We start from the raw sequence: 576,716 nt of genomic DNA, 5'->3' as shown, positions 1-576,716 counted from the left end.
CAGGGGTAGCAGCCGCAAAGGCATATGGATCAACCAAGAACACCTTGAACTTTCCAGCAAGTGGGAAGGTGTAATCAGTCTCCACAGACAAAGCCAGGACTCATTTGTACCCACTGATGGTAGAATGGGGTACGGAGGCAACAGCTGGATAACCAATCTGCAGACAGACATTGGCAATGTTGCGGACACCCTCCAGGAAGTGAGGATTCAGAATTTCCTCTGTGATGTCAAGCACTTCAGTATTGTAGATGCTGCCATTGTCAAACACCTGCTGGATGACCAGCCCAAAGGAGAAGGGAGAGATGTTCCGCATGTTCAGCAGTGTGGCTTCGCTGGCTCCCACTTTGACTCCAGTCTTGATCAGCTGCACATCACTCAGGATTTCAGTGGTGCCCAAAGGTTTTAGTGATGATGCCTAAAGCCTGGAAAAAGGAGGTCTTCTCAGCCTGTAATCCCAGCACTTTGGGATGCCGAGACGGGCAGATCACCTGAGGTCATAAGTTCGAGACCAACCTGACCAACATGGAGAAACCCCATCTCTACTAAAAATACAAAAAAAAAAAAAAAAAATTATCCAGGTGTGGTGGCACATGCCTGTAATCCCAGCTACTCAGGAGGCTGAGGCAGGAGAATCGCTTGAACCTGGGAGACAGAGGTTGTGGTAAGCCAAGATCGTGCCATTGCACTCCAGCCTGGGCAACAACAGGGAAACTCCATCTCAAAAAAATAAAAAAGGAGGTCTTCTCAAGGATGGCCTGGCACAGTGACATCACATGGGGCAATGGCACCAGCACAGGTGGCTCCTGGCACCTTACTGGCTACCAGCATGTCCCTGATCTCAGTGAGGTCCTCCTTGGTGAACACAAAGCCCACATTTCCCTGGATACGAGGCAACAGTTTCTCCAGAGCTCGGCTGTTTTCCAGGTGCCCTTGGATGGCCTTGAGCATCATGGTTTCTTGCCCATCAGCACCATGGCCTTCCCTCGGAGGGACTTGAGGATCTGCTGCATCTGCTTGGAGCCCAGATTGTCTGCTCCCACCATGAAACATTTCGGATAACCATCCAAAAGCTGGATGATCTTAAGGAAGTAGTTGGACTTCCAGGTCACCCTGTCTTCCGTGGGCATCACGACGGTGCGTCAGGGATTGCCACATAGGATTTAAAGACGATGTCACTCCTGCGAGGACACCTGGTGAGAGAAAAAAAGATACTGTTTACAGGTGACAATAGCTCTCATAGCCTAGCTCCTGATGCTGAGTGCGAAGATTCTAGAGCCCAGTGAAATATCCTTTAGTGCTCCAAGAGCTATTGCCACCTGTAATTACCTGGGAGGACAAGAGATGGCGCTGTGAGCTCAATAGAAAGAGAAGACAGCAGGCCCTGAGCCATCTCCCAGCTGATCAAAGGCCACCAAAATGCAACGCCTGGGATTTTTCTGATTTCCTTCTTCATTGCTTTAGAGGCTTTCCCAAACCCCAAATAAATGCCGATACCAGAGTACATAACTACATAGAGAATTGTTTTCTTCTCATCCTCAGGAGGGACTCAGCTCCCAAACATACATGACATGAAACTGCAAGGAAAACTGGGCAAGCCCTGTGAGTTTCCAGTTTTGCTGGAAAGGGGACTAGCAGGGATTGGGGGTTCTTTGGAAAGCTGTGACTGTCATAAACAATAGCCTGGCGTAAATGACAGAATTGGGTATGGGTGAGCGAGAGAAAAACAGATGAACCAAAACAAAAAGCAAACAACAGTAATTGGCACCATACATCATTGCTGAGCTCTTGGGAGGATCTAAATCTGCTTTTCTGCTAGGAACACATTTGTATCACTTTGTCCAGCTGTTCACAGAAAATCGCATCACTTTGACCATAGGATCACTCCATTTAAAACTCTTCTGTGACAAAAATCTCATCCAGCCTCAGTCCTTTTATCAGTTTTTCAGTCACATTTTCTTTCTTTCTGCCATGTTAGGGACAGAGATGCTCCCTTGGAAAAAGGAAAGCGATAACTTTTCTGAGATAGGGTAGAAAGTAAGATGATGAAGGAAGAATGAGCCAATTTCAGATCTGAGGTGGTGCCAACTCTTGATGGGCTTCATGTGCAATTCATGTGAATTACGATTAGATGTTTACTCACAAGAGGCTCTCCTGCCCCAGGCATATTTTAACTATAATCCTAATTTCCACCTTCACCCTCTTACCCCAGACTGATTAGCATGCTTATCAAAATAAACATAATTAGGAAGATGAAGCCATAAGGCCAAACACATTAAATAATGCTTTCATATAATTTACAGCAATGCTTCAGAACAAGCTTTCTGCCACGTCATTGTGATCAAGAGATTTGTGTGATGAAGAAATATTTGTATCCCCGAAGGAAGACCTTGGCATCCCATTTCTCTGGTAGGCAGGTTACAAAAAGAAGAAGAAAAAAAAATGGATAGATGAAAGAAGGATCTACTGATTAAGCTGGCATTTAGACTAGGAATTTTCTGGGTTAATTAACATTTTCATAACACAAATTGCTTTAATTTTTTAAACTTATTTGAAGCCAGGCTTAGTGGCACATGGTGGTAGTCCCAGCTACTTGGGAGGCTGAGGTGGGAGGATGACTTGAGCCCAAGAGTTTGAGGCTGCCGTGAGCTGTAATTGCTCCACTGCACTCCAGCCTGGGGGATAGAGCAAGACCCTGTCTCAAAACAAAACAGAATGAAAAAACGAAACAAAGCAAAACAAAAAGCAACTTATTTGCAATCAAGTTTTGGAGCATTTTGAGAGTGGGTCTAGTTCTCTAGAATGGTCCCTCTGATGATGCCCAACTTCTTTTTAACAACCTTCCCAGAAATGAATTCCTTCATTAAGGCAAACCAGTTTCTGCTTTTCCTGTTCTCGTGGCAGCAGGGAGCATCTGGTTGCCATTCTCTTGGTACATCTGAAGAACCAGCATTAAATTGCCACATAGTTGCTCATCTCCTAGCAAAACAGCCCATTCATTCTCTCTGACCTTCCTCAGAAAGCTTGTTCTCCAAGCCTTTAATCCTGAAGTTGTTTTCGTGAGTTTAGAGCCTTGTCCAAGTTTTTCACACCCTCTTAAATTGCATGACTTTAAACTGGGCTCAGCATTTCAGTGAGTTTAGAGTTCTAAGGAAAGAACTTTTAGAAGGGTAAGCTGCATTTTCCTCTATTGCACTGCTAGCCCTCCAGTCACACAACTGGCAATACTCTCTGTGATGAGCCATGTTCTGAGTTTATACTGGGGAGACTAGAAATCAGGGCATCCTTTTACTTCTTGTGGGAAAATCCCCACTAAGCCACGGAAAGCTAATATCCTCATTCTCTCTCAGAAGGGCAGGGAAAATTTATTTTTTTGTTTTGGTACCCAGGAAAAAATTGTCCCAAATATGGAAACAGTTAGGCATTTTTGGAAATCCTGCAGAACTATTTGTTATGCTGAGATTTAGGAAAATTTTGGGAATGGAAAACAATGTAGCAATCACTGCTTCCAAAAAAGAAAACTTGGGATTCATATGACCCTGGTCTCCTATTCACTGTCTTGCATTCAAGGTACTTTCAGCAACTTGCCACAGATAGGGCGCTTTTTTAAAATCTAACTTTTATTTGGAAATTTTTGTTTTTAAAATTTTTTTATTTAAAATTTTAAATTTCTTTTCCCCATTTCCCTAAGAGCTGGAAGGAAAAATTTCAAATCGACAGAAAAGTTGAACACACATATACCCTTCATCTAGATTCACCAGGTATTAACATTTTGTTACATTTGCTTTATTGTTCTCTCTTCATACGTACCCATGCATACACTTCACACACACACACACACACACACACACACACACACACCACTTTCTTTTTTTTTGGTTTAAACATTTGAAAATAAGGTGCTGACAGTATAACACTTTACCTGTAAGTACTTCAGCCAACATCTCCTGAAAATAAGGCAGCATCTTACAGAAACATGATGTAAATATTACTCCTACAAAAATAAATATTAATTACACACTATCATCTAATAATCTGCAACCCACATCTGCATTTCCCCAGATGCCTCCAGAATATCTTTTTATACCTCTTCTATTTTCTGTTCCAAGATGCAAATCCAGGTTCTCTGCATTGGTGTTGAGTCTCTGGAGTCTCTTCCAATCAAGAACCATCCTCCTACTTTCAAAATATTGACTTTTTTTGAAAACTCCAGGCCAACTGGTCTTGTAGGCTGTCCCAACATTCTGAAATTGGCTGATTGTTTCCTTATGATTAGATTCAAGTCAGACAGTTTTGCCAAGAATGCCACGTTGGTATGCTTGTATGCTTCTTGCTACATCCCATCTGGGGTTCATAATGTGGATGCTAAGTTTGATCACTTTCCCAAGGCGATGTCCACCAGTTCTCTCCAAAGGTAAAGATAGGCTTTTCCTTTGTAAATTATAAGTGATATGTGAGTGTTGCCTTGAGTCTGTGTGAGTAGCTTGCTCTCCATCGTCTTTCCCCTGGTGGTTTTACTGCACATTGTTGATCTTTGCCTGAATCAATACTAGGAAATGCAAAATGGCAATTTTCTAATTTTATCATTCCTTCCAATATTTAACTGATACTGTGGAAGGGGTTTCTCCCTTCCCTTCTTCTCTTTCTCTAGTTAGCGCTCTTGACTAAAAGAATTCGGCTGGGCGTGGTGGCTCATGCCTGCAATCCCAGCACTTTGGGAAGCCAAGGTGGGCAGATCAATTGAGGTCAGGACTTCGAGACCAGCGTGGCCAACATGGTGAAACCCTGTCGTACTCAAAGTACAAAAATTAGCCCGGCATGATGGCGGGCGCCTGTAATCCCAGCTATTCAGGAGGCTGAGGCAGGAGAATCGCTTGAACCCGGGAGGCAGAGGTTGCAGTGAGCCGAGATCTCGCCACTGCACTCCAGCCTGGGTGACAGAGCCAGACTCTGTCTCAAAATTTAAAAAAAAAAAAAAAAAAAAAAAGGAATTCACAAGCCTTCACTCAATTGCTGGTTTGATTTTTCTTTGCCCCTGACGGGAGTGGAGGGCCCTGCTTCTTTTATGACTGAGGATGTAAAAATGATGAGGAGCATGTTGAAATCCATTTTATTGTGTTTCTCATCATCAAATCATAGGAATTTGGAGACCACTTCAAACTGAGTTCAGGTTTTTTCTCTTCTTGCTTTTGTGTGCGTGTGTGTGTGTGTGTTTTGTTTGTTTGTTTGTTTTGAGACAGGGTCTTATGCTGTTGTCCAGGCTGGAGGACAGTGGCGCAATCACAGCTCACTGCAGCCTCAAACTCCTGGGCTCAAGTGATCCTCCTGCCTAGCCTCTTGAGTAGCTAGGACCACAGGTGCGCACCACCACACCTGGCTAGATTTTTCATTTGTAGAGGTGGGGTCTCACTATGTTGCCCGGGCTGGTCTTAAACTCCTGGCCTCAAGCTATCCACCTACCTTGGCCTCCTAAAGTGTTGGGATTGCAGACATGAGCCACAGCACCCAGCCTTGCTTCCTTTTTGACACTTAAAACAGGTCACAAATGTACAAAATGGTATATGATGGATGGGAAGAGTAGTGCTATGATTTGAACGTTTGTCTCTCCCCGCAAATTCATATGTTGAAATCCTAACTGCCAAGGTGATGATAATAGGAGGTGGAGCCTTTGGGAGGTGATTAGGTCATGAGGGCGGAGCCCTCATGAATGTGATTAGTGCCCTTATAAAAGAGACTAGAGCTAGCTAGTTCCTTCCATCATGTGAGGACACAGAAGGTGCCATTTTTGAGGAATCAAGCCCTCACCAGGGATTGAATCTGCTGGCAACTTTATCTTGGACTTCTCAGCCTCTAGAACTGTGAGAAATAAATTTCTGCTGTTTATAAGCTACCCAGTTTATGGCGTTTTGTGATAGCAGCCTGAACAAACTAAGGCGGGGGTGACCATGAAGTTCAATTGGGACTTACAAATGATCACCCATTATGCTGTCTTCCTCTAGTCTGTTCGTTCACCCTCTCCCTCTTCTGGGTGTTTATTTCATACCCATTCTCCCTTCAAACCTTCAACACCACCTCAGATATCTTCACTCTTAGCTAATAACCTGGCTTCCTGCTTTAAGTTCTGAGCTACATGTGCAGGACGTGCAAGTTTGTTACGTAGGTAAATGTGTACTATGGTGGCTTCCTGGTGGTTTCCTGCACCTATCAACCCATCCCCTAGGTATTAAGCCCTGATGCTCTCTCCCCCGAGCCCGCCTGAGAGGCCCCAATGTGTGTTGTTCCTCTCCCTGCTTCTGTTTTTCTTTTCCTTTTTTTTTTTTTTTGTTTGTTTTGAGACAGAGCCTTGCTCTGTCACCCAGGCTGGAGTGTGGTGACCTGATCTTGGCTGACTGCAGTCTCCTCCTCCCGGGTTCAAGAGATTCTCCTGCCTCAGCTTCCCGAGTAGCTGGGATTACAGGCACCCGCCACCAGGCCTGGCTAATTTTTATATTTTTAGTAGAGACAGGGTTTTACCATGTTGGCCAGACTTGTCTCGAACTCCTGACCTCAGGTGATCCACCTGCCTTGGCCTCCCAAAGTGCTGGGATTACAGGTGTAAGCCACCTCGCCCAGTTTGCTTCCTGCTTCCTGCTTCTTGAATCAGAGGGAAGTTATTAGAGGAGATTTCCAAACCTGCCTGGCACTACATCTCCCACCTCTGCTTTTCCTCCCATTAGCACAGGTGAGCTCTCCATGCTCCTGCCAAAAACACATCCCTCCACTGTGTGCTAGACCACTCAGAACACTGCTCCAGGAAAGCTGTCCTCTCTCTCTTGCATCATCAAATATATTAATTCTATACCAGACATCACCATCAGCAAACCACAGTGTTACTATTTCTCCCAAGTAAAGAAAAATCTCTTCTTGACATGATTTTCCTGGCCAGCACCCAACCCATTACTTTGTTCCCCACTGAGGCAAAAATCCTGAAAACAGTGATCTCTGTGTGTCTCCACATCTTCTCTTCCCATTTTCTTTTTTCTTTTTTGTTTAGAGTCGGAGTCTCACTCTCTCTCCCAGGCTGGAGTGCAGTGGCTTAATTGTAGCTCACTGCAGCCTCAAATTCCTGGGCTCAAGCAATCCTCCCGCCTCATCCTCCCATGTAGCTGGGACTATAAGCTTGGGTCACTGCACCCGGCTAATTTTTAAACTAACTAATTTTTAAATTAAAAATTTTTTAATTTTTGTAGAGATGAGTTCTCAGGGTATCACTGTGTTGCCCAGGCTGGTCTCAAACTCCTGGCCTCAAGTGATCCTCCCGCTTCAGCCTTCCAAATAGCTGGGACAACAGGTATATGTTGCCATGCCTGGTTAACTGAAAAACAGTTTTTTGTGTGTAGAGAGAGGATCTTGCCATGTTGCCCAGGCTGGTCTTGAACTCCTGGCCTCAAGCGATCCTCCAGCCTCACTCTTCCAAAGTGGTGAGATTACACGCATGAGCCACTGCATCTGGATATACTCTTTTAAATTCACCCTACTCTGGCATTTCCCTTGATCCCTCCATGAAACGGCTCTTTTAAAATCGCCCATACCTCCCCATTGGCTCATCTGCCTTCCCTTGATCTCTCAGCAGCGTTTGACACAGTTGATCACTCCCTCTTCCCCAACTCTTTCTTCATCAGCTTCCAGAGCACCTCACCCTCTCTTAACTAATCTTGGACATGTAAACTTTCTATATCTAACCCTAATCTGATTGTCGCCCCAGCCTGCGTGACCTGTTGTTTCCCATCCCAGTGGATACAACTTCATTCTTCAGTACAAAAACTTTGGAATCATTCATGACTCTTTTCTCCCCGCTCTTACTCCATACCTGGTCCAAAGGTATCTCCTGTCTGCCCTACCTTTAACATAGATCCTTAACATAGATCCAGAATCTGACCACTTCTCAGGAATTCCATTTCTGCCACCTGGTGGAGGCCGTCCTCTGTCTGCACGGACTCCTGACTATTCTCAGGATTCTGCACCCTGAATCCAAATACCCACCACCTTCCCCAGGCCTGCCATCTCCTCCCGCCTGCATTAGTTTCTGACCGCCTTTCATCACGTTGACCACCTTGGTGTTTCCAGAACACCGGCATGGTCCTACCTTCCTGCTGTTGTGCTCTTCCTTTCATGTGCCTAGAATAGCCCCTCTTGGGTTAATTTCCTCACTGCCTTCTCGCCTTTGCTCAGTTATCACCTTTTCAGTGAGATCTGTTTTGACTACTCTATTTATTATTATTATTATTTGAGACAGTCTCACTCTGTTGCCCAGGCTGGAATGCACAGCACAATCATGGCTCACTGAAGCCTCGACCTCCCTGGTCCAAGCGATCCTCCCACCTCGGCCTCATGGGTAGGTGGGATCACAGGCATGTGCCAGCATGCCTGGCTAATTTTTGTATTTTTTGTAGAAATGGAGTTTTGCCATGTGTGCCCAGGCTGATCTCCAACCCCTGGGTCCAGTTGATCTGCCCGGCTCGGCCTCCCAAAGTGTTTGGAATTACAGATGTGTGCCACTGCGCCCAGCCCCTGACCACTCTATTTTTTTTTTTTTTTTTTTTTTTGAGATGGAGTCTTGCTGCATCGCTTAGGCTGGAGTGCAGTAGCGCGATCTCAGCTCACTGCAAGCTCCGCCTCCTGGGTTCAAATGATCCTCCCTCCTCAGCCTCCCAAGTAGCTGGGAGTACAGCTGCGTGCCACCATGCCTGGCTAATTTTTGTATTTTTAATAGAGATGGGGTTTTGCCATGTTGGCCAGGCTGGTCTCAAACTCCTGACCTCAGGTGATCCACCTGCCTCGGCCTCCCAGAGTGCTAGGATTACAGGCGTAAGCTACTGTGCCCGGCCCCCTGACCACTCTATTCTATTTAAAATTTTCACTCTTCTATCCCACTGGCTTGGGTGATCCCTTTACTCAGTCCCACTTTATGAAATTCCACGTACTGTATCTATATTTCAGGTGAATAGTTTATTGTCCATTACCCTATGAGAATATAATTCTGAAAGGATTAGGCCTTTTTCTGTTTTGTTCACCCATATATCCCAGATGCCTGGAACTTTCTACATATATTTGTTGAATAAATAATTAAATGAAATTAGCCATTTGTTGTTCATTTCTTATTAAGCAGTGCTGATCGATTTTAGAGAGAGAGATGCTTAGGGAATACTTGATAAATTGGATGAAAACCAGTCTCTTGTAAAGCAAGTCAGGCTTTGATCCGGAAAAGCAGACTTTTAAATTTAGTTTATATTTTTATTAAATATATGGATATGCACAGTTTTAAAAGTTAAGTAGTTCTACATTGCTTAAAATGAAAACCAGCATTCCCCTGCCTCACACTCCTTCCTAATTTTAATTTTCGGTCTTCAGGTAAAAGCATTTTCACCTATTTTAGCCATTTTTCCTGGTATTTATTTTCATGTTTCATCTATTTTCCTATACTACTGATTTATATTTAATAGTTTTTGGATATTCTCTGCAGGCTTTCTTATTTGGAAAGTGAAGATTTATTGTGCTTAAAGTATTTCTATTTTCCTATACTACTGATTTATATTTAATAGTTTTTGGATATTCTCTGCAGGCTTTCTTATTTGGAAAGTGAAGATTTATTGTGCTTAAAGTATTTCCTCTCTTCAGCATTTCTTCTTCCCGCTGCACCTTCCTTCTGACCACTATAAATATATCATAGGTTTTGGTTAAATCAATATTCGTATGCACAGATGAACCATGTAATATGCTTTTTGCACAGCTTTTTATTTTCCTTGGAGATAATAAGTGCCTCATTCTTTTCATTTGCTTAGTGTTCTTGGTATCATTAATCTATCCCCTAACTCTCTGCCAGCAGAATAAATCTCCTTTCAATAATTTTAAACACATTTCTCAATTTCTTTTTTCTTTCTTTCTTTTTCCTTTTTGAAATTTTTTTGAAGACATCCCTTTTGGAGCGGTTTGTCCTACTACTCCGATCTGGACGAGTAGCTCCAAGGCCTGCTGTACAATCACCCTGGAATTTCCCATCATTCTTGGAATGTCCTTAGTTGCCATTCCGAGTGCATCATCATCCCATTTCCTGGATCCCATGTCATCTTCTTTCTTGGTTTCCTCACACATCTTAAAGGAGTTCATATTCATTTCCTGAGAAATGATGGTGGGAGGTAAATCTTTTTTAGATCTTTTTTTTTTTTTTCTGAGACACAGTTCCGCTCTTGTTGCCCAGGCTGGAGCACGATGGCATGATCTCGGCTCCCTGCAACCTCTGCCTCCCAGGTTCAAGCGATTCTCCTGCCTCACCCTCCCCAGTAGCTGGGATTATAGGCGCCCGCCACCACGCCAGGCTATTTACATCTTTTATGTGTAAAAATGTCTTTATCTTCACACTTGATTGACATTTTGACAGCATACACAATTCTAAGTTACAAATCATTCTCTTTTGGGGCCAGGCATGGTGGCTCACATTTATTTTAATCCCAGCACTTTGGGAGGCTCAGGCGGGTGGATCACTTGAGGCCAGGAGTTTGAGACCAGCCTGGCCAACATGGTGAAACGCTGTCTCTACAAAAATACAAAAATTTAGCCAGGCATGGTAGCACACACCTGTAGTCCCAGCTACTTGGGAAGCTGAGGCACAAGAATCGCTTGAACTCGGGAGGCGGAGGTTGCAGTGAGCCGGGATTGAGCCACTGCACACCAGCCTGGGTGACAGAGCAAGACTCTGCCCCGCCCCCCCCCAAAAAAAGAAAGAAATCATTCTTTTTCAGAGTTTTTAAGGAATTGCATCATTTTTTGCTAGCTCCTAGAGTTGTTTTGTGAAATTTGATATAAGTTTGATTTGCTGTCTTTTATATAAAATTTGTGAGTTCATGTGTTTTTCTTCTCTCTGGATGCTTTTAGGATTTTATTTTTGTACCCAGTGTTCTGAAATTTTGCAGTGATATGCCTTAGTGTGTGTGTGTGTATGTGTGTGTGTGTGTGTGTGTGTTTAAATTTGGCTTAGTCACTCAGTAGGTTCTTTTAATCTGTAAACGTGTGTCCTTCTGGGGAACTTCCTGGAGTTATTTATTTTATAATTTTTTTCTCTATATTTTTTTCACTTTCTCTTTCTGGAACTTCCACTCTGAAGATGTTGAACCTCCTGGACTGATCTAAACTTTTCATCTTCTCTCTCTTGTTTTTCATTCCTCCAGCTTTACATTCATTTTTTTTTTCTGGGAGATTTTCTCAGTCTCTAATCCAATTCCAATTCTTCCATTGAGTTTTTCATTTCTGCTACAATTGTTTTAATTTCCAGGAGCATTTTCTTTGCTGTTTTTTTTAACAGTTCTTTTTTCTATAGCTTTCTGTTCTTTTTTATGAATGCAGTATCTTCTCTTTTGTCTTTGTGTACTTTAATGAATTTTTTAAAATGCATTTTTTGTTTCCTATTCCTTTATTTTCTCCCTTCTTCTGAGCTTCAGTTGCTTGGTTAGACCCTGTCCTTTTTATATTAAATTTTCTCACATATTTAGTGACCTTCATCTGTTCTTTCATAATTAGTGAGACACTGAGAAACTCTGTGTGATGGAAGGCACTTTTCAATGAATCTTTTTAATCCTACAATTAATTCTTTTTGTCCTAGAAATGATAGACTTTCGGTGTATCTATTTGGATGACTGGATTATTAAGAATGAAAAAGGAGAATCAATAAATGATATTTATTTATTCTGACCTTAAATCAATAGAGGCATACAAATGCAGATAACAATAAGAGATTTATTTCTGGTGATGTTCATAAGATAATATGGCTTTAGCTATCTCCCTTAATTCATTCATTCACATCCCTACTGAAAGAAATTTCAGGTCTTCTCTGAACAGGCAAAGCATGCCTAAAAAACTCACCACACAGTGGAGAGTAAACTTTACTACACCATCTTGGCAGAAGGTCTAAAATATATTATACTGATGCTCTGCCTGTTTTCCAGTGAGCCTTTATTGGGTTCAAAAACCTTTTGATTAAGTAATTCTTGCCTTAACCCATCTACAATAGTAGATCAAGCTGTATCTCTGTAGTTTAAGACAAGCTTCAGCCCCTCACACTAAAGCTAAAGACGGGTACAGTGGCTCACACCTATAATCCCAGCACTTTGGGAGGCCGAGGAGGGAGAATTGCTTGAGGCCAGGAGTTTAAGACCAACCTGTGCAACAAAGTGAGATGCCTGTCCATACAAAAAAATGAAATAATTACCTGAGCATGGCAGCATGTGCCTGTAGTTTCAGCTACATGGGAGGCTGAAGTGGAAAGATCTCTTGAGTCCAGGAGTTTGATGCTGCAGTGAGGCATGATCATGCCACTGAACTCCAGGCTGGGCAATTGAGAGAGACCCTGTTTCAAAAACAAAAGCAAAACAGAATTAACTACTTAAATGTATTCTTCTGGCCCTTATCAGACTAGAAGCATCAATCTCCACATTTTATTTTGATCCCCAAGGTCAATTCTTGTACCTCTTTTTCAGTTTCCTAGCCAAACCACCAAGACATGGAGGTTTGGAGTTCAGTAAACATTTCCACCCAAATATGGAACCAAATGAGGAGACATAGGAGGCGAACAAATGAAGATCAAAATGTCTATAGGTTACTGATCAAGCTGATTGAAAAATGCAATGTCAGATCTGAAGCCTAATGGGCTTATCAATATCTGCCCCTAGACAAATTGGTCAGATTTATCCAACCAGGCACTCAAAAAGAAGGACAACCATAGGCTCCACATAGTGACCAGCAGACCAGAGTGTACCGTAGGTGTTGGCAGCCAGAGCTACATGAGAAAAACCCAGAAAAGGCAAAGCTGAGCATGCTCAGTTCCTCATCCCAATGCTGGCAATCCGATCAGTCAGTGCTCTTCCCATTTGAAGAAGTTGGGCAGAGAGAAGTCAGGAGTAAATTTCTCTCATACTTTTTCATCTGAGGTGTGGCATGGAAACACTCTTACCTGTGGGAGACATGAAGCGTAGAAAATGTTTGCCCTAACATAGATCCTAGATTTTCCAAATTGAAATTATATATGAAAACTATACAATTTATTGTCCAAACTGGGACACTCTTGGGGATTGACTGGGAGCCCTATTAATCATTATCCCAGGGCTATAAGCATGTGCTAGAGCTGTCCAGGGCAACCAGTATTAAAAGTTGCCTTACTAAAGTGAAATATGGGGCTTCCCAGGGGATTCCTGCTAACTTTATTATAACATTCATTTCTTCAAGTAGTTACACTTCTATGGTCCTTTCTCTCTATATCCCTTACTCATAAGGAAAACAGAAAGAGAGAAAAAGAAAATTGTGTTTTAGTCATCTAAAATGTAATAGGCATTTTAAAATAAATGTTGAGTACATAAATGCATAAATAAAAGAATGTAATTGACAAATTATTCTCTGTGGAGATCTAAACATTCTATTGATTTAAAGAGAAGAGTCAGGCATGGTGGCTCACGTCTGTAATCCTAGCACTTTGGGAGGCTGAGGCGGGCAGATTGCCTGAGCTCAGGAGTTCGAGACCACCCTGGGCAACAGGGTGAAACCCTGTCTCTACTAAAATGAAAAAGAAAAAATAAATAGCCTGGCAAGGTGGTGAGCGCCTGTAGTCCCAGCTACTCAGGAGAGGCATGAGAATTGCTTGAGCCTGGGAGGTGAAGGTTGCATTTAGCCATGATTGTGCCACTGCACTCCAGCTTGGGTGACAGAGTGAGACTCCATCTCAAAAAAAAGAAATTAAGGAGAAGAAAGAGGGAGAAAGGAAGGAAGGAAGAAAGGAAGAGAGGAAAGGAAGGAGGGAGGGAAGGGAAGGGGAAGGGAAGAAAAGGAAAAGGAAGGAAGGAAGGGGGAAAGAAAGAAGAAAGGAATAAGGAAGGAAAGAAAATGAATTGCCAGTCACCAGGAAAATATAGCTCATTTAGCTTTGTTCCCAATTTGTGTGGATCTTGGTCATGTATCACATAAAAAGCAATACCCAACCAGCTAGGAAGTCACCAAGAGCCTATTCCTGTTTGTTGAAAGAGAAATGATCTCCAGAAAGTTATTGACAATTAATGCACTCTACAATTGGGGGAGATTTTTATTCTGTTTTTTTCATTTCCTGTTTCTTATCTTACATTCTCAAATTGAGGCCATTCCTTGGCCAGAATAACACATTTCTGCATGATCTGCCTTCTGCCATTTATCAAAACTTTGTCTTGACCCCTTTCAGTTAATCAAAAACAGGAGGCAAAATTTCACAAACGGACAGAGCTATATATTTTTTTACATCAGGAGCAGTTACTCTGTGTGTGTGTGTGTGTGTGTGTGTGTATGCATGGATGTATGTATGTGTGAGATTGGAGGTGGTATCAGTATTAAACAAAGGGAAAACGTGCACTTTGGTCAGTGCTGGGAATAGCGAAGGATTTTTAAGGAAATGCCAATGTAGGTATCAATCTAGACTCTTGAAAAAGTATTGTTACTTGCCACTGCTGGCAACGTGATCTAGTGCACTTATGCCAGGATCCTTGATAACAATAACAATGTTGATCAACTTCAACCCCCAACAATTGTTTTACTGTTGGATTTGTTTTGTTTTTTCCTGAATATGAGGAGGTGAATTTAAGGTTTTCATCTTTGGCTTCCAAAAAGAAAGCAATTTGGCAGTTACAGTTTCCCACTACGTACAAATAAATCATGCTATGACACGAACCTAGTATCATTCTTGTCAACAATGATTATTATATGTCAGCTAGGTCAGCCTGACTTATCTGCATGAGAGATTTCATGACCAGTGGCTGCGACCAAAGTAACCACTGAAACACACTTACATTCTTTTTGGCTTAGACTATTTGGATGGCGAATGGTCACTTTGCTATGGGAAGAAAGCACCATCTTCCTTTTGGACAATCTTCGATAGGTAAGTGGAGGAGAGGGAAAATGATGATAACTAACCTTCGATGAGTATGCATGTCCTTCCAGGCACAATAATAAACACTACAACACTACATGCATTAATCATTCATTTATTTCTCATAACTGCTATTGTACATAAGTAACTAGGCTTGGAGAGATTAAACATCTTTCCCAAAGTCATATAGATGGTAAGTAGTAGATGTGGGATTCAAACCTTAGTTTGCCTGGATTTAAAGACTGAATTTTTTTTTTTTTTTTTTTTGAGGCAAAGTCTCACTCTGTCACCCAGGCTGGAGTGCAGTGGTGCAATCTCAGCTCACTGCAATCTCTACCTCCCAGGTTCAAGTGATTCTCCTGCCTCAGCCTCCTGGGTAGCTGGGATTACAGACCTGTACTACCACACCCGGCTAATTTTTGTATTTTCAGTAGAGATGAGGTTTCATCATGTTGGCCAGGCTGGGTCTTGAATTCCTGACCTCAAGTAATCCACCTGCCTCAGCCTTTCAAAGTGCTGGGATTACAGGCATGAGCCACTGCACCCGGCCTAAAGACTGAACTTCTAACCACTACTCCACACTGCCTTACCACCCTACCTAGGAATTGCCTTCTATATATCGTTTTCTTTCTCTGGCCCAATATGGAACTAAATTCTATTAATTCCCCATTCTGTTGTGAACCTACCTGTCCCTTGCTGTTGCCAATACACATTCTTATCCCACACTGGGGGTCACTGCACCATGTTTCTAGGTGGTCTGCCTACCTTTGCAATCTTTCCTTTTAATCTGTCTTGTACATTGACAGTCAGACTGATCTCCCTTAATCATCGTTTTTAGCATAAATTCTACCAGTATAGATTAGGCCTCAATTTTATGTCTACCTTGGCTCTGTATAGACCCTATTCTTAAAAAACTCAGCCAAGTCCAAGAGGTCAGTCCTGTGAATTTACACAACCACATATCCTATTGCCTACCCCAGTAATTTTAAACTAAGTCGAGATTTCATGACACCTATAGTACAATCCCATCCAGCGATCTGTCTTTTATTTTCCATATACAGCTTCAATTCAGCTAATCTAACTAGTCCAAGTTGATGAGGTTTAAATTTGGCAAACAATTATGTTATTGAAGATATACATTTTTTCTTTTTTCTTTTTGGCTCAGAAGACAGCATTGATACATTTTTTTCTATTGATTCAATAAATAATTATTGAGTTTCTACTTTTAATCTATTATTAGCTACTATATGGTCTTAATAATTTATAAAACTTTATAAATTCAAAAGAAAATATATATCTTCTAATGGTAAAATTAAGCCATCATCATTGTCTGCCACTTTTGTCTTGTTCTTCAGCTTTCTTTGCTATCTTCTTCCTCCAAGCCAGGTTGCAGGCGTCTCCAAATCAACCTGAGTCCTTTCCTTACCCCATAATCTCCTTTTCTTTTATGGTTCATCATTGCTCTTAGAATGTATGGATATTTGAGGTTATATTCATCCTCCATAAATAACACAAACTTTTTATTCATTGAACCATAAATAAATTTTTTAGAGAAAATTAAAAATGAAACAGATAAAACACCCACAAACATTTGGCACCTGGGGGCCATATCACTAATGAGGAATTCAAATGATGGCCGAGGTTGCAGGCCATCTTGCTACCTTCTCTCTCCTGTAGCTCCTTTGGCATAATATTTTTTGCCTTCTTGTTTTTCTCTTAGTCAGATTTCTTAATGTTTTTGCTTTTTAAAAATATTTCATATTAATTTTTAAAATAGAGATGGTGTCTCACTATGTTGCTCAGGCTGGTCTCGAACTCCTGGCCCCAAGTGATGCTCTTGCTTCTGCCTCTCAGAGTGTTGGGATTATACCTGGCCCACTTTTGCATTTTCAAAACATTTAACAGAATTTTTACAGATTCTTTTAACAAAGGAAAATTAAGTATGATTTTTATTCCAGTATAGTGGCATATCTGCTCTGCAGCCAACAAATTCAAAAGCCTATCAATCAATGGACAAGTGAAAGTATTAACAACATCTGCCACCATGTTGGCTATGAGTCCTTGAGATCTTGCCTGGTGATGTGCTGGCCTGAGTACAAGCCTGGGAAGGGGTTAGGGTTTCAACCAGCGTCTACAAGCTGCCAGCAGCTCCCTGCTTTGGAAGACTGATCCTGTGAACAGTGCCTGCTTTGAGTCTTAGGGTGTAGGTAAGAGAGAAGAGAAGTGCGCCGTCTACTAGGAGTGAGGCTGCAAAGATCAACAGCATGAATGGGGGTGGACTATGCAATTGGTGTTGTGGTGCCACAGGAAACAAGAGAAAAACAAGGGTGGGCAGCTCTTGGTGAGTAGGAAGCAACATGGGATCTGGGCAGCAGGTCGAGGGCTGTGGACTGGTGGGGAGGAGAGAGAAGAGGAGGGTCACAGCAGTCTTTAATGGAAAGCAGGAGGAATAAAATAGGAACAATTTATTTACTTTGTCCAGAATCCATCCATGATCCACGGCTTTGGGATTTAAAAACAAAAACAACAAAACAAAACAATGAAGCATGCCCAGTATCAGCATTGAGTCATTGTCAGTTTAAACAATCTGATTATCTTTTCAATCTAGAAATAGAAAATGTTTCAAGTATCTGCATTTCAACTTTAAAAACTGTAACAGGGATCACTACTTAGTAATTATAAATGCAATAGAAAAGCATGCATTGCATTTTCCTTCTACATTGTGGTCAATGGAAGCAGCCAGAGGAAGGAGGTAGAAAGAGAAGTGTACACAAAGGGGTGGAACAAGAGCTAAATGAGATTCTAACCAAGGCAAAACATTCACAGAGAGACCTATAGATTAGAGGCAAAGTAGCACAGACAGCCCACCATATATGTGGTTGAAAACGTGTTAATAAAGATGGTGCTACCTTCAATGGGATTGTGCACCTCAAGTTTGGCAGATTGGATAGTCATGGCCAACATGACTGTTAATGTATTTTCCTCTTTTAGAACAAAGTGATGAAAAGCAAGGGCTTCAAATGAGCAAAAGTTTGTCCAATTCGCAATCGAGTGAACATGCTATGGGTTCAGAGCCAGCTAATAGCTTCAGCTGACTTCTCAGTGCCCTTTATTTAATCAGCTGGAATGTTTTATAAGTACCATCCCTGTAACCCTTTGAAATGAAGGATTTGACTTTTGTTTGGAAAATACATATCTCATCATAGAAATGGAACACAATGTCCTTAGTTTAGTTATTCTCTAGAGAAACAGTCTTTATTGAAATATATGCCAGGAATATAATAAAGGAAAAAAGCTGATTATAGTGAATTTATTCAGGCATGAGAGACTAGGAGACATTTATCTATATGGAAAGGAGTGTAAACACTATAGGCTCCACTCCCAGGGTACCAATATTCATGGAACAAACTCTCAGAAGGAAATCAATCACTCTTCCTTTTTTTCATGTCCAGTAATCCATGAAGACAGAGCAAGCCAACAGCAAAGGACTAATTTCAGAAGAATGATTGATTCAAGGTTTTTAGGAATCAAAAGTGCAGTTATAAAGGAATTGGGACCTAGTCTAGATACCAAACAGTGCTTCTGGACCCCTTTTTAAAATTCGTGCTTCTTTTTCTTTACCAATGGAAAAAAGTAAAGGCTGATCTGTTCCTCATACCACATGCTTTATACTAAAATAAATTTCTGACTGATTTGAGATTTTAATGTAAAAATCAAAACCACATAAGAACCGAAGGAAAGGAAAAATAATAAAAGAAGAAAAACAAAAACTTAAAACCCCAAAATACAGGTGAATATTTACATAATCTTGAGGTGCAAATGGCTATCTGAACAAACAAACAAACAAACAAACAAAAAAACCAATGCCAAAACTTGGTTTTATTTATAAAGGAAATGGAAGCTAAATTGGACTTTATTCAAGTTAATTTTTTTTTTTTTTTTTTTTTACTCAGGATAAAAGCACCGCCAACAAAGGCAAACCAATTGGAAAAAATGTGCAAAATCCTCTTCAAGTTTCCTTTTGGCTGCATGTAACTCAGTCAAGCTAGCTTATGACAAAGCTAGAAAAAAAAAAAAAAAAAAAAAAAACAGAAGAAAACAGGGGTATGTCAAACTCCAAGGACAGGAGGACATCAGGAGAAAGGGAAACCACTCGAGGCCACGGGAGATGAAGGAATAAGCCTTTCACTCTCGGAGCTGCCCTGAGATTTTCACAGAGTATCCCCCACTCATTTCTTGGCCTTACCATTGCTTCCTTCTTTCCTCTTTCAGGCCCTTTCTCCCTTCTCCCTGCACGTAACTGCTTCTGGCTTCATAGGTCCTCAGTCCCAGCCATAAACAAAAGTCCTCATGTGACACAGACTCTTAGTGGCCCAATTTGTCCAGTTTTGGTGTCAGCTCACTACAACCTCCACCTCCCAAATTCAAGCGATACTCCTACCTCAGCCTCCCCAGTAGCTGGGATTACAGGCGCTCTCTAGCACACCTGACTAATTTTTGTATTTTTAGTAGAGATGGCGTTTCGCCATGTTAGCCGGACTGGTCTCGAATTCCTGGCCTCAGGTGATCAGCCTGCCTCAGCCTCCCAGAGTGCTGGGATTACAGGTGTGAGCCACCGTGCCCAGCCCAGTTGTAAACCCTTAATCCAGATGGCTGTGACCAGCAGCCCATGGACATTGGAACACACACACAGGTGAGGGTACCTGCGAGGCTGGTAGCAGAGAAAAATGTGTCCCCACAGGCTGAGCAGACACCAGAAAAGGCGATTGCTGCAACCCCATGGGGACACAATTTGCTCTGTACTTTTCACAAATTACTTTTTAATTAGTAGAGATATAAGCAGAAGAATAAATGCAAAAGACCAATAATCTCACAGTATGAGTAGGCCTTACTTGCAAGCAAAACAATGACAATTAGAATCCAAAAGTTCCATTCTGAACTCCTCCCTGTGGGAACAATACCACAGTTTGGAAGAAGTTAGTCAGACTTATTTTCCTGCTTCCTTTTTAACTGTTACTATGTTTTGTTTGACAATAGTTTTCTCCCATAAACTCTTTGCTTGTATCACTAAGAATGAAGGTTTGGGCCGGGCGCAGTGGCTCACGCCTGTAATCCCAGCACTTTGGGAGGCTGAGGCGGGTGGATCACGAGGTCAGGAAATCGAGACCATCCTGGCTAACACAGTGAAACCCTGTCTCTACTAAAAATGCAAAAAATTAGCCGGGCCTGGTGGCGGGCGCCTGTAGTCCCAGCTACTCCAGAGGCTGAGGCAGGAGAATAGCGTGAACCCGGGAAGCGGAGCTTGCAGTGAGCTGAGATCATGCCACCGCACTTCAGCCTGGGCGACAGAGCGAGACTCGTCTCAAAAAAAAAAAAAAAAAAAAGAATGAAGGTTAGTGTTTAAAATGTATTGCATGGCAAGGGATAGTTTCACTTGAAGTCATGCACCATGAAATAAGATGAAATATTTGTATATACTGTCCTACTTCCTACGCTCTAAATTGTTTTACTCTGTGAATTTGCATTGAGTCAGTCATATGCCACACTACATCATTTTAGTATTCGAGATGGCATTCAGGTTCCCTCTCATTCATCATTAAATGTGGTCAGGGCCGGGCGCGGTGGCTCATGTCTGTAATCCCAGCACTTTGGGAGGCTGAGGTGGGTGGATAACCTGACGTCAGGAGTTCAAGACCAGCCTGGCTAAATGGTGAAACCCCATCTCTACTAAAAATACAAAAATTAGACAGGCATGGTGGCACGCGCTTGTAGTCCCAGCTACTCGGAAGGCTGAGGCAGGAGAATCGCTTGAACCCAGGAGGTGGAGGTTGCAGTGAGCCGAGTTCACACCACTGCACTCCAGCCTGGGCGACACAGCAAGACTCTGTCTCAAAAAATAAATAAATAAATAAATAAATAAAAAATTAAATGAATGGGATCAGATTCCATTGGACGCCACCTCTCTCAGGCTGACTCTTTTGTTTGCCTTCCATGTAAGATTGTTTCTCCTTCCCCTTTTCTCTAAGAGAGGCTGGCAGGATCTAGTTGTAAATTAATTGGAAACCAGTGTCTTATTTTTACTTCATTTTTTTTAATCAGGCATTTTCTGTGATTAGTTTCACTGGGAAAATTATGTATTAATGACACTTCTTAAAAACATACATCTCCCTGTTACATCCTTAAAAGATTTCCTTATGTAGGCCTTTTTCAATAGGCTCAGGACTGCAGACAAAGGGAAAGAAAGTAAAAGTTCATGCCAGAAAAATGACAACATTTTTTTTCTTTTTTTGTAACATTTAAGAGAGAAACCTGGCCAGGTACAATGGCTCATGCCTCTAATCCTAGCACTTTGGGAGACCGGTGCAGGAGGATCACTTGAGGCTAGGAGTTCCAGACCAGCCTGGGTAACATAATGAGATCCCCATCTCTACAAAAAAGTAAAAATTAGCCAGGTGTTATGGTGTGCACCTGTGGTCCCAGCTACTCAAGAGGCTGAGGTGGGAGAATGCTTGAGCCCAGGAGGTCAAGGCTGCAGAAAACCATGATCACACCATTGCACTGTAGCCTGGGCAACTGAGCTCTCAAGAAAGAAAGAAAGAAAGAGAGAGAGAGAGAGAGAGAGAGAGAGGGATGGAGGGAGGAAAGGAAGGAAAGAAAGAAACCTGAATAGTCTTTAATTCTTTAATAATATGCTTAAATTTTATTTAAATTGGTTTGTCCATGTGTTTGTTCACTTTCTAAATGACTTAATGGGATTCTCATGGTCGGTGTCTTTGTGTCTTTCACATACAGAGTTTGTGATACAAGCATCTAATCTGGTTGGTAGTTCCTTTGATATCGTAGTGCTGTTGGACTGGGCTGTGGAACCTGCCTTTGGGTAACTGGGCTGCTCTTGGGTAGACTGAAGAGATGAGGCAAGGGCAAAATCACGCACATACTTCCTTAACCTACTTGCAGAAACTTTCAAAAGGCACTTGATTAAACCTCTAGGCAGTACAGTGTTCTTGTATTTTCTTGTATTTGTTAACATCTGTGTTTAGCTACTGGTAGCTTTTGGTTTTAAAATGTTCTAAGTGAGGCCGGACGCAGTGGCTCATGCCTGTTATCCCAGCACTTTGGGAGGCCGAGGGGGGGTGGATCACCTGAGGTCAGGAGTTCAAGACCAGCCTGGCCAACATGGTGAAACCCCATCTGTACTAAAACTACAAAAAAAAAAAAAAATTAGCCAGGTGTCCTGGCAGGTGCCAGTAATCCCAGCTACTCAGGAGGCTGAAGCAGGAGAATCACTTGAACCTGGGAGGCAGGGGTTGCAGTGAACCGAGATTGTGCCATTGCCATAAAGCTTGGGCAACAGAGTGGGACTCCATCTCAAGAAAAAGAAAAAAAAAGTTCTAAGTGTTGGCCTTAAAGTGAATTTATCTTTAGTATGATAGTTATATGAAAATTATACAGTTTGTGTGCACAGAATTTTTAAATAAAGTGTTTTGTAAAAAAAAATGGATTCTAGCTTTTGCAGTACATATGTATAATAACTTTAATATTCAGGGCAGATAAGTACAATTATTTCCTCACTCTTAAAATGCTGTTTTTGTGTCTGTTCCTGCAGATGTTTTCATGTCTTTGCAAAGTGACACATTTTGATGCCTTCTTGATACAGTGGTAGACATTTTGTAGCTTTCTAGAAACTTTGTATTCATATAGTATCATTGAAAAATAAATAAAATGATAGTGTGGGTCAAAAAAATATATTCAGCAGGCAGGGTGGCTCACGCCTGTAATCCCAGGACTTTGGGAGGCCAAGGCCCCCGATTACTTGAGGTCAGCAGTTCGAGATAATCAAGATAAGTCTTGGCTAGAGAGCTTTTGTGCTCTTGCTGCACCGTTTCTGTAGGAAAGAGACATGAGCGCTCTGCAAGGCCAGCCGGGATCAGGGTCCAGAAGCCTGTGTCATCCTGTATCTACCCAGACTTCAGGGACCCTGCCACTGGCCCACCCAGAAGGCTGGCAGATTCTACTGTCAAAATATTGTTGGATCTGACTCAAAGTGAAACTTTCTGTCATGACGAAGGGCAAGAACAGGAAATTTACCAAGCTTGCAGCGGTGAGTTCTATGACAGTTTATTTATTTATTTTTTTATCTGCTAGTGAATATTCTTTTTACATGTGGCAAAAATCAGTCCACTTCCGTTGTAACATACCACCTGATAGATGTCTATACACCTATTGTGATGGGCAAATAATGGCCCCCAAAGATGTTTATGCCTAATCCCCAGAAACTGTGAATATATTCCCTTACAAATCCCTGGCAGAAGAGACTTTGCTGATGTGATCAAATTAAGGACCTTGAGAGAGGAAGATTATCCTGGATTATCTTGGCAGCCCAGGCACAAGGGTCCTTAAAAGAGGGGAAAAGTAGGGTCAGAGTCTGAGACGGAGATGTGATAACCACAGCAGAGGCTGACGTGAGGTAGGGCCATGAGCTAAGGCATGCAGGCAGCCTCTAAAACCTGAACAAGGGTTAAGCATGGTGGCTCACGCTGTAATCCCAGCACTTTGGGAGGCCCAGGCAGGCAGATCGCTTAAGGTCAGGAGTTCCAGACCAGCCTGGGCAACATTGCAAAACCCCGACTCTACTAAAAATACAAAAATTAGGTGGGCGTGGTGGTGGGTACCTGTAATCTCAGCTACTCAGGAGGCTGAGGCAAGAGAATCGCTTGAATCTAGGAGCTAGAGGTTGCAGTGAGCCGAGATCATGCCACCGTACTCCAGCTTGGGGGACAGAGTGAGACCCCATCTCAAAAAAAAAGCTGAACAAGGCAAGGAAATGGATTCTTTCCTAGAGCTGCCATAAGGAACACAGCCATGCCAACCTACTTTGGACCAGATCTGTAAGATAATAAACCTCTGTTGTTTTAAGTCTCCAAATTTGCAGCAATTTGTTGCAGCGGCAATAGAAAACCAATCCACTTCATATTTCTACGAACATAGCTGCTGTTCACATTTAAACAATGATGGCTACTGATATTTACCAAAAGAAAATTGTAAAATGTTAATAGCATCTAGGCCAAAGTTTCCCTTGACACATGAGAATGACACATGAGAAGGGTGTGAATACACATATGAATGCGTGTGTGATTCAGCATTAAGAGAGGTCAGAAAATGTTAAGTTTGCTAATCCAGAGTCCTGTGCCCCTGAAAAGGGACCTAGTCACAGCCATTATGAGTGAACCAATCATAATGAGCCATTGCCAATGAGCATGTCCCTCAGGCACAGGTGGGGACGATTGCTTCATTAATAGCTAATTAATTCATTGAACAGCCACCCAGAGCACCAGGTGCATGGTACTGTGACAGGTTTGGTAGGGGAAGTTTCTCTCTGCTCCAGAAGCTTATAAACTAGGAATGATGTGGAAAAGTGCAGACACAAGGCCATAGAACACTATAATCAAAGGTAGTATGGCCGGGTGCAGCAGCTCACACCTGTAATCCTAGGACTTTGAGAAGATTGCTTGACTCCAGGAGTTCCAGACAAGTCTGAGTAACATGGTGAGACTCCGTCTCTACAAAAAACACAAAAATTAGCTGTGTGGTGGTGTGTGCCTGTAGTCCCAGCTACTCTGGAGGCTGAGGCAGGAGGATCTCTTGAAGCCAGGAGGTTGAGGCTGCAGGGAGCTGTGATCACAGCACTGATATCTAGCCTGGGCAACAGAGTGAGACCTTGTCTCAAAACAAAACAAAAAAACAAACAAAAAAGGTAGTATGTATAAGCGGACAGGAGGTGCAGAAAAGAAAAGGCTAGCAGAATCTCAGAGGTCTGAGAGCTTGTGGGAAATTAATCGGGGGTGTAGAAGTCAGAATTTCATGGGTAATGCTAGCCACTTTCATGTTCAGAAGGACACAAAAATTCTCGGCATTAATAATTAACAGTTGTTCAATATTTTGTGGTCATTAAATTCCATGTCTTAGTTTCCTTATCTGTAAAATGGGGATAATAATAATAATAATACCTTTTCTTATGCGATTGTTGTGAGAAATAAATGAGTTAATACCACTGCCTGGCACGTAGTAAGTACTATTTAACTGTTCACCAAATAAAATAAACAGGTTGGAGCCTCATGCGTATGCAATAAGCAACAACCAGCTAAGGCAGATGGGGAGAATATTGTTATCCTCATTTTGCAGACAGAGAAAGTGAGACCCAGTGAGGTTGGGACTTCTTCAAGGTCACCAGGACAGGGAGTGGCTTTTCATCAACGTGAAAATTAATATTGATGAGCCATGTATATTTCACAGCTGTTTCTGTATGCATGAAAGTGAGTAAGGCCAGGATGGAAACCATTTGCCAGGGACTTTCTCCCTTGCTGTTTAGCCTGGTGGCCCTTCGGCCTGGCCAGTGTTCAACCATCATGTGCAATCATACAGTGGTGGTCATAATGTCCTTTTGTTTATTTTAAACATTTTTTATTGAATTTACAACAGTCATCTGGACATAGCCTGGGTCTACACAAACATTTCCCATCAAATCCAGAAGAAAAGAAATCATTGTGATAACTTTGACCATAATGATTTTTACGCATCCCTTGATACTGTCTTAGTCATTTTCAATTTAGCATAGAGACCAGTACTGAGATCTGACCTGGTCCTGGGTTGGCTTCTCCCCTGCTGAACTCAGCACACAAGCTGCAACAGATGTTTCTCTTTAAGGTTTGTGGGAACTTGCTCTCCTCCCCTCTCAACTTCTCTCTCTCAGAGGAACAGATGCCAGCAAGGTTGAGCTCTGAAGACTCGGCGCCTGGTCTCCTGTCGTTACTGGCATAGCCCAAGGCAAGATTGTCTATTGTCAGACTCAAGTAACAAACATTAAGCCCTAGAACCAGATTTGCTTTTTCATATACACAAAAGGCACCATGCTATGCTTTGTAGTTATTTTGAATCCTTTGAAAATCATAGAAAGAAGAAGAGTTAAAAATCAAACAAGTGGACATCACTTAGAAATGGGACGTCCTTGATGGGTTCCAGCCTTTCAAGAGTAGACCAAGTTACTCTTGGCTTCCATGTGACTTCCATGCTGCTGTGTTCATTAGACAACAAAAAGTTGCTCTACAGAATTAACATTGTATTTTAAGTTGATTTTGCAGGAAGCACATAATACCACTGCAAACTCTACATTAACAACTTATAGGGAGCAGCAAATATTTCTCTGAAGGGCTTGTATTTGTTTGATCTCTAAGGTGATTACTAACCATAAAAACTCTATAGGCGGGGGTAACATTTTTTCTTCAGACTCTTTTAAAAGGAATATTCCAAGTGGTGATGCTCCAGCAGCAAAAGACCTAAAATTAAGGTCGGTACGGTGGGTCAGGCCTGTAATCACTGGGAGGCCACCATAGGAGGATCGCTTGAAACCAGGAGTTCAAGACCAACCTGGGCAACATAGCAAGACCCCAACTCTATTTAAAAAAAGAAAAAGAAAAGAAAGACCTATAATTAGGAACAGAAAACACATAGACCGATAATTAAGAAATAGAAAACACAATTTTGTGATTCTTACCAATCAAGTAAATAAGAAAGACATTTTTAAGATATGGAGAAGAGTTCAGAGAGAAGGCTAGGATGGGCGTATCAGAAAAGACTGGAACTATGGGGTCATGGGAAGTGAAGTTGGAGGAATTCCCTCATGTCACTATCAAAACTGTCAGAGATTGAACAACTGTTTTTGCAAAATAAAAACACCTTTTTGTATAAAAGCAGCATATGTGGTGGGACTGTGTGCTAATTCGGGTGCTCGATTGGCTCTGCTAGCTTCTCACTCTGGGTGTCTCCTTTTCCTGGGTTCTATCGATTCACAAAAGGCTGAAACCTTGAAAGGCATTGTATTAGGAATCCGGTAAAAATGGAAGAATGAAAACCAGGAAGTGCTTTGCAGGTCCTGCCAAAACGTCTTCAGTTGGTTGAAGGATATGAGACGTCATCACTGTAGCGCAGAAAACTGTAAGAGAGGGTGCCAGTTTGTAAGGCAGGGTCAGGTGTTCCCCAGAGAGTGGAGACCTGGTAAACTGAGGGAGGGGGTTGGGCAAGGGCTATGGTTAGACCACCGGTTCTTTTCTGGTGAGAACACTAGTTCCTGATCTCATCGTATTATCTGATCTATCCACCAAGGAGGCCCCCCAGAATCTGTAAGGCAGTTTGAACATTTATACCTCCTGAAGAACCGTGTCGTGTCATCTCAAAGAGAACAGTGTGGGTCTCTTTCAAAGGGTAGACAGGGAGGTGGGCCAATTGTTTTTCATCTTTGCTGAGGTTGGAACAAGAGGCAATGAGTGAAGGCTGATGAATGAGAGGTTTCAGTTAGAGAAGAGGAAGACCTTCACTGGGGAACTCTTTTTTTCTTCCCACAGTTATGCTATCTCCTTTCCAATGGAAACTTCTCCTGTTTTAGAACAGAACACCAAATACCGCATGTTCTCACTTATAAGTGGGAGCTAAATAATGATAACACATGGACACACAGAGGGGAACAACACTCACTGGGTCCTTTCAGAGGGTGGAAGGTGGGAGGAGGGAGAGGATCAGGAAAAACGATGAGTGGGTACTAGTCTAGGCTTAATATCTGGGTGAAAAAATAATCTATTAACACAAGTTTACAAAAAATAATCTGTTAACACAATCCCATAACACAAGTTTACCTATGTAACAAACCTGCACATGTACCCCTGAACTTAAAAGTTCAAAGAAAAGAAACTTCTCCTGATTCAGCTTCAGCCCATTTGATCCTACACTGGCCTCAGCAGTGAGGAAGAGCATTTTTCATGCTTCAATGTAGCTTCAGACTTTGAGGAAAACTGCCTCCTCAGCCCTCTTCCCCTCATTTTTTTAGACAATATTTTTTGACTATAAAAATACTATATGCTTATAATAGAAGACTTGAAAAATGCAGAAAAATGCAAGTTAGATATCTTTACAACCACGTTTTATGTACACTCTTATGTAAACATTTTTCCTGCAGGGATACCTCACTAGCATCTTTCCATCACAGTGAATATTTATTGATTCTGAATTGCTGTGCCGCATTTCATTATATGAGTGTCATAACACAATATACTCAATAATCAATCAGTTCCCCTCAGATACTTAGGTTGCTTCTTCATATCCCTATTATTTAAAAAATGCAATAATTGAAACCTTCTGGCAGGGTGTGGTGGCTCATGCCTGTAATATCAGCAGTTTGGGAGGCCAAGGTGGGTGGATCACCTGAGGTCAGGAGTTTGAGACCAGCCTGACCAACATGGTGAAACCCTGTCTCTACTAAATAGAATACAAAAAATTATTTTTTGTGTGTGTGGTGGTAGGCACCTGTAATCCCAGCTACTTGGGAGGCCGAGGCAGGAGAATCACTTGAACCCTAGGGGCGGAAGTTGCAGTGAACCGAGATCAGGCCATTGCACTCCAGCCTGGGTAACAAGAGTGAAACTCTGTCTCAAAAAAAAAAAAAAAAACCTTCTGTGATTGAAACCTCTCATGTTTCAACCTTCACCCATTGCATCTTGTTCTGACCTCAGCAAAGAGGAAAAACAATTGGCCCAGCTAACATAAATAAAGCTAAATATTTTTGTATGGTTTTAATAATTTCTGTCATATATATTATTAAACAACAGGTACAACTAATTTAAGGCGTTTGGAAGTTAGGACAGTGGACATCTTTGAGAGAAAGTAGTGCCGGGGAGGGATAGAGGAGGGATAGAGGATAGTATGTCTTCTTTATCTTTCTTCTTCTTGTTCTTTTTTTTTTTTTTTCTTTGAGACAGGGTCCCACTCTGTCGCCCAGGCTGGAGTGCACTGGCATGATCTCGGCTCACTGCAACCTCCACCTTCCAGGATCAAGCAATTCTCCTGCCTCAGCCTCCCAAGTAGCTAGGACCACAGGCATGCACAAGCATGCCCAGCTAATTTTTTTGTGTTTTTGGTGGAAACTGGGTTTTGCCATGTTCCCTAGGCTGGTCTCAAACTCCTGAGCTCATGCAATCTGCCTGCCTCGGCCTCCCAAATGTTGGGATTACAGGTGTGAGCTATCAAGCCCGGCCTTCTTTATCTTTCTATCCACAGTGTTTGGCACAGTCCTTGGCCATAGTACGTAATTGACAAACACTTGGTGAATAAATGAGATGCAATCCATCTCATCGAAGTTTATCAGTTAAGCCTTTTATTTTGGTTGAAGGGCCAGCCTTTGGCAAAGAGGTGAAGTAAGCAACCCACATGTCAATAGTCCCATGGTGCCACAGTCCTCTCACTGTGACCTTGGTCTCTGGCCGTCCACTTGCCTTCCTTTTCTCTGCCTCCCCCTCACACCCAGATAACATTTATGCCACTCACTGGCACCCAGTTACCCTCCAGGCCCACAGAGTGCCCGGTGGCCACATGAGAGGGCTCTTCGTTCTCCCTCCACTTCTCAAGACAGCTCCACTCCTTCCAGGCTCTTTCTGATGACTGATTGGAATACTGAACTAATAGGAAAAACTGATGTCAGTAAGGAAAGATAACTGGCGCTTCTCCCCGTAATGTTTACTTTTTAAAAGAGGTCTTCAGTGACTCTCTCCCCCCAACCCAAAGCAATCAACTGTGGTAATAGCAATATGCAGTCTACCTACCTTACAGTTTTCTAGTGAGATTCAAACGAAATAATAAATATGCAAAGCATACACAGTCCAGACAAACTTAAGGTGGGGTGATGATTATGTTCGTAGAAAAAAGCATTTGGAGGGATTAAATCTGATCTCTTCTACCCTCTCAACTCTTGGCGGCCCTCACCACTACTTATAAAGAACTTAATATCTGTGTTATCTTCTTTAATTTCCAGTTATATCCTTTCAGACATTTTATCCTGGTCAGCCCCCACCTCCCAAAGCTAAAGCAGTTAAACATTTTGCTTGGCTGGATGAGGCTGAGCAGATGATGAAGGACAGCCCCACCCAGGAAATGCCAGGAGAGGCTTTCCAGTCACTGTGACAATCAAGACCACCCTGTATACTTCCAACACCCTTTAGGGGCTTGAAAACCACTTCCTGACTAATCGAAAGTTTGATCTCCTTTGATAGGATATCGAATTGTGTAAAAGCAAAAGAATTCAGTCATTATGGAAAAGTGATCTGAGGGCAGAAAGACCTCCTTCAGGTTTCTTAAAGCATCACATAGCTGCCCACTCACATTAACCACACCACACCTGCGACCATAGTTGCATGATCTTTTAGGAAACTGGCCTAGGATTAGACCAGTTCCATTTGCAATGAACCAACATTACTTGTAGGATATGGGTACATGTTGGGAAAGGTATAAAATGGATTCTGATGAGCCACTGTGGCCTTGGGACCTCCCATACACCAGTACATGGGGTCCTCATTCCCACTGATGCTTAGGAAACCCACATTGACAGGTGGGGAGGGAAACTTTCTTGTCATGCTTTACACTGTAAGAACTTCCAGGAGACCAGGCGCGGTGGCTCATGCCTGTAATACCAGTACTTTGGGAGGCCGAAGCTGGCAGATCACTTAAAGTCAGGAGTTCAAGACCAGCCTGGTCAACATGGTGAAATCCCGTCTCTACTAAAAATACAAAAATTAGCTGGGCATGGTGGCATCTGCCTGTAATCCCAGCTACTCAGGTGGCTGAGGCAGGAGAATCGCTTGAACCCAGGAGATGGAAGTTGCAGTGGGCCAAGATCACGCCATTGCACTCTAGCCTGGGCAACAGAGTAGACTTTGTCTCAAAAAAAAAAAGGACCTCCAAACCTACTAAATTCTTACTAAGGTGTTGGAAACTTTGAAAAGATAGAAATCTCAAGACTCAGGTAAGAAGGGTCTTCATGCCCTTGTAAATACTAACAGAGAGAGCATCTCATGGAGGGACTAGAACCAAACAGGTGGAATTCAGAGAAATGCCAGAGAAAAAAATCACTGAAAACCAAATCAGTTTAGTGTTTGAAGGGAGAAACTTTTATCTCATTTTTTCCTGAGCTTATATGAGGCTGATCCATGTATATTAAGGGTATACTGAGTACCATTTATTGAGCTGTACCCAACTTTATTCTGAAAGTGGGTTTGAAGCTGACCAAGGATGTAAGATACTTTTGTTCACCGATATGATGGGCACTAATGTAATTGAAAAGATGTACAATAGATAAATGTCAATTATCTCTTATAGTTATTAAGTTAATAATAAGAATAATACACAAAACAAGGGGCTAGGGAGACGAAGAGTTGCTAGTCATTATTCCTGCCTTTGAGGAGCATGGAATCAACAAGGAGAAACACACGAGGTGGATGAAATGGTAGCCAGCAATGTCGAGTGGAAAACAGCAAGTGCTGATGAATGTTAGGAGAGACAGAGAAGGACGGATCCAAACTGGGCTGTGGGAAAAGCAGATGGAAAAGAGTGGATATTTGAAACTGCAGCTGCTATCTCCACGGAGATCGCGCACACATTTCACAGGCGCTCTCTTTCCCATGGTTAGCAAGAATAACAGCACAACAGTCACAACAGCCAGTTTTTCTGGAGTCTTTTACACTAGCCCCTTGAGGGTTAGGTATTATTATTATCTCCACTTTACAAATGAGATTAAAGCTTAGAGAGCTCGAGTCTTGCCCAGGATTTCAAGCTTGTCAGGAGTGGGAGCTGCGAGGCCAAGCATTTAGATTTCAGGAGTCCTGCTCTTAATCTCTAAGCTGTGTTGATGCCGTGACTTCTAAAAAGAAAGAGTGAAATCCCGGGATTGCTGGTCCCACAGGAGAAGAATAAGAGGGTGGTGAAGATGGCAATGAGTGGAATCCACCTCAGTATCTTCCCTGACCCTCATAAGGTGTAATCAGATCCTTCAGTTATCATATTTTATATTGATTAGAAGAGTGCATTAAAAAACAATAAATAGAAAAAAGAGAAGAAAATAAGGAACCAATGTAGAGAACATAAAAATAGAAATTAAATACATGTCCTTATGAGGATATATGGGTGTGTATGTCTACATATAAAACAATAGAAAATTCTATCTCCTATATACCTATCGACATTCTGATTACCTGTATGTGTTCTTAGAATCTAGAGCTTTGGGCCGGGCATGGTGGCTCACGCCTGTAATCCCAGCACTTTGGGAGGCCAAGGCAGGCGGATCATGAGGTCAAGAGATCGAGACCATCCTGGCCAACATGGTGAAATACAAAATTAGCCAGGGTGGTGGCAGGCGCTTGTAGTCCCAGCTACTTGGGAGGCTGAGGCAGGAGAATGGCGTGAACTCGGGAGGAGGTGGAGCTTGCAGTGCGCTGAGATTGCGCCACTGCACTCCAGCCTGGGCGACAGAGTGAGACTCCATCTCAAAAAAAAAAAAAAAAAAAAAAAATCTAGCACTTTTGTGTTCTACTTTTGTATTCATTAACAACCACTATAATATTGGGCAGGATCCCTAATTAGAAGTTTTCTAAACATTCATTAAGTTTAACACAGGGCACAGAGTAGGCATTCAATAAATATTGATAGATTGCCAAGCATCAATTGTGAATTAGAGTTTTATGTGGTGCAGTGTCTCCATTACGTATTACCTAAGTAAATGATTATGCCAAGCATTAGAAGGGAAAACAAAAGAGAAGAGAACGTAAACAGAAGTCTCCTTTCGCTTTCATTTGTTTGCTCATTATTGCAATCAATAAATGCTCAGCTCCTACGCATGCCAGCAAGGAGGAGCAGGAGGTTGAGAGGTCTAGGGTTGTCACCTAGCTCCCCATGTGGCTGAGGAGGCATTTCCTCCTGTACCAAACATTTGACCCTACCTCCACACTACTTAATGAAATATTTTTCTGAGATTCATCCTGTAAAAATGGAAAACATAGACATATGACATAACCTTTCATTCAGCACAAATCAGAACTGACCTGGGTATTTCAAGGAGACGAAAGATGTCTAACTGATCTTCTCATTGTCTCTATATCAACTGCTTTATAATTTATTTTTAAGATTATTTCAGGGCAGTAAAGAAAATATTACATTGCTCATTTTCTCTGTATCAGTTTCCTAACCATTTCCACCTGTGGCATCTGTCAACAATACCAATTCACGTGCAGGTATTACAGCAAAGATTATTTCTCTATGCCATAAATTCTTCTTGACCTTACCAAAGTATGAACAACACGTACTGATGATTACTAAAGTATGGAGGAATCTTATCTGAACTTATTTATTTATTTAAGACTGAGTTTTGCTCTATTGCCCAGGCTGGAGTGCAGTGGTGTGATCTCAGCTCACTGCAACCTCTGCCTCCTGGGTTCAAGTGATTCTCGTGCCTCAGCCTCCAGAGTAGCTGAGATTACAGGCGCCCGCCACCACGCCCGGCTAATTTTTTGTATTTTTAGTAGAGATAGGGTTTCACTATGCTGGCCAGGCTGGTCTCAAACTCCTAACCTCAAGTGATCCGCCTGCCTTAGCCTCCCAAAGTGCTGGGATTACAGGCTTGAGCCACCATGCCTGGCCTTATCTGAATTTAATTGTGTCAAAATGAAAAAGGGCTAAATGTTTAGAAACATTTATAAAACAATAGCTGTATAAGGTATTTCATTAATAAAATTTTACTATAAAATTTAATTTGGTATTGGCATATGCGTTGTTATGCATGATAAATATATCTAATACGGTTTTCCTATTATTCATTTCAAATTTTGGAATTCAAGCCTATTTATCACAAAGACAGCAATCCTTTTAAGGAAAATAATGTTCAAAGTAAATGCATAAAATGCATTTAAAAATATAAAGCGTTATAAGATTAATACTCCTATAATTGACACTGAATACAGTAGTACTGAGATGCTATAGCAAGGAATGTGCAGGGTCAGTATGGATAACAAACTCTTTAGCTAGAAACATTTTAAAAAATGAAAAACAGAATATCTTTTGACATTGGCTTTGGAATTTGAATTTTAGGAGGGATGTCACTTACCAAATACCATGTAGAATTGTGCTCTAAAGTTAGCAGAGAGGCCGGGAGAAGTGGCTCACGCCTGTAATCCCTGGGAGGCCAAGGTGGGATAATCATCTGAGGGGCAAAGGTGGGATAATTACTTGAGTCCAGGAGTTCAAGACAAGCCTGGGCAACATGAGGAGACCCCATCTTTACAAAAAATGAAAAAGTCAGCCAGGCATGGTGGAATGTGCGTGTCACAGGTCCCAGCTACTCGGGAGGCTGAGGTGGAAGTGAGAGGTGACAGCGTGCTGGCAGTCCTCAGAGCCCTGGCTTGCTCTTGGCACCTCCTCTGCCTGGGCTCCCACTTTGGCGGCATTTGAGGAACCCTTCAGCCCACCACTGCACTGTGGGAGCCCCTTTCTGGGCTGGCCAAGGCTGGAGCCCACTCCCTCAGCTTGCAGGGAGGTGTGGAGGGAGAGGCGCTAGCGGGAACCCGGGTTGCGTGCGGCGCTCGCGGGCCAGCTGGAGTTCCGGGTGGGCGTGGGCTTGGCGGGTCCCGCACTCGGAGCAGCCGGCCAACCCTGCTGGCCCGGCCAATGAGGGACTTAGCACCCGGGCCAGTGGCTGTGGAGGGTGTACTGGGTCCCCCAGCAGTGCCAGCCCACCGGCGCTGTGCTCGATTTCTCACCGGGCCTTAGCTGCCTTCCCGTGGGGCAGGGCTAGGGACCTGCAGCCCGCCATGCCTGAGCTTCCCACCCACTCCATGGGCTCCTGTGCGGCCCGAGCCTCCCCGACGAGCACCACCCCCTGCTCCACGGCGCCCAGTCCCATCACCCAAGGGCTGAGGAGTGCGAGCGCACGGCGCGGGACTGGCAGGCAGCTCCACCTGCAGCCCCGGTGCGGGATCCACTAGGTGAAGCCAGCTGGGCTCCTGAGTCTGGTGGGGATGTGGAGAGTCTTTATGTCTAGCTCAGGGGTTGTAAATACACCAATCAGCACCCTGTGTTTAGCTCAAGGTTTGTGAGTGCACCAATTGACACTCTGTATCTAGCTGCTCTGGTGGGGCCTTGGAGAACCTTTGTGTCCATACTCTGTATCTAACTAATCTGATGGGGACGTGGAGAACCTTTGTATCTAGCTCAGGGATTGTAAATGCACCAATCAGCACCCTGTCAAAACAGGCCACTCGGCTCTACCAATCAGCAGGATGTGGGTGGGGCCAGATAAGAGAATAAAAGCATGCTGCCCAAGCCAGCATTGGTAACCTGCTCGTGTCCCCTTCCACGCTGTGGAAGGTTTGTTCTTTTGCTCTTTGCAATAAATCTCGCTACTGCTCACTCTTTGGGTCCACGCTGCTTTTATGAGCTGTAGCACTCACCACGAAGATCTGCAGCTTCACTCCTGAGCCCAGCGAGACCACGAGCCCACCGGGAGGAGCGAACAACTCCAGACGCGCTGCCTTAAGAGCTGTAACACTCACCGCGAAGGTCTGCAGCTTTACTCCTGAGCCAGCGAGACCACGAACACACCAGAAGGAAGAAACTCCGAACACATTTGAACATCAGAAGGGACAGACTCCAGACGCGCCACCTTAAGAGCTGTAACACTCACCGCGAGGGTCCGCGGCTTCATTCTTGAAGTCAGTGAGATCAAGAACCCACCAATTCCGGACACGGAAGGATCACTTGAGCACAGGAGATTGAGGCTGCAGTGAACTATGACCTCACCACTGCACTCCAGCCTGGGCAGCAGACTGAGACCCTGTCTCCAAAAAAAATAAAATTAAAATTACTGGAGAAATCAATTTCTATCTTCTTTATGCCCTTTAGACTTTTCTTTAAATCTATTTTTAATTATGTTATAGTTAATATAATTAAATAATATAATAAATAGGATTAATTATAAGCCTAATACAATAATTCCAAATTGTAGGGAAGCTATTCTGTATCAGAGAATAGCATTATTTATTTATGTTTTTAGAGGTAGACAAAGAACTGAATATAACTCACGTCAAATTATACACACTGCTGACATGGAGGGGAAGGGAGAAATTTGGAGTTGAAACTGATGTGGTGATAGGTTAACCATGCTAGTAGATATGTTCACTCATTATCAAACATTTGTTGAGTGCCTACAACCGTGTGTGTGTGTGTGTGTGTGTATGTGTGTGTGTGTGTGTTTTCCAGGGTCTCCCCATGTTGCCCAGCCTGGTCTCAAACTCCTGGGCTCAAGTGATCCTCCTGCCTCAGCCTCCCAAGTAGCTGGGGTTGCAAGCATGTCACCACGACCTGATCCTCCTACTATATTTGACTGGAGCATCAAAGGTGAGTAAGCCAATGTGCTAGCTCTCAATGAATGTATAATCTCAGGGGAGACTCAAACATATAAGCAAGCATGGGAGTGTCGGGTGTCCTCAGCAGTGGTATTAGCAAGGCTGATAGACAGGAGGGAGGAGCTGATTCCAACCAAGAGGTGGGGGTTGGGGGAGAACAGGCAGGAAAAAAGATGGAGAAAAAGACTCAGGAAAACATATATAGAGAAAATACCTGAACTAGTTCCTGTTGCCAGCTTGACCAGAGGGGACAAAGGGCATGGTGCCTGGTGTAAATGTGATGCTAAACTGCCCCGGGCATCTGGGAAAATGCCAGTGGAGATTCAATGAGGTGGTTTCTTAATCTTTCAATCAGTGCATAGAAGATCAAGTACGATTGAGACAAGGGAGAACAAAACTCATTAAAGAAAGATACAGGCCTCCGTGGCAGTGGTGGGGATGCTCACTGGGGAATGAAGTACTAAGGATGCACACCTAGCCCAGCATGGCCCCAAACCTCAAGACTTGTGGTTGCTGGGGTTGCCTCAAGCCGAGTGCCATGCATTTGCATGAGAGGCTTTTTGACTTCCAGTCCTGGAGCGATGATCTCACACTTCTCCCCAACCCATGGGTTCAGCTGCCTTTTGATCTACAATTGGGAACATCTGAGGTCTGTTTACTTTAAGAGACGCCTTCTCTCATGCCAGTGGAGACAGCGGAACATTTTGTTGTCCCCTGGAGTATCTGCCTCACCCGGCACTCTGGCTTCTCTGCTTTGTACGGGGATCCGGGGACAGTTGTGTTCCTCTCCTCCTAGGTTGAAAAGTGTTCTTTGAAACTGATGTGATTGTGGTTGGAGGGAGTTAAGGCGGATCCCTCAGGATCGTACTTGAAGCTGACTCATACATCACGTTGGCAGGCAGCACTGAAATCTGACTGCCCCTGATAGCACTCTTCCTAGGGGAAATTAGGTTGTGGGTGTCCCATATAAAACTTTAAAACGGAATCTTTAAAATACAACCCATTTTTCTCCAGGGTCTGGTTTTATTCACACTCGGTGAAGACTGTGGGTGGAGAAAAGGAGAGCTGTACTTGGCAGTAATTTTGTTTGCCGTATATGCTGAATACCTAGCACCAAGCCTGCGCAAAGTAGTCATTCAGTAAAAGTCTGTGGTGTGAACAAATTATAGCAATTAGGGATTGGAGAGGAAAATTTCCCAATTGTAAATATTTCTGTCTAATCCTTTATATTTTGCTATATACATTTAAACTGTTGTTTCTAATACTTACTAAAGTGATTTTAATATTTTAAGTACAATGCTATGTCATTAAACTTTAGAAAAAATACAAATTGAATGGCTAAGTGAATTGAGCTTTCTAAGTTAAACATACCTACAGGTAACTTTTGGTTTTTATTTATTTTATTTCCTTATTTTTGAGCCAGGTGTCTCTCTGTCACCCAGGCTGGAGTGCAGTGATGCGATCTCTGCTCACTGCAGCCTTGATTTCCCAAGCTCAATCAGTCCTCCCACTTCAGCCTCCCAAGTAGTTGGGACTACAGGTGCAAGCCACCATGCTTGGCTAATTTTTGTTTTGTTTGTTGGTTTGTTTGTTAGTTTTTGCATTTCTTTATGGAACGGGGTTTCACCACGTTGCCCAGGCTTGTTTTTGTTTTTTTTTTTAAATGAAGAGGTTACAGAGGAGGCAGCAACAGTCAGTACGCAGCTCCACAAATTAACTGCGCACCACGTCCTCAGGAAACAACAGAAAGGTTCACAAATCCCATCTTAATGGAAAGAACCAACAGACTCTTTGGGCTAAAAAATAAAATATGACAGAGTGAATCAGACAAAGTGAACATGAATTGCAGGGTAAGTGTTGGCCTGGCAAGGATCACATGGGTTTGGTTTCTAAGGCCCACAGGCCTCAGGGCTGCTGGCTGTCTATGTTGCTGCTGCTGCTGCTGGTGGAGATGAGGCTTGGGAATGAAGGCTTTTCCTGAAACGTGCTCTTTGGTCTAGGACTGACAGTCCTCATGAACAAAAAGAGGTGAGGGAATCAACTTAATTCTGTGCAGTACACGAATAACAGCATTCTCCTTTGGGAAACTCAATGGAGCTAAAATGTGTTCAAGGCCTGTGCAGAACCTAGGACGGTGCCTTTAGCACTTAGCGAAGTGCCTGGTGATAATTCCAGAAATAATTGCACAAGGAAGGGGAGTGGAGGGGAGGCAGGGGAGGGAAGGAGAGAAGAACAGAAAGTACATGATGCAAGAAGCCAAGCCCAAATGCTCAGTGCTCTGTCACCTGGATCCCTAGGTGAGGCCACTAACAGTGGCAACCCACCTCGACCTTTCCTCCCCAGAAAAACTCGAAGTTTCTTTAGTTCCTTCACTACCATCTAAATTCAGATTTTCTCAAGTCCCAGGATTTTCCCAACTTCTTCTCTACCATCAAAAGGCGCTTGTTTTGTCTCTTATTAACTAGGGGTCACTGATAGGTGACTTACCCATTTGATAACGAGATGAGGTGTTCATGGCTCATAATAGTGGAATGTGTCACCTCATCAGATACATTTACATTTTAATTGATACCTTGAATGCCTTAATCTGAAAGGACTGGCTAATGTGAGAATCTCAGGTACTACAGGAGCCCTGGTGGGAACACTGGGCTGGGTAATGGGCTTCTATTGCCATTTCATCAGCAGCAGCAATGGTGGTTGCCATCTACTCAGGTGAGAAGCAGATCTCCAAGGCTTTAGGAGGAGATAGTTGTGTACTCTTTTGAAGACGCTCTAGAAACAGAAATCTCAGAAACCTGTGGTGGCTCATTTCTGGGTTTGATTTTCCAAGATCAAGAGATCCAACTGGTTAATTAAAAAGTCTTCTTTAAAATTTTAACTAATTTCTTCTGTTATATCTCAGTGAAGCTGGAGAGAAACTAAGCAATAACTCTTCTCATGAAGCATTCTTTTATACACTTTAAGGCCATAATTAATTATTGCCCTCTCTAGGCAATATAACCTCAATTTCTCTAGACTTCTCTTAATAAGAATCCCTTTTGCACTACCATAATTTTTCTGGATTTGCTTTAATTTTTCATAAAATTTCTAAAATGCAAGGACTATGCCTACTTTGTTGTTACTGCTGTTGTTGTTTCATTTGGAAAGTTATCAGCCTGTGCATCTCATCCCACGGTCAACAAGAGTTTCTGTTTCCTTGAAGGTACTATCAGACATGCCCCACAAAATGTTAAACTTTTTCTTTTTTTTTTTCGAGACAAGGCATTGTTTTATCACCCAGGCCTGGAGTGCAGTGGTACAGTCTTGGCTCACTGCAGCCTCAACCTCCTGGGCTCAAGCGATCTTCCTGCCTCAGTCTCCCAAGTAGCTGGAACTACACATGCCACCATGCCTGACTAATTAAACTTTTTTTTTTTTGAGAAGGAGTTTTGCTCTTGTTGCCCAGGCGGAAGTGCAATGGCTCGATCTCAGCTCACTGCAACCTCTGCCTCCCAGGTTCAAGCGATTCTCCTGCCTCAGCCTCCTGAGTAGCTAGGATTACAGGTGCCTGCCACCACACCCAGTTGATTTTGTATTTTTAGTAGAGCCAGGGTTTCTCCATGTTGGTCAGGCTGGTCTCGAACTCCCGCCCTCAGGTGATCTGCCTGCCTTGGCCTCCCAAAGTGCTGCGATTACAGGTGTGAGCCACCGTGCCCGGCAATAATTAAACTTTTAAATAAAATAAAATTGAATATCATTCTCTTTTTTGAGCTTCCCTGAAACTTGCCAAGGTCCTCTAGTATAAAGGTGCAAACTTGGAAGTAGATATCATGTTTATTTTTATATTCACAGCACTTAGCACAACATCTTGCCTATAATAGGTGTTCATAAAAATGCTTGTTGACTAATGGGTGGTGAAGAATGGCCATTTCGGCCCAAACCATCTTTGTCACTTGTTATATTTCCCATAACTCCCAACATTCATATTAATAAACAGACAAAATGTGTGCTCCAAACTAGTGCGATTTATTCCCACTGTTTACTCAGAGCTTAATCTCTTGTCACATTTTTGAGTTGGCATTTTAAGCACAAGGATTACATGTTAAGGATGGTTTTCTTGCATGAAAGCCAGTGCTGTTTGGGAAGGTCAGTTGTGAGGAAATTTGAGACTGTGACCGTATTTGAGCAAAGGTTTTTAAAAATCACATTATCAAAGGGTGACTGTCATCCCCTGAGATAAGAAGCAGCTATCTAAGTCTTTGCAAGTGGATAGTTGAATATTCTTTTGAAAGTTTTCTAGAGATACAGAAACAACAGAAACTGCTTTGGGGATGAAAAAAATTAGCACAAATATTAACAGAAATGCTGTAAAAATGAGTGCTGTAAGGATCACGATTTTAGATTTGTGACCTCCTTACTGAGGTCCTTTTCCCCTTTGGGGGTAGGGGTGGCTGAATGGTCAAATGCATATACTTAACCTACAGACTCCGCTTCTGAGGATGGCAGTTTGCAGGTTTCCTGCCATCTACCAGTGTATTCAAACCTCAAACCATCCACTTTCCCCTTTAAAACTTCATTGTGGGTATTCTAAAAATAAGATATATTCTCTTATATAACCATAGCACAGTTATCAACTTCAGGAAATTTAATTTAATTTTTTTTTTTTTTTTGAGACAGAGTTTCACTCTTGGTTGCCCAGGCTGGAGTTTAATGGCATGATCTCGGCTCACTGCAACCTCCACCTCCCAGGTTTAGGCAATTCTCCTGCCTCAGCCTCCCGAGTAGCTGTTATTACAGGCACCCGCTACCACACTTGGCTAATTTTTGTATTTTTAGTAGAGATGGGGTTTCACCATGTTGACCAGGCTGGTCTTGAACTCCTGACCTCAGGTGATCTGCCTGCCTCAGCTTCCCAAAGAGCTGGGATTACAGGTGTGAGCCACCGTGCCCAGCCAGGAAATTTAATATTAATTTCATTATGTTATCTAATCTATAATTCATGTTCGAATATTATCCACTGTCCCCATAATGCCCATCAGAGCATTGTTTTTCCTTCCCTCCAGAATCCAGTCGAGAGCCACAGTTTGCATCTAGTTGTCATTTAATCTCCTCTACTCTCAAATGGTTTCCCAGCCTCTCTTTATCTTTTATGACATTGATAATTTACAAATTATCAATTTGTAAAATTGATTGAAAGTTCCTCAGTTTGGGTTTGTCTGGTGTTTCCTCATGATTACATCTAGGTAGATTTTGAGGGCTTTTCCGTGAAAAGCCAAAAATCACAGATTCTTCCAATGTTTTCCCATTTCATTCAGAATGAAATGGGCACACTTTACCAAGCCCTGCAAGTCCCCGTGAGGCCTGTCTTTTTAGCCTCCTCCCGACCGGACTCTGGCTCACTCAGCCTCTGGGTCTTTGCACCTGCTGTTCCTCTTCCTGGCATGCTCTTCGTTCAGGGTCTTCGCCTGTCTCACTCCCTTCTTCATTCAGATACATTTCACCACACACTGCATGATCAACTCAGATTCCCATCCCCAGCATTCTTTCAATGTTCAGAGCCCTCCCTTCCTGCCAGACTTCTGACAGCCTGCCTCTTCCTGTCCCTCCCCTAAGAGTGGACGTGTGCGTAACACGGACTAATACTTGCTCTTTGGAACTAGCCTGGTGTCCCTTCAGTGCCATGTCAGGGATGGAGTTTGTAGGTAAAGCACTATTAATTTACAAGACAGTGACATCTAGTGGACCAGCTGGGACCAGCTTTGAGCTAAAGGCTCTTGATACCCCTAACGATCCAAAGACAAAATAAAAAAAACAAAAAAACAACAAAAAGCACCACCTTGATTTCTGGATAGAGTCTAAGGTGAGATCTGGAGAATCTAGTGAGGTTCCTGTGGAGATGTGACGTGGCCATTGATGGGTTAAAGATATCTGAAGATTCAGGTTTCTGTTATGTGTGTGTGATGGTGAGGGGAGTAGAGGGCAGGCCTAATAGGAGAAAAATAAGACACACTGGTGTGTGAGACCACTAAGGCTAGTATAAATTCATTTTTCAAGAGATCAATTTCTCATTCAAAAGGTTATGAACATGAAATTAGTTGTATGCTCTCGCCAAGTGATGGTGATGATTCAAAATTGAAGAATTCATTAAGTGTACTCAGCTAGGGAAAAATTAGTAAAATTTCCTATTTATTTATACTTTGCAATATAAATACAGGCTGGGCATAGTGCCTCATGCCCATAGTCCCAGCTACTCAAGAGGCTGAGATGGGAGGATCGCTTGAGCCCAGGAAGTTGAGGCTGCAGTGAGCCATGATCACACCACTGTGCTCCAGCCTGGGTGACAGAGTGAGACCCTTTCTTTACATAAAAAAATTAAATATAAATATAAATACAGTTGACCCTTGAACAGAGTGGGGTGTTAGGGATGCCAACCCCCCATGCAGTCAAAAATTCAGGTATAGATTTTGGTTCACCAAAAACTTAACTAGTAATAGCCTACTTTTGACGGGAAGCCTTACTGATAATATAACGGTCAATTAACACATATTTTTATGTGTATTATATACTAGATTATTACAATAAAGTAAGCTAGAGAAAAAATGTTAAGAAAATTGAGGAGCAAGAAGAGGAGGCGTTGGTCTCAGGGGTGGCAGAGGTGGGGGAAAAATCTGTGTGTAAGTGGATCCTTGCAGCTCAAACCTGTTATTATTCAAGGGTCAATGGTAAACCAAATGCTTGAATATTGAGACATTACCTAAAAAGCGAGCTTTATTTTTTTTTATTTTTTGAGATGGAGTCTCACCCTCTCACCCAGGCTGGAGTGCAGTGGCACGATCTTGGCTCACTGCAACCTTCGCCGCCCCAGTTCAAGCAACTCTCCTGTCTCAGCCTCCCAAGTAGCTGGGATTACAGGCGACCACCACAACACCTGGCTAATTTTTGTATTTTTAGTAGAGATGGGGTTTCACCATATGGGCCAGGCTAGTTTTGAACTCCTGACCTCAAGTGATCCACCTGCCTTGGCCTCCCAAAGTATTGGGATTACAGATGTGAACCACTGCACCCAGCCAAAAAAGCAAGCTTTAAAATGCAATATAAAGAAATATTTTAATTACAATTACAAATTCAATCAATTTGCATTTCAATGAGTAATGTGCAAGAGTGCAGTTTTCTCATATACCAACAAACTATATTATCAGTCTTTTTTTTTTTTTTTTTTTTTTTTTTGAGGCAGAGTTTCACTCTTGTCGCCCAGGCTGGAGTGCAATGGTGCGATCTCAGCTCACTGCAACCTTCGCCTCCTGGGTTCAAGTGATTCTCCTGCCTCAGCCTCCTGAGTAGCTGGGATTACAGGTGTGCATTACCGTGCCTGGCTAATTTTGTATTTTTAGTAGAGAAGGGGTTCCACCATGTTGTCCAGGCTAGTCTTAAACTCCTGACCTCAAGAGATCCACCCTTCTCAGCATCCCAAAGTGCTGGGATTACAGGTGTGAGCCACCACACCCTGCCGGTCTTTTTGTTACTGATAATTTGATGGATAAAACAAGGCAAAACATAATTTATTTTATTTTTATTTTGCATTCTCTTATTATGGGTGATATTGAGTAATTTTTCATCTGATTTGTTCTCTGTGAATTGTCTCCTTATACTTTACCCAATTTTCTATGATGTTGTTTTTTTCTAATTGGTTGGTAGGAGCTCTTTATATATTAGGTTAGTTTACATTTTGTCTGAGATAAGAGTTACAAATATTGTTTTCCAGTGTATCGTTTGTCTTTCAACTTTGCTGCTTATGATGGTTTTTGCCATGCAAAATGTTCTTTTAATGTTCTTTTTTTTTTTGAGATGGAGTCTCACTCTGTCGCCAGGCTGAAGTGCAGTGGTGAGATCTCGGCTCACTGCATCCTCTGCCTCCCCGTTCAAGCCATTCTCCTGCCTCAGTCTCCCAAGTAGCAGGGACTACAGGCGTGAACCACTACGCCCAGATAATTTTTTTTGTATTTTTCGTAGAGACAGGGTTTCAGCATGTTGGCCAGGATGTTCTTGATCTCTTGACCTCATGATCCACCAGCCTCAGCCTCCCAAAGTGCTGGGATTACAGGCGTGAGCCACCGCACCTGGCCACAAAATGTTGTTATAGTTTAGGTTTTCCTGTTATGCTTAGAAAGGACTTTCCTTTTCTGAGGTTGTAAAACAAAACTATTGTGTAGTTTATTGGAGTACTTTCTTGGATAAGCTTTTCAACTTAAATATTTGATCAGTCTGGAATTTGTAGTGTTGTCACTTTATTTCTCATGTGCTGAATTGTTCTGACATCATTCATTCAATAATGTACCTTTTCCCCATTTAAAATGCCGCTTTTACTAAACTCTAAATTCTTTTGTCTTTTGGGTGGCAGTATAGGTTTGTTTTCCATCCCTGTTGATTTACAGAGATGAGAAGATTTTTTTTGTAAGGTAGACTTTTAATAACTGCTTTTATTACCAGGTTAAGTCATGCAGTTACAAAGTAGTTAGAATTCTGAAAGGGCATTACAGGTTTTTTTTAAGCTCATTTTTGCATATATTATTATTTAGCATTTGACTGGGACACTACTGTTCAAAAGGACCTGGCCAAATAATTCCCAAACAAAACATTCAACCCAAGGTTGTTTTCAACCCACTGTTTGTGCACCTGGGTGCAGAATGCAAAGCCTCTAAAAGAAGAGGACACAAAGTCAGGCTGAGTAGAGGCCATTAGCAAGGGATGTTCAGGGCCAGCCAATCTCCAAACAGGGAACCCACTTTTTTTTTTTTTTTCTGGAACATTCTATTTGAATTATTGTTCAATTAGTCAACCATAGACCTTCAAAAGAGAACAATTTGTTAACATGATAAGGAGGTTACTGCATTCTTTGGACTATGTGTCATAATTATAGTCAGCAAACTCCGACCGTCTTCACAGAAATAGCCCTCCAGCATTTTTGTAGGTATGAAGATAATTTAATTCTCCATAGGGCTTCTTATTTTTGCTGGATAACAATACATGGCTGATAAGCTCTAAATGGTACTGTTTTATGATATAAAAATACTAGCTTTTTAAATTTATTATGTTTGTAGGCATTCACTGCTTGAATCAAGGTTAGGCTTGTTAAGAGATTAAAAGCAATTTTATTACAGCAGCATTACTTATTTTTTTCCAGAAGAATAAAATTAATAAGCAGAAACAGCTTTTATTTTTGTTTGCATCCTGTAAAATTGAGTTATTTTGCTTCAATAACTCATGTGAGGACCATGCCACCTTCTTTTTTTTTTTTGAGACGGAGTCTTGCTCTGTCGCCCAGGCTGGAGTGCAGTGGCGCGATCTCGGCTCACTGCAAGCTCCGCCTCCCAGGTTCTGGGAATTCTCCTGCCTCAGCCTCCCCGAGTAGCTGGGACTACAGGCACCCGCCACACGCCCGGCTAATTTTTTGTTTTTTAAGTACAGATGGGGTTTCACCTTGTTAGCCAGGATGGTCTCAATCTCCTGACCTTATGATCCGCCCGCCTCGGCCTCCCAAAGTGCTGGGATTACAGGCGTGAGTCACTGCGCCCGGCCCCCATGTCACCTTCTGAATATGTGAAAAGTTACAGCACTTCCCAGTCTCGTCCAGAGCAAAGAAGTAAGCATCTGATTGCTCTTGACTGTGCCTTCCCTGGCAACAGTTGCTGACTGTGTTGGGAAGAGCCACAGAGCAAGGCTGCACAGCCAGATGGAAGAGACTTTTCATTTAGAGGCAACACACCTACATGTCTCTCTCTCTGGTGTCAGTGATTTCTACTTTCACCGTCATCAGAGTGTACATGATCCCCTAACCTTAATTACTTTCTTCTTAGGGAGCTGATTTGGATCGATTTGTTAAGAATAGTGTCCATTATCTAATGAGTCAAGAGAGAAGGGGATTTCTGTGGTAACATGTAAACCTGTGGTAGGTCTGCAGAAGTTACAGGTGAAGAGGGTAGCAAGGAAGTCACCCATGAGCCATCTACGTGAAGGTCACTCTGGCTTCATTGTATACTTTGAACACTTTCTCAATGGCGTTGACATAGACGGTGGTCCTCATGTCCAATCCCAGGTTATACCTCATGGCTATGCACAAAATTTGCCTGGCAGAACTCTCCATTGCGTACACCAAGTCAGCATGCATGGTGTCTTTCTCTGATGCACCTGATATCCTGTCTTGGAACTCTGCTGTGGGTATAATGAGAATAGTTCCACTGTGCTTTCCAAATTTTCTTGCTAAATTCTCTTGAACAGATATTAGCAAGTGGTAGTTACACTCCCTTTCATATTTGAAGGTCAAACAGCCATAGCTGACATGATTTAGATTCTTCAGCCACTCAAAGTTGGATGCTGTCTCTCCTTTGGCATTCATGTAGAGATCTGGAATAACCATAATGCTCCTGACTTCATTTCCTCCCTGTCACACACACTCCTAGTTCTCCCATCTTAAAAACTCCGTCTCTGGACCTCACTTTGCCTCCTGCCTCTGCCAACTTCTCTCATTTTTTTTTCCATTAAGAAACCTTCTTGAAACAGTTGTTCATACGCACTGTTTTCACTTTTCCTCCTTCCATTCTTTCCTGAACCCACACACACTGGGCTTTGCACTCAATACGCCACCAAAACTGTCCTAGCCAAGGACACCAGTGACTCAAGGTATGATTTGCCCAGGACTGTCCTGGTTTGCACCTATTGTCCTGGCATAATTATGGTGTCTGCTTTTCCTCTCAAAGGGGATGTAGATACCTCGTACATACATGTATATATCATATCTATCTATCTATCTATCAGATATCCATATGGAGTAGGAATAGTCTTTTACATAAGAGACTATTGGTTCATATCCATAGTAAAGTTATCAATTTCATATATTTCCATGGATGCAATACGTTTACCTAATCTACAGTCCATATTACATTTCCGTCAGTTTTGACCTAATAATTTCCTGTAGAACATCCTTGTGTGCCGCACATCCTTGCCCCCCAGCATAGACTCCAGTCTAGGGTCAGGTATTGGTTTTATTTGCCATGGCTCTTTAGCTTCCTTTAACCTGGAACATTTCTCTGTCTTTTACAACATTGACATTTTAAATTTTATTTTAGATTCAGGGGATACATGTACAGGTTTGTTACCTGCATATATTACGTAATAGTCAGGTTTGGGCTTCCAGTGAACCCATCAACCAAATAATGAACATTGTACCCAATAGGCGATTTTTCATCCCTTACACCCCTAGCGACCTCCCCAATTTTGAAGTCTTGAGTATCTATTATTTTCATCTTGATGTCCATGTGTACCCATTGTTTAGCGCCCATGCAGTATTTGATTTTCTGAGTTGTTTCACTTAGGATAACAGCCTCCAGCTCCATCCATGTTGCTGCAAAGGATATGGTTTCATTCTTTTGTATGGTTGCATGGTATATTCCATGATGTCTATATACCACATTTTCTTTATCCAATCAACTGTACAATATGAATATTTTTGAAAAATAGCCTTCCCTGACTTTTCCTTTTTTTTTTTTTAGGTTTTCTTTTTTTATTATTATTATTCTTTAAGTTCTAGGGTACATGTGCACAACGTGCAGGTTTGTTACATATGTATACATGTGCCATGTTGATTCGCTGCACCCATACACTTGTCATTTACATTAGGTATTTCTCCTAATGCTATCCCTCCCCCAGACCCCCCACCCCCTGAAAGGCCCCGATGTGTGATGTTTCCCGCCCTGTGTCGAAGCATTCTCGTTGTTCAATTCCCACCTATGAGTGAGAACATGCGGTGTTTGGTTTTCTGTCCTTGTGATAGTTTGCTGAGAATGATGGTTTCCAGCTTCATCCATGTCCCTGCAAAGGACATGAACTCACCTTTTTTATGGCTGCATAGTATTCCGTGGTGTATATGTGCCATATTTTCTTAATCCAGTCTATCATTGATGGACATTTGGGTTGGTTCCAAGTCTTTGCTATTGTGAATAGTGCTGCAGTAAACATACATATGCATGTGTCTTTATAGTAGCATGATTTATAATCCTTTGGGTATATACCCAGTAATAGGATCGCTGGGTCAAATGGTATTTCTAGTTCTAGATCCTTGAGGAATCGCCACACTGTCTTCCATAATGGTTGAACTAATTTACACTCCCACCAACAGTGTAAAAGCGTTCCTGTTTCTCCACATCTTCTCCAGCATCTGTTGTTTCCTGACTTTTTAATGATTGCCATTCTACCTGGCATGAGATGGTATCTCATTGTGGTTTTGATTTGCATTTCTCTGATGACCAGTGATGATGAGATAAAGGTCTTCTTTTGAGAAGTGTCTGTTCACATCCTTTGCCCACTTTTTAATGGGGTGGTTTGTTTTTTTCTTGTAAATTTTTTTAAGTTCTTTGTAGATTTTGGATATTAGCCCTTTGTCAGATGGATAGATGGCAAAAATTTTCTCCCATTCTGTAGGTTGTCTGTTCACTCTGATGGTAGTTTCTTTTGCTGTGCAAAAGCTCTTTAGTTTAATTAGATCCCATTTGTCAATTTTGGCTTCTGTTGCCATTGCTTTTGGAGTTTTAGTCATGAAGTCCTTGCCTATGCCTATGTCTTGAATAGTATTGCCTAGGTTTTCTTCTAGGGTTTTTACGGTTTTAGGTCTAACATTTAAATCTTTAATCCATCTTGAATTAATTTTTACATAAGGTGTAAGGAAGGGATCCAGTTTCAGCTCTCTACATATGGCTAGCCAGTTTTCCCAGCACCATTTATTAAATAAGGAATCCTTTCCCCATTTCTTGTTTTTGTCGGGTTTGTCAGAGATCAGATGGTTATAGAAGTGTGGTGTTATTTCTGAGGCCTCTGTTCTCTTCCATTGGTCTATAGATCTGTTTTGGTACCAGTACCATGCTGTTTTGGTTACTATAGCCTTGTAGTATGGTTCGAAGTCAGGTAGCATTATGTCTCCAGCTTTGTTCTTTTTGCTTAGGATTGTCTTGGCTCTGCGGGCTCTTTTTTGGTTCCATATGAACTTTAAGGTAGTTTTTCCCAATTCTGTGAAGAAAGTCATTGGTAGCTTGATGGGGATGGCATTGACTCTATAAATTACCCTGGGCAGTATGGCCATTTTCATGATATTGATTCTTCCTATCCATGAGCATGGAATGTTCTTCCATTTGTTTGTGTCCTCTTTTATTTCGTTAAGCAGTGGTTTGTAGTTCTCCTTGAAGAGGTCCTTCACATCCCTTGTAAGTTGGATTCCTAGGTATTTTATTCTCTTTGTAGCAATTGTGAATGGGATTTCATTCATGATTTGGCTCTCTGTTTGTCTGTTATTGGTGTATAGGAATGCTTCTGATTTTTGCACATTGATTTTGTATTCTGAGATTTCGCTGAAGTTCCTTATCAGCTTAAGGAGATTTTGGACTGAGATGATGGGGTTTTCTAAATATACAATCATGTCATCTGCAAACAGGGACAATTTGAGTTCCTCTTTTCCTAATTGAATATCTTTTATTTCTTTCTCCTGCCTCATTGCCCTGGCCAGAACTTCCAACACTATGTTGAATAGGAGTGGTGAGAGAGGGCGTCCTTGTCTTGTGCCGGTTTTCAAAGGGAATGTTTCCAGTTTTTGCCCATTCAGTATGATATTGGCTGTGGGTTTGTCATAAATAGCTCTTATTATTTTGACATACATTCCATCAATACCTAGTTTATTGAGAGTTTTTAGCATGAAGGGCTGTTGAATTTTTGTCAAAGGTTTTTTCTGCATCTATTGAGATAATCATGTGGTTTTTGTCATTGGTTCTGTTTATGTGATGGATTATGTTTATTGATTTGCATAGGTGAACCAGCCTTGCATCCCAGAGATGAAGCCCACTTGATCATGGTGGATAAGCTTTTTGATGTGCTGCAGGATTCAGTTTCCCAGTATTATACTGAGGATTTTCACATCGATGTTCATCAGGGATATTGGTCTCAAATTCTCTTTTTTTTGTTGTGTCTCTGCCAGGCTTTGGTATCAGGATGATGCTGGCCTCATAAAATGAGTTAGGGAAGATTCCCTCTTTTTCTATTGATTGGAAGAATTTTAGAAGGGATGGTACCAGCTCCTCTTTGTACCTCTGGTAGAATTCGGCTGTGAATCCATCTGGTCCTGGACTTTCTTTTGTTGGTAGGCTATTAATTATTGCCTCAATTTCAGAGCCTGTTATTTGTCTATTCAGAGATTCAACTTCTTCCTGGTTTAGTCTTGGGAGGGTGTATGTGTCCAGGAATTTATCCATTTCTTCTACATTTTCTAGTTTATTTGCATAGAGGTGTTTATAGTATTCTCTGATGGTAGTTTGTATTTCTGTGGGATCAGTGGTGATATCCCCTTTATCATTTTATTGTGTCTATTTGATTCTTCTGTCTTTTCTTCTTTATTAGTCTTGCTAGTGGTCTATTTTGTTGATCTTTTAAAAAATCCAGCTCCTAGATTCATTGATTTTTTAAGAGGTTTTTTGTCTCTACCTCCTTCAGTTCTGCTCTGATTTTAGTTATTTCTTGCCTTCTCCTAGCTTTTGAATTTATTTGCTCTTGCTTCTCTAGTTCTTTTAATTGTGATGTTAGGATGTCAATTTTAGATCTTTCCGGCTTTCTCTTGTGGGCATTTAGTGCTATAAATTTCCCTCTACACACTGCTTTGAATGTGTCCCAGAGATTCTGGTAGGTTGTGTCTTTGTTCTCATTGGTTTCAAAGAACATCTTTATTTCTGCCTTCATTTCATTATTTACCCAGTAGTTATTCAGGAGCAGGTTGTTCAGTTTCCATGTAGTTGTGTGGTTTTGAATGAGTTTCTTAATCCTGAGTTCTAATTTGATGGCACTGTGATCTGAGAAACAGTTTGTTGTGATTTCTGTTCTTTTACATTTGCTGAGGAGTGCTTTACTTCCAATTATGTGGTCAATTTTAGAATAAGTGCAATGTGGTGCTGAGAAGAATGTATATTCTGTTGATTTGGGGTGGAGAGTTCTGTAGATATCTATTAGTTCCACTTGTTGCAGAGCTGAGTTCAATTCCTGGATATCCTTGTTAACCTTCTGTCTCGTCGATCTGTCTAATATAGACAGTGGGGTGTTAAAGTGTCCCATTATTATTGTGTGGGAGTCTAAGTCTCTTTGTAGTTCTCTAAGGACTTGCTTTATGAATCTGGGTGCTCCTGTATTGGGTGAATGTATGTTTAGGATAGTTAGCTCTTCTTGTTGAATTGATCCCTTTACCATTATGTAATGGCCTTCTTTGTCTCTTTTGATCTTTGTTGGTTTAAAGTCTGTTTTATCAAAGACTAGGATTGCAACCCCTACTTTTTTTTGCTTTCCATTTGCTTGGTAGATCTTCCTCCATCCCTTTATTTTGAGCCTATGTGTGTCTCTGCATACGAGAAGGGTCTCCTGAATACAGCACACTGATGGGTCTTGACTCTTTATCCAATTTGCCAGTCTGTGTCTTTTAATTGGGGCATTTAGCCCATTTACATTTAAGGTTAATATTGTTATGTGTGAATTTGATCCTGTCATTATGATGTTAGCTGGTTATTTTGCTTGTTAGTTGATGCAGTTTCTTCCTAGCATCGACGGTCTTTACAATTTGTAATGTTTTTGCAGTGGCTGGTACTGGTAGTTCCTTTCCATGTTTAGTGCTTCCTTCAGGAGCTCTTGTAAGGCAGGCTTGGTGGTGACAAAATCTCTCAGCATTTGCTTGTCTGTAAAGGATTTTATTTCTCCTTCACTTATGAAGCTTAGTTTGGGTGGATATGAAATTCTGCGCTGAAAATTCTTTCCTTTAAGAATGTTGAATATTGGCCCCCATTCTCTTCTGGCTTGTAAGGTTTCTGCTGAGAAATCCGCTGTTAGTCTGATGCGATTCCCTTTGTGGGTAACCCTACCTTTCTCTCTGGCTGCCGTTAACATTTTTTCCTTCATTTCCTCCTTGGTGAATCTGACAATTATGTGTCTTGGGGTTGCTCTTGTCAAGGAGTATCTTTGTGGTGTTTTCCGTATTTCTGAACTTGAATGTTGGCCTGCCTTGCTAGGTTGGGGAACTTCTCCTAGATGATATCCTGAAGAGTGTTTTCCAGCTTGGTTCCATTCTCCCCATCACTTTCAGGTACACCAAATCAACATAGATTTGGTCTTTTCACATACTCCCATATTTCTTGGAGGCTTTGTTCATTTCTTTTTACTCTTTTTTCTCTAACCTTGTTTTCTTGCTTTATTTCATTAATTTGATCTTCAATCACTGATATCCTTTCTTCCACTTGATCAAATCAGCTATTGAAGTCTGTGCATGTGTCATGAAGTTCTTGTGCCATGGTTTTCAGCTCCATCAGGTCATTTAAGGTCTTCTCTATACTGTTTACTCTAGTTAGTCATTCTTCTAACCTTTTTTCAAGGTTTTTAGCTTCCTTGCGATGGGTTAGAACATTCTCCTTTAGCTCGGAGAAGTTTATTACCAACCTTCTGAAGCCTACTTCTGTCAACTCATCAAAGTCATTCTTCCTCCAGCTTTGTTCTGTCGCTGGCGAGGAGCTGTGATCCTTTGGAGGAGAAGAGGTGCTCTGGTTTTTAGAATTTTCAGCTTTTCTGCTCTGGTTTCCCCCCATCTTTGTGGTTTTATCTACCTTTGGTCTTTGATGTTGGTGACCTACAGATGGAGTTTTGGTGTGGATGTCCTTTTTGTTGATGTTGATGCTATTCCTTGATGTTTGTTAGTTTTCCTTCTAACAGTCAGGTCCCTCAGCTGCAGATCTGTTGGAGCTTGCTGGAGGTCCACTCCAGACCCTGTTTGCCTGGGTATCACCAGCAAATATTGCTGCCTGATCCTTCCTCTGGAAGCCCCAGAGGGGCACCCACCTGTATGAGGTGTCTGTTGGTCCCTACTGGGAGGTGTCTCCCAATTATGCTACACAGGGGTCAGGGACCCACTTGAGGAGGCAGTCAGTCTGTTCTCAGAGCTCAAACACCATGCAGGGAGAACCACTGCTCTCTTCAGAGCTGTCAGGGTCGTTTAAGTCTGCAGAAGTTTCTGCTATCTTTTGTTCAGCTATGCCCTGCCTACAGAGGTGGAGTCTATAGAGGCAGTAGGCCTTGCTGAGCTGTGGTAGGCTCTGCCCAGTTCGAGCTTCCCGGCCACTTTACCTACTCAAGCCTCCGCAATGGCAGACACCCCTCCCTCCACCAGGCTGCTGCCTCACAGGTCGATCTCAGACTGCTGCGCTAGCAGTGAGCAAGGCTCTGTGGGCATGGAACCTGCAGAGCCAGGCACAGGAGGGAATCTCCTGGTCTGCCGGTTGCTAAGACCATGGGAAAAGCAAGTAGTTGGGAGGGAGTGTCCTGTTTTTCCAGGTACAGTCTGTCACAGCTTCCCTTGGCTAGGAAAGGGAACTCCCCCAACCCCTTGCGCTTCCTGGGTGAGATGATGCCCCACTCTGCTTTGGCTCACCATCTGTGGGCTGCACCCACTGTCCAACCAGTCCCATTGAGATGAACCAGGTACCTCAGTTGGAAATGCAGAAATCACCTGTCTTCTGCGTTGATCACGCTGGAAGCCGCAGACCAGAGCTGTTCCTATTCAGCCATCTTGGAACGGATCTTTTCTTTTCTTTTTTTTTTTTGAGACAGTCTCGCTCTGTTGCCCAAACTGGAGTGCAGTGGAATGGTCTCAGTTCACTGCAACCTCTGCCTCCCAGGTTCAAGCAATTCTCTTGCCTCAGCCCCCCAGGTAGCTGGGACTACAGACATGCACTACCACACCCGGCTAATTTTTGTATTTTTTGTAGAGACGGGTTTCACCATGTTGGCCAGGCTGGTCTCGAACTCCTGACCTCAAGTGATCCACCTGCCTTGGCCTCTGAAAGTGCTGGGATTACAGGCATGAGCCACTGTGCCCAGTGCGCTCCACTTTTCTATCCAGAATATTCCTTATTTTCTGTGAATCACAGCCTCACTCTTAATTGCAGAGCTCCACTGCCTCAGTGGGGGCTGAACAGGAATTGGTGGTCACATCCCCTCCTTAATCCAGAGAACCAGGTCCCAGGCTCCCTGTGTGGTCCTAGGTAGTGGAGTAGGGGGTGAGGGAGGGAAGGAAGTCCAAGTTCTCCTCACACACAAGCTCAGGGGTTCCACTCTTACCCAGAGATCACTACCCATGCTTGAGTACCTGGTCTCAGAGATCTCTTGGCTTGGTCACTGACTGACCTATAAAGTTGGGTCACAGGGATGTGTGTAGATTGGCCTGGAGAGGGGTTTCTCAGGGTCATGGGGACAGAGAATGAATCTTAATGCCTCTGAGCTGGCTCTGCCCCATCTGCTGTCCCTTCCTTCCTGCCTCCTGCTTTTCCCTAGCCACCCAGTTCCCTCCAGTGACCACTGCCAGGCTCTCTCTGGACTACCGAAAGCCACCTAGGGTTCTAGGCACACATGCACTGCCTCTTGGGAAACAGCTCTTTGGGGCTGTCTGTCCTTCTCCCTTCAAGGACTACAGGAGCTGCTGTTTACCCATGTCAGGCTCAGAGGAACCTTGGAGCAAATGGCATGATGTTATTTCTCCAGCTGAGCAAGAAAGACTTTGTTCTCATATGGGGGGCCTTAAATATTTGCACCCTGTTAGGATTGGGGAAAGACGTCCTCCAGCCAGGCTTACCAGGGAGTCCAAGGAGCTTTGGTAGAGTGTAGCCTTTGACCATCAGCCTCTGTTGCTGTAATTGGCCTCGGAGGAAGAAACCTTGGTTGGGGTCTGTCACCATGAACTGATCTTGTTTGGTTCCCACTCAGCTTCACTTGTTTGCAGTAAGGCTTGTGAAGCCTGCCTCTCCCTGTCTGCCCCAATGAGGAGTCCCAGTGGGTACTCCTGGACCAGCCTCAGCCACTCTCACCTTCCACCAATTATTTTCTGGTTTGACCCCCTCACCTACCAGCTGAGCACTTGTTGATTCTCCACCCTACTGAGTGAGCCTGCATGGACCTAGGGACCCCCCAAAGAGCCTGCCTACTTCTTTCCTGAATATTAGTTTTCAAAAAGATTGACATAACTAAAATCTCTTAAAGCTGGCAGGCAGAAGCCCCTGCCCTACCCTGGTATGTCCCTGTTCACTGGAGCCCTGACTTAGCAGAAGGACTTACCATGGGGGATCCAGGAAGGACTCTAAAGAGGATGCTGAGGCTCCTGGGAGCATCTTTCCTTCCTCCCCACCCTGAATTGGACTGGCTCTGCTATGATTAGGAAACTTTTGTCCTATGCATCTATGTGAAGCGGGCATTTTTGGCAACTCCTTTGTTCCACAGAACAGCTTAGCACCAAGAAAAACATCACGTTGATGTCTTCACAAGGTCTCTTGATCATGAGCAAATTATTTGCTGCTCACCATAAGAAAAAATGAACTTTCTCTTTTCAGTGTTTGGAAAAATCAAAGGAAAAGTGAAATTAATGGATCAAAGAGAGCTTGGACAACAAAATGAATGAAGACACTTACTTTCCAAAAGCATGGTTAAACACTTTATTTAGAAAACATTCCCAAAGTTTATAAATAGTGCCTAGCTATCAGTTCCAGCATCAACCTTAGAGAAGCAGTTCCAGCTTTCTGACCGAGTTTCTGTGACTGTGGCCAAATGGGTTTGGAATGGAAACTTTTTTTTTTTTTAATCTGGCTTATTGTTGTTTCTTCTGTGGCCACAATATTTCTCTGGAACATGGGATTACTCAATAAATGAAATATTTATTGAGTAACCAGACAACCAATGAAAAAATTAGACTTGGGTCATATTGTATTCCATATTCTTGGTAGATTTGCCTTAAATACTTAAGACAATTAAAATCACTAATGGTCACATTTGCTTTGGCACTTAGAAAAAGAATCTACTTGGTTAAAAAAGGAGACACATGCCCATGTACAAGCAAATACATACCTATGACATTAGGCAAATAGAGAATTCACACACTCAGTTGCCTCATTCCAGTATCTACTTATGATCATTTCTCTCCATTTTAGCTGTTTTCTCTTTAATATGTCAACAATGCCCATGACACCCACTTGAAACTGGGAGCCATGAGAATTAAATTTCAGTCTCTTCGATTTCCTGTAGAAACAGAAAGGCTGTAAAAGATTGCAGGCTCTGTAAGTCCAAGAGACTTAAGTGCAACATAAACAATGTGTATTGAGCAAAAGCTGTAAACATACTTATATTTTTAGTAAATGGGTGTTGGGGGAGTCATTAGTGCTATTTAACAATACTTCCAATTCTCCTATAGCTCAGGAGGTGGAAAAATTTCACTGCTTTGCCAATTTGAAGTTAGGGTTGGCCATGTGACTTGTTCTAGCCAATACCATGTGAGCAGAAATGATTGTCTTTGGGCAGATGCACAACTTTCCATGTTCCTTTCCATTTCCGTGGCAACTGGGGATGTTCCAGTTCACAGAAACTCCATTCACATGGATCTTTAAGTGAGGGTAACAGTAAAAAGTGTCCTCTGCTGACCTGAAATGGACACAGGCAACAAATAATAATTTGTTCTAGGCCACTAAGATGTTGAATTTTTTTTCCTGCAATGTAACCCTGCATATGCTGAATAACACAGAAATTGGTACATAGAAGTGGGCTGTGGCTTTAACTAAAGATCTAAAATAAATTATATTGGCTTAAGGTCCTGGTAGTGAGAGGCAGGAAACTGTGCATGCAGTAATTTAGGATGTAGATTATTCTCCTGATAAGCTTTTGCCTCTAGGAGAAGAGATTGAGAGAGAAGATTATTGTTAGTATAATAGTATGTGCTTCGGTGATGGCTGTTTTTGGCAAGATGTTACAAGAAAGAGGTAAGCTCAAAAAGAAATTGGCTCATATTCAAGCAGGAATGTCAGCAAACAGAGTTCAGGGACTTATAAGCCTGAAGGAAGACTCCGTTCTAAATAGAAAATTATAAAACGGAGAAAAACTTCAGGAGCAGGGACCAACTGAAAGTCAACCTTGCATCAAAAAGCACAGTAAGGATGCAGTCATCACACTTACTGTTGAAACCTGTGAATACAGATGTTTCTGAGTAACAGTCCAATTACTGATATGATGTCCAAAAAACTGCTTTCACTTGCAGAAAATGACTCAGGGAAAAGAGATTGTGTATGTGGTTCTCTCATTGAAGCCTGAAAGCTTCAGGAAATTGAAATTAAAGTGATAAAGAGAGGGGTGAGAACATAAAAGCCAAAAAAAAAAAAAGTCAATATGAGAATTGTATCTCAGATTGAACTATGGTTACTGCCATATAGAGCTGGCTAGAATAAAATACACAAGAAGCTATGTTTTTGACAAGAGTGGCATTGACAAAAGAAGTATCAATCAGTCTGGACTAAAAAATATGGTGATTGTTTAAAATTTAAAATGACTTTGGGACTCCAATCATCTAAGAGTAGGAAGTGGGCTGAGAAAGCTGTACCTCTCCAAGGAAGAGATATTTTCATCGCCCAGTGTCTTAATTCTTTTGGGCTGCTGTAATAAAATACCATAAATGAGTAGCTTATAAACAACAGAAATTTCTTTCTCACAATCTGGAGGCTGGGAATTCCAGGATCAAGGCACTGGCAGATTCGGTGTCTGGTGAGGGCCCAATTTCTCATGGATGATGATGGCTTTTGGCTCTGTCCTCACATGGTGGAAGGCGCTGGCTAGCTCTCTGGGGTTTCTTTTATAAGGGCACTAATCCCATTCATGAGGGCTCCACCCTCATGATGTAGTCACCTCCTATATTAGTCCATTCTTGTACTGCTATAAAGAAATACCAGAGACTGGGTAATTTATAAAGAAAAGAGGTTCAATTGGCTTACGGTTCCACAGGCTGTACAGGAAGCATGATGCTGGCATCTGCTCGGCTTCTGGGCAGGCCTCAGGAAACTTTCAATTATGGCAGGAGGTGAAGGAGATGTCAGCACTTCACTAGGTCAGAGTGGGAGGAAGAGAGAAAACAACCCAATCTCATGAGAATTCTATCAAGAGAACAGCACCAAAGGGGGAAATTTGTCCCCATAATACGACCACCTCCCACCAGGCCCCACCTCCAACACTGGGGATTACAATTCCACATGAGATTTGGGTGGGGACACAAATCTAGGTACTACCATCACCTTAGGGTTTAAGGTTTCAACATATGAATTTTGGGGGAACATAAGCATTCAGACCATAGCACCTACAGAGAATGTAGGCGCTACAGAAATGCAGCCACAGAGAATCATCATGAAAAAAGAATGGTTCAGAAGTTGGATCCAGGCTTCAGGAGGATGACTGGATAACAGAGCTTTTCCCAGGGAGCAGGACCTGACCCTAATCGAGGAACTTTCCCTACCCCTGATAGGAGCCCTTACAATGTCTGCCCAGTGGGATTTAGAATTGCTGTGGACCACCACCTGCTGTATGTCTCTTACTATCCTCATTTCTGAATAGGGCTACCTATTGTAATTATCCTGTTTCTGTTACACCATTGAAGGGTGACTGTGGACACCATTGTGGAGTGGGGAAGAACATTCAACTTCTCATTTATAGCTCTCTGAATCAATAGGTGCTATATCCTCTCTTGATTTAAAAACGTCTGTGTGTCTCCCAAAATCTTGGGCTTACAACTAAAAGTCATGTCGGAATGAAATTTTCTGGTTTTATTTTTGGAGGAAAGGGTGAGTGTATTTTGCAGGCAGAAAGGAAAATGAAATGAATATTCAGTAGCAAAAAGCACAGACTCTAACAGTCATGAGTGCTGTTCACCAATATTCCTGGCTCTCCTGCTTCCAAGCATAAAAGGAATGTACTATCTGGCCCCCTTGATGTTCGGCAGACCATATGATTTGCTTTGACCAATGAAGCACAAATGAAAATGACATGTACCACTTCAGGCAGGAAACTTTTATTTATTATTATTATTTTTAGATGGAGTCTCGATCTGTCATCCAGGCTGGAGTGCAGAGGTGCGATCTTGGCCCATTGCATCCTTCACCTCTCAGGTTCAAGTGATCCTCCTTCCTCAGCCTCCTGAGTAGCTGGGATTATAGGCATGCACCACCACGCCTGGCTAATTTTTGTATTTTTAGTAGAGATGGGGTTTCACCATGTTGGCCAGGCTGGTCTTGAACTCCTGACCTCAAGTGATCCACCTGCCTCGGCCTTCCAAAGTACTGGGATTACAGGTGTGAGCCACCCCACCTGGCCTAGGCAGGAAACTTTAGAGGCAGTTCTTGATTTGCTATGTTCTTCTCAACCATCAATGTACCAGAAGGTGGAGGTTCTGGTAGCCCAGGTCTTCAAGTGAGGACAGTGTAGCGTAGAAAGCCCTGCACACCCACATTGGATATGTATCATACATGAGAAATAAACTTTTAATGTTTTAAGCTTTTAAGAGGTTGGGGTTGTTTGTTACTGCAGTATAACCTAGCTAATGTGACTAATGTTGGTAACATGTTGAAACTGGTAATTAAATTCTTACAAGGTTTTTCTCATGGATTGAATGCAGTGCCCTTGATAGGTAAATTTGCTTCTTTTCTGAGCACTTCTGCTGCAGTTTCTCACATTTTTGTTAAAAACTCGGTAAACAAATGATCTAATGTTTTAAAGCGCCTTATTCGAGGAATGCCATTTTTATATTGATGTCCCAGGACCTGTTTCCGCTGTCAGGTAACAGACTTTGCTTTACTTCCTGATACTTCATTATGCCAAGATTCAACAATATATTCAATTTTATTTGTTTAAAACACCTGTTCTAAGATAGCACATGATATATTTGTACATATGAAACAAGATAATTAAATAAACACAAATTTTAATATATTTACAAGAAGAGAGCTGTTTTGAAGCATTTGGTATGAATTAAATTACTGCCGTTGAACACTAAATCCACTCTTGGCACTGCGTTATGAAGTTGTCATTTCATTATAAAATCAAGCATACAAGTTTATCTGTAGAAAAAAGTCTTTTTCAGACTCTCTAAGGATGGGCAATATATGGTGTACAATGTTTACAACTATGATTTTAGCAAAAGATATGAAAATATTCTTCAAATTGATGCTTTATTCCTCTCCTCCAAAATTTAAGGACATAACGTTAATCTTAATTCTATGAAAGTTATTCTGTGGGGAGTTATTAATAGAGTTTAGGTTTGTTGCTTTCTGACAATCTAATTTACTCCATGGATGGGGCTTACAGGACCTAGAGAAATGGAGACTAATATATTTCCTTTAAATCCCAAATGTTTCTGCAAACTTTTGGCAAGTGCTGAACTTCAGTCAGTTTATGACGAGATTATTTGACCAATGCCTGAAGTGTGCATCTTCATTGTCTTCTCTTTAATATTGTCCCTTTGTGTCCCCCACCCCCACCCCAATTCATATATTGAAGCACTAACACCCAAGGTGATGGTATTGGAGGGTGGGGTCTTTGAGGGGTAATTAGGTAACGAGGTCATGAGGGTGGAGCCCCACGATGGGATTAGTGCTTTCATAAAAAGAGGAAGAGATACCAGAGCTCTTTTTCTCTCTGCCATGTGAGGACACAGGGAGTAGGCAGCCTTCTGCAAGCCAGGAAAAGAGCCCTCCCCAGGAACCGAATCTGCTGGCACCTTGATCCCGGCCTCATGAACTATGAGAAATAAATGTTTAAGTCACCAAGTCTATGGTATTTTGTTATAGCCACCCAAGCTGACTAGGACTCTAACCACCCAAAATCCTTCTTGTCTTTCCAGGTCCAGTTGAAATGCTAATCCTTCATGGAACATTTGATAGAGGCAGTAATGATAATAATAGATCATATTTTTAACTAGAAGTAAGACAGTAATTAGATTTCTATGTGCCAGATGCTGGGTAAATGATTTGGGTGATTATCTCATTTAATTCTCATTGTAAGCTTATGACTTGGAACCATTATTATCTGCATTAGACATTCTTTGTTTTTGTTTGTTTTGAAACAGAGTCTTCCTCTGTTGCTCAGACTGGAGTACAGTGGTACAATCATGGCTCACTGCAAACTTGACTTCCTGGGCTCAAGAGATCCTCAGGCTTACCATCCTGAGTAGCTGGGGCCACAGGCACACATCACCATGCCCAGCTAATTTTTAAAAGTTTACATCAGGCATTCTTTGGCCCAGAATTCCATAATTATAGAAATGCTTTATTATGGCCTTGGGTCAGACACAGCTGGGTTGGATTCCTAGCTCTAAAGCTCACTGGACTAGCTGTATAACCTTAAACAAATTTAACCTTTCGAAACATATATGTGCAAGAATTAAAAGAACTAACAAGCCATGAGCACAGCTGTGGTCCTGGGATATTCCCTCAGCAACAGCTCAGGATGCCCTGTGCCTCCCTCTTGTGTTAAATCCTGTGCCATCTCAGCTTTGGCTTATTCTTTTATTTTGGTGGAGCACATCCTCTAGATGCGTTCCAACCAAGTAAACAGGATCCAGAAGGCTATGTTTATGAAACCTCATATGTCTGAAATTGTATTTATTTGACTGCTTCTTTAAGAGGTGCCTGGTGCCTCCTCTTCCTGAGCTCTTCTGGGGTTCATTAGTGTTAATCAGCTTGTTTCTGGGTTTTTTCCCCACCATTGCCAACATGGATTCTGGTTGTCTCTGGTTTGCCGAGTCAGTTTCTATTTATCCCTGTGCTTCCCACCTTCCAAAATTGTGTAGCTGTCCTCTCCCCACAGTCTTTTTTTTCCCCTGTGAGTCTATGCTGCTTTTTAAACCTTTTATTGTAATAAAATTTTGTTGTGCTTTTAGAAGGAACACAGACACCTACAGGCATTCAGTCCACTATTTTTAATGAGAAGTGTGGACTGTTGTTATTTTAGCATGAAAATTTAGAAGGCTGACTAGAGTTCTCATCCATACAGGTCATAACTCTTTTACGTAAAGGCTGGAATACAAAAGGAGGAGTTGGGATGGGGAGATAATGATTTCCATTTGGCGCAAATTGATGTTGAAGTTCTTTAGGGACATTCAGATAGAGACTTTTTGGATTTTTTTGGATAGAAGAGCTTAAAATTTAAATGATAATTCTGGGTTAGATAAGGATATATGCAAGTCATCAGTAAGAAGGTGTATTAGGTCATGCTATAGAGAAATACGTGAGGGTGGGTAATTTATAAGAAGAGAGGTTTAATTGGCTCATAGTTCTGCATGGGGATGGTGCTCACCCATTCATGAGAAATCCACCCCCATGATGTAATCACTCTCACCAGGCCCCACCTTCAATACTGGTTATTACAACTCAACATGAGATTTGGGCAGGGACACACATCCAAACTATATCAGGAGGAAACAGTAAGGAGACCATGTAGGAAGAGCAAAGGATGGTGGACCCAGGATCACTAAGAGAGTGATTTGTAGAGGAGATTTGACTGTTTCCTAGGGTTTTGTTTTGTTTTGCTGCTCCTCAATTTCTAGGATTAAAAAAATTTAAGCAAAACTCCAAATTCTTCTCTTTTAGTTTTTAAATAGACTCCTTTTTTGAATCAATTTTAAATTCACAGCAAGATTGAGCAGAAAGTACAGAGAGTTCCCATATTCCCCCTGCCCCAACACATGCACAGCCTCCCACGTTGTCAATTCCCCACCAGAGTGGTACATTTATTACAATTGACAAACCCACATTAACACATCATTATCACCCAGAATCCACTGTTTCCATTAGGGTTCACTCTTGGTGCTGGATAATGTATGGGTTTGGACAATCTATGGGTATGATACCTATCCATCATTACAGCATCATCCAGAATAGCTTTGCTGCCCTAAAACTCCTCCGAGCGCAATCCTCCGCTTTTTAGAAATGTATGCAACTTATTCTGATCTCCAACATTCGAATCTCAGCCTACATGAAATTGGAACAATGAGATAATGTTGAGTAGAAAGCTAAGCTAGAGGTGGGGTTGCTCCAAAAACTATAAATTACCCTCAAAGGTCTAAGAGATTTATAGCACTTCGCTAAGAACTGTCTTCCTCTTTTTTTTTTTTTAAGTACAATTTCCATTTTATTTTTCTCCAGAGAATAGTCCATCTTCAGTCTTTAAGGACTCAGCTCCTTACATGGGCTTTGGTGGGGGTTGTAGAGCAGCACCCGCAGGTCTCAATCGGGGTGGGGGTGTTTGGTCCTTGCGGGCTACACAAGATTGATTCCTGACTACTTTGCTGTGAACTGCACAACTCAAAAAGTAATGTAGCTTCACATACAGCTTGGGAAGCACATAGGCATCGAAGACGCTTGCTTCAGAAATGTCCCTGACTGCTGCGGCCTCCACTATGTTGTGAATGATGAATTTCTTAATGGCCTTGTCCTTGGGTATGCATCGGGCACAGTTCCTGCAGCGAATAGGCTGCATGTGGCCACGGCCCTTTTTAGCACGACCATTGTTCCCTCTTTTCTTTGTCATCTTAGAGGCACGGACCGGAGAGAGGACTGCCTTCCTCTTTAACACCCACAGACTGCAAACAGGCTAGAACTAGCCTCCCCACCATAGAAATGGATCATCCCAGCTCATGATCCAATAAATCCTGACAGCTGAATGTAGTAAGATAGTGCCATGGAGTTACTAGGCAAAGTCACACATACGCTGTATGTACTACATTCAAGTATGGTATATGTAACCTCGAGAGAGAAAACAGTTAATCACTTAAAAATGGGAGGCATTGCCATTGTCAGAGTTGGGAATCATTGCCTATATGGTGTGACCTCTATTGAAGGAATCAGAAAAATATAACTCACTAATGATGATGAATTTCTTGACAGGGTCTACATTTTTCTCCAGAACAAGCGTTAAATATGCATAGGCATATGGGCATTTTGTTAAAAGCTTAGGAGTCTGTGTCATAAATCAAAATAGAGACAAGTTTAATCTGAAAATAATTAATGGCAAATGTTACTAGTTAGTCATTAAGATGATGAAAAGATCATAGGGCCCCTGTAGACTGTCTCATTTTGACTGAAATCACTCAAAACATACTCTATGATTCTGCTGAGACAATGGTTTTTCATCTTGGCTGCTCATTAGCATCATGAGGGACGCTTCTAAAAACAGTACTTCCCGGATGTCATGCATAAAGTTCTGATTTAATTGGACTGAGTGGGGCCTGGGCATCTGGCTATCTTAAAAGTTCCTTCCAGCGATTCTACATGTAGCCAAGGCTGAGATTTGCAGTATGAGTTGGCTTGACCTCTGCTCCCAATAGCTGACTGTGGTGACCCGCTGGATGGAGTTTGGTGGTCTATTCTGACGTCAACATCCACTGGCAAAAGTGACCAAGTAACAAGGATACAATAACATGATTTTTGCTGAATGAATGTTAAGTAAATGAACCTTCTCACATTGCAGATAAGAAACAGAGGCTGAAAGAGGAGAGGGCCCTCACTCAGGGTCAGTTGATTAGATGAGAGGCAGAAATGAGAGTGCTTCCAGGTCCTGAAGCAAGTAGTCCAATACAGACCAGACTTAGTTCTTTGTCTTTGTCTTTAAATAGGCTTCTATACCAAATCCCATGAATCACCTCACCTGGTATGCTTCCAACAGCCATAACATATTAGCACTACCCGGAACGCGAGAGCAGGGCCTCCCCATCCACTGGTTCCCTGAGTTTGTCTTAGCAGCCTGTTTCACGCAGAGCTGGCTGGGGGAGGGAAGGATCAGGATAGACCAGGATTTGGGTGCTCTACCCCTGTTTCAATCACAGCAACTCTAGTTTTACCTGTTTTATATTTTGGTCTTCCATAGAAACAATTTTTATTTATTTATTTATTTAATTTTGAGACAAGGCCTCACTCTGTTGCCCAGGCCGGAGTGCAGTGGCACAACCAGGGCTCACTGCAGCCTCTACCTCCTGGGCTCAGTGGATCCTCCCACCTCAGCCTCCTGAGTAGCTGGGTCTACAGTCATATGCCACCACACCTAGTGTATGTTTTGTAGAGACAAGGCTTCACCATGTTGCCCAGGCTGGTCTCAAAGTCCTGGGCTCAAGCAATCCTCCCACCTTGGCCTCCCAAAGATCTGGGATTACCAGTGTGAGCCACCACACCCAGCCTATTTATTTTTTAGAAATGGGGTCTTGCTCTGTCATCTAGACTGCAGTGAAGTGGTGCAAACACAGCTCACTGCAGCCTCGAACTCCTGGGCCTGAGTGAGCCTCCTGACTCACCCACCTAAGTAGCCGGGATTGCAAGTGTGAACCACAGTGGCCGGGAGCAAAAAAAATAAATTTTTTTCAAGGACCAAATAAGGAAGGAATATGAAGGAAACTGTTCAATGCTAAGAAACAGAAAAGCAGTAGTAAAAGTAATAAAGTGATTTAGTCCAATTAATTCTCTAATGTTAACATCTTTTATAAGACATAAACAAGACTGAAAAGTTAAAAGATAAATCCAAAGCCATAGTAGATGATGGTCCATTCAAAAGTAGCCTCTCACTCTGTCCCCACATTTTCATGCATTTTTCCTCCATCTCTATTTTCACAGTTGTAATCACTGGCCATAGAATGCCCAAACTTCCAGAACAAGTAACAATACTGAACATCCTGTATTACTCCTGATTTTATTAAAAACGCCTACAGTATTTGAATGTTAAGGCTCTTTGTTGTTGAGAAGGATCTTTTTGATGATGTTAAGGAAAACAATCTGTTACAGGGAAGTCTAATGGAATTAATGGAAGAATTTTAAGCCTCTAAAAAAAATCATATGCTTTATCTTATTTCAGCTATAGGTGTGAAATATTGGTAGATTTTCAATTGTCAGTCCTTCTTGTATTTGCAGGTAAATATTTCTTGGTTATTTTGGCTTATGCTTTTAATGCGCTCTTTTAAATTTATTTTGAAAGCATTTTGGATGCACAGGAAGTTGCAAAGATAGTACAAAGAGGTCCCAAGTTCTCTTCACCCAGTTTCCCACCGTGGTCACATCTGATGTAACTACAGCACATCCAAATCAGGAAATCGGCACTGGCACAACTGTGTGTGTGTGTGTGTGTGTGTGTGTGTAGTTTTTTCTGCCTGTCTCTAGTTATTGGTAATTTTTGTGGCAAAATATAAAATATATCATTTTAACCATTTTTATTGCATAATTCAGTGGCACTAAATATTTTCACAATGTTGTATAACCACCACCAGTATCCATTTCCAGAACTTTTCATTATTCCAAACAGAAGCTCTATACCCATTAAACAATAAGCTCCCCGTCCCCATTTTTCCCTCCACTCAGGCCCAGGAAGCCACTATTCTATGTCTCTATGAATTTGTTTATTCTAGGTCTCTTAATGTACTCTTGATTTTAATTTACAGCTTTGCATGAATGTTTCTATTTGTATAATTTTATCATTTTGATGCTTTACCAGATATTTTCAGAGAATATGTAGTTTCACAAATTTCCATCCTTTTCTATTTTCTGGAACAATATATATTACACTGGAATTGGCTGTTGTTTGAAATTTTAAAAGAAACACCATGACAATATCATCTGGCCTAAAAACTTTTTAAAGTATTCTCTTAAAGATTTACTGGGGATGACCCACACTTTAGTTAACTCCCCCTTGGCGTTTATGATGAGAGAAGTTGGACAGAACTGCACATAGAATCATAGAAACCTTAAAAGCATTAGAAGGTCAGGGCTTGAAGGGACCTCCACGATCTCCCAATCTTATCTCCTTATTTACTGACAAGGACTCTGTCCCCCAGAGAGGACAAGGAACTTTTTCCAACCTTGAGCCAAGACAAACATCCAGCTCCTGACTCTCCTCCAATAAAAGGATGCACCACTTGAACTCCCATCTTTCTTGGAGGTGAATCAATATAATCAGACTGATGTAAGAGGAAGATAGTGTTAGAGGCTTTTCCAAAATGTTGTTGAGGATTTGCAGTTGTATTTCCTTCTAAGAACTCTTCTCTAAAGCTCAAGATTATCTGAATTTCCCTTCCCTGGGTGAGGAGAAGGTTGGAGGCTGGCCCGGGTGAGAGCTGGTGGAGGGAGTGCCTGTGACCCAGGACTCGGGAGGATGCTGAGGACCTGGTGGGGAGCATCGTCAGTATGTGGGCTGCATGCCAAGCAGGACGCATGTTCAAGAAAGGCCAAGGCAGCCATGGAAGGCCAGCAAGGTGTAAACAGCAATAAATAAGAATGTAAATTAGTACAACTTTATGAAAAACAGCATGGAGCTTTCTCAAATAACTAAAAATAAAACTACCATTTGACCCAGCAATCCCACTACTGGGTATATGCCCAAAGGGAAAGAAATCATTGTATCCAAAAGATACCTGCACGCGTATGTTTATCACAGCACTATTCACACTAGCAAAGATATGGAATCAACCTAAATGTCCATCAGTGGAGGACTGGATAAAGAACACGTGGTATATAAACAAAATGGAACAGCATTCATCCAGAAAAAAGAATGAAATCATGTCTTTTGCAGCAACATGGATGGAGGTGGAAGCGATTATCCTAAGTGAAATAACTCAGAAACAGAAAACCAAATACCACATGTTCTCACTTATAAGTAGGAGCTAAACAAAGGGTACACATGGACATATAGAGTGGAATGAGACATTGGAGACTACAACAGGTAGGAAGGTGAGAAGGGCGTTAGGGTTGAAAAACTACCTATTGGATACAGCATTCACTGTTTGGGTGATAGGGACACAAAATGCCCAGACCTCACCACTATGTAACATGTGTGTTTGAAACTTGCACCTATACCCCTAAATATATACAAATTACAAACAAGATGACAAAAAATAAATAAGTAAATCAATAGTGAGAGGGACAGGAGCAACCTAGAGAAATAGGACAGGCTGTCAGCTGGTGGATTTTAGGTGCCATCACATTGTGGTCCTTGAGAGCAATCACCTAACACAGTCACCCGATCATTTTTCTTTTTCTTTTCTTTTTTGTTTTTTTGAGATGGAGTCTCACTCTGTTGCCCAGGCTGGAGTGCAGTGGTGCAATCTCGGCTCACTGCAACCTCCACCTCCTGGGTTCAAGTGGTTCTCCTGACTCAGCCTCCCCAGTAGCTGGGATTACAGGCATGTGCTGCCACACCCAGCTAATTTTTGTATTTTTATTAGAGACGGGGTTTCACCATGCTGGCCAGGCTTGTCTCCAACCCCTGACCTCAGGTGATCTGCCCGCCTCAGCCTCCCAAAGTGCTGGGATTACAGGTGTGAGCCACAGTGCCCAGCCCTTGTTTTTCTAGAATGAAAACTGGGGCAGGATCACACCAAGGGTCCCTCTCTTCATATAGCTTCCTTCCCTTTCCTTCTCAGCACTCGGTGTGAATTGGTTGGAAGCCTAGTTTGTTTTCAACAAGTACGTTGCACTCTGTGGACTTGAGTTTGTGTTTCCTTGTACAGTAGATTCCAAGTATCTTTGGGACTGAACTCTTCATTCTCTTGAGAAAAAGATTGGACTTGCCTTGTCAGAGTGGCTGGGAGGCTATGATTTTAAGTGTGGTCCCATGAGCGATCACTAAGCAACAGGCTCTGGGGTCAGGGATACCATCTGGATCTCAAATGGGGGAACACTGTGTGGGTGTTAATAGTCTCTGAGGATTAACTCCAGAGAATCATTGAATTTCTTCAGGGCATATGCTATTGACAAAAGCGTATTTTGACTGATTTTTTCCCCCGTTAAAGAAATGAAGATGCTTACATTTACATAGCATGTTAGAACTTACTTATTTTCACATCCCTATCCCCACAATAGTCCCGTGACTTACAGTCTAGATGTTAACATCCTCATGATACAGATTAGAAAAGGTAAGGATACAACTAATAAAACTCAAAGCTAGGACTAGAATCTAGATTTTCAAAGCCATTTCAGTAAAATGAAGTAGAGTATAAAGTAGATGAAAAATAAAAATTAGTGGGGCATGGTGGTGTGTGCCTGTAGTTCCAGCTACTCGTGAGGCTGAGGCACGAGAATCGCTTGAACTCGGGAGGCAGACGTTGCAGTGAGCTGAGATCACACCACTGCACTCCAGCCTGTTTTTTGAGACTGTCTCAAAAAACAAAAAATAAAGCAGATGAAAAATAATTTAAAATTCCAATGAAGTAGAAAATAATAGTATGGCTAAGCAAGGCTCCTAATTTTTTTTTTTTTTTTTTTGAGACATAGTTTCGCTCTTGTCGCCTAGGCTGGAGTGCAATGGCGTGATCTTGGCTCACTGCAACCTCAACCTCCCGAGTTTAAGCGATTCTCCTGCCTCAGCCTCCTGCGTAGCTGGGATCACAGGTGTGTGCCACCGTGCCCAGCAAAGTTTTGTATTTAGTAGAAATGGATTTTCACTACGTTGACCAGGTTGGTCTCAAACTCCTGACCTCAGGTGATCCACCTGCCTTGGCCTCCCAAAGTTCTAGGATTACAGGTGTGAGCCACCACACCCAGCCTTCTTCTTCTTTTTTTTGTTTTTTGTTTTTTGTTTTTTTTTTTTGAGACAGGGTCTTACTCTGACACCCAGGCTGGAGTGCAGTGGTGTGACCTCAGCTCACTGCAGCCTCAACCACTGAGCTCAGTGATCCTCCCACCTCAGACTCCTTGGAGCTGGGACTACAGGCACACACCACCACACCCGGCTAATTTTTTGTAGAGGCGAGATTTCACCATGTTGCCCAGGCTGGTCTTGAACTCCTGGGCTCAAGTGATCCACCTGCCTCGGCCTCCCAAAGTGCTGGGATTATAGGCATGAGCCACTGCGCCCAGGTTGAAAGGAGTTTTAAGCAGGTATGTGAGCTGGTGGCCACAGGTTGGATTTCCTGATAGGCAGGAATTCAGGAAGAGGCAGCATCCCCAAAATCCTCATCAGTAATTACAGTCTGAGAGCCACGGACTCTGGGTCGCCCTGGCCCAAGAGTGGAGACATTTTAGGAATAAATGGGCTGTACTTGTTGGGCTGCTTTCAGCTGACTTTTCCCTAACGAACAAAACCCAGAGCAAACTAGCAGTTCTTCCCTCTTCCTGCCCCACTGATTTGATTTCAGCCACATAAAATGCACCACGCACCATTTCTTGTTTGATCTGTGGCCTTCGTTCTTTGAGACAAGGCCTCGCTCTGTTGACCAGGCTGAGTGCAGCAGTGTGACTGGTGCTCACTGCAGCCGCAACCTTCCAGGCTCAGGGGATCCTCTCGCCTCAGCCTCCCGAGTAGCTGGGACTACAGGCCCGTGCCACAACGCCTAGCTAATTTTTGTATTTTTTTTAGAAACGGGGTTTTGCCATGTTTCCCAGGCTGGTCTCAAACTCCTGGGCTCAAGTGATCCTCCCACTTCAGCCTCCCAAAGTGCTGGGATTACAGGCGTGAGCCACCATGCCTAGCCTAGTAGCCTTTCTTCTTTCAGATCATGAAGATATCAATAAATCAACAGGAAATAATATGCATTGAGCATATCAAAGTGCTTTTTTTATGAAACTGAAGTTCCTAACCCTGGCGGCACATTGGCATCACCTGGGAATTCTCAGCAACTCCAGAGGTCCAGTACCAACCACGGGACAATTAAATGAGAACTGCAGGGAGCGAGGCTTCAGGCATCCGGGTATTTTAAAAGGTCCCCCAGTGATTCAAATAAGCAGCAAGGCTGCAAACTACTCAGCTGGGGCTTTCTTGGCCATTGGCCGGGTCTTGGCCCTGTGCTTTTACTGGGAAATGTGGAGCTAAGCAGCTGGGGCTGCTGGGGCCACTGTCCTATCCCTGGGAACTCTCATGTGCTCCCATTCCCACTCCCATAAATAGGGGGTGTATTAGTCCGTTTTCATGCTGCTAATAAAGATATACCCCAGACTGGGCAATTTACAAAAGAAAGAGGTTTAAATGGACTTACAATTCCACGTGGCTGGGGAGGCCTCACAATCATGGCGGAAGGTGAAAGGCGCGTCTCACATGGCAGCAGACAAGAGAAGAGAGCTTGTGCAGTTAAACTCCCCTTTATAAAACCACCGGATGTCGTTGAGACTTATTCACTATCATGAGAACAGCACAAGAAAGACCTCCCCCCCGCCATGATTAAATTACCTCCCACCAGGTCCCTCCCACAACACGTGGGAATTCAAGATGAGATTTGGACACAGCCAAACCATATCAAGGAGTCTGCAGGAGCAGATGGTGGGGTACCATACGGGAGAGCCTTCCCTCACTAATCGCCCAGGGCTCCCTTTCACCACCCAGGGGTGGGCTCAGAGAAACCCCAGTGAAGGTGTGTGGAGCATCATCAGGCCTATCTCACAAGCCACGTGCCTGATCTCTGCAGCTGAGAGCAACCCGAGATAGGCAGATGGATCAGAAGGAGCAGTCAAAGGCCAAAACTCAGCAACTGACTTTATTTCCTTCTTGGAAGATGTGGATTTACTCCCTTCTCACGCAGGTAGCCCAATTCATTTATCATTATTTCTAAAACAGGCCAAAGGGAGAAATGTCACATTCCCGATTTATAGACTTGGAATTAAATATAAAACTGGTTAGCCTTACAAAGGAAGATGCTGTTCTCTTAGCCGCCGCTGGTAATGATTTATACAGGAGACATTATACCTAAATATAAACAAGGAGAATAATAACAAAGGATAGTTTATTTAGCTGACTCTGATTCTTTATCAGAAATTATTAGAATCTTGACTGTTTATTTGCTTTCATAATGTAATTTGTGCTTTTCTTTATTTGTTACATGTCCTTAAGGCCATATTGTTTCTAGCCTTTTATGACCCTTAAGGAGGACAGAAAGTTATGAGACTAGCATTTTCCAAAATGTGTTCCAGTAGATGTTGTTGGGGGGGGAAAAAAAGAAAAATTATGTGGTCAAATACATTTGGGAAACATTAGATTCAATAAATTTAAACAGGTTCTTTTGCTACCTAACTTTTCAAATCTATAATATGCCACATGTATTACAAATCTTCAGGAGTGGCCTGTAGCATTCAGTGCTTGCAAAACTTATTTTTCTGTAAAACTCATTTTTAAAGGACCAGCTTATGGGACAAAGAGGCTAAGTGCCAACAGAACATATTTTAAGAAAAGCAAAATTAGACTAAAAGAAGCAACAAAGCCTATTACTTTAGTTTGCTGAACATTAGTGAGCTTAAGTTGACAGACTTCAGCTGTAACATATTTAAATATGGTATATTAAAGAATGTGTTGATTTCAAAATGCAGTAGAAGACTAGGATGTACTGCCAACAAAGAAGTGTCAGTTGCTTACTAATGAGCTAAAAGAATTGCATTGGTCATACTGATTCAAAACCGTTTTGAGTTTTCCTGTGAGTATAATAAAGCTGCACTATTGGTTTAAACTTATAAAAATATTGAAGACACAAAATTCAATAAATTTATTGACCTGGATTTCAAACTTCAATAAAGGGATTTGAGCAGGAATATAATCAATAACTGAAGTAAAAATTTCTGTACTAAGAGAATAATCATGCTGCCATCCAAAAAATCGTCCTGAAAGGCTGGGTACAGCAGCTCAGGCCTGTAATTCCAGCACTTTGGGAGGCTGAGGTGGGAGAATCACTGGAGGCCAGGGGTTCAAGACCAGCTTGGGCAACATAGTGACACCCTATCTCTACAAATATGAAAAAATTTAGATGGGCATGGTGACTGCACCACTGCCCTCTAGCCTGGGTTACAGAATGAGACCCTGGAAGGACTTTTGTTTAAAACAAAAATAGTCCTTAAAGATCACAACAGGTAGAATATGTTAGTCGTGATTCTCCAGAGAAACGAACAATAGCATATGTAATGAGAGGACGAGGTGGGAAATGCAGAGAGAGAGAGATGGAGACAGAGAGACACAGAAAAATACTGATTTTAAAGAACTATCTCACACAACTGTACAGGCTGACAAATCCACAATCTGCAGGGTAGTCTGGTAGGCTGGAGATCCAGGGAAGACTTGATGTTGTAGCTTGGGTCCAAAGACAGTCTGCTGATGGAATTTTCTCTGTTTGAGGGGAGGTCAGTCTTTTTCCTATTAAGGTCTTCAACTGATAGGATGAGACCCACCCATATAATGGAAGGTAATCTACTTTACTCAAAGTCTGCTGATACAAATGTTAATCTCATCTAAAAAATAGCTTCTCAGGAATATCTAGACTAGTGTTTGACCAAATATCTGGGTACTGTGGCCTAGCCAAGTTGGCACATAAAATTAACTGTTAGAATGACTTACAGTGTAAACAGCCAAAATTACGTAAGCTTAAAATTATCTGCATCAACATCCTATTGGGACTCTAAAATATCTTAAAAATTAAGAATAAATCAATTAGTGAAAATATTCTATGAATCAGCCAACTATTCTATTGCAATCATTTAGACCAAGGGTTGACAAAATATGACCTATGGGCCAACTCCGGCCCTGTTTTCATATGGCCCATGAGCTAAGAATGGTTTTTGCATATTTTAAATGGGAAAAATCAAGAGTAGTATAATATTTCATGACCCATGGAAATTATATGAAACTCAAATTTCAGTGTCCATCAAAAGTTTTATTGGAATATGGACAGCTATACTTATTTGTTTATGAGTTGTCTGTGGTTGTTTTGGACTATATTGGCAGGGTTAAACAGTTGCAACAAAGACCATAAGGGCCCCAAGGCCTAAAATATTTACCATTTGTCCCTTTGAAGAAAAGGTTTGCTGACTCATGATTCAAATAAAGCAACTGATAGAATAAATTTTTACTATGCTACTAAATTGAAATGGCATCCTATTATAGCCTGAAGAAGACATTTGTGTAGGATGACAGTAGTTTTAGTAGGTTATTTGCAACAGCAAAGGATGGTATCTACCTTCTGTAGAATAAGCTTCCACATACTCTTTTAATGATATAAACTCTATGCTTTTCCTTTGGGTAGAGTAGGAAAGAGTCTCCCCCTCCTCTGTTAACAACCTGAAAACAAATATAATCATCACATCAGATCTGAAGCATATTCTAATGTATTCAAGAATATCTGAAAACATTCAATTCACTTAGAAAGTATTTGAGAAGTTACAATTTCAAAGTGGTGTGCTGGAATGTGCTAGAATCTTGCTGACAGTCATCTCAAGAACGTGATTGCAATGAGTGAAGTTCCCTCTCATGGGTCACTGCACAATGGACCCCTGAGAAGAACCTTCAAATTTCTTAAAAGACAGAGCATTTCCCCTAAACCTGGGTGCTAAAGGCTTGTGGAGAAATGGGCAGCCTTCTGGGATAGTTTAAAGCTTAGAAGAATTTCTGAAACTGGGGTGTACTAGCTATGAAGTTTCTCTTTTGTAGTGATAATTAGCATTGAAAGACATTATTGGAGAACAGTAATATTTTATGTCAGTGATTTTCAAGGTGAGTCCAGATAACTATAAGGAATTGATCATAGTCTCAGCAATTTACAAGAGTCTTTTGTTCAGTCATTAAAAGGAATCTGTGTTACTTTTGTTTAACATACTGGCTCAGATGGTTGCATCTTTGGGACAGGACCAACTGAATACATTTGAAGTGTTTGAGATAAAAGAACTTCTCCCAGTAAATCAACTTTCTTAGAGCACGTTTCTCCACCTGTGGCAATGGACCCTGATCCAGAAAGTAAGCTCCTTGCCCTTTCTTAAAGAGACAATGCATGGAAAGTGTTTAGCTCAGGGCCTGACCCATATTGAATGCTCATTAAAAATTAATAAGGATTGTAATCTATTTTATTAATAAAATTATGTATTTGAAACAAGTGTGGGGGTGTGTGCGTGTGAAAAATTATTATTATTTATTGTCTGTAACAAGTGTAGTTCCTAGTTTCATTCTCTAAAGCAAGAATATAGAGAAAGGGACAAGGGCACTCAGAACTAGAACAGGATGTCCTCAATGACCTATTCTCATGCCTAGTGATAAGGGGATGTGGTACGATGTAAACAAATGCCACAGCAGATGCAGTAATTGAGGAAGCAAAGGGAACTGGAGAACCACTGAGCTGGGAGTTGGGAGACATGACTTCCAGTCCTGGGTCTCCTACTCACTGTAACCATGAGCAAGTCACCTTCTATCACTGGGCCTCATTTTTCTCATTTATAAAATAAAGGATTTGTACAAGATGACTTCTCTGATCTATTCTAGCCACGAAACTCTGATATACTGAGAGGTGATCACAAGAGCAGAGAGTGGTTACATTCCCATGTTTATTCAAACAGGGAGATACGTAATAAGATATATTGGAAACTGTCTATTGGAAACTGTCCAATATATCTTATTACTATTAGGTTGGTGCAAAAGTAATTACAGTTTTTGCCATAGAAAGTAATGGCAAAAACTGATTTCTTTTGCACCAACCTAATATATGATTATTGTCTGGGACACGGTAATAATCATAAAAGCTAATAGTTGAGTGCTTCCTAGGTGCCAGGCACTGTGTGAAGGACTTTATACAATTCACTTATACAAAGGTTACAACTACCCTAGGAAGAAATCTTATCCATGTTTTCCAGATAAGGAAACTGAGGCACAGTAACTTGAATAAGTGTCAAACTGCTGGGATTACAGGCGTGAGCCACCACGCCTGGCCTTAAGTATCTTGTCTATACAACTCATAAATGATAAAGATAGATGAGTGGATGTTCAAAAATTATTTGTTGAATGAATGAGTGAATGAATGAATAGGTAAAAGAGAAAACCAGGCTTTTATTGGCCCAGATATTTTCTTCCAGTCTAGGTGGGCAATGTGAACAATCAGGATAGTTACAGCTTGAGTGTCCTTTATCCTTCTTGGCCACCTGAGAAAGCAGGTTCTTCTCAGGTCAAGCAAAACCTTCTCTTGAGCTGGGTCTCCTAGACTCTGAGTCATAAGTCTATCAGAACTGCAGCCATTATAGGATGGCTCTATTATTACGACTCAATTCTTTCAGGAGTTATGACACAAAGATTGTTTTCTTTTTTGAGTATCTTAAAAGTGCCAGGTGGCATTTACTTATTTCTTAAAATGAATTATTTATTTTGCTTTGAGCAATTTGTGATTCAAGAAATTCTAAAGTTTATCATTTCTTTCTAAACCTTTTTGTGTTCAGATACTCCAGAAAGAATGATTTCCTTGTTATATCACTTGTAGCTAAAAATAAGTTTGAACTGGCCATGCTGAATATTCAATTATGTATGAGCATTTTTTCAAATTCCAGTCTCCTTATTGGTGGCCGATGGCAATAGCACTTACTTGATGTGGTCATCATAGAAGGGAGGTGAGTCACAAATAGACTGTCTTATGGAAGAAATGACTAACATTACAATATGTACCAGTGCCCAGGAAAGAGGGAAAGAGAGAGAGATGAAAGAAAAGAAAGAAAGGAGGGAGTAAAGAAGGAAAAAGGAAAGAAGGAAGGAGGGGGTAGTGAGGGGACTCAAACCCTCAAGCAGGTAACTGTGAGACTCTCTTGTCCCAAGTTCTTAACCAACTGACATTCCCAGAAAGCCTTTTTGGCTCAGCCCTTTACCACTATTCCACTTACATGGAAACCAGTAGAAGCTCACGTTATACTGCCTCAATGCGAAATGGGGTCTCTGGCCAGATTTGTATGTCATACCAAGAAATACAGACCAGTGTTAAAATGCAGGGGGTTCTTTTTCTCTGCTAAGTGAAACAGAGATCCTAGTTCAAAGTCTAGCTTAACACCTTGGATAAGACACTTACTAGGTAGTCTTAGTGTTCTCGTGTGAAATGAAGATGACACAGAGATAATGATCGTAGCCTAACAGAAGCATAATCAGGTGTTTTTTTGTTTTTTGTTTTTTTGTTTTTTTGCATGACAACTTAAGAGACATCTAGACAAACTGTTCTGAGGAAAGTGTCCAGAATGGTGAGGGGATGTGTTTGAAGAACACCCTATGTGATGTTCATATGAAAAAATCCATATGTGTTTGAAGAAACTGAACATGGCCACCTTGAACAAAATCACTTCAGAATACATGATAATTGTCTTTATTCTAAGGGCTATTACAAGAAAAAGAGATTAAGTTATACAACGTGGGTCAAGGAGAGGTTGTGATAAGAAGCAAGGTTTTGATTTATTTCAACAAAGACTTTTTCAACAATAAGAGGTATTTTTTTTAATGGTGGGCTCAGATCATGGATGGTGAATTTCCTGTATGTGGAGGTATCTAAATAAATGCTAAATGACCACTTATAAGCGTATTCAAGCTACAAATCAGAGATGTGATTGGAAGAGATTAAGTCTTTCTCCAAACTAGAAATTCTAATTTTCTGTACCTGCCCTAATTATTAAAATACAAATTACTTTATTAAAATATGAATTAATCTGTTAGAAGAAAGTTGAAAAGTTGAATGCCCGATGATGTCAATGATGACAACATGAGCAGCAAGATAGCTTTCCAAACTCCTTTTCATATATAGTGGTGCCTTGCAGTAAAAGTTGAATGAGTAAAAACACAATCTGTAAAAGCACAATACATCTTACCGGCCAGGCATGGTGGCTCACGCCTGCAATCCCAGCACTTTGGGAGGCCAAGGAAGGTGGATCACCTGAGGTCAGGAGTTCGAGACCAGCCTGACCAATATGGTGAAACCCCATCTCTACTAAAAATACAAAAATTAGTTGGGCATGGTGGCATGTGCCTGTATTCCCAGCTACTCAGGAGGCTGAGACAGGAGAATTGCTTGAACCCAGGAGGCAGAGGTTTCAGTGAGCCAAGATCACGCCACTGCACTCCAGCCTGTGTGACAGAGCGAGACTCCATCTAAAAAACAAACAAACAAACAAAAAAATACATTTTACAATTTACATTAGCACCTCAGGAATTTAGAATTATCACCCCTTAAAAATGAAATACTTAGGTATAAAGCTAACAAAATATATGTAAGATTTATATGAAGAAAATTACAAAACTTCTGGGAAAAAATCAAAGACCTAGTTAAATGAAGAGACAATCCATGTTCATGGATAGAAAGACTCAATATTGCCAAGATGTTGGTTCTTCCTATCTTCATCTATAGATTCAATGCAATCCCAATCAAAACCTCAGTGAGTTATTTTGTGGATATTGACAAACTGATTTCAAAGTTTATACAGGGGCAAGAGACCCCAAATAGCCCACTCAATACTGAAGTAGAAGGAGAAAGTTGGAGGACTGACATTACCCAACTCTTAAAACTTACTATAAAGCCACAGAAATCAAAACAGTGTGGTATTAGTAAAGGAGCAGATAAGTAGATTAATGGAACAGAACAGAGAGCCCAGAAGTAGACCCACACAAATGTAGTCGACTGATTTATAGCAAAAGAGTAAAGACAATACAAAGGAGAAAAGATAGTCTTTTCAGCAAATGGTGCTAGAACAATTAGACCTCCATATGCCAAAAAAATTACACACAAATCTTACATTTTTCACAAAATTTAACACAAAATGGATCATAAACCTAAATGTGAAATGCAAAACTATAAAACTCCTAAAAGATAACATAAGAGAAAATCTAGATAACCTTGGGTATGGTGATGATGTTTTAGATACAACACCAAAGGTACACTCCATGAAAGAAATAATAAAATGACTTTATTAAAATTAAAAATTTCTGCTCTGCAAAAGACACTGTCAAGAGAATTAGAAGACAAGCCACAGACTGGGAGAAAATATTTGCAGAAGACACATCTGATAAAGGATTGTTATCCAAAATATACAAAGAACTCTCAAAACTTAATAAGAAAACAACCCAGTTAAAAAATGCACCAAAGACCTTAGACACCTCACCAAATAAGATGTATATATATGGTAAGCAAGCATATGAAAAGATGTTCCATATCATATTTAATCTGAGAAATGCAAATTAAAACAACAATGAGATACCACTACACACTTATTAGAATGGCCCAAATCCAAAACGCTTATTATGGAAAGGATTTAGGGCAATAAGAACTCTGATTCATTGCAGATGGGAATGCAAAATGGTACAGCCATTTTGGAAGAAAGTGTGGCAGTTTCTTACAAAACTAAACATAGTCTTACCATATAATCCAGCAACTTATTTCCTCAGTATTTATCCAAATAAGTTGAAAACATAGGTCCACACAAAAACCTGCACATGGATGTTTATAGCAGATTTATTCATAATTATCAAAACTTGGAAACACCTAAGATATAGGTGGCTGGATAAACTGTTGTCCATCCAGACAATGGAATATTATTCAGTGCTAAAATGAAATGAGCTATCAAGCCATCAAAGACTTGGAAGCAACTTAAGTACATACCACTAAGTGAGAGAAGTCAGTCTGAAAAGATTACATACTGCATGATTTCTAGTATATGATATTCTAGAAAAGGCAAAACTGTGAAGACAATAAAAAGATCCATGGTTTCTGGGGGTTGGGGAAAGGGGAGGATACATAGGCAAAGCACAGGATATTTTTAGGGTAGTGAAGCTATTCTTTGGAATACTATAATGGGAGATACATGCCATGATATATTTGTCCAAACCCATAGTATATACAATGCCAAAAGGGAATCCCAATGGAGATTACAGACTTGGGCAATAATGATGTGTCAATTAGGTTCACCGATTATAACAAATGTACCACTCTGGTGAGAGATGTTGATGGTTGGGGAGGCTGTGCATATGTGAAGGCAGAAGTATATGAGAACTCTGTACTTTCCATTCAATTTTGCTTTAACCAAAAACTGCTCTAAAAATAAAGTCTAAAAATAATAAACAGCAACTATCACTGTTGCTTTTGCTAGAAAAAAAAATCTGTGCAAAAAGAGAATTAGAGCTAAAGCTTTTAGCCATCAGAAAGAAATTGCCTCACTTTTTTCTGACCCTCTGCCCATCTATATTTTAGAATTTTGTTGGAGGAAAAAAAAATGGGAAGATGAGAGAAAGGGAAGAGCAATCAGCATTTGCTAAAAAAAAAAAAAAAAAAAAAAAAAAAAAAAAAAAAAAAGACTAGACTCAATCTCCCTATACAAAAAAGGAGTCATGGCTCTTATCTTTGCCCTCTAGTCCCATAGTGAGCAGTTATAGGACTCAGAAATGTGCCTAGAGGGTGACTGTGAATATTTTCCGTATCTGATGGGGAAGAAAGCTCCAGAGCACCTAGGGCTCAGCAACCCTCACTTAGAATTCCCTGCTCAGTACCAAAGAAATGAGACCAAGAAGGCATTCTATAGAAAGCTGGGCTAGTGATTGGCCAGGCACAGTGGCTCATGCCTGTAATCCTAGCACTTTGGGAGGCCAAGGCGGGCAGATCACTTGAGGTCAGGGGTTCAAGACCAGCCTGGCCAACACGGTGAAACCCCATATCTACTAAAAGTACAAATATTAGTTGAGCATGGTGGTATGCGCCTGTAATCCCAGCTACTTGGGTGACTGAGGCACAAGAATTACTTCATCCCGGGAGGCAGAGTTTGCAATGAGCTGAGATTCCACCACTACACTCCAGCCTGGCGACAGGAGTGAAATCCTGTCTCAAAAAAAAAAAAAAAAAAGGCTTGGCTAGTGATGATTCTTAGATTATCGTAACTCTTGAGTTACTCAGCCTGTCCATGTTGGTTTTAAGTAAATATGCATTTTAGACATATGGTCAAAATATGAACACACACTTTAGTGCTGGAAGCATTTTTTTATTTCAACAGATTTATTCACCATTAAGTAACCCATGTGTCACCAGCCTTGTCCTGCAGTCAGAGTTCACATTCACCACAGAATGATGCATATACTTGGAATTACTCAACTGGGGGCATTCTTTAAAAAAAAAATGACATTTCATTTATATTGTGTCCAAGGTTTTTTTCTCACTTAAAATTTCAGACTATTGCTTCTTGATGGCCTGTTGCATAATTTTGCTTGCTTGGTTTACCTAGAAAAGTACATCAAATAGATTGGATAGTGATCTCCATTACATTTTCAACAAGTTTTTATTCTGAGGATGATTAAGAGTATGACCTAATGTCCTGTCTGACCATTTGATTGGGAGGTCAAACTGTTAAATATAATTCCCAGGAGCTCCTCAGAGGCAACAACTTTAATTACAGAGAGATAAGGAAGGAAAGGAACCTCAGAGACCCAGCTCTGTTCTCCTCATGGAATAATCACCACCAACTGCAGAAGTCCAAGGAAAATCCCCAGGATTACACCAGAGATGTGTAAAAAGAGTTAATATATAATACAAAGGGTTAAAGCAGCCTTCATTCATATTTTCCAAATGAGGAAATATGTGGTTAAGAAGTAGTTCAAGCTGTTCAAGGAATCCAAATCTACGAGAACCCAGAGTGAAGAAATACAGAATATTCCTTTAAGATAGAGTAAACTATGACGAGGAATGAAAATCTAGTAAACGCTCATGATAACAGAATTATGGTGTTCTGGAATATTAAGCCAATGGTCCAGGAATTCTAATCTCCCTCCTGTGTGATTACTTGCAATCCTCTTCCATAAGAGTGGACATAAATAGCACATAAACAGAGTATCTGAGGAATGGAGAGGCAGATGAGAAAAGAAAACTTATGGTGAGGTCCTTCCCAATGGCACAGAGACATGCTTTATCATCTTCTATGTGAGAGTGGAGGGTAAAGTGAGGTGTGGGGGTATTGATTTTACATCATCCCTAATGCAGTCTGCACAGGACCTGGGACGGCCTTGACAGAGGTGAGAGGGTGGGAAAATGACAACCTTTTAGCTCCCATTTAGTGTCCCAGTGGAAAGTGGCTCCCAGAGGTCTCCTAAGGAGGTTGTCTTTGAGAGGACAGCTCTCATCCACTCCAGCTCTTCCCAACTAAAGCCACAGAGAATCTTTCAGCTTGCTCCTATTCCCCATCTCCAGAAGGAAAAGAAATGCAAGATCTCCTAGCTGAGATTAGGACATAGACAGTCATGCAGAGATGGATTCAGAGTGAATAAAATCCCATCAAATTTTTCTCTGTCTCAAGACTTTTCTCCTCCCATGAGCTAGCAGGGCAATTTTACAATGTCATGACTACAACCACATGGCATTTGATACTCCAGAAGGGAAGCAGTGGGGAAGATGGAGCATGGAAGTCAAGAGTTCAGCCAAGACATTCAAAAGTGAGAAATACTTCCCGGCTGCCCTGAACCTCTTTGAGGAGCCAGTGGCTATCAACACCTTGGGAAGTTCTAGCAGCTTCCACACAAGAGGCCCCAGCAAAAATTCCCTCAGTAAATCAAGGGCCAGTCAACAGTCACTTAGAGAGCACTTGTTCCGTGTCACTGGGCTAGGCCACGTCACTGCTCAGAAGCCTGTAGAATACACAGCTATGAAAAATGACATCTCAAGGCTGTAAGTGTTAAGTGGCAAAGGGCTAATACAGAGGTCTGTGTATTTTCAGAGCAGGAGACAACCAATGAGAGACTCTTGAGTTCCTATCCTTCAATTTCAGGCTAAGTGGGTGCTCCAGTGATCTCTTTGGCCTTGTCCCAAAGGCTTAAGATAGAGATGCAAACCCGGTCTACATTATGTAAACCAGGATTGTGTGCTCACTGCAAAACCGGTCATGCAAAGTCTATAGCAGTAGATGTAGGCAGTGTTCTGAACATGGCAGTGATTAATTGGAGGAGAGGGGAGGCAGCCGAGAAAGGACGTTTTCTTTACTGATTCTTCTTTTTAAAAATATTTATTTATTTATTTATTTATTTAGAGACAGGTTGTCACTCTGTCGCCCAGGCTGGAGTGCAGTGACATGATCATAGTTCACTGCAGCCTCAAACTCCTGGGCTCAAGGGATCCTCTTATCTCAACCTCCAGAGTAGCTGGGACCACAGGTGTGCACAACCACACTCAGCTAATTTATTTATTTATTCTGTAGGGATGGGGGTCTCACTATGTTGCCCAAGCTGGTCTCAAACTCCTGGCCTCAAGCAGTCCTCCTGCCTCAATCTCCCCAAGTGGAAGGATTATAGGTGTGACCCACCTATAATATAAAGGTGAGCCCAGCCTTTATTAATTCCTAAAGACCACCTGCCTTTTCTATGAACCTATTGTGGTTATTAGGATCATAGAACTAAGTTAGCAATGAAAAAGACAATGGTAACTTATTGAGCACCTAACTGTCTGCCCAACTTCAGTGGCTAAGATGAGAGAAAAAATATAGGTATTTGAGGAAATTTTATAGTCTAACTTGGAACTTACAATCTAGTTTGAAACATTAGATGAACATACAAAAGAACTTGATAGTTGCAGGGGAAGGGGGAGTGTATGATGTAGTGTTTGAGGCTGAAGAAGTGAGTGGGTTAGGGAGTAAGACATGCTGAGAAGAGGGGCTTGGGTTAGACACACAAGATTGGGTCATATTTGGGATCTGGCTGCCTGACAAGGTCAAAGTTAAGGAATTTTTGTGTGTGGTGCATAGAGCAATCGACCTAAAAGAATAGATGTTTTGATATTGAGAAGTAATTGCAAAAAGAGATGGCAGGACTGTAGTTAGGAAGGTGGGTTTAAAGTCAGATTTGGATCCTAATTCTATTTCCTTGTAGCTGTGCAATATTGAACAAGTTTTTTAACTTCAGAGTCTCAATGGCCTCATGTATAAGATGGAGCTACATGCCTGTGAGAAATAAAAGAGACAATCTGGCCGGGCGCAGTGGCTCACGCCTTAATCCTAGCACTTTGGGAGGCTGAGGCGGGCAGGTCACCTGAGGTCAGGAGTTCAAGACCAGCCTGGCCAACATGGCAAAACCCCCTCTCTACTAAAAATACAACGGGCATGGTGGTGCATGCCTGTAATCCCAGCTACTCAGAAGGCTGAGGCAGGAGAATCACTTGAACCCAGGAGGCAGAGGTTGCAGTGAGCCAAGATTTCACCACTGCACTCCAGCCTCAGTGACAGAGTGAGACTCCATCTCAAAAATAAAAAAATAAAAAGACAATCTATTTTAAGTGCCTAGCACAGTGCCTGGACTTGTAAACTTGCAACAAATACAGCTCTTATATTTTTAAAATTTCTATGAGGGTAGGACCTGTGTCTGTCTTGTCTGTCATCATTTCTTAACACAGCACATAGTATGTCAATGTACATTTTAAAATGTATGAATGAACAGAAGACATGAAAGAGCAAAGAAACACAAGTGAGCATACTCGTAATAATCTTATCACCAAGAGGACCAAGTTTCTTTAATCCAGCTGCCACATTTATTTAGATAGAGTTTTCTTGGGAGCATTTCCTCCTTGGGTCATGGGAAAAGCAAGCAAACAAAACCCCAAGAAACTGATATCTCACTGATGGCATTACAATTACAAAGAGGATTATCCAAAGTAATTATGTATGGTAACGTTATCATGTTAAAATAAATCCGATTATTCATTTGTAAAAATTCAATGAGTGTTCAGGTTTCTCTATAGGAAAACAACAAATATCTCTGCCCATTATATAAAGCTCTAGCTAATTTGTTCAGGCACATAATAGAGAGTGCTGTGGCACAATTCTAAGAACATTATTTTTTTTGCTGATAAATGATGCCCCAAAATTATGATTAATCACAATTGCTTAAAAATTGACATAACATTCAATTCAGCAGGTTAGTTTATTGTGACATAAGTTAACTGGATTTTGGTGATTTAAGTCTGACTCTGAGCATGCAGTTGGAATATTTTATGTAGCATCTGACATAGAGATAAATGGATTTTGTCAGGAAGCCAAGAGAACAAGTATTAATAATATTCTCTTCACACTCATTGAGGGCTTCCTATGTGTCAGGTATTTGTAAGAGCTTGAATGGTATTCACTAATTTAATCTCCACAACTCTATAAAGTAGGTAATTTATCATCCTCATTTTACACATGGAAGAAATAAGGCACAGAGCACTTAGGTAACTTGCCCAGGAGCATCCAACTAGCTCAGCAGCAGAGCTGGGATTCAAAGTTCTGGCATTCTGACTCCTGAGTTCACACTCAAGGGCTCACCAGTACTGTCCCCAGCACTGTGTTCTGATACTGCCCCCCAGAACTTAGTCTCTATGGGAGGGTTGTGGAGGGAATGGAGGAGTGGAGAGGATCCACTAGAGTGTGGATCCTTATCCATCTTGGTTCTGAGGAATAAAACACCGCTTTGAAGGAAGCCAGGGCTGCTGGAGAGAGAGAGAGAGAGAGAGGTTTCTAGGTCAGTTTGTTATCAAATGTTGGTTCTTTAGAATCTTGGGGATTTAGTGATGCAGATGCTTGGGCCCCACATGCCATAGCATTTAATTCAATAGGCCTCTATGGGACACAAAGCGACATTTCTAATTAGCCCCCCAGATGATGCTAATATAGATTGTCCCCACAGTCACAATTTAAAAAACTTCTGATTTGCTTTACAACTCTCTCTCTCTCACACACACACACACACACACACAGATAATAAATGGGATTTAAATTTTTCCATTATAATTTAAAGAAAAATAACAAAGACCTTCTTTCTAGGTGATTTATACAGCATGTAGACAAAGTTTAGGTCTTGTACTCAAACTTTTCTGAGAGTCCTATATTCATTTTCTATCGCTGTGGAACCAATGGCCATACATTTAATGGCTAAAGACAACATCCTTTTATTCTCACGGTTTTTTTAGGTCAAAATGTCTGAGTGGGCTCAATGTGCTCTCTGCTTAACTCCCAACAAGGCCAAAATCAAGGTGTTGGCCAGACTGGACTATCATCTGAAGCCTCTGAGGAAGTGTCTCTTTCCAAGTTCATTTAGGTTGTTGGCATTCAGTCCCTTGCACTTGGAAAACTAAATCTGCATTTCCAGGCTGACTGTTGACTGGTGTTACTATCGGTTTCCAGAGGCTGTTCCATCCTTGCTCATGATGCCCTCCATCTTCCAGCTAACAACTATGTGTCTTGTCCTTCTAGTGTTTCTGTTCTCTTTGACTTTCCCCACTGCCACCAGCTGGAGAAAGTTCTCTGGTTTTAATGGGCTCATGTGATTAGATTGTGCACTTCCAGATAAACTCTCTTTTTGATTAGCTCAAAGTCAACTGATTAGTAACCTTAATCACAGCTGCAAAATTTCTTTTGTCAGATACTGAGATAGAATAGAAATGGGACACAGCTCCTCTTTCACAAATTTTTTTTCTTTTTTCTTCTTCTCTTGTCCCACTAATCACGAAACCCACACCACTACCTCACTGGCAATATACCAATATTCCTGCTAACCCTGAGGCTTTAGTTGTACAAAGCAAATAGCCAGTCTTCTGTGCTCTCATAATGTTTAACCATGCCTTTTACTTAAAGAATTTCAGGAACTGGCCTTTGGAAATCTAAATATCAAACCAAGGTTATGGAGTGTCCTACTTCAGGAAGGAATGTTCAACAGTGATTTGCAGCATGGTTGCTGCTGGCCAGACCACCAGGTGGTCCATTACTCAAGATAACTATTGTGGCTGGGCATGGTGGCCCATGCCTGTAATCCCAGCACTTTGGGAGGCTGAGGCCAGAGGATTGCTTGAGCCCAGGAGTTTGAGACCAGCCTAGGCAATGTAGCAAGACCTCATCTCTACAACAACAACAACAAAAATCAAAAAATTAGCTGGGTATGGTGGCACATGGCTGTAGTCCCAGCTACTCTGAAGACCAAGGCAGGAGGATCAGTTGAGCCCAGGAGTTCTAGACCACACTGGGCAACATAGCAAGACCTCATCTTTATAACAAAAACAATAAAATAAAAAATTATCCCAGTGTGGTGGCACGTGCCTGTAGTCCCGTCTACTTGGGAGTCTGAGGTACGAGGATTGCTTGAGCCTGGGAGGTTGAGGCGGCAATGAGCCCTGATCACAATGCTGCACTGCAGCTTGGGTGACAGAGAAAGACCCTGTCTCAAAACAATAATAGCCATCACAACCAGATATGCTCACTGCATACCCTATCCCTCAGATGGTTTGCCCAGCCAGCCTGCATACTTTACCCCTTATGTCAATTCCCACACTTGGCCTAATAAATCCTTCCTGGCTTTTCTAGGGAGTCAGCTAGAGAGTCCTTGCATCTCTACTGTCTCCCTTGTGCTCCAGCACAAGCCCTGAAATAAAAACCTGGTCTGGGAAATTTGCTTGGCCCCAGGTTAATTTTTATTACATGGGGAAAACCAAAGGGCCTGTGATCTGTAACAGATTCTCTGATGAGCTAGCCAGGAGCATGATATGTGGGGAGCATTTTCCTCCCAGGAGTGGGAGGCTTGTGAGTTAGTGAAACAGCCAGACACATCTCCTTCACGGCTGATGGGCGGCCACCTGAACCATTGGCTCAGCACCACTGCAACTGGCATTTTCCTTCCAGGGGCTTCTCACCAGTCCCCAACCTGAGACAATGCTTTCCCTCACCTCCTGTCCCCATCTGTGGTATCTTTCTTTTTCCTTCTTCTACCTTCCTCCTTCCCTGCTTTCACTTTTCCTTCCTTCCCTCCTTCCTTCCCTCCCTCCCTCCGTCCCTCCCTTCCTTCCTTCCTTTCTTTCTTGATGGAGTTTCGCTTTTTCACCCAGGCTGGAGTGCAGTGGTGTAATCTTGGCTCACTGCAAGCTCCGCTGCCTCCCCCCGCCCCCACCGGCTTCAAGTGATTCTCCTGACTCAGACTCCCGAGTAGCTGGGATTATAGGTGCCCACCACCATGCCTGGCTAATTTTTGTATTTTTAGTAGAGACGGAGTCTCACCATGTTGGCCAGGCTGGTCTTGAACTCCTGACCTCAGGTGATCCACCTGCCTTGGCCTCCCAAAGTGCTAGGATTACAGGCATGAGCCACTGCGCCCAGCCTGCTTTCACTTTTCATTAACTTCAACGGCTCAGCCTGAATAGACATCTATACAGGATGGATTGAAATGGCTGATTGGTTCGGCTGGTAGGAACCTCTGTCTGGCACTCTGACTTTGGCTTCTATAATCTTCTTTATGTCTTCTAAGTATTAGGTTGGTGAAAAATTAATTGCAAATTGCATTTTTTGCCCTTAAAAGTAATGGGAAAAACCACTCCAACAGCACCTTCTTTTGCTCTTCCACCAACCCAGGGCTATTTTCTCCTCAGAGAAGTGGCAGATGGAAACAGGGAAGTTACAAGGGTGCATGTTGCTTTTTTGGCAATGGATCTAGGACTGTGTAAAGGAAAATTTGGTAGATTTTCGAAGAATCCTGATAAGTGTATTATTTTTTATTTTTATTTTTTCTACAGCAGGGTCTTGTTCTGTTGCCTAGGCAGCAATACAGTGGCCTGATCATAGCGCACTGCAGCCTTGAACTCCGGCTTTGAGCCATCCTTCTGCCTCAGCCTCCCGAGTAGCTGAGACTACAGGTGTGTGCTACCATACCCAGCTTATTTTCAATATTTTTTTGTAGACACAGAGTGTCTCTATGTTTCGCAGGCTGCTCTCAAGACTCCTGGGCTCAAGCAATCCCTCTGTCTTGGTCTCTGAAAATGCTGGGATTACAGGGATGAGCCACCATGGCCAGCCTCTGAGTTTAGAGATAAATTTTGTTAAACTAAATTTAGCATTTTCATTACATGGCAGGATGTTATGGTCATTCTGGCACACTGTTGCACTACTGATGAGAAAGAACACATGTTTAAGAAGGTTAAGAAATGTGCAGATGGCCAGGTGGCCACCAACCTCTCAATATGCTGTCATTTATGTAAGGGGAGATGCAGTCCCAGCACAAGATCCCAAGTGGGACTGCAATGTAGATAATGCTAACTTGAGCCACTTGGTCACTTGCCTGACTGAAGGAATGAGGTAATGTATAGTAAAACCTGTTAACTATGACAGGGTCAGAGAAATCACCCAGGGAAATGAGGAGAGCCCAGCAGTCTTCCTCAATTGAGTCACTGAGGTCCTTAAGAAATACACCAGTGCAGGCCAGAGTCAGGGGAGGGGAGGGCTTTGCTTGCCATGCATTTTATCACTCAGTCAGATCCGGATGTTAGAAGGAAATACAGGAGCTGGAGGCAGGACCCCAGACCCTGCTGTCGACCTTGGTGGAGAAGGCTTTTAAGATTTTCAATAACAGGCCTGGTGCAGTGGCTCACACTTGTAATCCCAGCACTTTGGGAAGCTGATGTGGGTGGATCACGAGATCAGGAGATTGAGACCATCCTGGCTAACACAGTAAAACCCCATCTCTACTAAAAATAAAAAAAATTAGCCAGGCATGCTGGTGAGTGCCTGTAGTCCCAGCTACTTGGGAGGCTGAGGTGGGAGAATGGCATGAACCTGGGAGGTGGAGCTTGCAGTGAGCTGAGATTGCACTCTAGCCTGGGCGACAGAGCGAGACTCCCTCTCAAAAAAAAAAGGATTTTCAATAACAGAGACAGGACAGAGGAGGCTGATGAGGAGATTGGCCAAGATAGCATGGCTTTCAGCTGCCTTTATCCATCAGCCACCTCAGGGTGACCCTACCAGGCCCAGGAGAACTGACAACTGATTAAAGATAAGTGGCCTTGGACAGACCCAATATGCACATTACAGGAGGGAGGGCCCCTGGAAGAGGGACTGCCCTGACTGCACTAAAATAAGATGGCTGGCAGGCAACCCTGGCCAGCTACCCCCCCTTGCCAATCTCTCAGATGAGAGATCAATGCACACCAACTGACAGGGCCTGAACTCCTGCCCAGCTCCAACTGCAGCACATTCCATTGTTATCATGCCAGCAGAGCCTCAGCTCACCCTTGATCTGGCAGGTAGGAAAACTGAGTTCCCTGTGGACAGTGGAGCCACCTACTCTGTCCTGACCCAGCCTATTGACCCCCTCTCCAACCATGACTGCATGTTAATGGGAATAGACTGATGGCCTAAGGCAAGAAAATTTACTTTCCCTCTTCCTTGGGAGGCTGGGTCTAGACTTATTTGTCACTCATTTCTGTTTGTCCCTACATCTCCTACTCCATTTTTGGGTAGGGACTTATTAAGCAAAATGGGAGCCACCATCAACCTGGAAGAAGACAGAGTGCAGTTGGAGGTAGAGCCAGAACGTGGAATCCACTTGCTAGCACTCTTAAATGGACAGGAACTGGAGAACTCAAACATTTCTGAGGAAATCAAGGATCAAGTAAAGACTTTCATATGGGAGGGGCCAATAATGTTCCCCTAGTAAAAACAGACCTAAAGCCTGGGGGTGGGCTACTTGTGGAAGGAACAGTTCCCCTTAAAACCTAAGGCACTGAACAGGATTCAGCCATTACTCCACAGATTCCTACAGCTTAGGTTAATTAAACCGTGCCAGTTCCCTTGCAACACCCTGATCCTCCCTGTCAAAAAGCCTAGTGGAGAATATTGGTTTATGTGAGACTTCCAGGAGGTTAATGAGGCAGTCATTCCCATCCACCCAATGGTCCCAAACCTGTACACCTTGCTCACCCAGATCCCTAAAGATGCTCAGTTTTTTTACTGTGCTAGACTTAAAGGAGGCTTTTTTGTGTGTGTACTCCTCTATCCAGAATCCCAATATCTTTTTGCTTTTGAATGGAGAAATCTCGACATGCAGGAAGCCACACAATACAAGTGGACTGTTCTTCCCCTGGGGTCTAGGAGAGCACCTACCTTTTTGGGAAGCATTGGCTAAAGAGCTCAGGGAGCTAAGCCTATGGAATGGAACTTTATTACAATATGTGGATGACTTGTTAATTGCCAGCTGGACAGGGCAGGATTTAGATTTTAATACCATTAAAACCCTGAATTTCCTCACTGAGAGTGGATACAAGGTCTATTCAAGACCCAGATTTATTTACAAAACATTCAGTATCTGGGGTTCCTTCTGATCCCAGGAGCCCACATTCTGGCTGGGGATTGGAAAAAGGTAATCACGTCATTGCTGGTCCCATAAACAAAAAGGCAGCTCAAAGGTTTCTTGGGAATGGTGAGCTTCTGTCGTATTTGCATTCCAAATTATGACCTGACAGCTAAACCCTTATGTGAGACCCTAAAAGGGGAAAAAACAGAGCCCTTGTACTGGGATAAGAAATGCCAACAAGTTTTTGAAGCCTTAAAAACTGAGTTGGGTCAAGCCCTCACCCTTGGACTCCCCAACTTAGAAAAACCATTTATCTTGTATATTTGTGGGAGACTAGGAATAGCTTTGGGAGTCTTAATCCAAAGGTTAAGACCTGTTCAGTGGCTGGTGGCTCATTTTTCAAAACAGTGGGACCCAGTTGCACAGGGGTGGCCTTGCTGCTTGATGGCAGTGACAGCCACTGCCCTACTGGTTAGTGAAGCCTCTAAGCTGATTCTGGGTTAACATATATAAGTTATGACATCCTACCAGGTTCAGACTGTGTTAGAAGTCAAGAGACACAATTGTCTCACTTGGTGGGGGGGAGACTGACCAAACACCAACCTCTCTTATTAGACACCCCAGACATTACTTTGAGTATATGTCAGACCCTGAAGCCAGCAACTTTAGTCCCAACCACAGATGATGAGGGCTTATGACGGTGCAGAGAGACCATAAAACAGACATTCTCCAGCAGGCCTGACTTATGAGATCAGCCTTTTGAGAACCTGGAGGCAGAATGGCATACTGATGGCAGTAGCTTTGTGGAGGAAGGAACCTGAATGGCAGGATATACAGTAGTAAGCCTGAATGAGACTACAGAAGCTAAAACCCTTCCTCCCCAAACCTCAGCACAAAAAGCAGAACTGATGGCCTTCATCAGAGCCTTACAACTGGGAGAAGGGGAGCGAGTACGTGTATACACTGACTCAAAGTATGGGTTTCTTGCACTGTGTGGCCATGCAGACATATGGAAAGAAAGGGGAATGTTAACAGCTAAAAATTCCCCAATCAAACATAAGGACCCAGTCCTACTTCTCCTGGAAGTGGTACAACTTCCCTGCCACATAGCAGACATTCGCTGCAAGGGCCACCAGAGAGACAGGTCCCTCATTAGCCAAGGAAATAATAGGGATGATAGGGCCACAAAGCAGCCTGGTTACAGGAACCCAGCAATGTGTTGTCCTTAATGATAGACCCCACCAACCTTCTGAATCACCCACGATACTCACAAGAAGAGCTAGAGGAGGAAAACAATGATGGATGGTTCCCAGATGGTGATAAGATTTTTATTCCGGGAACTGACCAGTAGAAACTTATTAAGCATCTCCATGATGCCATTCATTATGGGACAGATGTTTTATGGAATATTGTATATAAAATATTAATTGAAAAGGGATTGAGAAAAACTAAAATAAGTAACCTTTGCCTATGAACTGTGTTCCCAGAATAATCCCCAAACCTATCCAGTTCCTCCCTCTTGACTTAAGCTGGTTCAACACAGGGGAACTTATCCAGGAGAAGACTGGCAGGTAGATTTACTCAAATGCCCCCAAATCTAGGATACAAATATCTCCTGGTGTTTGTGAATACTTTTATTGGGTCACTCAAGGCTTTTCCTATTCATACAGAAGGAGCAGTAGAAATCTATAAATCTTTACCAAAATAAATATTAATAATTTCTTGATTTGGACTCCCCAAATCCCTTCATAGCAATAATTCGCCCTCCTTTGTGGCTAAGATTACCCAGAGCCTCTTCACATCGTAGGAATAGATTAAAGACAGTGCCATCCTGGCACCCCCAATCATCAGGTAAAGTTGAAAAGATGAACTATATTCCTAAGCTGATTCTAGAAAAGCTTTGTCAAGAGACCTACAGCCCTGGGTTACGATGCTCCCAGTTGCACTTCTTAGAGTCTGCATGGCCCCTTGGGGCAGCCTAAGACTTAACTCTTCTGAGATGATCTATGAGAGGAGTTTCCTCACCACTGACCTCCTGTTAGATGGACAATTAAATTAAAAATTATAATATATAATTAATTTAGGACAGGTTCAAAAGGCAATTTCAGAATATGGGAACAAAATCCTGCCAGTCTCCACTAAAGATGGGGAAACCCCTTTATGGATTAATCCAGGAAACCAAGTCCTCCTTAAGACTGGGAAGGAGGACTTCCTGGAGGAACAACCATTGGCTAAATGGAAGGCACTTTACTTGGTGATCCAAACACCCAGTAAGGTACAGAGGTGTACCCTAACTGAGGATTCCTTGTATCCCTAGCTGGGTACACCTCACCTGATTAAAACATCTTTTCTCCTAAATGTTTCTAGACATGCCCAGAAAGCCCATCTTACTCATGTGAACCTATGGATGATCTCAAATACCTGTTCAAGAGAGCCAGTTCATCCCTGGAGTAATGTGGTTAGAGATCTTGAGTCCAGTAATTCTCCTTACAATATGAATTGTTTTACAATTATTCTGTTGCTTTGCTCAGCCTCCTCCCCTGGTAAACACCTCTTTTATCCCTGCTGCATATAGTTATGCTCCTCTTTACTTTGTTCCTACTCCTCCATGTAGGGGGACGTGGTGGGCTGGGCCCTCTTGAAAAGGGAAACAAACTCTCTCATCTACCTTTCTGGCATTGCAGCTTTGGGTAATAATTTGTCCAACTGCTGGATATGCCACCATCATCAGCAGGCTCAGGGGCTGCCTCTTTCATTCCCTAAAAGCTCGACTACCAGTTTCACAAAGGAGGTATGGGAACCTAAAGTAACCCCTGCACCTCTCATGGTACACCTAAGTGCCTCATTTCCTGTGAATGTATAAACCTCACTGGCCTGCTAAATGCTTCAGTCATCGAAAGGGTGGGAAAAGGGGAAGTTGAAATGCCTACTTTGACATCTCACAGGCTTTTCCCTCATCAGTTTTTTTTTTAAAAAAAGCCCTAATCAAACGTGGACTAGGGGAGTTCGTCTTTCTCTCCCAATGCCCAAAACAGTCATACCTCTCTGCAAAGCTCAGTCAGTCACCTGCATTCCTCTTGCCCCATGTAAATTGCACACCCCTAGGATATGTGTCCTTTTGTGGACACCAAGACCATTTGGCCAACAGCTATCCACTAACCAATTTCACATGTCCATTACTCATACCAGCATGCCCTTGTGTCTATAATGTATAACACACTGCACCCTTAGGTACTTTGAGCCCCAATGGAATAACAGTTCATAACAGCACACATCCAAAATCTAAAAGGCTGACAGGTTTACAGCTAATTTTGGCATGAGTTGGAATAGCTATCCGTTTAGCAGACACTTGGGGGTGGCTTTGCATACTGTGAGGCAACTTTGAGGAAGTTAACAGAAACCCTTCAAACACTGTCAACCAGTACGAGGGAAAATTTAAAAGAACTTCAGGCTTCCCTAGACTCCCTAGTCAATGTTGTCTTAGACCAGAGATTGGCCCTGGACTATCTTCTAGCTGAACAAGGGGGAGAATGCACAGAATAAACCACACCTGTTGTTCTTATGCTAACAATTCAGGGTTAGTTGAACTGCAAGTTCAAAAGATTTACCAACAGGCTACCTGGATGCACAATTTCAAAAACCCCACTTCTCAGACCATCTGGGACTTCATCAAAGGATACTTACTATGAGTGACAGAATTTTTACCTTTCCTTGGACCCTAGGTGGTCATTTTATTGCTATTACTTTTCGGGCCTTGTATTTTTAACCTTTTGGTAAAGTTTGTATCTTTCAGGCTTCAATAGTTTCAAGTCAAGCTAATGATGGCCCAAGGATTTCAACCCATATCATTCCAGAAGGATCTCTGTCCCTGCAGGTCTATAGAACAGTCAGTGAGAGACTTCCACACCCTCCAAGATTAGGCATGGAAGACAACCCTGTTCAGCAGGAAGTAGCTTCAGAAGATGAGATCTTTGGTTCTTTCTCTTTAAGAATAAGGAGGGGAAAGGTGAAATCTCTCAGCGGGGAATTGAGATAGAATAGGAATGGGATGCAACTCCTCCTTCACATATGTTTTCTTCTCTTTTTTTCTCTCGTCCCAGTGATCACAAAATTCACACCGTTACCTTGCTGGCAATCTACTTGCTAACCCCAAGGCTTTAGTCATACCAAGCAAATAGCCATTCTTCTGTGCTCTCATGATGTTTAACCATGCCTTTTACTTAAAGAATTCCAGGAACTGGCCTTTGGAAATCCAAATATCAAACCAAGGTTAAGAGTGTCCCACCTTGGGAAGGAATGCTCAGCAATCATTTGCAGCCTTGTTGCTGTTGGCCAGACCCGCCAGGTGGCCCATGACTCAAGATGATCAATGTAATCAGATACGCTGACCGCATACCCCACCCCTCAGGTGCTTTGCCTACTCCAGCCTGCACACATTACCCTTGACACCCATTCCCATGCTTTGCCTAATAAAAATATCCCTACCAGCTTTTTTGGGGAGTCAGCTGGAGAGTCCTTGAGTCTCTGCTGTTTCCCTTGCACTCAAGCACAAGCCCTGAAATAAAAGGCTTGTCTAGGACATCTGCGTGGCTCAGTGTTACTTTTTATTACATGGGGAACCAAAGAGCCTGTGATTTGTACCAATAGCATAACATGAGCATGGGTATAATAACTCATACTCACAGTTCCAGGGATTAGGGCAGGAAATCCTGGGGGACTATTTTGGCATTTTGTCCGATCCAAGCCCTCATTTGTTATCCATGTATCTTATTCATCCATAGTCCAGTATCTTCTCAAAGAGCTCCTCTTCTAAGAGTAATTTCTTGCTTGCATTGTCCAAGAAGAAATTGCTTAGTTGCTTAGTTCAAATCTCTTTCTATTTGGCCTGGACAGACATAGCTAGTGTATCTAAGTCAAGTATATCTTTAAAATATGCCCCAGACCCAGGATTAACAGAATTGAAATTACTATTAAATTGCAGATTCCTCCCATTTTACCTGAACTCATTATTAATTATAGAGTTATATATAATGAATGTTTGAACTACAATGATGTAAGCTTACTTCCCCAGCTAATGCTCTTCCATGAGCCCAAAATCTTTCAATAGATACAAATTGGAATTGGAATTGGAAAAACTTTTGGCCAATGTGTAGCAAGCTTTCCAGAGAAGTATTTGTCACTGACATTGTTGAAACCTAAATAGACTTCTCCCTTAGGATCCTCATGAAAGTCTGGAAATATCAATCATCCCTTAAACATAGTCCAAGATTTTCTGTTTTCTGGTTTTTACAAACTGTCAGTTTTGATTTTTATTGAGCAATAAGAAGCTTGGTTGTTTATTGGAACAAACAAGGCTAGTAACAATTCTTTCCAAGTGCTGGATCTTTCCATTCACTTAAACTAAATAAAGTATTTCTGGTATGTCCGTAAGAGACAAGAGTGTGGAACGGCCGAGCGTGCCTCTGAAAGGATTTGTGGTGCTCCCTGGGGGTCCCTTCCCCACGATCAACCTATTTGTTTTTTTGTTTTCTTTTTAAATATTTGCAAACACAAAATGGATACAAATTCTAATTCCCCTTTGGTAGAATTGGAAGATAGTGAAATAATGAATAAATTAGGAGTTGAAATTCCATGGCAATGTCTTTATTTTAAAGCAAACAAACCGAGCACCGTGGAGTATGAACAAAGGGCTTAGACATAGTGAGCCTGGATACTCCCCACTGGAGTGGTCAGGTGTGGCGTGGGGTGGTGGAGAGGGGCAGTGGCAGTGGGCACTTTTGTGGTGTGGTCTGTCAGTAGTGGATGGTGAATAACCAGTTCTTGAGACTCAGGGTGGGACTGAGGGCATAGCCAAGACTGTAAGTTTAGGCTTTTTCCTCATCTGATCGAAGGGCTCTTTTCATTCCCTTCTCTCAGGAGAGTAGTGTTTTCAAGTCTCTCTACTTTTTTTTTTTTTTTTTTTTTTTTTTTTTTTTTAGATGGAGTCTTGCTGTGTAACCCAGGCTGGAGTGCAGTGACATGCTCTCGGCTCACTGTGACCTCCGCCTCCTGGATTTAAGCAATTCTCCTGACTCAGCCTCCTGAGTAGCTGGGATTACAGGCGCCCGCCACCACACCCAGCTAATTTTTGTATTTTAGTGGAGATGAGGTTTCATCATGTTGTCTAGGCTGGTCTCAAACTTCTTACCTTAAGTAATCCACCTGCCTCAGCTTCCCAAAGTGCTGGGATTACAGGTGTGAGCCACCGTGCCCGGCCTCAAGTCTCCCTTTGAGGTTCCTTTGCTTTGTACAACCACAGAGGAAGGGGATTTTTTTTTTCTCTTTTGCCCTTCAAGAAGCTCCTTTCCTCCCAGCTTATATTAGTACCAATAAAGAATACCTCTAGGTAGAAATATATTTCTAAATTTCCACTTTTTTCCATAAGTGTTATAGGATTTTTTTTTAAAAAAAAAACATGATCACAAAGTTTCACATCCAATAAATTCAATTGGTGAGTTGATGGTTTTAGAAATCAGTTCCAATTACCCATAATTCTATGGGGTTTCTTTCTTACTTAGTGACTTAGTGATGTGAATATATACACAATTTTTCTCTATTTTAAAGCGACTAGTCTTTTTATGGCGTGCTTTTCTTAAATCTGTTGACTTTCCAGTGACAAATCAATGATTCTTCTCCTCTCTACTGCCTCGTTGCTCCTTGACTGATCTGCTGATTGATAAGTCTCAACTGAGAATAGAAGGACTCATTCTATTGAGTTGAGGATGTTTTGTTCCTTTGTGTGAAAATCGTCTTGGACAAATTGCTTGAAGTATAAGTCAAATCTTTTTTTTTTTTTTTTTTGAGACGCAGTCTCACTCTGTCGCCCAGGCTGGAGTGCAGTTGCACGATCTCAGCTCACTGCAACCTCCGCCTCCCGGGTTCAAGCAATTCTCTGCCTCAGCCTCCACAGTAGCTGGAACTACAAGCGCCTACCACCACTCCCAGCTAATTTTTGTATTTTTAGTAAAGACGGGGTTTCACCATCTTGGCCAGGCTGATCTTGAACTCCTGACCTCATGATCCATCCACCTCAGCCTCTCAAAGTGCTGGGATTACAGGAGTGAGCCACCACGCCCGGCCAAGTCAAATCTTATTTTTTTAAAAAAACTTGTGACTAGGCACGGTGGTTCATGCCTGTAATCCCAGCACTTTGGGAAGGCCAAGGTAGGCGGATCACCTGAGGTCAGGAGTTTGAGATCAGCCTGACCAATATGGTGAAACCCCATCTCTATTAAAAATGCAAAAATTAGCTGGGCATGGTGGCATGCACCTGTAATCCCAGCTACTTGGGAGGCTGAGGCAGGAGAATTGCTTGAACACGGGAGGCAGAAATTGCAGTGAGCTGAGATCATACCACTGCACTCCAGCCTGGGTGACAGAGCAAGACTCTGTCTCTAAATAAATAAATAAACAAACAAACTTGCCAATATTGACTGACTCCTTTATTCCATGTGCTACTGCACTTACAGATGAACTATTATATAACTCAAAGTATGTTTTAGCTGAAGGAGTCATAGACTCTAGTTAGTCCAAACTTCTCATTCTACAGATGAAGACCATGAGGTCCAGGCAATTTTAATGAATAAGCCCAAACTCAAACCCTCACCAACAGTTTAAAAATTTTATACTAGAGTTTCTGATGTTAAGGTAGTTCAATCTCATCCGAGTTCCAATGAAAAGGATATAATCAGGGATACAAGCTCTTTTCTGACATTTATTTTAAACACATGTCCCATTGTCAGGTTTAGCACTTAACTGGTGCTTGCCCACATTCCTGCCAAAGCACACAAATTGTCAGGAAATTAAATTTTTGATTCATCTTTTGTTTGATAGAAATGGAATATTTGAATAAGGTGGTATTTGAAGTTCCTCACTTACAGTTAAACATGGCTATTTCTGTTCATTTTTATGACGTGTTAAGCTGGCCGTGATGCTGTGCCCTAAAATATAATGCCCAGGATATTGCTGTTCCATTAAGCTGCCTGTTAGTGTGTATACCAGGAAAGGTCTTGCCTGACTTTAGTGTAGGCACAGGTAGGTTAGAAAAATCTACCTGCGGCTGGGCACGGTGGCTCACGCCTGTAATCTCAGCACTTTGGGAGGCCGAGGTGGCTGGATCACAAGGTCAGGATTTTGAGACCAGCCTGACCAACATGGTGAAACCCTGTCTCTACTAAAAATACAAAATTAGCCGGTGTAGTGGTGCACACCTGTAATCCCAGCCACTCAGGAGGCTGAAGGAGGAGAATCGCTTGAACCCTGGAGGCAGAGGTTGCAGTGAGCCAAGATGGCGCCACTGCACTCCAGCCTGGACGAAAGAGTGAGACTCTGTCTCAAAAAAAAAAAAAAAAGAAAAAGAAAAAAGAAAATAGAAAGAAAGAAAGAAAGACCTACCTGCCAGGCATTGCTACTTTTTTTTTTCCCCCACACTTATCAATAACAATATAATTATGATTACCATAAGCAACCAAAGTCCTAGAGTTTTGGATTATGTTTAAATAGCAATATCTTATATTTAAGATCTTGGTATTTTCACTACAGCTTGCATTACTGTAAGCCTAGACTTTCAAACATGGCCAGATGATGGCTGACATTGTAAATCTGACTTACCCAAACCAAATCACAACTTCCTCTGAAACAGTAGTTCTCAACTGAGGGTGATTCCGAGAACATTTAGAAATGCCTGGAGACATTTTTGATTATCACGACTGGAGGTAGAGGGAAGTGCAATACTATCAATTAGTGGGCAGAAGCTAGAATTCAGCTAAACATCTTATAATGCAAAGGACAACCTCCACAACAAAGAACTGGCTCAAAATACCAGTAATGTCAAGGCTGAGAAACCCTGCTCTGAAAAGAGAGTTGCCAGTCTGTACACCAAAGAAGAATGCAGTATGATTAATATTCTTAAAATTTTTAGAGTAAGTTGCCAAATAAACATTCAAGATTACAGCCCAAAATACCATTCTTCAGAGGAAACCAGAATATGCCAAAGTGGAAAATGTATATTTAATGGGTTTAACTGAAGGCCAAAAAAGACAACTAAATATAAACACAGTGGTATAAATTTTGCCATATACATATTTTCATACATACATACTTTAGAAACTGACACACATACACACAAAAACTTCATCAAGATTTAGGGGTAATGAAGCTCTCTCTCTCTCTTTTTATATCTCATCCACTAGGGCTCTGGGACCCTTGCTATTTATATTTTTATATTTTTAAGCTTCAATATAGGAATCCTCATATGAGCTATTGTTTATTATCCAGCCTAATATTTTCTGTGTCAACTTTTTTTTTTTTTTGAGTCAGAGTCTCACTCTGTTGCCCAGGCTGGAGTGTAGTGGCACTGTCTCAGCTCACTGCAACTTCCACCTCCCAAGTTCAAGGGATTCTCCTGCCTCAGCTTCCCGAGTGGCTGGGATTACAGGCACCTGCCACCACGCCCGGTTAATTTTTTGTATTTTTAGTAGAGATGGGGTTTCACTATGTTGGCCAGGCTGGTCTCGAACTCCTGACCTCATGATCTGCCCGCCTTGGCCTCCCAAAGTGCTGAGATTACAGGTGTGAGCCACCTTCCCCAGCCTGTCAATGGTATTTTACCAGTTAGTTTTTGCTGTATAACAAACCATCCCCAAATTCAAAAGCTTTTGTGAATAAAGATTTACTTTCACGTTCTTGGGCTCATTGAATGGATGGTCTACATCAGACTCAGCAGGTGGTTCTGCTTCAGGCTATTGGGTCTTGCTAGGCTCAGCTCTTCACTGTGGGTTGGACTAGGATTTGCTACATGTGTGTTTTTTTGCCCAGGCTAAAGGAGCAGCAGCTGCTTATGGGAGATTCTTCTGATGGCAAATGTGCAAATCAGGGAGCAGAAACATGCAAGGTACCTTTAAGCCCAGGCTTCAGACTGGCACACTGTCACTTCTGCCCATCATTGGCCAAAGTGAGTCACACAGCCACGCCTGACATCAATATTCTCTGCACATGACAAAGAGTGTAGAAATGGGAGGAGAAGAATTGGGAACAATTATGCTATCTACAACAGGTATTACAGCTATTCCTTGTGACATCATCTCAAAAGTTTAATGGGTCAATGTAATGCAACTCTAAAACCTTGCAAATACCCATTTTCACTATATCGTTTATAAACTTATCTAATTTTCTAGAAGTTTATTTTCTTTTTCTTTCAGTGTGAAATTTAAAATCTTATGTTACAATAAATGGAAAGTACAAAAGACTAAATTAAAGAAAAAAATCCATAATATTACAGTCTACAGAAAATTACTATTGCTATTTGGGTACATTTACTTTTTGCATTGAATTGTTTTGAGATTATAGAAGAAATTTTTGCCTATGTTGAGAATTTGGAAAATAGTAAAAAGCATAAAACTTCCTTGAAATCCTACTACACAATCATTGTCTCTGTTACCTTTTTTTCCTATGCACAGATTTTTTTTACCTAGTTGGGATTATACATACAATATATGATTTCTTAATTTTTATTTTCCTGGCCAAACTACATATTAAGCATTTCCCATGTCATTAAATGTTTTACAAACAAAATGTTAATAGCAGTCAAATATTCCAACATTTGTCTTTGATACAATTATTTTAAAAATCTCTTTTATCTTCATCGGTTAATCCTTTTAAAATTGTGCTTTCTTTGCTATTTATAAAGCACATTTTTTTTTTTCTTAAGATGGAGTCTCACTCTGTCACGCAGGCTGGAGTGCAGTGGCGTGATATTGGCTCACTGCAATCTCTGCCTCCTGGATTCAAGTGATTCTCATGCCTCAGCCTCCTGAGTAGCTGGAATTACAGGTGCACAACGCCATGCCTAATTTTTGTATTTATTTATTTATTTTTTTTTAGTAGAAATGGGGTTTCATCATGTTGTCCAGGCTGGTCTCGAACACCTGGCCTCAAGGGATCCACCTGCCTTGGCCTCTCAAAGTGCTAGAATTATAGACATGAGCCACTGCATCTGGCCAGTAATGCACATCTTTGAAAAACCATTAAAGACCATGGGAGTATATCCCAGATATTGATCAAATTCTGGTTTTATTCAACTTTCACATAAATAGTCATTTTAAAAAACTATTTCTGGTAAAGTTAACCAAAATAGGAACCAGAATTCATCAGGGCCAATACAAGTCTCAATAGTTCTTTAAAGGTTTCTACCTGGCTTATTTATTATTCTGGAACTAATAGCAATATTTGCTTTCCAGTGATACTTTCTAGTGATTTTCTTCTAAAGACAGTATGATAAATACTTCATTTGGTGATTATGTAGCTAAGAGATGTATTAAGGCCTTAAATCACAGAAATCTGACAGTTTATAATGTCAGCTGCTTTCCATTCTAAGTGCTTCCAGGGCAGCACGTAGAGTTCTAAGGACTCACATGTCCCTGGCTGGCCACCTCGGATGTATAGAATACTTACATGTTGTGAGGCTTCGAGTATTAGCAGATACAAATGGCTTAAGGATTAAGTTCTGAATGTTTAACCCAAATTGCCCTTCATATCCTACAAACTGACATTGAATTGAGTTAAAAGAAATGTACAAACCAGGTGTGTTGGTTTCCCGAGGCTGCCCTAACAAAGTTCCACAGACTGGGTGGCTTAAAACAACAGAAATGTGCCACGCATGGTGGCTCATGCCTGTAATCCCAGCACTTTGGGAGGCCGAGGCAGGCAGATCACTTGAGGTCAGGAGTTTGAGACCAGCCTGGCCAACATGTCAAAATCTCATCTCTACTAAAAATGCAAAAATTAGCTGGGCATGGTGGTGTGCACCTGTAATTCCAGCTACTCGGGAGGCTGAGACACAAGAATCGTTTGAACCCGGGATGCAGAGGTTGCAGTGAACTGAGATCATGCAACTGCACTCCAGCCTGGGTGACAGAGTGAGACTCTGTCTCAAAAAAATAAAAAATTAAAATTAAAAAAAAAAAACAACCACCAGAAATGTATCATCTCCCATTTGCAGAGACCAAAACTTCAAAAGCGTCAGCAGGGCCATGTTCCCTTTGAAGCCTGTAGGGGAGAATCCTTCCTTGCCGCATCCAGCTTGTGGTGTTTCCCTGAAATCACTGGCATTCCTTGGCTTGTGGATGCATCACTACAATCTGTCATCACATGGCCATCTCTCCTTGTGTGTCTTTTCTCCTCTCTATAGGGACATCAGTCATATTAGGTTAAGGGCTCATCCTACTCCAGTATGACTTTATCTTAATCCCATCTACAATGACCCAATTTCCAAATAAGGTCACATTCTGAAGCACTGAGGGTTAGGACTTCAAAGTATCCTTTTGAAGGACAGAATTCAACCCACAGCACCAGGAAATGGGAAGCTAAAGTTCTGAATAAATGAAATACCCCATAAGAGTATGTGTTCTTATTGCTTAGCTGGAAACTGAATAAATAATAAAAACATGTTTCTGCAATTGTGGAATGGCTTTAATTAATAGAACAATGGAAAGTTCCCCTTTGGTCACTTACCAACACTTACTCTGTTTTAATTTCAAACTTAAAGAATGTCATTCTGAGAGGTTCTGTTAGCATTCTGAGAGCACGGCATCTCTACATAGGATGGTCACAACATTCTTAAGGTAACCTCCTGAGTTAATTACTGTTTTCTCTGGGTATTTTCCAACTTTCTCTGAGTTTCAACATTAGTGATATGATGCAGGATAACAGCATTGTGTGATATAGGAAGATATATGGCCAGAAGGGACAGATTTTTCTAACTCTTCTTACAATCTGAGATTTGGCTAATTAAGCCCATCTCAGTTGCAAATGAGCCAAAGGAGAAGATCTTTCCCAGAATATGGCTTGATTAGAAAAGTCTGCCCCAGTGTATTTCAGCTGCAGGCCAACCAGCAATGTCCTGAATCACCAAAGAGAGCGTCAATCATGGGCTTCCTCCTATTGCTCTCCTTGATAAGTAGTTATTGCCCACAGCAGCTTTCAGAAAGCAGTTATGGATACCCCAAAGCTCATTTATTGACTGTCACGTAATAAGTCAGTTACACACAGACACTGTCTATTGCTGAATTGTACATGCTTTATTCAACCAACTGTGCTTATGGAATACCCCTGGTAGTATGAAAAAAATGTGTAGCATGTAAAATAAGCTCACTGGTGAGACAGATTTATAAAACACTCAGAACAAATTCATCAAAGAAGACACTTAAAAAGGTTAGGATTAATCTTAAGATATTTTTTAAAAATTTTTAAATATATTTTTTCTTCATTCAGGACTGTTGTTTTGTTTTGTTTTGTTTTGTTTTGTTTGAGACGGAATCTCACTTTGTTGCCCAGGCTGGAGTGCAGTGGTGCGATCTCGGCTCATTGCAACTTCTGCCACCTGGGATTCAAACGATTCTCCTGCCTCAGCCTCCTGAGTAGCTGGGATTACAGGCACCCCGCCACCACACCCGGCTAATTTTTATATTTTTAATAGAGACAGGTTTTCATCATGTTGGCCAGACTGGTCTTGAACTCCTGACCTCAGGTGATCCGCCTGCCTCGGCTTCCCAAAGTGCTGGGATTACAGGCATGTACCACTGCACCTGGCAACATTTTAAATTGTTAATATGCCTCTCCGTAGAATTGTTAATTGCTACCATGTAAACGTTATTGAATTAATTGCCCCATTCTTAAAGTAGGCACATCATTTTCTAAGATAAAAATCTGAAACAAAAATAACCAAGTGACTTTCTATGATCCTAAAGGGTTGGATAAAATTAGGATGCTTGTTTATAATTTCTGTTGTCACTAAGTGCACACTCACGGAAACATATACACTGTGTGTTTGCTGAGCACATTTTTATATGCCCAGTGCTCTGTCCTATAGGACTTTCATGTATTATCTAACTTGCAGTAGCTTTATGTTGTGGGAATTATTGTCATTCCCATTTTAAAGATGAGGAAATTGAGGACTAGACGGGTTAATTTATCTATGGCCCAAGCTAGTAAGTGGTACAACATGGATATGAACCTACGGGGGCAGTGCCAGAACCTGAGTTCTTCCTAGGTCGTTTATTCTCATTTCTCTAAAAATAATCCTTAATCTGTCTCTTCTGTCCTTGTTGAAGACATTCTGTGGCTGTGGCTGCAGCCAATGCGCATTCCAGAATTTATCACTGATTCAGGGTGAGCTTAGTTGTGTGAACAGTAAATTTATGGATCCAGGATGCTGGAAGCAGCACCACCTTGGATCAGAACAATTCATCCCTGTCATTGCCTTTGTTATAGGTTTCCCATGATGTCACTGCTGAAGGCAGGGTATAGACTGAAAGGGTTGGCATCCCCTGAAGCAAAGGCTCAGACAGGTTTGTGCAATGGGGCCATTGCTCCCTAGCCCATCCTCAGAAGGCCAAGACTCCTCTAAATTGAATGCAGGTTGGGGGTGTCAGGGGTGCCAAGTAACTCCCTCGAATTCCTCCCAGCTCACATGAGCTGTTATTCTTCCTGTGGAAAGTAACCACTGCAAGCATTCAGTATGAGAATGAGGATTCTGTGAGATTATAAATAACATCCCCGTTCCTCCACTCCCCATGAGCATATTCCAGGAAAACATTTTGGGAGCCTAGAGGAAGATGAGTAACTAGAAGCAACTTTGGCCAGCTGTGACTATGGCCAAAGCATGCATTTTGAGGTTAGAGTGCTGTGGTTTAACTCTGCCACAGTGAGCTGCTGTGAGGACCACTGTTCCTCTCTGATTTGTTTCTGAAATTTATCATTTGCATACAGAAACACTCTCCGCAAAAAGCAAAAATAAAATCAAATAAAGAAATAGCCGACTCTCTTGATTGAATTATATGAGGTATTAGGGAGCTGCCGGGATAGCCCTCCTGATGGGAATGAGAGGGATGGGGAAGAAGGGCTTACTAACATCATCACCATTGCTCACATTGTTTGTCAAGGCTTTCTCGTGATGTTTTATCGGGGACAGGGGATGACATTCAGGCTCAAGGACTTGTTGGCCATGAAGAATGGGGGAGGGCGCTGTTCCTTTCCTATACTCACAAGAGGTTTCTGCTACTTTGATCCTTAAAAGTGAGGCCATAGCCCCCCACAAAGCAGTGCTGCCTGCAAAGAGGCATGTTCAGTGCTGAGCGCACAGACATCTCCTTCCCACCCAGTCCTGGGCTCTCTGCTCCCCATCGCCTCTGGCAGACCTCACTCTGATTACAGTAACTTCCCAGCGGGGACCAGGCCACCTCCAACAATCACAGCACCTCATTAAACCATCGCTTCTAACCTCCTCTCCCACTCCGCCTTCTGGCAGGACTGTGCCAATAGGGAAAGCCTCTGATGGATTTTTAATTCTATTTCCTTTCCCTCCCTTAGACTGGGAAGGTCTAGTGAGGTAACTGAGCAGTGAAGAGTTTCAGGGAGAGCTGGAATCTAAGGGTCTAGAAACCCACAAGCTGTTCATGATGTGAATAATCAACTATTGACTGAGCCATGAGCACTGACCCAGATTCATGGAGAGGGGACAGAATCCCAAGCCTGGGTATGTCTGTGAGGGTGTTTCCTGCGGAGAGTCTCATCCTAGCGCTGGCTGCAGTCTGGACCATTAGCCCTTATCTTCAGATGCTTCTGCTTAGCACTCTGCCCACCCAGTGAGCCAGCTCTCACAGCTCCTGCCTGGCTGGGGTCAGTATTCTGCCTAGCTTGCTACCTCTTTCTATCTCTGTGGTTTTGTTAAGTCTTTTATCTTAGGGCATCTACACACCCAGACAGCCTCCTGCTATTTGCATTTTTTTCTCAGGAAAGCCAGCTATAGCTTCTGAAGATTTCAGAAGCTGGGTCAATAGAAGAGAACCAGAAAATCAAAAACAGAAGGCAAAGCAAGGCAGCTGACCTATGCTACAGCCTCCAGCACAGCTGAGGGGAATTGGGTGTGGCAGTGACCCACTGATCTGGAATGTTGGGTACCAACCCTCAGTTTTCATACCCAGAGCAGCTGGTCTTCCTTACTACAACAACGACGATGATGATAGTGATGACTAAGACGATGAATATGATAAGACTTTGCAAATAGCTTCATAAATGACATGTGAAATGAATGTAATCTAATCCTTTCCTTCAACCAGGGTGGAATCATTTAACAAGTAGGAGATGTACATCTGTGATGGCTAACTTTATTTTTATTTTTTGAGTCTCACTCTGTTGCCCAGGTTGGAGTGCAGTGGTGTGATCTTGGCTCACTGCAACCTCTGCCTCCCAGGTTCAAGCGATCCTCCCACTTCAGCCTCCCTAGTAGCTAGGTCTACAGCATGCACCACCATGCCTGGCTAATTTTTGTATATTTTGTGGAGATGGGCGTCTCCCTATGTTGCCCAGGCTGGTCTCAAACTCCTGGGCTCAAGTAATCCTCCCGCCTTGGCCTCCCAAAGGGCTGGGATTACAGGTGTGAGCCACTGTGCCTGGCCTGTGATGGTTGCCCTCAGGGGTCTCCTTGAATGGATTAAGGAATGCCTAAAAACCTGGCAACGCATTATTTCTGGGTATGTCTGTGAGGATGTTTCCTGCGGAGATTAGCACATGAGTCTGAGTGGATTCAGTGGGAAAGATCTGCCCTCAATGTGAATGGGTGTCATCCTCTCTGCCAGGGGACCCAGAAAGAACCAAAACAAAGGAAAGGCGAATGTGTCTGTCTCCTGGAGCTGGGAGACACTCTTCCTCTCCTGTCCTTGGACATCAGAACTCCAGCTGCTCCAGCCTTTCAACTCTAGAACCTACACCAGTGGCCTCCTGCATTCTCAGGCCTTTGGCCTTGGACTGAGAATTACACTATTGGTTTCCCTGCTTCTGAGGCTTTCCAAGTTAGACTGAGCCATGCTACTGACATCTCAGGATCTCCAGATTGTAGACAGCCTGTCGTGGGATATCTCAGCCTCTATAATCACATGAGCCAGTTCCCCTAGTAAATCCCCTCTCATATATCTGTATGCTGTATATATCCTATTGGTTCTGTCTCTCTGGAGAACCCGAATACAACATCCTACAAGAATGCCATAATGCACTAAATAGATCCCTTTTATTCATTATTCAACAATCATTTGTTGGGAATGTATTATATACAAGGCTTAAATGAAATATTCAAAGATATATAATGGGCCAGGCGCAGTGGCTCACGCCTGTAATCCCAGCATTTTGGGAGGCCGAGGCGGGTGGATCACTGGAGGTCAGGAGTTCGAGACCAGCCTGACCAACACGGTGAAACCCCGTCTCTACTAAAAAATACAAAAATTAGCTGGGTGTGATGGCGGGCGCCTGTAACCCCAGCTACTCCGGAGGCTGAGGCAGGAGAATCACTTGAATCTGGGAGGCACAGGTTGCAGTGAGCTGAGATCGTGCCATTGCACTGCAGCCTGGGAGACAGAGGGAGACTCTGTCTCAAAAAACAAACAAACAAACAAACATAAAGATATAAAAGGTTCCTTGCTTTTAAGTCTTTTTTTTTTTTTTTGAGACGAAATCTTGCTCTGTCACCCAGTTTGGAGTGCAATGACATGATCTTGGCTCACTGCAACCTACGACTTCCAGGTTCAAGTGATTCTTCTGTCTCAGCCTCCCAAGTAGCTGGGATTACAGGTGTGTACTACCACACCTGGCTAATTTTTTGTAATTTTAGTAGAGATGGGGTTTCACCATGTTGGACAGGCTGGTCTCGAACTCCTGACCTCAAGTGATCCACCTGCCTTGGCCTCCCAAAGTGCTGGAATTACAGGCATGAGCCACTGTGCCCAGCTCGCTTTTAAGTCTTAAACTTGGGCTTCAGGCTCTAGGCAAATCCTGAGTGGTCCTGAAATTTTTCTTGTAAATAATGTCCTCCTTTTGTTTGCATGCACATCCCTAACCCCCGCGCGCACCTGAAGTTGTTTTCTGGCTCTAGTAACGGCTGCAATCATTCATTTCCACCTGCTCACCAAGATCCCCCCTCAGATCTATGCATTTGCAAGATGGTAGCCTGGAATTCTGCACACAGCCTGTGGCCATGGAGCTCACCAGGCTGCCTGGCTCCTACCAGACTGCTCTTAGAATACCAGGGCCATAAATCACCCAACTTGGCTAACTAACTGTGAGTGGCAAGAAATCACTGAAGGACATCGTATGGAATGAACCTCTGATTCATTTCCTCTTTCCTTAAGGGAACCCTATGACTCTTTTGCAGGCAAAGCACAGGCTGCCCTGCTGGCTAACTGAGGTCACTAAGAATCTTTAAGGGTTTTAGGGAGACAGAACCTATCAGTGAAATGGTGGTGAGAGACTCAAAGGAGGTTTCTGTAGGGAAAGTAGCCTAGACAGTGACTCTCTGTGCTAAATAGACTTTAGATTTGTAAAAAGAGAGCCAGCCAGATGGGGTAGTGGCTGAGCACGTGCTCATCCAGGTCAGAGAGCCTGTTTCTGATTCCAGGCCCCACCACCTACTGGCCGTGGGGCTTCGGGCAAATGATGTTCCTTCCCATGCCTCAGTTTTCTCACCTAGAAAATGGGGATAGGCTTATTGTAAGGACTGGATGATGTAACACCAGCGAATCACCGAGAACAGTGCTTGGGATGGAGTGACCAGTCCATAAAGGATTGCCAGAATTGCTACTGAGGCATGATGGTGCACAAGCTCAACCTTGATAGTGATACCAGGAGGCTCGTGTTCTCCCCAGGAGCACATCAACGTCATAAGGCCGTGAAGAATGTGCAGACCATCCTCAGTCCAGCAGCAGCACACCAGCCTGGCAATAGATAGTGCTATCACAAACAGCATAATAGCCTTTTCAGGGACATCCAGACAGCTGCAGGGAAAAGGCCCTTCTCATGAGAAAAAATAAGGTGATAAGTGCTTGGGGAAAAGATTTTCAAATGTGTTTTGGTCTCAGTTTAATCTCGGGGAAAACAAATTTGTTTCTTTACATGGAGATTTCTTATACCAAAGTTCCCCTTACAGGATTGACAGCATTTTGAAAGCTTATGCTAAGTCTTGCTGTTTTCCTTAAATCCCCTAAACTGCTACTCTAAGTTTTCTTAATCTTGACCTTGGATTTCAGGGAATTCAGGCTAAAAGAAAAATAAAGCCGGCCTCAAAATAGTTACTGTGGGCTACAAGTTTCATAACATTGGGGAAGCATCCTATCAATGAGCTGGAGCAACTTTCACACTTTTCACAACTGTCTGGATTCGCAGAGAGGTGGTCCAGTGCTGCCGGATGGGTGGGGTTTCCATGGCAACGACACAGCTCGGCTCACTCTGATTTATTATTTGCTCACAGTATTGAGAACAACAGTTTGACCTTAAGACAAAGAAAATAGTTTTTCTAAGGATTGTTTAGTTTAGGTAGTTTAAACCACTTGCCTTCTGACCCTTTTCTTTGAGACTTGATTGAATGTTGATAGTGTTTTTGCATGAAGTGAGAAATAAATAAATACAGAGCCACGGAGCTGTCACCAATGGTACAGCAGCTCCTCAGAGTCATGGGGGTTTGGGGCTTTGAGGTCAAATGCAGGAATCTCCCATTACAGTAGTCTTTTTCAGGATGTTGGGCTTTAGTGCATGCAGGGGAGGGGAAGGAACATGGTATGCCTGGATTCTTGCGGTGGTGATTTTGAGAGATGACAGCGTGCTGGCAGTCCTCAGAGCCCTCGCTTGCTCTTGGCACCTCCTCTGCCTGGGCTCCCACTTTGGCGGCATTTGAGGAACCCTTCAGCCCACCACTGCACTGTGGGAGCCCCTTTCTGGGCTGGCCAAGGCTGGAGCCCACTCCCTCAGCTTGCAGGGAGGTGTGGAGGGAGAGGCGCGAGCGGGAACCAGGGCTGCGTGCAGCGCTTGTGGGCCAGCTGGAGTTCCGGGTGGGCATGGGCTTGGCGGGCCTGCACTCGGAGCAGCCGGCCGGCCCTGCCGGCCCCGGGCAGTGAGGGACTTGGCACCCGGGCCAGCGGCTGTGGAGGGTGTACTGGGTCCCCCAGCAGTGCCGGCCCACCGGCGCTGTGATCGATTTCTCGCCGGACCTTAGCTGCTTTCCCGCGGGGCAGGGCTCGGGACCTGCAGCCCGCCATGCCTGAGCCTCCTACCCACTCCATGGGCTCCTGTGCTGCCCCAGCCTCCCTGACGAGCACCACCCCCTGCTCCACGGCGCCCAGTCCCATCGACCACCCAAGGGCTGAGGAGTGCAAGCGCACGGCACGGGACTGGCAGGCAGCTCCACCTGCAGCCCCGGTGCGGGATCCACTAGGTGAAGCCAGCTGGGCTCCTGAGTCTGGTGGGGACGTGGAGAGTCTTTATGTCTAGCTCAGGGATTGTAAACACACCAATCAGCACCCTGTGTTTAGCTCAAGGTTCGTGAGTGCACCAATTGACACTCTGTATCTAGCTGCTCTGGTGGGGCCTCAGAGAACCTTTATGTCTAGCTCAGGGATTGTAAATCCACCAATCGGCACTCTGTATCTAGCTCAAGGCTTGTAAACACGCCAATCAGCACCCTATGTTTAGCTCAAGGTTTGTGAGTGCACCAATCAACACTCTGTATCTAGCTGCTCTGGTGGGGCCTTGGAGAAACTTTATGTCTAGCTCAGGGATTGTAAATGCACCAGTCGGTACCCTGTCAAAACAGGCCACTCGGCTCTACCAATCAGCAGGATGTGGGTGGGGCCAGATAAGAGAATAAAAGCAAGCTGCCCAAGCCAGCATTGGCAACCTGCTCATGTCCCCTTCCACACTGTGGAAGCTTTGTTCTTTCGCTCTTTGCAATAAATCTTGCTACTGCTCGCTCTTTGGGTCCACGCTGCTTTTATGAACTGTAACACTCACCACGAAGATCTGCAGCTTCACTCCTGAGCCCAGCGAGACCACGAGCCCACCGGGAGGAATGAACAACTCCAGATGCGCTCCCTTAAGAGCTGTAACACTCACCGCGAAGGTCTGCAGCTTCACTCCTGAGCCAGCAAGACCACGAACCCACCAGAAGGAAGAAACTCCGAACACATTTGAACACCAGAAGGGACAGACTCCAGACGCGCCACCTTAAGAGCTGTAACACTCACCGCGAGGGTCCGCGGCTTCATTCTTGAAGTTAGTGAGACCAAGAACCCACCAATTCCGGACACAATTTCACTAAGCTACATGTGTGTCCAACTGGGTCGCTTCACTTCACAATTCATTCATCCGCAAAAGAGCGATCTTGGACACAAAGATCGACTGGAATGAAACCGATGGTTGGTAGCCTCAGACTTCTCGGTCCTTGCTGTGCTGCATCCTCTCCATGGAAGGTAGTACACCACTCATTCACTCATTCATTCAAGAGAGATGGCCTGAAACCATCAATCAACAAGCTCTGCCCTAGAGACTTAAAAAAAAAATGAGTAAGTTTTCTGGCTCTTTCCTCTCCTTGCTCTACCAACACCTGCTCCCAGATCCTTGTGCCTTAACAAGCCAAAGATGACAGATAATGGCTTAAAAAGAAACTCCTCTTACGACAACTTGGTTTGATTGGAAATGACACCCGTTTATAGCCATACCACCTTGAACGTGCCTGATCTCATCTGGAAATGACACTTGATAGCGAATTTCCAGGAAAAAGACACCAGATAGGAGGCGTCCTGAAGGCCCTGTGGCCTTTTAATAGATTTTCTTCACTGCTCAAGAAGTCCTCCCTATCAAATCGTCTCCCTGATGCCATCTGGAGTGGCTGACAGCTCCCGCACCCCACCATCCCCTGTGATGGGGAAATAAACCGCAAAACCTTTTACAAGTGTGAATCATCGTGCACCTGCCCATTCAATCTTCTTTCATGTAATTTGGAAAATAACTCTTTTCATGTAGAGCTCTTAAAAACACCTGGAAATATTGGAAGCATAATAAGGCCAAGCCCCTACCCCCCACACCACCCTTAGGTACTACAGTCCTAATCATAACCAGAAGAATAAACACAATTGGATATCTGTCATGTGCTGGGTCCATGCTAAGTGCTTTCAGTACATCAAGTCATTTGATTCTCCACAAGCAATGAAGATAGATATGGCTATTATTCCTGTTTTTGTGATGCAGAAACAGAGGCTGAGAGATGAGGTAAAGTGATTTTCTGGCTCTTCCTGACTCTAGAATTTGAGTTCTGACCCATCACGTTATTAGCTGCTACCACTAGCAACTAATTCCTAGGTGAAGTCAGAGTCCTTTTTAAATCTTGACAATAATTGGAGTCTCATGAAAGAATTAGAACCATGCAATTCGATTTTCAACTCTATATTTGATAGTGAATGACAGAATACCAGTCTGATTTGCACCAGAAGTATAAATCAAATTGCACTTCTTCTTCTTCTTTTTTTTTTTTTTTGAGACGGAGTCTCTATCTGTCACCCAGGCTGGAGTGCAGTGGTGCTATCTAGGCTCACCGCAACCTCTGCCTCCCGGGTTCAAGCAATTCTCCTGCCTCAGCCTCTTGAGTAGCTGGGATTACAGGTGTGCGCCACCACACCTGGCTAATTTTTTTTGGTATTTTTAGTAGAGACAGGTTTCACCATATTGGCCAGGCTCGTCTCAAACTCCTGACCTTGTGATCCGCCCACCTCAGCCTCCCAAAGCAAATTGCACTTCTGTTAGTTAAGGTTTCAGCTTGGGTGCAAGGCAGACACCAGGACCTTGGGAAGTCTGAATCACAAATGTACTGTGTGACTCTGACTGCTCTGAGTCTCAGCACCTTCACCTGTAGGGTGGGGTGCCCTGACTCAGTAATTCATACTTATTTCAGTGGACTCCTTTACTCATGAAGTCTTATCTAAGCCTTCAGGTGGAAACCAGAAGACCCATTATCTTTAACGGGTTGTTCTGCTGTAACATATGATGACGCTGTCACCCCAACAAAATGTTCAGGGAACACCTTCTGAGTACTTTGCTTTGATTTTTTTTTTTTTTTTTTTTTTGAGACAGAGTCTCGCTCTGTCATCAGACTGGAGTTGCAGTGGTGCGATCTCGGCTCACTGCAACCTCCACCTCCTGGGTTCAAGCGATTCGCCTGCCCAAGCCTCCCGAGTAGCTGGGATTACAGGCGTACGCCATCACGCCCAGCTAATTTTTGAATTTTTAGTAGAGACAGGGTTTCACCATGCTGGCCAGGATGGTCTCGATCTCCTGACCTCCTGATCCGCCCGCCTCTGCCTCCCAAAGTGCTGGGATTACAGGCATGAACCACCATGCCTAGCCTGCTTTAATGTTTTATAGCTCCTGTTTTCTAAGACAGTGCAAAGCGTTCATTCATCCATTCATTTATGCTGCAAATAGTTAAGGAACGACTGATACAAAGTATTTGAAAGGTGTCAGAATTTAGGATATCAGATGGATAGAGACTGATTTTTTAAAAATCTCTTGAAGGGTTTCGTAACTTCATTATTGTTCTGTAATATAGGAGGAGAACAAATGGGTATTCTGAAAAAAACAAAAACCCGGAGCTGGAAGCCAGGAGGTCCAAACTCTAGCTCTGTATGCACCAACATACAGACATAATCTTTCTGGGTGTCAGTGTCCTCATTTGTAAATTTACAATAACAGGGCCCGCTCTTTTAAACACGTGTAGGAACTCATGGAGAGTGTCCCTAGGAATCACACTCAGAAAATTTGGACCACCCAGACATGGCCCAAAGGGTTTTGTTACTGGGAAGCAGTAATTAGAGGAGATGGAGATGAGGCTGGGCTCCAAGACTTCAATTAAGTGACAAGAGAAAGTGGTCTCCGCATAGCTTGGAATCCTGGGTTGTGCACCCAAGGAAGGGATGCACTGGGTGGCTGGCAGGAGAGACCAAAGCTGGGGCTGAGAGATTGTGAGGAGGGCAATTGTTTTACTATAGCAGGGGTTGGGGGAACTTATAGGGTACAGTCACTCCTCACATTGTCTCCCAGATCCCACCCTGAGGGAATGTGCATCAGATTCCTTTTTTTTCTTTTTTTGGGACAGGGTCTCACTCTGTGGTCGAGACTGAAGTGCAGTGGTGCAGTCTTGGCTTACTACAACTTCCACATCCCAGGCTCAATTGATCCTCCCGCCTCAGCTTCCCTGTAGCTAGGACTACAGGTGTGCACCACCATGCTCAGCTAACTTTTTAATATTTTGTAGAGACAAGGTCTCACCATGTTGCACGAGCTGGTCTCTAACTCATGGGCTCAAGCGAACTTCCCACCTGGACCTCCACAAGTGTTGAGATCGCAGGAGTGAGCCACTGGGCTGGCTGGCTGATTCTTAATAACTGAAAGAGCGAGTCAGGTTGCGAAAGCTGCACCAGGTTGGAGAAGGAGCTTCCGGGCCACCCTGCTTCATCTGTATGGAGTGCTGGTGAGGAGATGCTGCTGTGCCCCAGGGATCTGAAATTCTACACACCTAAAAAAAACTTGCCTTTCCCACCATCCATACAATCATGGGACTGGGGGCTTCCCTGGACCCTCCCTCTCTCCTGGACTGCCTCCCAGCCACCAGGTCCTGCCAACGGTCCCTCACAGAGCTCCTTTCTATCCCTCCCTGCTCCTCCATGCCAGCACAATTCCAGCCCATGTCACTTCTAGTCCAGCCTGTTCTCCTCCAGTTTCAACCCCTCAGTTTGTTTTCCTCCTAAGCCTCTAGACCAGCACTGTCCAAAAGAAATCTAATGTGAGCCACATATGCAATTTTACGTTTGCCAGTGATGACCACATTGACTAATGAATAAGGTATCTGACTTGGGATCAGAAGACTCAGTGTGCCAGTGGCCTCGTTTAGAAAGTAAAAAGGAACAGGTGAATGGAAAACATTTAATAAATTTTAACCCAATATACCCAAATTATTAATACACAAAATTTTAATGAGATATTTTTATGTTTTTTCATACTAAGTTTTTGAAATCTTGTTGCATATACACTTACCGCACATCTCAAATTTGGACTGGCCACGTTTCATATGCTCACTTGCCACAGGTTGCTGGTGGCCCGGACTGGACAGTGCAGGTGTAAATGCAACCTCATCACTTGAGAACTTTCCAAATTCTTTTAGTTCCATGCCCCACCCCCACCCCAAGATAAGCTTCAGTTTCACCTCTGCCTTTCTTTGCAACATCAGGTTTGACCCTTCCCCCAATACCACACACTGCATTCCCACCATACCAAACTTCTGGTGGTTCTCAGTCTGTGGCAGACTCGCTATCGCCCCAGAACCTTTTGTATACCCTATTCTTCCGCCTCCATTTGGGCACACCTCCTCTTTGAAGCCACCCCCCTACCCTAACCTAACTTAAGGCACATAGCGGGCGAAATAATAACCTTTAAAGCTGTATGCATCAAAATCCCCAGAACCTGTGGGTGTGTTACCTTACACGGCAAAGGATCTTCAGATGGGAACATCCCTGGGTTATGTAGGTAGGCTCAAAGGAATCAAAAGAGGCCCTATAAGAAGAAGGAAGGTGGGCCGGGCGCTGTGGCTCACGCCTGTAATCCCAGCACTTTGGGAGGCCAAGGCGGGAGGATCACGAGGTCAGGAGATCTACACCATCCTGGCTAACACGGTGAAACCCCGTCTCTACTAAAAACACAAAAAATTAGCCGGGCGTGGTGGCGGGCGCCTGTAGTCCCAGCTACTCTGGAGGCTGAGGCAGGAGAATGGTGTGAATCCGAGAGGCGGAGCTTGCAGTGAGCCGAGATCGCGCCACTGCACTCCAGCCTGGGCGACAGAGCGAGACTCTGTCTCAAAAAAAAAAAAAAAAAAAAAAAAAAAAAAAAAAAAAAAGAAGAAAGGCGGGTCAGAGTCAGGGAAGGAGAAAGGATGAAGGAAGCAGGAAAAGAGAGATTGGAAGACGCTGCACCACTGGCTTTGAAAATGGAGCGTAGGGTCAGGAGCCAAGGAATGCAGGCAGCCTCCAGAAGCTAGAAAAATCAAGCAAACAATTCTCTTCTAGAGCCCGTAGAAGGAACACAACCCTGCCCAGCACCTTGATTTTAGCCCACTGAGACTGATTTTGGACTTCTGACCTTTAGAACTGTAATAAACTTGCATTGTTTTAAGCCACTAGGCTTTGGTACTTGTTACAGCAGCCTATGGAAACGAATACAAGCACTTTTTCCTTTGAACTCCTATAACTGCTTACCTCCAGCATGCAGCACTGATTTTTGTGTGCTTAGGTTTTCTTGCTTGTCTGTCCACCACACTTGGAGCTCCTTGGAGACAGTTTTTCTCTCATTTACTTTATTTGTGCCTGGGAAGTCAGGACCCCAAATGTCTGTTTTGTTTTGTTTTTTTCCTTTTTTTTTTTTTTTTTTTGAGACAGGGTCTCCCTCTGTTGCCCAGGCTGGAGTGCAGAGGTGTGATCTCACCTCACTGAAACCTCCAACCTCCCAGGCTCAAGCGATCCTCCAACTTCAGTCTCCTGTGTAGCTGGGACTACAGGCGCACACCACCATGCTTGGCTAATTTTTGCATTTTTTGGTAGAGATGGGGTTTCTCTATGTTGCCCAGGCTGGTCTCAAGCTCTTGGACTCAACTAATCTACTTGTCTCGTCCTCCCAAAGTGCTGGGATCATAGACATGAGCCATTGTGCTCGGCCTCTCATTTACTTTAATTTCTCCTACACCCAGCATTGCCCAGCATATAGTAAATGCTCCTTTAAAAAAAAGAATGAATGAAGGTAGTGGAAGGTATTTCTTCTCTGTCTTACAGTGACAGAAGAGCCTCCTGTAAGCCACACCCATGCTGGCAACACTCAAGCATTCACATAACGAAGAAGCCAGGAGCAGTTTCTGTGGCCAGCAGCAGGGGAGTGGAAGGAGGCATTGCAGGAAGAAGCAAGAAGGGCCCCGCAGAGGGCTGCTGTGGCTGCACCTGTCAGGCAGATGTGATATACTCCAGAAACTTTGAAACCAGAAGCATGGAGCTTAAGCTTTAAGGACTGCATGGAGCCAGGTGCAGTGGCTCACACCTGCAATCCCAGCACTTTAGGAGGCTGAGGTGGGAGGATTGCTTGAGCCCAGGAGTTCGAGACCAGCTTGGGCAACATAGACCTGGTGTCCACAAAAAATATTTTTAAAAAAATTAGCTGGGCATGGTGGTGTGCACCTGTAGTCCCAACTAGTTAGGAGGCTGAGGCAGGAGGATTGCCTGAGCCCAGGAACTTGAGGCTACAGTAAACTATGATTGCGCCACTGCACATCAGTCTGGGCACAGAGTGAGATGCTGTTTCAGGAAAACAAAACAAAACAAAGCAAAAACAACAATAACAACAACAACACTGCACTGGATTTGTGAAAAACTGGAAAATAAACAGAATTCTAAGAAAATTATTTTTGTAGCTCCTCAGGTCACTCCAGGGCAGCTGATTGATAAAGTAGCTGCTACACTAAGTCTCAGGGGTGAGATCAGGGCAAGTGTGAAGGTGTAAGGACTGTTCAGTCAAGAAGGATCCGGTGGCAAGGAAGAGCAATAACAAGTGAATGGGAACACACTAAAGCCCCGGCCTGGGGAAAGAAAGGATTAAGCAACTGCGATTTGGAACCAGGAGAGAAAACACTCCCATTGAGAGGTGGATAGACATCTGTGTAGCCTGGGACTTCTGAGGCTTGGCTCTATTGACATCTTGAGCCAGCCAGTTCCTTGTTGTGTCACCGTGGGGGGAGGGGCCACCCTGTGCACTGTAGGATGTTCATTAGCTTCCAGGCCTCTACCCACTGGATGCTAGCAAGTAAAGTCACTACCCCCACCCCCAGTCGTCATAACTAAAAATCTCTCCAGACATTGCCAAATCTCCACTGGGTACCAAGATTGCCCCTCAGTTGAGAACCAATGATTCAGAGGAAGAAATAGGATTGGGGAAGGAGTAGGGATACACTTTAAGGAAGAGCAGTGTAGCTAACAGAAAATAGCAGAGAATAGATCATAAAGCCAGAGGAAAGAGAAAGCTGGTAGGTAAAAGTCTCACCATAGAAGGAGTGACAGCAAAAATGATTGATGGAAGAGGGAACAGAAAGGAAGACAAGCAAAAAGCAGAAAGTAGAGAAAAAGACCTGAAAGGAAGTCTGGGACGACTGTCCAGGGAGTGACGCCAGCCTGAGAGGGAATCGACCTCAAAGCAGGTCAATCCGAGGGTTTAATGACAGGTAACTGACACACAGGGTCAGGGCCCATTAGGCCCATTAGCCTTCTATCAGGACGTAAAGATGTGAGAGCCAGATACATGTCAAATTGCATATACACACATCACTTCCAGGTTTATTATAATAATACTCCAGATAAATGTTGGAACTGAAAGAAGCTTCGATAAGTCTCAACTCGCTTTCTAATTATCATGACGCTCATCAGAGGTTTCAAACCAAATAAACATCACTGAAAGATAGGTTCAGGTTTAAACATCACTAATCAAGCAGAAAGATGGTCAACAATTACCCTGATCTACCACAAACAAAAAGGGATGCAAAACAATTAAGTGAAACTAAACCAAGTCAGCTCATTTTATCTGGCGTTCCTTTGGGATCCTGCATTGCTGGTAAAGATTAGGACCAAAGAATGCAAAACCATGCTGATCTTAAACCATTCACTGCAGACAAGTCAACAACCTCCAAGAGTTGTGTTTGTGTGTTGTTGGGATGTGTGAGGGGAGGAACAGAGAGATCAATGCAAAGATCTTCCAACCATCTGGAGCAAAACCTGGTTGCAACTGCTTGCCCTTTTCTATTCACAATTAGAAGTAGGTTCCACAGGACTATGCTGTACTCTGAAGTTTTTAAAACATTTTGCCTAGGTATTTCCTTGTGGTGATTGCAGAAATGCTCTCTGTGAGTAGTCTTCATAATCTCCTAGTTTTGTGAGAGTTCTAGGTCTGATAAAAACCTGTTTCTGGGCCGGAGATAGAACTGGAAGGACAGTTTGCAAAAGTGCCAGAACTCCACAAGTTGTGAAACCTCATCTCATTCTTCTCATGCCAGCATTCCCATGTAAATCAGTGATTGTTTGCCTCTAGGAAGACAGGTCCAATGGATATAGCTCAGCTTTGCTGCAGAGAGCTCTGGGGCTAATATACAGAGGTGGGAACTTATGGGGCCAGCTGGTTAACAGAACTGCAGAAAGAAGATTGTGCCTGAGCACTAACTCAGGCAATGTCAGGGTTACTGGTTATGGTGGTGGACCATGGGCCTTCCCTGGTTTGCATTATGTCCCTGGGCAAACATACTGGATGCAGTCTATCTCTTAGGCAAAAACTACCTAGCTGCTTACTTCTCCAAAGGACAGTTTAGTGTAGTGATGACAGCGTGAGCTCTGGTGCCGAAACTGCCCTTATAACTGTACCTTAGGGATCTAATAAAATCACTGCCTCAGTTTCCATATCTTTATTTTTATTTGCCTTTTCTTGAGATGGAGTCTTGCTCTGTTGCCCAGGCTGGAGTGCAGTGGTGTGATCTTGGCTCACTGCAACCTCTGCCTCCCGGGTTCAAGCAATTCTCCTGTTTCAGCCTCCTAAGTAGCTGAGACTACAGGCATGCCCACCACACCCAACTAGTTTTTGTATTTTTAGTAGAGATGGGGTTTCACCACTTTGGCCAGGCTGGTCTCGAACTCCTGACCTCAAGTGATCTGTTCAGCCTCGGCCTCCCAAAGTGCTGGGATTACAGGTGTGAGCCACTGCGCCCCACCAGTTTCCACATCTTTAAAATGCAGACAATAATAGAATCAGTGACAGAAGATTTTGATAAGGCTTAAATGTGATAATACCTGAATAGTGCTTAGAATAATGTCTACATGTACCAAATGGTCAATAAATATTTGTTATTCTTTATTTGTTGTTCCAAATTCTTGGAAAATTATCATCATCCATTAAAAGCTTATAGGAATATAGCTTTCTTGGCATTATATCATGAACAGGCCTCTATTATTTTTGTTGTTTGTTTTCTTAATTGTTCTGTTGCTCAGGCTGGAGTGCAGTGGCATGATCATGACTCACTGCAGCCTCAGATTCTCAGGCTCAAGCGATCTTCCCACCTCAGCCTCCTGAACAGATGGAACTACAGGTGTGCACTACCACACCCAGCTAATATTATTATTATTGTAGAAACAGATTCTATGTTGCTCAGGCTGGTCTTGAACTTCTGGGCTCATGCAATCCTCCTGCCTCATCCTCCCAAAGTATTGGGATTACAGGTGTGAGTAACTGTGCCCACTGCCTCAGAAAATAGAGCCACAGGCCTCTATTTTCTTTCTTTCTTTTTTTTTTTTTTTTGGAGACGGAGTTTGACTCTGTCATCCAGGCTGGAATGCATCTGCATGATCTTGGCTCACTGCAACCTCTGCCTCCCGGGTTCAAGCAATTCTCCTGCCTCAGCCTCCCGAGTAGCTGGGACTACAGGTGCATGCCGCCATGCCCAGCTAATTTTTTATATTTTATTAGAGACAGTGTTTCACCATGTTGCCCAGGCTGGTCTTGAACTCCTGAGCTCAGGCAATCTGCCTGCCTCAGCCTCCCAAAGTGCTAGGATTACAGGCGTGAGCCACTGTGCCTGGCCCACAGGCCTCTATTTTCATTAAGAAATGCATTCCACATTCTATTAGAATCTTTAACGACTTAAAAAAAAACTAACAACTTTTAAAACCTGAACTCTGAGATTTTTCTACACAGTATGGACTGCTGTTTCCTTTAAACACAGCTGCTCTTCAAGGAGATTGTGGACTCCTTAGGCTGGGGCCCCTTACACTGTTGCAAACTTTCCCGATGTCACCCAGTAAGAAAAGCTCAACAGAACATGATGTCACTAGTGGATAGATTTGAAGAGAGTTATTTTTGCCTCTCTAGAATTGATCAGGCTAGGCGCCGTAGTTCACGTGTGTAATCCTAGCACTTTGGGAAGCTGAGGTGGGAGGATCGCTTGATCTCAGGAGTTGGAGGCTGTAGTGAGCTATGATTGCACCACTGTACTCCAGCCTGGGTAACAGAGCCAGATCTTGTCTCTAAAATAAATAAATGAAAAATAGAATTGATCACAGCTGGGTTTTAACTAGGTAGCCTCTCAAACATTTAAACAATGAGGTAAAAGTAGGACAGACAGTAATCAGAAGCACAGCTCTTCTCTAAAGGAAGTATATGCATTCTATTTTCTAGCAACCATTATTGGGTGATTTGATTTAGAGACTCAGTCACCCCCTAATGTCTGATTTAAGCACAATGTTAATGACACCAATGTCAATTCTGCTATTTATTTTAGGCTGTTCTATGACATGGTGTCCTATCCTTAGCTATCAATTTCACAAAGTTATCTTTCATGGAAAGCAAATAAGATGAGACAGGGTGGATGGTCCAGCATAACTACATCCCAATTATTGAAGATAAAAACTAAAATAATCTTAGGTATCATTTATTACCTCTGATGTGATGGGCTTGTTATAGATCCTATTTACTCTTTTCATCAGTTCTATGAGATGGATATTGTCATTCTGTTTTATCTGTGGATAAACTGAGTCCCAGGAAGATGAAGCAAATGTTTCAGGGTCATAGTGGTATTAGGTGGTAGAACTGAATTTCAAACCAAAGTAAAACTTACTTTTAAGTCTAGTTTTTTCCCAACTCCCAGTGCTATTTCTCTAAGTCCAGTTTTTAAAAGAGGAAAGTAAGGTCAACCTCATATCCAGAGGAAAAAAAAAAAGTTTTAAATTAGCATCCTCTGCTGGCATGGGTAGTAGAATTATTTTTATTCCACCATAAAAGATATCTTGGCTCAAATCAAAACACTTTCCAAGTCAGCATTATTACCTGTCAAATTGGTTTGATACCATATTACTGAGTGAATATCTCCCAGTTCTTAATAAACATTAAGTAACTCTTACCCTTGCCGAGTTAAGGGAGATAAACAGGGTTTGCTCTTCAAAAATAAAACGAGATGTTGCTAGCATTGGAATGACAGACACTCAAAGGAGTCAGCTCATAAGTCCTCGGGAGATTCAAATCCATTTTCTAGAACAGGGACTTCACAGCATGAGCCAGTGGCCCCACATCTGCTGCTGGCCCCTTGTCCTTCCTTTGTTCATGCTCATGGGGACAAGAGATGGGTCAGAGCAGCTGCAGCTCCTGCCATCGCTATTTGTTGCAAAGGGAGCTGCAGAATTGAGTGGTGTTAGAACACGCTTCTCCACCCCAAATCCCAGGTTTGATCCTATAGCTCTTGATTGGTCAAGGAGACTGCCAACTCATATTGCCTCAACAGATACTGATTTGGGGGAAAACCTAGACTGGGCCCCTGTGTGTTACAACTTTCCAGACCAAATAAGACATCCAAATCACATGGATAATTTTTCTTGATATTTTTGGAGATAATCATGTAGCTAGAAGGTTCTCTTTTTTCTATTTGTACATTTTTGAGTGGCCTACCCAAGTATAAAGCTAACTAATCTATGAAAATGGCTTTTATTTCAAAATTGGGCAAAAATGGTGTGATTCTGTCATGGACACAGGAATCAGACATTTCTTCCTGCCTTGGGAGAAAATTCCAGAGACCAACAGCTTCAATCAACTTTCAGAATTTGTGCAAGTTAAAACTAAGACAGGCTTAGTGAAAAGGTAATATACACGCCCAAAAACCAGGGCTTTAACATCCATTTACTGTTTTAAAAACTTTTTTTTTTATTCTTCTTGCCTCAAACAGTCCCCCACAATGGTTTGGAGACTGGCACACTTTCACACCTTCCAAGATGTAACCCTAATTCTCTAAGCAGACCTGCCTATATACGTCAATCAAAACTGAAACTGAAGGAAAGGTATCAGGGCAATTCTTTGTTTTAGGGATATCTTATCGTATGCCTATCACTCACAGTACAATATGAACTTTACCCACACTTGTTGAGCTTTGTTTCACCTTACCTTACAGTTAGGTGACTGTTGCTATATTTCAGGGAGACCGGGGGAACAAACTGTCATTTTTTCCAAGCAATTTATAGGCTTTTCTTTTATGGTTACCTTGAATCTCATGACTGATCATGTAATTATCCTGAGTTGACTTCTGAGAATTTGAGAACCGACTTGTGATCTGCTTGAAACGTGGCCCAGGACTTTCTGCTTATACAGCCCTGCCAATTAACATAACATCAGCTTTATTTTACTGTTTGATCCTGATTTTTCCTTTGCCTTAATTTCTTTGTCTAATTTTGCCCTATACTACATACACTTTGTGTACATATGTACACACACACACACACACACACACAATAGTTTATTTTTTGTCAGCCACCACAAATCCTTTTTATAGGAAAATCTTTAAATGGTGAAATGAATTGTCCCAGTTGGTGGTGGTCTGTTCTTTATATTCTGATTTTCTTCAAATAAGATGTTGGAGTCCCTTAAAACTGAGAAGAGACAACTGATTTTATTTAGAAGCATATTCTCTGCCCTGTGTCCTGGTGTTTACTTTTCTTTTTTCCTTTCACTTTACTTTTGTACGCAGCCGTCTCTCTATTCTCCAGCCAGTCACCCCACCCCCAGGCAACATGCAGCAGTACTACTTAACAATACCTGGTCTACCAGGGATTCTAACCTATAACATAGTATGCACTAGAAAGCCCCAGACACAGCCCCACATCCCCAGGACACAGTAAATTGTATAACTATCTGCTCTCTGGTTTGTTTCAGGGAAACTGACAGATCTTTATGAAAAACTTTGCAGAGAGTGGTATGCTGAAAAGAAATAATCACATAATCACACACGGCCTCCCCCAAGGAGCATTTAGGGCCCTATCATTAATCTTTGTAACACTCCTATGAAAGAGGTGGATGGCATGTTCTCTCAGGCCAGTGTTTCATAGGTGAGGGGACAGGGCAGGCCTGGGCTTGCACATGGTCTAGAAGGGAGGAAAGAAAACTCAGCACCCTTGAGGCTCCCACCAGTCAGCCCCAGCACTGACATCTCCCATGCAGCCCGCAGCCTGGGCAATGCAGATTTTGTCTTTTACAGGAGTATTTAGCTTTTTGGGGGCAGGTATCCATATATGGCCATCCATAGCTCTTTCCGGCTTGGCAGTGCTCCCCGGACAAGCAACTCCTCACTGCACCCCATGCTGTCAGTAGCTGGCAGTAGGTTGAAATTACAGGCCTCTAGGCAAAGGTTTTTCAGAAGGTTTCGGCTCCAGATCACCTCTTACAGAAATGTATGAAATGCTCTGACCACCCACCGTTGGGATTTCCTCCCTGTGCAAACCTGAGCTGTTTGCTGGGCCCCAGCAACTTCTCTAACCCCTTATTCTCATAGGCACTCAGCACCAGGAGCTGAAAATAAAAAGGTGGCAAAGTCAGCTCTGATGCCAATCTTCTGCCACACAGCTGTGTATAATGGTTTTGCTGTTATCATTTTGCAGCCTGAATCACTTTCCCTGAAATGCTGCAGGTCTGCACTTGTGGCCTAGTAACTATTTAATGAAACTGATAATTAATCTCCTATACCACGCTCTGTTACTTGTAGAACTAACGTCCACAATGCAACAGTAGAAGAATAAAATGCGTAAAGATGAGAAAAAAGACAGCAAGTTGTCAAGATACAGTAATTGGTAAGGAATTAAAAATAGAACCTCCTACCAGATTACAAGATGGCCTCTCCCTTCCAAGATGGATATCAAACACTTTTTTGTCACAATCTGAAGAGATACAATTATCATAAGCCCCAGAAGGGGTTTCTTCCTCATGTGCTTAGTGAGGTCTGTCTTTAGGAACCCAAACAACTGTTATAAAGTGGATTCCTATATATCTAGGAAGTGAAAAGCTAGAAGGCTAGAAGGCAAAAACTTAAAGTTCTGTGCAATACAATAATTACGTTACAAGTAATAATGTTTACAGGGCACTCAACATATGCCAGGCATGATAAACAAAATGCTATAGAAGCATTGCTTCATTTAATACTCATAAAAATTGATGAGAGATATTTCCCCATTTTACAGATGAGAAAACAGAGTGTCAGAAGTAAATTGCTTCAGATCACTCCTCCAGGAAACCAAACAGCCTGAGTTTGAATCCAGTTTTTTCTGACCTCATGGTTTTTTTTTTCTGACCTCATGATGATCACTCTCCAGTTTTGCAACATCCTGAAATGTCTTCTGAATTATCAAATAAAAATTAACTCATTTGTGTTAAGTAGCAGTGTCATATTTTAATATCAAGTGGGTGGTCTTCCGAATATGTAAGTTTTGTAAAATAAGCCAACAAAAAACACACCTCACAGAACTAAGAAATCAGATGCTCAGATTGAAGGGATATTGTGGGAACCAAATAAAATCTTGAATATGAAAAATCTTAGGAAAAGACATAGCATTCTACGGAAGAATGACAATGTCATTGCTATCAAAAATATCAGTGTGGGCTGGCTGCTATGGCTCACGCCTGTAATCCCAGCACTTTGGGAGGCCGAGTTGGGCAGATCACTTGAGGCCAGGAGTTTAAGAGCAGCCTGGCCAACATGGTGAAACTCTGTCTCTACTAAAAATACAAAAATTAGCCGGGTGTGGAAGCATGCATCTGTAATCCCTGCTACTTGGGGTGCTGAGGCAGAAGAATCTCTTGAACCCGGCAGGCGGAGGTTGCAGTGAGCCAAGATCGAGACACTGCACTCCAGCCTGGGCGACAGAGTGAGACTCCGTCTCAAAAAAAAAAAAAAGTCAATGTGTATGTGATATGTGTGGTAATTCTCAGTTGACCAGCATATTCTGTATATCAAAATATGTGCTTACCTAACCAATTTACACACCGGTCACTTGTGAACAAGCCACCTTTTTACCTCGTTGTCCTGTGAGATGCAGAACCACGCATATTTTAGAGCTTAGGCATTAGAACTTTTCCTTTTTCAACTTATTTCTGGGCCACATCCACGTCCCCAGTTTCTCTGGAAAAGGCTGAGAAAACTCCTAAAGCGCAACAAAGTGTTAAGTTGCTGACACACGAATTACAATTAGGGTCACCGTCAAGGGAGCCGATTTACGGCCCCCCTCCTCCGTTTTCTTGTTACCTATCAACGCGGCTGCATACACTAGCAGGTAGCAGCACCTGTAATTAATTTGCCCCCACGTGTCTCATTTGATGGGGGGGGGCGTTTCCAGCTCTGATGTGCGCGGCGTGGAAACAGTATTAAAGCCGCTCAGGACAAGGAGATGTAAGGCTCCCAGAAAGACCTCCTTACTTGTTCCGAACTCGAGTTATGAAGAAGACAGCGCATGGTTTATTGACCAATGAAACAACCAGAGAACTTTCTTCTAAAGGTTTTAAGGAAGAGTGATTACACTATATAAATAGCGCTATTTCAGGTTTGAACAATTTGAGAGGCCCGTTGTAGCCTTTCAACTCCTCCTTCCTCACATAATCTAAGAGAAAAGAAGACTAAGATAGTTGCAAATCTCAGGGTAGGTCCTCACGGAGGAAAGACGAACACTGGCCTGACCCTGGGCTTTAGAAACCCATGGACAACAGGAAGGAAGCTTATTAACCCCTCTCTTCCCCCTCCCTCTTCTCCCCGGTGGAGAATCAGCTCCTCCTCCTCCCGGTCGTGAGACCCTGGTGCAAAATGCAAACAACCGCCCGCTTTCCCCACCCTGCGCGCTTCTCCCAGAGGAGGGAGAGGGAAGAGGCGAGGGCGCAGCCCCAAGCCGAGTCCAGCAAGTCTGTCAATCGGACGTGAACGTCCCGACGAGACAACTTGAACCTCAGGGCCCTCGCGCCAGCCGGACACCGCAGGTACCCCCTTTACCTGCTTCTCTGCTGGGTTTGCATCCGATACCCCAACTCCTAGCCTCATTTTCCCCCCAGCCCCATAATATTCCGGACCCCTGCTCCCCGTGCAGGTGGTGCAAACGCCCCTGCTCTCCGGCGCCCCCTGCCGGGAAGAGGGAAGGCGGCGGCGGCCGCGGAGGAGCAGGACGCTTGGTCCGGACGGAGCTCGGCGCTGGGAAGAAGCCGGGAGCTTCCCTGATGGTGCCGCCGCCTCCGAGCCGGGGAGGAGCTGCCAGGGGCCAGCTGGGCAGGAGCCTGGGTCCGCTGCTGCTGCTCCTGGCGTTGGGACACACGTGGACCTACAGAGAGGAGCCGGAGGACGGCGACAGGTAAGCGCTGCAAGCCCCAGCGGAGGGCGAGCTCCTGCTTGATGCGCGCCCGGCTCGCGGGGTGCGGGCGGTCCTCCCCGGCGCCCACTCCCACAGCGATCCGCACGCCCTCACTTCTCCGGGGATAAGGAGAGTGCTCAGCTGTCCTGGGCGACACTTCCCTCCGCTCCCGGGTATCAGCCTTTGCGCCCTGCCATCCGTGGGTCGCGTCAGGGATACCCTTCGCCCCGCGTTCCTGCCTCCCCCCGGGTGCCACACTGGCTGGCACAGCTCGTGAACCCCGCTTCCTTTCTCCTGGAGCTGGTTCGCTTCGTCGTGACCCTCGCGTGGCTCGTCCCTGTGGCCGGAGTCTGCCCCGCGTACGCGTTTGGGGACCAGCCCCTGCCCAGAGCGCCGGGACGGGGAGCCTGGCGATCCCCACGCGCCAGGGATTCCCCAGCGCGCGCTGCCCGCCTCCGCTCTCCCGCTGAGAATCGAACATTTCCTCTGCACTTTTTCATAGAGAAATCTGCTCAGAGAGCAAAATCGCGACGACTAAATACCCGTGTCTGAAGTCTTCAGGCGAGCTCACCACATGCTACAGGTAAGCCTGGGGGCTCTGCGGGCTGTTCGCCACTGCGCACCGGGGCTGGCTGGGGAGGCGGCGCTGTAAAGGAGGGGTTTGGAGACGCGCTTGGGACCGGAGCAGCTTTTACGCTGGAACCTGCTGGGTGCGTGCCGCGCGGTGCGAATCTTTGAGGGTTGGTTGGATCGGAGTCAGAGCAACACTGAGCAACTGACTTTGCGTCTAGGGTGTGTGCCCTGAGATCCTGAGGATGGTTGCCGCTCCCTGAAATACTTGTGTGGAAGTCTGTGAAGGAGATTGGATTGGATTTTGGGTGTAAACAGTGGGGCATAGCAAACACGGGTGGCTGCTTTCGTATTTGTGTTTTGTTTTGAAAGTACAGCGTCAACAAGGCAATTCTTGGCACTTGTCTGTCTTCTGACCTTCTGTTGGGGCAGAGTGTGGCTGTCACGGCCTCTGGACAAAAAAGTAGGGGGAGGATTGTGAGTGGTTGTGTTGAGTGAAAACAAAAAGATTGTTGGGGCAGAGGAAAAAAGTCTTTCTAAAAATGTGGGCCACAGATTCACCTGGGTATTTGTTAAATGAGTGACCCGGGTGCTTGTTAAAACTAAGCGTGGATGGGGCTAGGGAATCGGTAGTTATAAAATGTTCCCCAGGTGGTTCTTGTCTCTGAAAGGAGAGAACCACTGTTCTGCTTGCAGCCTTTTGGAGATGAGGGTTGATTTAGGTTTTTCACCATTGAATTCTTGGTTCTGTTCCAGTGCTCTCACTGGATAGGGGAACATGCACCCATAAACGTTTATTGGATATCTGCGTTTTAGAGGCGCTGTACAAGGTAATGTGATCATATGCCCACACCTGACTGTCTCTGGAGACTCACATGCTCTGTTCGGGTTGCCAGGATAAATACTGAGTAGTACAAGGTAACGCAGCAGTCCCTAGAAACGAACTTGAAAGAAAACAATGTTTTATTCCTTATAAGGTTGTAGCCTGTGAATCAATCATAGCGTTTCTTGCAGGTGAGAGCATTTCATATACCCAAAGGTTCAGACCAAGTGGTTCCACGGCTGTCAGTTTATGGGTGCAAAAGCACCATCAGTTACATCGCGTACTTCTGCTCTTAAATCTGTTGTTGGCAGTGAAGGGACAATAATCAGGCAAATCAAGTCACTCCTTGGGCTTAGGAAAGGCTCCTTTCTCTTGGCGTGTGCGGGGGGTGAATGCTGAACAAAATGAGAGAGGTAGTAGAGGAGAAAGGAGTATGTTCAATTGGCAGGTTAAGACTTAAAGAGGCTAACTGGGTGAGCAAGGTCACCGAGCTGGTGAAGTGACCTGGTGGTGCTGGCAGCAGGATTGCTTGCCTGGTTCCAGCCGTGTCTTTCATCCACACGACCACAGTGTTTCTTAGGACACATTGTTTTCCTATCAGCACAGTATAAAGCCTCGAATTTAACATGGGAAATGTCTCTGAGATGGTTTGCTCATTTTTTCAGTCCCTGAAGGTCGGACTTCACATAAATCAGTGACAGTTACAGAATGCATGTTAGATTTTCAGAAACCATTTGGTGCCTGATTGTTTGTTAATGCCATTACTGTCATCTTTTCCAGACTTCTTAAAGCAGTGTGGTGTTTCTTTTATACTCTTTGAACAGGAGACACTAGCAGCACCTTGGCATGTGTTTTCACTAATAGCTACTCAAATTGCTATGAGATCTCGCAAAAATGACATTTTATATCAAGGAGAATAAAGAACTTTGTTTAAAGGAATGGGAAACGATGCTTTCAGCTTGAAAGTGGTGTTGATCCTTGTGTATATGAAAAGATCTTAGATTTTGTTTTTAGATCTATTTTCTCTATGGAAGTCGAGAGTTCTCTGTATTCCGTTGGTCTTATCCTGTTTCTATAATCTACTCTTCTTGAATCCCAAGAATAGAGGATATTATTTTCCTTAGTTTGTGACTTGATTGTCCTAGCCCTTTATACCCTCACTACCTCAAGTATCATCTGGAAACCAGCCGCACAGCATGATTTTGGGAGCTTGTTGGAATCCTGGGCCTCTGCCCCCAGATCTCTTAAATCAGAATCTGTCTTAATGAGAGATGCATAAAATCTTGAAGCACTGCTGTAAGAAACCAGTGTCCTCATCCCCAGGACGCATGCAGACCTATTTAGACAGATCCTTAAAGGAGCATGGAGGCCTTTCAGTTGACCAAACAGTTAGCTCTCCTACCTCACTAAACTAAAGGTTAAACTAAAGTGAGATAAAGAACCAGCATTCCAGGAAGCCAGTCTTTAAAGGTTACTTTGAATTGAGCTGTAAGTAATACAGCATTACTGATGATGGAATGTTCTTTGACTGTATAGAATTCTCTTTACCAGGTGGCTGTTGGTGAATGGTTTTCAGCACAAGTGAAGGAACTCTGGAAGCCACTTCTGAACTTGAAGTGTGTTTAAAAATGACTTTAAAAAAGTTACTAGGCCGGGTGCGGTGGCTCATGCCTGTAATCCCAGCACTTTGGGAGGCGGAGGTGGGTGGGTCATGAGGTCAAGAGATCGAGACCATTCTGGCCAACATGATAAAACCCCGTCTCTACTAAAAATACAAAAATTAGCATGGTGTGGTGGCACACACCTGTAGTACCATCTACTTGGGAGGCTGAGGCAGGAGAATAGTTTGAAACCAGGAGGCGGAGGTTGCAGTGAGCTGAGATCTCGCCACTGCATTCCAGTCTGGTGACAGAGCAAGACTCTGTCTCAAAAAAAAAAAAAAAAAAAAAAAAAAGGCTTTCCTTTAACAAGAAATATTCTCGTGTGTAGGAAACACTAATAAAACAATTTTCACTGAGGCTGTGGAATAAACATCCTAATCAACCCTTGACTTCTTAATTAAGAATCTATTGTGCATCTATTACGAGCTCAGAAAAGTCCTAGAAAATGTTTGAGTATAAAACGATAAAATACAATCTCTGGTCTCAGTTTGCAGACTTGATTTTATATCCAGGACTTTGAAACTGTGAGCAATAAGCAATGGTGTATGATTGAGTTCAAAGTCATGTAGTTCATATGCTGTATTAGTGATGGGGAAGAGAGACAAGCAGCTAGAAATGGCTTTTGGGCAAAAGAAGATTTAACCATGTTCTTCAAAGTGGTTCTTTTTTTCCCCCTTTTTTAAAGTGTTCACTTTTTGTCAACTGGTCTCAAGTTGGTGTACAGTTAAGCCCTGGCTGCCTCCACCCACTCTCAGGGAGACCAAAAGCCTTCACACATCTCAAGTTGGGGGACAAAAAAGGGGGACCATGAAAGCTGGTCACAAATGAAACAAAGTTTTAAGGAGAAGATTTAAAAAATTTTGCATTACATAATTTACATGAAAGCAATGCTAATGCTATCACCTCCCCTGTGTGGACTCCAGAGAGGACTGAGCCATTCTTCTTAGAAGTAGGGTGGCATTTAGGAGGGCAAGGGACTTCCTGCAACAATGCATCTCGCAATATTTGGAATGATTATTTAAAAAAAAGAACAATGTACAGTCAAAGTCCTTGGCCACATTGTAGAGCTTTAGGGTATGCTCGCTCCAACTGACTGCCATCACCTTCACCACAGAAAACAAGATGAGATAGGTTTGGCTTTGCGTTTTTTGTTTGTGTGTGTGTGTGTGTGTGTGTGTGTGTGTGTGTGTGTGTGTGTGTGCTTTGGCTTGACAAAGTGGTTCTTTTAACTGTGTGTTAAATGCTTTTTAAAAACTCGCTGTGATTTTGGCTTTGGGGTTCATGGAACTCCACGTGGAGGCTAAGTGGTAGGGATGCCCCAGGTGCCTCTCTGCCCTGCCGGTATTCATCTGTCCAGCCCGTGCTGTCTCATGAGGCAGTGTTCTTGCTTAGGGCAGCTCAATGTTCCCATGGGAAATAGTGACATGGGGGATGTAAAACACCCACTTTTCTTTGAGATAATACAACTGTGTTGCCAAGTCTTGTGAGAATGTGAAAATTAATGTGATGTTTTTGCAAATGTGTTTACTTGGAGTGCTTTGAAGAGCAAGGTCCTTTTAATTAGAATAGTACTACCAGATTGATAGCATTGGGCTCTAGGTAAGGACACATTTGAGGAAAGACTGTATAATGCACTTCTCTGGCAAGTCACCAAGTTCCCATGGCGGGGGAGTGGGCTTCGATAATGTCAAAACACATATAAAATAATATAAACTCTTTGCTCCAGTGTGAATCCCAGCTCTACTACTTGGTGGTTTTGTGACCTTGAGCAGTTTTAATATCTGTGCTTTAATTTTCTCATCTGTAAAATGAGCATCCAATTGGTACTTAAACTATAGGGCTGCTGTGAGGATTGTGCCTTAATACATGTAAAATGCTTTGAAAAATTCACGACACATAGGAAGTGCTATGTTAGTAATACCTCCCATCGTCATCACTACATCTTGCCAAGTCTGCATGTTGAATGTTTTAGATGCTCAATGGATGTTTGTTGAATTTTGTGAGTCGTATGAACTTCATCTTTTTGAAAGAGCAATTTGAGACCACAGCCAGAAACATCACTCGTTTGCAGATGCTATTTTCAAATGTAGGAGAGCCCAGAAACCTAGTGCCCTGGGGAAATTAGAGTATCTTTGTTTCCTGCTACCTCCCTGACTAACAAGCTACTCTACTCATGACCATAAGAGCCAGTGGAAGGCATAGCCTGAACTAGAACTTGAAGTTACACCACTTTCATCCCTTCCCCAGGATTATGAAGGGTCTTACTGGCAGAAGGAAGACTAGAAATCAGATCCTTAGCCCCAGGCCCATTCTGATTTCTCTCTCCTCTGCTTGTTTCCCTGTCCTGTGGCTGGCATAGCTGAGGCCGGGTACTGAGGGCAGCTCTGTGAAGACTTGGCTCATTCAGGGCATGTAGTTCAGGGAGGAAACAAAATGAAAGTTGTGAAGAACTCTAGCTGGGCGCGGTGGCTCACGCCTGTAATCCCAGCACTTTGGGAGGCCAAGGCAGGCAGATCACGAGGTCAGGAGTTTGAGACCAGCCTGGCCAACATGGTGAAACCCCGTCTCTACTAAAAGTACAAAAATTAGCTGGGCATGGTGGCACACGCCTATAGTCTCAGCTATTCAGGAGGCTGAGGCAGGAGAGTCACTTGAACCTGGGAGGCGGAGGTTGTGGTGAGCCAAGATCACGCCACTGCACTCCAGCCTGGGCAACAGAGCGAGACTCCATCTAACAAAAACAAACAAACAAACAAAAAATCTTGTGAAGAAGAGAGCAGGGGCTAGTTGGAGGTGGTTTTGTGCAGAATGACCTGAATGACACACCTTGCATGCTGAAGGCAGCTTCTCCTCTCCTGTGTTAGGCCATCTCTAGCATGGGCTGTCAACCCTCTGAGAGCATGAGCCATCTGTCCTCATTCATGACTATATCCTCAGAGGCTAGCTCCATGCCTGGACAGAGAGGTTGTTCAATACATATTTGCTGAATGACAGAATGACTATGTTAAAAGTAAACAATAAGATTTAACTGAAATCTGTTAGGTCTTCAGGAACTTCTCTTGCTATCCAAATGTGCTTTATTTAAAATCTGAGCTAGGAAGACTCTTCTAAAAACCAGAGATTAACTGGACCTCTGAGAAGCTGCCATTATTTTCATTGGTTCCAAGTTAGATCCGCTTAACTTTAATTGCTAATGTGTAACAGGTGCTAGATTCTGGCAGCTATAGCTAACTCCTTGAACTTGCCATCTTAAATAACACCTGAAGAGGACATGTGGGTTCCTGCCTGTGTGTTTAATTGTGCCACAGACACTGGCTTTGGAGTAGAGGATCAAGGTTTTAAAGGGGGTCCCCCGCCTTCCCACAAGAACAGGTGTTCGAGGGAGGGAAGGTTCTGTATCACTTCTCACTCACTCTCAGAGAAACAATACGGAGTAATTGGAAACAATTTTAACTCAGTAACCACAAAAGGCTGCTCTTTCACTGGTGTGTCCTTTGAGATCAGATCCAGTTGCTACTCTGGTTGCTGCCCAACTTCCTATGGTTAACTTCATCCTTTGTAAGTGAAGCTGGGGTGGGTGCACCCGGAAAAGCCAAATGCCTCTTTCTTGATTCTAGATATTCTATCTTCTCAGGAGAAGGCTTGCATTTCAATCAGCAGCTTTCCCAAACCCTGCTGTTCTCCTGCTCAGCAGGACCGGAGCTCCTTTTGTGAGTTTAGAGGGTCTGCTGGCATTTAAGGCATTGTTGAGTATCTAGAGAACAAAGATCACATTCTGTTTTAGATTATTGCTTTTATTTGCGGGATGAAAAAGTAAACAGCTATAACATCTGCAGTTCCTCTTCTGCCAAGTGAGGTCCTTTTTTTCTGCGAAGCTATTGACTCATTTTAAATAGTGTTTTAATTAGCTATTGACTAATTTTAATCTTATGAACAAGCTTCATTTACTTAGTCAACGAATACTTGTTGGGTACTTACAATCTGCCAGGCACTGTTCTAGACATTTAGAATATATCTGAAAATTGGACAAACCCCCAACAACAACAAAAATCCTCTGTCCTCAAGGAATTTTAATTCCCTTTATCTTTCAGTAAAGGAATTTTGACCCAAAGATTTCCTTTGGGACCTTTTTAAGATACTTGTTTTGGACATACATTTGATTAATGTCACACTTTGGAGGTTAAGATCTTAATTGCCGGTAGCCCAGCTGTGTCCTTTCAGCAACAGAAATCCCACAGCTTCAAGCAGAGTCAGGAAAACCCAGGGATGGTGGTAACAGAAGGTTTTCTGCAGAGGCGCTAGCAAGAACTTAGCATGTACCGCAAGTTTCTTCCAAGAATTATTGCAATGTGAAAGCATTACAAAGAGGAGGTGTTATTTTCTCATGTGACCTGTGATGTGGATAGCAGCATCAGAGTTGCCCCACTAGGGACAAATACCCCAAGCCCAGTTCACCTAGGCCAGCATCATGTTTTCCGACAGTGACTGTAAGCAGAGTTTTAAAGAAGGCATGCCCCTCCAACATTGCTTGACTCTCCACATAATGCATTATAGATCTGTCATCATATAAGTATGTGACACTTCTTGAACAGTTAGTTTCCAGCTTGAAACACCTGTAGAGAATGGGGTGGTAGTGATGCCTACACACTTAATCCTCATTAAGCAAAATGTCGCATCTTTCTAGCTTTAAGGTATGATCCATGTGTGCCAAGAGCCAATGTGAAAGCTTGGATGAATATGTTGCCACCTTATTGGTTGTGGTAGAACTAGTTCATCTTACCATGACCTTGAGGACTTCAGAAACTGGGACCACATCCGTTCTAGACCTTTCCTTCTTGGCCACTCCTGTGGGACATTCTATTTGCCTCATCTGGAGTGAAGCTTCTCATCCTTGGCCCTCTGGGAATGACAGGGACGGATGTCAGCCCCGTGGGCTGTCCCACAGGAGGCTATGTAAACAGAACTGGTGGGAGATACAGGGGGGCTCTCAACAGGTAGCGTCTAATCCTGGGAGTTTGGTAGAGAGCAGGGATTGGCAAACTAGGGCCCATGGCTTGTTCTTGTACTACTAATAGTTTGAGTAGTTTTTGTCTTGAAAGCATTGCAAAAGAACACACAGAATCCCAATTTGGCCCCCAAAGTCCCAGATATTTACTGCCTAGCCCCTTACAAAAGAAAACTTGACTCCTGTAGATCCACTTTAATACAAACACCAGGATTGGGGCTTTCCATCTATAACACCTCATCCACATGTCTGAATTCTCAAGGTGACCTTGGGACGGTCACTTACTCATCTTCATCTTTGGGTCACTTACCTGTGTATCACCTTATTTATATTACAGTGTTTGGATTTCTTGGCCAAGCATCTTTAGTTGTCACTTGGTTTTCTGATCTCCAGGAATCATAGTTTTTGTTGAGCTGGAACTTCTTTCAAGTCATCATTCCTAAGTGATACTCGAAATGAGCATAATCTGCCAGTTTCTAAGAAGCTGACTTTATTGCAAGGAGTTGATTGAGCACTCACTTCCTGCTGCCTTTCTATGGCTTTCCATGACAAGCCTTCCTGTGCCAATAGAATAACCCTTGAGTGTTACCTTGGTTTGCTACCTTACCTCATTGATTTGCATATCAATTATCACACGCTTTGTAGGCTGAAAGCCACCTCTCCATACATTTCAACATGTTAGGGTTTGTTTTTTGTTTTTGTTTTTTGAGACATGGTCTCACTCTGTTGCCTAGACTGCAGTACAGTGGTGCAATCATATCTCACTGCAGCCTCAATCTCCCAGGCTGAAGCTATCCTCCTGCTTCATCCTCCTGAGTAGCTGGGACTACATGAGCCCACCACCATGCCTGACTAATTTAATTTTTTGTAGAGATGGATTCTTGCTACGTTGTCCAGGCTGGTCTTGAACTCCTCAGCCTCCTAAAGTGTTGGGATTATAGGCATGAGCCACCGCACCTAGCCGAAATGTTAGTTTTGAATTAGTATAGTAGAAAAATTTTTACATTCAAAGATCAAATGATAGCATATATTTGGAGGAATACCCATCGAGGGAAAAAAAGCCATTTTCATTGAAGGTATTCGGAATCAGTTATAACTTTATATTTTTCCATGTATGGCTAAAAATATATTATAACACTATACAGGTACCCTATGCAGAATATATCAGTGATTAAACTTAAGAATTTCTTTTTTTTCAAATGGAATCTCTGTTGCCCAAGCTGGAGGGCAGTGGTGCAATCTCAGCTCACTGCAACCTCCAACTCTGGGGTTCAAGGGATTCTCCTGCCTCAGCCTCTAGAGTAGCTGGGACTATAAGCATGTGCCACCACGCCCAGCTAATTTTTTTGTATTTTTAGTAGAGATGGGGTTTTGCCATGTTGGCCAGGCTGGTCTTGAGCTCCTCAGGTGATCCACCCATCTCGGCCTCCCAAAGTACTGGGATTACAGGTGTGAGCCACTTGAACCCAGCCTAAACTTATGAATTTTTGAACTTCCTTTTAACACCAGCTGTTTTGTTCCACAAAGCTCATGGAGACTCCTAAATAGTGATGGCTTTAACAATGACTGTGGAAAACAGTAGTGGAGAAGGAGAGAACAGTCTAAAAGAAATATTCTGAAGTGAGAGAAACAAAGTCTGATAATGGTATTTTGGCAAAGGAAGGGAAAAGTTAGGAAACTGGAATTCATCATTTGATGTAATAGGAAGGTAAAGGAATGATGTGGTGTAGAGAAAAAAACACAGGCACAGATCTGTTCAGAAATAGGATCCTACGGAGATGAAGTTGTGAAAAAATTTAACGTTATGTGGACGTTCATGACCTTTAACATGTCCATTTTAACTTAAGTAGGCTAAACTTAGAAAGGTGCATAGATAGACAAATGTAAGCTTTGTAACCCTCTTCTTTTGTCTAGCGCTATTTCCTCGAAGATTGGAGGGCATCTGTAAGCCAGCACAGACCACACTGTGGCTTTTTCTGTGACTGTGACCTCTTAGCTTTCATTTGGATTGCTCTTGATAATGTGTCCTTGCTTCATTTTGGAATTTTCCCACAAAGAAATGGCTCAATTTTTTTGTGGTGTGAAATTGCATGGTAGAGCTGAGGTGCCTTCCTGGGAACCCACTTAGACCACAGACTTGTTGAACCAACTGCAGGTTGTATGAGAGCAGACGATAATGCCCTTTAGAGGCAAGGTTGCCCCCAAACAAAAATGCACTGGAGTGTAGTTCTGGCCAAATCTGAATGATTAGAAAAACTTACAATGTAATATCAACAGGCTTTTATCTCTGAGAAAGTTTGAAGGGTTTTAAAAATTCTGTAAAATTGGTTTTGGTATTGTTGGTTTTCTGCAGATCACACTGGCCTAGTTGGGTGGACATAGGGAGGGAGATACTGTATATGATTGGCAACAACTTATATCTGAAACACAGCTGAAAAAGGAGGAAGTGGGGAAGGAAAGGGATGATGATAAAGGGAGCTTTGAATCCAAAATGGATATTACAAAGAAAACATCACAAAAAATAGGTATCACAAAAGGCTTTGAGGTGAGGAACCAAAGATGGATATACAAAAGCATCAAGTACTGTCTGATGAGTGCCTCAGATTGCCCTGTGTGTGAGGACTCACTGTCAGAAGCTGTTCTAGCTTGTCTTTATATATATGCAAGCTCTTACATAGTGTCAAGGTCACACGCAGGTGCATGGCAGGGCTGGGCTTCAAAGCCAGGCAGTCTGACTCTGGAGCCTGTGTTCTTCTCAACCACTGGGCTTTTGATGGCCTGACAATTGTGGTTACCTTGCTTTTCTGCCAACTGCAAATTGAAAAGAGGCACTTAAAGGAAGGGAGGACTGCTGGAAACAGTGACATTCATCCCAGTGGTTAAAAACAAAAGTTGGACAAGTCCTCAAAAGTAGTCACAAAAATCATTCCCACTGACCCCAAAAACCCAGCACACACTGATGCCACTTAATAAAGGGGACACATGGTCATACATACCTTGCTTTCCATGGATATCACTGTCCACAATGTCCTGAGTTATCCAATGAAATGAAATTCTGTTCATCATTGAAGAATAATGGAGATTAAGCTTTATCTAAAATAACAGGGATTAAGCTTTACTATGATGTTACATGTAACTTTCATTTCTGCAGAGCCTCTCTCCAGGATGGTGCCAAATTTGGGGAGATTAGAAACTATTCTGTTCACAGCAAGACATCACTGTTAAAAATGCAGGTGCCCAGGCTTCATCCCAGACCTACCCAATCACAATTTGCATTCTGACAAGGTCACTAGGTGCTTCCTATGCACATCAAGTGTTGAGAAGCACGGTCCTAATCGTCACTATATCACTATAACAACAGAATGTTCTGTTGTTTACTTCTTCCTGGCAAGGTGCTAGGCAGTGATTCTCAGCCTTGACTGCGCATAGAAATCATCCGAGGAGGTTTTTAAAATTCCCAGCATTCAGGCTGCTCCACATACCTTGGCTTGCCACCTTTCACACCAAAGTCATGCCAGAAACTCTGGAGGTGGTTGCCAGGCACCAGGAATTTCTAAAGCTCCTCATGTGATTCCAGTATGCTGAAAACCTCTGACTTAAACTTGAGGAGAAAGCATAAGGTTGTGAGCAGCCTGGTTCTTTGTCAGAAGCTGGGTAAATGGTCTTTGTTTATTCCATGGCCACTAAGCCAGGGTCTCTTGTGTCCTTTGCAATTGCTGCAGGTCCAGGTCCCTCAGTGGTCCCTTGGTGACAGTCACTGTGCCTGGTGTCTCCAATCCTTCATTTGTTAGACCCTTTCCATTCTGTGTGGGGTGGTTTGAGGGTGTCAGGGAAGTGATGGAGGGACTAATAGGAGAATGGATCAAGGATAGGACACTCCTCATGAGTTCTTGGTTTCTTAAGCTGAGCCATTCCAAATCTCAGGGTGCAAATTCCATCACTCTTTATTTTGTATTGTAGGCTCTCAGCTTGGTGTCTAAAGCTACTCAATGACCTTTGGTGCATTAAAAAAAATATATTTTGCTTTGTTGCTGCACTGCATGAATCTTCTCCCAAGATATAAACATGGCTCAGTATATTATAAATGAAAGCTTTTCAGTGTCAAGCTGTGTTTTTCTTTCCTTGTGAGTATCAAACACATTTTTTTTTACATGGTATGATGGGACATCTACATGCTGTCCAAGATTCTCCTCCCATCCCATCTGTACGCCTTTACTCTCCAGTCCTCCTGATAACTGAAAGAATTTCTCAACCCCTCACCCTCCACCCCAGAAAACAAAAGGCTTCTTACGGGCTTGAGTTAACTGTATGCATCACAACATAATGCTTTCTGTGGTTTGACCAGATAGTTATAACTCAAGCTCTGTATTTACTACATGACCTTAAACCAGGCAGTCTCCAAATATGTCTGTCTATAATGCATAGTTTGTATATGTAATTGTCTTTTTGAGTGTTACAACAGCAATTATGCTGACTAAATCATAGAAATGGAAATGATTATAAAGCAAGAAATAAAAGGAAATGCAACTGCATTTTGTGTATAGAGGTACCCCGAGGCTCTTAATGAAGAATCTCTGAATTTGAGGCTGGCAAAACACAAAGTGGTTCATAAGTGACCTGAGTTTAATACATTTCAGAGCTTGCTAGTTTGAGCGTGGCAACCTATTACTGAGGATATTATAGTAATGGAGAATTTTTTTTTTTGAGACAGAGTCCCACTCTATCACCCAGGCTGGAGTGCTGTGGCACGATCTTAGCTCACTGCAACCTCTGCCTCCCAGGTTCAAGCGATTCTTGTGCCTCAGCCTTCTGAGTAGCTGGCACTACAGGTGCTTGCCACCACGCCAGGCCAATTTTTGTATTTTTTGTAGAGACAGGGTTTCGCCATGTTGGCCAGGCTGGTCTTGAACTCCTGGCCTCAGGTGATCTGCTTGCCTTGGCCTCCCAAAGTGTAGGAAAGGAGATTTAATGATAAGGCATGAGAGGATCTGAGTGGACTCCTGACAGTTACTCAGCATCTCCACCACCCCCACTGCTTTGTGAGTCAATTTCCAGAAACCCTCAGTGTTTAGAAGCATATTTTCAGGCCATAAAATATAGGTAAATTATAATCAGCAGAGACCACATTAAGGTCAATGAAAAAGGGTGCTCTAGGCTGAAGACAACTGGCCCTGGGAGTTCTGGTGGTCCAGCTGCTACCCTGCTGTCCTAGGGAAGGGAGGGGTTTGAGGTCTTGGCACAGCCGGGACCATGTCTTGGTGGTCACTGATGTAGGGGGTGAGGTGGGAGCTCATGTGTACTGACTGGGATGCTCCAGCAGGGACACCCCAGCTTGCAGCCCTTGGCCATCTGGCTTTGTTTACTCAGGCGGCATCTCCAGGTCCTGCCTCTTCAGTGAATCCTTCCTTGGCTTGCTTTCTTTCCTTTCTTTTTCCTTTCTTTCCTCTCTTTTTTTGAGATGGAGTCTCACTCTGTCACCCAGGCTGGAGTACAGTGATGCAATCTTGGCTCACAGCAATCTCCACCTCCTGGGTTCAAGCAATTCTCCTGCCTCAGCCTCCTGAGTAGCTGGGATTACAGGCGTGCGCCACCACTCCTGGCTAATTTTTTTGTATTTTTAGTGGAAATGCAGTTTTGCCATGTTGGCCAGGCTGGTCTCAAACTCCTGACCTCAGGTGATCCGCCTGCCTCAGCCTCCCACAGTGCTGGGATTACAGGCGTGAGCCACCCCGCCTGGCCAACTGTCTTTTTAAAAAAAGAAAAATTCCCACTGTTCAGCCTTTTAAATGTATGACTTGTGTGATCTTAGGAGTTGTGTTCATTTGCTAGCACAGATTGACCCACTATTGGATTTTCCTAACACGTTTGACACATGCTCCTGTGTGTGTCATTGAGGTGATGTCTGCGTTTGTCTTGTGAAGCTCAGAGCACTAGGAGCATATCTAAATCCTTATGCCTTGAACAGGTGAGAGTTTCACTCACACTCTTTAGGGTTCTAATATTCAGGGGTTTGGATCCCAAAAGAAACTGCCTTCATGATGAGGGGAAAGCACTTTTATTCTTCTAGGAAAGTATATGAAAATATATATCACTTTTTCTACCATCCCAGCTGACCTACCCAAGGGAATGGAGATTGTTAGGTTTGGAAAAAAGAAGACAGAGGGATTATTTGATAATTTCTTTACAAAGGAAAGCTCCACTCTGTAGTTCCTACAGGGAAGGGGGGGCACAAGAAGAAAGAACTCTGTTTTGGACATTCTCTTTTTAAGACTTTATTTACCTTGTTTATGATCATGGCAATATTTACTCTGCGTGTTTTACACCATAGCAATGTGCAAGTTAGAACTGAGGGTCATCCAATTTCACCCTTTCAGGGTAAAGACGATCAAAGGGTTGGAGTTTACTTTTCCTAATCTTTCTATGCATATGCTAAGATATCCTTAGACCTACCACTTACAGAAATGGGTTTATTCTACAATTGCTTTTTTTCAGTTAATAGCTAAGGAATACTTACTCCTGGTTAAATAGGGTGCTAAGCCATTTTACAGCATGGTATTTCACAGCATGGCATTTAATTGTATGGAGGCATCATAATTCATCTGTTCACTGGAGAGTTCTCTAAGGAAATGTAGCAGATGCTAAAGGGGGGGGTCTCTGTTTCAGTATAGTCAGATTTTAATCTTGATATACTTGAAATTAGCATCTTAAGTTTTATCAAAATGAATCAGAAGATCTAATATAACCAGATAGCACGTGGTTCTGGAACTTGGGAGACATGGTCTCTTTTCTTAGATGGTGTCTTGCTCTGTCGCCAGGCTGGAGTGCAGTGGCATGATCTCAGCTCACTGCAACCTCCTCCGCCTCCTGGGTTCAAGCAATTCTCCTGCCTCAGCCTCCCCAGTAGCTGGGACTACAGGTGCATGCCACCACTCTCAGCTAATATTTGTATTTTTAGTAGAGACAGGGTTTCACCATGTTGGCCAGGATGGTCTCGATTTCTAGACCTCATGATCTGCCCACCTTGGCCTCCCAAAGTGCTGGGATTACAGGCATGAGCCAACGCGCCCGGTCTGGGAGACATGGTTTTTAATGACCTACCCTCTCCCTACCTTCCACTGCAGGGTCCTCCAGAAACCCTCTGGCTCTCGCCGAACCTCAGAGGAGGGGATGGGGCTTTGCTTGAGTTCCTTCCAGGTCTGACCGTCTGACAGGGACCACTCCCACCTTCACAGAGAGCAGAGTAAACAGAAGCGCATTTAGTTTACAGCCCAGGGGATTTGCTTAACACAAGGGTGATCATCTCGACTGAGGGAGACTCTGCAGTACTTATCTCTAATCAGCCTTACAAACATGATAGCCATCTTTGCACTGTGGATTTAATCTCTTGAATGGCTTTAATGGTTTCTTCCCCAATTATTAAAAAGGAAAAAGTCTTTTTACTCCCCAGGTCTATGCTTTAAAGTGGGCTGCTATCTGCTGCAAGCTCATGCTGGGTAAGTGCAGGAGCCCATCAAAGTGTTAAGGGCCCTGGCTGGCCACTGGCTGGCTCGCATTTCACTGCTTGCTTTGAACATGTGCTGTGCCATAGGATAGCAGAACACAGGGTGAAGTATCAGCTTCCTCGCTTCATGGAGAGCTGTAGTCCCACGGCACCCACTCCCTTCCTAAAAAGGAGAAATTGAGTTGCCTTTGGGCAGACTCCTGCTAATAAAGTGGGAAGAAAAGGGGACATCAGATCAGCTTTCTCATAAAATTTCTTACACATCTTTTATCTTAACATACTGGACTTAGTATGTTTCTTATATTTACTAAGGTTTCTATTACAGACTTATTTTTCAACACGTGTCTCCTTCTGAATGTACTTATTTTATGGACCAAAGAGCCTCTGCTCAGTGTCTCTAAGGGCCCTCGTAAAGACTTCATGTGCAAATTTGCTGGCTGTGGCCTTGCTGCCATTTTCATCGTTCTGCTGCTCCGGGTTCTGGTTCCATATTTGGCTCTGTTTAAAGATTCCGAGGGAAATGGTGACACAAGACAGCTATGCAACTTAGCTATATATGTTTAAAAAGATACCAAACAGCTTTCCTTTTTTTTTTTTTTTTTCTCAGCCAAATTACCTTCCTAAAAGGATGAGGCTTCTCTTGAATAACCCAGATAATTATCAGGTTTTTGTATTTATTAACATCCTTTCCATATTTAGGCAGTCTCAGCTTAATAAAAAGGTATCACTTGAGTTTAGCATGAGATCAACAGGCCGCTGGTTTGAAGTTTGATTCCTTCTTTCTCCTGCTTGCAAGTTAATCTGTCTAATCTGCATTTTAACCTACGCTCCTTTGGAAGGAATGTAGTTAAGGCTGGGTTTGTAACCTGATGGATGAAAGGGAATCTCCACTGCAGCTGTTGTTTCTTCATTTTTGTTTTGTTTTGTTTTGTTTTGTTTTTTCTTTTTTTTTTGAGATGGAGTCTCGCTCTGTCTCCCAGGCTGGAGTGCAGTGGCAGCAATCTCGGCTCACTGCAACCTCCGCCTCCCGGGTTCACGCCATTCTCCTGCCTCAGCCTCCCCAGTAGCTGGGACTACAGGCGCCCGCCACCACGCCCGGCTAATTTTTTGTGTTTTTAGTAGAGACAGGGTTTCACCATGTTAGCCAGCATGGTCTTGATCTCCTGACCTCGTGATCCTCCCGCCTCAGCCTCCCAAAGTGCTGGGATTACATGCAAACCACCGCGCCTGGCCTTTAGGTGTTCTTTACATGCGTTGTCAAAGGAAAATATCTTGGGCCCCCCAAATCGCTAAACTAAAGGGAAAAGTCAAACTGGAAACTGCTTAGGGCCAGCTTGCCTCCCATTCTATTCAAAGTCACCCCTCTGCTCCCTGAGATAAGTGCGTATCTGATCGGCTCCTTTGTTGTGTGTCTTTTTTTTTTTCTTTTTTGAAAAGGGGTCTCACTCTGTCGCCCAGGCTGGAGTGCAGGGGCGCAGTCTCTGCTCACTGCAATCTCTTCCTCCTGAGCTCAAGTGACTCTCCTGCTTCAGTCTCCCGAGTAGCTGGGATTACAGGCATGCGCCACCATGCCCGGCTGATTTTTGTATTTTTAGTAGAGACGGGGTTTCACCATGTTGTCCGAGTTGGTCTCGTCCTGACCTCAGGTGATTTACCTGCCTCGGCCTCCCAAAGTGCTGGGATTACAGGCATGAACAACTGTGCCCGGCCTTGATTGCCTCCTTTGGAATGTAACCATGTCTCTTACCTACCTACAACCTGGAAGCTCCGTCCCCGCCTCAAGTTGTCCCGCCTTTCTAGACTGAACCAATGTTCATCTTACATATGTCGGTTGATGTCTCATGTCTCCCTAAAACCAAAGTGCACTCTGGCCACCTTAGGCACATGTAGTCAGGACCTCCTGAGGCTGTGTCATGGACGCGCATCCTCAACCTTAGCAAAATAAACTTTCTAAATTAACTGAGACCTGTCTTAGATTTTGGGGACCCACAGCATTATCATCATTAAAAGATTCAAGTTTATTTTGAGGGTGAAAAGCTGAATGTTTTTCTCTCAGAATGTAGCTTATAATTATGAACAGTTTTCAGATATGCCAATGGAGAGTCATATGCTCATACGAAAATTCTGCTATGTTTGTTTCATCTGTCCCTCTTACTCCCTGCTAAAGTATTATAAAGCAAATTCCAGACATGTCTCTTACCACTACATATGTCAGCATTCATCTCTAAAATGTAGGGTGTTCATATGTTACCGGAATTGTCATTATCACACAGAAAAACAACTCAATATAAATATTAAACATTTTTTTTCCTTGGATAAAATAGATTTGTTTTGTGGAGTAATTTCTCTTAAGTCATTAGTGGATGGTACTTCCATTATCACTAGTGAGCGATATTTAAATTTTAACAGATGTGTTAATTCTGGGCAAGTTTCTAGAATAGAAATACTGTCCTGTCCACTAGAATGGTGAGTTGTGACGCTGTTTGTGGTAGAGCAGATCACTGTATGGGGAAGCCACCTGAACTGCTTTGGATTCAGAAACACTTAAATAAAAATTACTTCACCTCAAAGGCAGTTCATGCATTTGACTCCAAAGATAATACTGTAGTATGAACATGGTGTATTCTTATCAGATGAAAATTTACCTTCTAAAGGGAAGCTAACATTTTATTTATTTTTATATGTATATTTGTATTTTACTTTTATGTTTAGAGCCCTTTTAAACCCAAATGAACAGGCCTTTACTTTGACTATTTTTTTTGTAGCAAAATTGGATTAGTCAACACTCGATACATTAGCTTCTCTAATATAAAAATGTGGGCCTGGTGCAGTGGTTCATGCCTGTAACCTCAGCACTTTGGGAGATCAAAGTGGGTGGATCACTTGAGGTCGGGAATTTGAGACCAGCCTGGCCAACATGGCGAAACCCCGTCTCTATTAAAAGTTCAAAAGTTAGCTGAGTGTGGTGGTGGGCACCTGTAATCCCTGTTACTCAGGAGGCTGAGGCAGGAGAATCGCTTGAACCTGGGAGGCAGAGGTTGCACTGAGCGGAGATCACACCACTGCACTCCAGCCTGGGCAACAGAGTGAGACTCCATCTCAAAATACATATAATTTTTTAAATATAAAAGGCAACGAATATTCTGAAGGGAAAGGTATCTAGTCATAGTCTGTCTGTTCTTAATATTCTGATATCTAGTCTTCATGGACATTTTCAACATTTTACCTATTCAGAGTCAAATCAATGATTTACTCAGCATTTTTAATGTCTTAAATGTTTAGTATAAAATATTATTTAAATTGCAGCAGTTAGAATCAAACAATCCCACAGCCGGGAAGACTTTGTGCCCTCAACACCCCCCTGGTCCTTCTGTCCTCACCACAGCAACTGCTTTCTAACTTTCTGGCTTATTCTTTTGGTTTTTGCCTCCATCGCTGTAAGAAACTTATGTTTTAACTTTTTCAGTTTTTGAGTCCTCCCCCCTCCTTCTATGGTAGGAGAAAATTCAGCTATCAACTGTTGCACACACTTATCAGCATTGTACATGCTTACGACTACCGCACCCGCTTACAACCATCGCACACGCTTACTTCCCATCTTTGCATCCCCCGGTATGGTTGTGTTGCCGTTTGGGATAGGTCAGTTTTCAGTGTTGATGTAATGACTGTGGAAATGCTATTGACTCTAAGCCCGGTTGTGTATACTAGGATTGCTTTTCCTTTCTTTTACTGTATCTTACCTTTCCTGTAGTTAAGAACTTAATTTTTTTGTACATATATAATCAAAAGCCATCCCCACTCACTCCCTTTTGTATGAAGTTTCTCTCAATATATTCAAACTCATTAGATGTTCTGTCATTTCAACCTTACATTTGGCCCAGAGCATTGAGGCCTGCACTAATCCAGTTGGTTTCTCACCTTCACTCTGTCATCCTGGGGAATTTTTTTTTTTTAAAGAGATAATCTTTTAAAAAGACTCAACTCCTGGGTTCAAGTGATCCTCCTGCCTCCTGAGTATCCTGGAAAATTTATCTTTCTCTGTGTTGAATTCTGGGTTTCCTGGATCTCACATTTTTCCTCTTTCCTGATTTATTCCTTTATTTTGGTGGCGTGTATAGACTAGTTCTTTCCTGAGAAAGGATCTTGGGAAATGTATCTTTTGAGCCTCAGCAATTCACATATCCAGTTGCCTACTTGATCTTTGCTTGGATGTCTTCAAGAAATTTCAAAGACGACAGGTCCAAGTAGAGATGGTGATTTCTACCCCCGACCAGCCCCCACTCACAGCACAGTCTGCAGCTCTAGCTTGTGGTCTGAATGCCTGGATAGTTGCTCCAGATACAAATTCAGAAGCAATTTTAGATTATTCCATTTCACATTTCCTTTGCATCAAATCTTTTATCAAATGTATCCAGTTTGGGACTTTTTGGGCTATCTCTCTCCACGACATCATCCTGGTCCAGGCCACTGTCATCTTTGGCCTGGAATATTGCAACTGTTCTTTGCTTCCTGTCTTAACTTCTTGCAATCTATTCCCATGTAGCAGAAGGTATGATCCTGAACCTTAAAATACCCAGGCTTAAAATCCTTCTATGGCATCTCATCACTCTGGAAACAAAATCCATATTCCTTACCCTGGGCTGTGAGGCCCGGCCCCTGTCTTCCTCTCCACCTTCATCCTACACTATCCTCCCTCAGTTGAGCTCAGTCGTTTCATTTCTTTAAGACTCTTTCCTGTCTCAGGCTATTACCTGTTCTATTCCCTGTACCTGGATAAAAGGTCTTCCCCCCACTTAAATCCTAATTCTGGTTCCTAATCCTTCTGAATTTAATTATGATGTCACATCCTCAGTAAGAGGTCTCCCAAACTCCACCACTGACACTTCCCTCCATCCCTATCTGTGGTTGTCCATTTCAGGTTTTTGTCTTTGTTGTAGTACTTAAAATTGCTTGTACTTTATTTATTGTGTCTTTTCCTGACTAGATGTCAGAGCAGGGGCTGATCTGTCTCATTTTTGTATGCCCCGTGTCCAGTACGGTTCCTGATGTTGCAGAATACATATTTGTGAAAGAATGAATACATATTACTGTATGGTAAGACTGTCCTCTGAAATAGAGGCATGTTTATTTGATTTAATTTATACTTAGTTTTATTCCATATATAAGGCAGTTATATATAAGAAGATAGCATAAATTGAAAGAGAAAAGGAAAAAGATAAACAGGGCAGGAGACATATGAAATAGAGCTGGCATTGAGGCTAAGAGCCTACAACATAAAGAGCCATAGACTTGCCATGGGTGGGCACTTGCTGCTCAGCTTTCTAGCATCCGGTGAGAAAGTTATCCAAGTCCATGTGGCGAAAACAACAGTGCCCAAGAGAACAAAGACTGTTCCTTATTAAGACCAAAGAGAAGCTTTTTCCAAGCATTCCTGCAAAAAGAACAGTATATAACGTGATGAAGATCATTCCTATAATAGACACGGTGAACTTGCTAGGAATTGTTCCTCTGGTGACCTTCAAGTATAGACCACTGCTGTCCTAAGTACAGTTTGGTCAAAGCTAATTTACGGGGGCTATAAGATGACATCTGGGCTATCTGTGCTGGATTATAGTTCTTGCTGTTTTTGCCACTGTTTGCTTCTGGAGATGGCCTATGAAGGTAGGGCGGGGGGATGTAGTTTTTGGCTTTTATTAACTGTAGGTCCTTTATTTGTCCTAACCAAATACTGATTTTTAACATTGCACCATTTACTTTTGTTTGCCTCTGTTGAACATCTTAGAGACCTTGCCTCTTTTCTTCCAGACATTACTGTTAGATTCCTTCCATCCCATCACTAGGTCTGATGTATACCTCCTCTAGCAGCACCCTCTAGTGTAAAAGGGACTAGACTCTCAGAAAGTATTTTGAGAATGTCTTCCTAATTTTTGTATTTGATAACTGTTTCTAAACTCTGGGCCAACCTTCTCTGCTCTCTGATGCATGTTTTCCTCATCTCCTGAATGTTGTGGGGGTTTTCCTTTAACTCAGTAATGCTTGTACGTTCACAATCACTGGGGATTATCAAAAGAATGGAGTTGAGAGATGGAGGAAGCTTATCTTCCTTGGCTTTGTAGAAAAGTCTTTTAACACGGGAGCTGTCCACTTAGAGGGAAGCTGCTCAGAGGAGCAGAAAATTTCATTTTAATTCAGTAGTCCCATGTGTGGGGGAGAGAGATGTAAAGTTGCTGTAGGTTTTAGTTATTGTTGCTTGGTTTTCCCCATATAGTGCTCAGTCTGCAACCAATTATTGACCATACCAATCATACCAATATTATAGATGATTATAGAACTATTTAGTACCATGGTTGGTACACAATGCAGAAATTCCTGCCGAATCAGTTTTTGTGCTACAAACTGGGCATAATGCACATTACTAGAGAACACCATTGGCAGTGAGGCTTCTGTCATTGGGCACTAGAACTGCTCATAGGAACAAAAGCTACTAGTGACACTTTGGGCAGCTGACTAGGTTACTTTCTTCAATACTGTTATCCAAGCTACAACTTATCTTAACTTTGGGTGTTGTATTATCCATCCTGTTTCAATGTTGTGCCTTATGAAAAGCCATGGTCGATAAAGATAAGGATGTTTACAGGAGAGTGCCAGTGATAGTCTTGGTGGAAACAGAAGAAGAAAAGACTTTTGAGCAAAATCTGGATATGATTAAATGCTGGATTTGCCCAGGAATTGTTTAGGTTTTACAGCTAAATGTTATTGTTATTTATTAAATTCCTGTAGAAAATAACTTCTATTGTAAATTTGAAATTTTATAGACCCTAAACCCCTTTTCCCTATGAGAGCAGTTATATTTTATAAAAGTTGTGGATTACACAAGATATCTTAGAAATGCAAATATTGTGTAATAGCAGAAGAGATTGTGCTTGCTAAATTTTCCTGGATCCTGTCAAACAAACACTTAATAACTTATATTAATTTTGGTTGTGCTCAAATATGTTCTTATTGACCTTGTTTATTTTTCACATTTTTTAAAATTATACTTTAAGTTCTGGGATACATGTGCGGGACATGCAGGTTTGTTACATAGGTATATACGTGCCATGGTGGTTTGCTGCATCCATCAACCTGTCATCTACGTTAGGTATTTTTCCTAATGCTGTCCCTCTCCTAGCCCCCTACCCACCGACAGGCCCCAGTGTGTGATGTTTCCCTCCCTGTATCCATGTGTTCTCATTGTTCAACTCCCACTTATAAGTGAGAACATGCTGCGTTTGGTTTTCTGTTCCTGTCTTAGTTTGCTGAGAATGGTTTCCAGCTTCATGTCCCCACAAAGGACGTGAACTCATCCTTTTTTATAGGTGTACAGTATTCCATGGTGTATATGTGCCACATTTTTCTTTATCCAGTCTGTCATTGATGGGCATTTGGGTTGGTTCCAAGTCTTTGCTATTGTGAATACTGCTGCAATAAACATACATGTGCATGTGTCTTTATAGTAGAATGATTTATAATCCTTTGGGTATATAACAAGTTCTGAAATTGAGGCAGCAATTAATAGCCTACCAACCAAAAAGAGCCTGGGACCAGACGGATTCATAGCTGAATTCTACCAGAGGTACAAAGAGGAGCTGGTACCATTCCTTCTGAAACTGTTCCAAACAATAGAAAAAGAGGGACTCCCCTCTAACTCATTTTATGAGGCCAGCATCATCCTGATACCAAAACCTGGCAGAGACACAACAAAAAAAGAAAATTTAAGGCCAGTATCCCTGATGAACGTTGATGTGAAAATCCTCAATAAAATACTGGCAAAACAAATCCAGCAGCACATCCAAAAGCTTATCTACCACGATCAAGTTGGCTTCATCCCTGGGATGCAAGGCCGGTTCAACATACGCAAATCAATAAACGTAATCCATCACATGAACAGAACCAATGACAAAAACCACATTATTATCTCAATAGATGCAGAAAAGGCCTTCAATAAAATTCAACACTGCTTCATGTTAAAAAACTCTCCATAAACTAGGTATTGATGGAATGTATGTCAAAATAATAAGAGCTATTTATGACCTTGTTTTTAATAACAATGATTGTAAGAAGTATGTGCCGAGCACTTACTATGTTCCAGGCACTGTGTTAAGCAATGTGTATTTTCTTTAATCTTCTTGACAATCTCAAACCATTTTTGTTTATTTTTTGAGATGGAGTCTCACTCTGTCACCCAGGCTGGAGTGCAGTGGTGGGATCTTGGCTCACTACAACCTCCACATCCTGGGTTCAAGCAATTCTCCTGTCTCAGCTTCCCAAGTAGCTGGTATTACAGGTGTCTGCCACCACACCCAGCTAATTTTTGTATTTTTAGTAGAGACAGGGTTATGCCGTGTTGGCCAGGCTGGTCTCAAACTCCTGACCTCAAGTCATTCACCCTCCTTGACCTCCCACAGAGCTGGGATTACAGGCATGAGCCACCACGCCTGGCCTCAACAAACTATTTTTAATCCTCATGTTCCAGAAGAGATGATTAAGGCTTAGGTTTGTCAAGCAACTTTCTCACAGTCCCATAACTTACCAGCGGTGGAGCCATGTTGGAGTCATGTTTCCAGCTGACTTTTGATTATTTCTTAGTCTTAAATTTTTTTTTTATTTCCATAGGTTTTTGGGGAACAGGTGGTACTTGGTTACATGAGTAAGTTCTTTAGCGGTGATTTGTGAGATCTTGATGTACCTATCACCCGAGCAATATACACTGAAACCAATTTGTAGTCTTTTATCCCTCACTCCTTCCCACCCTTCCCCCCACCGCAGTCCCCAAAGTCTTATGCCTTTGCATCCTCATAGTTTAGTTCCCACTTATAAAATACAGTTTTATTCTTGTATCCTTCATCTGTTGCAGCATAACAAACCACCGCAACACTTAGTAGCCTAAAAAAATTATTCTCTTGCTCACAATTGTATGGGCTTGCCATTTGGGCAAGGCTCATTAGAGAAGGTTTGGCTTGGTTCCAGATGATGCAGGCTGCAGTGGTTCAGCTGGCACTGGAGGAGCTGAGAGGGCCTCACTCTTGTGTCTGAGGTCTGGGTGCTGGATGCCAGCAGAAATGCTTCAGTTCTCTTCCAGCTGACCTCTCCACTTGGTCCCTCATCAATCAGTAGTCTAGGCAGGGCATCTGTTTATGGTGTATAAGCATTCCAAGTGCAGAGACAGAAGCAGTCTGAGGCAGCTTTTGAGTCCCAAATTACTGAAAACTGGAACTAGCACAGGCTGCTTTCATTGCATAATATTGATCAAAGCAGGTGACAGGGCCAGCCAGTCTAGATTTGGGACAGCGGCAGCTTGTGCACAGGAATGGGAGGATTGTTGCTTACTGCAGGCAAGTTACCATCTACCACTGTCATCTGCACTGGTGGTCTCCACCCACCACCCCATGGATCATGATCCTCCTTCATGTGACCTCTTTCTGTCTTGGCTTCTGGTCTCATGATACTATGATTTTCCAAACAGCTACTCCAGCCACATTTTTATTATATTTTATTCCCTTTTCATAATAGTTTAGAGCCTGTGGCCCCAAGTTCTACTCTGATTGTACCTATGTTAATGCACATAGAATTCTATGTGAATGGACAGTCTCCACGTCCATGGCTGAAGTCCTTGATCCTTTCTTCTGTCCTGTTGAGGGTTTTGCAGGCTTTGCCTTAGCTGAATTTGTCATCTGTATGTTATCTGCAAACCAGCGTCCTGCCAGCTTTCTTGTTATTGCCACTAGAGCCAGCATTTTTCTAGCTCATTAAATCTGCTCTCTAGGAGTAAATACTGACTACCCCCCCCCTTTTTTTTTAACCTTCCCACCATCCTTTTATCTAATCTGACACATAATAGCAGCCTTTGAGAATGCCTTTCCCCTTCCCTTCACTGCTTGTATTCAGGCTTGTATCACCTCATCCCTCACTCAACACAGTTGTTCCAAGTGACCACCCTCCTGCCTTATCTCTTCCTATTGAGCTCTGTTCATCCCACAGTTGCTGGTCTTTGGAAGTGCCATTAAGGAAACCTATGTCCTATCACTTTTCTTGCTGAAGACTGTCTCCTCCCTGTCAGTGACTGAAGAAGAAGTCAGTTACTTCTTTTTCTTACTTTTTTTTTTTTTTTTTCTGAGACAAGGTCTCACTCTGTTGCCCAGGCTGGAATGCAATGGTACAATCATGGCTCACTGCAGCCTCGACCTCCTGGGGTCAAGCAGTCTTCCCACTTTAGCCTCCCAGGCAGCTGGGACTATAGACGCCTCCATACCTGGCTAATTTTTGTCTTTTTTGTAGAGATGGGGTTTTGCCCTGTTGCCCAGGCTGGTCTCACACCCCTGAGTTCAAGTGATCTGCCAGTCTTGGCTGCCTCCCAAAGTGCTGGGATTACAGGTATGAGCCACCACACCTGGGCACCACTGGTCACTTCTTATTGTAGGGTACTCAAATGGCTTTCCTAGCGTTCAGGACCTGTCAGCAGCTACTGCCTCCCTTTCCCCAAACCCAGTGATACTTAAGTCTCCCTTAATATGATCATTAAAGTATATTCAACTGTCCTTTGCCGAGCTTTGCTTGAGGCCAAGTTGTGGCATAGCTTTGAACGTCAATCATGGGTTTAGATTTTGATGAACTTCTAAAATGCCTTGTACGATGGAGTGATAGGATTGAAAATTATTATTTTTTTGAGACAGTTTCACTCTTTTTGCCCATGCTGGAGTGCAGCGGTGTGATCTAGGCTCACTGAAACCTCTGCCTCCCGGGCTCAAGTGATTCTCCTGGCTCAGCCACCCAAGTAGCTGGGATTACAGGTGCTAGCCACCACACCCATCTAATTTTTGTATTTTTGGCAGAGACAGCATTTCACCATGTTGGCCAGGCTGGTCTCAAACTCCTGACCTCAGGTGATCCTCCCGCCTCGGCCTCCCAAAGTTCTGGGATTACAGGTGTGAGCCACCATACCTGGCTGGATTGAAAATTATTTAGGATAATGGATTCCTTGGTGTAAGATATAGAATCACTTGCTAAGGAAGAGATAGACCGGTCCACTTTGAAACTTTCATATGGAGGTGGTTACATGGCAGGAGTTGTATAAGCAATGGGCCGTCCTATTACTGGGCACACGCATGCATGACCATGAGACAAATCCTCATTATGAAAGAAGCTGGTCATGTTTCCAGGCTCACATGCCTTCCCTTAGGAACATCCTGTTGATCCTAAGCCCACGCCTCTTCTCAGACATTTGCCATCCCACTTTCTTATTCCTTCTCCCACCTTGAAGAGGAATGAATTAGTTAACCATTTATATATTGACTTTTCTTCCCCAAATCATTCCTGCAAGAGTGTCCATTTCTTTAGTTTGTGGGATAAAAAAATTGTAATGAAAACCACAAGTTTTTATTATAATTTTTCACTTTTATTATAATTTTCACTCAGAAGTTTTACTTCTGAGTTTTGCCACTTATGTAATAAGGCACATGCTTCTCTTCCACCCTTCCCCCACCCCCTCCTGCTTTCTGAAACAGACATGCTATGGGAACTAAAATAGAAGCACATGTTGAAGATGGAAAGGCAAGAAGCAGAGGTCCATGATTGCATCAGCCCTGTGCTGTTTACACGAGAAAAACATCTATCTTAAGTCACTGTTACTTCGTAGCAGCCAAATATTCAGACAAATGTAGCATCAGTAATCATCATGGATGCAATTTTTTTGAGTGCCTATTCTGTGCTACACACTGTGCTGGGTACATTTACACAACAACCCCATGGCGTTAGTAATTATTTCCCATGGAAATGCAAGCCAGATATAGTTAATCTATCCTAGGTCCTGCAGCTGAAAGGTGGGCCTGACCCCATGTTCAGGTACTTCTCATTGTACCACCCTAACTCCAGTGCCCCTCCGGAAGTTCGGGGAGAGATGTGAGGGAACCTGAAGTCATCTCCAGCACTTCATGATGTCCGGGTTGAGAGCACAAGGGCACCGCGGGTGTTCCTCCAGTCTAAGCCTGGAGACCTGGGCTTGAAAGCAGCTTTCTTGCAGCCACAGGGACAGCCTGGAGCCACGTAGGTGCACATGGGCCCTAAGGAGCAATGTCCATGTGTTCCCCAGTAGTGACTCTCTTGACTCCAACTTTCCTCTCAGCCACAGATATTCCCTGTACCTCACCTTCCAGTGCTGTGGTCACAGCCAGGATGTCCTATTGATTCAAGGAGGAAGCCAAGGAGCTGTTGGTCAGAACCCTCTTTCCAGGGAAAGGAAAACGAGATGGCTGGTGGGAGTAGGTTAGACACAGGCAGTATCAGCCTGTAGCGGGGCATAGCTAGCATGGAGCCTTGTTATTCAGGAATATTGTCCAAGTCTTTTAATGTTTATAAACAATATCTGTGAGGGGTTATGGGAGCTAGAGGGGAAGGCTGGCGGAGGATACTGGTGATACCATATTGGAAAATAAGTGTAGCTAAAAAGGCAATACTTCATCTTTATAAGTGACTTATGTTGGCCGGGCAAGGTGGCTTATGTCTGTAATCCCAGCACTTTGGGAGGCCGAGGTGGGTGGATCACTTGAGGTCACAGGAGTTCAAGACCAGCCTGGCCAACATAGTAAAACCCTCTCTCTACTAAAAATACAAAAATTAGCCAGGTGTTGTGGCGTGTGTCTGTAATCCCAGTAATCCCAGCTACTCTGGAGGCTGAGGTGGGAGAATTGCTTGAATCTGGGAGGTGGAGGTTGCAGTGAGCCGAGATCACATCACTGCACTCCAGCCTGGGTGACAGAGCAAGACTCCATATCACAAAAAAAAAAAAAAAAAAAAAGACTTATGGAAAACCATCATCCAGCACAATGTTGGACATATCGCACTTACAAAGTGCCCAGTAAACTAACTTTGCACAGAGGCAGCCTTAGCCATGTGAGAAATCCATGTCTAGAAATTTATCCTAGGGAAATTAAGGATGTGCAAAGAGGCATCATTTGAGGCTGCTTAATCTCACTTTTGTTTTTAATATAAACTGAACAAAACCTAAATGTGCAATGATAAGAGTACAATTTTGGGTCTGTCCATAGAATGGAAGCTATTTCAATGAATATTTTTCTGAGATGAAAATATGCTTATGATATATTATGTGAACAAAGCAGATTACATATGAAATATATATTCATTTTTATAAAGCATGTATATATGTAACACCTAATTATTATTATTATTATTATTATTTTGAGATGGAGTCTCGCTTTGTCGCCCAGGCTGGAGTGCAGTGGTGTGATCTCAGCTCACTGCAACCTCTGCCTCCCAGGTAACAGGAATTCTCTGCTTCAGCCTCCAGAGTAGCTGGGATCACAGGCACCCACCACTATGCCCGGCTAATTTTTGTATTTTTAGTAGAGACTGGGTTTCACCATCTTGGCCAGGCTGGTCTTGAACTCCTGACCTTGTGATCCACCCGCCTCAGCCTCCCAAAGTGTTGGGATTACAGACATGAGCCACCATGTCCGGCCAATTTTTTTAAATTATACTTTAAGTTCTGGGATACATGTGCAGAATGTGCAGGTTTGTTACATAGGTATACACGTGTCATGGTGGTTTGCTGCACCCATCAACCTGTCATCTACATTTATGTATTTCTCCTAATACTATCCCTCCCCTAGCTCCCCACCCCTCGATAGGTCCCGGTGTGTGATGTTCCTCTCCCTGTGTCCATCGTAACACCTAAATTTTTATCCAGTTTTACAGAAATATTCAGTGACTCCATGAGTCAAAGTTTCTGTCTTCTGGTAGTGGGGTTCTTGCAGGTGAACAGGGAAAATTACCGTTTCTTGTGCTGCATATTCTCTGCCACTCTACACCCACTCCCCATTCTTTCCTGTCCTGCTTTGTGTCCTGAGTTCTGTAGGCTGACTCTGTGGAATGAACTGAGTGCCATCTGGCTTTCTGTTGGGTACAGCCAGTGACACACCCAGCAGCTGATCAGGGGATGAGGGGAGAGAGGCTGGTGTATTTCCTCCTCAACTTTCTCCAGAGCGGTGGGTTGGTATTGGCTGCGTGCTTCTAGGAAGGGCCACAGTCATTGTCAGTGTCCCTCATGACTTTAGCCTCACATCTCATTGCCTTCCTGCACCGGCTCTTTCCCCTTACCCCTTCAGGTGATGGGGTAGCAGTTTCCTGCTGTTGCCAGCCCCTCAGTGCTTCATGTCCTGGGTTGGCATTCTTACCCCTGTGCACACCTTTGTAAACAGCTCCATCACAAAACCTTCCTCCTTGGCCCTGGAGAAATACATCTGCAGTTTCTAATTTTTCTGCAGTGTACAATCCTTACGAAATAGAAAAATGTACCCTGTAACTTTATTTATTTATTTTTTAATGTTTTTGAGTCAGGGTCTCCCTGTGTCACCAGGCTGGATTGCAATGGCACAGTCATGGCTCACGGCAGCCTTGAACTCCTGGGCTTAAATGATCCTCCCACCCCAGCTTCCTGGGTAGCTGGGACTATAGACGTATGCCACCAGGCCTGGCTATTTTTTTTTTGTCGGGACAGGGTTTCACTATGTTGCCCAGGCTGGTCTCAAACTCCTGGCCTCAAGCAATCCTCCCACCTTGGGCTCCCAAAGCACTGGGATTATGGGCATCAACCACTGAGCCTGGCCTCTTGTAACTTTATTTATTTATTTTTTGAGACAGAGTCTTGCTCTGTTGCCCAGGCTGGAGTGCAGTGGCACGATCTTTGCTCACTGCAACCTCCGCCTCCCAGGTTCAAGCGATTTTCCTGCCTCAGGCTCCTGGAAAGCTGGGACTACAGGCACGCACCACCACACCCAGCTAGTTTTTGTGTTTTTAGTAGAGATGGGGTTTCACCATGTTAGCCAGGATGGTCTTGATCCCCTGACCTCATGATCCATCCACCTCGGCCTCCCAACGTTCTGGGATTACAGGCATGAGCCACCACGCCCAGTCTCCTTGTAACTTTAAAAATGTGCCTTGTATACATTCACAATGTTGTTCCCTGCCCCCACCCCCCCACCTCAAAAAAAAAGTGTCTTGTAGCTTTGCTGAAACTTTCATGGTAGCAGCAAACCCTCTCCACATGGTTGATACAGCAGTTTCCACAGGCCCTGAGTGATGCCTTTTGTCCTGGGTGATTGCAGTTGCTGGCTTATGCTGCCAGCCTGTATCCTTATGTAGAATGTCATTTGCTCCTGGTTTTCACAAAAATGGAACTTTCACCGACAAGCCATTGAAGTGTCAGTGCTTTTGCCAGCTGTGACAGGATTGGAGTCTGATATGGTTTGGCTGTGTCTCCACCCAAATCTCATCTTGAATTGTAACTCCCACAATTCCCATGTGCCATGAGAGGAATCTGGTGGGAGGTAATTGAATCATAGGGGTGGGTTTTTCCCGTGCCGTTCTCATGATAATGAATAAGTCTCACGAGATCTGATGGTTTTAAAAACAGGAGCTTGCTATCACAAACTCTCTCTTTGCCTGCTGCCATCTATGTAAGACGTGACTTGTTCCTCCTCGCCTTTTGCCGTGATTATGAAGCCTCCCCAGCCATGTGGAACTGTAAGTCCATTAAACCTCTTTCTTTTGTAAATCGCCGAGTCTCGGGTATGTCTTTATCAGCAGCATGAAAACGGACTGATATAGAATCTGTCCGTGGGTAGACTGAATCATTCACTCCCTGTTCCCAGAGTTGTCCACAACAGTGTTTTGTACATGATATATTCTATACATGTGTGTGAACTGAAAAATTAACTTGGCCCACACAGTGTTCCTGCTTGGTTAAAGCCAAGTTTCTCAGCTGACAGTAATAGCTGCAAAGCAAACACAGACGCACTAGACCCACTTGCTCTGCTCTTGGTGAGCAGTGTGCTTTTTAGTGGGAAATGCTTACCCAGGAAGAGCGTGGCCTGGGGTACATCCATCACCTCGGAGCCGTAAACAGTGCTGCTGTTGAGTGCAGTGCTTCCTGATGTTAGAGGCTTTTACTTTGCTTTCAGAAGAAAAGCACATTTTCCTCTTGTCCACATGCAGTGAAGTCATACCCAGTTGTTTCCGGGAGCAGTGAGATGTTGCAGTTGGATCTATAAAATATGAACAGCCAGATAAATTGGTGGTTAAAATGATGTGGTGTACCCCTACTTTCTGAAGAATTTTCCCGTTAAATTGCTTCATTTAGTAAACTCAACAATGATTACCCAACACTTATTTTTAAATGGGATAAAAAATTCCTGTGGATTCCTTCTACCACAATTCCCAACCATCTAGCCTGGCTGTTAATCACTGGAGGCCTTTAATGCGAATGAACAGAGCTGAAGTCAATACACCTTCTGTACCATAACCAGTAAAATCAGGATAAAAATGCTGAGACAGGGAATCTTCTCTGTCACCTGAAGTTGCAGTTATTAGCTCATAAACAGACTTTTGCCTGCATCCTCTTGCGTGAGCTTTTGTCTCGGGGGGACTCTGGTTGACAGGGAACACAGGTTTTTAGGAAGTTGTACATGCACTAAGAAGAATGCCAGCTGACGCTTGGAGCTGCCTTGGCCTTGTATCTGATTATTCCCATGCAAGCAATGAGGAAAAAATTGCACTAGGGTCCTGTTTGAAGTCAAAGCTGCCTTTTGCTACCAGACTTACACAAGAAAATGCAACTCCTAAGAGGGGAGGGCAGTGAAGAATGGATCCTCCTCTGCCTGTTGATCAGTCTTTAACTTTACTTCTCCCTCAGCTCACCTCTTCAGTATTGTCCTGATTTGCCTGAGACAGTGCCAGCATTTGCCTATTTTATAATTGTGATTATTAATAGTGCCCATGAATGAGACAGTCGCATGAATTGGATCTCTTCTAGCCATCCCTACTGCCACTCAGCTTATCTCTTGCCCTGAATAATGCCCTCTGGTCTCAGCCTCTGAATTGTCTTCCTTCTGACTCTCATGTTGCTGAAAGTCATCTTCCTGAGACAGATCGGTAGAGGGTCAGCAGTTCCTCAGTAGAATGAGGTGCTTAATGGCAGCAGCCTGGTTTAAAGGGCTACGAGTGGACATGACTAAAGGGTTTATGTTGAAGCTACTTAATGTGTATGTGTAGTAGGCCCTTTGTTTATATTTAGGGCTGAATGTTTATTGTGGATGTCTTGCAGTAGGTGGGGTCATGCTCAGGATTCTCACAGCATGTCTCTCCTCTGTTTATGCCCCTTCTCTCCCATAGCAATCTCTTCTGTTCCCATTTACTTTATCCTCAGTTGCCACATACATATGGACTGTCCTTTCTCTCTGATGTCAGTCACCTGCTGCGCTTCTCTCTTTGGAGGCCTTTGCTGTGGTCTGAGTGTGTCTCCCCAAAACTTACATGTTGAAACCTAACCTCTAAGGTGATGGGATTAGGTGGGGTCTGTGGGAGGTGATTAGGTCATCAGGGTGGAGCCCTAATGAATGGGATTTGTGCCCTTATAAAAGCCCCTATAGGGCTGCCTTGTCCTTCCGTGTGAAGATATAACGAGAACTCAGCAGCCCACAACCTGGGAGAGGGTCCTCACCAGAACCCAATCATGCTGGCATCCTAATCGCAGACTTCTCAGTCTTCAAAACTGTGAGAAATCAACTTCTGTTCCTTATAAGTTACCCAGTTCATGGTATGTTGTTAGTGCAGCCTGAACATGCTGTGCAGGCTCCATGAACAATACATTTGAAGCAGAACTTATTTCTCCTGCTGTTGTTCCTCCTCCACCTTTGTGTTTTCGATCTTGGTTAGTGACTTCACCAACTTCCCAGCCTCCCAAACTGGAATCTTGGGAGTTATCTGCTTCTTCCCTGCCTTTTCATAATGTAATTGATTACCAAATCCCATCACTTCTGCCTCATGACAGTCTCATGAATTGGAACTCCTGTACATCCCTACTGCCACTCAGCTTATCTCTTGCCCTGAATAATGCCCTCTGGTCTCAGCCTCTGAATTGTCTTCCTTCTGACTCTCATGTTGCTGAAAGTCATCTTCCTGAGACAGTCCCCCAAACGTACCCAGCTCTGCTTGACTCTGCTTACAGAGACATCCTCCTGGCTTGGTCTACCCGCTGACATCAATCCATAACTACATCTCTTCCATCCTCCTTGCTCTCAAGGCCCAGCCTCACAGAACTCTGCAGCATCAGTGAAGAATTTGTCATCCAAATCAGGATGATTTTAAAAATGAAAGGGGCACTCTTCATAATCACATTGATAAAATAGGCAAACACTGGCACTGTCTCAGGCAAATCAGGACATATGTTGACTTGATGTTCTCTCTTCTGTTGGAATGTCCTTCCAGCTATTCCAGGAAGTTCACACCCTCATTACTAAAGCTCAGATATTACCTGCTTTGTGCATTTTTCACAACCACTCTAAAGAAAAACCACTAGTTACCTCCTCTCTGACTGGCATTGCTTTTATGAAAGCTTGCGCACAATCTACTTCCCATTAGGATCTTCTTCTCTCAGCAATTGCTCCATGATAGTAAGAAAAGTATCTTATCCTTCTTCCTATCCCTATCCCTAGCACCAAGCCTGGTGCCTAGCACATGGGAAATATTCAGTAAATCTTTGTTAAAGTAATTTGTTGAATTGTATTTTCACTTTTTTTAAAAAATGAAGCACATTGAACTTGGAGTCATTCTCTAGGTTTTGTTTTGCTATAGTGAGCCTTTGTGATAGAACCTTATATATGTTTATTTTTTTGAGACAGGGTCTTGATGTTTTGCCCAGGTCGGGCTTGAACTCATCCTCCTGCCTCTCAAGTAGCTGGGACTACAGGTGTACACCAAGAAACTTATGTTTGCACAGGATTTTAGAATGTATAAAGCACCTTTTTATGTATTACCTGGATGAATTACCTATAAACTCGCTTTAGAGCATTTGCATCTATTCTGCCTGCCAGCATGCCCTCCTCTCCACCTGGCTAACTCCTGCCTGCACTTTATGACTGGGCTTAGCTCTCATGGTCTCCCTGAACCTGCTGTTAGATTATGGCCTCCTTCAATGCATTCCTGTGGCTTCTACATCATGCAGTAATCACATTTTGTAATTATACATTTGGATGACTATTTGTGTAATTTCCCCCCTCTAGGCTATTATTGCAGTGAGGAAGGAACCTGTCTGTTCTGGTCACCTTCCTACCATGGTGCTGGCATTGAGGTGGGAAAAAATATTTAGGAAATGACAAAGTGTAACTGGTCTCTATTTGTAGAGTACAAATAATGTAATCCACCTTGTAATATACGTTGTAAATTTGCAGATTGATGTACTTGCTGAAATATGTGTGTAATCTCCAAATCAGTACAGAACTTTCATGGTCATTCAAGGACACATCCAGAGCTGTGAAAAATGAGTGTCCCACTATGCACGTTCCCAGCTGAGGTCACAGAATGGGACTATCTTCTGGTGTCAGCTGTCATACAGTAAACAAGTACCCTTCTGCAGTCTGTGCAGTTCTGTCTTGTGTTTTTGTTATTGGTGGTGATTTCACTGTTTTAAAATGGCCCCCAAGAGCAGTGCTGACATGTCTAGTGCTCCTAAATGCAAGAAGGCTGTGATGTGCCTTGTGAGAAAGTGCATATGCCAGATAAGCTCTGTTAAAGCATGAGTTACAATGCTGCTGGTTGTAACTTCAACATGGATCAATCAGTGATTTTTTTTTTTTAAGACTGAGTCTCACTCTGTTGCCCTGGCTAGAGTACAGTGGTGCCATCTCAGCTCACTGCAACTTCTACCTCCTGGATTCAAGCGACTCTCCTGCCTCAGCCTCCCAAGTAGTGGGGATTACAGGTGCGCAGCATTGTGCCCCGCTAGTTTTTGTATTTTAGTAGAGACAGGGTTTCACCATGTTGGCCAGACTGGTCTTGAACTCCTGGCCTCAAGTCATCCTCCCGCCTCGGGCTCTCAAAGTGCTTGGATTACAGGCATGAACCACCATGCCGGGCCAACAGAATCTATTAAATAAGGTGTCTTTAAACAGAAATATACATAAAACAAGGTTATATATTGATTGGTTGAGAATATTGTGGCCAGAGGCTTATGGGAACCTCACGCTGTGTTTCCCCAATGACTCAGTATTTGCCAACTCAGTTTCTGAGGTTACCTTCTAGAATAAAACTACCTGAGTAATGAGGATTGACTTGTTCTCACCCCATTTCATTAACTATGGAAGTTAAAGTTCCAAGAATTAAATGTCTGGCATCAGAACAGTCAGCTAATGAATATAAGACTCAAAACTCATTTGTTCCACAAATATTTATTGAACCCCTATTCTGACTCAGGCACTGTGTATATTTGGCCCTCTGGATTCTTAACCCCCAGACCAAATGCATGTGAACAGTGTCCCAGCTTCTTCAGTGAGTTATTGTAAATAAATAAGCTCAGTTGCACAAATTACCAAACTCCTTTTGTGCTAGACCAAAAATATTTACTGTGTTGTTGGTCTCCAGTCTGCAGATCCATAGAGACGCCTCTCAGATGGCTGAGATGTTTTCTTAAGTTGCAAAATTTTCCAGATGAATTCCACAGTGGAAGTATGTTAGCTCTATATTGTTGGACTATCTCCAGGGAAAATGCGTTGGCCAAGGGGAGAAAAAAATACGTATTTTAAAAAACAAAAACAAAAAAAAACACCTCCCAGTCCATGATCATTGAGTAGTCATGGGAAGAAATAGTTTACAAAGATGTATTTATTTATACATTTTCCCTTTGTCCCACAGTCTGCCAGGTATTGGTATGTCTGGACAAAAAAAGGGACATTTGTAAATATGTGGTTGACCTTTTGGCCACAGAATTATAGTTATTCCAATGAGAGAAGAGTTCTTGCTGATTGCTTCCGTGAATCACATTTTCTAAGTATTTCAGAAAGTATTTTTGAATTACTTTATATCATATTTAAAAAAAATACGTGTTGGGCTTTTGTTTGAGGCAGAAAATGGGAACAGGCTGTTTGACTTAGGTGGGCAGTACTGTCTATAAATCCCTCTATCAGGGAAGCAGTAAAAAGCACACATACAGATGTCAAAGCTGAGAACTTGGGCAGTATTTATAGTGTGGTCCAAGTAGTTTGTTTACAACAAATGCTTAAACTTAGGCTCAAAAAGGCTTTGCTCTCTATGCAAACATACCCAGAATATCACAAGGGGGAATATTCTGAAAAGAGCAACTAAAGTTGGTGTTTAGGAATTGGAATACCGTACACCGAGAATGAAGTATGAAACTCTTTTGCCTTGCTAAGCAAGACCGATCAGTGTAAAATGGGAAGATTGGGATGCTATAAGGAATCAGCCTCTATTTAAAGGGCATTTAAATCTTAAAACTTACATGTTGGACTAAATGACCATTTGCTTACTTATTTTTATATTTTCTGTGTTTGTGAAAAGGTTTGTGTTTCCAGATAGGGCTGTAGCTACTGTGTATGATGCTTTATTTTTCAACTGGGAAAAGATATCCCTTCCTTTAGGCTGATAGAGGGAGTGCAGGCTGGATTTCGGCCCCTTTCGGCACTCTCAGCTGGGTGCCCACGTACAGGGCAAAACTATGCAATTGTATGCAGGGGTCCTGAGCCCTGGTGAGGCCACTGAAGTGTGTCTGGAGAACTACACATGAGCTCCAACAAACTCACGCATTGTCTGTGACCCGGCTTTAGGGACGCAGCTAGACAGAGAAAAGGAAAGCATTGCATAGCGAGGTCCTAGGGATAAAGGGAATCAGTGACACAAACTTAGAACTGGGAGGGGGGACCTCTGAGCTCTGCTTTGTCCACTCCTTCAATTTACAGATGAGCAAACGGGGGTCCAGGAAGCTTTCATCCATGTGTTTGATCACGCAGCTCATTGCTGGCAGTGGGAAAAGTTTCTGCTTCAGTCGGTTCAGGATGGATTTTACTATTTCCTCTACCTATGTATGACATAGCTACGTGTCACTGGGCACTGTCATCAGGCTCAGCTCTGCTTCCCTGAGACCCAGGCTCTCTAGAAATCCTGAAATTGTGGTCAGACACATCCCTGTCATGACTCTTTTCTGGCTGTGCATTCGATAGCTTTGAAGATGTGATGGATTTTGTTTCGTGATGTTGTTCTTTCTTTCAGTTTGGCATGCGGTGAATTAAAATTGCTGTAAGTGCGACCAAATCACTTCTCAGAGCTCTTAGAAATAACAGGGAGATTTCTGCCTGCCCACCTCCCCACCTTTTCATGCCCGAGAGAATGCATAAAGCACTTCTAAGAATTAGTTGGTTGTCTGAAAACAATGTAAGATGCCTGTATTTTTGGATGTCACAGTGTCTGTATTGGCTCCTAACATTTAAAGTTGGTTGCTGTTTGAAAAAAAAAAAACATGTAAATTCTTTTAATGTATTAAGAGTGTTTATGGAATATGCCTCAACTTCAGTGTGGGAGGCCCCATTTCCTTATACAATTTCTCCAGTAACATAATCCTCAGTACTTACATAGAACGTTTCTCCAAGGAGGTCAGAGTACTTGTAGTCATTATTTCATGACCCCCAGCAACTTACACATAATGTGTGTGGAAGTCGTGCAAAGGAACGCGTGGCATGCACGGGCTCGCTTGCTTTTCTTTTCCATTTTCAATGTTATTTGTCGGGATGTGGTGCTGATGGAAATGGAGATTAGTTGAGCTTTTCTGATTATGGAACCCTGAGCATCACATCTCATTTCATGGAACATGATGATTTATATACAATAAAGATTATATCTGGTAACAGTTTTTTTTTTTTTTTTTTTTTTTTTTTGAGACAGAGTCTTGCTCTGTTGCCCAGACTGGAGTGCAGTGGCACGATCTTGGCTCACTGCAAACTCCACTGCCCGGGTTCAAGGGATTTTCCTGCCTCAGCCTCCCAAGTAGCTGGGACTATAGGTACACGCTACCACGCTCAGCTAATTTTTGTATTTTCAGTAGAGACAGGGTTTTACCATGTTGGCAAGGGTGGTCTTGATCTCTTGACCTTGTGATCTGCCTGCCTCGGCCTCCCAAAGTGCTGGGATTACAGGCGTGAGCCACTGTGCCCTGCCAATATCTGATAACTTTTTAAAAATTATTTTTAGAGGTAGGGCCTTGCTCGGTCACCCAGGTTGTAGTGCAGTGGCACAATCACAGCTCACTGCAGCCTTGAGCTCTTGGGCTAGAGCAATCTGTCTGCCTCAGCCTCCTGAGCAGCTGGGACCTCAAGTGCATGCCACCATGTAGCTAACTTTATATATATATATATATATATATATATATATATATATATATATATATATATATATATATATATTTTTTTTTTTTTTTTTTTTTTTTTTTTTTTTTTAGAGACAGGGTCTTGCTATGTTGCTCAGGCTGGTCTCAAACTCCTGGCCTCAAGGGATCCTGCCTCGGCATCCCCAAAGTGTGAGCCACTGTGCCCTGTAATGTTTGTTGAGTGCTTATGTGCCAGGTACCATTGAATGGTCTCTACATGTATTTGTTCATTTCATCCTCACAGTAGCCATATGAATCAAGTCATATTGCTGTCCACCTTTTACAGATGCATAAACTGACACAAGAGGTGAATACACCCTGCCTAAGGTCACACAGCTTATAAGTGTCAGAGTAGTTCCAAAATTGGGCCCTCTGCCTCCTCAGCCCACACTCTTGGCCTGCTACTCCAATGTGCTGCCTCCCGTGGCTATAATGTGGCCTCCTTACAACCAAGTTATCAAGAGCCTTTAATGTATCTGTTTCTGTTGTTGTTGTTGTTGTTTGTTGTTGTTTGTTGTTGTTGCCCAGGCTGGAGTGCAGTGGCACAATCTGGGCTCACTGCAACCTCCACCTCCCGGGTTCGAGCGATTTCTCCTGCCTCAGCCTCTTGAGTAGTTGAGATTACAGGCATGTGCCACCACGCCCGGCTAATTTTGTTTTTTCAGTAGAGACGTGGTTTCATCATGTTGGCCAGTCTGGTCTCGAACTCCTGGCCTCAGGTGATCTGTCCGCCTCAGATCCCAAAGTGCTGGGATTATAGGCGTGAGCCACCATGCTTGGCCCAATGTATGTTTTTCCCTTCATCAGAGTTTTTCTCAGTTGTTGAGCCTAAAGAGTGGTGTCATCAATGATCTTAAAACTCAAGAATGAATGAAAGCAATCCTCTTTTTTAAAAGCTCCCTGGGACTCTGAGGGTTGGGTGCACTGTGTGCAAAGAAAACTGCATAGGGCCCTGCCCTGTCAGGGTTGGATACAAATGGAGGCAGGGACGTTGGTCTTCGGGATCTCTACTCTCCTCCCTTCTCCCTTTAAGTGTGTAATTTTTCAGTCTATAGTCACAGCCTTGGCATTCCCTGGCTGTTCAGCCTTTCACACTGTGGAACCACCTCTCCGTCCTGGGCATGCCTTGAAGCTCTGACACCTTCTTCTCTACCCTCGCACACATCTGTCCTAGGTCTCATTGGCTGGATGCTTTTCTAGGTAGCATGAGTAAATCTGAAACCATTTGTTGTAGCATACGCATGCAATTTGTAGCTTTCAGGGTAATTTAATTTTTACAAAGGACTTCTAGAGATGCAGGGACCAAGGAAATGGAAGGCTCAAGGCAGAATCTTAGGCTGTGAAAGACAAAGGGTGGAGACATTCTGGGGTCCTGGCCTGTCCATTCCATTGCTCCCAGGGGATGAATTCATGAAGCCAGTAAACTGCATCTGAGACCCTATATTCATCTTCTTAGCAGTAAGTTTTTTCTGCCTGTTGGGGTTTCTGGGCTTAGCTAATGGCAGATTACAATGGTGGTCTCTAGGTGCTGAAGCATCCCAAGATAGATGTTCTTGACCCTGTCTACACTCTGTAACCAACGGTTGTGGTCATATTAGTGTAAGATAATACTGAGAAGTCTCTATCGTAGAGGAAGCCTACAAAATTAGCATTTGCTCTTTAGACAAAATAAGTCTTGTGTTTACAACTCTATCACTAAAAATGCTGACCTCTTAAAATATATTAATTAGCCAACCAATTGCCCGCTAGATGCACATACAAATAATTAGGCCCAGATGTTGTTTCTGGCCATCAGGAACTGAAACTAATGACCTGGAATTCATGTTCTCAGAGTGGCGTCCTTAAATTCTTCCTTTAAGAACAATTTAAAGCATTGGCTCCGCGGAAGGTAAATTAACCCCCTTCCACTTAAAATATATTGCAAACTAGCAATTACCAGGTACCCAAGAAAATAATTCATTGTTTGAATAGTTGCTCTCCTAAGATTTAATAAAACTCAAAACCCTTCATGTTCTGCAGTGAAATAAGCCACAAACATGAATGTTTTATAGGGTGATTAAAATTTCTGCTCTATTTATGTATAGTACAAAATATACTTTCTTGTTTCATTAAGTACTAGAAAATTCAGTCAACTCTAGTGCCCTCAGAAATCTTACCCCATCCTATTTAACTTAACACTTTTTCTGATTCAATTGAAGTGGATCTGCTTATTTAATAATATAATTGTAAAATTATAGCATGCATGTTCACTTCTTTGGGAGTAATCATGAGGCTTTTGCAAAGATTCAAAAGCAGAAGTTATATTGAGGATAACCTCCTCCTCCTTGCCTTTTCCTCCCACCACCCCTTCATGTTTTGGTAACCCTGGTCACTACATTCACAGAGAGTCAACATTTAGAAGAAATTGCCAGCCGGACCAGGTTATTTACAGGTTTGTGAAAACATCCTAGACTTGCTGTCAGGCTCATGAAAAGGGAATGTGGTGTTCTGTCTGCTTTCCCAGTGGTGGTATGTTAACTTCTAGTGCATTCAGATGGGGCTGCAGCATCTGATGGGGGAGTGAAAGTCCTCTGGAACTTGTGTACAGTGGCTTCATGTGCAGATGGGCTTTGGCCAGCAGCTGTTGTCAGTGGGCCCTCCGTAGCCCTGCCTGCCTTTTGTGGGATGTTCTGATGGAATTGTCTTCTTTCTTGGAGGTTGGCAAAACCAGCTCATTAGCTGAGTCTGACTGCTGCCTATTCTTGTAAGTAAAGTTTTATTGGAACATAGCCACACCTACTTCCTTACATGTTGTCTATGGCTGCATTCCTGCTACAGGAGCAGAGCTGAGGGGAAACAGAGACTTCATTGCCTGTAAAAAGCCCAAAGGATCTCCATATGGACCTGTACTGAAAAACCTGTGGAGAGAAACTGAATTCAAATGTTTTTTTAATAAGCCCTTGAAGCTTGTCCCTCATCTCCTCATGACACTTGACATGTTTCCACTCAGTGGCTCAGCCTCTGTCTCCTGGACCCTTTCCTGACATTGCCCCAGCCAGTGAGCAAGACTTGTGCTCAGGGACTGGCTCTCCCACTCCTGCATGGACTTGGTCCTTGGATTCCCATGTTGAATGGAGCATGTTAATGTTACAGTCACAAACCAACATTATCTAAAAACGTGAAACAGTTTTAGAACCAGAAAAGGAGGCCCTCATAGTCAAGCCCTCTTGTTCTTCAGATGAGGATGCTTACTCTGAGGGCATTGCTTGTAGTCACAAGGCTGGGTCATGGCTGTTGAGGTTTTCTCTGGGCTTTTTTTTTTTTTTTGACATAGTCTCAGTGGTGTCGCCCAGGCTGCAATGCAGTGGTGCGATCTTGGTTCACTGCAACCTCCGCCTCCCAGGTTTAAGTGATTGTCCTGCCTCAGCCTTCCAAGTAGCTGGGATTACAGGTGCCCACCCCCATGCCTGGCTAACTTTTTGCATTTTTGCCATGTTGGCCAGGCTGGTCTAAAATTCCTGACCTCAAGTGATCCACCTGCCTCGGCCTCCCAAAGTGCTGGGATTATAGGAATTAGGAATGAGCCACCTTTTCTGGCCTGGCCTTTTTTTTTTTTTTTTTGGAGACGGAGTCTCACTCTGTCACCAGGCTGGAGCGCAGTGGCACGATCTTGGCTCACTGCAACTTCCACCTCCTGGGTTCAAGCAATTCTTCTGCCTCAGCCTCCCAAGTAGCTGGGACTACAGGTGCGTGCGACCATGCCCGGCTAATTTTGTTTGGTTTTGTTTTGGGACAGAGTCTCATTCTGTCACCCAGGCTGGAGTACAGTGGCGCGATCTCGGCTCACTGCAACCTCTGCCTCCTGGGTTCAAGTGATTCTCCTGCCTCAGTCTCCCGAGTAGCTGGAATTACAGGTGTGTGCCACCACATCCAGCTAATATTTGTGTTTTTAGTAGACGGGGTTTTGCCATGTTGGCCAGGCTTGTTTCGAACTCGTGACCTCAAGTGATCCACCCACCTTGGTCTCCCAAAGTGCTAGGATTACGGGCATGATTCTCTGGGCTGTTTTTCCCAGTTCTTTCCACACCATATTGCTGCCACACATACGCGTGTGCCCAAACAAAACCTGTGCTGGGTAGGCTTTTGTTTCATGGTGAAGGCTTTCTTCCTTTTTTATTTCCATCATACATTACTTTATACCAGGCTGGCCAGAGAGAAATGATCTGTGATCAAAAGAAAAAGTCCTGGATAGGCAATGGTGTTTTCCTTCTTCACTGTTTATCCCATCAGTACTTGGCCATTAAACAGAACAGAATGTTTCACTCTTCTGTCATTAATTATAATGCTAATCTTTTTTTTCCAACCTACTTTTAAAACATTGAATGATGCTTCTTTCTGTCTCTAATGTGATATTTTAGGAATGTGTAAAGCCTTCTAGCTATAAATATCTCTAGCATCAGTAGTTTTATGTATCAGTGTTCCTTATTAATCCAACATTTTTGCTTATGATATGTCCATAAGAATTTGAATTTTATATGCAGTCATCAAATAACCTATCTCTGATACGATTTCCTACTCTCATCAGAGGGATCAGTAACAAATTGGGTTGTAACTAAAACTTATTTTTGGTTTTGAATTAAAAGTCTAGTGAAAAACAGTGCTGTGCCTGGTTCTGAATTTAACCCCTGGATGTCAGCGTGGGATTTTTAATTTTTTAATTTTTTTTAACTCTATTGGGAGGCATAGAGCAGCATCAATGTTGAGAAAATGGATTTGGGGATTTACTGGGTGACCTTGGTCAATTTTCTTAACTTCTCTGTGCTTTAATTTCCTCAGCAGAAATCATGGCACTAATCTCATAGGGTTGTTGTGGGGGAAAAAATTGGCAGACAATGTGAAAAGCACACAGTCCTGTTTGGCACAGGGTGAGTATTCCAAATAGCCTTTAAGCTATGTGATTTGTTTATGATTTTTGTCTAGTGAGTGATGAGTCCCCAGATATATTGGTTGTGCCAGGCAGATGGATTAAAAAAGTAGCATGACCAGATTGTTTAACCTTAACCTGGGTATGAACAATTTTGATATCTGTCTCCTTTCTTGAAGGAAGGACCTTCAGCCATGTTCAAGAGTCATTGAGAAGCCTGGTTTGGTTCTCACCAGACCCCTGGGTAGGGGAATATTTGCCAGCTCTCTGGGATAGGAGGCAAGGACAATGTCCTTCTTGGAGAGGGCTGGAGGAGAGGGCCAGAGATCAGAGGGAATATCTTGTCCAGGTTTATGCCACACGTATACATGCTGACTTTTTGGAACATGGTAAGTGAGGACTGAGAAGTGAAATGTTTAGAACGGTCCAATGCCACTGCCTTTTCATAGTTTTCTATAAAAGTAAGTTCCTTTAACGGGGGGCTGGCATCAAACTACACTGGGACTGAAAATCCTTTTTTTTTTTGAGACGGAGTCTCACTTTGTTTCCCAGGCTGGAGTGCAGTGGTGCGTTCTCGGTTCACTGCAAGCTCCGCCTCCCAGGTTCACACCATTCTCCTGCCTCAGCCTCCTGAGTAGCTGGGACTACAGGCGCCCGCCGCCACGCCCGGCTAATTTTCTGTATTTTTAGTAGAGATGGGGTTTCACCGTGTTAGCCAGGATGGTCTCAATCTCCTGACCCCATGATCCACCCGCCTCGGCCTCCCGAAGTGCTGGGATTACAGGCGGGAGCCACTGCGCCCGGCCGAAAATCCTTTCTTTAGCTGGGAAAAATGTCTTTCCCATTTGGCTCTGAGTCTGAGCGGGACTCCGAGTGCTCTCTCACAGTGGTAGCTGCTTCTCCTCTTTCTTTCTCTTCATTGTTATAAAATGTTAGTTTTATAGACCTAAGCTTTCTTAAATTTATAGTATTTTATTCTAGGCTATGGAGTTTACATTAAAAAAAAAGGGGGGGAGTCAGTTTGTGTTACCTTTACTGATCCTACAAACCATGCCGAAGGAACTGGAGGAATTTACCCCATTCACCTTTGGGCTCAGGCTGGTCCCTGCCTAAGTGGCAGAGTCCCAACGGTGCTATTGATGAGCAGTACCTGTTGATAATCAGGTGGCATCCTCAACTTGTGTAACCCATGAGTTGGCTGAGTTTTTCTTGATTCTTCGATTCCAAGGCTGAGATTTTTAAAGAAAGGTGTAGTATGTAAGTGAAATGGAATACTATTCAGCCATCAAAATGAAATCCTGCCATTTGCAGTAACTTGGATGAAACTGGAGGTCATTGTGTTAAATGAAATAAGCCAGGAACAAAAAGACAAATATCACATGTTCGCATTCACATTTAGGAGCTAAACAAAAATTTGAACAGATGATAGAGTGGAAAAATAAGAGACTGGGAAGGGTGGGAGAGGGAAGGATGAAAAGAAATGGGTTAAAGATTAAAAACATACAGTAAGATAGAAGGAATAAATTCAATGATTGATAGCAGAGCAGGATGACTATACTTAACAAAGATGTATTGTATCTTGATAATGGACACCCTGAATACACTGACTTGATTGCTACACACTGTATATGTGTAAAAAAATTCTCATGTACCACATACACTTTCACAAAAAGCACTGGCTTTCCACTTCCCTTTCCCAGGACTGATATTTACATGAACTACAAGGTGGGGCCCAGTGCCTTTCTCTGGAGTTTGAAGACACACCGCCACATCACTAGTTCTACTTTATTTGTAGATGGAGCATGTCCTTTTCTCTGACGGTCTTGCCTAGAAAAATGCCATATTTAGAGCTGCAGAAGATTAACTCATTCCCTGTCAATCACGTTCCATCTCAGGAAAGATCCTTGCTAAGGTCTGCTGAGCCATAGCTAACACATTCTTTGATTCTCAGAAGGAAACTAATAGTGCAGAAAAATCTTGATTTAGTTCTGTGAATGACTGCCAGCCTAATCCCTCACAGAAAAAGGAGCTAAACTGAGCCCAAGAGGATGAACCAGCGTTTGGCATGCAGTCTCGTTTAAAAACCTGTCCCAAAAAGGTGGTGGTAGTTTTCCATTCAGAATTGCCTGGTTTTGTTCCCATAACCCGGTGGTATGGACGCTCATTTTCCAATGCCAGCAAGAACTGGGGCAGGAAACCCCAGTGCCTGCAACAACTCATGTGTGTCAACTTGCTTCATGGTGCCAAGGAACACTTCCTAAGTAAGTAGAACGTATTTTCCCTGGAACACATTGTAATTGGTGAGATCCTAGGTTCTTATCTTTCTATAGCTTAGGCTTGTTGCTTCTATTCATACCTTTGAAGAAAGGGAATTGGGTAAAAAGTCATCACAATTTTGGATGATATTAAGAAATCCCACCCTATATCCAAGTTGATTAGCTGGCTGTGGCGAGGAAAAGGTTAGTTCTTAATAAACTTCAGCTATTTACCTTGACCCCTAAGTGATGGAGTTTCTCAGGCTATGCCACAGTCTGTCTGTCTTGAAGCTATGTGGATGATGTTCCTCTCCATTTTCCCTGGCATACAGGCCAGGAAAGGAATCTTTGTTTCCTTATCACTCATCTGTTCCTGCTTCTGCTTGGCCACCGAGGACTAAGCCTATTTCCAACTTCAGAGCCCCTTGCCCAGGTACAGGATCGGTAGGGAGGATGGGCTTGTTCTCCAGTACAACATGCAAGGCAGTGAGAGTGGAGAAATTCATGATGAATAAAGATGTTTGGTAACCAGAAGAGGCGGCTGTAAATTCCAAGCAGAGAGAGACTTAGAGGGAGAAGTGCGGTTCTGGAATGCGTGGTGAGCTTTCCCAGGGCATCAGAAATACTTTACAATTCAAATTCCGGCTGGGATAATAACTTCAGAGGAAATTGCACTTAGTATAAGCTGGTGCTGAGGTCTTCTCTGAAACGATTATCCCGCACACTAACAGGATTAGGTACCTTTTAACGCGCCAGACTTTCTGAACCCAGTCACGTTGGGAGTTTCCCATGGGATCGTGAAAAGCTGAAGGGAACAGGAGGCTAAATGTCATTACATGGAGGAACCTAGGGAGGAAGGGGGTCACTCTAGAGGTCTGGAGCCTCTTCTGCTTGGAGTGGAGAGCTTGGATGCTGCTTTTTGGGTGTGCTGGGCTTGGTCTCTCCCATCTCACCTGACTTTGTATCTGGGCAGGGGTGGACAATGGAAACTGCCTTAGTGCTGTATATCTGTTTATTTATTTTTAAAAGAAACAGTTCCCTCTTATGATTCTGAGAATAATTATGGTTCTGTGAGCAGAAGCTTCTGAAAATTAGTTCTGTCTGTGGATTCTGCCATATTTGAAGTCACACCTGTGGCCTTGAAGCTGGGAACCAAGTGGAGGAAGGAGAGCGGACTTTGGAGGGTGGCTCCCAGCTGGGTGGAGATGGCTCACCTGTGCTCCCCCACCCCCAAGTGCCACTAAAACAAGTGGGGAAGGCCTGTCTGGGACCCCTCCCTCCTTTCCCATGTGCCCCTTGAAGATGCTCTTCCATGGTCATTTCTGGTCAGTGGGACCCCAAGGCTCAGAGCTCCAGGCCAGAGCCCCAGCCTAGTGACTCTTGGAGTGTCAGCACCTAAACTGGGATGGCCCCAGCCCGTAACATGAGCTCTGTGAGTGCTGGAGCATGTGGGCTGCTTGCATTCATCCACCCCCACTTTTACTTTTGTGTTGTGAGACAGGAATGAAAAGGGCATAGGTTACTATTACAGTCCAACAGCAGCCTGAGATGGCAAGATGTTACATTTGAAAGAGCATGGGCTTTGGATTCAGCAAGAATGAGGAATGGGAATCCACATTCTGTCCCTTGCTAAAGTGTAGGCAGAGGGTCCTTGCCTTGACATCTCTGAGGCTATTTCTGCATCTGTAACACTGGCTGTGAGAATGATGTAGTTGATCTGTGTAAATGTCTGTCTGTTATTATGGTGCTTTATTAACAAGAGCTGCTATCATTACACGTAAAGCTTTAACTTATAAAGGACTTTTTCATTTTGGTAAACTTGAGGGCTGGGTGTGAATTTTTGTCTTGCATGTCAGTCTTGCACCGCATCAACTGTTAAACGTTAAACTGCTTCCCAGGATGTTTGACATGCACAGTGTATTTGCTGTGCTCACAAAACTGATGGAGTCCCAGTAGGGAGGGGCAGGAGGGGATGAGCCCAGAGGTACAACAACCAGATTCCAAGGGGCAGTGCGCAGATCTCCAGATGGCCGCTGTTGTCTATAAGATAATGGGCAAGGATGAAAGTTTCTCATGTCTGGTAACAGTCCTGTGCTAGGTTTCATGGGATGCTTTCTGTCCACTGTTAGAAATACACATTGAAGTTTGTAAAAAATAGTCTTGATGGACCACTGAATCGTCCTCTCCTCAGACACTCTCCCCCTTTCCCTGTGTTTAAATGCCTGCAGTTAGTTTGAAGCGTGTCAGTAGGGATCAGATGTAGATGTATGCATTATCAGCTGATGACACCAATTAGTATTAGATTCTCACAGCTCTAACCTGGGCATCTCTGAGAGGAGCTAAACTTGGTTGAAGAAATACAAGGAGATGAAAGAGGAAGGGACGCTGGACAAAGCCTGGCCAGTTGGGCCCTGTTCAAAGCCAAGGTCTGGGCTGTGGTGCAGGCTGCACCCATCACTAGCTGAGTTGGTCTCTGTGCACCAAAAGTTGCCCTGTTCCAGCTGCTGATACCTGTGTCTTTTTCGTTCTTTTGAGACAGGGTCTTGCTCTGTTGCCCAGGCTGGAGTGCAGTGGCGTGATCCTGGCTCACTGCAACCTCCGCCTCCTGGGTTCAAGCAATTCTCGTACCTCACCCTCCTGACTAGGACTACAGGCATGCGCCACCACGCCTGACTAATTTTTGTGTTTTTAGTAAAGATGGGGTTTTCTCCATGTTGGCCAGGCTGGTCTCGAACTCCTGCGCTCAAGTGATCCATCCGTGTCAGCCTTCCAAATGCTGGGGCTACAGGTGTGAGCCCCCATGCCTGGCTGCTGATACCTGTGTTTACAAACTCATCAGCTAAAGGGTTCCAGAAACTGAGGTTAGTCTGTCACAGGGTTCTGTGAGGCCCAGCCACCCGGTTCTCCAAGCATTTATGTATCCAGGTCTTTAAAACAAACTAGCAGCTCTGGCTGGCTCAGTTCTTCTTTCTTTTCTCCACCATTAAATGGAGGGAAAAAGGGAATGTGTGTGTGTTTATGCTCCAGCTGCCTCACACTTACTGAGTAGGCTTCTAACTTGCTCTGCTCAGCAAGCTATTCTTATTGAGGGTCCACAGCTCCCTGTGTTTTATGGGGAGACCTGACACAGGGCAACCTGGAATTTTTTCCATCGTGTTCATACACTTTTCTCATTTTGACCTTCATTTAACTATGTTCTCTTTGTCACATAGTTTTGATGTAAGGATTTGTTCACATATGGTAGCTCTCTGAGATAGACTGGAGAAGACAGTATATGCAAAACTCCCAATATTTTGTAGTTTCGGGGAATAATCTAGTAGATAACTTACTGTCTCTGTGTGTCTCCCTCCTACACAATCATACAACATGAGAACACTTTTTAAAATAAATTTTTACTCAAAACTCTAAAGTTGAAAGCTTTGTGTACTTATTTATTCAGAACTGAATTTTTATTCCATCGAAACAATTGAAATGTGTACCAAATAACAGAATTTGAAAATTCTGTCCTTCTCTCCTTATAAGTACCTAGATGAACATTGCACATTTTGATAAATTGGAGGTAATTATTCACAGGTGGAGGGAAAGTTCTAATATGCGTGCATTTCCTTTGACTGTAGACTGTATTATACGAACTAGACAGAATATTCTTTTTGAAAAAGATGAACACAGTTTTCTGCCAACCCAGTTGTTAGGAATAAGCCTTGCAGAGTAAATTGATTACAAAGTCTGATTACAAAAGCAGAAAAAAATCTGGAAAATACAGAAAACTACAAAGTATGAAAACAATACAAAAATAACTGCATCAGACAGGTAATGTTATTGCTGTTTTAGTGCATATCCTTCCAGTCTTTTTTCTATTTATGTATTTCTTATTTTTGAGATCCTGTGGGTACATATTTTTTTCACATAACATATGGTCATTTCCTGTGCCACTAATTATACAGCCATTTAACTAATGGTATAATTATATTTGGAGATTACGTTAAACTCCATTGCTGAACACTTAAGGCTGAATTTGTTCTGTTGCTTAATGTGGGTATTTTTACTTAATGTGGGTATTTTTAGTCAGAAATGAAACCAAATGTAAATAGGGATTAAAGGAGAAAGTCTGGGAAACTATTACTAAGATTTTCTTGAGTGTAGCATCAGCTTTTTGCTTTAGTCACTATTTCTATTATTAGATAACATCAACTCAGCAGATTCCTTCTGGAATTTAGGTTCCCATCCTTAGGCCCACGGAAAGATCAGAGCCTGTTGCATGGTTTTACTGAGGCTGGTGGTCCCCAGAGTTTGATTAGGGGTTATCTTTGTATCTTGGACTAAAACGGCTTTCTGGGAGGAAATGCTGCAGCGACCTGATCATTGTCTTAAGTTCCGTGTTCATGTGATGCTGGTGGTCCCATTCAGTTTGGCTGATGGTTAAAACACATGGACCAGCATCTCATCAGCAGTGCAGCTGGCTGCACACCCAGATCTCATCGGGAAGTACCGTTTTGAAATCATTGCTACATGAGACCTGTCATGTCTCTGCTGAGAGATTTTATGGGGAGTGTTTATTCCTCTAGGGCAGCTATTCTTAACTGTATTAGGTTAGACCCATTTGAGAGTCCAACCTGGTCACATACACACGAAATTCTGTGTTTAATCTCGCAGGGGTTGTGGTTCCCTAAAGCCCAAACTATTCCCAAGTTGAGAAGAATTATTTTAGATGCTGTAAGCTCTGTCCCAACCCAAGACCCTCATCCGTCTCTCACCAGCATGCCCTGGGTGCAGCCATGGCTCCTCTAGATGGCGTTGTAGATTTCCCCTCTTAGAAGCTAGTTCTGGGCCATCCACTTCTGGGTTGGGATTGTCTCTTCCACCAGGCAGTCCTCTTGGGTAGAATCCCTCTCAGGACAATCTAGTCCTGCTCCCATTCCTAAGTCCCTATCTGGCCCACAGGAAACTCTCACTTGCTGGGTCCCAACAAATTCTGACAGTGATCGTCCATCGGGATAGCCTTTTAAATTTTCCATGCGTAGTTTCCTATGCCTGACAAACACCAGTGGACTCACATGCAACTTCAACTTATTCCCTGGAGACCCTCTAACTTGGTTTGAGGCAAAGTAGGGGAGGGTAGACCCCATTAGCCTTCTCCAGAGGAATTCTCTACACCTTTTAAACTGCTGCCTTTTGATACCTTTTTTTTTTCTTTTTTTTTGAGACAGAGTCTTGCTCTGTCACCCAGGAGGCTGGACTGCAGTGGCGCAATCTCGGCTCACTGCAAGCTCCGTCTGCCGGGTTCACACCATTCTCCTGCCTCAGCCTCCCAAGTCACTGGGACTACAGGCACCCGCCACCACACCCGGCTATTTTTTTGTATTTTTAGCAGAGACGGGGTTTCACCGTGTTAGCCAGGATGGTCTCGATCTCCTGATCTTGTGATCCGCCCACCTTGGCCTCCCAAAGTGCTGGGATTATAGGCGTGAGCCACCGCGCCCAGCCTGTCTTTTGATACTTTTAAGGCAGGTTTTGGGCAGCAAAGCCTGGCTGAATTGGTTTCAAAACCTACAGTTTCCTTAGAATATGGGGGAGGGTGCTGGCTACAGATTATTTTTGTCCTAGTTCATGATGTCTCTGGAAAATCTGAGATGGCAGATATTCCATTTGAACATCTTAATGTAGGTTTCTCTTTTCATGGCTGAGAGTAGAGAGACCTTGATGGAATGGGATATAGGAAGGCTTTGGATTGGGACAAAGTACCATAGATAAGCTGTGGGCTTCTACAGGACTGATTCTGAAGGGAAACAGGTAGTTTTAAAATCTTTTTTTTCTCACTGAGAAGCAGGAGGGACTTGTCTGCCGTTTGTGTGACATTTTCTGTTACCTGTCACACTGAATGTATCCAATGTCCAGATGTAAAGTGCTGGTTTTCAGAAGTCATGTGTGGACTTGTGATATTCTTAGGATCCCTAAATCAACAGATGACAAATTGGGAGTAAGTGTAGCTTTTTTGTTGTTGTTGTTGAGACGGAGTCTCGTTCTGTTTCCAGGCTGGAGTGCAGTGGTGCGATCTTGGCTCACTGCAGTCTACTGCCTCAGCCTCCTGAGTAGCTGGGATTACAGGCGTGTGCCACCACACCTGGCTAATTTTTGTATTTTTAGTAGAGACGGGGTTTCACCATATTGGTCAGGATGGTCTCGATCTCCTGACCTCGTGATCCGCCCACCTCGGCCTCCCAAAGTGCTGGGATTACAGGTGTGAGCCACTGCATCTGGCCAAGGGTAGCGTTTTGATGGGTATAACTTTTCATCCCTGTTTATGTCTAAAGAGAATTGAAAGAATTTGAGATAATCTCTTTTTCACTGTTAATTTCTGAGATGCAGGAAAATCTTTTATTTGAGATTCAATTTGCTTGTAAATGACTTTTTTAAAATGTAGGAATTGGCAAGGATTTTTTATGGGGAGGCATTGTGGGTAGAGTTTCTGTCCACCTGTTCCCCCAAAAGCTGGGAGTTAGTGACGGTGTGGGGGGAGAAATAGGAGGTATTAGGGGGCATGTGTACACACAGACATTTCCCCACACATTGTGCCAACTAATTAGAATAAACTTTTATCTACCAAATTGTTTAAAATGGCAAATAGTACTTGAAAAGATTAACTACTGCAGCATTCAGTTAGATAAAGCATTCTGAAGGTGGTGGTTCTGAAGTAATGGTAAGTGTGACTGGAAAAAATTGTCATTTTGCAGTGTGCAGCTGTTTACCTGAGGACAGGTTAAAGTGGCTTACAAGGAGAGGGTCTGGGAAGGATGCTTTGTAAGCTGAAGAAGACAGGGAGAACAGAACTTACACATCGAATCAATAGAGAAGCCTTAGGTGAGCCAGGCCAGTGTATCTCAAATTGTGTTCCATAGACCAGGGGTCCCCAACTCCTGGGCTGCAGACTGGTACTGGACCGCACAGCAGGAGCTGAGTGGCAGGTGAGGGAGCATTATTGCCTGAGCTCCGCCTCCTCTCAGATCAGCAACGGCATTAGATTCTCATGGTGGCAGGAGCGCTGTTGAGAACAGTGCATGCGAGGGACCTAGGTTGTGGGTTCCTTGTGAGAATCTAATAAATGCCTCATGATCTAAGGCGGAACAGTTTCATCCCAAAACTGTCCCCCTGGGCCTCCCTTAAACCCTCATGGAAAAAATTGTCTTCCATGAAACCAGTCCCTGGTACCAAAAAGGTTGGGGACCAGTGCCATAGACTGCTAATCCTGTGGGAGGCTCCAGAGGTGGGGGAGAGGGCCTGGGCCAAATACATTAGGGAAAGGCTGCTTGTATCCCTGAGTTGGGCTTTCATGGTAGATATTTGCATGTTAAAGGTTCTGAAGAAGACTGCAGTTTCGAAACCTGTTCAACCTCACCCCACCCCCACCCCGCATTCTGAGACAGTCTCGCATTGTTGCCCAGGCTGGAGTACAGTGGCATGATCTTGGCTCATTGCAACGTCTACCCCTGCGGGTTCAAACGATTCTCCTGCCTCAGCCTCCTGAGTAGCTGGGATTACAGGTGTGCGCCCCCACACTTGGCTAATTTTTTGTATTTTTAGCAGACACTTGGCTAACTTTTTGTATTTTTGGCAGGGTTTTGCCATGTTGGCCAGGCTGGTCTTGAACTCCTGGCCTAAAGTGATCCACCTCGGCCTTCCAAAGTGCTGGGATTATAAGCGTGAGCCACCACGCCTGGCCTAGAAACTTGTTCAACTTAAAGAAGCATTTCCCTAAACCACTTGAACAAAGAACACCTTCCATCCCAGATGTTAGGACCTGCACATTTGGGATATCGAGTGTCCTACCCTTTGGGAGGTTTAAACTTCCAAAACAGTTGCTTTTCAAAAACACTCTTTGAAGTCCCACTAAATTGCCTTCAAATCAATGGAGCATTTGCTCAAATAGTGTCGATGGTGGCTTGTTTTCTTTACTGTGAACATCAGTTTGAAAATTAGAGTCAAATATTTAAGGTCTGATTTAAAAATAGGATGAATAATACTAGATTGGGATAAATAACATGAAACGTGCAATTGGAAAATGTATTTGTGTCTAATGGCAGATGAACGACATCTGGGAGGAGGCAATAAAAGAAAGCAGTTGATGAGGAGTCATCAGAGTGCAGACTGGTACCATCCACTCAGCCATCCAGTGGTGAACTGCTTAATTTTTAAAACAACCATTTGCCTAGAACATTTTCTGTACTGTAGCCCTCTACTTTTGACATACATTTATCCTTCATTGTAATTTTTTTTTTTTTTTTTTTTTTGAGGTGGAGTCTCACTCTGTTGCCAGGGCTGGAGTGCAGTGGCACGATCTCGGTTCACTGCAACCTCCGCCTCCCAGGTTCAAGCGATTCTCCTGCCTCAGCCTCCCGAATAGCTGGGATTACAGGCACCTACCATCACGCCTGGCTAATTTTTTGTATTTTTAGTAGAGATGGGGTTTCACCACGTTGGCCAGGCTGCTCTCGAACTCTTGACCTCATGATTCACCTGCCTCAGCCTCCCAAAGTGCTGGGATTACAGGCGTGAGCCACCGCGCCCGGCCCATTGTATTCTTGAGAATCATTCCTTTGATGCAGTTGACTATTTTCACTGCAGCCCAGTATTCCATTGCATGCAGATGTCTATGTTGATAGACATTTGGATTGTTCTTAGACATATGTTTTGCATTTATGACACTGCTGCTGTGAACCTTCTTACAGGTGCCTCCTGGTATGCATGCGCAAGTTTTTCTAGAGGATGTCTCCAAGGAGGGACCTACACAGTCATGGAGGGGGGATGTTTGATTTTGCTGGAGAACTATTTCTCCAGTGGTGGTGTCAGTTTACACTCCCACTAGCAATGGAAGAAGACTCCCATTATTTCACCTTCTGGACAGTTGGCACTGTGATCATTTTTTCCATGTGGGTATAAAATGGTATCTTTGGAGTTTTAATTTGCATTTCTCTGATTCTTAATGAGATTAAGAACATCTTTTTGAGTTAATGGACCATTTGCATTTCCTTCAGTGAAATGCCTTTTACCTATTTCTCTATCAGATTGTTTTTCTTTTATTGATTCATTGATTCTTTACAGATTTTAATACTAATACTTTGTCAGGTTATGTGCTGCAGAAAGTTTATGGTGTTTTTTTGATGAAAAAAATTTGAATTTTAATGTCATCGATTTTATCACCCTTTTTCCTTCATGGTTTATACATTTTTTCTCAATATCTACCTGCATTCTCTCCTAAAGTTTTGTAGTTTCACCTTCTCCAATCCATGTAGAATTTTTTTATGTAAAGTATGAGACAGGAATCCAGCTGCGTTTTCTTCCCCTTATGGGAAGGCAGGGTCCAAGCCTCTCCGATATTAATGCTTTCTGTCCTCCACACCATCGAGCCTCAACGATTTTAATGCTTTCTGTCCTTCCATGCCATCACTCACCTTTTCATGTGTGCGTGTTATCCCTTTGGACTTTTGATTTTGTTCCATTCACCTGTTTGTCTATTTCCTTACCAATATCAAGCTATTCTGATTACTATATGTTTATGTATCTTTGGTAGAAAGTGATCTCTACTTTGTTTTTCAGGAATATTTTGGTGGTTCTTGGACATTTGCACTTTTATTTCTAACTTAGGTTCAGGGGTACATGTGCAGGTTTGTTTATATAGGTAAATCTTGTGTCACGGGGTTTGGTGTACAGATTATTTTATCACCCAGGTAATAAGGATAGTGTACCCAATAGGTAGTGTTTCGGTCCTCACCCTCCTCCCACCCTCCACCCTCAAGCAGGCCCCAGAGTCTGTTGTTCCCTTATTTGTGTCCATATGGACACGATGTGATGTTTAGCTCCCTCTTAGAGGTGAGAACATGTAATGCTTGGTTTTCTGTTCCTGTGTTAGTTTGCTTTTAGCTCCATCCCTGTTGTTGCAAAGGACATGATCTTCTTTTTTATAGCTATGTAGTATTCTATGGTGTGTATACCACATTTTTTTTATCCATTGTAATGTTGATTGGCATTCAGTTGATTCCATGTATTTGCTATTGTGACTAGTACTGTAATGAACATATGTGTGCATGTGTTTTTATGGTAGAATGTTTTTTTATTTGGGTATAATAGTAATGGGATTGAGGGGTCACTGTTTAAAGTTCTCTCAGAAATCACTAAATTGCTTTCCACAATGGCTGAACTAATTTACATTCCACTAGCAGTGTAGGAGCGTTCCCTTTTCTCTGCAGCCTCACCAGCATCAGTTATTTTTTAATGATAGCCATTCTGACTGGTACGAGACGGTATCTGCTTGTGGTTTTGATTTGCAACTCTCTGATGAGGGATGTTGAGCATTTTTTCATATGCTTCTTGGCCATGCATCAGTCTTGTTTTGAAAAGTGTCCATTCATGTCCTTTGTTCCACTTTTTAGTGGGGTTGTTTGGATTTTTTGCTTGTGAATTTAAGTTCCTTATAGATTCTGGATATTAGACTTTTGTCAGATACATAGTTTGTAGATATTTTCTCCCATGTTGTAAGTTGTCTGTTCTGTTGATAGCCGCTTTTGCTCTATAGAAGTTGTTTTTTCTCCCTAATAGTTTAATTAGATCCCATGTGTCAATTTTTGTTTCTTTTGCATTGCTTTTGGCATCTTTCTCATGTAGTCTTTCCCAGTTCCTGTGTCCAGAATGGTATTTATTAGATTATCTTCCAGAGTTTTTATAGTCTTGGGCATTATGTTTAAGTCTTTAATCCATCTTGAGTTGATTTTTGTATATGTGTAATGAAGGGGTCCAATTTCAGTCTTCTGCATATGGCTAGCCAGCTATCCCAGGACCATTTATTGAATAGGGAGTCCTTTCCCTATTGCTTGTTTTTGTTGACTTTGTTGAAGATCAGATGGTTGTAGGGGTATGGCATAATTTCAGGGCTCTCTATTCTGTTCCATTGGTCTGTGTATCTGTTTTGGTATCAGCACCATGCTGTTTTGGTTGCTGTAACCTAATAGTTTGAAGTCAGGTAATGTGATGCCTCCATCTCTATTCTTTTTGTTTAGAATCGCCTTGGCTATTCAGACTCGTTCTTGGCTCCATAATGAATTTTAAAATCGTTTTTTCTAGTTCCGTGAAGAGTGTCAGTAGTAGTTTCATAGGAATAGCATTGACTCTGTAAACTGCTTTGGGGAGTATGGCCATTTTAATGATACTGATTCTATCTGTGAGCATGGAATGTTTTTCCATCTGTTTGAGTCATCTTTGATTTCTTTGGTGTTTTGTAATTCTTTCTGTAGAGATCTTTCACCTCCCTGTTCAGCTATATTCCTAGGTATTGTATTATTTTTCTGGCTATTTTGAATGGATTGTATTCTTTATTTGGCCCCTTGGCTTTGGATGTTGTTAGCATATAGGAACGCTACTGATTTTCATACATTAACTTTTTTTCTATCCTGAAACTTTGCTGAATTTATCAGATCAAAGAGCTTTTGGGCAGAGACTATGGGGGTTTCTAGGTATAAAATCATATCGCCTGGAAACAGGGAAAGTTTGACTACCTCTCTTAATATTTTGATACCTTTTATTTCTTTCTCTTGCCTAACTTCTGGCCAGAACTTCCAGTACTAAGTTGAATAGGAGTGGTGAGAGAGGGCGTCTTTGTCTTGTGCCAGTTTTCAAGGGGAATGCTTCCAGCTTTTGCCCATTCAGTATGATGTTGGCTATGGGTTTGTCATAGATGGCTCTTACTATTTTGCAGTACGTTCCTTCAATGCCTAATTTGTTGATTTTTTAACATGAAGGGGCATTGAGTTTTATGAAAAGTCTTTTCTGCATCTATTGAGATAATCATATGGTTTTTGCCTTTATTTCTGTTTATGTGATGAATCACATTTCTTGATTAACATATGTTGAATCATCCTTGCATCCTAGGGATAAAACCTACTTGATCATGGTGGATTAGCTTTGTTTCTTATTTTTTAAGACAGGGTTTTGCTCTGTCACCTGTGCTGGAGTGTGGGTTGTGATCAAGGCCCACTGCAGCCTTGGACTCCCGGGCTCAATCCATTCTCCCACCTCAGCCTCCACTCCTGGGACTGCAGGTGCACACCACCATGCCTGGCTTATTTTTCAATTTTTTTAGAGACAAAGTTTTGCCATGTTGCTCACGCTGGTCTCAAACTCCTGGGCCCAAGCAGACCTGTAGTTTTGGATGCCATTTACCCTCTCAAATTTTACAATTAGTCAAGTTCTGCCAAAATAAGATGCACCAAAAGTAATCCAATCTAAAGGTTAAAGTAAACCAGTTACTCTCAAATTAGATTTCTTGTTATCTATGAACATAGTGTAGATCTACTCTTAAAAGTTCTTTAATCTTTTTATGAAATGTTCTAATTTTTCTGTAAAAAGCATGTCTTTTGCTAGACTTACTCCGAAAACCTAATTTTAATATTATAAATGCTATCCTTTTAAAGTTGTATTTGTTGTTTCTTGAAGACATTTGTGAATTAATTTAAGATCTGGGCTATGTGTGTGTGTTTTGGTAGCCTGTGATTGTGATAACTTGTGGATTGTTTTGGGTTTCTCTAAGAGCAAGTATATCAACAGGTGAGTTTGTTTTTTCTAAGCTTTATATATTTTTCTTATTAGTCTACTTGAAATCTGAATGGTTCTCAAACTTCAGTGTGCATCAGAATCACTTGTAGAGGGCTTATTAAAACACAGGCTGCTGAGCTTCACTCTGAGTTTCTGATTCAGTGGGTCTAGGGTAAAGCCAGAAAATGTGCATTTACAGCAAGTTCTCTAGTGGTGCTGATGCTGCTGGTCCAGGACCACACTTCAAGAACCGTTCGTTGCTCTAGTACACTGTGCAGTAGAATTGGTGAAAGTTGATATCCTTATCTTGTGCTGATCTTGAAACGCTTTAGACATTTCACCATAAAGTTTATTTGCAAGCATGTTTCTATGCGTGTGAAAGTTCTCTATTGGTTATAAAAGCATAAATCCATTCTTTACTTGCTAAGAGTGTGTTATTTTGAAATCACTGTCAAATTTTATTGATCATCTTTTCATGTTTTGAGATAACATGATTTTAAACAAACTCTGCATTCCTAAGTTAAACCCATTTTGTTCATGATGCCTTACTTTTCTTGTACATGGTGAGAAACAGTTTTCCGATATTTTATATCTATGTTCCTAAAATTCTCCTGTAATTTTCTTTTCTCATGGTGTCTTTGGTTTTGTTATCCAGGTTATGCCAACCTCAAAGCTAGTTAAAAATTATTTCCTCTTTTTCTATTTTTTGAAAGATTTTTGTGTAAACTAGGATTATTTGTTGCTTGCATGCTTGGTTAGAGCATGCCTAGGAAGTGATCCAGGCCTGGTTTTTATTTTGTAAAAAGATTTTTAATTGAATTCACTTTAATGAATGGTTACAGAAATATTCAGGTATTCCATATCCTCTTGAATCACTTTCATTAAGTTGTATTTTGCTAGGAATTTGTTCATTTCTCCACAATTTTTAAATCACAGTTTAAAATTTTATAGGCATGAAATTCATTATATTTTAAATCAGTTGCATCTGAAGTTATGCTCCAATTGTGATTCCTAATATTGTCATCTTTTTGTTTCCTCATTAATCTCTCCAGAGGTTTGCCTGGTTTATTCCAAAGAATGAACTTTAATGAGTTGTTTTTTTCATTCCTTTGTACACCTTAGCTTTCTTTATGCTACTTCTTTATCTGTAGGCTAATTTTGTTTTATCTGTCCTTCTGGGGTGGATGGGTGAGGGTGTGTGTGGTGTGTTTTACTTTTGGATTGAGATTTTAACACACCTCTTTGTAATTGATGGATAAATCAGACTATTAACATGGTTTATCACTTTTCTTCTGTTGTGTTTCATTTTAGCAAAGCGTCTAATTTTAATTTCATTGGATCAAGAATTGTAACATCATTGAACATTAAAACGTGAGAGACTAATAGTGAAAGATATAGCACCAAGGATAGAAATACTAAAGATCATGAAAAATTAAGATCATGTTGTTTGTCATAAGATAAAGTGAACTTGATTTATAATTGTTTGTATAAATTCCAAATGTACTGCTGGGATTCAACCTTTTGAATTATGTGTGCAGATTATTTACATAACCTCCATTCTTGATCTTTTCTTAAGGTAATGCATTGGGAGAACTCTAATTACAGTTCCAGCATTTGCTGAAAATTCTGCTTCAAAAACTTGTAGAATTTTACCCAGGGGAATGTTCACACAAACCTCATTAGAATATTAGAAGTCACACCAAAGATTAATGCTAATTATTTGCATTTAAAGACACTATCAAGGTAATCACTGCTTCCCAGTGTAAATGCTATCGTCATCCAGTATTTTAATTATATCTTATTCTCCTTCCACAAGTTAGATACTATTGTTTATTTTACAGTCAGTATCTGTTTAGTTGTATCCATGTATAAACAGATTCTTTTTTGCTTACTATTCCTTCTATCTTGGATCTTTTATGTTGGACAATATTTCTTCTGTCCAAAGCATGTTGTGAAGACTTTCCTTTAGTGTGAGGATCTGTTGGTAAACATTCTGTTTTGTTTCTCTATAAATGTTGGTTTTACTGTATTCTTGAAAGAGGCCTCTCATTACTTGGAATATTAAATGTGTGGTAAGTCTTGCTCTGTCTAGGTTTCCTTTGTGTTTGTGACTTTTGACTGTAAGTCCTTGTCCTTGGATCTTTATGTGTGAATTCCTTGGAACTCTTAAGGCCTTGGATAAAAGTTGTTAGAGAGAATTTCTGAACTCATCTCCAGATGCCTAGATCTGGGACAACTTCAAAATGTATTGCTCTGTGCATTTCACATAGACCTATTTGAGGCAGGGTCTACGGTTAAAAATGTTCGCCTCTTTTCTAGGTAGTGCCAAGATGTAAATGACTCTTTATCCTAAGTGCTTTTTGCCTTTTTGCCTCAATGTCTATTTTGTCTTGTTTTAATATAGCTTTTTTTCTTCTTCCACCCCTCTCTTCTGTGTCTGTGTTCTGTATTTTAGATATGCCTTATGTAAGGAGTTCAGAGCTAGGGCTTTATTTTTTTTTAGAGACAGAGTCTCGCTCTGTCGCCCAGGCTGGAGTGTGTTGGCATGATCATGGCTCACTGAAGCCTCAACCTCCTGGGCTCAAACGATTCTCCTCCCTCAGCCTTCTGAGTAGCTGGGACTACAGGTGCCCACCAGCTAATTTTTTGTTGTTGTTGTTGAGACAGTCTAGTTATGTTACCCAGGCTGGTCTTGAACTCCTGGGCTCAAGCTATCATTCCCACCTCAGCCTAGTAAAGTGCTGGGATCACAGGCATGAGCTATCACATGCAGCTTAGAATTTGGCTTCTAAAATCTAATCTCTTTTCTAAAACTCTATTGGCATTTCTGATAAATTATTTCTGCCATGTCATTTTGTGCTTTTTCTATGCAGCTGCTGCCTTTATTTTACTTTCCTATCTTGAGCTTTTTTTTTTTAATCTAAAAATACTCTTCCTGTACAGTTTTTAGAAGTTAGACATTCCATTTGCAGATATTAGTGGGTTACTCTTAGGTGAACAATCACCTTCATGTCTATTGTTCACAAATATCTTCTTCTCTTCCTGAATAACACAGTATTTTATTAGAATATTTTAGCTTTGATCATCCCTTTCTATTGTATCTGTGATTTTTAATCAGTATTTTGGATATATCTTTATTCCAATTCCCGGAAATTAGATTTTTTAAATTACTGTTTCTTCTTGTTTATTTTTAAAAAATTTCTCCACATTGTTCAGTTTGCTTGTTTTTCCTTATTTCAGTTTTCCCTTATTTCAGTTTTCCCTTTGAGATAATTACCCTTTTTGATGAAATACATCCTTTAGCAAGTCCTATGGTGACATACTGTTTGTACTTTACTTTCTCTTTTTGTTTGCTAAAAATACTATTTTGCTTAATTTCTTGAATGTCAGTTTAGCCATATCCGCAATTCTAGATTGCTAGGGGCTTCCCATCAATACTTCGAAGCTATGATTTCATTGTCATCTGGCCTCCATTTGTAGCTGCAAAAGTCTAATATCAAAACGTCGTTGCTTTGAAGTAATCAATCTCTTCTCTGCCTTTAGAGTGGCTTTGCTGTCTCTACTTTTTACTTTGCTTATATCTAGGTCCCTTCTTTCCTCAGTTGGAATTTCTTGTGCTCTCAGAATCTGAAGATTTATGTTTTTCATCAATTCTGGAGAACCCTCAGCTGTTATCTTCTGTTTCTTCTTTCTCTTGGGTTTCTAATTAGACATATGTTCAACCTTCTTATTCCATCTCCCTGTCTCTTAATCCCTCTTTCATTTTGTTCCTCTTTGTGCTGTGTACTGAGATGTTTCCTCAAGTAGGTAATTCATTCTTTAACTGTGTCGACTCTATCTGACCTATTTGAGTTTTTAGTATCAGCTATTATGTATTTTGCATATGTAGAAATTGTTTCTTTTTCAAATCTCCCTGGTCATTTAACTCTTGTTCCTCGCTCATGTTTTAGTTTAATTATTTTAAATAAATGATATTTCTAATTTAGTTATTTTATACTATGCATTTGAAGATGCCGATCTGATATCCTTGGGTATGCTATTTCTCTCTTTTGCTATTTCTTGTTTTTACCAACTCTAGCTCATAGTTTTGCTTTCCTCGGTATTTTTCACTTTTTATTGGGAACCCATATTTAACTGTCATAATCTGTGGCAGTCCAAAAGGCCCTGGCTTGAGAGCAGGCCTCCACGGGACACTTGTTTGCTTCTGCCAGATACCTGGAAGTGCCTTCTGAGACCACTTTTGGTTAATGTTGTTGCTTTAGGGATCGCAGGTCATGCATTTAGTCTAAATGCAGTCCCTGAAGCTGTGTGGACACAGATCTGTGATGATAGATTCACAGTGGGGGAGGCCTTTTCTCTGTCTACAGCTAAGGCCCAAATGAGTAAGTTTCCCTGCTGCTTCCCCTTGCAGAGCTTTTTTGTTTTGTTTTGTGTTTGCGGTTTTTTAAAGCCATTGTTTCATTAAGAGTATAGCCCTTTGAGGGCCTCATTTCCATTTTGCAAAATGATTATACTTGGCTTCAGTTTGAGTTTTAGCTTGTCACATTTATTCCAGATTTTTCTCTCCAGTTGGATTCAGGTCCCTAGTATGTTTAGGCTGTTGAGACCCCAATTTCTGAGAAGTCCTTCACTTCTTCCTCACATTTAATGCAGTTCCTGCAATTTTGTACGTACATCTGCCAGATCTGTCTTAGTTCCCATATTGGCCATGTCTACCTTGGGGTCAACACATATGTATCTATAATTTGATAAACATTTTCCTATGTTAAGTCAAGATATCACCTTTGTTTTGGAGTTTATGCAATTATAAAATTTGTCACTTATGTTTGGGTGCCATGCCAAGTGGAATGTTGATACCATAAGATAATTCTAATATTTCAGTATAAAATTTTATGCATAGGTTTTATTTTAAAAAAAAAAAAACAAACCCTAAATTTAGGAAGAAGCAGCCTGTCTTTGAATGGATTGGCTTCGTTCTGTTGGCTATTTGACCTCTTAACAATGTAGACAGTTCTCTCAATGTTTTGCCTCTAGGGTCACTGCTGGCTGAGTATCCTTTATTAACTGCGTGAGGGATCCAGAGGAGCCTGAAAACACGGCTTAATGAAATGTACAGATGATGATAGAGGAAGGCCATGTTCTGTTCTCGGCATGGGCCCGAGCGCAATAGCAAGAGGAAGAACTAATGCTGTTGGCAATAAATAATGAAACAATACGCCTGAATTTGGACCAGAGAAAACTAATGTCCCCCTGGAAAAATGATCTGCAGTGATTCTCAGAGCAGTGATCTTGGAGGGAGAACTAGACCAGAGAGGAAATGTAAGAGCTGGGAATGGAGAATTATACCAGTGTTATTTTCATGTAATTCGTCGCGAGCTTAGCAGCATAAGAATAAGGAAGTTTTAGTCTTTCTTGTTAATTAAAAAATATCATCCTTGTGTAATTGCATAAATACTTGTGTGGTGCTTCACTGCTTCAAACTTGCTTTTTACATTCATCACCACAGCTGATTTTACAAGATACTCTCCCTGCGAGCTCCCAAAGTGTGAGTTATTGAGAGCTGTGCCCAGGGAAGGAGGAGGAGGCTGTTTGGATTGTCCCCTCTTACTAATTAAATCACTTAAGCATGGAATGCTTAAAGGCAGTTTCAAAAACATTAGTCTCAGAAGGGAATGCCTGACTTGTCCCTTGTGGTCCTCCCCTTGGTCTACTCTCCTGTGCCCTTCTGCTTTAGAAGATTGTTCCTCGCCAGGCGCGGTGGCTCACACCTGTAATCCCAGCACTTTGAGAGGCAGAGGAGGGTGGATCACCCGAGGTCAGGAGTTCGAGACCAGCCTGGCCAACATGGTGAAACCCCGTCTCTATTAAAAAAATAAAATAAAACAAATAAAATAAAAATTAGCCAGGTGTGGTGGTGTGCACCTGTAATCCCAGCTACTCAGGAGGCCGAGGCAGGAGACTAGCTTGAACCTGGGAGGTTGGAAGTTGCGGTGAGCCAAGATCGTGCCACTGCACTCCAGCCTGGGCCATAGAGTAAGACTCCATCTCAAAAACAAAAACAATACAAAACAAAAATTTAAAGGCTGGGCACAGTGGCTCACGCCTGTAATTCCAGCACTTTGGGAGGCCGAGGCAGGTAGATGACCTGAGGCCACGAGTTCAAGACCAGCCTGGCCAACATAGTGAAACCCCATCTGTACTAAAAATACAAAAATTAGCCAGGCATGGTGGCGGATGCCTGTAATCCTAGCTGAGGCTGAGGCACGAGAATCGCTTGAACCTGGGAGGCAGAGGTTGCAGTGAGCCACTGCACTCCAGCCTGGGCAATAGAGCAAGACTCAGTCTCAAAAAAACCAGATTGTTCCCAATTGTCAGGTCCCAGCCCAGAATGCCTATAAATGAGCCCTTCCTTGCCTGCTCAACTGTCAGTGCCCTCGTGATCCTGAGGCCATTGTGCCATTTTTGGGGGCCTTGGTTTCCTCATCAATGAAGTGAATAGCTTGGGAGGACTCCAACACTGAGACTGTGGAGATCCCTACAGCCCTTTCTGCCTAGAGCAGAAAATTCAATGCTTAGTTATTTGTTCTCTTGTTTTGAACCTTAAAGCTTTTGCAGGTTGGTCTTGGCTTCTCAGCAATATTTTAATTCTTAAGGACATCTGTGTTGGATTTTGTTTGAATCTACAGGATACAGCAGCCCAGTGCTAAATACAGAGTAGATACTAAATGAATGGTTGACTTTTCTAGGTTTTTGGCATCTTACATTTCCTATTATCTTCTTACTCTAAGATGGCATCCAAACCACCAGTACTTCGCTTTTAAGGGTCCTAATTCTAGTCAGTTTGTCAGACCCCAAATTTCTACCTCCCTGATGCAGAGCTGCCACCTAGTGGGAAAAGGTGGCAACTCTAAGCTATTTAGTGCCCAGTGCTTCTTAAGTTGGTGTTATTTGGTTTAATTCAAGAAGCCAAGAAGTAGGCATTTTGGAGTGAGTTGCAGCAAAGTGACTTGAACCATGCTGCTCTCACATAGTCCAGTAGTCTACAACCTGCATGGTGTGATTTGCAGGTAGCTGATCTGGGCTCTACTGCTCAGAGATCCTTATTTCAATGGCCTTTGACATCTAGCATTAGAGGCTCATTCCATAAGTGCCTTTTAATCTTTTGGAGTGTTTCCATTGATCCCAATACTATGTTGTCCTCTCTCATTGTTTCTGGATTCAAGTCGGCACTCTCGGTAGCAAGTGAAAGAAACCCAATTCAGAATTGTTCACAGCCAACAAAGGAAGTTTATTGGCTTATGTAACTGCAAATTCTAGGGATAGGCTGGCTTCAGGCAGCCTGAAACCCTATCATCAGGATTCAGCCTCTTTCCCTTGGTTCTGCTTATGAAATTACTTTCTGGTGCTCCCCTCTCGCTATCCTTCATGCCTTTTTTTTTTCTCCAGATCATAGAAAAGTACTGGAATGTACTCTTGTTGAGCTACATATCAATATTTGAACAACTGCCATGCTGAGAGTGGGCAAGTAAGTTGTATTCTGCTTGGCCACATCTAGGTCATGGGACCACCTGAATCGCATGAGATGACAGGAAAAGTCATCATTCCCCAAAAGAAAATGGAAGTACCATTTCCAAAATAAAGCTTGGATGCTAGGCAAGCTAAAAGAACAGATGTCTATGACCTTGGCCATTGTATATGTTCACTCATTGCAAGCCATGTGCCATTTCCTTTGATATCTGCCAGTGTTTGCACATTGCTAGATCTCTAAACGGGCTTAATTAATGGCTGAAATGATTGAGTTGTTAGGTAGGGAGGCCAGTGAGCACCTGAATCCCACTGTGGGTACAAAATCAAAGATACATTGTGTAGGTAATCTAGGAACAACCCTGTGATGGTTTTAAAACATGAACATGCAGCCTTGTTCATTGGGACCCTTAATCTTAGAGCCTAGATCCACCACTTAGGAGGTTCAACCTGAGACCATCATGCTGGAGAGGTCACACTTACGTGTTCTGGTGACAGTCCCAGCTGAGCCTTCCAGCCATCCTTGCAAAGATACCAGACATGAGAATGCCTGCTTGCATCCTCTAGCCAGCCCATCTGCCAGTTAAGTGACACAATGGGACCTTTAATGCCACACCCAAACAGAAGATCCTCCCAGCTGAGCCTTGCCCAAATCCTTGACCCACAAAAGTGTAAGATATCATAAAATGGTGGTTTTCCTAAGCCACTGAATTTTAGAGCAAATTGCCAGTGCTTCAACACCTTAATGAGAAAGTAAAGACCAAATACATTTCTAATTACCTTGACTATGATCTCAACACAAATGTGTTATAAAAAGAGCTGTTTATGAAGGAAGATTAAATGACTTTTTTTTTTTTTTGCCCAAAAGGCTTTCAAATAATAAATTTATCTTCCTCCTGCCAGCAGTTTGTTGGCGAGCTGCCCCCTTTAATGTCAGAGCCTAACAGAGCACGAGCATGAGGCGGAGGTCAAAGTCTTGCCTGCTTGTCACAGCTTTGCCGCACATGGTGGCTGGTTTACTGGTCCCCAGGGGGCCTGGAAAACTCCTGTTTCCTTATACAGCTGGATCTTGGCGAGCCAGTAGAGTGTGTTCTGTCAGTGGTATTGCAAAATAGAAAGTAGGCTCCTTTTCTGGAAACTTTCTTTTCCCTGCAGACTGCAGTGTGCCCCTGCAGTATGTCCATTCTTCAGAGCCTTGCTAATAAATGGTCACGCAGAGAACTGGGATGAAGTTTGTGATGGGCCTAAAAACTTGGTGTACACATCCTCCATGAGCCCTCCTGGCTCGCCTGCTACCTCCCCCTGAAGGCACCGGCCCACCTTCCCCCGACAAGCTGTTGAGAACCTCCAGGCACATATGCCTGTCTGTTTTTGATAATCCACCATCTTCTCAGGAAACCATCTCCCAGCCAGGGCTCTCGGAGACTACTCGAGAATACTATGCTGTTTTCTATTCCTGACTTCTCTGTTAGCAAAAAGCAAGTGACTTCTTGATGGAAAGTATGTCTTGAGATGATATAACTTCCCGTTACCACTCCTTTCTTAATCATGTATTCATGGAACTCACTCTGTGCTGGGCAGTGTTCTAGATCCTGGGAATGTATTCATGAACAAAACAGACAAAAGTCCAGTGGTTGAGGAACTTACTCTCTAAAGGAGAAAGGGAGAGAGGCACATAAACAGCACACTCAGTTGAACAATACTATGTATTAGGAAGATGAAATGATGAAAATGAAGGGAAAAACAGCAGCATTGGAAATGGCTGGGACAGGGAGTTGTAGCGACACAGTGTCTTCTGAGGGGGTCTCCTTGAAGATGACCTTTGAGCAAAGACCAGAAAGAGATGAGGGAGTCAGTTACATGATACCTGGGGGAAGATGATTCTGGGAAGAAGAAATTAGCAGTGCAATGGCCTTTAGTTAGTAGCAGGGAAGAAACCTGAGACTCACTGAGTATCATGAGTAGATGAGGTCAGTGGGCTTTATGAGCCATTGCAGGCACCTCTTACTCCAAGAGGCATGGGAGCCCTTGGAGAGTTTGAACAGAGGAGTGACAGGATCTCATGTATGTCCCAGACTACCCTGGCTGCTGGCTGTGCATACATCCTAGGGGAAAAGGGTATAAATGGGATCCCTTAGGAGGCTGTGGCAGTGATAATGATGAGAGGGTGCTGGCTGAACTCAGAGGTAGCAGAGGAGAGGTGACAAATGGTTGGATTTTGAGTGTTTTAAAAGTGGTACTAATAGGACTTGCTAATTTGGGGTGAGGACAGAAGTCAAGGATGGCTCTGAGTTTTTGGTTATAGCTAGGCAGGTTGGTGGCCTAGAAAGCAGATTTGGGGAGCTCAGTAGTTCAGCATGGATTTTGTTCCACTTGAGAGGAAGGACTGGCACTTGGACATACAGGTCTGGGTCCTCGGGTGAGGAGCTGACTTGAATGAAGAAGCCCTTTCCCAAGGCTACTTGATTGTCTCAGGTTAGATTAGAAGGCCTGATCCCAGGTTTTGGAACGTGTTCTATCCCGTCATATCTTATGACTCCCATCCATCCCACGAAGCCATGGACATCGCGGTGGTTACAGGGAATGTCCATGGCAGCCCTGTTGGTCTGGAGCATGAATTGGACTATTGACATGATCAGGTAAAAAGCTGCCATCTTTAGGCTGGAAGAGCATTAAGATAGATTTTTTCCATCACCTCATGTCTCTTGGAGTAGGGGCAGTAAGACTGGAAGAGAAAAGTTAGGAAAAAATACCATTTTGTCCCAAGAGAATCCAATATAAGAAAAAGCATATTCTCCTTATTATTTTTAATGAAAAATAGTAGCTTCCACTTAGTGGATCCTTGTGTAATATTTACTAATTAAAAATAAAGAATATCCAAAAAGATGGAAGTCTGAATCTGGATTTCTTTTTTGAGGCTGGATATCACTCTGTTGCCCAGGCTGGAGTGCAGTGGCACGATCAAAATTCACTGCAGTCTCAGCTTGCCCCCAGGCTCAGGTGATTCTCCCACCTCAGCCTCCCGAGTAGCTGGGACTACAGGCATGCACCACCACACTCGGATAATTTTTTGTATTTTTTGTAGAGACGGGGTGTCGTTATGTTGCCCAGGCTGGTCTTGAACTCTTGGGCTCAAGCGATCTGCCCACCTTGGCCTCCCAAAGTACCCGGATTGTGGGCGTGAGCCACTGCACCTGGCAGAATCTGGCACTTAAAAATCCACTTTGAGTATGGTTTTCAATATGCCTGTATAAGCTTCCTAGGTTTGCTGTAACAAACTTAAGGCAACAAATTGTGTCTTAAAAAAACAGAAATGTATCCTCATAGTTCTGAAGGTTAGAAGACAGAATCAAGGTGTCTGTGGGGCCAAGTTTCCTCTGAAGGCACTAGGGGAGCATATCCTTGCTGCTTCCAGCGTCTGGGGGTTGCTGACAAGCTTTGGCGTTCCTTGACTTACAGCTGCTCACTCCAGTCTCTGCCTCTTCTGTCACATGGAATTCTTTCTGGGTTTCTATGAGTGTCCAGATTTCCTCCTTATGACACTATTCATTGGATTAGGTCCCGCTCTAAGCCAGTGTGACCTCATCTTAACTTGACGGCATCTGCAGAGACCATATTTCCAAATAAGAAATAACACCTATTTCTCCGGTACCAGGAAGTAGGACTTGGATATGTCTTTTTGGGGGACACAGTATTATCCACTCTGATACTGAAAGAAAAGAATGAGGTGTAAAAGGTGGTATAAACTAAGGAAGTATACTGCTTTGGCAAAATAACTCAGTTAAAATCGTTTTAGTAATTCATATTTCTTTCTCCTTTTGTAAAAATTTAGACTACATTACACAAATTTTGTCTTCTAATTTTTGACATTTCAAATGAGATTATATTCTGTATAATTACTCAGAATACGGACAATATGGTGTATATATCACTAGGAAACTAAGCAGGATTAACATGAGAGGGAGTGACTGGAATTTGCAGTATCTTCACAGTATACCCCATGAATTGCTGAACTGATGAATGATGGATTGTTTTATATTTTTATGAAATGAAGAGTATTCAAAAGAGTAGTGATAAGGAAACTGAGCTCTAGAACAGGATCATCAACTAAATCAACATGAACTAGTTGATCTCTACAACAGGATGGACACACAATCCCAAGACCATGGGCACAGTTGGGAAGCTTGTGGAGAGGCTGAAGACATGGTGACTAAGAGCACAAGTTCAGGACCAGGATAGTCCAAACCCAAGCTCTGCTGTGGAATCAAGGGCTCAACCCTTAACCCCTCCAGGCCTTGATTTTCCTGTCTGCAGAATGGGAACACTGTTCTTATCTCACAGGGCTCTTTGAGGATGTGATAAGTAAATTCCCATAGAGGTGGCATAGCATAGTAGATGAGAATGGATTCTGGAGTCAGAGGGCCACAAGGCCAGTCTTGGCCTTACCACTTGCTAGCTTTATGGCCTTGGGCCAGGTGATAAGCCTCTCTGGGCCTCAATTGCTTCCTCTGTAAAATAAGGATGATGCTAATACTCATTGTTAAGATTAAATGAGGTAAATGAGCTAACACTTGGGAAATTCTTAGAGCAGTGCCTGGCACAGAGTAAGTGGTATTTGAGTATTTTCCATATTGAAGTGTGGAATCAGTGCCAGGGCTACATAAGCCTGATAAGTGTTCATTGCTCCTGTCATGTTTATAATCTCCTCACCCTCCTGCCCCTGAAAATACCCCCATGTCAGCTGCCTTTTCCACATTTATCTGGATACTGAAAAATGCACGTAAAGGGACATTTCACCTTAAGGAAAGCTTGGACTTTCAAAACAGATGCATTGCGAGGTGGTTTACTTTACCAAAGGATTTACTGTGGGGTTCCATAAATAAACGAGTACTTTAAGGTGGAACTTTATTTACAAAACCAATTCCTTCTTTTCAGGAACATTTTGCTTAAAGCAAAATAGATACTAAGATTGGTCAAATTGAGTGCCCTCTGTTTATTTGTCCATCATAGATCTTGGACTATCCACTTCTGCGCTTTGATGCATGTCTATGTAGCATTTTTAGCCCCCAGGATTTTCTTATGTTACTGTCTTAGTCTATTCATTCTGCTATAACAAAATACTTGAGACTGGGTAATTTAAAAATATAGTAAAAGAGATTTATTTTCTTGCAACTGTGGAGCCCGGGAATCCCAAGATAAAGGTGTGGGCAGGTGCGGTGTCTGAGAGCCTGTTCCTCATAGGCTGGGTAGGTGTCCTCACATGGGCTCTTTTACAAGTTACTAATCATTCATGATGACTTAATCACCACCCCAAAGACCCCACCCCTCAGTACCAACACAATGGGAATCAAGTTTCAACACATGAATTTTGGGGGACATTCAGACCATAGCAGTTACCTAGGTGTGATAATGATTGATTTTAGAACTACAGAATGTAAGAATTGGCGGGTGGCTGGGAGATTCTCATCTCTGTCCCAGCAGCTGGTTCTGCATTCAAGAATGTTGATTCAGACAGGGAGAAGGTGGTTCCCCTTTTCAGAACTAATTCAGTCTCCTTGATTATATTTTAAAGATCTCAGTTTGCTGCTTGCTTTTAATTTTTCTCTAATACAGCTTCCTTTCAAATAAGATGATGAATCTCCAGAAGTCCCTGCAAGCATCAGTATATGGCTACAATTTTTTTTTTTTTTTTTTTTTTTTGAGACAGAATCTCACTCTGTAGCCCAGGCTGGAGCGCAGTGGCGCGATCTTGGCTCACTGCAAGCTCCGCCTCCCGGATTCACACCATTCTCCTGCCTCAGCCTCCCGAGTAGCTGGGACCACAGGCGCCCACCACCACACCCAGCTAATTTTTTGTATTTTTAGTAGAGATGGGGTTTCACCGTGTTAGCCACGATGGTCGCGATCTCCTGACCTTGTGATCCACCCGCCTCAGCCTCCCAAAGTGCTGGGATTACAGGTGGGAGCCACCACGCCCGGCCTATGGCTACAATTTTTATACCACTGTGTTGACCTTACCTTGTCTTTATAGCAGGGGATTTTGGTTTCCATTTGTTACCATGGTGGTCAAACTTGGTAGCATATTAGAAACGCCTGAGAAGCTTTTAAAGCCATTCACACTTTGGGGTTCCCATCCTCCAGAGATTTAGCTGTGTGAATTTTAACAGCCCAGTTGATACTATTGCATAGCTATGTGTGAGTGTATCAACTTATAAACATGACTGATACTTTATCCATGCTAATGTTTGCTGTTTTTAAGGTTAGTGAATTATATTTAAGAAAACACAAAGAAACAGCCCAGGTGGTTACAGGGATAACTGAGGTTTGGTAAACACTGAAGCTGGGGAGGTAGAATCACCTTACCTAGCCAATGTCACCAAAGTGGCTGGTGACAAGAGTGTCTCTGAGCTCATCCAAGGCTCTCTTTTGTTTTTGTTTTTGGTATGTGAAGTTTCTCACCCTTGAAACAACCGCACTTGTACTTGGAGGAAGCTGAGACTCCCTTTGGACCTAGTCATCCTGTTTTGTGGCCACCACCGTCATAGCAATATTTAAAAACTCCATTGGGCCTTCAGCCTCAGTGGCAGGAAGCCTAACTCTATTTTGTTGTCTTAGTCCCTGGAGTATATTGAGGCTGCAAAGTTATGTTCACCAGATCTTGGTAGTTCCAACAATCACAAATATATTTTTAAAACTTTAAAAAACATAAATCTATTGCATGTATCAGTACTGATGCTCACATTCTCTCTTCCCTGCCCCCCAGCTGTCCCCTCAATTGCAACTTTAGTATGCCCTTGCATTTGCAGCAGAGTCCCAAGCATACTGTCAGAACCTTGGAATGGTTATGTCACAGGCCAAAGAGAATTTGAGGCTAAATTGTGAAGGTCTAGCCAATAAGAATGAAACATCAATAGTGTTTTCTTCCAGACTTGTGGCCTTGCAGCAAAGAACGAGGCAGCTAGAGTTGAAAAGCACTTCCATACCAGAAGCTCTGCAAATTGGGCAGGCAGCTAGATGTCTTCTTAAATTGCATTTCTGGTGACCTCAGCCATGGCCCAGGCAGACCACCCTCCTTTTCATACAGAAAGGTAATTCCGCTACTAAGTTCAGTCACTCCCACATTGTTTGGAACAGGTTACTCCTAGTGGTCCTGTGGTTTGGGTGTTTGCACCGGGGAACATGATTAATAAAAACCACACAATTCATTTTGACAGCCTTGGCCCATCTCTCCCAAAGTGAGGAGCTGCTCGTGACTTTCTTTTTCTATTTTCAGCTTGTGTTTTTTTATTGCAAAACCAGGCATTCCTTTGAATTCATGTGTGTCCTTGAAAACAAAGCAGCCGTGTTTTCAATAGTGCAGACTCTTCCCCTGTCTGTTGCTGGTAGATGCGCCTAATGGTAAACAATTTATAAACAAAATGTTCTCCCCTCAGCCCCCGGCCCTCCAACCCCTTGCTTTTGTACTGATCTGTAGCAAGGGTCTCCTAGCACGTACAGGATAAGACTTGTGAGAGTTTGAAAGAAACTCACGGCCATTGATTATTACCTGGGCTTATGCATTATGTGAACATGTTCCTTCAGAGAACCCAGGAAGGCATCCTATCCTTGTCCAGACTTTGCTCAGTAAGAGGCAGGTGACCAAGTGCAAACAGCACAGTGGGTGGGTTCGAAAAGAAGCTGGTTTGAATGTTTGCTCTGCCATCTGACAATTTGGTGTCTTGGATAAGTGCCCTGACCACACACCATGCCTCAGTTCCCTTTTGTACAATGGGAGACCAGGATAGAGCAGACCTGACTGATTAAGGGAGGAGAAAATGTTTCTGAAGGACCCAAGATAGACACAGAATGGCAGCGGTTAACTGACAGCAGAAGAAGTAACCAGTGAAATCAGGGAGCTTGTCTCATCCTTAATTCCTACATTTTTTAAAAAAGGATTTTTTTTAGAGCAGTTTTAGATTTACAGCAAAACTGGAAGAAATAGTGATTTCCCATATACTCTCGACTCCACATGGATAGGTATTTCCTCCTCACTACCAACATTCTGTGCCCCCTTTCCAGAGTGGTGCATTTATTACAATCAGTGAACCTAAAATGACACATCATTATTACCCAAAGTCTACATAGTTCATGTTAGTTTTCACTCTTGTCACTGTATGTTCTGTGGGTTTAGATAAATGTATCATGACATGTATTTTCCATCATAGTATCATCCAGAGTGTTTCCTCTGTCCGAAAAATTTTCTGTGCTCCCCCTATCCCTCCCTCTCTCCCTCCCCCAGACCCTGGCATCTTTTTTTTTTTTCTTTTTTCTTTTTCTTTCTTTTTTTTTTGAGATGGAATCTCTCTCTGTCACCCAGGCTTGGAGGGTAGTGGCACGATCTCAGCTCACTGCAACCTCTGCCTCCCGGGTTCAAGTGATTCTCCTGCCTCAGCTTCCTAAGTAGCTGGGATTATAGGCGCATGCCACCACGCCCAGCTACATTTTGTATTTTTAGTAGAGATGGGGTTTCACCACGTTGGTCAGGCTGGTCTAGAATTCCTGACCTCGTGATCTACCTGCCTCAGCCTCCCAAAGTGCTGGGATTACAGGTGTGAGCCACCATGCCCAGCCTTTTTTTTTTTTTCTTTAAGATGAAGTCTCACTCTGTCGCCCAGGCTGGAGGGCAGTGGCATGATCTCAGCTCACTGCAAGCTCTGCCTCCCGGGTTCAAGCGATTCTCCTACCTCAGCCTCCCGAGTAGCTGTAATCCCGAGATTACAGGCACCCGCCACCACACCCAGCTAACTTTTGTATTTTTGGTAGAGACAAGGTTGAAATAAGGATGTAACTGCAGGTGACTTCTACCCTCAAGGGCAGGCTGCTCATTTGGACAGATCATTCTAAAGGGTGGTGCTCATTGTTCCATCTGTACAGTATTCATGGGCAGCCTCATGTTGGCCCTGCAAGTGAAGGTCCTCTTGAACACCCTTGTAACAGGCAGGATCACCCTTGGAGGTGGCCATGGAAGAGAAAATCACTTGGGTGAGCAGATGCAGAAAAGGTGCTGAGAGAAGGTGGACTTTGAATTATTCAATGCCAGGATAGTGAGAGCCAGGAGTCTGAGAGGACACATTAAGCAGACTTCTTTGCATAGTAGTTTTGAGGGTGTGAAATAGTGCTGGGGTGTCGTTTAGATGGGCTGTGAGGGTAAGTCCATGGCTGGCCTCTGTCACCAAGGATGACATCTGTATGTTGCCTACTGTTGTCACTTGTGCAGCAGGCTCCCGAGTGGAGTTAAGCTGCTGATGTTCGTGATGTTTGATTTCTGACATTAAGGCAAAGACTAAAAGAAAATAGACTGAAAGAAAAGACTAAAGAAAATAGGCCTTCCCTTACTTTCATCGAGGGCTCTGGCCATGTAAGTGACAGAGGGTGGTTAGGCTTCAGAGTCGGAGAGATATGAGTTTGCTTACTACTGATGGTGTGACTCTGGTAGGTTAGTGACATCTCTGAGCCTTTGTGCTCGCCTGTAAAATGAAGACAATCCTGTGTTACTTGAAGGATTGTTCTGGGATTCAGTTATAGCCCATGTAATGCCAGGTATGAATAGATGCATGGCAAGTTGTAGCAATTATTAGTGGGGGTTATTTATCCACATGTCTGCTGCCTCTGTGTACAAGGAATGGCTCAGGAATCTCATCTATGAGCAGCTCCACTGGGTGGATGTGAGGATAAAACCAATGACTCCAATGGCCCCAGAGCAGGTGGTCAGGCAGTGGGGACACCTAGAAAGATGAGTGTGATTAGTTCAAGCCCAAGTCCAAGGGGAATGAGGGACTGATTCATCTTGCCTGATGAACTGTCCACCTGCCCATCTGCTGATGAAACACAGCTGCAGGAACTCTTTCACCTCCTTGGTGTGAGTGTGTGGGGAGTTTGCTTTTAGCTGTTTCTTTCAGAGCTGGGTGCCCCAGTGAGTGATACATCATTTCCTGGAAGCCCTGGGGCCCCAGTCACATGCTCTGTTTTGCTGGAGTCCTGGGAATCCCTTCTAAGAGAGGTGTGGTCTTTCAGAGCCTTCTAGACAGGTTACATTTTTGCCACAACTTCAGATGCCATTCACATGCCAAGTTGAACTCTGTGTGTTCTGTCACTCCTCCTATGGTCTTCCCTGCCTTACCCTTTGTGGTTTCCTTTATGGCAAATTGAAGTCCGATTGCCTGGACAGCCCTGGCCAGTGCAGGGATGTTATTATTGGAAACTCTTCCCATTTGGCACCTGTATTAGTCCATTTTCACATTGCTGATAAAGACATACCTGAGACTGGGCAATTTACAGAAGAGGTTTAATGGACTCACAGTTCCACATGGCTGGAGAGGCCTCACAATCATGACAGAAGAAGAAGGAAGAGCAAAGGGATGTCTTATATGGCATCAGGCAGGAGAGCTTGTGCAGGGGAACTCCCCTTTATAAAACCATCAGATCTTGTGAGACTTATTCACTATTATGAGAATGGCATGGGAAAGACTTGCCCCCGTGATTCAATTACCTCCCATCAGGTCCCTTTCACAACACATGGGAATTGTGGGAGCTATGATTCAAGATGGAATTTGGGTGGGGACACAACCAAACCATATTAGCACCTGTCCTGGGATCCTGCTACATATAGTATTAGGATAAACAATCTCATGTAGGTCAAAAATAACTCATTCTAAGATAATGAGGGTCTCAGCTTTCTCTCTTGAGGGCTTCAGGGCAGTGGCCACATTCTAGCCCTGCAAATTTCCCCTTTTCTACCTCCTCCAACCAAATTCTTCTCCTCCAACCAGGTAAATGCTCCTAGAAAGTCCTAGAAACAGCAGGGTTGTCTTGTTTAGCCAGGGTAATCTCTCCCCCCACTGGAAGACAGCGAGAATGAAGAAGCACTGAGGTCAGAGGTGAAGGGAGAAACTTCTAGGCTACCTAGGAGGGTGCTCTAAGGGGCCTGGAGTCAAGGCTCTCACGTGGGGAAAACTGTGTCTCTTTTTCTGCATGTGCATGTTCCTTCTCCCCTCTCTCCCTCCTCTTCCCTTCCCAACTCTTTCCTTTCCTATTCCCCTCCCTCTTTTGACTTGGCTTACAATGGTGAAGATCAAAAGCTGTGGAAGTGTTGAATGGGACTGGGAATACCGCCCTCTCTTGTCCAGCTTTCTGCCGTGAATTCCCTACCTGCTTGTCTGGCTTGTGTTGGAAGAATTGAGGTCCCTTTTCTTCAGTGATGTGGACCACTAGGAGTTTATAAAAATGGTTTCATCAAAAATGAAGTTAGATATAAATTCAGCTGGAATAGTTTAAGACCTCTTTACCTCATCAAAACAAGAGGAGTTTAAAAAAAATCACTGAGTTTAAAACACATTTAAAACTCACTTGGAACCATAAGCCAATGAGATTTGGAAGAAAATTCCAAACAAGGATAATGAGATGTGACCAGTCTGACCAGACAAGAACAAAACACTAAGATCACTTTTTAAAATTAAGTCTTTGTTGGCTAAAATGAGTACAGTTAAATGGAGCCGGATAAATCATAGAAAGAACTTTACATCTGAGACTTTATATATAATACACATATTACAAACCAGTGAGGAAGGAAGTATTATTTAACATGTACCTTTACAACAACTTGCTTTCTGCTGGCCACAGTGGTGTGCAAATGTAGTCCTAGCTACCTGGGGAGGCTGAGGCAGGACAACTGCTTAAGCCTAGGAGTTCAAGGTTGTAGTGTGGCCTGATTGTACCTGTGAACAGTCACTGTGCTCCAGCCTGGGCAATATTAGCAAGACTCCGTCTCTAAAAAACAAAATAATAATGATAAATAAATACACCTGGCTTTCAATTTGGAAAACATAAATATTTAGTACCCCTCCTCACATGATAGTCCAAGTAATTAGAGATGGAAAAATAAAACGTTTTAAAATTTTATTTTAGCATTCAAGTAAACATGTACTATATAATGGTGGCATCATTTTTAATATGATTGAATCATTTATGCTTTTGAAGTAAACAGATACTTTGAGGCTAAATACATATTCACATCTTCAGGTTACTTTCTATTTTCCTTTAACTTCATTTTACAGGAGAAAAAGTTAATTTCTAACTGCTAAAAACATGAAAGTTTTATTAGATGATTTGTAACTATGAACAGTTAGCAGTCCTAATATAACACTGAAATCCAATACCTGGAGTAGCAGATATTCTCTCTCCACTATACACGAAGTAAAATATAGTTATGTAAACTTTCTCAGCCTCCAATAATTATAGTTATTAAAAAAAAACTGGGTAGTTTACAGATGTACATAATAAATTCTGAGCACTTCCTCTTATCCTAAGTAGAGATACAGATACTTTTTAATGGCCCTCAAGGTTTAGCTGCAAAGAAACTTTTCTAGGCCGGGTGTGGTGGCTCATGCCTATAATCCCAGCACTTTGGGAGGCTGAGGTGGGTGGATCACTTGAGGCCAGGAGTTTGAGACCAGCCTGGCCAACATGGCAAAACCCCATCTCTACCGAAAAATTAGCAGGGTTTGGTGGCACGCACCTGTAGTCCCCGCTACTCAGGTGGCTGAAGCAGGAGAATCTCTTGAACCTGAGAGATGGAGGTTGCAGTAAGCCGAGATTGTGCCACTGCGCTCCAGTCTGGGCGATAGAGCTAGACTCTGTCTCAAAAAAAAAAAAAAAACTTTTCTAAGGAGGATATGTTAGATGTATGTGTCTGAAGATTGCAGACTTCTGGGAATAAGAGTTGGCTACTCTACATTTTACATCTCATTTTTTTTCTTTTTTAAACTAGATTCTGTGGAAAACATCTTAATTTATTAAATATTTTTTTCAATAGCAGTGGGTCTCCTGATGTTTCCCAAGCTGGTCTCAATTTCCTTGCCTCAAGTTTCCCTTCTGCCTATGCCTCCCAAGTAGCTGGGGTTGCAGGCATGAGCCACCGCTCTCAGCTCAAGTTTTACATCTTGAAAGTGCCTGGAAACCACCCTAAAATTAACATAGAACGTTAATCCATCGTTATGGGGGACATATACCTCATACATAATCAAGTATAGTTCAAAATTGATTATCTTTCTTAGATTTCCAAAGTCTTAAATTACTTTGAAAGGGTAAATGGATTCCACATCTACTTTGTCCTCAAATCTTACTTTGAGGCGAGTGGCACGAGCTGTCAATGTATGGAATTTCTGATTAATTCTGCATGATATGAAAGTCACATACTGGCTTGATTAGTTCAGGCACTGTGCCTTGTCTTTTCAGCCTGCAGTGGTAATAAATCAAACAGGATTTTCGGAGGTGGAGGCCTGTGATAAGCATGGCTCAGGTCTGGCTTTAGTAATCCCAGAGTCAGAGAAGAATTGTCTTGAAAACTGTTTCTACTAATGCAGATGCTTTACAAGCCTACAATCTAAAGGGCTGTGTGGTAAAATTCTCCAGGAAAAGGTGTGTATCCTGAGTCAAAGGCCAGCCAGAGCGGCAGGGGCATTGCTTTTAACCCATCTCTGAAAAAGTAGCCCCAAGCAGTGTTTGTCTCTGGCTTTCATCCAAGCTCCTGCACTGTGACTGGCTCTTGGCCGGACAAAAACAGTCAGTTACCTCCCTGGTGGAAAACTGCAATTTCTCTCCATTTTGATTAAAGCCACCTTTCTCACATTTCCTGTTTCTCTAAGCTGACCTTTGGGCAAGTTTTAAGATGATGGCTTTGCCGTAGGCTGGGCTGATGGATGGTCATGGAGGTGACATCTCCAAAGGTAGTTTTAGTAAACAAAGAATCTAAGACTAGGATTTGTAAGGATTTCGAATTTGCATTTGTTATCAAAAATGTTACTGAATGCCTAAAGCTTGCAGGTAATAATGGGACGTGCAAAAGAAACATGGGTTTTGCTCCTAAGGAGATTTCAGCATAACTTTTTCAACCCCAAATCATATGATGCCATGTTCCAGTGATGATGATCTTGGTTATTACTGCCCTCTTCTTTGTACTGTACACTGGTATAGTTCAGAGGTTTCCTACTTTGGCTGTTTATCTGAATAACCTGGGAAGCTATGTGACTACTAAATCTTGGGTGTCAGTCCCTTATCTAATTGGTTTGGGATGAAACCTAGATAACTAGATTCGTATGGCAAAGGCTGAGAGTCGGTGGCTCATGGCAACCCTGTGAAGCAGGCATGACAGGCAGTATCCTTCCCATTTAGCAGATGTGAAAGCTGAAGTCTGGAGTGATGAACTGACTTGCCCAACATGACACAGTTGGTCTGCAGGAAAGTCAGGATGAGAAAGGCTTCCGTCCGAACAGGCTTTGAAATTAAATCTGGCAGTCCATTTACCACATTGCGGCCATTGTGTGAAATTCCTTGGTTATTACCTTAAGAATCCGTTTCTGGGAAACTTAATGCAACTTGTCTAATCCTGGCACCCCTCCAACCTTAACAGACTCTTTTGTGTACCGAACTTTTGACTTGTAGGGGGAGAAGCATAAAGGCAACTGGGGTCTTAGGGCCAGGACTGAGGAATGGGTTTGGCGCCTAGCCACTAAGGGGAGTTTCACAAGAGACAAGTTCCAGCCAAGATGGCACTGCCTGTCTCTAGCTTGGGAGACCTGTTTCCTCCTTGGGGAGGCATGTTCTCTGAGAAGGGAAAGGGGCGGCTTTTTAGTTGGTCATGTGCTTAATATCTATACTTGAAGCTGATCCAACTTTTTAAATATGTTAGACAATGCCATTTAACCTGAAATTTCTTACTTTGGAACTTGAGTTAATCACATCTGGGGTCTCCCATGAATCACTTAGCCATCATTTTTCAGGGCCGCCTCTGGCTCCTCTTTGTTTTCTTTTTCCATTTTGCCAACTTTTTGTTTAAGATGAGCATTCCCTAAAGCGGTCATCTCTTGATCTCTCTCCCCCACTCTGCCCACTATGACCCCACAGCAGCCCTCACTGGTTTGACAGGGCTGCCCTGCACTCTGCAGCTCTGGAGGGTTCTTGAGAGCCCATTTCCCTCTAACCCAGATCCTCAGGTTGGGATGCCCCAAGAATATGCTAAGCAGGAGGAGGCCAGAGCGCCCATCACATAGGATCTGTAACTTGTTATAGGACCACAGCCGAGCTCAGCTACTAGAGATTCTGTGATGCCTTTAGACTTTCCTCTTGATCCCAATATGGCCATGGTAGTAGGATTTTTTAAAGTAACCTAGGTTTAATAATAGTCCCCTTGGTAAGTGTCCTCTTTGCTCTATGAGTGCTTGCTTACTTTCAACCTTCTTATTCTTTCCTTCTCTTCTGCAAATATTAAATGCCTACCATGTGCACTGTTCTAGCTATGTCCGTGAACAAAACAAAGGTCCCTTGTAAATCTTGCCTTCTAAAGTGACTGGGAGTAGGGGGGATTAGTGGAGAGCAGACAAAAGAAATAACCTCATACCTTATGGAACGAGGCAGCTGGTTAAATAAACTATATGCCAAGTATCATATTGATAAAGAATAAAGCCACTCCTGGCCCTGTGCTCAAAACCAATTTAGGAGAAACAAACTTATAATTAACTGTAGTATAGTGTGATCAAAATATATACCAAATACAGTGAAAACACCTTAAAGATCTCTTCTGTCTTTTTTTTTTTCTCCGACAGTTGGTCAGGACAGGCTTGACCAGGAAAAGGCAGATGACATTGGAAATGACTCTGGAATGGGAATGGCATCTGAGTAGACAGAAAGCTACTTATTCAGAAAGAATTGTGTGGGTGAAATTACGCAGCGCGAATGAGCATGGTGTTAGGGAACAAAAGCAACAGATTCTGGGTGAGAATGAAACAGGAAGTAAAGCTTTGAACAGCCTTGCAGATCCTAAGAGATGACCCTAGAGATGGTAGGAAACCATCCAGGTTTTCAAGCCCAGCGGTTTATACCATCAGAGCAGTGTTTTCCCCTGGTCACTTCCACGGAGTGGAAGACAGGTACAGAGGGAGACTAGGAGGCTCAGCCATGGTTAGTCTCCTAATCAAGACTTGATGAAGTTCTGGTCTCCATCGACAGGGCAGGTGGAGAAGAAGGAAGGAGAAGAGAGAAAAGTGGACACATAGTTGTCAGGCATTTGTCATTGGATGTATTAAGTGGGAGAAAGAATGGAGCCATAGAAGACTTCAGAATTTCTGGCTTGAACATCTAGATGTGCTATTGACTAAGAAATGGTACATCCTATGGTTTGTTGTAGAGGTGTGGGAGGACATAATGAATTGTGATTGGACACATGCTTCTCATATATTAACATTTGTTCTGAAATAAACAGACGTATGTAGGTTGGGTCATGTCACCCCATTTAATAGCATATTAACAGAAGTCAGGAGGACTGCGTCCTCAGCTCAGCTTTAGGACTGTGACGACAAAGTCTTGGAGATGGGTTCAGAACCAAAGAAACAAACTCTAAACTAGGCTTGAAGGAAGTGAATTTCAATCAGCGTTTAGACTAGATCAAGATTGAGAGCTCAGGATATGCTTCTGAGGCCCTTCCTTCTGGGCTTCATTGACTAGCCGCCATAGCATGGGTCTTGAGAAAAATTGCCCCAGCCGTCTGCTGCTCCTGATCCTGGTCAGTGTGCAAAAACAGCCAGTGAAAAGTGCCCTCCAAAAGTAGCTCGGGAAGGCAACCCAGACATTATTTGGGAAGACACCATTGTTTTATTAGTGGCTAAGTGTGTTTTAAATTTAAATTAGAACTATGTGAAAAAACAATGGTAAGTAAATCACTTTTTGTTAAAGACCTTTCTGGGTACATCTGTTCTTTAAATATATTGATATTTAAAATAGAAAATATTGCCCACTGGAGAACCAGGCACGATGGCTCATGCCTGTAATCCCAGCACTTTGGGAGACCGAGGCAGGTGGATCATTTGAGGTCAGGAGTTTGAGCCGGGCCGGCATGGTGAAACCCTGTCTCTACCAAAATACAAAAATTAGCGGGGCATGGCGGTGTGTGGCTATAATCTCAGCTACTCAGGAGGCTGAGACAGGAGAATCTCTTGAACCTTCGAGGCAGAGGTTGCAGTTAGACGAGATCGCACTACTGCACTCCAGACAGTGCAGAGCGAGACTCCACCTCAAGTGTGCACCTGTAATCCCAGGTACTCAGGTGGCTGAAGAACGAGAATCGCATGGACCAGGGAGGCAGAGTTGCAGTGAGCTGAGATTCTGCCATTGCACTCCAGCCTGGGTGACAGAGCAAGACTGTCTCCCCCTGCCAAAAAAAAAAAAAAAAAAAAAAACCCATCAGAGAAAAACATCTTTGTGCTTCAATTTTAAAAAGATAATTAAGAGGTTTAGAGTTACAAGTGTGGGATTGTGAAAGTCATTAAGAACTAACCATATTGATATCTTCTAATTTTTTTTTTTAATAAAGATGGGGTCTCACTATGTTGCCCAGGCTGGTCTCAAACTTCTGGGCTCAAGTGATCCTCCTGCCCAGCCACCCAAAATGCTGGGATTACAGGCGTGAGCCACTGTGCCTGGCCTCTATATTGATATTTTTAATTAAAATTCCAAAAGTTAGACAATTGAAGTCTAAAAAGAATGGAACATACAAAATTTCTGAGTGCAGTTTAAAACATTGAGTGTAATTTGTAAGTTTCCCTTAAAATAATTGTTTGAAATTTGCTTACATAGAATCAGATTTGTAAGTTGAACTATATTCTTCAGAGAAAAACAGGAATTTGAATTTTAACTTCAATACATCGAATACTAATTTTTAAAATCAATAAGACAAAACAACTCTTGAATCTTTTCTGTATACAGAAATCCCTCTCAAGGGTACAAAAAAAATCACACTGACAGAAAACATATTTTGCTGTTTGTACCTTGACACGGCTTAACTGGTGGCAAAATGATTCCTGTGTTCTGCCTGCTACTATGTAGTTGCGTAGTTATCCTCTACCACCCCCCACCCCATCCATGCCCTGCAGCTGGTGTAGATACACAGGTGTAGAGCATGCTCCTATTTTTAATCCAGTTACTTCCGATAAGAGCAGGACTTTGCCCTTTCCACCCCACTCCCCACCTCAAGCCCCTGATGAAGGAGTTTCCTTTAGGTCTGTCTTCTCCGAATTCCTTTAGGATTTAAAGTCCATACCTTGCAATTTAGCACTTAATGATATGCCCTCTCTTCACAGTCTCTAATACTTTCAACATGTGTGAGTCTTGCCTTCCCAAGCAGACTAGGAATTCTTTTCTTCCTTATTCCCACATCTTTGTTCCAGCCAGCCATCTAACAGACATTAAAAAAAACAAAAACAAAAACAAAAAAAAACAAAAAAAAAACCCTTGAGATTGGCTGAGTTCTTTTCCCTACTACTTTGAGTGAAAGGAAGTCACCCAAGGCCAGTTGTAAGAATTGTCTGCATGGGGCGGCTCCCATTGCATAGCACTGAGCTTAGGCTGCAGATACCTTGGTTTGCATCTTGGCTCCATTACTTATTGGCTGGTGTGATCTTGGCTAATTTATTTCAGCTGTCCAAGTCTCAGTTTCTGCAGGCTCTTAGCCCAGTTCCTGACAAATAATAAAGCTCCATAAATAATCATGGTTATTGGTAAAGTCAGCTGCCCAGAAAACCTCTACTTTCTAGGGAAGAATAGAATGACACAATCTCTAGCAAGAGTTGGGGGAAGCACTCTCCATCAGCCCTAGAATTGCTGTAGCCTTTTTGCTGCCTTGGGGAAGACAGGAGGCTGGGGCCCTCTGAGCATTGTTCTAAGCTGCCACCACAACACTGCCTGGAGGGAGGATTGTTTGTTTTTTTTTTTTTCTTTTTTTTCTTCCCTTTTTTTTTCTTTTTTTTTTTTATTATACTTTAAGTTTTAGGGTACATGTGCACAACGTGCAGGATAGTTACATATGTATACATGTGCCATGTTGGTTTAAGGGAGTATGAAGAGCCAGTGCTTCTGCCAAAGAATTAAGATCTTATTTGTCACTTGAGATTTGCCCCAGTGGCTCTTAACCTGTTCAAAAATGTGCAAAGACTTGTTGACTGAGACACCATTCTCTATCTAGGCCTATGCTGTAGGCTTCCTGCTTAGACCTGTGAATTTTGGAAACTGAGTAGAGGCATTCACTGGCTTAGGGGTATAGTCATGCCAAGCCCAGCAGCATGTCACTTCTGAGTTGGACTCCAGGTATGTAGCTTGAAACCAGCAAACAGTAGACTTTACCCTGCTCTTAAGACTTTATGGACATCTGTTTTCCCAGTGACTCTATATTTCAATCTATAACTCTGAACTTGATGCGTAAGTCTCAGGCTCAGTTTCAAAGCCTTTAGTTTGGTGTCATGAATGCTCTTTTCCTGTATTTGGTATACAGAAAAATGCTTCCTTTTTTTATTTTTTTTTTTAAGACAGAGTTGCACTCTGTTGCCCATGCTGGAGTGCAGTGGCACAATCTTGGTTCACTGCAACCTCAGCCTCCCTGGTTCAAGTGATTCTGCTGCCCTAGCCTCCCAAGTAGCCGGGATTACAGGCACATGCCACCATGCCCAGCTATTTTTTTGTATTTTTAGTACAGATGGGGTTTCGCCATGTTGGCCAGGCTGATCTCAAACTTCTGACCTCAAATGATCCACCCACCTTGGCCTCCCAAAGTGCTATGGTTACAGGCATGAGCCACTGTGCCTGGCCCGAAAAATGCTTCTTGACAGTCCTCTGCTTCACTCATGTGTGGGCTTCTCCTAAAATGTGTTTTGAATCATGGTCTTTCTGCTTTCTAAAACTTTGGCCATGCATTTCCATTTGAGTGGTGCTCAGTGGCTCATAAAGAAAGGCTATGTACACATATGCATCCCAGGAGGCCTTTCCTTTCTTTTCTCTCTAGTCCTGGCTGGCACTCTTGCCAGCTCTTACTCGGAAGCAAGGGAAGAAGCTGAGTGATACTTAATAAATTACGAAGGGAAGAGCTGCAGTGTGATATTAAGACTGCGTTGCTCATACATTGGAATAGGCAGAGCCGGTGGTGAGATCTCTTCTCAGAACCATGCAGGTGTGGAGCTCCCAGTCCTTTGAAAGCAACGCATGCTGTTGCAGACAGGTTAATTTCCTCACTGTCTTTGTGCTGAAGCATGAGGTCCCACATAGTGAAAGTATTCAGGAAGCTGAGTGTACCTGATTCAAAGGGCATGGGCTTTGGGGCATCTCAGTTGACTGTTATGCATAATAGAGGTGTTGTGGGCTGTGCCCACATCAAACCCTTGCCCTTTTGCTGTTGGCAGCCTGTGAATCCCCAGGGGCGCTGGTGGAGCAGATGGGAGCTGCATCCTGAAACCCACTTTGCTAGCTGGCTCTGTGAAGAATGCACTGGTTCACCTTTGGCCTCTGTGTGAGGCTCCGTTCCTCATGTGTCCACCTGGGGCTTGTTAGGCGTATTTTCTGAGTGAACTCTGGAGCCCACTTAGGAAGTAGCTGCAGGCACCCATGCTCCTTTCCCTGTTGGAAAACAGGTCAGACAAGGCCAGATATGCAAGGTGTGTGAGATGAGCCCTTCTGAAAAGGAGCACTCAGACAATCTGTTTAAAACACATTATATTCTGGTGGATTCCAGAATCTTTTTTTGTTCTGAAGCTTTGTTCTATCAAGTACTGCTTGAGGATAAGATTTTCTCTGGCTAGAGTCTAGCAACCTTTTCTGTTCTAGTGGTATGTTGGCTTGTTACTTTATTGGGGTATTTGGGGGGCAGGAGGGGTAAGGGGCCATAGAGCCTAGAATGATGTTAAATGGTCTTTATATTAAAATCCATTCTTGGACGTTAATTTTGGAACAATATCTTAATACCTGCAAAAAAGTATAAGGACACATAAATGACTTTGTATCCAAAACCCAGCTTAAGATATGAGACACTGAGATGCTTCAATAAAGCTAATGCACCTGCTTGGTCATCCCTTCCTCATTTCAGCCCTCTCCACTCCAGCCAGATTTAGCCACTGTTGCAAACTTGGTGTTCATTGCTCCCATGTACTTTCCTCTACTTTTAAACTTAAGCATGTATCCCAAAGTGACAGAGTAGTATTTTTCATGTTAATAACCTTCATATATTTTGTGTGCCTTTGTATGACTGTCTGCTAAATATTAGGTTTGTGTGCTACATCCATGTAAACCAAGCAGTTCTCATTAACTGACACTCACTTTTCTATCATATCCCATTGCATGAATAAACCAACATCAGAGAAAGAACTTATTAGTACAGAAGCAAATGGAAATATTGCCCAATCACATTGAATATTATCCCTGGTACTTACCCAATCATCTTGAAATAACTGGGTCATTACTTGTATGGGTAGGTTTTCTGGTATGTTTTAAGAATTGAAAAAGTTATGCTTTCCTGATGTTTACAGGAGAGGAATAGACCCTCTATAGAAAATGCCTTTTCAAATAGACTAAAATAAACATAACACATGAAGAATGGATTGGGTAAGGGTGAAACTGATCATGAGTAAAGATACTTTTAGAGTAAACTAGGCCAAAAAGTAAGAAGTCCATGACTAAATAGTGGCAGTAAGGATTCAGGGAAATAGATTTAAGAAACACTGAGAGGTAGAACCTATTGTACTTGGCTGACCAGATGTGGAGACTGAAGTAAGGGAGAAGCCAAGGATGATTCCTGTCTAGGTTTGGTCTACTGGTTGAGCAATGGAACTGTTCTGTAGCATGTCGAAAACCTAGGAAGGAGCTGTTCTAATGGTGATGAGGGTGGATGTTAAGATAATTACAGATTTGGACCTACTAAGTTTGACACATCTGTGATATATGCAAGAGGAACTGTCCAATAAGCCACTGCATATGAGTCTGGGGCACAGAGATTTGTGAGCAGGAGATCTAATTTTGAGAGTCACTGGAATATGAATGGTGGTTGAAGCCAAGGAAGTAGATGATGCTTCAAGATGTGTGTGCAGTGAGAAGGGAAGATGGTTGAAGACAGAACCCAACAGAACACTAAGGAATCCAGAAGCGAGTATGGGGAGTAGTGGCCAAAACACGGAAGGAGAAAAGTGCTGTCTCGAAGATAGAGGGGGAAGTTTCAAGAAGGAGGAGTTGGTCAACAGATGCACATATGACAAGTCACATAATGCAAGAACTCAAGTCTGTTGGGTTTCCCATCACAGAGCACACTGGTGACCTTCAGGAGAGCTGTGTAAGTGGAAGGTGGGGGATAGAAGCCAGATTATGGATGAGCAAAGACTGGATAATGAGAGAAGAGATGACACATATAGACGACTGCTTCAAGAGATTTGGACAGGCCCAATAGAAACAGATGGGCAGCAAGGATCTAATGTGTAGATTTGAGGAAAATCTTTTATTTTGAATACAGGAGAGGCATGAACACTTTCATGTGCTAAAGGGAAAGACTCCGTGTAGAAGAGAAACTTGATTATGAACAAGAGAGACGTTTTCACTCATCCACAATAAACACTTTCTATTAAAGCTCCATTTGAAGTGCTCATAATCCAGTCTTCAAAGTTTCCCCTTGAAAATTCTTACCTCTCTTGAGTAGTTGACAAATTTGACTTCAAAGAGTCTTCCCTAGATCATTTCATTGCTGATGTGAAAATTAAAATGGGGGCTTGTTCTCGTGCCTTCTCTAAAACACATCTCTCAAGCAGGTGGTAAGGGCTGAGGGTGACTCTTCTTAGAAATGCTAAGATGCTATTTGGCAGGAATAACACTAAATCATTTTGTCTTGCATCAACACTTTGGCCCAAGTTTCTTAAATAATCTCTGACATGATTAGGAAGTAGGGATCTAAGGGGTCTGGAACACAAAGTTAAATTGTGGTGTTGACCTGTAAGGAGTACAGAGAAAATCCTGGAAAAGGAATTGTGTAAATAACAGTAATAGCTAATGCTTATTGAACACTCGTGACAAATGCTACTGAGTAGCTTGTTTCATATATTTCTCTTTAATTTTCAAAATAACCCCATTACCTATATACTTTTTAATCCCCATTTGTATTTATTTATTATTATTATTTTTCGAGACGGAGTCTCACTCTGTCACCCAAGCTGGAGTGCAGTGGCACGATCTCAGCTCACTGCAACCTCCCAAACTGGGAGTGCAGTGGCGCAATATCGGCTCACTACACCTCTGCTTCCTGGATTCAAGAGATTCTCCTGCCTCAGCTTCCTGAGTAGCTGGGACTACAGGCACACGCCACAACACACAGCTAATTTTTAGTAGAGACGGGGTTTCACCATGTTAGTCAGGCTGGTCTTGACCTCACGTGACTCCTGACCTCAGGTGATCCGTCTGCCTCAGCCTCCCAAAGTGCTGGGATTACAGGAGTGAGCCACTGCGCCTGGCCGTTCATCCCCATTTTTAAATAAGGTAAATCCAGAACCTGGGGTTTGAAGAAATAATCAGTGTCACACAGGAAGTGGTTCCGATTTGAACCTTGGTTGAGTCCAGAGTCCGTGTCTAACCATTGTGCAACATTAGCTTTCAAGCTCAGCGAGGTGCCCTAGGACAGCATCTGAGGCTGCCGAGAGTAGCTGAAGGGAATAAGAGAAGAATGAATGTCTAAATCCAGCTATGCCCAGTTCCTTTTTGTGTAGTGTGATTTATGGGACTATGTCATGATGATGCTTCACAATTTTATCTTTACAGTCAGTCCCCAACTAAGGAGTTGTGCCCCATAGTTCATTATATGTCTGTTGTTTGAAATTTGGAATGATTCTGCAACTGGAACAATAATGGTAAATAGTGAGTAGGCTCCAGTCTAGCTCATCTGAGTCTGTGGAATCATCCACCCATAAACTGGTTCAGATTATCAGATTCTGGACTCTAAGAGGGCTTTCATGCCATTCATGAACTTATGGGCCGTATTCTACATTGCTGACTGGTACATGCTTATCTAAATGTCAGCCAAAAGCATGCAAAATTAGAGAACCAAATCTGCATTGTAAAAATACTATGTTTTCAGCTGTACTGGACAGGACTTTTGGCTCAACCTTTGTTTTCAAGAGTAAGTACCATGCTTTCCTTTGATTGGACTGACTGATGCAGTGAGTACTTGTGTGCTTTTTTTTTTTTTTTTTTTCCCAATTCAACACACCTTTTATGGAGTACCTACTCTGTCGTACTCTAGGCCAGGCCCTGCACCGGTCACTGGGGATACAGACATGACTCGGACAGTCTAGCTTGGGAAACAGACTCATGTCCGACTAATTATAAAACAGTGAGATAAGTGTCACAGCAGAAGCATGAACCAAGAAAGCACAGCACATTTGGAGTGTAGGCATTTATCAGAAAAGGTTTCTTTGAACAGCTGTCGAAATATGTAGTGAGAGAAATAGCATTCGTGTTGCAAATATAAGGTTAACCCATTTTGGTTAACCAAGGCACTCATGCTCAGATTTCTCAGATAAAAAGATGATTGGTTGTTTTTTTTCCTTCTAAAACAGCAGGGGTAACAAAAGATTCAAGATTAAGATACAGCCTCCAGAGATGATTCTTGTGCTTCTTGACACCCTTCCAAGGTTTGTTTATGTCACCCTGGGGCCCCGTGGAGATGCTTGGTTTGTAAATGATCCGTGCAAGATGCAGGGAGTCACATACGGACGGGATGTTATCTTTGAAGAGTAAAGTTATGTTTACTACTTTCTTTGAAGACAGTTTGTAATGGGATGTCATGACAGTCCTGTTAAGTATGCAGATAATGAAAATCAACGTCTGACTTCTAAACAAAAGTTGGGGGAAAGTGCATAGAAAGCCAGGATTTCAAGCATGTGCTTTGCGGTTTGCCATGTGGACATTGTCTTTGTCCCAGATGCCTCGCTGCTTTCCCTGAAAGGGTCACTGTGTCCTTCTGTCACATCTGAGGAATTCCATCCTAAGGAAGTAAAAAACCAATCTGTGGGAGTTCTAATGCCTCTAAGGTCTCTCATGGAGTATGCAAAACATACACAAATGTGATCTCTGCCTTTGTCCGAAGCATTTTTCCGAAACAATGAATGGACAGTTAAGAATTAAGCGTGTTATTACTAAGAAAACATGACTTGTTTTGACAATCATTAAACTTTGGGGTAAATGGGAGTTGAATCGCAAAGCACCATAGGCGTTGAGATCATCGTGGTTGCTTGAGAGCAGTGACGTGCTTCAGGCAGAAATCTACAGTTCGGACATTCGAGCATCGCGATTTCTCTTGGTAGATTTCTAACTGAGGCCTAGCTCAGGCATTTCCCCCAGTGGAGCAGCTCACTTCCACCTTCACCTTTTCCTCCCAAAAACTGCTAGAGGGAGGATAGCTTATCCCAAGGCCACCCCTAGCAGTCGTCCACTTGGCTCTGGAACGTTTCTCTGGCAACAACTCAAGTACTTCTTATGTTTCAGTCTGAGGGTTTGCTGGGAACATGAGGTATTTTATCATCCACCAAGAAATGTTCCTTTGGGAGAAATGAGAGGCAGAGTCCCTGCAAGCTCTAGGTGGGTAGCCATCTAGGCTTTTGAGAGGTCAAAGAGGCTCCTTGTCATCTTTAGTTCCCCTGGTTTTCCAGCAAAGCTTTAGCATATGAGAGATGATCCAGGAACACCTAGTAATTATGCAGAATGGCTGACCAGTGGGGAATGCTGGCCAACCTAAGAGTTATCCACCTGGACCACATTCTTTTTCAGGCTCACTTGGCATGATGCCTCTGCCATAAAGCCCTTCTCCTGGTAGGGTGAGATGCCCCCTTTATTCTGTGCTACACCCCAGCTAGTTCATGCCTTATTCCAACCATCGACCCACCTGTTCTCTATAAGGATAAAACTTGTCATCTTCCTCTTGTTATCGCTGTGACTGGCTTTCAGCAAATAGAGGAAAGATCCGGCTTTGGTGTTCTTAAAGACTTTAGCTGTTCCCTAAAACATGTTGTAGAAGATGTTTTATCAAAAAGATCAAAGTTCATATCACTGCCAGACTCCTTCCTTCTCCATTTCTCCCTGCTGTGCCTCCTAGGGGGAGCAGCCTCTGTTAGGGCAGAACCACCAGCTCCTGTGTAACAGATGACACTCCTTCTGTGGGCACTTTTCCCAGCCTTTGCAATCAAGTCAGGCCAGAACATGCTCTCATGAGGGCATTGCTTTAATCTTCAGGCATGATGAACACGGTGTAGGTGGCAGTGACTGGACACTGAGCTCCCGTCTCCAGTTTGAGGTGGGCCTGGAGCTGCCGGATCCCCTACTGATCACTGGATAAGATGGGCATCTTGCCCCATTTTGACCCTACCTATCAAGCATCTTAGCAATAGCTGACCAAGAACAAATGATACATTTTAAGAGACTTGGCATTTGTTTATTAAAGTACATTTACTGCTAAGCCAACAAAACTAGACAGTGTACATTTCAGGTTTTGAGAAGCAGACATCCTGGTCTAATGTATCTCAAAATTATCCATCTGAAGAGTTGTCCAAATTGGACATTGAAACAAATGCCTATTGAAGCAATCACATACCATGGAAATTTCCTTCTTTACTAAATCTCCCATATCTGCTTGTTTAATTCACGTTTTTCTGTTACAGAAGTAGATGATCAGCTCTCCTTTTAAATACAGGTGACTGTAGCCACTTACTTAGTATGTTGGCTTATATCAAGGGAGTAGTAATTTGACTTTATTATATCTGATCAGTAACATGGACTATAGAGAGGGCCAGTTTGAGACCCTCATCTGCTTTTTTTTCCTGGATAGGTATCTCTGTTCTATGTGTCCTCCTACCCCTAGCCCTGTGAAAATGGAAGATGATGCAGCCTAATGGTTAAGAACTCAGGTGTGAAGTCAGACAGACTTGGGATCAGACTCCAGCTTCACATGCACAGGCTCTGCACCCTTGGACAACTGGCCAAACCTCTGTGTCTTGTCTTGAACCTATGAAGAGGGTAGCATGCTGCTTCCTGGCTCTCTCCATAACTGTTTTGGCCTTATGTGACCCTCCGTCAGCGAAGCTCTTATGGGGTGAAGAGGGGCCCTCCTTAGATAAGTTTTCCAGTTTCTTCTGCCTACTTTCTCCATTGGATCCTTCCTTATTTGCCTGCATAAGAGGAGATAAAGTACCAGAGAGAAACAACAGATACCTTTTCCAACTTCTCATTTTTTAAAAAAAGTAGAAGATTCTATCAGTGGTCACATGTATTTTGTGTCAGGCTTCCCACTTCATTTTTACAACAGCACTACAAAGGCATCCCTTTTGGATATGGAAACAGAGTCATCGAGAGGTTGAGGACCTTTCGGCCTGAGGAGGTCAGGACAGAGCTTCAGATGTCCACCTCCAACACTTGGCACTTCCTCAGATCTCCTTCCTAGCTGCTTTGTATCTTCCTCTTCTAATGTACTTGCCTGGTCTCCAGTATTTTAAAAAGGATAAGAGGTACTGTTTCTCCTAAAATAAAATTGGTGTGTCTCTTTATAGAAAGATAAGGGAAGGTTTTCTGGGGTGGGAGAAAGAAAGAGCAACAACTTTGTAGTAGGAAGATAATGCTAATTTCATTTTGTGTTCTTGCTGGATTTAATAACAACACAGGAACATATAATTAGTAGATAATTCTGTAATTACTTAAAGATGAGCAAAACCTTGAAAATGACCCAGGATGTGAAAGGTCTTGAAGCAGGGAGGTATCTTCCCTGGAGGAGGCCAGAGACTATATTTAAATCAGATGTTTTACAGAGAGATGAGCCATCTTTATCTTTAAAGGCCAAATTCTGCCTCCTCACAGGGGTAGAGGTGAGTGATTGTTTTAGAAATAATAATAAAAACTTTACAAGAACCTTATGACCAAGGACCCGAGTGGTCTAGATGAAATTAATTCATGAATCCTCACAACACTTAGCTTCTCTCATTCCTTCAACTACTTAAGAATTTCAGCCCCAGGGGCCAAATTCTATGCTCTAATATTTGAGGCGGTGGAAGTCACAGCTTCTTTTCTTCTCATGGTCATTCCAGAATCTTCTGAGCAAATGATTAGCATTTGGCTATGGCGGATACACACACTGGATTTTTTTCAGGGACAGTTTAAGAAATATTGTCCTATTAGTGCTCTATGTGTAACAACTAACAAATGGAGTTTTCTCTTCCTGGGAGCATGTGAGTGTGATTCCAGCTTACCTCCTTTAGTTTCCATGACAGCCCTCGGAGGTTGGTATTGTCACTGCATTTTATGATTCGAGACAAGGCACAGAGGCTTAGCAAGTTATCCAAGGGTGCAGAGCCTGTGCATGTGAAGCTGGAGTCTGATCCCAAGTCTGTCTGACCTCACACCTGAGTTCTTAACCATTAGGCTGCGCCATCTTTAGTTTTGTCAGAGCGCATAGCAGCTTTGATCACTCTGTAGTCTTCTGGCACTTAACCCTTGTTCAGGCCTTGCTTCTCTCTGTGGGGTCCTCTTCCCTATGCCTCTTGCCTTCCAAGTCCTACTCATGCCTCAAGGCTTCCCATAAGGCCTTTCCTGGTTATTACAGCTTATGGTGATCACATCTTAAGATTTTTTCCAGCTCAGGACTCAGAGGACTTTTCTCTTTATCCAATGTCTTGTTACATACATATATATACCCTTTTTGTATTATATGTATTTTCTGTTTTCAATGTGGTTTTTAAAAACCTAGATCTTTGTAGATGGGAAAACTTATTTATCCAATGGTTTTATATTGAATTTATACTTTGCATACATACTAGGGATACAAAAGAAATATAAAAGATCAGTGCCTTGAATCTTTGCAATTCTAATGAATTGATAGAAGGAAAAAACAGAGAACCACATAAGGATGATGATGATAATAGTGTGTATAACTTCATGATCTCTCTTCTGATATGGTTGTTGAAAGGCAGAAGCAGAATAAGACAGACAGTCACAGGAAAACTTAGCTCATTTTGCTGCTCCAGTATCCTCTGCCATTGTATCACCCTAAAGAAGGATCTTGGCATTATCTGAGTTTGCATTTTTCCTACGTTTTCATTAGCTTCATGGGACCCAATTTGTGGTGTTAGTAAAAATATATTAAAAAAAAAAAAAGGAATTCACATTTGTAATAACAAATGGTCTCTTGCAAATGATGGGCACTTGAATTGAGGTGGATCTTTTTTTTGGCATTTCTTACTCCAGTCTTGCTGTACTATGTCTATTTTTAAATGTTTCAGGTTTGTGGATGTTCTAACTAATCAGTTGTTGAATTTGCTAATCATTTAAAGATGGGCAAAGTAGAAAGGAAAATATCTTTTGGAAAAACTAATAGTGACAAGGAGGGTGTTGAAGGGTGTGTATGGTGGCAAGGCACAATTTCTTCTAAAATTTCAAAGATTTAAATAGAGAATCTGGCTCAACAAAAGAATGCACTCCCCTCACTAATTCCATAATGTCCTGTGCTGGACATACACTTTCTCCACACAAGTTTTGATGTTAGATGATAATAAAAGCAATTAAAAGAAATCTGGGGCTGGGCATAGTGGCTCATGTCTAATCTCAGCACTTTGGGAGATCAAGGTGGGTGGTTCACTTGAGCTCAAAACTTTGAGAGCAGCCTGAACAACATGGTGAAACCCCGTGTATTCATTGGTTTTAATGCTGCTAATAAAGACATACATGAGAGTGGGTAATTTATAAAGGAAAGAGGTTTAATGGACTCACAGTTCCACACGGCTGGAGAGGCCTCACAATCATGGTGGAAGATGAAGGAGGAGCAAAGGCACGTCTTACATGGTGGCAGGCAAGAGAGTGTGTGCAGGGGAACTGCCCTTTATAAAACCATCAGATCTCGTGAGACTTACTGTCATGAGAACAGCATGGGAAAGACCCTGCCCCCATGATTCAGTTACCTCCCACTGGTCCCTCCCATGACACGTGGGGATTATGGGAGCTACAATTCAAGATGAGATTTGAGTGTGGACACAGCCAAACCACATCACCCTATCTCTACCAAAACTACAAAAAATAAGCTGGGCATGGTGTTGTGCGCCTCTAGTCCCAGCTACTCAAGAGGCTGAGGTAGAAGAATCACTTGAGCCTGGGAGGCAGAGGTTGCAGTGAGCCGAGATTGCACCACTGCACTCCAGCCTGGGAGACAGAGTGAGACCCTGTCTTACAAAAAAAAAAAAAAAAAAAAAAAAAAAAAAAAAAAAACTGACACATAGCTAATAAAATAGATCCCTATCCATAGTACAGAATGGGCCCCTTCTTCCCTCTGAAAGCAAGGGAAATGGGTTTAGAAAAGTTGCTAAGGAAAAATCATTATGTATACTCTCCTCCCTGCCACCCCTTACCAACCTTAAAGCCTTCTTGAAGGAAGATTGGTTCCAAGGCTAGGGGATGAGGTGAAGATGCTAACTGAAGAATCAGGACCACATTACTCTACATGAGGAAAGAGAGGGAGTGGCTGAGAAGGGAGGAGTTGGTGGTAACCAGCCCCAGTGGGCAGGAGGAGATGGGGATGGTTGGAAAGAGAAAGCTATGAAGCCACTGTCTTTGAGAGAGGAAATTTAGTGGCATGGAGGACCTTTGCTAACCCGGGTGAATTGTAACCCTCTTCTTCATCTTCCCACATATCCTTCAGTGGAACCTACATTGTTCATTGAAAGTGGTGGTCCCCAACCTTTTTTGGCACCAGGGACCAGTTCTGTAGAAGACAATTTTTCCACAGACCAGAGGTGGGGGATGGTTTGGGGATGATTCAAGCACATTACATTTATTGTACAGTTTATTTCTATTATCACATTGTAACATACTTACACAACTCACCATAATGTAGAATCATTGGAAGCCCTGAGCTTGTTTTCCTGCAACTAGATAGTCCCATTTGGGAATGATGGGTGACAGTGACAGATCACCATGCATTAGATTCTCATGAGGAGTGTGCAACCTACATCCCTCACATACACAGCTCACAAGAGAGTTAGCCCTCCTGTGAGAACTTCATGCTGCAGCTGATCTGACAGGAGGTAGAGCACAGGTAGAAATGCTCACTTGCCCACAGCCCGGTTCCTAACAGGCCACAGACCTGTCCATGGCCCAGTGGTTGGGGACCCCTGATTTAAAGGAACAAAAATATCTAATATTTTTTCTGACATACACAGCAAAAGCAATAGTTGCAAGACTAGGGGCTCTTACTCTGGAATGACGCAAAAGTTTTGTTGGAAAACTCACCATGGTTCTGTGGGATTAGGGTGAGTTTTTGCTCTGAATGGTGGATGGAATGGAAGTGAGCCAGGGGTGACAATGTCTTTTTTTAAACCATTAGTCCAAAGTCATGGAATATTTTGTTAATAATTTGCTTTAATTGCCACCAACTACTGTTTCCACTTTAGAAATGCCTAAGTCTGTTTCGGAGCCTGTCAGGTCTCTGACTCTAGTCTATCCATAGACCCCCAGCTATGTGTGTTGCCTGCATTAATTCTTCAGGTAGGAATTATTGCTCCTGTGGTACAAATGAAAAAGTTAAGACACAGAGACAGTAAGTAATCCTGCTCAGGATCTCATGGTCAGAAAGAGACTTTGAACCCAGATCTGATAGCAAATTGTGTACTCTTAGCCATTGTACCATAAGTGATAAGAAAATTCAGTCATGGCCAGGAATGAAATGTGACTATATGAGTGAGCCATATTAATGAATTCCATTAATTATACAGTGGTGATGAGGATTAAGGAAATGAGCTGCAACAGAAGAGTTGCTGTTTCCATTTTAGTCTTCATATAATTCAGGGCAGCTTCTGTTTTATCCAGGTATGGTAATTACATTAATTCTAGATGCCTGATGGATTCCAAACTGCATGTTTTCTCAACTGAGTGCTTGCATATATATTATCTTTTAAAATTAGTTCTAAATAAGATTATGAATTAACGGTATCCAGCATGGTACCTGGCACATAATATAATTTATAGATATTTATAATGTGACTTATAAGTCCTTCACCCAGCCTTCATCTCTCCTTTCTTCCTCTTTTCCCATCTTCTTCCTTCTTGCTTCCTCTCATTCTTTCTATATGACTCAAGACTCATTGGGTTGACGGTGGGAGGAGAAAAATAACTAGAAAAAAAGTAGTAGTAGAAGAAGAAAGGTGGGTTGATTAACGAAGAAGGGAGGAGGAAAAGTAGCAGTAAAGTGTCCACCTAGAAGTGGGTCTGATATCGGCCATGGCTGAATTTAGGGACTCTGCCAGCATCACAAGGATTTGATGTTTCTCCATCTTTGGTCTCTGCCCACCTCTGTGTTGACTTCCTTCTCGGGAATGGTTTGCATGAATTGTATCAGTTGCATGGCTGTGGGGATTCAACAGCCTCCAGAAATGCCAGGTTCTCATCCTTGAAGCCTCAGATTTAGTAGAGAGGGTTTTCAAAAAGATCATGGAATTGAGCCCGATCTCCAGCTTGGGACATATGCCCATCTGAGAACTGCTCACTTGGGTCAGGGGAATGTAGAGCTCTGACTGGCCAGGTCTGGATCATCTTCTGCCCTTGGCTACAGGAGTTAGGGCCACACCTACCTCAGCTACATGGATAAATGGTGGAAGCAGTGACTCTTCAAAGAAAACGGGCACAGAAGTAGTACTGTAGATTGGTTAGCTCAATAGCATTTCCAGCCTGCACCTGCTGTGCCTCCACATTTCAGAGGATGGAGAGCTAGAAACAGCATTCCCAGATTCCTCAAACCTGGCATTCTGGGTGTGCTTTAGGTCCTGCCGGTCATCTGCACTCAAGTGAAACCTGAATTCAGAACTGAGTGAGGAAGTAAAGGAGCAGCACATGTGGCTGGTGCAGACCATGTTTGTGGCAGTGCGATTCTGCTTCCGGCAACTTCATATGGCAGCTTCCCACAGCGGTGAGGGGGCGACTTTCTGTATCACAACAGAGGTGGGGTGATTCTGGGGTGAAGGGACATTTTGGCAACTTAACCTAGTCCCCACTACTTCAAGCTTTGTAAATCACTGGTTTTGAAACTCCCTTGATACTCGGTAATAAATCCCTTTGTGCTAAAGCTAGCTGGTATGCTCTCTGTCGTCTCTGCTGATCCCTAACCAGTGCTGTCACTGGAAGATGAGGGCATGATACTGGTTAAGCACCTCAACCTGTGTCCACCAATGTTCCTAACCTCCATTTTCCCTACACTTTCTCTTTTCTGTCTCTAGTTTCCTTTCTTTCTTCTCTCCCTCCCCATTCCCTTGAAATTCAGGCTGTGAGTCTCCAAGCTCTGTTCTTTGAGAGAGATTAGAAATAAACTATTTACCCTTTTCTTCAAGATTGCTAGGAAGTATCCTCAAATATTTTGGAAACTCTCAGTTATCCTGACGTCAGGTAACTGTGTTCAATGGTTTCGAGACTCAGTTATCTGGATGGTAATAAGACCTCATGGTCTTATTACTGATACAATTCATGCAAACCATTCCTGAGAATGAAGCCAACACAGAGGTGGGCAGAGACCAAAGATGAAGAAACATGAAGTCCTGGTGATGCTGGCAGAGTTACTAAATCCAGCCATGACCGATACCAGACCTACTTCTAGGTGAACACTTTACTGCTACTTTTCCCCGTTTTTTCTTCATTAACCAACTCACCTTTCTTCTACTACTACTACTACTTTTTTTGTAGTTAATTTTCTCCTCCCACCCTCAACCCAATGAGCCTTGGGTCATACAGAGAGGACCGGAGGAAGCAAGAAGGAAGGAGATGGGAATTTCTCATGGATTTGCTGTAAAGATTAAATAGGAAGCTGTAGGTATGTGTTTCACTCAGTAAATTCTCTAAATGCCTCCTTGCTCATGCCTTATTCTTACCCATTTTGTTCCTTTCCTGACTCCGCATTACGTTGACTAATACCTAATATCAGTGGAGCATGTATTGCATGCCCAGGCATTCAAAGTGCTTTTTATGAATTACCTTGTTTAATCCTCACAACCTCATGAGACAGGTACTTCATTATTTTTCAGATGAGGAAACGAGGCACTGAAGGATTGTGTAACTTGTCTGTTCATTCAGCTAGGAAGTGGCAGAGCTGAGATTTAAGCCCCTAGCCTGATCACAGAGCCAGGCTCATAACCACTGGCTGGCCTGCTGCTCTATTCCTAGTGCCCTGGCCAGCTCAAGATTAAATGCATGTGGAAGCTTTTGATTATTGAATAAAGTATACTGCTTTTCTTCTTTGATTCTTTGCTTGCTGTATCTTCAGAACTTCTGTTTCTTTCTTCATTACTTTGCTGTGTTGGTCCATTGGCATTTAGCCATCCACATGTTCTCCTGGTACTGTCTTTGTGACTAGTGGCTTATGTCTGGAAGTTGTAACTGGGTGTGTGTCCTTTGGCTGTGAAACAAAAGTTTTGACGACGTGATGCTCATTAGCCCCCTCAGAAGTCACACCTGTGGCCCTCTCAACACTTCATTGATGGTCGGGTCACAGTCAAGCCTTTGCTACGTGATGGAAATGGACAGAAGGTTTCTCAGGACTCTTGCTGTCTCAATTGTGTAAAACGAGAGACGTGGATATGAGCTCTCTTCTCAGCTATCAATTGTGAGAACCTGGGCTGAGGCATGGGGAGGACACTGGACACAGGAATTTGGCTTCTGTAGTTAAGACTGAAGTTATTTGCTGCTTAACAGCTTTTTTCCTCCGCCGTATATCATAGCCAAGACCAAAGTCTTATCAGTCTAGACCTAGCATGCTTCTGAAATACCATATTCTTTCATCTTAAATACTACTAAATGATCTAGGTATTGAAAAAAATACTTCCAAAATGGTCAATTTACAGTCCCGTGACACCTTCAGTGTTGAACAAGGAAGACTAATGATTATTGGACAAAATTATTTTTAAAAAGTAGACTTCTGCCATTGTGTGCTGTTCTCAGCTGGCCTAGGGTCAGGGTGAGTGGACCCTGACATTGGTACTTTACGTCCAAGCAGCTTTCTCTCCCCTGTGTCCTCCTTGCTGCCAAACACTGAAATGGTTTGAGCTACACTTTTGAAAAAGAGACTCTGCTTCCTTTATAGGGATGAGAGGAAAGTTATAGGGCAAACAGTCACTCTGTTCAGACCCCTTATTTCCTGCATTCTTTAGCCATTTGTTTTAAACAAAATTGTTCATGTGGGGATTTGTTTATAGAATTAAAAGTCCTAGACAATAGGCACTACCATGTGGAGCACCTTGTAGATATGTTTTTAGTTTAAAAATGTAGATTTTTAAAAATGGACATTTTCAAGAAGTCTGCACATCATCATTCACCCATACTTTGCTTTTCAGTCACTTCTTGGAGGTAGCAAAGTCCTTGGAGTATCTGATGGAGAGGGCCACCACTGTGGTACCCACTTGATAAAGCCTTAACTCCCTCATCCTGGTATTAAAATGTAATCATCCTGAAAATCTTTACAGTACCTTTGCTCTGCCTGCCAAAGAACTGATATATTCAGTTACACTGAGGCATGGAAAATAGTTAAATGTTTGCAGATAATTAACACTATATTCATACATGTTTACCTTTTAAAGTTATTTGATAAAATTTGAGAGCTGATAATAGTCATTCATTGTAGGAATTTAAGGCAACATGGCCAAGAAAATGGGAAAGATACTTTCAGTTGAAGGAACTTGATCTGGCTTTTAGAGGGACTCAGGTAATGGTGATGGTAAAAGGGGAACATTTATTGAATTTACAATGAGCAGTCTCAGTACCAAGCAGTTTTCTTGGATTTATTATAGTTAATCTTGATAGGGACACAGGGTTGGTATTACCATTATTTCCATTTCTCAGATGAGGAAACTGAGGCAAAGTAAGAAAGGTTAGTAACTTGCCTGTTATCGAAGGCCAGAGGTGGGATCAAAATCTGATCTGTCCGACACTGGGACCCACAGAGGTGAGCCCAAATGTTGTGAAAGCTTACAAAATTGTCTGGGGGAAGGATAGGTCCTTGTCAAGAAAAAAAAAAAAAAGCAAAAAACAGTAGATACTGGCCAGGCCTGTGCAAGGGAGGAGTCTGAGGTTCCAACTTCAAGCTTTTGGTAACCCACCTTAGAGAATGGATTTTTTTTTTTTTTTTTTTGAGACAGAGTCTCGCTCTGTTGCCAGGCTGGATGGAGTTTAGTGGCAAATTCTCCGCTCACTGCAACCTCCATCTCCCGGGTTCAAGGGATTCTCCTGCCTTAGCCTCTCAAGTAGCTGGGACTACAAGTACATGCCACCATGCCTGGTTAATTTTTGTATTTTTAGTAGAGATGGGTTTTCACCATGTTGATCAGGCTGATCTTGTTCTCTTGACCTCGTGATCCACCCTCCTCGGCCTCCCAAAGTGCTGGGATTATAGGTGTGAGCCACCGCGCCCGGCTGAGAACTGCTATTCTTAATGACTTCCTTAGGGACTGTCTCTGGGACTGCACATAGAATGCCGCCTTTCATCCCTACTCATAGGGTGCAGACTCGGGTTAAAGATGTACTGTTGACAAAGTGAGTAGCACCGAGGAAATGAGTATCTACTGCTAGGCTAGCCAGTTGAAGATCTTTTCCCCTTTTAAGAAAGTTCACTTTCCAAGCAGAACTAAAAGATGATTTATGAAACAATTTTGTTTTGCCCAAGGGTATTTTTGATGCCTTAACTTTGTAGAAAAACATACATAACAGAAGCTTACTGCTTTCACCATTAAGTGAGCAGTTCACTGGCATTAAGTACGCGTGCAACCATCAATCATCATCCATCTCCAGTACACTTTGAGTTTCCCCAACGGAAACTCTGTACCCATTAAATAACAACTTCCTATTCCTTTCTCTCTGCAGACCCTGGCAATCCTCATTCTATTTTCTGTCTCTCTGAATTTGACTACACTAGCCCTGGCTGTGTTCTTTTAAATATTGTAATTAGATCTCTACATGCTTTTTAACATTTAGCACTCAAATTTTCAGGAACCCATCTGTAGCGGATTCATTTGTAGAAGGAGGACGGAGGGAAGGCATTGGGATCATTGTTAAACAGCTATCTAATTTTTAAGGAGGAGGATAGGTAATCAAGCTTGCCTTGGTTTTGGGGGCCCCAAGATGGCAAGAACCATAGAAGGAGAGAGAACTTGGTATTTTTCATGAAGCTGCCTTGGCTTGCTGGTGAAGCAAACACTTGTACCTTCATCTAGACTTCTGGGGAACTTGACAGAGGGAGACTGTGCAGTTTTGCCTGGCTTTAGGGGGACATGGTTCTTGAATGCACAAGGTAAGAAAGAATATGTCATTGCTGTTGGAATGGGAGGTCACCCCTCTTTGGGATATGGACCCCGTGCAGTTCCTCCTGAGACCTACAGCTACTTGATTTTTAGTCCAGAGGCTGCTACTTGCAGTGACCAATGGGTTGTCAACTCATGTCCCAGACTTAATCAGTTACAATTTATACAGCTAACTGAAAGAAGTTGGACAATGAGAACAGCTTTGATTTTGCTTTTTTTCTCCCACAATGTTGTGAGTGTTTGAATGTCAGCACAAATAAAGAATCTTGACTACTCAAGCCAAAACTGCCTGCAGCCAGGATGATAAGTGTGTCCAGGGAGTTCACAAAATTTCAGCTCTTATGTAAGAACACTAGGCCTCTTTCACCTTCTCACAGATTTAGCTCAAGAAAATGGGATTGTATTTTCATTGTCTGTGCTACTGAAGGAGGATGGCAATGGAGATAATCTAAAACAGCTGATAGAGAAGACAGGCTTTGGAATTTACAGTTGGTACTGGAATGCATTACAAAAGTTATTGTTGGCAATACTTACAATCTACTATTCATGTTTTTCTTAAGCTAATATAAAAACTAGAATGCACTCTCTGATCACACATCATCTAATGGAAGGAATGTATTATAGAATTGTCCTGGGTGGCAAGAAAAATGTGAACTGAAGATTTAAGGATGCCTGCAGATGGACATCACATGGACAGCTGAAGAATGGCCAGGCATTTAGTCTTTTTTCAAAAAGGTATTTATTAAAAACACAGATCTAGAATACCAAACGATTATGCCACTTAGTATAAGTCACATGCTTTTGTGGCCACCACCCAGGACAATAAATATAACTTTTCAGCAACCTTAGATGTCCCTCCATGTCCTAAAGCACAAACCCTTCCATATCTCCCAAATTAACCACTATCCTAACACTTCCTTGCATTTCATAGTTTTATTGCCCATGTACGCATCACTGATCTCTAAAATTTGCCCATTTTTAATTCAAAATGCTTTTTAAATCTTTTTTAATCTGCAGGTTTCCTTCCTTTTTTTTTATTTTTAAACCCCCCTTACAATTTGTCTGTTAAAGATCCTAGGCCCTTTGACCTGTATTGGTTCCTACAATTTGAATTTTGCTGACTGTGCACTCGTCCTTATGCAGGTGATATTTGAGCACATGAAACATTAACATGGTTCCAGAAGGCAAAACTAAACAAAACTATATGGAGAAGTGTCACTTCCTTACTCCAATATATTTTCACCTGTCCACCAATCTCATTAGTTTATCCTTCCCATGTTCATTTTTGTAAACATAAGTAGACGTATCTATCTATAGTAGTATATATATCTATCTATAGTTTTGTCCCCTTTATTATAGTAAAGTTGGCATACAGTGTGTGCATTTGCACTTGGCTTTCTTTGCTTATCAATATATTGTAGATGTCATTTTATATCTGTAAGGATCTTCTTTTTTTGCAGATGCAAAGTATTGTGTTATGTTGATATGCCATAGTTCATTCAATCTGTCTCTTAAATACGGGTTTTGAGTTGCCTTTTTCAAAATGCTTAGAACCAGAAAAGTTTTAGATTTCAGATTTTTTCCAGACTTTGGAATACTTGTATATACATAATGAGATTTTTTGGGGCTAGGACCCAAGTCTAAACACAAAATTCATTTGTTTAATATATACCTTATACACATAGCCTGAAAATAACTATTTATTTTGTTTTTTCGAGACGCAGACTTGCTGTGTTGCCCAGGTTGGAGTGCAGTGGCTGTTCACAGGCAGGATAATAGCTCACTGTAGCCTTGAACTCATAGGCTCAAGTGGTCCTCCTGCCTAAGCCTCTTGAGTAGCTGGAACTACAGGTGCACATTATGATGCCCAGCTTCATATAATGTTGTTGGTAATTTTGTGCATGAAACAAAGTTTTGACTGCATTTTGACTGGGACGTGTCACATGAGGTCAAGTGTGGCATTTTCTATCTGGGGCATCATGTCAATGCTCAAAGTTTTAGATTTTGGAGCATTTTGCATTTTTGGTTTAAGGAGGCTTAACCTGTATAGGTATTTACTCTTTCCAATGTTTTGTAACGATACATAATCCTGAAATTAATAGCCTTGTGCACACACATTTTTATTGTATCTGAAGCACGAATACCTAAAAGCGAGACTGCTGGGGTCAAGAGGTAAATGGACTTGTAGTTTCTGTTTTAGGTATTGCCTATTTCCTTTCTGTAAGGATTGAACCAGTTTGTATGCCCACCAGCAATGTATGAGTGTGCCTGTTTCTCTACAGCCTCAGCAACAGAGTGTTTTCGAGCTCTTTCATTTTTGCCAGTCTTCTTATGGGTAGACTTGGAAATCTCTTAACACACTTAAGATCATTTTTATCTTATGAACTGTGTGTTCATGAATTTTGTCCATTTTTCTCTTGGGCTTTTGGAGTCCCTCCAGTTGTTGAGTTTATACGATGTATATGTGATATATGTAATTATTAATACATATTAGGGATATCAGCCTTTAATTTGTGATACATGATGCAAATATTTTCTCCCAGTTTTTCTTTTGTTCTTTGACTTTGCTTATGGCATTTTTCACTATGCAAAAGTAATTTTATGTAGCCAAGTTTATTCTTTTTAACAGTTGCATCTGGAACTTGATCATACTTAGCAGCTTTTTTTTTTTTTTTTTTTTTTTTTTTTTTTTTTTTTTTTTTTTGAGACGGAGTCTCGCTCTGTGGCCCAGGCGGGAGTGCAGTGGCGCAATCTCGGCTCACTGCAAGCTCCGCCCCCCGGGTTCACGCCATTCTCCTGCCTCAGCCTCCCGAGTAGCTGGGACTACAGGCGCCCACCATCACGCCCGGCTAATTTTTTTTGTATTTTTAGTAGAGACGGGGTTTCACCGTGTTAGCCAGGATGGTCTCGATCTCCTGACCTCGTGATCCACCCGCCTCGGCCTCCCAAAGTGCTGGGATTACAAGCGTGAGCCACCGCGCCCGGCCTACTTAGCAGCTTTTTATGCCCAGGTTACAGAGGAGTCCCTGTTTCCTTCTAGCACTTTTGTAGTTTAAATTTTCACACTTACACCTCAGATCCTTTGAAGGTTATTCTTATGTATGGAGTGAAGTCTGTATCTAATTTTATCTTTTTACTAATGGACTATTTAGTTGTCCTAATACAACTTATTAAAACCCATTTTTGCCCCAGTGATTTGAGTTACCATGTTTCATATACAAAATTTCCAAAGTAGTCAGGTCTAATTCTGAATTTTCTGCTCTAATCCATTGGTCTCTGTCCTCTTACTCATGTGCGATACAACCCTGTTTTAACTTAAGATGCGGTTGTATGTTTTAATATCTGTCTGGGATATTCCTCCTGTGGCTTTTCTTTTTTGGTGTTTTATTGACTATTCTTGCATGTTCAGTTTTCCATGTGGAGTTGGTATCATCATGCCTAGCTCCATAAAAAAACAAAAATTTGATATTTTTGGAGTTTGTAATTTTATTGAAATTTATAAATTAAGGAGAACTGATCCTTACTGAGTCATCTAGCCCAAGAACAAGGAATATCTTTTTATTGTTTACCTTTTTGCCGTTCAAGAGTGTTTTAAAACATTCTTCATTTATGTTTTTCAAATTTCTTAAGCTTTTTTCTGAGCATTTTATCTTTATATTTTATATGCTTCTTTACTAAATTTTTTGCTGTGGAGATATTCATTGTTTTTCTAGATACACTGTCTCATTTGCACATATAGTTTTACTACTGTTCTAATTCTTATGCCTCTAATTGATTTGGCTAAATAGAATGTTAATGTTAAGAAGTAATAATGTTCAGTAGTAGTGGGGGTAGTGTCTGTGTTTTGCTTCTGACTATAGTGGAAATTCGCGTTTCACATTAAGAAAGGTAAGTAAAGATGCTGACTTTAGGATTAATTACATATCCATCAATTTCTGTTTTGTCGGTGTGTGTCTTTTAATCAAGAATGGGTGCTGAATTGTCAGAAGCTTTTTCTTAGCACTATGGAAATAATCTTATGGTTCTCTTTCCTAATAATATGCTATGTTATATTGATACGTTTCCTACTGTTGAGCAAATATACACTCCTGAAGTACATCCTAGCTGGTCAAGGTGTGTAACATTTTTTTTTTCTTTCTTTTTTTTTTTTTTTTTTTTTGAGATGGAGTCTCGCTCTGTCGCCCTGGCAGTGGCGCAATCTCGGCTCACTGCAAGCTCTGCCTCCTGGGTTCGCGCCATTCTCCTGCCTCAGCCTCCTGAGTAGCTGGGACTACAGGCACCCACCACCACACCCGGCTAATTTTGTTTTTGTATTTTTAGTAGAGACGGGGTTTCACCATGTGAGCCAGGATGGTCTCGATCTCCTGGCCTCGTGATCCACCCACCTCGGCCTCCCAAAATGCTGGGATTACAGGTGTGAGCCACCGTGCCTGGCCCATGGTGTGTAACATTTTTAATGAGATTGTATTCTGTTATTGTCTTTTGGAGTTTTACGTCGATATTATCGTGTGATATTGGTTGAAATAGTCTTTTGTGGTGCTATCAGTGATATTGGACTTACTTAGCTGGTCTTTGACGGTTTGTAGAATACTCAGTAAAACCATATGGGCCTGTTGCTTTTGTAAGAGGTAACTTTCTCTATTTATTATGTAAAATTGGTGAGTTTAAGCTTTCTATCACTAATGTGGCCCATATTGATGAACTATCCTCTCCTAGATAACTATAATGTAAGTTGGTGAATTGGCAATCTAGGAAGTAGATATACTGCCCCTAAGGCTGAGATAGAGACCAGGAAAGAGATTCACTCTCCCTTTCCCTGTCCACAGGGATCCCCAAGGGTTGAGTTCCAGACCTTCCTGGAAGGGCATGGCTGTGCTTTAATGCGTGGTTACATTGCTAAGATGCTGTGCTACTGGAACTTTCAGGACATCCTCCCTCTGGGATGCTGGGAAAGCCATCCGTCAGGAAGTATCACACCTTACAAATCACTGTGAAGCTACCCAAGGGGTTACTGGGGAAGTTGTGCATGGGATGGTTCCTCACCTGCAGTAGCCTGCTGCAAAGCCTCCCGAGGGGGCATCAGGGGAGCCTTTGAGGTGCCTCACAGGTGGTCTTCCACTGAGCAGCTGCTTGAGAGGATGCTAGGGGAAGCTGAAAAATGCTGGGCATTGCTGGTCACTTGGCACTGCTGGAGGTTGGTTCTGAGAAGCACTTCTGGTTCAGTGCATGAACCAGATGCCAGAAGAGCTGTATACTGCCATTGCTAGCTCTCATTGCTAGAGCTACCAGGGGCTGCATTAGCCCAGCAAGAGGGGCCCTCTAGAATTAAGAAGAGAAATACTTCTTGCTATCTGGTAGAAAAATTACCTACAAGAGTTAAACCAGTCAAAAAGAAAACATACTGCGTGGTTCCAATTATATGAGGATCAAAATCAAGCAAAGCTAATCACTGGTGGGAAAAGTTCAGTATTAGGAGGTTATAATCTGGAAAGGGCACAAGGAAACCACACAGAGTGCTGGAAATATTTACCTCTTTTTTTTCTTTCTTTATAATGAGATGGGGTCTCACGAAGTTTCCCAAGCTGGTCTCAAACTCCTGGACTCAAGCAATCCTCGCATTTCGGCCTTCCCAAGTACTAAGATTACAGGCATGCACCACCACACCCAGCCAATATTTACCTCTTAATCCAAGTGGTGGTTATGTGGTCTGCACACATGTCAGAAATAATCAGGCTGTACACTCAGATTAATGTAATTATAGAATTTACTTGTATATAGGCTATACCTCAAAAACCAAAAGTTAATCTTGGCTATTCTTGGCCCTTTGAGCTATGTAAATTTTAGCATCAAATTCTGCTAAAACAATCTATTAGGATTTTATTCAATCTATAGATGAATTTAAGAACCAACATATGTATAATACAAGTCTTCCAACTCATTATCAGGATCCGATTTCTTCTTAGCCTTCTCTAATTTATTGCAAAGCTTTATATTTTCTTTGTAGAGTTCTTTTCTCCAACTTATTGCTGGCTCCTTGCTATCAAAAATAGTATCTTCAAAAATTCATTTGTTGCCTCTTTACAAAAAGTACAATTGATTTCAAGTATAAATTTTTATCTAGCAAACTTGCTAAACTTATGTTAGTAATTAACTTCAAGATTCTTTTGGGTTCTGTTTTATAATCTTATCTGTGATTAAGATAAATTTTATTTTTCTTTCATATTTCTTTTTCTTGCCTAACTCAGTAGCTGAGACTTTCAGAAAAATGCTGAATAGGAGTGGCGATAGATTAGACAAATGCGTCCTAGATCTGAGTCGCTTCTTGGAAGACAGCTACTCCAAAAAGCCTATAGACCATAAGCAGACTGTGTATGAGCAAGAAATATACTTTATATGTTAAGCTCTTGAAAATGGAGTCTGTTAGTTCCTATAACATGTTCTGTCCTGACTAATATAACGGGATTAAAATAAATCTCTTCTATTCCTGGTTTGGTAAAACGTTTTTTCATACATGACTGTTGAATGCTAGCAAATGCTTTTTGGTACCTGTTGAGATGATTATGATTTTTCTTCTGCAGTCTGTTGAGGTGACAAGTCCTTTTTATTGTTTTCAGTGTTACACTTCCATTCCTGAAATAAACCCAAGCTGACCACAATATATTCTTTGTTGCTAGATTTGGAGTGTTAACATTTTGTTTAGGATTTTCACATTGATATTCATGACTGAGATTAGCTTCCTTTCTCATAGTTACTGGGCTTTAAGGTTTATAAAGCAATTTGGGAAGTACATCTTAATTTTCCAAAAGAGTTTCTGTGGAGTTAGATATTCTGTGCACATTGGTAGAACTTACCAGTGAAGTCATCTTCAATTCTTCCTTCATGTTCACCAGTTTTTCTTCCTAACGAAATGAATATCTATTCTTTTATAACTTAAAGATTTTATTTCCATGTTCACGGTTTCCATTTCATTCTGTTTCATATCTGCCCTCTGTTTTTTCTGATCTCCAGACTCATGGAAAGTTTGCTATCCCTTCTCAAAGAATAAAGAACGTTTTTAAGGTACTTTGCAGAATGCTTTATCAGGTTGCATCACATGAATTCTCATCTGTTGTGCCTTTCAGGTGTTTCTTACTGGATTTCCTATTAAGCTTTTATAATTTTTATGTGAAATCATCTTATGTGTTTTCATGGTTTCTCTAGCCTGTCTATGAGGGGTGCACAGTGTTGAATGGGTCTGAAACTTTTGTTGAAAATTTTGGGCTTTGTCATGCAGAGGAGGTCCATTCTGGATGCTGAGCTCCCTTGCAGTGCTGGCCAACTTTTCTTTCCCATCGCAGATGTTCTTTCCTCCTTGGCCGTAGGAGAGTATTACATTTCTGATCATATCTAGGGTTTGATGAAGGGATATTTTAGTTTTAACATTGGTCTGGTCCTAGCTCATTACTTCTTCCAGGGAGCTTAGTTCTGGTTGTGTCCCAAAGCATGCTTGTTGAAGCTAAACACAGTGGGGGCCACTCCCCATGGGCCAGAGGATTTCAGCCACTCACCATTATGTTTTTCTATTTCCAGACATGGAGATTATCTTCTTCTCAAGTGTGTTTGTGTAGATTTGATTCTTCCCACCCACATACACACACTATTTTCATGCTACTAGCCTCCCTGTGGTTGAAATGGAAAGAAGAGGGTAATCCAGTGGCTCATTCCCTCTTCTTCCCAGGGAGTATCATGTGACTTTTGTTTTAAAAACTTTGAGTCCTTTATTGGACTGAACTCATGAGAAATCTCTTATGACTAAAGTGGAGCATTAAAGTTAGGCTGAGCATTTCTCATGTCCATGATACTAGTTTTCGTGTACTATTTTACATGTACATATGTCACCTGTATTTTACATGCATCAAATTAAAAGTGAAATTACTAAAAGGCCAATATTATTACTAAAAAGAAAGATTTTCCTCCATTTTGATCTGAACTTTGTAGCAAATTTTTCCAAACCCTAAGTTTACTCCTTTGATCTAAAATTTTATTGCTAGACACTTAAAATCATGGCAGCAGGTTTAGAAATAGTAGTTGAAATACATGTAGGCAACTTAAACTTATTTAAATAGGACATGCCACTTTGACTAAGTGACAATTTTTAAATGATATTAATGCCTATGTGTGTGGATTAAGCTGTTTGTACAAGCTTGATGAAAATGTATGGCTATGATGCACACAATGAAGAATGCAATACTGGATGAGGAGTGGATCAGGGTGCCAGGCATCTTCAGCATCTCTTTGTAATTTTCCTTCCACTTGGGTTTATGATGGCTAAAAAGTTGTTTTGCTGATACTTAACAAAATAAGATATTTTGCCACTTTTCCACCTCTGACTGGAGAAGCTAGAATTTGAGGTACCTGAAAGTGGTTCTCAGAAAATCCCAATGGATTTGATTGAATATTCACTCATCCACCAGTTATTTTCTGAGTTTCTGGGACATGTGAAACCTTGAGCTTGATTTTGGGAATTCAGTGATAGCCCAACAGGATTCTTATTTTCAGGAGCCTGCAGTCTTGGTGGAGAGGCAGATAATAATCAGATGTTCACCAAATAAATGTAAAATGGCCAAAAATGTAAAATGGCCATTGTGATTTCAGATAGCATTGAAGTGCCATGAAGGTGATTACATGGGGGATAAGAGGGCTTGTAACAGAGAGACCTGGGTACCTTGGGAGTAGAGGTGGCATCAGAAGGGGTTGCCTGTAACAGATGACACTTACGAGATCTGAAGGGTGAGCCAGGGCTATTCCATATTGAGGGAACATGTTGAAGGCTTTTTGGCTGGAAGGAACATGGCGGGCTGCTGCAGAAACTAAAGCAGGACAGTGTGACTCCAACTCGGACAGCTGGGAGGTCATGAGCCATGGTGCGTCTTGCAAGCCAGGTGAAGGGCAGAACATGTGTGTTGCATTCTGATCCTTTGCCTTACAGCAATAGGAAACTGTTAACTTGCCAATCTCAAGCAGGAGAGTCATAGAATCAAACTTGTCTTCTGGATGGATTCTCTCAGGGCACATACAAAGGCTTTGAGTTTGTGTATTAGTCCGTTCTTGCATTGCTATTAAGAAATACCTGAGACTGGGTAATTTATAAAGAAAAGAGGTTTAATTGGCTTGCAGTTCTGCAGGCTATTCAGAGAGCATAGCAGCTTCTGCTTCTGGGGAGGCCTCGGGAAACTTTTACTTGTGGTGGAAGGTGAAGGGGGAACAGGCATCTTACATGGTGAAGCACAAGCAAGAGGGACAACGGGGAGGTGCTAAACAGTTTAGACAACCAGATCTCGCAAGAACTCTATCACAAGACCAGCACTAGGGGAATGGAGCTAAACCATTGGAAACCTCCCCTGTGATCCAATCACTTCCCACCAGGCCCCACCTCAAAGATTGAGGATTACATTTCTTTTTTTATTATTATTATACTTTAAGTTTTCGGGTGCATGTGCACAATGTACAGGTTAGTTACGTATGTATACATGTGCCATGCTGGTGTGCTGCACCCATTAACTCGTCATTTAGCATTAGGTGTATCTCCTAATGCTATCCCTCCCCCCTCCCCCGACCCCACAACAGTCCCCAGAGTGTGATGTTCCCTTTCCTGTGTCCATGTGTTCTCATTGTCCAATTCCCATCTATGAGTGAGAACATGTGGTGTTTGGTTTTTTGTCCTTGCGATAGTTTACTGAGAATGATGGTTTCTAATTTCATCCATGTCCCTACAAAGGACATGAACTCATCATGTTTTATGGCTTCATAGTATTCCATGGTGTATATTTGCCACATTTCCTTAATCCAGTCTATCATTGTTGGACATTTGGGTTGGTTCCAAGTCTTTGCTATTGTGAATAATGCCGCAATAAACATACGTGTGCATGTGTCTTTATAGCAGCATGATTTATAGTCCTTTGGGTATATACCCAGTAATGGGATGGCTGGGTCAAATGGTATTTCTTGTTCTAGATCCCTGAGGAATCGCCACACTGACTTCCACAATGGTTGAACTAGTTTACAGTCCCACCAGCAGTGTAAAAGTGTTGCTGTTTCTCCACAGAGGATTACATTTCAACATGAGATTTGCACAGGGACACAGATCCAAACCATATCAGTTTGTTTAAAGGGTCCTAATAAAAAGGCAGCCCTTAAGACAAAAAAATTGCCCTTCTCTGTGTGGAAAGATCTCTTCTTCAACTCAGTAGTCGCAGACATACACACACACGCGCGCGCGCGCGCGCGCGCACACACACACACACACACACACACACGCAAAGCAGTGACAGGGTAAGGCCTTAGGCTGCTATTTATAGGGGAGAAGCTTTTTTCCTCCTCATAATAAATCTCAATGGAAATTGATTTATATCACCCTTTAGAAAAAGGGCATTGGCCATTTGATAATGAAAAGCTAAAACCAAAGGGCAACACATTCTCATCTTGCTATGCTTCTCACTTGGGCACAGTTTTGCCCTCTACCTCCTCCTACCCCCAGGAGAAGTTACGGTCAGATCAGTGGAAGAAATGTCTGAAATCGTGGGCATTGAAATGGACAGCTGGGGAAGTGCCTTGAAGTTCCTTTTCATCCATGAGAATCTCTAATTTTGTATCTTCAGTAGAGTTTAGGCTATGTGTTCTGGGTTTTTTTGTTTGTTTTGTTTGTTTGTTTTTTTCTGTGGGCTTACAATTAAAGTTGAAAGTGTAAGTTTCAATTTAGTAAAAGTGCTTAACTGGGAGAACCCATCCCTGTGCTGAGTTCAGGTGATGAATCCAACACAGGGTTAGAAATTAGCCTTAAAAAATGGTTACCAGCCAAGCACATTAGCTCATGGCTATAATCCCAGCACTTTGGGAGGCCAAGGTGAGAGGATCACTTAAGCCCAGGAGTTCAAGACTAGCCTGGGCAACATAGATCCCATCTCTACAAAAAGAAAATTTTTTTTATTTAGTTGGGCATGGTGGTACATGCCTGTGGTCAGTCACAGCTACTTAGGAGGCAGAGGTGGAAGGATTGCTCGAGCCCAGGAGCTGGAGGCTGCAGTGAGCTATGATAGTGCCACTGCACTTCAGCCTGGGTGACAGACAACCTGCCTTAAGGAAGAAAAAGTTACCATGTCTCCGAAAGTTTGACTTTTTCCTTTGTAAAATTACATAATCTCTTCACAGTTAGCAAATTGAGTATTAGTTTTTTACCTAGTTAAAAAAAGAGTTTGGGAGCAGGGTAGATAGTAACTGAAAGAGGTTGGGTGTGGACTGGGGGGTGGCTGCCAGCCACCCTGAGCTATTGGGGCTGATCTTGCTGCTGTCAGGCTCAGCAAGGGCTCCCTTCCCCCATCACTACTCCAGGGTGTGTATGATGAGGAGTTGAAGAGCCTGAGTTCTTAAGCCAAGAGTCTCTTGCCTCAGTCTCTGGCAAAAGTCTCCAAATAAAATCTTAGTCTGTTTGCACAAAACATTTAAGTTTCAGCTTTTTCTTGTCACGTACTTGGCATTCATGGTGTGGTCTGGTGATTATGATTAGACTGGTACCTGCTCAGCTGAGTAAAGCCTCAGGCTTGGACAACATCACCTCTGAAGTCTAAGACCCTAGAAGAAATCAGTGGAAGTGGCATGGTTTCAGGTCACCATGCAGTTTTCTCTTTTGTCACAAGTATATGAGTTCAGGAGAAAGTATAAGAAAGTTAACTGACGGGGGAGAGGTGGCGGTGAAGACTTCATAGGAGAAGTTGCTTTTGACTCGAACCTTAAACAATGGGTAGGATTTAGCCTGGTGAAGACGAAGGAAGAGAGCTTTCCGGAGGGTACAGGAGCACCCTACTATGAGGCACAGTGGCAGACCAGTCAAGTGGGTCCACAGGTTTTGTGAGAAGAACAGGAGCCCTGTACCTGGGGGGTGTCTTAGGGGTCAGGTGCTAACCTCCAGTTCTCCCCTTTAATCTTCACACTTAGCCCATGATTCCTAAGGAGGGTTAGGATTGTCAGCAACAAGACAAGGCAGAGAACCCAAAACACTAAATGGAACTGCTGCTGTGGTTGGATAAGACACTTGAGTGCAGTGGTTCTCAGCGGGGAGGTGGGGGCTTTGGGCAATGTCTGAGACATTTTTGGTTGTCACAACTATAATAAATGCTACTGACATTTAGTAGGTGGATACCAGGAATGCTGCTAACCATCCTACAGTGCTTAGAACAGCCTTTCCAATTCCCCAGGGAAGAAGTATCTGGCCCCAACGTAAGTAATACAGAAGTAGACAATGCTGTAGTGGTTGGTGTATTTGGAGAAACCAGAAAGCCCCCTTTTATTCTTCTTTTCCTTAGGTTACTGAAAATGTTAGGAACCATGAGCTATTTCTAAGCATTGGAAGATGAGAATGTGCTTTATTACCCAGTGGATCTGGGTATTTCCAAACTAGGGTCTGTTAGTTACCCTTGGGCATAGCTCCTATTCCTGGTATCCAATATCTGTTATTTTGGGGCTTTTTTTTTTTTTGAGATGGAGTCTCATTCTGTCACCAGGCTGGAGTGCAGTGGCGTGATCTCGGCTCACTGAGATTTCCACCTCCCAGGTTCAAGCCATTCTCCTGCCTCAGCCTCCTGAGTAGCTGGGATTACAGGCATGCACCACCACACCCAGCTAATTTTTGTATTTTTAGTAGAGATGGGGTTTCACCATGTTGGTCAGGATGGTCTTGAACTCCTGACCTCGTGATCCGCCTACCTCAGCCTCCCAGTGGGCTTTTCTTTTCAAGAGAGCCGAGGCCACATGAGTGGGAGTGCCTTGAACATTGTCCACAAGAATAAAACTCTGTCTGATAAGTTTATATTTCTCTTGTCAATGTATATTCTACTCAGCCTCCCCTCAGTGTCAAGCGGTATGAAAAGTTGTCACTTCAGTTTCAGATGTGTTGGCGACTGATGCTCAAGTTAAAGGAAATAAACTAATCAAAAGCGGCAGCACAGAGCTCTGGTGCCTCTCCTCATCCACGGGAGAGATGGCTTCTAATGGAAAGCACACAGAGGTGGATTAAAGTCGCAAGCCAGGCCCCCCAGTGTGGCCAGCATGTCATGGCCACTTCAGCATTCTCTAGTCACCCACAGATGTGTGGCATCAACATATGGGCTAGACTTCTTCCACAGGAAGTTTTTTTCCCCTTTTATTTTGTTTTTAAAAAATTTGACTTAATGTAAAATGTTGGAAGTGAGCAAACAGTCCCATGGAAAAAAGAACTGGGTCAGGATCCCCCACCCTCGTCCAGACACCAGCTCCTACTTTGGGCAAGTCGCTTTACATTTTGGGGACTCCCTTGCCTGATATCACAGATAAGAATGTTGAACTAGATTATTCCCAAGATTTTCTAACCCTGAGACCTTCGATTCTGATCCCTGAATATCTGAGACAAGTCTCAGTTAATTTAGAAAGTGTATTTTGCCAAGGCTGAGGACTCATGCCCATGACACATCCTCAGGAGGTCCTGACGACATGTGCTCCAGGTGGTCAGAGCATAATTTGGTTTTCTACATTTTGGGGGCACATGAGACATCAATCAACATATGCAACATGAACATTGTTTCGGTCTGGAAAAGGCAGGACAACTCAAAGTAAAGCGGGACAACTTGAAGCAGGGAGGGGGCTTCCAGGTTATTAGGTAGATAAGAGGCCAACGGTTGCATTATTTTGAGTTTCTGATTAGCATCTCCAAAGGAGGCGATCAGATATGTGTTTATTTCAGCAGAGGGGTGACTTTAAAGAGAACAAGAGGCAGGCTTGCCCTAAGCAGTTCCCAGCTTAAATTTTCCCTTTAGCTTAGTAATTCGGGGCCCCAGTATTTTCCTTTCATACTACAATAGAGCAACAACTGCCTTTACCCTTAGACCCAAACTTTTCCCTCTCTGGCTTTCACAGAAGATCCATCCTATTCGAATCAGATGTGATTTGCTCTTCTCAAATTATGGAAAAGAGAGGAGCTTCAGGGTGATTTATTCTTAATGCTGTTCTTCAGATCCCAGAGGCATCTTTTTTTTCATGTGCTCAGCAGCAGCAGTTGTTCTAGGGGTAAAGGTGGTGGCTCAGTATGTTCGAGGTGTGTTCTGTCTCAGTCGGGGAAGTCAGGTCAGCATGTGCCAGTAAAGTAAATAGAAATCCTGAGACAAGGAATTGAATGCTGCTGTTCAGGGACAGTCCAGGACAGATCTCAGGGACAGAGACACTAACGCAGTAAGAGCCTAACATTCCGTTCTGTTGGCATGCTCCAGGCAGGTGGCTGCCACCATAGAGCATGTAGGAACCGCCGAGGGCCCTCTGGAATTGTGTGTTGTCTGATGTAGAACCGTTGTCATAAATGTGGACAAATGCATTACAAAATAAAATCTGATTAAAATTGTCCTTGGTTGGAACCAGAATAATGATAGTAGTTTCCAATCTTAGAGCACATTGAAAAGCTTTTTAAGTGCCCAATGCTTAGGTGACATACCGGGACCTCTGAATGAGAGTGTCTGGGGCTGGGACGTAGGAATCTTTTTTTTTTTTTTTAAAGATCCCCATGTGATTCTAGTGGTCAGCTGAGATTGAGAATAGCTGTTCATAGGAAATGTTTGTCAGGTGCATGATCCACGTCCTGTCTGCACATATATGGAACTGTGAATTGTTGCTTTTTTCATTTTCCTGCAGTATTTCTTTTGTTTTCCCAGCTACTTTTAGCAAATCTAGAGGCAAACAGGTGCATTTATCAAATACACAATTACAGTAGTTGTCAAAAAAGATAACTCACCTGTCAAGGCTTTGTTGAGGGGATTATTGAGTTTTAGGAGAAGTTGGATAAGAAATCATCTAGTATTCTGAGAGCGCAAAACTCAGTGATTTAGACTTCACTGGGGCTGAAATCTGTCTTTAAGCCAGTAATTTGACAAGCATCTATGTTTGTACTGTGACTTTTATGTCTTTACATTTTTTTTCTGATAAAAAGTATCTTTTTTAAAAAATTATTATACCTTAAGTCCTGGGATACATGTGCAGAATGTGCAGGTTCGTTACATAGGTAAACTCGTGCCATGGTGGTTTGCTGCACCCATCAACCTGTCATCTACATTAGGTATTTCTCCTAATGCTATCCCTCCCCTAGCCACCCCCAGCCCTGACGGGCCCTGGTGTGTGATACTCCCCTCCTTGTGTCCATGTGTTCTCATTGTTCAACTCCCACTTATAAGTGAAAACATGCAGTGTTTTCAGTGGTTTTCTGTTCCTGTGTCAGTTTGCTGAGAATGATGGTTTCCAGCTTCATGTCCCTGCAAAGGACGTGAACTCATCCTTTTTTATGGGTGCATAGTATTCTACGGTGTATATGTGCCATATTTTCTTTATCCAGTCTGTCATTGATGGGCATTTGGGTTGGTTCCAAGTCTTTGCTATTGTGAACAGAGCCGCAGTAAACGTACGTGTGTATGTGCCTTTATAGTAGAATGATTTATAATCCTTTGGGTATATACCCAGTAATGGGATTGCTGGGTCAAATGGTATTTCTGGTTCTAGATCCTTGAGGAATTGCCACACTGTCTTCCACAGTGGTTGAGCTAATTTACACTCCCACCAACAGTGTAAAAACATTTCTATTTCTCCACATCCTCTCCAGCATCTGTTTCCTGACTTGTTAATGATCGCCATTCTAACTGGAGTGAGATGGTATCTCACTGTGGTTTTGATTTGCATCTCTCTAATGACCAGTGATGATGAGCTTTTTCTCATGTTTGTTGGCTGCATAAATGTCTTCTTTTAAGAAGTGTCTGTTCATATCCTTCACCCACTTTTTGATGGGGTTTTTTTTCTTGTACATTTCAGTTCCTTGTAGATTCTAAATATTAGCCCTTTGTCAGATAGATAGATTGTAAAACTTTTCTCCCATTCTGTAGGTTGCCTCTTCACTCTGATGATACTTTCCTTTGCTGTGCAGAAGCTCTTTAGTTTAATTAGATCCCATTTGTCAATTTTGGCTTTTGTTGCCATTGCTTTTGGTGTTTTAGTCATGAAGTCTTTGCCCATGTCTATGTCCTGGTTGGTATTGCCTAGATTTTCTTCTAGGGTTTTTATGGTTTTGGGCCTTATGAAAAACAGGCATCTTCTATTGAAGCTATTTTAGCTCTGTAGATTGGCTTTCCTTTGTGACTAATTCACTTTGGTCAATCCATGTTATTGATTTATTTTTCTCTATTTACATCTGTTCAAAATTTCATACAGTAACACTACAACTACCTCGTTTGTTGAACCGCTAACACACATGGGGTGTGTGCCTATGTACAGGCATCGGTTTGTCTTTTATACCTCTGCTCATTTATTCATGGATACATATGGAATTGATTCTTAAAAATCCACAAATTCTTATTAACACCTCTTTCTACTGGCAGACAAATTTGAGCATATTTTCATCAAATGTGATCTCATATGTCTGGGGTAGACTTTATGATTCAGCTTAAGAAACTGGGGAATAGCAGAAGTGCCATCAATCAGGGGCAGCTTAAGCTAGTCCCTTGTGTCTTTCCAGGGGGCTTTCCTTTTATTAAATTAATCTTCAAACCCCCGCTGCACTGCCAGACTTGGTTTTTGTTGGAGAGAAAACCAACTCCAGCTGGAACTGCTGCCTGGAGACCTAGAGCAGCCTCTGAGGTTGAGCTGCCATCTGGTGACCCCACAAATGCTTTTCTGCCTAAGTTCGCATGGCCCCAATCATATGTTCAATGCTCAGCCTTTTCTCTCTCAACCTTCGCCATCCCTTTCCTATTTTCTTCCACATCCAAGACAGCTAAACACTCTCAGAAACAGACCCACCGCAAACACTTCTGCGTCTCCACGAACACAAGTTTACATGAGGACCCTTCGGAGAAGGAAATAAAGTATTGGATTTCTTTTATGTGCCAGCCAGCTGGCCTTTAGCTTAGTACCATGTTTTCTTTTGGTCCTGAGCATTTATAGGCATATCTGTGTCTAGAGTCAAGTTCAGAGAGAGAAGGGATTAGGGAGGAGTCAGAAAAAACATCTCTTTCAGGTAGGCAAAACCCACTATGCAGACTTGCTGGTATTCTCACTTCAAAAGACAGCAAACAGATCTTTAGGGAAAGGCACAGTCTGAGCGAGACATGCATGGATTCCAGACACACGGATGCATTTCAGCTCCTCTGTGTTTCTGAAGTCATTTGTTTCACACCAAGACAGAAGCATTGGAGGGAGTGGCAGGTTGGCAGAGCAAGTAGACGGGGCATGGCTGGGTAAAGAAACCACATGCAAGCCTCACTCACAGCTCATTGTTGTAGGGGAGGCAGCAAAAGCAATTTAATTCCACATTTTGTCACAATCAAAATAAGGGCAGACAGAGGCAACTTTTAGTCTTATGCCTTTGTCCACTACAGCTTTGCCCCAGTCATAAACACCTAGGTTTTTCACAAGTCTTAGGCATTGTCCCCATTTAACATTGATATTTCTACTAAAGCTGTTTATTGACAAAAATATTTACAGACTTGAATATTTTCCTGAATGTCAAGTGTAATGAGCTACTTTAAAAACAGCCATCTGAATGGTACAGCCATTTCGGAAAACACTGATATTCTCTTATGAAGTTCAATTTCACACTCATCAAGTGACCTGGCAGCTCTGTTCTTGAGTACCCAAGTGAAATGAAAACATTTGTTCACACACACTCACAAAACTTGTATGCAAATATTTATAGCAGCTTTACCTGTAACCTCCAAAACCTGGAAACAAGCCAAATGCCTTTCATGCGTGCTGTTGTGGTATATCCACAACGTGAACACTAACTGGGCAATAAAAAGGAACATACACTCATGAATGGATCTTAAATGCAAGAACGTGAATGGATCTTAAATACATGATGCCAAGTGAAAAAGGCCAAATGCAAAAAGATTAGTAACTTTTCTTACACAGGAAAAACTAGAGAAAAGCAATCAATGTTTGCCTGGAGCTGGAGGGGAAGGGGTTAACTAAAGGGACATGTGGGATTAGGGTGATGTTCTGTATCTACATTGTGATGGTAGTTACTGGCTGTATACTTATCGATTCCAGCAGAACTCCATCTATGCAAAATTGGCGAGGTGGGAGGGGCTCTTACCCAGTATGACCTGCTCTGGGCATGAGAATTGTAGCTGCCAATGTGGATTATGACCAGTCTTCCAGATGATTACCTCTAGCCACTGCAACTTAGGACCCTATCAATGATGGTCAAATGATTGGTTAAGAAAGACTGAGGAAAGACTGCATGAAATGAGAACTTTGCAGCGAACTTAAGCATAATATTCACAAGACTCTACAAGGGTCAACTGGTCTTTATTCTCTTGCTCCTCTCTCAAATTCTGCCATCCTTTGTCAGCATTGATCATATTGTGTTAGTCTGTATTAGATATTAATTTCTAGTATCAAAATCCTGACTATAATTTGAACATTCTCAGTCTGAGGATGCTTTTATTAAAATATCTCATCATTATTCCTGTAGGTTTGTCCCAAATGCTGGCTGGCAGCTTTGTGGATAACCTAGAAAAGTGCACTTTCCCCTTGACCTTGTTCTGCTCTTTCACCTTTTGCCCTGTGATCCACACCTGGTGCAGTCTGCCTCCTTGCCTGTTTCCCATGAATTCTGTGGTAGGTAGGAGTGTGGATTAGTTTGCTAGGGCTGCCATTAAAAAGTGCCACCAACTGGCTGGCTCATAGAGGAGAGATTTATTGTCTCATAGTTCTAGAGGCTGAAGTCTGAGATCAAGGCATCAGCAGGGTTGGTTCCTTCAGAGAACTGCCTGGAAGATTCTGTTCCAGGTCTGTCCTCCACCTTCTGGAGGTCTGCTAGCCATCTCTGGTGTTCCTTGGTGTGCAGGAGAATCGCCCCGATCCTCTGCCTTTATCCTCACATGGTGTTTTCCCTGTGTGTGTGTCTCTGCATCCAAATTTCCCCTTTTTATATGGATTGGATTAGAGACCCACCCTTCTTCAGTATGACTTCGTCTTACTAATTACATCTGCAACAACCCTACTTTTCAAACCTCACATTCTGAAGTCCTGGGGGTTAGGACTTCCACATATATGAATTTTAGAGGGACACGATTCAACCCATAATGGAGTGTGTTAATTCTTTTTAACAGGAGGAAGAGTCATCTACCTAGAGGTATAAGCTGAAGTCTGTCCTCACCCCAGGCAAACACATGGATGCCACAAGACCTATGTAACAAAGCTAAACACCTTGCCAGGCTACAGTATAACAGAGAATATCCCTGCAAATCTGCTTCATGAAAGTTACATTAACCAGCACATTTTTTATTTCTACTTTCTTCCTCAAAAATAGAGTATAGAAGTTTAAAGTTATATTTTTGTGGAATATATGTGTAGAGTTAAGATGAAATAACTTTTGGGAGGAAGTTTGTGAAATCAGCTCGTGGTTTTGACTCAATTTATAACAAGTCATGTTAGGCCAATATAATTTCTACTACAGTGTTGTAGATATAGACCCCGTTTCTCTAATACACCCCATTGGCCATTCATTTCCTGTAAGTGTGGCTTATTAAGTAAGATGTTTTATGGTACAACTGTGAGCTTACATTTCACATCTTCAGTTTCTTTCAACTAAATTATTGGAAGTTCTAAACTAAAGACACTTTTTGGGCAACTAACCGTACTATAAATTCTTTGAAAATATTGCACTGTGGTCAGTTTCAGAATCACTGTGGTCTAATCTAGACTCAGTGAAAAAGCCATCTAACATTATTATAATCAGATCACATGGGAGGCACTAGTGTGAACCAGTGATGCCTAAACTCTGAGTTATGTCAGGAGTTACTGGGCACCTGGGTGTAGCCTTTTTTAGTCCCAGCTGCTATTCCATTTATGCCTCGTAGCACAGATAGAACATGTCCTGTTTGAAATGAGGGAAAACTGAAGAACCAGAAGAGCATTTAGAATGGTAATTATTTTGAAGATTTTGACAGTTCATTCATTTAGGAAAAATATATTTCATACCTATTACATGAAACTATTTTTAAAACTGACATTTCCTGTCCTTGAGATGCTCCTGATGAAATGGGAAAGCTAAGCATGTAAATAGCTGAATCATTTAATATACCAAATGGAATCATGGAAGCATAGGTTAAGTTCTGTAGGATTCTGGATGTTTAAGGCAGTGACTCTAACTTGTAGTAATGATAGTACAGCAATAACTCCATTTTCTGCTTGTGAAGGTGTAGGCAGTAGGATTTAAGATAATTCTTGTAAGTTCCCTGATTTTTTTTTTTCTCTGCACTTTGAACCAAGTTATTTCAACTAAAATGGTGAGAAAAGAGTGTGAATGTCTTGGAGACTCTGGGTTAAAAATTAGGGTTGGGGACTATATGTTGGTCAGGAGTCCTCAGAGAAACAGAGAAGTTTATTTTAAGAAATTGGCTCACACAATTGGTGGTGCTTCGTAAGTTAAAACAGTGTAAGCTGGAGATTGAGGTAAGAGCTGATGCTGCAGTCTTGAGTCTGAAGACTGGAAACACAGGCAGATTTTGTGTTGCCGTCTGGAGGTAGGAGTTTTTCCTCAGTAAGCCTCAGTGTTTGCTCTTAAGGTCTTCAACTGATTGGATGAGGCCTATCACATACATACATATATATATATATATATTAGACGGAGTCTCACTATATTGCCCAGGCTGGAGTGCACTGGCACAATCCCGGCTCACTGCAGCCTCTGCCTCCCAGGTTCAAGCGATTCTGGTGCCTCAGCCTCCCGAGTAGCTAGGATTACAGGTGCGCACCACCTTACCTGGCTTATTTTTGTATTTTTAGTAGAGACAGGGTTTTACCATGCTGGCCTGCCTGGTCCTGGAACTCCTGGCCTCAAGTGATCCACCCTCCTTGATATCCCAAAGTGCAGGGATTACAGGTGTGAGCCACTGTGCCCAGCCTTATGCACAGTATTAAAGGCAGTATACTTTACTCAAAGTCTACTGATACTGGATGTTTATCACATCTTAAAATATCTTTACAGCAACACCTAGACTAGTGTTTGTCCAAGCAACTGGACACCTTGGTCTAACCGGATTGACACATAAACTAAAACCATCTTAGGGGCACACACGTATACTCTTTAATGTCTTCAAGACATTGCGTCCTCAATGAAGCACAAATGTTCTGAGAAGTCATAGTTTATTCTTGTGAAAATGGTTCTGGGATTCAGTTTCAGCTGCCTGCCCTCTGAAGACTGTCCCTGCCTCCCTATTAAGCAAACATATCTCTATTTGCTAAACTTTGAAAGGGAATAAGGCTAACCAACCAATAGAAATTATCCTGACTGATTTATATATTTTGACATTTCTCATAAAGCAGATTTTTTGAACAATGTGATATAAAACTGTGATAGAGGATATTAAGGAAAACTATTATCTAGTGATTTTCTTGAAGTATTTCATTTGGAAGCATGATCATATCAATCTCTGGTAAAGTCTATGTTGTGCCATTTCACATGGTTTTAATTATGTTATAAAAAACCCATATGATATTCTAGAATCTCAAAAAATCGATCTGTAATAACAGGAAATCCAGGACCTTTTTTATTTAGTCTCTTTATAACAACAATTGGTTCCAGCTTCACAGGGCAAGGGGGAAAAAAACCCATAAAATTTGTGACAGCTACAATAATACTGCCTTGGCTCGATTAAACTCAAAAGCAAGCTGATTGAGGGATTGATTTGATAGTGCAAGACATTTTGAAAAAACGTGTGTTCACTCACTGTCATGGGCTTCATGGTTTATTTCTTTTCATGCTCAGTAACTATGAAAATGCCAGCAAATGTCAAGTAAAAAAATTCTTTTCATTTTTTGTTTTCTTCTCCAGATACCATGTCTGCCAAAACAACCACAATAAAAACCCACTTTGGTGTCAATCTTTGATCATTCTGAAAAGGATGTAGGCTGTTCTTGGATTTCTCCAGAGATTAAAGACTAGACTAGAATTTCCAGTAGTCTAAAGGGTGAACTGTGTCTAAACAACATTTGCCACCAGCTCTCGTTAAAATCCAGATTGATGAGCCCCTCCCCTAGAGTTGCAGATTCAGTAGGTCTTGGGTGAGGCCTGAGAACTTGCATTTCTAATTCCAAAGTAAGGATCATACTTTGAGAGAATGACTCTTCTGTACGTATGAGATAAAACATATTAAGAGATTAAATCAACCTCATTATAAGCCCTCCATATATGTACAGATTTTCCATTTCATCCATATGTTTATTCATTTATTCATTTTAGTACTTAATGGGACTACTATAAGGATAGATTTTGTTTTTTAATGATACTTTAAGTTCTAGGGTACATGCGCACAACGTGCAGGTTTGTTACATATGTATATATGTGCCATGTGGTGTGCTGCACCCATTATTCATCATTTACATTAGATATATCTCCTAATGCTCTCCCTCCCCCCTCCCCCCATTCCACAAAAGTCCCCGGTGTGTGATGTTCCCCACCCTGTGTCCAAGTGTTCTCATTGTTCAATTCCCACCTATGAGTGAGAACATGCGGTGTTTGGTTTTCTGTCCTTGCGATAGTGTGCTGAGAATGATGGTTTCCAGCTTCATCCATGTCCCTACAAAGGACATGAACTCAAGGATAGATTTTTTAAAATCACTATTATCGAAGACCTTAAGATCTAATTTTTTTAAAAGCAAGAAGAAACACATAAGGAAAAGTTACATAATAATGTAAAGCAATAATATACGATTACTTGCCAAATGCTTCAACCTTTCCTGATGTCATTAGCAAGATGACTTCTAAAAGGGCTGCGTTAATTCTGGCTTGCTCTACTGTTGACCCAAAAAAGGAGCACATTTCACTCCTAGGGACTGACTGCTATTATACTCAGAAGTGGGAGGGTGAATTTCTGGCTGAAGTTCATACGTTACAACTCAGCAGTCGACTTACTCTTGTGATGGAGCATGAAATTGAAGCAATATGGCTCCCAGCTGAAGGACCAGCTTTGTAGGATTCAGGCCCAGGGCACTGCTAGGGGACCATATAAATGACAGAGGCTCTGATGTCTCGATTTTCATCCTGGTTGGTGGGCAGCCTAGGGGACGTCCGGCTCTCCTGGAGCCAGTGTGCTGGGATTCTGCTCTGATTCCTTGGCTCAGCAGCAGTTCTGTCCTTTGTCCTTTCTGAAAACCTCACACACAGAGCAATTTAATATCACGTTAATGAGCTGCCTGAGGCCCTTGGGAGGTCCTGCCCCACCCCCGCCAGCACATCTCCAAGGATGACTTCCCTTTCATTTTCTTGAGAGGTCACTGCCCTGGCAGTGTCGCAGAATACTCTCCTTCCCCTCACTGTGATCTCAGGGATCCTGGTAACAAGTCTTGCTCACTGCTGTCTGGAGCTTACGTCAAATCCAAGAGAATGTATGCAAAGTCTCGCAGAATCCAGAAGTGTTACAGCCAGCAGACCAGAGACAGGCACTCCTTAGACATGATTGATGCCCCTCATCAAAAACTGGTGGCTGACTATCTTAAGTACTGGCTTTGAGGCCTGGCTTTCAAAGCCCCTCCCCACAGAGCAGATGGTCTGAGGGTGGCCCTGCTTGACCTCACTAAACGTTTTGTGTCTCTTTTGTGTGGGTTCATGTTCCCCAGCACCACCTTATTGTTCCTCTCCCTTGTGGGTTGTGCTTGATGACAGCATTGGTCAGTGGTGTGCAGCTTCCTACTTAATTATTCATATCAGAGTGATCTAGCAGAAACTCCCTCTCCCAGGCTAGATCCTAAGCTCCTAAAGGAAATGAATATTCTTTACCCTTTGCTATTTCTCACCACATCTAAAACAATGTGGAGCGTGTGTTCAGGAAGAGCTTGTCAAATGACAGGCAAATGAAGAGTAACAGATCTTCAAAAGTAGAAAATGCCTTTGATATTCTGTTTAAGAATGAGAGAAAGAAGTTGTAGAATCTGGCATTATCTGGGTAGTGATACTTGCCTAAGAAAAGGGAGCTGAGGCCGGGTGCAGTGGTTCACTCCTCTAATCCCAGTGTTTTGGGAGGCCCAGACAGGAGGATCACTTGAGGCCAGGAGTTTAAGACCAGCCTGGGTAACAGAGCAAGACTCCATCTCTACAAAAACAAAATTAGCTAGGCATGGTGTTGAGCACCTGTAATCTCAGCTACTTAGGAGACTGAGGTGGGAGGATGGCTTGAGCCTGGGAGTTTGAAGCTGCAGTAGGCTATGATTGATTGTGCTGCTGTACTCTATCCTGAGCCACAGAGCAAGACCCTGTCTCTTTTTTTTTTTTTAAAAGGGCGGGGGGAGATGAATTGCTAAAAATAACATCTGTGTTCAACATTGTGTAAAAAAGAATTTGGGCTTTGTGCCTCATTTTGACTCTAATTTACTAGCTGTGTTATTTCAGCTACTTCCTCTTTGACATTCTGTTTTCTTATCTGTAAATTGGGAGTTTGTATCTGGCTTGCAGTGCTAGTGCAAAAAATAAAGGAATTGATGAATAGATGCAAAAGATAAATCAACTAGTGAATAGTTCATGGCATCTGAAATCTAATAGGTGCTCAAAATATCTGTTTTTATTACCAGATATACCATTTTTAGGACAGACTGCTAGTAAAATCGGCATCAGGTGAAGCAACAGATTTAGAAGGAGTCTTCGGTTTCTGGCAAGCTGGTACAATAAAGTGCTTAATACCTTCTTAATGAACCACAGCCAACCCAGCCCTTATGAGACAGATGCTATAGCTTTCTAGATTGGGTTGCTGGAGGGAGAGCCAGACTTGCTGGGTAGCCACTCATGTGAGGAGAATTGTTTGAATAAAAGGAGAGAGTGGAATCGAACATCGTTTGGAGATAACCCGAGATGCACCCCTCTGCAGAGAGGAAAAGGAAGTAGGTTTGAGAGTGGAAACAGCCAGTGAACAGAGACGCAGAGACATCCGTGAAGGTAGTGGGTGAGAGCACACTCAGGCAGGACTAAGGTGGAGGTGGCAGGTGGGAGGTTTAGTTGGCAAGATGTCCCTGGATAGAGAGAACTCATGGCCTGCCCATGTCCTTTACGTGTGAATCAGCTTGCTGTGGCACTGCAGCCTACCACAGTAGTAAGCATGCTGTTCACTCTCACAGATGGGCAGAGGTGTCCAGGTGATCACCTGCAGGGCTCACCTTGGCTCAATACATTACCTTCTGAGAAGCTGAGGCCAGCAGTTGGGGAAGGAAACACATGCCCATCTGATGAAATTCAGCTGGACTGGGCCGCCTACAGCGTGCACTGTTTTTGGTCTGCGCAGGTGAACTGAGCAGATGCAGCCTATCTTCTAGCTCCAAGTTGCTTCAGTTTAGCCATCTTCTCCCTAGTTCTCATGATCAAGAAAGGGAGTAATCAGAAGACTTATGTTATTAGAGAGTCTCTTGAAACCTTGCTAAGTAGAAAAGTAAATAGTCCATTGGTTTCTTCTTGGAGGCCACATAGAAAAAGGTGCTCAGAAGTCTGTTCACCAATACTCTGTGCTAGCTCCTTTCGAGAAGTCTTGGGGAGAAGTAATACCAAGTGTTTTCAGTCACATCTGTACTAAACTTCCCACTCACCTCTCTGGCTGTCCTGTCCATTTACACGGTCTGTGCAGTAGCTAGTCATTGAATAAAGCAGAATCAGGGATTGTGGGTTATCTTCTTATAGGGCACATGAGTAGTTTGTGAGAAGACAGCATTGTTACAACAGGGCAGAACCTCACATTCTGCCAAAAAAAAAAAAATAGGCCTCTTATTTCTGCCAGATAATTTGAGATATCAGGACTTGGAGACATTCAGGTTTGGAAAGTGCCAGAAGAACCCCTGCAGAAACCCACTCTTGCCCTGAAAAGGATTCTCCTAACCGTGGTTCTCTCTATATGAATTCGGACTTAAAAAAATAGAAAAAGAATAGCTACCACAGCGATTTCTAAAAATCTATGAGCAAGAAGAAAGTTCAAAAACAAATGAAGAAAATTTTAAAATACAACAATTTAAAAATAGCATTAGGAAAGGGATGGATGCTTCTGTATGTGATATGTGTCTGCTGATAAAACCTGGAAGGAGTTGTTGGGCCTGCTTTAAATCTGCACACTGTTGGCAATGACTTTTAAGTACGATCATCTTTTTCCCTGTCAGTAACAGAACAGTGTGGTGGTGGTAGTGAGCAAAGTCACGTAGTTGGCAAGTCATGAATAGAGTTTCAGACAATTTTAGGCAGAACGTAGGATATCATCAGCCCTGGAAAATGACACACAGAAGGGGTGTCAGTGACCAGCAGAGCATGGGTCACTGATAGAATTGCTACATTAAAACCCGATCCACTTGGGTTGCAGCGTGGGATGGGTCTTGAGATGGAGTCAAGGAAAAAGCATGACTGCAATCATTTGCTTCCCATCGCTGTCTGCTGGATTTCCCCATTAGCTAACTTAGGCACACAAGCAAGAAATGTCTAATGAAATAGAGTAAATAAAAGAAAATGCAGCCAGGCGCAGTGGCTCACGCCTGTAATCCCAACACTTTGGGAGGCCAAGGCGGATGGATCACCTGAGGTCAGGAGTTTGAGACCAGCCTGGCCAACATGGCGAAACCCCATCTCTACTAAAAATACAAAAAATTAGCTGGGTATGGTGGTGGGTAGGGTAGCTGGGTATGGTAGCCTCCCAGCTACTTGGGAGGCTGAAGCAGGAGAATCGCTTGAACCTGGGAAGCAGAGGTTACAGTGAGCCGAGATCACACCACTGCACTCCAGCCTTGGCAACCAGAGCTAATCTCCATTTCAAAAAAAAAGAAAAGAAAAGAAAAAATGCGTTTAAAACCTCTTTCAATAAATCCAGGACATCATGATGAGAGGAGACCTTAGAAATGACCTAATCCTCTCACCTCTTTGCTTACAGATAGAGGGGAAATAATCTGCAGAATGATTTGTGGTCCTAACATGGTAGCTTTATGAGGCTCGTTCTTTAAAAAGAATTCTGCATAGTTTATCTTAATTGTTCATTTCACCCCGACTTTCATCATCGTTCTCTCACAATGTCTTCTGAGGCTTTAGAGATTTTTTTGGTAGCTAAACATTCCAGGAAGCAGCCATCATTTTTTTTCTTGGGGGTTGGGGCAGCAGCGGGTGGGGGTTGGACAAAAAAAGAGAGTGGTGATAGCATTTAAGAAGCAAATGTTAGCCAGCTGCACTGTCAGTGGTAGTATTTCTTAATAGGAGGATTTAGGGACTTTATTAATATGTTCAGATAAGATTAGCAGCATTTGCAAACATGATCTTTGGCAATCTACACCAGAACAGAACAGCTCAGTTCCTTTCTCAAGACAGTTGAGTACTTCTTTCCTACTTTATCAGTGCCTTTTCCAAACAAATGCCTGAAAACCATGTATTAAGGATAAATCTGGCGATTTAAAGTTACAGTTGTTTCATGTCATGGTACTTCCATCATCTTAGGTTGACTTTTAATTTTTTTTTTATTTTTGCTTCCATTTTATAGCTTTTCTAAAGGTAGTTTTAATTAGGGTGAGTGGTAGATTATGCATATGAGCCTATTAAGCAAGCCTGCTCCATATTGTTTCCTTGCTGGAAATTTTCTCTCAAAGATGGTCACAAGAGACAAGTGACTGACCCAGGGACTTTATTTAAATAATGAAAATGGTTATGTTATGAATGGCCCTGGAAGAGACATTGTGTGTCACCCTGTGGGTGGAAAGAAAATGATACTGTGGTAGAATGATGTGGAAACCATGCATCTGATTGATTTCCTGACCTGCTGCCTGCGGGGCACCCTGGTAGCCACGGTTGCTGTTGCAGTGTGTGTCCTGGGTATTTCACTCTCAGTTACCAGATATGGCTTTTTCTTATTCACTGTTCTCTTATGCAAGATAATAGAGCCTACTGCAGTGAGCTTTAACACTGCCTTTTGGGTCTCCAAGGTCAGAGGTAGTGACTCGGGGTCTTTGGCAATGCATTTGGGGGATGGGGGAGTTCAGGAGCCCTGACGTAACAGCCTGAGAAGATGCACCTGAGACTATTTTATGCATTAGGTTGAGTTTTGCATTCGATTTTCTTTGGGGAGAAAAAAGCTTGAAAACCCAGCAGTGTGTTTCAGAAGAGAACAGGCTGTTTATCTGTACTGTTCTTAAAAAAAGAAAAAAAAAAAATCTAGTGACAACCCGTCTTCCCCTCTTAGCTACAGGGTCTGGGTTTTTGCACAGGGCCTGATGCTTACTTAAAAGGGCCCTATGCTTAGTTTAATGCTTTGCTGTCGCCATCTTGAAAATTCTTAATTTTTTAAATGAGGTGTCCCATAGGTTCATCTTGCACTGGGCCAGGCAAATTACAAAGCTGGTCCTAATTCTAAGGTCAGGCACTATGTGCAGTAGGCCTCAGTGGGGCCAGGTGTGGGGCTGGGCTGTAGAGAGTGAGTTATGGACATTGTGGCCCAGCCTGCCCCTCGCCCCTGGTTACCCAGCCTGAGTGACAGCCCTTTGTCTACCTCGTACCACATCTTTCTTGCTGTGGACCCAACACAGCCCTTTGCAGCCCTTCTCTGATGCTCTTCATTGAGGGCCAGACCTTGATCCCCAGTCCTGTGCCATTGGTTGGAGCCCTGTTCTGAACAAAACACTTCCTAGAACTCTGACAGCCTTCATCTGACTAAACCCCAGCCCTGGTCATTCTCTTTTCTACTCCCCTTCCTCCCTCCCTCCTCTACCTACCTACATTTTTGACACTCAGAGTTAACCAAGAAGACCACAAGCATGACAGACTCCAGAGTGGACTCCTCGTGCTCCCCTGAAGGGTGGCCCTTGCCTCTACCTCACTGTCTGTTCTCCCCTGTGCTCACCTTTCTCCCTCAGGGGCTTGTGTTAGCCAAGCCCATCATGAGCAAGGGAACAAGGCTGACTACTCAGTTCTGTTGCAGTGATCACGCTGGATTTTCCAAGCCATCATGTTTATGGGTTTTAGCTGAGATTCATGTGACTGATGCTTGAACATATACTTTGCAGTCCCCCTGTTGATGGCCTTTAAATCCCTCCTAGATCTATTCTTTATGTTCTACTTCTACCACCATGGACCAAGGCCAGGCTGTCATCACTTTGACCCTGCATTAGCAAATGATCAGCCTTTCTCAATGGTCTTCAGTTTCTCCTTTCCCCAGCCAACCTCATATGGCCTCAGTGTTCATCGTCTTCATTCCAGCTGCAGTATTTGAACACACCCTCTGTCCGGAAGACTGTGCCAGATGCTATGAAAGACATAGATGTTTCACACGAATCCCAAAGACTTCATAAAATAGTTGGTAAGATCAGTGAAATACAAGCCAGTTAGTAATAGATACCTTCTGAAGGGTACAAAGAAAGTACTGAAGACATTGTCATATATTTAGGTTGTTTCTAGTTTTCTCATTAAATATACTAGTATAGAAATGGTTTAATGACCATGATCTAGTCATATGATGAAATAATATGCAGCTCTATGTACTGACAATGGAAAATATTCAATATACAAAGTAAAAACACAGTGTTTATATGTGTGTGTGTATATATATAGTATCTCATTTTGTGATCTCATTTATATAATTAGTGCATAGGAAGTATAAAGTTGAGAGAATTATGTCAAATGACGATTGTCTAGATAGGATTAAAGAGGAATTTACCCTTCATTCTTTATGCATTTCTATAAAATATGAATTTTGTGTAACTTTGTATTAAACTTGTAAATATAAATGAAACACTTTCGAAAGGAAAGTTTTAGAGTTAAGAGGAAATCAGGCTTTAAGCTGCTGATAGTTATAAAGATTGTCTTTATGTGGCTCCTAGAGTCAGATTGCCCTGGGAAGAATGTCTCACCATCTCAGGTTTGTCCTGCTTCTGCTGTTCACACACCTCCCTTATGCAGCCTTCTGGAACTTTCTACTCAGCATAGGTTCATCACTCCAGATGGTTATTCTCACGTCTATGCTGCTGTTCATGCTATTCTCCCTTCCTGAGACGCCTCCCCTCCTCCAGTTAACTTATTCCAGCCCACTGTTCATCACGTTCCCTGCCCCAGCTTGCCCAGCCAATGCTGTTTCCCCTCTAAACATCGAGGTACCAATGATTTGGGGTTATGATCACGAACAACTCTGGTACATTTCTGGAAATGTTGCACATGTTTTACTGACTTGTAAATCCTAAGTTCCTTTGTTGGGAAGAACTGGCTTCTGATCATCTTTTATGACCTCAGTGGCATGAGAATTCTGTGTTGCTAGTAGGCATTCAACAAAGACTTGGTGACTGGAATCATAGCCCTGGTGCTGAGCTTCCAGGCGTCCACTGAAGCTGATCCACTTATACCAGCAGGGGCCTTGCCCTGTAGGGTCTACTGCTTCTCAGCCTCTGGTGCCCTTTGAGCCTGTCTGAGTAGGCCCACAGCCAGAATCAAATAGTGATGTTATCTTCCTGATTCACAGAAAAAAATATGGCTGAATTTTTACTTCAATTTTTCTATAATTTCGTAAATACCCTGGATGCTTGCTACTGATAGTCTGCTTCCAAATGTTGGCCAGATGGCCAAATGAATGCACAAGTAGCAAACAAATAGTATTTTAAAAAATCAAGAAAAACTAATTGTGCTTATTTTTAGCAGATTTGTTCTATTCTTCCCCCCAACCCCCATCCACATGTATTCTAACAAGCAGAGTTGGGGTTTTATATTGGAAACAAGACAACATTCCATCTTGTGTCTCTCGCTCAGTCCATGCCTGGACCTGTACCTTTACCTCTGCAGTTGCCATTTGATGTTCTGGGCAGCTCACCCACCTGGTGGGGTTGTAAGGGTTGCATTGCTCTCTTCTGTCGTCCTAGTCTAATCGTGGATACAGATTTCATCAGAGAACAAAAATACATAAACTCATAAACATGCCAACAGTCTTGTCTCTGTTTTGGGCTTAAGCAATCCGTGACTTATATGGAAGAGTCCATTCCCTGAACACCACCACTCAAACTGGGAAACAAACAAGAGAACTGAAACAAACGAGATCGAAACCTCTAAGGCGGCCTGGCCACAGGCTCAGTGATGGCACAGAGGACATAGAGACACATGTGGCCACAACATGTGAGGGAGGCTTTCCACACCCCCTGCATGAAGGCCACTGAATTAGGGACAGCTGAGTGCTCAGGGAATTTTCAGTGACCCCAGATGAGGGGGTGTGCCAGTAGTTCATGAGGTAGTCTTGACCCCAGCCAGAACTAGGATGGGCCAGGGAGTAACAGGTAACAAAAGTGTACTGTGTGGATGGGAAAAACACCTGGATTCCGGCCAGAACGTACGCGTGTGCACATCCCCTCAAAGTAACTCGGGTAGAAAGCAGGTTTATTATTGAAAAGATCAGGGGACTGACATGGAGATGGAGTGTAGGAAATCAGTTCCCATGTGGGCCCACATTATGTCATTTCTCCACCTCTCTGGAGCCACAAGGTCTGTTGTCTCTGCCTCTCTCTGTGCAGCTGGTTGATTTTCTAGTCTCTGAAGTGTACCAGTTTGTCTGTGGTGGGAGAGGATTACCCTCCTCTTTAATTCTGATTCACATTGCTAAATTTCTTAGTTAATAATCTAAAAAGATAGGTTCTGATTGGTTCCTGGTTTACCAATGGATTGGTTTTTCTGTGGGTCAGGTGTTCATGCCTAGCCAGTCAGCTTGTGTGTTTGCATGTATGTATATACACACATGCATGAAAGACCATACTAAAAGGACTAAGGGAGGTAATGGATTTTTGATAGAATTTCACTGTTTTAACTTATCTTTATGTGTAAGTATTATTTAAAGCAGTCAATAAATAACTCAAGTTTACAAATCATGACCTTGGCTTAAACCTAGACCTATCTTCTCTGCCTACGTACTTGTTAGATCTGGGGATTCAGATCCAGCTCCTGCTGAAGTCTGAGGGGAGAGGGTGGGTGAGCAGAAAGAACACCTCAGGGGGCAATAGGCAGGTAAAACATGATATTATCCAGCAGCAGCTCTCTTCAACAGCTTTCTCAAAGTAGCTTTCTCAGCAGGAGCTTACTCTCACACCATCCACCCTGTCTCGGCTGCTTGAGCTGGCCGCCCTCACACACAGCTGCACAGCCGGCTCTCCCTTGCCTTCAGGGTCAGCAGCTTAACTCTTTCTCTGGGCATGAGCAAGCCAAGCTGTGTCCTTGCTCCCTCCTGTCAGTCTTGCAGATGTACCTTCCATTCCACTCTCTTACTCTGGGCGCTAGCATGCCCGCCATGCCAAACCATGTTTAGCTGAGCCAAGCCAAGCCCCAAGAGCCCAAGAGCACCTGTACAGTGTCAGCAGGGCAGTTATACCTTTTACAGACAATAGTGGCATAGGGCTAAGGGATGGCCTTCCCATGTTATGGCTACATGGCTGTGATAACAAGTGGAGTTACACGCCTGCACTCTAAACTCACTGAGTCACTGTGGCCGGATGTCTGCCTCGGTCTATTCCTTGACCAAAGCACGTCCATGTAACTTACACTCCACCCCCTAGGCTGAGGGAGACATAGGGTTTGGACACACAGGTTTGATATACAGGTTTTGCACACAGGCCTGACGTAATTTTGGGCATGCAGGCCCAATACATACACATAGGCTTGACATATAAACCTGACACATAAGCTTTGGGCATGCAGGCCTGATACATAACTAAGCTTTTGGGTACACAGGCCCATTACATACATGAGCTTTGATAAACTGCCCAGCTATTGGCGCAGATTACCATAGGAGTTACCCTTTTGGTGATTATCATTTACACTGCCCTGAGCTTAGCTCATTCAGTACTCTGTTTCCACTTGGTTTTAAACCATATGGTGTCAGTACTAGGCTGGACCACACCAGCAGGCCCATCTGTGCACCATGTCCCATTTGGAATGGGGGGACGCTCTTCCTATCAGTGAAGGCTCAGGGTCTAGGAGTGCCTTAGGCCCCATGGCCTTATCTTGCATTAGGACTACAGGTCTCAAGACTTTTTGTAACTCTGCTGCTAAGGGACTTGTACTTTAGTATGCTTCACTGCTCTAAGTAGGTGCCCCACTTCACTGAAGTGGATGTCTGTGCCGTCCCTGTCCGGGGAGTCGTTATCCATCAACACACCCATCCTGCTATTGGGTAAGTTGTCCACGTGACAACTGTAACCCGCCCTGCCACACTCTTATGAGCCAGAAGGGCAGCATATGCAGTTACTAACTGCTTTTCCAGTCCAGGGAGTGGTTACTCATGAACACACCCTGCTTTTGTTTTTGTTTTGTTTAATCCCATGTAGGTCTTTTTTTCTTTTTAAGTTATGGGATACGTGTGCAGAACGTGCAGGTTTGTTACATAGGTATACATGTGCCATGGTGGTTTGCTGCACCCCTCAACCCATCATCTAGGTTTTAAGCCCCGCATGCATTAGGTATTTGTCCTAATGCTCTCCCTCCCCTTGTCTCCCACCCACTGACAGGCCCCGGTGTGTGATGTTCCCCTTCCTGTGTCCGTGTGTTCTTATTGTTCAACTCCCACTTATGAGTGAGAACATGCGGTGTTTAGTTTCCTGTTCCCGTGTTAGTTTGCTGAGAATGATGCTAACTGCTTTTTTATTAAGGAATACTGGAGTTCAGCTCCCTTCCACAGGTGGGACCAAAAGCCTATGGGCATACCCATGCACTGCAATAGGCCCTAGCCAAAACTATCTGTGGTTACATGCACATCCACTTCAAATGGGCATCCCTGGCTAACTACCTGTAGGGCTTGTGCCTGCTATATAGTCTGGCTACCAGAAAGGCTGTTCCAGCCTTGTCATCCCAACTCCCAGGCAAGAGGGGCACTGCTGCTTCTAAACCTGCAAGAGAATCAGAGGTTAGCATAATATCAGTAAGACCATGACATATGGTAGGGCTATGCATATAGCCCTGCAGCAACACTGTGAAAGTCCATTGTCACCCTCCCATGAAGGCAAACCGTTCCTGGCTCTTGGTGGACTGTCCCGGTTGCATTGTCCAGCGGTCCATCAAGTCCATGACAGAGAGTACAGCTGCCAAGCCGTGTGAAACATCCACCCCCAGAATATCTTCAGGCATGGGAGAGACATGCACAGTGCATAGGCAGAGAACTAAATGGCTGATGCCAAGACGCAGAGACACAGGTTTCACTTCCACTGACTGGCCTTCATAGCTGTTAATAAATGCAGCTCTGCCCAGAAACTTATCTAGGTTCAGGGACCAGTAGATTCCCAAGTCCACACGTGGTCTTTGGTTATTTGGAGTCCCCCAAGCCAAGGACCTTGGCCAGTTCTGTTATTAAACACAAGAGGCTTTATGCTTCCGCCAGCTGTAACAGGTATTCTTTGAACCGGAATGCTTGGATGGGACTGGGTTGCGCAGCAATGTCCTTCTTCCGAATGACTTGCACTAACTCTGTACATGACTGCCGACATTACTTGCTTAACTCCCACAACTTGGCGGGGCACGGGCACCACAGGAAGTATGCTCCACCACAGTAGGGGGCCTCTGGGTCCACCTGTGGGGCCCAAGAGCTGCTTATGCTCTATTTTCTGACAGATCACTGGGTAAGCCTGCAACAGAGGTTTTTCTTCTTCCCTGTGCTGCGTCCTGCAGGGACTGGACATGCACTTCCCACAGTGCAGTCAGAAACACCCATCCAACTCAGCCAGTAAACGCAGCTTGTTGCTGTGCACTTCCAGATGCTTCAGCGCCATCTCCACACTTGCAGGAGACCCCATCTACTGCCTCCCATATTTCCACTGGGGCTCATCCAAGCAGCACCACTGCCACTGAGTACCATAGCCCATGCTGCAGCCACACAGCTAACCTAGGAGCCCTCAGGGACTGAAGACCCACTCACCTCATCCCATCCTCATCACCAATTGTCAGATCCCGGGGTCCAGGTCCAGCCCATGCTGAAGTCCGAGGGGAGTGAGTGGATGAACAGAAAGAGCACTTAGGGGGCCGTAGGCAGGTGAAACGTGATTTTATTCAGCAGTAGCTCTCTTCAACAGCTTTCTCAAACTAGCTTTCTCATCACCAGTTTACTCTCCCACTGTCCACCCTGTCTTGGCTGCTGGAGCTGGCCACCCCCATACACAGCTGTGCAGTCAGCTCTTCCTTGCCTTCAGGGTCAGCAGCTTAACTCTTTCTCTGGGCACAAGCAAGCTAAGCTGTATCCTGGCTCCTTCCTCTCCATTTGCAAGATGGACAGCTTTGGCTCTCTCGTTCTCTGGGCACCAGCATGCCCGCCATGTCAAACCATATTGAGCCAAGCCAAGCCCCAAGAGCCCCTGTACAGCATCAGCAGGGCAGTTATACCTTTTACAGGCAATAGTGGTGTAGAACCAAGAGATGGTCCTCCCATGTTGTGGCTACATGGCTGTGATAACAAGTGGAGTTATACACATGTGCTCTAAACTCACTGAGTCACTCTGGCTGGACATCTGCCTCAGCCTATTCCTTGACCAAAGTACATCCATGTACCTTATGGTACTTTACAGATTTAAGCATTCATGAGTGAATCTGAAAGCTCTCATAATCTAGTCTCTGCATTCTTTGACTTTCACCATTTTGTGCAGCTGAATAGCATTGTGCAAGGAGTCCTGTTCTTCTGAAGTCACACTTTCAACAACCTCAACTAACTAGAAGACTGCTGAATTGAGAGAAACTGTGTTCATGCTTTATTTCAAAGTGGACTTCAGTTTCTGTGTAAAATTATGTTCCCTGATTCCATAAGCCAAGTGATCTTGCTTTACTTCAGCTAGCGAATTGCGAATGATGTTAAGAAAGGGGCCTTGACAATCCCTTAGAAAGGAGACATAAGATACACGTGAGTCACCAAATAGAAAGCAGTCTTCGGCTCCACCTCCGGGGAGTTTTAGGGGTTTCTCTTCCCCACACTTACCATGTTATGTCTTTGAAATGCAGGAGTGGTTATGATAGTGACATGGTCATCAAAAACAAAACTTTATATCCATGCGTAGTTTAATAAAGGTATTGTTACCAGCGGAGGGTCTTGACTAAGAGTGGTCCAGGTTCTTGGTGTTTTGAACAAAGAATTGGACAAAACGCACAAAGCAATGAAAGAACGAAGCAGCGAAAGCATAGATTTATTGAAAAGAAAGTACACTCCACAGAGTGGGAGCAGGCTCAAGCAAGTGGCTTGAGCACTGGTTACAGACTTTTCTGGGGTTTAAATCCCCCCTAGAAGTTCCCCATTGGTTACTTGGTTATACCCCATATAAATGAAGTAGTGGCCTATGATCAAACAGAGGCTGAAGTGAAGTTAAAAAGTTACTACACCCTATGCAAACGTCTGACTGGTTGCAGGAGGGGACCAATCAGAGGTACTTCGTATTTCTCATCTGCAACACAGTGGAAATGGGGGGATTGCAAAGGGAGTAGCCCCTGATCCTTCTGTTACTTGGGTGTGGAGAGGTGGGGTTTTCCTTTTGACTCAGTTCTAGGAAGTCAGTGAGAATCGGCCTGAAGTTCCCTGCCTCAGTATGTGTATCAGTTAGGGAATCAGACAAGCAGAAACTGAGTGATGAGGGATGCTCATGCAGTTGTGTGGGTGCCGACCCTCAAATCAGCAGGGCTGGTATTTGGAGAAGAAAGATGAACTCACAGTGGGGAAAATCAAGGATGAGCTCAAATCTGGAGGACAAGCTAGCATCCATGCCAGTCTCCCAGAGGCTCTAGGCCTCTAACTTCCACATTGCCTGTGACATGCATGGGAAGCTGGAGTCCTCTGCTGGGAGCTTCACATGCTGGCCTGGGATGCAGAGAAGTTGAGCTCAGTGGGAGTTAGAGGGATTGGGGCCCAGCTGCTGGCCTGTGAGCTGCACCTGGTGCCCTACACTGACCTTGAGAGGGTGCAAACCAGGTTGCTGCTGTATATCATCTTCCAAATCACACACAAGATACCCCTGGTGGCCAGCACTAATGTGAAACATGGCAGGGCTGGGAATTCTGAGAAATACAATTCCAGCTTAGCTGGGCTGATGCAGCACAAATGCAGCAGAGTTTGAAAATGTATAAATATTCCCATAAACAATGCAAACAGCTTTGTCTATTTTAACCTTAAACTATTCATAAAATTGACTTGTACGGAATACCTCTTTCCTTGGACATTTCCACTTCAGTGGGAACAAAAAACCTCAGTGTGGGTTGGAAGAGTTACTATGACAATGTATTGATTTTTTTTCCAAATAATTGTTAATTTCAGAACTGATTTTATCCTACTAATAATACCTGGTTCTCTGAGCAGAAAAGCACCCTTTTAATTAAATTCGGTCACACAGGTCATTGCCTGCCCTTCTACTTGTGCCCTGCTGCGGGGACTCTGCTTCCAGCTGCCTTTAATATTGCATAACCCTTTGTCTTCTGCAGCTGGATCACATTCAATAAGTAATTACAGCACATCTGATTAAGGTCACTCCCAGAGCGTTCATTAGTCATCTGCAGGAAAGAATGCTGAGGAGGCATATGTTACTGCAGGTCACTTTCCCCTGTCCTGCTGATTGGAGTCCTCCTCGCACTCTGTACTCAATCATGGCCTCCACTTTAATCACTCCTGGAAGACAAAACACAGCTGGGCCCTGAGAACCCCAGGATTTGTCTACAACTCCAATTTGGCTCTGCTGAGATCTCAGGGGCTCATTGAGGACAAGACACCTTGTCTGTATTTCATGCATTTCCCAAAGCAGCCCATGACAATGCCACAGCAGGTAGGTCAGCCAAGGTGTCATGCACGGCAGGAACCAAGCTGGAGGCTGGATATCAGGAAGGAGGAACAGAGGTCCTGGGCCCCGTTAAGGCTGACATGGGAGCTTGCAGAGCTGAGACCTAGATACCCTCTTCTGCACGAATCCTGAAAAAGATGAGAATCTGAAAGCTCTGAGATCTGTAAAGTGTGCTTTGTTATCAAAGCTACATATAGCACAGCTTCCCTCCGGCACTTTCTGTGACACCCCCAATCTCCTGAGCTGTGGGTTTAGTGCCAAGGTGAGACTTCATTTATAACAAACAGAATTGGTCTGTTTCTTCAGGATGTTTCAACTGTGACTGTAACATTGACCTTCTTTTATGCAATATAAAGACCCCAGGGCTGTTGGCATTCTTATGTGGTATGGCAGCATTTATTTTAAACCTCTTAGATTTATGAAATGGAATCGGTCTGTTTCTTCAGGATGTTTCAACTGTGACTGTAACATTGACCCTCTTTTATGCAATGTAAAGACCCCAGGGTTGTTGGCATTCTTATGTGATATGGCAGCATTTATTTTAAACTTCTGCACGTTCTGAGCAGCACTGAAGACTTCCACTGTATAATATCTCCATAACCATTTTTTTCTAAGGAAACTGCATGGCTTTCTTCAAGTCATTGTCTTAATTTTCCTGAAATAGAAATCTAAGGCTCTAACACAACCAAATTCCTGAATTATGACACTGGACCTGGGCTTATGGAGCAGAGATGGAACATGACACCTGTTCACAAACACAACTGGAAGAGACAGCAAAAGCCAAAGATGTAGGTCTTGGGGCAGTTTCATAGCCTTGACTATAATGTATCTATTAAAATGTGCCATCAAATTCAACTCCTTCCCTCCCAAGAGAGCTAAGGACCCATATGGTCTTTTAAACTTTTAGTCATTTGAGCACTGAGCAATCTGTGTTTCTCCTTGTCAAAGTGTTTTTAAAATGTAATTTCAAGAAAAAAGTGTTCCAAATTCTGAGATTATTTACCACCATATGTCTCATTATTCATGTGGAATGGGTCACATTTTCAATTTACATGTTGAAACATGAAGGACACATACATGCCTGTCTAGCAAGTTGTTGGGGGAAGAATACAATGAATGTTAGAATGAGAGAAATCTAAGGAATCATGTCCCCTGACAACTAAGTGGCAAAACCAGTTCTTGGCTTACTTCAGGTCTGCTGCTTTATTCTCTCCAGAAAATGGAGCATTCTGTCAGAGACCTGCGGTCTGACTACATTCTGAGTACATTTGCAGGTAGTGGCTAGGCAAGGGGAGAAGGGCCATGACCTGCACTCTGGAACCTACCCCTTCTTTTGTCTCCACGGGGTTGTCCTGTCTGGCTGGAGGAGGCTGGTAACCCCTGCTGGACTATGGGACCCTTTCTCAACCACCTTCTCACATAAAATCTCTCATGTAATAGGGAGAGAAGAGAGTCAAGTAGCCCATGAACATTCAACAGATCTGCCTTTTGAGTCCTTAAGAGTTAGCCAGTGTTGGCCTGTTCTATACTAGAGTTCATCCTTTTATCTCAAGTCCTCTGGCCTCCCTGCTTCTTGGGACTAGTGACTCAAAGGCGAATGGGGACAACATAACCAGTCAATACAATATAGCTATTTTGGTTACTCAGAGGACCTTTGGCTTAATGGCAAAATCAAGAAACACCTTGTCTGTGCTGCATAATCTAGTTTTAAGTCATACCATCATGTAGAAAGACTGTGTGTAACATGGGATGCATGCACATGGTCTTAAAATCAGAAACAAAAGGTAGAAAATCATGAAAGAGAGCCAGCTCCTCTCCCTGAAGCCATTACTCCAGATTCAAGCTTTTGACCTGGACAGAAGTATGCTCTGGTTCCAGTCTGGGCATGGTGGCTCATGTCTGTAATCTCAGCACTTTGGGAAGCTGAGGTGAGAGGATCGCTTGAGTTCAAGACAAGTCTGGGAAACATAGCGAGACTCCATCTCAACAAAAAATAAAGTTAGCTGGGCATTGTGGGGAGTGCCTGCAGACCTCCCTACACAGAAGGACGGCTTGAGCCCGGGAATTACTGGTTGCAGTGAGTTGTGATCGCACCACTGCTCTCCAGCCTAGACAACAGAGTGAGACCTTATCTCTAAAAAAACAAAAAGTACACTCTATCTTCATTAATTCGAACATTGATCATTAACCAGACCTGTCTTCCAGATGTTATGTCCACAGCAGTGACTTCTCTAAAATCTGAAAGGAAAGGGAAAGCTATTGGCCATGCTTTGTAATACACAAATTTATTTTAATTACACTTGCAGAACTAAAAGGATTGCTCTTCCTCTGGCCTCCGGGTCGCCATAGTGGTGGCAGAGGCTGCAGTGTTGGAGGAACACTTTGGAATCTGTGGCTGACCCGGGTAGCTGAAAACAGCAGTGACATTTCAGTACCACTTGTCAGTTTTTGGCTCAGTAGCAGAAGGCTGCCTACAGAGCACCTAAAGTGTATGTTTCCCAAATAGGAGTGGCACTGCGACTGGTCTGGATCATGTACAAAACTTCATCCTCTTTCCTTCAACACAGGAACAGGAAGGATTTTAATGGCTTGAGTTTATGATGCTATTGAAAAGGCACTATCAACATTTCCCAGCAGCTACGACTCCATATCCATTCAGGGACCAGCAGCCCATCTGTTGATTTCCAAGGCAGGGCTGTTAACTGCATCTGGGTTACATATGCCTGGCCAGTTCAATGGTTGTGTGTGTGTAGCAATCTTTGGTTGTGCATGACTGTAACAACCTCTCAGGGTCTCAGTTTCCTCTTTGGTTCAGTAAGAATGTCCCCTGTGCTTTTGAAGTCTGTTACATGTGCTCATGCTTGAATGAGACTGTGTTGCATCAATTGAGCTATAATGCAAGATCATTAAATTAATGACTGTGATGAAATGAGGGTAAACTCTTTCTCCAGGGTAGACTGGCTGAGTAGAACAGGGACTTCTTAAAATTATGTCACATTAATTTGGCCAGAGGTTTGCTGTCCTAATGATCTCAAGATTAGGATGGGCAACCTTCTGTACACAGGCTATAACCAGCGTGGCTAGTGGTGGTGCATCCCAACACATGGAGGAGGAGATCCTCCTCCTCTTACACCATAAAAGAAGGTGTAAGTGTAGCAATGCAACTAGAGGAGACTACCATTCCATCTCTGCCTTATCTCCTCAGTGTTACTGTTTTATATCTTTGTATGGCTGGACAGGTGGGACAGCTACATTATAGATCAGAGGAAGTTTAGCATCAATTCAAGGAGGAAACTCCCTCCTTAACCAAATCGAAACATTCATTTCAAAGACATAAGTGTATGGTGATTTTGTTTTTCAAAGTGATTGGTTACATTTGTTCCTTTCACTAGAGAGGCAAGTGAAAATACTCCAGACACATCTTCCATCAGCTGCCTCTTCACATTATGATAAATGAATTTGACCAGGTATTTCCCTTTTTTATTTAGACTACTTCCCACAGTAAAGTGATCTTTCCAAACCAGGTTTACTGATAGAAAAACGATGTGGGAACTATTGCCAACTTTGAAATACTCTTCTTTTGGATGATTAAGTCAGCAAATGGATACTTGGCGAGTGGAAGCATAAAGAGATGTTGGGTTGGCTCCAGGTGCTGCCAAAACCTAGATGTAGGCTAGTGGGAGGAAAGTCTTTGTTAAGACATATAATCTTGACAAAAGCTGGATGGAGACAAGAGAAGTTCTTTTTGTGTGTGCCCCATATAAGTTCATGAACTGACCCTCTGACGAAACACTCTACGTGTGTTACTTCATAATACACAAAGGCGTGAACATCCTGGGGGAAAAATGCTCACAATAATTTGCAGGCCTTTAAGAGGGAGAGTCCATTTCTTAACTCCTTGTGGCTTTCATTGACTGGTAGAATGTGCCCGAAGCGATGTTGTGTGAGGTCCAGGGCCTGAGCCACAAAGAGCCTTACCACTTTTTGGAATGTCCCTGCCCTCATTTGAGGAAGTCCAGGCCAGACTACTGAGTGATGAGAGGCCCATGGAGAAGGGCCAGACGGTAGCTGGCACCAAGGTACCAGTTGTGTGAATTGAGGCCATCTTATACCCTCCATCCCCAGGCCAGCTGTGAGCCAGTTACAGCCATGAGTGGCCAAGGCGTGCGTTGCCCAGCTGAGCTTAGGCCACATGGAGTGCAATGAGCAAATAATGGGTGCTGGTTTTCAGCCACTGAGTTTTGGGGTAGTCAGTTACACAGCAATCGATACCTAATGCATATTGCAGACGAAGAAACTGAGCACTAGGAAGACTAAATAACTTGCTCCAGGGTTCTAGAGGCCATAGATGACAGTCAAGATTTGAACTAAGTAAGTCTTTCTGACTTTGAATTCCCCTTCGTTTGTCCATGTCAAAAGTATTCCACTTCAACAAAGAAGTCCTGAATCACTGGAAATGTTAATAGTTTTTTAAAGGACTAGTCTCTTATAAACAGATGGTGACCAACAGTAGTGAAAAAATAATTAGTATTTAGTCATGTGCTACACAATGGTGTTTCTGTCAAGGATGGACCGCATATAGGACAGGGGGTCCTGTAAGGTTATAATGTAGCTGAAAAAATTCCTATCAAGCTAGTGATGATATAGCCATGGTGGCATCGTGGTGTGCTTTACTTTTTAATTTAGTGCAGCCTAAGTGTAGAGTGTTCATAAAGTCTACAGCATTGTACAGTAATGTCCCAGGCCTTCACATTCATTCCTCACTCACCCATCCAGAGATTCTTCCGGTTCTGCAGGCTGTACTTATGGTTAGTATCCTCTATAGGTAATAGGTATATCATTTTTTATATGTTTACTGTACCTTTTCTATGTTGCACAAATACTTACCATTGTGTTACAATTGCATACAGTATTTATTATCACGTGTTGTACAGGTTTGTAGCCTGAGAGCATAGGCCACAGCATACAGCCTACATGTATAGCAGGCTATGCCATCTAGGTTTGTGTAAGTATGCTCTGATGTATACACAATGATGAAGTTACCTAATGATGCATTGTTTAGAACTTATAATGCATGACTGTATTTTTATTTTTCTTTTTTCTTTTTTTTCTTTTCTTTTCTTTTCTTTTTTTTTTTTTTTTTTTTTTTTTTTTTTTGAGTCTCGCTGTGTTGCCCAGGCTGGAGTGCAGTGGCGCGATCTCAGCTCAGTGCAAGCTCCGCCTCCTGGGTTCATGCCATTCTCCTGCCTCAGCCTCTAGAGTAGCTGAGACTACAGCCGCCCACCACCACGCCCGGTTAATTTTTTGTATTTTTAGTAGAGACTGGGTTTTGATCTCCTGACTTCGTGATCCTCCTGCCTCCGCCTCCCACAGTGCTGGGATTACAGGCGTGAGCCACCGCACCCAGCCCACATGACTGTATTTTTCTGTCTCCATGAGTTGGAAAATGTTTTCCAAAACACCTTCAGAGAATGGCACCTGCTGTTTGGGGTTTGCATTAGGATTCTTGAGCTGCTAATGTTCTAACGTCACAGGGCTCACGGTTTGGGCAGGCCTAACTTGTCTGAGGTGCAGCTTTTCCTTTCCTGAGGGAACCTATGAGTACTTTTGAGTCCAGTCCACTTGAGGAAGGAAAAGATTGACCAGGGAGTCAGCCCACTGCGGAGGGTGGTGTTGTGAAGGCTTCTGAGTGCAGATGAAGGCCCTTCTGAGCAGCGACGCCACCAGTTAGGATCCAGAAAACTCTCTAAAGGCCAGATAGTTATTTTAGGCTTTTGAGGCTAGATTGCCTCTGTCACAACCACTCAGCTCTGCTGTTGTCACTCGAAATCAGCCATAGGCAATGTGGAAACAAATGAGTATGGCTGTGTTCCAGCACATTTTATTCATAAAACAGGCAGTGGACTGGATTTGGTCCATGGGTCATAGTTTGCCAATCCCTGAATTAGAGGAAGCTTGCCCACCAAGAGGCTGCTCCAGAGCTTGTGGTGGTTTTGCTGGCTTGGGTATCTATAGGGTTTGAATGATGACACAGTCTCCAGGTAACTTTTGTGTAAACAAGCTAAAGCTGGGGATAAACAAAGCAAACCGGATTGGACCCAGAGATGCTTTAAGGATTCCTGAAAGTGCCCATTCCAATAATGTCCTTGCCCGTTGGCTCCAGAGAAAGCCAGGCAGCAGTCCAACAACCATCTGGCACAAGGTCCTCTATTGTATCCTTGGGCAAATTACTCTGAGTCTCAGCTTGCTTATCTGCATGATGGGGAGGATAATGGGCAGACTCTGCAAAATGAGTGGGCCACTAATGTCACATTGCTGTACTCTTTACCCCATGCCTATTGAGAAGAATCAATTTCAGTGCAATCACTGACCAATGTGGATAGCAGCTGTAGATTATAAGTGCTTTGTTGTCCACAAATTTTGCTAGGGACAAGTTAATTGCCCAACTGGGTACTATATCACTGCAGCACATTTGACTGCTGGGCCTGCCTGTTCATCATATAATAATTGGTGTGTTCTGGCATCTCCCTCCTGACAGTTGCTCAGGTATTAACAGAAGTCAGTGGGACTTGGAGTAAGGTCTTTGCTGTTCCCAAGGTCTTAATCACCTGACTGACAGAGGTTACCTTCCTGAGCCCCGGTGCACCAGATGGAGTTTATTTTAAAAATCAGCTTCAATTACTGCAATAAAATATTAGACGCTCTTAATTCGGTTGGCGTTGGGGGACCTGTTTTTATAGCCCTTGGTGGGGTGCTCATTTGTATCATTTGCTCCTTCAAACTGGAGTTTGACCTGAAATTCTTTAGGAGATGGCATAATAAGAAAAACAGAAGAATAAGAAGAATGGCTTAGCTAAAATTTGCATTCATCCTGATGCATTATTTTTTACCAATGTTACATTTCTAGAACACTGCTATATTTGAATCATACCTTGCTATTTTGCAGTGTGGAATATTTTATACTTGATCACATGTGAAACACGGTGTGGTCTATATATCCAAGTGAAAAGAAGACCCTCACCATGCAAAGTGAATTTTTTTTTTTTTTTTTTTGAGACGGAGTCTTATTCTGTTGCCCAGGCTGGAGTGCAGTGGCATGATCTTGGCTCACTGCAACCTCTGCCTCCCAGGTTCAAGTGATTCTCCTGCCTCAGCCTCCCGAGTAGTTGGGGTTTCAGGAATGCGCCACCATGCCCGGCTAATTTTTGTATTTTTAATACATAGGGGGTTTTGCCATGTTGGCCAGGCTGGTCTTGAACTCCTGGCCTCAGGTGTAACTTTCCTATGTTTAGATGCACAAATACTTACCATTGTGTTACAATTGCATACAGTATTCATTAGTCACATGTACAGGTTTGTAGCCTGAGAGCATAGGCCACACCATATAGCCTACATGTATGGTAGGCTATTTGAACACCTCAGGTAATCTGCCTGCCTCAGCCTCCCAAAGTGCTGGGATTACAGGCATGAGCCACTGTGCCTGGCCCAAAGTGTATTTCTTTGCTTGTGGTGTTCTTGGTTGTAAGGGCTTTCTGCAATGGGTTGGTCAGTTGGTGATTTCATTTGCATGACAGCAGCTGATTTTCCCTATGTAGGGTCTCTCAGGAGGGCTTCCTAGATTTCTTTTTTATATGATTGCGTCTTGTCAGATCACAGGAAATTTAAGTTGCTCTGTTCTTGTTCTTGAAAGGAATCCTGATGACCTAGCCACACCCTGCAATCTCTATTCACCCTAACCCACCTCCTTCATAGGCTGGAAGATCAAAGCCATCCTCTTAAGTTTTCCTTTAGATATAACTCACTATCTTTAAATAATGGAAACCAGAGAAATCAGAAAGTATCCATATAATTTTATTGTCTTCATGTCAGTACAAATGTTCCCACCTGCTCTCCTAACAAAGATATCTTTCTTTTAAAGGAAAGACCACTGAGTGAGAGTGAAGGGGCATAGTCTTGGCCCCAACAAACCACTGGCCAGTGATATGATCTCGGACCTCAGTTGTCTTACTCATAAGACGAGACTGTCTTGGATAAACTCTTGGTCTCTCTCCAGCACTCTTGAACATTTCATCCAGCAGATAGTTCACATCACGTGATGGCACTGTGACCACATTTTCGGTTCTTTAAAGCACTTCAATTCACTGAGTGTCTATTTCTTCATTCCAACCACAAGGAGAATAAAAGTGCAGTGTGTGAAAGTAAAATTCTTCAAAATCCTGGCCAAAATGCCCGTGTGTTCTTATTTCGGTCAGGTTGCACTTTCCTGTGAGAACAGGATGATCTCGGTTTTCTCCTGCTGAATCAGCTGTGGCAGCCAAGCAGGAAGAGCCTTCCTAGTGCCCCAGCACTCTGCTTCTGTCAGCATGCTTCTGGGCCGCCCAGACGTAGCCCACACCACTGGAGGTCTCACTGTTTGCATACATTTCCTTTGTCTCGACCATTTCATGAAGTGTAGCCAGAAGTACTGTCAGCACTCATTAGACCAAAATTGTCTTCAGCTCAAAGCAAATATTTTGTGTGTTGAAATCTTTATCAGGTGTGTGATCCACGTCCCAGGAGTGCTTTTAATGAGCTGTGAGATGTTGGTCATCTGTCACCTTCAGTTTTTTGTGCTAATTTAAATTGCTCTGTTCTTGTGGCTGATGATGCCCTAATCAGAATCTTCAAAGCTGCCCTCTCCCTGGGGCCAATTTTCTGTCTGCTATTGCCTTCTGGACATGTCAACTGCTAGTTGACATCTTGAAAACAGGGCTCTTTGTCTTATCCCCCAAATCAACTTAACTTGCCCAGTTTTAATTTCTGCCAGGAGCTCTACTGTTTTCTCTAAGGTCAACTCGAACTCCAGATCTATGACTGCTCTGTCTTATTTTTTCCACCTCCCTGCTCCCCTCAGATAACCCTCCCCTCACCTGACCTCAGGTGATCTGCCCGCCTTAGCCTCCCAAAGTGCTGGGATTACAGGCGTGAGCCATTGTGCCTCTCTCTCCCTCTCCTTTTCCCTCTCCCTCCCTCTCTCTCCCCTCTCTCTCCTTTCCTCTCTTCCCCTCCCTCTCCCTACCTCCCTCTCTCTCCCTTTCTCTCCCCCTCTCTCCCCCTCTCTCCCCCTCTCTCCCCCTCTCTTTCTCTCTCCCATTCCTCTAACCACAGCCCTGATGGTCCTGCTTTAAACCCCATGTAATTCTCACCTGGGCTTTTACAATATTTTACTAACAAATTCACCTACCTTTCTTCTTTTAATCTGTTTTACTGCTAGAAAAACAGAAAAAGAATGGCCAAGCTCCACAGATTGGATGAGATTGCTATGGATAACTCAAAGTTCTGTTGATTTAGATAAAAGATTGTTTTAAATTACTATAGACACAAAGCCTAGAAGTAACATATTTGACTATGTCACTTTTGCCATATAGAAGATTAACATGTTTAAAATGCAAAGAACAGACTAAGGAAAATATTTACCAGATATAATGTGGGAAGGGATTTGGATTTCTTAACTATAACAGGTTTCTACAAATTAGTAAGAAAATACAAAAATAGATCAAGGATTTTGTTTCTTTTATCTATTGCTGTTGAACAAACCACTTCAAATAGTTTGTTCAAATGGTTGTTCAGCTCTTTCTTCATATGGCCTTTCCTGCAGGGGACTGGGCCTCTGTGAAATGGCATAGGGTTCTAAGAGGGAGCTACACAAAGATAAAAACCCCACTGTACAAACCCTTATCAAGCCTCAGCTTGGGCTATGATGACTAATTCACTGTTGACCAGAAAGAAGTTACATGGCCAAGCCCAGAGCCAATGTAGGAGGTGATAACATTAGAGTGTGAATATGAGGGGTGATTCATGGGAAGCCCCCGTGTAACAGTCTACTACAGATACGAACAGGCAGTTTATTGATGAAATGGGGATGACTCATAAACACAAAAAATACACAACTTCATTAGTCAAAGAAATGCAAATGAAAACGAAAGGCTATTTTCATTGGAAAATCTACAAATATTCAGCATATAGTTCATATCTAGTGTTAAGCTTATAGAAGAATGTCATACGTTTTGGTGAGAGAATAGATTGACCCTTTTAAAGGGTTGTCAATGCATTTCAAAAGAGAAAAAGTTCATGACTGGGCCAATTCCACTTCTACATATACAGGTATTCCTATAAGCTCCCTAGAATGCATTATATAGGGATGTTGATTGTATTAGTTCATTTTCACGCTGCTGACAAAGAGACGTACCTGAGACTCAGAAGAAAAAGAGGTTTAATTGGACTTACAGTTCCACATGGCTGGGGAGTCCTCAGAATCATGGCAGGAGGTGAAAGGCACTTCTTACATGGCAGCAGCAAGAGAAAATGAGGAAGATGTAAAAGGGGAACCCCCTGATAAAACCGTCAGATCTCATGAGACTTATTCACTACCATGAGAACAGTAAGGGAGAAACTGCCCTCATGATTCAAATTATCTCCCACTGGGTCCCTCCCACAACACATGGGAATTATAGGAGTACAATTCAAGATGAGATTTGGGTGTGGACACAGCCAAACCTTATCATTGGTATTTCATTATTTGTAATTGCAATAAACTAGAACATGAAAGTCCACGAGTCAGGGAATGGGTAAATGATAAATCTATACTAGTAAATACTTAGAAGCCATAATAAGATGAGTTAAATCTGTATATACTGACGTGGAATGGTATCCCAAATATTTTGAGTGGAATAATATGCATTATGTGTGACCATTTCCATGAAAACAAAAATGTTGTGGGTGCTCACACCGATATAGAGAAAAGGGTCTGAATGAGAAGTGAAATTGTGTTGAGAGTGCATACTGAGTTTTTTACGTACTTCTGAATATTTGGAGTCTTTTATAATAGGTATTTACTGTCATTATAGGGGGAGAACTGAAGTCTCCTTTAAAATGTTTGTATATGGATATATACACACATATATAGAGATGCATATATTTACAGCGAGATACCGTATAAGAGAGTCCAGGAAGGTCCGTGGATACCTGAAGATCTGCTCATGGAACCTTTCTCTTTATGCCCTCTAGGCTCTCTTCAGCTTATTTTCTATTCTGGAAAAATTAAGGCCTGTGAATAACTAGTAATTTAAATAAAAGGCATATCTTATGACCTAGTTTTGAGCTCTTTCAATTGTATATTGATTGTATTAACATAAAGCTTCATATATTCTGTTTTGTCAATGTCTGGAACTAAACTTCATATTAGATGTGAAGGTTTTCAAAAGTCAGGACTCTACCTGATATTGTGCTAAATGTTCCAATTCGTTATCAACTACTCATTGCATTCCCTAACACTAATATAGAAATAGGTATAAATCAAATCAGGGTTTCCTCTTAAAAGGTATAATGGAAAAAGAGACCCAGGTGAATTTCTGTGATATAAGTCTGAACCAGCCCTTTTAAAATGCCCTTTCTTTGTCATACAGATGAATCTTTGTCATCCATTTTCCCACCTCTTTCCCTCTTTCCCTCATCTCCTTACTAAGAAAGACAACGTTACTAACTTTTCATTTTGTGCTGTGAAGCTCTTGAAACCATACCAATGGAAAAGAGGACCTCGAAAGGGAAAGGGAAGGACCTGAGAGAAAAACATTCCTCTTCTAGTTTAGAGCACCTGCAATACATGGGTGCATGTGAGCTGCAAAAGTACATCTTATGTAGTTTGAAAAGATCATTTGCAGGATGGTATAAAATCATGTCCTTTTTGTAAGGAAAAAGCAATTGTTCAGAAATACAGAGTTTTTATTTCATAATGGTGAGGGTTAATTTTAAAATTTCTTAATAAAAAGCCTACAGCAATGGATTTTTAGCAGACAAATACAGTTAGTGATTCTATTTTGCTTTATGGTTCCATGGAAAGGATCAGTTAAGCTTCAAGGAGGCCAAAAAGGAGCATAGTAAATCAGCTCTCCTTTCTGGGAGTTAGAAAAATCACCTACTATGTGGCTGATACAATTAAAATATTCCTGTAGTGCTTTGAAATCGGCTGCTTATTTGTTATCTTCTGATAGATATTTTATAAATTATTTTAGTTTTTGTGTGTTACAGAATGAATGTAGATAAAATTTAAATAGAGCACTTAATATTTTACTTTCTAAGGAAAGTCTGTTTTCATAGACTACAAAAACCAAACATAATAAACCCCTGCTTCCAGAATACGTGTGTTTGAAATTTGACATTTTGCATGAAAGGTGGTGATGCTCGTTTAAACACAAACAGAATCCCAGAACTGCGAGTGTCCCTCTCATTGCTTTCTGATTCTCGCATTAGTGTTTTCTGTTTTTTTTTTTTTTTTTTTTTTTTGAGACGGAGTCTCGCTCTATCTCCCAGCCTGGAGTGCAGTGGCGCGATCTTGGCTCACTGCAAGCTCCACCTCCCGGGTTCACGCCATTCTCCTGCCTCAGCCTCCTGAATAGCTGGGACTACAGGCGCCCGCCACCACACCCGGCTAATTTTCTGTATTTTTAGTAGAGACGGGGTTTCACCCTGTTAGCCAGGATGTTCTCGATCTCCTGACCTCGTGATCTGCCCGCCTCGGCCTCTCAAAGTGCTGGGATTTCAGACGTGAGCCACCGCGCCCGGCCTCTCGGGGCCTCTCGCGGCCTCTCGCATTAGTTTTATGGATACAATCCTTGTCTTCAACTTAACCAGCATCATTTTTTCTAAGTTGCACAGCTTACCTGAAAATCATATGTACATAATCAGACTCTTTTTAATCCTAAATATTAGCCATATAGAAAATTTTAAGTCTTTTTCTGGGAGGAAAACAATAAAAATACTTTAATACTGTATATTTCACTGAAAACTTTCCCTAAATAATATTTAATGAATGTTTGCAGAGGCCTGGCACAGAATTCTAGATTCGTTAGCAGGATTTCTTCAGGTATGGTGCGGGGATCACCTACATTAAGTCCAGGAGGAGGTCATTTGTGCAGAATCCTAGGCCCCTGGGAGTCAAGGGTGGGGCCCTGGACTCTGCATCTTCACCAGTTCCCCAGGTAACTTTTTGTGTAAAATATGGAAAGCATTGGGATCCAACTAGAGCAATCCAAGGCTTCCCGAGAAGGAAGCCAAAATTTGGAGGAGAATCTAAGTTATACTTGTTGGCTTGTTACTTTAAAAATTTTTAAGAATTTTTAAAAAGAGGGAAAAGGCAACTTTCTGGGTGGCCTGGGTTTGGCGAGATCTTGGAGGCATCAGCCTTCATCCCTAGTGGGGTTCGAGAGTTCAGTAGTCATGGGGGAAGCCATGTGTGGCCGGCCATGAGAAAGAGGGATGTTGGTGGGTGAGAGCTTCAGAGAAGGTTCAGCTCTATGAGGCACTTCTGCAGTGGCACCAGAAGGGGAGAGTAACCTAGAATTACTGCCTGCGGGGAGGAAAGGATGTGTGGGAAATGGCACTTCAGAGGCATTCCAAAGCACCCTCAGTCCCGTACTTTCTTGGACTCTTGGCCAGGCACATTTTAGCAGTGGTACTAGTTTCCCAGCACTATTATATAAATTCTTTAAAACAGTGCTTGCCTTTTTTGATATATTCCATTTTTTCAGATGCATATGGTGCAATAGAACATTAAGGATGACTTTCTTATCAGCCCTATTAAGCTGATAGTATCACTTCTTCTGATCTATTACAGGAATTCTTTTTAAGTGTCTGTTTTTATAATTTTAAAAATCTGTTGCTTTCATTTTATATAATTTCTCATCCTTGATGCTTTAGCTTTGCTTTGAGAAACAGAATTCTGCCTTTGTGGAATGTAATTTATCATGCCACGTGTTCATAAAAATTCTAGAATCTCGTGTTGTAAAAGGTCATTAGATTTCATACTGTCTGGATACCCCTTAAATTCAAGAATTTATTAAGATTTCTACCTGAATATCTCTAGCAATAGGGCACCCAGGCAGCACTGAGAAAGCATAGTTCTTTTAAGGTTAGCTCTAATTGTAGGGAATTTTTTTTTTTTTTTTGAGACAGGATCTCACTCTGTCACTTAGGCTGGGGTGCAGTGGCACACTCACAGCTCACTGCAGCCTCGACCTCCTGGGCTCAGGTGATCCTCCCACCTCAGCCTCCGGTGTAGCTGGGACTACAGACGTGCTACCATACCCGGCTAATTTTTGTATTTGTTGTAAAACAGGGTCTCACCATGTTGCCCAAGCCAGTCTTGAACTCCTGGGCTCAAGCTATCCACCCACTTCAGCCTCCCAAAGTGCTAGGATTGTAGGCATGAGCCACCATGCTTGGCCACAAAGATTTTTTTTTTTAATTAAGCAGAAATGTCTCCTAGCATCTGGACTCTTTAATTCTAACCTTGCTTGGTGATAGCAGCTGGAAGAAGGCTAATCTGTCTTCTCCATCACATCCCCTCACCAATTTGAACACAGAGTGTGTTATCTTGTGTCTTCCTTTTCCGAAATCTTTCCCTTCAACTCTTCCTCCAATGGCCCAGTTTTGTGGCTTCCTCACTCCTCCTGCTGATCTCCATGGGATGGCTCCAGCTATCAGTGACCCTTAAATATGGACACCTAGGACTGACTCCTGTTTCTCGGAAGATCTGAATAACAGCATTCAGAACTATACCCCCCTTTTCTGGAAACTGCACATATCTACTGGAGTAGCCACCAGGCTAATGACCCTCTCCAAAAAGATGGTGAGGTTATTTGAAGTGCCTGTCCTTAGTGAATCCATTTTGATTCCAAATGATCCCTGTATCTCTGCCTCATTATTACAAGGCTCTACTTAAATTATTTAATGTAGAATTTTTTGCCTATGTTTGGTATAAACCTCCCTGACATATGGTGTTGAAATTCTCCTGTTTGTCCTTGTTTTTAGTTTCCCATCATCAGAACATTTGTCATGATTTTCCCTTCTTCTCTGACTTAGAGTACTGAATAGAATTTAAGTGAACAAAGTCTCTCAAAACAATTCTACTTAATTCAAGTGTAATAGTAAACATCATCCTACTAAACAATGAAAAGGTGAGTGTTTTGCAAAGCTACCATATATAAATTATAATGTCATTATGGCTACTCTAACCGATTAATGACATGATGATCTCATTGTATAAGTGAAGAACAATCTCAGACAGCTTAAATGAATTGCCCAATGTTCCCACGTGAGAAGGAATGAAGGAAAGATTCTTATGTGATTCTTCCTGCCTCTAGGGACTAGGTCTTTGAGTTGATATTTTTCCAGCAGCCCAACTACTTTCTTCTAAAGCACTGGCTGGACAGACACTGTTAGTTTCTTAGGGTCTCTATCATGATTTTTGGGGCAGGAATTGATGAACTTCTTCTGTAAAGACAAGACATTAAATATTTCAGGGTTTACCGGTTCTGTAATCTGTTATGAGTACTTAACTCTGCTGTTGTGACCTGAGAGGAGGTAAATGATATGGAAATAAAGGGCATGTCTGTGTTCCAAACAAAACAGAAAGCCAGTTTGCCAACACCTGTTTTAGAACATGAATTCATTTGGGAAGACATAAAATCTTGCAACACAAAAAGATTGGGTTCATTTGTGGAAGCAGCCATGTTAAGAAAATCAGTGGGGAGAAGAGGACTAAACCACTGCAGTTTGAAACTGTAGGAAGTCCAAAAGGAACAAAAACAAAAAATAGAATGACAGCAACACCCCCTATTTCCCTCCTCCCTATTACCACACACACTTCATACCAAGGTTGGCCACAGTTCAGCTAGAACATGGACACATGGGCTCAGCTTCACTGGAACATATTTGACTCTGAATTATTTCAATTTATTTACAAGGGATGTAAATTGTACTGTCTTTCTGGGTCCTATGTAATATTTCTATATGTAATTTTCTCAGATAATGGATGAAAATTAAGCTGTTGGCTTCTTGGGTTTGATCCATTATGAATACTAAAAACCAACAAAAAAAAGTCTAATGTTTAATTGCCTTCTATAATTTATTTCTCTCAATGGAGGAAATGTTAAGGAGTACTTATAATAAGTTTATCAATTTTTCAGAGATAGTATTAGTGAATTAAATATATTCTAATCATTTATAAATGCTTCCTATTTCTTATTAAAGGAAATGAAAGGTTTATTTTGGAACTCAAAATTTTATGGGTCCAAGATTATACACTGATCTTCAAGTCAACTAAATTCATCAAAGAGAATTCTGGAGATTAATGGGTAGGGAGAACTTACCAAATAGAATTCTCCATGGGGCAAGAACATATAGAATTTGAAAAAAGCTTATTTATTATAAATTATTTTTCAAAAGCAAACAAGACTCTGTGTTTAAAATGTAAACTATAGAAAGTAAAATTAAAAATATTAGTCTGGAAAAACATGACCAATTGAAAATTTTGGTTGATTCTTATGTGAGTTTTGGAGCATATTCATGCAATGTAAATTTTGGGAGAAAAGGAATTTTTCATTTTAATTTAAATGGGAGTTTTAAGGAACCAGAAGATAAGGTCAGATTCATCCAGCCTTAGAGAATCATGATGATGTTACTGCCAATAGCCTTATGCCTTGTCTGATTTTTGTCATTTGTGTTAGTTATCTATTGCTGCATAACAAAATGCTCCAAAACTTAGCAGCTTAAAATAACACATGTTTCTTGCCCTTCGTTTCTGTTGGTGAGCAATTTGGGCCCTGTTTAGCTGAGTCCTCTACTTCAGAGTCCCTCATAGGCTACAATCAGGTGTCAGCTGAACCATAGCTGTTCTAAGTTTGAAGGATTTGCTTCCAGGCTCATATGGTTATTGGCAGGATTCAGTTTCTCATGGGGCGTTGGACAAGGGCCTCAGTTCTTCGCTGACTGTTGCCCACTCTCAGTTCCTTGAAATGTGCCTCTTCAGTGTGGCAGTGTTCTTCATCGAAGCATGCAAGCCACAAGGCCCCAGGGAGAGCCAGCAAGATGGCAGTCACGGTCTGTCATTATTTTCTTGCTGTTTTTTTTTGTTTTTTGTGTGTGTGTGTGTGTTTTTTAAATATAGCAGAGTCCTGCCCTATAGCCCAGGATGGAGTGCAGTGGCACAATCATAGGTCCATGCACCCTTGACCTCTTGGGCTCAAGCGGTCCTCCTGCTTCAGCCTCCTGAGTAACTGGGACTGTAGGTGCATGCTACTGTGCCTGGCTAGTTTTTTACTTTTCTAGAGATGGTATCTTGATATGTTGCCCAGGCTGGTCTCAAACTCCTGGCCTCAAGCGGTCCTCCTGTCTCAGCCTCCCAAAGTGCTGGGATTACAGGTGGGAGCCACGAACCCAGCCTAGTCTTTTATAACTTAATCATGGAAGTGACTTCTTGTCACCTTGCCATATCTGCTGGTTAGAAATAAGTCCCTACCCTCCAATGGGAGAAGATGACACAGGGACATAAATACCAGGAAGCCAGAATCATTGAGATCATTGTAGATGTCTGCCTATCACAGACCTCTAAATTCTGTCAGGCTCATCCAACTTAAGAAGTTGCCTATAAATGTCACCAGCATTTTTAGAACTTATGGCCCACTTTTGACTGTTTACTCTTGTCCCTCCTCACGTCAGGCATTTTTTTTTCCCCAGGATGTCATGTGTAGCACCCTTTGGTGAGTAATTCCCACAGTGAAATACATATATTTCAATGCCATTAAGCTGTCCTTTGACAAATTTGTGTTACTTAATCAGATGGCCAAGAAAATATGTATGCTCTATGGACAGGGCAAGTTTGGGAGACATCAGCTGATTGATTTGCTTCTTGGCATTGCATCGCGCCTTTTCAAAGTATCCCAATAATAGATACAAAACTGTTTAATGGAGCTCAGCTGTTCCAAGGAAAAATAACTTTATCAGAGACATTTAGAAATGGAAATTAAGAGGAAACAAATGTGCATGTATATTTTGGCAACTGAAGATGAACATATCTTTGAAGTTCTTTGAAGTTTGGGATACATTGGGAATTTACTATGGAGTTTTTGAGAATGAACTCACCCGCTCTATAGCTTTTACTGTAGCTATTCAATAATAGAGTTAAATATACTCATGTTGTTCTTGACATCCTTGATTTATGGGACCATAAGTCTTTAGGTGCATTATCTTATTGGACGTATTTAGTGACAAGCTGTTTTGCTTAAGTACCACCTTGTTTTGACAATGTAGCCTGTTTTTAAGCATATTCCAAAAAATAGATTTTTCATTTACTATGTGCTATGTACTCTTCAAGGAGTTTTAAAGTAACTCGTTTAGTCCCCATAATACCCCTGGAAAATAAGCACTGTTATTATCTCTACTTTACAAACAGGAAAGTGACATGCAAGAGGTTAAGTGACTTGCTCAAGGGCACACTGCTGGGAGAGGACGGAGCTGTGAACCAGATTCTATTGAGGTATATCACGCATTCAAGTTTGAATGAGATGGAAAAATGTGTTAAACAGAAGGAGGAGTCACCAAATTCCTTTTGAGGTGACACATTGAAGGCTGTACACTTTATATACTTGCTGAAGTAAGAAACTTGTCAGCCACTGTATTAGTCCATTTTCACACTGCTGATGAAGACATACCCAAGACTGGGTAATTTATAAGGAAAAAGAGTTTTAATGAACTCACAGTTCCACGTGGCTGAAGAGGCCTCACAATCATGGTGGAAGGCAAAAGGCACATCTTACATGGCAGCAGACAAGAAAATGAGAGCCAAGCGAAAGGGTTTTCCTCTTATAAAACCATCAGGTCTCATGAGACTTATTCACTACAATGGGAACAGTATGGGGGAAACTGCCCCCGTGATTCAATTATCTTTCACCAGGTCCTTCCCACAACACGTGGGAATTATGAGAGCTACAATTCAAGATGAGTTCTGGGTGGGGACACAGCCAAACCATATCAGCCACACTTTGAGTATATGTCACCTTGCTTTGGCTGGCATTATTCTACAGAGACTGTAAATATGATAGACGACTCCAGAATCTGAGTTTGAAATTTAGAGACAAGATTAGAAAGTGGTAGTCTTGAAAACAGATCAGAACTATCATAAAATGGATTGAAAAACCCCAGCCCAAAAGATAGTTCTTAAGTCTTTAGCTGATAAGATCAGAGGTCTCCTGAATATACCCAGGGGCTGTATGCTAAGCATTAACTTTGCTTTTTCTAGTTTATATGTGAGCAGAAACATGAAAAACATCCATTTTTTTTTTTTTTTTTTGAGACAGAGTCTCACTCTGTTGCCAGTCTGGAGTGCAGTGGCACAATCTCTGCTCACTGCAACCTCTGCCTCCCAAGATCAAGCGATTCTCCTGCCTCAGCCTCCCGAGTAGCTGGGATTACTGGTGCATGCCACCAAGCCCAGCTAATGTTTTTTTGCATTTTTAGTAGAGATGGGGTTTCACCATGTTGGCCAGGATGGTCTCCATCTCCTACCCTCGTGATCTGCCCACCTCGGCCTCCTAGAGTGCAGAGATTACAGATGTCAGCCATTGCGCCCAGCCAAATGTTCCTTTATTTTCTTGACTTAGTGTCAAGAAATGGAGATGCCTGTTGAATACGTGTTGTTTTCATGGCTGTTGCATTGGTCGTTCTTATTTGTCATGTACACTATGACCATTGCCAAGTTGCAGTTCCCCTGGCACTTTCTTATTCTTACTTTTGTTTTTCTGGGAAAGTCGACATTTTCCCAGCCCAAGACAACCTTCTCTTCCTTTGAACATAGAAATCTTTTTGAAATTGTCTTCGGTATTTCCAAATACAAGCCCGTCTCATGCACATGCTGCAGAATTTGGAGGAGTGAGTCATTGAAGGAAGAGCTGGAGGGTGGTGCTCATGGTGTGGAAAAAGGAGAGGAGGAGGAGAGAGAGCCCAGGGAAATGATATGCAGATGGCCTGAGTGCCTGCCATGAGCTGTCCAGGCTCTATGCGGATGCTGGGCACCTCGCAGATGGCACACCGTCAGACTCTTGCACACCAGATGAGAAGACGGAAGCTCATAAAGATCGATTTGATCAAAGTTTCACTATTAGTAAGAGCTAGAATTGAGATTCCTATCTCTCTAGACTCAAAACCTATTATGGTTTTTTAATGAATTATTTCAGACCTTTACAAATGTTAAAGAATATCATAAAAATACTTTATATTCATCTGAAAAGAAAATGAAACATTACAAACAAAATTGAAGCCTTTGTTTCTTTCTCCTCCTCATAGAATTACACACCAGCCAGGCACCGTGGCTTGTGCCTGTAATCCAAACACTTTGGGAAGCCAAGGCGGGAGGATTGCTTGAGCTCAGCTGTTCAAGACCAGCTTGGGCAACATAGACTTTTCCTTAGGAAAAAAAGAGTACACACTATCCTAAATCTTGATTTTATTATTTCTGATAAATGTCCTTATATATGTACGTTTTTCTTAGCAATAAATACTGTTTTTCAAGTATTTAATCTTTGACATAAATGGTATCATGACTGTACCTATTCTTGTACAACATTTTAATGCTTTACATTGTTTAATACATGTAATATTTCTCTGTATGAGTATGTCATAATTTACATATTCTGTTGAACATTTGGGTTGCTTCCAAATTTTTCAGCTATTAAGAGCATTGCTACAGTGACCTTACACTCATATACTTGAATTTCTCAGTTTTCCCATCCCCTCCCATACTTCAGACTGGAGCTGCCAGGGGTAGTGTGCACACTTTGACCTTGGCTATGCATTGCATGTTACTTTTCATGGTGATTATGCTAATTTTCACTTGCAACAGCAGAGTATGAGAATTTCTGTTCCTCTCTACGTTCACTAACACCCGGTAATGCCGGGCTTTTACATTTCTGCCAGTCTTGGTGTGAAATAATTCACTGTGTTTTTAATTTGGATTTCTATAATTACTACTGAGGAAATTATCAAAAAGTGCCTCCCCTTCAGTAAGTCCATGCTTACTGAATACCATCTTCTTGTCAAGCCTCCAGCACAGTCTCAGCTCACCAGCGTTGACAGTCTCAACGTTTATCTTTCCAGCATCAAGGCTTCATGATGCTGTCAATCTCATTACTGCTGAAGGCAGAACTACAGCATGCTGAATGCCTCGTCTAAGATCAAAGACATTTTAGTGCAGTTTTCACAAGTCTTTCTGTTATATAGACTTGAGATATTATTTGGGGAAATTGGGGATTCGAAACTGGTGTGAAGGAGCTATCGTGTAACATTTTATTTGCCTCTCTAAAAGTCAGTAATGATAGTTTTCAATTTGGGAATTAAAAATGAGGGAAAATGAGTTTTGTTCTGTTTTTTCTTCTAAGCCTTGGCACCATTACTTATTACTACTTTTATCCTTCCCTCCTCATGCTCAAGAGAGCATTTCTATATGCATGGTCTGTTATTGGGAGACAGAAAATGTACAGGCTGTGAATTCCAGGCTACGCAGCTCTAGATCTGGGGCCAGAAGTTCTCCTTCTGGAACCAAACAATCTAGATGGAGCCTCATTCTCTACAGTGGACATCAGAAATGACCTGGACAGCTTGTGAAAACACAGCCTGCTGGCCCCACCTCCAGAGTTCCTGATCTCATAGGTCTTGGGTGGAGCCAAAACTTTTGCATTTCTAACAAGTTTCCAGATGATGCTGATGCTAGAGACCACACTGTGAGAATCACTGCTTTGAAGCAATGTACCCAAAAGTAGGGGAGGCACTGGACCAGGAAGCCCCTCTCAGACAGAGGATCAAATTCAGATGCAGGTTGTTATGTAATATTACAGCCCAAAGGCCTGGCTGGTTAGGTGTATGGCTGACTTCTATATTCTTCATGCTTTTAATAATATCCCACTTATTTTAAAGTCAGCATGTGTTTTAAAATATTAAGGACAAGACAAAAACCTCAGGGCCTTACAGATTTGGGATTCAATACATTTTTACTTTGATTTTCAACTTTTAAAATTCTAGCAAAGGTTTTAGTACATGATACCGAAGTTATAGGTGTGTTATTTTGAGGTCGGTAGACTTCTAGGAATGTATGACTAACCAAACTATTTCTAAGATAGAGTCAAACATTCATTTATCATTAGCCAACATTATCATTAGCCAACATCTTAGTAATCTATAGTCTTCCATGTATAGATCACTAAGGCGGAATCGAACACTTTTGAAAAGGAGGAACAGGGTGGTTATGGGGATTCTCCAAGTCAATTTTTTTCTTTGGAATCTCTCAATGAAATGGGTCATCTCAGGTTTATGGAAACACAGAGCACAGGACATATGATAGTAGAAACACTTGGTGATTGCCATTATGAAGTACATTTGTGCTTATTTAGATAAACGGATAAATGTGTTTTCACGCATATTGTATACATATGAATATATAAATTATATGCACATACAGCATTGATATATGTGGATCACCTGAGTAACTTGGATATCACAACCAAGATGATCTTTCTGTATAAGCAAAACAATTTAAAGAAAATAACAATTGTGAATTAATGCATGGTACAGGGGAGGAATTTTGGGGTGCTCATGAAGGTCTGTTTTTAACGTGGATGATACTTACACAGGTCTTGATAAACGTTTGTTATAATGAATATATAGCTTCTGTGCTAGTTTCTATGTGTATTTTATTCACAATAAAATGCTTTATATATGAATAAAGTTAAAACTATTTACATTATTTTCTTTACATATTTCTAACATAAGAGTTATACATAGTCAAAGTTGGTATGTATATGTGAATATAAAATTTTGAAAAGTATGCACTAAAAATACAAGAAAAAGTGTTCTCTTTATAATCTCTATTTTTATAAATAACTGGCCTTTTATGGGAGAATTTAGTGAAGCTATTTTAAGTTTTCTAACAAAGTTTACCTTGGCTTAAGTTTCAATTTTCGTCTATTTCAAAAGACAAATGCAGATTCATAATCGGGAGTGATGGAAAATTGTTTACACTTACCTCTAATATCACTAGCATTTAATTTTAAACTAACAAAATTCTAACATGAAGTCTTGAACTTTTGTGTTCAGAATAAATGTGATTTCTAGTTGCGATCTACTTTGTTTTGTTTCTAAAGATTTTGTTTGAACATATATTAACTATAATGAAATAAAAGCCAAGAATAGCTTGAAGAGGGGGAAAAAAGAGAACTTAGGATCAAGGTTTCAAAATATTATGAAAAGGAAATAATCAAATGCAATACTTTGCTTTTATGTTGACCTTCTCATTCTGGTTCCTCACTCTCCATACTCCGTGAGAGGTTCTAAAGCCTGTGGCCATTGGTGAACTGCCAGGCAGGAGGTCACAATTCCCAGGCAGATGCAGCAGTCCTGTGTACCATTGATGGGATTCAGTAAAAAAGGACAAGGCCTAGATAGCCTCCAGAACAATTTTATTGTATATAATTGTTTTCAGGAGGAAAGATTAATTTGAAATCTCCGTATTTTGAATTCCAAAGTGACTTCACGTGGTAGAAAGAACATGAACTTTGGAATCAGATAGCAGGCATGGAAGGGAGATTGTCATCATTATAATTAATCCAAGTTAATTAGCTGTAACATCTGCAAGAATGTTTCTTCAGTCTGTGGAGTGGGTAACATCATAGGATTTTGAGGATGACATGGGACAACATATGAGAAAATGGGAGGCAAATTATTGATACTCAGTAAATGTTAATTCCTGTCTCTTCCTGCCCAAGCTAGTCTTCAAAGCATAACACCAGTAGCCTTCACAGCCAGCGGCCTTGTAGGTGAAGCAAGCTATTGGTACAGGTCCACATTGCCTAGTGCTGTGGCTGGAAGGAGTCAGTTTAATGCGAGGCAAACCACGTTTATCAACACAGGTCCTGCCTTCTAGACATTCTCCATATAAAGAGGCAATGTGGCTGGGTGCAGTGGCTCATGCCTATAATCCCAGCATTTTGGGAGGCTGAGACAGGCAGATCACCTAAGTTAGAAGTTCGAGATCAGCCTGGCAACATGACAAAACCCCATCTCTACTAAAAATACAAAAATCAGCTGTATTTCCAGCTATTTTGGGAAGCTGAGGCAGGAGGATTGCTTGAATCCAGGAGACAGAGGTTGCAGTGAACAGAGATCATGCCATTGCCCTCCAGCCTGGGCAACAGAGTGAGACTGTGTCTCAAAAAAAAAGTAAGAACATTAAATGTAGAGATACATAGACGGTCATGAGTATGTTTATTTGGTGTCCAGTGGACATGGAAATGATAGGGAAATACGTGTTGCAAGTAAACTCAATTGTTGTGATACATGGTCATTTTAGGGACCAAGGTGAAAAGCGATGCCTTGGGTCCCTTTAAATTGAGGCTGATCTTCACAATAGTTGATGCTTCTACTTGTTTCGGTCTTGAGTACCTTTCCCACCCCCATTTGTAGATTCTAGAAAGCACTTATTCCTAGAATCCCCTACAGTTGAGTGAATGATCTGTAGGCTTGCAGGAGCATATGTGTATATGTTTTGTTTTTGAGACAGGGTTTCTTTGTCGCCCAGGCTGGAGTGCAGTGGCAGGACCACAGCTCACTGCAGCCTCAACTTCCTGGGCTCAAGTGATCCGCCTCAGCCTCTCAATTATCTGGGACGAAAGACATGTACCTCCATGCCAAGCTAATTTTTAAATTTTTTGTAGAGATAGGATCTCGCTGTGTTGCCCAGGCTGGTCTTGAATTCTTGGGCTCAAGCAATCCTCCTGCCTCAGCCTCCCAAAGTGCTTCTGAAATTCATAGTAGGTGTCTCATAATTTTTGTTCCTGGGGACAAAATTTTTTTTGGCTCCTCTCTCACATTTGTTTCTGTTATTCTTTCTAATAAGAGACTTGCTTTGATAGCCCATAAGACTGTTGGAGAAGAGGAAAAAAAGATCACATGTGGTTGAAAGTAAATTTGGTTTGTGTTTTTATCTTGTATGTGTCTCTTCTCATCTTTCACACTGGCTTGGGGTATTGATGAGGCAGGATTTCCAGTGTCTGGGTCATTTCTTCTCAATGTTGGGAGTTCTCATTCAGTTTTGGTAATCGCATGGCCAACAAGCTGATTTGGGGAATATCAGATCATTCAGCTCACTCTGTGATCCATTGTTATGCTGGAAAAACATGGAGTACTCAGATGTATTTGAAAATACAGCCCTTTCTAGGGGATGCTCCAACTGAGTTTTTGGTATTTTACTTTAGCAAGTTTAAACTCCTCAATTCAGGGCCACCACTTAGATAACTGACTTGGTCTAAATGGAAAAGTTTGCTCATTGTCATAAAACATCCTATTAAATATTATATTTGAAAAAACATCATAAATAATTTAAGAAATAGTATAGATCCAGTATTAAGATGTCAAAATAGTTATTGTTGAAGACGATAGCTTTCCTAATAGTATTGATTAATAAGATATTTAAGAAAACTATCTGAGAACAATGGGGATGTGGTGTGTAAGGAAATTCATTTGTATGTGTTTATCACTGTTTTTGTTGTTTGTTCCTTTATTATGCCTTAAATCATAGCTAAAGCCAGATTTTCCAGAGAATTACAGAAGCTCTGTCAATTTTATGAACATCTTTACATAGTCACATGTGAATGCTTGTGCCTTTTTCAGAACAGTTGGGATCATATAAAGGGGAGCAGATATCTTATCAGTGTACAGGAGGGAAAGAGTGCTCAGTTTCTGAGAGATAATGGCATGTCCTGTAGGTGCCATGGAATTAAAAGTGAATGAATGAAGATGATGAACTTTAGAGTGAGGTTCAAGAAGGCAGGAGGAGAGTGTAAAAATGTCAGAAAAGCAGTGATGTGACCAACCCAGAATTATACATGGGTATTGAGGCGATCTAAATATTAAAGGAATTATAAGTGGCATCACCTACTTCACAACTCAATGTTATAGATCCTGCCATCTTTTAGCATTTTTTTTTTCAGTTGAGAACTCATGAGCCATAATGAACAGAAAGTTCTGAGTGCTGCCAACACCCACCTTGACTCCAGACTTCCTCTCCCCATGGGGCTGTCTTCTTTGGCCACCTGGTGCCTCTTCTCTGCCAGTGGGCCTCAGTCAGGCCCATCCATCTCAACTTACTAGATTATAAACACACAGAATCCACAAGGGGAAAGGGTGGCTGTAGACCTGTGATTCTCAAACTAGAACAGCAGCATCAGCATCACCTGGGAACGTCATAGAAATGCAGATTCTTGATCCTTACTGTATAGCCACTAACTCAGAAACTCTGGGATTGGGGCCTAGAACTTTGTTTTAATGAGCCCTTCAAGTTGTTCTGATACTTGCTAATGTCTGAGAACTTCAGAACAAGACCCTATGCATTCAAGACAGTATAGGTTTGAGAGCACAGTTTTTTCCAAAAGATCCATATGGTTTTAAGCTTGAAAAACTTTAGATATTTCAATGCCACCAGGGGCTAGGAGGGGCCAAGATCAATGACCAGAAACAGCTGCAGTTGGAGGCTCCCACTGAGAAGAACTAAAACTGTGAGTGAATCCTGCACCAGCAACTGAGGTACCAGGTTCTCTCACTGGGACTGACTAGGTGGTTGGTGTGACCCATGAAGAGTGAAAACAGGGTGGAGAGACCACCCACTCAGGAGCCACACAGGGCAAGGGGAGCTCCCACCCCACCCCCAGCCAAGGGAGGCAGTGAGTGACATTGCTACCCTCCCCAGGAAACCATGCTTTTTCCACAGATCTGTGCAACCTGTGGATCAGGAGTTCCCTTCATGAGCCCACACCACCAGGGCCTTGGGTCCCAAGCACAGAGCTGTGCAGATTCTCCATAGCCACTTGGCTGTAGACTGCCTAAGACTACAAGTTCCCGGGGAGAGAGGTGGCCATCATAATTGCGACTGCCTGCTGCCTAAGGCAACTGAGCTCCAGTCTGCCATTTTCCCCTGCCAGTGCCTGGGAGATTGGGTGGTTTGGACCTGGGAGGAATTCCCCACAGCACAGCACAGCAGCTGTGGCAGATCATGACCAGACTGCCTCTTTGGGCTGGACCCTGACCCATCTCTCCTCACCGGGCAGGGCCTCCCTGTGGGGATTTCAGCAACTCCAGCCAGGGGTTTACGGACAGAACTCTGATCTCCCTGGGACGATGCCCCTGGGCGAAGGAACAGCCGTGGTCTTTGTGGATCAGCAGACTTAGTCTCTTCCCCTTGCTGTCTCTGAGGAATCTGGGCAGTCCAGACAAGTGAGATTTCCTTCAGCGCAGCACACCCCCTCCGCCAAGAGGCAGCCAGAGTGCTTCGTTAAGCAGGTCCCTGATCTCATGACTCCTGACTGGGTGAGAACCCCTCCCCCAACAGAGGTCACAAGATACTTTATACAGGAGCATTCCCACTGGCATCAGGTCAGTGCCCCTCTGGGATGGAGCTCCCAGAGGAAGGAGCAAGCAGCCATCTTTGCTGTTCTGCAGCCTGCATTGGTGATGCCTCCAGGTGCAGGAGGAACCCAGGCAAATAGGGTCTGGAGTGAACCCCCAGCAAATGTCAGCATCCCTATGGAAGAGGGGCTTGACTGTTAAAAACAAACAGCAATAACAACAGTAGCATCAACAAAAGTCCCCACAAGAACCCCATCCAAAGGTCAGCAGCCTCAAAGATCAAAGCTCGATGAACTCATGAAAATTGAGAAAAAATCAACAAAAAAACGCTGAAAACAAAAATCCAGAGTGCCTCTTCTCCTTTAAATGATTGCAACTCCTCTCCAGCAAGGGCACAGAACTGGGCTGAGGCTGAGATGGATGAACTGACAGAAGTAGGCTTCAGAAGGTGGGTAATAACGAACTTCACTGAGCTAAAGGAGCATCTTCTAACCCAATGCAAAGAAGCTAAGAACCCTGATAAAACATTAAACAAGCTGTTAACCAGAATAAGCAGTTTAGTGGGAACATAAATGATCTGATGGAGCTGAAAAACAACATGAGAACTTCACAAGTATCAGTAGCCAAATAGACCAAACAGAGGAAAGAATTTTAGAGCTTGAAGACTATCTTGTTGAAGTAAGACAGGTAGACAAGATCAGACAGAAAAGAATGAAAAGGAATGAACACAACCTCTAAGAACTATGGGATTATGTGAAAAGACTGAACCTACAACTGATTGGGGTACCTGAAAGAGAAGGGGAGAACAGAGCCAAGTTGGAAAACATACTCCAGGATATCATCCAGGAGAATTTCCTCAACCTAGCAAGATAGGCCAACATTCTAATTCAGGAAATCCAGAGAACTCCAGTAAAATACTCCATGAGAAGATCAACCCCACGACACACAATCACAGATTCTCCAAGGTTGAAATGCAGGAAAAAAATGTTAGGGGAGCCAGAGAGAAACACTAGGTCACCTACAGGAGAAGCCCATCAGAGTAACAGCGGATCTCTCAGCAGAAACCCTACAAGCCAGAAGAGATTAGGGGCCAGTATTCAACCTTTTTAAAAGAATTTCCAACCCAGATTTTCATATCCAGCCAAACTAAGCTTCATACTGGAAGGAGAAATAAAGTATTTTTTAGATAAGCAAATCCTGAGAGAATTTGTCACCACAAGGCCTGTCTTGCAAGAGCTCCTGAAGGATGCATTAAATATGGAAAGGAAAAAACATTACTACAAAATCACACTGAAGTACAAAGACCAATGACACTGTGAAGCAACTACGTCAACAAGTCTGCAAAATAACCAGCTAGCATCATGACAGGATCAAATTCACACATAATATTAACCCTAAATGTAAATGAGCTAAATGCCCCAATAAAAAGACACAGAATGGCAAGCTGGGTAGAGAGTCAAGACCCATTAGTGTGCTGTGTTCAAGAGATCCATCTCCTGTGCAAAGACACATGTAGGCTCAAAATAATGGAGAAAAATTTACCAAGCAAATGGAAAGAAGAAAAGAACAGGGTTGCAATCCTAGTTTCTGATAAAACAGACTTCAAACCAACAGAGATAAAAAAAGAAAAAAAGACAAAGGGCATTACATAATGGTAAAGGGTTCAATTCAACAAGAAAAGCTATCCTAAATATATATGCACCCAGTACAGGAGCACTCAGATTCATAAAACAAGTTCTTAGAGAACTACAAGGAGACTTATACTTCCACACAATAATAGTGGGAGACTTTAACACCCCACTGTCAATATTAGATCATCGAGAGAAAATTAACAAAGATTCTGGACTTGAACTCAGCTCTGGATCAAGTGAGCCTATTAGATAGCTACAGAACTCTCCACCCCATAACAATAGAATATGCATTCTTCTTAGCACCACTTGGTACTTATTCTAAAATTGATCACATAATCAGAAGTAAAACACTCCTTGGCAAATGCAAAAGAACTGAAATCATAAAAACATTCTCTCAGATCACAGGGCAATCAAATTAGAACTCAAGAGTAAGAAACTCACTCAAAACCACAAAACTAAGTGGAAACTGAAAAACCTGCTCCTGAATGACTCCTGGGTAAATAATGAAATTAAAGCAGAAATCGAGAAGTTCTTTGAAACCAATGAGAACAAACAGACAACATACCAGAATCTCTGGAATGCAGCTAAAGTAATGTTAAGAGGAAATTTTATAGCACTAAATGCCCACATCAAAAGGCTAAAAAGATCTCCAATTGGCCGGGCATGGTGGCTCACACCTGTAATCCCAGCACTTTGGGAGGCTGAGGCAGGTGAATCACGAGGTCAGGAGTTCGAGACCAGCCTGGCCAATGTGGCGAAATCCCATCTCTACTAAAAATAAAGAAAATTAGCTAGGCATAGTGGTGGGTGCCTGTAATCCCAGCTACTTGGGAGGCTGAGGCAGGAGAGTTGCTTGAACCCAGGAGGCGGAGGTTGCAGTGAGCCGAGATGGTGCCACTGCACTCCAGCCGTGCCGACAGAGTGAGATTCCATCTCCAAAAAAAAAAAAAAAAATCTCAAATCAGCATCCTAACATCACAACTAAAAGAACTAGGAAACCAAAAGCAAACAAACCCCAAAGCTAGCAGAAGACAAAAAATAAACAAGATCAGAGTGGAACTGAAGGAGATAGATACACGAAAAACCCTTCAAAAAATCAATTTATAAATTCAATGCTATTCCCATCAAGCTACCATTGACATTCTTCACAGAACCAGAAAAACTACTTTAAAATTCATATAGAACCAAAATCCCATATAGCCAGGACAATCTTAAGCAAAAAGAACAAAGCTTGGAGGCATCACACTACCCAACTTCAAACTATACTACAAGGCTACATTAACCAAAACAGCATGGTACTGGTACAAAAACAGACACATAGACCAATGGAACAGAATAGAAAACTCAGAAATAAGACCACACATCTACAACCATCTGCTCCTGGACAAAACTGGCAAAAGCAATGGGGAAAAGATTCCCTATTTAATTAATGGTGTTCAGAGAACTGGCTAGTCATATGCAGAAAATCGAAACTGGACCCCTTCATTACACCTTAAACAAAAATTAACTCAAGATGGATTAAAGAGTTAAATGTAAACCCCAAAACTATAAAAACCCTAGAAGAAAATCAAAGCAATACCATTCAGGACATAGGCACAGGAAAATATTTCATGACAAAAATGTCAAAAGCATCTGCAACAGAAGCAAAAATTGACAAATGGGATCTAATTAAACTAAGGAGTTTCTGCACAGCAAAACTATGAGTGAATAAACAATCTACAGAATAGGAGAAAATTTTTGCAATCTGTCCATCTAACGAAGTTCTAATATTCAGAATCTACGAGGAACTTTTGCAACCTATCCATCTGACAAAGATCTAATATCCAGAATCTACAGGAAAAAAAATCTAATTAAAAAGTTGGCAAAGACATGAAACAGACACTTTTCAGAAGACATTTATGTGGCCAACAAGTATATGAGCAAAAGCTCAACATCACTGGTCATTAGAGAAAGGCAAATCAAAACCGCAATGAGATACCATTTCATGCCAGTCAGAATAGCAATTATTAAAAAGTCAAGAAATAACAGATGCTGGCAAGGATGTGGAAAGAGAGGAATGCTTTCACACTGTTGGTGGGAATGTAAATTAGGTCAACCATTGTGGAAGACAGTGAAATGATTCCTCAAAGACCTAGAACCAGAAATACCATTTGACCTAGCAATCCCATTATGGTGTATGTACCCAAAGGAATATAAATCATTCTCTTATAAAGATACATGCACATGTATGTTCATTACAGCACCATTCACAATAGCAAAGACACAGAATCAACCCTGGATGAAGAAAATGTGGTACATATACCACTGTGAAACACTATACAGCCATTAAAAGGAACGAGATCATGTAGTTTGCAGGGACATGGATGGAGCTGGAAGCCATTATCCTCAGCAAACTAACACAGGAACAGAAAACCAAACACCACATGTTCTCACTTACAAGTAGGAGCTGAATAGTGAGAACACATGGACACAGGGAGGAGAACAGCACATACTGGGGCCTATCGAGGGGTGTGGGAGAGCATCAGGATAAATAGCTAATGCATGCAAGTCTTAATACCTAGGTGATGGGTTAATAGGTGCAGCAAACCACCATGGCACACATTTACCTATGTAACAAACCTGCACATCTCGCACATGTATCTTGGAACTTTAAAAAAGGTAATGAAAAAAATAAGTAAATGCAAATTTCAAGGTTACCCTAATTTTAAGGTTACTTATCTATGTTTCTTTTACACTTATTGAACTTTGCAAGTTTTGAAAAATTCTTGTTTCTATCCTTCTGGTTGAAGGATAGAATGCAAAGGTTTATTACAAGAAACATCTTGCAGATGTTTATTACAATAAATTAAAATTTTATTTTCCAAATTTCACAAAACAAAGTGCAAAATAAATATAAATAGTCTTTTGAATAATAGGGTTTTTCGTTTTGTTTTGTTTTGTTTTTGAGACAGGATCTTGCTCTGTTACCCAGGCTGTAGTGCAGTGGCGCAATCTTGGCTCACTGCAAACTTCGCCTCCTAGGTTCAAGCGATTCTCCTGCTTCAGCCTCCCTAGTAACTGGGATTACGGGCATGTACCACCATGTCTGGCAATTTTTATATTTTTAGTGGAAACGCAGTTTCATGATGTTGGTCAGGCTGGTCTCGAACTCCTGACCTCAAGCAATCTGCCTGCCTCGGCCTCCCAAAGTGCTGGGATTACAGGCGTGAGACAATAAGCCCGGCCTGAATAATGCTTTAAAAGTTTGTAGCCATAAAGGCTTGTTTCGGTAAAGGAGCTGGACTATTGTTACCTTGCTCCTGGGTGGAGAAGTTCAGATAGTCACAGAAAGATTTCTTTAAATCAAATACATCTAGAAGTACAAATATCTTAGGGCTTATCATAGTATCACATCACCAATGCAGAAGGCTGTGCTGCACAAACATGTGACATTGTGCAGTGCAGAGGGCCCAGGGGGAGGAGATGCAGGATCTGAAACTTTATCCTGGCTCACCCTTTGTGAACCATAGAATGCTTCACTTCTTTTAGCTTCAGTTTCTCAATCTCCAAGCGTTTAACATTATCCAACCCTGACCTACTCATGATTGTCTTCAAAATAAAGTGAAATAAATTTACATGAAATAACCTTGACAATCAAGTGCTAATTCGTTATAAGGTTATTACAATTTATATTTTATAGCAACAATAATAGAATGATAGCTGCTATTTAGTGAACCAGACACTGGCTCACTGCTGTGAGCCAGACACTGTTAAGCATCTTATATGCATTATCTAATTTAACTTCACATCTTGAGATAGGTACTGTTATACAGTTGAAGAAATTGAGATACAGAAAGATTAAACATCTTGTCTAAGACTACCTACCCAGTAAGAAACAGACCCAGGTTTTGAATCTAGAATGCCTGACTTCAAAGGCTGTATCCCTATCAACCCACACACTGTCTCTCTGTCACAGTAGCTTGCCCACCACTGGGCTCTGCCCAACCATTGTCTCTAAGCTGGAAATGTAGCTCACCCCCACCTCTGTACCTGCACCAAGTCTCAATACACCCCTCTTCAACTGTCCATGTTTAAGTCAGCACTCATTGCTCATGAGGATACACACGCTTACATCATGCTTATAGGAGTAGTCATTGGTGGAACTTTCTGGAGAGTGATTTGGCAATCAAAAGCTTCTAAGTCCTGTTCAGGAGTACAGCAGGTTTTTGAATATCATTTTGTTCAATGTCATTTCGTTATAACATTGAGAATTTTTTTTTTTTTTTTTTTTGAAACAGAGTCTCTCACTCTGTTGCCCAGGCTGGAGTGCAGTGGCGCGATCTCTGCTCACTGCAAGCTCCGCCTCCTGGGTTCACACCACTCTCCTCCTGCAGCCTCCCGAGTAGCTGGGACTACAGGCGCCCGCCACCACGCCCGGCTAATTTTTTGTATTTTTCTTAGTAGAGACGAGGTTTCACCATATTAGCCAGGATGGTCTTGATCTCCTGACCTCATGATACGCCCGCCTCGGCCTCCCAAAGTGCTGGGATTACAGGCGTGAGCCACTGCGCCCGGCCAAGAAAAAAATTTAATTCCCAGCTGGGGCTACTGTGAGAATCTGCATATTCTCCCCATGTCTTCATGGGGTTTCTTCAGGTATTCCAGTATTTGTTACTGTTTTTGAACTGTATTGTGGTAGGAGGCACTCCTTAAATTTTACTTTGCAAACATTTATTCCTTGATTTAACCCACCACCACTATGATCCCAGTCACGCACTAATTCTCCAAAAATTGTGTACATGATTATCTTACTTGTTTTTATTAACTTTTCTTAAATGTGTCTATAGCTGACATTTATTTCAATGTTTAATGTTAGAAGTATTTCAGGTCTTTACTTAGAAGTTTGATGTTTTTGTGACCAGAAACATGCTATAGAAACTTACCTCTTCTTTATGTCAATTAGCCGATGGTAAAATTGGTTTCATCTTACGTTGTTTCACTTAATGTTGTCATTTCCAAGAACCCATCAATGATGTGAAGTGAGGACTTACGATATATACTAAAGAAATTACCAAGATTCATGTAAACAATGTCCACTAAAGGATTGTATGTATTAGCATAGAAATTTAGATTATACAAATGTACAAAAAAAAAAAAAGAAAAGTTAAGCCATGGTTTGTCCCTCTGATGGAATATAATGTAGCCAATGAATTTCCTGTGTTCACAAAATATTTAATAGAAAAGATTTATAATTCAAATTAAAGCAAGGAATAAAATCGTATAAAGAATACAGCCTGGATTTTGTTTATTGTGTATAGGCATTATACAATAAAATGTAAACAGCATATATGAGAATTAGGATTAAGGAATGTGTGTCATTTATTCATGCTTTACATTTTCCAAACTTACCCAACCAAAGTATAGTTTATTATTTAGAAAATAAGTATGACTAAACTTTTTTGTCGATGTCCACCAAGTTCAATGAATTTCTCTTTCAATAGAATTTCTCACAAATTTTCCATTCTACACAGCCTGCATTTTTTTCATGTTAAAAAGCAAACAAAAACAGATCGAGTGGCATGATGTTTTGGCTTGTGAGAAAAGGCCAATGGCGATATCTGATTCCTTTGTAAGTCATCTGGTTTTTCACCTGAGCCTCAAACGAGGTAAACACAGAAGGAAAATCTATGGCTGGCAGAAGTATCCAGAGATGTGTGGGTGGGAAGAGGGAACAGACTCCACAGAAGAGGCCTTGGATCTGCTGCTGACTGCAGAGGCCATGTGTTTTCTCAGAGTCCTTCTGGAATTCTCTGCTCAGTGTTTTGGGAAATGCTTCCTGAAGAAAGAAAAAAAAACAAAAAACAAACAAAGAATGTGTTCAATCCAGAATCACCTGCAATCCACGTAACTCATGGATACATTTCTTTATTGTCACCACAACCAAGAACCAGGGAAGTCTGTACTGAAAACACAGTTGTGTTGAAATCATGAAATAAATCCAAAATCTGTTGTGATAAATCTCCGTGTCAGAGTTGGGGGATTTTTATGGGTGTAATGCTTTTTAGAATTTGGCTCTTAATTTTCAACTTTGTAAAAATTCTTGTTTGCTTAAAATAGCCATCTCGACTGTTAAAGCAATATTTGAATGCAAATATATAATACAAGAGATTATTGGCAGTGAGGGTTAATGATTCCAGTTAGGACTGTAAAATCTGCACTTCTGGCTGAGGGATGAGGACAGATGGATTAAGTAACTGGAGAATTTCAGCATTCAGAGAATATCATTCCAATAAATAGCTTTATAGTTATTTTGTGACTGATGAAAACCAACAAAAATGTATTAACTTTTTAAAAATCACTGTATCAACACAGCACCCAATTACATCCACTGCTGCAGGTAGGAGGCATTGTGCCAAATTGGGTTAATTTGTGTCTGTCTTTAGTGTCAGGATCTTATGATTTTGAAAAAACATGTTTCAGAGAAGAAAACAATGCTCATTTTGGCAATCAGCCAAATTCAGCTCAACTCAAAATCATTATGGAAATTGGATATACATGGTTCAGATGGATGATATACTGTCAGGAAACATGACTTCAGATATTCTGAATCTTAGAGTCAACTTTGTTGCCTTCTGTAGGTTTTGTCAGCTAATTGGCATGTGTGTGTGCAGGCGCACATGAGCATGTAAAACTGCAACACGTTTCCTTTTCCTGTATGCATACCTTGACATTCATTTGAAAAGTTCACCATGCAAGAAGTTGCTTAGCAAACATCTGAACAGATGGGTTTTTTTCTTAAAAACTACCATTGCTTCATTGTCAAATCAAAGAGGTCAACATAACCTATGCTGAATTCAACTTAACCCAAGAACTCATCTCTGTTGACGGACCAAGGGATGCAAAGGAACGTCTTCAAGAAGAACTACAAACCAATGCTTAAGGAAATAAGAACACAAACAAATGGAAAAACATTCCATCCTCATGGATAGGAAGAATCAATATCATGAAAATGGCCATATTGCCCAAAGTAATTTATACATTCAATGCTATCCCTACCAAGCTACCATTGACTTTCTTCACAGAATTAGAAAAAAACTACTTTAAATTTCATACGGAACCAAAAAAGAGCCTGTATAGCCAAGACAATCCTAAGCAAAAAGAACAAAGCTGGAGGCATCATGCTGCCTGACTTCAAACTATACTACAAGGCTACAGTAACCAAAACAGCATGGTACTGGTACCAAAACAGATATATAGACAAATGGAACAGAGCAGAGGCCTCAGAAATAACACCACACATCTACAACCATCCGATCTTTGACAAGCCTGACAAAAACAAGCAATAGGGAAATGATTCCCTATTTAATAAATGGAGTTGGAAAAAACTGGCTAGCTATATGCAGAAAACTGAAACTGAACCCCTTCCTTACACCTTATACAAAAATTAATTCAAGATGGACTACAGACTTAAATGTAAGACCTAAAACCATAAAAATCCTAGAAGAAAACCTAGGCAATACCATTCAGAACATAGGCATGGGCAAATACTTCATGTCTAAAACACCAAAAGCAATGGCAACAAAAGCCAAAATTGACAAATGGGATCTAATTAAACTAAAGAGCTTCTGCACAGCAAAAGAAACTATCATCAGAGTGAACAGGCAACCTACAAAATGAGAGAAAATTTCTGCAATCTATTCATCTGACAAAGGATAGAGATCCTTTCACACCATTCTAACAATTTGACAAGCAAATGAGTGCTATTTTTTTTAAGTTTTAAAACAAAGACTCTGGAAAGCCATATGTTTGTGGCAGGATACAATTTTCTAGCTCATTCAGAATTTCCATTAGTTGTAACTTGGCATCCAGAGGGCTCAATCATTCTCATATTTAGTGTGATATTAGTGTGCAACCTCATAGTACCTAAACATTTTCTCCCCCCTCTTTTATTTTATTCTTCTTAGCACTGCTCTTTTCTAAGTAAGTCCAGGAACCTCCAAGCTGGTTTTGATCTGTGGTGAAACTCCAGGAGTGGGCTAAAAAGGTGGAGGGGCTAAAAAGCTGGACCACAGCTGAGACCCAGGAACAGCCTACCTGGTCCCATTTTGTCTGCCACTGGCCTGCTCTCAGAGCTGGCTTATAATATGGGTGTACTCGGTAGTGGGTTTTAGTTTGGGTTTCCCTGGAAACCACCCTGAGACAACGACTTAAGTTCATGAAGTTTATTTGGGAGGTTATCCCAAGGAGCACTTGGGGGAAAGTGAGACAAGGCAGGGAAGTCAGCCAGTAGAGTGGTCAGAAGCAAGTTACTTCTGTGGGTTTCTGGAGCTTAATCCAGCTGGGAACTCTGGGAATCATATAAAGTTAGAGCCTGGGGCAAGGGAGCTGTCAGTCATTGGTTCAGGGCTGTTCCCAGGGAGGTATTAGTTCCCAGGCACTTTCCTGTTTCTCACTTTAGGCTGCCAGCGGGTGTGCAGACTCTGGTAGCCAGAGAAAGCCTTCAGGCAAAGTGATGCAGAGGCCAGCTGTGGGCAGTTGGCCCCACAAACATGGAAAGTGTGAGGACAGAGGGGATGTGGGTGGGTTCCCAATAGTGTCTGCTGCAAGCATCTCCTTGTAACTTAATGTCCACTTCATCCACGTGTCGCATGTACTCTTCTGTGCCATTTTAAGGGGAGCTACCTTTTCCTGATCTGCCCACTGATTAGAAAATAGCCAAGTTTAACATACAGCCAACATGAGTTATAGCTGAAGACAGCAGTGAATATGATGACAAGAGAAGATCCATTAACAAACAATTGATTTAGAATTCTGTTTATAGTTATTTTATGAATGGCTTGTTCTTGGCTCACTGCAACCTCTGCCTCCCAAGTTCAAGTGATCCTTCGGCCACAGCCTCCCAAGTAGCTAGAATTACAGGCACGTGCGTCGTCACACCCGGCTAATTTTTGTAATTTTAGTAGAGATGGGGTTTCACCAGGTTGGCCAGGCTGGTCTTGAACTCCTAACTTCAAGTGATCTGCCAGCCTCGGCCTCCCAGAGTGTTGGGATTACAGGAGTGAGCCACTGTGCCCAGCCAGCTTTGTTCTCTTAATCATTACTTTAACATCAAAATGTGTGTAAAAACTGACTGAATACTGTGCCTGCTATGGGGGTGGAAACAAAGTGTTGATTAACACTGTTTTATGCCCCAGTCCACAATGTATCATCTCCTTCTTTCTCAGGACACTCACCAAGGGCCTAGGAATGGGTGCAAGTTTCCTCCGCCCCCAACTTCCCAGAGAATTGCCCAGCTGGGTTCAGAACCACGGACAGTGACATAGGAGACAGCACACCCCTGTGCCCAACAATTCTGGACATAATGATCTTGTGACAGATCCCTCTTTTGATCTTGGGAATCCCCAGCCCCCTTGACCATGTTTGTTGAATGTTCAGGAAAATGTTCATTATCTCTTCCAAACTCAAGGAGTGAGACTTTCAGTAGTTGTGGCTCTGAACCCCCTTCCAGCCTAACTGCTAATGGCCAGTGGAGAAACTCGGTGCTCTGAAAACTTGCTGCTTTGTGTCCTCACTGCTAGTGGCATCTGGTTTTAAGTGGTGCTTATAAATGAGTCTAGGAAGAAAGGGATAGAACTGACTGATGGCTTTGTCAAATCAATTTAGACACCCTTAGGCTTAAAATGTGGCTTCCATATGACTTCGGGTCCAATGATGCTGGCAGATGAAAATGAGATGGAGAGTCAGTGAGCTCTGGCTTAAGCTGTACTTACATTTATGTAGTGCCTTCATGACTTGATATCCTTTATATGTTACTAAATGAATTTTTATCTGAAACAGAGCCAAAATTGCCATCATGGAGGCTTATCCTTGTGAGCATGCATAGAAACAGGTGAAAAGTTCTTCTCCCCCAGTTAAAGGGAACTTGGACCCCAAGGTAGCTAAATAGAATATTCCAGGAATGCCAAATACCCAGGATTCCTTACAAATAACAACAGTGTAAAGGCACAACTTGTTCATGGGTGAATCAATAAAAGCCAGTTTGATGCCCTGTTCTTAGCTTCTTTTTCTCAAAAGGGCTTTAGCAATGTTGTCTACACCCATTTTTCAAAAATGAGAAAATAGAAGCACAGAAGTCAAAAATAACTTGTGTAGTACCAGAATTCCACCTCCAATGACCTGTCCCACCTGCTGTGCCACACTAAGAAGTGTGCACTCTTAGCTTCCATGCTTCTATATTGTGTGGTTTAAGGGAAACTGCAAGGAAGAAGAAGTGATATACAAGTGATCTGGCTGGCCCTGGGGAGCTTAATCAGTATTTGGTTTATTTTAAGATAACCTGAACTGGAGATAGTGATAAGAAAGGTTACCCGGTGTTTTCCAAGGAAGAGCTGAGTGGAAAGTTGAATTTGGACAAAGGCTCTATCTATCCTGGCAGAGAGTGGTGTGGACAGCTTGCAGACACTCACCTGTGTGTTGTGTGTTTGCTGTGATGTTCTGGCCGCTGTGCAGGTGATCTTACACTCCTGCCACATTCTGCCTTCCAAGAGTCTGAAGTCTCAGGAACTAGGTCATGTTGTAAAAACCAATTAAATAGAAACTTAGTTAGCAAGCCAGGAAGGTCCGTGGTAATGAGCCAAATCATCTCCTAAGAAGAGAAACAGACCCTGAAGATGAGTCATAACAGGAGGTAAACAAAGATAAACTGCAGTGACCCCCTGGACTTTCCTTTTCAGCACAGATTGTTTTGCCCCTATCAGTGGAATGTTAATGACTCACGTCCATCCACGAGGTCCTGTTGCAACAACAAACACTGGCAGCTACTATCGGCCACTTGACATATTTGCTGGCCCTTCTCATTTTCACTGGCTCTTTCTTATCCCCCAGCCTTAATGAAAAGTTGCAGATACTTGCATTCCTAGCAAGGAAGAAAAAGTAGAGGTCTTTTTGAAGAGGAAAGTCTGTGTCCTTGTCCCCTTTCCTTGGCATCATGGTATCTATGTATAAGGACAACTTTGCTCTCCAGAGTTGATAAGAAAAAAAAAAACAAACTGTAATCCCAGCACTTTGGGAGGCTGAGGCGGGTGGATCACTTGAGGTCAGGAGTTTGAGACCAGACTGGCCAACATGGCAAGACCCCATCTCTACTAAAAATACAAAAGTTAGCTGGGCGTGGTGGGACATGCATGCAATCCCAGTTATTCAGGAGGCTGGAGCAAAAGAATCGCTTGAACCCAGGAGGCGGAGGTTTCAGTGAGCAGAGATCGCACCACTGCACTCCAGCCTGGCGACAGAGTGAGACTCCATCTCAAAAAAATAAAAGTAAAAGCACAAATGTTGCTTGAGCATCAAAATAGGGCAAGCACAGTTCTTCAGCTTTACTTGGATTACCCCTTTTGTCCTCTCCTCAAACCTGTAAAGTAGATCCTCTTACTATGCCCATTTTGCAGATAAGAAAACTGAGGTTCGGGGAGATTAACTTCTTGAAGTCATAGCTGGAAAGTGGCAGAGGCAGGAAATGAACCAAGGTAGCCTGACACCTCAGCCTGTCTCCTCTGCTGCCTCCTCCCCTGCCTATCTCTAAAGATGACTTTATGAGAGTTAGAGGGGAGCAACATAGAGCCAGCAGAGCTTTTAAGGTAGTGTTTATTGCCCCAAAATAATTTTTCTTACTATTTAATTAATTTTCATCAAACTTAAGGATTACTTTGGACTTGTGACAATCCAGGTGAACTGCTGCTCAAAGATAGACTCAAAATATCGTGCGTTTCAGGTCTCAGAAACTTGGAACATAGTAACTCTGAGAAGACATGAGCAGAGGAGAATCTCAACCCAGATTTGGAAATGATACCATTTATGGACACATTGCAGCTGAAGGCCATGCTTAGGAGAAGTGGCCCCCCTCCTGGGTGTAGAGACAGTGCTTAGTACATGCCTGGCACATAGTAGGCATTTAATAAATAGATGCTATTTTTAAGACTCATTGTGTTTATGCCTGAACAATTGCTCTTCAAATAAAACATGACTGTTATTTGTGTAGCTACAATGCCAGCTAGCAAACTTTACAGACAGATGTGTGGCTCAGCGCAAAGAACGTGTAGGTTGCAACCGTGTACATTTTCTACTCTGGGCCTCATTCTAGTTCTCCTCTTTCTTCCTACCCTTCTTGTTGTTGCACCTCTGCACTTCTTACTTCTGTTCCCTTGTGTTTTATGTATTACTTTACATATCCTTATATCATCTTTGGAGATAGCTAAACATGCATAAATTTAAAAAGTAAAATAAACATCAGAGCTTCCTGCTTCTCAGCTTTGCAAACATAAAAGTAAAACCATGTGTGTCGGAACCTGGCCCCTTGGGTTATTGTAATTCTAGGCGTAAAGTGAGCTAGGATCAGGAAACTCAGAAATCGGAATTATAGAGGTTTATTGATGACCACTGAAAAACCTAAGGAATTGTGGCCAAAAAAAAACTTAAAATGTGTCTGCTGAAACTGATGACTTCTCCTTGATGTTTTAGTGATTGGAAAGGCATTCTGTGTCGTGGCAAAGGGTACTCTGGGGCAAGGATGAAGTGTTTGCTCTTTAAAGTCAGCAGATGCCGCTTAGATTAGAATTGTAGCCTCCTTTTTTTTTTTTTTTTCAAGGAAAGGAAAGAAAAAAAAAAAAACAGGAGAGCATGCCTAAATTCCCCAAAGGAAGTCTGTATTCCATAGAAAACAAACACCCCGCCAGCAGCTACCCTCACACGCACAGGGCTCCAACCTCGGAGTCTGGGCCAGCCGAAAATGTCAGGGTGGCTTTCCAAGTCAGACTAGCTTGTGAGATTGCTGGTGTTGGCTGCATGGAAGGCTGAACTGCAGGAAAACAAAGTGCCAGATTAAAGCAGAGTGACAGCCGCTCTCAAAATGACTCACTGGGAGGGCCACGTGCGGATGGAGGAGCCGTGTCAGGGGCGCTACCAAGAGTCCAGGCATGGCAGTCAGCACTTATTAAACGCCACTGATTTAGCATCAGTGTATTGGATACGGTAAAAGATTCAGGTCCAGCATCTTTGAGCCTCAATTTTCGTATCGGTAATATGGGATCCGTAACTGTTTGGGATGAGGCTTTGTAATCTAAATGTTGCTATGTAAAAGATGCAGAATTGGTCCCTCCCTTGAAGGGCTTATGAACTGACTTTACAAATTTGCGATAGGCATATGGTGTGGTGTATATGAGGGTTCATTGGAAAGGATAGTAAAGCCACGGCCCCATGCAAGATGGTGATGATACTGCTGTTCTCGTTGTGGCTACTGGGGTCCCTGCAGGCTGAACTGCATATCAGCAGAGCTGTGCAAGTCCCCTGTTCCTCCAGTAGCTAGCCCGTGATGGCCCAAGTGTGGCATAGGGGGTCTTCTCTCCCCCTGCTTCCTGGGAGACAGCCGGGCATAACAGAAGGAGCACAGGCTTGGAGCCAGTCAGACATGAGTCTGAACTCCAGCACTGAGCCCCCATTTCCATGTCTCTAATATGAGGTACAAAGCACTACTTGAGATAAGCCCTCTAATGTTACCATTGCCAGGCCCGTCCCCGTTTTCTCTAAAGTGTAGCCATTGCTAATTTTCAGGATAGCCAGAAGCTATCTTCTCTGTCACCTCGAGATTCATGGGCTATCTCTGCCACCAAAAGTTCCCACCCAGCAGATCACCCCTGTCTTCCTTGATGGAACTAGGAGCTGGCCACCTGTCCTGCCACCTGCCTCCAGACTTACCTGACTGTGGTGTCGGAAGTTCCACACTGAAGTTAGGCCTGAGCAGCCTGAGAAATTGCCACAAAGGAAGTATACAGTTGAAAAGCGTCCTTTCCTGGACAGCCAGACAAGAGAGACACCTCAGTACCTGGACTTGTCCCTCCTTTGGGGCCTGGATTACTTTCCCGCTAATTCTTCCCAACACCTGCACCTGTGCCCTTTCTTGAATTTTTTTGTTTTGTTTTGTTTTTTTGAGACAGTCTCTCTGTCACCCAGGTTAGAGTGCAGTGGCACAATCTCCGCTCACTACAATCTCTGCTTCCCCGGTTCAAGCGATTCTCATGCCTCAGCCTCCCGAGTAGCTGGGACTACAGGTGCCTGCCACCACACCCAGCTAATTTTTGTATTTTTAGTGGAGATGGGGTTTTGCCATGTTGGCTGGGCTGGTCTCGAGCTCCTGACCTCAAGTGATCCACCCGCCTCCCAAAGTGCTGGGATTACAGGCATGAGCCACTGCTCCTGGGCTCTTTCAATTTTCTTAAATGGACAAACCTCACCCTCTGCTTTAAGAAAACCACACATCCTCCAAAGAAGTCTCATTTTCTTTTTTCCCTCCTGTCGTAGAGGTGCTCTGATGTCTCCTGCCCAGGTTTCTCAGGCTGTGGGTGCAGGATGGGCTCTGAGTGGGAGGTAAGAGGAAAGGGGTGCTGATGTTCCCACATCTTCACCCTCCAGTGAGAGCCGTGGGCCTGCTCTTTGTCTTACCCGGGATTTGTTCCCTAAACACATATCTCAATAATACCCTTTTCCTCATCAACAGCCAGCCAGCTCCATGTCATCTAGCAGACAGTGTGCTGTTTCTAAGAGCAGGACCCTGAGAAAGTCCCTGAGAGTGGAGACTCCCCACTATGGGGTCTTTCCTGCCCTGGGCCTGCCAGCACCACAGGAAGGCGCTCAGCACTTCGTGCCTCTCTGTCTGTCATACAGGGAATGGCACGTGGCCAGCACATTCTTTAATTCTGTTCCTCTAATGGATGAGTTGAGGGCAGTGGGGTTTCTAACTCCTGCTGAAATTAGAAAGGTTCCCTTGTACCCCCTTGCAGGGCATGCAGCAGGCACTGTTGCTCTTTGCTTCAGTGCCCCACTGCTCAAACCTTGAGGGGAGCATACAGATGGGCAGGTTGTGGGGCTCCAACCCCACGGCTGTGTCTAGGGGTAGATGTTTACAGCTCCTGAAGCCCCAGTGGGCATGTGCTATCATGTGCTCTTTCAGTTTTGCCATCTATAGGTGGCTTGTGTTAACCAGGTCAATTAGACCCTGGGCACAGGCCCAGGGATGGAGCCCTAGCCAGGGACCACACCCTTCTCTACCCAGCACTTCGCTTCTTTGGTATCATTTAAAGGGACCACACCTTTCCCAGCACTTCCCTTCCTGCCTTCCTTCCATATCACACCGCTACTGTAGCTCTTAACGATTGCTGGAAGTAGAAACTTGTGTAAACTACCTCAGGTGAAAAAGAAGATTTATCATATGGCTACAGAGGAACTATTAAGCCCAAAAACAAAAAATGAAGGATACATGAGCCTCATGTGAACAAGAAATGGAAATCAAGGGCTAAGGTCATTTTCTCCGTCTCATGAAATGCCTGTTCTGTCTCTCGATGGATTCCGAGTCTGTTCCATTTTGCCTCTTTTTGATCATGTTCCTGTGCTTTTCAACTTACATGGATTCCCCCAAATGGCTACATCAGCTATAGAGTGGGTAGAGTTGTGCTCACAACAGCCTGCTGATGACATCAATCTCTTATGAAGAGAGGTTGGTTAATGGTTACAAATATGCAGTTAGAAGAAATAAGACCTAATGTTTGACAGATCAGCAGGGTGACTATAATTAGCAATAATCGATTGTACATTTCAAAGAAGCTAGAACAGAATAATTTGAATGTTCCTCGTGGAAAGATAAATGTTTAAGGTGATGGATATCCCACTTACCCAGATTTAATCTTTACACATTATATGAATGTAAGAAAATATGTACATCTGCTGTGTATCCATAAAATAACTTTCAAACCTCCTAAGCAAATTTGATTGGCTCAGCCCAACTGTAAATGGATCTCTTCAAGGCTGGTGTTCACTGATGATGGAGCAAGAGGTTCTAAAGTGTGATGTGGGCAAGGGCCTTTCAGGAGCTCTGAATATGTCAAGTTCTCTAGAACTAGAACATAATCGTTATCATTCTGATTAAATGCCATCAATTAGTGCCATCATCAGTGCTCCACTGCTCGTCTTGAACTTCTCTGTCTTCTGTATCTTTGTATCTCTGAAGTTGGAATGTGTTTTTATTGGCAGTTAGTTAGGCACCAGTTAGGGTATAGTTGCCAGTACTTGCAAGTGCACAAACAGCAAACATAGCAGCATAAAAACGAAGTCAGGGTTTCAGCTGCTGGAAAGAAAGTCCTGAAGACACAGGACTCTGGTAGGGAGTGGTGAATCCCTTGTCTTCAGCAGTATTCTCAGAGCAGGGGTCAGACATAGGCTCTAGGTCCTTCCAGAGCCAGCTGAATGGGGCTGGTACTAATGACTGGTAGCTCTCACCACCGATGCTCCTGATGGTATAAAGGACAGTGTTTTGTGATAAAGCTCAGGAGCTGATGACAGTAAGAGAGATTCAGGAGAATCAGAATCCATATGCAAAGACATTTTAAGACCATCTTAACTAGTCTATGTTTCTTTATGCATGCATGCAATATACAATAATCAGGAAAAAATGTATTTTAATCAATATGGAAGAATTTTAGTGATAAGGAAGCATTTATGAAAGTTGAATTGGCAACTGGCCGGGTGTGGTGGCTCCTGCCTGTAATCCCAGCACTTTGGGAGGCCGAGGCAGGTGGATCACCTGAGGTCAGGAGTTCAGGACCAGCCTGGCCAACATGGTGAAACCCCGTCTCTACTAAAAATACAAAAATTAGCTGGGTGTGGTGGCGGGCACCTATAATCCCAGCTACTTGAGACGCTGAGACAGGAGAATCACTTGAACCTGGGAGGCAGAGGTTGCAGTGAGCTGAGATCACGCCATTGCCCTCCAGTCTGGGTGACAAGGGCAAAACTCCATCTCAAAAAAAAAAAAGTTCAATTTGCAACTTAAAAATTATTCATATTATAAAGACTAATGGTGCATCTTACAATTGATAATGTCTCAGTTAATGAGCTTCCATAACAACAGTAGAGGTGGCAGAATTCTGAACTGCAAATATCATTAAATCCTAATAAACATAGCACCCTGCTCCCTCTGTCAGAACTCATGCACACAGTGAAATATGGCTAATGGCCCCAGCATCCTCTGCCATTCACACAGCAGCAAGGATCAATGGACTTGCAGGAAAAATAGATACCCAGATAGATTTGTCTCTCACAATCAAAGGAAAAGATGTTTCCTCCTCTTTGCAGCTGGCCTTCCCAGTGTTGGCGGTATTTGGATCTGCCATGATGATAGCTCACATTTCACAATTTGAACTCCCAGCACCAGTGCAGCTTGGTGTTTGGGTTCCGTGATGTTTTTTTGGCTGGCTTCTCGCCTCTGGCAGCCTGGTGTCCTTGTACAACAAAATGTGCACAGCCACTCCCCTCCCTGGCCTTCCCCTTAGACCATCCCCATGACATCGCTTTGAAAACATGTTGGGTCGCTTAAATAGTTATTCCTTTTCTCACCCAGCTCATTAATAATGAGTAATTTAGTAATTTAGTAAATCAGCCCGATCTAAAAATACTTTTTAGAGGGAAGAAGCCCTCTGGATTTCAAGGTCAGTGCAGGGCGCACATGAAATAGTTGTTTTCCAGTTCCCTCCTGTATGAAGATGGCTTGTTTCCACCGGGCACTGAAGTTCTTCTTTTATGTGGTGTGCTGCTGTCAACTTAAGACATGTGCTAGATTCAAAATGTGGCCAAAATTTGTGTTTCAGTGTGTGCCCCTGAGGGTTTCTGGTTAAGGACCAAGTTTCTTGTTTTTCCTTTTTTATCCCCTTGTATTACATTCAAAATAGCAATATGAACATTTTCCTAGTATTTATCATGCATCTATGAATGCACAACAATCAGAATAAAAATATAATTTCCAGGATTTTGTTTTGTGGTTAAATGATAGCAGTTTATAGATAGTATCATTAAAATTCTTGATCAGACTAGATTGCTATCCATTGTAGCTACTGTGTGTGTGTATATATATATATTTATGTGTATATATATGATTTTTATTCATATCTGCATTTTTACATAGACCTTTTGTTAGCTTTTGACTTTGTTAGGCAATGCCCAGGAGTTAACTACCAATGTTGATAAATAGGGAAATATTGTGGCAGCCACTGCCTTCTGTGGCCAGTTTCTCAGTCTGTCTGTCGAGGACATTAGAGTTTGAGGACCACAGAAGCACTGATTCCAGGTTTGGTTATTAAGAAAAACTGTAGTCTCAAAGCTTATTTCTGCTTGCTCTCAGAACCAGCATGATTAAGTAAAAATGTTGCCTTTAAGAAGACAAGGTAAATGAGAATAGGGACCATAGAATGCAACCCAGCAACAAACTGCTTATCTGTGGGCTGCATACTATTAAAAACTGCACTCACTTATTGGCCTTGAATATAAGTTGCATGACCTTGCCGTTCATTGTTTATATTAAGAGCCGTGTATGTGGTGGCACATGCCAATAGTCCCAGCTACTCAGGAGGCTGAGGTGAGAGGATTGCTTGATCCCAGGAGGTCGAGGCTGCAGTGAGCCATGATGGCCCTACTGCACTTCAGCCTTGGGAAACAGAGTAAGACCCTGCCTCAAAAAAAAAAAAAAAAAAAAAAGCGTAACTCTATGTGTGTACTGTGCTAAACCATTTTACATAAGTTATCTCTTCATGCTTTTACAAGAACATTATGGGGTAGTTTCTTTTTCTTTTTTTACTTTTCTTTTTTTTGTGAGACAGAGTCTCACTCTTTTGCCCAGGCTAGAGTATAGTGGTGTAATCTCAGTACACTGCAACCTCTGCCTCCCGGACTCAAGTCATCCTCCTGCCTCAGCCTCCTGGGTAACTGGGACTACAGGCATGTGCCACCATATCTGGCTAATTTTTTGTATTTTTAGTAGAGACAGGGTTTCACCATTTTGGCTGGGCTGGTCTCACTCCTGACCTCAAATTATCCACCTGCCTCGGCCTCCCAAAGTTCTGGGATTACAGGCGTGAGCCACCACACCCAGTGAGGCAAGTTTCAAATTGCCATTTAGCAGATGATAAAACTGGAATTCTAACTCTGGTCTGACTCCAAAGCCAAAGCTCTTAGTCACTGTACTATATTGTCTTTGTCCAAGAGAAGTACTAATTAACGGCGGGGCGCAGTGGCTCATGCCTGTAATCCCAGCACTTTGGGAGGCCGAGGCGGGCGGATCATGAGGTCCAGAGATTGAGATCATCCTGGCCGACACGGTGAAACCCCATCTCTACTAAAATATAAAAAATTTAGCTGGGTGTGGTGCTTGCTTCCCTGTACTCCCAGCTACTCAAGAGGCTGAGGCAGGGGAATCACTTGAACCCGGGAGGCGAAGGTTGCAGTGAGGTGAGATCGTGCCACTGCCCTTCAGCCTGGTGACAGAGGGAGATGCCATCTCAAAAAAAAAAAAGGAAAAGAAAGAGGAAAAAAACCTAATTAACATAACACACTGCTTGCAAATTAATCTTGAAAATAAGGATACAGGGAAAGATGTAAAGGTTTATGATCAGGTATATACTTACTGTTAATCACAAAGGAAATGTTGACTGCATATATTGTTAGAAGGTGAGATTTTTAACAAATGCTTTCAGTTCATTTGGTTTCATGGTGGACCCTGGTACCTGAGATTTAGGTAACTACTCTCATGTGACAAAGGGACAGGCATAAGCACAGCATGAGGATGGGGACAGCAAAGGAAACAGCCACAGCACAATTCTCATCAACACTTTCTGGAAGTGGGTTGGACAAGTACAGAGTCAGAAGCTGAAGATCCTCAGAAGCCAGACAGAGGGTGGCGGATCTGACAAGGAAGAACATGAGGCAGAAGGAATCATTGAACAATGTCACCCTGGGCATGGCATGAGGAAGGTCATATTGCCTTGGCTATGGCAAAGTTGGGAGAGCTGGGAAGCTCCAGTGAGACCACCAGCTCAGAGCTTATTTGCCATTATTCTGGGCATGGATGGGATGTGACCTCGACACAGGTAGTGGCAGTTGTAGAAATGGAGAGACATAGGTGAGAAGCAGCATGTTAAAACTGACAGGGCTTGATCTTTGGTAGAGTGAATGAAATGGAGGGCTGAATCCTGGATGGTTTAGGGGAATGAGATGAGCAATTGCAAGGAGGATGTTGGTTTTGGAAAGAAGATATGGTTGATTTTCAGATGTTTTGACTTTGAACAGTGTGAGGTATCTTGGTGAATATTTCCAGGGGTCATTGGAAAATGGGACTTGGGCTGGAGTAAGAGGTTAGGCTACAGTAGATGTGGGAACTGGCACTTACAGTAAATGCCACCATGAAGGCTGAGCATGGAGACAGAAGGAAAGAGTAGAGGGGCTGAAAGAGAGGCTTAAGATTGGAGGAAAAGAAGACCCAGTACAGGACAGAGAATGGGACTTCAACATCTTCTATATCTGGGGAGACTAATAGTCACTTTATGGGAAGCAAAAATTTAGGTTGATACTTTCCAGTTTTATTGTCCCAGAGGTGATAGTTGTAAATTTAATCTTTTGTTTGCTCCATCCAGATAGAAACACACTTTCCACTCTTCTATCTGCTCCTCTCCACCCCAGGAGGCTGGTCTGGGTGCACCATGTCAGTAGGGCTCCCCTGCCCCTGGCTTCCTGTTGGGAGTAGCCAGTGAGGGACCCATAGGTGGAGACTGGAGAGAGGAAGGAAAGAGATTGAGGTTGGGACACAGGTATATCAGGCTCCATTTTTACAAGGTTCTTACAGATGGGCTCTATCCTTTGACCGAAGGTCTTTGCTCATCTGAAAGTGGTCTGCCCAGCACAGTGTTTTCTTCTGCTGGGGTTGGTTACCTCTCCCTCCCTTCATTCCTTTAGCAAGTGAAGTGGTGTCTTAGTTTTCTTGGGCTTCTATAACAAATGGCCACAAACTGAGTGACTTAAAATAACAAAAGCCTGCTCTCTCTTACAGGCCAGGAGACCACAAATCTGAAACCTAGGTATCCTCAGGGTTGGTTCCTTCTGGAGGCTCCAGAGGGAGAAACTGGTCCATGCCTCTGTCCTAGCTTGCCATGGTTGTGACAATCCTTGGCATTTCTTTGCTTGCAGATGTGTCACTCCAATCTCTGCCTCCATCTTTACGTGACCACCTTCTCCATGTCTCTGTGTCCTTTCTTTGTCTCTCACAAAGACACTGTTATTGATTTAGGGTCCATCCTAATCCAATAATTATCTCATCCCAATTCTTATTTACATCTTCAAAGACGCTATTCCCAAATAAGACCACATTCTGAGGTTCCTGGGTATATGTGAATGGGGAGACACTGTTCAACCCACCCAGCTCCGCTGTGGTCAGCCCTGAGTTCCTGCACCTGCCGCCATGGTTCCCAACACCCTGCCCACATATTTGTACTTTAGTTCCCTTGTAAACAACCCTTCTTTAAATTACCCTAATTTTAGTGTGCCTTCTATTTCTGTTTAAGATTCTGACTGGTGAACATCCCTTTAGTAAGTTTCTTACCCCCTATACAAACCTGTGTAAGCATGAACTTATCTTATCTCCCTCTTTGGGCTTAGCTGCCAGGAAAATGAGCCCTAAATGTAGTGTTTAACTGTAGAAGCTCTTTAGCCTAAATTTCTGCTATATTTATCTTTTATACTAAATGACTATTTTGTTCCAATTTTAACATGTCTTTATAAATTATTTTAGAAGATATGAAATTGTGTAACACAGTAAGAAAAGTGCTGGTTCTCCAAGTCTCCCTTTCTCTTGCCAAATTGCTTGGAGTTTAAAGCTCATCCTTAGAGGAATCAAATTTTAGCATCTATTTTTTACATTCTGGGGGATATTCAGTGGCTAATCTGAATTCATATGGGTTGATTATGACAGAATGGAATGTTTAAGTGGTTTTCCTCTGTGTGTAATTCTGTGTATACAATTGCAATCACCCAACTTTATCATGATGAACATTTCACAGGTTAGTTAATAAGCCTGTGGCCTCAGGCTCAAGGATGGCGTCCCTGGTCCTGCTGGGGTATCTCTTGGTTTCATGTTAAGTTTGAGGATGCCATCATGTGGTCCTTTGGCAAAGGAAGAGGAACACAGTAGTCACTGTTTTCAACTATAAATGGTTTGAATGTGGCCCAAAGTTCTATACTTTTCCACTCCTCCCTCCACCCCACTGGGGAGCTTTCAAATGTTATCAAGATATTTATCATTTTTATCAAATTTTAGAGTTGGAAGCTTAGAGGCCATGAAATCCAAGTAGTCTAACTCCCTCACTTTGCAGTAAGGAAGCAAGGGTGCAGAGAAGTGAATCCACCACCCAGGGCCCCATGATGCATTTGTGTGATGGCAGGGGTATGGCCCAGGTTTGGACTCTTGGGGTTTTTTTGCCTCCCATGGCAGTGTCCTCTCTGCTGTGATTTGCTACCTGTGACCTTCATGAGGCCAAATGGCACAGAAAGCAAATGCCATGGAAGTTCAGGGGGAGAGGAGGTCGCTGTGTGCTTGGCTTAGAGAGCCAGAGAAGGCATCAAAGAGGAGGAGGAAATCAATATAAAATCTGAAGGGTGGGCAGAATTTAGATAAGTTTCATTTCACATGTGGAGGCAGGAGGACATCGCAGACTCCAGCAGGTTAACATGAGAGCATTTGCCATGCAAAATGTACTGTCTAGGACTTCTAAGGCACATCCACTTTAATTTGTTGGTCACTTATTTATAGGTGCATTGCTCCGATCTCTGCCCCCATCTTTATTTCTCAGCCTTTTCCATGTCCTTTTCTGTCTCTCACAAAGACACTGTCAGTGGATTTAGCATCTATCCTAAATCCAGGATGTGTATAAATATAGGCACAAGCTCTTAATTTAAACAAATAAGGACACTTGTGGTCAACCAGAATTTTCAGTTACTCAAGAAAATTGCATCTGGGCTTTAAAAAAAAAAAAAAAAAGGAAGACATTCTAGGATCAGATACTACTAACAATAATAGTAAATCTTTACTGAGGAAAATACTTTTGGGTGGAATAAACCTAGATTACAATGTCAAGAAAATGTGTATAGCTAGAGTGTAATTTAAAAAATCTATTTTCTTGGGGATTATCACAAAGATTAATAGAAGATATAAAGCTATAGCATGGAGATTGTGAAGATGAGATGACTTACACAGAGACCCTATGTATGTATATTTAGTTGTCAAAAACTCAATGATGTTTGATCATTTTTTCCTCCAGTTTTGAGATTCTGTTCACTCAGGCAGTGAGTGAGTTGGCGATTAACACATTCAGCGCTCACTTTCGGCCAGATCCTGGGGAAATGATAAAGATGAACAAGGCAAGCCTCCTGCCTTCTAGGAGTTCACAGCCGGGATGGAAAGACAAACACGTAAACAAATGGGCTAAAGGAGGAGACAGCAATGTCTTACAAAGGGATCTTCTGAGTTGTACCCATAGGTGGAGAGTAAGGTGTGAAGATGAGGGCCTGTCCAGGAACATGTAGACATTTGGTATGTGACTGGGTCATGATGGGAAGATAAAGTCCTGAAGAAGTGAAGTGGGGCCTGTTGTACTTTGCAAAAGAATTTGAACTTGACTTAGAGGTGATGGGAGCCAAGAAATTATATTAATAGGATAGAAAATACATATATATTTTAAATATCTGCACTTGATGGAATAGGAAACAAGATTGGAGGCAGAAAAGTAAATTAGGAAGCCATAAAAATGGTGAGGATGAGCCATTTAGAGGTCTGAACGAAGGTAGGTTGTAGCAGGGATGGAGAAGGGAGGCAGACTGGAAACATTTCCAAGTGTCAGTCCTGGGACTAAAGAGGTTGTACATATAGCATAATTAGGAACCCAGGCTTGGAGTAAGGCAGATCTGGCCTCCAATTTCAACCCTGTCACTTACAGGTTGTGTGACCAGGCCATGTTGCCTAACCTCTCTAAACCTCAGTTTCCTGGTCTGTAAAGTAGCATAATGCCCTCTGTGATACCACAGTTCAGAGCACTCGGCAGGTTGATCGGCTCCATAACATGCACTACGTAAATGGTAGCTGCTGTTACACCCAGGTATCCTGATGTCCAGCGGAACTGTCCCCAGATTTCTAGCTCGCTGCCTAAGACACTTAATGGCTAGGGAATGGGGACTGGATTTCCACATGAACAGTTTTCATTGCTCACTCCCTGGCCTCCAGCTGTCCTCATGTCACAGTGGGCTGTGTCACATCTGCATCACAGGCCTGTCCTTTGAGGGAACAGGCACAGGCCCACCCCCAGGAAGAAGAAAAACAGTTGAGCACATTTGTGTGATTGCATGCCAGGAAGCCTGTCTTTGAATAGGAGACAGCCTTTCCTCTGGCCATGATCGTGGATTGCCGTTTGTTGGTCACTGTTCCTTTGTAAGGGGATTTATTATGCGTTAGTGATCTAGAACGTATGCATCCTTTGATAGGAGAGACTGCAAAACTAGAAGGGTTGCAGCAGGCCTCCCTCCTTGCCAGTGAGTGAGGACTGTTTGATTTAAGTGGCCTAGCAACAGAATCACCATCAGTCGACAAGCACAGCGCTCTTAAAGCTCCGCTCTGACATGCTTTGCCTTTCTGCAATGGAATTTATGACTTTGTATCTGCTGTGCCTTTTTTTTTGCGGGGGGAGGGGGAGGAAATTAGATCCACAAAGCCAAAACATGTTAGCTTGAGAATTCCAAGGGCTCAGAGTTGGGCTCAAGTTTACCAGGCGAGTGTTTAATGCTGCCCTCTGGCTCACCTTTGTTTAGATAAATAATTGAAAGTGTGCCATGTACAAGGCTTGGGACTCAGTCACACAAAAGAATCTGGCTGACGGCTCCTTAATTAAAAGCAGGAGATAATGGATACCTGTTCCTCCCTTGGGATGTTAGGGGTAGTGGGGGTGGATTATTTTCTTTGGCACTCATGTTCTTGGGTTGCCCAAATCAGAGGATGACACACATATGACTCTTACCTCACACACAAAAAAGCAAAACCCGTGCCTGTGTCCCACCAGGGATTGTTTAGGTTTCAAGGCGAGGGTGCAGTTGCTCAGCATAGGTTTGATGAGCCCTGACATTGTGCAGGCCTGGGCTCGGTGCTGAGCACTGCCCACAGCTGGACCTTACCCTTGGGCAGCTCAGCAAGGTGGGAGAAAAGGACATGCTCAGACCCCAAGGTGACACAGCCAATGCTCTCAATCTTGGCTGCCTTTTAAAAATGCTGACTCGTAGGCCAGGTGTGCTGGCTCATGCCTGTAATCCCAGCACTTGGTGGGAGGCCGAGGTGGGAGGATCACTTGAGTTCAGGAGTTTAAGATCAGCCTGAGCAACATATGGAGACGCTGTCTGTGCTAAAAATACAAAAATTAGCCAGGCGTGATGGTGCACGCCTGTAGTTGCAGCTACTTGGAAGGCTGAGGTGAGGGGAGTCCAGAAGGTCAAGGCTGCATTAAGCTACGATTGTACCACTGCACTCCAGCCTGGGCGACAGAGTGAGACCCTGTCTCAAAATAAATGAAGGAATGAATGCCTCAGAGATTCTGACTTAGTTGTTCTGTGGTTTGCCTGAGCATAAGTACTTTTCATTAAATGAGCATTTCTCTAGTGGACTCTAGCCTGCAGCCAGGATTGAGAACCAAAGATCTTTAGTTTTCCTAAAATATCCTGAGACCAGCACAGGTAGTAGGAATGTGGGTGCTCAGAGAAAGTGGAAATCCCTTCTTGGTGGATAGGAATTCAGGAAAGGCTTCCAGGAGGAGGAGGAAGCAGGTTAGATGTGTTTGGGGTTCAGCAGGGGAGGAGTGTCGACACTTAGTTCAACAGATAAAGACTTGAAGACGTTCCCTTCCACACAGCTTGTCAGGTTGTTAGTGACTCCACTCTCACTTCCAGCCTGGCCACTCACTCAGTTTTGTTAACTGCCCCACAGTCCTGATCTATATCTTAGGAAGGAGGAACTGGCTTTCTCCACTTTTCTTTCCCAGTTTGGGAACCACAAGCCTGGTGCTTCCCCTCTAAAGCCATGGGGGTAAGTAAAAGGAGATGTGCTGTCCCTATGGAGGACGAAGCAGCCCCAGGACAGGGTCCCCAAAATCACCATCGACTTGACGTCCCAGCCGGCAGCCTTGACGCTTCTGGCTTAGAGTGGGCTCTGCTAAGGATGGCATCACCACATCCATGTCTGCATTTCTTCTCATTCAGATCTCTTCAATGAGCAGCTATCCTTTGCTAGACACTGTGCTTCACACTTTGGGGATTGAAATCCTAGGTGTAACCCATCTTCACCTTATGACCTTGGCAGATTCTTGCACTGTCTGACACTCCCTTTGTCCACCTGTAAACTGGGTGTAATCACAGAACCAATGTGTGGGTGGTTGTGGGGATTCAGAGGAGCTCTGTATGAGGTGGCAGTTTCTTGCCTGTGACTCAGCTCTGGGGGACCATCAGTAGCAAAACCCTTCCCCACCTTCCTGTGTTTCCATTGTTACAGGGAGGAGGGATCCAACAGCAGTAGGAACAGTCTTTGGAAGAAGGGCAGCAGGTCCTGAGTGTGTGGTTTCCCTTGGGCTTCTCTGCCTCTCTCTGCTGAAGGCCACGATGGTTACAAACTCAGGTGCACAGGGAGTGAGCAGTAAATGCTGTCCACTGCCATTGCTGTTTCTACCACAAACCCTCCAGGGACAGGCCCCTCCCTGCTGGATTTCCAGGTTTTATCAAACTGTGGGTCTAGGCAGAGCTCCTCATTAAGAAGGTGCCATGGGGACTTTGGAGGGTGTCATTGACAGTTCTGGATGAAGCCAGCTGTTACCCCTGGCTTCAGTCCTGGGCCTGAACCTGCTGGGAGGCTTCTACTAGAAAGATACCCAGGAGAGCATGGCCCACAGTTCAGCACACGCTTCAGCAGAAAGACACCAACAAGCCAAAGGGAAACTGCCAAGACCTGCCTGCCCTTCCTCCGAAGACTTCATTCCCACTGCTTTGAGGGTCAACTTTTCTGTAACAGTGCAAATAGAGAAAGGATCATGAAGAGTTTTATTAACAGAGGTCTCCCAGACCTGAGTCCCAGGGTGGGAAACCAGTCTCCTAGGATGTGTGGGAAAGCATCCTGCTGTGTGTCTGGCTGATCAGCATATATCAACACAACTGCAGAGTAGAACCATGCTCTGGCCAGCACCAGTGGGATATCTCTGGACCTGCGGGTGGCCTAAGAGGTCCTCAGGATAGTCTTGCTACCTTCCTCTGGGACTTATCTTTTGACTCAGGCAGCCCCTGCTGAAGAGCTAAGCCCTACATTGTGGAACTGGGTCTTCCAGAAGTGGACCCTGATTGCATAATACATACTCCCCGACAGTTTTTTCCACAGTTGTCCAAAGCCCCCTGAACTCCAATCCCTAGGAAGATACTGGCCTAAAAGGGAAGCTTCTACCACAGCTGGCTCCTTTGGAAGACCCTTCTTGTTCACAGCTGGACTCCCACCACCACACACAAACAGGCTTTAGGCCCTGGAGAGATCTCAAAGTCTGCCCACTGTCAAAGTGGTATCTGAGGTCCAGCAGGCCATTGTTGTGCCTAGAGAAGACAGTGCTTACCTAGCGATATGGTTTGGCTGTGTCCGCACCCAAATCTCATCTTGAATTCCCACGTGTTGTGGGAGGAACCTGGTGGGAGGTAATTGAATCACGAGGGCAGTTCTTTCCCGTGCTGTTCTCATGATAGTGAATACGTCTCACAGGATCTGATGGTTTTATAAGGGGGAGTTTCCCTACACAAGCTCTCTCTCTCTTTGCCTGTTGCCGTCCATGTAAGACATGACTTGCTCCTCCTTGCCTTCTGCCATGATTGTGAGGCCTCCCGAGCCATGTGGAACTGTGAGTCCATTAAACCTTTTTCCTGTATAAATTACTTAGTCTCAGGTATGTCTCTATCAGTAGTGTGAAAACGGACTAATACACCTGGTGTCATTTATTGGACTTCAGAAAGCCCCCCTACCTCCCTTCCCTCACCACGAAAGCATCACTCCCACCACAAAAGTGTCACTCCCACCACAATGTCAGGATTCTTCACTTTATTATAGTGCCTGAAATTCCATCAAAATGTTGCTCCTCTTAGTTGAATGCCATCCTTTTTACAGTCAATGCACTAACATAATGGTATCTTCTTATGGTGTCCATTTCTTTTGTGGGCTCTTGCTTGACTGTTCCCTAGAATTAAATGAAGGAATCCTTTATCACTGGACTTTCTAGCAGTGCTTAGGATGTATGAGTAAATGACACTGAAACCACTATGGCAAGTTTTCAAGGTTACATATATCGTTTAATCACATGGCACTATTTGCTCTTTATCTTAAATGCCATAGTCAGGACAGGGAGGAAAAACTGTTCTCTCCAAATTCCGAGAGCCACTTGGCCTTAGGGTTTATCAGGAGACCAGATTAAAAAGCATTTCAAAGATCTGAGGGAGGTGGGTCAGTTAATAATATAACTGAAAGGAATGGCCAACCACATGAAATAGAAATGCATCTGTTTATCAATCTTATCACTTCTCTCTCATGGAACCCACAAATGGATTTCTCTTTTTTTGGCTGGGCACAGACCTCAGAAAAAGCCAGCCAGACAGAAAGCAACAAGGCACGGAAAATGAATTATGCACTAACGTTGCCTACAACACTAAAACTTCTGCTATTTAGAGCAAACTCATGTTTATGAAACATTTTCTTACTCTTGCCTGCTTTGCTCTGTCTGGTACAGATGGTTTCTTGTTGCTTAAACTCAAGCTCTAACTCTTTAAGGTTACCAGTAAATAATTCACTAATTCCATAAAATGCATAGAAATTCAGCTGTTACTGTTAGAATGCAAGTCTCAATATGGTATGGACTGAATCTACAGGGTAGTAAAAAAGTTTACATTTGAACCATTTATGAAGGACTTCTGTCTGCGAAACAGAAATTTGAGCTTTTGATAAAACACACTCACGGAAACTCTGATTAACACCCAAATCAAAGCCCTTTCTACTATTATTATTTCTCAAAATTGTATCAAATTTTATCAATTTATCAAATTGTATAATTTATCAAATTAATGCAATTGTTTCAAAATTGTATCTTTTGTCACCAGTATAACTGGACAAAAAAAAAAGATCTTGGTTGCAAAGAACAGAAATGCCACATGAATCTCCATAGTGAAGGAAGTGGTAATTGGGATACCTGGAGTTAGAACGTGAGGAGATGGCAGAAAATGAGGCAGTCCTAGGCGTGGTGCCTCCCTCATGGCATCTCCTCTCGGGAGAATCACCAGTGCTGATGTCCTCTTCTCACTCGCATTGTTGGCTTACTCTGGTCTCTCCAGACCCTATCTTAACGACCAGTCAGCCAGCATGATCCACGGGGTTCATGTTTGTTTAGAGCCCTGGACAGGATTTGTAATTGGTCTGGCACATGGATTTGTCCTGGCAGACAGAGGCGGCTGGATTGGCTGGGAGATACCCCTCTCTGTCTTTTTAACCTGGAGGGGCAGGAGCGTTGCCTCATGGTACAAAGTCGGACCATCCCAGTGACCCCATCAGGAGGACTGCGGGCTGGGCAGTTTTCCTTAGGAAGGGCCTGTGGACCATAGGAAGTGATGGACACCACTGGTTTGAGGGGTACCTGGGTGGTTGGAGGTTCTAGTTAATAAAGCACTGGTGTTTGTCACCACATAACAAAAAGATTGAATAGTGCGGTGTCCCTAGGCTGAGATAACCAGCGCCTCTGCATGCTTTTCTGTGGCCTTCTCTCTGCCCTAAGTGGCCTTATCTATTCTGTGAAATCCAAATCACACTGTACAAAGATGCCTCAAACCAGGCCAAGCTGGCCCTGCTCTATTCTATGGTAATTTTTGATGGGCTGAGTGCTTTTTGATGTCTTGGGTATTTTCTTTTTAAAGGGCGTGATGTTGTTAGACACTTATGTTCTTTGCTCAGTATATTACTCAGTATGATCTGTGCTCAGTGATACCATGAGTTCTTCTTACCTTATAACTCTTTGTACTTCCCCCACGGCATCTATCAGTGAGTTGCTCAGGGTCAGCATTCAATTATCACTTGATTCTGTTTGGCTTCCGAGTATTTCACAGAGCTTCATCGTAACTATTATAAACATTCATTTAATATATACTTAAACCCCTGTATTGAGCGAAGACAGGAGATGATAATAATAGCTACTATTACTATCATTACTACTCTTTAGTGGACATGTATTATATAGTAGGTGCTATACTAGGTACTTTACGTATCTCATTTAATGTTCAAAATAACTCCACAAGGTACATATTGAGATACCATTTTGCCGAAGAAAAAATTAAAATGTAAGCTCATATATAATTTACATCAATTCATCAAAATGAGCAAGTGGTAGAATCAAGCCCTAAACTCAGGTCTGCCTGTCTTTAAAACAGCTGCCTATAACCACCATACCATGTGACGTCTCCACATTTTATACTTGTTAATAATTCTGATTCAGTCAGGCCTCTTGAACATAGAGGCTTATGTGACCACTCAGCAGGGATACAAAATGAATGTCCTAGGTCGGCTGCTTAGCTGGACAAGGTGGCTGAGTTGCCGAGCAGCCCCTGGATTCTGGATCTTGGACAGCTTGCCTGGACTGCCTGAGTCTCCGAGTTCTTCATCACAAACAGAGTGAATGGTATTTACTCCAAATAAAGTTGAATATTTTCAGTCCCATTAGGCAGAAGATGGTAAAGGTGATGGATCTGTCACTATTTTATACAAGAAACATGACTGAGGTTACACCACATGCCAGGCACTGTTTTGAGTCTGTCCTTTGCTCCTGTCAATCCCTAATTCCTTCTATACCCTGTAATACAGCAAAGGAGACAGGCAGGAAGAATGAGAGACTGGAGAAGATACAAAGAGAAAATTATGACACTTATTTTTATAAATAATATCTTGGATAGGTTCTTCCCAAGGAGAGAATTCTTGCCAACTTCAGGAAAAACATGTTGAGCATGTGTGATTTGTCAGACACTGGGCTAAGTGCTCAAGATAGTGGAGACTCAACCCCTGCCTTCTAGGTGTTCATGGTCAATTAGAGGAGACACAGTGTGGATGTACAATGGTAGACATCTGTATAGCCTCCTGTAACCCGTAAGATATTCTCTACAGAGCCACCCTTATCACAGAGACTGAAGCTGTAATTGTCAGGGATCAGACTTAAGACACCAAGGCACTATCTCTTAAAATTTGCAAAAAGGAAAAAAAATTATGATAAGTGACAAACTCCATAGGACTCAATATAGAGATGGGGTAGTTTCTCTCTTCTAATTAAACAATGCTTCCACTATCAAAGAGCCTAAGTTGTTTTAAAAGAGTATACCCTACACCAGGAACATCTCTTCTTGGGCCTTGGAAGTCCTGGTTGAGTTTAGTCACGTGTTGACCAGCGTGTGATCTACTCTTTGAGAACCACCACTTGTGTAGGTTTGTCCAGAGGTCATTACCACCCGAGAGCGGCAGTTGCCTGGAGAACCAGGGCGGCCGCAGTGCCCCCTCGTACATCTTGGGCTGTCATACCGAACTTACTGTGCGTGCCACATCTAAAGGCACATCAGAGGGTCAGAGGGTCATCTTCCTTTTCCACGTGTTTGCAAAAACACTTCCAAGTCATAGCTGCTCACATATACCAATGTGTGGAATGACCAAGACAAGTTTCTTAAAAAAAAAAAAAAAAGGCAAGCACCCAGGGATGGCGTGGGCCAAGGACATGGCTGGGGAGATGTCCACGTGGCCTAACTGGGCACAGTAAAGAAGCCAGAGAGTTAAAAAGGGAAGAGCTAGTCAGGGAAGTGATGTCAAGGATGCCAACAAACTGGCTGTCTGAACCTGAACAAATCACTTTCCTATTTTGAACCTCTGTTTCCCGCTCTGGAAAAAAAAAAAAAAAAAGAGGCCCTGGACTTGACTGTTAAGGTCTCCCCTTGCTCAAGAATTCTCTGGGTCTGAATAATTATCCAAACCGATTATCCAAAGTACATAAACGGTGATTAACCATGTTAATCACAGTTACGTAATTGTTATATGAAAGTGTGAAATGTTCCATGAATGGCTATTTTTTTTTCAGAGAAAAAGTATAGGTCAAAAAAAGTACACCTCCATCCTCAGGGGAAAAAAAGAAACATGAGCTAGAAGGAATTATTTTAAGACAGATCTTACCTGTTGCCCCAGGCTGGAGTGCAGTGGTGTGATCTCGGGCTCACTGCAACCTTCGCCTCCCAGTTTCAAGCAATTATCCTGCCTCAGCCCCACAAGTAACTGGGACAACATGCCTCGCTAATTTTTTGTATTTTTAGTAGAGACAGGGTTTTACCATGTTGGCCAGGCTGGTCTCAGACTCCTGGCCTCAAGTGATCTGCCTGCCTTGGCCTCCCAAAGTGCTAGGATTACAGGCGTGAGCCACAGCACCTGGTCCCTCCCTGGGTGCATTTATCCATTGTTGGCTTCATCTGCCATGCTGCAGGTCGTCGCTAGAGCTCCATGCCCTGCCTTGCCCTGGAGCTGCCTATAGCCTAAAACATATTAAGCAGCATGTTCAAACTGAATGTAATACCTTCTAGTCATCCCCAACTCTGTGCTGTAAAAATCTTTTGTAATTAGCTCTCTTCTGATTTAATTCATATTCATTCATGGCAACCTCATCCCCCAGGCAGCTCTACAAAAATAAATCTCTAGTCTTGGACTTCTCTGATTTTTTTATTCTGTATATCCAGTGTGTTAGGAAGTCCTACAGATTTTAACCCCAACATTAAAAAAAAAAAAATCTGTCCTCATTTTTCAACTCCATGCTCTTATCTCTAGGCTGAAATATTTTAGTAGCCTTTTTAACGACTCTGTCTGTAGTCTTTTATTTCCAGCCTCTTATGCCCTACAGATTAAATTAGGTTCAGGTTTGGGAGAGACATCCTAAAGGTTGTCTAAGGATCATCTGAACCAAGGATGGAGAAAATTATTCCCCAGAGGAAAGCTGAGCTTGCACAACAGAGAAAGTGGATTTGGGCCACCCTGGAGGGGCAGGGCTGGTAGTGAATGAGGATGGGTGCCCCTTATGTATATCTTTCTAGGGCAGAGGCAACTCCAACCTATGTATTTCCCTGGCTCCTGAAATTGAGTTTATCCTCTGTACTGAGAGGACACATTACACTTCTGTTACGAAGCTTGTATTGCTCTGTCTTGTGTGTCCCTAGCCAGGTGTGTTAGTCCATTTTCATGCTGCTTCCTGAGACTGGGAAGAAAGAGGTTTGATGGACTTACAGTTCCACATGGCTGGGGAGGCCTCACAATCATGGTGGAAGGCAAGGAGGAACAAGTCACATCTTACATGGATGGTGGCAGGCAAAGAGAGAGAGCTTGTGCAGGGAAACTCCTGTTTTTAAAAAATCATCAGATCTCATGGGATTTATTCACTATTACTATAATAGCATGGGAAAGACCTACCCTCATGATTCAATTAGCTCTTACTGGGTTCCTCCTATGACATGTGGGAATTGTGGGAGATGCAATTTGAGATGAGATTTGGATGGGGACACAGTCAAACCATACCACTAAGCATATCCATTTCTCCCACATTGCTCGTTTACCAAATGTAAATCTTACTAATCTGTGTCTCCTGTAACACGCAGTTCAGGGAAGAGGTGGGCTCTGGAGCCCAGCAGCCTGGGCTCATGTCCTGGCTTAGCTACTAATTTTAACAAGTGAAGTGCTCTATGCTCCAGCTTCTCACCTGTTAAAAAAAAAAAAGTTTTTATGAGAATTAAATAATCTATGGAAAATGCTTATCTTGGTATATAGTAAGTTCTTCTTTAAGTCAAACTTAATATTTCCAGTTTTTAACTGATCGGAATAGAAATTTTTACTGTGATATTGGGTCACTGTGAAGTTCAGAATTTAAAACAAATAGAAGGTTCCTCCTCTCATCTGTAAATGATTTAAAGTAGAAATCCTACTTTCGGTGTTACATGAATTTCTCCTTCCAGTGACTTAGGCCTGAATTAATGTCCATTGTATTTCATTGTCCTTGAGGATTTTATGCATGTGAGGAATGGGATCTGTCACATCATGATTTATTAACCTAAGAAAGACTATCTCAGATCACTTCCCTTTTTGTCTTCTCAAAGTCATTACAAGTGAAACTCTCTCCTTTAAGACTGTCCCATTAATTTCTCAAGTGACTGACCTGCAGACGAAACTTGGAATCAGCAAATTGTATTTACAGATTCCTGTACTGATCTATCTCCCTGGAAATGCCACATTTATACAGTGAACTGCAGCAGAAAGGCCGAGCGCCACTGGAACTGCCCACAGTGTGGTGGGAGGAAGGATCACAGCCCTGTCCAAGCAGAGCCTCCTTTCACATTGGGTAATTTACAAGGAAGGCTCTAGACATTTACACTTCAAGGGTCAGCATTCTGTAAGGGTCAAGGGCTCCATGCACAGTTGTTACTGGGGCAAAATAAAGGCCACATCTTCTCTGGGCCTCTTTAGGTGCACTGACTCTGCATTTCAGTGGCCTTTCTTCCATTTCCTTCTGTCATTTTGGCTTTGGATGTGTATTGGGCTTCTGTAATTGAAACCAAAAACAACAGCTTAAATAAGATGGAAATATTTTTCTCTTATGCACAACCGAGTGGTGTCACGGATACAGGTTTCTTGTGTATTGATCTACATCACTAGGGCATTGACGTCACATTGTCCAAAATGGCTCATCACCTCCGCAATCACATTCACACTCATGGGAAGGAGAAGGGGAAGGAGGGAGGGAGGGCATGTGTCCCATCTGTTTAAGGGCACTGCCTGGAAGTTGCCCACCATCAGTCACTCACATCCTGTTGGTCAGTCTAATCCATAAGACCATACCTGGTGGGATGAGAGGCTGGGAAATGTTACCTTAATTCTGGGTGGTTATGTGCCCAGCTGTAATTTGGATTTCGGTTACCATAGATAAAAGGGAATAGCAGATATGGGAAAACGGCTCTGTCACACTAGTGACCTGAAAACGCAGCTGTTGTAGGTAATTTGGGGCTTCTACCAGAGGGAAAAAAAAATAGAAGGCAATATTTTAAAATATGCATGTGGATTATTTGCCATAGACCTCTGGCTACACCAAGAATGCTTTTCTTTTTTTTTTTTTTTTTTTTTTTTGAGACAAAGTCTCACTCTGTTGCCCAGGCTGGAGTGCAGTGGCACAATCTTGGCCCACTGCAACCTCCCCCTTCCAGGTTCAAATGATTGTACTGCCTCAGTCTCCCGAGTAGCTGGGATTATAGGCACATGCCACCATACCTGGCTAAATTTTGTATTTTAGTAGAGACAGGGTTTCACCGTGTTGCCCAGGCTGGTCTCGAACTCCTGAGCTCAGGCAATCCACTCGCCTCGGCCTCCCAAAGTGCCCTCCAGAATGCTTTTCTTTTCCACCTTAGCTGGGGAATAGACCATGAAACGTTTTTTTTTGTTTGTTTGTTTGTTTGTTTGGAGACAGAGTCTCACGCTGCTGTTCAGGTTGGAGTCCAGTGGTGCAATCTCGGCTCAACTGCATTCTCCACCTACTGGGCTCAAGTGATTCTCCTGCCTCAGCCTCCCGAGTAGCTGGGACTACAGGCACATGCCACCACACCCAGCTAATTTTTGTATTTTTGGTAGAGATGGGATTTTGCCATGTTGCCCAGGCAGGTCTTGAACTCCTGAGCTCAGGTGATCCGCCCGCCTTGGCTTCCCAAAATGCTGGAATTCCAGGCATAAGTCACCACGGCTGGCCATTTTTATTTTTTCTATTAGTTTCAAAATATAATGTTTTCTCATTTCAACAGTAATAATGTAATAATTATTTAAACAAACTTAGAAAATACAGGCAAGAAAAATGAAGGCAATTAAAATGCCCACATTTGCAGCTTAGGAGGGAGCCATGAACAGTAAGGTGAGGGTATAAATCCTACAAATGGATCCACCCTGTGAGGAAGGGAAAAAGGTGGGGGAGCAATGGCAGACTTGCAGAGAAAATTTACAGGGTGAGAGGGCGAGGTGGCAAGGGGACAGTTCAGAAACTTTCCAGGATGCTTGGTAACCATGGTGAACAATTTTTGTTATATTGGTCAGTTTATCATGTATCATGCTAATGCTTGAAGCTATGATTTGCTTGATAAATGCCATTGTAGCATTACTAATAGTCATTCAGGTATTCCTAAAATGCTCAGAGAGCTAAGGATAAAATCAAAATAAATAAATGCCCAGGTCTTTGGGTGTTGGATCCCACAATTGTTACTGTTCGCAGTGAACCATATTGCTGCCAAGGAATAGTCTTTCATGCGCTGTCTCCGGACAATGACCTCCAGAGTAAGAGTCACAGCCATCAGTGCTTCCAAAAATTAGCCACCATGGAAATAAATGAGAGCAGAGATTTGTTGGTTTAAACATGTCTTACAAAGGAGAAAATTGTTCCATTAAAATCTTATGTAAAGTAAACCTCTAGTAAGCCAGTAATTTTAGGTGAAAAAAGTAAAATTAATGAATATCCTACTAAATGATACTATGGTTTCCTAAAGCAGTTTCTTAATAATTACCATATGGTGGCTCCAGGTGACTTAGTCAAAAGCTGTTTGGTTAAAACATAGCTGGTCACAACAACGACTTTGTTTAAAATGTTGCTGTTTTGGGTTGGCGAAGTGAATCGTGATTGGCGCAGACATGCCTGTATGTAGTCGTGCCAAACATGCATTCATGAACATCATTCCTTACCCAGTTTCAAAACCAGAAGTTTCTGAAGCCATTGCCAAGCCTGGCATTAGAAATAAACCAAAAGACTTTGAAAAATAATGATTATTTTATTATTTCCTTTATTTTTTCTTACAAAATCAATTCATGCTCATTATAGAAAATTCAGAAAATATGCAAAAAAAAAAAAAGGGGGAATATCCTGTCTCGCACCTGCATAAAGAGAACCACTTGTGAATACCTTGGTGAATCTCCAAACTAACCTTTATTTTGTTACGTAAAAATAAGTATCTCGGCTGGGTGTGGTGGCTCACGCCTGTAATCCCAGCACTTTGGGAGGCCGAGGCAGGCAGATCACCTGAGGTCAGCAGTTCGAGACGAGCCTGCCCAACATGGCGAAACCCCGTCTCTACTAAAAATACAAAAAATTAGCTGGGCATGGTGGGCACTTGTAATCCCAGCTACCCAGGAGGATGGGGCAGGAGAATCACTTGAACCTGGGAGGTGGAGGTTGCAGTGAGCCAAGATCACGCCACTGCACTCCAGCCTGGGCGACAAAAGGAAACTCCATCTCAAAAAAAAAAAAAAAAACTCCTTATGCGTATATAAGTATATACATATACAATATAATCATATTTTATTTTTTACAAAGGTAATATCAAGCCTTTTTTAATTTGTTACATTTTTTCCTTATGTTTTAGTGATGATCTTCTTCTCATTTGAACTAAGGCAAAGGCAGCCAGCAAGCAAGATAATGAGGGTTGACAAGGTAGAAAATTCATTTAGGGAGATAAAGAGGGAAGACTGGGTTCAAAGAGAGGTGGAGTGTGTAGCACTGACTTAGTTGCCAAGAGAAAGTTAATCAGGGCTGGGCGCAGTGGCTCACGTCTATAATCCCAGCATTTTGGGAAGCCAAGGCATACAGATCACTTGATGTCAGGAGTTCGAGACCAGCCTGGCCAACATGGCAAAACCCCATCTCTACTAAAAATACAAAATTATGTGGGTATGGTGGCACATCCCAGTAATCCCAGCTACTTGGGAGACTGAGGCAGGAGAATCACTTGAACCCAGGAGGTAGAGGTTGCAGTGAGCTGCGATTGTACCACTGCACTCCAGCATGGGTAACAGAGCGAGAGTCCATCTCAAAAAAAATAAATAAATAAAAAGAAGAAAAATAAGAAAGTTAATCATTCCAGGGTTCTTGTCTCCAAAGCCCCTTGGGGCTCTGGCCATCTGAGTGTCTGTGTCTGCTGAGGACATTGACCCTGTGGGTCTGAAGCACACTGATATGCCAGGGAGATAGAGAGGACTGTCAGAACCAGCAAGCATGTTCTCAGCCTTGTAGTGTGTGCTGCTGTTGACATCTATAAGTTCTGGGCCTGCTTTCAGTAAACAGAGAACCAATCATATGCCTTTAATCATTGAGATGGATATCGCACTGATCATAAGAAGTCAAATGCTTCAGCAGCCTAAGAGGTTTCACTTCTCTTTTTAGCCAGTAAAATTATTGTGTCTTTGAGCAGGAGTGAACGTGGTAACACATATGGTTGAGACCCTGGTCCCTGTTTTACTGTCACTGAGGACTGGCAGCTTTTCACTTCAAGCCAGGCCTGTGGGAGTTAGACTATAGCAGGGGCTCCTTGTGTCCTGATGTCCCTGCTTGCAGCACTCAGTGTCTTTCAGGTGGGCTCGGTGGGGGAGACACAACAGGAAAAACAGCAGATGTCTTTTTACATGTGCTGTTGGGCTTGATGCATGCCAGCGCTTACCAAGCTCTTGATGCCTTTAAACTCATGTAACCCTCACCCCAAGCTTGTGGAGTGGATAGTGTTACTATCCCATTTTACAGATGAGGAAATTGAGTTAGAAGAACTTAATGTCAGTTATCTAAGGACTGAAGCCGGCAAGCAGCAGAGCCCGGATTCTCACCTGGGGAGTACATTCCCAAGGCCCAGTGCCCAGACTTCCAGGTCTTCTGGTTTTTGAGGAGGTATTTGATTAATTTATGAAAAGATCATCGCTTGCGGCCTTGTTGGAATGAGTACCTTCTGGTTGTTACCTTAGCCCCATTTAATAACTCTCCCACATATACCTTTTACTTTTCTGTAATTTGAACAGTTAAAACCCAGATGATACCATGACCAGGGTTTTAATGATTAGAGGAATGACTTCAACTGAATTACTTCTTCACTTAATTGTTGCGTGTATGTGTGTGTGGCAAAAATAACTGTACATTTTACCATTTTAACCACTTTAGGTGTAAAATTCAGGGGCATTAAATACTTTCACATTGTTCTGCATCCATCACCACCATCCGTCTCCAGAATTTTTCATCTTCCCAAACTGAAACTCTGTATCCGTTACCCAGTAACTTCCTACTAACTCCGTCTTTACAGTCCCTGGCAACCACGCTTCCACTTTCTGTCTCTTTGAATTTGGATACTCTAGGTACCTCGTATAAGTGGAATCATGCCGTATTTCTCCTTTTGTGTTGGGCTTATTTCACTTAGCATAATGTCTTCAAGGTTCATCCATGTTGTAGCATGCATCAGAATTTCCTTTTTAAGGCTGAACTACATTCCATTGTATGTATGTACCACCTCTTTATCCGTTCATCCATTGATGGACATTGGGATGTGTCTACCTTCTGGCTACTGTGAATAATGCTGCTATGACCATTGGTGTACAAATATCTGTTTGAGTCCCTGCTTTCAATTCTCTTGACTACATATCCATTAGTGGAGTTACTGGATTATATGGTAATTCTATGTTTAATTTTTTTCAGGTGTCACTATATTGTTTTTCTCATTTGATCTTGACCATCAGTAATTGTACGTGTTAGCAAGTTATGCCTAACAAGCTTTTTCTGATTCTCTTAATACTGCCACAGAGATTTGGTAATAACAAGCTTACATGTAGATGAACAAATAGGCAGGTTTTGGTGGTGGTGGGTGGAGGGGATTTTGTTTTTAGTTTTATCTTAGTGGTTGCTGTAGTGACCATGATACTCTTAACGTTTGCCTGGGAGGAGCAGTCTTTCTGGCTAAAAGGCTGGAACCAAGCATGCTCAGATGTGAGACTGATTTTATTCAGTTCTGTTCTTGGGGGATGTAGTGTAAAAGGAATTCTAGTAGTTCACACAAAGTCATGCAAAGCTCAATAAAGATTTCAGCAAGGGAAGAACATTGAAAAGAAAGATTCCTCATACTAAAGAACTTTGCAGAAAAATTCAGGACCACTTTTAAACCCTCAGCCTTTTAAAATTAGCCCCAGGAGATCATGTTCTCTGTACTTTCTGGCAAAAAAATCTCTTCCAGACTCCCTTCTTAGGCATGCCACAGTGTGGCTGGAATGATGAAAATTATGCAAATTGGGTTCTCCAGTTTTTATGTCTCGGAAGTCTCCATTTAGGCCTGAGTAGTTGACAGTGCGAGGAAGCCACCATCTAGTGTGCCTTTAGAAGCCTTCATCAGAAGGAGCTCGTTGCTTTGGAATGAAATATTAAATTGAAGAGGTTCTTTAAAAACATTTGGGACTTCTGTGTGCCTGACCAGGATTATCTACTAGAGGCCAGGTTCTACTCAGCTCTCTGGCTTGGTAGCCCAGAGTCTGGAGTTTCTTGGATATGCTTTTTATGATTCTCTTAATATTGTCACTGAGATTTGGTAATAACAAGCTTACACGTAAATAAATAAATAGGTAGGTTTGGGGTTTCCTTGTTTTATTTGGGTATAGTTTTCCAAAAGAATATACCTCTTGCTTCTTGTTGCAGTAGGAAAATGATAGGGGCTACTTGCTTTGGGGTTGGGGAGAAAGATGGAAGTCTTCCTTCTCACCAGACTTGGAGATCATCTTGCTGCACCCTGGTCTCCACTTTCCTTAATAGCTGGTGCTTCTGGTTTCTAAGCCTTGCTGAGGTTCTGCAGGGAGGACTGGCTGGCTTCTCCACGGTAGCCACCCCTGGAGCCTCCCAGGTATGAAGTTATTCCACCCTGCACAATCCTCTTGCCATGTTCATACATTGTGTTTCAGGGTTAGAGAAGCCTCCTAAATCCATAGGGTGTGGGGCTTGCATTTTTATTTCTGGTTTTCATTATTTGAGGTTAACTTGTAAAAGAAGAAAGCAATATAACATTTCTTTTCCGGCCTCTTGAAATCAAAAATTTCTCCCCCTACTTGTCTTCCCCCTATTTCTTCCCCTATTTTGTTTTTAGAAGAAAAGATTTGTCAGCCATTAAATAAGAGGTGGAAAGAAAGAGATGAGTCATAAGATGAAAGCAACTGGGAAGAGTTGCTTTTGCCATTTGCTTGTTGTATTTACAAAGCTGCAGCTAGAACATATTCTGACTGCAAGCCAGGCCCTGTGCTAGGCACCTTTCTTATATTATCTGTAATACTGTCAATTATCTCATAAGGCAGATACTATTTATTCATGTTTTGTCCATGAGGAGTCTGAAGCTCAGCAAGATTAAGGAGCAAGGCCAAGATTAAGGAGCAAGGCCAAGGAGCAAGGCGCAAGCAATCCCTAGCTCTGTAAATGTCAGAGCCAAAATTCTAGCCCACATTTGTTGACCCCAAAGCCAATGCTCCATTTGTTACACATTACCTTAACACCAAGAACTCTCAAATACTCTCAAACATGCAGTTTTCTCTCTCATTAAAAAAAAAAAAATCTGGCCGGGCACGGTGGCTCATGCCTGTAATCCTAGCACTTTGGGAGGCCGAGGCGGGCGGATCACCTGAGGTCAGGAGTTCGAGACCAGCGTGGCCAACATGGCGAAACCCTGTCTACCGAAAATAAGCTGAGCGTGGTGGCAGGCGCCTGTAATCCCAGCTACTCAGGATACTGATGCAGGAGAATCGCTTGTACCTGGGAGGCAAAGGTTGCAGGGAGCCGAGATCATGCCACTGCATTCCAGCCTGTGCAACAGAGCAATGCTCCATCTCAAAAAATAAATAAATAAATAAATAAATAAATAAATAAATAAATATCTGATATATCTGGCGCATGAATAAGCAGCCATGCAAGGAAAACCCCAAATAAATAATAGAAAAATGTACCCTTGCATTGCAGCAAGGGTGCAAATATTTGCTAATTCACTTGGCCTTTCATGGTCACTTTTAGTCTTCTAATACTATAGGAAGTTATTTTTAAAATTCTTTTCTAGTCTCTAACATAATGATCAGCAGACAGTCTGATGATGCAGTCTCTGTTATCTTCATTTTTCTGATGTAGTTTTTCCTTCCAAAAGCTCACACACACTCCTGGCTGGAGGGCTGTATTTCTGCCTGCACGACTTTTATTTATTTATTTTTTTTACATGTGTTAATACTCAGGGGCACCCAGGGGGAAACTCCACAGACTTTCTTGATTACAAGATATCACCCTTTCTATGTAACAACCATCTAATCACTTCCCCTTGCCAAGAAATGAGAAAAGTATTTGTATTTGGAAAACCAAGCTACAACACGTGAAGGGTATTAAGAATGATTGTCTCCCCAGAATCCACACGAGCTTTCCCCATCTTAGTTTGTTTTTCTAAAGATAAAAACCACACAGCAGTGTTTGTAGTTAGATCTAACAAGTGCCCATGCTTGCGTAACAAGATTTCACTTTGGCTGTCTCAACTTTATTGTACGTAAATAATGTTGTAAGTAATCTTTGAAACAGTATAACGTGCAACCAGTGTTTATTTTTTTAATACTTCAGAATATGTCATTATTTATTTTAAATGGTGATTTATGATTGATGGGTGTTTCACATGCAAAATAATGTATTCCCAGGAACTCTAGGGAAGACAGAAGGGCGCACTGGAATCTCACAACTCCTTCCCTTGAGCAGACAGCTGGGGTCAGTTATGCAATTAAAAAACGCAAAGGGGAAATTCTTAGCTAAGCAGGTATGTAAATGATGCATGCCCATCCTGAAACTCAGATCTTCTCTTGATGGAGTTCCATAGCCTTTTGAAAGCATATCAGATCACTTCATTATCTGATTTCATGAAAAGGCAAATGACAGGTTGCTTCTTACTCCACTGCGTGGACAGTCCTAAGCCCTTGAAATGCTCATAAAGGTCACAGTGCCCAAGTTTAATGTCTTGGATGTGGAAAGAGAGATTGTAAGGGATCATATTGATTTGCATGAACTTTAAAACGCCATCAAACAGCTCAGAGGTTGTATCTTAAATGCAGCATTAAAATAGAAACAGACAAATAAAACCATATGTTTAAATGTGATGTTCGATTTGAGTATCAAAAACACGTGGGTTTTTCCCCCTTGTATCCAACTTTCTCATGAATCACTGGAGTTTCAAATCATCTAGTACACTTTTCTTCCTCTTATAGTTTTCTGTAGGACAGCCTCAAGTAATGGAGTAAGGAATAACCGTAAAATTTTAGTGAATACTCAAGCCAGTTTTCCTTCTGGTTGTTAGGAGCTTGAACTTTTTTAAACTATGGAAAACTAGACAGAGTTTAAGTTTCATGCAATATAAAGGTGGACCCTGTACTTCTGGTACCTCATCATAAATTTATATCTTCATGGGCTTCTCTTGGTATGTAAAATTATAATTTAGTTTGAGAGGTTGGAAAATTATGTCTAATAAGAGCACTCTGGACACTGCCACACATCATTCATATTGGTAAATTGGATGGATGATTTCCTTCTAACATAAAATGTCAAATTAATCTATGCTGGGAATTCCAGTACAGGCAGGGGGACCTTAGCTGTATCACTCAAGTCTGTTTTGATAGCATCCCAAATGCCACTGTTTTTATATTGAAAGCATACTTCATATGCTTTTGAAGTAAGATATCTACCACCACTGCATTGCATGTGAGAAATGTTACAGGGAGAGGAATGAAGTGGAGTTGCTGTTCCCAGTTATGCTTCAGAATTTCTGTTACCAAATTTGACTTTTAACAATTGTATGAACTTTTCATAAATTTCACATAAAACTAATTAGGGATTTTATGAAATTTTTATAAATTTTGTTTCAGGAGGAGATTACTTAAGTTTCTCCTAGGAATGTTAATTTACCTGGCAGACCAAATTGTAGTGCAGCAAATTGATTTGACCAATACAGGTTGAGCATCCCTAATCCAAAATTTTGAAACATTTTCAAAAGAAATGCTCATTGAAACATTTCAGATTTCAGATTTTTGGACTGGGGATGCTCAGCTGGTATTCTGCAAATATGCCAAACTCCAAAATAATCTGAAATCCGAACACTTCTAGTCCCAAGTATTTCAGATGAGGGTTACTCAACCTGTAATAAAATCAGATTATACTAATTTGCAAGAGTAGAAAATAATGATCTTAAATAATTTTTTTCATCACATTTTAATAAAAAATAAAGTGTACCAAAATTCTTAGAAGACCTTATGTAACCTACATGAAAGTTCTAATTATTTGACAAAGCTGAAACTTGTTTTAAGACACAGATAATGTCTAATTTCCCAAATCAGTGGTTTGTGCTCCTTTCTCCACCATGATGTGTAAATGGTGTGTTCACACAGGTGACATGATAGGCTGTAGGTGACATGCAGTTCCCAGCTGGTAGACCACGTTTAACTCAGTTTCTCTTCCTAGAAAGCATGCCCAAACACAAATGAGCGAGAATGATGTTGCAGTAGGAATGACCTTGAATCTTATGTCTTTAATAGTTACAAAAAAAAATACTTCTTAAAAACGGTAATTTAACCTTTATAGTCAAAATATCTTGGGGTATATTCTTGAGATTTGCAGATCCACTGTAAGCTGGTTAATTCTCAGCTTCTCATATATGATGATGGAAGTGGTGAAAGCAAGGAATGGGGAAAGTAATGCGAGCAGGAGACAATGAGACAAAGGGAACATTAGCTCCAGCAGAAATGCCAGGGTTGTGCTATTTTACATAAAATGTAGAGACTTTATAACCATATAGGTCCATTTAACCAACTGCCATTTTTTCCTACAGTTGTCATATTTATTGCAACTACATGCATTATAAACCTTGTAAGACAATGTATGTTATTATTTTTGCTTTAAGAAATTCAGAGCAAGTCTTTGCTATTGTGAATAGTGCTGCAATAAACCTATGTGTGCCTGTATCTTTATAGTAGAATGATTTATAATCCTTAGGGTATATACACAGTAATGGGATTGCTGAGTCAAACAGTATTTCTGGTTCTAGATCCCTGAGGAATTGCCACACTATCTTCCACAATGGTTGAACTAATTTACACTCCTACCAACAGTGTAAAAATGTTCCTATTTCTCCACATCCTCTCCAGCATCTGTTGTTTCCTGACTTTTTAATGATCGCCATTCTAACTGGCATACACCATGGAATACTAAGCAGCCATAAAAAAGAATGAGTTCACGTCCTTTGCAGGGACATGGATGAAAGTGGAAACCATCACTCAGCAAACGAACACAGGAACAGAAAACCGCGTGTTCTCACTCGTAAGTGGGAGTTGAACAATGAGAACACATGGACACAGGGACAGGAACATCATACACTGGGGCCTGTTGAGGGATGGGGAGCAAGGGGAGGGAGAGCATTAGGACAAATACCTAACGCATGCAGGGCTTAAAACCTGGACGACAGGTTGATGGGTGCAGCAAACCACCATGGCGTATACCTATGTAACCTGCACGCGCTGCACATGTATCCAGAACTTAAAAATTCTTCATATGTACTCAGATATTTACTGTTTATAATGCTCTTCATTCCTTCCTAAAAATGTACATTTCCCTCTAGTGTCATCTCCTGTTAGCCTGAAGAACTCCCTTTAACACAGGTCTGCTGGTAATGAATTTTTAGTTTTTTTAAATCTGAAATGTCTTCATTGCATCTTCATTCTTGAAGGATATTTTCACTGGATATTCTGGGTTGCACAAGTTTGTTTTCTCAGCACTCAAAGGATGTCATATCACTGTCTTCTGGTTACTGTGGTTTTCTGATGAGAGGTTCGTGGTTATTAAAATCATCCTTTCCCTGTATATCATGTGTAATTTTTCTCTGCTTTCAGGATTTTCTCTTTAGGTTTCAGCAGCGTGACCATGACATCTCTAGGCATTTTGTGTATGTGTGTAGTTAGGCGTTTGGGGCTTGCCAAACTTCTTTAATCTGAAAATTTATGTCTCTCACTCAATTTTGGAGGTTTTCAGCCACTGTTTTTTCAAATATATTTTTCTGCTCCATTTACTGTCTCCTCTCCCTCTACAACTCCAAGTACCAGACCTTAGACTCTGATATTAGCCCACACGTCTCTGTTCCTTTTTTTAAGTCTTTTTTTCTCTTTCCTTCAGATTGGATAATTTTCATTTATTTTCAAATTCACAAATTATTTCCTGCATCATTCCCCCATTCTTCTGCTAAGCACATCCAGCAGCATGTTTAAAAATTTCAGATCTATTTGTCAGTTCTATAATTTCTGTTTTGTTCTTTTAGTAGTTTCTCTGCTGAGATTTTCTGTTTTGTTCATTGCAGGTATATTTTCCTTTATGTAGTTGAACATAGTTAAATAGCTACTTTAAAGTCTGATAATTCCAACATATAGGTTATTTTGGAGATTGCAGCATTGATTGTCTTCTCTTTGAGAATGGGTCACATTTGTACATGTTATGTTGTGGAGAGCCTGCATCTGGCTGTATTCATTCAGAGAGTGTAAATATTTTTCTTCTAGTAGGTAGTTAACTTGGTTAAATTAGCTTGGTTGAAGTGGAGTAAGTATTGAATATTTATGTTAGGAATGACCTGTTTGCTATATTTTAAATTCAGATCATTTAGGTACCTTTCAGTTTCTTATATGGTACAAGTGTTTTAAAAAAAAAAATCACTCAAATGAGAATCAGAATGCTTGGGTTCCAGTCTTGGTCTTAATAGTTGACTACCTAATTATTGTTATATTACAATTAACAATCATTATGTTATAATTAGCCAAGTATTGTTATTATGATTCATTGTTATAATAAACAAGTTGTATCTCTTTGGCCTGTGGAATGAGAGGCCTGGTCACCCTTAAAGGTCCTTTTCCTATTTATGCCCTATACTCCTTTAATTGCTTAATATAAGTATCTTGAAGTCGGAGTTAATTATTTAATTTCATAGGATTCAAAATGTTGATTTCATATATTATGTAGCAGAAAGAATATCCCGGTATTAGAAAATGTCATGTATTATTGATATTTTTTCTTTTAATCTCAGATTGCCTTAAAAATACTTCACCCCTACTTTGCTTTATGCCTCAATGTTTCCTGGGCACAAGTTATTTCATTCAAACAACAATAACTGGAAAGAATTTTATTTTTAGCCTAATTATTATATTTTAAATGTTTGTTTGTCTCTTAGGAAAAAGTGCTGCAAAGGATATAAATTTGTTCTTGGACAATGCATCCCAGAAGGTATGTAATATAAAAAAGATATTGTCTGACTTTATTCACAACTAATCATTCAAAGTCTATCAACTTCAGATGTTCATGGAATATAGGTCTTATCTGTGTCTGATTATCTGTGTATCTGTCTGTGTATATTTTTTGGCATCAAATTTTTCTGACGCCAATTTTGTTATATGTAGCGTGCAGTGTCTGAATCATTACATGATGTGCTTGCACACATTGAGTCATTCTTATATAGTATTTCAGGTTTTATGATTAATGAGCTATAATCCCCCAATTAGCCCATTTGTGTAATTTTACACACAATTAGAACCAACCCTCCTCCCTTGACCTCTCTACCTGCTTTCTTTACCTGCCTTTCACCTGCTAAACTTTAAGTCCCTTTACATGACCATCAGCAAACAGTACCTGAGTGTTCAACCCAGCACTCAGATAGAGATACAGAGCAAAGTAAGGCGGGGACCCAGCCCTCAAGTTGTATGCATTCAAGTTGAGAAGCCAGGATGGGGAGCAGATAGAATCAGAGAGACCTAGATTTTAATCATGCTTCTATGTCCTACTAATAGCTTTGACCTTGGGCAAGTTCAGGTTACTTTCTAAGCCTTAGTTCTTACAGGGTAGTATTAGTATGTGGGTTAAATTATGGTTTTAAGAATTTTGCCACATGTCAAGCACTTGGAACAGAGGCTGTTTCTTATTATATGCTTGATAAATGGTGGCTGCTGTTATTGCTGCTGTTGTCATTGTTAGTAATAACTGCAATATGTGCAGTAGAGACATTCAAAGCAGAAAGTGTTCAGAGGGGACATATACACAGAGGCCCAGGGCAGTCAAAGAGGGTCTCAGAAATGAGGGGAGAAGTGAGACCATGTTATCAAGGAAGACTGCCCAGGACTTAAACAAGTAGAAAGTAGAGGGCTACAGAGGGTTCCAGGCAGAGCCCTGACACAGAAAGCAGTAAAGACTATTTGTTTGAAGGGCATGAGGTTAAGCTTGTTCAGGGCTAGGGTGAGGTGGGTGGGGAATGTGAAACAGTTTTCTTCACCTTTGCCCAAGAAGCCAGATCTCTATAGAAGATCTAGAGCCCAGCCAAGCTAATTCTGTTGCATTATCTCATAGAGCACCATTTTTGATCAGTTAGAAACAGATGAATCCCTCCCATTTATCGCTGTTTTCTGTGGAAGGTTGGGACAGTTCATTGAACCATAGCTGTGACCTTTGAGAAAGCTGCCATAGGAAGGCTGGCTGGGAATCGCTCCACGTGTGATGGTTGATGTGGTGTTGGGTTTCTCTAAGCTGAATTTCTCTCTGCTGAATTTCTCAATTCTGTTGGTTATAGCATGATGGGTAAACCCACAAAAGTCACAATAATTGCACTTCTTTCTATAACAGCTTTTCTCAGTCACCAGCTGTGTCCTTTATGTTGCAGTTTGGCAGACTCGAAAGAAAATTAAGTTTAGCCCCTTTGGTTTAAGATCTTATCTAAAGACCTTGCCCAACCTAATTAAAAACACATTGCATGGATACCACATACTTAGAGTTTCTTTCAATATTAGTGGTTTCAAACATCTAGGCCTTAAAAGTAGTCTCCCTCATCCTAAAGAGACTACAGCACCTATAATTAACATAACCCAGAACTGAATATTTTCAGGAAAAGTGGTCACACATGCTGAAAGTTGTTTTGCCAGAGCTAATTATCTGCTCTGTTGCTTTTTGCTAGAACACTTTTCATAGCATGTTTGTTTTAATCTGTGGGAAAAAGTCAATGATTGTTTCTTTTACTAAAGATATCTTTAGTCATAATTGTTTCTATCATCAAAGAATGCAAAGTACAAATGCAGTATTTCAGAAAATATTGTATATTAGGGTTCTCCAGAGAAATAGAACCAATTTTGATTTCGATTTTCTATGTAGGAGAGAGAGGGAGAGACTGAGACTGAGTGAGAGATTGAGACTTTTTTAAAGGGATTGGCTTATGAGATTGTGGAGATGCAAGTCCAAAATCTTCATTGTAGGCAGGCAGGCAGGCAAGAGATCCAGGGAGGAGTTGCAGTTGGAATCTGCTGGCCAGAAGTCCCCCTTAGATTGGTGGGGTGTGGGAGGGGAGGTCAGGTTTTTTCTATTAAGACCTTCACCTGATTGGATGAGGCCCACCCGCATTATGGAGGGTCATCTGATTTACTCAAAGTCTACTGATTTCAATGTTAATCTCATCTAAAAAATATCTTCACAGAAGCACGTAGAATAATGTTTGACCTAATATTTGGACACTTTGGCCTAGCCAAGGTGTCACAAAAAATTATCACAAATCTATGCCTTGTCAACTTGGCACCCATATGCATCTTCTTAAACCATACCTAATCTCCAGATAAAGGCAATAACAAAGTTGTATGTTCATCTGACATGCTGCAACTATGCTGCATGAAACACACTAACCCTTTCCCCAGAAGAGGGTATGAAGTCCTGGGGCACTGGACTTTTCCAGCATCTCCTTGATATGCTTTAATGTAAATACTGTGATGTAAAGTTAACAGTACTTAAATACTGTGATATAAAGTCACTACATCTTATGACATATGATAAGAAGATAAAAGAAGGAAGAAAACAAAGATTGGCATGCAGGTGCACACACACACACACACACACACACACAGAGACATGGAAATAATCCATGGAAAGATAAGAAATACTCATGACAATTTACAGGGCTTTTTTCTGTAACTTGTCCCGTGGTCATAGCTGATACATGTAACCTGCCACCTTCTACCACACAACCCATATTCCCTTTGCCCTCAGCAAGCACCTCGCCTGATCGTGGTTCTTTCTCTACCTGGTTAGGTGACCCACACCTTCATTCCTGAAGGATCTGAGACGTTAGCCCTGCCTGAATTGAGTTGTTGTCTTCTGCTGACTTTTTAATCACAGGGTGTGACAATACTAAGGGACCACCTAAGGTGTTTCTGGTGTTCCAGACATTCTTCCTTCCCTCTGTTGTGGAGTAACAGTACAATTTCCCCTTGGTAGCCAGGATCAGTCACCCCAGCTAGAACAATAACTCCCTTTTTTGCCTGCTGATGCAGAGGCATGAGGAGACCAAAGTAGCCAGGTGGCACCTTAATTTTCAGTTCAATGGAATCATTTTTGCTTCTGTTGCTAGAAGTATTCCTCCCTTTGAAACTAGGCCCTCTAGGCCAATATAACATAAAGTTATAGGAACAGGAAGCAAAAATTTTGCTAGTGGATCAGTAGGGATAACAGTGAGTGGTGCCACTCCCACTTCCACCCCTTGATTCTGGGACCTGTGAATCCTGGTTATGGGACAAACCATACCATATGTTGGATACTGATTCAGAGAATATATATCCTCCTGGTGAACCTGACTCCAGACTAAATAGCTGGGTACCATGGCCTAGCCAAGTTGACATGTAGCACTAACCATCACAGATGGCAAAAAGAAACTAGAATGTCTAAAGAAATACGTTAACTAATGAGTGGAAGCTATAGTTTTTAAGCGTTGCTGCCTCGTATTTGCTGCTCTAAGTCAGGGCTCAGTGAACTGTGGCCTGTGCCCTAACTCTGATTCTGTAAATGAAGGTTTATTGGAACACAGTCAAACCTATTTATTTCAGTATTATGTGTGACTTCTTTTGCACTACAACAAATTACAGCAGAGTTGAGTAGTTGCAAAAGAGATCTACAAAGCCAAAATATCATCTGGCCCCTTAACATAAGTTTGCTGACCCCTGCTAGAAGTGATGTCTTGATTGGCCAGGTGATAGGATGATCTCATTTGTTCTACTTCAGCAATTATTAATTCAGCATAAACTGTGGGAAGGGAGCAGTACTGGTTTCTCAAGGGGACACAGTCCCTGCCAGGTAGCTGAGCAGTCATAAGAACCAGCAGCAAAAGAAGCAGAAGAGCAGGTAAAGCTTGTACTGTGCATCGGGCACAGTGCTTAATGGCATCATCCAATTTAATCTTCATAAAAGCACCATGAAGTGTGGGTATTATTATCTTTATTTTGTAGGAGCTGAGGCATAAAGAACCCAGGATCACCGAGATAGTGGCAGAGATGGGAGGGTTGTCCCAGAACCTATACTATGCACCCTAAAGCTACATACTTCCTGGAATAGGGCCTGGCACAGAGTAAGCATTCAGTAAATGTGGAAGAGTAGCCAGCCGCAGTGGCTCACGCCTGTAATCCCAACACTTGGGAGGCCAAGGCGGGCGGATCACCTGAGGTCAGGAGTTCAAAACCAGTCTGGCCAAAATAGTGAAACCCTGACTCTACTAAAAATACAAAAATTAGCCAGGCCTGGTGTCTGGCACCTGTAATTCCAGCTACTCCAGAGGCTGAGGCAGGGAGAATTGCTTGAACCAGGGAGGTGGAGGTTGCAGTGAGCCGAAATTGTGCCAGCGCACTCCAGCCTGGGTGACAGAACGAGACTCCATCTCAAAAAAATAAATAAATAATAAATAAATATAGCAGAGCATGGGAATAAAAGAGGTATAGAGTCCCATGGGCGGTGAGAGGGTAGACAAACTAAACTCTGTTGAGGAGGTCAAGGAAGGCTTCTTGAAGGGGTAGCATTTGTATCAACTCTTGAAAAACTGGATAAGATATCAACAATTATAAAAGGACATTGCAAGAGGTAAAAACAGAATAAACAAAAGTATGGAGGTGAGAAGGCAAGGATGTGAATAAGGGGTGAAGAAAAAGAGAAGTTAGTTTTGCTGCAGTATAAGGAACTTACAGATAAGTCTCAAGGTTAGAAAAGTCTCAAGGGATATAATGCCAGAACTTAAATACAGGAGCGAACCATTTATATTTCATGTTGATTAGTAGCAAGTTGTAAAGGTTTTTAAACAAGGGGATGGTGTACACAGTGCTATGCTTTGGGAAGGTTAGCCTGGCAGTGTTATCCCAAATGGATTTAATCTTGGGATGGTAAGAATCTTGGGATGAAGATCTTGTTTACAAGGGAGTTTCTGAAGGTCTGAGTTAGAATGGTGCCAAAAGAAATAGGACAGAGAGGATAGAAAATAGATACACTGTAAAGATAAAAGCTACATGACTGAAAGCTGGTAGGCTCTGGGGAACAAGCATCAAAAATGGAGGACTGAATAAATTCATTAATCTTGCCTCCTCCAGAAAATGCACAAAATGGGCAGGGCAGGAGGAGGAGGCTGGAAAGATTCACAAAAGACAAACCCACGAGGACAAAATGGGAAGAGGAGATAATAGCAATAAAACTTTGGAAGCTGGAGAACAGAGAGGGAGGTGGTAAATAGCTTAGCACAATCCAAAAGGTTGAATTGTAGCCAGCTTAAGGAAACCAAGGAGCAACCCCAATTTACACCAAAACAAACAGTAATCAGTAACACTACAAATAAACTAGAAAAAGGGGTAAAAGTAGTGTGAAAACAGGATTGATTAAAAGTTTAAGAAGAAGTCAGACTCCTGGATCTTGTCCTCTGCTCCATACAGACAGGATATTGCCTTTTCCACAACCAGACAGAAGACAGAAGATATATTTTCTAAGAGAGTACACCAGAGGTTCAAGGATCTGAAGGAGACCAGTCAGCTGAAAATGAATGCCCAGTACTGAAAAAGGAGGGTTTCGGTAAATGCTCACACATTGAATTTTGAAGCCCTCAGCCTTCTCCCTTCACTTGAGTTCCAGAATGACTTCACTCTCAGGCAAGGATTTGGAAATGTCTTCTGTGGGCATTCTAGACAACCCAAGGAAAAGGTCTTAAGAAACTGAACTTGTAATGCACTGGCCAAATCACTTACAGTGATACCCAGATGTCATAAAATCATAAAACTATATGCAAACAGATTCTATTAATCTGTTTTAAATACACCGTGAATAAACTAGAGCAGCCGTCTCAGGATCATCAGATATTAGAGGGAAACTACCATTTGGCCCAGCAGTGGTATATATTCAAAGGAAAATAGATCATTACACCAAAAAGACACATGTATTTCTATGTTCATCACCGTGCTATTCACAATAGCAAAGACATGGAATCAACCTAGGTGCCCATAGTAGTGGATTGGATAAAGAAAATGTGGTACATATACACCATGGAATACTACACAGTCATAAAAAAGAATGAAATCATATCTTTGGCAAAAACATGGATGGAGCTGGAGGCTATAATCCTAAGCAAACTAACATAGGAAGAGAAAAACACAAGTACCACATGTTCTCACTTATAAGTGGGAGCTAAACATTGTGCACACATGGACATAAACATAGGAACAAGACACTGCAGACTAGTAGTAGGGGGAGGAAATAGTGGGAGGGTTGGAAGGTGAGTAGTCGGGGGAGGAAATAGTGGGAGGGTTGGAAGGTGAGTAGTAGGGGGGAATAGTGGGAGGGTTGGATGATGAGTAGTGGGGAGGAAATAGTGGGAAGGTTGGAAGGTGAGTAGTGGGGGAGGAAATAGTGGGAGGGTTGGAAGGTGAGTAGTAGGGGGGGAGTAGTGGGAGGGTTGGATGGTGAGTAGTGGAGGGCGGAAATAGTGGGAGGGTTGGAAGGTGATACTGAAGAAGTTTTCCAAGCACGAGAGCAAGAGATCAAAGAAATTAACAATAGGGAAAAAAAAAGATGAGAATATTAGACATAAAGTCCAGGGGATGCAACATCCAAATAATTTAAAATTCCACACAGAGGGAGTAAGTTCTTAAAGATATAATTCAAAAAGTCTTCAGAATTGAAGGATATTAATTTCCAGATTATAAAAAGGGTTTACCAAAGATTGAAGTGGTACCATATAAGTCCTAAAAATTTTTAGGGAGGAAAAAAGATGTGATTCATACAAAAGCTCAAGAGTTTGAATCTCACAGGACTTCCCTGCAGCAGCATTGAAAAGCTGGAAGACAATGGAACAATGCCTTCAAAATTCTGAGGCAAAGTTTTCCAACCTAGAATTATATACACAGACTATCAGTAGTAATCATAAGGGTTGATAAAGTATATTTTAGACATGCATGATCTCAAAACTTTTACCCCTTTTATGACATTTTTCAGGAAGCCAATGGAGAATATTCTCCACTAAAATGAGGGAGTAAACTGGAAGAGAGAAAGACATGGATATATGGTTTGGCTGTGTCCCCACCCAAATCTCACATCGAACTGTAATAATCCCCACGTGTCAAGGGCAGGGCCAGGTGGAGATAATTGAATCATGGGGGCAGTTTCCCCATACTGTTCTCATGGTGGTAAGTCTCACAAGATCTGATGGTTTTATAAATGAGAGTTCCCATGCACAAGCTCTCTCTTGTCTGCCACCATGTAAGACATGACTTTGCTCATTTGCCTTCTTCCATGATTGTAAGGCCTCCCCAGCCATGTGGATCTGTGAGTCAGTTAAACCTCTTTCCTTTATAAATTACCTAGTCTCAGCTATGTCTTTATTAGCAGCGTGAGAACAGACTAATACATGAGAGATCCAGGAAACAGGAATCCAACAAAAGAGAGAGGGAGGTGATGGGCATCCCTAGGTTCATGGTGAATGCACATTCATGGAGGCAGCTGTAGGCTGGGCGCGGTGCTGGTAATCCCAGCGCTTTGGGAGGCTGAGACGAGGATTATTTGAGGAGTTCAAGACCAAGAGTAGTAGCTGCTGTGCAGCAGACCTACAGAGTCCTAATTAGAGCAAGTTGAGATTAATTTGAAAAAATGTCTATAAGAAGAGATTCGCAAAATTGAGGGGATCTCTGGTGATGAATCAGTGATCAATTTGTAGAAAACTGAATATGTAGATTGAATTGTCCAGAAACAGAGCCTTCACCACTTATTTAACAGAAAGCAATTAATATGAAGAATTGCTAACTAGTAATTGAGAACCAAAAATGCAAAGGAAAACTAAGTATCATTGAGGTAACAACTGCAGGAAGCAGCTACCGCCTCTAGGCTAGGGAAACAAAGAGAAGATACTGGGCCAGTGAAAACTTAGAAGTTTGGAGGACCCAGCACTCTGAGGAAGAGGTACTGGCTAGCAAGCCCTATTTCTCAGAACTCAGAGGAAGTTACTAGTGGATCAGGGACCCAGACCTTTGAGGAGGGGCTACCAGATGGCTGGCTGGTGCTGATGTCTCTGAAATGGGATATAGTGAGGCTGATTTTGCAAGTGTTGGAAAAAATACAAGCTGGATTTTGCTGCTACTGTTTTCTTTTTGGTAGACACAGGAGCTCACTATGTTGCCCAGGCTGGTCTTGAACTCCTGGCCTCAAGCCAGCCTCCTACCTCAACCTCCGGAGGTGGCACATGCCACCATGCCCGGCTTGCAGCTGCTATTGAAACAGTCTGCTAGTGGGATGGAAGAGAAAGGCTGATATTAGGCTTTCATGAATAGGAAGCCCAGGAAGCAAACCAGAAAAAGGCAGATATCCTTTCTTCCTCTTCCAGCCTCCCTGTCTGTATCTGTCTGTGTCTCTATGTGTGTCACTGTCAGAAATGAAGAGGCTGGCAACTGACACAGGAATAATGTGGTCTCCAGAGCCCAAGTCACAAAGTAGCCCATGGAAGAAGAAGGTGGGTGTTTGAAGCTAAGAGGGAAAGCTCAGTAACTGGCACCCCAAAAATATACAAGGTAATTCTTTTAATTCCAAAGAAGACAAAAAGGTCTTCAAGAAGGTACAAGTAATTCAAGCATACTTCCAGGCTCAGCAAAGAATAGCTTTTATGTTGTCATTATGGTGCAAATACTAACAATTACCGCACCAAAATATCATCATAACTGTATTGGCCAGATGGAGGGAATATGAAGTTATGGGTGTGACTGCAGGGCACAGGAGGCCGTGAAAAAGTTAAATGCATCTCTTCTGTTACTGGAAGTCAATAGAGAGGATTTAAAATAAAAATAAAGCAATGCAAGTCAGCTATTTAGAGATGCAGAAGTGAGTATAGAAAGAATCAGAAGAGTTGAGAGCGGTTCCTCAGGGAAGCAGAAATGGTAGGAGAGACAGGGAACTGCCTTGTTAGGCACCATGATCAACTCAAACACTTCGACAGCCTCTCTGCCTCCTTCTTCCCCTTCCCAGCTGCTGCGGAATGGTGGCAACAGCCAACAGGGAAGCTCAGAGCCAGTCATGCCAGGATCACGCTCTCCAACAAAAAGAGCACAGAACCTTGGCTGCCTAGAGGCGATGCCAAGTGGGGGAAACGTGTAGCCAGAGACAGTTTGCAGGGTTGGTCAGAACACCATGCAGGCAAAGCAGGCCTGAAATCACAATCATGGGAAGGAGTATTTTACAAGGGCAGCTTTCCAGGTCATCGTGAGAGTGGCACAATACTTGTCACACAAACCCTCCCTGCATCAGGAGCTGACAGCCCACCCGTTCACCTTCATATGTGGTGGAGCAAAGCCAGACTCGCTCTGTGTCCAAGTATAGTTTATCTGTCAGCACCTGGAAGAGATAGTGCAAGGATTAATGAGGTGCTGGCTCCGGTCCGGGAGTCAGTGTTGTGCCTGAGCTACTGAATTAGAGCCAAAGTCCCTTCAGAGGCTCATTACATATCAGTTCATAGGAACTGAGAGGAGCAGATGCCCTAATTCTTTATGAGTAGCAGTGTATCCACCTCAGTTTGTACAGGCTGAGAGCTGGAAAGAGACCTCTAGCCATTCAAACTCACCCAACCCCTTCTCAGCATGAGAGATCAACCCCCCAGGATGCACACTTATACAGTATACACACATAAGCATCGGCCCTCTTATAAGTCATGCACATTTCTATTACAAAGTGATATGGTTTGGCTGTGTCCCCACCCAAATCTCATCTTGAATTGTAGCTCCCTTAATTCCCTCGTGTCATGGGAGGGACCTGGTGGGATGTAATTGAATCATGGGGTGGGTCTTTCCCATGGTGTTCTCATGACAGTGAATAAGTCTCACGAGATCTGATGGGGAGTTCCCTTGCACACACACTCTTGCCTGATACCATGTAAGAAGCAGCTTTGCTCCTCATTCACCTTCAGCCATGATTGTGATGCCTCCCCAGCTATGTGGAACTGTGAGCCAGTTAAACCTCTTTCCTTTATAAATTACCCAGTCTCAGGTATGTCTGTATCAGCAGCATAAGACTAGACATGTATACACAAAGCCCCCTTCCTACCTCTCTGAGCCTGCCTGACTTCCAGCCCTTCCTCCCACATGATGACACCAGTGCCTGTCACCCCAGCTGGCCTTTGTTTAGTATTCTGCTGGGTGGAGTCACCTGCCTCTACAGCAGTTGATGAACAAGACAAAACAGCACCCCCAACCCCGAGGGAATCCGCAGAGGCTGGCCCTCTTAAGAGTCTTTTCTCTCTGGATAGTGACAAAGACCAAAGGATGACAAGGTGACCTAGGGGAAAAATCACGAGTGATGTGATGCCATGTAAGTTACCCATTGCAGTACTCTTAGAAGGTGACCCACAGCCCTAAAGAGTTCCTGTCCCTCCAAGTATATCTGTCCACACTTCACACGTGCCCTTGAGCAGAGCCCAGCCCAGAAAGTCCTTTCCAGGCCAGGGCCAGGTTACTCCGCCTCCTCCTGTAGTTGATGTGAGCTCTCACTTTGCTTTTTCAGATTACGACGTTTGTGCCGAGGCTCCCTGTGAACAGCAGTGCACGGACAACTTTGGCCGAGTGCTGTGTACTTGTTATCCGGGATACCGATATGACCGGGAGAGACACCGGAAGCGGGAGAAGCCATACTGTCTGGGTGTGTTGGGAATGTGCTTGTTTCCAGCTTCTGAACATGTGCCTTGTTCAGATGGTTCTGTCCTTGGTTGGACCCTTCAGTTCTCATACTTGTTGGATGGAGTTGTGTTTGATATTATCCTAGGGATAGCTTATCACTGCCCTTCATCACAATTACTAAAACCAATTAGGCCCAAGGAATTCTTCCGGGATTTGGTACCAGCAAGGTCCTAATTGGCAATGAGACATAAGAGCAGGAGAAGGGGAACATGCCCAAATATAAACTAGAATAATGTAAAACAGAGTATAAGTGGTCAGAAAAGTAAAAACGCAGACAGAACAAAACAAGAATAAACATTCTCTTAGAAGATGGTTGGGGAAAAAAGGAAGTAGCCATATGGCAGACAGGTTGGGAGGAAGTCAGAGGGAGCTGAAGCCAGCCACCTGGGCTGCAGCTGAGCAGAGCCTGCACCATCCACGGCACCAGCCTGTTTACTGCCACCCTCATGAACTGGCTATCCCAGCCGTGCACTCCTTGAGGTTCTAAGGCAGCTTTATGGCTCATTTTCCATTGGAACCATGTGTCTGAAAGTGTGGTCAGTTCATAACTAACCCAAGAAACATCTGGGGTCCTCGTTTGGGGAAAAAAAAAAAAAACCTGGCCTTTTCTCCACACCTAATGAATCACAACTCTGAGAGTGGGTCCAGACGTGCATATTTACACCAATGCCTCTAATGATTCCTAGGCATGGTGAGATTTAAGAATCAACTGGAGGATGAACTGCCAGAGACTAGCAGGTAGACCTACATGGAAGATAAACCAGCTGTCATGAGCATCCCTCTTTCTCTATCCTAGCAGGGGCTCTAGGGAGCACCATTTCTGAGAAGTTCTAACCGTAGGTCCTCTGGTTGCTCCCTGTCGGCATTTGGGAATGGTGCCCCACAATGCCAGACAATGGGATTGTGACTCCCAAGTGAATGGGGCAGGGATCTCTGGCCTCTCCTGCAGAGAAAGGTACAGGCCATTCCATGAGGCTCAGGTCCCAGGCACAAGGCTCTTACTTCACTTTATAGCAGCTACTGTACCCTATTCTTTATGCATTTATTTTTGAGACAGGGTCACACTCTGTTGCCCAGGCTGGAGTGCAGTGGCGTGATCATGGCTCACTGCAGCCTCAACCTCCCGTGCTCCTGTGATCCTCCCACCTGAGCCTCCTGAGTAGCTGGAGCTACAGGCATGCGCCACTACACCCAGCTAATTTTGTTCGTATTTTATAGAGATGGGATTTTACTATGTTGCTCAGTCTGGCCTGGAACTCCTGGGCTCAGCTTCCTGTCTTGGCCCCCCCAAAGCGCTGGGATTACAGGCATGAGCCACCGCACCCAGCCCCCTGTTCTTTTTGTTTGGGGGTTTGGGGACCAGCAGAACTTGGCTTCTACTAAGAGTTCTATTTCTATCTCTGATTTCAACTTCATCTCCTCTCTCTCTGGGCAGTACAGGCAGCATCACATGTAGGTTTAGGGCAGGGACACCTGGGGAAAGGCAGTGAGCCTGAGGAATTGCAGAGGAGGATGCAGCTGCAACATCCGGTCTACAGGTGACATAGTTGGTACTGCCGGGGAGCGTCCAGATGACCACCCTCCCCTCAGCGTACACAGGGACTGAGTCACTGGCAGCTTGTGCAGGGAGTGGCTGGGAAGTTGTTGCCATCCTCAAGTTCAGGGCTGGCCTGTGTCTACGCAGCACATGTGCACAGTCTGGGGCTGCATGCCACGGCTCCCACCCACTGCTACCCACTGTCTTCAACCAGTGAACAGGAAATGGAATTGGGCCTCCCACTGTCCTCGTGGTGGGAAACGTTTTTGTTTCCACCATGCGGCAGGGGAGCAAGTCCATGATGTGCATAGTTAACATGGGCTCTTCATGGGGACTTGTTTGATGGTCCCATGGCTCATTTCCACAGCTCATGAGGGGTCTGTCTGGGTTCTTGATGAGGCAGAAATTTCCTGGGGAAGACTCTTTCCATTAGACCCATTATGACTATTTTCTTTTATTAGAAGTATCTTTTCCCAGGTGCCATCATGGCTTTTAACTGGGAAGGAGCCATTCCTAAGTGACCTGTGGGGTCATCGTCATGCTGTTTGGAACCTATACCATAAAGGGAAACTTAAAAATCCCCAGCACAGTAGGGCACTCACAAAAAATCATCTCTATAATGTTTGCTTCTCTGAGTGTTGTCACTGGTGATCTCATTGTCATTTCTAAGCAGCCCTCTGAAGTGTTTAGGGCAGGCTTCATTGTTATTGTTCTGTAAGTGAGATCTCTGAAGGCTAGCAGTCTAAGCCACATGACTTGCGAGTGGCAGAGCCACAGCCAGGAACCCCATCACTGATCAGCCTGTAACAATGGCCACTTGGCCAAAAGTGCTGTTTTTATGGATGACCCACATTTCTAGCTCCCTACTTTATTCCAGGCTGCTCTGATCAAGGTCGGCCCAAGTGTCCTTCATTGTTATTAACAGAGAGGCAAAGCCCAATGTCATCTGTTGTATTAGAAGTGAATTCTCAGAAACTTAGTATTCTCTACATTTGGTTCAAACCAGATATTGATGAGTGTGCCAGCAGCAATGGGACGCTGTGTGCCCACATCTGCATCAATACCTTGGGCAGCTACCGCTGCGAGTGCCGGGAAGGCTACATCCGGGAAGATGATGGGAAGACATGTACCAGGGGAGACAAATATCCCAATGACACTGGTAAGTAGGGCAAGTCTAAATATCTCCCTAATTACATATTTTTATATATTATATATATAACCAGTTTGGGGGTTTATATATTATATAGATATGATTATATAATTGTATATATAAATATATTTATGTAATTATGCTATGTAATTTTATATACAATGTATGCCACATTATGTTTAATGTCTAAAGTTTCCAAGTGCCTATATGTAATTATACATAATTATTTATTGTATAAGTTCGTTCTCACACTGCTGATAAAGACATACCCAAGACTGGGTAATTTATAAAGAAAAAGAGGTTTAAAAAACTCACAGTTCCATATGGCTGGGGAGGCCTCACAATCACGGTGGAAGGCAAAGGAGGAGCAAAGGCACGTCTTACACGGTTGCAGGCAAGAGAACGTGTACCGGAGAACTGCCCCTTGTATTGATAAACCATCAGATCTCTGAGACTTATACACTGTCATGAGAATAGCATGGGAAAGACCTGCCCCCATGATTCAATTACCCACCACCAGGTCCCTCCCATGACACATGGGGATTATGGGAGCTATAATTCAAGATGAGATTTGGGTGGGGACACAGCTAAACCATATCATGTATTTTATATTCATGTAGTTATATGTAATATATATAACATATATTTTTATATATTAAGAGCACAATCAGGTACCTCAGAGGACAAGCAGGCAAGTGGGCAGGAAGGGGCACATATATGAATTGTAAATGGGACCTAGGGAAGAGAATATAAGTTCAAACTCCTTCTAAAGAGAAAGAATAAGAGTGATGCCCATTAGCTCAAGGGTTGTAAGCTAGTGTGTACTGGAGGAAGCTCTCCACCAAGCTGAAGTGGTGTGCTCTTAGAGAAATGAGTAGAGCTTAGATATGTGTTTAGACAAACTAAGATGAGCAGAGAAGAGGTCAGAAACGCTGTGTTTTCCCAAAGAAAATGGGCTGAAATATAAATATGAAACATCTCCTTGTAAGGTAAACAATCTGTATCCATGCTACTCAAAATATGGTCTAGGGACAGGCAAGATTCACAATTGGATAAAAACAAAAATTGAGAGTGTTTAAAAATTTTTATATCAATCTGACAGAGGAATTTTGTTTAAATCCAAAAATTTATGCTTGCATTTTACATCTTATTTTTGTAGTGGTTCATCTTTGTGTTTCACAGAAGTATCAGTCCACAGGCAGTTGGAAAATTTCTAAAAGCTGGGCCTTTAGCACAGAGCTGAGAAGCTGATTTACATTATGTCGGCGACATTCAACTGAGATGTCTGGTCACTCAAGCATATGATCAGCTGAAGTTCGGGTTATTTCCTTATTTGAGTTCGGAGGAAAAAAGAAGAACGAGGCAGAGTGGAAAAGGGGAGGGATGGGGGAAGAGGAAAGAGAGAAGAAGAAAGAGAAAGGAGAAAGAGAGCCCCTAAACTAATATCAATGCTCCAGGCAATGCCTTGTCATCAAAATACCACCATATGCATGTGTGAAGCAGCTCTGGTCCCCCTGCCAAGTTGTCAGTGCCAGCCTAGCCATGAAAATGTAGGATTTTAGCCTACATGTCAAGGGCCTTTCTAGCAAGGGTGAACTTTGAAGCAAAATGGACTCCATTGACAATGGCTGGCAGGACCACTTCCCTGGGGAGAAAGCCCTCAGCCACTTAGAGGGCCTGAGGCTGGTGCCACACAGCCACCAGCTCCTGTACCCACTACTTGTAGCCCAGGAAGCTGCTGTCCTCTTCCCCAAGCCTAGGGCTTAGCTCTTCTCTACTTACCTCGGGAAGGGAAGGTGGCTGGAGCTCTGTCGGGAGAGGTTGGCTGGGCCTGAACCTTCCTTTGGGGTTCCTAGGACAAATCACCCATAGCCAGAAATGCAGAGATGAAAAAACCAGAGCTGTTTGGGCACTCAGGAGGTGGTGATTCTTGGGTGTAGCCCAAGCTTCAAAAAGGGCTAGAAGGCAGCAGCCATCAGCTGAGGACAGCAAACAGCTGAGGACCAGCTTCCGCTGCCTGGCAAGGGAGAACTACAAAGTGAAATTCTGACAAGCAACTGGGCTGAGTCACAAGGAAGCTGCCATATGTCGGAAGTAAATGCAAAATAAGTCTTTGGAACCAGTTTAGGATTGGGCGATTTGAATAATTTGAGTGAATTTGAGGACTTGGTGACACTTCTTAAAGCCTGAAGCATGTGGCATGTGCCTGCCCAGGGGTGTTCATAGGGCAGAGGAAACGGGCTTGTCGATCATCCAGGTTGACTGGAGAAAAGTAACATTTACAGACCACTTTTTTGTTTTGTTTTGTTTTTGAGACAGAGTCTTGCTCTGTTGCCCAGGCTGGAGTGCTGGAGTGCAGTGGTGCAATCTCAGCTCACTGCAAATTCAGCCTCCCGGGTTCAAGGGGCTCTCCTGCCTCAGCCTCCCAAGTATCTGGGATTACAGGTGCCTGCTACCACTCCCTGCTAATTTTTGTATTTTTAGTAGTTTCACCATGTTGGCCAGGCTGGTCTCAAACTCCTTGACCTCAGGTGATCCGCCGGCCTCTGAGCCTCCCACAGTGCTGGGATTACAGGCATGAGCCACCATGCCCTGACTACTTTTTAAGTTCCAAATTAAAATCACTGAGTTTTGTCCCATGGTGGAGACAGTGGGGGAGGGGCAGGCAAGTGTAACTTACCTCATAGATGATGTCCTTTACTGAAAACAGGAATCTCACTGAAAAACAGGGTGCAGCTATTTAGCCACTGATCTATGAATGTGTGGGGCCTGCTTGAGAATCAGTCACAAGAAAGCAGCTTTCTAATTTTTCATTTTGGGAATTGGATTTTCAGCTATGCTCTGAGCCAGGTAGCCCATGCGTTATGGACAGCCCAGCCTGGCAAGTCCATTGTCTCTTTGCCTCAGATTTATCTACAGGTGAAATCCCACTTATATGCTCATGAAGGGCAGCCTCCAGCAACCAAGGCTTATGCTTGAGCATAATCACCGGGAACCCCAGCAACAAACGCAATACTGCTGGGGGTTAGGTTGAGATTCGATGTTGGGATATAGAAATAATAGGACCTGGCCCCGCCCACAAGGAGTTCCTGCCTGTGAGGGAGAGTGGCCTGCGGGGAGACCAACCATCACTAGCAATGACCAGAGAAGCGGGATGGAATTTCCAGAGACTGGTATCAGATTTTAAATGCTGAGTTTATTTGTGCTTTGGTCTCAGGTAGCCTCCACCTCCTGCAGTAATTCCTAGATCCTCCACCCACATTCCTCTTCAGTCCCCAAGGCAGCAAGCCCTGTGTATGGCCCTGCTGTGTGGTGCCCTGGCGGTGGCTGTAAGTCAGAGAAAATCAAAAAAGTTAGCTGGGTGTGGTGGCACGTGCCTGGAGTCCCAGCTACTCAGGAGGCTGAGATGGGAGGATCACTTGAACCCAGGAGGTCTAGGCTGCAGTGAGCTACGATTGCTGTGGGTCAGAGTGCAGTGACAAGGTCTGCCCTGGTGAGAGACAGTCACCTGTGCCTCCAACCTTCAGCAGTGTGGGCCCAGAAAGGGCTGGGGGCAGGCTAGGGTGGGAAAGGGGGAAGGAAAAGGAAGTTCCCAGAAATTAGCAGTCTCTTGCTAAGTCAGCACTGGGACTACATGCACCTCTTTCCTTCCCTGAGAAATGAAATGTACTTCTTAAATATTTTTCAAGTAAAGTTTCAGATAAGTACAAGAAATCAAGAATTATTTTTAGTTGATGACCAGTGTGACCTCTGTGGCTAAGAATTCAGTAAAAATACCTGAGCAGTAGTAATATTAGAGGATCTATTTTACATTGTTTTTTGGTATCTTCTCTAGTATTATTTGCGTTAAAGGCATATTTTATCTCCACCGTTTACTGCAGCATTTCCCCACATGATGTTCTGCAGACCTGTGGGTTCCTGTGAGCTGTCAATAAGCATATCTTTCTTAAGGTCCTGTGTTCAGGTGTTTGGAGGAGTGTGCCTCACTGCACCCACTTCCTAAGGGGTCACAATTAGAATGCACTAAAAGCCCAGAGAGATTGCCATTTAAAAAAAAAAAATTAGGTCAGGTGTGGTGGGTCAAACCTGTAATCTCGGCACTTTGGGAGGCCAGGGTGGGAGGATCGTTTGAGCTGTTCGAGACCAGCCTGGCCAACATAGTGAGACCCCATCTCTACTAAAAATTGTTTAAAAATTAGCTGAGCATAATGGTACATGCCTGTAGTCCCAGCTACTCAGGAGGCTGAGGTGGGAGGATCACTTGAACTCAGGAGGTTGAGGCTGCAGTGAGTTATAATTGCACCACTGCACTCCACCCTGTCTCAAAAAAAAAAGAAAAGAAACTTTGATTAAACCCAAAATTATTCCTACAGACATATCACAAGTGATGGTATCCTGAAGAACAGTTTAGAAAATATCAACTTAGCATCAAAGATCTTAGCTCTGGGGCCAAACGATAAGCCAACTGGTCAACGTTCAGGCAAGGATGTTGATATCAGCAGATGAAGCGGCCGGAGTCCAGAGAGGAGTGTTTTCTGTAGACTGCATGGCATCTGATGAATGGAAGTAGGATACTACCTTCCATTCTGCCATATTGAGAGACAGTTACAAGTGACTATAATGAGGGATGTCCTGTTTAATCAAGAGCATTCTGCTGGTTATATCATTGAGCTTTACTGTCATTCAAAACTCATTGCAAAAGATGACACTTGGCAGCCGGGGATGGTAGCTCAGGCCTATAATCCCAGCACTTTGGGAGGCTGAGGCGGTAGGAACGCCTGAGGTCAGAAGTTCAAGACCAGCCTGGCCAACATGGTGAAACCCCGTCTCTACTAAAAATACAAAACATTAGCTGGGCGTGGTGGCAGGCGCCTGTAATCCCAGCTACTTGGGAAGCTAAGGCAGGAGAATCGCTTGAACCCAGGAGGCTGAGGTTGCAGTGAGCCGAGATCACACCATTGCACTTGGCTTGGGCAACAAGGGCGAAACTCTGTCTCAAAAAAAAAAAAAAAAAAAAAGATTACACCTGGCTGGGAATCCTCTCCTCTTTCTCTTCCATTGACATCCTTCCCCAAATATAGCAATTGCAAATAGTCTTAAAAGGGAAACCTGATATGACTCTACTAAGGGTGCTCTCCAGCAGCACCCTTCTACAGTATTTTCAGTAATTTGTCTCCACTGAATTTATCACCTATGCACAGAGGACTAGCATTTGATTTTATATTTCAGTAAAACAAAATTGAAACACCAGTAACCAGGAATATTTGAAAGTAGAAACTCAAGGGTAGAGAGAAGGGTAGAGGGAAGCAATTCATACACATAATTAAAATTATGAGAAAGGACAGGCCGTTGCATGCCCTGAACATTAAAGTCATGATTCAAGAGATTGGACTGCTGGGAAGGTGGGGGCTGGCTTTGATGGTTCTGGCAAAAAAAAAAAAAAAAAAGTGCCTCCACTCTTCAGCAGTGTGGCCCAGCAAGGGCCAGTGGTGGCGGGGAAGGGGATCATTTCTTTAACAGCTGTGATGCAGTGGAAAGTTCCTAGGCTTGACAGTTTGAAGTAATGCGGAACCAAAGTTGGTTCAGTATTAACTGAGCAACAATGAGCGGGTCTCTGGGCCTCAGTTGCCTTATCTGTAAATGAGAAGGTTGAACTACATGAGCTTTGAAGACCCTTTCACCCTTTCAGACATTTTTCATAATTTGGTATGACTTAGCATAAGTGATACAAGCCCTGTGATTCCATGTGAAGACCTCATTTTTTTATTTTTATTTTATTATTTATTTATTTATTTATTTATTTATTTATTTTTGAGACAGAGTCTCCCTCTGTCACCCAGGCTGGAGTGCAGTGGCGCGATATCCGCTCACTGCAACCTCTGCCTCCCAGGTTCAAGCGATTCCCATCCCTCAGCCTCCCAAGTAGCTGGGATTACAGACGTGCGCCACCATGCCCAGCTAAACCTTTTTGTATTTTTGGTAGAGATGGGGTTTCACCATCTTGGCCAGGCTGGTCTCGAACTCCCGATCTCAGGCGATCTGCCTGCCTTGACCTCCCAATGTGCTGGGATTACAGGCGTGAGCCACAGCTCCTGGCCCACGCCTCATTTCTTAGTCCTCCATCTAAGAAATATACCCAGCCTCCACACCTTCTAAGCAGAGGACTTTCCTCAAAATATCTAAAAGATGAATTATTACACATCCAAACATTCAATTCAGCAATAAGAAATGTCACAGGCCAAAAAGAGTCCCACATTCCGGAACATCAGAAGCTGATAAGCATTTTCATCTGTTTTGGACTAATTAGTAAGCTCAATATTTCGTTATGGTCATTTTGTTATGAATTGAGAGTGATTCTTGAGTATAACCACATGTGATCTGAAATCATCTCTTCCTCCTTGGTTTTCCTTTTTAACTTTGCATATCTAATGCCTGTATTGTTACAATCAGAGGAATTTGAAATCAAACACAACCTCAGCTGGTTGTTAGGAATCCAGGAGGAGAGAAGGGAGGGTGGCCCCAGGACTGCCTCTGAGGCTTGAGAGGTTGCAATCCACTGGCTTCAGGCTCAGTGAGACAAGCTGTCTGGCTAATGGACATTCAGTCACTTTGATTTTCTCTTTGAAAATATGTAGCCGGAGCCAGTTTAGTCACCCCAGGGAGTCTGTAGCCTCAATAGGGAGACAAATTAAGGAAATGTTGGCTCCAATAGTAATTAGCTTGCCAGTCTTTATTTTTCAACTTTTGTTTATTTTCTGATAACGTGACCGTGACCCCTGGCATCACTTATTACAGGTCAGTGTCAGATGGCCAGGTGTTTCATATTACTTTCAAGCTCCACTAATCCATAGATCAGCGGTTCTCAACCTTGCAATTACCTGGGGAGCTTTTTTAAAAATGCTGATACTGTTGCCTTGCCATCCCCAGACGGGTGGTGTGCAGCAGAATTCATATTTTAAAAGCCCTCCAGGTGATTGTAATGTGCCTCCGGGGTTGGATATTACAGCCAGAACACAAATCTGCACGATCAACTTTTAAACACAAACATGCTTTGTTCATTTCTAACACTGCCCATATAAAATATTTCAGGAACATTGTTTGGTTTTTCTAAGATATCTAAGGCATTACAACTTCTAATGCTTAGGATAGACGTCCTGGTCAACTTCAGGAAAAATTAGAGCTTCATGCCCCCATGTGGCTAATCAATAATATTGCACCTTTAAAATCTGAACAAGTTGAAGAAAAAATGTTAAGTGATACCATCCTAGGCTTTTCCCAGAAGTGTGACCACAGCATTAGTTGAGAGGATTGAAAACATGCAGCGACATCTACCCCAATTTCTAAGTAAACTGTTAATGTAGCATATGTGAGATTATTTGTAGCTCCATGTTGACATTATTGTAGACAAATTACAAGGTGGATGTGAACCCGTCATCAGAGTAGGTTTTATGTTCCAGGTCTACATATACAAAAGGTATGAGTCCTTGTTTATCTTTAAACCCTTGAGAGCTGTATTGAAAAGGTGATGTAAGGTCCCAACCCCACATATCTGATTTTGTAGAGAACTGAATCATAGTAATACCGACAATAAATAACATAAAAATGAGTACTGTGAATAGAGCTCTTAACATAAGCTGGGCACTGTTCTGGGAACCTACATATCTTATCACTGGCTCCTCGTAGCAGCTCCAAGTGATAGGTGCTGTTACCTTTTTACCGTTCAAAGAATGGGCATTCACAGAAACCATGACTTGTCCAATTTAAAAGGTACTAGTTAGCAGCATCAGTATTCAAGTTCTGATCATGTAACTCCACCAGCGCCTACTCTCCTTACTACCATGCTGTGTACTTCTGCGTCAGAGGAGCTTCAAGTCTTCTGGATAATGTTAATCTTGGTTCACTGTGTTCTGACAGTTCCACAAAGGAACAGAAAACAGCCCAGGAATTTGCATGTAACAGGTCACTCCGCAGAGCTTCTGCCCTGGAGCCTGGCCGACAGATAGCTCTCAGGTGTTCTCAACAGAATTCCCAATAGCAGGCTCACTGCGTGCACCCACTCCTCCAAAACGGCCAGCTGGGACCCAGTTGAGTTCGTGGTCTCTTCGCACAGCAATCTGAAAGACCTAAGGCAAGTTACTGTCTCTCTCTGGATCTCACTGTCATCTACAAAAGAGATTGAACTAAAGATACGTTCTAACATTCCATGATCTAAATGAAATAGTCGAGAATCTGGTAAAGAGGTTTATCTTATCATGAAGCTGTTGAATTGGTTAATCACATTAACACTTGGAAAATTTAACTGAGTATGTAAAAGTAAAAGTGGACAGAAACATGAGCTTTTAACTTTTGTTCATGGCGGCCCCGCTCTGCCAACAGGGCTAGATTCTTAAAGGTGAATTGAAAATTGTTAAACAGATATCCTCACTTACTTTGCATTCTCAGTGCCTGACACAGGACCTGGCTAACAGCAGATGCTCCATAGATGGATAAGAGGAAGGAAAGGTTGGATGGATGGACAGACTTATTGATAAGTGGTTAGGAAGATGGAATGGATGGGAAGATGGATGGAAGGATGGATGGATGGTTGGATGGATGGATAGATGGATGGATGGATGGATGGATGGATTGATGGACAGACTAGATTGATGATGGTATTCTGTAAATTGACCAGTAGATGAGATGGAGTGGATGAAAGACTAGTTGGGAAAGATGGATGTCATTCATCTGTCCTTAGGTATTAACATAATAAACCTGGAGCCTGGGTCATCTTTTCATGCAGGAGCCCACCATTTCCTGCAGTCAGCACAACCAAAGTTAAGGCGTCAGCCCTTTACAACTAAGTATATTATTGCATGGAAATTTGCCTGCCTTAGTCTGTTGGAGATTGAGCTAAATAATTCTGGTTCTCAGGAGTATTCAAGCTCCATAGGATTATAAATTGGTACATTGAACAGGGGTAAAAAACCCAAAGGAAACCATCTGATTTGTGGAAAAGGTATTGGACTTAATTTCAGGACAACTCCATTCTAAACCCACCTCAGATACTTGCTAGGTGACCTTCAGGAAGTCGCCAGACCTCAGTTCCCTCATTTTGTTATTCATGTTCATCCTGTTATTCTAGGGTTCTGGGATTATCAGGCAAAGGAAATTTAAGGGGTTTGGTGGGCCTGAAAACTGCTGGGCATCGCCTCCCATCTACCTACAACCAAGCTGTGTGCTGAGAGCTTTCCGTGCATTACCTTGCCCAGTCATCACAGCAGCCACATGTGGTGGGAATTGTAATTCCAGGGCTGTGGTCGAGGCAAGTGGGGTTTGTGGAGGCCAAGTAACCTGCCCAAGGTCGCTGAGCCTATTCAGTGACAGAGATGGGACCTGCACCCAGAACAGTGGGACTCAAGTTTGTGCTGGTAATCAGTTCACTCTACCATCTCTGATACAAGCCCTTCCCTATTCCCCCTTACTGCTCAGCTCGTTATCACACAGCTGCAGTGAGTCAAAACCATCCCTCCAGTGCACCAATTGAAGGGAGTACAGGTGAGGAAGCTACGGGAATTCGCCTAGAAAGCAGGCATTAACAAGATGGCCCTGTTATGTTGGTTACACATAAAGTGGATTTTTAAAAACTGCCACTTTTGCAGAGGTTCAAGTGTTTTTCTCCGATGACACATTCAAAACCTGCCTAAAGAGCTATGTTGACCCTGTATATTCAACAATTACACTGTCACTTGTGGAAACGCAACTACACAGCATGGCATCATTTGTGTCAACCTGCTGGCTTGAGAAATGTGTACCTAGCTCGGGTGCTGCCAACCCCAGGTCTCCCATGGTGCAGGGATGGTGGTGCAGCAGGTAAGCTCTGAAACTTCCTGCTGCTGTGCTGAAGGTGCACAGTCTGAGAGCTCAGCTACCAGGCTGCCTCTGGGCCTGCTCACCTCCCAAAGGGCAGAAGCCCTGGTCACTGCATATGTCACCAGGAAGAGGACTGGGCAGTCGGGCTGTGTAAGGAAGTTTTGCCTGCATGTGGGCTGCCCTCATGCCCATCTCTCCCTCCATCCATTCAAGTGTCTGTTTCCTAGGGTTGCCATAGCAAAATGCCACAAATTAAGTGGCTGAAACAGAAATTTGTTTCTGGTCTGAGGTTAGAAGTCTGAGATGTCAGCAGGGTTGGTTTCTTCTAACAGCTATGCAGGACAATCCATTCCGTGCCTTTCCCCAGCATCTGGTCATCAGCGGGCAATTTTTGGTGTTCCTTGGCTTCCACTGCCTCTCACCTCTGCCTTCATCTTCACATAGCATTCTTCCTGTGCGCAAGTTTCCCCTTTGTATAAAGACACCCATCATATTGGACTAGGATCCCATCTTACTCCAGTATAACTTCATCTTAACTGATTTTATTTGAAGTGATCCTGTTTCCAAATAAAGTCACATTCTAAAGCACTGGGAATCAGGACACAATTCAACCTGTAACGATCCATTTCCCAAAGATTTTTCGAGCATCCATTACGTGAGATACCAAGAAGTGAGCCTGGTTCTTAGGCAGCTTACCTGGTGGCATGCGCCCTAAGAGATGCTCTCCAGGGAGGCCTAGAAGACCAGCCTGTGAGTGGGAGGGACACACGGTAAATGCTGCCTGATTTTCAGACTTCCGTGGGTAGAGAGCAGGCTTCATGGAACATTTGATGTGCATCTTGGTGGGATTCAACAAGTGGAGATGGAACAGAGGGCTTTGCAGAAGAGAGGAACAGTAAGAAGCAAAGTATACGGGCCAGGAAGAACAAGAGATGGTCACGCATTACCCGACTTCCCCAGTCTGCGTTCTAGATAGTCGTGGTTATTATGTCACACAAAGAGCAAACCTGGCCCAACGCCAAAGGGCTGCTAAGCGAAGAGAGTTTATGCTTCCCTGGGTGTCAAACTGTCCTGCCTGCCTGAACAAAACACCCTCAACCTAGCACTTTCAGCCCACACTGCTGCCACCTTTGGCACAGACCTTGGCAGTCTGTGCAAGGTCCTCAGCAGCAAGGTGACCCAGGTGGCTGGTCTCCCCAGCATGCAGGCTTAAGTAGGCCATTCCAGTGCCAGGAAGAAGAGAGCTGTCTGTATTCTTGGCCAGATCACCATTTACTTCACCCAGTTTTCCTTTAGCAAAGAATGTTTTTACAAAAAGCCCATGGAGCACCTAGTGTTCTACAGCAGGGCTTTGGGACCCTTTGCAGTGGTTGGGCCCGACTGCGTTTCCAGTGCTGTCCTGAATGGCCCCAGATGGAGTGGCGAAGTGTCTGGGGCATTTCCCATCCTGGCCTCACGCGTCGGTGAGGTCAGCTCCCGGCCCACTGCTGTGCTCCCTTTGAAGAACTGGATTAGCAGAGGTGATAAAGGCAGCTTTGAGGCCCAGTGCCTGCACTTGGGGAATATTTACAGTGTGTGAACATTAGCCCTTTAAGGGGAGTATAAATCATGTCAGATTTATAGAGCCTGCCTTCTGGAAAAGCACTGATAAAAGGCCATGGTACGCATTTTCACACATGAAAGGAAGATCAGGGTCTTCCTGGCATGTCTAAATAGGAACAGCTGAGCCCAGCTTCTAGCAGGGCCCCTCTCCCTCTGTCCTCCCCTCTTCCCTGACCCTGGGGCATGCTGGCAGGACCTGAGAGCTGTAAAATCACCCACAGTTGAGCCCTCGCATGTCCCGCTGTCAGCTACTCTGTCCCTGGGACCGCCCTTCCCGATGCTGTCTCTCTGGGTCTGGCTTGCATCCAGCCTCCCAGACAGGACTGAGCCTATCTCCTTTCTCAGGCCATGAGAAGTCTGAGAACATGGTGAAAGCCGGAACTTGCTGTGCCACATGCAAGGAGTTCTACCAGATGAAGCAGACCGTGCTGCAGCTGAAGCAAAAGGTACGTGCCGCTGGGGTGGGAACGATGATGCCTGATGGAAGGAGGGCTTGGCCAAGGCCAGGTGGAAGGATATTTACAAATAAGAAAATATCCACATTGAGCATTCACGCAGTTGATGCCAGTGAGGTTTGCATGGACTTGGGATGTTTTGCCCACCCTCAGAGCCATCCAAGGGGCATCAGGACACAATGATGGCAAGGGATTGCAGAGGCAATTATTAAAATGGACACTAGGTAAGGGACACGTGGCAAAGCCATAGATAGGGTGAGCTACGGCTATTGCAACTTCTCATAAAATAAATTTCCAGCCGGGTGCGGTGACTCACGCCTGTAATCCTAGCACTTTGGGAGGCTGAGGCAGGTGGATCACCTGAGGTCAGGAGTTCAAGACCAGCCTAGCTAACATGGTTAAACCCCATCTCTACTAAAAAATACAAAAATTAGCTGGGTGTGGTGGTGGGCACCTGTAATCCCAGCTACTTGGCAGGCTGAGGCAGGAGAATTGCTTGAACCTGGGAGGCAGAGGTTGCAGTGAGCTGGGACCACTCCATTGCACTCCAGCCTGGGCAACAAGAGTGAAACTCCAACTCAAAACAAATTTCTAGGCATGCCATCGGAAAGTCCATAGATTATGGAAATAATCTATGTGCCTTAGGGAATACATGTGCCTAAGTAATTCTATTTTATCTAAGATCTGTACATTATTTATAGAGAATATTGTCTCTATAAACTGCCATAAGCTGGTGAGGAACTTGTGCAGCAGCTTTCTTTTTCACTTTTGAAAATTATAGTCTATGCCCTTTCTGAGTTTCCTGCACCTAGAAAAGCAGCCCTGTGGGTACTTTGTGTCACCAAGGATGAGGACTAATGCACTTTATAAAAGGCTGTCCGAATGCCTGACGGTATAGCAGATTTCTAGTAACACCGTTCTGCTGTGAGTAATGCCCCGGGATGGGTCTGGCAATCTGACTTCTTGAACAACTGTCCTGGACCCAGATAAACAGTATTTATTCTACCTAAGATTGCTCAATTCGCTAGTTTGTCAGGGACTCAGAAATCACCCTTAAACTGATAAAACATCTTCTTGTTTTGTTTGTTTAACGGCTTCCAGTCAAGGCTCTTAGCACATCAGAGAGGTGTATCTTCCCTGTTGAACTTTGGCATCCAGTGATTCTAAAGGGCTTGAGAGTAAGCCTGAGATGGTATCTCTTTCCCATGTTCAACAAACATGCAGCCAGCCCCTAATGAAAACCACAGCTACCAGTTCAGTAGATCAACAGGCTGAGAAGAGAAATGGTTTGCAGGCCTTTTTTACGACTCTGATGACGTGATCTGCTTAACAGAAACATGTATATATCTGATGGATAGTTATGAATAAAACATAGATTTAACCCTAAATAGCTTATGATCCTAATAGGAAGACTAGGCAGAAAACCTTGTCTATCACTATAAACACAGAGACATAAATAAATACATCCAACACAGATATCCCCAGCTTGAGCTTAGGTTGATGTTAGTTGTATTGAACAAACCCAGAGAAGGGTTCGAGGAAGAAGTAAGTTTGCATTTCATAAGCCAGAAGGGCTTGGGTTAGGCAGTCGATCAATATCTCCAGATGTACCTCTCAAGGCATAAAGCTACCCTCACTTTCCTTCCCTGGAAGTAATCTGTGTGCCTTAGGGAATTTATTTCCAGCCAGGATGATCTTTAGGAACAGGGGGCTAAATAGCGCAAGTCATTCAGAAATTCAGTTGCTAAATCAAAGTGTGGTTTTCCCTTAATCTCCTTGCCATGTTTTTTTGTGATGTATAAAAATAAAGAAGTGGAGAAACTTGCATTGAAATACTTGTCACCCTCAAAGACCCTGCTGGAGAGCTACATAAAAATCCACGAGGTCATCTTAATACTCCAGTAACTCTTATGCAATTGAGTTGGACTAGCATCGTTCTACCTTATACCAAAATCTTTCTGCAAATGCATTGTGGCAATCCCAAGCTAATGTAGACTTTCAAGGAATGTTATGAGGAGCAATTTATTTCTAAAGGTTCCTATTAGAATGTCTTGCATTCCACAGCCCAGAAAGCGTTATATCCAGAATCACATTTAATTAGCACCATGACCCCGTGGAAAAGATACTGATGGTCTTAGAGAGGTGCAATAACCGTCCGAGAGGGCAGGCCTAAAACCTAGGTCCTCTCATTTCTACTCCTGTGCCAGTGTTTGAACTGTCCGTTGGTTTTGTTGTTTTTGTTTTGTTTTGAGATGAAGTCTCGCTCTGTCGCCCAGGCTGGAGTGCAGTGGTGTGATCTCTGCTCACTGCAACCTCTGCCTCCCAGGTTCAAGCAATTCTCTGCCTCAGCCTCCCGGGTAGCTGGGATTACAGGTGCCTACCACCATGCCACGCTAATTTTTTTTGTATTTTTAGTGGAGACAGGGTTTCTCTATGTTGGCCAGGATGGTCTTGAACTCCTGACCTCATCATCCACCCGCCTCGGCCTCCCAAAGGCCTGGGATTACAGGCATGAGCCACTGTGCCTGGCCTGTCAGTTGTTTTTTAATGTCGTCTTGCTGCTGCTAATGCCATTTGTTCACAAAAGAACATAGGACATCTGCCCAAATAAACATTAGCCAAGAAGGAGATGCTAGCAGTCCTAGACCATGGCCAACCCCACAGCATGAAACGGTGTTTAAACACCTTGAACCACACCACAAACATCCAGTCGGCAACATTCCAACCATGGGAAACACGACAGGTCAAATGCCCTGGGTTCCGGCAGTCTGCAGGCAACAGGAAACTTAAAGGACCTATCACTTTTTAAATGAGCAACACTAAACCATAATATCTAGGCATGCACAGGTGGGTAATACATTATTTTTTAAAACATAGGAAGTTATTACTATGAAAGGAAAGTGGTGACTTGTTGGGGAAGAGAGGAGACTGATTGGGATGGGGCACGTGGAAGGAGGGGGTCTGGGGTGGCTGGCAAAGTTCTGTTGGATTGATTTGGGAGTTCTTTAAAAGGGTGCTTACTTTTTTTATTTTTAATTTCTGGGGTACATATGCAGGATGGGCGGGTTTGTTACACAGGTAAATGTGTGCCATGGTGGTTTGCTGCAACTGAAGAGGTGCTTGCTTTATAACAATTTGCTAAGTTATATATTTGTGTTGTGAAGTTTCCAGGTTCTTTGCTTTATTTTGCAATAAAAACATGTTTTTAAATGGTGTATAGACCTCAGTGCCTCCACCTCCACCACTTCTTCTGTGGTGTGGGAAGAAAACAAGTGATGTGGTGAGAAAGGGAGAGTGTGGGGATAGATTCGATGCCTGTCATTTAACTTTTAGATGGGTCTCTGTCCCGCGAGAGCACTTAAAATTCAGAGCCAACTCTCCTGTCCTTTTTTTTTTTTTTTTTTTTTTAAGTTGCTTGTGTTCTGGCAGCAGGGACTATCGGATTTGAGAGTGAAATTGCTGCAGAGAGTTCCCTGGGAAGGGAGACTCCAGAAGGAGAGGGCTGGCACTCAAGCCTGCACTCAGCCTGTCCTGGGTTGACTGGTGTGCTTGGCCTCCCTCGGTGGCTGCCTGGGGAGTTGAGAATTTCTCTCTCTACTCTTAAACCAGCGACTCTCCCCACGTTGAGCAGTTGAGGGAAGTGTGGATAATCATTCAGGAAGTGCTCGTTGAGCACCTACTGTGGGCTGGGAAATGGGGAAATACAAAACACTACGGAGAGGATTCTGCCTGAAATAAACTTACTGTCTTATGGGGAAACCATGCCAACGGTGTTAAATCAGCAAACAATGGCCAAATGAAGTGGGGCCAACAGTCAGGCCTGAGAATTTAGAGGCCCCTAGGATTTCAAGTGAGTACATTTGCAACCCGATGGCTGCACCTGCTCGGTCTAGCATCACCTTTGCCTCAGGTGGTTATATGGCTTCTCAATAATGTGTGGTTTCCTCTGCTACTCTATAAAATGGGTCTTCCCAGGATTATTGGGAATCCATATTAAACTGACTGTAGGCCGGGCGCAGTGGCTCATGCCTGTAATCCCAGTACTTTGGGAAGCCAAGGCGGGCGGATCACTTGAGGTCAAGAGATACAGACCAGTCTGGCCAACATAGTGAAACCCCATCTCTACTAAAATTAGAAAAATTAGTTGGGTGTGGTGGCGGGAGCCTGTAATCTCCATCTACTCGGGAGGCTGAGGCAGGAGAATCACTTGAACCTGGGAGGCAGAGGTTGTAGTGAACTGAGATTGCACCACTGCACTCCAGCCTGGGTGATAGAGTGAGATTCTGTCTCAAAACAAAATTTAAAAAGTGACTGTAGGTTGCCGCTTGGTTTAATGGTTAGGAGCACAGATTCTGGAAGCAGACTGGCTAAGTTTAAATTCTAGACCCACCGTCTGCTGGCTGTGTGACTCTCGGTAAGTTACCTAACCTCTCTGTGCCTCAGTTCTACTTTTAAAAAACGACAACATTAATACCTACTGCCTAAGGATTTTATGATAATCAAATGTGAATATTTACAAAGGACTGAGAACAGCGCCATCCATCTAGAAAGAGCTCTACAAATGTTTAGCAAGTAAAAATATTATTTATTAGCACTCTTTACAAAGTACCTTCAAGATGCATCTCACGGATTCATCCCAACAGCTCTTTGAGGCAAAAGCTCTCTCACAAAGGCTAATATGAGATAAATGATACGCATAATTCCATTGACTGGAATCTGGGAGAAATGCAGACTCTTTTTACATTACTACAACCTTCCTCCCAAACTCCTGGCATCCCACAGCCCATCGTCTGCTGTGTTTATGCAGAAAGTGGGGCCAGAGATTCTGGACAGCCGCCTCTAAAGTGCCAGTGCCTTCATTCTGCACTCCTGCTGCCACACAGAGGGGCTGAAGGGAACCAGGATGCAGCCACCCAGCAGGAGGTCAGCCGGGACACTGAGGTCAACATTTGCCACCTTACCTCGTCACTTTTTCAAGAGGCCAAATCAAGCAAAGAGGACTGGGGGGAATAGGGGAGCATCTCTGGAGCCCATCTGTGTGCAGGCCTCATCCTGAGGTTCTGTTTACAAAATTTTAAATACGAAGACTTGATCATGTGTTGAAACTGCACATTTTGTAGACTTGGAAGGATGAAGGGACTTACCAAAGTCACACAGCTACTTAGGAACAAAGTCAGGAGCAGCCCCCAGACAGCATTTCTTTTTTTTTTTTTTTTGGACAGAGTCTCACTCTGTTGCCCAGGCTGGAGTGGAGTGCAGTGGTGCGATCTCGGCTCACTGCAACCTCCACTTCCTGGGTCCAAGCAGTTCTCCTGCCTTAGCCTCCCAAGTAGCCGGGACTACAGGCGTGCACCACCATGCCTAGCTAATTTTTGTATTTTTAGTGGAGATAGTGTTCCACCATGTTGGCCAGGCTGGTCTCGAACTCTTGACCTCAAGTGATCCACCTGCCTTGGCCTCCCAAATTGCTGGGATTAGAGACATGAGCCACAGTGCCCAGGCCCCCAGACAGCATTTCTGCTGGTCTATGACAATGGCTGGACACTGAGTCAGGCACGTTAAAGACAACATCACTTTAACCCTCCAGCAGTGCCTCTAGGTGGCCGTTACCATCCCCATTTTATAGATGAGGAAATCCAGGTTGTGTAGCTTACCCAAGATCCCACAGGTAGAAAGTGGCAGGGCTCAGATTTAAAGGTAAGTCTGCCTTATTCCAAGGCCCAAGAGTGGGACCCACATTTCAGTTTCTTAGTTGGAAGCAGATGATAAAATTGGATCAGGCTTCAGCTGCCAGTGTTGACCCACTGCCTCATGGTTGCAGTAGATTTACTGATACATTTCCCTCACTCACTGAGGGAAGAGGTTCACTCCTTTCCTCCCCAGGGCCACAGGTACCCACCTGCAGGTTGTGGTGGTCTATTGCTATGACACAGTGATGTCAGCACCATTTTAAATATATCCCAGGCACACAGTGGTGACTCTGAATCATGAGCCCTGACTTGAAGTTGTACAAAGCTGGCTTTCAGATTGCACAAGATTTTGATTCTTACAGTCATCCCTACTGAATTCTGAGTAACAATCACAGGGGAATTGTATTAGAGATCTCTAGAGAGACAGAACTAATGGGATACATGTGTATATGAAAGGGAGTTTATTAAGGAGAATTGACTCCCGTGATCACAAAGTGTCAAAGAATTTGTGGACACATTTTACAACCACCACAGTCACGATTGCCCAGTTGTACTGAAGGTCAGCCCTGAGTGTGCTGGGGAACCGTCAGCCATGTTCTCGGTCCTAACTCCCAAGGCTGAGAGTTCTTTAAGGGCAGGAACCATGTCTTGGTCACCACTGTAGCCACAGAACCAAGCCAGGACCTGCACATAGTAGGTGTTCAATAAATGTTTGAGACATAAAATAGGTCATTGAAAAATTGAGAGTATGAAATAAGTAGATCCCATTAATTATGGTAATAATGAGTTCTAGTGATATCTAGGCCATCTGGAGCTTATTTAAGCTCACCTACTAACTAGCTGAGTAATGTCATACAAGTTATTTGCCCTAGAATGCCTCTAGGTTTAGAAAGAGGCTCTTTATAGTTTCTCTGAGCTCTAACTAGCTCTAGTAAAAAGTATATACATATGTCTCATGAAAAGGCTTTGCAGCTTCTCCCACCAAGACAAATGCCGAGGCTCTCTTCTGCCATTGCTTCCTGACTGAGGCTTCCTCTTCTCCTTGCAGATTGCTCTGCTCCCCAACAATGCAGCTGACCTGGGCAAGTATATCACTGGTGACAAGGTGCTGGCCTCAAACACCTACCTTCCAGGACCTCCTGGCCTGCCTGGGGGCCAGGGCCCTCCCGGTGAGTGTGGAAGAGGGCACAGGAGGGTGATCACCAACAGAAAAAGCCTGCCAAAAGCTCACATTTGCTGGGGCCTGGACAATGTTCTCCAGCTTCCATCGAGGAGAAACAAGGCAGGTGTCCATGGGACTGCCACACACCCATGCAATGAGAGAGCCTGGGAAATAGGCCCTCAAGCCTGAGAAACCCTCATAGCCAATAGCAATGTGGGAGAAAAAGCTCATTGTCCTGGGATTGGATAAGATTCCTAAAGATCATTTTAAGTTAAAAAAACCAAATGAAAACTATCTTAAACCTTTTTCTGGAAAAATTTTAACATATACAAAAATGGAACAGTATTATGAACCCCCCCTGCTTGGGGCTCCTCACCCAATTCTAACAACTCAGAGCCAGCCTCTTCCTACTGCTCCCCAGTCTTCCTTCCACCTTTCCTTATTTGTTCGCATATTTATACCTATATTTATTTTTATACCTAGCTATATGTTTTTACAAGTCAACTGTATTGACATACAAATGACATGTAATGTACTCATTTAAATTACCATTCAAATTTTGACAGATGTATTTACCCATGTAACTCCCATCCTATATTTCAAGATATAGAACATTTCTATCACCCCAGAAATTTCCCTTCTGTCCATGTGCACATGTCCACTTCCCCAACTCCCAGTCTAGGCAGACACTGACCTGCTTTCTTTCACTGTAGTTTTACCTGTTCTAGAACTCCATATGACTAGAATCTTTATACACATATATACACACACATATATACGTATGTGTGTATATATATGTGTGTATAAAGAAATTCTTGTGAATGTGTACTTTCAGCTTCTTTCATTCAGTATACTGTTTCTGAATATTCACCCTTATTAATTGGATGAAAATCCCGAACATCCTATCATTTCATCAGGAAATATACAATGAGAACTTAAAAAAAAATAGTTCCAAGTTATTTTATATTTTTAGTACTTATGGAGGTATAGAGCAATAGACTTTTTTCTCCACACTGGTAAGGGAAATGACTTTAGTGTTAGCAAATGATTCTAAACCTTTGAGTGCCTTATCCCTGGCTATCATTGCTTAGCAGTGTGCTAGGCATTATGAATGACCTCTTGACATCCTAATTGGGAAGACCAGACACATAGAGCATATGCAAATAGAATAAAACAGTACCCACATGCCCTCCAGGTAAGTGCACAGATGCTTCCTGCTGTGGGAGCTTGAAGGGAGCGAGCACTGTAGTCTGCAGTGGTCAGCGGCATTTAGGTTTGATCTGGACATGGCAGACTGGTAGAATTTGCCCAAGGAGGAAGGACACAGGTGGGTTTTCGGTTGGAAAGTCAGCAAGAACAAAAGCTCAGAGTTCTTCACGGAGGATTTGTGTGTTTTCTCTCCACTTATGTCTTAAACTCTTCAAACACAAGCCTGAGTCTCCGTCCATCCAGAGAATAAGACGATTCAGGATTTGGCTTATCCTCGTTCATTCCCTTGGCCTGAGGTACTCCGGGTCATGGTGGAGTTTTCACCAGCAAACACTTCACACAGGCACCCTCTGGCTGCTTCTAAACAGACTGGGGTCTCTCCTTATAAACTGCTTCCTAGCATAGTGCTCTCCACCCTCCTCTAAGAGAATGCTCTTGCTTTGCTTCTCTGGAGGAAGTCAACTCCAGGCTATAGATCACTAGAACAAAACCAACTGTAGGAGCAGGGGAGTCATTGGCTGTCTTGCTTAATAAATGCCTTGCAAGCTTTCTTCTCCAATGCTGCCATCTGGCTTGTAACATGGTTTGAGCTGTCCAGGGTCCTTGATGGAGCAGAGAATGATTGAGGATGAATAAGCTTTTGCAACAGACCCGGCCTTTGAATGGGGACATTCCAAACCCATTTCCTTCTCTCTCTTAACTTCTAGTGTTTGTGGTACCCACCACTGAGACTTATTAGGGAAGCTAGAAAGCTAATAGGCTTTCTCTCACCCTTAAATAAAAGTCCAGTTCCGAGGCCTGTGGTGAATCAGACTGGAGCACCAATACAGGAAACTACTCTGGGTTGGAATCTGCTTAGCTTTGGTGGTAAGGGGGCGGCTGCTGCTTTCTGGCCTCCACTGTCATACGTAAGGTGCTGCCGTTTGTACATTAAAGTCCCACATTTCAAAGGCACTTGACATACTGTGATCTCTGTAGTGTACTGATTGTGTAAATGTGGGTGAGATATTATCTCTGGCCTCTTTTTTGTGCTACTGGAGGTAAAATATTTAGTAAAAGGAGGGATCTGGCACCCTTCCCAAACTCATTGTAGATATACCTGGAACCAGTATTAAGAGTAGGGGTGTGAGACATGTTTGGATGGAACATCGACTGCTTTTAACTTTGGCGTAATTATTCTGTGAACTAAAAAAGACTTATCTAAATGTGAAAAGTTTAAAGTCTCCGTTTCTTTGTTTTATTTGCTGGAGTCTGACTGTCATTCCATCTTGTCACTGCTCTGTCAGTACTAGGGGTTAGGTATGATCAAAAAGCAATTACTATGTGCATTTAAAAGAACAATTATGAGACAAGTATAGTATAACAATCTTCTCAGTCTCTTCAATGCAATCACTTAGTAAAAAACATTTACTAAGCAGCCCACTATGTATCCAGGACTATCTGAGGATATGCTAATAAATAAGACACAATTCAAGCTCTCACAGAGCTGATTATCTAAAATGGGTTAAAACACAATGTCCTTCTGCATGCAGAAGAATGAGGTTGGACCCTTACCTTACACCATCTGCAAAAATTAACTCAAAATGGATTAAAGAGTGAAATGTAAGACCCCAAAACTATGAAAATCCTAGAAGAAAACATAGAGGAAAGCTTCATGACATTGGATTTGGTGATGAGTTCTTGGATATGACCCCCAAAAGCATAGGCAGCAAAAGCAGTAGATGAATGGGACTACATCAAACTTAAATTTCTGTGTCTCAAATCAAACAATCAACAGGGCAAAAACAACCTACAGGATGGAAGAAAATAATTGTAAGTCATATATCTGATAAGGGGTTAATATCTAGGATATATAAGAACTTCAATATTCAACAAAAAAGCACCTGATTAAAAAGATGGGAAAAGGACTTGAATAGACATTTCTCCAAAGAAGACATACAAATGGCCAAAAACCATATTAAAAGATACTCAACATCACTGATCATTAGAGCATTGCAAACCAAAACTACAGTGAGATGCCATCCCACACCCATTAGGATGGCCACTATTTTTGAAAAAATACAAGCTTGGGAAACATAGGGAGACCCTGTCTGTATAAGAGAAAATTTAAACTAGCCAGGCTATAGTCCCAGCTACTCAGGAGGCTGAGGGGTAGAAGATCGCTTAAGCCCAGGAGGTCGAGGCTACAGTGAGCCATGAAAACAACACTGCATTCCAGCCTGTGTGACAGAGCAAGACCCCCTCTCAAAAAAAAACCACCGAGAAAATAAGTATTGACAAGGATATGGAAAAATTGGAACCCTGGGCACTGTTGGTGTGAATGTAAAATGGTTCAGTCACTGTGGAAAAGAGTGTGGAGATTCCTCAAAAAATTAAACATATCAGGAGGCTTAAGCAGGAGGATCACATGGGCTCAGGAGTTCGAGGCCAGCCTAGGCAACAGAGACCCTAACTAAAAAAAATGTATATATATGAATGAGATCCAGAAATGCCACTCCTGGGAATATACCCCAAAGAATTAAAAGCAGGATCTTGAAGAGATACTCACACACGCATCTTCATAGCAGCACTTTTCACAATAGCCAAGAGGTGGAAGCAACCCAAGTGTCCATCAATGGATATAACCCAGGTGTCCATCAATGGATAAGAATGGAAAAACAAAATGTGACATACACTTACAATGGAATATTATTCAGCCTTTAAAAAGATGGAAATTTTGACACGGAACAATATAGATGAATCTTAAGGATATTAGGCTAAGTGAAATAAGCTAGTCAAAAAATGACACACTATATAATTAACACTTATATAAGGTATCTAAAATAATTAAACTCATAGAAACAGAAAGTAGACTGGTTGTTATCAGGGGCTGAGCAGAGTGGAAAATGGGGAGTTATTCGGTGGTCTAGAGTTTCTGTTTTACAGGATGAGAAAGTTATAGAGATCTGTTGCACAACAATGGGAATATACTTAGCATTACTAAACACTACATTTAAAAAATAGTTAAGATGGGCTGGGGGCCGTGGCTCACACCTGTAATCCCAGCACTTTGGGGAGGCTGAGGTAGGCAGATCACTTGAGGTCAGGAGTTCAAGACTAGCCTGGCCAACATGGTGAAACCCCATCTCTACTGAAAATACAAAAAAATTAGCCGGGGGTGGTGGTGGGCACCTGTAATCCCATCTACTTGGGAGGTTGAGGCGGGAGAATTGCTTGAACCTGGGAAGCGGAGGTTGCAGTGAGACGAGATTGCACCACTGCACTCCAGCCTAGGTGACAGAGCAAGACTCCATCTCAAAAAAAAAAAAAAAGTTGGCAAATTTTGTGGATTTTTTATCACAAGTTTTTAAAAATGCTTGTCAGGCCCCCACTCTCTCTTCCCTCATCCCCCCAGCTGATGTTCAAGGCCTAAAGCAGAGGTGAACATGCTGATGTCTGTACCCAGGTGCTGCCCCACAGACACAGCTGTGGCCCTTGAGCCAGCAAGGTGTCCGCTAGAGTCCCCGGTGTGGGCAGAAATGCTGTGTTCCACACACAAGTGGGGAAGCGCCGCTAACCCAACCCAATACAAAGCGGCTGTTTACAACTCTCTGTGTTGTGGGTCAAGATAGATGATGCCTAAAGGTCTCTTCCCCATCAGCTTCCATGATAAGGTGGTATGCCGTATTCTGGCACACATGCAAACAACCATTATCAGACACAAGAGCAGATGACTTGTTAAACTCGGTATGGTCTCAGAGCTGTGTCGATACAGGCCTCTGAAAAGAATTAAAAAAACAAAACAAAACACAACCCCTCAACCTCTACAGAGATGGGCAGGTCACATAGATACATAGAAGGGAGCTGGGCAGGGGAGCAGTTAGAAACAAGGGAACTGAACCAAACCAGAGAGCACTCACCCCATGTAAAGGGGCAGCCCCTACTGAGAACTCCAGTTGGTTGTGCTGATGATGGAATTGTGGTTTTTGTGCTTCCTATTTCAAACCAGAGTCAGGAACCCAGATTTTTATATGAAATCTCCCAATTTTTATTTTTATTTATTTATTTATTTTTGAGATGGAGTCTCATTCTGTTGCCTAGGCTGGAAAGCAGTGGCATGATCTCGGCTCACTGCAATCTCTGCCTCCCAGGTTCAGGAGATTCTCCTGCCTCAGTCTCCCAAGCAGCTAGGATTATAGGCGCTTGCCATCAAGTCCAGCTAATTTTTGTATTTTTAGTAGAGATGGGGTTTCACTGTGTTGGCCACGCTGGTCTCAAACTCCTGACCTCAAGTGATCTGCCCACCTCAGCCTCTCAAAGTGCTGGGATTACAGGCATGAGCCACCGCACCTGGCCCCAATTTTTAAATGTTAAGAATGCTCGGAAGAAAATGATACACATAAACAGAAAACACATACATGTACAGTGCATGAATGCATATAAACACACACATTATACTATAGATATACTGCAAGCATGTACAATGAAGAAAGCAGTTAATTCTTACTTTCAGAAGCCCGTATCGACACAGCACTGAGACTATACCGAGTTTAACTTTCAGAAGCCTGTATCGACACAGCACTGAGACTATACCGAGTTTAACAAGTCATCTGTTTTTGTGCCTGTCTGATGATAGTTGTTGGTACGACGGGGGAGATGTTAAAATGTTTTTGGAGATAGGTGATCTGTGGTGATGGAGACAAGACAGAAAGAATAGTGTGAGCTGGATTGTGTGCTATGGTATGGTTTATTCAGGGAGGATGGGACTATGGGGCAATTAGGAAGGAGGCAATCATGGAAAAAATGCTTGGCAAGAAAGACAAGAATGAACAAGGATACTATGCTGAGGAGTTAGAGCTTTATTCTCTATGCAGAGGGGAGCCACTGTAGGGTTTTCTTTTTCTCCTTGGACTCCAATTACACTTATGTTAGATGGTTCGATATTATCTCACCTCTTTTGGATGCTTCATTTTATCTTCCTCTTTGTGATTCACTTTGAGTAACTGTTGACTTATCTTTAAGTTCACTGATTCTTTGCTCAGCTGGGAGCAGTCTGTTGATGAGCCTATATTGTTTTCATACATGATATTATATTTTTCATTTCCATTTGACTTTTTCCTTTAATTTCCATCTCTCTGCTGAAATCCCTCATCTGCTCAGACACACTGTTTATCTTTTCCAACAGCACCGTTCACATGCTGTTATTTTAAAGCCCATATCTCATTATTCCAACATCTGGGTCCCCTCTGAGGCTTGTCCTGCTGATTGTTCTATTACTTGACAATGTGTTTTTTTGTTTTGATTTTTTTTTTTTTTTTGAGATGGAGTCTCGCTTTGTCACCCAGGCTGGACTGCAGTGGTACAATCTCAGCTCACTGCAACCGCCGCTTCAGCCTCCTGAGTAGCTGGGATTACAGGTACCCACCACCACACCTGACTAATTTTTGTATTTTTAGTAGAGATGGGGTTTCACCATGTTGCCCAGGCTGATCTCGAACTCCTGACCTCAGGTGATCCACCCGCCTCAACCTCCCAAAGTGCTGGGATTACAGGCATGAGCCACTGTGCCCAGCCCTTTTCTTTCCATGTCTGAAAATTTTGGATTGAATGCCAGACATCATTTGCAGAGAAACAGTAGAGACTGAGGCACATGGTTATCACTCCTGGAGATGGGTACTCTCTTCTTTTGTCAGGCCACTGCCATGGGAAGCTAAGTCAACCTAATGAATAACTGAGCTGGGTTTTGGCTTTATTGTCACTATATTTACTTTGTGTTCCACAGTCTTCAAATAATTCCTCCAATGGAAGGATGCTGTTACCTTATGCTTAGTGGAGGCCTAGGTTACCAGTGGATTTTTCTCAGTGTTTATACTCTGAGCTTTCAGCAGCCCCTACACACACACCTGTGCCACAGAGGGGTTCTCTCCCCACACTGTAGATTGCTATTACTTACTCCATGCTAGAGTTGTGGGGCAACGGGACATTTTCAGTTCTCCTGCTCCAGCTGCAATCCTAAGCATGACCTATGCTTCTGGGCCTTGGGGTGAGATGATCTTCCCCATATCCCCCAACTCATCCCCCAGCATGCCTTGTACCTGTGGCAAATCTTAGCCAGAAGAACATTTCCTACCCCTCACTAAGAAGTAAGGGATATTTCTCTGGGGCCTGCAAGAGAGAGTGAGTTTGCTGACCCACCGAGTGCCTTGAGACATTTGCACCAGAAGGTTGAAAGTAGGTGGGTTACATAGTAAGACTTGTTTTAGATGTGTCATCCCTATAGAAATATCAAAAATGGGCAAGGGGTGAAAAGACTGGTTCGGGGCAGAAAGACTAGCAATGAGGCAAGAGTCAAAGCAAATATAAGGAAGGCCTAGCAGATGTTTTAGTACTTACTATGTGTGAAGTACTATACTAAGTGCTGTGTATATATCTGAAATCTCATGTAATGCAACTACTCCATAAGGAAGATTTTTATTAGCCCACTTTTACAGATGAGATGAGAAACTAAAGCTCAGATGGCTCAGGCAACTTGTCAGATTCAAACCCAAGTCTCCCTGATGCTAAAACCTGTACTGCTCTCCAGCCATGATCACCACTTCTCTGTGGTGGTGGCCACTACTCTGCTGTGATCCAGTGGATAGAAGGGAGCAGACAGCTGTGAGATGTTAAAGAGGTAAAATGCACAGGAGCTGGCCACTGATTCAAAAAGGAGGTTGCAGAAACAGGGAAATATAGAGGAAGACTCTCCAGTTTTTGGCTTGAGTGGATGTATGACTGGCAGTCCGCGAAAAGAGAGGAAGATGGGGAAGCCGCTTTTGATCGTATCAAGTTTAAAATGCCTGTGGGACAGCCTGATGGAGATGTCAGAAGGCAAAGGCAGAGAGAGTACAAAGAGAAATGGCTGCAGGGGTCCTGGACTCTTGTTAGCCAGGGCCCTTTGTCCTTCTCATGTGCTGTGAGCTAATGAGGTGTTCTTTGATTACAGGCTCACCAGGACCAAAGGGAAGCCCAGGCTTCCCCGGTATGCCAGGCCCTCCTGGGCAGCCCGGCCCACGGGGCTCAATGGGACCCATGGGACCATCTCCTGATCTGTCCCACATTAAGCAAGGCCGGAGGGGCCCTGTGGTCAGTATCTTATCAGAGATCCACTTCCTTTTTGGGGGAAAATGTGTTTTTGTCCCATGCTTTTGCCTGTGGTTAAACCAGATCCTTTTGTATTACAGGGTCCACCAGGGGCACCAGGAAGAGATGGTTCTAAGGTAAGCCTTATGAGTGGTCCTCACAAGCTAAAGGTCTCTCACTTTCGATTTTTTTGTTTTGTTTTGTTTTTGTTTTTTGAGATGGTCTTGCTCTGTCACCCAGGCTGGAGTGCAATGGCACAATCTTGGCTCATTACAGCCTCTGCCTCTCTGGCTCAAGCCCAATTCTCCCGCCTCAGCCTCCCAAGCAGCTGGGACCACAGGTGTGCACCACCACTCCCGGCTAATTTTTGGATTTTTCTTTTTTTTTCTTTTTGAGACAGAGTCTCACTCTGTCACCCAGGCTGGAGTGCAGTGGCACGATCTCAGCTCACGGCAAGCTCCACCTCCCGAGTTCACGCCATTCTCCTGCCTCAGCCTCCCGAGTAGCTGGGACTACAGGCGACCGCCACCACACCTGGCTAATTTTTTTGTATTTTCAGTAGAGACAGGGTTTCATCGTGTTAGCCAGGATGGTCTCCATCTCCTGACTTCGTGATCCGCCCACCTCGGCCTCCCCAAGTGCTGGGATTACAGGCGTGAGCCACCACACCCGGCCTAATTTTTGGATTTTTTAGTAGAGACGGGGTTTCGCCATGTTACCCAGGCTGGCCTTAAACTCCTGACCCCAGGTGATCTGCCCGTCTCAGCCTCCCAAAGTGCTGGTATTACAGGTGTGAGGCACCGCTCCCGGCCTGAAGGTCTCTCACTTTCTACCTCTTGCACTGACATCCAGGAAAGCTCACCAGACACTGTTTACCAACCCCATTTTGCATGCAGCAGAAGTGAGACACAGATACCAGATAGAACTTTTTCCCCAAAGCTGGGAACAAAATCTGAAAAGCCATTGTCTTCAATTCCAAAACCAACCCCAAAGACAAAAACAACCACCACAACCACTCATAGGAAAAGTGACCCCTGTAAATTTTAAATGAGCCTCTGTGTTGTGATTCTCACATGTGTTTTTCTCTTTAACCAGTGTTGCTTTACGGGATAGCTTTTTGTGTGTTTCCATTTCTGTGAGATTTCTCAGGAACAGGAGATGCTCCATTCTTTTTGCAAGCAGGGTGGTTCCCCTCTGAGAGCTGCCTGCTCTTTTTTGCCTCACAAAGAAGTCAGTGTGAGTTACTTCAGAAAGTTTGTTACTCCACATGCTGTTGGGAAATATGAACATTCCTCTTGCCAAGAAGGTTTGAAAATAGATGGGCTTGAGGGAAATCAGAATGAGAGACACTTGACCCAAGCAGTCCTGTTCAAATAAGTGGTCCCGTGAGTCCAGCTCAGTTTTACATATGTTTTCTATAGAAAATGTTTATTGTTTTGTGCAGGGAAGTGGTTATGGTGGGTGTATAAATAGAGACTATTCTTGTGATATCCATGTGCTCTAGAAAGCTAACCCTGGCCTTTCTGTTTTTAGGGGGAGAGAGGAGCGCCTGGGCCCAGAGGGTCTCCAGTAAGTAGCACTCTGTGTCCTGCTTCCCCAGGGGAACGTTCTCAGGGATGCAGCTCTGATGAGCCTATAGGTTGGTCTAGTAGCAAAAGCCCGCCCCTTCCTGATGCCACTCAGCCCACCTGAACAGAACTCTGTGGTTAGGAAGAGAGTCATAGAAGCCCTTAGCTGCTAGTTTGGATTTATTTTTCAAATTTGTTTTCTGTTGCTGTTTTCTCTTTTATCATGGCTAATCTTTATTTGAAATGTCTTTCCTAAAGCTCAAAACCCTGCTATGCCATGAGTCTGTTTCCAAGTATTATCATAAAACATTTGAAAGGTCTAGGAAGGAAATCTATGGGTTTAAATCATAACTCTGCGTACTTGAGAATTTAGCCACTGCTGCAACCCTAGCAGGCCAGATGGCCATCTCCTCTTAAAAAGTGCAAAACCACGCAGGGCTGTTTAGGACCTGAGAAGAAATTAGCTGCATATAAGCATAGTATCTGGGAGATTAAAAATGAGAAATAGTAGTATTCAAAAGCATAGAAAATTCAAACCACGTCACTGCTTCTGAAGAAGTATCATTTCTGAAATCCAGCGGCTGTGGCCACAGAGGTAGGAGTCGTGGGTTCCCATCTCAACTCTTCTACCTGCTGGCTTTCTGACCACGGGCACTTCACTGAGGGTCTCTGGGCATTCTTGCCCCCCACTGTGCAGTGGCGATAGTGGAATCTGACCTGCCATCCCTGAAGTGGCTACTGTGAGGGTCAAATGATATGAAAATACTGTGCCTCTCTTAGTGCTTTACGGTGTAAGCTCTGCTTCCACGGTGCCCGCTGCTGTAGCAGCAGTTGCGGGAGATGATAACGATTTTACTACAAGCTTCTGACAAGCCCAGAACATGCGTGTTTGTGCATTTCTTTTTTACCATGCCCCACACAGCGCTATATGAAATTAAGGCTTAGTAAATACTATATGATGATAAAGGATACTCAATACATAGAAAAATTAGGAAGATTTTGTTTGGACCTTTCCTAGTCAACGAGGAGTTGACGTCTTTACAACATCCTCTCAACTTCATTTAGTTTGTGCTTATAGTCAGCCATCTTATAAACATTTTAATAATTTTGCTTTTAAAAAATAACAGCATTGTTTTTTTTGAGACAGGGTCTCACTCTGTCACCCAGGCTGGAGTGCAGTGGCACAATCTTGGCTCACTGCAGCCTCGACCTCTTGGGCTCAAGTGATCCTCCCACCTTAGCCTCCCAAGTAGCTGGGTCCACAGGTGCCCACCACCACACCTGGCTAAATTTTTGTTAAATTTTTGTAGAGACAGGGTTTCACCATGTTTTCCAGGTTGGTCTTGAACTCCTGGGCTCAAGCTATCCATCCACCTCGGCCTCCCAAAGTGCTAGGATTATAGGCGTGAGCCACCACACCTGGCCCAGATAACATTTTTGAATACGTATTATGCTCAAAGCCCTTTACACGTATTTACTTGCTTAAATCCTCACTTATGAATCCTACAAAACCCTATGAAGTTGGGACTATTATTATCCCCGTTTTACAGATGGGGAAACTGAACCACAAGAAATTAAGATGACACAGCTAGTAAGCGGCAGAGATGAGATTCAAATCCAACAGAACCCCAGTCTCTTAACCACTGCTCTGCTGCCTTCATAAGCATCTTCCAGACTGCTTTGGAAAGTAACCTAGGAGAGTTATTCTTATATCCTTTCCTCTACTGGATTTGATAAAGCGTTAGGAGGGAGGAAAGGTGAATACATCACCAAAGCTCAGCTGAGAAGTGACAGAATTAGAAAACAATATGGAGGACCCCCAGGCTCCTGTAGCAGTCCTCACATTGGCTCCATTTGGGGCACAGAGTTATTGAGAAAGTAGTTGCCAGCAAGCAGCAGGTCAAGTCATGGAGCCCCGGAGGCCATTGCTGTCTGTCGTATTCTAGCTTTGATTCCTCCCATGTACACAGGGACCCCCTGGTTCTTTCGACTTCCTGCTACTTATGCTGGCTGACATCCGCAATGACATCACTGAGCTGCAGGAAAAGGTGTTCGGGCACCGGACTCACTCTTCAGCAGAGGAGTTCCCTTTACCTCAGGAATTTCCCAGCTACCCAGAAGCCATGGACCTGGGCTCTGGAGATGACCATCCAAGAAGAACTGAGACAAGAGACTTGAGAGCCCCCAGAGACTTCTACCCATAGCACATCCCAACACCGTCACGCCAAAGGAAGAGAAAGATCAACTCACCTGCAGTTAAACCATCTAAAGAGAAGAAAGACCACTGGAGACCTAGAAAACATACATTTTTCTCTTCTCTTCTCCTGACGTCTCTCCACTCCTCTTCTTCCAAATACGATGCTATTTTCAGAGTCCCCTCCTAGGCCTGCAGACATGAGGGAGTGAATGATTGATTTACCTGCTTCTCACTAAGAGTCCATTGGGGTGGTTTGCATTGTAACTTTTCTTTTACATCCTATTTTTCCAGGAACTTTGGATTTAAGTACTCTCACAGTGTCTTAAATCATAAATTCTTGAAGTTAAATTTGGCAGAGTATCAAAAGGGGGAAAATGACAAAGTGAGCTCTAAGAAAATGTGAGGCTACTTCTAAGATGTGTGTTCACAATAGACCATAACTCCTCTAGTATCAAAATTGGGGCTCTTCAGTTAAAAAGGGGTGGGGAGGACAAACGTGTCGATGTGCTTTGGTGGAGAATTTTTTCCTTGTGCTTCTAGTAGACTTTAAATATTGTATCCCTTTGTCAAACCTTGTTTCCCAAATTCAATTAAAGAGAGGAGAGAATTGAATGGCGTTTAGAGAAGATAGAAAAGAATCACAGTCATATATTTACTGTTATATAGATTGCCACATTCTAAAATTCAAATACGGTGCTTAAGGTTTCATGCCATGCTTATCTGTAAGTATCCTATTTAGGGAAGAAGATTAAACTCTCTTTTCAAAAAAACAAAGTGAAATGCCTGGATTCACATTAAAACAATGGGCTCTCGTTTGCTATAATATTTTAAAGCTGTTTAATCAACAGTGGAGTCTGCTCTATAAATATAGATTATTTGTTCAATAAACTGGCTGAGCTTAGAGAGAGGTGCAGAATTCCTGGTTCTGAGCAGGTGCCCAGAAGGTACCATTAGGTGCCATGATCCAGGCTGAACCAATATACAGTGGGGCTGAAGTCTGCAAGGAGGTTGCTGGCTTGGGCTGACCTCACTAATGCCATCAGCAGCGGTAGGTAAATTTTTTCTCCTTGGGTATTACAAGTTTTTGTCTGGAGCCAACCAAGCTTGCCACCAACATATTGAGAGTAATACACTATTGAAAGTTATCTTGGATGGGGAGAAAAAAAAATAGTGGTTTTCCTTGTTTGCAAAAACTTCCTTCCTATTCTCATTTTTTCTTAATTTTCTTTAATTTAGTCCAAGTTCCAGTTCTTTTAGGCCTTCTCTTTGATTTATTTTCCCCTGCATGTGAGAAGCAGTTCAGAAAAAGGTCTATATCTCCACCTCCTAGTGAGTTAGAGTGTTTTCTCAGAGCACCTCTGGGTGGCAAAGGGAAGCATGTTCCTGCCAAGGTTTGCTGTGGATTCAGAAGCACCAGGAGCAAGAGACCAGAAGGATGATCTGCTCCTTTGTAACGTTGTTGAGGGCCCTCTTGTTTCCAATGAGCAGCTTATAGGTTACTCACAGTCCACTTTCTCACTGGACACACAAAGTGGCTCTTTATCTACCTTTGCGGGAGATTTTCACTCTCCTGCAAATGATCGTTCTCACACTCATATTAGCTCATGTTGGAATTTCCCATCCTGCCATGTCCTTTCCCATTTCTTTTTGGCTTTTTTGCCTCCACCTTTTAGCCCACATCATTTAACTCCACTACTGTGAAAGCTTGCTTAAAGAAAATCCCTCTTGGCCGGGTGTGGTAGCCCACGCCTCTAATCCCAGCACTTTGGGAGGCTGAGGCGGGGAGATCACAAGGTCAGGAGATCGAGACCAGCCTGACCAACATGGTGAAACCCTGTCTCTACTAAAAATACAAAAATTAGCTGGGCGTGTTGGCACACACCTGTAATCCCAGCTACTCAGGAGGCTGAGGCAGGAGAATTACTTTAACCTGCGGGGGGAGCCTAGATTGCGCTACTGCACTCCAGCCTAGGCAACAGAGGGAGACTCTGTCTCATTAAAAAAAAAAAAAAAAAAAAAAAAAGGCCGGGCTTGGTGGCTCATGCCTGTAATCCCAGCACTTTGGGAGGCCGAGGCGGGCGGATCACGAGGTCAGGAGATCGAGACCACAGTGAAACCCTGTCTCTACTAAAAACACAAAAAATTAGTCGGGCGTGGTGGTGGGCGCCTGTGGTCCCAGCTGCTCGGGAGGCTGAGGCAGGAGAATGGCGTGAACCTGGGAGGCGGAGCTTGCGCTGAGCCGAGATCGTGCCACTGCACTCCAGCCTGGGCGACAGAGCGAGACTCTGTCTCAAAAAAAAAAAAATATCCCTTTTGTTGTGTTTGAATGCCACCTTTCAGTCTTCTTCCTTAAGAATGTTAGGAAGGGGCTTTGCAAACCTCTAGTGGCAACAGTCTTCCTTCCCTTCTTCCTACCACGTTGGAAATGCAGGACTCATGTCAGTCAGCATGTGACCGAGTCTTTCATGAACACTTTGCTCCTCTATGTCTCATTTATGCAAAATTCCTGGTGACTCTCCACTAACATTTTTAAAGTGAAAGCAAACTTTCACTTTAAAAAAAGTGAGCGAGAGGATCCCTTGAGCCCAGGAGTTCAAGGCCAGTCTGGGCAACATAGCAAGACCCCATCCCTAAAAAAAAAAAAATAAGTTTTATTAAATGTGGCACTTTCCCCTAGAAGGGCAGTAACCCCAGGAACCAGTCTGCCTCTTTTCGAATAAAGGAGACTTTTTAAAAAGAAAAAATTTCTTTTTAGGGTGGGGTGCTCTTTATCTAGCATCTTTCCTTCCTCCTTCTCTCTGCAAAATTCAACATTCATGACAGAGGGCCACACCAACCACGGGTTTATAGAGAGAGGAACTGAACAGCTGTTGATTCCCATCTGGAATATATTTAATGTTTGCCTGCTTGTGGAGCATGGTATTTAAAGGGTGTGGATGGATGAATGTTTAAAAAAAAACACACAAAACTATGCACAAGCTGTATGAGAGATGGCTAGGTCCATCTATGATTTTTTTTAAAAGAAGAATTTTAATACCTTTTCTTTGACAGTGAACTGTATTTAGAAATATGATCTTTATTGTGAAATGCTCATAAAATGCAACCAAACTGCATGTTTGGCCATAGGCTAGAATAATATATTAAAAGAATTAATGGAAAGTAGTATTGTCTGGGTTTCATGAAACTATTCCAGATAATATTCTCCAGCAAAACTTATGGTAACCTGTATTTTATAATGTCAATCTGCTGGACCAAGTTAATTTAGAAAATAATTTTTAATCCTCAGATTTTCAAAACTTGGACTACTGCAAGACTGATATGTACTTTTTATGCCCAAATCATATTTTTCAAAGATAGGACATCATAAGGCATCATTATTTCTAATGTATCTTTTAACTAGATAGAAAAAGCTTTACTGTCTAAACAGGACTTCTGCTCAAAACCTAATGGGAAAGCTATTTCTGGGGTAAGATTTGTAACAGTGCTTCTAGGTCATTTCATGTTTTATAGGGAAAAAGATCTTTGTACACCTCCTCAACCTGTTAGTAGAAATGTTGACTTCGATTTTTTGCACCCTCTTCACAGGACCTCATAAGTTGCCTCTGTTCTTGGAAAGCAATGGGAATAAAAATATGCTGTTGAAAATAGTGCATGGGGCCAGGCACAGTGGTTATGCCTGTAATCCCAACACTTTGGGAGGCTGAGGCGGGCGCATCATGAGGTCAGGAGATCAAGACCATCCTGACCAACACGTGGTGAAACCCCATCTCTACTAAAATAAATAAAAAAAAAAATTAGCCAGGCGTGGTGGTGCACGCCTGTAGTCTCAGCTACTCGGGAAGCTGAGACACAAGAATTGCTTGAACCCGGGAGGTGGAGGTTGCAGTGAGCCAAGATTGCGCCACTGCACTCCAGCCTGGCTACAGAGTGAGACTCCGTCTCGAAAAAAGAAAATAGTACATGGAGGGCATGCATTTTAGTTTAGGAAACCCCCCTCCCTTCCCAGTTCCAGAGGGAGAAATTATAAGCTATACTGTGCCAAAAGTGAGTGGGGCTGCAGAGAGAATGGTGCCTTTTCTCACCTTCTGAGTTAATGCCCGACATCTGCCATTGGATTCATTGACCAAAGGAAGTCATTTCTACTGTATAAACTCAGGAGTATCATAGCCCAACAAGTAAATAATAAATGTTCATTGGTTTTGGAAGGAAGGAAAGGTGAGTATTACCCCACCAAATACCAGCGAAGAGCACCCTGGCTTTGGCCATCTTTCCAAGGTTCATAATTGCTGTGGGCCTGGTGAGCCCTGTTCCCAGGTATGCAAGGGAGGGCTTCTCCAGGCCAGACATTTCTGTAGGTTTTCAGGTAGCAACTCCCCCATCATATTTTGGGTGTCATTCCCCACTCTCTCTCCCCACTTCTCAGCCTGTGCCCCAGAAACAACCACAGCAGCCTCATTCTGCAGACTTAACATCTGTCAAATAACCTTCCTGAAAAGGAAAGTTATTGGAGGAATCCAGGCCAAACAACAAGTAGAATAGAGCCATCTAAAGTTATTAATAATGAGTTCAGGGAAATAGATGAATTTTTTCCTGGCATAGTCAATATTTATATCTCACAACAAGTCAAAAATAATTTTCCATTTGGAAAACAAAACACACCATGACTGTAATTGTTAAGGCATATAATCATGAACTTCACATGCTCCCTCAACAAACGTTACTGCTCTAGGGAAATCATAGAAAAGGACCCTCTTACTCCCCAGGGGATCAAAGCAAGTCCCCTTAGGAATTTCATGTGTGCCGTGGGTCTGTTTTTATTTCACAGTGACTAGTCATATACTGGAGTAGCTCTGTTGTTCATTATTTGTAACAGGTCCATGTAACAGTCAAGTTAGCATTCAAGCAATTATGGATGTGATACTATGATGTACTTTTGTTATGATTGTATATGCTTAATAACAAAGTTATTTTTCTTACATTGCTCTACTGTGTTTTGTCTTGACACCTGGTTTTGTGAAGCAAGTTATCTTTTTACCCAGTGAACAAGGAGACGGAGAGGTACATTTCTCTTGAGAGCTGGAATCGAGAATCTGGGTCAGCCACCTCCTGAGGTCTGGGTGTGCTCAGAGCATTTGAATCTGAATCAAGGTCTGAAGGCGCAGGTACCACTGCATGTGGGTCTCAGAGATCCAGTTCCCTAGCTGAGATTCCCAGGGTGAGATTTTCAAACCGAGAACCCTCTAGACGCTCATTGGAGCTGCCTTAGGAGCTCACAAACAAGAGGCCTGTGAAGACTGAGTGCTCCCTGCCCCCAGCGCTGCACTCACAGTGACTCCATGTCCAACTAGTTTTCTGTTTGGGATTAGAATTCCATGTAAGATTTCCTCTGGGGGATGCAGTGGCAAACGCCTGTAGTCCCAGACACTGGAGTGAGAGGATCACTTGAGCCCGGGAGTTCAAGGCCAGTCTGGGCAACATAGCAAGACCCCATCCCTTAAAAAAAAAAAAAAGTTTTATTAAATGTGGCACTTTCCCCTAGAAGGGCAGAAACCCCAGGAACCAGTCTGCCTCTTTTTGAATAAAGCAGACTTTTTAGAAAGAGAAAATTTCCTTTTAGGGTGGGGGGAAAGTTGATTACCTTAAAAATAAAGTTGGAGGGAGGAACTCTCATGAACTGGTAGCTAAAGTCTTCTATGTAAAGATAAGAGGAGGGAAATTTTTGCCATTTGGGCCATATGGGAAGTGGAGTCGTAGGATAAAATGGGAGCTTATTTCTAAGGGATTTTAGCCACCCTTAGCAGGGTGTGTTTAGTGTCCTGAAGTTCACCTGTATTTATACATCTCACTTCAGTTAGTAAATATTTAAGTGCCTATTGCAATCTGGGCACTGTGCTATGCACTGCAGACACATTTGGGAGCAAAAACATCTTAATCCCTGTCCTGCTGGGGATTTTTGGCAAAACAGATAAGGATCCTTCCAGACAAAATAATCACATAAATATGTGATTACAAACCGCAATAAGCTACGAAGTATTGGGCGCTACAAGAGCCAATAAGGGTTCATGCCAGGGGAGCCCACCCTTGGCTCCACGATGCGCTCCTTCCCAGAGCCACACGCTCAAAGCAGCCAACAGCATTCACGCCAGCTGCACAGGACCTCATGGCCCCTTCCAGCCTTTCCCAGACAGCAGCTTTACAAAGGCTCTAGGTGACATAGCAGATCATGGAAATCTGGGAGACAACTTCATGTGTAATTTTTCCAGCCCTTAATTTAATGAACCAAAAGCTGGTTGAGCACTTACAGTCCTCATGGCCTCTTGACATCTCACTGTGCAGCTGATGGATAACGTCACGTGTTCCAGTCTTGATTCTCAGCAAAATTTGAGGCTTGTTTCTTCTCAACCAGGACACTGCAGTTTTGACAAAGCTCGCTATGCTTTTGAAGCCCAAAACCTTGAACACCCCAGCTCGGCTCCACGTGCAAATTTCCACAGCCTTGCTCATGAATAGATGCAGGGTTACAGGACGGCCAAATGGGAAGTGGCGCTCAGCCACTGGGTGGTCCACAAGGAAAAGGCAACTCTGCCAAGATGTGTGGGTGATGGCAGTTTGATCATAAGATCTGGGGAACTGGTGGAGGGGTGGATGGGTTTCTTTGGCTGCCAAAACAGTACCGCAAACTGGGTGGCTTGAAACAACAGAAATTTATTGTCTGACAGTTCTGGAGGCTGGAAGTCTGAAATCAATGTGTCAGTAGGGCCAGTGTCTTCTGGAGGCTCTTGGGAGCAACCATCTGATCCCTGTGTCATTTCTGGTGTTTGCCCACAGTCTTGGCATTCCTCGCCTCCAATATCATATGGTGTTCTACCCGCCTGCCTCTGCAGCTTCACTTGGTGGTCTCCAGCATTCTCTCTAAGTCTTCTGTGTACCTATTTTCTCTTCTTATCAAGATGCTACTAGTGGCCAGGCATTGTGGCTCACGCCTGTAATCCCACCACTTTGGAAGGCTGAGGTGGGCAGATCACTTGAGGTCAGGAGTTCGAGACAAACCTGGCCAACATGGTGAAACCCCATCTCTATTAAAAATACAAAAGTTAGCCAAGCATGATGGTGCATGCCTGTAATCCCAGCTATTCGGGAGGCTGAGACACAAGAATCGCTTGAACCCAGGAGGCAGAAGTTGCAGTGAGCTGAGATTGCACCACTTACACTCCAGCCTGGGCAACAGAGCGAGACTCCTTCTCAAAAAGAAAAAATAATTTTGAAAAGGTACTACTTGTTGTCTTAATGCAATATGACCTCATCTCAGTTTAATTATATCTGCAAAGATTATTTCCAAATAAGGTCACATTCTGAGGCTCCTGTAGATATGAATTTTGAGGGGACACTTCAACCCAGTACAAGAAGGAAATTTTCTCCCTATTGACTTTTATCCTGCTTATTTCCTTTAATAGCATTTTTTTTTCCAACTTGAAATTCTTATTCACTTCATTCAACAAAAACATATTGACAGTGAGGATAGAGAGTATTGAATGGTACAAAGTTCCTACACTGGTGGAGCATAGCTTCTGGTCCAGGAAGACAAACAGAAATACATGTATCAGTCATGGTTCTTGAGAAACAGCACCAAGAGACAGGGATTTATTTTCAGAAATTGGCTCATGCAACTGTAGATCTGGAAGTGTAAAATCTGCCAGGCTGGCAGGCTGGAGACAGAAGAGTTGGCATTGCAGTTGGAGTCCACAGGCTTCCTGCTAGAAGAATTCCTCCTTGCTTGGAAGGTCAGTCTTTTTCTATTAACGCCCTTAGCTGATTGGATGAGCCCCACCCACATTATGGAGGTAATGTGCTTTACTCAGTCTACTAATATAAATGTTACTCTCATCTAAAAAGTACATTCATAGAAACATCTAGAATATTTGACCAAATATCTGGGTGCTTTGGCCCAGCCAAATTGACAGTAAAATTAACCACCACACTATATGTCAGTGCTAAGAAGTGCTGTGGGGAAAAGTACGTAGGGTAGAGGAGTGAAAAATAACAGAGGGTGGGAGCATGTACTTTAGATGGGGACTTCTGGAAAGGTGGTGTATGAGCAGAGGCCTGAACAAAGGGAGAAGTGAACCCTGTAGATGAAAGTGATCCACACAGAGGTTACAGCCAGACCCTGAGGCAGATCTGCTTGGTGTGCTCAAAGAGTAGCAATGGGGCCACCCATGTTGCTGGAACGGAATAAGTGAGGGAAAGTGGGGTAGGAGATGCAGAGGCAGGCAGGGGCGAGGCAAGGCCTTAAGGCCCTGCAAGAGGACTTTGCATTTCCTAGTGGACCCATAGAGAGTTGCTGAAGGGATAAGAATGGAAGTAGGGAAATGCATTCGGAAACTATTGAAGCAGTGTACGGTCAGGTGCCAAATCTTGACATTGGAATCAATGGCAGATTGCATGTACAATGGTAGACCCATAAGATTATATGGGAGCTGAAAACTTTGTTCGCCTAGTGATGTGATAGCCATTATATAACATAATTTATTTTTAAATAAATTTGGTGTAACCTAAGTGTACAGTGTTTACAAAGTCTACAGTAGTGTAGCAATGTCCCAGGCCTTCACATTCACTCACCGCTCACTCATCCACCCACGGCAACTTCCAGTCCTGCAGGCTCCATTCATAGTAAGTGCCATATACAGGTGTACCATTTTTTATCTTTATTCAGTATTTGTACTGTACCTTTTAGATACTCAAATACTCATCATTGTGTTATAATTGTCTGCGGTATTCAATACAATAACATGCTGTACAGGTTCATAGCCTATGAGCAATAGGTTATACCATACAGCCTAGGTGTGTAGCAGGCTATGCCATCTAGGTTTGTGTAAATGGTACATCCCATGATGTTTACACAGCAATGAAACACCTAATGAGACATTTCTCAGAATGTATCCCTGTTGTTAATTGATGCATGACTGTACTTGTTCGTTGACTGTCTGCACTATGAGAATTGATACTGTGATTGTTTTTTTGTTTTTGTTTTGGGGGTTTTTTTGAGACAAAGTCTTGCTCTGTCGCCCAGGCTGGAGTGCAGTGGCACGATCTCGGCTCACTGCAACCTCTGCCTCCCAGGCCCAAACAATCTTCCCACCTCAGACTCCTGAGTAGCTGGGACCACAGGCACGAGCCACCATGCCGGGCTGATTTTTGTATTTTTTGTAGAAACAGGGTTTCCTGGCGTTGCCCAGTCTGGTCTCAAACTCCTGGACTCAAGCGATCTGCCCACTTCAGCCTCCCAAAGTGCTGGGATTACGGACATGAGCCACTGCACCGGCAGATACTGTACTTGCTTATCTGCTTCCTTGCTAGGCTAGAAAATCCTCAGGAGCAGGAACTATCTTTCTACCATATTCCCAGTGTCTGCCACAATATCCAGGACACAATAGGAGTTGAATGAATATTTATATAGTGAATTTAATTCAGTTAATGCATTTAGTCTTCTCAAAATCCTGTAAGGTAGGTACTTTTGGTATCCTCAATGTATACATATCCTAAGAGGTAAACATTCATAACACGCAGGTGTATTTCAGAACATTAATGCGCTGTGCTGGTTTAATCCCATCAGATAAACATAGCACAGACACTCAGCTCCACATTCTCTCCCACTTTGGAATCACATGTGACTTCACAGAATGGGCCTCCATGGTGCAGAAAGTCACAAGAAAATTGTCCAGACACAGGGCCTTTTGTTTCCCACCATCCAATTTTCTAATCTATGCTGGGTTGACAACCTTTCTGACCTCCTGCTATGAGGTGGCTAACAAGTATATAGTAAAACTATTAAGATGTTAATGGAAAATAATAAAAGAAGAATGATACTAATATAATCACTGTTATAGTTGATTCCTAACACCCCATGCAGTCAAAAATCTGCAGATAACTTTTGACTCCCCAAAAACATAACTACTAACACCTTACTATTGATCAGAAGCCTTACCAATAATAAAGTTGATTGACACAAGTATTTTATAGGTATTATATGCTATGTTCTTCAAAAATAAGCTAGAGAAAATGTTATTAAAATCATAAAATATATTTACTATTAAGTGGAAGTGGATCATCGTAAAGATATTCATCCTCGTCTTCAGGTTGAGTAGGTTGAGGCTGAGGCTGAGGAAGAAGAGGAGGGATTGGTCTCTGTCTCCGGTGGCAGAGGCAGAAGGAAGTCCACGTATAAGTGGATGCACCCAGTTCCAACCCATGCTGTTCAAGGGTCAACTGTACTTAGTATTCGATATGGCCCCAAAATAACTGGGAGTCTGTATTTGTCTGTTTTCCTACTGCTATAAAGAACTGCCTGAGACTGGGTAATTTATAAAGGAAAGGGGCTTAATTGACTCACAGTTCAGCATGGTTGGGGAGGCCTTAGGAAACTCACAATCATGGCGGAAGGCGAAAGGGAAGCAAGGCATCTTCTTCACAAGGTGGCAGGAAGGAGAAATGCTGAGCAAAGTGAGAAGACTCCTTTATAAAACCATCAGATCTCATGAGAACTCACTATCACAATAACAGCATGAGGGAAACCTCCCCCCATGATTCAGTTATCTCCACCTGGTCTCTCCCTTGACACGTGGGGATTATGGGGATTACAATTCAATATGAGATTTGGATGAGGACACAAAGCTTAACCATATCAGAGTCAAAACTAAAAAAAAAAATAGGTTAAATAACATTAGCTAATAAAAAACATGCTATTGTTCAGGAAAGGTTCTTTTCTAGAAAGAATATGGTAAATCTTTATTAGTCACAGATCAACATATATTTCTTATAAAGCTTCATGCTAGAAGTAAGGGAACATTAGAAGGCATGTTTTAATTCAAGTGTCTTTGCATAGAGATTAAATTAATGAGCTGCAAATATTAATCTGATGGGTGAACTTTGTTAAAGAATAAAACATAGACTGCCTTGATATGTAAATAACCAGCCATGTCATAAGATCAGCAGGCTTCAAATGTTTTTGACAATGACCCACTGGGAAAACATATTTTACGCGGTGATACAACATTCAAATGTATCCATATGCAATTGAGACATGTTTTACAATATTTACCTTTACTACATTGGGTGCACTCTCATTTTCTCTGTGCAATTTGCTTTTTAAAAAAAATTCTGGCTGGGCACAGTGGCTCATACCTAAAATCCCAGCACTTTAAGAGACTGAGGCAGGAGGATTGCTTGAAGCCAGCAGTTCAAGACCAGCTTGGGCAACAAAGTGAGACCCTGCGTAGCCCTACAAAACTAAAAGAAAAAAAAAAATACCTGGGTGCACATCTATGGTCTTAGCCACTCAGGAGGCTGAGGCAGAAGGATCACTTGAGCCCAGGAGTTCAAGGCTGCAGTGAGCTCTGATCTGTGTCACTACACTCCATCCTGGGCAACAGAGTGAGACCCCATCTTAAAAAAAAAAAAAAAAAAGTCCTGGTCACAACCACTAAATTGACTTCTCGGGTAGCAGCCCACAGTTTGAAAACCACTTGCTTAGACTGATGTTCTCAAACTTCTTTGTGCATAGGAACCATCTGAGGATTTTATGACAGTGAAGATTCTGATTCAGGGGTCTGAGGTTTGCCTTCAGTGCTGCTGTTTGGGAACCACACCGTGAGTAGCAAAGTCTTCCCTCCCACAGGAGCATGTGTTCTGGACTTTAGATGGGAGCAGGAGAAAATTAGATTAATTTAGAACTCTGACAAGCATCAGGAATTCACATATGGCTATTATGTCTCAATTATTTAATCCCTATGTCTTTGATGATTTAAAACATAGTTTCCCTGGGAAATGGCACATCTTAAGCCTTACCTCTCCATTAACATGTTAGCAGGCAACAAGTTGATAGCTGCTACAGGGGAAGAAGATGTCTGGAGGGAGATTCTGGGTAGGGAGACTGGGAAGGTGACTCCCTCCCCAGCATGGGCCCTGGCCTTGCCTCAAGTTGCTAATATTTTGGAGGCTGGTTCCCCAGGTGGGAGGGCAGAAATGACGTCCATGCAGCACGTTGACCCAGGTAAGCTTCATTCACCTGTTCCCGCATGGTGTCGCTTTCACCAGCATCCCCAGGCGATTCAGGGACTCCTGATTCTCATCGATTCTGGCGAAGTGACAACTTATGTGCTGAATCCGCACTTCTCCTCCAGCCTGTTTTCTGTGGCTTCTTATCCTCTTCTGTCTGTAGCATCACAACCACACTGGGGATGAGAGCTGGGTGGGAAAAATGATTAAATCAGAGGCAGAGTTGTATCTATAGTCATTTTTTGCTTTACAAATAGTTTTTGTGATGTATGTGGACAGAACAGTTTCCAAAGTCAAGTTTTGTTGGGTTTAAAAAAAATGTAACCCATGGACGTTCTTGGCTGTGTTCCCCACCACCCCCTCACAGTAACGTAATCTGCTGGATCTGCCCCAACCCATCTTGGACATGGCTATAGACCTTTTTACCCCAGGGCTCTGGAGATGATACACAGAATCTTACTAACTGCCATCATACCATGTAATTGCAGGACCATGTAATGTGAAAGGAACACTTCTCCCATGTACTGACAGGGTCATTTATTTACAGTTCTGTAAAACTCTCAGCCAAAACCAGCAGATCATATACACAACTACTCATAGGCGGGTAATTTGCCTTCTGGAAAAGAAAAAGGTGCACAAATCGAATTAGGCTCAGATTATTCAGAAAGGAAATAACAGCTGGAAAACATTTCAAAAAGTGGTCCCTTCAAAAGAGCCTTCCAAGAATACCAGCCAAATACATTTTTCCTTCAGGGCTTATTCTATGTGGCTATTGACCACTGAGATCCAATACTACCAGCCAGATTGACACAGACTTTGCATGTCAATATTCACATGAAGTGGGATGAAGGTCTTTGGGTTGCTGAGATTATGTGTGTTCCAAATAAATGAAGTTAGCCCCCAGGTATTTATTGGCTTTTCCAGCTACATAGGCACCTTTCTACCAAGGATAAAATCTGTGATCTGTGTAGAGAACTTTTCTTGCTAAGTCTTTGTGGAGTAATCAGCAACTTCATTGCATCTAAGCCTTCCTCTGCTAATCCCGTGATTACTGGACTCACAGTTTCACCTTGGTAGCTTATCTGTGGTCAGATGGTACTGGGGGCTGCTGCTATACTACCCTCACCCCACACACACACACTTATCTTGCAAAGAGGTACACAGGCATCCCTCCCTCAGGCACTTCAGTTTCTTTCATGCCTTTTACTTGATTCCAGAAGTCCCCACTGAGGCCAAGAAATCTGAGTACTATTCTCAGGAGAAATTTGCTCTGGGGTCCCTCGGGGATAAAAGGATGGTGTGAGGGATCCTGGCTGCATGGAAGGGGCCTGAGGAAACTTGTTGCAATTGACAATCCTTCCAGTGTCTGCCTCAAGTCTGAAATTCTCACCACGCATTCCACTGCTTAGGTACCATTCACTCAGGTTACAGCTTTCAGTTACAAGAGTAGGTTCATCCATTAACCAGCAGGTACATGGAGAAGTTAGTCACTTGACTCCATATTAAGGCCCAAACAAAGCAATTTTGAGGGAATATGTGAAATATAATGAGGAGGAAGATAGAATTAATCTCAGAGCTAAACTTGGGCATAGCTAGATTCCAGGGAAGAGGGTGGAATTGTAAAATAAGCTGAAACAACCCAGGAGCTTTGTTCTCTCAAAAGCACCTTCTCCTGTAATACAATGAATGGTCTCTCCACCACCATCATTGTGAATTTCATGGTTTTTGAGTCACTTCCATTACTAGCTGGGTGACCCTCGCATCATACTAGGGAACATGAAGACGTGAATTCCACCTCATTTGGAACAGTTTGGATCAGGGCTGTGTCCAGGTAGGAGCTAGCTGTACCAGGGGCTTCCCCATTTCCCACTCCTTTCTGACTTCAAAGACAGGGTCCTTGCTTTCTCCCAAATGGAATCTGGAGGTTTTATTTGTAGGCAGTTGTGCCAATCTGTCTCCTACCCTTAGTCACAAACTACTTAAGGACAAGAGTTAACTATCTTCATAGTTGCTGGAGACCTACAGCAGTACTTGGTGCATATTAAGTGCTCAGAAGATGTTAACAGAAAGCAAGCGGTTGCTAAAGATACAGCCACCAGTGGCCCTCAGTTACTTCCATTCACTTAGTTATTTAACAGATATGTATTGAATGCTCTCATATACTATGGTCAGCACTTGTCCCTGTCTTAATGGGATTGTACATTTATTTATACATAGATTATAATCTAGTGAATGAAGTCACAGATCTGTACTGGTACATACTGAAGCCCCATCTCCTTTTTATTTCTTTTTCCTTACAGAAGTTTGCTGAGCAATCTTTATTTTACAATTTGCAACTGGATTCTTCATCCTTGATACCCCCTATTCTGGTTTTTACCCTTCTTAAGGAAAAGCAAGTGACTTTGCATACTGGCCAATAAGAGACAGCCTCTAATAGGTCTCCTATTCCCTCCTCTACGCTCAGTATCTATGAGCGTAGATATGTGGGTTTCACAACCTGCAAGTCCTGCCCAGGAAGTGGAATTTTCCTATTGAACCAAAATTGTGTTTTAGACTCAAAGCTGAGGGCAAAATGCACTAGGCATCCCCATGTTCTTTTTTTTTTTTCTTTTTGAGACGGAGTCTTGCTCTGTCACTAGGCTGGAGTGCAGTGGCACGATCTTGGCTCACTGAAACCTCCGTCTCCCGTTCAAGCGATTCCCCTGCCTTAGCCTCCTGAGTAGCTGGGAATACAGGTGTGCGCCACCACACCCAGCTAAGTTTTTGTATTTTAGTAGAGACTGGGTTTCACCATTTTGTTCAGGATGGTATCAATCTCCTGACCTCATGATCCACCCACTTCGGCCTCCCAAAGTGCTGGGATTACAGGCGTGAGCCACTGTGCCCAGCCAGCATCCCCATGTTCTTAAGTGAGCATCATCAAATAGTTTGAGAGCTGCCACCTCCCCAGGGAGCTTAGTGAGCAGCTCCTGTTCAGAACTGTGCCTCTCCCACCTGACCCCAGCTGTGGGAGAAGAGGACCGGGTTGAGGGAGATGTAGACAGCCTTACAGAAAATACAGTATTCTTGATGACAAGTCTGTCCCTACTTAGAGTGTGGCTAGGGGAGAGGTACCCATCCCTAAAGCCAAGTGAGAGGGGGCTCCAAAAGTTTACTCATAACAACTTGGGGTGCCTTAATAATGTAAGAGGGCAGCATGTTCTCTGGCTGGATGTGTGCCAGGTCTATGTTGTTTGCCCCTGAAGCAAGACCTGCCACAAGCATTCTTGGGAGGATGATCCAAGAGTCTCCTCTTCACTAGACCTCCCCATGACCATGGGGAAGGAGAAAGGCGTGCTTGGCATGTGTGCCCTGAAAAGACGGGACATACTTATTCATAGAGATAACACTTGTTCCGATGAAGTCAGAGGCCTGGTGGGAGTAGCCTCTTTCACAGGGCTTCAAGGGATTGTGGATATTGTGCCTGAGAGGAAGGTGAGGCAACCATCTACTCCCTGATGTGTGAAAATGAAGGAACACAGAGGGGAAAGGAGAGGCAGGGACCCAATGCCAGGGACCGTTCCTTACTCTGATGTGTGCACAGCCACCAAAGCTGGCCCTTTTCTTCCAGCCTCTTGCCATCCCTCTAAAAGCTTGAATTAGCAGAGGCAGTTAAGCAGGAGGTAGAGGAGTGTCAGAACCAGACCTTTGCTTCCTTCCAAACAGCCAGGCCCACAGCCCCAGCCCCCCTGGGGTTGGGAGCAGGGAAGAGCCAAGCTTTAAATCAAGTTCAAGGCTCAGGTTCTAATAATGAACAGGTCTTGGTCTTAAATCTCAAAGGTGCCTAGAAAGTTAAAATTTGGGCAGGATTTCATGAAGGGAGCCACAGCCAAAAAAGAGAGGGTGAATTCATCAAAAGTTAAATCCGGTTTTGATGCCCAACTCATTTACACTGTTCAGTAAATCAGTTAGGGATGAGATGCATTTTTTTAAACTAGGACTTTCAAGTCTACATTATAGTGACTTGGGGTTTTACTTCAATTATTTTTATTTTTACATGGAAGTGTATCTTTTCTTATCTTTTAAGTTTGCATGGGTTCAATGCAAGTGCCCACAAAGCTGTGGATCTGAAATTTTAGACACGTTATTTTATCCTTTTGAGATACAGCATCCTATTGTCGTTACCACCATCCGTCAGAACTCTGAACTCCATTCTCAGAAGAAAAATGTCTCTGCTGTAAACATTCTGGTATTTCACAACTAATGAAATTCCTCAGGGAATGCATGTGAGGAAATCCAGACACAGGCAAAAGATTTCCTTCAAATGCCATGGGAGAGTGAAAAGTGAAAGATGTTCATAGCAAACCAAATGTTGGGGTCATTTGGTTTCAAAATGGGAGGGAGAAACACATGCATGTGTGGATTTGTTTGCAGAGTCACAATTCTTTGACCTTGGGCCAATAATCAAATTACGCTGTTGGCATAGGGGATGTCCAAATTATCTCCATAATTATTCTTGATTGAGATGACTCATTCAGGGGCAGGTGGAGAGAGGTGTGGGAGGGAAAAATGGAAAATGGTTGTTTTAGCCAGTTTTATCTAATTCTGATTTGTAAGCTTGTGGAGATCTGTTCCTAACAGCATTAAAACACTCTATATGTATTTTATGATTTTGAAAATCTTTTAAGAATAAGTATTTAAAAGATGTCTTTTACATGATCTCTCTAAAATAATCTCACGGGGTAAGGGATGGGGTGGTAGTATAGATAAAACAATATTGCATGTGTGTTGATAATTGTAAAAGCTACCCAGTTTATAGTATTTTGTTGTAGCAGCCCCAACAGACTAAGACAATGATAATATTTCCTCCACTTCTGTATGGATGTAGGAATAAAAATATCTTTAATAAGTCTTTCAAAATTGCATGAGTTAAAAACAAAAAACATCAATAAGTAAACAAAAAAGAAGAAATAGCAAAAAAACAAAATTGCATGAATTTAGTAAGAAAAAAATCACTTGCTTGTTATTGAATGAAAGTGCTATCTATTCTGAGGTAGAGGTCACAGTCCAGTATCCACTTGGGTTGCAAACAACATTCCCTTGAGGGGAAGTTCTGAGCCATCTCCCTTTCTACAACAATTGCCATTTTATAGAATGGGCTCTGTGCTGGAGAAACCAGAGCCAGACACTTTGGATGAAATGAAATCAATGCTCTGTCTCTGTTTTTCACTCTTCATTTTCCTTTCTTACTCATGGGCCCAGTATTGGTGGAGGAAGCTGAATTCTGCAGCCTTCACAGCCATTTCTGGGCAAGGTCTTTCCTCTGGAAATCGTTAGTGGGTTAATCTTCTATTAATATTTATCTGGGGATTTGGCAAAGTTGTTGCCTGACTCTCCCCATGGCCACAGGCAAAAAGCACTAGGATTAGGTTTGGGCCCTAATGGAAAGAATGTTTCAAGCTCCAACAAGCTAAAAATGTTAACGTGGAATTCTCTTCAGGACCCCTTCTATACTACCAGGCCCCATTAATATCAGCTTCTCCCCATTCTTTCTGGCCTTCAATAAAAGTGACATGGGTGAAATGGGACTACTTCCCCCACCTCATTGGCCAACTCAGTAAATTCCACTAAAATGAATTAGAGAATTTGAGTTTCATCAACAAACATAGTATCTACTGTGGGATAAGGGTATCTCTGTTATTGTTGACTACCCAACAATTCTTCTTTCTGGTAAAAAGATAACAGTAAATCTATCATTTCTTTGGGGAACCCATTTGATAGGGTTGGGATATCCCACTTCCAAGATTTGGACATGTGTATGACTCAGGCCTATTTACATGGTATCTTTGATGCCCAGCAGTGCCTAGAACACAGTAGGTGAACAGTTATTACGTAAATGAATGAATGTGAATTTCAGTTGTTAGAGAAGTCTTGGCTACAGCGATTGATTCATTAGTAAGTACGTATCTCAGCAGTTCTCAAACTTTTTGATCTCAATCTACACCTTTTCATACTTTTAAATACTATTAAAGACTCCAAAGAGCTACCTTTTATCACAGCAAGCCATTTTTTCCACTACAAAGAGTGCTTTGCTTCATGTTCTGTCTGAGAGCTCCAAGTCAAGGTGCTGTCTTTCAGAGAATCACAAGTAGTTTCAGAATGTGGCACTCGCAACCTCAGAAGTCTCCAAAGTGAGTTGCATGGAAGAATGTAAAGAATTAATAAGCGGCTGGGTGCAGTGGCTCACACCTGTAATCCTAGCCCTTTGGGAGGCTGAGGAGGATGGATAACCTAAGGTCAGGAGTTTGAGACCAGCCTGGCCAACACAGTGAAACCCTGTCTCTGCTTAAAAAAATATATATATATATACACAAAAATTAGCCAGATGTGGTGGTGCACACCTGTAGTCTCAGCTACTCAGGAGGGTGAGGCAAAAGAATCACTTGAACCCGGGAGGCAAAGGTTGCAGTGAGCCAAGATTGCACCACTGCACTCCAGCCTGGGTGACACAGTGAGACTCCATCTCAAAAAATAATAATAAGCCATTTAAAACTTCCTCGGCACCCCAGAGAGCCACTTGATTTATTGTAGTTGTTGAATCTAATTAGAAGTGAGGGAAAAAGAAGGTAAGTCTATCAGCAGAACTGGCCAAAAAACAAAACAAAAAACTTCAGGCTACAATTTCTGAGATAGACCTGGAAAGCCAGAAGTGGTGTAGGTGTGGCCTATGGCCCTTAAAATTGGACCCCTGAGGCAGAGACTGCTAATTGCCCCTAACTCTCTCCCTTAGTGTGTTTATTCCTGGTTTTCAGCTGGGTTCATGGCCATCCAAAATAAAGACTACATTTCCCAGCCTCCCTTGCAACTAGAGATGGTCATGTGACTAGGTATCAGTCACTGGATGTAAGCAAAAATTATGTGTAACTTCTAGAACATTCCCTCAAAGGAAGCCCTTCCTCCTTTCTGCTGGCTGGAATTTGGATATGATGCTGAGAACTTAAGCAGCTGTTTTATACTAGGAAGTGCTTCATTCAAGATGGCAGGGCGGAAAGAATATGGAGCCAGGGCCCCTGACAATCATGGAGCCACTACCCCAATCATTGACCCCTTTCTAAACGATCTGGGGAGTCATGCCCTACAAACCATAAATCCTCATCATATGGGTTTTATTTAGCCCTGTATATCGTGACTTACTTTCCAATCTGATGCTGGCATAACAAGGCAGAAAATCAAAATGTTTTACCCCAAAATATATTTCCTTGCCATACCTTGAAATTGTCCTGCAAAGCCTCTTGTGGAAAAAATCCACATTCTATGGAGAATCCCCTCTCCCCTTTGTTTTTCTTCCTTCCTTCCCAGATCTAGGAGATAATCAACTAAGAGCCAGGCACCTTTTTAAGCCCGATAAGATACAATTTACAACCTGTTCTTTCTGAAGTCTGCTATCTGAGAGCTTCCTCTGCACAATAAAACCTGGTCTCCACAATCCTTTATCTCAACCTGAACATTCCTTTCTATCAGTACCAGGTCTTTAGATAAACTCAACCAATTGTCTGCCAGAAAATGTTTAAATTTACTTGTAGCCTAGAAGCCCCCACTTTGAGTTGTCCCGCCTTTCTGAACAAAACCAATGTATTTCTTAAATGTATTTGATTGATGTCTCATGCCTCCCTAAAACGTATAAAACCAAGCTGCACCCCGACCACCTTGGGCACATGTTCTCAGAATCTCCTTAGGGTTGTGTCACAGGCCATGGTCACTCATACTGGCTCAGAATAAATATCTTCAAATCTTTTACAGAGTTTGACTCTTTTCATCAACAACTGCCTGCCTCTGGCCTTGTATGTAAGAGAAAAAGGAACTTGAGTCTCATTTAACCACTGGAATTACTAGCATTTTGAGTTTTCTGTAATATTCAGTCAAACCTAATCCAACTGTTAAAACTCTCAACAAACAAATGCTCTGCAAGTGAAAGTTAACAAAGTCCTCACTCCAAAACTCAGCCTCATTTCTGGGATGGACTACAAACATTCTATAACCTGTTTCAACAGAAATAAGATAGTCATTCATCCTCTCGTCCTTTGTGACTTAAGAGACCCCAGGGTTGGTGAGATAAATTCTGAAAAGGTGAAGACTAGAGATATATTGCTTTTTTTGGTTATGGCATTGAGTAGCTTGGAGTGGCTGTTTGCTCTCAGACTTGCTTTTTTTCTTGTCCAAAAACTCTAATCTTGGAAGGGGAGGCAGTGAAATGCTCACACTTACATGTTTGAATGCTTGCCCTTTGGAAATATGCTTTTCCTGTTGCCAGCATTTGTAAGAAGAGACTGATGCTTGTCAGCACCGCCAGGGGCCTCTGGAAGGAACTGCACACACGCCTGGTAAGAGAAGAAAAGTTTAAAAAAAGGCCAGGTGCGGTGGCTCACGCCTGTAATCCCAGCACTTTGGGAGGCCGAGGCGGGCGGATCACCTGAGGTCAGGAGTTTGAGACCAGCCTGGCCAACATGGTGAGACCTGATTTCTACTAAAAATACAAAATTAACTGGGCATGGTGGTGAATGCCTGCAATCCCAGCTGCTTTCGAGGCTGAGGCAGGAGAATCGCTTGAACCCGGGAGGTGGAGGTTGCAGTGAGCTGAGATCACACTACTGCACTCCAGCCTGGGTGACAAGAGTAAAACTTCTTCCAAAAAAAAAAAAGAGACGTTAGCCCTCAGCCCTGCAGTTATCAAATGTGTGTGTGCCCATCAGAAACACCTGGCCAGGTGCAGTGGCTCAAGCCTGTAATCTCAGCATTTTGGGAGGCTGAGGTGGGCAGATCACCTGAGGTCAGGAATTCAAGACCAGCCTGGCCAACATGGTGAAACCCTGTCTCTACTAAAAATACAAAAATTAGCCGGGCATGGTGGCCCATGCCTGTAATCCCAGCTACTCGGGAGAATGAGGCAGGAGAATCACTTGAACCCAGGAGGTGGAGGTTGTAGTGAGCCAAAATTTCGCCACTGCACTCCAGCCTGGGCGGCAGAGTGAGACGCCATCTCAAAAAAAAAAAAAAAAGAATCACCTGGAAAGATGGTTAAAATAGATTGCTGGCTCCACCCCCAGCGTGTGAGATTCAGTACATCTTGGGGGTAGAACTGGAACATTTGCCTCTCTAACAAGTTCTATGAACAATACATTGAGAACCTCTGTATTAGACTTGAAATATAAATAATATGTAGGAGGCTCCCTTTCATATTCATCCTCTCTTTGACCAGGGGGAAAGTGTAACCTGACAATAAAAACATGTGCCAATGTACTCATCCAGAAATAGAATTGAGGAAGAGAAGGGAGATGAAGAGAGAAAGAATGCTGCAGAATGCGTCTCATTTTAAAAAGCAGTGACAGTGGGAGGAAAACAGTTCTTGCCAGGAGCACAGCCAGCGGGGCACAGGCAGGCCTGTGGAAGGCAAGGCATGAAGTTGGAGGGGAAGGAGGAGTTTGGGGAAAGAAGCTAGGTTTTGCTGTGCTGTTGTGAAAAAGGTGGGCGGAAAAGTGTAAAATCAAGTTTTTTTAATGGCATGCTTCAACGAATCTCCGTCCTAGTATTTGAGAACCGAGTTACTGTGAAACCATGTTTTGGCAGAAGCAAACACAAATCCTCTCTGTAAAATGTGCCACTTGAAAAATTAGCACATGCATCCAGGCTTTATAAGCATCAATCTGCTTAAGTCAATCAAGCGACTAAGTAAAATATATTATTACGTTCAGATCTTATGTGTGGGCAGATAGTCTTCATTCTATAGCTCTGTAATTTGCTGGTGGGATAAAGAGTTATTGGAGGATTCTCTCAAACTTTTAAAAAATATGTCAGGGGAAAGAAAACAAATTTGAATCTTTCCAAATTTATATTAGGGTCTCACCAGTTCAGGCAGTATACACAGTACTGCTAAATATTTTCTTTTTTTTAACATAGAATTCCTGCCAGGATTATATTTTGTTTAGTTTTCATCACCTTCATATCTTGTGCTTTTTTTAAGATGAGGAATATTTGACAGATTTACTCAAAAATGTTGGTCACATTAAACCAATAATTTGAAATTCTTGTTTCTTTCCAAGGAGAAATCATGTGGACTTCTACCTTGGTCTTACATCAAAAGTGGTTCCCATTTCCAGGTATATTTTGGACTAAATATTCACAAAAACTCATTCTTTTAATGAAGCTTAACATGATGATTAAAATTTTAAAAACATATTTTTAGATGCATGGTTGACTTGACGGGAAACTAAGGGGATTATTTGGAGGTCAGAGATGCCTGTAATCCCAGCTACTTGGGAGGCTGAGGCAGGAGAATCACTTGAACCCGTGAGGCGGAGGTTGCAGTGAGCTGAAATCATGCCACTGCACTCCAGCCTGGGCAACAGAGTGAGACTCAGTCAAAAAAAAAAAAAAAAAAAAGAAAGAAAGAAAGGAAAGAAAGAAATGACAAATCCAAAGAGGCCAGTAGGAACTTGAGTTGGTATTTACCACTGCATGTCTGCTAGTCCCTTGTTATTTGGAGCCACCATTTAAATAGACATGTACATGTGTCTATGTACATGTAAATGTACGTGTGGACTGGAAAGAAAGCTTGGGACAAAACAGGGATGTTATGAGTTGAATTGTGTTTCCCAAAATTCGTATGTTGAAATTCCAGCCCACAGTACATCAGAATATGACCTTTTTTGGAAATGGGGTTATTAAAGATGTAATGAGTTAATTTGAGGTCATTTAGGGTGGACTCTAATGTATGTAATGTAATGACTGGTGTCCTTATGAAAAGGGGAAAATATGGACACAGAATGTAAAGATGAAGGCGGAGATTGGGGTGATGCCATCACACCAATGAATACTAGAGATCGCCTGCAAACCTCCAGAAGCCAGGGGAGAGCATGGGACATCCCTCAGAAGGAACCAACTCTGCCAACGCCTTGATTTTGGACTTCAAGCCTCCAGAACTGTGAGATGATAAGTTTCTGCTGTTTAAGCAACCTAATTTGTGGCACTTTGTTATCCCAACCCTAGGAACCAAAATAAAGGAGGAAACTGGATTTAAGTCTTAATCCAAAGTCTGGATACTCAAAGTACAACATGCTCAATGGGTGAGTAGGGGTGAAAACATCCACAGAGGAGCCAGTGAATCCATAGGCATCACCAGCCTGACTTGAAACAACTTCTGTGACCTCAAATGGTCTGCAATGAAAATTTAGTTTCAAATAATCCCAGGCTGATAGTGTTCCCAGGCACCTGGCAGAAGCAAACACAAATCCCTCTGGATGCACATACTTTAAACTCAGGCCTCCAAGAAAAGTCTCACGGATACATTTCCAAGAAACATGAGCCCCTCGTCAAAAATCATTAAACATAGCAAAAAAAAGGAGTAAGAGTTGACGGAAGCAATAAAGTGCTGAAATGAACTGCAAAGAATGCAAATATGGAATTATTGGATACACCATCGACAATAAGTATGTTTAATACAATTTAAGAAAAAAAGGCATTGAAAAAAAGCAAGGAACATGGAACTATCAAATTTGATCAGACAGATTTGGAAGAGGACCGAAAACACTTCTCTAAATGAAAACTATAATTATTATTTTTAAATGAAGTGAATGGTTTAAACAGCAGGTAAGATACAGTAGAATTGGTGAACTGGAAAATGGATTTGAAGGAAAGTAAATTGAAGACCAGGAGGCAAAGATGAAAAATATGAAGGAAGAGACATATGGAACAATATGACAAGGATGAAAATGAAGCTAATTGGAATTCTAGATGGAAGCATTAGAAAGTGACAGGGCATGGCTGGGCGTGGTGGCTCACACCTGTAATCCCAGCACTTTGGGAGGCTGAGGTGGGAGGATCACTTGAACCCAGGAGTCTGAGACAAGCCTAGGCAACATAGAACACATCTCTAAAAAAATTAGCCAGGTGTGGTACTGTACTCCTGTAGTACCAGCTACTTGGGAGGCCAAACCAGGAGGATGGAGTCAGAGAGGTCAAGGCTGCAGTAAGCCATGACTGCACCACTGCACTCCAGCCTAGGCAACAGAGCGAGACCTTGTCTCAAAATGAAAAACAAAACAAAACAAATAGAAAAAGATAAAGTGACAGGGTAATAGAGAATGGCAGAGAATTTTCCTGAATTGTTGAAAGACAACATTTCAGATTCAAAAAGCCAAACAAAATGCAATTAAATGGAAAGGAGACACACTCATATATACACCGTAGTAAAATGGAAGAACACCAGGAGATCTAAAGACGCAAGTATAGGAAAGAATAGACAAAACTATCATGATTTGCCCAATATATAATAATCTATGTTTAAAAAACCAAGAGATCATAACAAAAAAAGACACATAAGGGATTGCAATAAAGTGACCAGAGACAAGATCAAATTACAAGCATCCATAGTGTTGCCATGTACCAGCCATAAGCAATGAGAAAATTATTTTTAAAAGATTCTATGCACCATAGCAACAAACAATATAAAGGATCCAGGAATAAAGCTAACGAGAAAGGTATGTGACCTTTTTGTAGAAACTATAAACCTTTCCCAACAAACATTTAAAAACAAGCTAGACAAATGGCAATAAGTACCATGTTCTTTGATAGAAAGATTCAATGTTGTAAAGTTTTCTATTTCCCCAAAATTGATATATATGTTCAAAACAACCCCAAACAACATTTCAACAGGATTTTCTTGGAATTTGACACTCTCATTCTAAAATTCCTAAAAGAGAGTAACAGCACAAATTAGTCATGCCAATTTTGAAAACAAAACAAAAAAGAAAGATTTGCTCTAACAAATATTAAAACATAAACATATTATAAAGCCACCATAATTAAAAGGGTGTAATATTTTTATACCAGTAAGTAAACAAACAGAAAAGTCACAGATAGAATTAGGAATCGGGGCCGGGCGTGGTGGCTCATGCCTGTAATCCCAGCACTTTGGGAGGCTGAGGCAGGAGGCTCACTTGAGGTCAGGAGTTCAAGACCAGCCTGGCCAACATGGTGAAACCCTGTCTCTACTGAAAATACAAACATTAGCTGGGCATTGTGGTGGGAGCCTGTAATCCCAGCTACTCAGGAGGGTGAGGCAGGAGAATCGCTTGAACCTGGGAGGCGGAGTTTGCAGTAAGCCAAGACCATGCCACTGCATGCGGTCCAGCCTGGGTGACAGAGCAAGACTCCATCTCAAAAAAAAAAAAAAAAAGGAATCAGAAATGGACCTATGTGTATATTAAAATTTGGTATGTAATAAAACTGGCACTTCAAATCATTGGCTAGATCATTAATAAAAGTTGTTCGAATATAGGCTTTCCATTTGGAAAAACTAAGTTTAGTCCTTACTTCACACCACTAACATGGGTTAAATCCAATTAGATTAAATATGAACATAAAAACTCAAAAGTATTAAAAGAAAATGTTATATAAGAGCCTATGTAGAATAATCTTGCTCTATGTGAAGGATTTTTAATCAACCCATAAAATATTAAAAGCCATAAAGAAAAAGATTTAAATTTGACTACCTCAAGATGTAATACTTTTATTTAATAAAAGAATTCATATATCACAATAAGGAAAAAACTATTTCATAGAAAGAAGGGCATAGTAGGCAAATCAGGACAGGATTGATGGGTAAACAGAAGAAGAGAAACTTAGACTCTAAGAATCAGAGAAATGTAATTTGTTAAATTGAGATAATTTCACCCAAAATTAATGCTGAAGTTTTAAAGTAATAATAATAAGAGTTGATAAAGGCAATGGGAAGAGTGGATGTTGGTGCTGGGTACATACACTCTGGAAGCACAATTTGACTCTATTCATACTTTTAATGCATATGCTCTACTACCTGGCAATTTCATGTCCTAGTATCTATCTTTAAGAATCTTAGGGGAGGAGCCAAGATGGCCGAATAGGAACAGCTCCGGTCTACAGCTCCCAGCGTGAGCGACGCAGAAGAGGGGTGATTTCTGCATTTCCATCTGAGGTACCGGGTTCATCTCACTAGGGAGTGCCAGACAGTGGGCGCAGGCCAGTGTGTGCGCGCACCGTGCGCGAGCCGAAGCAGGGGGAGGCATTGCCTCACCTGGGAAGCGCAAGGGGTCAGGGAGTTCCCTTTCCGAGTCAAAGAAAGGGGTGATGGACGCACCTGGAAAATCGGGTCACTCCCACCCGAATATTGCGCTTTTCAGACCGGCTTAAAAAACGGCGCACCACGAGACCATATCCCACACCTGGCTCGTAGGGTCCTACGCCCACGGAATCTCGCTGATTGCTAGCACAGCAGTCTGAGATCAAACTGCAAGGCGGCAACGAGGCTGGGGGAGGGGCGCCCGCCATTGCCCAGGCTTGCTTAGGTAAACAAAGCAGCCGGGAAGCTCGAACTGGGTGGAGCCCACCACAGCTCAAGGAGGCCTGCCTGCCTCTGTAGGCTCCACCTCTGGGGGCAGGGCACAGACAAACAAAAAGACAGCAGTAACCTCTGCAGACTTAAGTGTCCCTGTCTGACAGCTTTGAAGAGAGCAGTGGTTCTCCCAGCACGCAGCTGGAGATCTGAGAACAGGCAGACTGCCTCCTCAAGTGGGTCCCTGACCCCTGACCCCCGAGCAGCCTAACTGGGAGGCACCCCCCAGCAGGGGCACACTGACACCTCACACGGCAGGGTATTCCAACAGACCTGTAGCTGAGGGTCCTGTCTTTTAGAAGGAAAACTAACAACCAGAAAGGACATCTACACCGAAAACCCATCTGTACATCACCATCATCAAAGACCAAAAGTAGATAAAACCACAAAGATGGGGAAAAAACAGAACAGAAAAACTGGAAACTCTAAAACGCAGAGCGCCTCTCCTCCTCCAAAGGAACGCAGTTCCTCACCAGCAACGGAACAAAGCTGGATGGAGAATGATTTTGACGAGCTGAGAGAAGAAGGCTTCAGACGATCAAATTACTCTGAGCTACGGGAGGACATTCAAACCAAAGGCAAAGAAGTTGAAAACTTTGAAAAAAATTTAGAAGAATGTATAACTAGAATAACCAATACAGAGAAGTGCTTAAAGGAGCTGATGGAGCTGAAAACCAAGGCTCGAGAACTACGTGAAGAATGCAGAAGCCTCAGGAGCCGATGCGATCAACTGGAAGAAAGGGTATCAGCGATGGAAGATGAAATGAATGAAATGAAGCGAGAAGGGAAGTTTAGAGAAAAAAGAATAAAAAGAAATGAGCAAAGCCTCCAAGAAATATGGGACTATGTGAAAAGACCAAATCTACGTCTGATTGGTGTACCTGAAAGTGATGGGGAGAATGGAACCAAGTTGGAAAACACTCTGCAGGATATTATCCAGGAGAACTTCCCCAATCTAGCAAGGCAGGCCAACGTTCAGATTCAGGAAATACAGAGAACGCCACAAAGATACTCCTCGAGAAGAGCAACTCCAAGACACATAATTGTCAGATTCACCAAAGTTGAAATGAAGGAAAAAATGTTAAGGGCAGCCAGAGAGAAAGGTCGGGTTACCCTCAAAGGAAAGCCCATCAGACTAACAGCGGATCTCTCGGCAGAAACCCTACAAGCCAGAAGAGAGTGGGGGCCAATATTCAACATTCTTAAAGAAAAGAATTTTCAACCCAGAATTTCATATCCAGCCAAACTAAGCTTTATAAGTGAAGGAGAAATAAAATACTTTATAGACAAGCAAATGCTGAGAGATTTTGTCACCACCAGGCCTGCCCTAAAAGAGCTCCTGAAGGAAGCGCTAAACATGGAAAGGAACAACCGGTACCAGCCGCTGCAAAATCATGCCAAAATGTAAAGACCATCGAGACTAGGAAGAAACTGCATCAACTAACGAGCAAAATCACCAGCTAACATCATAATGACAGGATCAAATTCACACATAACAATATTAACTTTAAATATAAATGGACTAAATTCTGCAATTAAAAGACACAGACTGGCAAATTGGATAAAGAGTCAAGACCCGTCAGTGTGCTGTATTCAGGAAACCCATCTCATGTGCAGAGACACACATAGGCTCAAAATAAAAGGATGGAGGAAGAGCTACCAAGCCAATGGAAAACAAAAAAAGGCAGGGGTTGCAATCCTAGTCTCTGATAAAACAGACTTTAAACCAACAAAGATCAAAAGAGACAAAGAAGGCCATTACATAATGGTAAAGGGATCAATTCAACAAGAGGAGCTAACTATCCTAAATATTTATGCACCCAATACAGGAGCACCCAGATTCATAAAGCAAGTCCTGAGTGACCTACAAAGAGACTTAGACTCCCACACATTAATAATGGGAGACTTTAACACCCCACTGTCAACATTAGACAGATCAACGAGACAGAAAGTCAACAAGGATACCCAGGAATTGAACTCAGCTCTGCACCAAGCGGACCTAATAGACATCTACAGAACTCTCCACCCCAAATCAACAGAATATACATTTTTTTCAGCACCACACCACACCTATTCCAAAATTGACCACATAGTTGGAAGTAAAGCTCTCCTCAGCAAATGTAAAAGAACAGAAATTATAACAAACTATCTCTCAGACCACAGTGCAATCAAACTAGAACTCAGGATTAAGAATCTCACTCAAAGCCGCTCAACTACATGGAAACTGAACAACCTGCTCCTGAATGACTACTGGGTACATAACGAAATGAAGGCAGAAATAAAGATGTTCTTTGAAACCAACGAGAACAAAGACACCACATACCAGAATCTCTGGGACGCATTCAAAGCAGTGTGTAGAGGGAAATTTATAGCACTAAATGCCTACAAGAGCAAGCAGGAAAGATCCAAAATTGACACCCTAACATCACAATTAAAAGAACTAGAAAAGCAAGAGCAAACACATTCAAAAGCTAGCAGAAGGCAAGAAATAACTAAAATCAGAGCAGAACTGAAGGAAATAGAGACACAAAAAACCCTTCAAAAAATCAATGAATCCAGGAGCTGGTTTTTTGAAAGGATCAACAAAATTGATAGACTGCTAGCAAGACTAATAAAGAAAAAAAGAGAGAAGAATCAAATAGACACAATAAAAAATGATAAAGGGGATATCACCACCGATCCCACAGAAATACAAACTACCATCAGAGAATACTACAAACACCTCTACGCAAATAAACTAGAAAATCTAGAAGAAATGGATAAATTCCTCAACACATACACTCTCCCAAGACTAAACCAGGAAGAAGTTGAATCTCTGAATAGACCAATAACAGGAGCTGAAATTGTGGCAATAATCAATAGTTTACCAACCAAAAAGAGTCCAGGACCAGATGGATTCACAGCCGAATTCTACCAGAGGTACAAGGAGGAACTGGTACCATTCCTTCTGAAACTATTCCAATCAATAGAAAAAGAGGGAATCCTCCCTAACTCATTTTATGAGGCCAGCATCATTCTGATACCAAAGCCGGGCAGAGACACAACCAAAAAAGAGAATTTTAGACCAATATCCTTGATGAACATTGATGCAAAAATCCTCAATAAAATACTGGCAAACCGAATCCAGCAGCACATCAAAAAGCTTATCCACCATGATCAAGTGGGCTTCATCCCTGGGATGCAAGGCTGGTTCAATATACGCAAATCAATAAATGTAATCCAGCATATAAACAGAGCCAAAGACAAAAACCACATGATTATCTCAATAGATGCAGAAAAAGCCTTTGACAAAATTCAACAACTCTTCATGCTAAAAACTCTCAATAAATTAGGTATTGATGGGACGTATTTCAAAATAATAAGAGCTATCTATGACAAACCCACAGCCAATATCATACTGAATGGGCAAAAACTAGAAGCATTCCCTTTGAAAACTGGCACAAGACAGGGATGCCCTCTCTCACCGCTCCTATTCAACATAGTGTTGGAAGTTCTGGCCAGGGCAATCAGGCAGGAGAAGGAAATAAAGGGTATTCAATTAGGAAAAGAGGAAGTCAAATTGTCCCTGTTTGCAGACGACATGATTGTTTATCTAGAAAACCCCATCGTCTCAGCCCAAAATCTCCTTAAGCTGATAAGCAACTTCAGCAAAGTCTCAGGATACAAAATCAATGTACAAAAATCACAAGCATTCTTATACACCAACAACAGACAAACAGAGAGCCAAATCATGAGTGAACTCCCATTCACAATTGCTTCAAAGAGAATAAAATACCTAGGAATCCAACTTACAAGGGATGTGAAGGACCTCTTCAAGGAGAACTACAAACCACTGCTCAAGGAAATAAAAGAGGATACAAACAAATGGAAGAACATTCCATGCTCATGGATAGGAAGAATCAATATCGTGAAAATGGCCATACTGCCCAAGGTAATTTACAGATTCAATGCCATCCCCATCAAGCTACCAATGACTTTCTTCACAGAATTGGAAAAAACTACTTTAAAGTTCATATGGAACCAAAAAAGAGCCCGCATCGCCAAATCAATCCTAAGCCAAAAGAACAAAGCTGGAGGCATCACACTACCTGACTTCAAACTATACTACAAGGCTACAGTAACCAAAACAGCATGGTACTGGTACCAAAACAGAGATATAGATCAATGGAACAGAACAGAGCCCTCAGAAATAAGGCCGCATATCTACAACTATCTGATCTTTGACAAACCTGAGAAAAACAAGCAATGGGGAAAGGATTCCCTATTTAATAAATGGTGCTGGGAAAACTGGCTAGCCATATGTAGAAAGCTGAAACTGGATCCCTTCCTTACACCTTATACAAAAATCAATTCAAGATGGATTAAAGATTTAAACGTTAGACCTAAAACCATAAAAACCCTAGAAGAAAACCTAGGCATTACCATTCAGGACATAGGCGTGGGCAAGGACTTCATGTCCAAAACACCAAAAGCAATGGCAACAAAAGCCAAAATTGACAAATGGGATCTAATTAAACTAAAGAGCTTCTGCACAGCAAAAGAAACTACCATCAGAGTGAACAGGCAACCTACAACATGGGAGAAAATTTTCGCAACCTACTCATCTGACAAAGGGCTAATATCCAGAATCTACAATGAACTCAAACAAATTTACAAGAAAAAAACAAACAACCCCATCAAAAAGTGGGCGAAGGACATGAACAGACACTTCTCAAAAGAAGACATTTATGCAGCCAAAAAACACATGAAAAAATGCTCATCATCACTGGCCATCAGAGAAATGCAAATCAAAACCACTATGAGATATCATCTCACACCAGTTAGAATGGCAATCATTAAAAAGTCAGGAAACAACAGGTGCTGGAGAGGATGTGGAGAAATAGGAACACTTTTACACTGTTGGTGGGACTGTAAACTAGTTCAACCATTGTGGAAGTCAGTGTGGCGATTCCTCAGGGATCTAGAACTAGAAATACCATTTGACCCAGCCATCCCATTACTGGGTATATACCCAAATGACTATAAATCATGCTGCTATAAAGACACATGCACACGTATGTTTATTGCGGCATTATTCACAATAGCAAAGACTTGGAACCAACCCAAATGTCCAACAATGATAGACTGGATTAAGAAAATGTGGCACATATACACCATGGAATACTATGCAGCCATAAAAAAGGATGAGTTCATGTCCTTTGTAGGGACATGGATGAAATTGGAAACCATCATTCTCAGTAAACTATCGCAAGAACAAAAAACCAAACACCGCATGTTCTCACTCATAGGTGGGAATTGAACAATGAGATCACATGGACCCAGGAAGGGGAATATCACACTCTGGGGACTGTGGTGGGGTCGGGGGAAGGGGGAGGGATAGCATTGGGAGATATACCTAATGCTAGATGACACGTTAGTGGGTGCAGCGCACCAGCGTGGCACATGTATACATATGTAACTAACCTGCACAATGTGCACATGTACCCTAAAACTTAAAGTATAATTAAAAAAAAAAAAAAAAAGAATCTTATATGTGTGTACTATGAGGCATGCACAAAGATGTTCAATGCAGCATTGTTTATAATAGCAAAAAAAAAAAACCCTGGAAACAAAGCAAATGTTCATTAATAGGAAATCAATTGTATAAACTGTAATGTATTCATTCTATAAAATACTTTTTAAAATAATAAAGCTGATCTTTATGTTCTGACATGGAAAGAGCTCTAAATCATATTTTTAAATGGGGTCGTGGGGAGAGAAAGCAATTTGAAGATTTTGTATTATTTATGTAAAGATACTGATAATACAATAACATATATTTTCAAGATAGGAAAGCAAGTATGTAGAAAAAATCTAGACAGATATTACTTCTGGGGAGTGTAGTTGGATAGTGTGGAGGAGGGGAGTGTTGGGAAAGTGGGGGAAATGACTTTATTCTTATCTGTAATTTTTTATTCATATAAGGAAAACGTGAAATTTATTTTTAATTGCAAGCAAAATATGAAAACTTTTTTTACAGAAAAGCCTTTAGATTCATTCTTTTCTGCAACCATTCAATTTCCAGTAGACTCTATTCCAATCATGAGCTTCCTAGGTCCCTTACGAAGTGTCCAGTTTACCAAGATTCTACTTACATACATCTTTTCTCATCTTTATGTGCTATGTAAAGCTAAATAAATCTGCTCATTGGAAAGTGCTAAGAGTGGCAGTAAATCCAAAATTAATATAGGGCAGTGGTCTTTATTTATAGGTGTAATATTATTCTGTCTCTATTTGTCCACCTTCAACTCTACATTTCTGAGGGTCATAAGTTTTGGAACCAGAGAGAACTCTGTTAATTTCGCGACTTTGGAGCCCGGATAAATTACCTAATGTCTGTAAGTTTCAGGTTCTGCATTTCTGAAAATCAGGAAAGCTCCTACTTCAAAGCCTTGGTATACTAGATAAGACATTAAAAGTGAAATTATTTAACATAGTGCCTGATCAGCAACGTTCCTTTCCCCTACTGGAGTTAGGAGGCCTTGCAAAAGTCAAGCATGCCTCATAGCTGCGTGAACTTGTGGAAAGTTAATTCACCTCTCTGAGTCTCAGTCTCCTCAACCGTGGAATAAGAATAATGACATTTTCTTGATACAGGTTCCTCTAAGTCACAAATGTAAAAGACAGCAAGCTCAATATGCAGACCATATGGTCATATCAATCTTTGTTTCCCTTCCTTTCTCCGTCTTCCCCTCTAGCGTCTCCTGCAGTTCCAAGCTGACACGGCAGATGGTGTAGTTGAATCGCCCAGGGAGCCTCAGCACAGCGGCCTCAGTCACCTCTCCACAAGGCAGCTGCCCCAAGCTGCATTCATTGGGACAAACCTACCTTCCTTCTAGAATGTGAGTCAGATGCGGCAGTGGTACTGCAGGCGGCAGCAATGGCAGTGTCACAACACAGACTGAGATTTGGCTTCAACACCGAACCGCTTGGGGGCTCTCATGGATGCAAAGTGTGTCGTTTCCTTGTGGAAGGACAGTGAAGGCAGGTGTTTGCTGCTCTCCTGCAGGCTCTTGGGCATGCTTCAGAGGTACTTCTTTCGGGGCCAAGCTCTTATCAAATTAATATTCTGTCCGTAAGGGAGATTTTGTTAATTACCTCGGTTTAATGAAGTTTTTCTTAGCTTTTGGAAACAGAATGTGTTGGCTCTCCATTTTTTGGTCTGTTTGAGTGAAGGAAAGTTGATGTCCTAGGTTGGATACAAGACTGGAATAGGATATTCAGAGGCAGCTTCTTATAGACGACCACCTTTCCGTAACACCATTAGAATTATATGAGCTTTAATCCTGCACCTAACTTTCCAGGGTTTCCTCCTCCAAGAAGCTGCGTTAGCACTGGACCAACGACAAACAAGTGAAGGGCTTGGGTCAGGATACCTGTGTTACAGCTGCAGAATGTCAAGCACAGGGGCAGTGACTACAGCTTGCCAGGGCAGAGCCCACAGAGGTAATATTCCAAAACAATACATTTCCATGTAATTCCAGCAGCAGAATGGCTGGGGGCTGCAAGTTGCATTTGAACAGCACTTCTCAACCTTATCAGACCTAATGCCCCCCTTTCATAACAAATACTGTGTAACTCTCCCCTCTAGTATCCTACAATGAGATGCGCAGATACTACAACTTGTCTATGCACATATTTAATCCCTCTAATGTCCTTGCAGTAATATAAAGAATAAATGAAAGCAAAGTCATTATACTGAATTAATATGTATTTCCATGTGTGAATATGCAGACACAACTATGTTGGAAGGCATAAATAGTCTGATGCTTATGTCTGTTCACAGCATTATCCTAAATATCATGGCCACAAATCCAAATTAAGTGTTGGTGACTCAGGTACCATGCGCTGCATTGAATGACTCAGTAAAATTCCAACCAAATGTAAGTATAATCTTTCTTTATTTTACATACAATTATTATAGATAAATGCCATAAAAATAAGTTGCATTTATATGCAAAACATAGGTAGGTTCTAGGCTCCCTAATAGTTGTAATAGCCACCCTTCCTACACACACAGACACACACGCTTCCTAAAAAAAACTCTGGAAGCAAATATGGCCGCTCTTGAAAACCATTGGTATGGAGGGCCAGATAGGGCCGCAGGGCATGAAGAGGACCTGTACCTGCCTTCCAGAACTCTTAGGTTCTCCAGGTGATTACCCAAGACCTTTCCAACTGCCAAAATCAAGACCTTATTAGTGTAATTATGTAACCGATGCCAGATTTGATAACCATAAAGTAAAGACCTATCACTAGGGCGACTCTGCCCTAGATTCCTATATGATGATGCAGCTATTGTCTCAGACCTGGGATGGAACAACACTGCAACACACCAAAACCAGCCTGGGAAATGCAGGCACAAAAGGACACCCGGTTCATTTCCTAAGCCACCCTCCACTACACTCCATCAGGCCAGGCTTCGGAGGAAAGGCCTGGACGCAAGATCCTAGCAGGCCCTCATGCCACAGGGCCATCCCAGCTCTGCTCCAGCCACTGGGATTATTTGGTGATCAGGAGTATCGATGGACCACTGGTTTAGGCTCTAGTTAATTGAATATTCTGGTTACATGACAGTTAATTCACAGTCCTCTTTGCTTTGATCCTTATAAAACTTTCCTAAATTCATGTGTTAACCCTTCACCAAAACAACAATGTTTACTTAGTTGGAAAGACTCCTTTTTCTTTCCTCTATTTTACAAATTCCTATAATAGTGTTATAATACTCTGATATTAATAGCAATGCATTCAGTAAACACACGGCTCCAGTTTCCTGGCTTAATGCGTAGTACATACTAGAGAATGGAGCTTTTGTTTTATGTTTAAGCGTACTGTAAGGTTTCAAGCTTCTCTTTCTGAGCCATTTTCACTACAAAGAATGAAAGTGCCTACGTAGGCATTGAAGATTGTGTTTAATGTGGAACTTTTTTTATTATTTATTATTTTTTTTTTGAGATGGAATCTCGCTCTCTCACTCAGGCTAGAGTGCAGTGGCGTGATCTCTGCTCACTGCAAGCTCCGCTTCCTGGGTTCACACTACTCTCCTGCCTCAGCCTCCCAAGTAACTGGGACTACAGGCACCTGCCACCACACCCAGCTAATTTTTTGTATTTTTAGTAGAGACAGGGTTTCACCATGTTAGCCAGGGTGGTCTCGATCTCCTGACCTCGTGATGTACCCACCTCAGCCTCCCAGAGTGCTGGGACTACAGGCGTGAGCCACCGTGCCCGGCCTGTTTAATGTGGATTCTAATCTCAGGAAATCTCCTGAAAGAGTAATTGACTTTTTGGTTTCAGTCATTATGAATTTTTCTACTAAGTGTGTTGTGTGCTGTTTTAGTTGAGGGGCTTTGAAGAAGCAGATGCAAACATGGAATTCAATGCATTCTGTTACAGAAAAGGACTGAGGAAAAATGAAGAAGGAGCCAGGAGAGTTGAGAGCTGTCAGGCCATGCAGGTGTAACCCCAAGTACTTGTTAATGTAATTAATTATGTAGCCAATCCAATATTGACTAAATCTATAAAAGTGAGTGCACTGAAAATGAATCCTGTGTCTATCAGCACTAAATTGAATACACTGAAGAGACTTGGTAAAAAAAAAAAAACACATAGTCACTGGCCGGGTGCAGTGGCTCAGGCCTGTAATCACCTCAAGTGATCCCAGGGTGGATCATTTGAGGTCAGGAGTTCAAGACCAGCCTGGCCAACATGGCAAAACCCCATCTCTACTAAAAATACAAAAATTAGCCGGGCGTGGTGGCACATGCCGGTAGCCCCAGCTACTTGGGAGGCTGAGGTAGGACAATCACTTGAACCAGGGAGACGGAGGTTACAGTGAGCCAAGACTGCACTACTGCACTCCAGCCTGGGGCACACAGCGAGACTCTGCCTCAAAAAAAAAAAAAAAAAAAAAAAAGTAGTCATTAAAACATATTTTTTAATTAAATCAGAGATGGCCAAGATTACTATAAAAGTTTGGGGGATAGTACTTAAAATTTAGTATAATTCTACACTTTTATTCTGTTGCAGTGTCTCTGCAGTTTAAAGAAACCAAAACTGGAAATCATCGTCAATGGATTAAGGATGTGATTTGTGCAAAATAGACGATGCAAAGCTCTAATCAGTAGATCCCATCAAAGAAAAAAGATGATAGGCTCATATTTTAAGATTGGTTGAATATACACTTCTATGCTTTAAGCTAAATGAAAATGTTTGCTTTTTTAAAATCCTGTGTTTGATGGACTTTCTCAATTAACCAACCAACTACTCCTACATAAGGGGCTTCTTTTTTATGTTTTAAACACAGTACAATTGCATTTACCACTAATGTTTACATGTGTGACAATAATAGAAAAAACAAGAGGTTCCTGGGATGAAAGGAGTATGTAAAGGTCAGTTCAAGGTTGGAGTTAGGTCTTTTCATTCAGTAATTTATTCAGAAGAGTTTTAGAACCTTGCCAAAATCATAAATGGCCTGCTTTGATTTCACATTTATGTTTGGCAAGACTAGATACAAACACACACACACACACACACACACACATTTATTATGTGGCAGAAATTTCTGGACCCCAAGTGATAGAGGTCAGGCAAAGGGGTTTTCTACTGTCCCCTATATTCTCTACCAAAGACCTGCTAGGGAATATTCAGCTATTGCCTACATTACATTTCAACTGTCTGCTAAGGAAGAATTAGTTTTAAATTTTGATTCATCCAGGCCCACCTCCAACCCCAGGCTATTTCTTTTGTCTAATTCATGCATGCAGAGGGAACACAAGGAGTTTGCCTGAAACTCTTCACTAAACTTTATGGGTACACCATAGTGACTTTTCCACAAAGGGGAGATCGTCTGGCCCTTTTTAAAATCCCTCCTGGAACTTAAATTATCAACTATTGTAATATCTGATCATAATTATCTTTCTTCATTTGATACAGGATAATGCAAACATGAAATCAGCAAGCAAGCATAATTTCTGGAAATGATAGAGTCCCACCGAGACTTGGCAAACAGGCCGTCCATTTTCCCCTTGTTGCACAGTGTCACAATGCCTCTTCTACAGATGTGGCCCCCTGAGCTGTGAACTCCTTGAAGACAAGGACTAGAACAGTGCCTGGCACAGTCCATGTTGTATACAGGTGGATCAATTGAATGAATGCACTGCTTTTATCCAAAAATATACTCATCACCATGCAGAATAGACTCGAAATATAACACGTTATCCCATACTTAACTAAACCCATGGCTTATTCACGGTTGATGGCACCTCATGCCATGTAGAAAGGCTGGAGAATGTCCAGCCAAGAATGATGCTGTAAGCAACTAAAAGAGAGATGCCAAGACTTCAAAGGATAGGACTTTCCCATTTAAAAAGAGAAATCCCAGAGCAAGGAGAGGATAAGTATAAAAAGAATGTTATCCCTATAGGAGACATGGTCTAGAAAGCTCATGAAGCGCATTGCTTGTAGGCAGACAGTGGTTCTCAGACTTTACGAAATATCAGAATCACCTGCAGCCTTGTTTCAACACACTCTTGGGCCCTTCTCCAGAAATTCCAGTTGCACAGGCCAGGGTGGATGCCTGGAAAGCTGGATTTTTTTTTTAAACAGACTCCCAGATATTGCTGATGCTGCCATGGAAACATTATTTGAGAACAGTATCGTAAGAGATGGTAAAGGCTGGAAACCTAGTTTCTTCTTTTTTTTTTTTTTTTTTGAGACGGAGTCTCGCTCTGTCGCCCAGGCTGGAGTGCAGTGGCGGGATCTCGGCTCACTGCAAGCTCCGCCTCCCGGGTTCACGCCATTCTCCTGCCTCAGCCTCCCAAGTAGCTGGGACTACAGGCGCCCGCCACTACGCCCGGCTAATTTTTTGTATTTTTAGTAGAGACGGGGTTTCACCGTTTTAGCCGGGATGGTCTCGATCTCCTGACCTCGTGATCCGCCCGCCTCGGCCTCCCAAAGTGCTGGGATTACAGGCGTGAGCCACCGCGCCCGGCCAACCTAGTTTCTTCTAAGATTTTAAATTAATTTTTAAAATGCTATAAGTGAATTCTTTTAAAAATTTGTATCACAAATGTTCTCAAGCATGCACAAAAGTAAAAAGACTCATAAAAAACCCACACAGCACGCATCACCCCACTTCAAAAAAACCAATTTACCACTCTTGTTTTATATATCCCCCATCACCTTTTTTTTTTTTTTGCCAAAATAGTTTAAAACATATCCCAGACATATCATTAATCTGTAAAGATTTCAGCATTTCTTTCTTTTTTTTTTTTTTTTTTTTTTTGAGATGAAGTTTCGCTCTTTGTTGCCCAGGCTGGAGTACAATGGCGCAATCTCGGCACACTGCAACCTCTGCCTCCTGGGTTCAAGCTATTCTCCTGCCTCAGCCTCCCAAGTAGCTGGGATTACAGGCACCCACCACCACGCCCAGCTAATTTTTGTATTTTTAGTAGAGACGGCGTTTCACCATGTTGGTCAGGCTGGTTGAGAACTCCTGACCTCAGGTGATCCACCCGCCTCGGCCTCACAAAGTGCTGGGATTACAGGCGCGAGCGACCGTGCCTGGCCTTCAGCATTTATTTCTAACAGATATGCACTCTTTTTAAATGTATTTACATATTGAGGGAAGCTAGGATGTTTGCAATAATTGTTTATAAGACTGTAAGAGCCAAGGAAGACCGGGCTGCGTGGATCCCAGATTCTGACTGACCCAATGTTATTTTGACTTCTTTTTATTTTGGCAGTGACCACCCTCTGCTTCTAGGCCTTTGCTTAGGCTGTCTCCCCACCACCACCACCACACACACACACACACACACACACACACACAATCTTGTTAACCCTTCCCACCCATCTCCTCGTATCCAAATACTGCTCTCCCTTGGAGACATGTCCCTTCCTATAGAACCTTCCTCCAACAGTAAACCACTCATCTCTCTGACACATAGCCCAGCCTTATGTCTCTCCTCACAGGGATCTGCAACTTTCTGCCTTCTGTTGCCCAGGGGACTGTCCCCGGGGAACGGCACATTCCTGGAAGGTGGCATGAGGAAAGGGTTCCAAACAAGCTCAGAACAGCCCACAGTCCTCACTTCTCTGAAGGACATTACAGTCCCTCCGGGTTGGAGACTGGAGGTAGAATCTTCATTTCCAAGAAATGGCCCTGGATGCCAAATGATTATCCACAACCCTACAAGCCCGGTCAGATTCCGAGTGTGGGGGGCACACGCTGTTGCCATGTCTCACTCACTGATGGCTGCCACCACAGTGCAAACCTGGGAAAACTATGGTTACAGCCAGCGTTTTGCCCAATCACCACTCGCTGAGGCTTTTCAAGGAAGAACTGGGTGGAAATTGGCTAGGCCTGAGGAGGAATCTGCAGGTGGGGCAGGGGCAGCGGGTGACGGGGAGGTGGAAGCGGAAATGCTAAGAAAGCTAAATATTGTGGTTAAGTCGGAAATGTGGATTTCTGACCCTTTTAGGAGGAAGAGGATGTGGCTGAGTGTGGCACTGGGGCACGTGAATGCCCACATGCAGAGGGGATGCTTGACAATTAAACCACCCATAAAGCAAGGCATTATAAATGGCTGTGAGTGTGGCCAGCATTGACTTTGGGCAACAGAGCTCTGGATTTGCTAAGCCTCACGGGTGAGTGAATGGTGGGAGTTGGAGGCAAGCAGGTTACCAGAGATTCCTCAGTGCTCTGGGGGAGGTGTTTTCAAGCCAGCAAAACCAGCCTTGGTGAGACCTGACCTCTGAATAGGACAATATAAAAACCCACAAAGAGACTTTAGCCTAGTTCTCTTTTTAAATAAAGTCAGGTGGGCAGGGGCAGGGGGATTCCCATTAGAAAGTTTTATGGTATTTTGTAGTAGATTATGAATTATACTTTGAAACTACACAAAACAGTTCAAACACAGTGCTTCCTGCAGCTAGAATCACAGGCTGTCAGCCACGGCTCTGCTCACCTCCCCAGCTAAGCCACCTACCTTCTTGTGGGGGACACAGATCGCCCCCTGTGGTCTTGTTGCCCTGCCTCACCCCTTGAGAACCTTCTTTCTTTTCTTTCCTTCTTTCTTTCTTTTATGTACATTTAGTTCCCACAGGCTTCCTTTATCAATATTTCAATTGGTTGCTGCTGACCTATACTTGAATCCAAATATTTGCCCTATTCAGTAGGAATTGTTCATTCAGCCAAATGCCTGATTATGTCTGTGCTCTTTTGAGCAAATTGAATGGGCTACTTGACTATGTAATGCCGATATAGCCTGGTCATTAGTAATGTTTGTTAGAATTGACCAGATGCAACAAGGAAGGAAAGGGAGAGAAGAAGGAGGTTTGTGTTCAGTTTTCCTTCCAGAGCAACCGTGGTGAAGAAAACGAAATTATGCGCTTTCCAGGGCACAGCTCTAAACTGCCTTCCTGTTCTTCCAAATGGTCCCGTAGTCTAATATGAATCAAATGGGTCAGGGTTCAAAAGAGATGGATGCTCCTGAAGCTCGCAAGTTTATGTATTCATTGGGAAACTTCCCCCTGTAAAATGAATATGGTTTTTAAAAATGATGACTGGCCTTCTTATTTTTATTGTTTAAATCAAGACACAAGAAATAAAATAAAGCTAACTACAAGACTTGCTCTTGGTTAATATTACTCCCTGCACTGATTGTATGACAATTCTTCCCATATTCAAACTAACCTTTTATGAATGTCAAAAGCCACATGACTGGACAATTTTTAACTATCATATGTTAAACTATAATTCACACTTTAGGGGAGGAAAAGCCTTCTCCTCTGTCCTCTCATGTTCAGTGACTTGGGCTCTGCAAATTAAAGTTACGAAAGATAAGGAAGAAAAAATAGTCTGTTTATACTTGCAGTGCACATACATGCTAGAGAACTCAGCGATGAATAACTCAAAGAGGTTATTAGAATTCAGGGGTTGTATACTGTGTCTTAACAAAGAGCAATAAATTGTGGAGAAGAGGCTAAAGGGAAAAGGTTTGGGGCTCGTGGGGAATGCTAAGTTATGGAAAGGGGACAAAAAAGTATGGTAAACAAGGGTCATTTAGTGCGACCCTTATCAGACTCTTATCTGTTTTTTTTTTGTTGTTGTTCTTGTTGTTTTTGTTTTTGTTTTGAGACGGAGTCTCGCTCTGTTGCCCAAGCTGGAGTGCAGTGGCGCGATCTCGGCTCACTGCAAGCTCCGCCTCCCGGGTTCACACCATTCTCCTGCCTCAGCCTCCTGAGTAGCTGGGACTACAGGCGCCCGCCGCCACGCCCAGCTAATTTTTTGTATTTTTAGTAGAGACGGGGTTTCACCGTGTTAGCCAGGATGGTCTCGATCTCCTGACCTTTTGATCTGCCCGCCTCGGCCTCCCAAAGTGCTGGGATTCTGTTATGCAGATAAGAGTCATCTCAGGTGATAGGAGTGTCTCAGTGGTTCTCTTCCTGTTATGGAAGAGTGAGATACCGTTCCAACAGATGTTACATTTACAAAGGGAAAATTATGCCCTGCTTTTTGACAGAAATGGAGAGAGCAGAGAGCAAATTGCTGTAAGTTCAAAACAGTCCTTACACCAAAAGGGCATATTTTGGGGTGCCATACTCTGATTCTTTTCAATACAACAATTATTTGCTGACTACCTACGACATACACAGTACTGAGTTATGTCATGGAAACACTTCATGCACAACAAGGGTTAAAATTTGGCCCTGACCCAAGGGAGGAAACCAGCACAGATCCAAGAGAATTTTGCCAGGAACAAGGGTGGCTTTGAAATGTAGATTAATTTTTCCAGTGCTCCAGAGCAGGAAGTGGTAGTAAGCATGTACCTGTGCACTGGCGCTTGCCGTTGAGGAGTTCCTATCTTATTGGCAAAGGCAGGTATGTACATAATGTAGAAAAGATAGGAATGAGAATACTTGGGCCAAGGTACCAAGTAAAGTAATTGTGGACCAAATAAACAAAACTGAATATGAATAGAAGGTACCCTTGCCCTCTGGGGGCTTACAGCCTGTTAAAGGAGATAATTTATAGACACAAATAAATTGTATCTAAGGCAGACTGCTTAAAGGAGCAAGCAACAAGGTGACGTGGGCTTTCAGGGCTAGAAGAGGTCATGTCCAAGACCACTGGGTATGTCCAGCCCACATTTTTTAAAGCCTTGTTTGAAACTCATGGCTCTGAAGCTCCTTCAAGCTCACATCATGTGTATTTTAAATTTGTCTGAAGAATTTACAAAATTCTTTAAACATCTTTCACATCACTTTTTGATTACAACAGGATTCGCTGCTTTATTTCCCTGCTTCGATAACACTGGTTGCAATGCCCCATTATATAAAAGAGAAGAGATGGAGGGAAATGGGTATTTATTAAGCACTTACTATGTACCAGCCCTTGAACTTGGTAGGCACTTTCAACTTTGTGTCCCACTTATTTATGAAGAAAATTTTCACTTGCTTCTCAGTTCTGCCTCATTCAAGATTCCCCATGCCTCGTAATCCTAAGTTCCTCTTCCCAGAAATCCCTGCTCAGCTCCCTGTTGGCAGAGGAGGGACCCTTCACACTTACCATGGTGTCACTTGCACCAGCTCTTGCTTCTGGCTGAGCAGCCTTAGAGTTTCTTAAACTGTCAACATTACTTGATTGTTAGGACTATTTCTAAGATCAGAGGGTACAAATCCTGTTTTGACTTTTCTCCAAGCTTGTTTCCACTGAAGGGTTCTCCTCCTTCCTGTCCAGGTCCTCTAAGGCTGTGCTCTCCTAGCCGAATCCGCACATCAGCCCTCTCCGGAGACCTGCTGGATGGTCCTCACCGCCGTGTCATTTGAAAGCGCTCTTGGCCTTTGTTTCCTCCTAGAACATACATTGTCCTGCAAAGAGCATGTGCTTCAGGTAAAATTGTATTGGAATCCAGCTCTGTTCCTCACACACTGTGCAGCATTGGTGAATCCCTTAAGTTTCAACACATGTAAAAACGGGCATAACAATGCCTGCCTCACCAAGCTGCTGAGGGGACCAAAGAGGCAACGTGTCAAAGCACACAGCCCAATGCTCAGTCCATAAGTTGTGCTTATTAATATTAGTTTTCCTCCTAATATTAGTTTTCCTGCTTTTTGGTGGTGAGAGAGAGATAGGTAGGTAGGTATGTAGGTAGATAGACAGACAGACAGACAGACAGATAGATCGCTCTATGGCTGGGCGCGGTGGCTCACGCCTGTAATCCCAGCACTTTGGGAGACCGAGGCGGGCGGATCGCGAGGTCAGGAGATCGAGACCATCCTGACCAACATGGTGAAACCCTGTCTCTACAAAAATACAAAAAAATTAGCCGGCTGTGGTGGTGTGCACCTGTAGTCCTAGCTACTCGGGAGGCTGAGGCAAGGAAATTGCTTGAACCCAGGAGGCGGAGGTTGCAGTGAGCCGAGATCACACCACTCCAGCCGGGCGACAGGGCAAGACTCCATCTCAAAAAAAAAAAAAAAAAAGAATGCTGTATGTAAATAGTATGAGAAACTTGCATTACGGAGAAAAGCTAGCCATTGCTTTCGGCTCTGATTTGAAGGAGTAGAAGGAGGCTAGCATTTCTGGACAGGAGAAAGGCAAAGCTCTCAAGCTGGAGTTCTAGCGCACTGTGTTGCATCGTAGCTTACTGTCACACAGAATGTCAACTCTCTGTGCCTCAGTTTCCTCGTCTTTTAAGAGTATAATGATATTATAATGCCAGGGGCCTTATAGGACTTTCTGGAGAATTAAGTTGAGAAAATATGTGTAAAGCTGTAGTTTAGTTCCTGGTCATAGTGAGTGTTCAGTGAATGTCAGATATTATTTTTATCCAATGCTAAATATGTGTCATTGTTATAAATATATCATTTCTCTTATATGTATATTTTAAAATGTATATATTATATTCATTTACCAATGAGAGATCAAAATAATTTCCTTTTAGTAGTGAGAAGGTCACGCTGACATCTGGCGTTCTCTCTATGGTCAAGAACACCATACAGTAAAGGCAAGATATTGAAGCAGCCTATAGATGACACATTTGGGAAGAAGAGGTAGGGAGGAGAATGGGGTAGGGAGAGAAGAAGGAGAAGGTATCAAATGAGTGCCTCGGAAATATATTTTCTATCAATGATCAAACTGTTATTGCTTGAAGATCTTAGGAAGAAAAGGATTATACAAACAAAAAATAGGCCAGGCGCTGTGGCTCATGCCTGCATTCCCAGCACTTTGGGAGGCTGAGGCAGGCAGATCACTTCAGGCCAGGAGTTTGAGACCAGCCTGGCCAGTGTGTCAAAACCCCATCTCTACTAAAAATACAAAAATCAGCTGGGTGTGGTGATGTGGTTCACACCTGTAATCCCAGTCACTAGAGAGGCTGAAGCACAAGAATCACTTGAACGCAGGAGGTGGAGGTTGCAGTGAGCTGAGATCCACCACTGCACTCCAGCCTGGGCACCAGAGCAAGACTCTGTCTCAAAAACTAAACTAAAATAAAAATAAAAATAAATAAATAAATATTGCTCTAATAAGGCCATATTATATATATATTATATAATTTATATAATAAATCACCCATATTCATGATGACTGTAATGCCCATTACTTATAATGAGGTTAAATAATCAATTCTAAAAATATTTGTCTAGCCCCTATATTAGTTTTCTAGGGCTGCTAAAATGAAGAACCACAAACTGGGTGATTTAAAGACAGAAATGTATTATCTCACAGTTCTGGAGGCTACAAGTCCAAAATCAGGGCATTGGCAGGGCCATACTTCCTCTGAAGATGAAGAGACAGATCTGTGCTAAGCCTTGCTCCTTGCTTCGGGTGGCCTGCCAGCCATCTTTGCACTGTGCCTTGGCTCATAGATGCATCCCTCCAATTCTTGCTGTGTGCCTTCACATTGTCTTCTCTCCATGCACATCTGTCTCTCTGTCCAAGTTTTCCCTTATTATAAGGACACCACCATATTGGATTAAGACTCACCTATTCCATATGACCTCACCTTAACTACTGTAAAATTACATCTGCCATGACCCTACGGTCACATTCTGAGGCACTGAGGTTAGGACTTAAACATATCTTTTCAGGGGAACACAAGTCAACTCATAATAACACCTATTTTCCAATACCCACCAAGCAAATTGCAATTTGGAATCATGTGGAATACTTTGCCAATATAATATAATATAATATAATATAATATAATATAATATAATATAATATAATATATAATATAATATAATAATGTTTCTAATTTTAGGACTAAACCATTGTGATTTATTAATATTAGTGATGTTACAGCAGAAAGTTCTAATTTAAAGAGGGAGTGCATAACTAGATTCTGCACAAATTCTTCTCTTTTAGTGTCAAAATACCAATGCCATGTCTAAAAACGGCACCATTGGAATAAGGGAAAGGGGAGTAGGGTTTGCAGTGATGTGTCCATTGCATGTAATCCTGCATTTAATGGAGAGTGCTGTCTACATTGTGTAATCATTGTGTCATAAAAACAGGAAGGCTCACAAGCCAAGCCAGCTGGTGGGATTCTAACCTTTTGCAATCACACACACACACACACACACACACACACACACACACACACTATAAATAGGAAAGGAGAAGGTCACTCTGCTTACTGAGGTGGAGGAATTCAGCAGCCAACACAAAAGAAACTTTCTCTGAGAAGATTTGCAGAGGAGGCCTGGTGTTTCCCAGCTATTCAATACCGGAATTTGTTTTCATGTTTTCAAGTCAAAAAATAAGGGTCTTGATCAGGAACACACAGGGGAAGGGCCACTTCAACAATGACCAAGCCCAGCGAATTTTGACCAAAGGCCAGAAAAATATTGGTTTTCATGTTGGCGTGATGGATTCTTTGCTAAAACACTAATATTATATTAATTAAGGGAGCTATTTTGCCTTGCTGATGAAGAAAATTTTTTTTTGTAAATAACATGCTTAGCTTTAACAATGATGAAGTTAAACATATGCAAATTATCTGATGAAGTTGCAATGACTCGATGTAAAAAATACATCTGTTTCCCATTGCTGGTATTTTCTAAAAGGTCAGAGCTACTTCTACTTGATGTGTGCAGGCTGAATATAATAATCTTTGCTCAGAAATGCACAGAGTATTTTAATAGCATGCCTAATATCTACCAATTTTGAAAGTTTCACTTAAAATTATCACTTTAGGTGATAATTAAGTTATCACTTAAAATATTATCACAGAAGCCATAAATATTAAATACTATATGAATTCACATAAAAATATAGGAACTGATGCATCTTAGGGCTCTTCCAATGTATGGAATGCTTTTCCAAGCATTTAGCTTGCTTCAATACTTGGTTATTATTACCATCCTTTCCTCACTCTGAAACTTGCAAGTCACTGTTTATTTCTTTGCCCTTGACAGATGTTATCTTATTTCATCCTTCCATGTGGGTTTTACCGTCCCCTTGAACAAGGAGAAAACTAAGGCTGAGAACATTGAAGTAGCACGATCATGGCAGAGGTGAGATTTTTAAAGCCGACCTGACACCAAGTCCCACACTCTTTCTGTTTAACCTCCATACCGCCTTGTTGGTTGTTTTTTGGTTTTGAAAGAAAAGAACAATCTGGTTTTATTTGTTTTTTACTATATTTATCCCATCACTGGAAAGCCCTATCTTGCCTGAACCAGACTGAGGTTTAGAAATAAACATACTTCTGTTGGTCTTTCCTATAAGGTATTTCTGTCTGCGTGTGTGTGTGTGCGCGCGTGTGTGCGTCTGTGTGCGTGTGTGTCTTTCTCTCAGCTTGTGCTCAATGATTGAACACCATTTTGGATCCAGAAAGACCTATTTGATTCATTCATGATTCACTGACACATAACCCATGTGCTGTATCATTTTATATAGAACATAGACATTGCAGCTAGGATAGCAACGCCTGGTGATGTAGACTGTCTTCTTTACATACAAATTGAGGTTGAGCCAATGTAAACACACTTGACCCTCTGGATGTTACAAAAAAAGCAGCTCCACCCTCAAAACTCAAAGTATTGTGTTTCCCCTGCATGCACTAGTGGCTTGGTCCTGCATTTGCCACTAACCGTGATTTTCAGTAACTCCCTTGGGCCCCTCAGCCTCAGCTTTCTCACCGGGCGATTCTTACTATCTGAATCTCACTTCATAGGATTGTTGTCTCAAATGAGAAAATGTGAAGGAAGAATTTTTTCAAGGTTAAATTCCCCAGTGTGCTGTAGCTTTAAAAACGATGATGAATCCTGTGATTTGAGCTCATCGATCTGGTGCTACCCTGGCCAAGGTGTTATGTCAACCACCCACTTGCTCAGTCTGTGCACTTCAGGTTTTCCTGTTCCCCAGAAACTGTGACATGCGTGGTGCCCTTCAAAACTCATGTTAGAAAGCGTGGATAATAAATTATTCAGGGAACAAAGCCCGAGCTCATTGAAAAGCTATTGCTCTGTGGGTAAATACAACCCCACTGTGTATTAAACAAAAATTAAACCCCATTTTCTTTTTTATAGTGAAGTTGCCATCAATTCAAATCCCGAGAACAAGGCCCTGGACACAGTTAATAGTCCGCAGCCTGGCCAGCCCAGGCTTTGAAAGCAGGGAAGCCTTCCTGAAGTGCTGCTTGTGCCCAATTATAACTCACTACTTACCATCTTCATAATTTAAATCTGTCCACCCCTTTGGGGGGGAGACATTTTTGCTAATCAAAGCCATGAATGCACCTTTTTCCTTTTGACAGCATTAAATTAAAGCTAAATGGTCGGTTTTGAATGAGTTACTGTGAATAAAGGCATTAATGAGGTAATTTCATTATGGAGACTCATCCAGGCCTATGTGAAAACAAGGGAAGTAAGTGGAAAGGAAAGCTGCTGAGGAAATTAGGGTTCCTTCCACCCTAATTAATGTTTGGGGGCATTTAGTACAGGCACCAAATTAACTGCTCCAAAGAACTCTCATTGAAAAAAATACATTGTTGCCCTCCCTTGTAATTAGAAGACAGTACAAGGAGAACACTCTGGGAGTATAAAGCCAGCCTTTAACTTATTCGGCTGGCCGCAGAAAACACACCATTATGGGGCTGGAGTTTAAGGAAGCACTAGGCAGACAATATAGGATTGTTTAGGTCCTTGGACTCTGTGAGCTGTAAACAGGTAGCCTCTGAATGAGGAATTATGAGACTCCTGGGAGGCCTGGCTTCCCAGCAAAACAGTCTTAAATGCATCTAAAAGGAAGAAAGAAAGGTGAATAGGCCCAGCGTGGTTCGCAAAAAGAATGCTCAGTGCTTGTCTTAAGTGATTACATGATGTTGCGCCGGCCCCTCTCACTGAGTTATCTTTACACTGCTTTTGTCTCCTCTAATTGGAGCTGATGAGGTGCTAATTGGAGGCCTTTTTAAAAAGCCCACTACTTTAATCATTGGAAAATCGAGGGAGGCTGAGGGAGTGGAGTTAATGAGAGAGGGGGAAGAAGAGAGAAAACTTCATATAGTTAGCTTGACAAAAGTGAAGCTGTGGTTTGTGTGTATCTAGGAGGGGTGAAAGGGAAGGTTTGAGGGGAGAAGAAGGGGAGCTCAAGATGTTTTATTTTAAAAATCTTTCTGCAGCATCTTCAAGGTCAGCTGGAAGAAGAAGAATCTGGTTAGTCTGGCGGTTTCTGTTCTTTAATTCTCACATTAGGCCTGAATTCAGACTAAAGCCTTGATGGTCCAGCCCTCGACTCTCCTTCAAAATTGAAGGAAGAAATGATGTGGAGTCCGGCGTGCCTCCCCGACCCTGTTCCTCTTCTCAGAATGAAAGTTTTTCTTGAACCCTTTGGATGGGTTTTCGCTGCTGCTTCTGGTGGCGGAGAGGACTCTTCATCTCAGAGCTTCCTCTGTGTCACAGGCGGGGAGTGAAGCGTGGTGGTCATGTCTTCAAGGGATATGAACTGGGGGAAAGAAAACAGAATTGACTTACCAACAGTGACTGTGAAGTTGGGTGTGTTCTGGTTTGGGGTTGCTTTTTTGTTTTCCTTCTCCTTTATGCTTTTCTATGCTTTCCAATCTCTAGAATGAGCCTCTATATCATCAGCAAAATAAAATTTTGGCCAGACGCGATGGCTCACGCCTATAATCCCAGCACATTGGGAGGCTGAGGTGGGTGGATCACCTGAGGTCAGGAGTTCAAGACCAGACCGGCCAACATGGCAAAAGCCTGTCTCTACTAAAAATACAAAAATTAGCCAAGCGTAGTGGTGTATGCCTGTAATTCCAGCTACTCGGGAGGCTGAGGCATGAGAATCACTTGAACCAGAGAGGCAGAGGTTGCACTAGTGCAAGACAAGATCCTGCTACTGGCCTCCAGCCTGGGCGACCGAGCAAGACTCCGTCTCAAAAAAATAAAATAAAATTTTAATGTATTTATTCAAGATGACTTTGTTACTTTAAGTAGCAAAGAAATAGAATGGAGTGTGTGGCAGGGAGGAGAGGTATGATGTGGAGAAAGTGGACTTCTAGAAACATCCTCTCAGGGGCACCGAGCCTGGGTTGCCTGCTCTTGCTGTGCAGCAGGACCCGTGGAGTGTCAGGACACCATGGACATTCGGAGAGAAGCATCACACCTGAGGGTTACACAGGCTCCCACTCAACTCTCCATTCCCTGGCCTCGAGAGGATTGATAAAGTATTTCCAGAGTATCTTGGAGGATTTATAAAGTATGCCACGGGATTTCGCACTTTATATATTACCTCATATTGTGTATAATAACCACCACGTCTTGAAGGTTAATTTCCCCATACACTCTAACCCACTTTAGGGCAATGACCCTGCAGTTTGTCTTCCACTCCCACCTAAGTGTCCAAGCTTAAGTTACCTTTTCCATACTGCCCCAATGTAAAATCAAGCCACACGCTGTAGCACATCAGCCAAAGAAAAATGAAATTGACATGACACGGTTGGCCTGTAAATACGAGCATGTGACATGGGCAAAACCTAGTGGGATCGAATTTTATCCTTGGGAAATGGGTTGACACCTGCCAAGTGGTGGGAACAGTGCCTGGCACTCAGTTAGGGGTCAGTAATTTAAAGCTGACACAAGGTGACTGAGAGTGAGAGAGAGAAACCTGGGAAGCAGATAGTCTTAAAAGTCAGAAATGATTGTGCAAGGCAAGAGAGTCAGCATTTGGTTTTGAAAACTGTAAATCTACAGAAGAGTTTTGTGTAGGGTGGATACGTAGAATGAACATGTTGTATGTCATTCAGAGATTGAGAAGGCAGCCTGCCAGCATCTGAGCTCTATCTCAGTAAGTGACACAGCACTCCCCACAGAGAGAAACTTAGGATACTGGCACTAGAAGGAGCATTACAGATGCTCTGGCCCCAGACCACTGTTCTGCAGATTAAGTGATGGGCTCAAAACCATCCAGGTCATGGAGAGTGGCCAAGTCTGCAGCAGATTCTAGGTCTTTGACCTACCAGGCCAGTGCTCTTTTTCTTTTTCTTTTCTTTTTTTTTTTTTTAAACAGACCCGGGCTGGAATACAGTGGCACAATCTTGTCTCACTGCAACCTCCACCTCCAGGGTTCAAGTGATTCTCCTGCCTCAGCCTCCTGAGTAGCTGGGATTACAGGCACCTGCCACCCAGCTAATTTTTATATTTTTAGTAGAGATAGGTTTTTACCATGTGGGCCAGGCTGGTCTCGAACTCCTGACCTCAAGTGATCCTCCCGCCTCGGCCTCCCAAAGTGCTGAGATTATAGACGTGAGCCATGTGCCAGGCCTGTTTTTCCTAATAGCTCACAGACTCACAGGATGAAGAACTTGCCAGCCTCCTCCTCTGAAGTTTCTGAGTATGTTAGATTAGTACAGGAGACCCCATTGTATAGATTCATATATATATATATACACACACACACATACATTTACACACATATATGGACACCTAGACATACACGTCAACCCCAAGTTCAACCTGATTCACTCAGTCACTCCTGCACTCATGCATTTAGCATCCAGGAAATCTTGGGATGCCCACAAAGTACTAAGTCCTGAGCTGATTGCCAGGGATACGAAGGTCAGCAAAACCTGACACAGCCTGTCCTTGTGGAGCTTATTGTCCAGTGCATGGGACAGACATTGCATAAAGATTTTCACAAGGATTGTGTTGATTCCTGATGTTATGTTCAATGCTGTGGAGAAGCACCGAGTAGACGAATACGGTCCTATTTACCGAAGACTCCAGGTGACACTAAGGCAGGTGCTTTGAAAACCCTGAGCTACAATCAGCAGGCAGCAGAACCTCCCCTCCAGCTGCTATGAAAGCAGCTTCTAATGAGTTAATGAGCAGCCTGAGGATGGAGGGCGACAGGGAAGGTGGGGGGAGGCGGAGGGGACACAGTAATCTGCAGAGCATTAGCAGATGCTTCAGCAGGAGGCTGGGGAAGCTATTTGCCAGTTGGCTGCAGCTTCTGAAAGAGCAGGCAGAAGGGTCAATCAATGTGGCCTTCATCAGTTCAGTGACCATATTTTTAAATAATAATAATATTTAAAAAGGACATGTAATCTAACAGTTTTTTTGTTTTACAAATTAATTTGATAAAATAACTTGCACAAACACAAAAATTAAATTGAACTTAGTTATACAATTATTCAATTGGCTCTATTGAAAAAAAAAAAAACTTTTATATGAGGTCTGGGGCACATAGGAGCCAGAAATAAAGATCTCAGCATTTTAGCTTGACAGGGGGATTGGAAGACTATAGAGCCACACCTCTTAATTTAATAAGGAAGAAAGGAAGATCCAGAAAGATATGTGACTTTGTTATAGGTCATGCCAATGGCAAGATTAGAGAATAGGGCTCCTGGTTGATAATTCGGTGCACTTTTTTTTTTTTTTAATAGAGGCAGGCTCTCGCTCTGTTACCTAGGCTGGAGTACAGTGGTGTAATCATAGCTCACTGCAGCCTCAAACATCTGGGCCCAAGCAATCCTCCCACCTCAGCCTCCCAAGTAGCTAGAACTACAAGTGCACACCACCATGCCAAGCTAAGTTTTAAATTTTTTGTAGAGATGGGGTCTAGCTATGTTGCCCAGGCTGGTTGCTCAGTGCACTCTTGAGTGCAGCATGCCACATACTTTGATCCATGTACTGGTCAGCCGCACGCTTACGATACACCCAATTAAATACACGAAAAGCTCCTGCATATTGTTACTAATAAAAGAAATGCAATTTAATACTCAATAATATACCAATCTTCACCCAACTTGGAGAAGTTCAAAAAAGCAAGAAAACTGGCAAGATTACTGGGATTGCATTAACAGGACTCAGGAGGCAACTTGAAGAGGCTTCTACTAGAATGGTTTTGGCATTATCAAGGATAATAATTGGCACGGACTGAAATACATCAAATATGCTAAAATCCATGAGTTCAAAATGACGTCAAACAAACAGAAAAACAATGACAGCCAACAACAAGAAAAATAATGTTATTTTAGGAGGATGCCTGAGAACCAACTCTGTAGTTTAAAACTAGTTTTTTTTTTTTAAGTAAAAGCATTTTCCTGCTTATACTGTACATCAAAGTTAATAAAAATAGTTGATGAGAGGAAATTACTTTTTCTAGAAGCATCCCACTAATAAATGAAGAGGACATGATGGAATTAGAATGTCACCATTTTATCAAACTTAATGAAATAACGAATCTAGGAAATGATGGTCAGTACCTGCTCATAACCAGGCACGATGCGCCTCCTAATGGAAGTTCACATTGCCCTCTGCCTATGAACTATTCTTGCCAAAAATTCCAACTGGGTTGGCCAGCGCTTCTGATGGCTCAGCATTCTCACAAACATGGCCTTTTTCCGGGCCTCTGAGGTTCTCACTTGCTGTTTTGCAATAAACTCCTAACTGATCCTTCAGCATCTCATAGCCCTCCAGCCTCCTCACGTCAAATCACGGGAGTGATCCATGTAAAATGTGTGTCTGTCTGCAGCTCCCAGCTGCTCTAACTGGTCAGGCCCTGCTGTGGGTTGAATTGTGCCCTCCCCAAGAGACACGTTCAAGTCCTAAGCCCTGGTACCTATGAATGTGACCTCATTTGGAATAGGGTCTTTGCAGATATAATCAAGTTAACATGAGCTCATAATGGATTAGGGTGGACCTTAATCAGTGAGTGGTGTCCTTATAAAAAGGAAATTTAGACACAGAAACACAGAAGGAAGATGGCCACGTGCAGACGAAGGCAGACATTGGAGTGATGCAACCACAAGCAAGGAAATGATAGAGATTGCTAGCAAGCACCAGAAGTGAGGGGAGCTACCTTTCTAGCTTATCTGCAGAGGATCCGTCCCTCATACCCTATGTCAGCTCCACCGAGTCAATCACAGTTCCTCAAGGGAGCCAGGCTCTTACGTCTTTCTGACCTTTGTACATATTGCTCCCTTCGCCAATAATCACTGTCATCCTCTCTGCTACTCAGATGCCCCCTGGTCTTTGAAATCTTAGCTTTCCCACTGGACAGAATTAAAGTTTTTATGGGACCCCAAAGAACTTGTGCCCACCTCTTCCTTTATGTTTTCCAAGCAGCATTTTAGTAGATTCCCGCACCAGACATGAGCTCTGCCACAACAGGGAGAACATCTGATTCTTTCCACAATCCCAATGCCCAGCAGAGTAATAATAATATGAATTAATGTTAATAATAATATTAAGCAGCTAATGGAATTGTGTGATTCCTAAGTTCCAAGTACTGTTCTAAGCCTTTTGCATGTATTGCCTCAGTTAATTCGCATAATTCTGAATCATTATTCCCACCTTATAGATGAGAAAACAGAGGCGCAAAAGGTTAAGTGACTTGCCCAGCATCACTTACAGTAAACGTTGGAGGTGTGATTCGAAGCCACTCTAGATTCAGAGGTCATGCTTTTTTTTTTTTTTTCTTTTTTTTGAGACGCAGTCTCGCTCTGTTGCCCAGGCTGGAGTGCAGTGGCGCAATCTCGGCTCACTGCCAGCTCCGCCTCCCAGGTTCATGCCATTCTCCTGCCTCAGCCTCCCGAGTAGCTGAGACCACAGGCGCCCGCCACCACGGCCGGCTAATTTTTTGTATTTTTAGTAGAGACGAGGTTTCACCGTGTTAATCCAGGATGGTCTCGATCTCCCGACCTTATGATCCACCCGCCTCGGCCTCCCAAAGTGCTGGGATTACAGGCGTAAGCCACCGCGCCCGGCAGGTCATGCTTTTGACCACTGCTCTACGGCCTCTCCAGAGGTGAGTAGTGTAGGTGACCAGAAGATTGGATGGGGATAGGGAGTAGGAAGTAGGGCATGAACAAATGAATGAATATGCAATACCTTCTCTTCCTAAGTGTTAATATGTAAATCTAACCAATCCATGGTTCTTTGTTTTTCAGGTTACCAGGTGTAAACCCCAGAGTTGGAAGCACAATTTGAGAATGCAGGTAAGCGACGCTGAATGGAATGGCAAGGGAACCCAGTGGTTTCTGTGTGATCTGTGATTCACCCACGTATGAATCCAGTTACTGAAATTGACCTTTTGTCCACAGTGCTCTCTTCCGGATTCCAGTGGCCATGCTCCTGACTCCTCGATTTTTATCTCTTGCACCTTTTTTCACCTTCCTGCCCTTGACAACTGTTCAGTTCTTCTTTTCAAGCTTGCTGAACTGCATTCTACTTAATTTGGACCTAATTCAGCTTTGTTCATTTTTGTTTGAGTTTTCAACAAGATATTGACTAGGTCTATTAGCCTGGTGTTTTCTCAAAACAATGTATGTGCATTTTAAAGTTTTTAGTATCCAGACCATTACTGAAGTGCTACAAAATTAAGACACCATTAGCAACCACCCACTAACCCCACAATAGCTCTTGGAGAACTACCATTTGGTGTGTTTTTTGCCCTTGCTCTTTATAGTCTTGTTTTGAAAATTATGGTACAATACACATAACACAAAATTTACCATTAGTGACACTTAGTACATTGGCAGTGTTGTGCAACCATCACCACTATCTAGTTTGGGGTTTTCATCACCTCTAAAGGAAACCCTGTACCCATTAGTCAGTCTCTCCATTCTCTCCTCCCCGCTGCCTTTGGCAACCACCATCTGCATTCTGTCTCTATGGATTTGCCTATTTTGAATATTGCATATACACGGAATCATGTAATATGTGGCCTAACATGTCTAGCTTCTTTCACTTAGCATGTTTTCAAGATTTATCCCTGTTGTAGCATGTATCAGTACTTCATTCCTTTTATGGCTGAATAATATCCCATTATATGGATAGACCACATTTGTTTATCCTTTCATCAGTAAATGAACATTTGGGCTGTTTCTACCTTTCGTTTATTGTGTGTAGTGCTGCTCTGAATATTTATGTACAAGTTTTTCTTTGAACATCTGTTTTCAATTCTTTTGGGTATATTCCCAGAAGTGGAAATGTTCTAAGTGAGTAACTATGTTTGCATTATTGAGGAACAGCCAAACTGGTTTCCACAGTGGCTGCTCCACTTTTTATTCCCACCAACAATGTGAAAAGGTTCCAGTTTCTCCACATCCTCACCAACACTTGTTATTTTCCTTCTCAAAAAAAGTATAACCATCCTAGTGGGTGTACCATGCAGTCTTTTTAAAGCATAGATATCATTCTTGAAGTGCTTCTTCAAGTTCACGTACGCATGCAGCATTCAGAGATTTTGTAAAAGTATAGATTCTGCTGCAGCCAGTCTGCGGTGGGATCTGAGATCTTCCCGGGGGTGGTGGTTCTGCTGGTCCACTAGATTTGTGGAGCAGCAGAGATCACATAGAAAGATGATAGCAGCCTTTGCTTGAAACCCTCTGGTCACTTCCCACTGCAGTTAGAATATACTTCAAACCCCTTTCCATGGTTAGCAGGTCCTTGTCAATCCTTCCAGCCTCCTCTGCCTCCATTCTCCCACTTCTGACCACACTCCCTTCATTCTGGGCTTCTCTTCTGCTCCTTGAACATGCCATGTTTTTCCCGCCACTGGGACGTTACATTGTTGTCCCTCTGCCTGGGACTCTCTGCCCCCGATCTTCACTGAGCTGCCTCTTTATCCCTCAAGCTTCAGCTCCAATGTCTTCCCCACCAAAAGGCTTCCCAGAGCCCTCTACCTAAACCACCAAGGTTTCCTGCCTACCAGTCTCTCTATCTCACCTCTCTGGTTTTTGTTTATTTGCTTTTACAGCACTTACCAATATCACAATTTGAAATTTTATTTTTAAAAGCTTGTCCATAGTTTTATTGTCCATCTCTCCCCTCTGGCCCATAAGACACTATGACGCCAAGGCCTTGTTTTTCTCATTCATTGCTCTATCCCTAATGCGAAAACAGTGCTAGGTTCTGTTCATCTAGGTGCACAATAAATGCTTATTCAATGAATGAATGAGTTGATTACAGTTTCAGGACTTCCTCTTGCATGTCCCCATGGTTTTCAGATATGGCCATGTGTATCTAAAATGTCACCCAGAGAATACTATATTGTCAGAATTATAGACATGGAACACCTTCCCAAAGACTTCCAGACCATTGAAACAGCCATCAGACAAACTGCCACAGTTTAACTCAGCCTACCAATTGGCTTCTTCATTGTCTGCTTCCACATCTACTTTTCCCACCAGGTTTTTTGTATCTGTTTATAATTACTCTGAGAAAGGAAAATATGATGTCCCTTCTCCCCGTGCTGGTTCTGTTTTCCTTTGTAAGCACACAGAACTGTGTGAACATCTCAGATGAGCATCATAGAGTTTTTCTCATAAGCCCATCTAATAAGCAGCAGATTTCCCTGACTTCTTGCGTCTTCATTATATAAGGAGGTATTTTCCATTTCCCTTGGTGGAGTCTGTATCTCATTTTCACTTTTTACCTTTGGGCTTGAAAACTCTAAATTTCTTTGAGGTTTGTTTGGGACTCTGCCCTGCCTCTTGCTCATCTGTCTTATTTGGGTTTCAACTCACCAGAGCATTTTGAGCTTTATTCTATCAGATAGATTTCCTTTTGTCTTTTCCACTTTTTGTTGACGTTGGGTGTTTATTTCTTTATCATTAATATAGTTTCCTACATAATCATCCATAGATCCAAATAGGTCCCTTCAGCCTTTATACTTCTATTCCAGAGAATTTTAAGATGAGTCCCCTACAACTGTGAAAGCAGTCCTTTCCCCATTTAGTTTCAGATTTAAAGTGAATCATCTCTTTCCATTCCCTGTGGTCTAAATCTGATCAGTTTAGCATCACTTGCCTTCCTTACACCCTCAAATCTGTCCTGATGGAAGAATTAGCTCAAAAGGGCATGCACCTCATCAGATGCTGAAAACACACCACACTGGTCTTATTTTCCTGGGTAAGAAATCATAGTCAGTCTTTGCCAAAATGTCTTTGCTTTTTATCCTTTTCTGCCTTAACCCAGAAGTTCAATCCTCTCTGCTTTCACTTGTTTCTTGAGTTGGTGATTATGGGCAGCCATACATTGGCCTTGGCGATAAATCATTCCGGCTCCTCTTTCTTGTTGCTCGATATCCAGGAATGTACTGTACCAGATGAATGTCCAGCTGCTTAGACGTCACTCTTATTTATTGCACTTTCATGCTGGCTTCTCTGCATCCTTCAGTAGTCTATGAGCTCCTTCTGGCAGACACTGTATTTTATTGATCTTTATTTCTCCAGCAGCTAGCATAGTGCTCACCTCACAATAGATTCTTAGTAAATATTTAGAGACTGCTGAATGAATATCCCATGATCCCTTACCTTACAAGCCGAGAGACACAATACCCAGGTACACAAGACTCTTAATGAACATGGAAAGAGAACATACAGGTAAGTGTGCAGTGTGGTTCAGTAAGTGTTCAAAGACAGGAAATAAATAAGAGCTCGTAGAGTTTTAGAAGGCTTTGTAGAGAATGTAAGACCTAAATTTGACCATTAGAAAAAAGAGAGCAGCATTGAGGAAGTGACGAGGGCGCTTAAATTTTCCACTCTGTCCCTCTCAAGTTTTCTCATGGGAATGCCTTTGTTTTTCTTTTCCTCTTATCATAGCATCTCCGTCACTGGGTCACCTGCAGTCTTCTCTTCCACCTTTACCAACCTGGTCTAAAAATCCTCTTATAGTGCTTCTCTGTGCAACCCTATCTTATTTTTTAGCCCAGCATGGAGTATCAAGGGCTCTGATGGACAATACAAGTTTTGTCTCCTCTTCCGAAACTCCCTTGGGCCACTCTCACAGCCTAGTGTACTAACTGAGGCTGCCCCTCAGGAAAAACCAGGTTGTGGGGTAATTAGGTCATAGGAAACACTGAAACCAGAAGATTCAGCTGGAGACTAGGCTAAAATTCATAAATACAGATTGGCCTGGCTTGAACTCACAATAGGCTAATTTTAGATCTGTGGATTTGGTCTAGCAGAACAGTGACAATTATATCCTTTCTCTAAACGTTTTGCCTCCACTGGCTTTGGAAGCATTTCTTTTCTATCACTGAGTCATTCAATAGCCATATAATTGTTATGTCCATTTCCCTGGCTCTAACAGGTTTGGGAGCCAGTTACCTTTCCCAGTTCATTAACCGACTGGCCTTCGCATTAACAGCCCCTCCATCGGGGGTTGCCTTGGAGACAAAGCTTCCTGTGGGTAATCCAAGATTATCTAGCTCTTTGTCCTACATGTGACCCTTAATTACTTGCTAAATTAGAATGGTTTTCTGAAAATCACAAGCGGAGGTTAATATGTTCTTCCAGAGCTGGTCAAGCTAAGATGACACTGAATTCACAGGGAATTCAAGTTACATGATCCCTGAAGGCGTCTCTTTGAGTAAGAAGATGAACTCTCCCCCTGGGAGGCACTGCCCCCCCATAAAGCCCCTGTCACTCACTGTCCCTCCGCCTGCTTTTCTAGTTGTGGTTTAATCTTCTCAGGACGATTCACTATGTCAATATTGAGCAGATTCATTCTGGTGCAGGATCCTGTATCCATTTGTCTTTGATAACTAGTTGCTTTAAATTTGAGTACATATTTATATCATAATTGCAGGTTTTTACTCTTTATTTACACAATTACAAGGCTTCATGTACCCATGTGGGACAGGCAAGGGAACTGAAGAAGCTATTAAAATACAGAAAGTAAACACTTTGGGTAAAAGAGTTTGAGCACTAGAGTGTCCTTCCTAACATTTGATAGGCCTCAAAGGGAGATTAGTAGAAAGGGGAACTCTTAGAATGCCCTTAATGAGCTGCCTCTTCAAATGCTTTTTGGAAGTAAGTTCTATATAAGTAATGCAGATATTGAATGAGAATTTCATTAGCAATCATAAATGTAGCTTTACTTAAGATGTTTAGTTATCTAGACTATAATGAAGCTACTGAGTAGAGTTCCAGAAGTTAAAAAAGAAAAAAACAGCAACAACAAAAAAAAACACTGTCTTAAAATTTAAAATATTATGGACAGATCTCAACATTAAAGTATCAAACTAATAATGGTATGTAGCCTGGAATCTCACAGGGATCCTTCCAAAAAGTGTTTAGGAAACCAAACTGAATGGGCTCGTGTTAGAAATAAACATAATCGGTGATTTAACACCTCAAATCATTCACTCAGATTTCCGAAGGAGTCGTTGGCAGATTGCTACAAACCTATTCAATCCAGAGGCTTGACTGAGTACGTATAAAGCTTTGAGTGTTTGTGGTTATATTCAACTGTGTGCCACCTTTAGAAATATTTAAGCATCTATGGTGTATAAGGTGTCATATAGCCCCCATTTTGTTGACCTGTAGTCATCTAAGTAGAAATTAGCAGAGAAGTCCTATGAAAATCACTTTATGACATTTGGTCACATCTATCATTACATATGTGTAGCACCAGAAAATTGACTCTGCCTGTAACATACTTAAATTAGCATCAGAGTACATTTCTTTTAGAGGAAATTTTGGTAAATCCTAGAGTGGTTACCGAGGAAAACTGAGATTGTCTTTGATATTGTTTTAAAGTAGTTTCATTCAGCATTTTCTGAAGTATGATTCTGAAGATAAAAGTCCTGCAGCATGTTAATAAGTGTTACACAAAAAGGATTCTGTGATTAAATAAACTAGGGGAAATGTTGTATTAAAACGAAGTTACTTTTTTAAAAATTTAATTAATTGTTACCACTGAAGAATTTCCAGGAGCTTTTAACACTTAAACGTGCACTATGAAAATTCAAGTCTCCTAAATGTATTTACTTACATAATTTCCGTTCTCATAGTACCCCATAGCATCTCCTGGAAGCAGCGAGTTCTAAGCAGCACACTCTGGGAAACACCTTTATATATATTTCTTAGCCTGCTTTGGCTAATAGGTGCAGATATAACCAATAAAAAAATTGATGATTCAACATCCCAATATCACACCCTCAAAACCTAACTTCAAAAAGATTGTTGAACTCCTTGTTCAATTCTTTTTTTTTTTTTTTTGAGACGAATCTCAGTCTGTCACCCAGGCTGGAGTGCAGTGGCGCGATCCAGGCTCACTGCAACCTCCGCCTCCCGGGTTCAAGCAATTCTCTGCCTCAGCCTCCCAAGTGACTGGGATTACAGGCACCTGCCACCATGCCCGACTAATTTTTTTGTATTTTTAGTAGAGATGGGGTTTCACCATCTTGACCAAGCTGGTCTTGAACTCCTGACCTTGTGATCCACCCACCTTGGCCTCCCAAAGTACTGGGATTACAGGCGTGAGCCACTGCGACTGGCCTGTTCAATTCTTTTGATAGTTTATGTCTTTCTGTTAATTCAGTGATTTCTACTAACTCCCACCTATAGGAGATTGTATAATTACTCCAAATATTTGCTGCCCCTCCCTGTGATTGGATTATATGTCCCTGCCCCATTGCTGTCATGTGACCTCTTTGGGCCAACAGACTGTGAATAAAAATGACATGTGCTGCCTCTGAGCAGAAGCTCAGCAGTCATGGTGTGGCTCTGCCATGTTCTTTCTTCTGCCTGAGCAGCCCTTCCACTTCATTTGGCTGCTTCTTTACTTGTGTCCCAGAAGGAAGATGTGGAACAAAGCCTCACTGGCTTGCAATCAACATGTCACATGTATGAGAAGCATAGGCTTGTGCTCGTAAGCCACCACTTCCTGTTCCCCATTCAGCTCCTTCCCAGGAACAAGGGAGATAGTGATGCTCCTTCCGAGGAATAGATGATGCTTTTCCTGCCTCATTACCTTTACTCATGCCGTTCCCCTGGCTGGAAGCCCCCTCCTGACCCTGGCTGTCTTTAAAACTCGCCCTCATCTTTTTAAAGCTCAACTGAAATATCACCTCTATGATAAAAACATTTTTGATCGCCACCCCTGCCAAGGTAGCATTGATCATTCTCTCTCTTTTTATGCCCCCACTGTACCCTGTACCAATTTCCAAATTTCCGGGTGCAAAGCTTCACCTGGGAGCTTGTTGATGAGATCCCTGCGCACCTTGTCCTACTCCAGTATGGTTCAGTGGGGTCTGGGGTTAGGGACCAGGAACCTGGGTTTTAAGTAAGCAATCCCATGTGATCTGATCAGTCTGTTCCAAGGACACTACCTTGAGAAGCACTGTCACTGGAACACCAACAGCACCTTTGGCACACTTTGGTTTGCATACCTGTCTACATCTACTAGACTGTGTCCTCCAAGCAGAAACCAAGTCTTGTGCAGCCAAAGCTCCTAGATTGGCTCATGGTAAAGTCTCAGTAAAAGTTAAGTGAAATACACACCACAATTTGTCAAATTGAAAACTTTCATACTATCAAGGATCAACAGAAAGATAATTGCTCCTTTGTAAGCAGAACACACTAAAATAAAGCACAACGTAATGCCACCCCTAGGAATCAGGCATATTTTTTCCATATATAAATAGACTATCATTGTCAACAAGCTCTTCTGTTTTTCACTTTTCCCTAGAGAAGCACAGTCTATGAGCTCCCTTAGTAACCCATTCCAATATTTTGCCACCATTTTTTTAAATAGGCAATGCTTTCTTTACCTGAACTTAATTCTGAAGTTTTAAACTACGTATCTCATTCAGGACTTAAGCAGCAAAGATAAGGAGTGATTTTCATAACAGAGAATGTTTCTGTAAGGAATCAGTTTTAATTTTGAAAGGACTACACTGAGACGGTGTCATTGTAGTGGCTGTTTATAGTTACCTCCCTGCAGAGTGAGGTCAGGCCACAAAGGGTGTGCTGGTTAGAGATGGGTGAGCATGAACAATTGGACTTTGCTGATGTTGCTTTCACTACCAGTCCAACAAACAGGTTTTACCAAGAATACAAGACATAAGAACTCAAATGAATGACTACAGCTTCCCAGTTCTCCCTAAGCTCCTCATGCATATATACATGAAGATCAGCAATCTGTGCAACCCTTTGGGAACAAAGATGGCACTAGCCAGAGAGTCTCACTAGGACAGAGAGTCCCAAGAGCTTCAGGTGAGGGAGGGACTACTCCAGCTCTCAAGGATTTACATACCAACATAGAAAACATGTCCTGCTATACTTAAGTTACCTGCTTTCCTGTTCTATTTCTCAAGGTATTATTGGGCCTAAGGCAGGCCTATCTCATCTTCCTTCCCAACAGTCCTCCAGTTTGTGTTTGGAGATCCGTGAAGTTAAGAAAGGCTATCGTTAACCTTGTACAAAAGGAGGAGCAAGTAACCTTGGCCAAGTCAGTCATCACATTCTATTCCCCTGCCTTCGTGATTATTTCAGGGAAAGACACATGATCTAAGCAGTCCATGAAGAGTGAACTTCAGAACATTTTAGGGAGTGATAAGTCAATCTGCTCTTTCTTCGTTAGATGTTGTGATGTAGAGATGCGAAGTCTGGAAGTGCTACAGTCATTTTGCTATCATCAGAGTGTGCCTGGAGATGAAGCTGACACATGGAGGAAAGCAGAGGCTGAAACTCTGATCCAACTGTACCTGACGCTGAGCCCACCTCAAGTCTTTTTTACTTATATGAGCCAATACCCTTTATTGCTAAAGCCAATTTGATTTGGGTTCTCTATATTGCCACTACAATCACCCAAATTGGTATAGGTCTTAATCCCAACAAGTGGAACTTTGTTTAAAACAGGATGCTGTCAGATCAGGTAAACTCCTCAAAGTATGAAATGTTACATAGGAGATCTGGCAAGATGGCTGAATAGGAACAGCTCTGGTCTGCAGCTCCTAGTGAGACCAATGCAGAAGGCGGGTGATTTCTGCGTTTCCAACTGAGTGGTGCCTGGAACCCCAGCAAGACAGAACCGTTCACTTTCCTGGAAAGGGGGCTGAAGCCAGGGAGCCAAGTGGTCTTGCTCAGCGGTTCCCACTCCCATGGAGCCCAGCAAGCTATGAACCACTGGAATGAAATTCTCGCTGCCAGCACAGCAGTCTGAAGACAACCTGAGATGCTCAAGCTTGGTGGGTGGAGGGGTGGCCGCCATTACTGAGGCAGGAGTAGGAGGTTTTCCCCTGACATTGCTAAGGAGGCTGGGAAGTTCGCACTGGGCAGAACTCACCACAGCGTGGCAAAGCAGCTGCGGCCAGACTGCCTCTCTAGATTCTTCCTCACTGGGCAGGGCATCTCTGAAAGAAAGGCAATAGCCCCATTCAGGATCTTGAAGATAAAACTCCCATCTCCCTGGGACAGAGCACCTGGGGGAAGGGGTGGTTGTGGGCACAGCTTCAGCGGACATAAACTTTCCTGCCTGCCAGCTCTGAAGAAAGCAGAGGATCTTGACAAGGAGGATTCTCTTAGCACAGTGCTAGAGCTCTGCTAAGGGACAGACTGCCTCCTTAAGTGGGTCCCTGACCCTCGTGCCTCCTGACTGGGAGAGACCTCCCAGCAGGGGTCGACAGACACTTCATACATGAGAGCTCCTGCTGGCATCAGGCTGGTGCCCCTCTGGGATGAAGCTTCCAAAGGAAGGAGCAGGCAGCAATCTTTGCTGTTCTGCAGCCTCTGCTGGTGATACCCAGGCAAACAGGGTCTGGATTGGACCTCCAGCAAACTGCAGCAGACCTGCAGAAGAGGGGTCTGACTGTTAGAAGAAAAATTAACAAACAGAAAGCAATAACATCAACATTAACAAAAAGGACCCCCACACAAAAACCCATTCAAGGGTCATCAGCCTCAGAGATCAAAGGTAGATAAATCCACTAAGATGAGGAAAAAACACTGAATATCATCATCTTGAGGATAAATCCACTAAGATGAGTGCAAAAATTCTGAAAATTCCAAAAACCAGAATGCCTCTTCTCCTCCAAATGATGGCAACTCCTCTCCAGCAAGGGCACAAAACTGGATGGAGAATGAGTTTGACGAACTGACAGAAATAGGCTTCAGAAGGTACGTAACAACAAACTCCTCTAAGCTAAAGGAGCGTGTTCTAACCCAAAGCAAGAAGCTAAGAACCTTGAAAAAAGGTTACAGGAACTGCTAACTAGAATAACCAGTTTAGAGAAGAACATAAATGACCTAATGGTGCTAACTAGAATAACCAGTTTAGAGAAGAACATAAATGACCTGATGGAGCTGAAAAACACAGCATGAGAACTTCGTAAGGCACACAATACCCAAATCGATCAAGCAGAAGAAAGGATATCAGAGACTAAAGATCAACTTACTGAAATAAGGTGTGAAGACAAGATTAGAGAAAAAAGAATGAAAAGGAACAAATGAAGCCTCCAAGAAATACGGGACTATGTGAAAAGACCAAACTTACGACTGATTAGTGTACCTGAAAGTGATGGGAAGAATGGATCCAAGTTGGAAAACACACTTCAAGATATTATCTAGGAGAACTTCCCCAATCTAGCAAGACAGGCCAACATTCAAATTCCACAAAGATACTCTGCAAGAAGCAGCAGATACTCTGCAAGAGAGCACCACAAAGATACTCTGCAAGAAGAGCAACCCCAAGACACATAGTCATCAGATTCTCCAAGGTTGAAACGGAGGAAAAAAATGTTAAGGGCAGCCAGAAAGAAAGGTTAGGTTACCTACAAAGGGAAGCCCATCAGATAACAGCAGAAACTCTGCAGAAACCCTACAAGCCAGAAGAATGTGGAGGCCAATATTCAACACTCTGAAAGAAAAGAATTTTCAACACAGAATTTCATATCCAGCCAAACTAAGCTTCATAAGTGAAGGAGAATTAAAATCCTTTAGAGACAAGAAAATGCTGAGGGATTTTGCCACCACCAGGCCTGCCTTACAAGAGCTCCTGAAGAAAGCACTAAATATGAAAAGGAAAAACTGGTACTAGCCACTGCAAAAACACACCAAAATATAAAGACCAATGACACTATGAAGAAACTGCATCAACTAATGTGCAAACTAACCAGCTAGCATCATGATGACAGGATCAAATTCACACATAACAATATTAACCTTAAATGTAAATGGGCTAAATGCCCCAATTAAAAGACACAGACTGGTAAACTGGATAAAGAATCAAGACCCATCAATGTGCTGTATTCAGGAGACCAAACTCACACATAGGCTGCAAAGACACACATAGGCTCAAAATAAAGGGATGGAAGAATATTTATCAATCAAATGGAAGGCAAAAAATGCAGGGGTTGAAATCCTAGTCTCTGATAAAACAGACTTTAAACCAACAAAGATTAAAAAAGACAAAGAAGGGCATTACATAATGGTAAAGGGATCAATTCAACAAGAAGAGCTAACTATCCTAAATATATATGCACCCAATACAGGAGCACCCAGATTCATAAAACGAGTTCTTAGAGACCTACAAAGAGGCTTAGACTCCCACATAACTATAGTGGGAGACTTTAACACCCCACGTCAATATTAGACCAATCAACAAGAAGGAAAATTAACAAGGATATTCAGGACTTGAACTCAGCTCTGGACCAAGCAGACGTAATAGATATCTACAGAACTCTCCACCCCAAATCAACAGAATATACACTCTTAGCATCACATAGCACTTATTCTAAAATCGACCTCATAATTGGAAGTAAAACACTCCTCAGCAAATGCAAAATAATGGAAATCAAAACAGTCTCTCAGACCACAGTGCAATCAAATTAGAACTCAGGATTAGGAAACTCACTCAAAACTGCACAACTACATGGAAACTGAGCAACCTGCTCCTGAATGACTACTGGGTAAATAACGAAATTAGGGCAGAAATAATGAAGTTCTTTGAAACCAATGAGAACAAAGAGACAACATACCAGAATCTCTGGGACACAGCTAAAGCAGTGTTAAGAGGGAAATTTATAGCACTAAATGCCCACATCGGAAAGTGGGAAATATCTGAAATTGACACCCTAAATCACAATTAAAAGAACTAGAGAAGCAAGAGCAAACAAATTCAAAAGCTAGCAGAAGACAAGAAATAACTAAGATCAGAGCCGAAATGAAGGAGAAAGAGCCGAAATGAAGGAGAAAGAGACACGAAAAAAACCCTTCAAATAGATCGATGAATCCAGGAGCTGATTTTTAAAAAACATTAACAAAATAGACTGCTAGCCAGACTAATAAAGAAGAAAAGAGGGAAGAATCAAATAGACACAATAAAAAATGATAAAGGAGATATCACCACTGATCCCACAGAAATACAAACTACCATCAGAGAATACTATAAACACCTCTACGCAAATAAACTAGAAAATCTAGAAGAAATGGATAAATTCCTTTACGCATACACCCTCCCAAGACTAAGCCAGGAAAAAGTCGAATCCCTGAATAGCCCAATAATAAGTTCTGAAATTGAGGCAGTAATTAATAGCCTACCAATCAAAAAAAGCCCAGGACCAGACAGATTCACAGCCGAATTCTACTGGAGGTACAAAGAGGAGCTGGTATCATTCCTTCTGAAACTATTCCAAACAATAGAAAAAGAGAGACTCCTCCCTAACTCATTTTATGAGGCCAGCCTCATCCTGGTACCAAAACCTGGCAGAGACACAACAAAAAAGAAAATTTCAGGCCAATATCCCTGATGAATGTCGATGTGAAAATCCTCAATAAAATACTGGCAAATCGAATCCAGCAGCACATCAAAAACTTATCCACCACGATCAAGTCAGCTTCATCTCTGGGATGCAAGGCTGGTTCAACATACACAAATCAAGAAACCTAATCCATCACATAAAGAAAACCAATGATGAAACCACATGATTATCTCAATAGATGCAGATAAGGCCTTCGATAAAATTCAACACCCCATTCATACTAAAAACTCTCAATAAAATAGACATTGATGCAACATATCTCAAAATAATAAGAGCTATTTATGACAAACCCATAGCCAATATTATATGGAGTGGGCAAAAGCTGGAAGCATTCTCTTTGAAAACTGGCACAAGACAAGGATGCCCTCTCTCACCGCTCCTATTCAACATAGTATTGGAAGTTCTGGTCGGGGCAGTCAGGCAAGAGAAAGAAATAAAGTGTATTCAAAGAGGAAGAGAGGAAGTCAAATTGTCTCTGTTTGCAGATGACATAATTGTATATTTAGAAAATCCCATTGTCTCAGCCCAAAAACTCCTTAAGCTGATAAGCAACTTCAGCAAAGTCTCAGGATACAAAATCAATGTGCAAAAATCACAAGCATTCCTCTACACCAATAATAGACAAGCAGAGAGCCAAATCATGAGTGTACTGCCATTCACAATTGCTACAAAGAGAATAAAATACCTACAAATACAACTTACAAGAGACATGAAGGACCTCGTCAAGGAGAACTACAAACCACTGCTCAAGGAAATAAGAGAGGACACTAACAAATGGAAAAACATTCCATCCTCATGGATAGAAAGAATCAATATCATATAATGGCCATACTGCCCAAAGTAATTTATAGATTCAGTGCTATTCTCATAAAGCTACATTGACTTTCTTCACAGAATTAGAAAAAACTACTTTAAATTACATATGGAACCAAAAAAGAGCCTGTATAGCCAAGGCAATCCTAAGCAAAAAGAACAAAGCTGGAGGCATCATGCTACCTGACTTCAAACTATACTACAAGGCTACAGTAACCAAAATAGCCTGGTATTGGTACCAAAACAGATTTATAGACCAATGGAACAGAGCAGAGGCGTCAGAAATAACACCACACATCTACAACCATCCGATCTTTGACAAACCTGACAAAAGCAATGGCAAAAGGATTCCCTATTTAATAAATGGTGCTGGGAAAACTGGCTAGCCACATGCAGAAAACAGAAACTGGACCCCTTCCTTACACCTTATACAAAAATTAACTCAAGATGGATTAAAGACTTAAACAAGACCTCAAACCATAAAAACCCTAGAAGAAAACCTAGGCACTACCATTCAGGACATAGGCATGGGCAAGGACTTCATGACTAAAACACCAAAAGCAATTACAACAAAAGCCAAAATAAACAAATGGGACCTAATTAAACTAAAGAGCTTCTGCACAGCAAAAGAAACTATCATTAGAGTGAACAGGAAACCTACAGCATGGGAGAAAATTTTTGCAATCTATCCCTCTGACAAAGGTCTAATATCCAGAATCTACAAGGACTTAAGCAAATTTACAAGAAAAAAAAAAAAAACCCTGTCAAAAAGTGGGCGAAGGATATGAACAGACACTTAACAAAAGCTAAAATTGACAAATTAGATCTAATTAAACTAAAGAGCTTCTGCACAGCAAAAGAAACTATCATCAGAGCGAACAGGCAACCTACAGAATGGGGGAAATTTTTTGCAATCTATCTGACAAAGGTCTAATATCCAGAATCTACAAGGACTTAAAACAAATTTACAAGAAAAAAAAAACCATCAAGAAAGAAGGATATGAACAGACACTTCTCTAAAGAAGACATGTATGCAGCCAAAAAACATATGACAAAAAGCTCATCATCACTGGTCATTAGAGAAATGCAAATCAAAACCACAAAGAGATACCATCACACTCCAGTTAGAATGGCAATCATTAAAAAGTTAGGAAACAACAGATGCTGGCGAGACTGTGGAGAGATAGGAACGCTTTTACACTGTTGGTGGGAGTATAAATTAGTTCAACCATTGTGGAAGACAGTGTGGCGATTCCTCAAGGATCTAGAACCAGAAATACCATTTGACCCAGCAATCCCATTACTGGGTATATACCCAAAGGATTATAAATTTTTCTACTATAAAGATACATATACACGTATGTTTAGTGCAGCACTATTTATAATAGCAAAGACTTGGAACAAACCCAAATGCCCATTAATGACAGACTAGATAAAGAAAATATGGCACATATACAACATGGAATACTATGCAGCCATAAAAAAGAATGAGTTCATGTCCTTTGCAGGGACATGAATGAAGCTGGAAACCATCATTCTCAGCAAACTAACACAGAAACAGAAAACCAAACACTGCATGTTCTCGCTCATAATTGGGAATTGAACAATGGGAACACATGGACACAGGGAGGGGAACATCACTCACACACTGGGGCCTGTCGGTGGGGGTGGGGAGCAAGGGGAGGGAGAGCCTTAGGACAAATACCTAATACATGCAGGGCTTAAAACCTAGACAATAGGTTGATAGGTGCAGCAAACCACCATGGCACGTGTATACCTACGTAACAATCCGGCACATTCTGCACATGTATCCCAGAACTTAAAGTAAAATAAATTTTAAAAAAGGAGAAATGTTGCATAGACCTCAGGGATGCTTGGATCCCAGTTCTATGAATGAAATGTTATATAGGAACTCAAAATCACAGAGGATAAAAAAGAATATTAGGTCATTAACAGCTCACCATGGATTAGGTTTCTGGCCTTTCATGGGGTGAAGAAGAATGCTTTAGGGTCCTGGGTGTCTAGAGCAACAGATAATAAAAACTAGTAGACTTGCTGACTCTTATCTATCAACAATGTCCAGTTGCTTTACCATATTACACATGGTAAATATTCACAATGGGATCGTGCTCTTTCTTTGTAGCCATTTTTAATTGAACCCTGCCAAAGGGCTTCAACTGGGTTCAATATTTTAATATGTTTACTTTTAAATATCTGAAGTTAATATGGAAAGCTGCTAAAATGTTTGAAACAGGATTGTGTTTCATTATCTCTGTGATTTCCTTCAAGTTGAAAACATTGTAAAATCAAAAAAAAAAACACAGGAGTCTTGCCTTCAGCATTTAGGTGATGCCCTACTGAAAAGGGTGTCTTTGATGCTTACAAAGTTATTTAATTATTTATTTATTTATTTTTGAGACAAGGTCTGGCTCTGTCACCCAGGCTAGAGTGCAGTGGCACAATCTTGGCTCACTGCAACCTCCACCTCCTGGGCTCAAGCCATCTGCCCACCTCAGCTTCTAGAGTAGCTGGGACTACAGGTGCGCACCATCACACCCAGCTAATTTTTTGTATTTTTAGTAGAGATGAGGTTTTGCCATGTTGCCCAGGCCGGTCTTGAACTCATGAGCTCAAGCAATCTGCCTGCCTCAGCCTCCCAAAGTGCTGGGATTAGAGGTGTGAGCCACCACACCTGTCCAGAAGTGTTTTAAGAGGCAGAAAGACACTGAGAAAAATGACAGCTTGGTTGGGATCAAACCTTCTAAAATTTGTGATAATATGATTAACTCTTTGCTCCTCTTTTCTGTGCTGGCAAAAGGTGTCTAGGATGCCAGACTAATAGAACTGTCTCATTTTTAAACCAAATAGACATCTCATAGCACATGCTGATACTGTCTTGGGAGAGCAGAAGGACAAGGAGCAGATTGGGAGATTGGGAGACATCTATTCTTCTTTGTAACCCCCGCTTGCTGAGGGAGCTCTAAGGATCAACGGATTGTTTTTTAATAATTGGTTATCAATTCCAATTTTCTTTGACTCAAGTGATTAAAGGTATTTGTGAAGTGTTATTCATAATAGCAAAAACTGGAAAACAATTCAAATGTCTGTATGAGATTAAATTATGATTATGATATGTTTCGTACAATGAAGTACTAAAAATAGTTAAGCACTTCTAGGGCTGCTAATATAGCACCTGTCTTAAAGTTAGAAAAAGGCACTTCCTCCTGATGGATGTAGTGTGGCAGACTCACAGACTGAGGGCTGATTTCCACCTCCTCTTGTCACCTTGGACAGGCATCCCTGCTCTGGACACAATCATACTGGTAGTACTAGGTAGATCCATGCTTACCTTATAGAAAGATAACTACTTTATGTTATGGAATGAAATATGTATATGCCATACATTTATATCTTCTGATCCTATTTTTAAAAATCAGAGCGTATATATTTGTAAATGCACAGAATAGAAATTCTCTGGAAGGTTGGGTATCACACTACTAATCATTGGTTGACTCCAAGAAGTGGGATTGGAGTTGGGGAGGGGGAGAGAATTGTTTTTACTTTATACAGTTCTCCACTATTTTAATTTTTATATTAGCATATTTTGCATTTGTGATTGTAATATATTTTAAATTTTATTGGTAAAAATTATAAACAGGACCCTAATTAAACTCATTACTGAAAAGAATTTAAACTCTTCACTTTGTAACTCTGCCTTGCAGTTATGCACTATACTTGAAGAGAAAATAATGACTCCATAAAGTCATGAGAAGAGATGAGTGGAGTGACTGTTCTACATAGTGGTTCAGTACACCTCTGTGTTCGTCTTCCTTAGAAACCTCATATATTGTATCCCTGTTGGTTGAAAACTGATTATTTGATCTATGGCATAACCTTGAACCGAAAAGTCTTTGTTCTTATCATATAATTATATCCTTCTAACTTGGATCACTACTGCATTTTGTAATCCTAATAGATAATCTATAAGGCACGATCATGTTCTTGATTAACTGTGCAGGACACACTGTTGGTTATATTTGGATCTTTCATTTCTGCCTTCCTCCTTCTGAACTGATCCCCAGTTGAGTTCATACGTTCACTCCCCATCACACACACATAACCCTTGTGACTCAGGGGAAGCTAACTCCATCCCCAGTTCCCAGGGTAGATCAGGATTTGTCTAACTAGTGATTCTCAGAGTGTGGTCCCCAGATAAGCAGCATTAGTATCACCTGGAGCTTGTTAGCAATACAAATTATTAGACCCTATTCTCAACCTACTAAAACTAGAAATGTGGGTCTCAGAAATTTGTGTTTTAACCAACTCCAGAAGTGATTCTGAATGATATTAGAGTTTGAGAACCACTGTTCTCAATCAAGGCTGGTAATCTTGTACTCTTTACCAGCAACTGATTCAGTGCTTGGTCTTCCCCTGGCTACGGTTAATGTTCCAAAGATGGACATGTAACCTAGATTGACCTAATCAGAATGAAAGGCAGAAATTTTATCCAAGGATGAAAGAGATTTTCTGTCTCTCCCATTGAACCTAAAGAAGATCTGACATCTTAGAACCTTGAGAGAAGCTAACCTGAGGACAAAGTCAATGTGAGGTAGAACCAGAACTTCTCAAAGATAGAGAGAACCTAGTCGTAACTGCCTGGGCCCAGTCCTAATCTAATTTACAGTTCAGTGAGATAACAGATTTCTTTATTGTTTAAGCCACTTTGAATTGGGGCTTTTTTTGCCCTTGCAGCCTAAAGCATTCAACTTATTAAAACACATATAATAATTTTCTAACTGTTCAAAGTTAAATCTGAATTCCCCAAGCAAGTTGTATTCCTACTGCCTTGCCTCTAGTATAGCGGTTTTAACACTTAATTGTCTGATGTTGTGAATAAGAACAAACACATGTGAATGAATGATCATGCACTGAAGGAGCAGGCAGACAATATCGTTTTCATTACTCTTATCAAATACAATTTATTCAAAGTCATTAGGAGGCTCCAAAAATAGTTAATCCACTAATGCAAACAATGAATTGGCATGGTAACCTTAGTTTTAACACTATTTTTGCTGTAACTAAGTGAAATTCTTTCCAGCTAGCTTAAGCAAAACGGAGGTCTATTTTAAGACTACTGGAGTGGCTCACAGACCATGGATTTTACCCCAACTCCAGCCAACAATTATGTGTGCCATTGATGAGGGGAGTGTATCTGGGTCAAAGAAAATTGAAATTGATCACCAATTATGAAAAAACAACCCATTAATCCACAGGGCTCCCTGTGAGTAGGAAGACCAGAAAGAAAAGATATCTCCCAATCTGCTTTTTGGCTTCTTATTCACTCCAGAGCAAAACACCATTCTGTGCTATGTGCTAGAAGACATCCATGGGTTTTATAAATGGGACAGGCCTGTCAATCTTCTGGCATTTGGGATACTTTTTGCTAGCACAGAAGAGGCTGGCAATGAGTCATGGATATTGCCAGAAGATAGTTATAAGGAATCAGGCAGCAAACCAAGCCCTGGTACTGCCACTCCATCTCTCCAGCTCTGTGCAGGGCCCAATGGTGTGTTGAGGGACCCTCATAATTTTTATTCCCCTCCCAATTCAAAAATCTGAGCTTAATTTTTGGAAATTGCCTCAGGCACTAGAGGGTAGTAGGAAATCCCTCCTCATTGTGTTGTACAAAATTTGCAATACGGTATTGCCCTGAAGGTAAAACATCACTTAATTGTAAGGAATTTCCCCTACATGGATTACTTCAAAAACACAGATTTTAAAATTCACTGGCCCAGAGTTCCTGGGGCCTGGAGTAAAAGCATTCTGATCCTTGAAACTTCAGTTTGCCAGGCCCAGTTTCTCAATTTCGCTATTTGTAAAATGGTCTTATCTAACTCAAACCGAAAAGCTCTCAGTTCTGAAGGAAAAATGCTATAAAATTTAAAGTTTAACAACTTAGACAAAACAACAAGCAAGATTCCCAGACATGACACACAAAAAACCCTTACGGGGGAAAATAGTAAATTGAGCTATATTAAAATTATAAGTATCTATTCACTAAAAGACAACATTAAGAGAGTGAAAAGTCATCCCACGAAGTGGGTGCAAATATTCGCTATATGTATATATCCAAGCAGAGACAGGTATTCAGAATAAAGAGTTTCTACAAGCTAACAAAAAAAGTCAGACAGCTGAAGCCCTCACATACTGCTGATGGCAGTGTAAATTAGCACAACCACTCTGAAAATTTGGCAGGATCTACTATGACCCAGCAACTCTACTCCTAGTTACATACCCAGTAGAAATTTTTTTTTATTATACTTTAAGTTCTAGGGTACATGTGCACAACGTGCAGGTTTGTTACATATGTATACATGTGCCATGTTGGTGTGCTGCACCCATTAACTCTAGAAATGTGTGTTTTTTAAAAAAAAAATCTGGATGCTGGTTGCATGGGAGGTATTCATTTTGGGAAAAATTCATTGAGTTACATTCTTAAGGCTGGCATAATTTTCTCTATATAATATGCTTCAATAAAACAGTTTTTTTTTTAAGAAACAGCTTCACAGAACATAAAGATTTACATTTATGGTTCAGCAAAATTACAAATATTTACTTGTATTATGCTTGAAATTCAGGTCCCTCATGAGTTCAAATCATGCGTAATGAATTGAAAATACTTAATATACATAATGTTTAACATAAAACGGTTCTTAAGATTGAAGGCTTCAATGATAGAATGGCTGGAATTGAAACCTACCTCTGCCACTTACTGTGTGACATTGGGCAAATTATTTAATCTATGCTTCTGTTTCCTCATCTGTAAATGGAAATATTAATGGCATCTACCTTAGAGGGCTGCTGTCAGCATTCAATAAGTTAACATATGTTGAAGGCTTAGTGCAGTTACACACAGAAAGCACTCAGTAAGTGTTTGCCATTTTTATAACATTAATGTTTGTTTAACAAATATTTATGGAATCTTCACTCTGTGCAAGGCATAGAGCTGGTTGCCAGAGCAATGAGAGAACCAAAGAAAATAAAATGATTAAATCCTATGGGTTGAAAACCATGGAGAGTCCAGGGCAATGACGCACATACACCATACAGTGGATAAATGTTTGTTACTGCTGCTGCTGAGATAGCAGTAAGTATGGTACTTTCATTTAAATTACATCTCGAGACTAGCAGGCGGAAAGCCTTAAATCCATATTCAACTTGAAGGTTTTATTTGAGCACTAGAAAGAGATTTAACAGTAATGGCCCATGAATCCGAAGATGGGATTCAACTTCCAAAACTGGGAAGTTAATGAAAAATAAGTTTAAGTAATGCGGGTATTGAGTCCCTAGGGCTAGTGTGGCGTTCATGTAGCCCACACGAACAGAGCTAATAAAAAGCCATGTGTAAAAACAATATAAATCATACTGCTGTTTCTTGGACTTGAAAAACTCATCATGACACATTTTTGAAAAAACAAAACTTTGGATTACCATGAATATTTTGACGATATTTTTTCCTAAGCAAGGGAAAGAGGAGTCCCCTTTAAAATATAGAACGTATTCATTGAGTGGAAGACCGATCCTATATCAAATGTCCAGGTTCTACAGACGCCTGGGTCCATAGCACATTATCCCTCTCACCAAAACCAAACCAAACCAAAGTCAGTTTCATTTGAATGCACTCTTGCCATGGTTTCAAAATTTGGAAAGCTCTTGGAATTAAATTTTGAGATGTAAAGGCTGGCTGACAAATTCACAGAAACCCTCTTTCCGACACCAACTTATAAATCCTAAGGCATCCTACAACCCCGTGGGTGCTGGTTTCTAGTTTGCAACGCTCTAACATAGCTTGGTAGAGCTCAGTGGGCTGGGACCATAAGCATTCGGGATTGTGCCACTGAAAAACTGATGTCACATCAAAAGGAACACCTTTCTTCTAATATACTAAAAAGGTTTTGTACAGGCTGGGTCCAGAGGTCTTAGGGCTAGCCAATTCCTGCTCCCAGGTATTCTAAGAAGCCGGAGAAAGCTCCCTGCAGGTAAGGACCCATCGGCGCTTCCCGCACTCTGCCGCGCGGGAAGCGAAGGTTGGAGTCCTTTCCCCACCCCCGGAGGGTGGGCGGGGCCGAAGGACCGCACCGCCCCAGACCCGCCCCCTGCGCGTGGCCCCGCCCACAGCTGCTCCTGGCCGTGCGGCCGCGCGGAAAGCGGAGGCCGGGGGCGGGGCTCACCCCTTGCCCTTGGGGGTCCCCCGGGCTCTGCCAATCAGCGAGCGCCCTGTTGGCCATCCGCAGCCATCCGCGCCCCTCCCTCTCCCGCCCTCCTCCGCGTTCCAGAATCCAAGATGGCGGGATCCAGGCAAAGGGGTCTCCGGGCCAGAGTTCGGCCGCTGTTCTGCGCCTTGCTGCTGTCACTCGGTCGCTTCGTCCGGGGCGACGGCGTGGGAGGAGACCCCGCGGTCGCGTTGCCACATCGCCGTTTCGAGTACAAATACAGCTTCAAGGGGCCGCACCTGGTGCAGAGCGACGGGACCGTGCCCTTCTGGGCCCACGCGGGGAGTAAGCCGGAGCAGAGGGCTGGGGGCCGGGTTCCTCTCCCCCTTCTGCTGCCTCTTCGCCTTTCATCCGCGGCTACCCTGGTGTGCTGAGGTTCCCGTTCCAGCAGCTGCACACCATATGCGCTGTGGAGGGGACCCTCCTGGCAGCCCCTCCGCCGGGTCCCTCCTGGTTCGCACGGTTCCCTCCGCTTGTCCCCGAGTCTTTCCCTCACCCATTCTGTTCTCTCTCACCCGCCTGCTGTCTTCCCTTCTTTGATCTCGTCGGTACTTTCCGTTGGATCTAGAGGTGTTTGGTTACCTCCTACACTTCCTAGCACTCAAACTTGCTTCTAGGTATCATGTTTCACAACGCCACGTCTCTAGGAGAAATGTGCCCTACCCCCAGCCATCCCAACCTGAGACATGTTCTAGAAGCCCCCTTACTTCCTTTCCCGCTTCCACCCCCCACCCCCGATCCCCGATTTCTTTGCTCCGGTGTTAGCAATGGTTAATGCTTCGCTTGAACCCCATGCCCACTGACGGCTCCTGAGATGGCATATAGTAGTATTAGAGTAATTTTTTAAGTCTTTGTATGTCAGAAGACATTCTTATACTGTTGGAACTACACATTTTCCTCTCAGTGACTTGGTGTGGTCTTTGATCTTTTCTCTCGTAGTAACACATTATGTAACTTTTTAGGAGAAGGGATATATTTTTAGGGATTGATTGTTTCTGAACCTGAGACTAAGAATAGCATTACATTTTTAGCCCTTTAAAAAAATTGGAAGCATTGAAATAATCTTGGGTTCATATTTTATTCACTCTCTGTGTTTGGCACTTTTGTAGATAAGAGAGCCTTGCTAGAGCATTTACTTACGTGAAAGAAAACATATCTGCACTTTTTAGTGCTGATGTGTCACTGCTGACTAAGGAGTCAATCGTAGCACTTGGCATGACATAAGCTCTGTTCAGTGACCATCAGATATACCCGTTGAACAAGTGGCAAATGCCTTTATATGAGATGAGGAGCTCTGGCAGTTTGAATTCTATCTTTGTGTGTGATTAATCTTTTTTTTTTTTTTTTTTTTTACTATAAGGTTTAGGGTACATGTGCACAACGTGCAGGTTGGTTAGTATGTATACATTTGCCATGTTGGTGTGCTGCACCCATTAACTAGTCATTTAACATTAGGTATATCTCCTAATGCTATCCCTCCCACCTCCCCCATAAGTAATCTTTTATATAAGGTTTTTATACATCACTTTAGATTATCCAGTTCTTGAAACAAAATGTTTCATTTCTAGAAAGTAATTACTGAATAGGAAGCACCCTTTTAGGAAGCGCTATTTCTCTCAAATTAATGTGTAATTGAAAGGTATAGATTTTAATTTGACTTAATGACCAAGTCATTAAGTAGTTGAAGTAGAGTGCAGTTATTTCGTTACTCAGCAGTCATTTATTATGTGCCCATGCAGCAAGGGTATATTACTGGGCATTTGTTATCAAGGTATCTCTATTCTTGATACACAAAGGTGATGCAAATGATATCAAACACAAGTTTTTGGAGTTTTTGTTTCTATTTGTGGGATGATGAATTATTCAGTAGTGATGGATTTGTTCACACATTTTCACTTCTACACCTCTCCACTGCCTGCCTGTTCTTCTATCCCTTTTCTCTTTTTCTCACACTCACATACACTACATTAGCCAATTAGGAATGTTAATCAACTAGTCAAATCAGCTACCTTGACTTCCTTTACAGAGCCGGAACCAACTAATCTATTCTGCTGCAGAAATGTCAAGATAATGTACCAGTAAATTAAAGCCGTGTGGCTAGAATGAATTTGAAACAAAGTATTAGTATTTTAGCCATGATTTATCTGGCTACTGGCTCTGGGAATCTCTGCTATAGACATCCCTTGCTTTCATTGTCACTGTAGTTTTTGCATAAGCCTCACTGTAACTACATTGATCATTTTTTTCTTTTCGTTTTGCTCTGCAATTCATTACTTTAAAAAAAAAGTAGAGAAATTTAAGATCTAGTTTAAACACAGCCCTTTACCTTCAACCCCAAATTAAGACCAAATCTATGGTGTTTCTCTTTCTTAACTCTAATGTTCCTTTAGTACACTTAAGGCCATAAGGGCAAAAAATGATAATTTGTAACCCTTTATAGCTCTCAGAGTTCTTTCACTTTCATTCTCTGATTTGATCCTTAGTAGACAAGGCGGGTGTTATCTGTTTTATAGATGAAAAACTGATGTTCAGAAAGGTTAAGGTTTTTGAAAAAGGATACATAAGTAGTAAGTGTCAGTGAAGTTGAACTCAAATCTAGGTCTTCTGATTCTGTGTTCAGTCTCTTTCCATGATGCCCACACCCCATCCTTTGAATGTTTGTAAGTAACAGTGAACAGTGACTGATCCTACTAAAGTATCTCAGCTTTCCTTTTTGTCAACTTTTTTCTACCTGTAAAGTGAGATTACAGTTACAGTTGTATTTCCCAGCATGGGTTTCAGAATTAGTTAATATCTGAGAGCTAGAATTGTTCAAATTTTAAGTCTGATAGACCTTTAGTAATTACCTAGTCTAATAATAGGAGAAATAGCTAACATTTATTGAAACATTTAAAGCTACTTGTGTAGGCACTTAAATACCTATGAGGCTGTTCAAGAAATGGAGTAACTTGCCTACAGATCAAACAGCTAGTAAGTAGTAGAGCTGGGGCTTGAACCTAGCCTGGAGATGTAAACCACCGTTTTAGGGATCACTATTTTCTCTGAGAATCTTCTGAAGAATTGCTTTTTGAAGTTCAGTTGACCCTCTCCATGGAAGAATGTATATAAGTACAGTATTTTGCATATAACTTTTAGGGTGTTTATGGAAGTGATCGAGCCTAGCTCCTTCATTTTACAGGTAAACATATGGTGAATCCAAGAGAATAAGAGAATTATTTGCTCAAAGTCACACAGCTGAACTGAGACTAGGAACAAGTCTCTTGATTCCTAGTGGTATGTTCTTTTCACACTGTTTGAGCTTTCTAACCTTTGCAAACAGGTAAAATACGTTGCAGCTTTTCTAAAAATACAAATTTTTAAGGTTTTTAAAAAGAATGTTATGAGACTCAGATAGTTTGCCTTAAAGTCATAATTCCCTTTCTCTCACCCACTGTCCCTGTAATTTTTAGTGTATGAGTGTAGCTTTAATTTTTTTTATTTGATAAGGGAGGTGTTAGCCCTAAACTTTTAAAGTTAAAACTGTCAACATGAAATTTTTTCCAAATCATTATTGTACAGGTTACTAAGTCTCTGTAGGTATATTTAGCAGTTTGGAAATGATCATTGAGTTTTACCTAATTATAACTTAAAGCTTTTTTCCCCTGATTTCTGTTCTAGATGCTATTCCAAGTTCAGATCAAATTCGAGTAGCACCATCTTTAAAAAGCCAAAGAGGCTCAGTGTGGACAAAGACAAAAGCGGCCTTTGAGAACTGGGAAGTTGAGGTGACATTTCGAGTGACTGGAAGAGGTCGAATTGGAGCTGATGGCCTAGTATGATCATTTCTTTAACTTAGAAAATGTGCATAAATGCATATACCACTAGCCTCTAACTGTTCCCTATTACATATTTTCAGGCAATTTGGTATGCAGAAAATCAAGGCTTGGAGGGCCCTGTGTTTGGATCAGCTGATCTGTGGAATGGTGTTGGAATATTTTTTGATTCTTTTGACAATGATGGAAAGGTATATTTATTGTCAGGACTGTTATCCACTTTAATACATCTATCAACAGAGTTAGGCTGTGAGAAATAATAGCTTATTCAATGCTTTCATCAGTTTGATAGTACAGAACTCCCCAAGCTATATGGTAAATGTGATAATTAGTCTTTATATAGCTAGGAATGTATCAGTTTAATTTACATGTGCATGATTTTTTGTACATCAGCTTGAGGGCATAGTAGAGCCCTGACTCTCAGAACTTTGCAGTGACCCCTGCTCCCATGGCCCTATTTAATGGATAAATACAAATCCTTAGACGTAGGTGGTGAAAACAGTAGTGTTTAGGAGACTCTACTAAACACTTACATAAGCACATCCAAGTCCATGACTAATGCTAGCTCACATATTCATGTCTGGTCATATGTTAATCATTCTTTTTGATCGGGCCAATTTTTCTGATGATCTCTCCTAAAACAGTTAAGATCAAAATGTACTTACAAATTGGAAACATTAGCTTGTGGCTTAACAGCCTTAAGGTTGATGATCTTCCCATCAGCTGGTTGTTTCTCTATTAATTTTCAGGGGTTATTGTTAGCAATTTAAAGAACTTTAGTAATTCCTTGAGTGCCAAGGCCAGGTTATTTTAAAATTTTGAGTCCTAGAATCTTAGATATGTAAGTCACTTCATAGTACATCAAGAATGATGTAGAATGCTTTGATTAAAGACATTTTTTAAAATGTTTTCCTTTTTTTTAGAAAAATAATCCTGCTATAGTAATTATAGGCAACAATGGACAAATCCATTATGACCATCAAAAGTAAGTGTGTGTTTTTTACATTACTCCTGATTTCAGCTTCTTTTTGGAATCCTTATGAAATACATTGTTTCAAATCTGAACACCTTCCAAATGAAAAAAATACTGTTCTTTTTCTTGAGACATATTTTGTAACTTGGTAGAAAGGTTTTATTTTATTTGGTTCTGTTCTGAAGTTCTATCTGTGGACCATCTCAGATTCAACCATGGTATGTGTTTTTAATTTAACCTCAAATTATTTAATAATATACTTTTGAAAGTTTATAGACTGTTCCTGGCTCTCAGTGATGCCACTAATCATGCATTTTTATCTTCATTAAAAGGGATCTTTAAAAAATAAAGTTGAGCCTTGATTATTAAGGCTGATGATTAAGCAATTTATGCCATCTTATTTAACTTCAATATTGTGTTATTTAAAGACTCAGTGGTTTGCAGAGATTCTAAGTGTTCAGTACAGTCAACCCTCTGTATTTGTGGGTTCCGTATCTGTGGATTCAACCAACTGCAGATCAAAAATAATACAAATTATTTTGTGTACGCAACAAGAATACAAATTTTAAAATACATTGTAACAACTATTTACAAAGCATTTACATCATATTAGGTGTGATAAGTAATCTAGAGATGATTTAAAGTATACAAGAGGATATGTACACGTTATATGTAAATACTGTGCCATTTTATATAAGGGACTTCAGCATCTGAGGATTTTGGTATCCACAGGGGTCCTGGAACCAATGTCCTATGGATGTTGAAGGATGACTGTATATTTATAATGTATATAAATTAGGTATGTACATTTTTTATTTTCACGTGTTTGTTGTGGAGGAAATAGCTTTTAACCAGTGAACTGTAAGAAAGGTGACTTATCCATGTGCCTGTTTACTGTTTTTCTGCCTTAGTGAGTTTCAGCCCTGGTAGTTCATCATAACTCCCTATGGAGCTATTTAAAATGGAGGTGCCTAGGCCACCTCCTTTTGATTCTGCTTCAGTTGATTTGGAGTGGAATCTACATGTTAAAAGCCCAGAGAGTGATTCATGTTCTGCCCTAGGGTAGAGATTCACTGCCTTAGTCTCATGTAGTCTCGTGTAGTCTTTTGAGTAAATAACATAAAGTATCTCAAGACTTTTTCATAACTTGATATTATTTTAGTCTTCCTGAATTTTTAAATATTGAAAAGCTGAGTGTCTTGTCTGTTTTCCTCCCCCTTACACTATAGTGACGGGGCTAGTCAAGCTTTGGCAAGTTGCCAGAGGGACTTCCGCAACAAACCCTATCCTGTCCGAGCAAAGATTACCTATTACCAGAACACACTGACAGTAAGTAACATCTATTTAGAGAGAATCAAATAAACAATGTTACAGTATCACTTTTCATTTTGAATTTTTGATAGAAATTAAATGCACTTAAATTTGGATATGCTTACATACTCTTCATTGTTACTCTAAGAGAACGGAGGTGGCTTCACAGCTCAGTGTAAGTGGTCATCTGTTGTAAACCCCTGATGGTATGTTTCCATTTAGTCAGTAAATGTTTAAGCCCCCTACTGTATAGCACATGTGAGAGATATATATATCTATAGATAGATAGATAGATAGGTAGATAGATAGATAGACGGATAATCTCCAAGCCTTCAGGATACAAATATGAGTAAGACAGATGGACTTTCTCCCCAGAGAGCTTATAGCCTAACAGAGGACACACAAATGTATCATTCCTATGCTGTGTGATAAATGCTGCGTTGCAGACACTATCAAGCGGTCCTGTGGTTAGAATCCTGTAACTGCCAGGTGGAGGTGGGGAAGGGCAGGAACATTTTCTCAGAGTTGAGCTGTGCCCTACAGGGAGATCAGGAAGTTCCTGGGAGTTGGGGGAAGAGGGTGTGTGTGTGTGCGAGTGAGTGGGTGTACTCCAAGCACAGAAAGCAGGCATAGGCCCTTGAGAGAGCTTGAAATATTTTGGAAAGGCATGTAGTTTGGTGTGGCTGGGAGATAGAAGAGATCAGTGAGCAGTGAGGTTGAAAGGGCAGTAACAGGCCTTGCACAGCTTCCTGTAGTTTAACCCATAAGAAGCTTTTAAAAATGTTTAAAGGGTTTTAAGCAGGAAGTGAAATTATCAGATTTGCAATTTAGAAAGATGACTTAGGTCCCAGTATTCTTAGTACCAGTTTTCTTGGGGTTAGGGGTGAACACAGTTGTTGAGTCAAGGAGAGTTCCTGAATATAGCCAATTGGACAGCTAATTGGTACTATTTACTAGCAAAGAAGCAGCACATTTGTTTGTGTTTTATCTGTTTGGGGGAGGAATGGGAAATCAGAGGGTTGGTAATGAGTTTAGTTGTAGGTAAATTGAGGTTAGCATAACATATAGGTGGAGATATCTAACTGGCAGTTATGATAACTAAGATCACTATGCATTGTAAACTTTGCTTTTTAAAGATGCCATTAATACCTGGTTATATAATACTTAAAAGTAAAAAAAATAGTGTATGAATTTTTCTTTCACCTAAATCATGAGCTAGACTTACACTCCTGGGTCTAAATCTCTGAGAAAGTTAGTTCTGTGGAAAACTGTATTGGCTTAGTCTTAATTCCAAGCTAATTTAGAGATCTTAGAATAGAGCAAGTGTCCAATGTATTATAATTAGCTTGGGTTTGAATTCCACTATAATTATTCACCCTGTACAGTTTCATTAGAGTCATCAGTAAGTCTTGCTTACCTGCATGTAGCAAAGCCCAGACATCAAGCATGGTGGGTGCAGACTGTCCGTGTGACCCAACACCGTGAGGCTGTGAGCCCTGGCAGCACTCCAAAACAATAGCCTTGCAAAACGTACTCCCCAGAAAGGGTTCCACAATTGATGAGATTGGTCACTACTCTGCATATTAGCACATTAAAGATTTCTTTATGAAGGATCCTTTATAAAGAAAGGATAAATAAACCTTTATTAGACCTCACATTTCCCAGACTGACTTAACTATGGAATTTTTTTTCACCTAATGTCTATGAGTGATCATGGAGCTAGTGTTTTCAGGTACACGTTTTGAAGAGACTGGCTGGACACGTGACTGCTACTTATTGGTTTTCACCTCTCTGTACATCTCAGTCTGGTAATAATTCCTTTTCTTTCTACTTGTTAAAGTCATACTTAGCTTTGAGCACACAAATTCAGATCCCTTTTCTATCAGATTTCCTAAACAGCTCATAATGATCTGTCTCTCCTAAACTCTTAGAGTATTTTTTTTTCTCTAATGCTTATTTGGCCTTGAGATATGTTGTACTGATTTGCTTATTAACTATATGTATATCTCTTCTTATCAATATGATTGTAAACTTCTCACAATAGGCATATCCTGTATTTCTCCTAGTTCCTAATATTGTGCCAATGTGAAGTGCTCAAGAAGTATTTATTTTCATGAGTACTTGCACCCTAGCTTGTCCCAGTTGTTTCCACATTGGAGGGAAAAACAAAGTAAGAGGAGGTTGAAAGCAATAAGTGCTGTTGGTGGGGGAAACACAGCCAAAGCAAGAGATCTTAAATATTGCAAGTGTAGTCTTTAACAATGGTTTGAAACCATAAGGTGAATAAGGAAGGTTATTGATGATCTCATAAAGAAGTAATAATCAGTGGACAGTTTGTACCTAGGCTTTCAGTTACAGTCCTTCCTAACATTCCTGCTAACTCACAGTACAATGAAATGTGTTACGTCCTTTAAAAAAAAATTGGGGCCGGGCGCGGTGGCTCACACATGTAATCCTAGCACTTTAGGAGGCCGAGGCGGGCGGATCACGAGGTCAGGAGATCAAGACCATCCTGGCTCACACGGTGAAACCCCGCCTCTACTAAAAATACAAAAAAATTAGCCAGGCTTTGTGGCGGGAGCCTGTAGTCTCCGCTACTCGGGAGGCTGAGGCAGGAGAATGGCGTGAACCCTGGAGGCAGAGTTTGCAGTGAGCCGAGATCACACCACTGCACTCCAGCCTGGGCGACAGAGCGAGACCCTGTCTCAAAAAATAAATAAATAAATAAAAATAATTGGAACTAGACAATGAAGACTCATGCTGGATTTTCAGTTTGTTAGAATTCAAGGAAAAAAATACTGAACAATTGGAGGATTTTAGTATTGTAATTTGAATGTAATAATCTACAGTCTTTTTAAGACTCAAAGGCAAATAACTTCCTGATTGTTGATTCTAATTTAAAAGGCTCTGTGGAGGAGGACCAGTTGTAAATGATGTAAAATGAAATAGGAATATTACTAATCACAGGAAACATATTAATATGAACCAAATGCTAAATGATCTTTTAAAATTAATTATTTTAAACTAATTTTTAGTTCACATGTTTCCATTCTACAGTATATAGAGAGTAACTCTTCATATTGACAGATTTTATTCTCTTGCTGAAAATTTGGACAGAATACCAGAACATTTTGCCTGTGTGACTGAATCTTAAGTCTCTGACAAAATTTTGACTCTAGAAGTAATGACTCAAGTTCCCTTACTCTGGTGCCTTGGGCCTTCTCCTGCAACCACCCTGAACCTCAGTGACTGTTGTTTAGGGTGGGACTCGTGAGAGGATTATTAGAAATGAAATGTATTGAAGAGGCTGAACCACTGCTTGACTGGGATAATGAGAAAAGCATTCATGTGTCAGGTGGATTCCTGTGCTTGCCTAGGATTCTAAGATTCTGTTAAGAAATTTAGGATCATTCCTTCAAATATACATTTTGCAAAGTAGAAACGTACATCTTTTTAGTTTTTTCCTTCTCTGCCTTGTCAGTATGACTTCTGTCACTTTTGTTCTCTGCTAACCTGTGACAGTCCAGATACCTCACTAATTTAATTAAGAGGAGCTCACTACTTGTTGAGACAATCTGTTTAATTCTCAACCAGCTGCAGATAAAATTGTAAATTTAACCTCTTGGTTTTAGCTGTCACTGGGATCTGAGAACAAGTCTGATCCCTCTGCTGCATGAACCATTCCAAGGGAGTAATGATGACTCCCTAGGTCTTCTTGAGAGAAGGCAAACCATATTCCATTTTAGAAAGGTTTTCATAGAAAGTTATCAGATTTTTCTCTCTTTAAACTTTTGACACATAGTGGGGCAAAACTCATTTTTTTAAGTAAAATATATTGTATATTGACACCAAGTAGGAAACGTTATTTAAAATTACTCTTTATAATAATGAAACAAAACTGAATAGTAGTCATAAAATGGATCGATTGAAATTTATTTTCTAATGTCTTTTGCAAAAGCTATAGCTATGATATGTCTTTCTAGGTAATGATCAATAATGGCTTTACACCAGATAAAAATGATTATGAATTTTGTGCCAAAGTGGAAAATATGATTATCCCTGCACAAGGGCATTTTGGAATATCTGCTGCAACTGGAGGTCTTGCAGGTAAATCTTGCAGTCTGATGATATTAAAAGTTTGTGAGGTGTGTTTTATTGGGAATAGTATATTAGGGATATGTAGACTTGTTTATACTAATAACTTTTTAAGACTGTTTGGAACTTTCCCATCACCTCTTGTGCCAGTCTTTTGGTCTGTTGAGATTGCTAATTTTCTACTTACATTGTTCGGTAGGTGTACAGTTAACTGGGGCTGTATACAAGTGTGTCAATTACAGCATCAGTTTGGGTGCTATTTTATAGTGAAGGAGACATATTTAAAGTAGAGGCTATCAAAGTCAGCAGGCTTAAAGGCTGGAGATCAAACCACATGACAATTAACTAAAATAGCAGTCTTGGCTAGTCACATCCACAGAAAGGTTAATTGCCAAGTGTTTTAGGATCCTGATCATTGTCACATCACATGTAAATGAATTTGGCAACCTAAGGAAAGGTTATTTGGTGACTAAACTTTAAACAAAACCATAGTTACCATTTTTTTCCACATAAGGTGATAAATTACCATTCAACGTCAATGCCATTTTATGTTTATATGACACATTGTAGTTTTAAATATTTTCAAATACATGGATTGTTCCTGACAACCCAGAGAAGAAGGGAGGGAAGATCCTATTTTCCATATTTTTAGAAGAACTTGCCAAATTTTAGGTGAAAGAAATTTCTGAAGATCGTATGGCCAATTGATGGTAAGCCCCAGGCAGGACTCGGCCTGGATTTCTGACTCCAGGTTCAGTGCCCTGTTACCCAACACAGTTTCTTAAGTTACTTAGTCTACACTACAGTATTATAGTTTTCTTTTTAATCTGTCTACATCTCTAGATTCCGTAAAAACAGTACAAAGCATAAAGATTGCTGTACGATTGATATTAATTGCTCTTGATTGGTGGATGTGACTAGCCAGGATTGGTATTTTAGTTAAGGGTTAGGAAGTTTGATTTGCTGAGCTGGTGCTTTTAGCATAAACAGCTTGAATTTGATTTTTTGATATGATTTTAGGTAAGATAAAATTATTAATATCTTCCATGTGAGAGAAACAAATAAGAAAGTAAGACAAAAGGTGGTATGCACTCTTAAGAAAGGTTCAGAGACATATAGGTACCCGGCAGTATGTGGAGACCAGGATTTTCTCTCATTTGTCTGGGACGTTGTCCATGAAGGAGATTTGTGGGAAACCATGGAGGATCTTGGTACCAGAATAAGGAGTTTGGACTTCTTTTGACCCTTCATTTGTTTGTTCATTTCTTATCAAACATTGATTAAACATCTATTATATGTTAAACACTGCTAAATATTCTGATTTAGGGTTTTAAAAAGTGAGTTTTGGATTATTTCTAATATAAATCTTTCAGGTGAATTTTGGTCTCTAAGCTCACAGAGTGCCATTGCCTTTACCAAATTAGTGCTAATTTTTGTCAATTCCCTCACTGGTTATTGTTATTTAAAACAATAAATATTGATAAAATACATTTACAATGATAAAAGTAATCTCCTATGGAACTTTTTCAGACTTTTTTTTTTTTAATTTGTAGATGACCATGATGTCCTTTCTTTTCTGACTTTCCAGTTGACTGAACCTGGAAAAGAGCCGGTAATTTTACACATATTTTCAAAAACTTTATCAGTTTAGTTTGCCTTTTAGCTGAACGTTTTGGAAGACTAACTTAGGTTTGGATCTTGTTTCTGCCAGTTACTGCTATATGGTCTTGTGCAAGTCACTGAACCTCTGTAATGCTTCATTTCTTTTTTTTTTTTTTTTTTTTTTTTTTTTTTTTTTTTTTTTGAGACGGAGTCTCGCTCTGTCTCCCAGGCTGGAGTGCAGTGGCGCGATATCTGCTCTCTGCAAGCTCCGCCTCCCGGGTTCACACCTGTAGTTCCAGCTACTCGGGAGGCTGAGGCTGGAGAATCACTTGAACCTGGGAGCGAGAGGTTGCGGTAAGCTGAGATCAAGACACTGCACTTCTCCTGCCTCAGCCTCCTGAGTAGCTGGGACTACAGGCTTCCGCCACCACACCCGGCTAATTTCTTGTATTTTTTGCTAGAGACGGGGTTTCACCATGTTAGCCAGGATGGTCTCGATCTCCTGACCTTGTGATCCGCCTGCCTTGGCCTCCCAAAGTGCTGGGATTACAGGTGTGAGCCACCACGCTCGGCCACGCTTCATTTCTTAATTGCTAAAACAGAAATGTTTGTACTGGCCACCTCATGATATTGAAGGATTGAGACAGTGCACGTATAGCAAGTGCTCAGTAAATGGTAGTGGTTATTATTAGAGGCAAGAGTAGGCCGGGTGTGGTGGCTCATGCCTGTAATCCTAGCACTTTGGGAGGCCAAGGTGGGCAGATCACCTGAGGTCAGGAGTTTGAGACCAGCCTGACCAACATGGCAAAACCCCATCTCTACAAAAATACAAAAAATAGCTGGGTGTGGTGGTGCACACCTATAGTTCCAGCTACTCAGGAGGCTGAGGCTGGAGAATCGCTTGAACCTGGGAGGGACAGGTTGCAGTAAGCTGAGATCAAGACACTGCACTTCAGCCTGGGCAACAAAGTAAGAGTCCATCTCAAAAAAGAAAAAAGGGCCAGGCGCGGTGGTTCACGCCTGTAATCCTAGCACTTTGGGAGGCCGAGGCGGGTGCATTGCCTGAGCTAAAGGGTTCAAAACCAGCCTGGACAACACAGTGAAACTCCATCTCTACTAAAAAATACAAAAAAAATTAGCTGGGCATGGCAGCAGGTGCCTGTTGTCCCAGCTACTCGGGAGGCTGAGGCAGGAGAATTGCTTGAACCTGGGAGGCAGAGGTTGCAGTGAGCCGAGATCACGCTACTGCACTCCAGCCTGGGTGACAGAGCGCGACTCTTGTCTCTAAAAAAAAAAAAAAAAAAAAAAAAAAAGAGTAATTTGCTATCGTTTAAGTAAAGAAGGAATACATTTTTATGTTAACCTTTCCGCTAGTGGTAGAAGAGTTAAAATGAGAAAAATAACATGTATAGAGATATCTTAATGATTTTCTTATCTTTTTAATGATCTATTCCAAAACTCCAAAAAAAAGCCCACACCAGATAAAGAAATTTCGGAAAAGGAAAAAGAAAAGTATCAGGAGGAATTTGAGCACTTTCAACAAGAATTGGATAAAAAAAAAGAGGAATTCCAGAAGGGCCACCCCGACCTCCAAGGGCAGCCTGGTGAGTTGTAGCAAAGCTGACATGGGTGCCGCAGCAGGGCTTGAGGCTGTTGATCATGGACGCTTGAGTCTCTGTGTTGCCTAGCTCATCCCTGCTCTCTGAACAGGCACATTCCAAGTGATTTCTGGAAACAATTTAGGAGCAAATCTTTAGTCTTTAAGAGTCAAGAGATTGGCATTTTTACCAGTGAGAATGTGGCTTAGTCATGTATGAAATAAAGAGTACCATGGTTATTTGGAGGAATGGGACCGCTAGAGTGAAAGCTCCATGAGGACAGGGATTTTGTTAATATTCATTGCTGTGACCACTAAGCCTAAAAATAAATCCAAAACAATGCTAACCTAGTAGTTCAGGTTCAGTAAATATTTTTTGACTGAAATCATCAAAAGTGTATATTTTTGGTTTTAGTGACACATAATTACCTTATAGTGTGGAGATAATCCTTAAAATCTATCAAAACTGTTGTGAAAGTAATGTGACATATCTGCTTCTCCTCCCCATACTACTCGATAGAATCCTGGACTGTATACTTGAAAATTATAAAATACTAGTCTAACCCAATGTTATTAAGAACGTGAGTGTGCTAATGTCAAAAATAAAACATTTTAAGGCCAAATTGAGGGAATTTATATTATCTGCTAGCTTTTTATCTGAATTGTTCCCAGTCAGCATAAGTGATCAAAGGTGTACTTAATAAAGGCTGTGGCTAGCATTTGAACTCTATGTAGTATGCAGTTCTCTTAATGATCAACAGTATGAGTCAGACTTAATGAATTTAAAAATGAAACATAAAGGTCATTCTTATTTTGAATTTGTTTTAAACATCATCACATAAAATTTGTGAGTATATCCTGAAGCTGACTTTAGTGTTTGAAAAGTATTGTTTAGTAAATTTTGACAAATGTGTATACCCATTTAACCATCACCCCGATCAGTACACGGAACATTTTTATCATCCCAGAAAGTTCCCTCATGCCTCCTTAAAGTCAACAACCTTCTCCACAGAGCCCATCACTATTCTTATTGTTATCACTGTAGATTAGTTCTGCCTATTCTTATAAGTAGAATCACACAGTGTAATGAAAGAGAAATATTTTTCCATTTTAATTTTATTTAACTTTTTATGTATTTAGGAAGAGTACAAGTGCAGATTTCTTATATGCTTGTGTCATATAGTGGTGAAGTCTGGGGTTTTAGTGTACTCTCACCCTAATGAACCTGGTACTCAGTGGGTAATTTTCAACCTTCATTCCCCTCCCACCTTTTGTAGTCTCCAGTGTCCGTTATTCCACTCCATTTGTCCATGTGTACCCATTGTTTAGCTTTTACTTATAAGTGAGAATGTATGGTATTTGACTTTCTAAGTCATTTCACTTGGGATAATCACTTCCAGTTCCATCCATGTTGCTGCAAAAGACATAATTTCATTCTTATTTTATGGCTGAGTAGTAGTCTATAGTATATACATACATATATACACACACACACGCCACATTTTCTTTATCAAGTTCTCTGTTGATGGGCATTTAGGTTGATTCCATATCTTTGCTATTGTAAATAGGGCTGCAATAAACGTATAAGTGCAAGTATCTTTTTGATATAATGATTTCTTTCCCTTTGGGTAAACACCCAGTAGTGGGATTGCTGGATCAAACGGTAATTCTAATTTTAGTTCTTTGAGAATTCTCCATACTGTTTTCCATGAAGGTTGTACTAATTTACATTCCCACCAACAGCATATAAGCATTCCCTCTTCTCCACATCTTGACAACATCTGTTGTCTTTTGACTTTTTAATAATGGCCATTGTGACTTGTGTAAGATAGTATCTCATTGTGGTTTTAATTTGGATTTTTTTGATGATTAGTGATGTTGAGCATTTCTTCATTTATTTGTTGGCCACTTGCGTGTCTTCTTTTGAAAAATGTCTGTTCATGCTCTTTGCCCAGTTTTTTAATGGGCTTTTTGTTTTTCTCTTGAGTTGTTTGAGTTCCTTGTAGATTCTGGATATTAGCCCTTCGTTGGATGCATAGTTTGCAAATATTTTTTCCCATTCTGTAGGTTAGATTATTGTGTTGATTGTTTCTTTTGCTGTGTAGAAGCTTTTTAGTTTAAGTCCCATTTGTCTATTTTTGTTTTTCTTGTGTTTGCCTTTGAGGACTTGGTCTAAGTTCTTTACCTAGGCCAATATGCAGAAGAGTCTTTCCTCAGTTTTCTTTTAGGATTTGTATGGTTTCATGTGTTATGTTTAGGTCTTTAATCCATCTTGAGTTAATTTTTGCATATGGTGAGAAGTATGGGTCCACTTGCATTCTTCTATATATAGCTATTCAATTTTTTCTGCACCGTTTATTGAATAGGATGTCCTTTCCCCAGTGTTTATTTTTGTTGACTTTGTTGAGGATCAGTTGATTGTAGGTATGTGGGTTTATTTCCTGGTCCTCTGTTCTGTTCCACTGACTTATGTGTCTGTTTTTATACCAGTATTATGCTGGTTTGGTTACTTTAGCCTTGTAGTATAATTTGAAGTCAGGTAATGTGATGCCTCCAGATTTATTCCTTTTGCTTAGCATTGCTTTGGCTATTTGGGCTCCCTTTTTTTTCCATATGAGTTTTAGGATTTTTTTTTTCTAATTCTGTGAAAAATGACATTGGTAATTTGATTGGGAGTGTCTAGAACTAGTAGATAGTTTTGGGCAGTATGGTCATTTTAACAATATTGATTCTTCCAATTCATGAGCATGGGATACTTTTCCATTTGTTTGTGTCATCTACCATTTCTCTCATCGTTGTTTTGAAGTTCTCCTTATGGAGAGCTTTCCCCTTCTTGGTTAAATATATTTCTAGGTGTTTTTTTTTTTTTTTAGCTGTTGTAAATGGAATTGCCTTCTAGATTTGGTCTGCTAGATCATTATCAGTATATGAAAATGCTACCGATTTCTGTACATTAATTTTTTATCTTGAAACATTACTGAATTCATTTATCAAATCTAAGAGTTTTTTGGTGGAGTCATTAGGATTTTTGAGATATAAGATCATATCATTAGCAAACAGGGATAATGTTACTTACTCATTTCCAGTTTGGATGCCTTTTATTTTTTTCTCTTGCCTGATTGCTCTGGTGAAGACTTCTAGTATTATGTTATTACACGTAAGAGTGATAAAAGTGGCATCCTTGTCTTGTTCCAGTTCTTAAAGGGAATGTTTTCAACTTTTCCCTGTTAAGTGTGAGGTTGGCTGTGGGTTTGTCATATGTGGCCTAATGTTGAGGTGTGTTCATTGAGGATTTTTATCATGAAGGGATGATGAATTTTATTGAATGTCCTTTCTGAGTCTGTTGAAATGATCATGTGTTTTGTTCTTAATTCTGTTTATGTGGTGTATCATATATATGGATTTTTATATGTTGAACCCTCCTTGCATCCCTGGGATAAATCCCACCTTGATCGTGCTGTATTATCTTTTTGATGTGCTGTAGGATTCATTTTGCTGGTATTCTGTAGAGGATTTTTGCATCTTTGTTCATCAGGGATATGGGTCTGTAGTTTTCTATTTTTTTGTGTCCTTGTCTGGTTTTGGTATCAGGGTGATACCGCCCTCATAGGATGAGTTAGGGGGAATTCTCTCCTCAGTGTTTTGGAATAATTTCAGGAGAATTGGTTCTTCTTGATATGTTTGATAGAATTCAGCTATAAGTCCATCTAGTCCCGGCTGTTGTTAAGAGATTTTTTTTTTTACTACTGATTCAGTCTTGCTACTCATTATTGATCTGTTCAGGAGTTCTGTTTCTTCCTGTTTCAGTCTCAGAAAGTTGTGTGTTTCCAGGAACTTATCCATTTCCTCTAGGTTTTCTAGTTTGTGAGCATATAGGTGTTCAAATAGTTTCTGACGATCTTTTGTGTATTTGTGGAATCTGTTGTAATGTCTCCTTCTTTTCTGATTGTGTTTATTTGGATCGTCTCTCTTCTTTTCTTGCCTAGTCTAGCTAGTGGTTTATCAATTTTGTTTATCTTTTCAAGGAAGCAACTTTTTGTTTTGTTGATCCTTTATTAATTTTTTTGGTCTCTATTTCATTTAGCTTTGCTCTTATGTTTGTTATTTCTTTTCTTTGCTAACTTTGGGTTTGGTTTGTTCTTGTTTTTCTAGTTTGCAGAGGAATAATGTTAGATTGTTTGCGATCTTTCCACTTTCTGATGTGGCATTTAATGCTGTAAACTGCCCTCTTCACACTGCTTTTTTCAGTTTTGGTTTGGTGTTTCCATTTTCATTCATTTCAAGAAATTTTTACATTTGTGTCTTAATTTCTTCATTGACAAAGTGAATGTTCAGGAGCATGCTGTTTAATTTCCATGTGTTTGTTTAGTTTCTTAAGTTCCTCTTAGTATTGATTTCTAGATTCATTCCATTGTGGTCTAAGACACTTGATATGATTCTGATTTTCAAAAATTTGCTAAGACTTATTTTGTGGCCTAATATGTAGTCCTGTGTCGGAGAGTCTTCTATGTGCTGGTGAAAAGAATGTATATTCCATAGTTATTGTAGAAAGTTCTGTAAATGTCTAAGTCCATTTGGTCTAAAGTCCAATTTAAGCCCAATGTTTCTTTGTTATTTTTCTGTCTCGATCTATCTAGTGTTGTGTGTGTGGTGTTAAATTCTCCCACTATTATTGTATTACTGTTTTTCTCTTTCTTTAGGTCTCGTAATAATTGTTTTCTGAATTTTGATGCTCTAATGTTGGGTGCATATAAATTAGGATTGTTATATCCTCTTGGTGAATTGATCCCTTTATCATTATATAATAACCTTCTTTGTCTTTTCTTTTTTAAGTCTGTTTTATCTCATATAAGTACAGCTACTCCTCTCACTTTTGGTTTCCATTTGCTTGGACTATTATTTTCCACCTCTTTACTTTCAGTCTATGTGTGTCTTTATGAATAACCTAAGTTTCTTGTAGGCAGTATATAGTTGTGCCATGTATTTTAATCCATTCTGCCAGTCTGTATCTTTTAGTGGAACATTTAATCCATCTGCATTCAAGGTTAATATTGATATATGAGGCTTTGTTCTTGTCATATTGTTCATTATTTTCAAGTTGTCTTATAAATTCTTTGTTCCTTTCTTTTTTCCATCTTTGTCTTTGTCATTTGATGAAATTCTGTCATGTTGCCATTTGATTCTTACATCTTCCTCCCCTCTGTGATTGTTTTATAAGAACTTTTATTTTATATTTCTGTTTTTATCATGGTGAATATTGCCCTTTTGTTTCCATGTTTAAGACCGCTTTGAGCATTTCCTGTCATGCTGGTCTGGTAATGACGGATTTCCCCAGCATTTGCTTGTCTGGGAAAGGCTTTATTTCTTCTTCATTTGTGAAGCTGATTCTAGCAGGATATAAAATTCTTGGCTGACAGTTTTTTTTTTTCTTTTATTAGCACTTTGAGAATGCCCATTCCTTTCTGGCCTGTAAAGCTTCTGCTGAAAAGTCTGCTGTTAATCTGATGGAATTTCCATTATAAGTGACTAAATACTTCTCTCTTGCTAATTTTAAAATTATTTCACATTGACTTTAGACATTCTGAATACAATATGCTGTAGTGAAACCCTTTTTGCAATATATTTTTCTGGGGATTGCTGGGCCTCCTGTATCTGGACATCTAACTCTTTTGCTAGACTTGGGAAGCTCTCATCAATTATTTTCTTAGTTATTCTCCTTAGCCAGACAACAACTGCAGCCATATGAACTTGAACTCGGACTAAGGATAGGGCACAGCCCAGCATGAAACTCTCAAAATTGTGCCTTGTGCCTGGGACCAGGGAGAGCAGGGCCCTTCCTAGTCAGGTGTCATGAGCAAGAAGCTGTAAGGAGTGCAGTCTGCTCACATCTCAGTTTCACAAGAGCCCATTGCAGGGCAGTGGGTATTGTCCTAGATATGCATAGGAGAGCCTGTTTCCTGTCTCTCCTTGGCCAGGTGGTAGCTACAGCCTTGTCAGCCCAAACATAGCCTGAGGGTGGGGCACAACCCTCCATTAAACTCTCAGTGTTTCACCTTGGGTCTGGGACCAGAGAGGGTAGGGTCCCTTCCAGGCAAGCAGCATGGGCAAGAAGCTGTGGGGAGTGCTGTCTACTCATGTCTCAGTATCAGCAGCACCCTTCAGCAAGGCAGGAGGGACCTTCCTAGGGGTGCATGGGAGTGACCAGTGTCCCCCCTTCTCTCCTTGGAACATTGCAGCGACTGCAGCCATGTCTGTAGATCCCCAGTATCTAGGCTATCAACAGTGGTGCCCAACTGGAGCTGTTGTAGGCTCAAATGCCTGTGGGATTCCATGTGGTTTCCCTTTATGGAGCAACATCTCTGTGCAATATTTAGGCAGTTCCATATGTCCAGCCCACAGCCCTAGTGGGTCAGAGGTTTCTCCTGTAGCCAGGATCATAAAAGCCCATTTTGGACTGCAGGGCCCTGGGGTTTTCTCTCTTACTGTTTCCCATCATCTAGGAGCCCTTCTGGTGCTCAGTCAGCTCCTGGCTGGGCAAGCTGCCTCAAACTCTCTCCTTATTTTGGTGCTTCCCATTTCTTCTCTGATGAATCCTAGCATTCTCTCCTAGGCAATCTATTTGAAATGCAAGTATCTACTTACTACTCTGGTTTTTCTCCGTGGAGGAGGTACATACTACTTGCATCTGGTTAGCCATTTTGATCCCTCCTGAGATTATCCAAGAAAAATTGTTTTTAAATAAAAAAATTTAAACCCAGTTTATAATAAGTGTTCAATCACCTGAAATGGCAGAAAACAAATAATTTAATCATTATTGAATTAATTATTTGCATATTTTCTGTTTGGGAGATTGTACCACTGTGATGGTGATGTCCTAATTTTGCTGAATGTTGGCACTTTGGTCACTTACGTTATTTCAAAAACTACATATGTGTAGGTGACTCTGATCATTTTTATTTATTTCCTTTTCAGCGGAGGAAATATTTGAGAGTGTAGGAGATCGAGAGCTAAGACAAGTCTTTGAAGGACAGAATCGTATTCATCTTGAAATCAAGCAGCTGAACCGGCAGTTAGATATGATTCTTGATGAACAGAGAAGATATGTCTCTTCCTTAACAGAGGAAATCTCTAAAAGAGGAGCAGGAATGCCTGGGCAGCATGGGCAGGTGGGCTTGCAGAATATGCAGATGTGCCCCATTTACCCTTTGCTGGAAGGGAAGTAAAGAAGAAGGGCAACTGTACTATGTGCTCATAGAATGTGGATTATTCAGCTTGCTCGTCATTGTTTCTTCCTCCAGATTACTCAACAAGAACTGGATACTGTTGTGAAAACTCAGCATGAGATTCTGAGACAAGTAAATGAAATGAAGTAAGTATGGAAAAGTAGCGTTTGTGTGTTATGTGATTTTTTTTATCCTAAATTTGTGACTTCAGGTGTGCAAGCACTGTATTGCAAGATTTCTGCATGAGGGTAAGAATCCCGTTCTAGATTCATTTTACAAATAGGGGACCATAAATACAGCAACTTTTAATATTCAAAAACTGCAAACATGTCTAAAGTTTTTAATTGTTTAGAGCTGGAAAAGAAAAAATGTTTTGGCATCTTTTAAAGAGATTTGTCAGTTACTTGACAGAGCCAGGTGTGTTCTTATATTTATAAAATATAAAAAGAATATGAAATAATATATAACACTTTTATGAAAAGTACTAGAGGAATAAATATGTGTAGCATTGTAAGACTATAATACAAGCAGACCTGATGCAGGAAATTCTTTTTGATGGAATGAAACCATTTTGAACGTAATATGTGTGACTACCTCTTTTTCATTCCCATCTTTTACTCTCAGAGAGACTGGACAGAGTTGGAGCAGAGAGGAGATAATTGTGTCCTTAGAATGTTGAACAATAAATTTCTAATGAGAATGATTGACTTATGCAGATAATTAATAGCTTTCAATGCCTGGAGCAGAGATAACAAACCATAGTGTCATGTTTCCATAACCTAACATTTCAGAGCACTGTCCCAACCGATAGAACCCTTGACAAACAAGAATGTCAAGGTGAGTTCTTTAGGACTGGAGAATTAAACAAGGTTAGATCAAACAGAAGGTGATTATACCTGATGTCTAGAGATTAAAGGCACTTAACTTATAACTGCAAATTTATATTTCTTCAATTTTTCTCTTTGCATTTTAAAAAATCTTCATAATCTGAACTCATGATTGAAATATTTATGATGCTAGATGAATAGTTTAGCTCTTCAAATAGTTTAGTTAAATGAATAGAATCCTTTTAGAAATAGACTGGATCATGTAACGCAACCTTTTTAAAAATCTTTTTATTTCGATCTAATTTTAGACCTCAGAAGCTACAGAAATAGTATGGGAAGTTTCTATACATTCTTCACCCATCTTTCTCTAATTTATATAACCATGGTTTAATTGTCAGAACCAGGAAATTAACATTGATACAATTCAATCAACTAAATTAATGACCTATTCAAAATTTATCAGTTTCTCCACCAAGGCCTATTCTATTCCAGGATCCCATCCACAATCGCACATTACATTTAGTTATTTTTTCTCTTTAGCCTTCTGCAGTCTGCAGTAGTTCATCTTCCCTTGTCTTTCATGACCTTGACATTTTCCAAGAGCATTAATCAGTTAATACCTTTTGATTTGGGTTTGGTTGGATGGAAGTTCCACATTTTGATAAGAAGATATTATATATTATAATATGTTATATAATATAATTATATATATTATTATATAAGATTGGTAAGATATTACTGATGATGTTGGCTGTGATCACTCGGTTATGGTGGTTTCCTATTGCTATCTCTACTTTAAAGTTACTGTATTTCCCTTTGTGGTTAGTATTTTGGAGAAGGTACTTTGAGACTATGTAAGTATCCATTTCAACCTTCTGCTCATTCATTTTAGCATCCATTGATGTTTCTTGCCTGTAACAAGAAAGTGGTTTTTGCCAAATGCTGATTTTTTTTTAATTTTTATTTTTATGTATTTATTTATTTATTTTTTTGAGACAGGGTCTAGCTCTGTTGCCCAGGCTGGAGTGCAGTAGTGCAATCACAGCTCTCTGCAGCCTCAACCTCCTGGGCTCAAATGATCCTCCCATCTCAGCCTCCTGAGTAGCTGGGACTACAGGTACATGCCACCACACCCAGCTAATTTTTCTATTTTTTTTGGAGTTGGGATTTTGCCATGTTGCCCAGGCTGATCTCAAACTCCTGGGCTCAAGCAGTCCTCCTGCCTCTGCCTCCCATAGTGTTGGGATTACAGGCGTGAGCCACCACGCCTGGCCCCGATGTTTATATTTCGAAATAATTCCCTCCATATTTGTTCATTGGAATTCTGCTGTCAGGACCAACTATCTTTTCTCTCCCATTTATTTATTTAGTTATTTATTTAGATCAGTTCAGACTCATGGATACTTATTCCATAGGTTACAGTCCAACACTCTCCTTATTTATTTTGCTGCTCAAATTGTTTCAGGTATGGTCATTCTGAGCTCCTTCATGTTGGCATCTTTGTTCTCTCAACAAGCCCTCATCTTTTTTTGAGCATTTTAAAAATTTATGGTACTGCTCTATCTTCTAGGGTCATCTTGTATTTTCTCTGCCCTCAGTGAGCCCTGGTTCCTTTTTCTTGAGAAAGGTATTTGAAAACCAACCTTTGGGCACTAGGTATGCTCATTACTACCGCGGTGCCGTTACCTCTAGGCCTCTTACTGGACAGAGCTAGGGAATATACATATGTATACCAACCCATGCATGTACATGAGTCTGTAGTTCCGTGTCTGTCAACCTACTCTTGTGTTAAACCATGAGATTATGCAGATATTTTGGATTCTGGCTGGACTGAACACTACAGAGTTAATTTTTAACTTTCCCCCTTGTCTTATTTGAAAATTCTTCCTCCAACAGGGAAAAACCTGGTTCTTATTATCTGTATCTATAACATATTTACTTATTGGTTTCACTTGAGTATGCATATAAGTACACACAAAGTGGTTTCAAATTGTTAGCTCGTATCCCTGTGAGAAAGACATTTACTGACAAGTTTATGTAAAGTTCCTTTTATCTCTAGCTTTACAGTATCCAGCCCAGATACTCTTTTCCAGATAGTTTCTTAGTGTAGTTCTCTTTTTCCCTACTCTTTTCATTATGGCTGATATTACTCATTTAGGATCCAGCTAGATTCTTTGTTAATGTTTATATTCCTCCTATATCCTGGTTGATTTAAATTGTTTGTATTTTGGGTATATGAATACTATGGTTCTAAGGGGCAGAGCATGTGTATATCGCTTCTTCATCCTTGCTACCACTTTCCCATCCTCCCCTTCTTTCCAGCTGTTTCCCACCCATTCCCTCTTGGTAACCAATTCTGTTAGCTTCCGGTTTGTTCTTCCTGTATTTCTTCTGCATATACGTATTTTCTTTTTCTTTTCTTTCTTTTTTTTTTTTTCTTTTGAGATGGAGTTTTGCTCTTGTTGCCTAGGCTGGAGTACACTGGTGCAATCTTGGCTCACCGCAACCTCTGCCTCCTGGGTTCATGCGATTCTTCTGCCTCAGCCTCCCGCCTAGCTGGGATTACAGGCACCTGACACCATGCCTGGCTACTTTTGTATTTTTAGTAGAGATGGGGTTTCTCCATGTTGGCCAGGCTGGTCTCGAACTCCTGACCTCAGGTGATCCACGCGCCTTGGCCTCCTAATGTGCTGGGATTACAGGTGTTAGCCACTGCACCCAGCCCATATTTTCTGAAGTCCCTTTCTTTCTTATGTGACGGGTAGCATATTCTAGATACTCTTTTGTGCTTTGCATGTTTTACTTAACAGTAGTACTAGGACATCTAAAGATGTAACTAGTTGTCAGGACGTCCTAGCTGTCCAGTTGTATTATCCATAGAATCCCTTTCTTAGAGGAGTTAACAATCCTTGCAAACTCCCACTTACTGAGAATAAATGTCATGCATACAGTAAGTTAATATAAAAACTGAGCTCAAGTTTCTGAACTAGTGCTCTGGAACTTTTTCTTTAGGATTTAGCTTCAAAAAAAAAATGTAAAGAGATAGAAAATATTTGCCTTTAATGGAAAGGGTAGTTTGTTTCTTTGTGGATTTTTATATTCTTAAGGAATCAAAGAAATTTTTTTTAGCAGAAAGAGATCTTAGAAAGCATGTAGCTTTTCTGTAGCAGTTGATGCCTCTTCCCACTTCTCCATCTCAAAACTTCCCTTTTAAGATTTCTGATACACCATTCACTCCTGGTATTCTTTGGCCTCTGCTTCCATTTAGTTATCTTCACTTGCTCTCCTTCCATCGTCCCTTAAAAGGTATTCTTTTCAAGCGTTCTGTCCAGCCCTCTTTTCACTTGACCTGTTTCCTAAACCAACTATGACCTCCTTCAACCACAATTCTATCCCCATAGGCTCCTCTTCATTTTTTGACACTCAGCTAAATGCATCTTTCTTTGTAGAGCTCTAGTCGTGCTTCTGTCACGTTGCTTTCCTGCTAGACAATTCATCTCCACAGGGCAGATATTTCATTCTTCTTGCAAAGTTTATATCCCTAATATTCCCTGGCTCACAGCACTTATGAAATAAATGTTAGCAGAATGAACAGGCAAATGAATGAATGACTGAGTAGGAGCAAATTAAGTGACTCAATCTTTGGTATATTAAAAAGACATTTATACCTAAGCAAGTTCATGCTTCTGGGAAGCAGAATTTCTTAAATACAAATATGTGACAACGTTACATACTCTGTGAGGTTTTGGTCTTGGTATTATTTTAGTTATATTAAAATGTTATGCTTAATTTGAGTTTAAGTGGAAAAGCTTAGCCCCACAGGAATTTTCTTGAGCATATGTGCCATTGAAAGAAATTTTAATCAACACGTGACATTGATTCAAAAGCACTTGAGATATTTTGTAACTACTTTTAAGTCTTCACTGCTCATGTAACTCAAACATAATTTTTTAAATGTTATACTTAACATTCTGTCTGACATATAGTGTTATTTTTAAGTAATTTGAGTCTCTTTTTTTTTTTTCTTTTGGTAAAGCTCTTACTTTTTAAACTACATTTGACTCCAGTGAAATAACTTATTTATTTATTCCTCCAAATTGAACCATAACTGTTGAATGCACTCGTAGGAAATCAGAATTGTGACCCCTGTCCTCAGGGTCACAAAGCCATTAGCCTCCTACTATATGCTGTATGAGTGAAATCATCTATATGTGCAGCTACAAAGCGGACAAGTCTGTGTGTGTGTGAGTGTGCCTATAGGAAATGATTGCGTTTGGCACTAGTCCTTTACTGTACAGCTGAACACCTAGAAAGATTTATTATAACTTCATTAAAAATATCATCCATTATATTCAATATCCACTTATACTATTGGTTTTAACACAGATTACCTAGTAGTATTTTCTACATGGTATTTTTAGATGACCTTTAGTAAAATATAAAGGCATAATGTCGTTTTATAAATTATTTTCCAATTTTGAACACAACTCGATTTTTAAAGATACTTTACCTGTTTTTTTTTTTAAATGATGTAATATATTAGACTTGAAAAGTAAAAGTATTGGAGATCTGTGACTGAAAAAAAAAAACTTTATAGTGATTTTATTGTATCAAGAGACTTTCTGTTTCAGAAATTCCATGAGTGAAACCGTCAGACTGGTCAGTGGAATGCAGCACCCTGGCTCTGCTGGAGGCGTCTATGAGACAACACAGCACTTCATTGACATCAAAGAGCACCTGCACATAGTAAAGAGGGACATAGATAACTTAGTGCAGCGAAATATGGTAACTTTGTTTCCTTTTCCTTTTATAATTATAATCTTTAGGAAAGGAAGAACTCATACTCTACTGCAAGTATTTTAACCCTTTAGTTAATGCTAATGCTTATTTTTAATGTTTAAGGTAGAATTGTCCCATTTATTGCAGATCTCCATGTGTCCTGGTTTTCTAGTTATTGAAGGTGGAAGAACAGTTCCCATAGCAGTCATGGTTTTTTAATATGTAATATTTATATTATCATTTCGTGAAAATATTTTCTGATTTCCATGTTAATGTCTTCTCTGACCCATGGATTGCTTAAAGTGTATTTCTTTGGCCTATTTTTCCGTCAAGGTTCTAATCTGGTAATTTCTTGCTATCTTGTTAGCTTCATTTACCTTCACCCAGGTTTCGTGTGCTTGGATTGGATTAGATATGTTTTTGACTCTGCTGGTTGTCTTCTATAAGACATATTTGGGATATGGTTGGCCCATATTTCCTAGTCTGCTTTACCAGAAGCAGAAATCCCAATCCCTTATATTTTATATCGCGTTTTATCTTTTTAAAAGCTTTTTAAAACGTTTGATGACCTTTAGAAAATATACTAATAGATTAATAATAATGTTACATTAAACTGACTCTCCCAAGGTCAGTAGCTAGTAAGTAGGAAAGGGAGAAAACTTAGGTCTTCAGCTTCTAATCTTGTCTCCTTTATATTTTTTGATAACTCTCTTAACTATATTCCTGTATATATGCCTTGAATATACATTTTTTTCAAAGATGGCTTAATAGTTTTCTTATTGATCATGACCTCTCATCCAAAGCATTATTATCTGTCCCCTTAGTTCTGTTTGAGGTTATTTTTCTCGTACATTGTCTTTGTTGCAATGACCAAATTGATACTGTGTGTATCAATTTACTGAAGAACTTTGTCCCACAAATATAACTATATTGGGAACAACTAATCTTAGAAGCCATTCTCTCTGGGTACTTGGATGAAGTCTTTGTTCCTGGTATTTAATTGCCTCCTTATAATAGAAGGAATACTCAGGGAAATAGGGAAAGAAATATTTTTCAGAACACCAGTGAATAATGTTGAATGATATGAGATTGTAGAGAATGAGGACTGAGAAAAAGCCAGTCTGTTTGTCAAGTAGTTCATTGGTAGGGTAACCATGTAATTTATTGTCTGACCTGGGACACTTTTGAGAATGAAGGGGTGCTAATAATCACACCACTACAGCAAGCGTGAACTGGGAGTATCCAGAGGAGTTGTCTGTGGTGACGCTAGTCTCAGTGACCTCAGGGACAGCAACATCATCATATACTGTAATGCAGACAGGAGCCAGGAGGCAGTGAGTTAGTGACTGGGTAGTAAAAAGGTGGAGGCCTTCCAGTGTCAACTACTCCTTCAAAAACAGTTGTCAGTAAAAGTTAAGGGGATAGAAGGTTTTCTGGGGGATGAAAAAATGAAAATACTTGTTTATATAGCAAACAGTTTTATAAAGATTTCACATTTATTTCTTTTTCCAAACTGCTATTTTGACTAACTGTAATAGAAAGTCATTTGCCTTACAGCCATCAAATGAAAAGCCGAAATGCCCAGAACTACCACCATTTCCATCATGTTTGTCTACGGTCCACTTCATTATATTTGTTGTGGTGCAAACTGTATTATTCATTGGTTATATCATGTATAGGTAAGTCTCTTGATAAAATGTGACCCAATATTTTTCTGCATCTGTTTAATTAGAAATATTCAACTAAGTTATCTATGTTCATAATACAATTTTCACCACCTATAAAATTAAGTTTATTGTGATTTCTGTTCATTTCAGTTCACATAAAGTGCACGTGTAGAATATATGTTTATCTTAATGCGTTGTATACTTCAAAAGGCATTGATATTTTAATTTTAAATAGTCCTGTTTCTTTCCAAAGTTAAGCGTATAGAACTTCTTTAAGTGTTTGTTTCTTTTTTTCATTAGGTCTCAGCAAGAAGCAGCTGCCAAAAAATTCTTTTGACTACCATTTTCCTGTGTACTTCATCTATTTGTGTACAAAATGATGTCGTTTTGAGGGAATTTAAGTATTTAAATTGCTTCATAGTCTAAATTATTAATTTTCTTAATAAAATAACTGTTTAAACATTGATTTGCAGTTAAGAATAAACCTTAAAGCAAAGACAACCACATTTTAATTTGTTCACAGTATGTAAATCTGTCTAAATTTCAGTGAATTTCTGGTCAGTATGATGCAGCCTCTGAGCAGAATATTGACCAGTAAGAGGGTAAATAAAGTGGGGGCAACCCCTGGATATGAATGTTACCCCCTAAGTCTCCAATATTGCAGGTTTCCCTGTATAACGTAAACACACTTGCCCTCATGCCTCCCAGAATATGAGGTCTAATTAAGAAGTCCCATCAGGTTTATTTTGTAACCAAAGTCTTTTTTAGAGGTCAGACTTCCTAATCAAAGGCCTGGGCCTGCAGTCCTTTCATCTTAATGCAACTTCCTTTGAAATCAAAGAATATTTTGTCTGAGAGCTTTAAGGATCTGGTAATAGACTTCAAAATGTTAAGTGAAATTTTTTTTTCCTCTATTTATCAATGATATATTTCACTTTTAAAGGAAATTTTAGAGGAAAATTAATAGCTGCTTTTTGCCTAAAAAACCTTGTGGGTGGAAACATTCCTCTGAGAATGGCTTTTATAGGTATTTTGCCTGGTAATGTATTCATTCATGATTGCCCATATTCTTGAATGTCTTCATTCCAATGGGGTCAGGTCAATATTATGAAAATAATTTTTATATTTATATTTGTAACTTAAGGAATTTATTTCTCCCTTTACTACAGCATGTAAATTCAGCTCAAATTGCATGATCTGAGGATTTAAATTCACAAAACCTGCCACTACATTCTGGTTTACATTAGTTACTTCATGCTGGCTGGGGTTAGTGACCATTTGCATACTCTTTTAAATCAAGGAGGCTGTAGTAGAAGCAGTTTTAAGATTCTTGAAGGCAAAATTTGAAAAACAGTGAATACTTCTAATTGTTTCCTTTTAGTGCCAGAACTAAGGACATTGTGAAGCACTTGTTAGTAAACTTAACCTTGAAATGTCAGACTGGAAGGAGTTTTTATAGTCTTTGTGCATACTTCTAGGTATTACAGAAACAGTCTGTAAATGACATTTTAAGATGCAAATTTAATTCTGTTCACAGCTGATTTATACTGATTTTTGCTGCCTTCAAAATACTCTTTTACTTCTTTTAGCTAAAATGGTTGTCTTTCATTTGCCATAGAATTCCAAACAATACTATCTTATAAAATAGTACTGTTGAATTATTCCAAGCCTCCCTAGGTTTGCTCTCAAATGTCATTTACAGATTGGGCTAACGACCTAAAATCTATATATAAAGACTTTCTGAAGAACTCTGTATTATAGCAATACCAAACGAGTGCTGTGTGTGCAAACAGTCTGGCGTTGCTTTTTATGTTGATATTTATCCTAGAACACTGAAAGAGAATATGCCAGTGATAACTCACTTTACTTCAGTCATTTCAACACAGAAAATGCTTCTCTAGCATTTTTCTTTTGTAGTGTTAACATTTTGAAATTCATGTTTCAGAGGCTTCATCATCACAGAATTTACTCTTGCTCCATGAAAAAAAATTAAATACCTTCAGAGGAATATTTAAGTTGTAAACTATGAAACTTGAGAAATCCTCTTGAGATAAAAGGCTGCCAAATCCAGTATTATAAAGTCCATGGTCATATGTGCCTGTGCATTAAAGGAATACCAGATCTATGCAGTATACATTTTTCAGGCTGAAATTCAAGGGGAATCATTCTGATTATTCTTACTACAAATGGAGATGGCTATTATGAAACAGCATGAGCATGAGCCTTTTATCTTTTATACTTAGTGATATACTTTGCTTGAAAATCACTCAGCAAAGTAGTTCACATGATGTGTATCATATTTGAAGTGTGGTTTTTCTCAAAATCATTGACTTTAAGGAGCTCATTTCTGAACAAAAAGGTTTGCTCTGTGGAAAAATCAATCACTGCCAGGATTCTTTCATTTCTGTACTATTTTGTATAATTGAATTTGTTCACTTCTCTCACACCAGCAAGTGTTTTACAGGTGCCTTGGATTAAAACAAAATTGATTTTAAAATTTTTATGTAAGTCATTGTGTCTATGATGCCACTTTTAAAAGGAAAATGCAATTGCGTAATGGCTTATATCCTTATTTAATGTACCTATTTGTGTTCTAATAATTGTTTGAATGTTTTATTCAGCTTAAAACTTTACCATGAAGTCATAAACAGTAAACAATGTTTTGTTATGTATTAAGGGGATATCAGTGTTTCTCAAAGTATGATCCATGGACCATCTGGGTCATGGCGCCTGGTTTCAGACAACCTGAATCAAATCTTAGGGGTGGGGCTTTGGGATGTCATTGTTCAATAGGCACCTCAGGAGATTCTGAGCACACCAATGTTTGAGAACCACTAAAATGAGGAGTGGGAAAAAAAAAATAGGTGTTTTGTTAATTTAGAGCTGAGCTGAGAAGATAATATATTTTTATTGTCAATGACATTAACAGATATGCACTGATTCTTTTATACCTACAATTTACTTAATGTTCCTTTTATTAAAACGCGTGGTTCATGAGCAACTACAGACTGAATCCAGATTATTACCTGTTGCTTTCAGTATTTTCGTGATGGCTTTTAATCTTATGAAATCATCTTGAGATCATTCATGGTCAAGCCATGAAAACTCCCATCTTCAAGCCTGCCTGCTAAAGCTTCTTTGCCTTCCTGATTGTGATTATGGTAACAATTTATATCAGACAGTTGTACTTTTTGATAACTTAGGGAAAACAGAAATGACTTGAACAAGGGATTGCCTGCCTCACTGCATTGCAGAGATACAATTTTTGTAAAGAACACAAATAGCAGTTGTGAATATTAAGGTGTGATTATCTTTCCCTGTCCATGTGCTTATTGAAAGAAGATAGTGAACAAATGATTATATTGAGGATTTTTTTAATTTATAAGATCTAATGTGAAATCCACACTTGGAACTTTTTAGATCTGTCTGTTGCTTGTTTAATATATTTCTTTTATGACATTACTTAAAGTTTAAAAGGGTTTTCTATCCACTGTCAATTTCAATTGGATAACATTTTGTCAAGTTTTTTTTTTCCTGATTATTTGATGCTAGCTGGAATTCAAGAAATGGCATTGACCTTATTCAAATAAAGAAATATTTTAGTAAATTTGCTTTTTCCTTCATTGATCTTGGATAATAAGTTGCCATTTGTTTTTCAGACACAACCTGTATTGTGATAGCATTTCATTTATCACATGCTTTAGGCTCTGCCCGAGGTGGCCTGCTGCATGCAGAGGCAGTACATGGAAGCATGCCACGAGAACATAGAAATGGTCATGGATAACTGTTTACCCTTGCTGGTAATGAAAAATACAAACTAATTAAAACAATGTACTTGATGTTTTTACCTCTGATAACCAAATGATGGCAGAAGTGTAGTTAAGCTGGAACTCCTAGTCATTACTAATTAGTGGTAGTTTAAAAAATATTTTAATCTTTTTGACAAGTACCATTTAACCAAGTAATTCCAATTCTGAGAGTTAATGTAAAAAAAAAATAAAAGAGTAGGGCTTTGAGGTTAGACAAATCTAGGTTTGAATCCTGGCTCTCTCACTTACTGGAGGTGACCTTCAGTTTCCTCATAATACTTATCTCGCATGGTTATAAGCATAGTAAAAGAGCGTCTTTATAAGGAGGCTTCAAAAAATGATAGACTAATTGGTAAAGACAAATGGTGGATAAGATGAAAGATTTAAATACATAGATGGGTTCGAAAGAATTCAGAACTTAAAACCCGATCAGGAAGCCTACTAGTAGTAGGGAGTGGCAGAAACTAGACTACACATAGGCCCTAGGTACTGTCATTGAAAATTATTGACATTGTCATTGAAAATTCATTTGTGGCATTGAAGACATGGCTTTAGGCCTAGAAAACCCAGGAGGCTCGAACTGAGATGCTAGGATAAAGTGAGGACTCTGGAAGAGCTGCTCCTTCAGTGGAAATGGGCTGAAAGGACCTCTTACTTCCACCCCAACAGCTCCGAGAAGGCGTAGGAAGCTCTCTCCCTGGAGCTCTGGGTAAGGGGACATTTGTTAAGAAATTGAAGCCCAGCTGTATGCTTTACCTATATGGTGTGGAATTCTTTTAAGTCAAAAACAATGTGTAAATTTGTTCTTGTCTGGGAAAATCCAGAAGGCAAAACAAAACCACTCATTAGCAATAATTGCACAACAAAAGTACATTAGACAACCATAGGGACAGCCAGTCCTAACTAAAATGAGCTCTAAAAACTATAAACCAAACCAGAGAAATACGAAAGAGTGACAGTAGATACAATAATGAAACCTGGCACCTCCAAGAATCTGAGATGATAGAACAGTCAGAAGAAGACAACAAATATGTATACTTGAAATGACATTAAAAATACTGAAGAGTTTATAAAAGGACTGGAAATCATGAGGAAGGAATGAAACACTGAAAAATAAGACAGTTGGAGTTCCAAAGGACCACCCAAAACACAACTTTGATATGGGAGGTGGGGATCAAATTTGGATACCAGATTGGACAAAGCTCGAAAGAATTCTTGAATTAGAAGATAGACCTGAGCAAATTACCGAGAGTACAACACAGATATTAAAGTGGTGGAAAATGCAATAAATTGGCAATTGGTGAGAAGGTACAACATAAGTCTACCAGTAGTTCTAGAAGGAATTGGGAGAGTCATGATGAGGAACTGTTCAAAGGTGTAATAGCTAAGAATTTTTCAGAATTGATGCACACACGTATTTGAAGAATCTTGAGTCTGAGGCAGGGTTGTAGGTTGGAGAAGCTTCCCACAGAAGATGTTATCTGAGCCATATGCTGAAGTATGTGTAGTGCAAGGGGGACTGGAAGTGAACTTACTCCAACCAGAAAAAATAACATGAACAAAAGCATGGAGTTAAGAAACTGTAGTTTATGTGAGAACCTGTAAGCTTATTCTGCTATGCTGGGAAAAATGTTGGGTGGGATATACAGAGGCCAGATCCCAAGGCTCTGTAAAGGAGCTTGGACTTCATCCAGAGGGTAATGGAAGGCCATGAAAATCAAGCAGAAAGGCAATAGCATTTCAAACATTGCAATCTCTGTTTGCTTCATGGAGAATGGATTGGAGGAAGGAGACTTGAGAGAGACCAGCCGCAGTGCTCCCAGTGAAAAATGGTGGCCTGAATGAAGGCCAAAACTCTTATCAATAGTAGCATTGGACAATTAGAGTTAGTTTGGGCCACTCTAACAAAATACCATAAATGAGGTGGCTTATAAAAAACAAATTTATTGCTCACTGTTCTGGAAGACTGGGAAGTCGAAGATCAAGACCCTACCCTAACAACCCAATCACCTACAAAAGGCCCCATCTCCTATTAGTAACACCTTGGGCGTTAGGATTTCAACATAGGAGTGTTGGGACAAAACGTTCAGGCCATAGCAAGCATCTAATGACTATTAGAAGTGGGGAGTGAATGAGAAGGAAGAATGTAAAATGATACTCTGTTTCTGGCTAGTAGAATTAGATGTAAGGTGTCCTAAAACAGGGAACACAAGAAAAAGGATGGGAATTGAAGACGAGGGAAGAAGAGGTTGAGTTCCATTTGGAACATAGATTCTGACATTAACTAACCAAGTAAAAATGGCCAGAAGGCAATATAGGCTTGGAGTCAGGGCAGAGACATACCTTAATCTTTTACCTCTAAAATGGGGTGATAATTGAGATAACAGAGCACCATAAATAGAGCTTAGAAACGAGATGCTTATGCCCAATAAATGTTAGCTATTGTTAGTCTATGCGTCTGAAAATCAGAGAGAGAACTGACCCAGAACAGTACAACACAGGATTTTTGGCTCTTTACCTGCTCATGAGTTGTAAAAAAAAGGAAATGGTCCTCAGCAGTGCTGGGAGTCCCATTCCGTTTCTCAGATCCTCACAAATAAGTCCAGAAGCTGCCTGGTCAGCTGCCACATGGCATTTACTCTTTTTCTCTTCTCTGAACCCCTGTGATGTCCATTGGGTGTTGCTCCTCCTGATGGCGTCATCCCCTATGTTGGCCCTTAACTGCTCTTTATTCTGGATCTGCCATTTCTGCCATGTCAGCCCAGCAGTGGCACCGTTTCTGCCATGTTCCATCACACACACAGGCCCCACTGCTACTCAGGAGGATTTCACTGTCCTGCCAAACAAGCAGCCACTTCTGTCATCTGGACCAGGCACCCTCACGACTGCCATTGCCCACAGAAGCAATGGAGGCTTCCAGGAGCCAGTCCATGGAGTGGTGTATTAGGTTCTTCAGAGTAACAACCTTTAAATACATACACGCATACATATACACATATATACATATAAAATAAGTAAGGTATGGCTCACATGATTATGGAGGCTGAGAAGTCCCACGATCTGCCATCTGCAAGCCGGAGACCCAGAAAAGCCAGTTGTATAACCGGAAGGCCTGAAAGCCAGAGCCAACGGTATAGAGTCCATCTGAGCCTGAAGGCCTGAGGACCATGAGTGTCCCGGGCAGAGGAAGATCAGTGTTCCCAGCTCAAGCAGAGAGCAAATCCAACTTTCCTCTGGCTTTTTGTTCTATTCAGGCCCTCACAGATTGGACGATGCCCACCCACACTGGGGAGGACCATCTGCTTTCCTCAGTCAGCCAATTCAAATGCAAATCTCTTCCATGAACAGCCTCACAGACACACCAGAAACAATGTTTAACCAGATAATGCTGGCATCCAGTGACCCAGTCAAGTTGGCATGTAAAATTAACCATCATGGGTAGTTTGTGGCCAAATGGAGAAGAATGACTCTCTCCCCGCTGCATGTTACTTTCTGTTAAGAAAATACTAAAGCAGTGATGCATGGGCCCCAGTGTCAGAGTTCTCAGTGAGAATGGCTGTTACTATTTAATTAAAGGTCTATCTCTAGGAAACAGTCCTAATGGGTTCATGAGCCTTGGCCAGGGTGAACCTGAGTGAAAGACACTACAGAATTCCTCAAGCCTCTGGGAACTAAGGCTTTGTAACTGAGGCAAACTTACTGTGTCTGCTCTGGATGAGTCTCTCCTAAGAGCCTCCTTAGTACTTAATGCAAATAGACTTATTGCTAGCCATGCCACGAATGTTACAATTTGCCAAATATACCTGAATTCCAGGCATGAACATAGCTCAGCTCAAACTGGTCAGCCCACTGTGTAAACAGTAAGTTAGAAAATTAATCTTTGGTTCCCAGCCCATCTTCCCCTTCCATGTAGAACCAGCATGGCAATTTACAATCAGATCATGGAAGCCAGCATGTCCTGTTAGAAAATAACAACCACTGAATTGCCTACCAACTCAGCACTCGACCAACATGGAAGTTCTGTGGTAGAGAGGATACGGAATAGAATACAGTTATTACCTCACCAGAAAGTGATGTCTGTGAACTGAAATAGACCAGTCATACAGTGTTGGCAAAAGAAATACTTTAGGGGCTAGGCATGGTGGCTCACACCTGTAATCCCAGCACTTTGGGAAGCCAAGGTGGGAGGATCACTTGAGCCCATGAGTTTGAGACCAGCCTGGGCAACATAGCAAGACTTCATCTCTACAAAAAATAAAAAATTAGCCAGGTGTGATGGTGCATGCCTGTAGTCTCAGCTGTTCAGGAGGCAGAGGCAGGAGGATCGCTTGAGCCCAGGAGGTCAAGGCTATAATGAGCCATGGTTACGCACTCCAGCTTGGGTGACAGAGTGAGACCCTGTCACACACACACACACACACACACACACACACACTCACACACAGATTTTGAAACGTTCGGTATAACACTGCTGAATATTTCTGGAAGACAGAAGAATCAGCCCGGGATACATTTCTTAAAATGGCCACTTTGGGAGACAAAGGATTGAGATGCTTTGAGTCTCCACAGAGTCACAAATGGTCTCACAATCTATCAGATAACAATGGGCCAAGGTAGTACTGAAGAGACTCTTTGGTTCTGTAGCTCAATGAAAACCATACTGTCATGATTGGGGAATTTCTTTGCACAGCTGGTATATAGCCTTGAGTTTGTATCTACAAGAATATTAACCAATCCTATAGAAATGAAAACAAACATGCTACTTGGCCTGGCATTTCAATACAGTTCATTAAATATGTATTAAGCATCTATGATGTACATGACACTCTATTAGGTAAAACACAAACCACTAAAATGTCTCCAGTAGGCAGTTATTAGGATTAGGACTACGTGTTTAATTTCCTTTGTGGTTTCCGTAATGGTCCTTCTATTTCCCAAGACTTTTTCCTCTTTTTATATTACCTCTTTTTTCCCAGTTAAAATAGAGGTTGAAAATTAATCCCAGTGAATCTCATCTTTAGATCATTTCTACACTTAGCCAATTAGCCAAGTGTGGTGACACATGCCTTGGCGCTTGGTGACCTTTTTCTTCTTCAGTTCTGCTGACCTTCATGAGCACAGAGGTTTAGCTGCATGGTTACCCCTGAAATGTTGTGTCACCCGCTAAGAGGATATAACAACTGAGACAGGACAACCTAATCACCATGATTTCCTTGGGGAAGGTCAAAAAAGAAATGATACCACTAGCCGATTTTAATTACAGGAGCAAAATTTAGGTATTTGATGTGAAAAGAAAAATCCCAGGTGAAGGACCAAAATGGATTTATGCTGTTTGAATGTGATCTCTTTCTAAAATTTAATTCCACTAATGGGATTATTGCTTCTTTAGCAAATTCTTTGGGTCAGATACCATCAAAATTTTCAAGTTGAATAGGCCACAACGAATCTGTGTTTACAAAGGTGATCCATTAAATCAGAATGAGGCATGATTTTAAAAAACTATGGCAAGTAGTCTTGATCCTGGGAGCTGGCAAAGAAGGCAGCAACCACTATGAGGTGGATTTGTAAGCACTAAGATGCTACTTCTGTTATTGGTGGAGGGTGTCCAGGTTCTTGGCATTTTGAACAAGGAATTAGACAAAACGCACAAACAAAGCCAGGAAAGAATGAAGCAACAAAAGCAGAGATTTATGGAAAACAAAAGTAGACTCCACAGACTGGAAGCGGCCCCACCATAGGGGCTCAAGAGCCCCTTTGCAGAATTTTCTGGGGTTTAAATACCCTCTAGAGGTTTCCCATTGGTTACTTGGTGCACACCCTATGTAAATGAAGTAGTGGCCTGCAATCAGTCTGATTGGTTGCGGAAAGCAAACAATCAGAGACTGAAGTGAAGTTACAAAGGTTACACCCTATGCAAGTATCTGATTGGTTGTGGAAAGCAACCAATTAGAGGCTGAAGTGAAGTTACAAAGTTACACTCCTATCCAAATGTCTGATTGGCTGCAGAAAGCAGCCAATCAGAGATACTTTGAATTTTCCATCTGCCACGTAGAAAAAGTTGGTGGGGGTGGGGGTGGGGGTCGGGGTGGGGGTGGGGGGCCGGGAGTTGCAAAGGGAGTAAGGAAGTAGCTTCCAGTCCTTTTGTTACTTAGGTGTGGAAAGTTGGGGTTTTCCTTTTAATTTAGTTCTAGGAAGTCAGCATGAATTGGCCTTAGGTTCCCTGCCCCCAGACCCTATTCTCCTGTCTCCCTTTTGCCTGAAGATAACTCTCCAAGTGCCTCCATCATCCGATGTAGTACCTTGATTACTTCCATTGAAAGCGATTTGCTCAAAAATAAGCCATTAGGCCTAGTGGCAATCATTCATTCATTGTTTTCCCCCAAGATTCTTATTGATCACTTACTATGTGCTGAGCATGATTCTCAGAGATGGGGATGCAAAGGTGAACAAAATTGCACTGGTCTCTCTTATGGAGCTTACATTCCAATGGAGTAGATGGAAAGGAAACAACTAAATCAAGGAAAATATACTTTCAGGTAGAGTGCAGTACTATGAAGAAAAATAGAATAGGATAGAGGATTAAAAGGTGGGGTAGTGGAGGCAGGGTATCTTAGGATGGTCAGGGAAGTCCCTCTAAGAAGGTGAATGAGAACAGAAACCTGAATTAAGCAAGGGTGAGCCACCTAGAGATGTGGAAGAGCAATACAGGCCAGGAGGTTCCACAAGGACATAGGTGGGAGCAATCTTGGTTTAAGGGCCAACAAGGACATGAATGTGATTAGAATGAGCAAAGGGAGTGTGGCTGAAGAGGCTGGCAGCTAGGCAGTGGGCAATCTTGCAGCAAGGAGTGGGGATTCTATGCAAGGACAGTAGGGAGCCATGGGATGGGGACACCTAGAGGTCCCATTCATGAATCCAGGGCATTCATTTCCCCTTTCTGAAGGAACGGAAGATTCTACCACCATTTCTACAAGATTCTACAGCCAGGCTTGGTGGCTCACACTTATAATCCCACCACTTTGAGAAACTGAGGCAGGCAGATCACTTGAGGTCAGGAGTTCAAGACCAGCCTGGCCAATATGGCAAAACCCTGTCTCTACCAAAAATACAAAAGCTTAGCCGGGCATGGTGGCGCATGCCTGTAATCCTAGGTACTCGGGAGACTAAGGCAGGAGACTCGCTTGAACCCAGGAGGCGGAGGTTGCAGAGAGCTGAGATCCTGCCACTGCACTACAGCCTGGGCAACACAGTGAGGCTGTCTCCAAAAAAAAAGATCCTACACACCAGCTAGTAGTTCCTGGATGTCCAAGGGCAAAGGTCATTGTAATAAATCAAGGAGTAAAAAGTTTTTTAAGTCGTGACCTCATTCTCAATGGAATTACCTGTTGAGGAAATAATAAGATATTTGATTTCATAAAGCACTCTCAGGAGACCTTCCACGGCGACCCTGCTGAAGCTACCACCGAAGAGTCCCCATAATGCATGACACCCCCTCTTCCTAACCCCCTCCACACAAACATACATTCAGAAAAGGACGGGACAGGGAGAAACTCCTTTACACATGGGTGCTGGAGTTTAGAATTGACACCCTCACCATTAATATTTCCTAATTCCTCATACAATGGAATTTTTAGAATAGATTTTATAATAAATCTAAATAATTACTTATAATAAAATGTAGACCGAACAGACAGAAACACAAGGCTGTGGCTTTTATTTTATGGTTTGAAAAGTTCTATGAGACAACATTAATTAGTAACATTCCTCAGTGGACTGCAATGTAGTTTATTATAAATGGTAATTTAGAGATAATGGTATGAACGTGTTAAGTTCCAAGCAACCCATCTAAAAGAGAAAGTGGAACTCAATATTGATGGGCATTCTCCTCGAAGCCCTGAGTACAGCTTATATTTCACCCTAAATTATCTTTTTTAGCCTTTCATATTGAGACCATTTAAGCAGCATTTTAAAATAGATTACTAAAAGGGAAAGCAGACGATAAAATATATAAAGCAAGCATTTTAGGCAAGAATCCAGATTATGTAATTCTATATGATCAGAGAGATAATCACCTGGTTTCTGAGAGGACTCATGCCTTCAGATAAAATAACAATGGATTACATCTCTTCCTTCCCACCCCACCCTCTTTGGCAGGCTTTAATTAGAAAGATACTAGTGTAGATTGAAGTCTTAGCCATACTCAACTCTTCCCTTGACCTGAAGAAAACCACAGCCATAGAGAATCTGGTGGGATACAAAACATTGTCAGTTTCATCCAAGTACACCAGTGAGCTTAAATAGAGCACCCAGGAGGTGCACTCTTTATGCAAGAGAAAAAAGGTGACCCCTTACATATTGATGATTTGACTCACATAATGGTCTTACCTTCTGGATCAGAGCCTTGAAGTGTCAAGCACATCATTTCCATATAGACAAGTAATATTTCCATGCAGGAGAAGGCTAAGATAATCTTCCAGATGTAAACCAAGGACCTGCTGTCTGGGTCTTTGCATTTGTCAGTTGTGTATTTATGTGCGGGACACAGTAACTATTGAAGCAAACCGAATTCAAGCAAACTAAAAAGCAAATCCTTGCATAGTACTTAAAGTCCAATGAGATAAAATGATGGATCGAAAGGATTATTTTTGCTTAATGAAGCATTCTGGGTTTTGAGTCTCATTGGACTCAGTTTTTCAACAGGATGTTTTGCTCAAGGGCTGGAATTTGGAAATTCCACAACAGCTATATAATCAGTCAGCTCTGATTAATTTAATTGAAACAGGACTCTTGATGAAGCCCTGCTGTGCTTATAATTAAAAATTTAGAAAGGGGTAGATGATGTGGGGATTTCTTTTTCCTGTGAAATTAGCTGAGTGTATTAATTCAGAAGGTAGGCAGTTGCCTCTGATTGTATGCTTCGGTAATCTGAACCATCTGCCTCTATATACTAAGGAGTTCACCACTTTAATCCAGCTTACGGCCGACAAACCACTCTTCTCTATCAGTATGCCCTTGAATAGATGAGGTTGTGCAAAGTCCTTTGCTCTTAAATGTATTGCTGTCATTGAGAATATTTGGAGGTTTTCTCTTGGGTTTGTTTGGATTTTTTTTTTCAGCTTTTGTCTGAATTTTGGTTTTATTTTTCTGGGGCAGAGAAAATGGCTTTCCTTATGAAAAGTATGATAAGTAACCAGGTAAAGAATTTAGGATTTGGTGGTGGGTCTGAAGAAAATAAAGAAGAAGGAGGTGCATCTGATCCTGCAGCAGCTCAAGGGATGACTAGAGAGGAGTATGAGGAGTATCAAAAGCAAATGATTGAGGAGAAGTGAGTACATGCTATTTCATTTCCCTTAAAAAGCAAAGGAAATTCATTCTGGCCATACCTTCTTCAGTTCTCCAGTTTATTTCTCTTTGCTTTTTAAGATGCCTTTCCTTTTGCCGTTTACCTCTAACCCAAGGAAAGGTTGTTCTTCTAAAGTAAACGGTTCCCTAACATCAGCAGCTACTATGTTCTATGTTCTACATGTATGAATGGAAATGAACAATAATAAATGAATCTATATGTTGTTCTTAAAGCAGCTTAACACTTTCTGGTCTAGGCATGTTTTGATTGACCTCAATTTAATTATTTAGATGAAAAGTGGTAGGTTTAACTATCTTTACATTCTTTCTAAACTTCACCCTCTTAGCACGTAGAAAGTCTTCAAATTGTAAGAATTCAGACCTTATACCTAGAAAAGGGCCTAAAATAACATAGAGGGCAGCTTCTTTGATCTTGCATGTGAGAAAAAAAAAAAAAACCCAGGAAGCATAACATGACAATTATGTCATAAGACTTGGCTTATCAAAGACTATGAATGGATTTGTGGACTGTTTAATATGGAAATTCTAAACATACAGAAAAGTAGAATAGTAGGACAAATACCCACATATACCTATGACATAAAATCAACAGCTTACAGTTTGCTACATTTGCTTAAAGATTAAAAAGATAGATGGTAGATAATAGCTTTTAAAGTAAATTACAGATGTCATGTACTTCACCCCCAAATACTTCAGCCACCTTCCTCCAAAAAATAAAGGCATTTTCTTGGCTATATAAAATATAACAAAAATAAAATATAAAATATAAGCAACATTTAATTGGGTATTATAGAATGTGAATATCACCAACAACTTTTCACCACTTGAAGACTGATTCTGAAATAAATGTAATCTCTGTGTAATTTTTAAATGTTTAAGGTAGAATTAAGATTCTTTTAATAATCAGTTAAGAAATGAAACATCAATCTAGAGGTTAAATGTTTATCATATGTTTCAAAAGAAAAGTATTTCTTTTTTGCCACCAGGACTCTTTTGCTAATGATCAATTACATAATAGTTGCCTAAATCCTATCGCTAAGATGATTATAGGTGAAAAGGTTAATGACCTGGAGGAAACAAAGAAAGTACAAAGACTACGTTTAGTGGAAACCTTGTCTATTGTATTTTTCTGAAAGAAATCATGGCTTATAGACTACCTAGAATACATTATGCTTGGTTCTGCAGTAACTTAAAGTTGGTTTTTAAAAAACAGTCAATGCAACTAGCAAAAATGATGGTGCTAAGACTTGGGCAAAAGAAGCAGCATTCCTTGAATATTGGCTGATTTTACCTATGGCATGCAAAAGAACAAAAAGCTTAAAAGCAAAATAAGTACTGTGTAATGAAGGATAGAAGACAAAAATCAGCATCAAACATTCTCAGATCAAGTAGGCTAATGAAAACAGAAATGTAGACTACAGTTGTGAGCATGCAAAATATCACCTAATATGTTCAAGCAGCAGATCCGATTGCAGATAAGGCATCTATTTGATTAACTAATGTCCTAGTTTTCCTTAATTTTATATCTGGACAGATCAAAGCTCAAAATGGCCAAATCATACAGTCAATCAGCAGACTGAGTTGTCAGCTACTCAGCTTTTTGCATATGTGTGTGAGAATATTATATATTTATGTAGTCACTCAATGTAAGAAATAGTGTCAGGACAATGGAGCATTTGGCTTCCCTATGATAAAGAGGGATGACTTTCAGTCCATTGTTTGAGTTTTCAAGAATTTCACCACCTAGAATGCAATATGTAGTAGGCATTAAAAATAATTCATCACAAGATAAACGCAGAGAGAGCTACAAACAGTTTAGTATATATAATAATTAAAATCAATGTTAGCAAATGAAAGCCTCCTAAACCCATCCTCATCATTGTAGGAAGTGGGGAGACTATATGAATTATAAATAAAAAACTATTTAGCAATGCACTCTATTTAATAATGCACATTCATTTTTATTTTCTTTCTGTGTTCAATGTGTGTGTGTGTGTGTGCGCACGCACCACTGGTAACATTAGTACTGAAAGAGGTCTAAACATAAATAGACTATCTGGAAAGGAAATAAAACAATAGTCTGTTTCTCCCGCCATTTTCTCAATTATATTAAAATGCTTCTTTGCCATAGTTATGCTTCAACAGTTTCTACAATATCATTTGTAACTTGACTCTGACCTTTGTTTTATTCAGTAATTGTTTGGACCCCTAGTATGAGCATAGCATTGTGAGGAATGTACTGAAATGGAAGAGATGGGTTTTCTTCTGCAGGAATTTACACTTTACTTGGTGGGGGGAGACTAGCTAGCTGCATGTGACTATAAACAGAGCAACCAGCTTTTCTGCGTGATTTGTAGACTGGCTCTGGAGGACTGGAATGTAACTCTGCGTGGCATTAGTATCAACAAATCGATCAATGGGGTTTATAGTTATTTGATTTTCAACAAAAGCGCCAAAATAATCAGACCAGGAACGGAAAGTCTTTTCAACAAATGGTGCTAAACAACTGAAAAACATTGAACTTTGACCCCTACTTAACACTATACACAAAAATTAATTTGTCATGCATCATACACGTAAACATAAAAGCCAAAATTATAAAGCTTTTAGAAAAAAAAGTAGGAGAATATCTTTGCAACTTGAAAGTAGATGAAGATTTCTGTATCATGACCCAGATTGGCAATGACCATATCAATGACCATAAAATTATTAAATGATAAATTCAACTCTAAGTTAAAAACTTTTATACGTTAAAAGATGCCATTTAGAAAATAAATGGGCAAGCCAGACTGAGAGGATATATTTGGAAAATATATCTGACAAAGGACTGGAATCTAGGAAATATGAAGAACTCCTATAACTCAATAATGAAAGCAAAAACAATGGGCAAAAGATTTGAAGAAATACTTCAGAAAGATAGATACATGGCCAATTAGTACATGAAAATCTTACTGGAAATTACATGAAAAGCTGCTTAATATCATTAGCTGTCTTGGAAATGGAAAAAATTAAAATCACAGTAAAGTAGCACTCCATAAACACCAGTATGGCTAAAATCAAAAAGACAAAAAATGTTAAATATTGGCCAAAATGTGAAACCACTAGAACTCTTGTTTCAATTGTTGAAGCATAAACTAGTATGACCATTTTGGAGAAAGGTCGTGCTGTTTCTTATAAAACTAAATGCATCCCAGTAAGTTACCGTAGAACCCAGCAAATTCCATGCCTAGTTATTTACCCAGTAGAAATTAAAATATATGTCCACAAAAAAATCTAGAACAATATTCTTAGCAGCTTTACTTACTGTCACCCCAAATGGGGAACAATTCAGGTGTTCATTAACAGAAAAATGACTAGACAAATGGTGATTGTATTTGCGCAAACAATAGAATACTTACTACTCAGCAATAAAAAGGAACCAGCTACTAGTACATAAAACAACAAGGTTAAATCTCGAAAGTATTTTATGCTGAGTGAAAGAAGCCTTACACAAAGATGAACTGTATGGTTCCATTTTATGAAGTTCTAGAACAGGCAAAACCAATCTATGGTAGAAAAGGCGTGGTGGTTGCCTCTAGGGCTAGGGGGTAGGCCTTGATCAGGAATGGGGATGGGGGAATTTTCCCAGGTGAGAGTAATGTTTTCTATCTTGAGAGGGTTTTTGGGTTACACAGGTGTGTGCTTTTTGGGGAATCATTGAATGGTGTGCTTCAGAGGTTTGTGCATTGCATTGGATACAAATTTTGCTTCACAAGAAGAAAAGAGAAACTATAAACAAACATGTCACGCTAGTTAATGACATGCATATTGAAGAGTTTGGGGGAAATGTTACTGATTTCTGCAACTTCGAAATGTATCAAAAAAGTAAAATGTGGATAAAGAGAGGAATAGGTGTGATAAAAAAAAAAGTACAGTGAGATGCCAATTGTAGAATCTAGATGGATTTGATATCAAAATTCTTTCAACGTTTCTGTATGTTTGGAAGTTTTTACAGTAAAACATGGGGAGAAAAGGTCTGCTGCTTGTCCATGCCGCAGGTCGCTAATCTCCTGGACAGGTCACTTTATTCGATGTCCCTCTCCAAAACTAGAAGGTTGAACCCGATGTTCTCTCATGCCCGTTCCAGACCTGACATTCTGTGGATGGAAATGAGTTCAGAGAGCACCTGAGCCCAGGGCCTTTGATCAGTTTAAACTGATCATTTGCTGCAGCTCCTTCCTTAACACTCAGTTTTTTTGTATAATGGTTAAGATTATTTACAAACTCGGAGTCAAGACATAGAAACCAGTTTTCACCTGAAAATGAAAACAGGGGATTTGTTTTAAGCAGATAATGCTTTATGCAAAGATAGTTCACCAGATCCACAAGTAGAATTCCCATCAGGCCTCACGTGGGCCTAAACCAGAAAGCAGAAGGCTGTTGAGAGGCCACGAGCACTCTTTCCCTATCTCTTACCATTGCTTCTATCTGGGCATGGCTGCTTTGTTCTTCCTCAGCAGCCAGACTACAAGGTTAGTGGAAAATGACAGCCAATGGCTACCAAGTTCATCTGTTATTTTGACAGCCACACTGCAAGTGTCTGTCATTCTTAGTACCATTCCCAAATTTTCAAAGAGATTTCATTTACGGAGCTTGGTCTAACCCAATATAGCCAGAGGGCAGGGCCATGTATATAAATTCAGCTACCAATAAAGGACTTCTGTGGGCAGCAGGGACGGGTGGTGGTGCTTGTGAGCCTTGCAGACATTCCCAAAGGTGTCTGCTTTTGTCTGAATCATCATTAGCAAGAACGTCCATTTCAAACCAGCAACATCATGAGTTCAATTAGATCATTCACACAGCAGGACCCCAGTCTGACATTCTGGAAACATACCCTGCCTTGTTTGGGGCTACCTCCTTCCAAACTGGGAAGAAAATACCGTACCTAAATTGGGGTCTGGAGAGAGTAACAATGAAGGGAGACAGGTTTATATTATATCCCCCAACAACAACGGTCTTCAAAGAACTGCCTGGTTCTGGACACTGTGGCCCTATTTTAGTTTGCGTAAGAATCACTCGGGGAGCTTGCTAAAAATGTAGCTTCCCCTCCCCTGCACCCAGAGATTCTGATGCAGCAGGGCTAGGATCAGGCCCAGGAAGCTGCATTTGTCATAGGTGCACCAAGTGATTCTGAGGCTCATGGTCCCTGGCTGAACAGTCCACGGAAAACTCCATGTTAGGAAAAATCTCCTGGTTCGCATCACACAGAGATTCCTAGGACCAAATTGTCTTTGAGACTTAGAGGTATATACTGAAAGTTATGACAGTAGAGTAACAAACAGAGAGGCAGACGTTTGGGGACCTAGGAAAAAAATCCCATAGTTCCCAAGTGTCTGCCAGCAGTGGCATCTCAGAAGGTGTAACCCTGTGTCTGGCTCCTCTGAGCACGGGCAGGAATGTCCTTAGCTCTCTGTATCCTTCTGATCCTTTATTCTTTAACTTTTAGGATGGAAAGAGATGCTGCATTTACACAGAAAAAGGCAGAAAGGGCATGCCTCAGAGTTCATCTCAGAGAAAAATACAGGCTCCCAAAGGTAAGACACTCTGGAAACATCTAATCATTTCTTAATTAATGATAAATGGGAAGTCATGGTTGATTATCCACAAAGGATCATGTTCCTGAATATGAATATATATATATATATTCAAGATATATATATATATAAAAATATATATATTCAGGATATGTATATACATATTCAGGATATATATATATTCAGGATATATATATACACATATTCAGGATATATATATATTCAGGAGATATATATATATATATACACACACACATATTCAGGATATATATATATATATGCACACACGTATATCCTAATCATAACTGAAATGTTTGATATAGTGAAAAGAGCACTGAACTAGGAGTTCATAAAAACTTGATTCCAGTTTTTAACTTAACCTCTATGAACTTCCACTGTTGCTAAAAAAAACTGGAGTTAATACCTATAGATGACATTTTAATGTAAACTTATCTAAAGGTTCTAGAACTTCTCTATGTAAATACACAACAAGGACAATAATCATAGCTCACATTGGTTGAGCTCTTTCTAGGTACCAGGTACAGTACCTTGGCATGTATTAAGTCATTTAGGTTCTATTATCATCTCTGTCTTATCATAGAGGAAACACAGGCATGAAGAAAGTAGGTACCCTCCTGCCATGGGCCAGATAGCCAGGAAAGATAGAGCCCACGGTCCTGATTTCTATGATATTCCACCTCTATTTAAAAGGAACCATCGCTTGCTGGTTTGGGGAATAATGTAGTAGTGACAGTCATCACCTAGCACCATCTTATGCATCTCAGCACTGGCTGAGGGTGACTGCTGTAGGCTGTGGTCGAGTGAGTCGTTGGTCTCCTGGTGGGAAGGGAATGCGTTGACATGTTGTGGAACACGTCTTGGAGGTACTATTCCAGGGCTTGCATCCAGTAGTGACAGAGGGCCCATCACTTTGCTACTCTGACTCATACCACCTGACTCCACCTTCACTACCTGTCTACCTGACTAAATGACTCCACCTTCACCTTCTGAGCTGGTTATTCAATTTCATATTCCAAAGATGCGCCATCCCTTAAAGAACATCTTCCATCTGGAGAAGCCAAAGTAAAAGATCCCTCCAAAGGGCATGATCCCAAGTATGAGAGCCATCTCCAAGTCTGGGTGGTCTAGAAAGTGCTGCTAAACCAATTCCTTCCATGGATCCCCAGCAGATCCCAGAAAAAGCTGATTTTAGAAACTACAAGCACTAGACAAGGGAGAAGCCACTGTCTATGCAAGGTCACTGATGAAATCACCAAAGACTTAAACATGGTAGAGGTTGATCCCTAAGGTGCCCAAGGAACCTGGGTTCTGTTCTTAATAAGGGAAGGAAAACCCACAATAAAATGTAAGCTCATTTCATTCACAACCAATGAACTTGGAAAAGAATGCCTTGCTTTTCCTACCCCCAGCCCCGTTCAGGTTTAATAACTTTTCCTCACTGTGCTTGCATTTTGGAAGAGTGAAGCACTTCTAAACACTGTCCTTTCCACTTTCATTGTCTGGTGAATTTCCTGAAACTCCCTGGATGTCATTGGCTCACTTTAGCAATGTGGTCTCGCCCTAGGCAGGAAGATTGAGTCGGATTCATGCTACTGCGCTGAAGCCCCTGGCCTCTGCTCTTGGGCCATCTGATTAAAGCATCATCAACTTGTTGGGATGAAGCAGAAATTTCACACACACACACACACACACACACACACACACACACACACACACGATTGGCTGGGTGTGCATCGTCCAGAATGTAGGGCTTTTTACAGATTTATTTTTGGCAACTGTTATTCTTCTGTAGGGATCTAGGGAGAATTGGGGTTCCGTTGTAGCTCTGTGATGCAATATCACATGGTTTTTAAAAATATCTGAGTCTCTTAATTTATGCAGCAGCAATAGAAAAAAAAATCTGAGCCTCAGTATCCTCATCTATAAAATGAGGGCTGAAGTACCTAACTTCATAGGATCTTTGTCTGAGATAATGTAATATAAAGGACCTAGTACAACGCCTGACAATAGAGCTCTTATTATTGACATTATGATCTCTGGGCACAAAAGTCTTATTTCCTGATAATAACAACCAGGGGTCTTGAGGACCGCCAGTCCTTAGGTGTGTAATCAATGCAACAATGGAGGTTCCTGAGCCTCAAGGCCCCAAGCCTTTTATCTGTTTCTCCACTAATGGTAAATCAGCAGTCTTGCTGACTTCCAGATCTTCAGGGGTGAACACCCTTAGGCTTAGCAGTAAGGTTTAAGTACTCTTCCAAGAAAAATAATTCTTAAATCTCTGTGCCAGGGTATCTTTTGAAACAAGAGCCTTTCCAACAGAAACTATGGAAAGAGGAAAAAATGATAGCCATGAAATGCACAAATCCAGGTCCTCTCTGGAGAATGATTGTGGCTATACCTGCATAGGCTACTGCTCTCTAAAGCCAGCTAGGGGGAGGGACCGACATGAAGGATGTTGATAAATAACAGTAGAGCCCACCAGTGTCTTTCATTGCATGGCTTACTGATGTTCATATAGCCCCTTTTCTACAGCTGTTTCAAATGCATAATGCATTTGAGACCCCACCTGATTTTCTCATAGACCATGAAAGAGACCATAAAGCTCATCTAATAATCTCATACCACTGCGTCATTTTACACCTGAGATAACTGCAGCCCAGGAGGGTTAAGTAGCTTTGCAATAAGCCACATCTCCTGTGACAGACTTAGGACTGGAACTCAGGCCCCACAACCATGAAAAAGAGCAGCTTGTTCACAAAAGGACTTCAACAGGGCTCCTCCTTTCAAGGCATTTGTTCTTTCTACTCTTTTTTTCTTTTTCTTTTTTTTTTTTTTTTTTTTGACACAGAGTCTCACTCTGTCACCCAGGCTGGAGTGCAGTGGCATGATCTCCCCTCACTGCAAGCTCTGCCTCCTGGGTTCACCCCATTCTCCTGCCTCAGTCTCCCGAGTAGCTGGGACTACAGGCGCCCACCACCACTCCTGGCTAATTTTTTGTATTTTTAGTAGACACGGGGTTTCACCGTGTTAACCAGGATGGTCTCGATCTCCTGACCTTGTGATCCGCCCACCTCGGCCTCCCTAAGTGCTGGGATTATAGGCGTGAGCCACTGCGCCCGGCCTCTTTCTACTCTTAATATTTTGAGCTGTTCCCCAAAATTTTAGGGCAGTTTTGAATTCCACGTGGCTTAAAAAAATGGGAGCATATTATTTCTCCTGTGTTGTCTAACGGTTTGACCCTAGATCTGCAAGTAGCTGTCTAAATTCCAAATACAATCCAAACAAACAGATAAGAATTTCACTTGAGAACATTGTACACACCATCATTCATTGCAGTTTACTTCCAGGTGGGGACCCCCTCCTCCAAGGGCGTTTTTATATTTGGTTGCATTTGTAACAATGGATTCTACACACAATGTTTCAAAACCGTGCCTATGGTATGGAAGATACTACAAATACCAATAATACAATTGCCTGCTTTTTGTAAAGCACATGGAAATTCTAATCCCGTGTAGCTAGCTATAAAAATAGCACCTAATAAAACTATATGATAAGAAAAATCGGCTACTCTGGGCAGACTGCCCTGCTCTGCAAGGAGCAGTTTAAAAACTAAAATTTAAAAGTTTAAAAAATCAGCTGGATCGTATTCCACTTAGTCCAGTTATCACCAGCTGTGGCTAACTTCCCCTACCCCAGTGCAACACTTTGCGCTTGCAAACCAGCCCCACCCTTGGGCGCCTCCTCTGCCTCCCGCGCTGTCACTTGTCGCACGTTACCCTCCCGCCCGCGTCCCCGCACTGACGAGGCTCTGGGTACAGGGACCCTTCGATGGCCCATGTGGCGAAAAAGAGGCTGCGGGGGACAGACACGTTTCCCAGGCTAACGTCTGCCCAGGCTATGCAGAACAGCCGCTCCCGTCCAAGCCAGATCCTGGCTGGAGCAAGGAGGGCGCAGCGGTCGCCAGCGCGGGCCCCGAATCCTCGACGCCGGCGCCCCCTGGTGTTCCTAGCGCCGCGGCCACTGGCACCCGCGGGAGGCGGAACCCGGGCTGCGGGTGGTGGCAGGACCAGGGAGGGGCAGAAACCAATTTCTAGAGGTGACTTAAAAAAAAAAAAAAAAAAAGTCTTGATAGGTCATTGGATGGGATGGGGGGGAAAACAAAACAACAACAAAGAAAGAAAGAAAAGGAAAAAAAAAAAGCCTTACTATTTTGTTATTAAGGACCAGATCGTGCGTTTTCTATCCTCCCATGGCATAACGGGAGAGGGAGCTCGCAAACAGCCGAGTTTCCGCTGTCTCCGCAGTGACCAGGCTGCAGAGAGATTCTGAAACGACAGCAATCGAGGGCGGGCTGAAGGAATTGGAATCTTCGGCCTTGAGAGATGACTGAATAAATGAAGCTTATGGGGGGCAGAATCATGCCCCAGGCCTCCAGTGCCATGCTTTTTATTCTAATACTGAATTCAGCCAACTTACCCAGTGGCTTAGCTGCTGGTTGTTATTGAACTGTAGGTACCTAAAGTCTGTCTCTGATTACGCAGAGGAAACTCCGTAATGGAACCTTTAGAAAGCCATCCTTAGAGAGAGGCCGGACGCGGTGGCTCACGCCTGTAATCCCAGCACATTGAGAGGCCGAGGCGGGCGGATCACCTGAGGTCAAGAGTTCAAAACCAGCCTGGCCAACATGGTGAAACCCCGTCTCTACTACAAATACAAAAAAAAAAAAATTAGCCGGGCAAAAAAAATTAGCCGGCCATGGTGGCGGACCCCTGTAATCCCAGCTACCCAGGAGGCTAAGGCAGGGGAATTGCTGGAACCCGGGATGCAGAGGCTGCAGTGAGCCGAGATTGGGCCACTGCACTCCAGCCTGGGCGACAGAGCAAGACTCCATTTCAAAAAAAAAAAAAAAATCAGAAAAACACAGTGGGGATGCGAGGTGTAGGGTTTTGTCTCCTAGATGCTTCATTAAGGAGCAAGGAGACCCTGGAAGGCCAGACAGTGCCCATCTGGGTCACTAAGAGATGTGATTGACAAGCCCAAGGCATGGTGCTCTGTCCAAAGAACTGGAGGGAAGGAGAGGAGAGGCAGGCCTGCCAGTGCTGGCTCTTACTGAGGCCAGGGGAGGGCTGACCGAGGGCTGAACCAAAGGAACTGCTGTATTCGGAGGGAAACAGAGCAACAGATTCCCAAGTCCTTATAAGTCCCCTCTTTGGGGCTTGGCTTCCAAGGTCATCTGAGGAACATGCCAACCATCACTTCCCTCCAACCTTCTAAGTTCTTTTCCTAGAACAGGTTCAGGTTCCTGGATGACCACAGTACTTTGGCTCCTCGACACCAGTGTCTGAGTGCTGTTTCTCTTTTCAATAGACTTATTTTTTTACATCCGGAAAAGCACATACCATATGTGTGCACTCAATACATAACCATAAGGATCATGTAAATGTAGGGACGTTCCGAAGGTCACAAAGCTTGCTGTGACAAATGGAGACTCAAGCCTCCTTACTCTTCATCCAGGACTTTTTCGTGCCCCCTTCTCCTCATATCCCTCTAAACTGGGCATCAGATTCCTGGTGGTAGACTTTAGAACTGAACAGACTGTCTGACAAAGAAAACGGCACAAGACAGAAAGCAGGGGTCACTGGGACTCTAGTGGGTTCCTAATAACCGTCCCCTCCCTGCCAGGTTTGCAGAATACTTAACCTGTGCCATCTTCTAAAGCCCATATTGGGTAAGCATTCATAGTAATAGTATTAACAGCCCACAGGGAATTGGACGAATTTAACATGTCCTCCAGCTAATGAGGGATGACCCCCTGGGTGCCTCATTCACAATTCCCCAGGGTCACCACCACAGCGGTTACATAACAGCAGGATTCAGTTCTAGACCCTTCCCCTGACCAAGGCCCGACGGGGAGCAGATTTGAGAAAATGTCTTCCCGGGAGCTGTCAGGTCTAATGAGGATAACTATGTCACATTTTGGAATTAGAACTGTATTTTCTAAAGAAATTATTTGGCTGGTGTTTCCTCTGAAAAAGAGTTTCACTCTATTGCTGACAGGGAAAAGCAAATGTAGACTCTTTGAAAAGGAGCAACATAAGCCATAGCCCTCTAGATAAACAATAAAAGGTCTTGGGTCTCAAGTTTATTAATTGTTAGTGACAATACTATTTGCTATACCAATGTCTTTTGGTGACCATTGTTAATTTTGGTAATCAGATAAGTAATTAAATAAGGGCAGTAATCAAATTGCAGTAATCTGCAGTAAGTATGTATATGTATATGTATCTATACCAGTCATTATAATGTTCGTGTACACATATCCAGATTATGTCGATTTCCTCTAGTTGTCAAATTATAGGTCATCAGAGGACTTAAAATGCCTAAAGTCATCCATGATGCTCACGTTAGATTTGGATCGCACACCACTAATTATTCCACATCCTGTATCTTCAGTTTCTCCTTCTTGATTGGCCTCTCCTTAATAAAGGAGGTCAAATCTCTCCCATCTAAAACAAGGAAACAGTACTTTCTGAGTAAACATGGCTTTTTAGGTGTCTTCCCTTAAATGACTAGTTCTCACTGCTCTGCTGAAACCTTCTTCTTCCAGATGTTCAGGGTCTGTCTAAATACAGTAAGTGGTTCCCTTAATTTCTCTTGGGGCCTCTTTGTTTCTTCTAGCACTGGTGATCTCTTCTTCCTTAAAGCCCTCTCTCTCCTCAGCTTGCAGACATCACCCTCTGGTTCCTGTTCTCGTACTGCTTCTTCTTTATGAGTTATCTTTCTCTGTCTGCCTGCAAATTGTGGGATATTCCGGGGTGCCCCCTTGGCTGGCTCTTCTTCTCACTCGAGCCTGCACATTGTCCTCGAGGGCTGCACCTTGCCATTGCTTTTTGCTACCACCTACATGTTGATGATTCTCAAATCTATACCTCCAGACCACATCTCCCGAAATTTCATAACTGCAGCCACCTTTCCTTGGACACTTCACAGGTAGAACCAGCTCATATCCAAAACTCACTTGCTCATTCTCCCCATAAACCTGCTCCTCCTATAGGCTCCACTTCCATGGGTGGCTCTCCCGACAAGCCCATCATCTCCCAGGCTGGCTACCAGATGTCACCATTGCCTCTTCCCTCCCTGCTCCAGCTGCACGTCCAGTAAATCGCCAAGTCATCTTAATTCAGAGTTCTCAATTCACCATAGCTTTTCTACTTGGAGTCTTGTCCCCCTCCATACTGAGGTTTCTAAAATGCAAATCTGATCCTGTTTCTTTCCTGTTTTTTGTTTGTTTGTTTGTTTGTTTGTTTAAAGCCACTATGTCTTTTAGAATAAAATCCGAACTCCTTGTCCTGTATGCCATGATATGGCTCCTGTCTCTCCAGCCTCACCTCTTGCTACTACTCCCTGCCTGGACTAGCACTTCCTCCTGCTTCGTTCCCTGCTCCCTGTGGCCTTTGCTTTCTGTAAGACTCTGGTCAGTGCCACTTCTTCCAGGGCCTTCCATGATCTCCCTCCCTCTACCTAGTTCTGGATTGGGTCATCCTCCTCCATGTCCCCATATATCTTGAGTCCATGTCTCCTACATCATCTTATGACCCTAAATATCTGCACCTACTGTGTGCTCCTTTTAAAAAGGGACCGACTTTTAAATCTCTGTGCTCAGTGCCTAGCAAGGTGCCTGAGATATAGAAAATTGCACACACACACACACACACACACACACACACACACACACACACTGATTGTTGAGTAAATGGATGTTATTGGGGAAAAAGAAAAGAAAGAAAAATGCCCGGCCGGGCGCAGTGGCTCACCCCTGTAATCCCAGCACTTTGGGAAGCCGAGGTGGGCAGATCACGAGGTCAGGAGATCGAGACGATCCTGGCCAACATGGTGAAACCCCGTCTCTACTAAAAATACAAAAATTAGCTGGGCATGGTGGCGCATGCCTGTAATCCCAGCTACTCGGGAGGCTGAGGCAGGAGAATCGCTTGAACCAGAGAGTTGGAGGTTGCAGTGAGCCGAGATTGTGCCACTGCACTCCAGCCTGGCAGCAGAGTGAGACTCCATCTCAATAAAATAAAATAAAATAAAATGCCCAAAGAACAAAGTGTCAACACAACAGAAAGAATTTACCTGCCATTAGAGTTACAGTAAAATACAATTTTATGAAAATAACTAGTCCAGATTGGATATTGTAGTTTTGTATAAAACACAAAGGTTTCCTTGTTTTATAATTAAAACACCATATTTCTTCAAGTAGAGGAAGCAATATGTTTTAAATAAAGCTACAAGATTCTTTCTAAAAGCAAATGTGTTCCTCTCCCTGGCCAATTTAAAATGTATATGTAAGTCAAGCTAAATTAATAAGAGAAAACAGTTCCACAATGAACCCTAATCCTATTAACAGAATTGTCAATCTAGGTTAGTCATTGAAAAATAATGTTGTGACCCCTGCTGAGCTATATGATTTAGTTACACCTGGTGTTTGTCTGCCGTATTAAGGGCACCATTCATTTCGAATAAAGATGCATATAGGAGAAACTTAACAGAGTTTTCTTTAAATGTGTCACATTGAAAGCTCCATTACAGTTGAATGTAAAATTTGCCTCTTAAAAAAAATAACAAAGATGATTGTGTGAACCTTCCTTTGCCAGACCCCTTCAGATTAGGAGCTCTTGGGGCTGCCCAGCAGGGTCTGAGACACCGAAACCTCCTGCTTTCTGAGCAGCTGTTTCTGGTGGCCAGGCGGTGGGAAGGCCATCAGAGGCCCCAGCAGCCGCCATCTCTTCCTTCCCCTCCTCACCCTGCCCCAGTTCGGTTTGCTCCTCCTACTCATGTCCTTGAAAGAGCAATGGACTACATGTCTACAGGGAGCATGGGGATGGGAAGCAGTCACTGGACACTAGTGAAGCAGGATTTCAAGACGTGTTGCTTGGCCACACCAGCTTTCTCACGTCATCTTCACAAGTGCCCTGTGAGGTAGGTAGATATCACTTCGCCTTTACAGATGAGAACGCCTGCTCAGAGAGGGAAAGTGACTTTCCAAGGTCACACAGCCAGTAAATGGCAGAGCAAGATTCTGCCATGAGACAATCCGAGCCCACAAGCCATGTTTTCTTGCTAGACCCTTCTGGCAGCTGTGCTAGGTTCTCATCCCCTAAAAAGCAGAATGACATTTTTGCAAGAATCTTTACCTCTCGAGACCTCACTTTCCTCCTCTGTAAGTGAGAGGCTTGGATATGCGGCCTCCGGGAGCTTCTTGAGTCCCTGTGGAATGTCTTCATAAGGGAAAGAGGTATGAGATGTGCACAGCTGGTATCTAGAAATTCTCATTCCATGTAGCTCCCAACGCATGCACACTTTCAATCAAACTGAAAACTGATGCCTATTCTTCAAGAAGACAAATCCACACCATCTGTCCTACTCTAGGGGTGCTGAGGGCTCTTTAAGTAGCTAAAGAGGGAAGGGCAGCAGTGGGGCACAGCAGAAGGAGCAGCCAGCATGCCCCAGCCCAGGGCCTCCACACCAGTCACACACTAGCTTCTGAGGGCAGCAGCCTCACTCATAACCAGGACAGTGAGAGTGGTTTATGAAGACAAGTACCTGACTGCTCAAGTCCATGATCCTCACCATTATGTCAATCTCACGCTACATGAACTCCTCCATGTGAAAGAAATCCATTCTTCTAGCTTTTGGTATCCTGTGGACAACAATAAGTGAATAAACCAAAAACAAAATCAAATCTACCTAATATCAATCACACTGGTATTTGCTTATACAACATGCTTAGCTAACTAGACTCTGACAAGAGGAGAATGCTCAGCTTTTTGAAGACATAACCATCTAAGATAATTTATCATGGTATCTCAAGTTTGGTAAAAGAGAAGTCCAGTTTATCCAGGTCCAAGAAGTAGTAAGTCTTGAAATCCAGGGTCATGTTTATCCTTTGGTGAAAGGTCAGGCATCAGTCACAGGAAATGACAATGGTAGGATATGGAGCTATTTAAATAATGGGGTACTCAGCACTGGCCATAAAGATAATAAGTCTGGTTAAAAACAAGAGATTAAAACGGATTCTCATCAGCTGGCATAAAAATAATTAGCTCTTAACTGCATTAAACAATATCCCAAATTGATAAGATTTCTAGAAATGAGACGATCTCTGAAACAGAGCCTCTAAGAACAAAGTATAGCCTATAAGTCCCCTAATTATGTGCTGGCTCACTCATTCATTCATTCACGCCACGGTTCTCATCCTTGAGCCTTCCCTCCCTCCCTGGAGCTGCTTCCGGCCTGTAGTGATGCTGATTCACATTGGCTATAACTGCACTTGTATTTGGGGGTTGTAATGAGGCATTACTTCTTTTCCTTGAAGTGTGAACTGTGTCCAAATATTCCTGGTCTCCCCAACCCAAGATTTGTCAATGGGCAGCAGAACGTGTGGACAAGACATTCATTGTTTGAATTGCAGACAAGGTCCTGTCAGCAGGGTGGTTCATTAGGAAGAGAGGAAACAAGGCTGCTGTGTCCACTGTATAAATCCCATTTATGCTTCTTAATTGCTTGCTGTGTCCCGGATCTTTCTCTTAAGGGCCGATACTCTCCCACCGTCTCTTTCACTGTCCATGCCTTCTTTATCCCAGGGATCCTTTCAGCAGGGATCTTGACACTGAGCTGCCCTCTTTCCTCTAAAATATTCATAACCACTGCTACCATTTGTCCAGAGCTTAGATGCTTGCGAGGCTGTTTCACAGCATGTCTCATTCAATCTGCTCAACAGTCCTCTAAGTGGCCCTTCCATTGGACATCAGAAACATAAGTTGACTTGCCCAAGGTCATGCATTGGTGAATGGCAGATCTGGGACTCAAACCCATGTCTAACTCCAAATCCCACAATCTTTCATTCTCCTAGGCTGCCTCCACCAGAAAACGGTTTGGATAGGCTGCAACTTTTTACAAAGGAGATACTTGAATACTTAGCCAGTTCTAGGTCTAGGGCTAGCTCAATTAGTTAGGATCCAGAGCTAATGAGGCTACAGGCCCACATTTGGTTCCAGAGGGCATCATTTTCTCCTCTAGCCACTCAACGGCCTTGTCTGGTTGTCCTACCTTTAGTCATAAGATGTCCATGGCACAGGCTGCAGCCCAGAGTAATTGGCTTCAAGACTAGAATCATCTCCAGAAGCAGCCATGCTCTGGTGGAGGGCCAGTAGCCTTGTACTTCTAGATCAATGGTGAGTGCAGGACTCTCTGACCACAGCCATCGAGTACACCCATTGCTGCCTTTGGACCTGGACATCTGAGGCCACTGCCCTGGGGCCCATGTTTTAGAGGGCTCTCTTGGTCTCTCTTCTAGCCACACTCTTTCACACGGGGTGAAGAGTCTGTGGGCCAAAGGGCCTAGCCCAGGCAGAGCCCACACCCCTCTTGTAGACTATGCTCAAGCTGCTTAGGACCCCAAACGCCCTGCCTAAGTGCATTCCAGAGCATTCTCAGGCCTCCGATGCAGATCTGTGCTCCTGAGAGTGGCCAGGCAGACTAGGCCTGAGGAGTGGGGTAGGGGCCATGCACCCAAGGTCCTAAGGCCCTTCCCAGTGAGGGCTGGCACCAGGAACTGGAAAAAAAAGAGGGCCAGGTTGTGAGCCAGGAACTTCTATCAGCACTTATGTTCTGCCACCCACAAAAGTCAGGGGCGGGCCTGACAAGAGGTAAGGGGAGCTAGGGCTGGCTAGGTAGCTTTCTCCTAGAATAGAGAGCCTAGTGCTAAAGAGGAAATGACTAAGCCTGGCTTGTTAGAAAAACCAAGCCTTTGGGTGAAGGTAGGAGTCATTGCTAGGTCAGAGGTAAGGTGCCAGGACATCACAGCCTCCTGACAGAGCTAACCCCATGTGCAAGACTGCCCACAGCAAATTCCCCTGCCCACCTCTGAAGGTTATTATTTTTATGAATAGCTACTACTGGGTGAGTGCTTAACAGATTCTAAATAATTCAGTTACCATCTAATTAACCTTCCACAGCTCTAAGGCAAATAATGCAATTCTCCATATACAGACAAGGAAATAAAGCTCAAAGAGGCCATCTATACGAAGTGCCCCAGGTCACCCATCCTATAAGTGGTAGAACTAATGTGCTCACTCAGGCAATTTAGGCTGCGATGCCCCAATGGAATTATAAAGATAAACCGATAGCTACGAAAACAGAGCTCTTTACAGCAAAGAGGACCTACAAATTTGAGTATTACTAAGGCTGTTATCCTCTCTGACAATAGGTTCATTGAATCATTCAGTAAACATTTATTTTAATTTTTAAAAATATTTATTTATTTGTTAAGACAGAGTCTCTCTCTTTTGCCCGGGCTGGAGTTCAGTGGCGTGATCTTGGCTTATGGCAACCTCTGCCTCCCAGGTTCAAGTGATTCTCCTGCCTCAGCCTCCCTAGTAGCTGGGATTACAGGTGTGTGCCACCACTCCCTGCTAATTTTTTGCATTTTTAGTAGAGACGGGGTTTCACCAAATTGGCCATGCTGGTCTTGAACCCCTGACCTCAGGTGATCCCCCCGCCTCAGCTTCCCAAAGAGCTGGGGTTACTGGCTTGAGCCACCATGCCCGGCTATTCAGTAAACATATAATTGTCTGTGTCTACATGCCAGAAACCTTGCTGGGTTATGAGACAGAAAGATGAGTAAGTTACAGCCCTTGTCTTCAAGAAATGTAGAGCAGGGGTTCTCAAACTTCAGCAAGCCCCAGAATCACCTGGAAGACTTGTTAAATCACAGATTGCGAGGCCCGAGCCCTGAGTTTCTGATTCAGTGGGTCTGAGTAGGGTCCCAGCACGTGCATCTCTAGCAAAGTCCCAAAAGATGTTGATGCTGTTGTCCTGGAGAACCCACTTTGAGAACTACTTTGAGAACCACTTTGATAAAAGTTAGGGCAATCAAGATCCTCTCCATAAGGCAACGTAGAATTGCACTGCTCTCCCTTCCCTGAGCAAGAAGCACAAGGATAAAACGAACCTCAGAGTCACCCTTGAAGGAGGAAACCATCCCAAAGCTTCTTCAAGCGCTGCAGAGCCATAGATGGTGGCCTCGCTGAAGTCTCCCTGTGAATGGGAGGCAGGCGAGCACCATCCCGTGAGCCCTCATGAGTGTGTTCGGTGTTTTATACTCCTGGCTGGCTGACACGCTTTCCTCTAGCCCCTCTAGCTGCCCATCCCTGCAAGCCCACAGCAGTTACCCTGTCCAGGTTCAAACCTGGTGACATGCTTGGGGATCTTACTACCAACCTGAGGGAAGGGGCCAGAATTCCCGGGAATGTCTTTTCAGATTACTTGCATTTGATTTCAGGATGCATAAGAGAGGGCAGATGTCCCACATTGGCATGAACTGAGAATGAGTCGTCCACCTTGTGCTTTTCCTCTCCTTCCTGCAAAAAGTCCCAGAAGACGATCAGCAAGGAAAGCAGCCGCTAGGGAAGGCAAATAAAAAATAAATAGAAATGCACAATTGGCTGGGAGCCCCTAAGGATTAACTAACTAATTAATCCCACAACAGTTTGACCAGGAACTAATTAATCCGTTAAGCACTTGGAGGGCCCAAGGCCCTGGCCAAGAGCAGGGAGAGGCTTCACTTATCTCCGGAGGCTGGCGCGGAGTGGGACTGTCCTCCAGGCTCTCCAAGGAGGGCCTGGGTGAAGACTGTCCTTCCCAAAATCAGTGGTTCCTGCTGCATCAGAAATCTGCTTCTCAAGCTATTTCTTGAGCCAGACTCCTGTGTCACTCTGCCCAGGGAACCGAATCAAAGAAGAGAGCCCTGAGGAAAGGCAGCTGGGCTTCAGCCCCTCCAAGGATGGGAGCCACAGAGTGTTAGAACTGGAAAAGACTTCAGCCATCTCGTCCTTCCAACCCACTTTCCAGATGAAGAATGAAGTTTCCAGGTTACCTGGTGTGCTGTTTGGACCTAGAGACAACTGATGTTTCTTTCTGATCATTCCTACATAGCACCCAGACAGGGAGAATTCAGATCTCTCTTTAGGTGCTGTCTTTAACTCCACCTCAGAAGTCACCAGGTGCAGAAATCTTTCTTAAAGCAATGTAGTCTGTTTGACTAAGATCGTCATTTTTTAATATGATTTTTCATGAGCTTTGGTAACAAATTTAAGGCTGGTCACAACATATTCAGGTGGCTCTAACATAGATCTTTCCTCTCATTAGCTTTTCTGACACTCTTTTTAATCTTCTGTTTCCCTGAAACCCAGGTCACCTCATGTTACAACCTGATCTCCAAAAAATCTGACAGCAGCCATCTGGGGATGTAAGCTACTGTTAACCTTTCCCAGAGAATATTTTTCTTTAGACTCCTCTCTCATTACAGAACAAGAGACTCTATAGCCTAAGTGGTAAAAGAATCTCAGCTGAGTATGGGGGTGCATACCTGTAGTCCCAGCTACTTGGAAGGCTGAGGTGGAAGGATTGCTTGAGCCCAGGAGGCCAAGGCTGCAATGAGCCCAGATTGCACCACTGCACTCCAGCCTCGGTGAAAGAGAGAGACCCTGTCTAAAAAAAAAAAAAAATAAAGGAATCTCAAAGACCAGGCAGCATGCATTAAGAAATTCTAGAACAGACACTCCTAAAATCACAAAATGAAATGTGCAAGGCGCTTGTGACAGCGTCAGCAACACCGAAGGCTAGACTGCCAGTATGCTGAGTGGCGGCCATGCCCTTGATGGTTCACTTAATACATGTGTACTGTGTGCTAGACTCCAGTCCAGGTGCTAACGGTGGAAAGTTGAATCTGACAAGAGCCCATGACGGGCTCCCTGTCTAGTGGAAGGGAGGAAAAGAGCCATGATTAAGAAAAAGTTGCCACTAAGGTGTGATGAGTGAATTAATGCATACTGTCTAGTTACTATAAACTGAGACCTCATCCTCTACAGTGGGGTCAACCAGGTGAGTGGGTCTTGGCATGGGGCTGATAGAATCTGCAAGACTTGCAAAGCTGCCCTTAGGCAGAGTTGGGGTGTGATGCCCCAGCTTTTGTGTGTATCAGCATCACAGAGAGAAAGACATTCTTAAAAATCCAGATGGGGTTGGGAGTGGTGGCTCACACCTGTAATTTCAGCACTTTGGGAGGCCGGGGTGGTTGGATCGCCTGAGGTCAGGAGTTCGAGACCAGCCTGGCCAACATGGTGAAACCCCGTCTCTACTAAAAATACAAAAAAATCAGCTGAGTGTGGTGGTGCACACCTGTAATCCCAGCTACTGAGATTTACTGAGGCAGGAGAATTGCTTGAACCAAGGAGGCAGAGGTTGCAGTGAGCTGAGATCGAGATACTGCACTTCAGCCTGGGCAACAGAGCAAGACTCCCTCTCAAAAAAAAAAAAAAAATTCCAGATGGCTGGGCTCCATCTCCAGAGTTCCTGATTCAGTGGGTCTGGGATGGGGCCCAAGAATTTGTAGTTCCAGCAGGCTCTAGATGATGCTAATGCTGCTTGTCCAGAGACCACACTTGGAGAACCACCATGCTGGAAGGTTCTGATCGACGCAAGGTGCCATGAAGAAAGGACCCCCCTACAGAAGCCCCCACAACTGCCATCAGGACCAGGCTCTGCTGCAAGGCCAAGAGTGCCACTCACTTCCTGTATTCTCTAAAGACCTTTTCCTGCTGCTTTTAAAATTTATTTAGTTAGTGAGTTAGTAGTTTAGAGTTATTTATCTATCTCTATTTATTTTTCACATAGAGTGAAATGGATGAGAATCAAATCCAGATGGCTGGAGATGATGTGGATTTACCTGAAGATCTCCGGAAAATGGTAGATGAAGATCAAGAAGAGGAAGAAGATAAAGATTCTATTCTTGGGCAGATACAGAATCTCCAGAACATGGACTTGGATACCATAAAAGAAAAAGCCCAGGCCACCTTCACTGAAATCAAGCAGACAGCGGAGCAGAAGTGTTCCGTGATGTGAGGGGTGGGAGGGGTGGAGGGAGGGAACCAGCCATCCTTGGAAAAGACCACTCTCTTGTGGGACGTTTCAAGCAGTACATGTTTTAATGTAGTGAACACAGTTAGGAAAACCACGATGATCCATTGACAGACAATAATTTGGTTGTTCTAAATATTCCTGGCAGAGCATTTAGCTAACACCTTGCAGCGGGAACCTTACTTTCCTTTTAGTTATAAATGAGATAAACTGGAAAATTTCAGTTGTAAATGATGATGCAGAACACATATCTGCTTAAAGACCTTGAGATGAGCCAGGAAGAAACAAAAGCAAGGGGCATTTCCTCTCCAACTTTCTTCCTTGGAGGCCAAGTTCTCACCCTGTCCAACTATTCGCAGGACACCAGGTCCCTTCAGAGAGAAATGTGGAGAGTCAAGGTGTCTACTGGGAGCCGGGTTTCCCACAGGGAGCTGAGTCTACAGACTCCAGGGCAATCAAAGGTCACCACCCCCACCCCTCACCTCTAGGATCCTTGAATTTGTCAATGATACTCATCAAGTATGCTTGGATCCTTTGGTCCTTGGATGCTTCTCAGCCAAGTGGCGGTAGCACAGATGTGGTGAACAATGACGAATTGAGGCAGGGAATAGACCTCACTAGCCCTTTGCAATGGAGATCATCGTTCTAGTGGCCATGTGAAGAATGGAACCAAGGGAGGCACAATTAGAGGCAGAGGGAAACCAGGCAGACGGCTGCTCTTTTTGAGTTGAGCTTAACTCTCCTTGTCTGAACTTGGTGATAGCAATGGGAACAAAGTGGGTAGACTAACAGAGAGCATTAAGAAGTTAAATCAATCTCTCTCTGTCTCCTCCCAACCTCTCTCTCTCTTTCATCCCCTTCTCTCCCTATCTCTCTTTTTTTTTTCTTCTCCTGTCCCTTCCCATCCCACCCCTTTAGACTACCTTCCAGTAAATCACACTGTCATTTGGTGCCACAAGCTTTCAGGGTAGACACTGATTTTTCCCCCCTAATATCTGCTCTCTTTCAAAAGGAATAATTCAAAAGACTTAGGACAATTACCACTGAAACACTTCGAGCTATTTAGCTAAAGCCCACCAAACCAAAACAAAATACTGATTTTTTTTTTTTTTTTTGGTGACTCTGTTCATACAGTGAATAAAGATCTATCAAAGGAAAAGGAAACTGAGACCGAAAACTTAGGGTCTAAGTTGTTCTAAACCCAGGGTTCTCAAATGTGTTGTACAAAAAGTTTCATGTAATAAAATTAAGCAAATAAAACAAATGAATAGAGGTCCAAAACCTATGGTCCTTGGCAAAGTTTAATCTGTCTTGGAAATTCCTGGGAGAACATTGGTGCAATGATTGAGGCTGATTAGCCTTCTAGTCCACAAACCCAGATGCCATGGGCACATTTTAAAACTGTGCTTGTCTTTTATCAGAAATGGCATGTGAGTTGTGATTTGTTTTATAGCAGAAACTTTAAAAAACTCACTTTTTTAAAAACTACAATATAATAGATAACATTTATTTTCAGTTTAATGCCTGACTCTGCCCTGTAGTTGGTGAGGTGGGTAGTATGGATGGGTGAGAGGTGCTGTATGTGGCCTGATATCTGTACACTTTGTATGACATAAAATACTACAGCTGCCAAATTGTTCCACACTCTAGCCTCAGGATGACAAAGAAGATGTGCTTTCTTGTAAAAGATGCAGCCAGTTCTGCTAAGGAAATCACTAAATTGGCACTTCCTCTTGACTGCCAACATTACTCCAATGCAATTTGGTCGTTGTCTCAATGAAGCTGCACAGCTGCTAGAAGACTCTGACCATGATTCCTCTCATATCACACCATACAACCCCACAACACAGCCCAGTATATCACATCACCCCACATCACATTACACCAGACCACAACCTATCACACCACATTACACTACAACGCACCACCCCACACTAAACCACCCCTCACCATGCCAAACCACACCACCCCAATCAACACCAAATCACATGTGTATGGGTTGGGAGAGGGAGGACATGTATTAGGGCATCCAGAAGGCCCCTTTCTCTCTAGAGGGTAGATAGGTGTCTGTGCTGTATGATGTTGAGGAGCACAAAAAGGTCTCCCATCATCAAAACCTAGAATCCAACAATTATTAAGGACTACGAGGGAATCTATTCCAATCTCCCATACAATAAAGGGACCCTTCCCAAACTGTCCCAGTTGAGCCTTATTTGAAAGCTTCCAGTGGTACAGAAGTCACTATCTGCTGCTCCAAGGAAATTTAACCACCAGCTCTTCCATTTGTAGACAGCTCTAGTTGTTAGAAAATCCTTCTTTGTCTTAAGCTGAAAATGGTTGCATCTTTAATCCATTGGTCATGGTTCTGTTGAATTAAACTGCACAGATTGTGCCTACATTCCCACTCAGGCTTTGATATATCCCCTCTCAGTTTTCTCTTTTTCAGGAAGACATCCTTACTTCTTTTTGTCAATTCTTATCATACAGTAGGAACACTGTGAACCCACTGGGTAATTGAATGCTGACTGCCCATGTCTAGGAGTGAAGCCAACCATGCAGAAGGCAGCAATGCTGTCCCCTTCCACACCCTGCCACTGGACTTGATGTTTGAAGCCATTCCTGAGCCAACTCATAGTCAGGAATGAGGATTTTAGTCCCAACCCCACTAGCACATGACCTCGGACCAGTTATTTATACTATCTGGAAATCCATTTTCTCAACAGTGAAAATGAGGGGGCTGGATTACTCTACCTTCTGTAATTCATTCTATGGTTTCAGGGTGGTCACTGTGGAGATTTATCTTGTGAAAGAGAGTACATTAGCCCATTGTCACTGCCACAGAACTAGGTTTCAGTCCTTTACTAGCTTCAACTGAGGAAAGGGACACCAGGCTCCAGGAGTGGCGGGGAGGAAGAGAGAGTTTTGATAGATGCTAAAAGAGAGGAGAGAAAAATCTAGAGATCCAGGGGGGCATTTCTATTCAGGCAGAAGGAACCATAATGACTCTGGGGACAGGTGCTGAAGAATAAATTCCAAGAAGACAAATTAAATGGACTTCCCAATTTTGCTTAGTCTAGTCCCAATTAGATATGGACTCCTACAGTACAATGAAGCAGGAGTTCTGCTTTTGAAGGACTATTGATATAGTGAGCTCAGTTACCCAGAAACCAACTGATCTAGTTTGTGAGTTATGTAAGTACCTTGGTTTTGCTCCTGGCACTAGAAATTTAGCCAAATTCCTGCTTACAAACAGAACCATCAGACACAGGGAGAGGAGTGAAATTAAAAGTGAAAAAACTAGAGCTTACAGCTTCTGATAGTGGAGAATAAGCTCCTACTGGATCAACCCTCCTGCAAATAACAACCATAAACTATGAACAAAATATAAAGAAACAATTGCCTGAAAGCACTGGAAGCAGCCAAAAGCAGGTCCACACTGGAGAGAAATGAAACCTGAACTGAGAAGAAGGAAAAAGCACTGGTGAGTTTTCCTTTGCTTACAGGTTTCATCTGAAGGCAGACCCCACTTGAAGCCAAGTAAGACAACTAAAACTCAGATAGAAAACCTGCAGCCTTAATGTATTGAAGAACCAGCAGAGTTTGGGGTACCCACAGCAGCTGCAAAATGAAAGAGCGAATCCTAGAAAGGAGAGAGCTATAGGAGGGGGATTTTAAATTCGTGTATAAAGTCTCTTCAAGATCCTGGCTAATCCCTGAACTATGCATAGATTAGGCATACTCTGAGCAGCCCAGTGAAGGCTAAACAAACTGAACTAAGAATTCTGTTACTGCCCACTTAAGAGAAACAGGGTTTTGAGTTTGAATCCAGCCATGTTTGCTGACTATGAAACAAACAGACAAACAAATGAAAATAATCTTCAGAAAAACATAACAGAACTCAGCAAAGTAAGTAGAAGGATGGAAACACTAGAGAGCACAAACCAATGAAATAGAAAACAGACAAACAATAGAAAAAATTAAGAAGTCCAAAAGTTGGTCGTTTAAAAGATCAACAAACTTGACAGACACCTAGCTGAATTGCTTAAGAAACAAGTAAGAGTACACAAATGACCAATATCAACATTGAAAGAGGGGATACACTACAAATCCTACAGTCATTCAAGGATAAGGGAATATTATGGAGAACTTTATGCTAATAAACTTGACAAGTATTTAGGTGAACTTAACAAATTCCTTGAAAAAAATGCACCTCACAAATACTGATGCAAGATATATAGAATAACCCTATGTCTTAAAAAAATAGAAATAATTATTAAAACCCTTCCCACAAAGAATACACCAAGCTTAGATGGCCTCACTGGTGTCTTTTATCAAATATTTAAGGGAAAATAGCACAATCTTACCCAAACTCTTTCAGAAAGAGGAAGAAGAAATTCTTCTCAAGTCATTTTATAAGGCAAATATAATCCTGATGCCAAAACCTGACAAAAACATTATTTAAAAAAAAGAAAATTGCAGGCCAATATCTCTGTTGAATTTAAATTTTTAAAATTCTCAACAACTAATAGAAAATAAAATCCAGGCTGGATGTGGTGGCTTACCACTGTAATCCCAGCACTTTGGGAGGCCGAGGTGGGCAAATCATTTGAGATCAGGAGTTCGAGACCAGCCTGGACAACATGGTGAAACTCCATGTCTATTAAAAATACAAAAAATTTACCTGGGTGTGGTGGCATACACCTGTGGTCCCAGCTACTTGGGAGGCTGAGGCATAAGAATCACTTGAACCCTGGAGGAGGAGGTTGCAGTGAGCTGAGATCGCACCACTGCACTCCGGCCTGGGTGACAGAGGGAGAATCTGTCTCAAAAAAAAAAAAAAAGAAAAGAAAATCCAGCAATACACAAAAAGGACAAAGCAATACACAAAAAGGACAATATATCATGAACAAATGAGGTTTATCTTACAAATTCAAGGTTGATTTAATTTAACATTCAAAACTCAATAAATATAATTCACCATATTAACACAATAAAGAGAAACCCCATATAATCATTTATGTCAACAGAGAAGGCATTTATCAAAATCCAATACCCATTGTTGATTTAAAACTCTCAGCAAACTAAGATTAGAATAAAACTTTATCAACTCAATAAAGAGCATCTTTGAAAAACCAACAGCTAACATCCTTGATGGTAAAACATTAAATACTTTCCTCTAGAAATGGGAACAAGACAAAGAAATTTACTCTCGTTATTTCTTTTCAACGTTGTACCAAGGCCCTGGCCAGTGCAATAAAGGAGAAGAAAAGGAAGAAAAGAAAAGATGGGAAAGGAAGATGTGAAACTGTCTCTATTCACAGATGACATGATTACTAACACAGAAAATTATAAGGAATTTATAAAACAACCACCAGAACTAATAAGTTAACTTAGTAAGGTTGCAGGAAACAATGTCAGTATATAATGATCAATTGCATTTTTATATACTAGCTGCAAACAATTCAAAAATGGAATTACAACAATTTTATTTCCAATAGCATTAGGAAACTTAAAATTGTTAGTAATAAATGTAGCAAAAGATGTAGAAGGCCTGTACACTGAAAATTGCAACACATTCCTGAGAGAATTCAAGAATACTTAAATAAATGTTTATGGATCAGAAGATTCAATATTGTCATGCTATCAATAAACAGCAAATTGATCTATAGAGTCAGTGCAGTCTCAATCATAATCCTATCATGTAGGAAAAGATGAGCTGTTTCAAAAATATAACTGGAAAGGCAAGTGTAGTAGGATATACAGAGCCATCTTGAAAAAGAAAAACAAGTTTGGAGGGTTTACTCCACTTGCTTAAGGCTGTACTATGAAGCTACAGTAACCATGACAGGGTGATATTGGTACCAATTGATACTGGTACTGATCGATACTGGTACCTGAAATAGATCCACAATTATATGTCAACTGATTTTTCTAAATTTTTATTTGGAAATAATGATAGATTCACAGGTAATTGCAAAGATAGTACAGAAAGGGTCCCATGTACCCTTCTCCCAGCTTCTCCCAATGGTTCCATCTTATATAATTACAGTGCAATATCAAAACCAGAAAATTGACAGTGGCATAATGGGTGTGTATAGTTCTGTGCCATTTTATCACACGTGTAGATTCATACATCCACTGCAATCAAGATACAGATCTGTTTCATCATCACAAAGATCTCTCTGATTCAACTCCTTTATAATCACATCTATCCTCCCTCTTCCCACTCCCAAGCCCTAGAAACCACTAACCTCCATCTCTTGGCCAATTGATTTTTGACAAAGATACCGATGCAATCCTATGAAGGAACGGAAAGTCTTTTTTTTTAATGTGCTGAAACATGTCAAACCTACACCCTTATCTCATACCATATCTAGAAACTTAATTCACTGTGGATCACAGACCTAAGCATAAAACTAAAACTGTGAAGCTTCTAGAACAAAACACAGAAGAAAATTTTTGTGATCTTGGAATAAGGAGAGCTTTTCTAGAGAATAGAAAAATTTTAAAATTGATAAATTAGGCCTTATCAAAATTTAAAACTCCTGCTCATCAGAGGATATCATTAAGAAAATAAATAGCCAAGCCACATACAAGTTACAGACTGGGAGAAAATATTTGCAAAATTTATATCTGACAAAGGACCCAGACCTTTGATTGATATATATATATATATATATATATATATATATATATATATATATATATATTTAAGCCCTTACAACTCAATAATAAAAAAATTTAAAACAAATTTTTGAAGGGCAGAAAATGTGAGCAAACACTTAACAAAGTGAAGTATGCAAATGGACAAGTATATAAAAAAGTGCTCAGTGTAATTGTCGGGGAAATGAAAACGAAAACTAACCACAGACTTGCTAGAATGGTTAAAATTTAAAAGACTGACAACAACAAGTTTTGGTGAGAATATGGAGCAATCAGGATTCTTGTATATATTACATATTGTTGGGGAAAGTTCTGGCAGTTTCATCTAAAACAAACACACTAGGCTAGAATCCTTAAAAAAAATTGAGCTCTAGCTAATTAAGGGCATACTGAAGTATCTGGAAGTGAGATGCACTGAAGTCTGCAACTTACTTTTAAAAGTACACAAAAAAATAAGAGATTGTTGAGTAGTTAGAGAGATAAATAGGTGTCATAGAACAATAAAGAAAAAATATTAATTTTAGAATCTAGATGGGGGGTCCATGGTGTTTACAATCCTTTCAACTTTACTACATGTTTTAAGTTTTTCTTAATGGATGCTTTATATTTTATGATTAAATGATGAAGCGGAAATGAATAAACTTCTCCACTTGTCAACAGCTCTAGTGAAAAAAGTATGATGAGAAGAGAGATGGAAACAAAAATATACAATGACATTTGGGATTCTCTGTGTATTTTTAAGCTCTCATTTTCTCCTCTGCCCAATTGTTCGGATAGATATTTGTCTCATATTCTAATATTCATGTTTAGAACTTTCATTTAAGGGTTCAAAGCATTGAGCAATATATAAATATCACTCTCAGCAAAAAATTCCAATTTCTATAAGAATTTTATATTTCTTAATGCAATTAAAAATATAACACTTAAAATGAAATAAATATACGCTTTGGGAGGCCAAGGTGGGTGGATCACTTGAGGCCAGGAGTTCAAGATCAGCCTGACCAACATGGTGAAACCCCATCTCTACTCAAAATACAAAACCTAGCAGGACATGATGGTGCACACCTGAAATCCCAGCTACTCGCGAGGCTGAAGCACAAGAATCGCTTGAACCTGGGAGGCGAAGGAGCCAAGATCACACCACTGCATTCCAGCTTAGGTGACAGAGCAAGACACTGTCTTAAAATAAAATAAAATAAAATAAAATATAGTGACAGTCTAACCAAAAGAATTCTGGAGGGAGAACTTATGTCTTGTTATCCTTATAGGCATTTACAAGACTGGTGCTCCCAAGCGTTCAAGTGTCAGGTAGCATGTTTTGTGTGGACTTTCAGATCCAGCACCGTGCTAAACCCAAAATGTTCCACTGGTCATGGATGTGGGGCTCCTGGAGGCTTCTGTGTTTCTCTTCCCCCTCCTCTTGTTTACGTCTGTGGCCAGTCCATGTTTTTATTAGAATGACTATCAGCATTCTGATAGTAACACATGTTACATCCACATGTGTGCCCTGAAGATGTTGGAGAAATAAAATGTATTCCCTAAAAAATACCACATAAATCACCAGAAAACCTCAACAAGAAATTTCTACTCCAAGACTACAATGTGGCTCTTTGAAGAAATAACAATTTTAAAATAAAGAAGAATGTAAACGGACTTTGAGTGCTCTCTGCAGTGGAATTCAGAGTCTCCCTATTTTTGTTTTTGTTTTAATTTTTCCCTTTTAAGAAATTCTAGCCAGGACATAGTGGCTCATGTCTGTAATCCCAGAACTTTGGGAGGTTGAGGCAGGGGGATCCCTTGAGCTCAGGAGTTTGAGACCAGCCTAGGCAACATAGCAAGATTTTGTTTCTACTTGAAAATCAAAAAAGTTATCTGGGCATGATGGTGAGTACCTGTAATCTCAGCTACTCAGGAGGCTAAGGTGGGAGGATTGCTTGAGCCCAGGAGAGAGGCTGCAGTGAGCTATAATCTATGATTGCACCATGGCACTCTAACCTGTGTAACAAAATAGATCCTGTCTCAAAAAAAAAAAGAAAGAGAAGAAAGAAGAAAGAAAGAAAGGAAAGAAAAAGAAAGAAGAAAAAGAAACATTTTATTAATTTTTTAAATTGCAGTAAAATATACACAACAGAAAATTTACCATCTTCACAATTTTTAAGTGTACATTTCATTGGCATTAAGTATATTCACACTGCTGTGCAACCATCACCATCATCCATTTCCAGACTTTTACGTTTGCAAACTGAAACTCCATACCCACTAAACAGTAACTTCCCACTACCCTCTCACTCTGGTCCCTGGCAACCATCTTTCTACTTCTGTCTCTATGAATTTGATTACTCTAGGTACCTCACATGAGTGGAATCATATAGTATTTGTTTTCTTGTAACTGGCTCATTTCACTTAGCACAATGGCTTCAGGATTTATCCGTGTTGTAGCGTGTGTCAGAATTTCCTTCCTCTTTAAGCCTGAATAGTGCTCTACTGTATGTTTTGCTTATCCACGTATCCACTGATGGACTGTTGGGTTGCTTTTGCCTATTAAGAGTAAAGCTGCTATGAACATGGGTATACAAATATCTGTCCAAGTTCCTGCTTTCAATTATTTTGGGTATATACTCAGAAGTGAAATTCCTGGACCATAATATCCTTTGCTTGTCTACATTAGAAAGAGCAGTTTTGAGAGCTGCAAAAAGTATGCTTGGAGAATGTAATAAATTTTGAAATTGTACAAATTAAATTCAGATTTAGAAAACTTGTGGCTTTTTTGCCTTTTAAAATATATTTTTTTTTGTTATGGAAAAATTTCAAACCTCACCAAAAGTAGAAAGACTAGTACAAGAAATTTACTTGTGCCGAAGTTTAGCTCCTTTACCCAACTCTAAAATGCGGCTAGCCCTTGAAAACAATATATTTTTACAACTCTGTTTATATGCTAAAAACATCATTCTTAGATGGCATCTAATTTCTGAAGTTAAAGAAAGATAGCATGTATGTACAAAATGAGGTTTACTTATTTTCTTAACTCATTTCAGAAGCCCTTGAAGATTTCCAAGTTGTGTTTTTTTAAAGATCATTCATTTAACTGACAATGCACACGCCCTGCAGTAAGCACCGTAAACTCCCAACACTTGAATGAAGACACTTCTGGGGAGCATCTTGTAAACCCTACTGAAAGCATCTGGTGGCTAAAAGGGGCTAATTCGGTTCATCAGAACATATAGGATCAGCATTTTTAGGGCTTAAGAGGTCAAAGGAGAAAGCACAATAAAAATCAACAAAGAGATGTTCATAAAATCACCGTGAACTGTAAAAGTAAACTAAACAGTAGAGTTGCTGGACCCGCCTTGGGGGAAAAAACTGACATTCCCTAGAGTGGTGTGGGTTCTGAGCAAGATGGCAATGGCGTTGCATGGGAACCCCTGTCTCCTCATTTGATGAACGCTCACATCAAAGGCGGTGGAGGAAACCCCAGCCAGCGCTGATGCTAACAAGACTGGAGTGGACTGACATGCCTTTTGAAAGTGATCAAATGATTTCTGTGGACTATTTGGGAAGGAAAGCTAAGCAGTTTGACATTTTCCAAACACATGGGAAATAATTAATATTTTAGAAAAACTCCAGATGACTGAGTATAAGAATGTGAAAAAATGTATGCTTGTGCCAATTAATAGCTGTGTGAAACCAGACAAGTTGCTTAACTTCTTCCTTATGTGAAAAATAGAGTTCCTTGTAGTTATTCATTGACTCAACCACGACTGTGTGCAACATATGTTCTGGGTGCTGGAGATCCAAGAGGTAAGGTCCCTATTCTCACGTAGCTAAGATTCCAGTGAGGGGAGACGGATAGTAAAATAAAGAAGATAGGTTTGGAGAGTAGTAGGTGCTATTAAAAAAATGGAATTATAAGAAGCTCATGCAAATATTTGAGGGAGGGCATTTCAGGCAGAGAGAATAGTAAGGGCAAAGGTCTTGAGGCAGAAAGGAGCTCAAGATTTCAAGAAGGAGGATTTCAAGAAGAGGCTTTCAAGAAGAGGAAAGAGGCCAAGAGGGGGGTGCAGCTCAGTGAGCAAGTTGGTAGGGATAGGAAAGGAGTCGGAAGTGTTAAATCAGGAGATGTGAGAAGTGGAAAAACAGTAAGTCTTCTTGAGCAGTGCAAGGAGTTTGGATTTTATCCTGTTACAGTGAGCCTTTGGGTAAATTTTATGCAGGGAGTGGCATGATCCGATTTATATTTTTCAACATTATCTGGCTGCTGCGTGGAAAGTGGAGAGAAGGGAGCTAAGAGTAGCAGAAAGGAGACCAGTTAGAAGGCTAATTCAGTCCTCTGTCCAAGCAAGGTAAGACGGTGGCCTGCACGGTGGTGGAGAAGCAGAGCCAAAGGAACTCCTGCAAATATTGAATATGGAGACTTCAGGGAAGAAGGATTATAATAATACTGACCTCTGAAATGAAATGAGATGGCACATGCCAAGTTAACTCATGGTATCCAGCTCATTAATGTTACTGAGATGAACATGGCATTGACAATGACTAAGGCCAGGAACAGGAGAAAGGGGGAGCAGGAAAAGGAGATTGTGGCTTGCCCTTTCCTGTAGGACCATGAACTATCTGACTTGCCTTTAGGGCAGCAAAAGCTTGACAAAGTCTGCAAAATAGGCAAGCTTTATACTAAATTTCAGAATGTAGAATATTGGAATGTTCTTTTGCCTTATGCTTTTTCTGTACCTGTTGAAATGATCATGTGATTTTTGTCCTTCATTCTGTTAAGGTGGCATGTCATATTAGTGATCTGATTTACTGTTGAACCAGCCTTGCATCCCAGGGATAAACCTCACTAGACCATGGTGAATGATCTTTTTAATGTGCTGTTAAATTTGGTTTACTGAGGATTTTTTCATCTACATTCATCAGGGATATTGACTTGTAATTATCTTTTTTATACTGTCCTGATTTGGCTTTGGTATGAGAGTAATGCTAGCCTTTTAAAATGAGTTTGGAAGAGTTCCTTTATCTTCATTTTTTTTGGAAGAATTTCAGAAGGGTGGCGTTAAAGCTCCCATGATGCTATCTGGTCCTGGATTTTTGGTTGTTGTTGTTGTTGGGAGGTTTTAAGTTACTGGTTTCATCTCCTTGTTGATCTATCCAGATTTTCAATTTCTTCATGATTCAGTCTGGGTAAATTGTATGTTTCTAGGAGTTTATTTCTTCTAGGTTATCTTAGAATAATAAAAATTCATGGCAGTCTCTTATGATCCTTTTTATTTCCTTGATATCAGTTGTAATATCTCCCCTTTTAGTTATAATTGGATCCTCTTTCTTTTTTTCCTTGGTTAGTCTAGTTAAAAAATTGTCAATTTTGTTTTTTTAAAAAAACAACCTTTAGTTTTGTTAATCTTTTCTATTTTATTTCTAGTGTCTATTTCATTTATTTCTGCTCTAATCTTTATTATGAAAACTCTAAGAAAATTAGACATGGAAGAATGTACCTCAACATAATAAAGGTCATATATGACAAGCCCACAGATAACATAATTCTCAACAGTGTTCCCCTATAATCCAGAGCAAGACAAGGGTGCACACGTCCACAACATCTATTCAACGTGGTATTGGAAGTCCTTGCCAGAGCAATCAGGCAAAAAACAAACAAATGAGCCGGGCGCGGTGGCTCACGGCTGTAATCCCAGCACTCTGGGAGGCCGAGGCGGGCAGATCACCCTGAGGTCAGGAGTTTGAGATCAGCCTGACGAACATGGAAAAACCAGTCTCTACTAAAAATACAAAAAACTAGTAGGGCGTCGTGGCGGGCGCCTATAATTTCAGCTACTCGGGAGGCTGAGGTAGGAAAATCGCTTGAATCTGGAAGGCGGAAGTTGCAGTGAGCCGAGATAGCACCATTGCACTCCAGCCTGGGCAACAAGAGCAAAACTCCATCTCAAAACAAAAACAAAAACAAACAAACAAACAAAAAAACACAAATGAATAAATGACATCCAAATTGGACAGGAAGAAGTTAAATTGTCTCTGTTTGCAGATAACATGATCTTATAAGTAGAAAACTCTAAAGACTCTACCAAAAAATAGTCAGAACTAATAAACAAATTCAGTAAGGTTTCGAGATACAAAATAACATACAAAAAGCAGTTGTATTTCTATACTGTAACAAAAAAACTAATCAAAAAAGGAATTAAGAAAAAAATCCTGTTTACAATGACATCAAAAAGAATAAAATACTTAGGAATAAATTTAACCAAGGAGGTGAAAGATCTGTATGCTGAAAACTATAAGACATTAATGAAAAAAATTAAACAAAACACAAATACATAGATATCCTGTGTTCATGAATTGGAAGAATTAATATTATTAACATTTCCACACAACTCAAAGTGTTCTACAGATTCAATGCAATTCCTATCAAAATTCCAATGGTATTTTTCACAGAAATAGAAAAAAAATCCTCTGGTAATCATTTCCCAAAGTGTGTGTACACATCAAATCATCACACTGTACACTTCAAATATATACAATTTTTATTTGTCAATTATACCTCAATAGAGCTGGAAAAAATAAATAATACTTTTAATAAAACAATGTTGGAATAATTTAACTGAGGCTTTACAGGGTATTCACAAGTTTCATCAAAATTTAATAAAGTGTGATGTGCAAAGAACACTGGTGGAGAGATCTGGCCATATCTGTGAGCTGAAAAAAGTTCATCCGACCTCGACACGCACCAAAAATCATCGACACCTTTTCTTGGGCACCTCAAGGAAGACAAGACTTTCCCAGAGATTTGTAGGAAAGCATAATAAAACAGACCAGCTTTTTCACAAATACAACAAGGGGCTTATCATGAAGGTAAGGAAGACGGCAAATAAGGGAAGGGAACGGTACTCATTTGCTGGGGTTGCCATGACAAAGGACCACAGACTGGGGGCCTTAAACAGCAGAAACCGATTGTCTCCCATACTGGAGGCTGCAAGTCTGAGATCAAGGTGTCTGCAGGGTTGGTTTCCTCCGAGGTCTGCGAGGGAGAATCTGTTCCATGCCTCTCCCTGAGCTTCTGGTCGCTGCTGGCAGTCTTTGGTGTTCCTAGGCTTGTAGAAGCATCACCCTGATGTCTGCCTTCATCCGGGTGTGCGTCTGTGTCCAAATTTCCCCTTCTTTTTAAAGGCACCAGTCATTTTGGATTAGGGACCATCTACTCCTTTATGACCTCATTGTAACATAACTAATTATTATCCGCAACAACCCTATTTCCAAGTAAGGTCACATTCTGAGGTGCTGCGGGTTAGAACTTCAACATATAAATTTTCAGGGGCATCTAGTCAACACAAAACAGGAACTAAGAGTCTCAAGAGCTCACTGTGCACCGGACACTGTGCTAGAAATTCCCCAAGACCCTGTAGAGTGGAGGAGTTTGGGGAAAGCTTGTTCTATAGCCGACTTGCAGAGTAGTTCCCTAAACGTATGCACGCACATGCGCACACGCACACATGCAATACATACTCTATTTTCTCTAATAATACTTCGGCTTAGTTTACTAGAACACACATATTTTTTACCTGTGGAGGATGACATGGTAATTTACGGTGTGAGGAAGAAATGGAACTGAGTAAGAAACGTGAAAAGGAGACAAAGTTGAAGTGCTGAGCAGCCACGATAGGGAGGGGATAATTCAAGTGTGAATGATTCAACATTGATGCTAATGCATTTTCAAAGCAAACATATGTCATTTAGAGACAATCTGATGTTTGTGGTTCTCTGTGCACCTCTTACTAGCTTGAGATAATCAAGAGTTGATTGTGTTCTAGCCTTCTGTTAGTCATCTTGCTAATCATAAAGTGTTCTACAAACTCTAGACAGAACAAACAACCCAATTGAAAAATGGGCAAAGAACTTGAGTAGGTGTTTCTCTCAAGAAGATATACAAATGGACAATAAGCAAATGCAAAAAGTCACGATATAACTAATCATTAGGGAAATGCAAACCAAAACCAATGAGATACCAGTTTACACCTATTAGGATGGTTATTATTTTTTTTTAAATAGCAGAAAATAACAAGCAATGACAAGAATTGGCAAGGATTCACAATCTACCGTGTGTGTGGCTGGTGGAAATGTAAAACGGTGCAGCAGCTGTGGAAAACCATGTGGCAGTTCTGCAAATAATGAAACACAGGATTACCATATGATCCAGCAATTCCACTTCTGGGTATTTACCCAAAAGAATTGAAAGCAGGTCAGGTGCGGTGGTTCACACCTGTAATCCCAGCACTATGGGAGGCCAAGGTGGGCGGATCACTTGAGCCCAGCCTGGGTGACAGTGTGAAACCCCGTCTCTACTAAACATACAAAAATTAGCCGGGCATGGTGCTGCACACCTGTAATCCCAGCTACTCGGGAGGCTGAGGCAGGAGAATCTCTTGAACCTGGCAGGCAGAGGTTGCAGTGAGCCAAGATCATGCCACTGTACTCCAGCCTGGGCAACAGAGTTTCTGTCTCAAAAAAAAAAATTGAAAGCAGGCACTTAAACAGTTATTTGCACACTAATGTTCATAACAGCATCATTCACAACAGCTAAGAGGTGAAAGCAACCCAAGTGTCTAGCAACAGATTAATGGATAAGAAAAATGTAGTATATACATACACTGGCATATTATTCAGCCTTAAAAAGAAAGAAAATTCTGGCACATGCTACAACATGGATAAACCTGAAGACATTATGCTAAATGAAAGAAGCCAGTCACAAAAGAACAAATACTCTATGATTTGACTCACATGAGATACTTACAGTAGTCAAATTCCTAGAGACAGAAAGATGGTTGCTGGGGGCTGGGGACCGGGAGTGGTGAGGAGTTTTGATTAATGGATACAAAATTTTAGTTCAGGAAGATTAAAACGTTCTGGAGATGGATGGAGGTGATGATTGCACAACAATATGAAGGTATTTAATGCCACAGAACCATATACTCAAAAATGATTGAAATGGCACATTTTTAGTTGTGTGTATTTAACCACACATTTTTTAAAAAGGAAGTAGGAGACACAGTCCTGGCCTTTGAATTGTTTCTGCTTGTGAGTAGCTCGTGCTTTGTCAGGAGTTAGCTGCATTCTGGGTTTTTTTTTTTTTCACTCTCCAAATTAAAACATAAAATGGAATATGTTAAACTCCTATTTTAAGAAGCAGGCAGCTTCCATTTGGGGGAATGAGAATGTGTATGTTGACTTTGAATTAGAAGAGAAGGAGAGTAACCCAACACATATTTATAGATCTGAACCAGAGTTGTGCTATAATTATTTATCTGAATACAAAGGAGGCTGGGTGTGGTGGCTCACACCTGTAATCCTAGCACTTTGGGAGGCCGAGGCAGGCAGATCACCTGAGGTCAGGAGTTGGAAACCAGCCTGGCCAAAAAGGTGAAACACCGTCTCTGCCAAAAATACAAAAAAATTAGCCAGACGTGGTGGCACATGTCTGTAGTCCCAGCTAATCGGGAGGCTGAGGCAGGAGGACCACTTGAGCCCTATAGAGATGAATGGTGGTTTGCACCAGATTGGAGATGGAGAAAAGCCATCAGAATCTGTTTATATGTTGAAGCTACAGCCAACAGGATTGCCTGACAAATTGGGTGATAGAAAGAGAAATGGCTTAGAATTTGAGACACGTGAGTGAAACAGCCATTTACAGATATGAGGAAGATGGTGGTAGAACAGGTGCAGGAGGGAAGTCCTATTCAGAAACTCTGTTTCTAACATGTACTCAATACGCAAGCAAATGGAGATGCCTAACAGGCAGTCAATAAACTACAGGAGTCAGAAAGAGTTCCAGAGTAGAGTCAAGGAGAGCATCAAGAAAGTGAGTCTAAATAGGGAGCAGGACCTAGGGCTGGGCTGGGCATTCCAGCTTTCAGAGGTCAAGGACAAGAGGAGGAATCCAGGGAGGATACTGCCGAGGAGCAACCAGTGAGCTAGAAAGAAAACCAGAGGTTGTAGAGAACTGGAAGCCAAATGATTTTCAGTAGAACACTGCCTTGCTGTGAAAAAGACTAGAGCCAGCCAAACCCCTGGTGGGGGTTGGGTCAAGGCTGCTGCAAAATGGGCATCCTTGGATTTGCCTTCTTAGCACTCTAAGAGGATTGATAGGCTTCAAGACCATCATCCCCTCAAGATAAATGTCTTTAGTGCTTCCCCCTAGACACTCTGAATTCAATTAGTTTAATTAGAAAACAAGTAAAGAGGAATTATCTTAATATAGCTTTGCTCCTAACAACTCAAAAAAGTCCATTTATTTGGCAGAAATCCAAGTTCCCTCTTTTGTTTATATATTCTGAGATAATGATGTAAATTTTCATTTCTGAGTAAAAAGGTAGACGTCTCTCACCCCGTCAATCATGGTTTTGTTTTAGTTTTAATAATAAATAATAACAATAATAAACACTTCCTGATTTCCTCATTTTTAATGAGGTAGGAGCAGTAATATGCTAGTAATGTTTAAATATCATTTAGTTTTTAAGTTGAGAGGGGGACTGTCTGATTTTTAGTGTTTGTCAATTGCTGTGGTGAAATTACTACCACTGTGGCTGATTTCAAGCTACTAAGATGAATCACTGAACTCAGAACTGGGAAGATGCTAACCATAAGTTCTTACAAGCCAGTAGGGGCTGATTCCAGCACACCAATGCGTAGCAATATTAGCTGTTTGCCAAAAATCCCTGCAAATCTATTGCCAAGGGAATTTTTCCTCTTACCGAGAGGCTACTTGAACTTGCATCAGTTGTAAAAGCAAGCTCAGAACCAAGATAATTGGGTTGGTAAGTGACGGGGGAGTTGTGTGAAGAGTAACTTCATTGTGTTTGTACAACAAATATATTCCTCCACAATTCATGCACTGACTTTCTCTAACTATAAGCGTGGGGCATCTGAGTGTAACAGCCTGAGAGCTCAGCATGGCGGTGCTAATGCCAGAGTGCCCAGTGGACACCCTGGGAGTCTGGGACCCGGCCTCCAGTCCAAGCCCTAGTACAAACATTCTGTCTCACCTTGGGCTAACTGCTTAATTTCTCTGGGCCCACACATTTTTCACATCTAAAATGTTAAAATGGGGGCTAGAAATAAGAGAACAGAACAGATAATCATCAAAGTTCGTTTTCTAAATCTTCAATATACGATCCCCTGAAATAACAGGACACTAAGTGGGAGGGCAGTTTTAAGTGATGCTGTTTCCAAAAATATCATAATTGGGAAACAATGGAAATTCCCAAGGAGGAGACTTCTTGCTAATTGCTGGATGGTCTGCAGAGAGCTGTGGTCCCTATTTTTAAGTGAAAGGAAGGCTTTCAAACAGGGTATTACTGCTGGGAAACAACAGCTCTCAACTGCCCTTCATTTCGTCTTGTGACGAGATGAAATGCTTGCTTCCATATGCCCATCTGCGAGGGCTCTCAATTAAACCCATAATGTCTACATGAGGCCCATCTCTTTGTTGGTTTATGGTCTTTCAGCCACGATTATCTGATGGGGTTATTATTCACTACACTATCCTTATATCAACATTTGCTTCAATCTAGTCTGAAAATACTAGAGAACATCCAGATTGTCATAGTAAGAGGTAAACTACTATACTGGAAATGTCTTTATCATATGTGTCAAGGTCATATATTTATGAAAGTGGCCAAGGATATTCATTGTTAGTTGCCCGCATGTAAAAATGGGGTTCTGGTAGGCACCTCTAAGAACATTTTTCTGATATACCTTGTGGGTTGCTTCAAGTAGCTAATGTTTCATAAATGAGGGAGATCTGGTAGTGAGAGATGAACAAGCATAGTGTATTTTATCTCTGGATGCAATGTCAGTATTTAAAAGAGCTTAGCTAGTGATATTTTTGCAACCATTGCCAGCAACTCGCCCATGATATGCAATATATAATACAATATAGGGGAGAATTCACAGCATCAAAGGCCAATGCTGAAAAATATCTTTTAGATGCTTAAATATATATTGTTCACAAACCACTGAGAGTGATTTGAAACTCAGAACAGAGAAAACTCCCTAAGCTTCATGAGATAGCCTTGGAAAGTTGAATGGCATACTTATTATTATTTTTTTTTAGCAAACCTGTAACCATCTTAAATGACTTAATAAATTATAGGCCATCCACCATACCTTTCTCATCCCCACATCACTCTGAACTATATTATTCTTGTTACCTTTGACTCCCAAATTTTCTTGCTTTAATTTATCTGCTGGTTCTCTTATGGCCACTGGAGAATTAATGGTGCATGTTAATACACATACCGTGTTGGGGGTAGCACACATGGTGGGCAGAAGGAAGCATTCCTGAGTAAAACACCTAGGTTCAGATCCTGGCTCTACTTGAAACCAGCTGTGTGACCTTGGACATGCTACAGAACCTCTCTGTATTTCAGTTTCCTCATCTGTAAAGTAGGGATAATAATAGTGTCTACTGGCCAGGTGCGGTGGCTCAAGCCTGTAATCCCAGCATTTTTGGAGGTTAAGGCAGGAACATTGCTTGAGCCCAGGAGTTAAAGACCAGCCTGGGCAACATGGCGAAAACCCATCTCTACAAAAAAATACAAAAATTAGCTGGATGTGATGGCCTGCACCTGTAGTCCCAGCTTTGCAGGAAGCTGAGGTGGGAGGATACTTGAGCCCAAGAGGTTGAGGCTGCAGTGAGCTGTGATCATGTTACTGCACTCCAGCCTGGGCAACAGAGCCAGACTCTGTCTCTAATAATAATAATAATAGCAGCATCTACATCATAGGATTATCGTAAGAACTAAATTGGGCAATTCATGTAAAATAATACTCAAAAGCTTATGGCATATACCCACTGACATGTACTTAGCATTCAATAAATAGTAGCTCTTGTATGTATTCTTAACTCTTGACAACTGAATTTGTTGAACTTCAGTGTGTGTGTATGGTGTGTGTGCGTGTTTAGTGATTATATGAGTTGTGTTTTGCTCTGGCTAAAACTAAAAGTAAGTTGCCTTTCTTGCACGTGTATCAGCTAGTGGGAGGAGGAGGTCCTCGAATATGGCGTGACACAGGGGGAGTTATTCCAGGATTAAAATACATCTGCTATGGGGAAAATCTACATGCAGACAATCAAGTTTATTTGATACACTTTACGAATTGATATATCATAGGCCTTTCCACAGACATTTTCACCCTAATGTAAAACATCGCTGAGAGGTGAAATGACTAGAGACTGTGGCTGAATGTCCTTAATTCACCGCTCTCCCTCTCCTTCTCCGTCCAGTGCACAGGGATATGCATGTCTCCCCCGTGTTGTAGGTGAGACTGTTCATCCAGAATACTTCCAGAAATTGGACCTTCTCCATACAGCCACGATCAAGGAGTCGCTTTATACTACAACTTCCTCACGTTTGGAAATGTGTGTCTCCCAACCATCCGAAGTTTAATGGGGCTTTAGCTGTGTCTAAGGTTGGCCGCAGGTGGGGGATGGAAGGAGGGGTTTTCTTTGATCCATCTAATGAATTAATGAATTAATCAGAGGTGGGGTTCAGAAGCCAGGCTCCTTACTGTTGCTGAAGCAGGGCTGATTATGAGCTAGCCTAACTGCTGGAAAAATGCAGCTTCATGCTAGAAGAATTAGGGACATGGCCCAGTCCATTCATCTTCCCTAATCGAGTTCTTGGGAAATACACACGTAGATTAGCCCCTAACAATGACCCCCGGCTGATTGCTTGGAGTACCCTCCACCGTGCCCACAATGGTACTGACTAGCTCTTTATGTCCTGCACAAAGGAAGCCCCAACTCCCCCTTGTCCTCCTCTGCCCTGTCTCCCCCACCCCCATCACCACCACCCCTGCCCTCGCCAGTGGCTGTTGAAGTCTTTTCTGCTTTTTTCCCCAGACTCTGAAACAAACAGTAAATAAAAGCTAACCTCACCTGGACTTATTAGGAGGAGCTGGGCAGTTCCAGAGGAATTAACTTTGGAAAACAAGGCCATAAACCCCTTAGCAGCGTGTGGGCAGGAGCTTAAGGAAACGCTGCCAATCTTTGTTTAGCGGTGATTATCGAGATCAATTTAATATTGGGGAAGTTTGCATAAAAAGCATTCTCGGTCAGAGGGGGAACAACAAATACCAATTAATTATCCCCACAGCTGCCCTCTGATCACCACCACCTCAGCACGTCAGCCACCTGGTCTATGTCACTGGCAGTCAGACCTTTTCGGGTGCCACCAGGCCATTTGTGGGCCCTGGAAAGGTGGAGGAGGGGCGGAGGAGGAGGCAAAACCTGGTCTGTCAGGGGACTTTCCAGAGGGTTTGTTAATTTGCCCTGGATGCCGGTACCCAAAGCCCACTCTCTATAGGCTCTGACTTTATTTCTTCTGGGAGCTAAACTGCTTCTACCTCCGCCTCTTAGATGCAGAATCCAGTCTCAGGGAAGGATTAAAGACAGACTGCAGGCTAAGATGGGCTTTGATTCTTTTCAAAAAGATCACACACTACAATAATAATTACAAATGAGCTGCAGGCAGAAAACACTGGACAAGGAGTCAGTGGCCTGAGTTCTAGTCCTGACCCTTCCACTTAATAGCTGTATCACTTTGAGCCTCAGTTTCCTCTTCTGTAAAATGGGGACCAATATGTCTGTCCTGCTCACCTCACAAGGTTGTGAAGATCAGATGACATGAAGAATGTGAGAAGATTCTGAAACCTACAAAGTGACATGTCGAGAGAATTGCTTGAGCCCAGGAGTTCCAGGCTGCAGTGAGCCACCATCATGCCACTGCACTCCAGCCTGGGCAACAGAGAGGGACCCTGTCTCTAAAATAAACAGACAAATAAATAATAAGTAAATAAAGTAATATGTGAACACTGTAAAGTGCTATTAACTTTCATTAATTTTAGCTTTTTTCTTAAAAGATAATTTCTGACTTGAATTAGTTCAATTTCTATCTCCTGCAGTCACATGCTTGCCCTTATTTTAGTTTGCCATTATATAGTTTTATTAAAAGTAGATATGCCCATCATGGGGAATTAACCATTGAATGATCCTTAAGAAATTGACTTGTCCTCCGCAAACATCCTTCTAACACCAATTTAAAGGTTGGGGATCTGAGGATGTGTGTTTTCCCTCTTCCTTTGTCTTGTCTTCCAGACTGGACGTTAAACTCCACCAGGCCAACGGCCCTGGCCTTTCCCAATTTGTTTGATGCCCACGACGTGGCCCTCGACGGTTGCCTTGCCCTCTAAAGGGACGCAGCAAACGCTTGTCTGAACGCAAGCGGGATAAAGAAGACACCCCTGCTGTGGAGATCAGAGCGCCTACTGAAAAGGAGATTTTAGGGATATTGTCCTCTAGGTCCTTGAGCTTTTATAGGAAAGCATTTTAATTCACGGTTCAGGCCACCAGTTCAGGGAAGGCCAAGCGCTCGCCTCGGGTCTCGCCTCAGATTTGAGGGGTGAGACGTTCACAGCGCCATTGTCCATCCGCGCTGCTGGAGGTGAAACACACTCACCCTATCCAATCATCTTTCCAAGTGGCCGATCAGTCACTGTGGGCCACGGAAGCCTCGAGGGGGTCCAAAGGAGAAAGAACTGCAAGCCAATTACTCCTGAACCCTCGGGGAGGCGAGAGGCCTCTTCCCCGGGAGAAGGTCCTTCCCCAGCCAGCTCTGGGCCATCTCCTTGGCCCGGAGTGTTGGAGGGAGGCGGGAGTGCGACACCGCTGCTCATCAGTAAAGGAGCCCGCCCTCCCCGCAGGACAAGGGGCGGGAGCGAGGAACTCCAGGTGGGTCTCCTGCGGGACCTGAGCCCGGCAGCACATCCGACTCGGGGCTCCCAGTCTCCTGCTGGGCGATCGGGCGCTAGAGGTCACCGGACTTGCGGACATAAATGGCCCTGGGGTGGGCGCTGCGGGGAAGGAGGGAGGCTGCCGGCGCTCAAGTCCGAGGGGACTGGGAGGAGTTACAACAGATATAGACGGACAAACTAAACGCGAGGTCCGGGACTTCGTACAACCCAGCCAAGAAAGGAGTGGGTCCCGAAAAGGGAGCCAGCGAGGGGAAATTCAAACTGCGACGAGTGCGGGGCTGGGAAGCCTTCGGCTGGGTCTCGGCGCTTCCAGGGGGCACAGGCCAGGGTGGCGGCCCCGCGGAGGTGAGCCAGAGGGGGCTAGAGGGGCGAGTCTGAAGCTGGGGAGGGGTGCGTCCAAGGAGGGAGGTGACCCCCAGGGGGTAGTCTGAAGTGAGAGGGTAAGCCCGAAGTAGAGGGAGACAAACGCAAGGGGAGAGATGAGCCCAAGGGCGTCGGCCCCACTGAGGCAGGACTAGGGGTGCGCCGCGACCAGGTTCCCGAGCCCATCAGGCATCCCGCCGCGGATCCCCGGAGTGTGTTTGTAAAGCTTAAAACGGATCAAGAGGTGGAAGGGGAATATTCCTAGTGCCGGCCCAGGGGTGGCCACTAGAGGACCCTGTGGCTGGGCCGGGTGAGGACACGCCCCTCTGTGGAGGGAGGGGCCGAGAGAAGGGGCTGGGTCCAGGGCGAGAGGGGAGGAGCCGAGGGCCAGTTGGCTCCCCGCCTTTAGCGCCGAGAGCCCCAGCTACCCCGAGCCCGAACTTCCGACTTCTGGGACTAAGGCGGCAGCGGGCTGAGCGCTCGGCCACCCCCAGCGTGCGCAGCCCGGGCGGGCTTCGCCCGCGGAGCTTGACCTAGGGTCGGGACCCGTCGGGTTGCACCGCCGCACTCGGGAAGACCCGGCTTCGAGCCTCTCCTCTCCGTCTCCAAAGCGCCCTCCCGCCTCCCGGCGCTCCCCATGCACCTGCCGGGCTGCGCGCCAGCCATGGCCGACGGGAGCTTCTCGCTTGCCGGCCACCTGCTCCGCAGCCCGGGCGGGAGCACCTCGCGACTTCACAGCATCGAGGCCATCCTGGGGTTTACCAAGGACGACGGGATCCTCGGCACCTTCCCGGCGGAGCGGGGCGCCCGGGGCGCGAAGGAGCGGGATAGGAGGCTGGGCGCGCGGCCCGCCTGCCCCAAGGCGCCCGAGGAAGGCTCCGAGCCCTCCCCGCCGCCAGCCCCGGCGCCCGCCCCCGAGTACGAAGGTGAGTGCGCACCCCTGGCTGTGCGAGGCCGTTCGGGCGCCCGAGCTTAGGAGTTGGCCAGACGAGAGCGCCCCTTCCTTAACTTTTATTAAGGCAACTGGGCGCGGGGTTGGGGACCGTCTATGGCGGGAGCTTCCAATTTGCATTCAGAGAAAGCTTAGGACCCATCGCCGCCCTCACCACGGACCTCCCCGGGCCATCTCGGAGCCCGCAGGCGGGCTGGCCAGTGCCCACAGCGAGGCGGGGTCGGCCCAAGGGTGTTTTGGGGAGTGCATCTGACCCTCCCGGGCCTCGTCGCCCCAGCCCCTCGACCCTACTGCCCCAAGGAGCCCGGGGAGGCACGGCCGAGCCCAGGGCTGCCCGTCGGGCCAGCCACCGGCGAAGCGAAACTGTCAGAGGAGGAACAGCCCAAGAAAAAGCATCGGCGGAACCGCACGACTTTCACCACGTACCAGCTGCATGAGCTGGAGCGCGCGTTCGAGAAGTCCCACTACCCGGACGTGTACAGCCGCGAGGAGCTGGCCGGCAAGGTCAACCTACCAGAGGTCCGGGTCCAGGTAAAGCGCCCAGGTTGAGGAACTGGGATCTGGGAGGGCCCGAGGCCCAAATTGCAGCCAATGCTTCTCGGAATTCACGGGTGTCCATGCATTTATTACTGTCCTTCCTCGACTTGGCATGCCCAGAGTCTCAAGGGAGAGGCACAGATCTTCGATGTTCCCTGTGCATCGCCCTTCAAGCAGTCTGTTCCAGTTTGTAGTACGAGCTCCCCTTTGGGGGTTTCCCTCTTCTAAACTCAAAATAGAAGATGGGAATGACTTGCAAGATGAAGAGGCCGACAGCTCATTAGACATAGCCAGGAAGGGGTTGGGGGTTGCTGAGTGGAAATGGAATGCAGGTAGTGATCGAGGGTGACAGGATTGGGGCCCCAAATGCCACCCTCGTCACTAGCTGCGAATACCGAGTTGGAAACGAAAACCCTGTTTCCTTGCGAAGGGCCTGGCACCTCGCAGTTGAAACTTCGGGTGGATTTATTTAAGAAACTGACTTTTCCTTTTCTGGTGCACATCCAACCAAACTTCTCGCTGCAAAGGCCTTTTCTTTTTATTGTAAAGGGGTTTTCGCTTTAATTAAAGCTGAATTATCTTTAATCCCTGATCATTAAAATATTTGAAAGCCTTAAATATTTGCTAGTCATCTGTGAAAAATCTGGGAGGATTTCCAAATTGGGAGAGTTTACAGAGGGCTGAAAGAGAGACATTGGGAACAAATTTCACTGCATCTGAAAGGCAGTGGAACTAAGATGGGATTTTTGTGTGTGTCTAATAAATTAGATTTCCAGGAAATGAGAACACTCAAGTGTTCGGAGCTTTTATCCATGTCTTAAAAGTAAAAGAGGACAAGCTGCTGCTTTTTCTTTTCTGCTTAGTTTAAGAGTTGAAAGTAATGAGTAAAAGTCATGGCTTAAAAAATATAATTCCCTAATGTGACTTGGGATTAACCAGCAAGGACAGTTCAATGTCTCCTAATTTGGGGCAGTAAAGCTGCAGTGATTTCACTGAAGGGGTGGAAATTTTATCACCTGCTTTCAAAAAAAGAAGGATGGGAGAGGGAATGAATACAAGAGAAAGAGTAGAGGCAAAGCCTTCCAGTACCCTACAGAATCCAAGCAAAGCAGACTCAGCTCCCTGGGCACTTGAGCCCACCTGCATCCTCCCTCATTACTTGTTCAGGAGTTTTGGCTTCTCCTCTAAGTTGTGAGATTCTTGAGAACAGTGTCTGTGACTTCTTTGTGACCACAGGGCCAGCACAGCACCCAGCATATGGCCATTCTTAACACATGACTATGATGTAATCAGATGGTAGAGATACTAGGCAGGATCTCCCACACCGAGGGCAGCAGTAGAGCATTGCAATAACCGACCTCAATCCTTCAGTCTATAACCTGGGACACTAGATCTGAAGGCTACAGCTGATGTGGTAGGGAATTGAGTGGGACAGACAGGGAAGCCGAGAAGGTGGTGGGACAGGAGCCCTCACCCAAATCAGTGTTTCTTTTCTCTACTGTTGGCAAGTATCTAATATTTAAGGGAGACTTGAGGCCTTAGATATGCAGATGAATCTTTTCTAGGATGGTACAGGGTACTTACACTTTTGTTGTTTCTCTTTTTCTCCCTAATTGCAGCCTCTCACACACTTGCCCTGCGGTGCTTGGGTGCTGGATTGCTGTTCTTTCAGCTCTCCTCGGGGGTCCCCTGCCCTTATTGACTGAAAACTACTTTCTCCCTTCTGAGGTTGCAACAATCTCCCCATTTCCCTTCATAAATATAGCACTAAAGCCACCAGTTTGGCTGAAATTCTTTTGTGTTCTCTACTAAACGGATTCTCTGTCTTGCCTGTGAAGGTGGAACTGGTAGTAAAAATGTAATTACACATATTCCAGCACTTTTATCAAATCAGTAATGAAGTTTCATTGGAAGAACCCGACGTTACTCTTGGCAAGGACTTCGTACAGATAAAGAAGAAGAAGCAAAAAACCTTGTCATTGAGCTAAGGTCTTAGGGTAATGTCAAAATTAACTTTGTAATGTAAAAGTAGATATAATAGACTGGAATGATTGTACTCCTTGAAAGTAATAACAAACAGCAGAAATAGTAAGCAGACATTAATTAAATAAAAATAAAAATATTAAAGCAGCAATTCAAATATGGTTGGGGCAAAATAAACCCCACTTGCTCCTATCTAGTTATCATAACCAGTAATCCGTGAAAAGAGCTGAATTTTAACGCCCATTCTTGCCAATTACTCTACTTAACAATATTTATTTATACCTGTATTTAGAGACAAAGGGTAGGTAAAGCAGAGAAAGTCTGAGACCAAAATACAGCAACTTAGATCTGTACCATACAGAGAACAAGCAAGTCTAAACTGTTAGGAGGGGCTGCCAACCAGAAGGTCACAGAAAATTGGTGAGATCTCGTTTCAAAGTTCTACGATTCGATTGCGGAGTTAAATTCACTTTTTTTTTCTGAGCTTCTGCTACGCACTAGGAGTTGGAAACAGATACAACCACAGCTATGGATAAACAGAGAAAAGGGTGGGACGCCACGGAGGACTAGGATGGGACAAAGAGACTCAGAAGAGGCGATAATGGAGAGAAGAGGCCAAAAAAAAAAAAAAAAGAGAGAGAGAGAGAGAGAGAAAGGGGATGGAAAAGAAAAGAGAACGCGGGGTGGGAGGAGTAGGAGTGGGTGGAAGGAAGGAAGATCCGGGCCTCTCTCGGCACATGCATAACAGTTGCGCCCCTAGTTTTATTTGAGGGGGACGGAGTGGAGCCCGCCGAGCTGAACCGGCTCAGGGTTGGGGACGCGGCCGCAGCCTCCGCTGCTGCCCGACGGCCCCTGTGCTCTCTCCTGCAGGTGTGGTTCCAGAACCGACGGGCTAAGTGGCGGCGGCAGGAGAAGCTGGAAGTGTCCTCCATGAAGCTGCAGGACTCGCCCCTCCTCTCCTTCAGCCGCTCCCCGCCCTCCGCGACGCTGTCGCCCCTCGGGGCGGGCCCGGGCAGCGGTGGCGGGCCGGCTGGGGGCGCGCTGCCGCTGGAGTCCTGGCTCGGGCCGCCGCTGCCGGGCGGGGGCGCCACGGCGCTGCAGAGCCTGCCGGGCTTCGGGCCGCCGGCGCAGAGCCTGCCTGCCAGCTACACGCCACCGCCGCCGCCTCCGCCCTTCCTGAACTCCCCGCCGTTGGGCCCCGGCCTGCAACCTCTCGCGCCGCCGCCGCCCTCCTACCCGTGCGGGCCCGGCTTCGGGGACAAGTTCCCGCTGGACGAGGCGGACCCGCGCAACAGCAGCATCGCGGCGCTGCGTCTGAAAGCCAAGGAGCACATCCAGGCCATCGGGAAGCCGTGGCAGGCCCTCTAGGGGCACTGGGGAACGTCTTGGGATCCGACCCCGGGCCGACCGCACCGTACCCGCATCCTCTCTCCCAGGGACAACCCCCCTCCCCAGCTCGGCCCCTCTTTCCCTGTCGCCTGCAGCCACCCGCCAAGCATAGTTCAGGGCCACGCGCCTGCTCCCGATGCACGGGGAGAAGGGCGACTTTCAGGCCTGAGGAGAGGCCCTCTGGCCGCCTCAACGCACTTCGCGGACCTCAGCCCTGCAGCTGGAGGGCAACAGGCTGCCGGGCCCCGCTGGCCACGCCGCTCCCATCACCGCAGGCGCTGGAGCCTCCAGGCCCAAACAGGCTGAAGCTCCTAAACTTGGCCATTCCCAGGAGGCTTGGAGACCCCCAGATAACCATAACAGGGAAGCAGGGGAGGCGGAAAAATAGAGTTTGAGAAACTTTTGTATAAGTAGTTTCAAACTATTTGAGAGGAGAATTAAAGACATGCTTGTTTTGTTTCGACTCTGTTTAAGCACGCTCAGGACTTGGGGAGAGGAGTGAATATTGGGGTACGGGAGGAGGGTGCGTTGACGGACAGGGTGGGTCAGGGAAAGAGGAGGACTGAGAAGAAGCTCAGGGTTTCCTTGTGAAAATTCTAGGGACACTTCGCTGCAGCAGAGAATCGTCCCCATTCCGAACGCTTCGGCGGCCTAGACCAGAGGCGCCCTTCCCTGGAGCCGGCGTGCGCGCTTGGGGTCCGGAGTGGATGGGGCTAAGGCTCAGATGCTAGCGCGCTCCCAGTTCCCCCGCTAGCCCCATAGTCCAGCGGCAGCTGATATTTTCAAGTTTGACTTCAATAGAAAGCGTCAAGACCACCTTCCCTAGGGCGAGAGCGAAGTGTCCCCCGGCCCCTGGCGTCCCCGCTCTCCTAAGGACTCCTCTCAGTTCACCAAGCAGATCTCCGGTTCGGTGCCAGTCCCTAACACCCAAGGTTGATCACCAGCGGTACAAGAACTGAGGCAAAGAGATGCTTTTCCTTTTCGGAGCCGCGAGACTCTCTAACCTCCCCAACTCGCTCCACACTCGCCAACCCAGAGTTCGGTAAAAGGCGCGTCTGGTGAGGTGCCGCGCTCGGAGAGTGTCCTGGAGCGCCCTACGCCACCGCCCCGAGAGCTAGTTCTTGCGGGCGTGCCCTGGACAGTATCTGCAGTTCTTTGGCGCCGGCTCTAGGGCGAGGAAGGAATCTCGAAATCTCAGCCCGCTTCACAATCTCCTGAGACTCTCTGAAGAAGGAGAGTCCCGGACTCCCGCCTGAGCGTGCTCGATATCCACCGTTGACACTGGAAGCTGGGCGACCGCCAGCAGAACCTGGATGCCCGCCAACAGGTCCTGGCACGGGGGGGGGGGGGGCGTCCACCCCACAACCCCCGTCCCTAAGCGTGCTTTCAGGATGATGCCCCCAGAGCCTTAATTAGCATCAACTGGCTACTGTCTGTCGGTCCTGAGCAAATTAGTGAAGCTCCCAGTCCCCTTTCCTCGTCTAAATAAACTCTGTCTCTCTGGAAGGTGGGAAAGATGGAATAAGATCACCTGTAAAGGCTTTGTGGAAAGTACCAAGACCCTGGCATGACGCAATATGGATTGTAATCATCGTCCCCATTTCCCCGAAATTCCCTGGCTGTTCTCCGGTTCCTGAAACCGACTTGGGAAAAGGATGACCACGCTGGAGCTGGGAATATGGGAAGCCTCATCATAGTTTCCAGTCCTTTCTCTGCGGGTCTAAGAGGCTATTGCATAACCAGGGCTGTGTACCCCTAGACCTCCAGATGGTGCCTTGCACACAGTAGGCTGATCAGTAAAAATGTACTGAATAAATTATTCCCCCCCAAGAGGTAGGGAGTAATATCTGCACTTTTCCTCACAAGGATGTCTCCTTGGGGGAGGAGGATGGAGCAGCCCGTGTGTTATCACCTTTTAGCAAGAAAACAAAACAAAACAAAACCAGAATGAATGTGTGTTTGGCCTATCATTTGTTTCATTCTTTCATTCCCTAGGGATGATTTATTTACAGAACTTCCAACTTCATGGGCTCCAAGTGAGTACCACACGTGCCCTGTCCTCCTTCTTACCGCAGTCTTGGGCACCTGTGACCTTGAGCATGCCACCGTCAGCATCTTCTTCACTTCCCTTAGATCATTGCCAAGATTATCCATTTCTTCTCCTCTGTGCTGTTTTTCAATTCTTTCCTTATGAGTTTTTCTGCTACTTCCCCTTCCTCTTCTACTGTTTAGTTTCAGATGAGAATAGATTTTCTTCTAAACCATCTCTCCAGGCATCATTTCAGAGACAAGCCCTTGGAAAATGATCACGAAAATATAAATAGCTAATAATTATTGAAGGCTTACTATGTGCCAGCACTCTTCTGAGAGGTTTCCATCTAGTGGCTCAGTTAAGCCTCACCACAATCCTACCAGGAAGATACAATTAGCCCCATTTTATAAATGAGGAGACTGAGGCATGGAGAGGTTGTCCCAGTTTACATTGTTTCTAAGTGCTGGGGCTGAAATAACCAAAAGTGTCCATCATAGTGCGTGTTGGGAAAACATTGCTGATAAGTGCTCCTTATATCAATTCTACGACAGCTCATTAGGCCATATTGGGAACTGAGATCCTGAGCGTTGGGCACTAGCTGTGCTTTCCTGAGCCTCCTGGAGAGATCTTCACACATCATCTGCCCCAGGGTTCCCCCGTCCCCAAGCCCCGCAGGGCAGCTCTGAGGGTGGGAGATTCACTGCCAGCTCTAGGAGTAGGGGTGCAGATGGGACGGGAATCCAGTACTTAACTCTGGCTGGAGGTGAGCAGCTTGTGATAAAGAGCATTAAAACCCCGATGGCCCTGAAACACTTGGGGCCCCTCTGCTCAAGCCCATGGCTAGAGAAAACGCTTTGCAGAGAGGCGCCGGCCGAAGTTGAGTCACAAGCTTCCAAAACTAGACTGTTGGCTCGGTCTAGGACGGGCATGAGGCTTTCAGGGACCCCGAGGGAAGCCTGCATCACTTTCCCAAGAATCACATGCAATGGTTCTTGAATCTTCTCTAATGAGGCTGCAAATTTGGCTCAGGTGATGCTACCAGTGCCCACAGAAGGAAAACAAGAACCACATGGGTCTTACGAGGTTCCAGAAGAAAAGGCACCGTGCTGCTCCAAGCACAGACCTAGGGCAAGCCTCTATTGGCTTCAGTCAATTCAAGAGGTCTGGAGATGCTTCCTTCCCAAACCCCGACGACGTCTGCTCTGACCCGCCCTAGGAGGAAAGCAAGCGGGTCTGTAGACCGGGATCCTCTTCTGCTCTTGCGAACCAGGTTGGGCGGGGCCTGGGCGGGGCTCTCAGATAGCGAAGGCGGGGAGGGGAAGGACGCCGCGAATTGGACCGCGCCGAGAGAAGGGCGGAGTCAGGCACTTTTGGGGAGGTGGGGAGCTGACCGCTCTTTGAGCCTCGGGGTACCTCCGCTGACCCAGAGAGCTGGAGCCTGCCGGGAGCGGACCTCCCCCGCGACCCCGTGGCCACCATCAGCCAGCCCCACGGCAGTTTTTGTTTTGTTTTGTTAGAGACAGGGTGTCGCTCTGGCGCTGAGGCTGGAGTGCAGTGGCGCAATCATAGCTCACTGCAGCCTTGACCTCTCAGCCTCAAACGATGCTTCTGCTTCAGCCTCTCGAGTAGCTGGGACCACAGGCGTGCGCCACCAAGCCCGGCTAATGTTTTTTGTTTTTACTTTTTTTGTAGAGACGAGGGTCTCACTATGTGTGCCAGGCTGGCCTCCAACTTCTGACCTTCAGCGACCCTCCCGCCTCGAACTCCCAAAGTGTTGGGATTACAGGCGTGAGCCACCGCGTTTTAAGTTTTGCGTTTTTCCCTTTCTGGAGCAGTCTCTGCGCGCGAGGGCGGCGTGTCCATAATGCGCGCCACGGCTCCCGGCTTCTGTTGGCGATGCTCGCAGCCCAATTTCTTTCCTGCACGGACGCAGGGGACTGAGGGCTCGGCCTCTCTGGATTGCTGGGCTCCAGAGGCTCGACGTTAAGAGAACAGCTGTAGGATGGCGGAGGCGCCCTCGCTCAGTGTCCTGAGGTTCCCGTAGGACCGCGGAGGCGCCCTCGCTCGGTGTCCTGGGGTTAGGCACTGCGGCCCTGGACCGGTCCAGGCTGTGTATCCCTAGTGGATTTCCTAGTTCCGAACACGGTTCTGTCCCCTGCCGGTCCGAGCCCCCACCTGCGCTGCTCAGGAGGGTGATCCGGGCTGGTCAGGGTGGGATGGGGTGGAGGGACTGGAAGAGAACCCCCAAGAGGGGCGGGCTTTGACCAGAGGTCACCAACTAAACTGGGACCACCCTGCTAAATTTATTTACCCTAAATACATATTCAGTGTTTGGGGAATGGGAATTGTCAAACTAGTGGAGACAATCCCTGCCTGTTCCCCACCCCGCCCCAGTTAATCTAGAATCTGGTGACGGTAGAGGGAATGCCAATTGCTCCCTCTCTAGTCCAAATTCACAGGCTAGCTGAAAGTCTTTGCGGAGACCGCTGGAGCCCACGCGCAGGAAGCTGGGGGCAGGGGGCGGCAAGAGAGACCAGGACCCCCAACTCAGCTTCCAGAGAGCGTGTTCCCCACACGGTCGGCGTACGGTGAGGGCACCCTGGGTGCGGACCCGAGAGCCTTGGCGGCTTCAGCATTTGATGAGATGCTGTCCCCATCATCCATCCCATCCAGCTCCGCCCCTCACCCCAGGCTCCCAGCCCCACTCCCAGCCTTGCCCAGTCCGCTTCTCCAGCCTACATTCCAAGAGCTCCTTTTCACCAGCAGAATCTTATTACATGAATGGAATCCAAGCCTCCAGGAGGTGGGCAGGGAAAGACTGTCAGGGAAGATAAAATTAAAAATTAATTTATTACAAAATACAATTAAAGTAATTAACAGCTGCACTTCCTCTTCGCTCAGGTAGCCAGAGCTCCGCACTCCCCCTTGGTGCCTTCTTGCCCTCCTGGTAAAGGCGAGACCCCGCAGCGCCAGACGGACGCACCCGACCCTTGTGGAGGCGGATGGTGCTCTCTGTGACCTTGTCGTCCCTTTTATTGGGGACCAGCTCTAATAATCTGGCCTCCGCTTGTTAACTGTACAATAGTGGGCAGAGTTAATGACTCATTAGTGATTAATGCCTTTACCACGCCTTAATTGCTCACTATAAAACCCCTTTGGTAAACTGGATTAAATCATCTAGATCCTTGACCACACCTCCCCCAGCCCTGGCGGACACGGAAACTGCAGGGTTCCCCAGCACCCTGAGCCGTCGGCTTTTTAATGGCAGGTGCAGTGGCAGCTCCTTTGCCTGGGAGTCAGGAGATCTGTGGCCCAGTCGTGACTGTGACATTGCTTGTTCCTGGGACCTTAAACAGAGTACTGTCAACAAACTTCACTGGAGCACTAGGTCTCTAAGATCTCTGCTCCCTCATTACTTCACCACAGACACCTAAAATGTGACAGCTCATTTGAGAAGCAGCTTTCCTCTGCTCTGTGCTTAGTATAAGTGTGTGTGTTTATGTTAGTGGATTCTGAATGAATTGTATACAAGAATATCTTCCTGTCCAAAGTTGTCTGCAAAATGTTTTTTCCAATCCTAACAGTGGCTGGATTCTGCAGTCTCTCTAGAGATATTTTTTTAAAATGAGGTTCTAGTTGTGTTCTTTCCTGTACCATCTTCATTTCCTGCTGTCTTTATCTAATCTGCAGACCGTTACAAAACATGGTGGGCCTAGCCGGGCATGGTGGCGGGCACCGTAATCCCAGCTACTCGGGAGGCTGAGGCAGAAGAATCTCTTGAACCAGGGAAATGGAGGTTGCAGTGAGCCGAGATCGTGCCACTGCACTCCAGCCTGGGAGACAGAGCAAGACTCTGTCGTAAAACACACACACACACACACACACACACACACACACACACACACACACACACACACCATGGTGGGCATGTAATGATAAAGTCCTAACACTCAAGGAGCATGGCCTAAGGAGGGGAAATAAGGACCCAACTGTACATAAATTTCCAAATGCCTACTGGTTTCCTCCACCTGAACATCCCAGAAGCTATCCCAAAACAAATGCATTCACATAAAATCTTATTTTTTGCTCTGTAGGCTCCTAAAAGCTCCATAAAATCCTTGTTCCTCTTTCAGCATTTATGTGCATCTAATGGATACGATGAGAATAATTCTCTCTTTTTTTATTATACTTTAAGTTCTAGGGTACATGTGCACAACGTGCAGGTAAGTTACAAATGTATACATGTGCCATGTTGGTGTGCTGCACCCATCAACTCGTCATTTAACATTAGGTATATCTCCTAATGCTATCTTTCCCCCCTCCTCCCACCCCAAAACAGGCCCCAGTGTGTGATGTTCCCCTTCCTGTGTCCAAGTGTTCTCATTGTTCAATTCCCACCTATGAGTGAGAACATGCAGTGATTGGTTTTTTGGCCTTGCGATAGTTTGCTGAGAATGATGGTTTCCAGCTTCATCCATGTCCCTACAAAGGACATGAACTCATCATTTTTCATGGCTGCATAGTATTCCATGGTGTATATGTGCCACATTTTCTTAATCCAGTCTACCATTGTTGGACATTTGGGTTGGTTCCAAGTCTTTGCTATTGTGAATAGTGCCGCAATAAACATACATGTGCAGGTGTCTTTATAGCAGCATGATTTATAATCATTTGGGTATATACCCAGTAATGGGATGGCTGGGTCAAATAGTATTTCTAGTTCTAGATCCCTGAGGAATCGCCACACTGACTTCCACAATGGTTGAACTAGTTTACAGTCCCACCAACAGTGTCAAAGTGTTCCTATTTCTCCACATCCTCTCCAGCACCTGTTGTTCCCTGACTTTTTAATGATCGCCATTGCAACTGGTGTAAGATGGTATCTCATTGTGGTTTTGATTTGCATTTCTCTGATGGCCAGTGATGATGAGCATTTTTTCATGTGTCTTTTGGTGGCATAAATGTCTTCTTTTGAGAAGTGTCTGTTCACATCCTTCGCCCACTTGTTGATGGGGTTGTTTTTTTCTTGTAAATTTGTTTGAGTTCATTGTAGATTCTGGATATTAGCCCTTTGTCAGATGAGTAGATTGCAAAAATTTTCTCCCATTCTGTAGGTTGCCTGTTCACTCTGATGGTAGTTTCTTTTGCTGTGCAGAAGCTCTTTAGTTTAATTAGATCCCATTTGTCAATTTTGGCTTTTGTTGCCATTGCTTTTGTTGTTTTACACATGAAGTCCTTGCCCACACCTATGTCCTGAATGGTATTTCCTAGGTTTTCTTCTAGGGTTTTTATGGTTTTAGGTCTAACGTTTAAATCTTTAATCCATCTTGAATTAATTTTTGTATAAGGTGTAAGGAAGGGATCCAATTTCAGCTTTCTACATATGACTAGCCAGTTTTCCCAGCACCATTTATTAAATAGGGAATCCTTTCCCCATTTCTTGTTTTTGTCAGGTTTGTCAAAGATCAGATAGTTGTAGATATGTGGCATTATTTCTGTGGGCTCTGTTCTGTTCCATTGTCTATATCTTTTTTTGGTACCAGTACTATGCTGTTTTGGTTACTGTAGCCTTGTAGTATAGTTTGAAGTCAGGTAGCGTGATGCCTCCAGCTTTGTTCTTTTGGCTTAGGATTGACTTGGCAATGTGGGCTCTTTTTTGGTTCCATGTGAACTTTAAAGTAGTTTTTTCCAATTCTGTAAGAAAGTCATTGGTAGCTTGATGGGGATGGCATTGAATCTATAAATTACCTTGGGCAGTATGGCCATTTTCACGATATTGATTCTTCCTACCCATGAGCATGGAATGTTCTTCCATTTGTTTGTATCCTCTTTTATTTCCTTGAGCAGTGGTTTGTAGTTCTCCTTGAAGAGGTCCTTCACATCCCTTGTAAGTTGGATTCCTAGGTATTTTATTCTCTTTGAAACAACTGTGAATGGGAGTTCACTCATGATCTGGCTGTTTGTCTGTTACTGGTGTATAAGAATGCTTGTGATTTTTGCACATTGATTTCATATCCTGGCACTTTGTTGAAGTTGCCTATCAGCTTGAGGAGATTTTGGGCTGAGACGATGGGGTTTTCTAGATATACAATCATGTCATCTGCAAACAGGGACAATTTGACTTCCTCTTTTCCTAATTGAATACTCTTTATTTCTTTCTCCTGCCTGATTGCCCTAGCCAGAACTTCCAACACTATGTTGAATAGGAGTGATGAGAGAGGGCATCCTTGTCTTGTGCCAGTTTTCAAAGGGAATGCTTCCAGTTTTTGCCCATTCGGTATGAAATTGGCTGTGGGTTTGTCATAAATAGCTCTTATTATTTTGAGATACGTCCCATCAATACCAAATTTATTGAGAGTTTTTAGCATGAAGGGCTGTTGAATTTTGTCAAACACCTTTTCTGCACCTATTGAGATAATCATATGGTTTCTGTCGTGGGTTCTGTTTATATGCTGGATTACATTTATTGATTTGCGTATGTTGAGCCAGCCTTGCATCCCAGGGATGAAGCCCACTTGATCATGGTGGATAAGCTTTTTGATGTGCTGCTGGATTCGGTTTGCCAGTATTTTATTGAGGATTTTTGCGTCAATGTTCATCAGGGATGTTGGTCTAAAATTCTCTTTTTTTGTTGTGTCTCTGCCAGGCTTTGGTATCAGGATGATACTGGCCTCATAAAATGAGTTAGGGAGGATTCCCTCTTTTTCTATTGATTGGAATAGTTTCAGAAGGAATGGTAACAGCTCCTCCTTGTACCTCCGTTAGAATTCAGCTGTGAATCCATCTGGTCTTGGACTTTTTTTGGTTGGTAGGCTATTAATTATTGCCTCAATTTCAGAGCCTGTTATTGGTCTATTCAGAGATTCAACTTCTTCCTGGTTTAGTCTTGGGAGAGTGTATGTGTCGAGGAATTTATCCATTTCTTCCAGATTTTCTAGTTTATTTGCGTAGAGGTGTTTATATTATTCTCTGATGGTAGTTTGTATTTCTGTGGTATCAGTGGTGATATCCCCTTTATCATGTTTTATTGCATCTATTTGATTCTTCTCACTTTTCTTCTTTATTAGTCTTGCTAGCCATCTATCAATTTTGTTGATCTTTTCAAAAAAACGGCTCCTGGATTTATTGATTTTTTGAAGGGTTTTTTGTGTCTCTATCTCCTTCAGTTCTGCTCTGATCTTAGTTATTTCTTGCCTTCTGCTAGCTTTTGAATGTGTTTGCTCTTGCTTCTCTAGTTCTTTTAATTGTGATGTTAGGGTGTCAATTTTAGATCTTTCCTGCTTTCTCTTGCGGGCATTCAGTGCCATAAATTTCCCTCTACACACTGCTTTAAATGTGTCCCAGAAATTCTGGTATGTTGTGTCTTTGTTCTCATCGATTTCAAAGAATCTTTATTTCTACCTTCATTTCGTTATGTACCCAGTAGTCATTCAGAAGCAGGTTGTTCAGTTTCCATGTAGTTGAGCGGTTTTGAGTGAGTTTCTTAATCCTGAGTTCTAGTTTGATTGCACTGTGGTCCGAGAGACAGTTTGTTATCATTTCTGTTCTTTTACATTTGCTGAGGAGTGCTTTACTTCCAACTCTGTGGTCAATTTTGGAATAGGTGTGGTGTGGTGCTGAAAAGAATGTATATTCTGTTGATTTGGGGTGGAGAGTTCTGTAGATGTCTATTAGGTCCACTTGGTGCAAAGCTGAGTTCAATTCCTGGATATTGTTGTTAACTTTCTGTCTCACTGGTCTAATTTTGACAGTGGGGTGTTAAGGTCTCCCATTATTATTGTGTGGGAGTCTAAGTCTCTTTGTAGGTCTCGAAGGGCTTGCTTTATGAATCTGGGTGCTCCTGTATTGGGTGCATATATATTTAGGATAGTTAGCTCTTCTTGTTGAATTGATCCCTTTACCATTATGTAATGGCCTTCTTTGTCTCTTTTGATCTTTGTTGGTTTAAAGTCTGTTTTATCGGAGACTAGGATTGCAACCCCTGCCTTTTTTTGTTTTCCATTTGCTTGGTAGATCTTCCTCCATCCCTTTACTTTGAGCCTATGTGTGTCTTTGCATGTGAGATGGGTTTCCTGAATACAGCACATTGATGGGTCTTGACTCTTTATCCAATTTGCCAGTTTGTGTCTTTTAATTGGGGCATTTAGCCCATTTACATTTAAGGTTAATATTGTTATGTGTGAATTTGATCCTGTCATTAGGATGTTAGCTGGTTATTTTGCTTGTTAATTGATGCAGTTTCTTCCTAGCCTTGACGGTCTTTAAAATTTGGCATGTTTTTGCGGTGGCTGGTACCGGTTGTTCCTTTCCATGTTTAGTGCTTCCTTCAGGAGCTCTGTCAGGGCAGGCCTGGTGGTGACAAAATCACTCAGCATTTGCTTGTCTGTAAAGTATTTTACTTCTCCTTCACTTATGAAGCTTAGTTTGGCTGGATATGAAATTCTGGGTTGAAAATTCTTTTCTTTAAGAATGTCGAATATTGGCCCCCATTCTCTTCTGGCTTGTAGAGTTTCTGCCGAGAGATCAGCTGTTATTCTGATGGGCTTCCCTTTGTGGGTAGCCCGACCTTTCTCTCTGGCTGCCCTTAACATTTTTTCCTTCATTTCAACTTTGGTGAATCTGACAATTATGTGTCTTGGAGTTGCTCTTCTCGAGGAGTATCTTTGTGGTGTTCTCTGTATTTCCTGAATTTGAATGTTGGCCTGCCTTACTAGATTGGGGAAGTTCTCCTGGATAATATCCTACAGAGTGTTTCCCAACTTGGTTCCATTCTCCCCATCACTTTCAGGTACACCAATCAGACGTAGATTTGGTCTTTTCACATAGTCCCATATTTCTTGGAGGCTTTGTTCATTTCTTTTTATTCTTTTTTCTCTAAACTTCTCTTCTTGCTTCATTTCATTCATTTGATCTTCCATCACTGATACCCTTTCTTCCAGTTGATCAAATCGGCTACTGAGGCTTGTGCATTCGTCATGTAGTTCTCATGCCGTGGTTTTCACCTCCATCAGGTCCTTTAAGGACTTCTCTGCATTGGTTATTTTAGTTAGCCATTTGTCTAATCTTTTTTCAAGGTTTTTAACTTCTTTGCCATGGGTTCAAACTTCCTCCTTTAGCTCGGAGTAGTTTGATCGTCTGAAGCCTTCTTCTCTCAAGTCATCAAAGTCATTCTCCGTCCAGGTTTGTTCCGTTGCTGGTGAGGAGTTGTGTTCCTTTGGAGGAGGAGAGGTGCTCTGATTTTTAGAATTTTCAGTTTTTCTGCTCTGTTTTTTCCCCATCTTTGTGGTTTTATCTACCTTTGGTCTTTGATGATGGTGACGTACAGGTGGGGTTTTGGCGTGGATGTCCTTTCTGTTTGTTAGTTTTGCTTCTGACAGTCAGGACCCTCAGCTGCAGGTCTTTTGGAGTTTGCTGGAAGTCCACTCCAGACCCTGTTTGCTTGGGTATCAGCAGCAGAGGCTGCAGAACAGTGAATATTGGTGAACAGCAAATGTTGCTGCCTGATCGTTCCTCTGAAAGTTTTGTCTCAGGGGAGTACCCGGCTGTGTGAGGTGTCAGTCTGCCCCTACTGGGGGATGCCTCCCAGTTAGGCTACTCAGGGGTCAGGGACCCACTTGAGGAGGCAGTCTGTCCATTCTCAGATCTCAAGCTGCGTGCTGGGAGAACCACTACTGTCTTCCAAGCTGTCAGACAGGGACAGTTAAGTCTGCAGAGGTTTCTGCTGCCTTTTGTTTGGCTATTCCCTGCTCTCAGAGGTGGAGTCTACAGAGGCAGGCAGACCTCCTTGAGCTGCGGTGGGCTCCGCCCAGTTCCAGCTTCCCGGCTGCTTTGTTTATCTACTCAAGCCTCAGCAATGGCGGGCGCCCCTCCCCCAGCCTCGCTGCTGCCTTGCAGTTTGATCTCAGACTGCTGTGCTAGCAATGAGCGAGGCTCTGTGGGCATAGGACCCTCCAAGCCAGGCACGGGATATAATCTCCTGGTGTGCCATTTGCTAAGACTGTCAGAAAAGCGCAGTATTAGGGTGGGAGTGACCTGATTTTCCAGGTGCCGTCTGTCACCCTTTCCTTGGCTAGGAAAGGGAATTCCCTGGGCCCTTGCGCTTCTTGGGTGAGGCGATGCCTCGCCTTGCTTTAGCTCATGCTTGGTGTGCTGCACCCACTGTCCTGCACCCACTGTCTGACAATCCCCAGTGAGATGAACCTGGTACCTCAGTTGGAAATGCAGAAATCATTCGTCTTCTGGGTCACTCAAGCTGGGAGCTGTAGACTGGAGCTGTTCCTATTCTGCCATCTTGGATCCACCTGAGAATAATTCTTTTTTTAGAGTAATTCTTAACCCCTGGAGGAAAGTTATATCCCAATTTCCTTTCTACCTTATTTCTCAGCCATATATCTTCCAAATTTTAGCTGATCACTTGGATGTCTTGAATAAAGACATCTCCCAGACTCCCTTTTCATTAGATGTGATTAAATAATGACCTATGTTATGTAAGGGAAAACCCTTCCTTTTTTAATTTTTTTTAGTATTTATTGATCATTCTTGGGTGTTTCTCGGAGAGGGGGATTTGGCAGGGTCATAGGACAATAGTGGAGGGAAGGTCAGCAGATAAACATGTGAACAAAGGTCTCTGGTTTTCCTAGGCAGAGGGCCCTGCCGCCTTCCGCAGTGTTTGTGTCCCTGGGTACTTGAGATTAGGGAGTGGTGATGACTCTTAAGGAGTACGCTGCCTTCAAGCATCTGTTTAACAAAGCACATCTTGCACTGCCCTTAATCCATTTAACCCTTAGTGGACACAGCAGATGTTTCAGAGAGCAGGGGGTTGGGGTAAGGTTATAGATTAACAGCATCCCAAGGCAGAAGAATTTTTCTTAGTACAGAACAAAATGGAGTCTCCTATGTCTACTTCTTTCTACACAGACACAGTAACAATCTGATCTCTCTTTCTTTTCCCCACATTTCCCCCTTTTCTATTGGACAAAACCGCCATCATCATCATGGCCCGTTCTCAATGAGCTGTTGGGTACACCTCCCAGACGGGGTGGCGGCCGGGCAGAGGGGCTCCTCCCTTCCCAGACGGGGCAGCTGGCCAGGCGGGGGCTGCCCCCCACCTCCCGGACGGGGCAGCTGGCCGGGCGGGGGCTGCCCCCCACCTCCCCCACCGGGCGGCTGCTGGGCGGAGACGCTCCTCACTTCCCAGACAGGCGGCTGCCAGGCGGAGGGGCTCCTCACTTCTCAGATGGGGCGGCCGGTCAGGGATGCTCCTCACCTCCCAGACGGGGTGGCAGCGGGGCAGAGACACTCCTCAGTTCCCAGACGGGGTCGCGGCCGGGTAGAGGCGCTCTTCACGTCTCAGACGGGGCAGCGGGGCAGAGGCACTCCCCACATCCCAGACGATGGGCAGCCGGGCAGAGACGCTCCTCACTTCCTAGACGGGATGATGGCCGGGAAGAGGCGCTCCTCACTTCCCAGACTGGGTGGCTGGGCAGAGGGGCTCCTCACATCCCAGATGATGGGTGGCCAGGCAGAGACGCTCCTCACTTCCTAGATGGGGTGGCAGCCGGGCAGAGGCTGCAATCTCGGCACTTTGGGAGGCCAAGGCAGGCGGCTGGGAGGTGGAGGTTGTAGCGAGCCGAGATCATGCCCCCTGCACTCCAGCCTGGGCAACATTGAGCACTGAGTGAGCGAGACTCAGTCTGCAATCCCGGCACCTCAGGAGGCAGAGGCTGGCAGATCACTCGCGGTCAGGAGCTGGAGACCAGCCCGGCCAACACGGCGTAACCCCCTCTCCACCAAAAAATACGAAAACCAGTCAGGCGTGGCGGCGCGCGCCTGCAATCCCAGGCACTCGGCAGGCTGAGGCAGGAGAATCAGGCAGGGAGGTTGCAGTGAGTCGAGATGGCGGCAGTACAGTCCAGCCTTGGCTCAGCATCAGAGGGAGACCATGCAAAGAGGGAGCGGGAGTGGGAGGGGGAGCGGGAGGCGGAGGGGGAGTGGGACGGGGAGGGGGAGAGGGAGAAACCCTTCTTTTGCCCCCACCCCCCAACTGCAGTCTGTTGGCTCTGAGGCAGGTGTGATGCAGGTGCTGGGGCAGCCATCTTGGCCCATGCCATGAAGCCACACAGTGAGGATGTTGAGCAACAGCATAGAAGAGATCCAGGTCCCTGGCTGGGTGCAGTGGCTCACGCCTGTAATCCCAGCAATTTGGGAGGCCGAAGTGGGCAGACCACTTGAGGTCAGGAGTTTGAGACTAGCCTGGCCAAGATGGTGAAATCCCATCTCTACTAAAAACACAAAAATTAGCCAGGTGTGGTGGAGGACGCCTGTAATCCCAGCTACTTGGAAGGCTGAGGCAGGAGAATCGCTTGAACCTGGGAGGCAGAAGTTGCACCACTGCATTCTAGCCTAGGCGACAGAATGAGGCTCTGTCTCAAAAAAAAAAAGAAGAAGAAGAAGAAGAAGAGATAGGCTGGGCACGGTGGCTCATACCTGTAATCCTAGCACTTTGGGAGGCCAAGGTGAATGGATCACCTGAGGTCAGGAGTTTAAGATCAGCCTGGTCGACACTGTGAAACCCCATCTCTACTAAAAATACAAAAATTAGCCGGGCGTAGTGGTGCATGCCTGTAATCCCAGCTACTCGGGAGGCTGAGGCAGGAGAATTGCTTAAACCCAGGAGGCAGAGGTTGCAAGGTTGCAGTGAGCCGAGATGGCGCCACTGCACTCCAGCCTAGGCGACAGAGCAAGACTGTCAAAAAAAAAAAAAAAGAGAGAGATCCAGATCCAGGTTCATGACACTGTGGAGCACCATACTAGCTCTGGACTACTACCCAGGCTCTGTTTTGATCCTAATTTTTAGGGTCACTATCAACCATACCTAAATCCAAGTCCTTTCTTTCAACCCTTAAACGCAGTCAAGTACTTAGCCCCATTGATTTTACTTCAGAATGTCTTGTATTCACCTACCTCTGCTTTTCCTCTCCCTGCCAGTTTCCCATTTGGGGGCTTTATCATCTCACTCATGCTGCATGGCCTCCCGTGGCATGCAGTGCTTCTGTTATGGTGGCACTTCCTGCATCTAGGCCAATTTTATGGTATTTCTTTATTAATTAATTGAGCCCCCCACCCCACCTCTCTCTCTCTCTCTCAGATGGAATCTCACTCTGTCACCCAGACTAGAGTGCAGTGGTGTGATCTCGGCTCACTGCAACCTCCATTTCCCGAGTTCAAGCAATTCTGCTGCCTCGGCCTCCTGAGTAGCTGGGATTACAGGCACGCGACACCACACCTGGCTATTTTTTGTATTTTTAGTAGAGATGAGGTTTCACCATGTTGGCCAGGCTGGTCTAGAACTCTTGACCTCATGTGATTTGCCTGCCTCGGCTTCCCAAAGTGCTGGGATTACAGGCATGAGCCACTGCGCCTGGCCTAAATTTTATTTTCAAAGAACTTCTTTGGTCTATTGCTTCCAAAGAGCCTGGCTCTCTTTCTTTTGCTAAGCTTTGGAGCTATAAAAATACAGCCTCCATATTGTTCTCCTTATTCCTCAATCCTTTCAATCTGTCTTTCCCACTGTGGTCAGAATTAGTTGTCTCAAACAATTCCGCTGCTTAAAAACAATTTCTTACGGCCTATGGAAGAAGAGCGAAGCTCCTGAGTATGACATGTGAGCTTCTCCTGAATTTGACCTCATCTATCTTTCCAGGCTTGTGACTGGCATTCATACTCTACCTTCTTTCTCTCCTCACTCTCTGTTCAAATGACATCAGTGCACTGTGATTTTCACTGGGCCACCATGTACTTTTTCACTTTGAGGCTTTGAACTTTAGAACAAATAAATGAGTTCAGCTAGGTTACAGGATACAAGATCAATATCCAAAATTGAATTGCATTTCTATGTAATTGCAATGAGCAATCCAAAACGAAATAAGGGAAACAATTCCAACCACAATAACACCAAAAAGAAGAGAATAGGAATACATTTAACAAAAAGTTCAAAACTTAACACTGTGAACTACAAAACTTTGTTGAAAGAAGTAAAAGATCTAAATAAATAGACAAACATCCCATGTGCAAGGATCAGAAGACAACATGGTTAGGAGATTGATAGTCCTAAACTGATCTGCAGGTTCAACATGATCCCTATTAGAATCCCAGCTGACTTCCCTGTACAAATTGATGAGCTGATTCTAAATTCTATGTGGAATTTTAAGGAACCCAGCATAGCTAAAAATAATTCTGAAAAAGAATCAAGAGGATTCACAGTGCCTGATTTCAAAACTTACTACAAAGCAATAGTAATCAAGATAGTGTGATACTGGTGTAAGAACTGTCATATAGATCAATTGAAAGAATAGAATCCATACGTAAGCCCAAACATCTGTGGCCAATTGATTTTCAAAAAGGGTGCCAGTGCCATTCAGTGAGGAAACAATGGTCTTTTCAATTGGAACAACTGGATATACACATGAAAAGAATGAAGCTGGACCCTTACCTCACATCACATACAAAAATTAACTCAAAATAGATCAACTACCTAAATGTAAGAGTAAAAACTATAAAACTCTTAGAAGAAGACATAGGGGTAAATTTTTTCATGATCATGGATTATGGCAAAAAAGTCTTAAATATGATACAAAAAAAAGCAACAAAAGAAAAAATTGATAAAATCATTTCATTGAAATTTCACACATGTGTGCTTCAGAGGACACCATAAACAAAGTGAAAAGACAACCCACAGAATGGATGAAAGTATTTGCAAATCATATATCAGATAAGGAACTCATTTCTAGCACATATAAATAACACTTGCAACTCAATAATAAAAAGATCAGTAACCCGATTTTATAATGGGCAAAGGACCTGTAGAGATATTTCTCAAAGAAGATCTATAAATGACCAATAAGCACATGAAAAAAATACTTGACATAATTAGTCACCAGAGAAATGCAAAACAAAACAACAGTGAGATACCATGTCACATGCATTAGGATGGCTAGAATTAAAAAGTCAGGTAGCAAGAAGTGTTGGTGAGAATGTGGAAAATTGGAACCCTCATATACTGTTGATGGTAATATAAAATGGGCCAGCCACCTTGGAAAACATTCTGGCAGTTCTTCCAATGAGTAACACAGAATTACCACATGACCCAGCAACTCCACTCCCAGGTAAGATACACCCAAGAGAAATGAAAACTGTATGACCATACAGAAACTTGCACATGAATGTTTATAATAGCATTATTCACAATAGCCAAAAGATGGGAACAACTCAATGTTCATCAGCACATGACCTGATAAAATGTGGTGTATCCATATGACGGAATATTATTCTGCCATGAAAAGGAATGAGTACTGATACATGCTACAACATGTGTAGACTTTGAAAACATTTTGTTAAATGAAAGGAGCCAGTCACCAAAAACCATATACTATATGAATGGAAATTCATATGAAAGTCCAGAATAGGGAAATCTATAGAAACAGAAAGATTTGTGGTTGCTTCATGATGGGATACAGGGACATGGGGACACAGAGGGGATAGGAAGTACAAAGTATGAAGTTTCTTCTTGAAGTGATTAAAGTGTTCCAAAATGGACTGCGGTGATGGTTGCACATATCTGTGAACACACTGAAAGCCATTGGATGGTGCACTTTGGGTGAATCGTGGGTATGTAAATTATATCTCAATAAAGCTGTTAAAAACGAGACAAAACTAGTCTTCCCACCAGGCTCTTGCTGTTTACACACATTGCAGGCAGGTACTCACATTGGAAAACTTTTCCTAAATACCATTTTCATCATGTTGCTCCCTTACCAGTTCAGCCTATTTAGAATCAATAAAGATGCATTGATTAGCTAACAGATATTGCGTGTCCACTGGCCTAAGTGCAGTGACAAATACATCCACAAAATTCTGCAATTTCAAGCCTCATTGCCTTTTCTACCTTCAAGGCTCATCCACAAGACTCACTCATCCATCTTGTTTTCCATTTGTCTTCTTAGTAACAGAGATCCTCTGCTCTAAACAGCTGACCTTCACAGCGTTGAAGTTCATACTATTGACCTCTATACTATTGCTTGATGTGGACAATGCCTTTTTATCCAAAATTAGAGACAAGCCTAAAATGCCAGCTCTGTTGGGAAAGAGAATAATTACTTAAAAGAACTCTAATGTCAAAGACTGGCTAGAGACGCTTTTTGGTCACTGAGAGTTCAGTGAATGGTGGGGCTGAGGCTGGAGCTCCTGTGAGGAGCAAGTGTGAGAAGAGACAAGCTTGGCCTCAAGGGAAGCTTGGCTTACTTTTCACTTGCAGAGGTCAGCTCTGCTGAAATGCCGGGTTTGTTTTTCCTTCTTTATCTGGGCACACACTATGTTTCCTCTGCAGGATGCTTTTTCTCTTTTCATTGCATCATCTTTCTTTTCTTTTTTTTTTTTTTTTTTTTTTTTTTGAGACGGAGTCTCGCTCTGTCGCCCAGGCTGGAGTGCAGTGGCGCAATCTCCGCTCACTGCAAGTTCCACCTCCCAGGTTCACGCCATTCTCCTGCCTCAACCTCCCGAGTAGCTGGGACTACAGGCGCCCGCCACCATGCCCAGCTAGTTTTTTGTATTTTTAGTAGAGACAGGGTTTCACTGTGTTAGCCAGGATGGTCTCGATCTCCTGACCTCGTGATCTGCCCGCCTCGGCCTCCCAAAGTACTGGGATTACGGTCGTGAGCCACCGCGTCCGGCCTCATTGCAGCTTTCTATTCTTCAATCAAAGCTCATCTCCTCCAGGGGTCTCTCTTTGCTTTTGTTATTGTTGTTGTTGTTTTGTTTGTTTGTATTTGAGAGAGGAAATCTCGCTCTGTCGTCCAGGCTGTAGTGCAGTAGCGCGATCTTCGCTCACTGCAGCCTCCTGAGTAGCTGGGATTACAGGTGCCCGCCATCACGCCTGGTAATTTTTTTTGTGTTTTAGTAGAGTTGGGCTTTCACCATGTTGGCCAGGCTGGTCTCGAACTCCTGACCTTAATTGATCCGCCCGCCTCGGCCTCCCATAGTGCTGGGATTACAGGCGTGCGTGACTGCGGCCGACCTCTCCTTGGTTTTCTTCTATCCCTGACCCACCCCTTCCTACCTCTCCCATCTCCTCCTACACACCCGTTTTTTTTTTTTTTTTTTGGAGAGCAAATGGGTCCTCAGTTAACTTGACTGCCTGACAGTTGACCAAAAATCTGCTCAAGGCTCAAGTTTTAGCCTGTAAGACTTTGTACTCAACCTCAAACAGCTGTCTGAGCACTCAGAAGGCTCTTTTTATTTTTTCTATACCCTACTTTGTTTCTTTTTGGGGTGAGGGAACGCTTCTTTCAGATCACGATCATAGGGAGATTATTGGATTCCTTGTTGGGAGATAGTAAGAACCCTAGTTCTGCTACTGACTTGATATGTGGCTTTAAGCAAGACTTGACTTCACTCTGGCTAGAGTTCCTTGGCTGGGAAATAAAGGGGCTGGACTATAGGATCTGTAATATCTCCCAGCTGCAAAATTCTGATCCGGAGAGCAAATTTACTTCAGAAATTTGGCTGAGGCTGCCATCTGATGGCTATCTTGAGAACTTCAACTGCTGAGTGTGCAGTAGACGCTTCTAGTAGAATGTCTCACTCCCTCTTGCAATCATCAGCAATAAGGGTTTCAGCCAGAAAATGACCTTCCCTTCTGAGTACCCCCAGTCTTGAACTTTACGCTCCCCCTTAAATGAAAAGCTCCTCCTTTTCCACTCACATTCCCACTCAGGCGAAGTCAACTCAACCATGGGGCTTTTTATATCAGTAAAGCCACCTTAAGAAAAATCAGGAGGCTAAGAAAGCTTATGCTTCCATGTTTTCATGCTGCTCCATAATTCTCATCAGGAAGAAATTGGTTTTAAGTTAATTTATTCAAAGTGTGATTGACTGCACCTTTGAGACTCTCATGAACAAATATTTACTTTTTTTTCTTCAATAAAATGAGCTCTACAGTAGGGCAGTTCTTAATTCAAATCTAATCATTTTTTAAAAAATTCAACTAAGAGTAGAATCTTCCTTCCTTCCTTCCTTCTCTTTCTTTCTTTCTCTTTCTCTCTTTTTCTTCCTACCTTCCTTTCTCTCTTTCTCTCTCTTTCTTTTCTGCCTTTTTCTTTTTCTTTCCTTCTCTTTCTCTTTCTTTCTTTCTTTCCTTCTCTCTTTCTTTCTCTTTCTTTCTTTCCTTCCTTCCTTCCTTCTTTCTCTTTCTTTCTTTCTCTTTCTTTCCTTCCTTCCTTCTTTCTTTCTTTCTTTCTTTCTTTCTTTCTTTCTTTCTTTCTTTCTTTCTTTCTTTCTTTCTTTCTTCTCAGAGACAGAGTCTAGCTCTGTCACCCAGGCTGGAGTGCCTGATCTCAGCTCACTGCAACCTGCACCTGCTGGGTTCAAGCGATTCTTATGCCTCAGCCTCCCGAGTAACTGGGATTACAAGTGTGCACCGCCATGACAGGCTAACTTGCTGTATTTTTAGTAGAGATGTG

At 42.5% G+C, this 576,716-nt stretch overlaps 4 protein-coding genes, 1 long non-coding RNA gene and 4 pseudogenes across 10 annotated transcripts, besides 38 other annotated features; 6 read left to right on the top strand and 3 right to left on the bottom strand.

The window, feature by feature from the left end:
• Positions 1–1,202, bottom strand: part of RPLP0P12 (ribosomal protein lateral stalk subunit P0 pseudogene 12) — a 1,386-nt pseudogene extending 184 nt beyond the window's left edge.
• Positions 41,941–42,000: an enhancer, noted in NCBI's record as "active region_13416". NCBI's record gives its function as "activates an Ori minimal core promoter by ATAC-STARR-seq in GM12878 lymphoblastoid cells {active_cell/tissue: GM12878}" and the evidence as "EXISTENCE:reporter gene assay evidence [ECO:0000049][PMID:35858748]".
• GLUD1P4 (glutamate dehydrogenase 1 pseudogene 4) lies at positions 44,585–46,579 on the bottom strand (annotated as a pseudogene).
• On the bottom strand, positions 63,178–63,620 carry RPS26P54 (ribosomal protein S26 pseudogene 54; annotated as a pseudogene).
• Positions 118,380–118,563: a silencer, noted in NCBI's record as "fragment chr18:57373821-57374004 (GRCh37/hg19 assembly coordinates)". NCBI's record gives its function as "represses an EF-1alpha promoter that drives an FKBP-Casp9 reporter gene in an ReSE screen in HepG2 liver carcinoma cells {active_cell/tissue: HepG2}" and the evidence as "EXISTENCE:reporter gene assay evidence [ECO:0000049][PMID:32094911]".
• On the top strand, positions 127,431–394,213 carry CCBE1 (collagen and calcium binding EGF domains 1). 6 transcript variants are annotated; one of them, XM_024451091.2, is made up of 12 exons: positions 127,431–127,575; positions 127,683–127,940; positions 128,443–128,523; positions 344,914–344,966; positions 355,545–355,679; positions 358,261–358,413; positions 370,201–370,301; positions 377,049–377,169; positions 385,336–385,475; positions 385,574–385,609; positions 387,006–387,041; positions 389,011–394,213. In XM_024451091.2, the coding sequence occupies exons 2-12, from the start codon at positions 127,810–127,812 to the stop codon at positions 389,242–389,244; spliced, it is 1,221 nt and encodes a 406-aa protein (XP_024306859.1). In that variant the 5' UTR covers positions 127,431–127,575; positions 127,683–127,809; the 3' UTR covers positions 389,245–394,213. The 6 variants fall into 6 exon arrangements, with proteins under 6 accessions (XP_024306859.1, XP_016881046.1, XP_047293258.1 ...); XM_017025557.2 differs by having other exon boundaries at positions 377,049–377,282; XM_047437302.1 differs by having other exon boundaries at positions 127,648–127,940.
• On the top strand, positions 131,679–132,106 carry ACTBP3 (ACTB pseudogene 3; annotated as a pseudogene).
• Positions 276,815–278,534: a meiotic recombination region, noted in NCBI's record as "meiotic double-strand break mapped by DNA meiotic recombinase 1 chromatin immunoprecipitation followed by single-stranded DNA enrichment and sequencing in the germ cells of some male individuals with the PRDM9 A/A, PRDM9 A/B and PRDM9 A/C genotypes". NCBI's record gives the evidence for it as "EXISTENCE:chromatin immunoprecipitation-seq evidence [ECO:0000229][PMID:25395542]".
• Positions 276,815–279,632: a biological region, named in NCBI's record as "meiotic recombination hotspot L".
• Positions 276,867–278,766: a meiotic recombination region, noted in NCBI's record as "crossovers mapped in sperm cells of males of European ancestry". NCBI's record gives the evidence for it as "EXISTENCE:DNA detection assay evidence [ECO:0005519][PMID:18650392]".
• Positions 277,182–277,695: an enhancer, noted in NCBI's record as "NANOG hESC enhancer chr18:57214689-57215202 (GRCh37/hg19 assembly coordinates)". NCBI's record gives its function as "activates a minimal SCP1, AML or CMV promoter by ChIP-STARR-seq in naive and primed H9 embryonic stem cells {active_cell/tissue: H9 hESC(naive and primed)}" and the evidence as "EXISTENCE:reporter gene assay evidence [ECO:0000049][PMID:30033119]".
• Positions 277,872–277,884: a nucleotide motif, noted in NCBI's record as "nucleotide motif; similarity, but not exact identity (7/8 nucleotides), to the predicted 13-mer PRDM9 A binding motif (LD hotspot motif), CCNCCNTNNCCNC". NCBI's record gives the evidence for it as "COORDINATES:motif similarity evidence [ECO:0000028][PMID:18650392, PMID:19165926]".
• Positions 277,925–277,937: a nucleotide motif, noted in NCBI's record as "nucleotide motif; similarity to the predicted 13-mer PRDM9 A binding motif (LD hotspot motif), CCNCCNTNNCCNC".
• Positions 277,973–277,988: a nucleotide motif, noted in NCBI's record as "nucleotide motif; similarity to the predicted 16-mer PRDM9 C-type binding motif, CCNCNNTNNNCNTNNC".
• Positions 278,016–278,031: a nucleotide motif, noted in NCBI's record as "nucleotide motif; similarity to the predicted 16-mer PRDM9 C-type binding motif, CCNCNNTNNNCNTNNC".
• Positions 278,040–278,055: a nucleotide motif, noted in NCBI's record as "nucleotide motif; similarity to the predicted 16-mer PRDM9 C-type binding motif, CCNCNNTNNNCNTNNC".
• Positions 278,058–278,073: a nucleotide motif, noted in NCBI's record as "nucleotide motif; similarity to the predicted 16-mer PRDM9 C-type binding motif, CCNCNNTNNNCNTNNC".
• Positions 278,080–278,095: a nucleotide motif, noted in NCBI's record as "nucleotide motif; similarity to the predicted 16-mer PRDM9 C-type binding motif, CCNCNNTNNNCNTNNC".
• Positions 278,100–278,115: a nucleotide motif, noted in NCBI's record as "nucleotide motif; similarity to the predicted 16-mer PRDM9 C-type binding motif, CCNCNNTNNNCNTNNC".
• Positions 278,228–278,618: a meiotic recombination region, noted in NCBI's record as "this region was identified as a recombination hotspot within the HapMap YRI population". NCBI's record gives the evidence for it as "EXISTENCE:nucleotide sequencing assay evidence [ECO:0000219][PMID:20981099]".
• Positions 278,231–279,632: a meiotic recombination region, noted in NCBI's record as "this region was identified as a recombination hotspot within the HapMap CEU population". NCBI's record gives the evidence for it as "EXISTENCE:nucleotide sequencing assay evidence [ECO:0000219][PMID:20981099]".
• Positions 352,454–352,613: a silencer, noted in NCBI's record as "fragment chr18:57139771-57139930 (GRCh37/hg19 assembly coordinates)". NCBI's record gives its function as "represses an EF-1alpha promoter that drives an FKBP-Casp9 reporter gene in an ReSE screen in HepG2 liver carcinoma cells {active_cell/tissue: HepG2}" and the evidence as "EXISTENCE:reporter gene assay evidence [ECO:0000049][PMID:32094911]".
• Positions 361,088–363,955: a meiotic recombination region, noted in NCBI's record as "this region was identified as a recombination hotspot within the HapMap YRI population". NCBI's record gives the evidence for it as "EXISTENCE:nucleotide sequencing assay evidence [ECO:0000219][PMID:20981099]".
• Positions 361,088–365,333: a biological region, named in NCBI's record as "meiotic recombination hotspot N".
• Positions 361,095–362,913: a meiotic recombination region, noted in NCBI's record as "meiotic double-strand break mapped by DNA meiotic recombinase 1 chromatin immunoprecipitation followed by single-stranded DNA enrichment and sequencing in the germ cells of some male individuals with the PRDM9 A/A, PRDM9 A/B and PRDM9 A/C genotypes". NCBI's record gives the evidence for it as "EXISTENCE:chromatin immunoprecipitation-seq evidence [ECO:0000229][PMID:25395542]".
• Positions 361,259–362,858: a meiotic recombination region, noted in NCBI's record as "crossovers mapped in sperm cells of males of European ancestry". NCBI's record gives the evidence for it as "EXISTENCE:DNA detection assay evidence [ECO:0005519][PMID:18650392]".
• Positions 361,276–365,333: a meiotic recombination region, noted in NCBI's record as "this region was identified as a recombination hotspot within the HapMap CEU population". NCBI's record gives the evidence for it as "EXISTENCE:nucleotide sequencing assay evidence [ECO:0000219][PMID:20981099]".
• Positions 361,968–361,980: a nucleotide motif, noted in NCBI's record as "nucleotide motif; similarity to the predicted 13-mer PRDM9 A binding motif (LD hotspot motif), CCNCCNTNNCCNC".
• Positions 362,511–362,523: a nucleotide motif, noted in NCBI's record as "nucleotide motif; similarity to the predicted 13-mer PRDM9 A binding motif (LD hotspot motif), CCNCCNTNNCCNC".
• Positions 364,024–364,039: a nucleotide motif, noted in NCBI's record as "nucleotide motif; similarity to the predicted 16-mer PRDM9 C-type binding motif, CCNCNNTNNNCNTNNC".
• Positions 369,089–369,860: an enhancer, noted in NCBI's record as "H3K4me1 hESC enhancer chr18:57122524-57123295 (GRCh37/hg19 assembly coordinates)". NCBI's record gives its function as "activates a minimal SCP1, AML or CMV promoter by ChIP-STARR-seq in primed H9 embryonic stem cells {active_cell/tissue: H9 hESC(primed)}" and the evidence as "EXISTENCE:reporter gene assay evidence [ECO:0000049][PMID:30033119]".
• LOC107985156 (uncharacterized) lies at positions 421,802–444,908 on the top strand. Its single transcript, XR_001753470.1, has 9 exons — positions 421,802–422,764; positions 423,039–423,180; positions 423,521–423,617; positions 426,669–426,869; positions 429,218–429,383; positions 432,478–432,630; positions 436,161–436,259; positions 438,368–438,401; positions 444,149–444,908. It is a non-coding gene; the product is annotated as an uncharacterized LOC107985156 (long non-coding RNA).
• Positions 437,522–438,518: an enhancer, noted in NCBI's record as "OCT4-NANOG hESC enhancer chr18:57053866-57054862 (GRCh37/hg19 assembly coordinates)". NCBI's record gives its function as "activates a minimal SCP1, AML or CMV promoter by ChIP-STARR-seq in naive H9 embryonic stem cells {active_cell/tissue: H9 hESC(naive)}" and the evidence as "EXISTENCE:reporter gene assay evidence [ECO:0000049][PMID:30033119]".
• Positions 465,603–465,902: a silencer, noted in NCBI's record as "silent region_9496". NCBI's record gives its function as "represses an Ori minimal core promoter by ATAC-STARR-seq in GM12878 lymphoblastoid cells {active_cell/tissue: GM12878}" and the evidence as "EXISTENCE:reporter gene assay evidence [ECO:0000049][PMID:35858748]".
• LMAN1 (lectin, mannose binding 1) lies at positions 465,887–497,329 on the top strand. The gene is made up of 13 exons (NM_005570.4): positions 465,887–466,121; positions 469,494–469,648; positions 469,732–469,839; positions 470,572–470,633; positions 471,851–471,950; positions 475,916–476,039; positions 477,581–477,639; positions 479,101–479,233; positions 486,199–486,392; positions 486,525–486,595; positions 491,908–492,061; positions 493,613–493,734; positions 494,023–497,329. Exons 1-13 carry the CDS (start codon positions 465,908–465,910, stop codon positions 494,057–494,059), a joined length of 1,533 nt encoding a protein of 510 aa, NP_005561.1. The 5' UTR covers positions 465,887–465,907; the 3' UTR covers positions 494,060–497,329.
• Positions 465,933–466,122: an enhancer, noted in NCBI's record as "active region_13415". NCBI's record gives its function as "activates an Ori minimal core promoter by ATAC-STARR-seq in GM12878 lymphoblastoid cells {active_cell/tissue: GM12878}" and the evidence as "EXISTENCE:reporter gene assay evidence [ECO:0000049][PMID:35858748]".
• Positions 466,313–466,362: an enhancer, noted in NCBI's record as "active region_13414". NCBI's record gives its function as "activates an Ori minimal core promoter by ATAC-STARR-seq in GM12878 lymphoblastoid cells {active_cell/tissue: GM12878}" and the evidence as "EXISTENCE:reporter gene assay evidence [ECO:0000049][PMID:35858748]".
• Positions 466,373–466,472: an enhancer, noted in NCBI's record as "active region_13413". NCBI's record gives its function as "activates an Ori minimal core promoter by ATAC-STARR-seq in GM12878 lymphoblastoid cells {active_cell/tissue: GM12878}" and the evidence as "EXISTENCE:reporter gene assay evidence [ECO:0000049][PMID:35858748]".
• CPLX4 (complexin 4) lies at positions 506,503–529,750 on the top strand. Its single transcript, NM_181654.4, has 3 exons — positions 506,503–506,856; positions 512,380–512,467; positions 528,227–529,750. Exons 1-3 carry the CDS (start codon positions 506,690–506,692, stop codon positions 528,452–528,454), a joined length of 483 nt encoding a protein of 160 aa, NP_857637.1. The 5' UTR covers positions 506,503–506,689; the 3' UTR covers positions 528,455–529,750.
• Positions 513,101–513,395: a silencer, noted in NCBI's record as "tiled region #1890; K562 Repressive non-DNase unmatched - State 24:Quies". NCBI's record gives its function as "represses a minimal TATA promoter and a strong SV40 promoter by Sharpr-MPRA in K562 cells {active_cell/tissue: K562}" and the evidence as "EXISTENCE:reporter gene assay evidence [ECO:0000049][PMID:27701403]".
• Positions 516,192–516,251: a silencer, noted in NCBI's record as "silent region_9495". NCBI's record gives its function as "represses an Ori minimal core promoter by ATAC-STARR-seq in GM12878 lymphoblastoid cells {active_cell/tissue: GM12878}" and the evidence as "EXISTENCE:reporter gene assay evidence [ECO:0000049][PMID:35858748]".
• Positions 516,292–516,341: a silencer, noted in NCBI's record as "silent region_9494". NCBI's record gives its function as "represses an Ori minimal core promoter by ATAC-STARR-seq in GM12878 lymphoblastoid cells {active_cell/tissue: GM12878}" and the evidence as "EXISTENCE:reporter gene assay evidence [ECO:0000049][PMID:35858748]".
• Positions 516,392–516,461: a silencer, noted in NCBI's record as "silent region_9493". NCBI's record gives its function as "represses an Ori minimal core promoter by ATAC-STARR-seq in GM12878 lymphoblastoid cells {active_cell/tissue: GM12878}" and the evidence as "EXISTENCE:reporter gene assay evidence [ECO:0000049][PMID:35858748]".
• Positions 551,698–558,114, top strand: RAX (retina and anterior neural fold homeobox). Its single transcript, NM_013435.3, has 3 exons — positions 551,698–552,234; positions 552,538–552,791; positions 555,651–558,114. The coding sequence occupies exons 1-3, from the start codon at positions 551,946–551,948 to the stop codon at positions 556,146–556,148; spliced, it is 1,041 nt and encodes a 346-aa protein (NP_038463.2). The 5' UTR covers positions 551,698–551,945; the 3' UTR covers positions 556,149–558,114.
• Positions 555,743–555,902: a silencer, noted in NCBI's record as "silent region_9492". NCBI's record gives its function as "represses an Ori minimal core promoter by ATAC-STARR-seq in GM12878 lymphoblastoid cells {active_cell/tissue: GM12878}" and the evidence as "EXISTENCE:reporter gene assay evidence [ECO:0000049][PMID:35858748]".
• Positions 555,863–556,373: an enhancer, noted in NCBI's record as "H3K27ac-H3K4me1 hESC enhancer chr18:56936011-56936521 (GRCh37/hg19 assembly coordinates)". NCBI's record gives its function as "activates a minimal SCP1, AML or CMV promoter by ChIP-STARR-seq in naive H9 embryonic stem cells {active_cell/tissue: H9 hESC(naive)}" and the evidence as "EXISTENCE:reporter gene assay evidence [ECO:0000049][PMID:30033119]".
• Positions 555,868–556,078: a silencer, noted in NCBI's record as "fragment chr18:56936306-56936516 (GRCh37/hg19 assembly coordinates)". NCBI's record gives its function as "represses an EF-1alpha promoter that drives an FKBP-Casp9 reporter gene in an ReSE screen in phorbol 12-myristate 13-acetate-treated (for megakaryocytic differentiation) K562 erythroleukemia cells {active_cell/tissue: K562(+PMA)}" and the evidence as "EXISTENCE:reporter gene assay evidence [ECO:0000049][PMID:32094911]".

Source organism: Homo sapiens, chromosome 18, assembly GCF_000001405.40.
Source record: "Homo sapiens chromosome 18, GRCh38.p14 Primary Assembly".
NCBI classification, from domain to species: domain Eukaryota; kingdom Metazoa; phylum Chordata; class Mammalia; order Primates; family Hominidae; genus Homo; species Homo sapiens.
The sequence above is the reverse complement of the archived record's forward strand: the minus strand, read 5'-3'. Positions and strand labels throughout refer to the sequence as shown.

Bases quoted from the DNA above. Each gene is read 5' to 3' on its own strand.
- LMAN1 (NM_005570.4), top strand. From the start codon at position 465,908: ATGGCGGGATCCAGGCAAAGGGGTCTCCGGGCCAGAGTTCGGCCGCTG. The intron at 477,640-479,100 runs GTAATTTTACAC...TCCAAAAAAAAG, and splicing joins CTGAACCTGGAAAAGAGCCG to CCCACACCAGATAAAGAAAT. The intron at 493,735-494,022 runs GTAAGTCTCTTG...TTTTTTCATTAG, and splicing joins ATTGGTTATATCATGTATAG to GTCTCAGCAAGAAGCAGCTG.
- RAX (NM_013435.3), top strand. From the start codon at position 551,946: ATGCACCTGCCGGGCTGCGCGCCAGCCATGGCCGACGGGAGCTTCTCG. The intron at 552,235-552,537 runs GTGAGTGCGCAC...TCGTCGCCCCAG, and splicing joins GCCCGCCCCCGAGTACGAAG to CCCCTCGACCCTACTGCCCC. The intron at 552,792-555,650 runs GTAAAGCGCCCA...TCTCTCCTGCAG, and splicing joins TACCAGAGGTCCGGGTCCAG to GTGTGGTTCCAGAACCGACG.
- CPLX4 (NM_181654.4), top strand. From the start codon at position 506,690: ATGGCTTTCCTTATGAAAAGTATGATAAGTAACCAGGTAAAGAATTTA. The intron at 506,857-512,379 runs GTGAGTACATGC...TTTAACTTTTAG, and splicing joins AAGCAAATGATTGAGGAGAA to GATGGAAAGAGATGCTGCAT. The intron at 512,468-528,226 runs GTAAGACACTCT...TTTTTCACATAG, and splicing joins AAAAATACAGGCTCCCAAAG to AGTGAAATGGATGAGAATCA.
- CCBE1 (XM_017025557.2), top strand. From the start codon at position 127,810: ATGGTGCCGCCGCCTCCGAGCCGGGGAGGAGCTGCCAGGGGCCAGCTG. The intron at 355,680-358,260 runs GTGTGTTGGGAA...GGTTCAAACCAG, and splicing joins GGAGAAGCCATACTGTCTGG to ATATTGATGAGTGTGCCAGC. The intron at 370,302-377,048 runs GTACGTGCCGCT...TTCTCCTTGCAG, and splicing joins TGCTGCAGCTGAAGCAAAAG to ATTGCTCTGCTCCCCAACAA.